This window comes from Eptesicus fuscus, chromosome 10, assembly GCF_027574615.1.
Source record: "Eptesicus fuscus isolate TK198812 chromosome 10, DD_ASM_mEF_20220401, whole genome shotgun sequence".
Taxonomy (NCBI): domain Eukaryota; kingdom Metazoa; phylum Chordata; class Mammalia; order Chiroptera; family Vespertilionidae; genus Eptesicus; species Eptesicus fuscus.
Window position 1 is genome coordinate 92,852,902 of NC_072482.1, and position 471,885 is coordinate 93,324,786.

Consider the following 471,885-nt stretch of genomic DNA (forward strand, 5'->3'; position numbering starts at 1 on the left):
CGGAAAACACAGACACAACATGAGGAACTGTATTAAAGGGTCGCGGCATTAGTAAGGTTGAGAACCACTGATATAAAGGATGAATATTTCTAATGCCTTTTTAAAATTTCTTCAAGTAAATGCAATAAGTGGAACAGCAAGTCATGTCAATTAGGAAGGTCTGGGAGAAACCAAGATGGTGGCATAAGGTATACACCTGTACGTGCTGCCTCTCACAACCACACCAAAACTACAACTAAAAGACAAAATGACTATCACCCAGAACCACGGGAAAGCTGGCGGAGTAGAAGTTCTACAACTAGAAGGAAAAAAAGAAGCTCATTGAGACTGTGTAGGAGCTGCAGAGGCTCGGAAAAGCAGAGGTACAGAGGCGCACGCGAATCGGGCTGGTGACTGGGTGCACTGTTTTTTCCAATTGGAAGGGAGATACAAGCTCCTGACTCCTTTGAACTCCAGTTTCCAGCGAGACTCTGGGGACCCAGACTCATACAGAGAGAAACTGGACTGTTTGGCATCGGGTCGGAAAGTGAGGGTGGCTTTCTCGCAGAGGTGCACGCAGGAATCATTGTTTACTGTGCTGGGGCGCAGGACACGGGACGCAGAAAAGCGGAGACGCAGAGACGGCTGACTGGCAGCCATCACTGTTTGCCATGCCCTAGTGATTCCCTGAGACCCTGCCCCACCCAATTTACAAACCCACCCAAGCTGTGCACACAGGCTTTTGCATATGAATGGCCTGCCCTTTCGCAGCTTAACCTAACAAATTGCAACTGGGTCAGAGAGCTCCAAAACTTCCAAACCCCAAGCAAAGAGGAGAAATCTGCAGATCTCCCTGTAGTTCCTGCTGGGTGGCCTCAGACAGTAGCTGACTTGCACCTCCTTGGAGATCCAGGAACCAGTGTACCTAGAGGTCAGTGTGAGATGACACCAGATTTCAACTCCTCACATACATAAGTGACACACCCAAGAGGAGACTCAGTGAGCACCAAAGCCCCACTGAAGCAAGTCCTGCCCCATAAGGGTGTCTCCAGCACAGCAGTTCTTCCCATTATAGACACAGCTGATCCTCACAGCCAATTGGCCTGGAGGTCAGTTCCTCCCAGTGTACCAACAGCAATCAAGGCTTAACTACAACAAGACTGTGCACCCAGCCCACAAAGGGGTGCACCAAGAGTGTCCACCTCAGGTGATTGGGGAGGTTGAGCCACTGGGCCCTATAGGTCACCTACCACACAAAGCCACTCCATAACCACAGGGAAGCAGCCAAAATGCGGAGACAAAGAAACATGTCACAAATGAAAGAAATGGAGGAAAGCAAACTACTGGATATAGAGTTCAAAACCAGTTATAAGGTTACTCAAGAATCTTCTAGAAACTGCCGAGAAACTTAGTGAGACCTCTGAGGAACTTGGTGAGACCTTCAAGGATCTTAATGAGAATGCCAAAAAAAAAATGGAAAAGGATCAGTCAGAAATTAAGCATACACTGACTGAAATAAAGAATAATATACAGAGATTCAACAGTAGACTAGAGGACCCCAAGAATCAAACCAAAGATTTGAAATATGATGAAGCAAAAAACACCCAACCAGAAAGACAAAAAGAAAAAAGAATCCAAAAATATGAAGATAGTGTAAGGAGCCTCTGGGACAACTTCAAGCGTACCAACATCCAAATTATGGGGGTGCCAGAAGAAGAGAGAGAGCAAAATATTGAAAACCTACTAGAAGAAATAATGAGAGAAAACTTTCCCTACCTGATGAAAGAAATAGACTTACAAGTCCAGGAAGCACAGAGAACCCCAAACAAAAGGAATCCAAAGAGGACCACACCAAGACACATCATAATTAAAATGCCAAGGGAAAAAGACAAAGAATCTTGAAAGCAGCAAGAGAAAAACAGTTAGTTACCTACAAGGGAGTACCCATACAATTGTCAGCTGATTTCTCAACAGAAACTATGCAGGCCAGAAGGGAGTGGCAAGAAATATTCAAAGTGATAAATAGCAAGAACCTACAACCAAGATTACTCTACCCAGCAAAGCTATCATTCAGAATTGAAGGTTAGATAAAGAGCTTCACAGACAAGAAAAAGCTAAAGGAGTTCATCACCACCAAACCAGGATTACATGAAATGCTGAAGGGTATTCTTTAAGAAGAGGAAGAAGAAGAAAAAGGTAAAGATAAAAATTATGAACAACAAAGTGACAACAAATACATATCAATCAACAAGTGAATCTAAAAATCAAGTGAATAAAACATCTGATGAACAGAATAAACTGGTGAATATAATAGAATCAGGGGCATAGAAAGGGAATGGACTGACAATTCTCGGGGGGATGGGGGCGTGAGGGTTGTGGGAAGAGATTAGACAAAAACCTTACACCTATGGATGAGGACAGTGGTGGGGGGTAAGGGCATGGGGTGGGGAGGGAATCAGGTAGAGGGGAGCTATGGGGGGAAAAAGAGGAACATCTGTAATAATCTGAACAATAAAGGTTTATTTTTTAAAAATTAGGAAGGTCCTATCCTATATAATAAAAGGGTAATATGCACATTGACCCTAACGGCAGAACAACCAGAAAAACCATTCAACCAGTCACTATGAGGCACACTGACCACTTCTCAGTCCTTCCCCCCAGCCAGCAGGCTCTGATCGCCCAATGGCGAATGGGGAACTGGGGGTGGGTGGTGGCGGGGGGGGGGGGCAGGGCCGGCTGCCGCGGAAGATGGCCCTGGTCACAGGCCAGGCCTAGGGACTGTATCCGCGCACATGCACCAGGCCTCTAGTGTTGTATAATAAACAGATTACATTAGTTTTATGCTTCTAAATAGAAAAATATTTCCTATTCCCATCTATACTCCTCAATCCTTGTATGTACTAGTTACTATTAAATTCAAGTATACTTGAATTTGAGTTTGTTGGATTGATAACTTTTAAAATGTCTATGGTCTCAATTACTGATGATATTTGTTTGTTTCTGGGTCTATCTGGGGGTGTGCTGCATCTTGGGGTGTGAGAGCATATACATGTGTTTAAGGGAGACTATTGGGTGTGTGTGGAGGGGAGAGAGTGCCTCATGATTTTAATTCCCCTTTACTCTTTCAATGAATGTATTTACTTTTAGCCTTGTTCCAATTCAAATGATCATTAACTCTAAATTATTGAGGTTCAAATAATGTTTTTCTTTAATTGATTTGCCAGTATATATGTACTAAATTTTTTTTAATTTGAGGGTTTTATAAAATCCTATTCTAAAGTAGAAGGAAAATAGAAAATATTCCCCACAAATATCATATCAAAACATCACCCAGCATATTATCTGAACAGTTCCCTTATGACCCTGTTTCCTTCAGCAAGCCTTCACAGTACATTTTATTAACACAAATTCTGTATAGAACAAAAGACTGCCCATATAACAAAATGTGTGAGACAGTTTCTCACAATGAACTATAAACATCTTTTATAGATGTTACAGTTTTCCTAAGACCTTAGAAGAATTTAAAGTTTGTCTTATAGAAAAAAAGAAAGAAGGAAGAACAAAAGGAAGAAGGGGAGAGAATAAGGGAGGGAAGACAAAAAAACTAATAAAGCCTTGCCAAATAAAAATATATTTCTACCAATAATTTGGAATGGCATTTCCTATTCCAAATTATTGGTAGTCCTGAACCAGGAGAAGTAAGGACACGGTTCATACATTGTGGTTTGGGGGAGCATGAAAGGGTAGCCACAGTGGACCAGAACAGCCTGGCAGCATCTGACCCTGGAATGTGACCCATCCATTGATTGAGTTGGGCAGAAACTACAGAACCAAATTCAGTCGGGGAAGCAGGGAGAAGTGCAGCCTCACTTAGGACCAGGAGAGCATGGCCACTGGCCACAGGACATCCCTAAGGTGTGGATTAGCTGGAGACCCCACCCCACCCCGTTTAGAGTCAGACGTACCTGTGTCCAGTCCCAGAATCTGTTTACTGCTTGCATGTGTTTAAGCAGATCGCTTTACTTTATGTTCTTCCAGGGTCCTCCTATCCATCCTATCCATACACCTTCCTCCTAGGATCTCCGTGAAGATCAATTGCGATGAGGCATGTAGAGCCCTTTGCACCAGGTCCTGTCACTCATTCACTGTGGGCTGTCACTGTTTCTATAGTTACTCTAGCACTGGCACTTGTCTTGCAATCATATGCTTCTATCAGGTGATCTTCTGAAATCTCCACCCACGTCCTGGCATAAGAGGGTTTCGGGACTTTGGGGCTACTCAGGAAGTGTCCGAGGAATCCAGATATTTCAGTCACATTGGTGCCGTGCTCTGGGGAAGGGGACGTTGCCCATTATCACTCTGACTGGTTGCAGAGGTCATTCATTCATTCATTCATTCAACAAATGTTGATGGAGGACCAGGTCCTACGTTAGGCCCTGGATATACAAAAATTGGGGTCACTTCCTGGAGCAGTCAGTCTAGGTGTGGAGACAAGAACACTCACAAAGGTATATAATGTAATGTAATATAATGTAATGTAATGTAATATAATATTATATATAATAATGTAATATAATATAATATAATATAATATAATATAATATAAGCTAAAATAATGCTGTCCACGTCCTGGCCGGGTAGCTCAGTTGGTTAGAGTGTGTCCCATTCACCAAGGTTGCTGGTTCAAACCCCGGTCAGGCCACATACAAAAATCAACCAATGAATGCATAAGTAAGTGGAACAACAAATCAATGTGGGTGTGTGTTGTTTTTTTTTTAATTCTTTCTCCTCTCCTTTCCTCTCTAATATCAATAAATAAGAAATGAAATAAAATAGTGCTGTCCACAAGTTGGTTTCATAGCTCAGGGTTGCCAGTCCCACGGGGATTGTGGGAACTGTGAGCAGGAAGGCTTTACAAAGGGAGTGCGGTTGGGCTGAACTTGGAAAGATAGTAGCTTTAGACCAGGGGGCGGGAAAGAGCACAGGAAGTAGCCAGTGTGGAGGCACAGAGCTATGAGAGGTGGCCGGGCAAGGAGTTAGAAATGGGTTTCATTCGGGACCACACCGCGGAGCAGGCAAGCAGTGAGCTGGGCAGAGCAGGAATGGAGTGTGCGAAGGCACAGAGAGAGCAGGCCCGAGTGTATCAGGGCACAGAGGACCCCATCTGGAGCAAGGCAGGGCGTCGCCAGGCAGTGTGGGTGGCCACAGGGCAGTGGGCCCCGAAGGAAAAGGAACAGGAGCACTCAGCATTGGGAGGTTGATGGCAAGGAGGTAACCAGATTGGTGAAGGGAAAGGAAAGAGAGGAGAAGAAGCTTTGGGCTAGAATGGTCTCGGGGAAGTCAGAGGAAGAGAAAAATAATTTTGAAATTTAAAGAGCCATCAGAGCAGCCACCGCCTGGTTCATTTGCCTCCTCTTGTTGATAAGGAAGTTGAAGTCGTCACCAGTATCTGCTTCTTTCAGGTTAAAGATTCTGTCATATGTCCCTGAAGCTCCTCTTTCACTCACAACCCCGAGTCTTCATTCTTTCTTGACATTTAGAAGAACGTAGATGATCGAAATAGACCTCCCACCTCAGCTTTCATAAGCAGGAATAGAATGGAAACCACAGAACACCATGCCTCAGATTCCAACCTGTGTATTTCCTAAAGATCAGAGCAAAGACAAGAGGGTTCTCCTAGAAAGAAGAAGTTCATTAGAAACCCTGGATAAAACTCTTCCAGTGGCCAGGCGAGTTTAGAAATCAGAGTAAGGCAGGGATTGTAAAATAAAACGGAGGCAGATGGATCAGCTGTCCAGGGAATTTATCCATGGAAGGTCAGCAGGAAAGGTTATTCTAAGTTATAACCTGAACCGAACATTTTTATGACTTCCATGTCTCCCATTAGTAAGATGGTCTAGCCTAGTTAATGATAAATGTGTCAATGGGTCAATTATAACTTGCAACATTGTTTCCCCAGACCAGTAATGTTTCTTTATAGTAACAGTGTGTCCATCTCTAGAAGTCTTGGTTTTTCTTGTCCTTCCATCACTCCCTCTTCTTCTTCTTCTCCTTCCCCTCCAATTTCTTTTTCTTCCTTTGTCCTTTTCTCCACTGCACCTACCCTGGATGTGGCAAATTCTCAAGTCCATGCTCCCACCCGTCCTTGTCACTGCAGCCAAAGGGACTCACTCACATGGCCCATGAGCAGGGATGGGAGGAGGGCTGGAGCGGGGCAGGGGTTTCCGGAGGCCAGCAGTTCCTCTCCCTTCTCTCTTCCCTCCAGCCTTGGTATCAGTGTTCTTCTGTTATATAGGGTTCATTTGACCTCCAAAGTAAAGAGGCTCCCTGGCATCCACTGTCCTATCTGGCCACAGGATCATGGGGTGAACCTGGCCTGGAACAGCACCCCCAGACTGCACATCCCTTGGGCCAGTGCCTTGCTTGATCTACCAAGGGTCCACTGTAACACAGCAATGACAAATCCTGGGATCTCAGGTACCAGGAACTGGGTTGAGGATCCCAAGCCTGAACTGTTAGAATGGAAAGAAAAAACTTTTCTTTTTCTTTAAAATATATTTTTATTGATTTCAGAGAGGAAGGGAGAGGGAGGGAAAGAGATAGAAACATCAGATGAAAGAGAATCATTGATCAGCTATCTTTGCATGCCCCATACTGGGGAATCCAGCCGTGACCTCCTGGTTCATAGGTCAACCACTGAGCTACACTGGCTGGCAAGAAAAATCTTTTCACTATTTAGGTAGGTGTTCCTTTTCATACTTTCCCCCCTTAACATGTAGGGCTGTTTCCGAGGGGATAATGGGCAGGAAATGGAACTTGTCCCCAGCATCACAGCTGCCAGCTCACTGCAGTCTCCCGGCTTCAGCTCATCTCTGTGTCCTCATCCTCGCCTTCACTCCTCTGCTTCCGCATCAAAGCAGGCCTTCAGGACCGGATCCGAAGTACTGTATTCACAATAGGGTGTAAATGACTGATAAAAGCTTATGGCATTACTTGTTAGAAGCATATTTGTATTTCAACAGGGCTCAAAGCCTTTAGAGAAAGGACTAAATCCCTAACTCTCTAATGGAGAACTTTTAATTAGGTAGCAGGAGAAATATTTGGGGTTGAGTGGAGTACACCTGGTTTTCCTGAAATCACAGGACAGACACCTATTTATAAATTAAAACACACGCGCGCACACACACACAGACACACACACACACACACACCTCACCTATCTAATCCCAGGCAGTATGTTAAATGCTTTACATATGCTCTCTCATTTAATTCTTATCCCCCCTCCCCTGCCCACTCATGCAGGGTAAGTATTTAGTGTTGCACATACATCCTGCTACACAACCAAGTTAAGAAAATTGCCCAGATGTGCACCGCCTGGAAATGTGGGTCTGGATGTGACTCCCAACCTCTGCCCATCAGGAAGCCTGGGAGGTAGGAGGTAGCCCCTGTCATGTGGCGGGAAGCAGCATCGGCCTGCCTCCTGGGCTGCTCCGCTAAGGAACGTATAGAGCTTTAAAATCCTTTCTCCTAAGTCATCTTTAAAAGCCCCTTAACCATCTCTGTTTCTCTCCGAGCTCCCCAGCGTGTGTATGCCATCCTCGTAATGAGGTGCCCCAAATGGAACACAGTGGCCTGGTCTATTTTCATTTTTCAGCCTATGCAGGATATAAAAAATAAACAGCATATGGTGGAAAGTTAATGAGATTTTAAAAAATAAGTTCACTTAAAATAATCCACGGGCTTTCCTACATGTGTTCTTGGTCCGGTTTCAAAAACCACAGGCGCTTTGACTGCTTCAGAAAAGGGGAGCATTTGCATGGTTTCTGTTGGGGTCAGTGGGAAACCAATCGCATCCAATCGGCTCCGACAGTCACGTTGTTTATAAACAAGGCCACGCTGACCCCGTACAGAGCAGGCGTGCTGTGGTGTGTCCTAGCGTTGAAAGTGTTCAAAGCAACTCTGCAACTCTCCCAGCTGCACTCAGGCACACACAGTGCTCCCGAGCCAACAAGCGTAAGGAAGTGCTACCCAGAGAGCAGGACCAGCAGCTGCCCTCTGAACAGAGCTCATAACTTGTTCCCTTGATAGGTAGGACCCACCTTTTAAGAAAAAATTCCTACACCTTTGAAGCCAGTACAAGAAGTTAAAAATCCAGTCTTTATCTGAAATGAGGAGCCATAAAAAGTTATTGTTGCTTAAGCTACGTGAGTTCTCTGCATTGAAAGAAACAATTTGAAAATTCACGTAAATCATTTATTTGCAAGGTTGTGTTTAGCCACAAGGTTCTCTCCACAATTAAGTGCTAAAAGCCCCCTGCTGGGCCCAGGGCAGTTCTGAGCCTCGCGGAGGATGGAGGATGGAGGATGTAAGAGAAAGGAAGATGGGCTTTGTCCTTCGGCATGGCTGATCCAGCGAGTGAGAGGGAAGGCCCTCAGTGACGGAGGGAATGGTACCATCACTTTCCTGTGCCAGGCACTGTGCTCACAGCCCTGCAGGGGTTACTTCGTTTAACCCTCAGAAGCCCAGGGATGTAGGAAATGTACCAGGCCCGAGAGGTTAGAGGTTACGGAGCTCTCAGAGAACTGTTGCAAGAACGAGGTGAGAAAACATAATGCACGATGTCAGTGAGGCTTAGATCTTGTTTCCTACTGAAAAAAGGGGGTGGGGGAGCCTGGCCAGCGTGGCTCAGTGGTTGAGCACCCTATGAACCAGGAGGTCACGGTTCGATTCCCAGTCACGGTCAGGGCACAGGCCCAGGTTGTGGGCTTGATGCCCAGTGTGGGGCATGCAGAAGGCAGCCTATCAATGATTCTGTCTCATCATTGATGTTTCTATCTCTCTCTCTCCCTCTCCCTTCCTCTCTGAAGTCAATAGAAATATATTTTTAAAAAAGAAGGGGGAAATTCTTAGATAGAACAAGGCAAAAAATATATATAGAAGTTTATTTCTCTCTCATGAACCAAGTGCAGATAGTAACCAAGCCAGCACGGCAGCTCCCCTTAAACACAGGGACACATCCACCCCCAAGGATCCAGGAAATATAGATGCTTTGTACAGGTGGTCATGTGCCCATTAGAAATTAGGGCTTTTATTACTGAAGGTGAGGAGAACATATGTTGGGGTAGGCGGCTTGTTTCTCTACCACATGTATGCGAAGTGCTGGGCACAGGATAAACACAACCAATGTTAGGTGATAATAGTTATAAAACTCCAAGCAGCTTCCATGTGACTTGGTTTATCGCTTAAATGCAATGACTCGTGCCTGAGGTTTCCCCTTTTCCAGACTCTGTCCTCCCGAGGAGGGAGCTGAGGGAGGAGCAGGGCGTGTGAGGCGCTCCCCTCTGGGACACGGGCCGCGCTTCTCCTTCCTCCCGCGCGGCCAGCTGGCTGGCCCTCAGCGCTGCACCTGTGGAAAGGTGGCTGGCAGCCAAGCGATGACACCGCAGGGACACTGCCCTGGCCTGGGCGTCTCCCTGCGAGGCTTCCGCTCTCTTCCCATGCAGATGATGGCTCTGCACGCGGCAAACGGGAGGGGCACTGCCTCGTTTCAGGGGCAAGCAGCCACACCGGGCAGGTCTGTGTCCTTCAGATCAGTGACCACAGGCGTGCCACCCCTGGCGCTGCGCAAACAGGGAATGGGGGCTCGTGGTGAGCCAGGAGTTGGTCGTCCTGACTCAGTGGGTTTCTTTGTTTCAAAGAGTTTTCCATGGAGCATCTCAGTCTCTCCAATTCCTGGCTAAGAGAGAGGCTCAGCCACAGAACATGTGCTGTCTACGGATCTGAGTGGTTGCCCTCAGCTCTTTAAAACATCTGAGCAAGCTGTCTTCAGGTCTGAGGTTCTATTGTGAGCAGACTTGTCTTATCAGAGCAGCTTGGTCGGACGAGCGGTAGAGACAACTGTGGCTGGGTGGATGGTGGGCAGGATGCTAGGGAGAAAAGCTGGAGTTTCCCGCGGCTTCATACACTGGTTTGGGCCAGAAAAGGTGGGGAGGAAAAGGAAGTGAGGAGAAGACCTTGGTCCTTCCATGTCCTCACCCCCATGTCTAATCTATGACCAAATCCTTTCATGTTATTTCCCTGCCATGTCTCCCACGGAGGCCACTGCAAGCATGCACGGTGCTTTGTGCAAATTAGAAAAAGACACCCCACCTACCAGCGGACTCAGTCCTGTGTGAGGACTCAGTGCTGAGTAAGGCGCTGGCCCCCACTCATCTCCTGGGACAGGAGCCTTGAGTCTTGGCAGTCTCTTTGGAGTCAGTGTGCTTACCTCCGTCCCTGGGGTCCCCTACCCCCAATCCCTGCCATCATCTCCCTGCTCTCACTAGGACTCTGCGCCATCGTGGCAGATAACAGGGAGAGCCTCAAAGGGGGACTTCGGTGCGGTTGCCCAGTTAGGTTCTACAGTGAGTCCTAGAGATGCAATGGCTAGACGAGAAGATGTTCCTCGTGCTATTTGTTTTTAAACTTGTGATCTAATAACAGGCCACACAGCCTGCAGGCCACTAAGAATTAATTACAATAAATCGTATTCTGTGAAAAGCGCGCTTGCATTGTATTATTGAGGCAGAATACATTAGGTTTAAAAAATGTAAACATTAAAACACTTTTTATGACCCTCTTTTATTATTTCTTAATATCATAATATACTGGGAGCCGCAATAAATGAAGGCGGCCAGGCCTCCTTGGCCCGGGGCCTGAGCCCAGACTCCTGGGACCTGATCCCCATTCGGCTCCTGTCCGCTCTGGCTCCTCCTCTTCCCAGCAGCCAGTGGGGGCCGGTGACAACCCAGATCCCGTGTGGCAGCCCCCGGCCTAAACACTGCAGCCGCTTTGCACTGCTCTTGGGACACAAGCCCCTGTTGACAGCCCCACGGGCCTCCGCTGTCTGGGATGCCTGTTCCCTGGTTGGATTCTCCTCACTTTTCCATTTTCAGCCCAACCCGCATTTCCTCGGGGGAGCCTGGCCTCAGGCCCCGGGGAGGTCAGCTTCTCGATCTTCTCTCAGAACAGGTTATCTCTGTGCAGGTAGGTTTCACATTTCTTAGTGGATCTTCTGATGAATGTCTGGCAGGCTCACTCGGTGCGGTAAGATAATTTTTATCTGTCACTGTTGCAGCCATAGAGCCTAGAAGGGGCCAGGATGAATGAATGGGAAGGTCACCTTCCCAGCTGCTCCTGTGGGCTGTGCTTTGGGAGAACCTTTTACACACATGGTCCTTGAGACAGCAGGTCACCAGCACCACAGAGAGGAGTGTGGCTCCAGAGGAGACATCCCAGGGTCAGAGATGCCAGGGACAGCCCAACAAATGTCAATCCCCACAGTAACAGGTCACTCGTGGAAATGTCCTTTAAGTTAGAGAGAGAGAATGATGCTTAACAACTTGAGCATTTTGAGGAGAATGCATTGATAAGCAAATTTCTCAACCAAGTTGTCATTTTGTGTAAGAAAAGCATATACTAAGTCCTTTGACCCTCATCAGAACAATTCAATGACTGTCAATAATATACCGGTGGATTCTCTAACTGAATTAGAGACAAAGCAATGGAGTATAAGCGGGGTGAAATAAAAATCATGAATGGAAGCCAGTAATGCACATGGGTTACTCTTTTTTTTTTTTAACAAATATTTTTATTGATTTTTGGAGAGAGAGGGAGAAATATTGATGTGATAAGGAAACCTATCGATATTGGCTTCCTCCTGCATGCTCCCTACTGGGGATCTTGCCTGCAGCCTTTTGGTATATGGGACAATACACATGGGTTACTCTTATTTGGAATGTATTGTGCTTGATATTTTGGAAGTTTTATGTAGTATGAAGCCATTTATCACACATGAAAAATACCCGGAAGACCCTCAGGTAAGTCACTGAAATCCTTCCAGAAAACTGAGGTGGCTGGCCCTCCAAGTGACCTCCCTTTGTATTCTTGTTATATATGACCTCAACTATGTTTACTTTCCATATATTTATATTTTTGAGGAACTAGACTGGTTATCTATAAGGTCTCTGTATCCAAGCAGCAGGTTATCAGTGATAGAAGCCATATACATAATTACATGACATAATTCTAGGAGAAAATATTGAAATGCACTAATAGGTACTCCGTCAGTGATTTTGATGATGGCGAATGGGTGCTGACAATACTGGAAATAAAATGAGATGCCATTGAACACACATTTGTCTAAAAGTTATAGAAAATTTCTAAACTAGGCTGTAATACAAACTTATTACACTCCATTCAAAATGTGGACAGTCCAGTATAAGATAAAAAGTGCAATTTCTAATATGTAATAAGGTATCCCTTCATTGATGTCACTGAAATTGCTATGTTTTTAGGGACTTTGGAGAGAAATTGTAATAGTCTAATGTTGAATTTGACTTAAGGTTCTGAAAGTCTAGTTCCAACGGTGTTAGGTTCCCAGTGTCAAGGCTGAGGAGGTGAGGGCTCGGTGCCCCCAATGGCAGCCAACAGGCCCACGGGAACGATGCTGGGTGGGAAGTCGGAGCTGCTCGCTGACTGCTCAAGCCCTCCATGATGTTTCAGGGAAGCCAGACTGTTTTAGGACCAACATAATGTTTACCTTTTTTATTCTTAAAAAGGTAATTCTAGATAAAATTGTTTAAATCTACAAAGTAGATTCTAGATAAATTTGTTGAATGCATCAGTGTAGTTTTCCCCCATCAAGGTTTATTATCCCCACTATAATATTTTTCTCAAGTACAATAGTGCTATTTATTGATCATCAGAGTCCCCAATTCATTCAAATTATTGAACTAGATTTTTAAAAATCCTAATTGTTTTGCATCCTAAACGTATGGACCACTGTTAATGTACATAGTTGTTTTAAATCAAATGGTATATCCCGTATTTACTCAGTTATTCACCGCTAACGTCTAAATCGGGGAAGTGAAAAGGACAATTGTTTAGCGCTCTTTAAAGTCCCTGACCAGGATCAGTAGGGAAATCCCATTAGCTCCATTCATCGCGTTTCTCATAAATCTAAAAGGAAAGCAAGTATCCAAAGCCTTCTTCTTTAGTAGTTCTTATTTGTAAAACCTTGACAGGGCTTAATTCTAAATTGCTTCCAAATTATGTAAAGAATACTGAGAAATATGATGGGTAGTGAATCGTGATAGTTTCAGTTACTGAATAAATAACCAGAACACTAAAAGGGGACTAATCTGAAAGCAAACAGTCTGATGGGCTCCGACGAGGCAAAAAGAACTGTGGCATTCTTAAACTACCATCTGGCTCAGTCCGCTGAGTGGGCAAGTCGGACAGTCTTTTATTCAGCACCCTGAAACGTATTCAAAGGAGCTGTATTTGAATATTAATTTTTCATATTGTTAAAACACACACACACACACACACACCCAAGCTATTTTTGTAGCCCAAAAGGAATGTTTAACAAAATAATCCTCTGGCTAAACATGAGGGCACGGGGCAACCTGTGGGTGGGAGTCCGCTGTGTGCGTGTGGCCGTTGGGCCGGTTCCAGGTTCCACCTCTGCGGCTTCTTTGTGGCCAGAGCAACTTATTAAAGTTGTCATCACGGTTTGAAATTTAGGCAAGAGGTGTAAAAATAAGGAATTCATTAGGAAAAACGAACGCAGTAATTTCTACTACCTCTTCATCAAAAAAGAAAATAATGTAGAATTGCCATATAGGGTAATGGAGGCAAGTGACTGTAGAATCTGCAGTTCACACTGTGTTTTTGGGAAATGTGTTTCATCACTTTCTGAGCGACCCCTGACAATTGCCATTTTGTTTATCAAGTCTTGGATTTTTAAATGAAACTATCAGAGGCCTTAATTTTGTTTTCCGAGGTGTGTTTGAAAAGTGTCAGTTGAGTAGATAGAAGTCCGCTACTTATCTTCAGCGAGAAGCTTCTAAAAAGGTATTTTAGCACTCTCTGGTTTAAAAGACAAAACCAAGTCCTGCTGGCTTTGTGCTGTGCTTCTCTTACAGACTGCAGTGCCTTCTGTCTGCTGTAGGGTGTGGCATCTGCCATTGGGGAGGAGAACTGGCATGTGTCGCCTGTTATAGCAGACTGATTGCATTGTGCGTGGGGCCTCTATTCCAGAGCCTGTTGGTTCCAGTCTTCTAGATGACTTGCTGAAGCAAACAGAATTAAAAAAGATTTTGAGTTACATAGCCCCCCCCCCTTTTTTTTTTACTTTCATGACTTTTCATGAAATAATATTTTAAAGAAATGTGCCAGAGCTGAACTTGGTGACTCAACTTTGTTTTAGAATTAGTTATAAAGATAAGCCAGAAATATGGCCACCCTTGTATGAACTGACTTTGATGTATTTTATCAGTTTGAAAAAAATATACCTTTTTGATTGTATGTATATATTTAGTTTGACTATAAATGTCTAAAAGCATAAATATGTAATTGATTTTTAGAATATATGCATATACACACATAAACAAGAGACATATATTTATATTTGCATGTGAAAACTTAACAAATTCAACTTATGTGATATAATGCATATAATTAGTATGCACTGTATTTGAAGATATAAAGGGAGAAAATCCAGAAGAAAAATGTCAAAAAGGCACAGTAACAAAGATGTAGTATTCTCTTGGCAAAAACTGATGAATGATTTGGTATGAATTCACCTTACAGTTGTTATTCTTTCTTACACAGGATGATATAACCAGTTTTCCAATTGTTTGCATAGAATTGCAATTTGTTGTTTCTTCACTCTATAATAACCCTTGGGTATGCACGTGACTCCCCTCCCCCCTAATCAGTCCCCCGTTTTTCCCATCTATCCTTTTCTATTTTGTCATGTAACATTGACACTTGGTCAAGCAAACAAATATAACCACTGCACTTGAAATAAACTGAAATAGTCTTTATGAAAAGCTGGAGAATGAAATCGTTTTACAAAACTCCATTCTACCAAAATCATATCTATTATTTCAGCTGGTGTGACCTCTTGAAAGCTCTGGTTTCCAATGCTTTCCGTCCATGAAAACTGAGTCCACACTAGTGCAAGGGAGCCATTGCTTAGGCTAAGGAGGCTTTTTGAAGATATTCAAGGTGTTACTTGGTAATAAATGAACAATAAACACACTTAAAATACCGTAAAGTGGTAAAACAATAGAGTATTGTTTAAAGAACAAAGCATGAAACATTTCTACTCTAGGATTAGATATGATCGATTTATATTATTATTGATCTTATGTTTATTAAATATAACATGTTTTAAATTACTTAGAAATGAACTCCTCTCAAGAAGGTTAACTGTGAATATTACCCTCTGAGACATGGGGAAAGGTGTCATACGGATTGATCAAGGTCTGAGATGGGCCGCAGAGTCCCTACTTCTGGCACCGAGAGTTACATTTCCATGTGCAAGTTGTCTGGGTGCCAACACACTCTTCTTACGGGAGGAGGCTCTCCTTTCAGAGGGAGGACAGGCAAGTGTGAGAAAGACGCTCCGTTAGGAATACGATTTCGAGTTTTCACTGATAACCCGACATATATACATGAGGTGCCTTAAAAATGGTTAATTAACATCGCCTTTGGGGCAGGCACTCAAGTGCGTACGGGGGACAGTGCTCCTCAGCTGTGGCTAACCCTCACTAACTCCTCCTAATTGTGAGTTTGAAGAAGGGGGGGAATTGCGCCGATGGCCCCAAATCCAGGCGGAGAGGCGAGAGGCGCCCTTCGACAGGTTACGTAACCGCCGGGAGAGCAGAGCTTCCGCACAGACGGCTCCCAGATCTCCTTTCTCCGCCGGCTCCTCCTCACCTGGGAGGACAACGGACAACTTTGTTCCCGGCCCTTCTCCCTCTTTTGTCTGCTCGTCAGACTCCTTTGCCACCTTCGTCCCGTTCCCTGCAGACGGGAAGACAAACACGCGAACGCCCGGTTGGCAAGGAGACGGAGGCCCGAGGGGAGAGCGCAGGCTCCGGGCGCCCGCGAGTGCCCGGCCGGGCCGCGGGGGCCGCGGGGCGGCGGCGGGCGGGCCGCCGAGTCCAGTCCGCGTTTTGCGAGTGCGGCGGGGCTCCGCGCCGCGGGGGACGGCGCTCCCCGCTCGCCCGGCTCCTCGCACGCCGCGCCGGGCCGAGCGGCGCAGCCCGTCGCCTCTTTACCCGTCTCCGGGCGGGAGAGGAAAAAAGTTTCATTTAAACCCGAACTCAAACTTTCACCGTGAAACCCCACAGCGGGAGCGGGCCCAGCCCGCGAGGCCTGACTCCCGGCCCGGCTCCGGGGGGCCCGGGGAGGGGGAGGGGGCTCGCCGGTCCCCGTCGGGGCGTGCGGATGCGCACAGGAGGGGCCGCGGTCGGAAAAGTGGGGTTTATTGTCTCCCCCCGCCCCCCGCCCGGCTCGCCACGCCGCGGCGATCATGGCCGCGCGGGCAGCGGCGTCGCGGGCGAGCAGCGGCGAGCGGCGTGCGCCCCCCGGGCCGCGGCCGTCGCCCGGGGCCCGGGACCCGGAGGCGGGGGCGCGCGGCGCGGCGGCGGCGGCCCCGGGACCCACGCTGGGGGGCGGCGACGGCGGCCCGGACAGTGTGCGCCCCCACCCCCTGCGCCCCCGTCTCGGACGGAACATGGCCCTTAGCGCGAGCGCGGCCGCCGGCACGACCTGCGCCCAGGGCGGCGGGTCCGAGGCGGCTCTCGCGGAGGGTGGAAGCGCCGCCGCGCCGTCCTCCGCCTCCTCCTCCTCCTCCTCGGCGGGCCCGGGCTCGGCCATGGAGTCGGGGCTGCTCCCCAACCACACACTGAAAGCCGCTGGCGAAGCCCCCGCCGCGCCCCACCAGCAGCACCACCACCGTGCCCACCGCCACCACCATGCCCACCACCTCCTCCGCCGCCACGCGCTGCCGCCGCCGCTGAGCCCGTTCCAGCCGCCGCCGCCGCCGCCCGTGGCGGCCAACAACGGCCTCGGCGGCGCGGCGCAGCCCGGCCCCGACATGGAGCCGCCGCAACATGGAGGCGCCAAGGACAGTGCCGCGGGCGGCCAGGCCGACCCGGGCCCGCCTCTGCCGGGCCCGCCGGGCGACGAGGACGACGCGCCGCCCAAGATGGGGGAGCCGGCGGGCGGCCGCTACGAGCACCCGGGCCTGGGCACCCTGGGCGCGCCGCAGCCGCCGGGGGCCGGGCCCGGGGGCGGCCCCGAGTTCGGTCATTACTACGGTGGCGCCGGCCCTGCGAGCGGCGGCCGCGCCGGGCCCGGCTTTGATCAACATGGCGGACAACAAAGCGCCGCGCTGGGGGTGATGCACGCCGCTCCGGCCGCCGCCGCCCCCGGCGGCATGGACCCCCTGCACAACTCCCACGAAGGGTACCCCAGCAGCCAGTACAACCATTATCCGGGCTACGGCCGACCCGGCGCGGGCGGCGGCGGCAGCGGAGGAGGAGGAGGAGGAGGAGGAGGTGGAGGAGGAGGAGGAGGAGGAGGAGGCAACGCAGGAGGAGGAGGAGGAGGAGGAGGAGCAGGAGCGGGAGCTGTGGCGGCGGCGGCCGCGGCGGCGGCAGCAGCAGCAGGAGGCGGCGGCGGCGGCTATGGGGGCTCGTCCTCGGGGTACGGGGTGCTGAACTCCCCCCGGCAGCAGGGCGGCGGCATGATGATGGGCCCCGGCGGCGGCGGGGCCGCGAGCCTCAGCAAGGCGGCCGCCGGCGCGGCGGCGGGGGGCTTCCAGCGCTTCGCCGGGCAGAACCAGCACCCGTCGGGGGCCACCCCGACCCTCAACCAGCTGCTCACCTCGCCCAGCCCCATGATGAGGAGCTACGGCGGCGGCTACCCCGACTACAGCAGCCCCAGCGCGCCGCCGCCGCCGGCGCAGCCCCAGTCCCAGGCGGCGGGGGCGGGCGGCCAGCAGGCGGCCGCGGGCATGGGCTTGGGCAAGGACATGGGCGCCCAGTACGCCGCCGCCAGCCCGGCCTGGGCGGCCGCGCAACAAAGGAGCCACCCGGCGATGAGCCCGGGCACCCCGGGCCCCGGCATGGGCCGATCCCAGGTAACCCCCGCGCCGCCGGGCCTGCTTCCGCCGCGGGGCCTCGGCGCGCGCCCCGGCCCTAGTTTCTTTCTTTCCGCGTACTTTTCCGCGTCTCGGGCGGGGGAGGCGGGGGCCCGGCGCCCACGGCCGTTTTCGGCCGCGGCTGCCGCGCGGCGGGGCCGGGGCGCGGCGGGGCCGGGGTGCGCGGCCCGGGGGCCCGGCGAGGGTCTGGCCGAGGCCGGCCCGGCGCGGACACCGCCGGCGCCGCGCGCCCCGCCGCCACCCCGCCCCAGGCCGAGCCGCGCGCCGAGCCGGGACCGCGCCGCCTGGCCGCCGGGTGGGCGCCGGGGACGGGCGGTGCGGCTTTTGTAGCGACGTGGGGACGGGACCGGACGGGGACGCGGACCCCGTGTCCTCGGCCAGCGCCCACAATGAGCTCTCCCGGGGGCAGGAAGGAGGAACCCCGCGCTCCCTCCTCGCTCCAAGGTGAAGGGGCGAGCCGGGAGCTTTGTGGCAGCCGGGTGTGCGTTTCGGAGACACTCGATGCGGGCTTCGGGTCGGAACGTCTGGGAGCCAAAATAACCCCCGAGCGCGCAACGGTGAGGAGGTGAAGGGTTCTGAAATCTATCGACTCCTCCCCGAGAGCCGCCGGGAGAGCCATTATTTGGCTCGCGGGCCGCGGGGAAGGAGTCACCTTCAGCAGCCACGCCGCTTGAAAGGAGCGCACTCGGCACAGGGAACTTATTCTGGTCGTGTTACTCAGCCAGCCCAGGGAAACAGCCGGCCAGGGCCGGTGGGTCCGTTTGGGTCGGGCTCATTTGGGTTTCCTTTAATTTGCTGTCAGCCAGGCCCCGCGGCGGCAGCAGGAAGCGTCCTGCTGGCCGGCTTCTCCCCGCTCGTGGGCCGAGCCCGCGGACTGCCCGGCTCTCCTTGGCGAGGTTCGGAATTTGAATTGTGGAGGTAAACTGGCTGGAATAGTCTCCAGACAGCTGCCTCCGAGTTGACATCTAATCTGCCATCTGATTGGCTCCCCTCTCACCATTGGGCATTTAGCGCTGCTGATGTAAATAGAAGTGCTGAGCAGCACAGTCACCGGAATTCTTGCCACAAATAATAAGCGAGCTCTGCTACAAGCAGATGGAAGGCCGCACGTTATTTAAAGCCTAAATTATTATGAATCGCATTTTTAATAAGAGGATTAAATGCATAGAACGCTCTGCTGGTGTCCAGCGTTGGGCATTTGTAACCTTCGGGTCTGTGACAGTCCTAACACAGACGCTGCATGGATCACAGTCTTCCATGGTAGGGTGACGATATGGCAGTGGAAGAATAATTAAACCAAGGGTTTTACCAATTTTTGGATTTGTTAAGCTTGTACAAAAGTACCCTTTACAGAGCCACCTATGAGAAATATTTGAGTTATGCCCTCACATTTTAATGTAAAAATGGAAAGTTAGGCTATTAAAAATTTCACGATTCTGTTATACAATATCTTTTAGTGAAATTTAATTAGCATTATAGCAAGATTAAAGTTATATTTATAATAATTTGCGTTTGTAACAATTCTGCTTTGAGGTGTTTGTAGATGAGATGTTTTAGTTAGAATTGACATATTTATAAAACATGAAGTGGGAACAACATATGATATTTGCAGATAATTAGTTAAAAGGGAAAAGTGGACATTTCTGTGAAATACTAAAAGTCATTTCATATTCACTTATTTGGAGAAGACAGAAGTGCTGTAAGAACCTTTCTTTTCTCCCCGGATTATTTTGTTAGGTTGGGTAACGTGAGCCTTGTTTGAACTGCTTACACAATGAATTAGTGGAACTAGATTGCATGCAAGTTGTGTTAGGTGTGTTTCTTCCAAATAATTTTCATTCATAGGCCTTTTAATGTTATGAAAGTTACTAAAATTTTAGTCTATTACAGAGCAATAACAGTGGTTGTAATATATATTTTCACTCAGCTCATTTATTTAGGAAGTTGTATTTTAATAATAATCATATCTTAGAGGAGAGACTTGTCTGAGTGATTGAAAGACTGAATTTAACTGATACTCATGTCCACTGCTTTCAAACCTATACTTAGTGGGGTTTTACTTTTAATGATAATATATTTTCCATTCTTGATAGAAAACTTGGCGACTTCAATTTTTATTTTTGAATCGCACAGGTAAAAACAGAGAGAAACCTTGTGAAAATAAACCCACGTAATTAACTTACAAAAGATTTGCTTTGTCAGTTTGCTTTTAAAGGGACAGTTTAAAATTCACATCTTTTGTAGACTAGAAATGAAAGGATGATAGAGGCAGATGCAAGTTCGTGTTACTTTAGAGTATTATCTCTTAATGGTACCAGTCATTTTAAGTATTTTGTTTTCTTGGAATGAGAGTGAATCCATTATGTCCTCAGTGTGACCCTTGGGAATAGCTTTTTTATTTTTGAGGGGAAGACAAATGACAGGCATATGACCTAGATTCACAGATTTCTTTTAGGTGCCTTACCGTATAACATGTGGAATGTGTCTTCTTTATATTTTTCTTTTTGGAATGGTAGTATCACTTAGTATTTGCTATGGTAAATGACTAAGAAACAGTCATTTGTCCAAAACATTAAATTACTACATAACTATAGGTCATAAAATGCTATTAAATCACATTAAATGATGAAATTTTCTTGTGGCTTTTAACACATTTAGTTTCGTTTTTGATTTTAGGAAACCGTTTATATTGGGTGGCAAATGTTTTTGTAATTAGGAACAAAACATGCATATATTGTAGGAGGAAGCACGTTTTAAAAAGTGAAATAAGCCATTTTATGATACAGTTTTGGGTTTTTGTGAAAGTATTCAGATAGAGCAGTTTCAGGAGGAATGTTGAGACTTGCTCATATAACTGAGATTTTATAATGTCTACATTTATACTGAATTCCAGTAATGCTATTTTAACTTTAGTTTTATAGATTATAACACAATGTAATAAAAAACCTTATCATTAAAAGGAAAGTGATTAGCTGGCCTACAAAGCAGGAAGTTAAAGGCTGGTTCCTGATTACCTTAAAATTTGTATGATACGTTACAGCTAGCATAACCATCACTCCCCACTTCCCCTACCCCAGTGAAATCTTACCCTATCTGATATTTTAAATCTTGTAAAAAAAATTTTGTGGCCTAGATTTCTGTATTTGCCGATGTATGGCTGGCTGGCTGGCTGCTCTATCATCGGAAGATGTGGAATTAGCATCTGTGGTTCATAGAAAAGGCCTATTATGTAAGAAACAAAGAAAATATAATGAAAATGTCTACAGTTTTCTGTTTTCCTTGGTTCTATGGGATGAAATTATGCATGGCTTAAAGTTGTTTTCATTGGAGAGCCTGTTTTCCGTGTACTTTTGACAGTTCTTTTTTTAATGGCAGCTACTCTTTTAAGACAGCTATCACTTAAATTTACATTCATATTAACACAGAATCAATAAGTATATTCCAGGAGGAAGCAACATAGTCTCACCTTGGATCTATAATGAGGACCTTTAATACCTCTTTTTTCTTTGGTTTTGTTTTTTATCTATATTTAGGAATGAATTTTTGCAAGGCTTTATATACTTGTTTCATTTTTCCCAGTGTCATATAGTATCAGGGGTGTGTATCTAACCCTAAGCAGCATCTTCCTTCATTAGAAATGAAAATACTGTTTTTACTTTGGTATAAAAATAGCATTAATCCTGGTTTGAGAACTGCTTTTAAAAATATAAGACAATGTAGATGAAGACTCTTAATATAAACTCATTTGGTGATTTATTAGGCACAGACATTTTTTAAAAGATAGGTGTAATAGAATGGGGCTGTGTTTTCAGTTTTGTTTCTTATTAATGGTCTTTATTACTTTGTGCTTTGGGCCAGGGTGTATCTAACAAAATGACTTTTGATCTAATGGGAACTTACTTATTTCTCTAGGATAAATACCAGCATGGCAGGCAAACTGAAAAGATGATTATTTCATTTATTTAACCCTGTCCTCTCCTAGGAAGAAAGTGGTTCGATTTAACATTTGTTGGGGCCTCTGACATTTTGCTACTTATTCTGAAGACTGATTTGGAGATATCAATTTCAGATGTATTAGTATAGGAAACTGTGTTAGCTTTTTGCCCAGTGTCCTAAATATAGAGGCTCTTCTCACTATACCAGACTGACATCCGTTCTGTGTGCTTTGATCCATATTTGTGGAAAAGGAACTAATGTTTCACTTGTGTCGCTTTCATTTTGGACTGTGTGTAGATTTGTAAATTTGAGGCTTATATTTATGTTTGAAAGAACTGTCGTGTGTTACTTAAAGCAATGGATTTATGGAGGCGCAAAATGAATATTAAACTCATTCCATTAATTGTTTTTGCAGTATTTAGATTTTGAAAATGGCTGTTACAAAATTTTTATGACATTTTAAAATGCTGTTTATACTTAAGGGGCCGCCACATCCACGTTCTAGGCCTTTTTGGAATTGGGTAGTTTTTGGTAGCTTGCCTTTTAAGAGGGTGCCTTCCTTTATCAGCAGATTTGTGCAGGTTCTCTGTGGATATGTAAAGTAGAACCACGCGCTTGCTGTGCATGCCTGCTTGAGGCTGAGTAGTCCCAAGTCCTCGTCCCCTGTGGTGTGGGGAACTCCTCCACCAAGGATAGATATATATTTATATGACATAAATGTACATCTGTTTAGGCAGTGTTGCTTTTTCCAGTTCGGAGGCTATTTATACAAGTCTAAGTGGCCCTCTTTGGTTTGAGTGATTGAATGAATTAATTTTGATCCAGAAACCTAGTATACTTTAGTGACTTTTTCTTTTAGAAATTTGATGAAAAAAAAGATTTAGGTACCATAGCCTTGATATCATTAAATATTCACTTATATTGCTTTATGCTAACATCAGAATGAATGGAATCATTGAAATATGTACATGTATTAAGTAGTTTTAACACTTCACATCAATTGAGTAAACGAGTGAATTTATTTATCAAAGTAAAATATATGTTTCCACAGTAAGTTTTCAGTAAACATGTGCTATTTTCAAAATCTAACTAGGAGTAATTCTAAGAAAACTTATTTCCTTAGATTTACTTATTTGAATAAGATCCAACAGGCACTTTTCAAACCCACTTCTGAGTGGATCAATGCCACGAATATTAGAAGGCTGCTGAGTTTGACAGATGAACTAATGATTCTAATTTGTTTATTGAGATATTTATTGCTAGGAAAGAGCCTAACACCCTAAAATCTTCAACATGTCTGGTTTACCAGGAGGGTAGATGGCAGCAGCATCTGCGCGTCAGTCACAGCAGCCAGTCCTCTTGAATTGGACGGGGTTGGCCTCTGCTCGCCACCTTCTGTACCGTGTGCTTCTCCATGTCTGCAGTGGGCCTGGAGAGATGAAACCTGAGAGCCACACCGAAGTCATTCCTTATTCGGTGACTCTGGAAGGGAAGCCATACATGATGAAATCAGAAGAAAATCCTAGACCACATTAACAAAACTGAGGGTGGGGTGGGGGGGGGGGGGAATGCCCTGGCTGGTTTGGCTCAGTGGATAGAGCGTCGGCCTGCGGACTGAAGGGTCCCAGGTTCGATTCCGGTCAAGGGCATGTACCTTGGTTGCGGGCACATCCTCAGTGGGGGGGTGTGCAAGAGGCAGCTGATTGATGTTTCTCTCTCATCGATGTTTCTAACTCTCTATCTCTCCCCCTTCCTCTCTGTAAAAAAATCAATAAAATATATTCAAATAAAAGGGGGGGATGCTACAAAATTATATTCATGTATTTTTTTATTGTGGTAATATATACACAACAAAATTCACCGTTTTGATCATTTTTAGGTGTACAATTCAGTGGCATTAAGTATATTTGCATTGTTTTGCAGCCATCACTCCCATCCATTTCCAGAACTTTTTCATCTTCCCAAATTAAAATAAAAAATATTTTTTCTTCATGTCAAACTTTAAAACTGTTAGTTATTGCCCGGCCAGCGTGGCTCAGTGGTTTGAGCGTCAACCTATGAACCTGGGGGTCATGGTTCTATTCCTGGTCAGGGCATATGCCCAGGTTGCTGGCTCGATCCCCAGTTTGGGGCTTGCAGGAGGCAACTGATCAATTATTCTCTCTCATCATCATCGATGTTTCTATCTCTCTCCTTCCTCTCTGAATTCAATATATATATATATATATATATAAACATAACAAAAAAATCCTGTTAGTTATTAATGTGGATTGTCAGTAAGCAAAATAATCTTATTTTTATAACTATCAATCTTGACACTTCATAGTTTATTAGTAAATTCTTCCTCAAATGCTCCTTAGGAATGTTAATGGTGGTTTTTGTGTGTTTGCTTTTAGTCTGTTACTTCCTCCTAATTCTAACATTGGGGTAATTGACCCAGATTTTGCATTTTTGGAAATGTTTGTTGTGTAGGTTAGTATCTTCATTGTCAGTTATGTCATTAAAAGTTTGTTGATAGAAACCTGGGACTTTGTTAAATAATAGGGAATGGAAATGAACTGTTACCACGATCATTTTTCCCTTTACTTATTTCTCTCATCTTTTGCATTTTTAGCCTCTTTTTTAATTATTGGTTTTATCCTTCTATTACTGAAAGTCATTTACAATGGTAATTATTTTCTATTTGTGTTTTAAGTCCTGGGGCACCCACCACCCCCCGCCAATCCACGTGGTGCTGTGTCCATGGTCATGCTCCTCTGAGCCCCAGATTTGTGTGCTTCCCTCTCGTGTTTCTCATTTCTAGTTCTCTGTAAAACTGCAGAAATTCTTGGTATGTGGGAAAATTCCTAAATTAGGAGGATCGGCCTTTTAATTATATTTTAGAAGCAGCTGCAAAGGGGTGCTTCTTGGATTCTGAGTAATCTTTCTTGTGAAGAGGCTTTTGTGTGTGTGAAGTATTGGATTGTATCTTAGCTGCTGTTGATGCTGACATATAGTTGCATCTTTCTGTGATCAGTTATGTACTTTAGCACCCTCAGCCAGCATACATAAACAGAGAAATTCAGCTGTGATTTGAGTGCTTGTGTTGGGCAGCAACAATGACTTCTTAAGGTGTAAACATCTAGTGTTTGTGTGTGCTGTGAGGTGCATGTCAGATAAATATCTACTCCAGATGATCAATTGGCAAATATTTATCGAGCACCCATTTTCTTAACCAGCCTTTGGGCCAGACACAGCGGTAGCCAGGGCGTGGGGATCGCCGCTGCCCTGGTGCGCAGTTCAGGCCGAGCGCCTGCCCCCACTGTGCCTGGGCCAGGCCTGTTGGCATCGCTGACTTAGGGCTGGCTTCTTAAACAAAGTGCACATCAACCCTGTGGGCAGCAGGCTGCCGGCCTGCTTTTTGGGGCGGGGCAGAGGATTTGGCAAAACAAATCATTGTAGATTGTTGTGATAGAGCTGATAGGAGCGAGTGACTCTTCCATTTCTACCAATCAATTACTGGCTTTATGCCAGGGCAAAATATAGATCCACTACAGAGAGGAATAACTGAAAAAAGGACAATATAATCACTGTGAAATTTATATACATGGTCCCTTTTCTTTACCTCTGTGTTCTACATGGCATGGGTGCCTGGAAAAACAGGTACATCAGTCTGCTCAGGTGTAGGAAGATACTTAGATTGCGGGAGTGCTTCTGGAAACTGTTTATGTATGCTGGCTGAGGGTGAGCTCAGCCCCTGCTCCTGGGCCCGGAAATGAGCCTTTCCGAAGGCGAGGCCTTGAGGATCCGTGGAGGCTGCTCCAGAATTCTTAGCATCTCCAGTTTCTTTCTCAGACGAGCATCTTAGAAGTTAAAGTGCTAACTACTTCATAGCCTTATTTTGGAAGGATTGTTAAAATTATAAAATTTGTCTAGAATTTAGCATCCAATTTCTGAAATTTTAAGAAGTGAGTTTTAAACATTCAATGACCATATGTTTGTACAGGGTGAGGCAAAAGTAGGTTTACAGTTGTGAGTACACAAAACAAGTTTATTATTGTATTATTTTCCATATGAACAACTCTAAACCTACTTTTGCCCCACTTGTATATATCAAACTATAAACCCTTTTTAATATCTTTTAAATTTTGTGCTTCCAGTTTGTATTTTTATAATAAATTCACTTTACCCACTGAATTATAAATGACCTTGGAAATAGAAATATGAAACATTGCTACTGTACTGCTGAGCAAGTATCTTTCTGAAGATGCAGACATACTGCTGAGGGAACTGGTATATTTGTTGTGTATTAATTTATCCTGTCATTATGAGGCGTCATGAGAGAACACCAATATGTAAACGAAAGACCATGGGCTTGGAGTGGGTCAGGTCTTGACTCACTTGTTGGCCTGAGCACCCATTTCCTCTGAGACGGGGCAGGGGCTCAGTTTCCTTGTCTGGAGTGTTGCCTGCCGGGCAGGGTTACCATTGAGGTCATTGCTGCAAATCCTGTGGCACCTGTGCTGGCACCTCTTCTTTCCCACCTTCCTTCCCATTGCAGTAGTGAGGGGTCCTGGGTTCTGTTCTCCGCCTGGCCCGGCCCCGCTTCAGGGCGTGGCGGAAGACAAGTGCCTGCCTCCACCAGTCAGGTGACCCCTAGTCCCTCCCAGCTGCAAAATTCTGGGTTGAATTTAATTCTCTTTTTTGAATTTAAAAAATAGTGCCTAATCGGCTATGCACCACTGAACAGCTTATTAAACTACACTAGCTCCCAGCCATGTTCAGTGAGTAGAAACTGAGACCTGTGCAAGTGCACAGACTGTGAATTCCGCTGTCATTTCCCTCGCAAAATGTCGTTTTGTACTGAACTCTGGTAAACAGTTCCATGAATTGTTTTGGTTTACCAGTAGAGACTATGGTGATGTCATTGGAACAAACCGTTGCCTCATTTACTATTCCATCCTTAATATTAATTAGTAAATTCTGTTCTCTGGCCAAGAATCATTCCTTTCTTATACTTCTTAGACCTTCGCACTTTCATGATCTGCAGAAATGACTGGCTTTTTACGGGAAGTACTTTCTGCAAAGGAACCAAGTTTCAAAAATTTAAAACTAGGCTTTTTTGAGATTCTGGGTGGTGGATTGAGCTCTCTCATTAGTTGCTTCTGTATCTGCTTCACTTCACTGAATATAAGATTCAGATTTGGTCCTTAGCAAGAGTATAATTTACTAGGGCTGCTCTCAGATAGTCAAACAGGGAATGTCATCTGCGAATGCCAGGGGCCTGCCTCAAATATGTAGAGAACAGCTTTTCTTTTTAATTTTTTATGCTGAGACTTATAAAAGTATCAGGGACCAAATTCAATTCTATTATGAACAAATACTTACTGAGCACCACCTGGAGCTTAAGATACAAAGAGTAAATATCTCATATGATCCATAATTTCCCCTGGTGAATTATCATAGACTCCTGGTGTTTAACTAAGTGGAAATGAAAATGAATGGCTACATTATTGTTCTGCAGTTCTGTGCAGAAAGACTAGATCCCTCAAAGTGCATCGTTTAAGAACTCTTGGAAGAGTAGTTAATGATGTGCCCAAACTGAACGTTTCCTGATCGATGATGTATTTCCATGTCGGTTTCAAGGACTCTGTTCTGTCCCTGTTTCCCTCTTGTATGTGGAAGGTCAGTGCGCTTGGAGATTGTTCTAGGTGCTAGGACATTGACGAGAAAGTGGTCTTAATGTGGGTTTTGTTTTCCTGCTAAAAAATGGCTTAGCATTGTTTTAGAGTATCATTAGCATGATGGAATTTAAGTTCCGTTCACTTCACTGGATTGAACAGCTTTGTGTCAGGGCTTTGGGACCCCAGGTTTGTGTCATCGCGGGGAGAGCTGGGGCATCAGGCAGATGTTTGTGGGGAGCCCACTCTCGTGGATGATGGCACCCTCGGAGACGAGGGCCTGGACCTTGAGGAATGGATGACGCAGTGACTAAGGACAAGAGAACATGCTACACAATTCAGCATAAACAGTGAGTTTGAGTGGGAGTTTTGATTTTAGAGGGACACCTCCCAGAGATGAGGTTGGGGAGGGAGGTGAAGAGGGGGGAGGAGTCGGAAGTCTGTTTGCTAATCAGCTGAGACCTGGTTGCTGAGCTGCCCACCAGGTGAAGAGGGGTGGTGACTGCAGCTGGGGCTGAGGCCCAAGCCAAAGGCTTGCAGGTTAGAAGCTGTGTGAGCTCGGGCAAGTTTGTAGTTCCCGAACTTCTGAAGGGATGGGAAGGGGTTCTTGATTCATACAGTTGTGAGCAGTGGACTTGACAAAGTACTGATAGGACGTTTTCATACAGAACAAAGGACTACTTTCTCACGAGTCAGGAATTAAAGTGAGCTGGGTGTGGTTCTGTATTAGTTCATTGAACAGCCTCTTAGTCTCTCTTCTAGAACAAGTACGTTAATACTTGAAGCTTATTTCTAATCTAGATGGTTCAGTTTTTAATTGCCCGATACGTCTTTACCTTGTGAGTATTTAGGAAGAGTAAGTTATAGAGCAGCTGATCACATCTCTAAAATGTCTCCTGTAATTGTCCAGTTTTCTTTAGTCATATATTTTTAACGGGTAAGGAACTGTTCAGAAGATCAGTAATTGGAACATTGAATTCACAGCCATGAGCAAACATCAATAGCCCTTGGTGTAGGGGCACAGACCAGATAAAAAGCTCTCCTGAGATATTCACACATGGCTCATAGTTTATCATAGAAGAATCTTCTTAGGTTACTGAGTGGACATTAGTGATTAAAGTAAGTAGGGTAGTTTGTGGGGTATTTTTATTTTACTTACTATTGCATTTAATCAGAAATATGGATTGAGTACCTCTGGCCTCATCAGCAGTCTGAATTGTGAGCTGAAGGAGATTGGTGGGACCACTTTCCAGTTTGGAAGTGGATCTTTTGCTTCTAATTATTTTTTCATACATTAAACAAGTAGTTTATTATTGAAAGTTAACAGCTGTTAAAAGTTGTAGTTAAATTTGTTATAATTTTGCTGGGTTTAAAAAGCTTCCCTCCCCTCCCTGGCAGTGCCACCTCCCTTTCATTTCGCTTGGTCAAGGAGGGAAAGCAGGCAGAGCGGTGCTTTGTCACAGTCGTGTCCTCACCTGGTGGCCATTATGTGGGCAAGGACTTGTCCCTCCTTCTCCATGGTGAGAAGCTTGAGTGCTTTACAGCAGCTTTACTGGAATCTAGACTTATTTAGTGAAAATAGGACGCAAAAAGCAATTTTGTGTTTTGTCTTTTGTTGTGCATTAAGTTCCTGTAATTTTCCATATTGTCATAATAATAATAATGAGGTGAGAGATTAGAACGGAGGAAGAAGGTGAATTTTATTTAAGACAGTTATGTGTATTTGGATAACTTGAAGAGAATGTTGCTCCTTAGTCTAAATACCCTTTCCTGGTCGAAGTAGTTTTTGGTTCGTCGAAAAACTAATACAACAAAGTTGTAATCAGCCCTTAAGAATCTGAATAGGCAAGTCACAGACTGGGTGGACATATTTACAGTATGTATATTTTACAAAGAACTTGCATACAGAATATACAGGAACACCAACTAACCAAAAATAAGCAGAACCATCCAGTGTTTTAAGCGTGCCAAGGACTTAGCTATTTCACAAAAGCAGATATATGAGTGGAGAAATAGCACATGAAAAGATGCACAGCATCAGAGTAATGGTAATCAGTGCCTCAGTGAGCGACCACTGCAGCCACGAGTCGGCTGTAATGAAAAGGACCCACAGCAAATGGAGGTAAGCACGTGAGAAACTGGACCTCTGTGTTGCTGGAGAGCCAATCTGGAGGACGGTTTGATAGTGTCTTCTGCAGTTAAACATATATCTGTTCATTGATTCTGCAAAACCCGTTCATAGGAGTTTACGAAAGAGAAATAGAAACATTTCATAAAAAGACTCACAAGAATCTTCTCAGCGTTATATTTATAACCCAAGTGTGGCAGTAACCCTAATGACCATCAATTAAAACATGGATAAACAAACAAAAAAAACAACAACAAGAAAAAGAAGTTGTAATCAGATGTTAAGATATTTGAGCCAACTGGCTGTCAATATGTTGAAGTTGTATTCTCAGTGCATCTAGAAATTTCATATAAATGCATTTTAAGAGGAGGGAGGGGTACCAGCATGGCCAGACTGGTAAAGCAGAAATCTGGATTTGATTTGCATGTCTTTTAGGGACTGGCGAAGTTTCACACATGAAATAAACTGGGTAGTGTGTGGGGCATCACATGATCAAAATATTTTTCCCCTTGCTGCTGCCAGAAGCTATCTATGGCTTTTCAACAATCTTACTTGTTGGGCATCATGCCAAGATGTTTAAGACAACCCCTTACGTGAGCTGCTCCATTCTTACCCTCTCTGACTGAAGTGCCGTGACCTTCACATATGTAGATTAGCCATGTGCTCTGTGAATTGAAACTTGCTGCCTCAGGAAGGAAGGGTTTTTCTTTTTATTCCTCTGGGAATTTGACAGCCATTCATCCCTGACCTGGGCAGAGGTAATGCAAGGAAATTGGATTCACATGGCACGCGGACAGATAACACAGGGAGGCAGGCAAGCTTTCTGCCTTGTCGAGGATGAATATTCTGTGGGGTGGATAATGTGCTGACGTGAAGAAGCTGAAAAAAGCAAGAGAGGGAGAAATGGAGGAGTTTTGGAACAATGCCTTTTTTAAAGAGGAAACTTGTTATGGGCATTCCTAATTAGTTGTGACTCTACTCTTTTTCCTTTCTAACCTAAGTTTTTGAAATCGTTTTTGAATTTTTGTTTATTTCTTAATACTACTTGATAATGAAATAATTTTAATATTGTGGGCAAGCTGGGCTAACGGAGATTTAATTCCGAAGAGCCATTCACAAACAGAAGTCATAGAAAGTTGGAGAGATGAGTGTTACCACCTGTACCTGGGAGAGGCGCCTGTTTCTTGTCTTTCCCTGTGCAGTCTGAAACGAACTGGTTTTTAAGAGAGAGCTTTACTCAGGTGTGCGTGCGTGCGGTCTTACTTGGTTTCAGTGATTAATAAAAGTAATTAACGAATAGTGGGTGTTTGGGTTTTTATTAGACAAAACCAGTTTTAAAGAATGTTTATCTTTGTTAGTAAACATACTTGAAATTAAAGTAAAATTCTATGTAAATAATAGTCATGACACTTGATTAGATTGGAATGACAGTATTCAGAAGGAGATTCTCATTATCAAGAAGATGGGTCTGAAGTGGTTCTTTAACGGGTTTCTTAGCCAAGGAGGGCATAGGTAGGGCAGGTGGAAATTTATGAGAGCTTTTGCGTGCTTTTCAGAGCTGGGCCTTTCCTGTGCACCTCAGGACTTGTGAGATATTATGGGTCAGAGCATCAGGTCCGGGCTCGGTGGGGGAGGGATTGGAGGTGCCTGGCTCTTTCTACAGGGTACAAAGAGGACGTCTGATGGGAATGTGCGTAATGGATACAGGAAGCAGAATTACCCCTTGACTTGAGGGACACTTGTTTCTTTTCCACATGAGGGCTAATAAAAACAGTGGGAAAAGGATTTGATCATGATTCTGGAGAACGTGTGGGCTTCCAGATTTCTGTTCACATGACAGACATAAGGAGTAATAGTGTAGAGATGGCAGGACTGATATTTTACCAGCATCTTTATGTGCAATTGGGAGGGTGGAGCGACAAGTTGGCCCCAAAATTAAGTTAATGCAAGGGTGGAGGTGAGGGGGTGTGGCCACAGCTGAGAAGACAGTGATTCTGCATTTGGAGGAGGAGCAACGCACGCACAGGAATCAAGTCAAGTCAAGTCCCAGTGGAGAAGTGCTGAGGGAGCCCGCGGGTGCAGATGAGGCAGGAAAGATGTCCAGGTGGTAGTGAGTCAGCAGCAGACTCTGATTTGCTTTCAAGGGCGGCCTATATCAGACATGTGGGGCTGCCGGAGGTTGGCCTTTCATTCTAGTCCGGTATGAGGCACATTCTTATAAACACATTGCTTCCTCCCCACTCTTGGCCTCTCACAGAGGGAAATGCAGCTTCAGAGGAAGATTTTTGGAAGATCCTCAATTATTGTGATACTAGAGGCCCGGTGCAGGGGGATCCTTCAGCCCGGCCTGCGCCCTCTCGCAGTCCGGGAGCCCCATGATTGATCACCCCGCAGAGGGAGGCCCCGCCCACCACTGCCGGCCAGGTAGCCTGGGCCTTCCTCTTTGGGGGACCAATCGCATCACACCCGCCTTGGTGGTGGCACTCAGTGCTGCGTCACCGTGGCGCTCGAGACCCAGGAGGGACCGAGAGGTCAGCAGTTCAGCCCGCTCGCCAGTCCCCGCCCACTTGAGCCTGCTGAGCGCACACCCTGGCGTTCGGTCTTCCGGTCGTTTTGGACATTATGGACCCTGGCTCTTTATATATTAGGATAATAAAAGCAAGAACAATGATAATAGCTCCTGTTATTGAACATCTATGTTTGCCAGGCACATTGCATGAACGTCTTCTAAGAGTGTATCATTACTTTTTAAAATTAATTCATTGATTGCATCTTTATTGAGGTAACATTGGTTAATATTAAATATATTTCAAGTAGACAACGTTATGCGTTTGATATCTGTACACTCTGTTGTGTGCTCACCACCATCCGTTACCATATATGTTTGACCCCTTCATCCATTTTGCCCTCCCATGTTCCCTTCCCCTCGTAACCACCATTCTGATGTCTGCATCTGAGTTTGTTTTTGTTTTGTTTCTTACTTTTTTGTTTTATATTCCACATATGAATGAAGTCATATAGTTTGTCCTTTTCTGTATGACTTATTTAACTTAGCATAGTACCCTCAAGACCATCTATGTTGTTGCAAATGGTAATACGGCATCTTTTTATGGCTCAGTAGTATTCCATTGTATGTATACCACATCTTTATAATTCTTCCATCGATGGACACTAAGGCCGTGTCCATGTCTTGGCTGTTGTAAATAATGCTGCAATGACCATATGGTCACATACGTCTTTTTGAGTTAGTGTTTTCATATTCTTCGAAATCTGTGTTCCCAGGGCATGAAGGTGGCTATTGGGTTTTTCTGATGGTGTCACTGAACATTAATTTATATCTGCCTGCTAGGGGAAACTGTCCCACAGCTGGGTCATCGGTTTGAGTTGAGTCAAAGGGAGGCTGTGAAATAGGCTGTTGTTTAAAGAGGAGCGTAGATTCTCTTTGGTCTGGGGTTGGTTAAGTGTGGCTGGGACTGAAGGTAATGGGTTGGGGAGGTGGTGGACCAACATCTACAACAGTGAAAATGGACACTAGACTGTGTCTTAAGGTCACTGGTGTTATAAGTCCAAGGAAGTATGAAGAGAGAATAGGGAAGGGGAGACAGGTGACAATTAGGGATCAGAAGATTGGAGAGAAGGGAGTATACAGGGAGCTGCAAGAGCGAATTTTAGAGTAAGAAACCGACAAAATAAAATGTAATGGTCATTGTGTGCCCGGAGTGAATGTGGTGGTGAAAGTTGTAAGACAGCCCCACACATTAGCATATCTTAAAATAATCAAGTTGTTAAATGCGTGGTTAAAGAAGAAATGTAAGGCAGAAAAATCCTCCAATTTGGCAGGGTCATCTCGGGATGTATTGTCATGGTTATTTGTCTTTGCTGGGGCCTGGTGCAGTGGTGTTGGAAGACAGGAAAAGCACTCGAGCCCTGGACCCAGTCAGATGCTGCGTTTTGCTTTGTTGCTTACTTACCTGAGGAATGTCCAGGCTGGCCAGGCTGAGGGGTGTTGGGATGGTCCCAAGACCCTTTTAGACTTCCTCTTCCTAATTATGTCTAAAGGTAAGGTACAATACTGAGAGATTTCCCTTTTATGCCCCTGTTAAAATTTGTCAATAGAACCAAATCTCACATCTCTAAAAAAAAATCAACCTGGCTCATAACCTTGTCTTAGATAAGCGATGTAAGTTAAATTCCACTTACCCAGTCCTGGAGTGTGTGAGCAGTAGGCAAGATCAGTAGCCAAGACTGGCTCTAGGTCTGGTTCCCGGGTTTTTGACTTGTGTTTTCTTTACCTCCTGCTCGCTCCTAAATTTGAGGCTGAGAATATTTCCAAGTGACTTTAGCTCCATAATGCTTTTTTTAGCTTGGAATTAAATGAAGGCTTTCCTCTCTCATTTCCTATTTAATAAAAATAACCTGAATTTGCTTTATTACTTATAATAACATATCACTACTAGAGTAATCATGGATTTATAGTTTGTGAAGTTAATGCTGACTACACCTAACCCATTCCAAGCAAATGAATGAACTCTATTTGTAAGAATGCGCAGGAAGAAAAACAAAACACAACCGGCAGCCTGTTTTTTTTTTAATAGACTGTTGCCATGTGTCACGAAAATTCTTTTCTCTGAGACTGGACCTTTAATTGTGTTTGGTTCTTTAAACTTCTGAAGGGAATGGCAGTCTTTGGTGGCTTAGCAGCCACATTTTTATTTCGCTCCTCATGATAAAAGGTATCATTTGCCTGGAAAGCTAACAGCTGTCTACCTGTGTTCCTTCTTTCAGAGAATTTCTTAGTAAAGTATCATTCATCTAGCGCAGTGGTTTTCAACAGTGCAATCTTAACGCGCTGCGACCGCTCTGAAAGCCCAAGAAAATCTGGCACGATGCTTTTGAACGTAACTCTGTTGGAGAAGTATAAAGCCATTCCCCCCTTTTCAACATCGATGGTAGTTACTTGGTTTTCCATGGTAACGTTCCTTTTTGTCGTGTTATGTAAGTACAGCGCGGAGAAGTTAGCCGAGCGGCTGTGGGGCAGCAGACGAGAAGTGAGGGGCTCCGAGAAGCAGACAGGTTCTGCCAAGCCACAGGGCGGAAACCAGCTGTGCTAGCCGGCACCCGTGACCTGTGGGGCATCGATGAGAAGCCAGCCCAGCCTTCCATGCCCTGTGTCTGTGAGCGCCTTGGACACCACGCTGTAGGAGAAACACAGCGTAGTAAAACGGGACGTGTCGAGGGAAACCTTCCGTCCCGCAGAAGCCCGGGAAAGAGGAGTGGGAAGGTGGGGTTAGGGGGAGGTGGGAGACCTAAGTTGATGGCCAACAACGAATTGCCAGATACTGAGTTACTTTTTGTATATACTTATTCGAAAAAGAGCTTTGGTACCTAGTCAGCACCTACCGTGTGACAGATAAAATGAATAAACGCAGACCCGACTCCCATAAGGCTGACCTTTCAGTGAGGTTTGATCCCAAAGACAGCAGAGCCTCCCATCCCCGTGGGCAGTACCTTTATAGTAGGATGGACAGCAGCACAGGGAATGAGAGGAATTGGACACTTTAAGTATTGGTTTTGTAGTAATGAGACTGAAGATGACCATGTAACAAAACCAACATGTGAGGAACTGCCACGGTGGTTTCTCAGGCACCAATAAATGCGCGGCCCGTACCTCTGTCCCCGGACAGTGGTCACACAGCGCCGTCCCTGTCCATGGTTGACACGGCTGCCGGGGCAGTGCTGCCGCCTTTGTCCTTCACGCTGAGAGAAGGGCTGCACACGCCGTTCTCAGCTGACCCCGCCGGGAGAAGGCACATGGCATTGCAAGTCTTTGAAGGTGTTCAGCTGCTTTTCAGTCATCCTGCATGATTAGTAACAGACATGCTGGGGTTGAGATTGTCCCACAGCTGAAGGGAGGTGCTCACAGGCATAGGCATGGGGGTCTGGAGCGGAGGAGGGAGGATGGGCCCCGAGTATAAATGTGGGTCCTCAGCCTGAGGGGGGCAATGAGTGCCTTTGGGGGCACTGACATTTAAGGAATGAAACGGGAGCCAGCTGGAGAGCCAGGAAAGGAGGCGGGAAAGGGGGGAGAGTTCCACAGAAGCTCCGAGGACGAAGTCTCTGGGAGAGAGGCTCAGCTGTGGTGAGCACTGAGGACACCCCCCAGGAGGGAGTGGTCTTGGTTATTGTCCACTGGTGATCTTCAGAAGAGCAGAGGACGGGCGAGCTGCAGTGGCTGAACTTGGAGAGTAAATTAGAAAGAGGCTTTGACACGGTTGGAAGAAGAGTGGGCTTTTTGTTTAAAGTTTTTTTATTGAAAAGGGGAAGAGAACGCGTGCTGTGCTGAGTGCTCCCATAACGTCAGTAGACTGTTTTTCCTCCCCCAGTGGGTCAGGAGCCCTGGTTGGGGTGGGAGGGGGCCTTGCCCTTCCTTGTGTAGGAAATAAGGCGAGCCTCTCAGTTCAGGGGTCCTGGTAGAACACAAGCACACGCGGGAGCCAGGCAGCAGCAAGTGTCTTTCCTCCTGCAGGAGGCTGCGCACACGTGGTGGGGAGCACACGTGGTGGGGAGCACACGTGGTGGGGAGCACACGTGGTGGGGAGCACACGTGGTGGGGAGCACACGTGGTGGGGAGCACACGTGGTGGGGAGCACACGTGGTGGGGAGCACGTGCATACCGGGCAGGCGGTCTGCTCGGCTTTGAATCCTGACGCACGTGACCTGTCCCTCACTCTTGATTGGAGCTGGGCGCACAGTCTTGCGTGATTGGCTAATTTGAAGGGAGGGGTTGGCCTTTGCTGTTTCAAGATGGCCGCCCCCAGGGAGCTTCAAGTCATGTGGCCAACATGGTGCCTAAACTGCCTAAACTGTTCTTTGACAGGAAAGGTGACTTGTTTATTCTCACGTTGTGCCCCAGTGCCTGATGCAGGGCTGGCCACAGGCAGGACACTGCTCCCCGAGGGCGGCACGTGGGGTCTGAGTGCTCGGTCCCCCTTGAGAGTCCAAGGAACCGGGGCCTGGGCATAGGCTTTGACGGAGGCGTGCAGGGCGGGCCCAGGAGTCCAAACGAGGCACGTTCCCTCCGAAGCCCGTGCTGCCCTTTTCCTTTGTTACGGGCCAGTCCCGTGGGTTTGTGGGCTGAGGGGAGACTCTTGGCAAATGCACAGAAAAGGAGTTTGGGACGCAGCAGACCACCATGTCCTGGGCGCTCTGGACGCCTCTGGGAACTTGACTGTGGCATGAAGCAGTGAGTCAGCGGGACCGAGGGCGGCGGCATTGCCGTCCGAGAGGCTTCTCAGAGCAGAGATGATTGTGTTTAGGTGCCGATCACCCTAGGCCAAGGCCGTGGTCGGCAGGAGCAGCAGGTGTCCCACGTCTTCTCGGGGTCCCTCCGAAGCCTGCCTGGGAGCTGGCCTTCGGGATGGGCCACCGAGAACTTGGCAGTTCTCAAAGCTGCTTTATGTGCACGAGGGCTTCTTTGATGTTAAAGTCGCTACTTTAACAGGCATGTGTTTGCTACCGTGTAATTATAATGAGATCATTCTTTAAATTACAATTCGCATATACATCCCCTTTCAAGTATTACAGATTATAGGTTGGATTTCTTCATGGTACCTGGAATCTCAAAGGGAAGTCACTTGTTTTTCCATGGTACTGAATTGAGTAATTAGTAATAGAGCGCACTTTATTGAACAGTTACTAGGTGTCAAGCACTGTGCTAGGAACCATGTATGACTATCTGACGTGGCACTGTTACTGCTGTTATTGTACCCATTGCACAAACGAGTAGACAAAGGCACCGTCTAGATCAGCCTGAAGCGCTTATCCAGGAGGCGGCATAGGCATGAGGTGGACCCAGACCTTCTGACTGCGCTGCCTTCTCAGACATGGCACTGTTTCTTCTCAGCGGTGGCTGGCCTGAGGACGAGACGAGTGGTCTGAATTTATATTGTGGGAGCTGCCGTTATAATAGCACTTTTTTCTCACATGCATTCACATCATTTGATATTCTACGAGGATATTGGAAAAATTGATGAAGAAAAATAGCCTCTTCCCACCCACCTCGGGTATATCATTTGGGGAGAGAGAGAGAGAGAAAGAGAGAGATCCAATCCTCCAAAAAGCCACATGGTAGGTGGTTCAACCCCAGGCCACAGGTGAGACTAGAGGAGTAATTTCCTTCGTCCCCGTGTCCTAGGAGACGTGGTGCTGAGGTGGCCACGGGCCTCCCTCTTGCCCCGTGGCAAACATTGTCATTGTACATGTTCCTTCGGCCCCACCAGTTAGGAAGCAGATTTAGACTAAGCGTATTTTGTTGATGAGAATGTGAAGGGGGTTTTGTACTTGCTTTAGTTTTCATTAATGCTCCCTCTTCCTAAGGAGAAAACTCAGCATCAGGACACAGTGTGACTGAAAGGTCTCCCTCCAGCAGAAAGCCTTCTAGCATTTCAGTGTCCTCTGGAATTGCTCTGTCCACTACGGTAGCCACTAGCCACATGCGGCTACTTAAATGAAAATTAGTTAGAATTAAGTCAAGTTCAGAGTCCGGTCCCGCGGTTGTCCTCGCCACGTTGTAGGGCTTTTAAAAGCCCACATGCAGCACAGCAGAGAAGCTCCCATCACCGCAGCCTGCTCTCGGCCAGCGCTGCTCTGGAGACCCCTTGTGTCTTGGAGACGGAAAACAACTTGACGTGATCACCGTGCACTGCGCCAGGAAGCACAGAACGTGGGCACTGGAAGCTTGGACGCTGCAAATAATGTGGGATCTTGAGTAATCATTATTTTGAAACTATCTTTGCTGTCAACAGTATAAATGTATTGTGGTGATCCAAAATGTAAAAGTAATAGGAGAAAACAGTAAAACAATATTATAAGAAAGTAGAGGCCTGGTGCTCGAAATTCGTGCACTGGGAGGGGGGTCCCTCAGCCCGGCCTGCGCCCTCTCACAATTTGGGACCCCTCAGGCGGACATCCCTCTTGCAGTCCAGGACCCCTTGCTCCTTACCACCCGCCTGCTTGCTCCTCTTTACCGCTCAGCTCGCTGCTCCTTAGCACTCACTGCCTTGGAGGTGGGAGAGGCTCCCGCCACTACCGCTGCGCTCGCCAGCCGTGGGCCCGGCTTCTGGCTGATTGGCGCTCCCCCTGTGGGAGCACACTGACCACCCAGGGGCAACTTCTGCATTGAGCATCTGCTCCCTGGTGGTCAGTGCGCATCATAGCGACGGGTCGTTCTGGTCGTTCCACCATGAAGGTCGCTTAGGCTTTTATTATATAGACTAGAGGCCTGATGCATAAAAATTCGTGCAAGAGTAGGCCTTCCTTCCCCTGGCTGCTGGCACTGGCTTCCCTCTGGCACCCGGGACCCGGGCTGCCAGCACCAGCTTCCCTCCAGCACCCGGGACCTGGGCTGCTTCCCTCCTCCGGCTGCCTGCAGGTACCCGGGACCCGGGCTGGCTTCCCTCCGGCTCCGGCTTCATCAGGAAGGAAGTCCGGAATGACGTCCGGAAGATGTCCAGTCTAATTAGCATATTACCCTTTTGTATTATGGATTATTTATTTCTGTTGTGGGAGTGTCTGTCCAGGCCCCTGCCTTGTGTAGTACAGAGAGTAGGAGTCTGTGGTGTCCACATTTTTAATAGGAGAGAAAATGTTGCTCCATTGGAAGCACACTATGGAGGTCTGGTTCTCTGGGTTTTGTTTACACCCATGAAGGACTGGAAGGCTGGTTCGCACCTTAGTCTTCCTGCAGCATTTGAAGGAAAGTGCTGATTTCCATCCGTGTCAGCTTGAACTTAAACCAGTGGCCTGGTAGTTGGAATAGGTTATGCATTTTGCTGTGGAAAAAAATCAAATTGCTTTCTCAAGGTTGACTAAAATGTTTTAACTCTTCATAGCAAATGAGGCGTGAAACAAATTGTCAAAAGGATGGAGACAAAATTATTGCAGAACCGAGTGTTTAACTGGCTGGTGACGTTCTGGCGGAGGTGTGAGCCGAGCAGATAACTGTGTGGAACGGCACCTTTCTCCTCTCCCTCCCCATCCCCCCGCTTGGCTTCACGGCTGCCCTCTGCATGGGTTAGATTATAGTTAGTGCTGCTAGGAGGAATATTAATACCACAGTCCATGGATGAGAAACTAAACCTTCTGCTTGCTGTCATTTAACTTCACATCATCATTAGGTGAAGCAGAGACCCATTGTGAGCGTCCTGTAAGCGGGATTACGTGGAAAGTGTGTCCGTGGGTCTTTATGCCCGGGTAGTTCTCTGCTCATTCACTTCGTACCCCTCTGTGCTGAATAATGCCCTTTTTAGGATTTTAGGATTTGGTTGTTTGAATAATAATGCTTGAACTGAACGATAATGAAGTGTTTAAATCATGGACTTTTTACTTTTAAAATATCCAATGTGAATTTAAGGAATGGCCAGAGGTTTCATAGGCGGCACTTGGTAGTTTTGGCTCCTCCTCCTTCACTTTCCACTTTGAAGCTTCTCTTTAGCTTTGTGGGATTTATTAAGAAATAGCAAGTAGAGGGTTATAGTTTTCTAGCCCACTGGGCCTTTTAATTTCAAACCCAGATCCTAAAAGTGGCTCAGATAGAGGTTCCCTAGGAGTGCGAGGGGAGAAGTTTTAAATAAATAGAAAGAGGGTGCGTTGGCCTTGTTTTTCTGTGATTCAGTGTAAGTTATTTTTCACATTTAAGTATTTTGAGCATCTTATAAACCAAAGGATATATGAATATATGTGTACATAGAAGTTCATGGTTATGTGCCACATGTGTATGTATGTATGTGTGTACATATCTATAACAATAAAAGTGTAATATGCTAATTAGACCAGACAGCCGGACCACCTTCCGGACGAAGCTGGGGCTGCAAGGGCTGAGGCAAGCCGCTGCGGCTGCGAGGACCGAGCCCCTTGCACGAATTTTATGCATCGGGCCTCTGGTTTAAAATAACAAGGATGGAAAATAGAAAAATCATAATCTTATCACAGTAATACAGCTGAATCTACTTTTGCATCTTTGCATCTACTATTTATTTGTGATGGGTGTGTGAGTATGACCACTTTTTTCGTCCTTTTCTTACTTAGCGCTATAGTGATAGATACATGCAAGGCATATACTAAATTGATTATACAGCTTCCTAGCAACCATGTTTCCTTTTTATTGGACTTACTTATTGGAACTGACTCCAGTATGCTGAGATGATTGAGTTTTTGGCGTGTGATTTTGTGCATTTATTAAGCCTCTCAATGAAGATTTAAGAGCCCGCATTTTATTTATGGAATGCAGTCCACTTTTATAAGCTTAGGTAATAGAAATGCATGTATATTTCCTGCGAGTTTTCACATATACAGAAGTGATGGGACTTGCAAAGGTTGCTGCTTGCCTTTCTAAGAGGGAACCAAAATATTCCCTTTCCTTTTGATTTACTCTCAGCTTCGAGCTCTCTGTCTGCCTATCAGTCATCTTCATCCTTTGTGTGCGTATCTGTCTCATATTTACCTGGCCTTACCTTTGCATTCGTCCTTGCATTTATTTATGGTTCCCTACCCCAACCCTTCAAGTGGATTCCTTTGCTCTCACTGTAATGCTCTTTCTTGCTTTCATTTTGTCCTTTTTGTGTGTGTGTGTGTGTTTTCTTGATCCAGTTCTCCCTGCCCCTCAGCTGCTCACATTGAATGGATCAGTTTATAAGCTTCAGAGTGTGGGCACTCACACAAAATTTTTCCTGTGTATCGTTACATTTTATTAATGTGTATTAAATATTTGGCCCTTTTAATCTAATATCCCTGGAATTTTCCCCTCCTAAAACTAGATTTAAAGAGTAGACAGTATTGGTACTTGCCAGTATTCATAAAGAGACATGTAGTTAGATCAAGAGTTTAACAAATGCAAGCATTTTGCTAAAGTTCTGTACTTTACTCACTGACCTTTGACTCTTTGACCAATAATTGCTTATTATAACTTGTATTTGTTTGCTTGTATTATTCAGCTGGAACAAACCTTCCTCAGCTTACCGAGTCTTCGTTAGATGCTTTTTCTGGGGTGTGATTTTGGCTTTTTGGATTTGAATCTTAAGGCAAATTGAGCATAAACCCTTGCCTCTCACCTCCTCTTGCTGGGCAGTGTGCTTAGTGCGGGAGGGAGTAGACAGACTAGTCTAGTAAGGTAGGTGTTCAGTGTGCATCTCCAGCTCTGCCACTGGTTACCTGTGAAATGGAGGTAACAGAAGTAGCGTTGGCTGTTTCGACACATTAGATGAGGTAGTGTATATAAAGCATGTAGAGCGTGTTTTCTAAGTGTTGGCTGTGATTGTCACCATTGCCATTATTGAGGTCCCAGGTTTTCACTTTATCTGGGGGCAGGTGTTGCTTTGCCTCTAGGAATACTCTCTGCTCTTAGAGCTCCACCCAGAAAATTTCTTTTACCCAAAGCCACCTTATGGATGAAAAAAATAGGAAAGGTTATATACATTAGGCAACTTTGAAACCTTGTGATGTGATTAGGAAGCTCATTGCTAATGTGTATCATGGCAACTTCGCCTCCATTACATTCACTAAATCAGGTTCAGTGCTTGCCCCCAGATCTTAGCCGTACACCTTGCTGAGCGTCTGGGTCCTTCTCAGTCGGGGCGTTTCTGAGGGCACACTGTCTAGGTGTTCACTGAGCGGTAAACTCACACTGCACGTCTCAGCACCACCTGACAGCATTGAGGACACACACGCTTCCGGGAGTCATGGTTCCTCAAGCGGGGACGCTGCGCCTTGACGTGCCGCTCTGGAAGAACAGGCGTGTGGCTTTCGTGCTGTCATCGAGCTGGACTGCAGGGGTTCCCGCTCTCCATGTGTCCTTCCGTCTAAAGCCACGATTCACACAAACAGCCCACGTAAAAATACATTTCTCACATTCTTCTGCATCACACTTTCAACCAAAGTTTAAATGTGGGTTATTTGGTTTTACTTACACAACAGCTGTGCAGACAGTTGAATAATTTCCAAAGCGCTGTTCTCACTGCTCCTCAGGACACTCCTGTTTGGTTAATGCTCCTGCTTTACGGTGTGTGTGCAGAAGCTGAAGCGAGTGACGTGGGTAAGTGAACAGCGTGGGTCCAGACTGGGTTTTAGGCCCCAAACCTGAGCTTGTGTACTGCGCACTGCCTCTGTGGTGTGAATGGGAACTCTTCAGCGGACAGAGGAGTTAGGCATGTAGATCGGGGCAGCAAACCGTTCCTGTGAAGGGCCCGGTCGTTCATGCTTTAGGCTTTATGGGCACGGCCTTTGTGTCAGCTGCTCAGCTCTGCTAAGGTGGCCGCGGACAGTCCCTGAATGAAGGGAGGCTGTGTGCCCAGAACACCGTGGACACCTGCATTTGAATTCCACATGATTTTACATGTTGGGAAATCTTCTTCTTTTGACGATTCTTTAAAAATGTCAAGTGCTCTTAGCAGACTGGTCTGCACAGACGGGGGGAGTAGTCTGGCCTGTGGGCTGTAACGTGCCAGCCCCAGCTTAGACCACAACACGGGCAGGACACACCTCCATCTCAGGTTCCGTCCAGAGCTTGCACCGCCCGCCCCTTAGCAGCCTTACTCACACAGCTCTGTTCCGGGGAGCTCGTCTCCAGGAGCAGCCCTGAGCTAGCTGGGCTGGGAGGGTCCCAGGTCTGTGGGGTGAGACTGAGGTCCGTCTGGAGGGAGTCAGTGGATCACTAAGGTTGGAAATCCCATAAGCAGTAGAGCTTGCACATGTTAAACCAGGCGACTTGGTTCGCTGTCCAGTGATCTATTTTGTTTTTGTTGGCTGCTGTCATTTAATTTTTTTTCTGTCATTTAATTGAATTTCTTTGTGTTCTGGGAACTGTCAATTCCTTCATTTTTTTTCTCCAAAGTTATGAGTTTTATTCTGAAGTTTTAAAAGCAATTACAGTAGTGTAATACATGTTCTCATGTAAGATTGAAACACTGGAAAAAACATGTACATTGAATATTTAAATTCCCCTTTATCTCTTCCACTTTCCAGAAGCACTGGTATATACTCTTAAATGTATTTTTCTAACCTGTTTTTTTTTCTTTAAAAATACAGTAAATGAACATAATCAGTTATGTGAACATCCATGTGTAAGATCATACTATCCCTGTTCTTCAGCTGGCCTTTTCCCTGCTGAACACAGTTTTCCCTCTTTTGGACACATTCCAGGGGTCCTGGCTTTTCCTCTCTGTGTGTGTGTGTGGGGAGAGGAGAGGTTCTCTTGTTATTATCTCAGCAGTCACTGACCAATGGAAAAAAAGAATAGTTTCTCCTGTGGCCTGCCGAACCACTTTGGAATGTTGTCTTCTGAGGCAGGTGGTCAAGAGCATTTGCTGAAGGATGGGACAGGGTCTTCAGGCCCCAGCTCCGCACCACTTCCCTCCGACACCCTCAGGTGCAGTCCCAGACCTCGGTGTCCGTGTGTACTGTTCATGGCAAAGTTCTTGGGAGGACGTTATAAAAATGAGCTGCTTCATCTCTAAGATGTGTTACTTTTGATGCTGTTAACCCTATTGTATCCCAAAGCAGAGGGAGACATTTTAAAGTAATTGAATTAGTAATTGAAACTTCAAGTCGTTGAGAGAAGAGGAGAGCATTTCCTATCTGGGAGTTGGAAGGCATCAGCTGGACCCTCCCCAGGTTATTTTCATTGTGTCCAGTTAGCTCAGGAAGAAGAAGGAGAACGGAAAGCACACGTAGAGGCAAAATGCAGATCTTCAGCTGTGTAAGGCTCTCCTTTTTTAGGTGTGGTACTAAGCAGACATCCTAGTCAAATGTAGGCTGTAACTTTGTAGTTACAGTCTCTTGAAAGCAGGGACCCTTCACTGTGTTCTTGGCAGTCTGTCACGTGGTGGTCTTGTGAGTGGGCTCCAGCCTGCACTGGCTGAACCAGACAACCCTGGTGCTGCTGTCAGTACTTACAGTGCTCGCATGGTCTTTAACACCCGTGTCCTGGGGATCATACCACTCTCACGCATTCTATTTTATACCTACTTCTCAGTTTGAATTGAAATTAAAAAAATACATTTTAAGTACACTGTCTCCATAGTTAAAGAACTCTTTTTATAGTCTCTACGCTAATATGAAACTAAACATATCTGTATTGTTGGTTAATCAGGATTTATTCATAAGTCATACAGATTTATTTGTTGATCTGGTTTTAAAATAAAAATGATTATTCTGCTCTCTTCTCTTGTTTTTGCTTGATGAAAAGAAAAACTTTAAAAAAATTAGCAAACATTTAAAGGCACTAAGATCCATGATTACAAACAGTGTTACGGATTTTTATTTCATTGGACTTTGGGGAGAAATACCTTAAATTTCTACATGTGAGTTTGTTTTATCTGTTTGACTAAAGTTAAACTCACATGGCTGAGAAATCTCTGAAACTCCTTTTTAGAGATTCATTGTATCTCCTTTACTCAGTTGATACGCTGTTATTCTTTAAAAAGTAAAACACCAGTAACCTCATCTAGTGGAGCATTGCCGTCTTATTTCTGGCCACCGCCGCGCTGCTTCCTGTGCGTGGAGCTGGCGCCTGGAGGCTCAGCGTGTGCCGGCTCCGGCCACCGCGAGCCTCATCCAGGCCTGACCTCCTGACTGTTCCCAACGGCACGTGAGACCCACCGGGCGCCTTTCGGCCTTCGCTTCCTAGGCTTTGGGAACGATGAGTCATTTAATACACAGGAGGTTATAATGCGGGTATTGATAGCTTACTCATCCAGAAACCTGTGTTTCTAAATGAGGCTGCCTTTCTTTTTGAAAAGAAGATTTACAGTTGTAAAATGTTAGCCCTATTTTAATTTTGAAATCCAGATGAACTGTGATCCCTGGAGTGCTCTTTCACTGTTGCAGTATAATCTCTTCATATGATACCTGATTTAGTTGGAAACAAATTAGTAACTAACTATGCATGCTTAAAGGAAGCAATTTAATAAGCAGGATTTTAGAGAAACCTAATCAGAATTGTAAAATGATGTTGCAAATCAATTGCATTATACAGAATTACTAGGTTAGATGTAGCTTTTAGGTAAGTGTGGGTAAACCTGAGGCTTCTGCACTGCCATTGTCAAATGCGTTGACAAATTTGCCTTTCTCACTTAAAAGAAAAAGAGGGGAGGTGGGCTACCGTTTCCCTTAAGTGCACTGGTTCATTCAAAATTGATTAAAAAACAGCCTTTTCAAGTCTCTTGGGCTGAGGCCAAGCAGACTGGAGCTGGCCCAGCTGTGACAGGCCTCTGAGTTCGGCACGCTGGATGGGCAGAGTGCCGAGTGGTCAGGTAGCAGGAAAGGGGCAGGAGAGCCCTTCACCCGAGGGTTTAGCTCATCCCTGGAAACCCATGGGCTGGAGGTCGAGGGACAGGATTTAGGAGTGAGGCGAGGACTGGCCGGCGACACAGGCTTGACTCATGGACCTCTGGCTGCCTTTGCGTGGGTGGTATATAGGCAATGAGAAGTGAGCACTCCTATTTTAAATCACTTCTATTCCTTGTTAGCGTATATGCAGGTACTATCAAATAGTTGCCGTTAGTTTAACCACCTGTTTTATGTTCAGTTTACACACATTTTATTATATTGGTATCGTTACTTCTGTTTTTTTTCAGTTAGAATTCAGATGGACTGTCATATTGATTTATTTATACTAGGTGTACCGGTTAATGATAGCGGATTTTGTAATCAAAGAAAACACGATAATTTCAAGAGAAACATCAAAAGTGCTTTATTCAAAGTAATGTCCATCGCTAGCTACACATTTCCCCCATCTTTCAGGTAATTTGTGGATACCGTCCCAATAGAACTTTTCTTGTTTTGAGGCAAACCATTCAGAGACCCAATTTTCCACTTCTTCGTACGTTTTTGAAGTGCTGCTCAGAAAGTGCGTGTGCCATCGATCAGAACAAGTGGTCATCTGAAGGAGCAAGGTCTGGTGAACACGGCGGGTGGGTTAATACTTCCCAGGCAAGATCTTCTAATGTGTCTTTAACTGGTTTTGAAGTGTGTGATGGTGCATCATCATGAAGCAAAATTACTTTGCCGTGTCTTCTGGTACATTCTGGTCGTTTCACGATCAAAGCATGGTTCAAATTGATTATTTGTTGTCGGTAGCGATCAGTATTAACGGTTTCACCTGGCTTTAGAAGCTCATAGTACACCACACCTTCCTGATCCCACCCAACGCAGAGCATTGTCTTCTTTCCGAAGCGATTTGGCCTTGCTGTCGATGTTGATGGTTGACCTGGAGCAACCCATGATTTTGTGCATTTGGGATTCTCAAATAAATCCACTTTTCATCGCCAGTCACAATTCGATGCAAAAAAGACTTTCTTTCGTGCTGTTGAAGCAACATTTACTGACGACTTTTCAGTTTTCCATTTGTCTTTCGTTCAGTTGATGTGGCACCCACTTTCCTTCCTTTATAATCTTTCCCATAGCTTGTAAACGATCGGAAATTGTTTGCTGAGCAACATTTAATCTTTCTGCAAGTTGTTTTTGAGTTTGACACGCATCTTCATCCAATAATGCTTGTAATTGTTGGTCTTCAAACTTTTTCGGTTGACCTGGACGTTCTTTGTCTTTCACATTGAAATCATCACTTTTAAAGCATTTAAACCAGTGTTCACAAGTATCTTGAGATGGAGCATGTTCACCATAAGCTTCCCGAAGTATTCAGTAGCACTTTTCTTCAAAATAAAGTAATGAATTATAACTTTCCGCAAATGCTCTTTTTTTGGCACAAAATTTGACATTTTAAGTGTAAAAATATCTATGATGTTAACACCTTCAGAAAATTTGACATATGAAGTCAGTATAACAAAATAGCATACATATCAAATTGCATATATATCAACATATGTGTAACTCCATTTATTGAAAAAATCTGCATTATAACTGGTACACCTAGTATACTAGAGTCCCGGTGCATGAATTCGTGCACGGGTGGGATCCCTTGGCCTGGCCGGCCATTGGGGCTGATCGGCCGAGGGGAGGGACCGTGGGAGGTTGGCTGGCCCCAGGAGGTTGGCTGTGGGAGCGCACTGACCACCAGGGGGCAGCTCCTGCGTTGAGCGTCTCTCCCCTGGTGGTCAGTGTGCATCATAGCGACCAGTTGACCAGTTCTTCGGTCATTCGGTCGCTTAGGCTTTTAAATATATATATATTGTGCTGGGTTCTGGTATAAACGTTGAGTACCCACTGGAAAACTATTGTCTCATAGATGAGGAAATTGAGGCCCAGAGAAGTGGACTCACTTTTCATCGCAGGTCCTCTGGTGGGGGACGAGAATGGGAGTCCTGCCTGGTCCATCTCTGTTACAGCATGAGGGCTGTTTCCCTGGATCTTTGCAACCAGTCTCGCTGTTCAACTTGGCCTCTGCGGTGGGGGAGACAAATAAACAGCAGATTGCAACCAAACCTTCTAAATATTGTAATAGAGGGTTCTTCAAATGTCTCTGAGACCACAGAAGAGACAGTTTTTATTCTGATGATTTCAAGACAAACTTGACAGGGAAGGTGATTCTAGAGTCCTGGTTTGGAGGACGAGCAGGCGCTGGCCCGGAAATGGAAAAAGTAAAGAGCCCCCAGTCGCTTCGGGGGGTGTGTCCAGGCTTCCCATCAGTGAACACACTGGCACACCAGCACCAGTGTTTTGAACAGCGGCAGGTCCCGGGGAAGAAGGTTCGGAGCCGCACTCACATGGGTGAGGGTGGAGGACCTGTGTGAAAGATACTGTTTTACTAAGTTGTGGACTAGTTTTCTTTAGCATTGCAAATTAAGGGGCTTAAAACAACACACAGTTACTGTCTCAGAGTTTCTGTGGGTCAGGAGTCCAGGCACATCCTACCTGTGTCCTCTGCTCCTGTCAGAGGCTGCCGTCAGGGAGTCCACTGGGCGGCAGTCTCTGGGGGCTCGACTGGGAATAGTTCCTCAGTTGGTGCCAAACCTCATTCTCTGTGGCTGTAGAATTCATAGCAGCTTGCTGCTTCAGTGTCCCCCCATCACCCTCATATCCCCCCACCCCCCCACTTTCCCACTCACCCCCCCCCCAAACACACACGGGGGTGGGGGTGGGGGTGGGGGCGGGCTCTGACTCTCTGCTGCTTGGGAATCCCTTAACATCTGAAAAACGCCTGAATTTTCTTTTAAAGGACTCACCTGATTGTGTCAGCCCCCTCCTGGATACTGTTTTGATTTTCTCAAAGTCAGCTGATTAGGGACTGTAATTACATCTGCAGAATTTCCTGTCCTCTATTCACTGGTCAGATGGAAGCCACAGGTCTTGCCCATACTCAAGAGGAGGGGATTACACAAAGGTGTGGATGCCAGGGGGCGGGGCTCCCATGGACCCCTCTGGGAATGCAGCCTCCCACAGGTTGTATGTTACAGAGCAGCCAGAGGGGCAGTGGTTTCTCATAGTCTCTACTCAGGCTGCCATAATAAAATACCACAGACCGAGGCTTACACAGCAGGGATTTATTTCCCACAGACCTGGAGCTCTGAGTTCCAGTGTCCAGGCACCAGTAATGTAGGTGTCGGTCCGAGGCGTCTGCTCTTGGCTTCACCTCGGCTGTGTGCTCACATGACTGGTTTGGGTATGCGGGGGTAGGAGGCGGGGAGATACGAGAGAACACATAGCCTGGCCACTCGTCTTCTTACAAGGACACCCATGCTAACAAATTAGGGCCACCCTTCTAACCCCATTTGACCTTGAATACCAAGCTACGGACCCGCTCTCCAAATACGGTCACACGAGGACTCATCAGAAGGATTTTGCAGGAACACAATTCAGGTTAAAAGTCTTCCATTCACAGTCTGTTCATATCAAGAGATATGAATTGGAGTGGCTTGGAGGGAAATTTAACGGAAGTTAAGTTATAGACTTCTCCAAAGAGCACCATTCAGACCGGAGAAAATCCTGACTCCATCATATTGTAGTGTGACTTTGGACGAGTTACCTATTCTTAGAGATAAGTTTCTTCAAGATGAGTTTCTAAAAATGGTGGTTTGCAGGATTTTTGTAGGATGGTGGTGTCATTTATAAAGCACCTTGCACACCATATGCACTGATTAAGTGGTGGCTGTTATTATTGTATTTGTGGCTTGATACTTCTGTACATCTTTATCTTTTGTTATCCACATTAAGTGATAAATTTCCCATGAATTCTTCCATTTCTTCCAACCAAACGTTATCACCCTCAGCTGAACTCTATAGGACTTGATTTTCCTCTGCCCTGTAGCATTGACAATTATTTATCCCTGAATTATTTAAATACATCTCTTGTTTCCTCTGTTGTAGTACATATTTCTTACAGTCAAGGACCGTCTTACACATCTACCTCCTTTCATAGCTCTGCGTCCCTTGCAACCCCGGCTTCATCCGGAACATTGTCCGGTCTAATTAGCATATTACGCTTTTATTATAGATTTCTTCACAACTCTTCAGAGTTCAGATATACCCTCCAAAAGACTGGGTTCCTACTCACCACCTTCCTTGAATAACCAGAAGCTTGCCTTTTAAATGCTAATTCTTAACAATTGAGATTATTTTATCAAGCTCTACTTTAAAAAAATATATATATGTGTGTATATATATATATGTGTGTGTGTGTGTATATATATATATATATATATATATATATATATTTTTTTTTTTTTTCATTGATTCCAGAGGGGAAAGGAGAGGGAGAGATAGAAACATCAATGGTGAGAGAGAAATCATTGATTGGCTGCCTCCTGCATGCCCCCTACTGGGCATCGAGCCTGCAACCCAGGCATGAGCCCTTGACTGGAATGGAACCTGGGACCCTTCAGTCCGCAGGCCGAAGCTCTATCCACTGAGCCTAACCAGCTAGGGCAGTGGTCGGCAAACTCATTAGTCAACAGAGCCAAATATCAACAGTACAACGATTGAAATTTCTTTTGAGAGCCAAATTTTTTAAACTTAAACTTCTTCTAACGCCACTTCTTCAAAATAGACTCGCCCAGGCCGTGGTATTTTGTGGAAGAGCCACACTCAAGGGGCCAAAGAGCCGCATGTGGCTCGCGAGCTGCAGTTTGCCGACCACGGGGCTAGGGCATCAAGCTCTGCTTTTACATGGTGTATTATAAAGACAATATTTCCCCCTTTTCCAAATAGGAAATTATCCTGAATATGCATTTTCCCTTGCCCCCTCACGCCAGCCCCCATTCCTATGCATATAGCTCCCACCCATGTTCACCTCGGAGAATGACTGCCTAACCATTTCTGACATCCTGCCGAATCCTGCCATCGGTGGTAGTGATGCCAGCACTAAATGCTTAAGTGACGACTCCACCCCCTTTGCACATATGTAAGAGAATATCTGTCTCCCCTTTATTTGGTTCTTTTGTACTGAAAGGTGTTAAATTGATATACATTTGAATTTGTGAGCCCTGTTTTCTGAAACAGTTACAGTGAGTGCAGCCTAAGAAGTGATCCTAGGCATGAATTATGCTTTCATAATGCCTTTCTTTCCAGAACTCAAAGCACGCTGTAGATACTCGCTTGTCCCTGGGAGCCAAGTGAAAGCTGGAGACCATCGCTGTTTTTCTGCAGGGCAGTACCACGTGGCCGGGAGGTCAGGGGCCGCCCCAGAGCCCCAGGCTGTGTGCGCTGCATAGACGTCCCTTTATGTTCACGAGCCATGCGTTTGCCATGCTGGCCTGCAGTGCGGGCGGGGGTACAGTGTCCCAATTAGCTCTCTTACTGAGCTAGCAAACAAAACACCTTTGGTCACAAGATAATGGAGCGAATTTATGAGGTGATCTTTCTTTTTAAAGGAATTCTGTGGCTGTACATAGGAATCAAAATTTAGTGTACTGAAAGGAGGTAAATTACATCTGGTCTCCAGAGGAGGCCTCTTTTAAATCAAAGTGACCCATTTAGAAGCGGCCTTATTTGGAATTGGATTGCATTGAATAGGGATTGTTTTAAATGAGTCCCCTCTACCCTATGGAATTATTTTATGCCTTTGAAACGACTGGCTTTGTGTGGTCAGCCCTGCTTTATGGAATGCTGAGGACGTGGGAAATGCAACTGTGAGCTTCCAGGAGCAAAATGATTCTTGGTGGTAACTTAGGAACGTTTCCTCCTTACTCTCTTGTTCAGGGTTCATCTTACCTCCCTTTTAAAAAAAAAAAAAACACACAAAAAAAACAACAACACAGAAATTGCTTTTTAGCCTAATTTTTATTAATTTATTGTGATGACAAATTTTCAGGTGAAGACCCATCTGTTACCAGACTATTAAATATTTAATTGTAAGCAATGAATTAAATATAGAAGTGAGGGTATGTAACAGTAACAGATACTAAAATATTTTTGTATGCTATGTGTGTTTTGGTATGCTTACAATGCCTATATTTTGGTATCAGTCGTAAACTAAATGACTGATCTTTCTTTATCTCGGTATCATTTCTCAAGACAATAGCTTAACATTGAACTCCAGTGGTGAATCCATGCTTTTACTTTCTAGTTATTATTTTAATAGAGTAAAAATAATTCATGCCCTGAGCCCAAAATTTGTACATTAATTTAGCAGAAGAGTGTTGATACAGAGCAGGCGTCCTCAAACTACGGCCCGTGGGCCACATGCGGGTGTTTTTGCCGTTTTGTTTTTTTACTTCAAAATAAGATATGTGCAGTGTGCATAGGAATCTGTTCATAGTTTTTTTTAAACTATAGTCCGGCCCTCCAACGGTCTGAGGGACAGTGAACTGGCCCCCTGTTTAAAAAGTTTGAGGACCCCTGATATAGAGTGTAGTTAGCATGCAACAGTTTCAACTTTCAGGCTGAAGGGGATAATGTAACTTCTTGGTTCCCCCCTTTCTCCCGGCACCCGTTTTTAAAATAGCAGTGCTTTTCATACTGTCAGAGTTTCATGTTGTGACACCTACTCAGAAGTTATGACAGCAGGGTAATGACAGCAACTGCCTCCTAAGAATCAATCAGGCAATTAATTTTGTAAATGAAATGCTGATTATACAAAGCTTCACATGAGAGGCCCAGTGATTAAAATCAATTTAACAAATTGTTTCAGGTGGGACTTGATTAATAATTGGCCTTAAATGTTGAGGATCTATGACCAGCATACCTTATTGTTACTCTTACTACTATCTAGCTATATATAAAAATTCCTGTTTCTCTTACTACTCAACTATATAAAAAAAATCTACAGGTAAACTAAGCACCTGCCCTCTCTCAGTACCTGGGATAGAAGCCATGTGCATGTGTACGCATGCGCTCGCACCCTCGCTCGCTCGCTCTCTCACATGTACTTCACTCTGGTTGTCTAACTAGATAGACCTAGCTAACAGTGACAGTGGAATGCGTTATTACACTTTTATATCATCCTAGTTTATGTATTCCTGTGTTCTACTTAAAACAAAAAATAAAAATCTGTCCAGACAGTTTTGGGTACAACCAAGTGAAACAGGTGTTTTTTTCTATGAAGCACGTTTTAGTCTTTTCTTATGCTCGCTAACATATATTATGTATCTGCGGAGTGGCATTGCTTTGTAGACATGGCCATTCTTGATTACAGGAATAGCTATGCAGGTGGTTATGGTAAACGTTTACTGTCCAACAACTAAGAGGCACGGTGTGTGTGGGAGTTCTGAGAAGGCAGACCGTCTGCTGGTACTTTGTGGGGTTGGGAAGAATTGTTCAGTTTAGAGGTAGACAAAGGTATTTGGGTGCAAGGGCATTCTCAGAGAGGGTGATGGGATGCTTTGATGCATCAGCACCGAGTGTGCAAGAGAGCTGTCAGGTTCAGTGTGGGCTAAGATTGACAGGTGGCAGGAGGTCACCTTAAAATTGAGCCTTGATTATTTGAACATTGAACGTGTGGGTTTTGAAGTCTTTAGATACCTCTTTCTAACTTGTTTTTTTAAATCTTTATTGTTGAAAGCATTACATATGTCTGTCCACCCCCCCTCCCCCTTCAAGCCCCCCCCTCCCCCCGCCCCAGACTCCCCCCTAACTTTTGACCTTCAGGGCAGTGTATTGATAAGGTTTCTGGGGAAAGAATGAGGCAGAAAGGAGAAATATCTCTAAAGGTCCACATTATTTTGCTTCTTACCATGGCAGTTGGTAGTTTTGGCAGGGAGGAGGGATAATTCTAGAATGCCAGAACAGGAAGGGACTTTAAGAGTTCATCTCTTAATCCCTCACTTTACGTGTGAGGAAGTGTGAAGCTCGGAGGAGTGAAATTGCCCGGTAGAAATAATCTCCAACACCTGATTGATCCCTTGCTGTCGAGCCAGGCCCTGTTCTGAGTGTTGTGTGCCTCCTGTGCTATTTAGTATTTGATGCTGTAACAGTGCTGTGCGGCCGTGCTGGTACAGCCGCCCTGGTCAGGGGGAAGCTGCAGTGCAGAGGATTTCCGTGGGGTGCCCACGATCACACGGGAGTGGGGAGCCACGTGCTGGCCGGGCACCGGGCAGGTTTACCTGGGAGTCTGCACTTGACCCGGCTCCTGTACGGAGGCTTCTCGGTGGTGGGGGGGGAGGGGGGGGGGAGGGTTGGGCTTCGCCTGCCATAGCAAACACTTAAACTGCTCATGAGTTGGTCGCTGACCCCTTTCTTCTCCACCTGAAGCTCTCTGTTCACCACGGTTTTGGAATAATTTCAGTTTTTATTTGTACTGAGATTTAAAAATCCCGGATGGGTTTTCTTGTGAGTCGTTGCTGTCCTTACTTTAAACCAGCGAATCTGACAGCCAGCTTGCCCCCTGCCTTCCCCTGCCCTGGGGGTGCCTCCCGGAGCAGGTCTGCTGAGCCTTGTGAAGGGCAGAGGAGGGAGGGGCCACTCGCCAGAGTGGCAGTTGTAAAAGCTTTTTTTGAAACGTACCAAAACAAATCAGGGCGAGTTCTGGGTATCTCTAAGGGCTGGTTTGAGATCTTTTAAAAAGCCGGGCCAGGAGACTCAGTGCATTCTGGGGGTTGAGGGGGAGAACCTGAAAAGGTGATTAGAAAGGATGTCCACCAGGGCGGGGCGTTAACTGAACGTCTTTTTTGTTTGTTTGCTTGTTTTAAATTAAAATATGTTTGTGTGGGATGGAAGCTTCCTAAAGACATTTTAAAAATCTACTTAGAAATATACACTCAGTGTGTTTGGCAGCATCAGTGCTTTCAGGAAAACGGCAGCCTCTGCCTCCCTCCCCAGTCATACCTGTCACATGCTCTCTCCTCGGTTTGGACTCTTCTCGCTCCCTGTTCCCCCACCGCCTCCCCGCACCGCCCAGCCCCTTCGGTTTTAAGCCTGTCCGAGCACTCCCCCCCCTCCCCCCTCCCCCCCCCCACACACACTGCACAGGGTCTGGGTGGCTCCCAGTCGGAAGGAGCTGCAGACCCCCTTGCAAAAGGGATTATTTTGTCTTTGTCTTTCCTTTTTGTCTGTTTTTAGCTTTTATTTTGAAATAATGATAAAATTTATAGGAGAGTTATAATAGCACAGAGCAATCCCATATAACTTTTACTGTGATACATCAGTTTTCAACATTTCGCCATGTTGTTTATCCACCCTCCCACCTACCTGTCCATCTCAGTGCATTTTCTTAGAGCCACTGCGAGGAGGTTGCATACGTTCTGCTGCCTCACTCGAGTGTGCTTCCTGGGAACTGGTTCCGCTCCCGCCCCTGAGTGTCACTGTCGGGATAGGATGGTTCCCTTTGCTGCAGTCCGTGTTCCCTCTGTGTCCACTGTCCCAGTAGCATCTGCAGAGCCACCGAGGCTTGAACAGTCACATGACAGTAAGCGTCAATAGTGCTTTTACCGAATGCTGGCTCTGGTCAGGTGGATCTGTAATAGGGCTGCGAGTCTGAAAAGCGTTTTTCCACGAGGGGCCAGGAGCCTGTATGTTGGCATGTCAGGGACTCTGTCCAGAGATAGGTAGGCAGTTGGTGACATTTGTAACATTTTTATTGACATTTTCTTTAGCAACTTAAAAGTAGTTAATTTAAAAAAAGTAATAGCTTTAAAGAGGTGTGAAGGCAGTCATGGAGTTGGCTGGGAAATGGTGACTTCTGTTCGTCTTTTGGCACCACTGTGATATGTCTTTGGGATTATTTATTCATGCAGATCACACACCAGCCAGCTTTAGAATGGTCGTGTTTTTGAGGGAGTGTTGTCTTCCCTTGAGAGATGGGAACACTAGGCTGCAGCACTGGGATAATTTACCCACAGTTCTGGCTAGGGAGAAGCAGGAGACACACGGGAACCCGGCTCTCCCCGCTGTCAACCCTTATGCTCTTCCCTCCATTGTGCTAGAGAGCAAATTGGTTTCTGCTTGTTCGCAAAGTCTGCCTGGAATCCACAGGTGAAGGGTCCCGGGCCTTCCTGGGCTGGGGAAAAGGAACGCCAGGGCGGACTAGCGGCGTCTGCCTGCTGCGCAGCCGCGGAGCGGTGGAGGGTATCGTGCCTCACGTGATTATTCTGGAGCTGGACCTCATGCAGTAATGACAGTGAAGTCTGTCCCCACTGAAGCCGTCATGTGCCGAGAACCTGACTGTCTGCAGGGTGTCACAGCTCCGTAGTGACGTGTTCTTGCTGCACAGGTGACCTATGAGATGCAGGACGCTGTGCGGGACCTGCCCTGCACCAGCCAGCTAAAGTGGTGGGAGTGAAATTTGACATCTTCTCACAGAACTTCTTTTCTGGACTTAAATCTGTATCTATATGGGAAATATACCGTATTATTTCTCTTAAGTAAGAGTCTGCTACTAGGTTTTCAGTAGTGACACATGAATATGTACGATATTGTTTACTTAGAGATGTAAATTTTAGAAATTGTTAAAGCTGTGATAATAGCTTTACAGTTTTTTGGTGGCAAGAATAACATCCGAGGGAAGGTAGAAATGCATTCCATTACTATTTTGATATTGCTTTTAGACTATACACACACACACACACACACACACACACACTTTGGTTTATTTGTAAAGTTATTTCATTTGCCAAATTAAATTTCAAAGTATAGTTCAGTCAGACAGTAATTTACTCACTGAATGGACATACAAGCTGCTGCACTTGGGAGATTAGGCAAGTAATAGTTTTTTGCCACTTTATAAAAATCAGGCAAAACCTGGCGAACCAGAACAGCTTCATTTTCTGGACTTACTCTGTGGTACTTAGAAGAGAGCTCCAAATGGGTTTAATTTTTGTCTTCTCCATCTCACTGTTGCTGTTCTGGGGTACAGGCTAGTTGGGGAGAGACACAGCAAGTAGTCACAAATAATATCCGCGTAGACCGTGATGAGTGCCGTGACGTGGAAGCACAGCCCTTCCCGAGGGGACCGGCCTCGCGTGTTGGGGGGGCGGGCGGCTGAGGACAGGGTGTTAGCCCGAGTTCTGCAGGAGAGCAGAGCTCCTTCTTGCAGAGAAGGCCCGGTGGGGGAAGGACAGGGTTTTGCTAGAACCCCCCCAGCCCCCCAGAGGCCGGTGTGATGGGAGAGGGAGGTTTCCTGTTGATGGCAGGTTTCTAATGAAGACTTTCCTCCAAGAATGCTGACTGGGTGCCAGGCTGGCTGTGGTGGAGAGAGGAGAATGAGTCAGGATGCATCCTTGTCCGTCTAGATGCGGGGTGGTGTCTTTTACTGAAATCGGATCCCTGGGCATCCAGGCACGAGTGTTTGGTGACAGTTGGGTACAGAGCTCTGGGGCTCAGAAACCCACCGTGGGAGACACATTTGGGGGACGCAGCCATGCGGGGGTATTGGAAGCTGTGGCTTATCTGAACTGGTGAAAAGTGAAACTTGGTGTGCAGTGGGCGATCCTGTTGGCCATCAGGAGGCACACGTTCTGTGAGTGCCCATGCCGGCTGTGCTGTGCTAAGAGCTGGTACAAAGATGCGTAAGGCACAGCATCCTGCCTTCGTTAACAGTGTGCTGGGAGCCAAGACAATAAAGAGATTAAATTATTGAGTGATTTTTTGCTCTGACTTCAGTTCGATGATTTGTTAAGAGGGAAAAAAAGATTTCGGAAACTCTTCCTCTGGGATAAACCCTGTGGCACCTCATTCAATCCCCAGCAGCACAGGAGGTGAACACGACTGCACTCTGTTGAATGTGAGCCCAAGTTTATGTAGCTCATGAGGAGTGCAGGCAGGATTCACACTACAGTATGTCTGGCTCTAACCCCCCTGCCTTTCTCTTATAGATTTTGCCTTGAATTCTAAGTGTTTTCTTAAGCTTTGGGCTATTTATCTTATATAATAAAAGCCTCATATGCAAATTTCCCCTCTGGTGTTTGTTCACCCACTCACTATGACGTGTGCTGACCACCAGGGGGCGGTGCAGAACATGGCGGGCATCGGTGATGTGGCGCTGGCAGAGGGTGGCAGTGGTACTGCTGGCCCTGATGGGCCCTGACTAGAGTGGGACCGTGGCGGGATGGTGGAGCAGGTGAGTGGGCGGTGCCAGGCCAAGGCAGGCGCGAGTAGGGGCCTGATCGCCCTGCCAATTGCCTCACAGACGGCGACCAGTGGCAGCAGCAGGGGGCAGGGCTGCCGCCCGGCTCCCAGACACTGAGGGAGCCAGGTAGGGGGATCAATGGCCCTGCAGGTGGGCGGGATGGTAGAGCAGGTGAGGGGGTGGTGCCAGGCCACAGTAGGATGCCAGCTGGGGTTGCAGGACTGCGAGGCTGGGGGGGGGCATGAGCTGTGGCCCGATCCCTGCAGGCCACCCCGAGGGACCCCACCCACGCACGAATTCATGCACCGGGCCTCTAGTTTTATATATTAGAAAAGAGGGAGGAATTTGAAGCGTCAAGGGATTGTCGCCCAGAGACAGACGTGGATTTGTGGTTGCATAAGGAGCTGAGTCAGTGAGTTGGAGGAACGTGCTGGTCAGCGGAAAGGATGTCAAGACAGGGAGTGCAGTTAATATGTTAGATGTCAGGCTAGAATGGTGACCATAAATAAGCAAAATGAGAATAAGCAGAGAGAAAGACAAACTTCTGCAACTTGAGTCAGCTAGCCACCGGTATAGCAGGAGGTGGGGAAGTGGGAATTAAGCAGCTGGTGGGTGGGTCAGGAGCGTAGTGGGGGTGCATCACACTAGAGAATGTGGGGTCTGGAAAAAGGGAAGCAAGTTGCTCCCCATAATACCTTTTGAGTTAAGGGGCCTGAGAATTGACATATTTTGCTCGGAAAAGGGAAATAGATATAGCTATCTTCAAATATTTGTAAAAGGACCAAAGTAAAACCAGTGGATGTAAATGACAAGGAACAGATTTCTGTTATATACAAGGAAATAATTCATAACATTCATGGTATAGACAGTTTTAGGGTGTTGATACATACATCATGTATGGAGGGTCTTTTCAGTTCCAAGAAGCGTGTTTCATTGCTGAACCCTTTATCAGGTGTTTTTAAGAATTGTGATGAAGTGAAAATGTATTAAAGTGCTTTAGAAATGCATGCCAGATGTTAGTCAGTATCTGACAGTGCAGGTCAGGGGTCTGGATGGCTCTCTAGAAAGCCCCTGACACTGATAAATTTGGGATGTACATATATCATGAAGGCATTTTTTGAGTATCCCTAAGAATCAAGAATCACAGCTTCTGATGGTTACTTTTTATTGATAGTTTGTGGCAGTTCCTTTATCCATTTTATACATGTAACAACATTGTAACAACATGCTAAGTTTTTATGGCTAATCTTAATTCTGAAAAATAAAAATCACGTGATATTTTAGAGTACCGATAACATTTAAAGTGTAGTTAGGAAAAAATGTTGTTCGTTCTACTCTTCAGTGATTATGTATATGTGAAAAACAAACACACTTTTCGATACTCACAAAAATAATGTTTCTCATCCCCTGCCCTCTTCCTTCAAATTTATTTGTGGTTCTACAAATATACATATGTTCTCTGTAACTTACGTAAGGCCAAAACCAAAAATACTGACTCTGGGCCCTACCTGGCTAGCTCACGTGGTTGGAGCATCATTCCGATATGCTGAGGTTGCAGGTTCCATCTCCGGTCAGGGCACATACAAGAAGCAACCAATCAACCAATCACTGCATAAATAAGTGGAACAACGAATCAGCGTTCTCTCTCTCTCTCTCTCTCTCTTCTCTCTCTCCCTCTCTCCCTCTCTCCCTCTCCCACCCCCCCCCACCTCCCTTTCTCTTTCTCTCTAAAACAAACAAACAAACAAACAAATAAATAAAAATATTGCCAAGGGTCCTCTTCCAAGTCAGCCTGTGAGTATTCTGGCCTCTCCCTGCCCTCTCCCACGTTGCGAATGGCATCTTGGTGAGAGGGCACCAATGATTGGGTAGTTCTTAGAGCCAACAATAAAACAGCCTTTTCTCTTCGTTTCTAATATATTAGAATTTCTCTTATTGACCCTTCTCCTGCCATTGTAGGATGTGGCTGATATTTCTGTAGTGACAAATGAGAGTTTGCTGATAACCACATTTGAAATTCTGATGTTTTAGTTCACGTCTTAATAAACAGGCACTGTTTTGTTATTAGTACAAGCAGAAAACAAAACGGTTTTAGGTGCTGGGTTGCATTTTTCCTCCCTCCGTCTCATGGCTGTCCATGGATGCACGTTACAGGAGAGGGACCAGGCCCTGAGTCAGGAGCCGTGGCTCCGGTCCCAGCGCTGCCCAGTTCTGCCGCTGGGCGGGTCCGGCTCCCAGCCTCCGTTAGCCACCTGGGATGGGGAAGCGTCGTTGGTAATTGGGTTCTGTGGTAGTGCTGACAGTGGGACTGACAATCTTGGTGTTTCTGGCGGAAGAGGAATGTGCACTCTTTATCAAAGGAGGCAAGAGTCTCTGTTTACTTTTATATTTGAGAATGTTTTACTTTATGTGATCAGTCGTCATTCCTTGTGTGACTCGCCACAGCCATCTAAGCCATTGGCGCTGTGTGCTGAGACATAGAAAATGCAAAGCATGGGTATTGCCCTTTTAGTCTGCCTGCAAGGTAGGGACTAATACATGAAAAGTGGAAAAATAGCGCATGGATTAAATAACAATACCAGGCAGCTCGGGTCTGCTACAAGCAGCGTGGGAGCATTTCCGGGCAGGTCCATAGTGGCGTGGCGTGCCCGGGGCGGTGAGGGGAGAAGTTCTGTGTCTGAACCCAGATTGACTGAGCGTGGTTTCCGGCCGAGAGGAGAGCAGGGGCAGCCTTAGGGGGACTGGCGGTCCTCTCGCGTGTTTGTGCTCACAGGGAGGGTGGCGCAGGCCTGGAGGACAGAGGCGGACAGCTGGGTCCCATCCGCCCCGCCCCACAGCGCCACAGCAGTGCTTGCAGCATGCCTGGGAAAAACCAGAGGCATTGCAGGGTTATATTTAGCATCACAGCAAAGTAAACATCGATTGCTTCACGATATGACAGCACTACTTACAGGTCACTGTGGCTGCCTCTGATCATTATCAACCTAGTTTTCACATGGCTGTAATTCATGCACATCACTCGCAAACATCGCCGTGCTTTTCTGTGTACTTTTCCATGTCTTCGTGTATTCCCCTATGCTGACATATGCTCGGTCACATGCTCTGAAGCCATTGAATACTTGGGGAGTTTCAGTTTCCTTCTTGGAACCATTAGAAAGTGGCTCAGAGACCCTTATAGTCCTTACTAATTCAGTTTTCACAATGATTGTTAGGTGGGTATTACTTCTCCCGTTCAGTGGGTGAGAAAACTGAGGAATAAGCAGTGTGTGCAGGGAGTGGGTGGTGGGGTAAGGGTGTGGACGCATCCACTCTGGATGCAAAGCCCATGCTTTTCCCCAAGACCACGTGGGCTCCCTTCAGAATTAGAATTCCTGTAGCTGTGGACAAGTTTGGGTAAGTCGCATCCCTGCCCCACTCGAGAGACTATTAGGGTTGGAACAGATAGAATTCTTCAAGCTTTTGTTTAAAGCTTATTGACCTATTATCCTCCAGAAAGACTTTTACCTACTGGTTCAAATACTCATTTACTTACATTGGGTTTCATGATGTTTGTCATTTTATAGGTGTGAAACATTACTTCAGAAGTTCTCTTTAATGCTAAGAGAGAACATTTCCCCAAATAACGACTCAGGGAAAGTTTCTTTCTCAGCTCTTGCTCAGTCTAGATATATGCGATTGTAGATCAAAACCATGTGATGGACCCACAGGTCGTGACCCACAGGTTGAGAACCGCTGCTGTAGAGCCTAAGACCATCGGAAAACACAGATATTTACATTACGATTAATAACAGTAGCAAAATTACAGTTATGAAGTAGCAACGAAAATAATTTTTGGTTGGGGGTCACCACAACATGAGGAACTGTATTAAAGGGTCGCAGCATTCGAAAGGTTGAGAACCACTGCCCTAAGGAGTCGGGCTAAAAAAAATTGTGAAATAGTATACGCATAAAGAAACTACTAACAAACTATCTCCTTAACTCAATATTTTGGAGTAAATACAGTTACACAGATATCTTTATTATAAAAACAGGTGTAGGCATACTCCAAAGGAGTGGTAATGAAGGAGTATTTAAGTATAAAAAGCATCAAGTTTAGCTAAAGTATACTAAAATTGAATTGTTTTTTCACTTGAATAATCTTTAAAAGGTTAGCTGGATTTTCAGGCTAGCCTCCGAAAACCGTTTATACCTAGAATACAGCCTAACTGTGCTGCCTGATACGTCTAGAATCTGTATTCCAGTCCATACTTGGAAAGTCTGCATTGTACTCCTCCTGCTCTAGTAGACCCAGGGCTGGGCAACCTGAGGCTTTTGGAGGCTAGAGACAGCAGTGGCCGCTTCCGAAGGGAGGTCCAGGAAAGGGTGTGTGTGTGTGTGTGAGATGTATAACTCATACATACATGTGTGTGATGTGTAACCTATAACTCATATGTGTGTGTGAGAGTGTGTGAGATGTGTAACTCATGCATACATGTGTGTGGGTGTGTGTATTGTATATAACTCATACTACAGGCATGTGTGATATGTGTAACCTATAGTCATGTTAAGTGCTCTTTGAAAATGGGTGATTTGTATTGTAGCCTTCAAAGTACTTGGTTGTTTTTTTTTACATAATTGAAGCTTGGGTTACTGCAGTTGTAGAATGATATCTAGAAAGGAAAACCATCTATACTAATAAAAGGGTAATATGCTAATTAGACCGGGAGACCTTCCAGACAAAGCCATGGTGGTGGGGCCGAGGCAGAGGTGGTTAGGAGTGATCAGGCCAGCAAGGGAGGGCAGTTGGGGGCGAGCAGGCCGGCAGAAGGGGCAGTTGGGTGCAGTCAGTCCGGCAGGGGAGGGCAGTTGGAGGTGAGCAGGATGGCGGGGCAGGGGGGGCAGTTAGGGGTGATCAGGCTGGAAGGGGGGGCAATTAGGGTTGATCAGGCCAGCAGGCAGAGTGGTTAGGAGTGATCAGGCAGGCAGGCAGGCAGGTAAGTGGTTAGGAGCCAGCAGTCCCGGATTGTGAGAGGGATGTCCGACTGCCGGTTGGATCGGGCCTAAACTGGCAGTTGGACATCCCCCAAGGGGTCCCAGATTGGAGAGGGTGCAGGCCAGGCCGAGGGACAACCCCCCCCCCCCCCCTCCCCGTGCACGAATTTCATGCACCGGGCCACTAGTGTATGGAATAATACGTTGAGAAGTATTTGAGACATTCTTGATGTGGGCGATCTCTCTGATACAATGTAAATTGTGAGAAATGGAAATGGAGATGCTCTGGAATATATCAACAGAAGGGCAGGTGATAGAAATAGAAAATTGTTTTGGGCTAGATGTGAATATGAGGAGCGACTTGGCCGTCATGTTTTTTGGAAAAGTCTTAGGTTTGGTTTGGTCTTTGGTTTCTTTCGGAGATACTTGTAAAAGGCAGGGGTTGAGACCCTGCAGTAGCATATCTTCAATGTTAGAAATAGCAAGAGTACCAGCGGGATGGATTTGGATTGTGGGTGAATGTTTAATAATAGGCCAAAGAAGAGAAGGTTAAAATGCAATAATTTGCACTGGACAAGTATCTGTTTTCACGTCTGAAGTCTCACTGAAAGGCAGTTGATGCATTTGGAGAGGTGCAGATAATCTGTGTATTTATTTCATGCTTCCGATTTTGAGAAATCTCAGCGTTAAGCTAACATTTTTGACATGGGTGCAAATTAGTTGAATTGTAAGTAGGACTGTGAGAGTTCATGGCAGTGATGAAACAGACCTTACAAAAATAGTTTTAGTCACTGATAAGATGAATTTGCTGCACTGTTATCTATAGCATTAAAATATAGACATTCTAATCATTTTCCAATTAAACTTCTGCTTTAATTATGCCAGTATTGGTTGTGTACTGTTTAAAGTGAAGTAAACAGACCTTCCAAGCTCTGGCCTGGGTAATCCAGACTGACTGTGAAGATAGGGCTGCCTCAGGGCCCGTATTGGGAATTCGCCTTGAATCAGATTGATGGAGCCTCTCTGTAGGCCATTCACTCACTGCAGATTCTGAAGCACCAGCTCAGCCTTCATTTTCACACTTCCATCGAAAGTTTTATTTTACTTTTTGCAACAAAGTGTGGAAAATAATTACATTTTGCTGTTTTAGGCATAAATTCTAACTAATTTAAATCATTCTGGCAAAACTTAATTCTTAGTCCTTCTGTTTTAGTTTTATTACAACATGTCTGTCAACATATGTGTTTATGTTGAATTGTGAAGTCAGCACACGTGTAACATCAGTGTATTGTTTGAGCAATTTCTGTCATTGTTATGTGCACAGTTTTTCTTGACTGGTAAAAGTAACACAGATAGAACTCCATGAAACTGAAGTTTGAGAACTCTTTGGCCTACACATATTTTCGTTCAGGTAGATCAGTTCCTGGCAAGTTCCCATGATCCCTCAGGACTGAGCTCAGGTGTTCCTTCTGGGAAGGCTTGGAGGTGCTCCTTGCCCAGGGCCTCGTGTGCCCAGTCAGGACGTCCCCTGCGGGGGCGGCACCGTGATCTTTGTCCAGCCCCTCTCGTTAGTGATGCCTCACTTCTCAGCCTCTGACACTCCCTTATATGCTCCAGTGCCTGGCACAGTGCAGTCCTGTGTGCTGACTGGATTATTCACGTCATTAGAATGAACACCAGGGTAACCCTCAGAAGGAAGAAGGGCAAAAATCCATGCAGCCTTGGGTGGGGTGTAGGTGGGAGGCAGGCCTGGCAGCTTCCTCAACTTGGGTTTGAGGTGTGCAGTCCCGACTCCCCTTTCTTGCCTCCCATTCGTGCCTCAGTTCATAGTCTTTCAGTTTCTGCCCTCACCTCTGTGATGAGACTGGCCTTGCCAGTGTCAGCAATGGCCTCCTAGTCGCCAGGACAGCGAAAGCTTCAGCCCTCACCTGGTGGACACCTGGGCTGCACTTGCCATGCCTGTTCTGTTGCTACACATGCTCCCTTCTCTTGCTCTCTAGAATTCTAACTGCATTTTCTGACTATTTTGGTCTCTCTGTCGGCTTCGGCCTCCCTCCCCCCCCCTCTCCCTTAATTGGGGATATTTTCTAGAATTTTGACTTCCACCTATTTTTCTGTTTTCATATATTCTTCCTGGATAAAATTCTTGTTTCACATGATTCCTGTCAATTAATTCATCTACTATTTATTGAGCATTTACTATGTGCCAAGTGCACTGTCTGACTTCTGTCCTCGAGATATAATAGTGAGTAAAACAAAAAGATCGCTGCCCTCCAGGACCATCTGTCCTCTGTATGCAGAGTTCCCTGCTTACTGTTGTGGGCCAGACCTGACCACCAGGGTGGAAACTCACTGTGTCTCTTCCTTCTGGGTATTTTCTCCTGGATTTCCAGTGGGAGCCTCACATTTAATCTGTAGAATCCTGAAGGGTCCCACTTCCCGCGGGTGTTGATCTGCTTCTGCCCCGCGTGCTGTCCCAGATGGTGTCTCAGCGTCTATGAAGCCCCTTGCTCCTGGCTTCCATCACTTGGTCTCCGAGGTGTGCTGCTCTCCGGGCCTGTCACTTGAATCTGGGCCTGTTTCTTCCGCCGCTGCTACCAGTTCAGGACCTCAGCTCACCCGCCTGCTGTGGCCACCACCCGGGCTCCAGCCACGCCCCAGATCCACCTTCTGAGAGGCAGATGTGACTGTAGCTCTGTTTATCCCCCAGGTACAATCTGAAGCCTTTAAAATAACATACAAGGCTCACCTTGTACGTACTGGCTTCTGCCTGCTTCAGCTTCTCTGCAAATTCCTGCTCCATTTGGGTCTAAACTGCTTGTTCCTCATACACACCAGGTAGCTCCTCTCCCCTGAGCCCTGTTTGTGCTGTTTCTCTGCTGTGTGGTATTCCACGCCCTGCCCTCCCCACCGTGAACCTGGATTTCTCCTGTTCTCCTGCTAATCCTCAAACCTTCCTGAGAGCGTTTCCATGAACTCAGTGTGAACAGGGAGTCTGGCCCACAGTAGGGAGCAGTGTAGGGTTTTGGAAGGAAGGAGTGACCGGCCTGCTGGGTGAACGCGGCAGGCCCTGTAGCATTGTGGGGAGGGACTTCCCCACCCCTGCCTGGCTCCGTTGCGGCTCTGGGATCTGGAAGCCCAGGCTGAGGCTCCGGTTCTGGCTCTCCCGCATGGCCTTGGCCCCGAGGCCCTTGGCTGACTCACCAAGACAAGAATAAACGCAGAGTCTAGTTTTGAACTGGTTGTGTTTGGTACGATGCTGACTTGCAGAGGAAGGTGGCTTGTGACTCATAGTCCTGGTGCTTGTTCATGCACACTAGTGATCGCTGAAAATGTTTACCCTAGACATTCTGTATTATTTAAAATCCTTTCACTTTCTAATGAGCACTCAGATGCATTAATGTTTGATAAGGACTTGCAGACTCAGGTCTAAAATAGAGTAGTTCTAAGAATACTTTGAAGTCAGAAAGTGTTCCTAACCGCTCAGTAGACCTTGCCTTTATTACTAGTAAGCTAAGAGGAGCTGGGTGAGACTGACTCCCACACGCATAACAGGATTTCAGATGCAAACGTCTCTCTCTGCTTAGGATGCACGTCTTCCCTCATGTTTACCTCCGGCTCCTCTTAGTTGTTAAAACCTTCCGAAAGGTGGAAACAGACCGTCTTGTGTCCATGGAGGTGTTTTCCTTCGTGCTTTTCTGGGTTTTCATTCGTCAGGTCATTGTTTTTAATATTTTGTAGAGGGTAGTCGTGTTTTTAATGTATGTGTCATCATGACAAACTTTCTGCCTTTGTAACAAATAGTGACTTAGTAAGCTTACTTCTTCACTTGTTCTTTCACAGGGCAGCCCGATGGATCCCATGGTGATGAAGAGGCCTCAGTTGTATGGGATGGGCAGTAACCCTCATTCTCAGCCTCAGCAGAGCAGCCCTTACCCTGGAGGTTCCTACGGCCCCCCAGGCCCACAGCGGTATCCTATCGGCATCCAAGGGCGGACCCCAGGGGCCATGGGAGGAATGCAGTATCCACAGCAGCAGGTTTGTGCCTCTTGTTACTCGCCCACCCCTCCTCTCATTGGGGATAGGTCTGTCTTGTCTTTACTGTCCGCCTAAGGTTGGTATTGGGAAAATTAGGGGGCATGTCACTGATTTTCTGCTCTCTTCAATTTTCATAGTGTTTTTTTTAAATAATCACAGGTACAACCCTCCCCTTCCCCCCATTTCTTTTAAAGAAGGAAGAGTGAGCTTCTTAGAACACAGTTTGATAGAAGGCCAGTGTTGCCAGCTGTCTTTGAAAGATGTACCCTGTCATCATTTTGCAGCAAATTATATAGATCTTAGCCCTGAAGTGAACTTGGCTTTCCAACATTTCTGGTGTCAGACTGTCAGAGTTTGAGCTGTGAATAGACTTCCTAAGGCGAAGTTTTAAGTTATTTAAAGGTCCTTCTCATGAAGATAGCATCAACTTAAAAAAATTTTTTTTAGTCTCCCAAAAAGTTATTTTACTTTTATGTCTTCTGTACCTTTAGAAACAGGTTTCTGTATTTCATGTCAGAGGATTTGATGTGTATCTGTTCTCTTAGATTTTCACGGGTTTTCTGTTTTTACTTCAAACAAACAAAAAAGACTTTTCCGTTCTCAGGACCCAGTATTTTTCTCTAGAATCAAACAGTTGGAGTTGCCTTAAGTGACCATGAGCCTGATAGCAGTAGTAACCCCCGTCTCCGGACGCTGGAGAGTGAACCCTGTATGTTGCCCGGGGAAGCAGGAGGTCTGGGAAGGGTGAGTTAGACTGGGCAGGGGAGCTGGTCACTAGGAACACCAGGAAGGCAGATTATAAGCCCCCCTCGGTGCCGTGAGCCCCGGGGTGCTTGGGGCTGCAGCCTCCACAGAGGGTTTCCGTGGCGCTGCCACAGCCCACTCCAGGGCTTCCCAGCCCTTCTCTCAGGAGGTGCTTCCTGACGTTGGACAGAAGCCCTTTGTGGAAATAACACGTTGGCGGGCACTTTCGTTCTCTCCAAAGTGGATCGGAGAATGTACATCCTCTCCACGTGCTGCATCCAAAGTCCCGGTTCAGGGGCCCCTGAGCTTTTCTCTCAGAGGCAGAGGGTGTCTTTCCTCTCCGCCTCGGCTCCTCCACGCCCTGCCCTTCCTTCCCGCGGCTGTAGGGAGGGAGAGACACGTAGCTCGGCCTCGGAATCCCGCTCTGGTCCCGAACGCGCCTCTGCCGCCGCCTCTGTCACCTCGGAAGCCCTCACCCTGCTGGTTACAGATGGGCCGCTCCGGAGCCTAGCAGGCAGTTGCATACTTAATTGTGCTCTAAACTTTTCCACGTTATCCTTTCTCCCAGCAGCACCTCACTACCTAGAGTACAGATCTTTAATGAGGTTGCTAATGTGAGAGGGAGGTGGTTTGTAAGGATTGAAAAGTGAGGCGAGAGGCTGCTGGGGCCCTCATTCTGCCCTGGCGACTTCCCTGGGCGCTGATGGTTCCACGGGATGCTCTGGCCACAGGGAGATGGAGGCAGGAAGCTGGTGAGAAGCAGCAGGACCTTAAACAAAAAATCTAAAACCCCAGCAGCAGCAGGACCGTGGAGAGGGCGATGCTGGTCACTCCTGCCTTGTACCTGCCTCCCCGCTGCTTTCCTGAGGTGACATTGCAGAGGCATTTCGAAAGGGGCTGTTCCCGGCAGGCTGCTGGCTGCTCCTTTCTCTTTCTCTGAGTGAGCTCCAGTCTTCTTAGAAGTTTAGTTTGTAGCACCAAAGTGGGAATCGAACAATTGGAGAAGGTGTGTGAAGAATGATTGCCTAGGAACGTGCTTAGCTCACATGTTACAGATACACAGAGTGGCCTCAGTGTTCTTAGCTTTTTTGTTTTATTTAATCCCTGTGGCCCTTACGTACTTGTGAAATCCAGTAACTATTGGATTTATTGGAAGGGACAATTGGATGAAGATTACCTACCAAGTATTTTAGCAAATGTTTAATTAAGATTTTAGATTAGGTATTTTACTGCTAACCCATAGAAATGCCTGATTCTAAACACAGATCGTTCTGATGGTGAAAGGGAAGTCAAGTATCTGGTAGGAAGCAATGCTTTGGCTGGAAAATGTCAAACTTCCCTATTGAGTTCATCACGATGGAGGGTTCTAAAACCCTTTATTGCTTTTCATTAGTTATGATACATCCTTGAAATAACCTATTTTGTTTTGAAATCTAAAAGGCTAAATTAAACATAACTGAATGCCTTTTTGAATGTGTGTAACATTTTAAAGGGGACGCACAGCTTTTATCATACATAGTAAGTTCATGTGGTCAGTCAGGTGTAGGTTTTGAAATGGGAAAAAAGTGGAGGTTTTTGTCAAGGTGGTTAGAACACATTTATTTTGTTAGCTTTAGTCCGTGTTCTTTGGTGAGGAGCTCTCAGTGAACTGCTTTGTTTGGGTACTTAGGAACTTGCCCACAAAGCCTGGCACAGGATTGGCCGCTGGTCTTATTTGTCTTCTCCTCGAATTGATGTAATTGTCTGAGCCTTGTTGTAGCCATGGCTGCTGGTGTTGTTCAGGAAGCAAGCTGAAAGATAATGATGACATGGAGTTTTCACCTAGGCGTGACTTTGCTTTGGGTGGCCTCCAGAGCTTTCTGTGTTTGGTTTGTGAACCTCTGATGAGCTGAGTCCCGTTCATGTAATATTGCTCATGTATTTCTGCAAAGGGTCAAAATGCAGGAATTCAAGTTTGTAAATTGAGTGGCCCACTTACCAGCTGAGTGGTAAGTTGTCTTTGGCTCAGGGGTCACCGTCTGATTCCTGGCTGGCATTCCGCCTCTGTGACAGGAATTGTAAATGAGTCTTCTGTCAGAGAGAACAGCCGTGCCTCTAGGAGGTTAACATGGGAGTATCGCTGCTTGCTTTTCCTCTCTGAGCGTCAGAAGGAGCTGGCCACTCAGTGTGTGATTTTAGTATTAACCTGGCGAGTCTTGATTTGTATGGTGATAATTTTATTTTTGAAATAAACTCATGACTGGTCTTTGAAGCATGACGTGATAATGGTACATCATTTTGGTGTTTATTAACTGGAACTAGATTTGTGGTCTTTCACTTGCTGATTCTCCCACATCATCAGGCAAATACATGACTAAACAGATTAGTTTTGCACGGTGCCCTGAAAACTAGCCGACTTGGGTTTTTATTGCGCTGCGAGGGGAAATGAATTTTCTGTGCCTCTGTGGGGAACGTCCTGCCTCCCGCTCCTGGAATTCAAACCCGGATGGTCAACAGAAAGGAGTCCACTGGCTGATTTCCTCTCAGACAGGCTGCACAGAGCATGTGCCGCCTTTAAGGGGACATGGACTAGGTCCTGACTCTTTCTGAGGTATTCAGTTACTTAAAAAAATGTAGACAGCAAAATAGCTTTTCCTGGATCAGGGACACGAGTGAACAACTGTTTGTTCCATTTCCCTTGTCCTTTGTGATCGTAAATGTATACATAGGCCGGCGTGGCTTGCTTTGAAAAAGATTTTTCATATAAACGAAATAGCGCCCAGGAGAAATAGGCTACAGAAACAAAGGTATATTTATTTGTGCCAGGCAGATTATGTCGTCTTAGATTTTTCTTGAGTTATCAAGGGTTATTGAGTCGATATTTTAACTGTCCTTACCTTGTTGCAGATGTTTGTATAATCTGATGCCTGTTGGCATTATAAAACCAGGGAAAGGAATGAGGGTAAGGTGAGAGATTTAAGTTCATGAGTGCTTTTATAATGGAAAATGATGACTTTTTTATTTTTTAAAAACACACCTGTATTGTGAAGACCTTTACAACTATAAGACCATGGAATATAATCGTCATTTTGAAAGATAGTCTGGCAAAATGAAATAGAAATTACTTATTTTTGTTTTAAAATAAAATGGAATTAAAATGAGTTTCTTTAAAAAAAAAACTTAAAAATCAGTAGGCATTTAAATTTGTGTCTTTAATTTATCTTCTGCACCCTTTGGATATGTCTGTTTTGCTGTGTGTATTTTGTGTAAAATATTTATTTTAGAACATAAGCATTTTATTTGGTGCCATCTTAAAAGCCAAAACACTTCTTCCAATGCAAATATTTATTTGGGCAGCAGATGTTTCTAAAGGAGACAAACATTACAATTGTTTGGCTAAAATAAATGTTTTGTTTTTTTTTTTTTGAGGTTATTAAAGCCTAGCAGGTTATAGGATTCCCATCTGTGTTACTTTCATAATTAAAATTATATATATGTTTTGATATTGTTTGAACAATGTGTCTGAAAAGTAAGGATGAATGGGGAAGGGAAGACTGGTTAAAGACGTAAAAATTCTAAAGTCTTTTGACATGAAATGTTTGTGTAGACTCATTCTCTGAATCTCACATGTGAATTTAATAGCCAGGGTCTAATGTTCGTTTTCTCTAACAAGAGCTTAGACTTCCTGTTTTTAAGGAGCATGATTGAGTGTGAGAGGATGAGCAAGGCTTGACAACATAACGAGAGGAATGGGCACCTCCTGTCTGTCTCACATTCAGATTTAACTTTTTGATAGTTTATAGTAAAGATAGCCACCTGTACCTGTCTGCGCACGCATACAGCATAACACAGCATATTTGTGACTGTGGTATTGTGGTGTAATGAAATGATCTGTATATGTATATAGATAATATATTAAACATGTATTTTACCTGCGTAAGGATATACATGCACATAACAGATAAATAAAATGAAGGTAAACATGTTGGCCGGTAAAATAGTGAGTGCTCTGAGATTTTGCTCACTGTTAATTTACAGTGTTTTTATAGATGCATGTTCCCTCCTGCGAGACTTAGAGCCCAGCTGCTCTGCTTGTGCACCTGAAATGTTTGGAGTCCTTTCAGCAGACGCAGATTTTTATAAATAATGGCCTTTTGTTGGCCACATTTTGTCTTGATTTCCTCAGTTGTTCTTCATCAGTGAACATGAAGGTGTTTACAGTTTACCCACAAAGTACATTCACACCTCACGTTTCTGCTCCCAAGTAGATAGCAGATGCTACTGTCTTTGATGCCGAAGTCCCTGTAGGTGGAGTTTTGTACCAGGAAAATATTTTTGAAAAGATTTGTAGATATGGTAATTTTCATTTGCTCCTTAAAATTTAAATTTCTGGAATACTTAACTGGTTTTATTTACTTTTTATATTGTAGTTGGATTTAAACATTTTGAAGCATTCAATGTGACTTTTTTTGTAGAGTTGTAATAAAGGAGATCACATTTCAAGTTAAATTTATAAAGTCTAAAATCTTTATCCTTTTCCCTAAAAATTAGAAAAAGACCAGGTTTTATACTTGAAATCAGCTTAATGAGAAAATGGGAGATGATTTTTCTTTTAGTTTGAAAAGCTACTTTTATATCAGGAAGTTTATATATATTTTTAATCCTCACCCGAGGAAATTTTTCCCATTGATTTCTAGAGTTGGAAAGGAGGGAGAAGGGGCAGAGAGAAACATTGATATGAGAGAGACACATCAATCGGTTGCCTCCCGTATGCACACTGACCAGGGTGGGGCACCTGCAGCTGAGGTCCGTGCCCTTAATCCGGGAATTGCACCCGAGACCCTTCGATCCACAGGCCGATGCTCTAACCACCGAGCCAGACCAGCCAGAGCTACTTTTTATCTGAACATTTACATTGTTGTAGGTATTCTAGATTATATTCAGTGTATAGTGCTTATTCTCTGCTGGTAGCTTATACTAGTGCTCTTTGTTTTTATTTACTTATGAATTCTATGTATTTTACATATATAGACTTGAAATCTAAAATGTCTGCTAAGCTTTTCTGTTATTTTTATTTTTGAGATGTAAATCCCAAGTATGTTTTAGTATGAAATGATTTGAGTATATTTTAAGTAAAATTGGTTTATTTGCTTTCACCAAAGAAAAAAGTATATTGATGTTAACATTTAAACAATTAAAGCTAACAGTTTATATCAATAAAAAACCCCATCCACAGCCGAAACCGGTTTGGCTCAGTGGATAGAGGGTCGGCCTGCGGACTCCAGGGTCCCGGGTTCGATTCCGGTCAAGGGCATGTACATTGGTTGCGGGCACATCCCCGGTGGGGGGTGTGCAGGAGGCAGCTGGTCGATGTTTCTCTCTCATCGATGTTTCTAGCTCTCTATCCCTCTCCCTTCCTCTCTGTGGAAAATCAATAAAATATATATTAAAAAACAAAACAAACAAACAAAAAAAAAACCCATCCATATTCCTTTAATGCTCCTTTAATAAAACCCCCAAAGTCCCAGAAGTTAAATTGAAAGTTCAAGTGACAAAATGGTGTATCTTAGGCCAGTGGTCGTCAAGCTTTGCTGAATGTTTTGGCGCTTTAAAAACTCCAGGATGGATGTTCATATCAGGGCATCTGCATGTAAATGCCCCCTCTGTCTTCCCCACAGGTGACTCCCTGTGCATGTGGGTTAACTACCAGGGGTCAGATAGGCCAGGAAGGACGGGAGCAGGTTCCTAACCAGCAGGTTCCTAACGAGCATTCACTGGCTGGCGCTCCTGCTGGGCCCGCCCCAGTGAGCCAGAAACGCACCCCTGCCCTAACGGGATGAAATGTGCCCAGAACCGGGAGTTGGGACCGTTTAGTCCTTGCCAATGAATGCTTAATCTGTGTGCGAGAGGAAAAATCTGGACCTCCCTGGGCTCATCTGCAGCGAGGGAAATGGACTACAAGGTCTCCGTGCTTGGATGTTTCCCTTTAAAATAATAGTAAGTTAATGTTTCTTCATTTCAGTTTTAACTTTTTGTTTTGTTAATCCTCACCGAGGAGATTTCTTTCATTGACTTTTTTTCAGAGAGACTGGGAGGGAGGGGGAGTGGAAAGAGAGAGAGAGAGAGGGAGAAAGAGAGAGAGAGGTGAGAGACACATTGATTGGGGAGAGAGAGAGGGAGGAGAGTGAGAGAAAAATTGATTGGTTGCCCTGCACTCAGGACATCGAATCTGCAACCCAGGCACTCACCCCTGGCCGGAAATCGAACCTGCGACCCTTTGGTGCACTGGCCAGCACTCGAACCACGGAGCCACGCCAGCCAGGGCTCATTTCAGCTTCAGATTTTGGTCTTCTAGCCCGCAGGGACTTGGTTTTGCCCTGCTGTGGTCCATCTAGAACAGTACCTGGCACTTCACAGACGTTTCCAAACAAGTGAAGGGAAGGACTTGCACACTCGGAGATGGCCGGTGACCTCTGGCGCCCACGCAGAAAGGCCCGTGTTTTAGTGGCGGATCTGCCACCTGTGCTGGCCGAGAGGGGCCCTCCTCCACTGCTGTCACAGTGTCCGGTTGAACTCAGGTGGTGCTGGCGCTGGCTCCTGGCTCCTCCTCTGATCTGCTAGAAGCTGCTGACAGCCACTTGGCCGTACTCCTAACCCTGCTTTTAGATTCCTAAGGAATTTCTGGTGAGAGACAGTTGTTGCATATTTCACCTGTGTAGGGTTGTGTGTAGGGTTGTGTGTAGGGCTAGCGGCCTGTGATCCTTCTCTGATACCCCATTGAATAGCTGGAGACAGCTGCCACTTTACTTCATGCCTGGCCCTCTGAATTCTCTCCTATTGGGTGTAATGCCCTAAGCAGGGAGGTGAGCAAAGTTCTAGACCATAGCTGGATCGGATTTGGTGTAAGGGTGATACGAATTCAGATCTTCGTCCTAATCTGGTCCTTTGACGGGGCTCACTGAGGTTAGGAAAATGGTTAGGACGCCAGTTATAGAAAACAGATGTTTTTCCAGTAGGAATTCACTGCTTTAGGAGAGAATTCCTTCCCGGTGGAACAGAGCTCTGCTGTGGGTGGGGGGAGGGGGCTGTGAAATGGGCCCACGGCCTCTGGTGTGGACATGTATTATATCCACACTTACACTGGAGTTGTGTAAAGGCTGGTGTTTATTTATGGAAAACCAGCCTCAAACATGACGTTTTAGTTCTCTGTGAGTGAAATTGGTAAGTTTAACCCACTCTTTTTAGCCGAGACTTTCACTGCTTTATGGGGCCCAAGCACTCTGGAGCTCAGCTGTCAGCAGGGTGTGGTGTGGAGCAGGCTCGCTCGGGGCACTGCCTTCCTGTACTGTCGCTTGTTTCCAGAGTGGAGGTCATGGCTGCGCCTAGCATGAAAGTGCACCTACGAGGAGAGAAATGAGCTTTAGATTGAATGAGAAGGAATTATTCCTACGTGTTTAGTCCAGTTGAAGATACATGGTAGATCAGTAATTTTTACTTTTAAGGAACCACAGGAGTTCAGTGCCTCAGCACAGAAGTTGCCTCATTCTCCTCCTCCTCGTCATCATTGTCACCATCTTCCGGGGCCCATTTTCTTATTTGTGAACTAGGAGAGGTCAGCAGGTGATGATAATAACAGTTGTGGTGCCAGGTACTTGCCACACTTCTGTTTGAAACAGATCTTCATTTTATGAATAATAATGATTGCTTATTGAGGGCTTATTCTGTGTCAGGCACTGGCTTCCTTTGCAGGGACTGACTGGTCCTCACGCTGGCCTCTGAAGTAGGTGTTAGGATCCTTAATTTATAGACAAGGGAACTGCCCTCCCTTGCCAGCCTGGTTACCCCCAACTGCCCTCCCCTGCAGGCCTGGTTACCCCTAACTGCCCTCCCCTGCAGGCCTGGTCACCCCCCAACTGCCCTCCCCTGCAGGCCTGGTCACCCCCCAACTGCCCTCCCCTGCAGGCCTGGTCACCCCTAACTCCCCTCCCCTGCCAGCCTGGTTACCCCCAACTGCCCTCCCCTGCAGGCCTGGTCACCCCTAACTCCCCTCCCCTGCCAGCCTCATTGCCCATAACTGCTTTCCCCTGCTGGACTTGTTTCCCCCCCCTCAACTGCCCTCCCCTGCAGGCCTGGGTTCCCCCAAACTGCCCTCCATTGCAGGCCTGGTCCCTCCCAACTGCCCTCCCCTGCTGGCCATCTTGTGGCAGCCATCTTGTATCCACATGGGGGCAGCCATCTTGTGTGTTGGAGTGACAGTCAATTTGCATATTACTCTTTTATTAGATAGGATATGGATAGACCACGTTTTGTGTGTCCATTCATCTGTTGATGGACATTGGGGTTGTTTCCACTTTTTAGCTAATGTGGATGGTACTGTTATCAACATTTGTGTACAGTTTGTTCAAATGCCTGTATTCAGTTCTTTTGGGTATATTATACCAGGAGTGGAATTGCTAAGTCATGGTAATTCTGTGTTTCCACTCTTTAAGGACTGCCAAACTGTTTTCCACAGCTGATGTACCATTTGATACTAGAATCATAGGATTTTAACTCTGGTCTGGTGTTACTGAGATTCTGCTCAGTGCCAGGGTGTCCTGCTAAACCCATTACATGTGTCATCTCGTGTAATTCTCACCAAATCGCTGCCCGTGGTAAGACAGAGTAGTTAGGGAGCTTGCCAAGGTCCCCCAAGCAGGAGTAGAGAATTGTGTTCTTCCTTTAGGTGAGTGTTAAGGACCACCCAGCCCAGCGTTTCTCAGGGTGCCACTCGGCCCGCTGTTGGGCAGGATCCTTAACTAACACTGAATCACAGAGCAAGGATTCTAACACGGCACCATCCCTCTACCTTCTTGTCACCTTCTGAAGCACAGGCCTCAGCCTGAGAGCCTTGGGCAGGCGTGTCCCAGTGACCTGTAATCATGCTTATTGCATCAGAGAAGTTGCTTTCGTGTTCTCTTCGGTATGGCAGGTAATATTGATTTCCTATGTGTAGTAGTAAATACAGAGTTTTCTTTTAAAATAACATTATGTGAAAGTGATGCACTTTAAAGAAAACCACACTGTAAGTTGCGTTTCCTCACTTCTAGTCTAACTCGGCACACATACCTTGAATGTCTGCCATGTGCTCTCCACTGCACTAGTCACTGGGGATACGGAGATGACAATAACCAGGTCTTTGTTGCCAGGATGCTCTGCAAATAGACAAGTTGAGTGTATGAAGTGAGTGCAGGTATTGATGTTCACCCTGGTGCTAAGGCAACGCGGAGGGACCCTTTCCTGGGTGGGGCAGGAAGGGGAAAGTGAGGGAGGTGTTAGACTATATGGTGAATGCAGGCAGATTCTAATTATAGCTGCTCCCTACTGAATTTTAAAAATGGGTATTTTAGGTTTATATAAATACCATTATCTCATGCATCGATTTGATTTGCTGTTGTTTTAGATTATTGACTTTAGAGAATGTTATTGAGATCTTTAATGGTTTATCACTGTAGAGAGCTCATGGAATTGCATGGGCGATGGTGTGCTGCCGATGTGCAGGGCGCGCTCTGGGGGCAGCCACGGGTGGAATAGTGACCTCAGACCTGGTCTTGGAGCGGGGAGTCCTGGGTCCGAGAGAAGAAAGTGGGGTGCTTTTCAGTTCAAGTGTACTTGAAAGGTTTTTTTGGGTGAATTTTACAGACGTGTTCCCATATTAAGTTTGCACAAGCATAGAATCTAACTTTTCTTTTTCTTCTTGCGCCTCCCAATTTTCCTTTCATCTTTGCCCATTGTGGTGCTTTGGTGGTCAGTTCAGAAAGCTGCAGGGCTCCTGCTGGAAGACTGGCTGATCTCATTTGATTCTTAAGAGGAGAAACTGTATCCATAACGAGGCTTCCAGAATGGAAAAAAATTACTAATCCAGAGGGAGCAGAGATGGTGTGTGTGTAAACATTGTTTTAATAAATAGACCTTTTAAAAATGGCCTATGATTTCTATTAATCTTACTTTCTTCCACCTCAGAGATTATGCAAAGCTGTGCTTATACAATTATACCACCTCCATGGCAGTTACATTTACACCTAAAGCATGAATATTTGCCTTTGTAGTCTGCATGGCTCAGGAGTTTTGCTTTTGGAAATAGGAACCTGCCAAAAATCTAGTGATATTCAGGAAATATAACCAACACTCTGAACTTTATTCTGGCGTGTTTAGGTGAATGATGATATGGGAATGTGTATAAAAAAGTTAAATTTTGAATAAAAATTTAAACTTTATTTTCCTCCTTAAATAAGCTTACTAGTTGACTTTAATGTTTTTCTCTGTCCTCTGCTTTTATAAATAGTAATGTAAAATGCTGCACCTCTTACCACTTCTTCTGATTATTGGCAGTTTTATCTCTTATCATTGCCCCTGACAACATATTTCAGGGCATCTTGTCTTGTTATATAAAGCTGCATATATTTGCTACACATCTTTCAAAATTCAAAACAAAAAGGCAATAGAGTTCTTGCTTCTGTTAATCAGATCTACTAAATTCACTGTATGTAAGATTTTCTCTTCCTTCATGGTTTTCCTCCTTCCATTATTTCATTTTTGAAGCATTTTTATTAGTATTCATTACATTGTTCTTACATTAATGGCTAATGTAAGACTGGCATTATATGATTATTACAAATTAGTTATCTGGAGCCACACATGAGTCAAGTCAAATGATTTCTCTTAAAGGTGAAGAGGTGAAGGCTGACTTATCCTATATAATAAAAGGGTAATATGCAAATTGACCCTAACGGCGGAACGACCGGTTGCTATGATGTGCACTGACCACCAGGGGGCAGACGCTCAATGCAGGAGCTGCCCCTGGTGGTCAGTGCACTCCCACAGGGAGAGCTCCGCTCAGCCAGAAGCCAGGCTGACTGCTGTGAGCACAGAGGCAGTGGTGGGAGCCGCTCCCGCCTCCTCGGCAGCGCTAAGGATGTCCAACAGACGGCTTAGGCCCGCTCCCCTAAGCCGGCAGGTGGACATCCCCCGAGGGCTCCCGGGCTGCCAGAGGGATGTCTGACTGCCAGCTGAGGCCCAATCCCCCGGGGAGTACCGGCCTCTAGTTCTAATTCTAATGAGAAAGGAAGATTGCAAATTCTAGTGAACCTTCCGTTTGTAAAACTGAATGTGAATTTATGTTTTGATTGCGTTGTCAAGTATGAATGCTTAAACACCCCTACAGGCAATGTACGATTGTAATATCCAGCAAAGTAACCAGAGGGTCATGTTTAAAGGTCACCAGTGTTACTGTGAGCAAACTTTCCCTGTCATTGCTGTTCCACTTGCTTAGTTCGGCTCTGGTGCTTGGACCACCGGGTCCGTCTGGCCAACAGTCTCTTCTGATGAGTGTTTATCTTATTTATTGTGAAGGGCCCTCCTTCTTTCTCTCTAAGGCTGTGTGCTGTCAGGTAGTGTCAGACGTGGTGGTGTGGACCCGTGGCTGCAGGGAGGGTCTGAGTGGGCGCCTCCCTCAGCACACAGGCCGCTGTAGGAGATACCCGCTTTGACAGGTTACAGAAAGCTTCCTCAGTGCTGTGTGCACAGTTTAAAAAATAGGCTTCTTGTGGGAAATACAAAGTCCCACAACCTCTCCTCGCCCATGAGCTCTGTCTGTCCCCTGGAGGCACCGTTTCCATCTCTGACGGGTTTGCTCTGGTACTGACATCCGTATTTCTAAGTGACATGATTATGTGGCTCGTTTTCATTTTTCAGATTTGGGCTATCGCCTCCACTATGTGGAAGGTAACTCGGTTATTCTGCCCGGCCCCACAGTTCCTTTCCCTCTCGTGTCCTTTTAGATCAGACATTAAGGTTAAGTTAACATTCAGCGTTCACATTAGTAGGACTGTGTGAAATAACTGCAGTTGAGACGTGAACTGTGAATATATCTCTTTAATATAGAACTTTATGTTATTCTAGAGTTGATAATTGCCTCATTGTTTTACTTTGGGAAAAAAAAAAGATTACCGGTTTATCCTCGTCCTCTGATACGACCGGACTGTTCCTCTCAAAAGGTGAGCCCATCCGTTATCGGACTCTGGTGAACCGTCCTCTTCTCAGCAGCTGTGAGCACAGAGGCAGAGAAATGCCCACATCTGAAGCTCTGCCTGCACAGTTTAGAGTTTGGAACTCAGACTCCCTCGTGCTCAGAGGCAGTCAGGTGGTTTGGTGCTTCAGTGAGACCCGCCAGAGCAGGTTTGGACTGGAGTGAAGCACGTGGCATACTGCTTGTCCCCAAAGCTCTGTGGCTTTCCGCAGCAGGAGTGTCCCTCCGTGGTCAGGAGTGGGGTCTCACGCCTCATTCTCCACTCTGCGCTTACGCTCAGGACCTGCTGCGCACGTGGTCAAACTTGCCTCACCCGTTGTCCCTGGGGTTACGGCTGTGTTTCTGTGTTTCGTCATTTGGTGGGGCCCATTCTCCAGTAACTTCCTAGGAAGGGCCCAGGAAGTTTCCCTGCGTGCCAGAAGGTGCCCTTTCTGCCATCACACTTGAATGATTGTTTGACCGAGTATAGAAACTTAGAAATAATTTTTTTTTCCAGAAGCTATTGTCCCATTTTTCTCTAAGCTCAAGTGATTCTGTTGAGAAGTCCAGTATCTCAAACTTTATATGTCACCTATTTTTCCTTTCTGGTGACTTAGAGGCTTTTTATTTCTCTGATTTCTAAAATGTTGATGAGCCTTGGAGTTGATATTTTTCTATTCATTTTGCTCATCTCATCCAGTGTGGAATTCATTTCTGGAAATTTTTTGGAGGGGAGGGGGATCATTTTTTGGATAATGTCCTCACCTAAATTTTCTTTGTTCTTACACTCTTGAATTCTTATTAGTTGGATGTTAGAAATCTCTTTGGTAGATAGTTTGTTTTCCAGCTGTCCTGGTGAATTTTTGTTTTCTGTTTTCATAGTATTGCTTTTCACAACCTGTTTTTATTTGCTGAATTCTCTTTATTTATGCCATCGTGTTCTCACTGCACCATCGTATTACTGCATGGCCACAGTAGTTCATCTCCTTGACAGCATCTTAGAGTCTTTGCTTGTGAAGGTGGCTCTGTGGTCCTTGGCCCGTGTTACCTTCGAGTCCTCTCTCCTCTGTCTCTCCTGTTGGAGGCCAGCTTGACATGTCTGGTGGCCACTGGTTTCCGTGGACGTAACAGTGAGGTGCATGGTAGCACAAAGCTGAGAACTGTGCACTTGGGTGCAGGTGGGCCTGGATGATGGGGCGGGAATCAGGCCATTTTGTTTGAGGACCCTCGAAAGTTGTTTTCTACACTCAGCCCTCCTCCCCAGTTACCTCATCCGGAAGGAAATGGGGTCATCTGGAGGCTGAATGTGAGGATCTGTGTATTTATTTCTACTTCCATGTAATCCTGTCTTTTCCATGGATTCTGTCTGCTGCCAGCCTCGCCCCATGGAAAGCCTTTTGCCTTCTGACAGGATTGGGGTGAGGGTTAGGAAGGGGCTCTGGCTCACTCCTTACGGATATTTCACCCCCCCCCTGCCACCCTCACTCCTGAGTCTGGGTGCTGAGCTTTAATTATCTTGCTTCTGATCCTCTCACTTAGAGAACAAATTAAAACTTCAATTATCACTTGTCTGTCAGCTGTTTTCCTTCCAAAAGTTTTTGACCTTTTATCCACTATCATCTCATCTTGTTTTCTTTGTCCTTGTGGGTTTATACTTTAAAAAGAATTTCATTACTATTTAAAAAATGCTCTTTATTATTATTTTAATGTGGTTCTGTGCAGGAGTAGAAATAAACCTGAGCATTTAATCTGAAATGTAGACCGGAAATCACCAAGTCATCTTTCATAAAGCAGATTTCCTAACCAACCTGTGGCCTGCTTACACGGTTTTCTCAGTGTGTTTCCCGGGTCATACCCGCAGCTTCAGTGGCGCGGGGCATTTGTGGACTAAGAATAGACCTCGGGTGAATGGAGCGCCCTCCGGCCTGAGGAGGCCGAGGCGGGCTGGCCTTTGTCAGAGGAGCCAGGAGCAGGCTCCGGAGCTCAGGAAGTGGCGCAGGGAAAGTGATCTCCCAGCCGAGTTAGGACAGGAAGGGAGGATGGTCCAAAGTGAGGCAGCCGGTGCGGCTCCCTTACCATCCAGAGGAGAGTCAGTGCCCAGGGAGGGCCTGAGCAGAGAGCCTAGTCCGGAGAAAGATGTGGAGGAAGAACAGAGTGGGAGGTGACTGCATGTGGGAGCAGACATGGCAGTGACCCTGGGTCAGAGGTGATCCCGCTGTTTTCAACTGTAAGGTTACGCTGAATGGGAATCCATTCTGAAGGAAGTTATTAATACAGATCTGTAAGTAGATAACCCTTTTCTGGTTGCCTGTTGCTTTTTAGGATAATAAAAGGGCAAGTTAAGTAAAATAGTTTAAGCTTATATGTAGTCAGAAAAGCAACTTCTGACTGCCCAGAGCAGAGGCAGCCCCCCTGCACCTGGGAACCACCCCGAAAGCCAGTGAATGGGTGGGAGAGCCGGCCGCAGCCCCGCCCACCTGCCTCCCCTGCGGCAGTGACAGCTTCAGGACCAGGACGCGGCCGGAGAGCCTCCGGTGCTCACTCGAGGAAAGGCTGTTCATTTCAGGCAGGCTCTGTGCTGATGTCTGTGTTTACGTGTAATTTCTAATAATAAGGGATGAGACTAAAAGAACTTTCTCATTAATACTTATTTACCCAGAAAATTACATTCACCGCAGGAGCATGGTCCTCGAGCACTTGGCATTCCGTTGTGATCTTGCTGTATTTGCGTTTTATCCGAGGGAAGGAGCAGCCTCCTGGTATCTGCCTGTGTGGCCCAGTGCCAAGGCCAGTGTGAACCCAAGAACAACAGCAGCAAACAGAGTCTTTGTAACAAAAGTCAAGTTTGTAGCCGTAAGTGTGAGAAATAAAGAGTCCAGTTTATTTGGCCAGTGCTTAGTGTTCGCATTGCTGTTTATGTAATGATACATTTGGTCTTTTAAAGGGATCTGCGTTCTTTCGCAATTAGATCTGCCCACTTTCGTCGGCTTTCACAAATGTTATCTTTTTATGTCTCCATCACTAAAGACACTGATTGGTAATTAGGGTACGTCAGGAAAAACCTTCTCTAGAGACCACCATCCTGGCTGAGTTATTCATCCTGAACATTTGGGTGCCCTGGTGTTGGCCTCATCCTCAGGCCCCTTAAGTTAAAAATACCGGGTGTGTGGTCCTGCCAGCTGGCCAGAGGCCAGGCTTTTTATAGCCTCCTCTGGCCTGGGAATGGAGCTCAGCTCCAGGGGAGGCAGGAGCGGCCCCCTGGGCAGGGTCTGCGCTGGCTGGGGAGGCCCCGCTGCCTGTGTCTTCCCCTGTTATCCTAAATAAAACACGAGCGTAATCTGATGCCAAACCCTCTCTGATATCTTTTGGTAAGATGTTTGTTAAATTAAGCAAGGAGGCAAACTTGAAGTCAGTTTTCCCATTATTTTTGAAGCCTGTTGGGCCATCTGCTAGGGAGAAACTTTACTAAGTACATGCACTTTAATTAATCGAGCACCAGTTCCTAGAGGAGCATGCTTATTAAATGCCAGAACTTGCGGACATTTAGTCTCAGTTTTTGGTCTTCTGCATCAGGTGGCATTTTCCCTACATTATGTCCAGAGTTTCTCTGGCATTAGGCATGCTACTTGTTATTCTAAAATGTTGCTTAGTGTCTTCTGAAGGTTTCGTTTATTTCCATAATTCTTCCCCCTCCTCTCCTAACAGTACCTCGAAAACCATTCCTTTTCTCTCTGTGGTCTTTCTTGGATGCTGTTTGATACACTAAAACCATAGGGTTCAAGCAATTAAACGGTGGGCACATGGCTTTGTTTTGTTATTAAACACTGGCCAGGGATTTGGTGACGTGAGGAATGAATGGTGTTACAGAATTTTCATTGAAAGTAATTTTCAGGCCATACCCTTTTGTCTCAAGGTGTGTGACCCAGTGTTTAGACTTAAAAATATTAAATAGCGGGAATGTTACTTAATTCATAGGAGCTTCTGCATTTCTGTAGGTTAGAAGAGCCAACATTTAAACATCTCTTTTTGCAAACTCTTATGTCTTTGTATATTTTTCTGTCCTGAAAAGCAGACGATCACATTAATTTTCTCCCTCCTCTTTTGCCACTTGATGGACCGAGAAAAAGACACATACCTGCGTGGGTTTGGGGAAGGGGAGGGTTCTCTGTCCTGTCTGTAAAGCTCCGAGGAGTGTAGTTGGTGAGCCAGGTGTCGCTTGTGTGGACCCCCAGGAAGGGAAAGCTGTCATGAGCCCTGACGCTGATGGTCGAAGGACAGTTCCTCACTCTCTGGCGGATCAAACAGGCGCGAGAGCACCTCTCTGACTCCGGGTTCGCGGAGACATCGCTGCTGTCTTCCTTGTGACACTCCTGTGGATGTCCTGCACAGCGCTGTCTGTCACACTGGAAGATCCTTTCACTGGTGCCTTGGAACGGGTGGCACTAGAGACCTAGTCGCACCTGGCTGCTCAGCACAGGGCTGCCTACCACTGGGAGGGCTGTTGTGCTGAGCTGTGTCTGAGTCGCGGGCACAGAACGGGACCAGTACTGGTACACACTGCATGCTGTGTGCATAACCACCCCTCCCGCGGTGAAGCGGCACTTCTTCTGAAAATAGAGAAGGTGGACCCAGTGGTGGGCAATCCGAGGCTGCTGGACAGTTTAGGGTTAGATTGCAGACCTTTTTTACTGCCCAGTATGAACTTCTGTATTTTGATTATAGCAGACCTGGTGACTTTGGATTAAACCAGTGTTTATTCGGGACTAAATTCTCACAAGAAACCGCATAAATATTTTTCTTTTAGAGGAACTGTTTCTAAAATGTAAGTGGCTTTTGTAAATTCATTTTGTGAATTTCTAATTTTGTAGGATGGGGAATTCATAAAAACAACCCTATTTTTACTGTCCTTTGTATTCATATCTTCAAGGGGGTTAGTAGGGCAAATGAATAAGGACCATTTACGGATCTGATTGTTGAACATGGTATTTTTTTTTTTAATAAGTGAAGTACACATAGCATCGAATGGGTCTGCTTTATTTCTAGGGAAATGATGAACTTCACATTTTGAGAGGGAATGGCAGAATAATTTTCTTTTTTTATTTGTGCTTTTTCCCCCATGATTGCAAAGTATTATTGTAAAAGATGTAAAATTTTTTTGAAATGCTTAATGCAGAAAGTAAAAGACTAAAAGTCCTCTGAAATCTCATTCAGCAATAACATCTGGTATATGTACTTCTAAATAAAGTTTTAAAATGCTGTAACATTACGCATATTCTTTTCAACTTGCTTTTTTTGCTTACCATGTCTTGGCCATTTTCTACATGTTTCCATTATCCATATTAGATAATGCCGCACAGTATTCCTTTGTGTGCATATATTGTCATTTATTTAATCAAATGTCTGATTCAGACCTATTTGGGTTGGTTCCAATATTTAACTGTGACAAATAATGTTGCAAAGAATGTTCTCTTACACTTGTATCTTTGTGAAAGTATTTCTTCAAGATAAATTCCTAGAAGTAAAATGGAGAGTCAAAGAGTCAGGGTCACTTTTCCGGGAATAGAAGGAAAACAATAAGATCCCTAAAGGTCAACTTGGGCTGGTCTTGTGCTTTTTAAAAAGTATTTAAAAAATGGGCTCTAGGTAAACTACAATTTGAGTAGGGAAATCTCTCAGGATTCATTTTGGTTTGGAAATGGAATTTTTTGTCATTTAACTTTATGATTTGCAGTTACAACGTGAAATAAGTCTTACTATTTTTAAATTTTGCTTGCATTTTATAATAGGTGATTAATAACATGAGGAAGTCTATTTGGTTTGAACATTATTTCTTCCTGTTTTATGATCGGTACTGTATACTATAATGTTAGGAAACCTCTTTGAGCTTATTCTTTGTCTTTAAGTTCTTTTTTATTTTTTCGTCAAAATGATAGCCAAATTAAAGTCTAGAAGTAGATAATGACCATTGGTCAGAAATTTCTTGAACACTGTTCTGTGCAAAGTGCTCCACGAAGTGTGAGGAAGCTTCTGCCCTCAGCAGCTGGGGTCTGATTGGAGTTACAAGACATAGGTGCCTCGAAGGGTGAAAAGCGATGGGAAGCAGCGCAGGGTGAATCTAACGCACTAACCCCTCACACTAAACCTCAGGTAGAGCCATTGTTAACAGCCAGAGTGACTCCTCATTGTAATTAGTATTGAGTTGTATCCTGAACTTTCACCAGCATTATAACCCTTTGAAGGAGCATGGCAGATAAGGAGTTTTCCGCAGTTGTTGCAACTGTTCTTCTTTTATTTTTGTTAATCTTCACCTGAGGATAAGTTTTCCATTGATTTTTAGAGAGAGTGGAAAGGAGGGGAGGGGAGAGAGAGAGAGAGAGAGACAATCAGACAGACAGACCGACAGACAGACATAGATTGGTCGCCTCCCGCATGCGCCTCAACCGGCGCCTGGATGGAACCTGCAACCCAGGTATGTGCCCTGGGTTGAGACAAGATTCTTTTTGCTTATGGTTCAGTTTTTATGCATTGTTTCTTCCTTCCCCATCTAATTGGGGAGCAGAGGAAGAGAGGTTTACCAAATACACTCAGGCTTGAACCCCCAGACCTCCTTTATGCTCCCGGGAATTGAACCAAAGACTCTGTACACTGGCGACACTCTGACCACTGGGCCACCAGCAGGGCTCTTCCTTTTCACAGTTCGGAGCGCAGTAGGCGTGTTGGAAAGCCACTGACCTGGTTGAAGATGCTGAACGTACCCCTTCTTTGAAGCCAAATGCAGTTAAAAAATTAAAAAGGAAAATGGCTAATTTTTTTTCTGACTAAATGATAGGTGGTTTTTGTTAATTGTCCAGGCAATGTAATATGTGTAAAGACATAAAAATTTCTCCATAAGCCTTCTACCCAGAGAGAGCAACTGGCTAACAAGGTGGTCCAGGAATGTCTAGAACTTGGCATAGTAGGTTGTACCGGTTAATAATGGCGGATTTTGTAATCAAAGAAAACACGATAATTTCAAGAGAAACATCAAAAGTGCTTTATTCAAAGTAATGTCCATCGCTAGCTACACATTTCCCCCATCTTTCAGGTAATTTGTGGATACCGTCCCAATAGAACTTTTCTTGTTTTGAGGCAAACCATTCAGAGACCCAATTTTCCACTTCTTCGTACGTTTTGAAGTGCTGCTCAGAAAGTGCGTGTGCCATCGATCAGAACAAGTGGTCATCTGAAGGAGCAAGGTCTGGTGAATACCGCGGGTGGGTTAATACTTCCCAGGCGAGATCTTTTAACGTGTCTTTAACTGGTTTTGAAGTGTGTGATGGTGCATCATCATGAAGCAAAATTACTTTGCTGTGTCTTCTGGCACATTCTGGTCATTTCATGATCAAAGCGTGGTTCACATTGATTATTTGTTGTTGGTAGGATCAGAATTAATGGTTTCACCTGGCTTTAGAAGCTCATAGTACACCACACCTTCCTGATTCCACCAAACGCAGAGCATTGTCTTCTTTCTGAAGCTATTTGGCCTTGCAGTCGATGTTGATGGTTGACCTGGATCAACCCATGATTTTGTGCATTTGGGATTCTCAAAATAAATCCACTTTTCATCGCCAGTCACAATTCGATGCAAAAAAGACTTTCTTTTGTGCCGTTGAAGCAACATTTTACTGATGACTTTTTGGTTTTCCATTTGTCTTTCGTTCAGTTGATGTGGCACCCACTTTCCTTCCTTTAAAATCTTTCCCATTGCTTGTAAACGATCGGAAATTGTTTGCTGAGCAATGTTTAATCTTACTGCAAGTTGTTTTTGAGTTTGACACGCATCTTCACCCAATAATGCTTGTAATTGTTGGTCTTCAAACTTTTTCGGTTGACCTGGACGTTCTTTGTCTTTCACATCAAAATCATCACTTTTAAAGCATTTAAACCAGTGTTCACAAGTATCTTGAGATGGAGCATGTTCACCATAAGCTTCCCAAAGTATATGATAACTTTTTCTTCAAAATAAAGTAATGAATTAAAACTTCCTGCAAATGCTCTTCTTTTTGGCACGAAATTCAACATTTTTAAGCGTAAAAACATCTATGATGTTAACACTTTCAGCAAATTTGACATATGAAGTTTTGAAGCTTACTGTCAGTACAACAAAATAGCATACATATCAAATCGCATATGTATCAACATATGTGTAACTCCATCTATTGAAAAAAATCCGCATTATTAACCGGTACACCTAGTACTTGCTCCAGCAATATCTGTTAACAGCACCGGACGCTCTTCTACATGAGCTCTGCGTGGCCACGTTTTTGATCACCACGTGGGAGTGGACGCTCCGGCCCTCTGATGCTCCTCTGCACATGGGATGGTTGGTTCCCTGTGCACTCTGTGCCAGAGCCCAGCAGGAGGGCCCCCCAGGCCTTCACGGGCCTGGAACGGGGGTGCAGAGCTGCCTTGGAGCAGCCGGCATGCCAACCCTCTATTCTCCACAGCCATCCAGTCAGCAAGGGTTCAGCTTGTTCCTTGTTATTTTACAGCTTCTATTTTCTGGTTTGCTTTTGACCTTCCCATAGTTAATTATGTATTTAAGAAATAATGAAGAGTGTCTTTTTTTTGAAGAGGCATGGTTTTTGGAAGGGACTTTCTTCTCTCTTTTTGACAATGAATTAGATTCCTTCTGAAGGCTCTGGATCTAGGTTATTGCAGGGTTTGCCTCCTCTAAGCTGGAACTGTCCAACTGTTCTGCTATTTCAGACCTGGCCTAGCTTTCATTTCCAAGCTCTGGAGATAATTTATAGCTGTAGGGTGTCAGGAGTGGGTTTGAATTGGACCTGCACAATGTAACATGGAATTTTGCAGAGATTGTTAAAATTACTACTTCACCATTCAAATGACTAAGTACAGTAAACTTCGGACTCAGTTAATTTATTTGCGTATTTATTGACTGAGTGCTTCATGTAGAACACTGAAATAATGAAAAAGCCCAGCACATGTTCAGAGCTGGTTTGGCTTTTTAAAAATTATAGGCTTGAGTATAGCTAGCTAAATGGTCTTCAGCAAAATTGGCAGCGAATGGCTCCCTAGGGGCTCCGAGTCAGTCTCTCATTTGCAGAGGTATTGCTATCGCTCAGTGTTCAGTTGGTCTAGCAGAGGGACACTTGTTTAGTTGTGTAAATTCCTGTTTTTACATATTGTCTTCCTAATTGGGAAAGTTATATTTCTACTCTTTTATCTCCGGCATAAGCATGTAGGGTCTTGGAATCAGAATATTTTGTCCAATTTACAGTAGCCTTCATAAATTTAGTTGTTCTGTGTTTAAATCGCTTTTAGCTTAAAAAAATTTAAAAGGCAGTGGTTGGATTTCATTAATACAGGGTTTTCATAAACATAGTCCCTAAGACTATGCCTCCTTTTCCAACCAGAGGAGGTAATTTTCATCCCTGGGAACCCAAACCTTTACCGTTAGCAGATGTTTCCCAACACTGACCACAAGGAAGCTTGTCTCGACTAACTCAGGGTTATACATAAGATTAAACTATGATTTAATTACAGCAATTGACTCTCTGGCTCTATTAATAGCTAATGACTTGTACTTTCCTGGCCTGTGAGCTATGCTTTACTGTGTTTTAGTGCTTTTAGGTATAATCATTAGTGTTCCCAGAGACAAGATTCTTTCTTTTCACTTACGGTTCAGTTTTTATACTTCTTCCTCCCCCATTTAATTGGGGGAGCAGAGGAAGAGAGGTTTACCAAATACACTCAGGCTTGAAACCCCACACCTCCTCTGTGCCTTCCTGAGCGCACTGTAGAATGCATTAGAACCCTGTTAATGCCGAGAGGAGGGGTGGTGCCAGAAACTTAGGATGTTACTGTGGGGAATGCACTATGTGTGCATCCTTTCCGCTTAGGCAGTCTGTTTAACTGATGGCGTTACCAGGACTGTGGTATAGGGTGGTACTTTATACTCTCACAGAGTTTAAGGACTGGATTAGGTGTTAGAACGTGAGGATTCCAGGCTTAGCTCTGTGCTTTAAGTCTTAGTTAACGCCTTGTAGCTGTAGTCCTTAAGTCAGACTGTATTGAAACGTGTTGTGAGGCTAGATGGAAGTCTGTGTGAAAGTGATTTGAAATACTTGGCTCTATTCTGTAAGACAGTCTTGTCCTTTTTACATTCAGAGTCCTAGGATTGTCCTAAGGAGGAACTGTATTTCCACCCTGGGCATGAGAATGGGTCCTGATGGTACCTCCCTAAGTTGGTCAATTTGGGGCCCAAGCTTCCTTTCCAGGGAGGCCTTGGTTTACCTTTGAGCCATCGTGTGGGCTGGGGTAGGAGCCTCTGAAAGCTGCGTCCTTTTCCTTAGGCAGGGGTGGAGGCAATGTCACTCCCGTTGCTCCTGAGTTGCCAGCACAGTTGCCCTGCCTTATGGCCTAGATGTCCCTCCCGTGTGCTCCCTCCCGATGCTTCCTCCCGGCCTAGATGTCCCTCCTGTGTGCTCCCTCCCGATGCTTCCTCCCGATACTCCCTCCTGTGTGCTCCCTCCTGATACTTCCTCGTGTGTGCTCCTTCCTGTGTGCTTCCTCCTGTGTGCTCCCTCCTGATGCTCCCTCCTGTGTGCTCCCTCCCGATGCTCCCTCCTGTGTGCTCCCTCCTGTGTGCTCCCTCGTGTGTGCTCCTTCCTGTGTGCTTCCTCCTGTGTGCTTCCTCCTGTGTGCTTCCTCCTGTGTGCTCCCTCCTGTGTGCTTCCTCCTGTGTGCTCCCTCCTGTGTGCTCCCTCCCGATGCTCCCTCCTGTGTGCTCCTTCCTGTGTGCTTCCTCCTGTGTGCTCCCTCCTGTGTGCTTCCTCCTGTGTGCTCCTTCCTGTGTGCTCCCTCCCGATGCTCCCTCCTGTGTGCTCCTTCCTGTGTGCTTCCTCCTGTGTGCTCCTTCCTGTGTGCTCCCTCCTGTGTGCTCCCTTGTGTGTGCTCCTTCCTGTGTGCTCCCTCCTGTGTGCTCCCTCGTGTGTGCTCCTTCCTGTGTGCTTCCTCCTGTGTGCTCCTTCTTGTGTGCTCCCTCGTGTGTGCTCCTTCCTGTGTGCTTCCTCCTGTGTGCTCCTTCCTGTGTGCTCCTTCCTGTGTGCTCCCTCCCAATGCTCCCTCCTGTGTGCTCCTTCCTGTGTGCTCCCTCCTGTGTGCTCCCTCCTGTGTGCTCCTTCCTGTGTGCTTCCTCCTGTGTGCTCCTTCCTGTGTGCTCCCTCCCGATGCTCCCTCCTGTGTGCTCCTTCCTGTGTGCTTCCTCCTGTGTGCTCCTTCCTGTGTGCTCCCTCCTGTGTGCTCCTTCCTGTGTGCTTCCTCCTGTGTGCTCCTTCCTGTGTGCTCCCTCCTGTGTGCTCCCTCGTGTGTGCTCCTTCCTGTGTGCTTCCTCCTGTGTGCTCCTTCCTGTGTGCTCCCTCGTGTGTGCTCCTTCCTGTGTGCTTCCTCCTGTGTGCTCCTTCCTGTGTGCTCCCTCCCGATGCTCCCTCCTGTGTGCTCCTTCCTGTGTGCTCCCTCCTGTGTACTCCCTCCTGTGTGCTTCCTCCTGTGTGCTCCCTCGTGTGTGCTCCTTCCTGTGTGCTTCCTCCTGTGTGCTCCTTCCTGTGTGCTCCCTCCCAATGCTCCCTCCTGTGTGCTCCTTCCTGTGTGCTCCCTCCTGTGTACTCCCTCCTGTGTGCTCCTTCCTGTGTGCTCCCTCCTGTGTGCTCCCTCCCGATGCTCCCTCCTGTGTGCTCCCTCGTGTGTGCTCCTTCCTGTGTGCTCCCTCCTGATGCTCCCTCCCGATGCTCCCTCCCGATACTCCCTCCTGATACCTCCCTCCTGTGTGCTCCCTCCCGATACTCCCGCCTGATGCTTCCTCCTGTGTGCTCCCTCCCGATGCTCCCTCCTGTGTGCTCCCTCCCGATGCTCCCTCCTGTGTGCCCCTCCCGATGCTCCCTCCTGTGGGCTCCCTCCCGATGCTCCCTCCTGTGTGCTCCCTCCCGATGCTCCCTCCTGTGTGCTCCCTCCCGATGCTCCCTCCTGTGTGCTCCCTCCCGATGCTCCCTCCCGTGTGCTCCCTCCCGATGCTCCCTCCCGTGTACTCCTTCCTGTGTGCTTCCTCCTGTGTGCTCCCTCCTGTGTGCTCCTTCCTGTGTGCTCCCTCCAGATGCTTCCTCCTGTGTGGCTCGCTCCCTCCCGATACTCCCTCCTGGCCTAGATGTCCCTCCTGTGTGCTCCCTCCCGATGCTCCCTCCTGGCCTAGATGCTCCCTCCTGTGTGCTCCCTCCTGATGCTCCTTCCTGTGTGCTCCCTCCCGGCGCTCTCAGGCTCAGCCTTCACCTCCCACAGGTGGTCCCGCACCCGTGAGAAGACCTGATAGTGTTGCCTGCCCCTTTAAGGTTAAATGAGATGGTATTTGTAAAGAATTTACCAGTTGAGCTCACTGAAAACTATGTGTTATTACTATTTTTTGGTAAAAATGTTATGAATGTTTTCACAAAACCTATGGTTCTTTAGTGAGTTGTGAATTATGACCTTAACCATTTTCTCTTACAAACCAAAGCTAGCTTATTTCTCCTCCCCCTGTTTTTGGCTAACGCCGTGGTCGGCAAACTGCGGCTCGCGAGCCACATGCAGCTCTTTGGCCCCTTGAGTGTGGCTCTTCCACAAAATACCACGGCCTGGGCGAGTCTATTTTGAAGAAGTGGCGTTAGAAGAAGTCTAAGTTTAAAAAATTTGGCTCTCAAAAGAAATTTCAATCGTTGTACTGTTGATATTTGGCTCTGTTGACTAATGCGTTTGCCGACCACTGGGCTAACGAGTGAACACAATTGCCATGATGAGCTGAAATGAACCTGAAAACTGTTCTTTTCTTTGGGCTTGGTTGATTATTGGTGTTTATTTGGGGAATTTTTATGGAATTCAGAAAATGAATGATTTTTACCAGCCTTAACTGAGGCAATTTAGAGGCCCTTTGAGGGGTGGGAGGCGGGGTTGAGACTCCCGTCTGGTTCCTTCCTTCAGGCGTGTTCAGCAGCCTCTTCAGATCCAAGGCAGGCGTTTGGGGCAGTCCTCCCACCTGCCAGCATTGTCTCAGGATGGAGGGAATGCTCTGTTCTGTTCTAGAATAGTCTGTTCTGGACTATTCCATTCCTTGGGCGTTAGGTCTTATTGATGTAAATGATTGAGGACCCCCAACCCCCCAACCCTTCCATGATAGTTCTGGTGGAATTGTTTCAAACTCTGGAAATCAACCAGGGAGACATGATCTGGTTATGTTTGAGCGAGTTGGGCACAGATGAAACAGTGAAAGGTTTGGGAAGGTTTTATTATATTGAGAGTTCATATCTTTTGCGAAAATGTTACAGCACATTAACTGCCATAATTACCATAAATAATTAAAACAAAAATATGATCAGAATAATTGAACAGAATGTGTTAGGTGGTGTCATCAGCTTCTGTTTCTTTCATTGCTTTGTCCTATTAACTTCTAGTGAACGCTACAGTTTTTGTCCACTTGGGCCTTTTGATAAGGCTTTTGTGATAAACTAGCTCAGGGTGGATGCTTCTCATATGGACTGGAATATGTGTTAAAGGCAGAATCCAAGTTGTAATTACGTCACCAGTGTCAGCTGTCAGCGTAATTTAACACCCAGGGATGAATGAACCTAGATCAGAGAGATTGGGAATAATGCCCAATTTTGGAAGAAGAATCTTGTAATAATACCAAAATTATGAAGAATTAGTCCTCTGGCCTGGTGGGTCAGTTGGTTGGAGCTTTGTCCTGTGCACCAAAAGGGTTACTGGTTCGATTCCTGGTCAGGGCACATGACAGACAGAGTTGCAGGTTCAATCCCTAGTTGTATGGGAGGCAACTGATCAATGTTTCTCACATCTCTTCCTCCCCCCCCCCCCCCCCCCCCCCTAAAATCAGTCTACGTGTCCTCGGGTGAGGATTAAGAAAAAAAAGAGCGATACATTTTTAGGGGATATGGGTGATACTTTAAAAGCAATTTAATGAGCAAATTTATCTTTGATTTTTAAAAGCTGGGAATTTAACCAGAATTTACACTGAGAATAACTCCAGCCACAAACATATTATTGTATGAAGTGCACACAAGTTTACGTTCTGCAGAACATATATTTTGTGGAGCGTGTTTGTTAAAGTAGAAGCATGTGATTATGTTACACAAAATAGAGCAGACCTGTTTCTTCACTTTTGTGTGTTTCACATGTTGTCCTGGTTTAACTGGTATTTATTTCACAAATGAATAGTCATTTCATTAAGCAACATGTTTACTTTTATTTTTAATTTTGTGTTTTGACAAAATATTACTTATTTTAGACAGTATTTCTTATGAAGTTATAAAATAATAATTTTATAATTGCATTCAGCTATTAATAATCAAGCCAAGCAGTAAATAACTATATGAAAACTGGTTAAAACAATGAGATCATCAAAACAGTCCATCATTTTGATGGGAGCCCTAAATCTGGGCTGTGTGTGTGCTGTTTACATTCCCACATTAGAGAAGGGAATATATAATCTATTGGTTTATGTAGGAGAAATTAACTCTGGAATATAGGAACCAGCTGGTTACTCTTAAGCATGGGATCCTCAGAGATGCTTATAGCACTTTTATGAAAAAGACAGTTGTTGAAACTATGCATCTATATATGTAGATGTAGAAGCCTAAACGACTGGCCGACCGTTCGACCAGCTGACTGGTAGCTATGACGCACACTGACCACCGGGGGTAGATGCTTAACGCAGGAATGGAAACCACAGGCATGGAAAGATGGAACAGACTGATGAATCTCAGAGGGAAGGGGGTAAGGGGGAGAGCGGGAAGAGATTAACCAAAGACCTTATATGCATGCTAGAGGCCTGGTGCATAGATTGTCACCCATGGGGCCCCTCGGTCTGGCCTGCTCCCTCTCGCAATCTGGGACCCCTCGGGGGATGTTGGAGACCTGGTTTTGGCCCGATCCCCGCAGGCCAGGCCGAGGGACCTCATCTGCTGGAGGGATCCCGCTCACTCCGCAGATACCCTTCGAGCCATGGCACTGCCCCAGGCGCAGCCGGCCAGGGAAGGACCACAGCCAGGGAGGGACCGTGGGAGGTTGGCTCCAGGGCGTGTCCAGCCCGTCTCGCCTAGTCCCACCCCACTGGCCACCTTCTAATTAATTTCCTTTCAGTGTGCACGAATCTGTGCACTGGGGCACTAGTGTGAAAATAACGACCATAGTGGCTTGTTCTCTAGTATCAGGTTTATAAGGAAAACTTTTGCTTTTGTTACCTGTTATTTTCATGTGTTGTAATGATAACTGTGTTCATGTAAAATGGTTGTAGATAGTCATAAGATAGTGGCTTCTGGAGTCATTCTGGGCCTCAGTTTCTTTATAGTGTTTTATGAGGATTAACTGTGTTTTTAGGTGTTGAGCTCTTAGAACAGTGCCTGGCACAGGGTGAACACTCGGTATGTGTTGCCTGATGTTAACCCACATGAACTTATTCATATACCACATAGAAAGATGTATGTATGCTTAAACAACTGCATTCACTATGTGAATGCATAGAACCATCTCTACATGTGTATATGATGGTTATAGCACACTGAATGATAATGTAATATAATCACACTCCCCCACTGCGTACACATGCTGGTTTTAGCATGTTATATACATGGACTCGTTAGACTTGATAGCAGTTCTGTGAGGGACGTGCTGCTATGTGTGATTTCACGGGTGACACGGGCACAGAGAGAGGAGTAACCCTCCCCGCTGCTTGTGGTGGAGAAGCTGGAACTGAGTCCAGGCAGGGCAGCGTCAGCCTCAACCGCCGAGCCTGAGCCCGTGTCTCCTCGCCTCATAGGCACAGTGGGTCTTGTTCTGATGAGGGGCTCATGTTGGCTGCCTCCTACAGCTGCGTGTGCATGATGCATATATCATATGTGTGTGTTCTTATGAAAATAATGTCAGCTTTAAAAAATGCTTAGGTCTGAGAACCCCATTGCTTAAAAACACACTGGTTTACTGAATTGTAAAATGTGTCAATCGTTTTGTTGAAACTAAAGCATAAATGTAAGGGGAAGAAACTTGGGGAAAGCTGGAAAAATGTCCATGTGGTACCTGAACTAAGGTTAGGGTGGGCCTCTGACGTCACCGATTCCCTCCGGGTGGTAAGGCCCCGAAAGGCCTGCGGTGAAGTGATGGTGACCTGTGGTGACCCGTGGTGATCAAAGGGAACGCATTCCTGCCCTGGGCTGCTGAAAGCATCACAACTAGGACATCAGCTCAGCAAGATTTGCATGGTTTGCTAAGTGTTTTTAAGTCACTGCTTTCCCCGGGACCTGAGAGTCCTGCTACCATTTCCCAGCCGAGGAAATCGAGGCTTAGGTTAAGTGACGTCCCAGACTGCTGTGGTTTTGAAGTGTCAAAAGCTGAACCTAGGTTTTCTGAGGACAAAACCGCCTCTCGCTGTTACCCACAATTTCAGGAGAGTGGGAGCCCTCCTCCCCGCCCCACGTAGAGGCTGTATGTAGCCCCGTGGAGCTTAAATGCCAGGCATAAGCTGCTTGAAATTAAAGGACAGGTGGCCCAGTGGGTAGAAGCAGGGGCCCTGGGGTGGCCTTGGCCTGGCCCCAGACTGCTGGTGTGGGGTTCGCCAGGCCCTCCTGCTCGGGCACTGTTGTGGGTTTGCCTGTGTGGGCTGTCCATGTGAAGGAGGTCTTTTTCTTGAAATTTCTGCTGGAACTGGAGATTCCAGGTGGAGCTAGAGTTGGGAGGGGCTCGAAAGCCAGGACAAAGGCTCTGGTCACCTGTTCTGGACCTGCTTTCATTCCCATGTTTCCTGTTTTAGTTTGGCTTGAAGAGAAAGAGGCGAGAGCTCGCGTTCCTTGACCAGAGGCAGAGGCAGTTTTGCATTTAAAATCTAAATGGACCAGTGACTCCTGCGTGCCTTTCTGTTATCCTCTATCATGTGCTGGGAGCAGCACTGTACTGATGCCATTGGCACGGCCACGGTGCCCGGGTTTGGGCCATGAAGGGATTGAGAGCAGGGAAGCGGGCTTCCTTCAGAGTTACTGCTCATTGTTGGGTGACATACATAATGTTTAGATTTTAATGTGTGTGTTTTTTTAAACATCCCAGTGTTTACTGGCATGCTGAGTACAGATGTGGAAAGGAAACTGTTAAATATTTATTTTATAATGTATACACCAGCATTGTATAGGAAGCCATGTGTATGGCAGCTTCTCCGTGTGCTTTTTAACTGACACTAAAGCTTTTCTAGATTAAAGACCGTAGGTTGCAGAGCATGTGGTTTTTTGCATGTGCAGTTATTTCCTTCTCACTGCGCCGTCCTTCCCAGCCTGGTCTCAGTGTGCCTGGAACTCACCATCTGCTCCCTGCAGCGTGGAGAGGGCACGGAAGACCAAGGTGGAAAGCTGTCGCTTCTAATATTTTCATTCTAACTTTCACACTCTTCTTGTCTAGGTACATAATCAATCGCATGCAGCAGGAGTTGTTTCAGCCATTGGTCTTATCCTAATTTTTAAAGGCCGGGGGAACGACACAGGGAAATACTTTAATTTTAAGAGTGGGGCACAGTACTGTTGCAAATTTGAGAATCTGATAAACCATGAAATTTAGAGTTTAACCTCCCAGCTCAAGAAGTTAGTGGCTAAGTCCATTACATAAGTGAGATGAATCTGAATAACAACACCTATACATATGGATACATTCTCTTATGTAGAATTTGCTCTTACAAAATTTTAATGTTATATTCTCAAATTTCATTTTCTGAAGTTTGTCTAACATAGGTTTAATGATTTAATAGTTCTTTACAATCTTACGGGATGTTCAGAATTTATTATAGATAATATCGGAAGGATTTTGGATTGCTTACATAATTTATTTTTTAATGTCTTTTCTTTTTAATCTTAAAAATTGATCTATTTTGGTTTTGATTAGAATGAGTGGCCACAATAGGATTTGGAAATGAAACATGACGGAAACCTGTTAGTGTGAACTGCCAATAATTTCTAATGGTCAGGAATAAGAAGACCATTAAAAAGTGGGATTTATGCCAATGAAAAGGTAGTAAGATAAAATGATAGTATCACTGCAGTCCAGAGCTGTAAATTTGATCTTCCTGTAAGTTAATTATCTGACATCCATACCAAGCTGAAGACAGTAGTTTTACCCTTTCATTTACTTGGGGTTGATTGTAAGAGAAAAAAAGAATTTCACCTATTTTAGGTTGGCAAAAGGATGGTTCTGACTTCCATTTAATGGAGTCTTTAGTAATTCCCACAAAAGATATTTAGTTAAAGTATCATTAATTGATTTTTGAGGAACAGCATTCTGTACTTTTCATAATTAAATGGAGAACTTAAAACAGAAAGCTCTTCCCCCCCCCCCTCCCTTCCTCCCTCCCTCCCTCCCTCCCTCCCTCCCTCCCTCCCTCCCTTCCTTCCTATTTTCTAGCCTTTGACAATCTGAGTATCTTCAGAAAAATCTTTGGTCCATTCATACCCTCCCTCTTCCTTTTGTGTCAGGGTATTTGCCTTTCCTGCAACTAACATTTTATTATTTCTTTAAAATAACAAAGACTTGTTTTGGAAAAAGATACATACCTTTAGGCCCTAAGAGAACAGTTGGAGAGCCAGAGAGCAGGTATGTCAACAATCTTACCTGGTGTGGTGACTAGTATAACGGAGCTATAGACGGGAGCAGTGGGCATTGCAGGTGAGGGGGTACTGAGGCTACGAAAGGTGGAGTGGGAAGTGGCGGTAACACCTGAACTGGGTTTTGGTGAGAGAATATCAGGAGTGTGTCTGTTACGTGTGTGTCTCATATTCTGGTGGAAACAGCATGCCCAATGCTTTATAACCCTAAACTCGTATGTTGGTGAAGAGGATTCTGATTCTTACAGGGCTCAAGATGTTGGAGAATGTGGTAGGAGTTTGGATTGGTCCTAAGGGCAGAGCCCTCCGGAATGGGATCAGCGCCCTAATAAAAAAGCGCCCTTGCCCCTCTATCACCTGAGCGCAGGGCGAGAAAACTGAACCAGGAGGCGGGCTCTCACCCGTTTCCAGATCTGCTGGTGTCGTCCAGTCCAGAACTGTTCATGGCATTTCTGTTGCCGCCTGAAGGGGCGATGATATAGGTAGCTTTAAATCCAGACAGAAGGGAAACCAGGTGGGGCCTGGAGGTTGACTGTATTGGGGTAAGGAAGGTGCAGGATGGGAGAGGAAGAGGGTCCAGATTTCCCGATTTGAACTGGAAGAGATTTTAGGTCCATTAACCAAGAGTCTGGATATAGGAGAGACACTTTTGAGAAGGACCTTGAGTTTGATTTTGGATAATGTTGGGTATACTTGAGGACATTAGAGAGAGTATTTTGTGTGTTTTTTTTTCCTTGAAGAATTTTTTTAATGTTTTATTTTTTTAATAAATCTTTATTCAGATTATTACAATTGTTCCTCTTTTCCCCCCATAGCTCCCCTCCACCCGGTTCCCACCCCACTCTCTGCCCTTACCCCCCCACCCCCACTGTCCTCATCCATAGGTGTACGATTTTTGTCCAGTCTCTTCCCGCATCCCCCACACCCCTTTCCCCCCGAGAATTGTCAGTCCACTTCCTTTCTATGCCCCTGATTCTATTATATTCACCAGTTTATTATGTTCATCAGATTTTTTATTCACTTGATTTTTAGATTCACTTGTTGATAGATATGTATTTGTTGTTCATAATTTTTATCTTTTTCTTCTTCCTCTTCTTAAAGATTACCTTTCAGAATTTCATTTAATACTGGTTTGGTGGTGATGAACTCCTTTAGCTTTTTCTTTTTTTTTTTTTTTAATATATTTTATTGATTTTTTACAGAGAGGAAGAGAGAGAGGGATAGAGAGTTAGAAACATCGATGAGAGAGAAACATCGATCAGCTGCCTCTTGCACACCCCCTACTGGGGATGTGCCCGCAACCAAGGTACATGCCCTTGACCGGAATCGAACCTGGGACCCTTGAGTCCGCAGGCCGACGCTCTATCCACTGAGCCAAACCGGTTTCGGCACCTTTAGCTTTTTCTTATCTGTGAAGCTCTTTATATGCCCTTCAATTCTGAATGATAGCTTTGCTGGGTAGAGTAATCTTGGTTGTAGGTTCTTGCTATTCATCACTGAATATTTCTTGCCACTCCCATCTGGCCTGCATGGTTTCTGTTGAGAAATCAGCTGATAATCGTATGGGTGCTCCCTTGTAGGTAATTAACTGTTTTTCTCTTGCTGCTTTTAATATTCTCTCTTTGTCTTTTGCTCTTGGCATTTTAATTATGATGTGTCTTGGTGTGATCCTCTTTGGATTCCTCTTGTTTGGGGTTCTCTGCGCTTCCTGGACTTGTAAGTCTATTTCTTTCACCAGGTGGGGAAGTTTTCTGTTATTATTTCTTCATATAGGTTTTCAGTATCTTGCTCTCTCTCTTCTTCTGGCACCCCCATAATTCTGATGTTGGTACGCTTGAAGTTGTCCCAGAGGCTTCTTACACTATCTTCAAATTTTTGGATTCTTTTTGCTTTTTGCTTTTCCAGTTGGGTGTTTTTTGCTTCTTTGTATTTTAAATCTTTGACTTGATTCTTGCGGTCCTCTAGTCTGCTGTTGGATCTCTGTATATTATTATTTATTTCAGTCAGTGTATGCTTAATTTCTAGTCATTCCTTTTTCATATCCTTGAGGGTCTCACTAAATTTATCAGCCTTTTCTAGGAATTTCTTGAAAAACCTTATAACCATGGTTTTGAACTCTATATCCTCCATTTCTTTCATTTGTGACCTGTTTCTTTGTCTCCGCATTTTGGCTGCTTCACTGAGTTGATAGAATGGCTTTGTGTGGTAGGTGTCCTATAGGGCCCAGTGGCTCAGCCTCCCCAGTTACCTGAGGTGGACACTCTTGGTGCACCCCTTTGTGGGCTGTGTGCACAGTCTTGTTGTAGTTAAACCTTGATGGTTGTTGGTATCACTGGGAGGAATTGACCTCCAGGCCAATTGGATGTGAGGATCAGCTGTGTCTACGCTGGGAGAACTTCTGTGCTGGAGACACCCTTATGAGACAAGACTTGCTTCAGTGGGGTTTTGGTGCTCACTGAGTCTGCCCCTGAGTGTGTCCCTTATGGATCTGAGGAGTTGTAATCTGGATGGTCCCACTCTGACCCCTGGGTACACTGGCTCTTGGATCTCCAAGGAGGTGCTTATTTAGCCTCTGCCTGAGGCCACCCAGCAGGAGCTACAGAGAGATCTGCAGATTCCTCTTCTTTGTTTGGGTTTTGGAGGTGCCCAGATGAGGCCCAGCTGTGAAGCAGTGCAAGCTGCTGTGGGGTGCCTTGGCCTTCTTTTGGATGTCTGGGTCTCACTGACTCAGCTGCAGTTTGTTAGTTAAGTTTAGATTTCAAAGGACCAGGGCATTCATATGCAAAAGCCTCTGCGCTCAGCTTGGATGGGGCGGAGTCTCAGGGCGGAGCAAACAGTAATGGCTTTGTGGGGCGGAATCTCAGGGCAGAGCAAACAGCAATGGCTTTCCGTCAGCCCTGCCCTAAGAGGCCCCTGGGTCTCCATGTCCCGTGGTAATCGCTGCAAACACCTCTGAGAGAAAGCTGCCCTCGAGTTTTGCCCGCTGCCAGACAGTCCAGTTTCTCCCCGAATGAGTCTGGGTCCCCCGAGTCTCGCCTGGAACTGGAGTTCAGAGCAGTCGGAGCTTTTGTCTCCCTCCCGATTGAGAAAGCCAGCCATGTACTCAGTTGCCAGCCCTCTGCACGCACGCGCGCCTCCGTACCTCTGCACTTTACTTCCGCAGCTCCTGTGAGTCTCAGTGTGTTTTTCTCTTCCCTTCTAGTTGTAGAATTTCCACTCAGCCAGCCTTCCTGTGGTTCTGGATGATGTCCTTTTTGTCTTTTAGTTGTAGTTTTGAAATTGTTGTGCGAGGCAGCGGTTCAGGTGTTTACCTATGCCGCCATCTTGGTTTCTCCCTTTCTTTAAGAATTTTAAACCTACTTCGTTCTCATAAATTTTCTTGTGAAATGTAGAATAACTAGAGGTCCGGTGCACAAATTCATGCACGGGTGGGGTCCCTCGGGATGGCCTGTGGAGATGGGGCCCCAGCTCACGCCCCCAGCCTTGCAGCCCTGCAGCCCCACCTGGCACCCCACCTTGGCCTGGCGCCGCCCCCTCACCTGCTCCACCATCCCACCTGCTGGGCCATTGATTGGGCCCGTGCCCCTCAGTTCCTCGGAGCCGGGCAGCGGCTCTGACCCCTGCTGCCGCCGCCGGTTGCCAACTGTGGGGCGATCGGGTCCCTGCTCGCACCCGCCTTGGCCTCGTGCCTCCCGCTCCCCTGCTCCACTATCCGGCCACGGTCCTGCTCTCGTTGGGGCCCATTGGGGCCGGCCGCACCTCCACTGCCGCCCGCTGCCAGTGCTGTGTCGCCGAGGCCCGCCATGTTCCACACCGCCCCCTGGTGGTCAGCACGTCATAGTGAGCGATTGAGCCCATGGGTACAATTTGCATATTAGGCTTTTATTATATAGGATTGTCTTTATTTTACAGATGGAAGTAGAACCTAGGTTTATGAATACCCTAGTTCTGTGTTCTAATTATATAGTGTAATTGCCAAACAGGTTTTCAGTTATTGAATGGGTGAGTGAATTATTCCGATCTCCATGATGCTGCACACAGCTCCTGCGCATTTTGGTTGAGCCCTGGGTTCTTCTTCCTAAAAGGATGCATGGGGTGTGCAAGGGGAGAGGAGGTTCTGTAACTCTTGGTTCCTTTCTGGCTCGAACATTTGGTATTTCTAGACTTGCAGTGCCATCATCTTGACATCGTCCTTTGAAGTAAAATAGTGTTCAACTCGTAACAGATGATTTGTTTTCTTTTCTTTTTGTCTTCAAGTAGAGAAGGGAAAAGTAATGTCTGTAGAACACAGTAGGCTAGAAATGGCTTGTGAAAACTAGTTCTATATTTTCTTAAAATTAATCTTCTCCCTCCTAGCAAAGCCTCATGTACTTAAAATAATGAATGGGCTGCAGGGTATACTGGGAATTGTAGTTTTCCACTTCTTTGTGTTGTGAAGATTAATAATCTCGCAGCCCTCTGAGGGAGGTAGGGAGAGGACCCTCTCTGACAACTTATCTCGTCTTTTGGAAATGTGCTTTGAGCAGAGATCATACCCTCAATGCCCCCCTTGGGCTTTAGCTTGACTCTGAGTAATGGTAATATGTAAAGTGTGGCTTTCAAAAATGTTTTGGCTTATGATACTGTAATTCTTTTCTACTAGTGTCCTTAATCTTTTCTGTTAGCCTAGTTTTACAGAAGTTTCTATTTGTGTCCAGGTTATAGATGTGAGTGGTTTATAATGTTAATGGTTTTTATAAAATCTGCCCTCGGAGCCATAGTCACTGCCTCCTTCCCCCAGGGCAGCCTCTCTGACCTTCTTCCTAGCTGGTCCTCCAGGTGCCTCTGTGTGTGACGTGCGTTGCTAGTTTAGGCTTGACTGTTGGTTTCCCTGGAAGGTGATGATTTCATTCTCCTTTCTTGGCCTGTCTTCATCCCAAGCATGAACGCTTCATATCTGCTCAGCCTCCCACTCTAGATTTGTTGTGATTTTTGATTTGTTGTATTTACATTATTGAGGCTGGGGAAATTCTCTTTAGAAATGAGCCATGTACTGAACTGCTGTTTTCGTTTCCCATGCAGCTCGCTGTTTTTCTTGAAGTTACTAATTGCTTTTTCTGTAATATTGGACATGTACTTATTACTTACTGCATTTTAGATTTATCAGTTACAATTTTTGTTGTTGTTAATCTTCACCAGAGGACATTTCTTCCATTGCTTTCCAGAGAGGGTGGAAGAGTGGTAAGGAGGGAAGATGAGAGGGTAGGGTGGGAGGGAGAGAAAGAAAAATAGATGTGAGAGAGACACATCTGTTGGTTGCCTCCTGCACACACCGAACAGGGCCTGGGATTGAACTCTCGCCCAGGTACGTGCCCTTGATCGGGAATCAAACCTGCAACCCCTGGGTTCCAGGCTGATATTCTTAGCCATTGGCACACTGGCCAGGGCCGGCTATAATGTTTTGTTGTAAGTCGTTTAGATGCACAGTGTATTATAAATTTCACCTTCTAGAGCAGGGGTGGGGAACCTTTTTTCTGCCAAGGGTCATGTGGATATTTATAACATCATTTGTGGGCCATACAGAATTATCAACTTAATTTAGACTGCTATCTTTGGTCAAACATTTAATTAAACTCACCCCTAATGCCTTCAAAATTTTAAAAAAATCAAATTTTGGGGAAGCATTGGTTAATAACATTATGTAAGCTTCAGGGCCTTCAGAATTTCAGAGCAGCTGCTGTCATTTAGTTGTTGCTGTCCTGAGGTCTGAGCCATTCTTCCTGCTCCCCATCCTTTGCCTGTGACCGCTGCAGGCGCTCGCCACGCTCCTGATGTTTGCAGGACCGCCTTTCCCCAGCGCCCTCAGCTTTGTCCAGGCCTGTCACCCACGCCCCGTGCACTCTCAGTCGTGGAAAACCTCCTGCATCCGGTCTTTGATGTCCCAGCCCCTCAGCTGTACTCTTCTCTTTTTCTAGAACTCTCATCTGATGCTGCATTTACTGGACTTTGACTTTCTTATCTCTTCTGTTTTCTGTGTCATTTTCTTCCCATTTTGGGAAGAGTTCTTCATTCTATTACATTTGTAATTTCCAAGCCTCTTTCAGGTCCACTCCAATCCCTCCTTCCCTTCTCCCCACCCCCTCCGTTCTTTCTTCTCCTTCCTCTGTTTTCCTTTTCTTGATTCTTTTTCTTTATTTTAACAGAATTCTGTTTATGTTTCAGGGTAGATTATTTTCTTTTATCTCTTTGAGATATTAATGATTTGCATCATTTCACTGTTTTCTGATCTGTTTTTTTCTGGGTTTTTTTTGGTCTCTGTTTTCATGTTGAAGGCTTTCCTCTGAGCAGCAAATAATCCTATATAATAAAAGCCTAATATGCAAATCTCCGAACGGTGGAACGACCAGTCGCTATGATGTGCACTGACCACCAGGGGGCAGACGCTCAACGCAGGAGCTGCTCTCAGCCCGCAGGCCTTAGGCCAGCCAAGACGGGTGCCAGTGGGGGTGCCCCCCAATCGCCTCACCGGTTGTCCTGCCGCGGGAGGTGACTGGCAGTGACGGAGGTGGGGCCGGCAAGTGGGCAGCACCAGGCCAGCCAAGGCACGTGCCAGCGGGGGCCCCCTGATCGTCCCGCCAGTTGCCCCACAGATCGGCCCTGATCACCTGCCAGGACTAGGGACCCTACCTGTGCACGAATTTCGTGCACTGGGCCTCTAGTCTTTTATAAAAAGACAGATGAAGGAAACGCCCAGTGCAGTGCGTTGCTGTGCTAGTGGTGACCCAGCATTCGCTTTCTTGTGGGGCATTGCTGCTGCGTTTCCAGCTCGAGACCCGCCCTGCAGTCACTGGTCCTTCATAGGCACGCAGGTTACCGGTCACTCTACCCTGGAGCCCGTGTGAGAACACTGGTAGGCGGTGAGTGGCTGCCTGTGTCAATATGGAGCTGGAGCCGTGAATGAATGTCTGACTTATTACTTGGATCACTTTCCACAGGGTTTTTACTACTTGTTGGGCTGTTTGGATACACTGTAACTTAAAAACACCTACTCAGTCACTCTTCTTTCTCCCTGGGGGAAATGGTGCTTCTTTAGTCTTTATCCCAGAAGTACCCGGGGCTTCTGCTTCTATTGAGTCACAACACGAGGGAAATAAGCTGATGAAGAAATGACTAGAAAACAAAGGTTGAAAGGCTTTAAGACAAAACAAAACACATCTTCATATGGAAACTATTGAGAACTGTAAATGGTGTCTCTTAGAACTCGTCTTTAAAGACAGTTTTTATCAGCTTTTAAATGTGCTATTTTCTGATATATGATTGTAAAATGGAAACATCTTGAAGAGGAATTCAGCAAAATTATTACAAAAGATGAGAGAATAGTGATTATTGAGATATCTCATTTTACTTTTGGGTATCTAATTTTAAGTGGTTGAGGGAAGAGATTGATGGTTTAGAAAACATTTCTGATTTAAAAATGAATTTCATCTTTCTCCTAGAATGTGTTAAATTATATCTAACAGATATAATTTACCTTGAAATTTTTTACTTCATTTTAAGGGATATACTGTGTATGTACTGCATTCCTTTTTTTTCAAAAGGAATGTAAAGATTTGGAAATCCGCATTCAAATTTCTACCAGAAATGGTCAAATTCTCAATTTTAACAAGGTTAGCTAGCCCTGGCTGGGTGGTTCAGTTGGTTGGAGTGTCATCTCATACACCAAAAGGTTGCGGGTTTGATTTCCAACCAGGGCTCATACCTAGGATGCAGGTTCCATCCCTGGCTGGGATGTGTACAGGAGGCAATCAATTGATGTTTCTCTCTCTCTCAAGGACAAACAAATCAGATTAGCCATTTTTCCTAATGAAAATTCATGCAAAGACAAACTAAAAAATACTTTTTGTGTCTCATGGGCTGTCTTTTTTGTTTATTTGTTTTGTTATATTCATTTATCTTCCCTTGCCTCAGCTTCTGACTATAAAAAGTGAATAGTATTTACTTATTTGAAATTTGTACTTACATTTTTGGGTGAAAAACCCCTATCATTTAAAGATAAACATTGAGTACAACTGTCATAAATATTAATGACATTTTATACTCAAATTAATAAATTTCAGAGCTGTTAGTCTGCAGAAATTTGATTTATCTGACAGTAGAGAATTAAGGTAGGAAAGTGTCAGTGGCAATATTGACTCCTCTAATGGGTCAGGACATATAGACTCAACTTTTTGCTGTTTTTTTCTCACTAATGTAGTAGGCTTGCAGGCATGCACTAAGCCAGCAAGTGTTAATACAGATGTCAGGTAATATGTGAAGCGATAGATTTGTCTCGAGTGAGGTATAAAGTGAATTTCTTTATATCAAATTTTATGTGCCCCTTGAGATTTCTTTTTAAAAAACGTGTTCCTGTGGGGGAAAATTGGTTCTGAGAACTAGTAGTAAAATCATAGTTAAGAACTTCAGACATCTGTTGAAAATGCTTATTTAAATATCTTCTCCAATAATGTTTTAATATTCCTAGTAACAAGATGGAGTGGCTGATAATTACAGATATGACTGACTTCCTTGGTGAATGTTCCCCCGGCGGGGGCAGTGGGTGTGGACGGGGAGGCCAGCTAGTCAGGCTGTCCTGCCACTCCCGGGGGCGTCTTCCTGCTGGTCTGGGGTCAGACCCTGCTTCTCCTGTCACTCCTTCCTGCCCTCGTCACACCCTGGGTTACAGTGTCTGAAGAAGTTGGGAAGCCAGTGGCTGCCATGCCCGCTCCTGGCCTCGCCTCGTTCATGAAAATGATGGTCCTATGTTCCGTTGGGTGACAGTGGGGCAGGCTGCAGAGCTCCTGTTTTGCTGGCGATTTCAGTAGCTCTCGCCCCTCTGTCTCCTAGCTGGATACATTCCTAGTGTGGTAGCAGCCCCCGTTCTGAGCCCCATCCTAGTTTGTGTTCAGAGGGGGGACTCTGGCACTCTGGTAGCTTTTTATAGATGGACCCTGCCTGATCATGAACGAAATGATGAGCCTTGTGCCAGAGGCCAGAGACACCTGGAAATGTCCCACCCTCAGGACCGAGGCTCTGTTCTCCATTTAACAAATTATCCAGGTTAAATTTCATTCATGGTCTTTTACATATCAATGGTTTTAAAAGGTCTATGGTTTAGTGGCTGTGTATTGAAGAGCTTGCTTTGAATTAAGTCCTGTCAAAGGCTGAATCGTGTGGTATCTTAGAACTTCTGGTGGAAAATGTGGATTCTGGGTTTTGCTGGGGAAACAGAAGTACTTTTAAGCAGGACTTACAATGGTGGCATATATCCCCATAAACAGGGAAAAGAGCTGCTAAGTATATTGTGTTTGAACATTATATGTTTAGTATTTTCAAAAATTGTCACATTGTTTTCTAGACCTAATCTGAGGTAGAATATTTTATTAAACCTATCAAAACTATCTTGCAACATTATTTAATGATTCTCTATTCAAAGTTTCCTTAATAACAGCTAACACACAGCCATCATAGAGTCTGAACCTATTTTATATTTGTGATTTTCAGTCTAGTCTTCTGATATCTAGAACCTTTGGATTTCCTAGCATTATGCCTGAAAGACCATTAATGGTGATCTCTTTAATCTTTAAGCTTTGTAACTAGAACCTGATATTTTTTTCTCCCCTGTCATTACCTGGAAAGAGAAAGACTATCCATTGATGAAGACCTACAAACAGGTCTGAAACTAAGACCACTTTCATAGTTTCTTCTTTGTTGTGCAGCCTGGTTTCCTTTATACACACCCATGTAGCTCCAGTCCGTGGTGTAGGAAAGCGTAACTGTGGACAGCACGACTCATTCATCGCGTGATTTACCAGCACCTGGCTGGCATCGTGCCTGACATGCAGGTGCTGAATAAATGTTTGTTAAGGGACGGCAGTGAGAATGTTGAGGGAACCCCACCGAATGGTCTGGTTTACTTATGCAATGGACAAAAAAAGAAACTGTCCGCGATAGGATGGAAATCAGCCCCCTTGGGCAGCCGCCTTGCACATTCTGTGGGGTGTAGTGGAGAAGGCCTGGCTCAGATGGGACGCTAAGACTTCTTAGGGTGGTTGAGTGGTTCAAGGTCACGTGATTAAGTGATAGAGCTAAGACAAGAAGAATCCTGATCTAACGCCAACACTATTCTTAATTACTGTTTTACCCTACTTTTGTGATTTTTTTTTTTTAAGTGTCGTGGAAGGACATACTCTGGTCTGAGAATCTCTTTCTCTTCTTACATGCTCTTACTTGCTCGTGGTAAGTGGGACACTGTGATCGCAGGGACAGCCAGCATTTTCTGCCACTCATGTCTGTGACGAGACCTGAGCTGGGGAGCGTCACCGCGCAGTGCAGCCAGCGTCCCACCTGAGGGGATGCCGGTGCCTGCCAGGCCACGGGGACTGGTCTTCTGAGTTCCTGGGACAGTCACTGCTGCTTTCCTCCTCGAGGGGCCACGGGTGCTTTTTTCCTGATGGCTTCTTGGTGTCTGAAAGGCTTATGTGTACTTGAAAACTTGGTTTTTTTCTTTCCGTTTTTAGATTTAAATATAGTAACCGAATGCATGCGTATATAGTACCGTACGAAGACATCTAATACTGAGGTCCTGTATTGGGGGGAGTACAGTCTGTGGAATAAAATGAACCTGATTTAAGCAATAGCTGCTTCTCAAGGTGAGTGAGTGATCTTGAGCAAGCTACTTAAACAGTCTGTGTAATTTCCTCCTTATCAAAAGAGGGTCGTGATTACTGAATGAGATTTCATGTGGAAGAGCAGGTAGCCTAGGATGCGGTACTAAGAATTAATAAATGTTCCTTCTTCCTTGGAATCATGGCTGATCTGATTAACCCAACAGTTCCTGGTAGGTCTTGTTTTATGGCTTGATAAGCATTCATTGGTAATTTCCATTCAGCAAGACCGAGCCTTCTAGGTATTTAGGAAAAAACGAGTCCACATAAGGCCCCCTCCCAACTGCCACTGCCATGCTGTTGGCTGTTCTGAGCCTGCTGGTGTGGTTATCCTTACACATTCTCTTGTTTTTTGGCTCTTGGTTTTTCCACGTGCTGTTTCTTGCCTGGAAGTCCCACCCCTCTACCCATTCTTACTGTGTGATGGACGGCTCCGAGACTGCTCTGCTGAGCCAAGCCTTCCTTGGTCCTTCCTTCCCCCTCCGCCCACCTTTCCCCAGCTCTAGGCTGCGCTCCAGTGGCAGTGATCACTTACCCGCGGACTCTCATTTTATTCCTTCCCCACCGCCCCCAGCTTCAGTGAGGAATAGTTGACAAGTACTGTTGTGTCCATTTAAAGTGTTCTCTATGGTGGTTTGATATACAGATACATTATGGAAAGATTACCAGGATCAAGATAGCTAATACATCCTTTGCCTGACATAGTTAACTTTTTTTGTGTGGAGAGAAGGTGTACAATCTACTCTCAGCAACTGTGAGTACGCAACGCGGTGTTATAACTACAGCCACTCGGGCTCAAAACTTCCTCTTACACTGAAAGGTTGTACCTTCTGTACATCTCACCAACCCCTGGCAACCACCATTCTGTTCTGTTTCTATGAAATTGGTTTTTTGCTTTCTTTTTAGAGTCCACATATAAGTCTACTTCTCTGTGTTATGATATCAGATCTTGCATTTAAATCTTTAATCCATTCCAAGTTATTTTTTGTATATGGCAGTGGTCGGCAAACTCATCAGTCAACAGAGCCAAATATCAACAGGACAACGATTGAAATTTCTTTTGAGAGCCAAATTTTTTAAACTTAAACTTCTTCTAACGCCACTTCTTCAAAATAGACTCGCCCAGGCCATGGTATTTTGTGGAAGAGCCACACTCAAGGGGCCAAAGAGCCGCATGTGGCTTGCGAGCCCCAGTTTGCCGACCACTGGTATATGGTATAAGATGTGGGTCACTTTCACTCTTTTGCATGTGGCTGTCCAGTTTTTCCAGCACCGTGTACTAAAGAAACTATTCTTTTCCTATTTATTGTGTTATTGCCCTTGTCAAAAATTCGTTGACCCTATATGTGTGAGTTTGTTTTGGGGCTCTCTATTCTGTTTGTCTGCCTGTTTGAATGCCAGAACCTGACTGCTTTGGTTACTGTGGCTTTGTAATATAGTTTGAAATCAGGCAGCGTGATGCCTCCAGTTTTCCTCTTTCTCAAGATTGCTTTGGCTGTTTGGGGTCTTTTGTGGTTCCATACACACGTTAAGATAGTTTTTTCTGTTTCTATGACAATGCCATTGGAATGTTCTTTCCCTATTGGACTCTAAGCCATTGGAAGCCAGGGAGCGTGGCTTTTCATGTCTTTGTCCCTGACACGTGTGCAGTGCCTGACAAAAGGAGGCCCCCAGGGGACACGTGTTGAATAAATGGAGCTGTGGCACAAATTCTGGGGTTCATGTGGAACTAACCTGAAGATTAATGATGGGAAAATTCTGAGGTAGGTTAGGCCACTTATAGAATTCTCTGTCACTATCATTGTGTAATGGTTCAGCTCAAGATGCTGACATATTTTGTAACGTGTAACTAGTTTTCTCTTAGAAAACATTGTTCTTGTGAGGAAATTACCATACTTTGAGAAGAGGATAACTAATTCTAATCTGTTATTTTAAACTTAAAAATCTAGCCATGAATATTTTTGTGAATCCATATAAAAATTGAGACCGATTTTGAAAGGGAGAGCCAGTAGTTTCCGGAGGAGATGTAGAACTGTCCACGGGAAACCGCGATGCACCTGCTGTGCTGTCAGCTGTGTCCTTCTAGTTTGCAGATTAGAGCTGCAGTAAGTGATGCGAATCATTGAGCACATGCGGTGGAATCGTGTACAGTGCGCCACTGTCATGCTGTAGGCACGTGGCGGGCTTTTCTCCACTTAGATGTTTGCCTGGTTGTGTCCGGAGGGGCGAGCCTGGTCTGCACTCCCCGTGTCTGCACAGCCCCTCGTGGATGGTCTCGGGCGTTTGGTTAGCTTTAGCGGTCGCGCTGGGCCTGGTCCCCTGGACCTCCGTCTCCCAGCTCCAGGCTTGCCCGTTCACCTGTCTGCCGAGGAGTTTCTCTAGCCGCCTCAGAAGCAGCTACTTCTCTGTCTGATTTGCTCGTTTCTCGTAACAAAGCCATGGTATCCCCAGTCCCGTGGGGCAATGCCAAGACTCATACTTGATTGTGCCCTTGTTTCCTGAGTTGGTTAAGGCCTCACGTTTATGTCGTCTTCATTCATGCATTCGAGTAGGGGCGCTGGCCTCAGGTATTCCGGATTTCCCGTGAGACTTACTTATTTTTGAGGTGCGTGCTGCGGACGTGACTGAGCTGGGCAGCCGTGGTCTGCTATCTGGAAGGTGAAGATGATGCTCTCTACCTCATCAGGTTGTTGAGAGGGTGAAACCGCGAGGCTCAGGCCTTGCCTCTGGGTCTAGTGACCAGCATGCAGCAGACCTCCAGCTTGGGATTCCATCTCCACTTGCTGGGAGGGGACTTCTTAGAGGCCTCTAACACCCGGCTCAGTGCCACGTCCCCCTAGCACGGGACTGCCCACCCTCTCCGCCCCGCACACAAACCCTGCCTCTTAAATGTGCCCACGCTTGTCATGGTGCCATCAGTTCTTCCTGGTTTGAGAGTTCTGACCTCTTAGCTAATGTTATCTCTGTCGGGTGAGCCTCTGGCGACTCCTCAGAGCTCAACTTCACTCTCCTTCGCGGAGCTCGTCTCTGTTCTGGAATGTGGCTCTCGTGGGTCTCTCATGGTCATAGCATGTTGACTGTGGACCGTGATTGGAGTACCGTCCTTTGCTCCTTAGGTTTGTACGAGCTGGAGCCACACCTGGCCTCGTCACTGTGTGCAAAGTCGAGTAGCCTCCTTGTAGTAACTGATGAGTTAAATATTTGAATTTAATTGACATATGACATCTCCTTTCACCTAAAATGCACAGTGTACTTTGACAGCGCTCTTCCGATGGCCTGTTTGCGTAGATGGATCAGGCGCAGTGACTAGGTAAATATTTGAGTCTAACAACCACTTAGTTACCGTTTCCTCACGCCCTCATTAAGTTGGCAGTGCGTGCCGTTGCCTGCAGTGCGTTATGTAGCAGAAACCCATGATGTAGAGGAAGGACTTCTTTCGTTTCTTAGGAGGGATAGGAGCACGTGCTGGATGGTCAGGTTCCCAGCTTTGCACATTGTAATTGAGTGCCACAGCTTTCTTCTGTCCACGTCCATCTTTCAGTCTAGCTAGCGACATCTTTATTTTGTTCCCTAGGAAAGTATAGAACTGTTTGCCGTTTATTCAAAATTAATTGCACTCATGGTACTCAATGATAAAATGCTTTTGTTGTTCTTATTTCACATGAGGCTGTGTTTTAATGTGAGAATAATGGAACCTTAAAACTGTTACAGTCTTTCTCCCACTGACTTCTCCTCCCAAAGTTAAGATGCCAGACTCTGCCCAAATTTAAACAGTACCATGCTTTTGCCAGTGATTGTTTAAAATGCGTTATTTAGGAAGAAAAAGTCACAGAGAAAGCGGTAGTTATTGAGAATGTTTTCTTTTTCTTAATAGAAGGAAGGCTAACTGCCATGTTCTGTTGGTGAATGTCGTGGAGATTACTGCAGCTCTGTTGGTGACTATGAGTGCTACATTTTGGCTAACAAAGATGGTGAAGGTGATGAAAACCTTCTATGTTGTACATTTCTGTGAATAACATGTTTATGTAACATGCCAGATGCTTCTGTTGAAAAAATTGCTTTCCTGAAAGGATTTTGAAAATTCCTTTCTAGATTTTTACTGTTACTGAAGTTCACTGTTTAATATTCCGAATTCTATGCATATTTTAAAATCATACTTTACAAATTTGATTTGCACACGGCTATCCTCTTTTGAAGTCAGGTCTCTGGAAAGATTGAGAGTTGTATCTCTCGTTAATACCGTCGCTTTCCTTACTCTGCTAGCAGCCACCAAGAAGTATTTAAAGACAGTTAGCCAGGCTCTGTATTTCCATTCGGTGGCACTGATGTGCCGTGCAGGTGAAGCGCGTGCACAGGCCAGTGCGTTCGCATTTCTGTTAATGAGATGACAGTGTGGCGGTTCGACTGCACCACGCCCTTGCCCTGTGGACCTCACGTTGAGTCGGGCGAGCCTTGCAGTCTCAGGCCTGGCCTGCCACCTCTAGGGGTCTGATGGAGCCTCTGCTGTTCCAGGTTGGTCCAGTGACTGCCCTGGACTGCAGCCTGGCCAGCTTGAGACTGATTTCTGATCACCAGCCGGGCATCTCCACCCGGACATGTCCCTGGAAACTCAGTTCTGAGTGTCCCATTGGCTTGTCTCTCCCCCCGTCCATCATTTGCCCCATAAAATCACGGCACTGCTCTGCCACTGAAGTCATCCAGGTGGAAGGCATCCTTGTTCCTCCCTCACTGCCCTCATCCAGCTGAGCTCCGATTCCAGCAGGTCATGTCACGCCTTCGGTTCTCGCTCTTCGTGACTCCCAAATGGTGCAGGACCAGTTATAGCTTAGTCATTCCTTCGCACGCAGCATCCAGAGTGAACTTGTGAGGATAAACTGTGAGTCTGATAGGCTACTCCTGCATACAGTTCTCTGGTGAATCCTGTTAAAATAAAATCCAGACTTGTTATCCTGATGGCGTGGCCCTCTGAATGGACTCCTGTCTCCTCTCCAGCCTCGACTCCTGCCAACCCTCCCTCTGGCTGTGCGTCGGTTAATCGAAACGCGTGCCGTGTGAGAACACAGCAGGCAGAGTTCCTCCATCCGTGGTCACACTGTCTGTCCCCTGCCTGAACCCCCATTCCACCCGCCCTTCCCTGTTTGCTTCAGGTGGTACTTTCTCTGCGAATCTTCCTCGCCCCCTGGCCCCATCTGCATTGGGTCAACTTGCACTTCGATGAATGCTCTCTCTGTATTAACATTCTTAGTTGACATTGAACGTACCCACTTCCGAACTGGTGATCCTCACTTGATACGCTAGAACGGGCTGCCTCTGAAATCTCGTTCCACGTGGCCTGTGGGCCTTCTCACGTGACCATGTTCACGCTTGACTTTTGGTTGGTGACCTCAAATGTCTGAGGACTTGGTTCCTGTTTGCGCTTGTACTGTAGACCTGGTGGGGTGACTGCCCCTCGTCATGTGTATCCGGGCGCTTGTGTATCGTGCTGCCTTCAGTTTTTGCTCTGCTGTGCTGCACACTTTGAAGTTCTACTGTTGTTTCCCTACTTGTCTTCCCCACCGTTTCAGAACTGCTTGTATCAGCCAGAATTCTCAGTTGTAAACATGAAAACCAAGTCTGGCCAATCCAAGCAGAAGTGGAACGATAGCCAGGCTGCTGAGAAGCTCACAGAAGGGCCAGGAAGGCTGAAGAATGGGGCCAGCAAGAAGGGCAGGCCCAAGGGAGACCACCTGTGAGGAGGATGCCAAAACCAGGCCCCGAGGGCAGAGAAGGCATCTGCTGTCACTTGGTATGCGATGCCACAGCTTGTCCTCCATCAGAACCCTGCTGGTATCCCGCTAACACACACGTGGGACACAGCTGACGACTGGCCCTGCCAGGCAGTATCCTCCCGTTCTTGTTTCTCTGTGTTACTAAGGGGGTCCAAGGCCATGGTGTGTACCTTCGAGTGGTTGATCCTGGGTCACATGGCAATACCCTCCTTGCTAGTGAGTGTCTGGCACTTTTTGCCTCTCTATTAGGAGGCAGAGTTGGCCTCTGTAATTCTGACACTCATTACAATGTGTATGTGTGTTTTTCCACACCACCAAGCAATTCTCGACACCTGGAGGGTGTCCTACAGTTTAAGTCAAGTCTTACAACTGTCTCCCCGGACATAGGCTCTGATCCCAGAGTCCTACAGGAGGGCCGGCTCACCCCCACTTCAGCTGCCATCACAAGCCAGGGTGTCACTTGTGCTTCTGACCAGCGGCTGTGGATCCAGAGTTCCCAGTGCCCCTTCCTTTGGTTCAGTTAATTTGCTGGAGCAGCTCACAGAGCTGAGAAACACTTTACTTAAAAAGTCACCAGTTTGTTATACAAGAACAACCTGTCGGGGAGATGCATATGGTGGGGTACGGGGAAGGGGTGGGGAGCTTCGGTGCCCTCTGAGCCTGTCTCTCCCCGAATCTCCATGTTCACAACCTGCAGTCTGTGAACCCTGTCCTTTCGGGTTTTTAGGGAGGCTTCATACTTAGGCTCCACCGATAAAATAATTGGCCACTGATTCAACCTCCTGCCCCTCTGCCCTCCTGAGGTTGGGGTGGGGATGTGGGTGGGACTGAAAGTTCCAACCCTCTAATCACATAGTTGGTTCTCCTGGCTCCCAGCCTCCATCCTCACAGGAGTTCTGGAAGTACCTCATTAACATGACAAAAGACACCTTGATGGCTCTCAGGACTTAGGAATTCCCTGGGTTTAGGAGCTATGGGACTCTTTCTCTCCCCCTCGCCCCCCCACACACACACACCTTATAAATCACCATTATCACAGCCTCCCTTCAGACTCATAGGGTGAGGAATTACCCACATCCTGAGAGAGTGTGCATGGCCTGGCAGCCAGAGGACGGACGGGTGTTCACACGGCTGCTGGGCCGCTCACTGCACGCGCTTTAGGAAGTCCTTATGGGTGAGGTGAGTGTTATTATCCTGCGATTATTTACACAGAGGGTGACCATGTAGGGAGTTTACACAACAGCTTCTCATTCAGTGAGGTGGAAGGAGCACTGTAACACCATTTATATGGCGGGGGGGGGGGGCGGTTAAGGAAGCTGATGGGCAGGGAGGGCATGCAGACTGACGGAGGGCATGCGGCGGATCAGGACAGAGCTGGAGCTTGGCCCGGCGCTTCGGACTCCAGAGTCCACGCAGCGTGTCCCCGTGGTACCCGTGTGCCAGCACCGTGCCCTGGTGCCGCGAGGGCCCGGAAAGGTGCTTCACCACGGGCACGGGCACGCTCCCGCTCCCACGGAGCCTAGTTCAAGGGCAGAGCTGCACACCGGCGATGTGGTTCTGCGAGCGCTAATTTGGCATTTTGTATTCTTGTTCTGTCTACTCGGGCTGTTCAGTGCTGTAACATCTCTCTGGTTGACTGAAGCCATATGTCATTCACATGGAACCTGTGCCGTGGCATTGGCCTGACACTCACTCAGCTGTGGAGTACAGCGAGAAAAATTAGGAAAACTCCACGTGTTCGTTAGACCAGTGCAATGTGCAAGCTCTTCTGTGGCTGTGCGGCCTCCACTCGGCAAACGGGAGCGCGGAAGACCAGGCCTGCGAGCTTTCCCCTCTGGACACGGAGAAGCCAGACATGAGCCCTTTAACCCTTTGCACTAGCTTGCTTTTTTCTCAATCCCTTTATTCTAACCGTGTCGAGTCACACTCGACATCCGAGTGCAAAAGGTTAAGAGAGTCTGTCAGTGGGAGATACGTTTTGGGAATTAACTGCCTCCAAGCAAGCAGTATAAGAGGTGCTCTGGTTGATTATTTTTCTTACCAGATTAAACACAAACTCTTTAAGAGCATTAGGTAGTTTTTCTGTTCTAAGGACAGGTTTTGTATTTTACAAGGTATATCAACTCTTGCTGTTAAAATATAAACATGATGTACATATGTAGGTATGTATATCCATGTAGAGGTGTGTGTTAAACAGTGTTTCCTCTCTTCAGACTAGTGGTACATCTTGTGGGAACATAGAGTCAGCTCTTCATGATGGGAGGAAAAGAAATAAAACAGCAACGGTATAAAAATCTCAAACTCAGCAGCAGCAGGTGGCAAACTCACGTGGAGACACCTCCCATTACGTGGGTCTGGGATCTCTGCTGGCACTGGGGCCTTGTAGGAGTTAGTTCTGGGAGCCCAGTACCCCCTTGCTGCTGTATTTGAGCTTCGAGCTGCGAGGTGTGTGTGTGTGTGTGTGGGGAGGGGGGGGGGGTGGTGGTGTTAAGAGTGCAGGTTGTTAGCCTTAGCTGGTTTGGCTCAGTGGATAGAGCGTCGGCCTGTGGACCAAAGGGTCCCCGGTTCGATTCCAGTCAAGGGCACATGCCCAGGGTTTCGGGCTCCATCCCCAGTGGGGAGCGTGCAGGAGGCAGCCAATCAATGATTCTCTCATCATTGATGTCTCTATGTCTCTCTTCCTCTCCCTTCCTCTCTGAAATCAATAAAAATATATATTTTTTAAAAAGTTATAAAAAAAAAAAGAGTGTAGGTTAATGTTACTGAGAGGAGAGGAGAGCCCGAGGATGAGGCTGCGAGTGAGAGAGTTAGAACAGGTGAAGCGATGGTGTAAAGATACATTTTCTGGGGAGACATCTGACAGTGTAGAATGACCCAGGTGTCCTAGGTCCAGTGACGGTGTGAGAGGCAGGGCTCAGGGCAGAGCATTTGCACGGTGTCTGGAAGTGGGTGAGTGGTCACAGTGTCTAAGGCAATGCTTTGTGTAGATTAATAACTTTTATAATTATTTAAAGTGCATTGTGTAAGGTTTGCATACTAGTAAAAGCATTGATGACTTTTGGTGGATGGCAGTTACTAAGTTTTTATTATTTTAGAAAATACTTGTTAATTCTGTGTAGTGCAAAGCTTTAAGTTGACAACAGGATGTGCAGTCATTTTCTCAAATTTCTCATGTAGAGAGGAGGCAAAGCGAAGGTTGGAAGGGTGTCCGTGCAGGTCTGTGGCTTGATCGAGGTCAGCAGGATTTCACGTCAGTCCCCTGTGTGTGCAGCTCAGAGTGTAGACCTGCGCCTGCGGGACTTCCCCCCAGCCCCCGCCTTCCCCCCCTTCTTTCTGGGGCTGTGAGGTCTGGAACAGCCTGTCTGTGGGCCGCTCTTCTGACCTCAGCAGGCGTCCTGTTACTTAGCACCAGGGCAGCCCTCAGGTGGCTTGTCTGGACCCCGAGTGAGGTCTGGGATGTGGTATTTGAAATTTTGGATGTACCAGGTTGGAAATTCATGATATGCCAGAAAAAAGTTGAAGCCATTGGATAACTTTTAGTTGTTTCATTTTTTAAAAATATACTTTTTATTGATTTCAGAGAGGGAGAGGGAGAGAGAGACAGAAACACCATTGATGAGAGAGAAGCATTGATCGGCTGCCTCCTGCACGCTCCCCACTGGGGGATCGAACCTGCAACCTGAGCATGTGCCCTCACCAGGAATCGAACCGTGACCTCCTGGTTCATAGGTTGATGCTCAACCACTGAGTCACACCAGCCAGGCTAGTTGTTTTATTACTTTTTTAAAGCAAGTGTGTGCGCATAATACAGACGCACACACACAATGTCATCTATAACATATTCAGTTTCTTTCCCTTCATGTCTGCACATATGGTATATTGTCTGCAGTTTTGTATCTCTCACTGTTCAGGGAGACTCAGGACTGCACGGGGTCTTGGACCTCAGCATGTGACTTCTTCCTTCACCCGTTATTGGAGCTAGTCTAAGTGTCTAAGCGCTGGGGTGTGCTTGACATTTGTTCCTGTTGATTAAAGGGAAGCAGGGATAGCAATAATTCCAAACGGTAGGTACTCTGTAAAAATTACCATATGGAGGCAACCAATCGAAGTCTCTCACATTAATGTTTCTCTCTTTCTCTCCCCTCCCACCCTCCCTCCCCCTCCCTCCCTCCCTCCCTCCCTCCCTCCCTCCCTCCCTCCCTCCCTCCCTCCCTCCCTCCCATTCTGTAAAAATCAATGGGAAAAAATATCCTTGGGTGAGGATTAACAAAAAAGTAAAAAATAAGTAAAAACCTATTACCGCGTGGTTTTGGAACGAACTGTTTGATTTCAGGGGGAGAAAGCTGTTTGGGTTAGTATGAATAGTAATATAGGGGGGCATCCTGAAGGTGTGGGGTACGGGGGAAAGGCCTATAATCCTTCCACAGACAATTCACAGTTGGTATTTGAGAATTATCTATAACGCATTAGCTTGGGTGGTAACTTACATATTTGCCTTTTAAAATAAAATGTACTAATTTATACAGAGTCAACCTTTCATACAGCCAGTATTTTTTTAAGCATCTGCTCTGTGTATAGCATGGCCTTGGGGATTAGTCAAGAGTCTGCTCTCTCCTTCCCTCACATTGTGCTCAACTGGTCACTCCTCATTCCCTCTCCGGGTTCCTGTCTCCCCACCTGGGTTTCTGTGGCTCAGCACGAAGTCCTCCTGCCAGTGGACGCCAGGCCCCCTCCAGGCCGAGGTCCAGAGCTTTGGGCCTGAACAGCATTTCCTAGTGTTCTGGGGTCTCCCCCACCTCTTCCCAGGGGCTTGGCTGCTCCCTTCTGCTGTTCTTCTCTGTTCCTGCTCAGAATCTCCCTGTTTATGCTGAGTGGTAAACATGTGTTATCGCTGTCTTCTGCTTGTAAGCTGCTTATGTACAGGGATTTGTCTTATTCATATTTGTATATTCCACGGGGCCTTGGATGATTCTGTTGACATTTTATTGCTCAATAAAATGTTGAATCAATACATGTGATACGATGGAAAATGCAGAGAACTTGGAAATCCACTTGGGAAAACAAAGCGTACACACAGATACCAACTATAAGGGAACCGTGCCACGCTTTCTCTTTGAATTCTGGGGCCATTTGAGTCAGAAGACAGCCGTCTACACTGATTCTGTCACTAGTTGGCCACACTCTAGACATTTGGAGTTAGTTACGCGAGATCATCCAAATGAAAGTAGTCTAGAAAGTTTTAGAGTGCTGTGTAAGGTGGAGTGGTGCTATTGTCATCAGCGTTATTCTGGGGAGTAGCTGATGTCAGTGAACATTTTTTATAATGAGGTCTGTCTGTAGTTACTGTATAAATCACTTAGGTCTGACAGGAGTCCGATGGTGAGCCTGGTGCTGTAGTCTGTGGCATCGGGGCTTCGGATTGTGGTCCGTGGCAGCGAACAGAGATTCTGATGGAAGAGCACAGGGGAGCCCGAGGCGAGGGGCGTGAACTCAGTAGCAAAACTTCTGTGTTCTCCAAGGGTGCCAGCTGCATCAACACAGCTGCCTCAGTTTCCTCTGTCCCGGTGCCGGCTGGGTGGGGCGTTTGTGAGGCACGCAGGCGCCCTGTCCGTACAGCGTCTTACCCAGTGCCTCTTGCCTACAATGGTCTTTCTCATACGCATTCAGCTTCTCCATTCTACAGGGACAAGCATGTATGCACACTCTAACAGCTGACAGCTCAATTGATGTGTCTTTCTTTTCAGCCAGGCTAAGCTTTGAATAAAGGAAGTTGGAAAATGCAGTTGAAATACAAACACTGCCTTTATAATTATTCAAAGTGTGTATACTAGTACATTTCTTTTGGACATGGTGTCTCGCCCCCCCCCCCCCCCCCCAATGTATACACACTTTAACACCTGGTAACACACTTAATTTTCACTCCTTTTCAGGTTTAACTAATTTGAAATAATGGATGAAGCCAGACTGAGCGTGAACAAGGAAAATTTATTCACTAGACTTTTTACGGGGACACAAAAGAGAGAGTTTCTGGTACAAAACCAGCAGCAGTGGGTGAATTGAGGGCCACAGACACCAAGTGAAATGCTGCTTGATCGGCGATCCCACTGCTGCGAGTTATCAGCAGGGCCTGGGCCAGAGCGGCTCAGTTTGAAAACGGGCGATGACAAAACATCACTCATTTCTGCAGATTCTTTTAAATTCTGAAAAGGAACTGTATGTTAATAGACACTGCCTTTGTGATCATTCAAAGTGTGTGTACATTTTTTTGGTACACCTTACATGTTGTCTTTGTTCTTCTTAGCATCGTTGCAAATTTCAGCCAGAAGTAAGAACTTTTTTCCAAGTATTTCTCCCAGAGATATTATTTGCCTGAATATTCATATAAACCTTGCAAAGCACTCATTGTTGGGGAACCTCAGTTCCCCCAAGGGCATGGAGTCAGGACTCTCGGTTAGGGTCCTCAGAAACCGTGCCTTCTCCCTGTGATGTGTCACTTCTTTGGGATCTATGCAGAAAACCCAAAGAAGTCATGATCCTTCCTCTTCACTCTTTTTGTTTGTCTGTTTTTCAAATTATTATTTTATTATTGAATTTATCGGGGTGACATTGGTTAATGAAATTCTGTGGGTTTCAGGTGTGCAATTCTATAACAAAGCATCTGTATATTGTATTATGTGTTCACCACCCAAAGTCAGGTCTCCCCCCTAGCCTCTTTTACCGCGCCCCCCCTCCCACACCTGGTCATTCCTAAGACTCCGTGCCGTGTCCCTTCCTCCGGCAGCTGTCCCGCGTCCTCCCTCCACACCCCTACGCCCCCAAGCCGCCACGCGCTGCTCAGCCGCCAGTGAGTGAACGGACGAAGGAGTCAGTGTGTGGCTCCCACCGGCCCTGCTGGGAGCGCCCCCACACGGGCCTGCACGCACGTTCCAGCGTGGCTCCGTGACCCTGGACAAGGCCTCCCTGTCCCACTAGCCAGACAGGACTCGGGGAGCCGGGGCACTGACCGGGGCCTTGCATGTCAGTGGGCAGAGGGCTGCAGGGCTTTGGGGTGGCCCCTGCGCCTCCGGAAGGGGGGTCAGAGCTGGGGCTGGGACCAGGCACCCGGTTGGACAGCCCCCAGTGTGGGAAGTGCTCGGATGTAGACGTGCAGAGGTGGGAAGCAGGCGACACTGGTCATGGTGGGTGGACCTGTACCCTGGCCTCAGGGCCGGCTCCGTGGGTGGGGGATGGGCGGGGGCTACACCCTCCGCTTCCCACAGCACCCACCTGCTGTGAGAGAGCCAGGGCTGCAGGGCCCTGTGGGCACTCAGGAGGTGGCTGGGGGCGTCACCCCCTCCCGACAGGCAGGGGGCAGCAGGCACGGGCTGCAGGGCCCCGGGAGCTGCTCACTGGCATAGGCAGGAGGGCCAGGGCTGGGCTGGGTGGGCCTCCCCTGTCGGGGCTCAGGACCTCTTCACTCGTTTTATTTTAAAATTTACTTCCATCTCATTTTCCTACTCTGTCTGCTCTGGAACTCCTTTCCAGACTTCTTTCTTTCTCCAGCTGTAAGATCGGCGTGCACTGTCTCTGGCCCGTGCTCCTTGCTCCCCTCAGCACGCACTCGCTCTGAGTCTCAGCTCAGGACCGTGACCGAGCTGACCAGCTTCGCTCTGCCCTCTCTCGCTGCGGCTCCCGTTTCCTTGCGGGAGCTGCCGTCTCCTCTCCGCGGGGCAGGAGCTCAGGAGGTTCTTCCCGGCTCTGTGGACTTTGCCTCTCAGGTGGCACTTGTAGCTGGTGACCTGCCCAGCGGTGGCTCTTTCTGGCCGTGCCAGTGTGTATCGGTGGCACCTGTAGGTCAGGGCTGGGGCCGGGGAACCAATATCCATGGACACAAATTTCTTCTGGTATAGTATCATTCAAAACTGTCTTCTCTGAGGTTCTCTGAAAAACAAAATCAAGCTCAAATGTAGTGTTTTAAAACTGTTCATTGTGATTCACTCATTAGTGGGGCCACGAAAGCAATGCATTAGGTTACAGCCAGGAATTTTTAAAAAGGGAAAGAATTAGAGCATAAAATATGAATGCATCACATGTGGTAAGGGTGTCATGTGCTCAGGGATGAGCTATAAAACATAATTCGTCTTTTGATTTGGAGTCAAAACATTTGAAAGCCTTGCCCTGATTAACCTTCAGGATTTTTAAGTTCCTTTGATTCTCTTCTCTACCCCCTTTTCCTTCTAATGGAAATGTAAGAAATTGGTGTTTTATTTTTATTTTTTTTGTAGTTGAGATAAAGTAGAATTAGAATATGGTCTGATTGCGGGAAAGCCCGAGGGCCCATTGAAAGCACCGTTACTTATTTACCAGCGGCAGGGCAGGTTTCCTGGGTGCCCATCAGTGCCCTCGGGCGTGGCCACCTGGAGGCTCCTCCGTGGCTGGGCAGTTCCTAGAGGGAGGATAAGAACTTGTTAGGGATGGGGTGCCCGAACCCTAACAGTTGATTTGTCCCGGACATGCGGGGGGTCAGAGTCTGCTAAGGAGATGGCTGTGATTTTTAGGTTTGTTAGGCTCCCACCAGCGTGGGGAGTGGAGGACAGTGGAAGGAGGTTTCCGGAACCAAATGACCAGCTGATGTTGCGAATCTTTTCCTCTGGCAGTTTGACGTAGCTGCGGGAGCCTAGTCACGTGATTGTTGAATGCAGCATCTCTGGTTAGAAAGGTGACCATTCTTCACCAATTCCTCCTACAATTCCTCCTACCTTGTCTTGAGCCGGTTCCACCAGTCTTACAAGCCACATTCTTGAAGGAAAACTGAATATGTCAAAGGAACAGTTGGAAACCCTGCTCCTCTCCACAAAACACACAGGGCATTTATTGAGGGGTTTGTGAAAGTGAAAATCGTTTTGGGATGCTGTTTAAACCTGGCTTTTTCATTTTAATGGTGTGTAAGAGATTGTTTTCTTTATAGTTAAAATAAAAAAAATATGGTCTGATTAGAAATCTTTTGACCCACTTATCCTTATTTGTCATTGGACTGGAGGACTGTACCTTAGAACAATTATTTTATACCCCTTCACATTCTAGCAAAACCATTAAATGACCCGTATTTCCCCAAAGTCTACTGTAGACTTACCTGCCAAGGTGCTTCGAATAGACAATCTGAGATTACATCTGTGGTGAAGTGTAGTTTTGAGGGAGTAACTCCGATCTTACGATTTTCTCCTGAGTAGGCTAGAATGCCCAGTTTTACTGAGTTATTACTATAGAAGAGACGGTGGAACCTTCCACGTTAAGTAAACCCTCCTCTGCCTGCCCTCAGGTGTCTTTCTGTTAATAATTTTCAAAGTCAACATCCTGTATTTTTTCCTGACCAATCTTTTGGGGATACTTGGCACATGTTCCATCTGATGAAATAAGAAAAAAATTGCAGATCTTCTTTCTCAAGGGGAATAATTAAATCATTTTCTCTTTTTTATACAAGCATTTGCTTTAAGATGTATTTATATTTCAAGGACTTTGATATTTTTTTCAAAGCGTCATTTCCTCATACTGCCTCAGCCTCATAATGGAACCCCTCTGTAGGCTGTTAGCCAATCGCACAGGTTTGTCCTGTAGGTTAAGTTTATGTGCTCAGCGGCTCAGAAGGAAGAGACTCTGCCTGCTTTCACGTTGAGTGTCTGTGTTGGTAGAGATTTCGCATCCTAATGCTTTCTAAATTAATCTAAACCACCTAGGTTTTAAAACTTCCGTTTTTAACTTCAAAGCCATTGTGTACCTCTTTCCCTTGGAGCCATTGTCTTCTTGACTCACCCGTCTCCCTGTTCAACGCCTTCCCACTCCTGCTGCTTCTCCTCCGCTCCCGGGCCCAGCCCTTGTCTGTCGTTACACTGCTGTCTTCTAGAGCAGAGCAGGGTCTCCACAGCATCCTTCCCTCTTCCTGTCCCAGTCCAGCGTCCACTTACAGTCTCCTCCACGCTTCACTGACACGTCACTCGCATTCAGGGCTGAGGGTCACAGGAGAGCGGAGTGAGCTGGGGTGGGGGCAGGCGCACAGAGAATTGAGTTCTGTTTGTGACCAGCTGGGTGAAATTGTGCAGGTTTCCTAACCCTTGATCTTGGTAAGGAGAGGGGTGAGCCAGTGACCGGAAATCTCTGCCGGTTCTAATAGTGCCTGGAAAAGTAATTCACAATAAGTGTGATTAGGGTTAGCCTGCTGAGGAGGGGGAGTGGGCGTGGATTTTCCAACTCAAACAAGAGCTTATTGGTCCAAACACGTGTTGGATATAGTTTTGAGCATCTTCATCGCCCCCCCACGCCCACCCCCAACCTCAGACTGATGCAGGGAATAAGATGCAAGGAGTCAGTTTTCAGCCACTTAGGGGAGAAATCTGAGAGGTTAGAGCAGAAACATCTTCTAACGCAAAGGGACTCCTTTCTCTCCGGCCTCGGTGTTGGTTATGAGGACATTCCGAAAGTCAGGGCAGAACACAAAGGCCGGCTCTGCTCACTGGAAGCCTTTGTGTGCCTGGCTAGCTCAGGGCCGAGCCTCAGCTGCCCCCCTGCCTGCCAGCCGGTGTCGCCCGCTCAGGGAGGGTGCGGCACAGCCCGCACTCCCTGGTTCTCGGTCTGGGCGCGGCCTCGGCGGGCTGAGGTCTCGGCGTGGTGTGTGAAGTCGGACCCTTCTGTATTGTTGTTGCTGGTATTTTTCTCCAGGCACACGTTCACCGTATACGTGTTTCTCCCTTAAAAATACCTGATGAAACACTCAGACTGTATATTTTAGAGAATCATGTTTAAGACAATCTCGGTTTTGAAATTCCCATATTAGAGGGGCTTGGTGGTTTTTTTACTCACATTTTCATCGACTAAGGTACCAAACTCTTTCCTTCCCTCCCTTCCTTCCCGCAGGAGAGAAAAAGAAATGTAGAAAGGCTATAGAAACCACTAGCCCTTTAACCCTCAAAGGGGGAGCTGTAGACTGTTGGTAATAATGCAATTATATGGTTACCTTAAAAAAAACATGAAACAACTTTAAAGCTGTATTAAAAAATCACACACACACACACACACACACACACACACACACACGGGAAGGAGGACTTCTGTGCTTGGTCTAAAATCCCCAAGGTAGAAAGAGCCGGCTGTGCACGTCCCACCCTCCTGTTCCCCCACCGTCAAGTTCCTCTCCCTTGAAGACACCAGTTGCTTGTCTCCGTTGCTGCTTTAAAATTCTGGTCTTCCTCGGTAAATCCCTGTGTTCTCCATGGTTACCGCAGACAGAACAGTCTTTCAATCTTGCATTCGCTGCACATGTTCCCGCCATGCGGTTACAAAGCTGACATTGCAGCCTCAGCAAAGGTTATCTCTTTAAAATTCTCTGGAATCCCCTTTGGCACATCCAGCTCGGCAGCTGGGTTGTGGAGGAGAGCGTTGGGCCCTGGGCTCCCCTCCCGGTGCTTTAGAAAAACAGGCGGCTCTGGCCGGAGGGCGTGGGGGGGGCACTCGCCTGTCCCGGATGGCATCCCTACGTGTGTGCGGACCACGTGGGTGGCTTTTTAAAACACGAAAATACTGCACCCCGACATTTATTTTAAAGTCTTACTGGAAAACCCTAGCCCAGGTGTGAGGCTGTTGTGCTGCTTTGATTTTTATTTTGTGCTCTTTGTAAAAATGGAAGCAGCTCGAAGATTATACTCACTGATTCCCAGGGTCCTGGGCAGTTCGGCCTGATGTAACAAACACGGGACCTTCAGCTTGCTTTCCTGGGAGGCGGAGTCCGCACTGAGTGGGAGCACTCTGGGGGAGGTCAGGCCCCCGCGGGCAGCTGGGCCTTTCCTTTCCGCAGGAGGCTTTTCCTGGAAACGCCTCTGGTGGCAGAGCTGACCCGCTGTGGTGGGAGGCCGCGCAGCCTTGAGGTCTCTGTGCGCTGACCTCCGGGGGAGGAGCTGGGCGCAGTCATGGGGGTGCGTTTCCTAGTTCGGGGCTCCGGCTTCAAAGCCACTGCATGTGTTTGGTATGGAAAAGTCTGACTTCATTTTGCTGTCAGTGTAGATGCTGGTAGCCTAGACGTCAGAGCTTTTGCGTTAGAAACGAGCATGGCTCCCTTTACCGTTGAGTTTGTTCCTGCTTATGTTCTATGTAAACAAGGCGTGGAGACTCACGGCTGAGCTGTTCTCCCCGGGATGATTTATGCCAGATTTTAGTCACGTGTTTTTATGCACCGGTCCTCTTTTCCTCAAGAGTAGATTGTGTGGATTACCAGTCTTTAGCTGGTAGGCATCCCTCCCCCTCACCAAATTCATGTACATTGGAAATATGTTCCTTTTTTAGCTAACATTTTCAGAATGAGATTATTGTCTTGTGCGTCACACACACACTTTCTCTCTGAAGCTGCATGATGGTTCAGTTTTATCAAAAAGCACACTACACTTTATAGACCTGTGATATCGAATGTCCTCGATGGATCCTTGGTAAGAAAGTGCTTTAAAGTGCATAATGAGGGCACTTGAGCATAAAACTACAATTACACCCTTGTGTGTTAATTTTGTGTGTGTGGGACTTTAGCTCAACACCGGCCGCAAGTGAGAGGCAGCGGGTCCTGCCCGGGAGGCTGCGCCCGTGGGCCCTCACCCAGAGCCCCTGAGAGGCTGCGCTGGAGGGTAAGGTGAGGCAGGGGGAGGACAAAGCGGGACGAAGACGAAAGTGCCCTCCCTCTGTGCGTGGCCATGCTGTTTAGTTTCTGTTCCGCAGTAAAGACCAGAAAGCAGTGTAGGTCAGCCAGTGAAAACAGCGAAGGGACAGAGCGGGGTAGACCGCGGTTGACAGGGACTCTCTGACCGGCTGGAATCAGAGCGTTGGCTTGCAGGGTTGGCCGTCCATTTGCTAATGAAGTCTGTGCATTAGCACGAGGGGCACTCCCTGAAGCTCAGAGTTAGAGGAAAGCGAAAGGATGTGCCACTTTGCGAAGTGGACAAGGCCATTCCAGAACTGTGACCCTCCAGAGGTAGCGTGGTTAGCAGTGTAAGTTAATTTAGGAAGGGTGTACGAAAAGTCACGGACACTAGGCTGATGGTGGTTACGCAGTGCAAATAAAGGCTGTTTAGGACGCAGCTCGGAGTTTTGGAAATTGAGGTCCTGAGAGGCTCTGCCTTTGGTCTCCACAGCCATGCCCAACACTCACCCCTCAGAACACGCGTCTGGCCTAGGACTCACTTATGCCGTGATTGGCTAAATATAGAGCAGCTGGACTTAGAAGAAGCAGTGACTAGATGTCATTGTGATGTTTCTCTTCTTCTAGGCTCTTTTATTAGCAATTAATTATTGTGAAGACATCTGAGAGAAATTATATGTATATTATTGTCACTGTTATTTACTTTATACACTCTAATATTGTGTGTACCTGTGAAAGGAAGTTTAGAAAACCAATTTGTCATGTAAAAGGACTTATTACTGATGACAGATTAGAGCATTTAAAAATATTTTTTTATTTCAGAGAGGAAAGGAGAAGGTGGGGGAGAGAGAGAAACATTAATGATGAGAGAGAATCATCAATTGGGTGCCTCCTGCACGCCCCTTACTGAGGATCGAGTTGGCAACCCAGTCATGTGCCCTTGACCGGGAATTGAATTGTGACCTCTTGGTGCATAGGTTGACGCCCGACCACTGAGCAACACCGGCCGGGAGACAAATGAGAACTTTTTAACTTCATTTCAGCGATCAGAAAGTAAATTTTTTCTGATACAAATTAAAAATTATTTTAAGCTAAAGGAGAAGGTTTAAGTAGTCAGATACGTTGGTTATTTTTCAGTCTATAAAACAGCAGCGGTGTCTGTGGCCCGGAAGTCATCTGTTAGGAACAAGGGCAGGGGCACAAATGAAGTGGCCCAGAGCAGCGCGAGCTGTGTAGTGGGTCGTCAAGTCTGTTCTGGGGTTGAAGACACTGTTTGACCCTGAGTGCTTTGTGACTCCTTCTCCCTCCCTGGTTGTCTTGTTGTTGTTGTTATTCAAGGGAAGCTGATTTAATTGGAAGGAATTTAGCTGTAGTGTGCAATGCATACAATAAGTGTTCAATATACATTTGTTGATTGTTTCTCATTTTTCAAGCGTGAAGGAGTAATTTCAGGAAATTGTGTACTCTTTTTCTCCCTTAGTCAAGCCTAAGGATAAGATTTTCCTTTTTGAAATAAGAAAATAGGAGGGAGGGGAAAAAAGCAACTAAATTGTTTAGACGTCTCAGTTGGGAGCTTAGCTTGAGGGACTGGAGATTGGGCAGTTGTAGGACCTTGACCTTGTAAACTTTATTTATTACCTTCTAGCACATTATTTTTGACTGGACATGTTGACATAATAAAATTTCCTCGTGCAATTGGTTCAGCCACACATTGGCTTAACAACTGAATTCCTGGCTGTGGGGAATTTTCAGTCTGTCTCTTATGCATGAAAAATAGCGTTTGATCTTCCTGTGCAGTTGGAGGCCAGCAGATTTGGCCACAGTAATGACTAAAATGTAGCTGTTGTGATCCTAGGATTTTTCCTGTGCTTTTTTGCCTTTTCATTTTGTAGAATTTATCTGGAGGGGCTCAGATGAAAAACAAAATTAAGGAGGTTTCTGCTGTTAAAGATAAATTGGTATAATAAACTTTTTGATAACTCTTAGAAACACAGCAATAAGTAACCCAAAATAAATTGCATTTTGTTCTAGATTAATGAAAAACACTGAGTTGGTTTAAGAAGTGATAGATATCACTGTGATGTTATTCTTCTTCTAGGCTATTAATTCTTTACTCACATACCACACATTACACAGACCTTCAGCCAGCGGGCCCATGCTCTAACCACTCAACCAAATCGGCCAGGGCCTTAACTTTTTAAGGATTTCACAGATTCTTTAATGTGCTAATTAATATGTTATGTTTTATTTTTGTAGCACATGTGTTTCTGAAACATTTTTGACTCTGGAACTCATTTCTGACTGAAATTGGTTAGCGTTCCTTGTAGGAGCCATAGAGAAATGCAGCCAGGAATTCAGATGCTAAGCCTGTGTGTGACTGAACCACCTGCATGAGTCCTTCCTGAGAGACCTGCTCGTCGGCAGGAATTGGGGGCCATACGAAGTCTTGGCTTATCCGTCCCAGTGCGAGGCCTGGAGCAGAGCAGGGCCCCGTGGCCCCGGGGAGCAGGCAGGGCTGAGCCCGGAGCACGGTCCCAGCCGGGCTCTGTACCTGAGCGTGGACCAGGCGTTCTCTGGAGCCCGGCCCCCTCCCTCCTGTGTGCTGAGCCGCCTGTGTCCTGCCTTTCGGCTGGTGATACTGGAATGTGGGATGTGGTGGAGGTGAACTCTTTATTTTAAATTATGAAAGCGGAAACAAATATATACTTGTGTAGCTACGCCAAGATTATAGTTGTTGTTAACACTTCGGTATATGTGCTTCGTCTCTCTTTTTTTAAAGGGAAGAAAATGCAAGGCTGAAGGTCCACCCCATCTTTCCCCCACTCCCCTCCTGGAGAGTGTCACATATTTCCTTTTCAATGCATGTGACTGTACTTTTCTTTCTATCTATCTATCTATCTATCTATCTATCTATCTATCCCTGAACAATATATACTACTATTGCGTATTAAAAATGTATACAAATGGTATCACATTGCATTAGCCTTTCGTTGCTTTCTTTTCAAATTCAGCATTATAATTTTTAGATTTGAACTGATTTGATATGTGGGTCTTACTACATCGCTTTTTAAATACTGTATAGAATTCCATTGTGTGACTATAGGAAACACTATTGTCCCCTTCACCTACTGTTAGAATTGGATTGTGTCCTCTTTCTGGCTCTCGGAAGCAGTATTACATCGAGCATCCTTTCTGGGACACGCGAGTGTTTCACTGGCATGTGTTTATTTACATGGAAGTTGCTGGGCCATAGGCAGTGCACCCTCAAACTCAGTGGGGACACTGCTGGGTACAACTTTTTAGAAATAAGAAAGGGGAAATAAACCTTGGTCATTTCTTCAGTTTTCAAGTATGAGCATGAAGTTCAGGGTAAGGTGAAATGAAAAATGGAGCCTGGAATTCTGCACATTTAACATAATACGGAGGCGTGGCCAAATCCTTTGTTAAAGTAGTTTCCTGAAATAAGTATTAAAGCGAGGGAATCATTTTTAGCTATACTTTCCCTCTCCAACAATGTTTGAAAGCAGTCAGATTTCTTTAAAAATTAGAATAATTTTTTTGCTACTGTGTGTGCTTGTGTTCCACTTTAAAATCCTGCTTATTTAGAAATGAGTGAAATAAATTCTTGTTTTTCTTATTTTTAAATAACAAACAAACGCTGTCATCTCATGAATTTTCTGAAGATTTCCGTTTAGTTTAGTATAGTTTAGAGCTTTTCTTTTTATTGAAACCGTGCTGAAGGTCGGGCATTGGCAGAAATCACTTGGAGGGTTAGCGGTTAATAGCCGAGGGCCCTGAGCTGCTTTAGCCTGAAGCTCACTGTTTTTGGCTGCTGGATGAAGCTGGTTATACATGTATCAGAGATTTGGATGGTACAAGTGATTTCACTTTTATCATGAGTTCTTCATCACTTTAACATTTTTATAATAACTTGATTTAGTAACCTTTTGGAAGACATTCATTCAACAAACATTTACTGATGGCAGGCCCTCTTCAAGGAAAGCATGCCAGGAGTGTGGGAGCTTGTATTCTAGTGATGAGGACCAAGTAAATACATGGATGCAAAAATAAGGAGTTAACTAACTAACTAACTAACTAACTACTAGTAACTAAGTCCAATCATCTCCCCTGTGGTAAATAAAATCAGAACGGCATGAAAAGGATGGGGTTGGGGCTGTGCTCAGCTAGTTAGGCTGGTCGGGGAAGGGGACTTCTGAGCTGGAAAGGCTTTGTATCCTAGCTCTCAGCACATGGTTCCTGGTCTCAGTAACTTGCACTCAACTGTCTGGTAATCTTGTTTGCCCTGAATATGGTGCTGAGAGCTAAGAGGTAAACAAAAAGACTCTCGGTAGCCAAAATCGACTTCACCAAACAATAAAAGCCCATGTGCTTTCCTCATGGACTGATCCCGCATAGTTTTTACGATGTAGTGGGTTTCTCCGTCCTCAGCAGATTCCATGGGGATCAAGTTCAGGGTCACGAGCAGTAGCTGAGTGCTTTGACGGCAAGTGAGGAGACAGCACAGTGAGACCGGCGTTGTGCTCTGGGGCTGTGCACAGCAGCAGCAGTCGGCTCAGCCTGTCGATTCATGTTTCAAAATGATTATTTGGCTGAAGATGTCAGAGACCCATCCAGTAGATCTGTGAAAGCCCTGAATGTGAAGTGATTAAAACGAAAATACTGCCCTGCCACTGTGGCTCCGCTGGTCATCCTGTGCACCGAAAGATTGCCTGTTCGATTCCTGGTCAGGGCATGTGCCCAGGTTGTGGGTTTGATCCCCAGTCCCTCCCTCCCTCCCTCCCTCCCTCTCCCTTCTTCTCTCTCTAAAAATCAATAAAGACATATTTAAAAAAATAAAAACAATATTGATCATTAAAGAATTAGACTTTAGTTCTAGACAACTGAAGCATTATATTTAGAAATTGCTCTTTAAAGGTAAGACTTAGGAAATAATTAATACTTTAGCGCTAACACTACAACTTGTAATTTAATAAATAATTGTAGCATCTGTGTAGAATTCCAAGTTAGATTATTATATTGCTGGTTATAATAGCAACATGAATTAATAGAGAAGGCAGCCCCATTTTACAGGTGGAGATGTAGGGCAAATATCACTATAATTGACCATATCCCCACACCCGAGGCACAGTAGGACTTGGATTTAGACTTTATACATTTCTAACCCAGAGTCTTTAACGGAACTAGAGGTCGTCATCTCTGTTCTGTGCAGTGGCTCTCGCTAAGGGCGGTGGGCTGGCCGGTGGGCACCGGCCCCAGGTCTAGCTGCTGGCCCACTTGCGCTGTGTTACAGGTCACCTCATTCTAGGCTCACAGTGGGTGAGCGGCCAGGCAGGTTAGTGCCAAATGAATGAGCCCGTGTATCTAGAAGGAGAGCAACTGGGTTTAATTGTGAAGTCTCCCAGCAGGCGTGCTTGCTGGCTTCCCTCTGAAGCCAGCCTGTTCTGCAGATTGTTGCCGTGGCTCCATTGAAGATTTGCTTATACCCTCCCCCACCCTACCTGCCTCCCTTGCACCCCAGTCTGCCCCAAAGCTCTTCAGAGCTGAAGTAGGTGGAGATTTCCTACGTTGTGACGCTCTGGTGCTGGTAGACTCCTTCCTGTAACGTCCTGTTGTTGTTTCGTTTAGAAAATAGAGGCCCCCCCCCCCCCCAACAGCACTTCCATATTGTGTGTGAGGTTCCTGTAAACCAGAAAGCAACATATTAAAGTGCAATTCAGAGGGGAGTTTGCTGCCTGTGTTGACTGAGCTTTGCAGTCATTTTAACGCCGGCGAAAGTGTTACCCTAACTGCTTCAAATCAAACTGCAAAGACACTTGTGTGAAATACAGTATTAGATATCAAATCAGACATATGGGTGTTGAACGCAAGGATGTGTGTTGTGGGTAGTGTATGGTATTCCAGCATGTGGAGTTGTATTTTATGGAAATTCTTTGGCTTGGCTTATGGCAGGGACATACATTCATTATGAGATATCAAACTGTAAAATAAATAAAAGTAAAGAATTCAGCTGTGCTGTTACATGGTTTTTCAGTACAAACTTGCCTTCCCCACTGACGTGGGCTCTGTGTGACGGGGGCACTTGTGACCATGGTGGCCGGATGGTTTGTCATCATTGCTGATAGGTCTTGGAAATACCTTGATTGGTTCAAAGAACGTGAACTTCAACTTTTTACATTATTTCCTTTTACTTCATTGTGCGTGTTATGAATTACAGCGCTAATTGGTCTTAGAGGCAAAGTATTTAATATTTTTCTTGTTTTACCATTCCCTGTTTTCATCATTCAGTATTCCATAGCGCATTTGTTTCTTAAGTGTGTATCTGGAACTGATCACTGAATTCTTCCGTGTGTGGGCTTTGAGGCTCAAGTTCTTGGAGTTCTCAGATGGACCATATTGTGGTATTAACAGAGTGACTTCACGTTCTCGTCTCCAGGGCACTGCTTTTGGCCATCCTAATATCTTGTTTTTCTTTTTCTGTCCTGCTCTCTCTCCTAGTTAGAAAGTCAGTAGATTTCTCATTTTTAAAAAAAAAAATGAAAAAATATCAACTGTGTACTTATAACATGAGAAAGAGACGGCTTTTTTTTTATTAATAGTTTCCAGGATTTTTAGGCTTATGTAAATTAGAGATGGAGAAGACTCATTTAAGGCCATATTTTTGTTTATACCTCTTATTTTTTTCAGTACAGTACACTGCTTTACATCATTACCTGTTTCATCAACTAGGGAAATACTATCCTTGTATTAGATTGAATACTTACCTTCAGTAACTCATATTGATGGTTATGTTATTTGACATTCATAATATTATTCTAAAAAGGTTTCATTTGTTGTAAAGCAGTGTAGGTTTTTGTGTGTGTGTTTTTTTAGCAAAATCGTCAATGGAATTGCTAATGTAACTGTACTGTATGTGCTAAAAACGTAATCGGGAAGTTTTGGCGTTAGTTGAAAGAAGCATGCGCCCTATACCTGCGCCCAAACCACAAGATTCTGCAAAAAGGGAGTTAGTGAACTTGGACTGTTGGCTTTATTTTCATCGTGTGTGTTGCATGAGAATGGATTAACATAATGCTTAGCTATTTTAAAAATATATTTTATTGATTTTTTACAGAGAGGAAGGGAGAGGGATCGAGAGTCAGAAACATCAATGAGAGAGAAACATCGATCAGCTGCCTCCTGCACACCTCCCACCGGGGATGTGCCCGCAACCAAGGCACATGCCCTTGACCGGAATCGAACCTGGGACCTTTCAGTCTGCAGGCGGACGCTCTATCCACTGAGCCAAACCGGTTTTGGCATGCTTAGCTATTTTTAAATGTCAGTATTAGGAGCCCGCCCTCCCCTCCACACACACACACTGCATTTTTATGGAGTTACTAATATTTGCTACCTGATAAAAATTTTATTTCTTAAAGCAAAGTCAAATTATCTTTTGCTTTCATTGATAGTATGTGAATAGAAGGCAGGGTGTCGATTTATGTAAGGGAAAGAATATTAAAAATAGTGAATGCAATTGCTTAGCAAAGAACCCATTTCATGTTGCTGAACTGAAACGATATTTGATTTCATTGAATTGCACCTTTTGACTTTCTCTCTTCCTTTGCCTGACTTTTTGACAGATGCCGCCTCAGTATGGACAGCAAGGTGTGAGTGGTTACTGCCAGCAGGGCCAGCAGCCATATTACAACCAGCAGCCGCAGCCTCCGCACCTGCCTCCGCAGGCGCAGTACCTGCCATCCCAGTCCCAGCAGAGGTACCAGCCGCAGCAGGTGAGCTCAGCCAGCTGCCTGCTCCAGGCCTCGCTCTGGCCGCGAGGTCTGGCCCCACTTAACAGATTCCCTTCTTGGTGGGAAAAATGTAGTTTTGAGAAAATGCAAAACTATAACCTAATCTAAACTGTTTGTTTATGGCTGGGTGTTTGAAATGGAAAGGTAGGAAGAATGTCTAATAGCGTCTTACATTGTCTTACATTACTGGATAGTGACAGCAGAAAATGTCAGACTTTTCATGTTCTTTGTCATTTATGTTTTGAATCTCAAGAAAGTGGTCTGTCACTTTGAGGCTTATGTTGGTACATTCATGGTATTTTTATCGTGAACTTTTTTTGTTTGGTTTTTGTTTTAATGGCAAGGACCACTATATTAAAACATCGATTCCTTTGGCAGTGTTATTCTTCTGTAACCAGCTTATAAACAGACAGCCACTTCAATTACAATATGTTACAAAACTAAAGGGAATCATGTACTCTAAGTATATGAAGCAGCTTCTAGTTTAAATTAGCCTCATTAAATACTCTTGTAGGTTATGGGCTATACATTTCAGCTTGTATAATTTTAGTAAAATAGTTTATGTGCATTTGGTAAATATATGCATTTGGTAGAATTGTTCAGTTCCATCTTGTTTTAGAGACTGTCATTAGGGAATACTAAAGCATCGTGAGCTAGGGACTCTTACTTTGAATCCAAATAAAACTTTCATACACTTCCATCATAAGCATCTTGATGTAACTTTCCTCTTTTTTTTTTTCCTCTTCTTTCTTTTTTGTGGGGTAGGGCTGTGAAGAGAAAGGAAGACAGTGACATTGACTTTTCAGTTTTTAAAATGCTTTTTACACATCTTGAGATTGGTTGAGGCTAAGCAAAATATATAAATATATGAAGCTTAATTTTATCAGTTCAGTTGAATTCTTAAGCATTATCTTGGGTTCATTGGAGTCTCCCACATCACTTTTATTTAAGACTTCTAAAAGGAGTTTATGGCTTTAAACAAAATACATTAAACACGTTAAATCCTATCTTTTGCATACATGTTTTCAAAATTTTGTTACCATGTAAAGGGATTTATTGAGGGAGGAATGTACATTATTTCCAAGTTATTTGTTCTGGTCTTCTATTAAACTGGGAAATTAAAAACCTTTCTCATATCTTTTTCAGTAAAAGCCTGGTGTCTGGGTTTGTGAGATGTAAAATTACAGTTTTTTCAGGGGTTTTCAGAACTGATTGAACTTCTGTAGGTGTAGAATGTTTTGTCATGTCATCAAAATTTAGGAAGGACTCAATAGAGAGATTACATTACTCATTTTCCTTCATTGTGCTGAAATGAACCTCTGATTGTAAAACCAATTTGATTAAGGATTCTGAGTGCCTGTCATTTCCTTAAGACCAAGCTCAAAATTTACTTCCTTTATGAAGCAGCCATGATGACTTCTAACACATGGCAATTAGTTATTTAATATCCTTCACATTTAAATATTTAAAGCAAACCACAGGTAAAATCTTACTTTCATGAATAATATTTTAATGGGCTTAGTTTAGGTTTGTTTTATGCTTTGATTGGTATATATCATTGTATAGGAAATACTACATGACCATGACTTTTTAACATAAATATTGTGTTTATTCTGAGAAAAACCAAATATTCCTCAGAGTATGTTGGAAATGTTTTATTTTCATGCTCCCTAACTGTTGAGTGTCTAGTATTTTTCAAGTTTCATTAAACTCATGACGGGACAAAGCAGTGGAAGGCAGACACGGTTCGGTGGCCTAAGCAGAGGGTCTGGTTGACAGGGACGGTTTGTGTTTTAGGGAGTTCGATGTTCTTTCTATCTTCAGACTGACTTAGAAAGTTTCTCTGGGAAGTGAGATCTTGTATTTTAGATATAGTTAGCCTCTCCGAAAACAGAAAAATTCCCCCAAATATATCCAAAACAAAAATAGCCAATAAAATATTTTCAAAATCAAGCTGAATTTTAATAAGAATTTGTAATACTGAATTCACATATATTTAAAAAGCAAAGTAGTTTCAATATGTTTAATGTAATAACCCCGTTTTCACAACAGACATAATATTCCTTTCTGCAGACTCAGTTTTGTTTCCAAGCAGAGCATACATAGATTTGATATTAGGGAATCAATCAGCAAATAATACTTCATGTGTCTTGTCAATGTGATTGATACAGAAGGTAATTTTAGAGTTCCATTAAGATACCTCACTCATTTTGTGTCTTTAACAATTTTTAATATATAACTAGAGGCCCAGTGCATGATTGAATCATGCACGTGTAGGGTCCCCTACACACTTTCGCTTTCGATCACGGGGGAGCTGGGTGCCTGTCTGCTGGTGCACCAGGCCTTTCAGAAGCCTCCGGCGTGGCGGAGGCTTCTGAAAGGTCTGCTGCCTGAGCGGACAGGCACCCAGCTCCCGCGCTTTTGACGGTCCGCGGTGGGACGTGAGCTCGCTGCCCCAGAGGCCCCTTCTGTGCCACAGCACAGCCATGGCGCAGACGCTGAGCTCCAGCTGCCGCTGGTGACGCGAGCTCAGCGTCCCGCCGGCCCAATCAGCCACCCGGCCACCCCGAGTCCCGCCCCCCCCCCCCCCCCCCCCGCCTCCTGGCCAATCGCGGGCATAGCGAAGGTACGGTCAATTTGCATATTTGTCTATTATTAGGTAGGATGTTTTGAATAATCAATACATTCATTTGCTTTAAAAATTAAAAAGTACAAAGAAAGGTCTCCCACCACAGTTCTTCTTGGCTAATTCATCACCACTCTCTCCTTTGCCAGATAACCACTGTATTAGTTTATTGTATTTCTTCCCAGAGTTTCTTTATACAAAGCAGCAAAATACCATATTTTAATTTTTACACACATGATGGCATACTATAACATACTATTTGTACTCTCTGTTTTTTTATAACTCCGTTCCCCACTCACTTAAATATATTTTCTGTAGATCTCTGCAAAAAAGTACATAAGATAGTCCATTATTCTTTTTTATATAGCTTTATTTATGAGCCTACCCTAATCTAGTTTACCAGTTCTCTTTTTGTGGGCATTTAGATTATTTTTAGTTATTTGCGATTTAAACAATATTGCCATGATACACTTTGAATATGTGCCATTTCATAAATGTACAAGCGTATCTGCAGGGTAAGTTCCTAGAAGTGACACTACAGCTATAATTTTGGAAAACATTGCCAGATTGTTCCTCCTAGGGGTTGTACCAGTCTATACTCCCACCATCGATGTGTGAGAGTACTTGTTTCCTGGCACATGTGCCAAAGGCATGGTTTTAAGAAGCTCCTGGATTTTTGCCAATCTGATCATGTAGTTTTAATTTGCATTTATCTTGTGATTGATGGCTGAACATCTTATATATTTAAAAGTAGTTGTGTTTCCTTTTTTTTCAAGACTTTAAACTTATTTTATTTATTTTAAATTTTTCTATTTAGTTGTTGGTCTTTAAAAAAGTTGATTTATGAAAACTCATTATATATTAGGGAGATCAGACCTTTGTGATTTGAGTTAGTAACCACTATCCCTCATCTCGTCATTTGTCTTTTGACATATTATGAGATATGTTTATACTCCAGTATATGTATACACATCCGATTGGTTAGGATAGAGATTTATTATAAGGAATTGTCTCACATAATTATGGAGACTGGCAAGTCCAGACTCTGCTGTTTTGTTGTGGCTGACGGCTGGAGACCCAGAAGGAGGGCTCATGTGAAGATGGAATCTGAAGGCAGTTGGATGGTGATGCCCTGTGGCTTCCAGAAGCCTGTCTTTCTGTTCTAGTCAGACCTTCAGTTGATTGGATGAGGTACACCCTCATTATGGAGAGCAATCTACTTTATTGAAAGTCACTGATTTACATGCTAATTTCATCCAGAAACACTCCAAGTTGACACATAAAATTAACAGTTAGAGTTCTTGTTTCCCAATTGATTGGAGATGCCACTTTTATTAGTTACTGATTTTCTTAGGTACAGTGTGTGGGGTTATATTCTCGACTTTTATGTTATTGGTCCTTCTATTAATGCCCCAGTACTACACAGTTTTTATTATTTTTTTCATGGCTGGTAGGGTTAATATATCTTCATTAGTTTTCTTTTTCAGAGTTTTCTTGGCTATTTGTGTGTGTTTGTTTTTTCATATAAACTTTTCATTTCTACCATGCTTTTTTGTAAGAATGTTGTCTTTTTAGTTGTTATTATAGTATGGTCTCTTTTTTTCATTGTATCTTTTTCTGTGAAGCAGATGACCCTAGACCCTGAGTCTGGGGGTTTTGTCACACTTCGTGACTGGCGGACATGGTGGAGCCCTTCCTAGGCGATGCTGTGAGTGCATTACATCAGGATAAGCGCCATGTCCCACAATAGTGATGTTAAGGTTGGCCATAGATTCGGGTGCTGATGGCCTCTGGGACCACTTTAAATGGAATTTTCTTCATGAGGTTTTGCAGACCACACCATTAAGTGTTAATTTTGACCAGAAACCCTGGTGATGGTTAGACTGGGGTTGCTCATTCTCAAAGGGGCCATTTTTTAGTTCCTTGTACTTTTGAGTATTAAGTTCAAGTCCGGTATTTCTCTCTTCTGTTTAGAGGGGTTTCATGCTCTTAACTGAGAGGCACTCTCTCATATCTCACTCCCCTCTGGCAAGCCTTGTACTGCCTCTCCTTTCCCTGTTTCCCGTGTAGTTACCAAATGGAAAGTTAAATCTGAGCAAAGGTCAGCTTCTATTGCTCTTACTCTCTATGTTCTTGGTTTACTTTCTGTTTGTATCTGGTTTTACTCACATTTATGCCAAGTCCCTGATGCATCTGAAAAGGCATTATATTCATATTTTAGATCTTTCAATGAGTAGACATTCAGAACATTTAATCTGCCATGCTGTTGGAACTGGGACTCTCTTAATATTTTCTAGTTGTTAATTTGATATCCCTTACACGATTTAAAACTATACACATGTAATATAATAGATAATATAGAACGTACAGGCAGTACATTCCCATTATATAATGAAACTTTTCTAATGTCTCCTTTATTCTTTCTAAATAAAATTCACAGACCTTATGGATACAAAATTCATAGATAGTATAGATTACCTGGAAAATTTTCAAACAAGTCAGAAAAATGCACTAACTGTATATGGAAAAGAGAAAGTAGCAGATGATAAAATATTGAATATTTAATTAGATAAATGCTTAGGCATGGCTATATTAAGAGAGTTGTGAAAAAGATGCTTGTGTGTATTTGTGGGGTCACTGTGAACTTGACTGCTACACAATGTGACCGATCCAGGAGCATTAACAACTCATGTCATAAGCAGGTTATTAGTGGGGAGCAACTCTTGGTCAAAACAAAGTCTAATCTTCCCTCAACATACATGGTAGTTTTTTTATTCCTGGAAAATTCAATGTATAGTAAAATTATTTTAAGAGTCCTTTGGAATTGGGTTCTAGGCTCAGACAAGTAATTAACGTTTTGTATTGTTTTATTTTTAAATCTAAATGAATGTTGGGATTTTTGAAGTTAGTGTGGGACACGACTGTCTGTTGGGTCAGAGTCGCATACACTGTAGGACGATCGGTCATCCCCACGCTACTCCCACTGAGTTTCCTTGTGATTCCTCATCCTTGGAACAACCAACTGCCTCCTTGAAACCTGCTAATATATATATATATATATTTTATATGCTTCCTAACTTTTTTAAAATAAAATTTATATATAATATGAGCGACCTAGATACAAAGTTTTAAACATCAGTATAATGCCCTAAATGTAATGGGAAGAATAAAAAGTAGTTTTTCATAAAATGTTGTTTTTCCTAAGTCAATGCTCAGACATGTCTACACTTGAAGACTTGTGCAGTAGTCAGAGGTTTGCCATCTGGCGTGTGATAACCATGACCTCTCCACTGATACACACAAGAGTGATATAGATATGGTGTTGCGTGAACAGCTCAAAATTATGAGCAGGATTTGAATCAGTGGGATGTATTACCACCCAGCAGTAAATATAGAAAATGAAAACACACAACTTCTAAAAGAACATGTTTACAGAGTTGTTCCAAGAATCCTGGAGGGAGTTCCCTGGTGTGGGACCCAGACGGATGGTCCGTGTTAATTCCCTTTCCCTTGGCTGGTCCTCTGCTGTCCAGCTCCTTCAGGACTGTGACGCTGACAGCCTCGCAGAGCCCTCTCTGTTCTCATAGCTCGAAACTGCACTTCTCACAGCCAGAAAAGTCTTCCTTTCCTTAGAGAAGATTTGTAGGAGGTCACTTTATTCACGTGAGTCCCAATTCATTTTAAGAGAAAAGAAATGTCAGGATGGATTTTTAAAAACGCCTAGTGTAAAGTGGCTAGAGTGTTTAAGACTTGGGCTTTTTGGGTATAGTTTTTCTTCCAGCTGATAGAATGATCTCAGATTTTGGGAGAAATATTGGGTATTATGAATGCATACTTCTCAAGATACAACTTTATCTTTTTATTATTCTTTTAACCTTAGGTTTATTGAAAAAATTGCGGAAGATAGGTTGGGTAGGAAAAGCAAAATGTAAACCATTTATTGAAGTTCTTGTGCCTGGGAATGTCCTATATGCTGGGAACCCAGTGGTTAGTAGGACACTGTGTCCGACCTGAAGGGGCTCCGGTCCAGTGGAAGGGCCCACAGGCACAGGTGCTGACAGTACAGTGGGACGGGGGTTTCAGGCTATGGCCGGTGCTGGTAAACGGCCCTAGAGGAGGGCTTGAGGAGTGGGCAAGCCTGCTGGGTAGAGAAGAAGAAATGATGTTTATTGTTCTTGAAAGTAGAGGTAACGCCCAACCTGGAATGATACCGAATTAGACTCTGAGGTTGGTTAAAGAGTCAGCGTCGTTTCGAAGGAACATATTAATTATGTTTGGAATTGGTGACTTGTATTATTTTTTCTTAATGATTGAAAATGAAATAAAAGGTTATTGTTTAATACTTTTTAAAACGGAAAATAGTACTTGCTTGGCAGGCCACATGGCACAGTGGATCAATCTCTCAATAGTTGAACCAAGTGAAAGTTTGAGTCAGCTTACATGTGAGTGTTTAAATATTTATTTATTTTTTAAAATGAATCTTTATTGTTCAGATTACAATTGTTTCTCCTTTTCCCCCACATATCTCCCCACCACCCAGTTCCCACCCCCCCTCTGCCCTTACCCCCCCCCCCCCCGCTGTCCTTATCCATAGGTGTATGATTTTTGTCCGGTCTCTTCCCATACTCCCCACACAGACACCCCTTTCCCCCTGAGAATTATCAATCCACTCCCATTCTATGCCTGATTCTATTAAGTTCACCAGTTTATTCTGTTCCTCAGATTTTTAATTCACTTGACTTTTAGATTCACTTGTTGATAGATATGTATTTGTTGTTCATAATTTTTATCTTTCTTCTTCTTTTTCCTCTTTTTAAAGAATACCTTTCAGCATTTCATATAATGCTGGGTTGGTGTTGATGAACTCCTTTAGCTTTTTCTTATCTGTGAAGCTCTTTATCTGCCCTTCAATTCTGAATGATAACTTTGCTGGGTAGAGTAGTCTTGGTTGTAGGTTCCTGCTATTCATCACTTTGAATATTTCTTGCCACTCCCGTCTGGCCTGCATGGTTTCTGTTGAGAAATTAGCTGATAATCGTATGGGAGCTCCCTTGTAGGTAACTAACTGTTTTTCTCTTGCTGCTTGTAAGATTCTCTCTTTGTCTTTTGCTCTTGGCATTTTAATTATGATGTGTCTTGGTGTGGTCCTCTTTGGATTCCTTTTGTTTGGGGTTCTGTGCGCTTCCTGGACTTGTAAGTCTATTTCTTTCATCAGGTGGGGGAAGTTTTCATTCATTATTTCTTCAAATAGGTTTTCAGCATCTTGCTCTCTCTCTTCTTCTGGTACCCCCATAATTCTGATGTTGGTTCGCTTGAAGTTGTCCCAGAGGCTTCTTACACTATTTTCAACTTTCTGAATTCTCTTCTCTTCATGCTTCTCTGGAGGAGTGTCCTTGGCCTCTTTGTATTTCAAATCTTTGAGTTGATTCTTGCAATCCTCTAGACTGCTTTTGGGTCTCTGTATAATATTTTTTATCTCAGTCAGTGTATGTTTAATTTCTAGTTGGTCCTCATGGAATTTATCGGCCTTTTCCATGAAATTCTTGAAAAACCTTATAACCGTGGTTTTGAACTCTATGTCCAGTCGCTTGTTCTCCTCCATTTCTTTGGTTTGTGATCTGTTTCCTTGCCTTCTCATATTCTCTGCTTCCCTAAGTTGGTAGGGTAGTTTTGTGTACTAGGTGTCCTATTGGTTCAACGGGTCAGCCTCCCAGTTACCTGAGGTGGACACTCTTGGTGTACCCTTGTGTACTGTGTGTCCCCCAGCAGGAGCTACAGCAAGGGCTAGTTTTCTCCTCCTTTGCTTGGGCGGTTTTGGAGCAGTCTGACTGGAGCTGCAGTTAGTTTGGTTGGGCTGCTCCAGAACAGGCCATTTATATGCAAAAGCCGCTGTGTGGAGCCTGGGCGGGTTTGTAGAATGTGCGGGGCAGGGCCTCAGGGCGGGGCGGGGTCTCAGGGCGTCACTAGGCTGGGGCGTGGCCAACGGCGATGGCTGCCGTCAGCCGTCTCTGCCTTTCCACGTTTCCAAGTCCCTGCGCCCCGCGCTCCAGCGCAGTAAACAATGATTGCTGGGCACACCTCTGCAAAAAAGTTACTCTCACTTTCCGACCCGATGGCCGAGAGTCCAGCTTCTCCCCGTAGGTGCCTGGGTCCCCCGAGTGTCCCCAGAAACTGGCTTTCAGAGTGATCGGGAGCTTGTCTCCCTGCGGGTTGAAGAAAAGCCGCGCACCCAGCCGCCCGCCGCCAGCCCGATTCGTGTGCCTCCGTACCTCAGCTTTTCAGCGATTGTGTTCCTTTCTCTTCTTAGTTGTCAGTCTTCCACTCAGCCAGCTTTCCCGTGGTTCTGGGTGGTAGACGTTTTTGTCTTTTAGTTGTATTTTTGAAATTGTTGTGTGAGGCAGCAGATTAGTTGTTTAACTATGCCGCCATCTTGGTTCCTCCCCGAGTGTTTAAATATGTTCTAAACTAGAGGCCCGGTGCACGGATTTGTGCACATTGAAAGGAAATTAATTAGAAGGTGGCCTGCAGGGCGGGACTGGTGAGACGGGCTGTACACACCCTGGAGCCAACCTCCCGAGGTCCCTCCCCGGCCAGCCACACCTGGGGCAGTGCGGGGCTTGAAGGGCATCTTCAGAGGGAGCGGGGTCCCTCCGGCAGGTGGGATCCCTCGGCCTGGCCTGTGGGGATCGGGCCGAAACTGGCAGTCCAACATCCCCCGAGGGGTCCTGGAGTGCAAGAGGGCACTCTGCAAAGTTACTGTTGCTCGGTAGCTTCTGTGTTGAGCGTCTGCCCTCTGGTGATCAGTGTGCATCATAGCTGTCGGCCAGTCACTTAGCCTTTTACATATATAGGTACTGCTTTATTTAGACATCTTCGTGATCTGCTATTTCAAAAGAAGATGCAGTAAATGGAAAGCATTTGGCAAGTGGGCATCATTTGAAAAGGAGATAGCTTTGGAGCATGAGGGTAAAATACTTTAAGCTTAATAACTTGTCACTCACTAAAGGAGTTCAGAGATTAGATTAAGCACATTGGCAGTGACCCATTGTGGTATAAACACTTCTTTATCGCTGTTGTTATTTAATTTCTCTAACCATATTTCCTATTATTTATATGACAAAATGTTAACTTATAAGCTGCTGCTTATTCTGTAGCTTTTGTGGAAAATTAACCATAAAAGGCCTGTGTTAAATCATGAAAATGTTCATATCCTTTGCTTTATAAGATTTGTAATGGGAGCAAAGACAGGGGTATTTTTTGTTTGTTGTCATTAATTGCTCAGCATTTAGTTACTAGCACTGGAGTCTATGAATTAACTTGATAATAAAAGCTTTGGAATATAGGTTGATAAAAATTGTTCTTGTTTTAAAGGTAATTGGTTACTGGGGAAGCCTTAGATCACTTTTTTTCTTTTTTTTTTTCTTAGATAACGTTTGAATTTTGAATCTCCTCCTTTCTTCTTGCTATCCCTATTGCAGTGGTCTCAGCTTGGAACCATTGCTGGGGCGGCGGGGGAGCGGGGTGTTCTTTTTAAGTTTAAAGAGTTTGTGAGCAGCTGAGGAGAGAACTTTTACTTTCAGGTCTGAGCAAGGCCACCCTAGACTTGAGGAACCATGTGACTGCTTCGGGGGCTTGGGTTGCAGCCCTCCTGGCTGCTGGGAGGTGGTGCCAGGGCCTGGCTGCTGCATCAGCAGCGGGATGGCTCCTGGCCGGGCTGGCAGAGGTTAGGAGGGCGAAATGAGAAAGTGGCGGCTTTCCTCGCTCCGCTGCGTTTTTTCTCCCTTGGGAGACAGAGCAGGATAGTAAAAGCTCAGCACTAATTTTGAATATAGAGATAATTTGCTGCCTTAACAATTTCAGTTCATATAGAATGGTCAGTTTTATGCATTTGGGGTGTGCATTTTGTTTCTTGTTATTCATGAAAGCTTCTTAAATGAGTAAATAGAAGAAACTACTGAAGAATGAAGAAAAGCATTTTGAGAATGTTAGAGCGTCATTTGACATGAATGTTCTGTTGTTTCTAATTGCTGTAGAAGTCAGGGTGATCCTAGTCAGTTGCAGCTATGGCTGCCCGGGCCTTTGCTGTTATTTTATAGAAGTGGAGAAAAGAAAGAGAAAAACCCTCAAACTTGATACAGATCTCTTTCAGTAATAAAGCATTTTTTGGCTCTTTGGTGGAAAAATTTCAGTAGTTAATTGTTTTTATGTTTTATATTATAACTAGAGGCCTGATGCAGGAAATTCATACACGGGGTGGGGGGTCCCCTCAGCCCAGCCTGCACCCTTTCCAATCCCGGACCCCTCGGGGGATGTCCGACTGCCGGTTTAGGCCCGAGATGGACATCCCTCTTACAATCCAGGACTGCTGGCTCCTAACTGCTCACCTGCCTGCCTAATTGCCCCTAACTGGCCCCCCCCCCCACCAGCCTGATCACCCCTAACCACCTCTACCTGCTGGCCTGATCACCCCTAACTGTCCCCCCTGCTGGCCTGGTTGTCCCCAACTGCCCTCCACCCCGGCTGTCTTGGTCACCCCCAACTGCCCCCCCCTCTGTTGGCCTGGTTGCCCCCAACTGGTCCCTCCTTACTGTCCCTCCCCCCCCCCCCCCCACCGGCCTGGTCACCCTCCCCCCCACTGGCCTGGTTGCCCCAAACTGCTCCCTCTGCTGGCCTGGTTGCCCCTTACTGTCCCCCCTGTTAGCCTGGTTGCCCCCAACTGCTCCCCTCTGCCGGCCTGGTTGCCCCCAACTGCCCCCTGTGCCAGCCTGGTTGCCCTATGCAGCCAGCTGTTCAGTCGTTTGGTCATCCCTCACCAACCCCCCTGCCGGCCTGGTCGCCCCATGTAGCCTGTTGTTCAATTGTTTGCTCGTCCCTCACTAACCCCCCTGCCGGCCTGGTCGCCCCACTGTTTGGTCGTAATTATTACTGTGACAGCGTCCCAGACAATTTGCTTATTCCTCTTTTATTAGTATAGATTGGGAATCCAACCACATCCTACCTAATAATAGACAAATATGCAAGTTGACCGTACCTTCGCTATGCCCACGATTGGCCAGGAGGCGCGGGGGGCGGGACTCAGGGTGGCCGGGGTGGCTGATTGGGCGGGTGGGATGCTGAGCTGCGTCGCCAGCGGCGGCGCGAGCTCAGCGTGGGCACCATGGCTGTGCTGCGGCACAGAAGGGGCCTCTAGGGCAGCGAGCTCATTTCCCGCCGTGGACCATCAAAAGCCAGGGAGCTGGGTGCCTGTCCGCTCAGGCAGCAGGCCTTTCAGAAGCCTCTGCCGCGCTGGAGGCTTCTGAAAGGCCTGGTGCACCAGCGATCGAAAGTGAAAGCGTGTAGGGGGCCCTACACGTGCATGATTCAATCATGCACTGGGCCTCTAGTTGAATTATAATTTGATAATGCTACTCATTTCATGTTTAAAATATTAATTTTTTTCAAGTATCAGAGTCAAAGGAAAAGAGTGCTAACAGTATTTCTAATACTTACTTCACTTTAGAAAGGTGGTGGAAGGTACCTCCCAGGAGCCTGGAAGCCACAGGCAGGCCCGGAGTGCGGAGTGCGTGTGCTGCCTGGCCTGGTGTTGGGCATGTTTAGAAATGTGCGGCCCCTTGATAACTTCCTCGTTTATTATTAATGACCCTGAGAGGTCATATAGCAATTTGTGCCTGAATGTGGTGGGGCTTGGGTTTGATCCCAACTCTGTTTTAATGTAAAGGTTCATGGTCTTCTTTATTAGTGTTTATAATAGAGATGCATTTTGCTCCAAAGATAGGCTGATAGTCAAGCCTTAAGGCCACTGGTATGGGCCTTTCCATTTGTTAACCTAGTGTTTTCAAGCTTTAGTGTTCATTATAGTCACCTGGAAGGCTTGTTAAACTTCTAGACTTTCTGATTCTGTAGTTGGAGTATGGCCCAATCATTTCATTTCTAACAAGTTCCCAGGTAATGCTGACATTGCCCCTGACGCCGAGAAGGAAGGAGAGAGGTGTCAGAATAGTCAAGGGTGCAGCTGGTGCTGTGATCACAGCAGCTGGTCAGAGGTGAGATTGAGAAAGGATCACTGAGTCGGTATGAGGGCAGGCTTTACCTTGGGGGTCTAGGGGGAAATGAAGCCGGGAAGGTTAATTTAGTTAAGATTACGGAGGGATTTTTTTTTTTAAAGACAGCTAAGTGTCGGGATTAAATAGTACAGCAAACATGTTAAAGATAAAATGGGAAGGGGATAAGGAACTGGAAAAGATTGGGTGGTCTGTGCTCAGTGGGTTTTCTTGGGGGAGGAGATGGAGGGAATGGGACCCACCAGGAAATTCTTGTAGTCTCAGGTGAAAGCTGGAGTCAGCACCACAGCTTCAGCCTGCTTTGGGATTAGCTTCATTTCATTTAAATGAAGATCGCTAAACATAAACAGAAGTAGATGGGATCCCCAAGCACCCAGCACTGGGCTTTCAACAGTTACATGGCCAGTCTTGCTGCATCTTAAGCTTTGCTTTCTCCCCTCACCCCCAACTTCCACCTTCAGTACTGTATTCAAGTGAATCTCTGACAATATATCAGTTTATCTGTAGATATTTTAGTATATCTGTAAAAGATAAATGGTTTTATAAAAGAAACATAGTACAGTTCTCCCATTTGAAATATAATTTTTCGTACAGTTATCTAGTGTTCACATTTCTAGTAGTCTCAAACGGAATAAATGTTTCTGTTTTATTTACATTGTGGGGTAGTTTGAATGAAGACCCAAAAAAAAGTCCAGTCTTACAGTTGGTTTATACCTTTGCATCGCTAGGATTTTCTTCTGTCTGTGCCTCTCCCTTTCTCTCTCCCTCTCCTTTTCTTTTTTCTTTTGCAACTTATTTGTTGAAGAAGCTGGGTCACTTGTTTAGTAGAGTTCCCACAGTTTGGGATTTGCTGATTGATTCCCAATGGTTTAATGTGTCCCTTTTATTTCCTACTAGAGGCCCGGTGCACGAATTTGTGCATGAGGGGTGGGGCGGGGGGAAACCGTGGGAGGTTGGCCGGCTGGGGGGGAGGAACTGCAGGTTGTCCGCTGGCCCCGAGGAGGGAGTTGGCCCTTGGCCCCCCTGGGAAAGGGGCCACATCCACCACCACCCACCCCCAGTTCCTCATCCCAGCCCAGGCCCAAAGGCCCCAGCGGGGTCGGGAGAGGAGGCGACAGTCGCCAGGCCGGGCCAGGCACGGGAGGTTCCCCAGCTCCCCTCCTCCTTCCCTTGCTGCCATGCCACCACTTCGGTGGGTGGGTGGCCCCCAGGGAAGGGAGAGGATGGGCGTGAGACAAACCCATGTGTTGAGGGCTGACTTTCAATAGATCGCAGTGAGGGAGCTGCTCTGCTACATAGGAAACCCTGACCCAGAAGCAGGTCGTCTACGAATGGTTTAGCACCAGGGCTGGTGGGGGCCGGCCTGGGGGAGCAGCTGCGGGAGGTTGGCTGTGGAAGCACACTGACCACCAGGGGACAGCTCCTGTGTTGCGCTTCTGCCCCCTGGTGATCAATGTGCGTCATAGCGACTGGTTGACCTGTCGTTCCAGTTGTTCGGTTGTAACGCTTGCTTAGGCTTTTATATATATATATAGACTAGACACCTGGTGTACGAAATTCATACGCTGGGGGTAGGGGAGTCCCTCAGCCCAGCCTGCACCCTCTCGCAATCCGGGACCTCTCGGGGGATGTCCGACTGCCAGTTTAGGCTCAACCCTGCAGGGGATCCTTGCAGGATCGGGCCTAAACCGCAGTCGGACATCCCTCTCGCAATCTGGGACTGCTGGTTCCTAACCACTGGCCTGCCTGCCTGCCTGCCTGATTGCCCCTAACCACTTTGCTTGCCTGCCTCATTGCTCTTAACCACTCGTCTGACTGCCTAATCACCCCTAACCACTCACCTTCCTGCCTGATTGCCCCTAACCACTCTGCCTGCCTGCCTGATCGCCCCTAACTGCCTCTGCCTCGGCCCCCGCCTCTGCAGCTTCATCCTGAATGACGTCCGGAAGATCGTTCGGCTGTCCAGTCTAATTAGCATAATACACTTTTATTATTATAGATAATCTGGTAGTTAGAAATACAGGCTTTGTCAAACTTATCAATTATTTTGGCCAAGAACATTTCATTGCTGGCTTGTTCATGAGGAGGTATACAATGTTTTGACTTTTCTCTTTCATGGCACTACTGATCATTGCTATAGTCTTTTCCCTCTTAATTTCTAGGATATTTTTTACTGCGTTCTTTTGCCGTAAGACTGCCAGTAACAAACAACAAAATGTGTTTTGTAGCACATTGCTACCAGGCAATGTAGCTGTTAACATGATAAATATTCTTGGACGTGAGCCCAAGTTTTGTTCAGTTTTATGTGTTTATCCTCATACGTTTACTTTGTATTGCTGTGTCTGGTTCTAAGTGTGAGCTCTGAGAAGTCACTCAGTCAGTCATTCACCGGGTTCTTATTGAGTGCTCCGCCTGGAACCCACGAGGAAGTAAGAATCTCATTCAGGAGACACACAACCAAATAGCTAAAACACAGCATCGCAAGTTCTTTCAGAGGGCTGAGCTGAAGTCGGCAGGAGGTGGTTTGGTGTGATGGTGGAGTTCTTCTCCCGGGATCTTGAGGACAGCCAGATGCTTTGCAGATGCAGAGGGAAGGACATCCACGTGGGACTGAGACTGAGACAGAGAGCCACGCATGCAGACACGTGGCCCCATGGGAGCCCCTGAGCAGTCAGTGGGTGAAGCCAGGGACCTGCAGTGCCCACGAGAGGCCAGGTCAGCCGGAGGGTGTTTGATGAGCTGCTCTGCACCAGACCAAGGACTGAGCTTCCTTGTGCGAGCACGGAGGAGGCGGCCTCGGCCACGCAGTGCACCGTGCCACCCGTGGTTTGGCATGTCAGCTGTGCGAACATGTGGGCCAGCGAGTGTGGCACAAAGTGGCCAGTGAAGGTGCTGGCAGTTGGAAAGGGGAAGGGGATGGACTTGGCAGTGATTGGGGTTTGGTGAAGCATCAGATGGGTGTGGCTGGTGCAGGAGATCAGGTGTGAGGACAGTCAGGAGAGTCATGTCTGGACTTGATGAGTGCGTGGGGCTCTACCTACAGTAGGGAGGTTCAAAGTGTGGTGAAAGTACATGGGACTGGAAGTAGAGATTGGGAAGTCATCACCCTCTGGGGTCAGCGTGCAGTCCTGGGCTAAAGTCTGAGGGACCCAGCTTTCGAGGCGCAGACAGACAGAGGAGGCAGCAGCGGAGCCTCATGTGAGCGTCATCTGTGATTATGCTGGGACACTTCTTGCTAACGGTGCACAGAATAAACGAAGATAAAGCGCAGGTGCGCATCACCGGCCATGCCCTGGCGGAGGAGGCCGAGAGGCGGAGGAGGCCGAGGGGCGGAGGAGGCCGAGAGGCGGAGGGGGCCGAGGGGCGGAGGAGGCCGAGAGGCGGAGGGGGCCGAGGGGCGGAGGAGGCCGAGGGGCGGCGGAGGCCGAGGGGCGGCGGAGGCCGAGGGGCGGAGGAGGCCGAGAGGCGGAGGAGGCCGAGGGGCGGAGGAGGCCGAGTGTGGCTCCAGAAGGCGCTCGGGGCCTCTGGCTGCAGGCGCTGCTGCCTCTGTAATGGCTCACGTGAAACAGACGCCGCATGCTATTTTCACTTCTCTGAAAAGGGAAAATTCTCTTCTGATTTTTTTCTGTTAGCAGAAACAGGTGCCATTGTAGATCTTTTCTAAAAGTGAGGTGGCATGAAGCGAACTCGGGAGAAGTTACCCAGAGTGATACTCTGTTAGAGGCACGGCTTTGTGTGCGCGTGGCAGGTGGCCGGCATGGTGTGTGTGTGCAAACCAGGCACAGGCCAGTGTGCTCCGTGTGAACTTGAAGGAGCAAGGCTGGAGTGACGCCCCAACCTGGGCGCTGCGCTTGTAGCCTGTGATGCTGACATGGCCCTCTGATTGTTGAAGTAATTACTCTTCACTCTTCCTGAGCTGAAAATGAGCACGTGCCAGAAAGCGAAAACGCACGGAGGGGGAGAGCTCCGTTTGTTAGGAGACACAACTCCCGTCTGTGCTAACGCAGCCGGGCAGACTTTCCGGTCCCGTGTACGTCACATGGAGGTGATGACTGCCTTCCTGCACAACGGGGCCTTCCTGGATGTTCTCTCAGTGAAGTGAATGCTCACGTTCAAACGTAAACTTGAGGCGGAACAAGTTTCATTTTCAGCGATTCTCACTGTTCTCCCCCCCCCCCCCCCAACTGTATTTAATAACGGAAAGCCTCCTGTGGTTAGGAGACTGGTGGAATCTACTTAGTTTGAACTTTTAAAGCCGTAAAATTCTCTGATAGCTCAGTCTGTTAAGTGTTGCTTGTTTTGCAGCGGACAGCTTCTAAATTGAAATGTGTATTCACTGTAGTTGTAATGGTCTTTTTCAACTTTAAAAAGAAAATACATTCAGCTACAAAAGAAAATACAAAGACATTTCGAAGGCTAATAACGGCACGGGCACAGGAGCCCGTTCCTGTTTCTTAAGGGAAGATGACTAGCGTCAGTGTTTGTTTGCCTGCTGTGAGGCCGCCCCGCCCTTTGTGGGGTTTGTAACAGGGTGAAGGCCCTGAATGGAGGCCCTGTGCCCTACTTGATTGGAAATCCTCCCTGTTAATGTAAAGGCCCCGCGGGGCACCCAGCTGGAAGCCCGTGTGACCAGTGGAAGTCTGGGATCTGGAAGAAACTTGGTGTTGGGGGAAGGGCCGGGAGAGGGGCGATAATCTTTCCGCCTTGGCCTTTGTCTCCTGCAGCCTACTTGTTACCCTCTGCTGGCTACTGGATGGGAGAGCTACCCTTCTAAGTATCCTTGGATTGCGTGTGCTCACCTGTCTTTTATAGGTTAAAAACCTGGACAACTTGGGTTTAATTCCCTTACAGAGTGTACTGCTGACAGGGCATTATGCATTACTGTTAGAGGTTAGCTATCTTGATTAATTATGTGTGTGGATTTATTTAAAGGGAAGAAGGGCTGCTTGGCCTGCCCTTCACAGAGCCTGTTTAAAGGCAGGCTGCACCAACACGTGGCTGGTTAAATCTAGTCCGTGCAGCTTGTGTACTTTGTAGTTTCAGCTATTGGTCCAAAGTTTCTTGGCTTAAGAAGCCGTGTCATTTTAAGTGCATTACTGTATGAGAAAGGGGTGGGGCAGCAAAAGCTTTTTATGGGGTTTCACCTAATAAACCTTAATTTTAAAATAAAGATTAATTTTTGAAGTATTATTTTGAGGATTTAACAGGAGAACTAGAACGTCATATTTCTTTAATTCTAACACATTTAAACTGACAGGGAAAGGGAGAGAACTTCATTTTTAAGTGATATTTTCTCCTCCCTCCTCTTCAATCAGAAACTGGTTCTTTGCCGAAACCGGTTTGGCTCAGTTGGTAGAGCATCGGCCTGCGGACTGAAAGGTCCCAGGTTCGATTCCGGTCAAGGGCATGTACCTTGGTTGCGGGCACATCCCCAGTAGAGGGTGTGCAGGAGGCAGCTGGTCGATGTTTCTCTCTCATCGATGTTTCTGGCTCTCTGTCCCTCTCCCTTCCTCTCTGTAAAAAAAATCAATAAAATATATTTTAAAAAAAAAAAAGAAACTGGTTCTTCGACTTTGAGTGCCAATGAAGACCTGCTGTAATAAGTGTTTCGCATTCCGTCCTGCTGTTGGGCTCCAGGTGCCAGGGGCGCAGCGTGCTGAGTAGCTGAGCGGGCACAGTTAAGCAGCCGGAGGCCTGGTGCGTAGTAAGTTCGGGGTGGCGGCACTTGGTTTATATAATATCACTCCAGCACAGTACTGAGGCCTGGCGGAATACATCTGGACAAGTTCCACAGGATGCCAGAAAGGCCATGTTAACGATAAGTCCCTGGAACCTCAGCAGGTTTCGGGGGCGTGTTCGGTTCCCCACTGCTGTTTATTCTGTATTGTGGTTCTCTGGAGACGGTGCCACGTGAACATAGGAATTGTAAGCGCTGTGTTTATTGGTTTTTGTAGAATCCCCAGGATACTGTGAGCTTAATAATTAGGTTGTTTTGTGGGTTATTGAGAGGGCATATTAAAAGCCAGTTGATAATAAAGTTTTCATTAATTATTTTAACATTTTCAAGGTAATATTAAAGGCAGTTCAACCAAAATCAGAGTCAAACATTGCCATCAAAATCAGAATTACACAGGAAAATAGCTTTTGGTTTGCTTTGTTTTAGAAAGAAGTTGGTTGTAGCTGCCCTCCTCCAACGTTTACTGACTGGTCATCTTCCTGCCAAACTCAGATACGGTCTTTGGATCACATGGTCTCATAATAAGTTTAGTTCTTAATGATATGTATATGTTTGTGCTCCTGACAAGTCACTGCCTTTTTTGTTTTTACTTTTGATATAAATAAAGTACTAAGAAAAGAAAGCTGTAACATTTTATGCCTGCTTAAAGGTAACATGAGTTGATAGTCTGTGATAAACCTTTGCTGCATTTTGGTTACGGGAGAAGCTTATAACGCATTGCGGTATTTCTGAAGTGCTTTCTGTTTATGTTTGTTCAGGACATGTCTCAGGAAGGCTATGGAACTAGGTCCCAACCTCCTCTGGCTCCTGGGAAACCTAACCATGAAGACCTGAACCTGATTCAGCAAGAAAGGCCGTCAAGTTTACCAGTAAGACATTAATGTGCTGATTTGGAAATGTCAGGGGTTAAAGATTTTTTAAAAAGCTGTTGTTTTTGTTTGTTCTACTTTATATTAAGGCTTAGAAGAGAAGTTTCTAGATTTCAGATATATTTGCGATTTTTTTTAAGGGCTTTATTCTTAGGAGCTATGTAGGCCTAAGAAGAAATCTGGAGAAGTCTGTTTCATTGCACGTGTCTCAGTCCAGTTGGAAGGTTTTATTGCTGCTGGGTTTTGTGGCAGACAAGTGTTTGTGTGGTATGGCTGCCCTTGGTACAGCCTGTTGCTCTCTGGTCGTGGTACAGACCTGAGGGAGGTTTTATAAGAGCTCAATATTAAGGAGTTCCCACTAGGCAGAGGGTATAAATGATGAGATAAAGCATCTGGTGGTGGTTTGAATTTCTTCAGGGACTTTATATAATGAGAAATCACCCAGTCTTTTTCACCCAAAAGAAAGTATTTTAGTTTAAAATTGGAAAAAGCAGCATATAAGTATTTCTACCAGCAAATACTGTATGGTGGCTGGCATACAGATCGACTAGAGTAGAGGCTGTGTTCTAGGGTATAATGCTGATGCTCATATATAGTTCATCTGTGCTTAATTTGCTTTTTTAATAAACAGCCTAATTTAAATGAGGTTTTCCTTATAAACTAAAATAATACATCTGTGCAAAATTTTATATTTTCTTATTAAAATGTTTTGGTTTGAAGAATTATTGTTATTGCTTAATCTCTATTAAGAAATTTTATTTCAGGTGAGAGTTCAGGTTAACCACAATATTAAATATGTTTACATTAAGTACGATTTATTATATTGCTTCTGAACATTGAGAGCCGCATTGGTAATGAATGAAACACATGGCATTTGGCAGGCATACCATGCCCATTTTCCATGTACACGTAGCCCTAGGGAAGAAGGTAAGTGATGGCGACAGGATGCCCAGGATCTCTAAATCTGATGCACATGTTTTTGAAACCCTAATTTTACAGCTTTTATTTCTATGGTGGGTGGCATTTATTGTGGCATGTTTTTAGTCACCGTGGCGTATTTCTTATATAGTTACTTGGTTTTTGAAGGAATGAGGAAGGTGATGGATTCTGTGTTTTATCCTATAAGCTTTTTTCTTTATCAGATAAACCACAGGTTGGAGAGCATGTAGTGTGTGTGTGTGTGTGCGTGTGTGCTCATGTGTGCGTGCGCACGCACTGTTGATAAATGGAGCGTTTGCTGAGTATTTGGAAATTGGCTCCTGGTTTAAGGAATTTGACTCCTGGGAAACAGATGGACAGTGAATTCCACTTCCTCCCACCAGTTTTCAAGTCTTTCAGAGAAGCTGACTTTGTAGGTTTGTCACTGGTTGGGGATATACACTGATACGCAGGTCAGAGACTTGGTTGTGTATGGGACAGGTGTTGTGTAGCTGTAACAATAGTTTCAGTGTTCTGCTTTCCTCATATCCGCCCGAGCTGTGGCATCACCCAGGGGCTGTGCGGCTCCTCCGGCCCCGATGGGAATGGGAGCCGGCATTCAGCTAACTCCTGCAGACCTCGGGCGGGATGCAGCGTGGGAGGCCCAGAGAACTGCCCAAGGAGCCTGCTCTGGGTGGTGCTTTTTGAGTTGACTGTTGGTAAAGCAGCTGAAAGTATTTCAGGAAGTAAGTCAATATGTTCATCAATAGTTTAAGTTTTTCTGAATTACTCTATTTGTATACGTATCATATAATGGCTTGTTTTCTTTCTTAAGTGTTAAGTGTTGCCCTAGTTGGTATTCCCCTTCTTTTTTTTTTTTTTTTGGTAACTCACAGATAACTAAGATGCTGCTCGACTCAGTAACATTTCAGTGATCTTTTTTAGAGAGCACAGTTTTCAAGTTTTATGGTGAGTTTATAGAAGTACCATACCGGTCACTGAATGAAGGACTAAGTATATAGATCAGTTGGTGTACCTAGCCCCTTGCCCCCATCTGCGAAGATGAAAACTGGCTTTATTTAAATGAATTTTAGCACGCCACATATTTTTCCAACAGACTCTGTTTATGTAGAAAGTTTCTAAATGAAGTTTACAAATATGTTTTTATTTATGTGGATACATTGATGTACACAATGAAGGTAATTATAGTTTGGGGGAAAGATTTGTTGGTATTCAGTACGGATCTAATATCACATATTTTTAGTGTTACATTTATTATTAAGTATTTTAGTTCTCCAACTTGGCTAAGTAGATACTATCGGTGCTGTGAAACTATACTTGTTATCTATCTGAATTTCCTATGGAGTCTTTTGTAGATTTATGCTGTGTTTTTTCTTTTCAAATGTCGGTGATACGTATTTTGTCTTTTTACTTAAGGTAAAAGGTAACCCATCATATTTGTAATCTCTAGCTTTGTAATTTGGAACTAAGGAAATTGTGGTCTTATCTGTGTATTTTTAAACTCTGGCACAGTGATTCTAATGTGTAGTTAGTAAGTCTTATCATTACAAATGTGACTACAAGGAACCTTTTTGCTTATATTGAGGTGGATTTTGTAACGTTTTTCTGCATCGTGATGTTTACTTCAGCATGTGTTTGTTCCGCAGTTAACTTCCCATTACAAAAAGTCAGGACCTTTCCAGCATCCTTTTGCCAGATCTATAATTTGATGCTTTAGTGAGCTGTCCTCTCACCATTGTTCCAACTGGTATTTGTCTGTATTTACACATCGTTAAATTCTTGGTGATCTTCAGTAGCTAATGCAGTGTTTCCCAGCTGACTTAGGTCTTCAGATCATCCACATAAAGCAAATGACTGATAAATTAATACTTGTCCTCTTGTTGCCCTGGGGCATGACCAGTAATATTTGCTTTTCACTTAATGCACTCAGACCTAATCTCAGAACAAATCTTCCTTAATAATGTCCACTTATTTCTGTACCTCTTAATCATACAGCTTTTTCCCTGTTGAGATACATTAGCTTACATACCTTTTGTATTACATTATTGACAATCTTAGCATATAACATGTGATGTTGAATTAGTTTGAGACTGGCCCGAGTGACTCAGTTGGTTGGGCATTGTCCAGTGCACCGAAGGGTTGCCTGTTAGATTCCTGGGCACATAGACCCAGGTTGGGCACATAGCCCCAGGTTGGGCACATAGACCCAGGTTGGGCACATAGACCCAGGTTGGGCACATAGACCCAGGTTGCATGTTCTGCCCCCTGTCAGGGCAGGTATGAAGGTCAACTGATCAATGTTTCTCTCTCTCTCTCTCTCTCTCTCTCTCTCTCTCTCTCTCTCCCCCCTCCTTCTCCCTCCCTCCCTCCCTTCCTCCCTCCCTCCCTCCCCTCTCTGTCTTCTTCCCGCCCTCTCTCTCCCTTCTTCTCTCTAAGCATGTCCTTGATTAAGTATTAAAAAAATTAGTTTGAAGAACTCTGTCTCCTTGTAATATTATCACTTAGAAAATTAGAGCATATTCTGTAGTTTTTTCCTACCTCTAATATTGATATGAAATGAAGCCTGAATTTTTACATGAAATAAACAGTGGAAAGTCTAAAAAATGCTATAAATTTAATTCTTTTATTTTATAAACATTGAGTATATCTCAATTTACATTCTAAGATAACCCCCAAAATGTGATGCAGTGCACTTTTTTTTGAGTCTTTTGTATATATTTCATCTTTTTTGGCATTTACTATTTATCTTTTTATTGTAGTTATTTTTATAGCTGTCTTGGTCCCTATTAGACTAGGATCTTCTTTGAACGTTTATGTTTCATGCAGTAGGTATTTTCCTAATAGTTGGTGTGAAAACTTATAAGTACACTAGAGGCTCAGTGCACGAATTCGTGCACTGGTGGGGACCCTTGGGGTGGCCTGCGGAGATCGGGCTGAAACCCACAGTCCAATGTTGCCTGCAGCTCCTACCTGCCGCTCCCGCTCATCCTGGCCCCACTGCACCTTCCGCGGGCTTGCGCCCAATCAGTCCCAATTGGGAGAGGCTTGCGCCGCAGCAGCGCTCACCCGCCGTGAGCCCTGCGTCGGGTGCCCTCCCAAGGGGAGTGACCTGCAGGATCTGGCTGAAACCGGCTCTCCGACATCCCCCGAGGAGTCCCGGATTGTGAGAGGGCGCAGGCCAGGCCAAGGGACCCCACAGTGCACAATCGGGGCCGGGGAGGGACGACGGACAGCTCCAGGGCATGTCCGGCCCCATCTCACCCAGTCCCGATCAGCCGGACCCCAGCAGCAAGCTAATCTACCAGTCGGAGCATCTGCCCCCTGGTGGTCAGTGCACGTCATAGTGACTGGTCGACCAGTCGACTGTCTGCCCCCTGGTGATCAGTGCACGTCATAGCGAGCGGTTGAGCAGCTTTAGCATATCATTAGCATTTTACCCTTTGATTGGTTGAACAGTCGACCGGTCACCGGATGACTGGACACTTAGCATATTAGGCTTTTATTATATAGGATTCTTAAACAGTTTCAGCATTTTCTTTAAATTGCTTACGGGATCTTTTCCCAGGTGCTGAACTGACAGCAGGCGAGCCTGTGTGTGTCTGTGTCATGGGCACACAGTGCTCGTCAGAGTGTGACGCTGTGTTGCAGGGGGTCTTATTCTTATAGACATTTTCTTTCATCATAAAATTGCAGCTGAGTTTTACCTTGGACTTCAAGCTTTAAGAGAAGTGGGCACTTTTGGATAATGACACTAAAAGGAGTTTAACATCTCCTTAGTAATATATGTTTTTTAATTAAAAAAGAAATGGACAGAAGCAGTGATGATAATTTCAGTAAATATAGTACAGATAGATACGTTGTTAATAAAATATTTATAAATGTGCACAAAGAAGTAAACAAACGAAAAAGCCCTGATTTTTCTTCCTTGTCTAAGCAAATAGGCTTTCTCCTCCAAGGACCTGAGTTGTTAAATATTCCTCAGTTGAGAAATAACTATTTGCTTCATTCTTCAGAAGAGGCCTGCACCAGTTGCATTTCAGATGGGCCCGTTATTCTGTTTACCGAAGACACCAATATGATCAGTCATGTCCTCACAGCCTCTGAAAGGGCCCACCAGGTCATTAAAAAGCTCTGTGTGGCCCTTTCTTCCTTAAATAGGAATAGTTAAAGAGGTTGCCATGGAAAGGATTTGCTCTTTCCCAGTTTAGTTAAAAAACCCTAACTGTCCCGTGGAATTGTGCTTATGGCAATTTTGTTGAGTTTGCAATTAGAAGGAAATATTGAGGTGGAGATAAAAACGTATGTTTTTTGCCCCTCTGTGAAAGGAAGGAGGTAGTAAATGCTGGTTGTTCTTTGAAACAGAGGGTGTTAAACAGGATATTGGAAGCCTAAAAGAGAATTATTGGAAAATGTTATTACGAAGCATATTCTTTGGGGGTTAAGTATTAGCAACAGAGCATCAAGGATCTGCCTTAACGGAAAAAGAAGACTCTATGTATGTTTGTGTTTTTAGTCTTTGATGACATTTATGTTGAGTAGGGGTGAAAGGTCATGCACCATGTAGAATATTGATGATATGTTAATAGGGACATTTTAAGCATATAGATTTGATAGTACAGTTCCTGTGAACAGTTGAAAATTACTGGAAAAAGCTAGGTGAAATGTTTTTTTAATTGGCTTTTGCTTTTACTGTGTTATCAATTCAACTAGAAATACGAATTGTGACGATGATTTTAATCTGTTAGTTGGTAGAGTCCTTCAAAAGTTAAAATCTACCAGGTAAGAATTAGATATATGGCTGCGGAATGAACTCTTTCCAGACTTTTAAAAATTTGTACGTGTAACTTGATTTCAATGTTGTCACTCAGAGGTTAAGAATGTACTCACCTTTGTTGATTAGTCCTTCTCATATCAGTCTGAACATTTAAAAAAATTATAAGCTAATAAAAGAGAAATCTAATCTGTTGTCACCTTATCTCAGTGTTCAAGCATTGATAATGTCTGTGTGCAGCTGAAGACTTGAGCTATTGTTATCTGTGTTCTCTGATGTTATTAGGATGTATTGAGGTTAGTTATGGCACCGCGAGCCCCCTGTGAGGGAGCAGGGCTTGTCTGAAGGATGGTGCCTGGACAGGGAGAGTGTTTGCAGCCACAGCACCCCTGGCATAGTCTTAAAGTGGAAGGTACGGCCATGTTTTGATATCTTGGAGGAGTTTTCAACAGAACACACACTATTTCTGTTTTTTACCTAGGATTTACCATGTCCTTCAATGTAATATTGGTCACTGGCCTACTCAATATGGAGACATCAGTTCTTTCTGGCTTAAGATGGAAACAAACACGTAATTAGGAAAAGGGATAGTGACTGATAAATGTTTAGTTTCCGACATGGATTGTTTCTTTAAGATGTTTTATAATTTTGTCCCCCAGAATATTGTTGTGATACTCATAGTCATGTTGAAAAAGAGGATAATACTTGAACAAGATAAGAAATAGTAGGAAGTGAGAAGGTGTGCTTCTCCCTCTTTCAAAAAAATCCTCCACTTAGATATTTGTTCTGTAAATGAATATTCAGTAACACCTCACCAGTTTGGATTTCTTCCAGGTAAAAGCAGGCCAAATAAATGGAAAGTTTGAATAAATTAATATTTAAAAAGCACTATAGTTTGCTTTTAAATAACTCAAATGTTTGTGTACAAAGTGTTTCTAAATTGAGATCTTCAGTCCTGTTGAAATAAATGGGTAATTCTAAATTCATTATAGCTGAGATATTTGCTTAGTGGCAGTGTGTTATTTTTAAAAATTCATTAAATTTTAAAAAATACACCTGTAACTGAGCATATACCCTGCAAACTTTTTCACATAAATTCTGAAGATTTGCATTTAAATACAGCAGAAATGAATTTCAACCCATTTTGTGGGACTGTCAATTCCAAAAACAATTAATGAAGGAGTTCTATAAAAAATAGGCAGTAGGCAGAAGTGAGAGTCAGAGAGGCTGAACCTAACTGATCTGCAGGATATTGGATTTGACGATAGAAGGATAACTGGTCTGTAGGTTGATAAATGAGGCTCCTTCAGAAGGGATGATGGTGCACATACTCCTGGCTGATAGAAAAGTAGGCGTACCGAGTTTCCCATAACAAGTGAGGACAGCAAGTTTTGACCCAGCTTGCTGCTCTGACCGACCTGGAGCCCTGGGGCCTTCTCAGTGGCCCCACAGGCCGGGCTGCACGCAACCTCCAGGTCTGCTAACGCAGGATCACTGCAGACACAAGCCTCTCGGAAAGCGGGGAGAGCAGTGCTGTTGGCTTTTTTAAATACAAACCACAAATAGTAGTATGTGTGAGGAGTTCTCACGTCTGGGTGTGGAGGCTTGGCTAGGAGAATTTGTCAGCAGCCTAGCTCATTTATGTTTTAACTTTAGTATTTTTATGCAAGAATGAAAACCCACCGATGTTCAGGGATAGCTTTCCTCGTTCTAACCTGCTGTTTCTGTTCCTACAAACAGCAGTTCTTGGCATGCTGAGCCAGGCAGCCTCCTTCCCCTTCCCCAGTGTGAGGGTCCCTCCTCTGCACTGGTGCCTGCCTGCGGGGCAGAGGGCTTCCCCCAGTTGCCGGCTTGGCGGGTAACGGCCTTGAGTGCACTTACTGTAGGTTACCCACGTTAGGTGGAGATAGATCTTAGCGCACGGTGGCCACTTCGTAGGTAACTGAAGGCACACATCTGTCTGTATAACGAGAGATATATAACCAGCAGGAGCTCAGAGGAGCTTCTGTGGACTGGTTAATTGCGTTTATTTTTCTTTCGACTGGAAGTAACTATTTTTAATATTAACTTCCACTTTAGAAGCTCAGAGGCCATTGAAAGCAAACTGGTAGGCTAAAAATGTCAAGATCTGTGGAATAGTTAGTGCTTCAGACCATGCACAGTCTGCCTCGTGGGGAGCCTGGGGGTTCTGGGGGTCTCCCCAAGTAGGGGCCCTTGGAGTTCAGTCTCGAGCAGACACAAGGTTTCACCAGAGAGGAGGAGAGGGAAAAGGAAACATTAGGCAGCAGCCCCACCCTGGGAATGCATACTAAGAAGACAGCTTTTTAAATAAACGCATACAAATATTTAAAGCAGATTTATTCTGAGGTTATAACCTGTGAACAATCCACATGCTCAATCACTGAAGAGTAGTTAAGAAAAATTTGTTCTGCTGATTCAATAGTCTGACCACTTTTGACCTATAAATGGCAATTTCACATCATGTTACCCAGTGGACTTTCAACCTCATGAAAGTTATTCCAATGAAAATAGGAAAAATCTGAAGACTATGCAGAAATAGAGAAAAGAATTCATGAAATAATGGCTGGTGAAATATAAGGAACAAAAATTCCATGTGTAATATAAATCCAGGCATGTAAAATAGGTTTCCATATTGACGAAGACTAAAAAGAAAACAGAAATGAGAGTAATTGTAATAGAAAAGCAGAAGCAACAAGCATATTAAATACTCATTCATGTTGTTTTATTTATATATGTGTGTATACATAAATTTGTATGTAAACATGCACACATATGTATATATACACTTAAAGTGTGATGAACCTAAGTGTAGGTTACCTAAAATACTCAATTTTATCTAAGTCTGAAAGAAACATGTTAAGCTGTAACTCCAGAGGGAAAAGGAAATTCCCTGATTTGATTCTTAAATGGAAATATCAAATAGCAGCTAACTGGAAGGGAGTGGTCTGCGTGCTCCATGCGTGGGCTCTAGGAGGAAAGGCCCAGAACACATGTTTCTTCCTGCTGTGGTCACAGTATCTGAATCCAAGAAGTGATGTGCTTAGTTACACCTGAAACAGCTTTGCAAATCTTGCCTTGGAGATTTGGGGGATACTTCATTTTTTGTTCTTGGGTCTTTGGCAAGAGTTCCAGTTGTGTCACCTCTTCTGGACCTGGTTCCTGACTGACTGATAAATTGCAAGGCTCTAGGTGAAAGCATCAACTTGATGTGGTATCTTATCCAGTAGAGCCCTGCTGGTGCACATGGTCAAAATGTGTTGTAACAGGCTCCTGGCGTGACAGCCCTGGACGCCTGGGGCATCTGAGGGCGTCCGTTCGAGTTGTATCAGTCAGGATAGGTATTCTATAGTAAAAAGGAGCCCTTCAATCTCAGGGGCTTAAAACAACGAAGTATATTCTTTGTTTTTGTTCGTGGACAACATAGTTTGGCAGAAGGGCAGTAACTCAAGGAATCAGACCCGCAGATCAGCCACTGTCTTAAACATTGACAGTCACTGTCCTGGAGGGAAACCAGCACTCCCCGGAGGGCCTTGCACTCATCTGAAAGCCGTTCGTTACTCACAGGTCACTTGCAGAATTAGTCACAAAGTTCTGCCCATCATAAGAGTGTGTGAAGTGCAGTCCTACTGTGTGCTGGGAAGGCAGGGATCTGGAAATGCTGGACCAACATCATTAATGACTACAAGACTCTTCTTCCTGCATTGTTTATTTTTAACAGAGTCCTGAGATACTTCAAATACCGTCTCTGAAAAACAAAAAACTGTCGCTTTCGGAGAGGAAATAAATATATGTAGAGAAGGCTCTTACCTGAGAGCACCATTCCCTATTCTTCCCTCACAGTGTGGGATTTTAGAGGCGTCTCTATGGTTCTCATCTTTTTCTTTTGCCTTCTCTAAATTGTTGTAAAATAGCTGAATGGTCTTGTTTTCTTTTGTTTGGGTCAAGAAATTTTAGCTGAAAATTGTTACTGTGTGAAAGAAGATTATTGACTCAACAAGCCTTCAATTTTCCATGAATAACACTCCCACCCCCTGGCTTCAGGAACATGCCGTGCATGCATTCTATTTTAAAATACAGACTGTAATTTAAAACAGGCAGTTCGATGTCCCACTGAACTTTGTTTAAGCCTTGCATAAAAGGGGGAAAAGCTTTAAGCCACAAGAAAGTGACTACGCTTTCTCAACCACTTTTTTTTTTTTCATAATGCCGTCTATTTAAAAAATGCTTCCAGGTGTATTGTCTCTTTCCACAGGACCTGAATTTTATCCAGCGTTAGATTGTGATGTGTGTCTTTTCACTGTATTTCATTATCGGGCTATCGCTTGAATTCCTCAGTGTTCAGGGTAGTGTCCATTTGCAGGGGAGTCTGTGTCACGCATTTGTGCGTATGGCCCACATTCATGTGGGAGAACATGAACTCTGAAGTTCAATACATAAATTTTAGCATTCACTGATTGATAGCTGTTTATCTAGATTTAAATAGTGCCTGATTATTAAACTGGAATGACATAAATATTTAATTGTAAGACTATTTACTATTATATCATTATAAACATTAGATGGAAGTAGTTTATAGCACTTGCCTTTTTTCCCTCCTCACTAAACTGAAAATGACCAGCTTATAATGATTGTATGCAAGGAACGATGACTTTGTTTTGATAAAATCATATATTTTGACGTGGAGAGCTGTTCTAACGCTGATGCTGAATGGTAAACAGGCTACATCTCAGCCAAGGTTCTGGTCTTGAGCCATCATGTGATTTCTCAGGACCTTTCGTGTCCTCTGAAAGATGAATGTTAGAGTTAACAATCCCAGAGCATGTTGAAACTCCTAAGCGTTATGTTAGGGCCTTTTAGTATGTAAGAAAAAAGTGCTGATAAGAATGAACCTCTGCCTGCAGGAGGAAGTTGAATGAGGGCGCGCAGCCAGCTCGGAATCCTTGGTGATGGCTCACGTAGCCCTTGGGGGTTTCCCATTCTCCTGCGTTTGCCTTGGAACACCTGTGGGGATTTTGGGTTGCCCGTTTGAGTACACAGCCTTACCTGCAGGCCATGTGAGGCCACAGGCCTTCCAGTGGACTCTCTAACACCTCAGAGATTACAGAGCCGCCCCCACCCCATGTATTTGAGATGCATTTGAGGGTAGGGAAGTCTGGAGAGAAGGAGAAAGGTTCACATGAAAAGCTGAGAAGTGCACTTGAGCCTTGTGGGCACCTGCGCTGTCAGAGTCCCTGTATAACTTGGATTCCCCCAAAACTGGACTAGAGCTTACTGTTGACTGGAAGCCTTTTCGGTAACATGAACAGTTGATTGACACAGATTTTGTATGTCACGTTCTACCTGTATTATTACAATGAAGTAAGCTAGGGAAAAGGAAATGTTAAGACAAGCATACGGAAGAGACCATACATTTATAGTTCTATTTTTTGAAAAAAATGACACGTATATGTGGGCCTGCACGGTTCAAACCCATGTTGTTCAAGGGTCAGCTGTACATATATCAGGTGTCTTTACGGCCACCTGGTAAAGTGGGAGGTAGACAGACAGACGATAAGGAAGCAGCAGGACAGGAGCGCAGTGGAGACAGCGTTCTCATCCAAGGTCACGCACAGCCAGTTCCCGTTGCTCGCTGTGGAAGGGATGCTCCAGGTTTACTTTGCGCACCCTAAGCTCTGTGCTTCTTAAGCGGAGATCTGCCACGAGTGGAGAGTCTAGCCCCCCAGAGACATGAAAACCGCCATTTGTTGTAATGAACCGAAGCCAGTTTCATGGATGTTGTCCCCTGTGTTTCTACATTTTGTGTGTCTTGTCTTTGTCTTTGAAGCTTCCTGGCTTGATTTGGGTGGAGTGGTAGGCCACAAGTCTTGCTTGTTATTTCACTCCTCTTTCTGCCAAAGCCCCAAATGGAGTGCATTGAGGCAGAGGCATAAGCGATATTAACCCACACGTAACCCTCCCTCTCAGGAGTCCAGAACGAGTGAGCCTGGTGACCTCTGAGTGACGGGCAGCACAGCAGGGTCCGGGCCCCATCTGTAACTCTGAGCCTGGTACTCATACTCTGTCTTTCTCAAAGATGTTCTGGTGTGAGTAGGGATCTTAGTCTGATTTCCCATGGTAGGGGCGGTTGGGTGCAGTGAACCAGGTAGCACCCTCGGATAACCCTGTATGTATGTGCTTGGTCTTTTGTAATTACCTGTATCGAGAAAATTTGACTCTAAAATAGTAACACTTATTTTATATATAATAACTATTGGAACCATCTTAAAAAGCCTGGTTTCATAGAAATGAAAGTTTCAGTTAATTCACACTGGAAACCACTAGAAAAAGAAGAATAAATATGTCCGGAGTAAGGTCTTAGAGAACAGAGTAGGGATGAGGTGCATGGACTTCACAGACAGCCCTGTCACCATCGGTTTTGCCCGCTCAGTGCCAGATCCCAGCCGGTTCATCTGCGTGTGATGCTTGAGACTTTCATGTCACCACGATGAGGGAATTGCGCCATGTTTTTTATTTGTGCAAAGCCTTCATTTCAAATGCCTTCCTGTCAACCCAGAGGCAGGGGGCAGCCTTCAAGGCCCTAGGTCACAGTTGAGGGGAGTCACACTAATGAAGGTGATGACAGTGAGAATGCAGAGGAAAACTGGGTTGAAATGGAGGAAGGGATGAATGACAGATGCTTTTAAGGTTTTTAAGCTGAGCGACCTGGAGCTGTGGTGGGTGCTGTTGGTGACCAGCACCGGGGAACTGGCTTTGGGAGTTGGTTTAGGGAGGAAAGAATACCCCGAGATTTTATAAGATTAAACAGCAAGTCCTGAATAACTGTGCTTGAATTCTGAAACTCCTAAAAGAAAGCCGTTCATTTTTGCTCCTAAAGCCTTCTTTTTTGTAGAGTTCTTGATACAAGATTTAAAACATTGTCATAAGTAGGAATTGATGTTGAGAAAATGATCTCATTGCCTATAACTTTACATTTCATTTAAATTCTTGGAGATGATTTGAAGACTATTGTAGCAGAGTTTGTATAAACTCAGCAGATCGTACCAAGTGTTTCTAACTCTAGCTAGGAGTAAGACGAATGCAGTTTAAAGAAATATGAAACTATCTGTAGTTCCATTGGGATGCATGTCTGGTCTCATTCTGTTTGCTTTTAGGATGGTGCATCTTAATATGTTCCTTGGGTAGGGACCGGTTTCTTTTATTGCTTTGTTCGGTTTACTCTTGAATGACTTAGACTTTGTTCTTATACCAGTTCATTTTGGAGGAACATTCCTTAGTTAAATTTATCTCATTATAATTTCTCCTTTTCTGAAACTTATTTTGAACTTATGTGTTTGCGAGTCTATTATACAAAGTGAATGTCTTTACTTTTTATTTCTTTTTTGAAGGTATGTGACTGTGGGAGGGGATGGAAAATAAGATTTTAATATGCTATTTTTTTATATATATATTTTATTGATTTTTCACAGAGAGGAAGAGAGAGGGATAGAGAGTCAGAAACATCGATGAGAGAGAAACATCGATCAGCTGCCTCCAGCACACCCCCTCCTGGGGATGTGCCCGCAGCCAAGGTACATGCCCTTGACCGGAATCGAACCTGGGACCCTTCAGTCCGCAGGCCGACGCTCTATCCACTGAGCCAAACCGGTTTCGGCAATATGCTATTTTTGAAAGACTTCTCTCTCTCTCTCTCTCTCTCTCTCTCTCTCTCTCTCTCTCTCTCTCTCTCTCTCTCTCTCTCTCTCTTTAAGAAATGATTTACCCCTTTGAGCACCATGATTTCCTAAGGTACTTTTGAATCCCAACAGAGAACATGGGGTCTCAGGGAGATTACCATGAACTCTGCAGGAATAGTCTCTGTTTTTTAAAAATCAGGCCTCTCCCCAGGTTCCCCCGGTTTTTAAAGCACTGTCATCTCCCTGCTCCCGTAAAGAGCAAAGGTTTAATATGAATGAGTTCTTAATATGTGTGTATTTTTACACATTTAATTTGATTCAGATTGTTAAGCTCTAGTTCCCAGATGTGGAAACAGAGACTTAAAAATGGTAGCAAACTTGCCTCAGAATTCAACAGACATGGAGTCAGAGTCCACCCGTAGCTCAGTGACTAGAGCCGCTGCCTGGCGCACCTGCTCCCGACCCCTCAGTGTGCTGTAACTTCCAGTTGTCAATCTAAGACTTTCTCTCCTTTTCAATTAAATCTTTTGCCAATTTTGATTAAAATCATTAGTGTCCTTGAATAAATACAAATGTGTTCAATTTCCCCAAGTGTTTTGCTGTTCATAGTTACTGCATTTATGTGTTCCTTAGCTAGCTAGCGTGCCTAAATGTGGACATTCCCAATTAAGGCACAAGATTTCACTTCACACAGAAAAATTCAATTACATTCAACAGTCATTTATTGATCACTTCCTTATTTTTAAAATTTTATATTAGATGTCAGAATAAAATAATAACATTGAGTTATTTCACTAACTTGTTAGTGTTTGTTCTTTCCTATAGTACATTTCAGCAGTAAGAAATCAAGCAGGAAAACATACCTGCATTGAGGATGCCTGATATTTAAAATACTTTAACATATTTTCTTATTTAATCTTCGGATAATCATCTATGGAACCTGCAGAGTTCATACTTCCAGCATGTGTAACTTCACAGACATGTTTTGTCCTTTCGCGGAAGGCTTGAGTGTCTGAAAGCATCAGCACGGTGACGGCTGTATCAAAGCCGTGCTGGCCTTTCCCCAGGGTGGCGGGCGGCCCCGGCGGGTCCTGTCGGAGCCCGTGGTCCGGGGAGGGAACACTGCGCCCGGCGCTTTGGTGGACACTGGTCCTGCTAAAGGAGTGAAGAGGCTAGCTTTCTTCAGTGACGTCATTATTTTTGCTACTTTTCTCCTGACTTAGTTTTCATTCCCTATTTTTATGGGGATGAAAACAAGGTGTGAAAGTTCTAGCATCTTTGATATCATTCTGGCCCCTTGTTGGGGGTGTCAGATTTGGAAACTGTACCTGAATACGCACATTGTGGCTGGTGAGGCCCATTCCACATGTACTGTCAGCTTAGCTTTGCTGCCTGTGTACGTCATCTTGGCCATTTGCGTGATGAGATTTAACATATAAAACCTCTCACCTACCTAAGTGCTCAGTAATGTCGGTTTCTTACCCTTTGCTTGCCCTCCTTTGAAACTGCCTTTAGCTGGCAGGGCCTGTTAGGGTTGCTAGTCCACCCGACTTCCCTGAGAGCCAGCCTTCCTTCCCGGGGGATGAGGAGAACCGGGAGAGAGAGAGCCGCGCAGGCACGGGATTGTGGCAGCTGACTCTGGGCTACAACTTGATCTCATGGACTCATCCATCTCCTGTTGCTCCGTTGTTGAACCCCAGCACTACTGTGGACCCCTTTGGACTGGAGTATGTTGGTGGGAATACCACTGGGATTATTCTGCATTCATTTTGATTTTGCATTCTTTTTTTTTTTTTTACCACATAACAGAAAAACATGAATATAAGAAAACTACATTCACACTTTTAATTAAAAACAGTTTCCCCAATATTATGCTGCAATTTTTCATTTAAGTGCTGCAGATGAAATTATTGGGAGAGAATGGGGGTGGGGATGAAGAGGCAAAAATCCTATGGGGTTCATCTCATGGCTGACTGGTTATGAAAAATTACAGATGTATAGTTTAGACAATTAAAATACATTGACCATTCAAAAAGGTAATGTCAGTCACTAATATTATACTCATCAGCACTCCCAACATTATTGCCAGAGGTGGATAGTAATTGACTGCAGTGGTTGGAGTTCACTTTTCCTGTGCTTTTTCCAACTTGGGGTATTAGCGATGAGTAGTAAAGCCACGTGAAAGAGAGAAAAGAAAAAGAAGGCCTAAGCAAAGACATGGATAGAAGTCTGCCTGTAGTCAAAGCTGCTTTTAGATAAACCGCTTAGATTTTTCAAAGAGTTTTCAGATTTCTGAGACAGATAAGCATGTGAACCATGTGGTTGTCTAGGAAGAACCAGCTGTGACTGATGACAACTTTAGTGGGAGGTGAAGGGGCTACTGAATCAGCAAAAATAAGATCTACTTTTAAGTCCGTATACGAGAGGGGGGAAATGGGAGATGGGAGCGAGCAGGGGGGCGAGCCTAAATAATTATGTTAATACAGGAAATACACCTTTTGAGTTCTACCTCTTCCCTTCCCAGTGGCAGGTGATATTAAGTAAATGTGCTTTGGTAAGTCAGGTGGTATTTTGGAGGGAAATACCTTGGAAGTGTCTTACCTGGTGTCTCATGTTGCTCTTTCAGACGGCTGTATTTACTGATGTTTAACTCTCCATCCCAGATAGGGCACTTCGGCAAATGGTTATTTAACAAGTCAACTATATTTACCCAGCAGTGGCCAGTGAAATAGTACCTGGGCAAATTATACAGGGATTACAACTGTAACTAGATTAAGACATTTTGCCTTTCCCAATATTTTATGGACTGTTCTGTGTATTATACTCACTATCACCAGTTTTACCTACAAACCTAGTTTCTTATGAAAAAAAAAACCTATATGAAGTTTAATGTAATGAGTGCATTCTTTTAGCTTCCCTGACTAATATTTTTTTTATCCTGTGGCATTCTAATATAAGGCATAACCAAGATATAACAGTGATCAATATTTAAGAATATAGATTTCTTCATCTATGAAAGTGTTTAAAAACAGCTTGCATGAGATATTCTTTCAATATGTGTCCCTATGAATTAAAAATAAATTTGTTTATTTTCAAATATGCCAATGACCACGCTGACTGAAAGAGTCCTGTTGTGACAGACTGTTTTCATTTCCTGTGATGTTTTTATTAGAGTTTGTAACCCATGTGCTTCTAAAAAGGATTTGAGTTGACCTCCAGTAAAACATTTGTGTAAACTGAGATGACTCAAAGTAGAATACATTAAAAAAAATGTTTTAAGAAGGGAGAAGCAAATAAACCATTATAATAGAGTACCATGAATAACTTAAATTCGAGGCTGCATTCCTGATTACCAAGGTAGAGGGGAAATTGAGGTTATGCAATTATCAACATAAAGCGAAAAACAGAAGTTCTTAAGGAAAGAAAAAAAACATAATTTCCTAAGGAAAGAATATCACTTTTCTTCTATTATTTTATAAAAGCAAATGTAAAATGTTCCTGTGAAAATAATGAGTAATGATGCTAAAATATGGGTTTTCCAGGTTTTATGGTGTTAAAGAAGTTGTTTCAGGTTATTTGGGATGGTTAAGGGCATAAATTAGGCATCCTATCAAATAAATGAATGAATGACTGTTCAGTCTCTTACTTGCTTAACTGTCAAAATTATAAACCCAGCAATTCTCTCCAAAGGAGTCACTTATTGAGCATGCTTTAATTTCATAGTAATTTTTAAAAGTAATCATTTTGTAAGCATAATACATGTAACAGGATGAAAAGTCATTTAGTAAGTAGTTCAGTTCTAAAGAGTGTATCTTTTATAAACATCTTTTTTTGTTTTGAGGGGTGTAGGTGACAAATTTGTTTTATAGTTCGGCATTTTTCTGTTGTATGTTTTTATGGGAGAAGATTGCTAATATTTGGGTTGTAAAATTTGGGCTCCAGATTAATTGGTGAGATAGGCTGATGACCTAAATTTTACAGTGCAAACTTTCTACTAATGGCTTAACAATTATAACTGTGTCAGTTTATATCTTGTGGCAAAATGATGTGATTTATTTTTCTTGAGTTGACTTGACTTGAGTACATTATAAAATTGGAGGAGAAGGATGCGTCTATAATCCGTCCAGCTGCTTTCAGAGTTTTAGTGGGGAGGAGCGCAAGGCTGGTGACTCCCCCTTTCCCCACTAAACAGCCCCCCGCCCCGGGTTGGCCATGGGAGAAATGTAAGACGGACTATATTTTGGTTGCTGTGCCTTGTACTTTGGAGAGAAGGGGTGAGCAGCAGGCCAGAGGCCTAGTAGAGCAGGAGTTTGACACCAGCTCTGATTTGAATCCACAACTGTCTCTTTCCTCGGCCAATCACTGACCTTTGCGGGGAAGGGGGCAGATTGTAGTCTTCACATCTGGTGAAGGGGCTGCTGTGTTTGCTACTGTTATTGTAAGGGAATTGGGCTTTTTAAAGCCCAAACCGTAAGAGACAATGCGACAAAGAATAACTTACCGTATTTATTATTCTCATAAAACACTAACGTTGTAGTGAAGCTACTCTGTTCGTTTGTCAGCCAGCCTGGCCCTTTAGGCTTCTTCCTGATAAAAGCAGTCCTGGTGGTTGGCAGTGCCTCCTGCAGAGGCCCCCGGAGAGACTGCTTCCGTGCCTCCGAGGAGGGTCCTTGCTCGGGTCTGTGGCTCCATCCAGGCCGCGCGTTCACACGTGTTCGGCTGCGAAGTCACGAAACGGCACTGTCTCCGGCAGCTTTATTGGTTGATGGGTTGTTTGTGTTTTAAGACCAACCCCCCCCCCCCCCCCCCAAATTGGCAAATTGTTTTTCAGTCTTCCCCTCCGGAGGCGTACAGAGAAATGTCCAGTATGTTGGGCAGGGGTGGTGAGAACACAGCGCCGGCCGGGGTGCTCTCGGTGCGGGGCGCACAGGTACATTGCGCTCCCTGGGCTGGCTGTTTGCTCCAAATAGGCTTTGACAGGTGCCGTTTCAGCGGTGCAGGGGGAGCGGTTACAGGGTGGCTTCCAAGGCCCCTGGAACAGCCCTGCGCATCTTCAGTTACTCTTGATCCGAACGAGGAAGGGGACGGGAGAGCTATTTTTATTTTCTCCTGGGAGCTAGGAAAAGGAGGGCGACTCTGCACCATGTAATTTTAAAAAACAACAACAGAAAGTCAGATCCCGTTGAGATTCTTTCTCGCTGACTTTTTGTTTTACTTGTGCTGCCTCCCGGGGTGAAGACTAGTGTAAGTCTTCCCCCAGGAACGTGAGGCTGTGTGGTACAGTCCGCCTCATAACCTTCCTGGATATTTTTATAATTTATCATCAGCTGACACCGCCCGGGTAGAATGTTCTTACCACTCCCTCTGGCTGCTGCAAGTCTGAAATTACATCTTTGTCTTTGAAGTCAGGCATACTGTTAGCGTTGCTATGGCGACAGGGCGGGTAATGGAGTCCACAGACAGGAGATTGGTATTTAGCGTTTAAACGCTGCTGTACACAAGGCCTTGATTTTAGAGTGGTTACTGAACTGTCCCCTTTTAGTAAATGTTTAAAAATTACATTTTTACATGGTCTTACTAGATTAATAGTCATGGTTTATTTCATTTTAACTGCAAGGATAAAAGCATTATTCCATTAAATGGGTAGCTTTTTTTCTCTTTTGGCTTATGCATTATTAACACAGGCTTTCCTGTTTTGCTTGTAACATTTTATAGGCTTTTTCAAACATGCAGTCAGATTTGCTCTGTTGCTCCTTTATTTTTGGGACTTAACCCATTATCAGCTTGATCTTACACAATTTCAGAGGAGACAAAGTTCCAAGAAACTAAGCTTTTAAAGTACTAAAATATGAAGTGTGTGTGTGTGTGTGTGTGTGTGTGTGTGAACTGAATTGAATTTCAGCAGTAACTTTATTTAAAATGTAAGTGTCTGTTTAGTCCCTCTCCTATAGTGTACCCTCACCTGCCATATGAAAGGAAAGACTTCACTGTTGTTGGGAACTATGGATTAATTTTGAAAGGTTTTAGTTGATGTAACTTTTGAAGTAATAGTCTGTCACCTTATTAAATCTGTTTGGTCTGAGACCAGTTACTTGTATATGTACATATGATTTGTTGAATCTTAAAAGTTCATATAATATATACATATCCCTCCCTACTTGATATATGAATTGCTTCTAAAATATTATTTGGAAATGTCTTGTAATATGGAACTCTCCACTTCATAAAGTATTTTATTTCTAATCACTTAAATTGTTAGGAAATTCTATCTTCTCTTAACATGAAATGTTTTCTTGGATTGTGTTCTACTTTTTCCTTCTAAATCATACCAGATAAATCTAAGTCCCTCTTCTGTAATATGGCTGTTCCGACACGTGAAGGCAGTTTTCCGTTTACCTGGTTTTCACTCAGCTGTCTAACTAGTTCCCCTGGTGTTAATAGGGCTATTCGGATACGTGAAGGCAGTTTTCCGTTTACCTGGTTTTCACTCAGCTGTCTGACTAGTTCCCCTGGTGTTGGGATCTGGAAATGCAGCGATGCCATTGAGGGGCCCGGTATTCAGGGAGCGGGACTGACTGTTGGGCGTGGGCATGGCTGCCTCTGCTCCCCCCATGCTCCTCTGTTCATCTGTGTCCCTGACTGCCCTCTGCTTCACTGTGTCCCCAGCTGTCCCGGACCCAGGGGTACTGGGTACTGGGGAAGCTGAAACTGGCATGGTCCTTCCTGGGGCTCCAGACCTTGGGGAGGAGAGCAGGGCACCTGCTTCTTAGCCTGGGGAGGGGGCGGAGGAGAGGGGAGCCTAGCGGGCCTCTCAGAAGAAAGACATTTTCTTTGTGGATGGGCCCAGGTCCTTCCACGTATTCATGGCAGCAGGTGGGTACAGTTTCTGCTCGGCTTGTAAGCCACCTGCCTCCCCACACGCGCCCCTCTGTCTGCAGAAGCCAGGGCTCCGGTTCGAGAGAAAGCCTGGCGGGCACAGCGCCTACAAAGGAACTCCTGACAGTACGTTTACAGGTCAGGAAAAACGTTACTTCCCAGCAGGGCTGGTTCAGAATGGCGGGGAAAGAATCCTCTGGCGTGGTCCCTTTCCTTCGTCACGCAGCACGCCCCGATGATGGCGACCAGTTACGCTTCTCTCGTTGACCAGCAGTTTTGGCTGGAATTTGGGGTGAGGGCTGGGTAAGTTCTCATTCCAGTGAAACTCCTAATGTGATTTTCATTAAGTGAATTTTGCATCTCCCCCCAAAAGGAAAAATAAGTACGAGTGGCTTTTGGTTGCTGAATGCTGCCCTGTTTGCAGCATTTGTGGCTGGAAGTGTGTGCAGGGATTGGGATATTCTAGACCCCCGTCCAGCAGAGCCTTCTGCAGCAGGAAAATACCCAGATCTGTGTGGTCCAGTATGTTAGCCACTCGCCATATGCTGCTACCTGGCTACTGTGAGCAACTGAACTTTAAATTGTAATTAAACATGTGTAACCGTATGTGGCTAATAGCTACCATATCGGACAGGCAGTTCTAGATCGCGGGCTCTGTGCAGGCATGTTTGTACTGCAGAGTGGACTTTGGTGAAAATAGCAGTGTGCTTACACTATGACTTTCACGTTTTTAATATATAAATCCTTGGTTTGCAGCGCATTCTGAACTAGCATTCAAACAGAGCTCATTCACACATGTTACAGGGATTGAAGGTACAAATATATTTTACATGTAGAGTTCATCTGCTGTGGAGTTTTGGCTAATTGAACATGCAGTGAGCGAATGCTGTGCACTTGAGTGCTGCTTTAGAAGCCAAAAGGCTGAAGTCCTTACATGTCTTTCTACTTCCTGGTTATAGGAGCTCCTAATTACCTGTGTTACTGGAAATAGAGCAGAGTCACTTACCTTCAGGATGTCTTCAAATGCCCCCACTTCTCTCCCACCTACACGCCAGTATCAAGGTCAGCCTCAGCTGTGGGGACTCGGGGCAGCCGTGTGACCCCGGGGAGCGGAGTGTGTTGTGTGGAGTTCAGGATTCTGCTCCCCATCACTGTGCAGGTGTAACCTGCCGCGTTAGGACATGGAGTGTAAAATGTGACACTTACCGTGGCATCTTCCTCATAACTTAGGTGTCATATCTGAGCAATAGCTTAGGGTTAAGCCTATGGTGTTATAAGTGATTTCCCTTGAATGCAAATAGGTGGTATCTACTGATATTTGTGACTTTTTTCTGTTGAATGGTAAAGGGTATCAAGAGGTGCTTTCTCCCATGAGTTTCAAATTATTTCATATTTAGAGCATGAGAGTAGGTGGCAATTTTGGGCAACATAGGAGTTTTCAGACTCTTGACTTTTTTGTTGTTAATCTTCACCCAAGGATATTTTTTCCTTTGATTTTTAGAGAGTGGAAGGGAGGGAGGAAGGGAAGAGAGAGAGATCAAAGTGAGAGAGAAACATTGACTGGTTGCCTCCTGCATGTACCCTGACAGGCTGGGGATCAAACCTGCAGCCCAGGCACATGCACTTGATGGGAATTGAGCTCATGATCATTAGATATATGGCTGACACTCTAACCACTGAGCAACACCGGCCGGGCAGACTCTTGGCTTTCTAAGGCTGATTTCCTCATTGGCCAGGTGATGATGGAGATGCTGCTGCAGAGAGCCCAGTGTCAAATCCTTATCGCTGCCCATTCCAAGTTCTCCAAACAGCTGGATTTCTGAGTTTGGTTATGGAATTTGCTTGTGACACTGCCTTCCTTTTATGTTTAAGAGCAGGGACTTCATTAGCTTTTTTTTAATTTTTAGTTTTCTGTTTAGAATTTTCACAAGAACTATATTTTACATTCAGATAATGTAGTTGTGTAGTTTGAATAGTATGTTTCAGGATTTCCAATTCACTTGTCACCGCCTTCAAAACTCAACTTGTGTTCCTTGTCTGCATTCATTTCACCAAACACTGTATTTTCACGGTCCTGGTACAGTCAGTGTTCCCTGACACCACAAGGTTAGATGCTGCCTTACTTTCCTCACAGTCATCATCCCACCCCTGGGAACATCATTTTATTTTTAAAATGTTACTCCTTCCCTCCTTTAAAGAGGAAAACCACTAGGAATGAGTAATAATGTTTCAATGTTAGTTTGATTCTGTGGCATACTGTACACTTCAGCATCAAAAGTAGATGGATGGGTTATTATTGCTGTGGTTCTTACTCATTCAGTCTATAAACCTAATTTGTTTTATTTATGATGGGAGAAGGGGAATTTATGAATTCATTTTACTAAGCAATTCTTGAGTCTTTGTAGTACATTCCTGGTTTGAAGAAAAATAAAGGAATACAGAGTTTGTGAGATTATGAAGCACTTTGCAGCACATACATTTTGTTGTGCTGTACAGTGACCCATCCTGTTGTGGGATATTTAAATGTTCTCTAATGTCTCATTAGCCAAAGGACAGATATGCATAACCCATAGACACAAGTGACCGTGTGTTGATGGCCAGAGGGAAAGGGGGCGAGGGAATAGGGGCTGGGTGGAGGCAGGCAAAGGGGGCAGAAATGGGGACATCTGGAATAGTGTTAATAAAAATAAAGGAAAATTAAGAAAAATAATTAAAACATAAATGTTCTTCAATATCTTCAGTATTTGCTTTGAATAATCATTATTTTTCATTACAGTCAGGATTTCTCTTTCTTTTTTGGAAAAGTCAGTAATCTGGTAATTGCTATTAAAAAAGCTCTAATAAATCCAAAGAGTGATTGTAGTCCGGTTACTGAAGCAAAGCACAGAAGATGTTGAGGGCAGGAGCGATAGGGAGTTGGTTTACGAATGAAGCAAAGTGCTTGTGGCGGGAAGGACAAATAAAGAAGCCCTCTCTTTCCAACTTGGTTGTGATCTGGAATTTTGAGTTAAGTAACACCATTACCTGCGTATATGTACCTCACACTACACACAAAACCCCAGGGACTGCATTATCATACTTCTGTTAGTAAGATCATGGGAAGGTTATTAAATGAGTCTGTGGGACTTGGCATAGGAAAGATGCTAGCAAAATGGAATTCTTTTCTCTATTAGTAGGAATATCTGTCTTCTTCTTTACTGGTTGGGTATAATATCCACTACTTAGTCTATTTTGTAGAAGGTGAAGGCAAGAAAATGACCTTTATTTCACTCTGTTGAAAAGGTCTTGCCTAATTTGAGTTGTTTGTTGTTGCAGAGGTTCTTAAAGCCTATTAAAAGGTTGGATGTTATATCTTATTATCAAGATATTTTTCAATAAAATATTAGCAGTTTACTAAAATCTTAAGAGAAGCCTTTAGAATAAAGAGTGCAACAGTTATAGAATTGAGTTGTTGACTGCATCGTCTTAGTTCTTCTTTTCAAATATAGCATCAGTTTTAAAAATATGGATCCTTCCTCATCTCCTGCAATAAAAAATAAATGAGATTTAAAGCTTTAGATGTCTCTGCTACTGTTTCCCTTAATTTAGTGGGTGAAGTCCGTGAGAGCACTGTGGAAAGTGGGAAGTGATCAACAGACACATGTGAGGCACTTGGCTAGAAAGGTTTTGTTTCTGCCCAGCAAGCACTGAGGTCTGAGCTTAGAATGGGGGTGGCTGTACGGTGTGGGGGGCGGGGGGGGGGGGAGAGTGAATAATGCTTTCTGCTGGGATAGCTCTGCTGATGTAAAAGCCCATCGAAAGAGAGTTGGGCCACTTAGGGTTCTTGGAAGAGCATTTTGTGTTCTCGAATCAGGACGGAAACAGCCTCTCTCTGAGTGAGTTGAGTTGAAATGACTTTCTTGTCCTGCATCCCACCCCTTCTTTTTGTAAATATTTTTTATTGATTTTTAGAGAAAAGGACGGAAAAGGGAGAGAGAGAAAAACATTGATGCCAGATCTAAGCATCCATTGGCTGCTTCCTGCCTACCTCCTATGGGGGATCGAGCCCACATGCCAGGCATGTGCTCCGACCAGGAATCAAACCAGCAACCCGGTGTTCTGTTCAGCTGACGATTCCCAACCAACTGAGCCACACCGGCCAGGGCCCATCTCTTCTTTAATCCGTTACTGGCTGATGAGAAGTCTTCATGCCATGCCTTTTTCTCGGCTTTGCCCTGTGGCTGCCCATTTCCCTGGTTAAAGTTTCACTCACAATTGTTTCTGAAGATCGTCCACTTCTTGATTTAACTGACAATATGTTCATTCTAAACTACTGTGTGACTTTTAAAAAAAGCAATATTTCACTTTCCTTTACAATTCCTAAATTTCTTTGCTTAAAATTAAAACAAGCCCTGGCCTGGTGGCTCGGTTGGCTAGAGTATCGTTCCCTACACCAAAGGGTTGTGGGATTGATTCCTGGTCTGGGCACATACCTAGGTTGCGGGTTCGATCCCCGGTCGGGGCATGTCTCGGAGGTGGTTGGTTAATCAATGTTTCACTCTCACATCGATGTTTCTCCTCTTCCCCTTCCTCTCTCTAAAATCAACAAAAACATATTCTCGAGTGAGGAATAAATTAAAAATAAAATTAAATAAATCAAAACAAATTTCTGTTTTCTGATGGGGATTGGGCTCTGTACATGTGTGATGTGGCATCTGTTTGTATGATAGATGTCCTTGACTCATAGTACTTTCTCCTGTGCATGGGTACATATAATGGATTTACTGTTTTAAAAATAATTCAAGTAAACTAAAATAAATTATATTTTCATTTGGTAATTACATTAGCTTAACCAACAAGAAATAATGTGCATAAACTTTGTTTTATTGGCAAAGTTTGCCTTTAAAAGCACTATTTTTGTTTATGAGCAGATGTGTCTGTTGGTTGTTGAGTTTGGTGTGCATAACTTTGAGTCATTTCCATAGCACAGCTATTTGGTACAGCCTTAAACAGTAAAGCACCCGTTTCACGGATGGTCTTTGCATCCGTTTTCTGTGTGTTTAAAGGGCAGTTGTCAAATGGGGGAGAACCCCAGATTATTCGGTGAAAAAAGAAGAGCCTGGGAAGCTAGAACAAGATTTGCATTCAGCGAAGTTCCAGGGTGTGGAATTACAGGCACACCGCACTTGCCTGTGTTTCTTAAGGCTTGGTTTGTGGAGGTGGTTTTGTTCAGGGAAGCAGCAGAATTATTCTCCGCACGTTTTATGAACCGGGGCAGCGCGACATCTGGAGAGCGAGCTCACTGCGTCCCCGTGCAGGTCAGGGTGCCATTCTGAAACCCATTGCAAAGCGGGCACATGCTCACTCTGTGAAGAGGAACAAAGCATTGTAAAATGGAACATTGATTTCTAAATTTGAAGTTGTACGTGTTCTCACAGAAAAGGAAAGAAATTGCCCTGCTGGAAGACAAAGACAGAACAACACCCCAAGGCCCTCAGCTCCGCACAGACATCTCTTGCTCACAAACCGAGATGCCAGAGCCCAGCGCGCTTCCACGTGCGGCATGCAATGCGCACGCTCTGTGGGGCTCCTTAATGGGAACCAAAGACCAAAGTAGTTTTCCGTGTTATCAGCCTTCTCTCACCGTCAGCCTGCAAGCCACGCTGCGTTGTTAAAGCATGATGATGGTCTGCAGGCTGGGTCTCTCTTTGGCTCGTCCACGCGATGCCGAGGTGACTTCCTGTGCACAGCACTGGTCCAGCCCTGCAGCTGCTTGCTGGCTGGGGCCCATTGGCAAGTGTTGCACCCCCGAGCCGTGTCCTCATCTGGATTGCCCTGGGGCCACCCGGGCACGGGCTGTCCCACGAGCACATGCGCCTTGCCCTTCACCTGCTCTTGGCCCATGTCTCCGGGTCACCACTGGAGTGACCTCTTGCTAGAAGCCTGGTGATCAGTGTTACTGGGAAAGCTTGAAGTGAGGCAGAAGGGCAAGACCACGCGTGCACAGCTTGGCCTCCTGCTGAATGTGAACTGTGCGCAGTGTTTGCTGGTGTTCTCGAACCCGAAGTAACGGCACGAGGCGAGGAGCAGCTGCCTCGCTCCACCTGACTGAGGCTTGTTCACCGAGGAACACATTTTACAAAGAAAATTCATGTTGTTTCAGTGTATTCTAAAATAAATACTTAACAAGTGGAAGAAGCACCTTGCAGTTCTTCCTTCCAAATAAACAATAACTCCACTATACCACCCACCCTATATTTGCTAAAAAGAATAAGTGTACTGATTTATTTCATGGAAAAGTTTTATATGTATATGCATAGTCTTTAAAAAATAGTTTAACAGGGTAAATGACAATTCAGCAGTAAGTTCATACTTCCCATTTTTTCCTTTATTGTCTTTAAACAGATATTTCTAAGATTTCAAAATAAAACCATGGTAAACTACACCTCAGTGTTTCTTAATTAAGTTTTTACATTTAGTTTTAGCAAGTCATTTTTCAGAAATCTGTGCCATTGTCAATTTCTTTAGAAGTATTGTATAGTTGACATAACTTGATAAATTCTGCTTTGGTGGGTTTAAAATTTTGTTGCACTTACATTTTGTGGTGTATTCTTGCATCAAATAAGGAATGTAGAGTTAGATTAGGAAATAAAGAAACCTTCTCAGTGATACGTTTTCTCTTTAAAAATAGCTTTACTAGTTACTCTTATCACATTGGTAATATATATACTTATTATAAAGATGAGATTACTATTTTCTGTATCTTAGTTTTTTTCCTTAAGTATATATTCATGGATAATTCATTTATTTTATAAAAACAAGGTCATATCATCTATGTACTGTTTATAATCTGCTTAGAAAACGTAACACAATTTCCTATCAAATGTAGTTGTATACCACCCCTTTAAATGAATGCATAGCATACATATGGAATAAGCTCATTTAAGAAAATATGAAACCTAAATATACTGCATAATTAAGCAATGCATTTTTGAGATTTCTTGTTATATTGATCTTGAGTGTTCAAAATGATACTCAGATATTAAAAAGTAACTGAATGCCATTTAACTAAGAACAATCAACTGCTCCTTTAAATCAAAACTTTGGAAGAGTTTGTTTTACAAACAAAATAAGACTCCTCAAAACAAAACACACTTATCTTCTTGGTATATTTATTTGAAATTCTCCTTGTTTACAGAAATTGTGTCATGTTTATCTAAAAAATGGACAATTTCAGTGTGCTTATGGGGTAGATGTGAGAGGGATACCAGATGATCGACCCAGGCATGGTGTGAGTCAGGGGCGGACACGGCTCTCTGTTCCTCTTCCTGTGGAAGATGCACAAGCTTGCCAGTGTGGAGGGAAGGTGCTTTAATAACACTCGGATGAGAGATTCCTGCACAGCACTCTTCTGCTGCGGTTTCAGAATCTCTTCTGTCATTCTTGGAAGGGTCACAAAGATACTGCATTTTGGCTTGCTGTTGGGAGTATTGACCCTAGTGTCACCCCTTAAGGCCCCCCTTCCCCCCCCCCCCCAAAAAAAAAAAAAAAGCCCAGCCTTGTCATGGAGTCAGCTGCATGCCTTATTAACTCGTCTCCTGACCTTTGGCTCTTGAAGGCTGTGAGCTGCCCAGGCCCGGTGACATCAGAAGTGTGTGACTTGAATGGATATGCTGCCTACGCTGAGTCAGCTCTTTGCTTCTCCTTCCACATGAGAAAAGCAGGCGCTAAGTCTCATTTTGAGAATGTGTTGCTATCTGCTGGTGACACTTCAGAGACCACTCTGCTTATTTGACTAATAACCAAATGGAGGCTAATAGTCTGTTTTGGCCATTGAAGCTTAACATCCAACTAATTTCTTCCCCTGATCACCCTTCCCCCCCCCCCCCCCCCAAAAAAAAATCTCTTTATGCGTTATGTGCTGAGACTAAGGACAGGCTAATGTGATATGTGGGGAAAATAGTGGAGGCTGGAGAGATTTGTGATTTTAAATTCATTTATGTTGGCAAAATCTTATGTGTATACTCAGGCCATACAATGTTGTGTGCATGTGTTAGTATGTCTGTAAAAATTGTTAGTTTGGAGTTGTTAGTGATTTTGCAAGAGAGAAGACACATTTTAAAATTATCTTTTAAAAAGAAAAAACACAGCAGCTCAATCTCAACTGTGTGGATTCTCTTACTGGCAAAGATTTATTTTTCATAAAAATTTCAGGAAAAGTTAGTAAGCCTGTATTTATGTCTGTGTATGTGATCTGTGAAGGTTTTATTTTGTATATTTGAGGAGAATCATTCTTTGGTTTTGTTTTATTTGAGCTTTTAGGAAATGAAGACTCTATAAACAGTCTAAGAATCACCGTAGATAAGGTGCTAAGTAAATTGTAATAGCACCAGAGGACGTAATGCCTTAATCTCATAGCTACGTGATTGTGTGTTGTGAAAGGTTAGCTTTTCAGTTGGAAGACTTAATTACTTTTCAAATGAATATTTCATAACAGTTATTTCTTCATTGAATATACATCTGCATGCGCATTCTATTGCCCCTGTGGTGGACACCGGTCAGCAGCAGTTTGAAATTCAGTTATCTCCCCCCACACACACACTTTTATTTTTCTCATAGAGCAGCTGTGAAGAAGAGTTTATTTTTATTTTTAAACTATTTTTTAAAGGTTCAGAGTAATACAGTTGGGCAGTGCCGTCCCCGCCATGCCTTTGCCGATGGTTATGTTGAAGTGGCCGCAGTCTGTTTTCTGAATTGTATCTGGCCGGCGGAGAAGGGAGCGGCGCTCTGGCTTCCCGGAGGCTCTCCGGCTCCTGTGGGCGAGGCTGGCTTTCCTGGAGCGTGGCCTCCCTGCTTTACCTCACTGCGTGCGAAGTCTGTCATTTAAGAAAAACCACTGTTGATAATTCCGAAGCTATTTTGCCTAGTTTTGCAGGGGTTAGTGAAATAAATGAAATTTGCACTTTAATTTATGAAGATGTATTAATAGTTGCAGGAAGCTTAGAATAAAATTAAGAAGTTTAAAAATAAAACCTTAGAGGTTTAAATTTAGGGAAGATGCTATTGTAATACAAATATAGACAACATTTAATAGCCTCTTTTTCCAACTCTTATATCAAATACAGTTTTGAAATTTTGGAACCTACTGTGGAAATATAGTTTGCTAATTATCTCTTAGGGGAGTTTGCAAAAAAAATTTTTTTAGCTTGATTATCCAAATGTCATATTTAAATGTACATTTGGAGATTATTGCGTATCATGCAAAAATGCAATAATCTTGACTTAATTCTCAGAAAATTTAGATTAGACTTATTTAATTTTGTCCTTAAGATGTAGGCAGTGTACTAGTATGCTTTTTGTCTTAATTACTGGGATGTCTCTTTGTGTATTTACATGTGCCCCCCTCCCCAATTTTTACTTAATGGGATCCACACCAAAGGAGGGGGTGATGGGTAGAGAGCATGTAGGGGACACAGGAACGTGGTGACATGGCCAGGGACACAGCTTCTGTCTTGGGGATAGGGGTGAAAAGAAAAGGCTGGGGCTGGAGCTGGGATGGGAGAGGAAACCGGGAGACAATTTGGCCGCATCCTCCCCGCCCCCAGACAGCACCTCTAGTCCTGGATTCCCCGCCCCACAGGTACCCTGGCCTCCTGAAGTTCCCTCTCTCTCTGCTTTGCTTTTGTTTGTTTACTGTTGATACAGGACTGGCAGAACTGGCTGACATCTCTGATTGCCTCCGCACAGGGACCACACCCTCTCATAGTATCGCTAAGATATTTAGGATGTGCTGCCCATTTTCTTTCCAGTAAGTGGGACAAGTTTCCGTTTGTATAAGCTGTTAATTTATCATTCAACAGGATAGATCCACAGCCAAACAAATTTTAGTTAACCATTTTTGCTTACTTTGAAATTTACATTAAGACTTTAGAGTGGGCAAATACGATATATTGCTATTTACAATATACCAAGATTTAAGAAGGCATACTTGAAAATCTTGTTAATCTTTTTATTTTGAAAGTGTAAATGTTTAGAAGGAGTGGTTTTATTTTGGGGAAAAGTTATTACAATACAAACACAGATAACTTTTAATAGCTTTTTTCCTAGCTCTTTTAATAACTTAATAAATTTCCATTGTGTCTGTCTTTGCTCTTTGTTAATGCTGATAATGTCCTAATTTTTAATTGCTTTGATTAGAGATTGTGTCTCAACATCATTAGTGGATCTGTAAATCTAGTCTTCTGAGAGACATTAAGGAGTCATGTAGTATTACTGTTTTTCAAAATACTCCTCATATTTGAAGAAGTGTCACTCAATACAAATAGTTTTATGCATGCACATGTACCTGGACACACAGACATGCATACTCAGACATGTGCTCTCTAGATAAAAGCTTCATAGTATTAAGATACAAATCACCATAGGAAGTGTCATTAAATAGGAGTGAAAGTCGTGAAGATAAATCAGCTGTCACCTGCCAGGTTAATGATTAGTTAGGAGATGGATTCTTTCTTCCTAATATTTCACTCTTTTGAGTGATTTTCACTGCTCTCTAAATGATGAGTAGGAAAGAGAAAAAAAGGAGGAGAAAGGAGAGAATGTGTTTATTTGCCCATTTGGTACATAAAATTTGTTTCATTGCTTTACAAATATAGTAATATTAATTTACCTTATGTATTTTATTTGAAATAATAAGTCTCAGTCTGCTCTTATGAATTAAAGCATATGTCAGATTCATTATTGTTATCAGAGTGAAAATTTACGTTTCAGACTTTTCTGCATGTATTTAATACTGTTTGATCAGTGAGTTGAAATTATCCTTTCATATAACATTGACTTATAATTATATGAAAAACAAATATGTACATGTATAAAAGGCTAATATGCACATTGTCTCCTCGAGAGTTCAACGGGGACACCAGGAGTTCGATCTCTCACTGTGACGTGCGGTGACCACCAGCGGTGGCGCAGAACCTAGGAAGGCCCCGGGGACTGGCAGCCAGAAGGCCCCATCAGCCCTGATCGCCAGCCAGGCCTAGGTTCCCTGCCCGTGCACGAATTTTGTGCACTGGGCCTCTAGTACTGTATAAACCTCCTTTTGGGGGCTTGTGATTATTTTGAAAGTAGTGGCAATAAGATTCACAAAGAACTTTTTTTTCATCCAATAGGGCTTCAGAATTTAGTTTTCCTTCAGCTAAGTAAATCTTTGCAGTAGATGTATGCAAAGTTCAAATTTGTGTAGGTTTTGGGCACTGAGTTTGTTTCCTGCTCATTATGTCTTGGGAAAGCGCTGTCCTTGTTCCTCCTTAGGTCACCAGAGGCCTCTCCCAGTGCCTGCCTGCCTGCCTGCTGGGTGGGAGTGTCGGGGGACTGGGGTGCCTGAGCCAGCACTTTCACATGCTGTTAGCCAGGCGGCCCTAAACACCTGATCTCGGTCTTGCCCATCATCCGAAATGATCATTTTTAACTGTTGTTTGGTAATGCTTCTTGGTGACCAGTATTTTACTGAGAATTGTAAGTTGATACAAAATTTGAACATTTTACTTATTTTACCCTCGTTTTACAAAAATGAGGGTGAAATGGGAAACTGGGTTACAGTATTAGATGAGAAATCTGAAAAATAAAATAGGAAGATGTGAGACATTTGGAGACAGTGAAATGTAGAAGTTGTTTTGTCTTAATTGATTATTTATTGCCCCTTAGCAAAAAAGAAAATTCTCATTGAAGACTGTCCCAGAAGGCAAATGTCAATCAAGCACTCCTTCCCCCACACTCTCACCCTCATGGTCATCACTCTGTCTGGTGTGGACCCCCTCGAGCCCCCATTGCACTGAGCTGTTGCTCTTTGGTTTTGGACTTGGTTTTGAAACACCCTCTGTGACCGCAGGACCACTGTAATCTCAGAATTCTCATCACCTCAGTGGCTTTGGGAATCGAGTCTGTTGGGGCTAGTTGGTGAGTGTGAATCTCAGCACCTCCACTCCTGGCCCTGTGACCTGAGCAGTTTATGTCACTTTTCTTTTCACCTGTTCGTTTTGCTGACAGGAGGGAATGAAGGTTTCTTCTTCGTAGGGTTACTCTTTGGGATACTTGAGATCATGCACCTACAGCAACCACTGTAAACAGCAGCACATTTTTGTTGCTAATGGTTATTCTGGCCTTAGGTTCTGTGCTGGCTGCTCGGAGTGAAGGAACGGAAGCACCTGTGAGCACAGCCTTTACTGCTTGGGAGTGGAGTCCCGGCAGGTGGGGGGTGCTGACGCTCAGCCTGGAGCTCAGCCTGGAGCTGGGGGACCTGTGCTCCAGAGGGAAGCAGTGATGTAAAGGGTAGTTAGCTTCCCGTAACATTGGTTCTGTTTATGTGTTGAAGTTTTTCATAGGCTGAGAAATTTAATTTCAACTTAGGTATATTTCTGGAAAATGCGTTCCAGGTTCTAAACGAGGTGACTTAGAGAAGAACCTAACTATGCAAGTTATTTGCAAATTATTTCAAGAATGGACACTGAGTAAAAGCATGCCTTGCTATTAATATCTCAGTTTATTTTATTTGTGTTTGCGTGTGCCAACAAAATTGCCCATATAATACTCAGTATGAATGCAAATCTATTCAGAATAAGTTTGTCTGTCTAGGCTAAAACTGTATCCTGTTCCAGCCCACGGTAGGGGAGATCAGCTTCGTACTGGAATGTGAATTTGTATTTTAGGCGTTCCCTCTGAGCTGGTATATGTTTTAAGACAGCCAGCTGGAGAAAGGAGTCGAGTCAGAATTAATTTATTGAAGCTGCTAAACTCACACAAAAGGTATGGTGAGTCAGAATTTTCTGCATTTATTGAAAAGAGATGTCAAAAAATTTTTAACATCTCATAATAATACAATAATTATATATAGTAGTTCCCCATGAGCCAAGTTAATTAACCTTATTCAGCCTTATTCCAGTGGCACTAGTTTTACACTATCAATCTATAACTATAGATGTGTGACTTAATATAAGTGAACTTTATGTGACCGGGAACTTAGGTTCTGGAACATTTATTAAAATAGAATTTAAAAGCATACTTCACTACTACATCCTGATTTTCTACAGAAAATACACTGTCTCATAACTTAGAAGGCACAGTAACTTCCACTTATTTTCTTCTGTCTGGCTTATTTTTCATTCTGAAATAATGCCTTTTGCACTGACTGGTAGCAGTCAGACCTGGGTTACAGCATTTCAGACTTTGTAAAGAAAATGGATTGTTTCAGTTACGGAATTCTGGAATGTAGACACTATGTAGAATATTGTATTTAACTACTAAGAATAAAAGCTTTGAATTTTTAGAACATTGCTTTTGATTTTTATATTTTAAACTAGTTTTACATTTTATTCTATAACACCTGAAATATGCTTTAACTATTTTAACCAAGATTGCTTAGTAATTCTTGTGATGCTTTAAATTTTGGAATATAGCAACAGTTTGTTCTAGACTGTTTTAACCCTATTTCATTAACACTGGCAAGGTTATGAGTAGTGACAGTGTTGAAGCAAGGTCCTCCGAGCTTCTAGAAGAGCCATCTCGAGTGTCCAGCACCCTCGGATTGCTCCCTCTCCTGTGTTCCCACTCAGTGTTCACTGGGTGATGAAACATTTGGGTGCCTTTTGCTTCAGCTGCCTCTGTGGATTTTGCTTTCATCCCCGTGTGTTGTGCAACGTGTTTACGTCTTGCTCAAGCCGAATTACAACACTGATGTTGGTGACCCGAGCGAGCGGCCGTCATATGCTGGACCTGGTCTCTCTCGGCCTTGCTCTGACCAACCTCCCAGGCACTCCTGGATCTCCAGCAGAGAAACGGAATTTTGCCTGTTTGTATTTGGCCTGTTTGTGTTTGGCCCGTTTGAAAACGTACATCTCTCCTTTTTTTCTGGGTCCTGATTTTTCTCTCTGCTGCTGGTTTCCTTAGCTGGTTGGTGGAGCTCTCATCACACGTAGAAATGATTTTCTGCTGTGTCCTCACTCATCTCAGGCATTCTGAAATTCACTGTGGATGAAGTTTTCAGAAATTTGTTTCTAATTAACAGTAACTATCAGAGAATAAGACTGAAAAATTGGTGGGATTTGGGGCTTTGGATTCAGGTAGACTTGAATTCAGACATTCCAGTTTCTGCTTTTACTTGCTTTGTGATTTTGGAAAAATTATGATTTTTTTTGAAATGGCGATATTAGTAGTAAAATGAGCCTCTTATCCGTATTGATAGACAATTACATGAGCTTACTAATGCCTTACTACAGCCATTAGCCTCAAGTTTTCCTTATCTTTAAAATGGGAATAATAACATGTAGCATTATGTAATAGAGTTGCTGAGAAAATTGTGTGTATCTGTATCCAGGGGAAATTTCTGAATGAAATAAATCAAACAGTAAAGAGTAGATGAGCTTGGGAATGTGCTTTTATTGCTATGTAATAAATTACCACTAACTCAGAGGCTTAAAACAACACTCATTTTATTTCATAGTTTCCATGGGCCAGGCATCAGGGCATGGCATAGCTGAGTACTCTGCTCAGCATATCCTATGGCCGATAACGGGGTGCCAGTCAGGGCTGGGGTCTCATCTGAGGCTCGGGGTCTTCCTCCAGGTTCATGTGGTTGCTGGCAGAATTCACCTCCCTGCAGCTGTAGAACTCAGGGCAGCTTGCTCCTCCAGTCCAGGTGAGAGACATCTGACCCAAGAGCTCTCCTGATTAGGTCAGGCTCACCCAGGACAATCTCCCTTTTGATTCACTCAAAATCAACCAGTTGGGGCCTTAGTTTCATTGGCAGAGTCCCTGACTGTTGCCATATAATGTAACTGAGCTGTGGTGGGTTCGTATCCCAACACATTCTCAGGCCCTGTCTGCTCTCAGGCCGAGAGGGGTATAACAGGGAACAGCAAGAGCCAGGAATCTTGGGCCTCTTAGAATTCTGCCTTCCACAGAGGGGGGAGGATTAGGAAGGACTTACAGTCCTTGCTTCATACAGCTCTGAACTTGAAAATTGTAAAGTAAAGCAATTCTTTATGTTCACTTGACAGATTTCCTCCAGATTTCCTAAATGAAGATTGTGAAGTCGAAATTCTAGAAGAAACATTAGCTAATCCTACATAATAATAGAGTAATATGCAAATTGACCATACCTTTGCCACGCCCACCAACCACGCCCACCAGGAAACTGTTGCAGGGACGCTGGGGTGTGGCCGAGCCCAAGGCCGGGAAAACCTCTGGTGGAGGCTTTCCCGGCCTTGGGCACCAGCGGGGAGCCTGCACGGATCGCAGGCAACCACCGGGGGTCGGCTCCTGCGATCCGTAGCAGGGAGGCTGGGGTGCAGCTGAGCCCAAGGCCGACGCCCGGGGCCAAGCCCCGACCCTGAAAGAAGGCAGAAGGCGGTGGCCACAGCCAAGGCCTGGGTCCCCGGTGCCGGCAGAAAACTGGTGCAGGCAGCCAGGTGAATGAAGGTTTATTGCACGAATCTTCGTGCAAACGGGCTGCTAGTATCTATATAGTCTGCAATAGCAGTGACATATTTTACTCTGATTATGTATAGGAAAATAGAGGAAATATTGAGCTATATATTTGTGGTTATGATAAAAAAGTGTGCTGTATTCTATATCTTTTTGGGGGTTTTTTTCCTAGTCCCCAAACATCTCTACTGTTCTGGTTACTTTTTTATATGACCTGAACAGAGGTTCTTTCTATATCTCAGAAGTGTTGTTTCTGCAGCATTTTGCTGTGCTAATTTAGATGTGATTTTTCCAAAGGGCACCTGATTTAAGAGAGTTATTGTACTCATTTAGGGGTTGACACTGACCAGGATTTTCAGAGAACAAAAACCAGATTACATGGGGAGGAGTGAAGTAAAAACTGTAATGTAGTTTTGAAATTTGAATTTTGACTGTGGATGTATTTCAATGATGTTTATGTGCATTTTATTTTTTAATAATCTAAAGATGTGCAATCTAAAGTTCAGTTTGAGTACAGTTGAGAATTTTGAAACATGTGAGCCCTTCGGGGAGTTTAGCTTGATAAACCTTGTAATAACAAAGCCAGCGGAGTCCTGGCACCATGATTCATACTTCTCAGTTTCTCGAAAGGGAGGCATCACTGACTCTTCTCTTTGCAATAGAGTGCATTTTAAAACCCACTGAATTATGGCTATCAAATCGTTTTATAGTAAATAATCTTGTTGGGTTAATGTACTTGAAAGGCTAATTGTTTGGAGGTAGAGACAAAAGTGTTGCAATTTCGCCTAAGATTGGAGAGGATAAAGGTTAAATTGTTTCTTGAAAACGTAACAACACAGAACAAAAAACAACCCGCAATACTTGTCCTTCACACAGGACACATTATGTCAATGAAAGTCAGATAATTAAAAAGCCAAGGAAGCACATACGAAAACCTCCCATCTTTTAGCTTCTCTTTTGTTAGATATTGGCAGATTTGTTTTAACTCAGTGGGTAGCATCACCTGGAAGAATAGCCTTCATTGGCTCTAATTTGTTGTTGTAGCTGTTGCTTCTGGTTTCAGTCTCCCTTCCACTTGTATCATACAGCGTCACAGAGTGTATATAACAACCTCCCTTTCTCCCTGCTGGGCCGCCCTGCTACCATTGTCAGAGCTTGTATTACCCCTATAGGTTTTATTTCTCCACCGTTTGATGGACATTTGGGCTGTTTCACTTTTTAGTCTTCATGAGGAGTTCTGCCTAGAACAGTCATGTGTACATCTTTCTGTAGACACCATGTTCATTTCTTATGAGTATGTACTGACTAGTGGAATTTTGCTAAAACATGTGGCTAACAAGTTAAGAAACTGCCCCACTGGTTTCCAAGGTGGCCGTACCATTTTATATTCCTACAGCAGTGTACCTCTCCACATCCCCACCATCTGGCTTCTGTCTCTTCATCAGAGCCACCCTGTGGAAGTGACTGAGGTTTAATACGCGTTTCCCTAATAACTGACGGTGCTGAGCATGGTTTCATGTGCGCAATGACCATTTCTATACCTTCTTTGGTGAAATAATCTGTTCACATCTTTTGCTCATTTCTAAATTGGATCATTTTGTCTTCTGAGTTTGAAGAATTCTTTATATATCCTGGATACAACAACTTTATCAGATAACTAGTGGCCCGGTGCACGGATTCGTGCAGATTGAAAGGAAATTAATTAGAAAAAATATTTTAATATCGCTATTTGCCCTTTCTCTATAATAGAAGTGTCAACCAAATTTACGATCAACAGTGACAGATCGAAACATACACGTGCAATTGGCGCCAGTGAGAGCTTTATATGTATCACGCATGTGCGCGTCAACTTAGCCTTTTATAGATATAGAATAAACTTGCTTAATTAGACCTGCTTTCTGATTTAGCTAAGCTTTTTCCAGCCCAGTGAAGCACCCCAGCTTCTCTTTCAGGTAATTGTCAGCAACACAGCAGTAAATACCAACACAAAGCAGATTATTATTGTAGATCATGAAGGGAGAACAAAGGGTAAAATATTTAACTGCAGCAGTGTTTGACTGTATTCTGTGCAGTGAGAAAACCTGAAGTCATTTTCAAGTTCCACCATTTCTTACTTCTTTACAGTCAGGTCAAGTTTCTAAACTTTCTAAATCTCCATTTTCCAGCTAATGAAAAGAAAATAGGATTCCACCGAGTCTCCTATCTATCTACTCCAGGACTTCTGTGAGGATCAAATGAGATGAGGCATGGGAAAACACTTCACAGACATTTGGTTAAAGTGTAAAATGTTTGCACCTGGCTATAAAGCAAGTTGTGTTCCTGGGCTGAAGAAACTCCAAGGAGGCTAGTCGCCAGGGAGAGGAAGCCAGGTGTTCCTACGTGATGTCATTACCCGGTGCCCACAGTGGCGGTTTCTGGGCTGGGCTGGGCTGTGGGCCACATTTTGCACCATGGGGTCTCAGCAGCCTTGGCTGAGATTTGGTGGGGTGTTGCTCTGGGGTGGTGGTGGGGCCTGTGTCCCACTTGGGGGAAGCCGAGTGTTGCTTTATCGGCACCAGGTCTGCGGTGCTGTTTCTTTGTAAATGGCCAGTGCACTTCACAGCAGCTCCTGCATTGAGCGTCTGCCCTCTGGTGGTCAGTGCGTGTCATAGCGGCCAGTCAGGTGGTTGGGACACTTAGCATATTAGCCTTTTATATATATAGACAGATGGTCAGGACACTTAGCATATTAGCCATATATATATATGATTAGCAGGCTTTTCCTCACAGTTTGCAACTTATCTTTTCATTTTTCTTAAAGGTATTTTTTTGAAGCCAGAAAAAAAAAGCCTTTAATTTCGCCAAGGTCCAGTTTATCATTTTTCATTATCACGTGTGGGTTTTGTGTGTGTGTGTGTGTGTGTGTAATATATAGTTGCTCCAGTTTTGGAATATTTTTTACTGACTATAGAATTCAGTTTGACAGTATTTTTCTTTTAGTACTGTGAAGATGTTGCTCCACTACCTTCTGGTCTCACTGCTTCTTACTCAGTTCTCTGTGTAATGTGTGTTTTTCCTGGCCCTTCTTCAGACTTTCTTTCTCTATTATTGGTTTTAGGCATTTTGGTTATGATATGACTGTGGACTTATGTATGGTTGTATGGCTGCAGTTTTCTTTGTGTGTCTTTTACGTGTAGTTTGTTGTGAATTTACAGTTCATTATAGTTGAAAAATTTGCAGCTAGCTTTCCAGCAGCATTAAGTACATATATATTGGACTTCCTAGTTCTTTTTTTTTTCTGTGTTTGTTTTTTGCTTCTTTAAAATATATTTTTATTTATTTCAGAAAGGAAGGGAGAGAGAGGTAGAAATATCAATGATGAGAGAGATTCATTGATGGGCTGCCTCCTGCACGCCTCACACGGGATCAAGTCCACAACCCGGGCATGTGCCCCTGACCAGGAATCCAACCGTGACCCCCTGGTTCATAGGTCGATGCTCTACCACTGAGCCATGCCGGTGGGGCCCTCTGTGTTTTTGCTTTCTGTGTTATGTGTTCAATTTCAGGTTTAGGAGTCTTGAGCATTGTTTCAATCTGCCATTAAATACACCCAATGTATTTTTCATATCAGACATTATAGTTTTCATCTCTAGAAATTCAATTTGGGTTATTTCACATAATTTCCATATCTCTACCTAAAATGTGCACTTTTCCCCTCTCTACCCGTTTGAAAGTTGGAATATAGTTATAACTGAATATTTCTGAATATTTTTACGTACCAGTTCAAAAATGTTTGTCATTTTTCTGTGCGTTGCAGTTTATTGATTCTTCTCTTTGTTTTGGGTCATATTTTCACGCTGCTTTGATTGGGTGCCGGGCATTGGGAACTTGACCTGGTTGTCCAGTGCTGGACGGTTGTGTGTGTAGGTGTATGTGCGTATAAACATCTTTGAGCTTTGGTGTGGGGCCCCGTTACATTGCTTGGAAACAGCTGGATTACTTTGGGCCTGAATTTTAAGCTGTGGTCGGTGGGAGCAGAGCGGCATTTAGCACTAATTTTGCCCCCCTTTTGAGGCAAATTCCTTCCAAGTGTTTTACACAGTTTCCCGCTCCGACTGGTGAGGAACAGGAACTCTGTTGGCCCTGAGGATTGTGCTTTCCAGTTCTTTGGGGGGTTCTTTCCCCATCTCAGGTCGGTTACCCCCAGGGGCTGAGTCCTGGAGGGGTGACTGCCCTCTCTCTCTGCGTAGTTTTCTACTTCGCTTTCCTCTTCCCTGAAAACATCCGCCTCTTGGCCTCCTTGGGCTCCCAGCTCCTCCTGAACTTGGGAACAAGCTACAGACTGCCTGCTGTCCCTCCCTGCCCTGCGGCCTGCAAACTCCCTGCTGGGCAGCCACAGGGGGCCTGCTCTTCCTGTCTCCCCGGCACCAAGGTCCTGCGGCCTGATGGCCAGTGTCCTGAAAATGGTTACATTACATCCTTTGCCCATTTTTTAAAGGGGGAGAGTAAATGCAGCCTCTGGGACAGAAATGAACATTGGAACAACCGAATTTGAAGACTGGGAAATGGGTTCTTTCTGCCTGCGTTGAGATGTTTTCCTCCTTAAGTTTCGTTAATGCCTCCGAGTTTTACTGTATAAGCATGTGCTGGACATCATCTTAGTGTAGGTTTGAAGACAGAAGGATGGAAGTCCCGGGGTGGCCCGGGAAGAGATGTCACCGTGGGAGACGGCATTTTCACTGTGCGGTTTGATAGGGGATCTTCTCTAATATCCTGCTTAGTTCCATGGTAGTAGCTTCATTAACACAATTCAAATTGTCCTTTGTAGAACCATAATTTTACCTTCGAGCAGTGTGTATTCAGAAGTGACATATTACTTTTCTAGCTACACATTCAGGCTTCCTTACACTAGCAAGACCAAACGGTTACTTTGTTCCAGATTTTCTGCTTTTTCTCTCCAGGTGCCAGTTGACTCAAGTGCACGGGACAGTACATTTATTTACATTTTCCAGTTAAAAGTAATGAACCCATTCTAATGCTACTGAGTTGCTTACGGAGGAGAGAAGATTGAAATGTCCTCAGGACTTCCCTTTCAGTGTAACCTGGGAGCACTGGGGTGCTGTGCGGGTGACGCTCCCCGATCCTGATTGAAGACTTCCATTCCTCTGGTTTGTAGTTTTGTCATTACTCTTGCCATATTTATCTGGTTACAGAATCATTTGAAAATTCTCAGTTGACGGGAATCTTCACTTTGCAAGGACAGTTATGTATTGTATCATGTTCTAGTCCAATGCCTGTCTACGTCACGGCTGACATGCCTCACTGGGAACGTGCCCACTAGGTCCGTTCCAGGGAACGCCGTTGCCCTTAGAAGACGCTGTTAGCGCCTGGCTCAGCTGTAACCGCCTCCTGCCCCGGGAGGAATGGCCACGGGGCAGGTGTGCAGCTGGAGGCAGGATGGGCGGCTCGTCCGCTTTGCTGCTAAGGTACTGGGAATTGCTACTCGCTCCACCTGAGTTTGAGCTTGGATAGTAGAGAGTGGCATGAAATACAAACAGGAATTATTTTTAGTCAGTTGGTTCTTCTTTTGAACCAGTTGAAGTGTGGCCTTTCTTTTCTAGCACCCAAGTTAAAAGACCCTAAAGAAAGTATCTGAAAAAGTTTACACCTCCAAACTTCATTTTATTAAAATAATCATCTTCTTACCTCCCACGGCTTCGTAGGGTCAGGCCCTCAGGAAGGGTGACATGGTGGCCTGGTGCAGACAGACTGGCGGAGTTAGGATGAGGATGGAGAGCAGCTGGGCCAGGCTGGCCACCGCTCACTGTGTCAGGGCAGAGCCTGGGGCCCGGAGCCAGGGGCAGGGCTGTGCTGCAGCTGGGCCATCAGCACCATCGTCGTAGCAACTCTTTCCCTTTTTAACTTCCCGCGGGGGGGGGGGGGGGGGGGAGTATTCAAATTTCTACTTAAATCTCTTCTCAGAATATAATTTTCAGGTCCTTATTTGTGTCCCAAGGCGCTCTTCTGCCTGCTCTTTTAGGGCACCTGGCTTCACTGTGGAAGAACGGACATCCTGGGTACATGAGAAAGGCCCCAAAGCAGTTCATGCCAAATGGGGATTTGGATCTCCTTGACCTGTTTGGTGTCTCCTGGCTCTTTAAGAGTTTTGGGGGGATGTGTGGCAATGCCGATGTTACTGGAAAACAACAGCAAAGTGAGGAGAAGCTGCTCTCTGGACGTGGGAGGAAGCGGCAGGGCGGAGGCTGTGGGCGGTGCCAGCCAGGTGGAGGCCGTGGTGGGAGATCCGATATAGAACTCACTGGCGCGGCAGAAAGGTTGCGCTGGCAAAGGGAGTGTATTTTAGGAAGGTGTTTTGCGAGTGAAGACTTTCATTTCCAAATAAATACAGTGGGCTGTCACTAACCGCTGCTTTCGTTTTATTTTAAGTTCTGGAAAGAAAGCTTCCATACATTTTAAACATTTTGGGATTCTTTCAGGCTGTGCTTCTTAAGAGCAGCCCATCACTTACATCCTGTTGACAGGAGCCCTTGAAGGAAAGAGGAGAGAGACTGTGGGGTCACGGTTCTGTGAATATTACGCAAATGATTTGAAATTGATAATACTCTGTGGGTTGCCCCTCCCTAAAGGCAATGTAATATTACTCCATTTTGATCAACTTAATTGGCAAAGTCTTCTTATTCAGTGTTTGTGTAATAAGTGTAAAGGAAGGCTTTAAATTCAGAGAAAATGTTCATGTTTGAAAAAGACAATACATGAATCTGGAAAGAGTAAAAATAAATCTTTAAACTCAAATTGCAAGGCTGTCTGCTCATATTTAATTGACACACATTTAAACATTGGTTGTAATGGATCATTTGCCATTTAACTGACATTAACCACCTCAGCTAACTCATGTTTTATATTACATTGGCTGTTTATTTTTTGTTAATTTACTTTAGTATTCAGCTTCCTATTCATTAAAGGTTTTTCTTTTTATAGATATGAGCAACTACCGTGTCTTGAATCTCTTTTTATTATTAAAACTTTTATATACATACTGGGTTTAATTAAATATACTTTTTATAGCCTGAAAACATGAACCATATTGATAATAAAACTTAAACATCTGCACATTGTTGCAAAACTTAATTCTGCAAGAGAACTATACCCACGTGTCATGATACTGCCCAGTCACCCTGGGAAATGAGAGTTTGCCTGGGTCAGGTGTCCCAGTGCATAGGGTAAGTGTCAGTTTTAGTATTCTTACCTCCTCTACTTTCCTGTCAGTTTTGATTAATTTCTGCCAAATCCTGTCTATTTGGAAGGCCTTTTTCCTGTGACCTATCAAGACTCACGCTGGTGGGGAAGAGATTTCGGGAGGCTCACTTGCCCCTCCTTTCAGAGTTGAACTACTCATCTACCTTCCCGAGGCTTCGGGGCTGGTTCTAGTAGCCACCTGACCCTCCTCTCATCCCCTTAACGTCGTAAGTCAGTGACACCTGTGAGGCATGGCCTTGCATATCTCATCTTTCTCTTGGGTTCATGACTCATTCTTATTAAATACAAAGTTTTATTTCAGTTCTGATTTTTGTTTATTAAAAGGACTTTTAAGCTTCCAATGTTTGGCTAATTATTTTCACGAATTATTCAAAGTATAAACCTCTTGCAGACAACCACCATCAACCAAAGAGCCAGGACTGGTGATTAGGCTGTTAGGTTTGAATTTGGCTTTGGCACTCACTTGGGCAAATTGTCTAATTTCTTTGTGTATCAGTTTCCTTGCCTGACAAATGGGACAATAGATACTTTAGGTTAAGATTAACATGTAATGCAGTTAGAACATTGCTTGCCATACAGTAATGTCTCAGTAAATGCTAGCTGTCGATATTACTGTTATTATTAAGGATCCTTAGATCCTTTTACAAAGACTGTAGTCGACTTTTTTTAGGGCGGTGTTGCCATTTTTAAGGAAACAACTCTCAGCATATCGGTAGTAAAAGTGATTAAACATGATTGAAACACAAACTGGCTACTTATTATAAGTAATCTATAGAAACATAAAGGGGGGATACTTACCCTTCTTCCATTCCAGATAGACAATTACAGCTAATATTGTGATGTATTTCCTTCTTGTGCACTCTAAGAACATCGGATCCAGGGAAAATTAGGACTTGTAGAACACAGTTTTGGGCTGAAGGCAGAGGGATTATTGCCCAAGGATTTAGCTGTAGATTGACTCTTTGAAAACTGGGGACTTGAAGAGGGGGAAGGAAGCTTAGGGGAATAGAATAAAAAACTAACCGATGATGTGTTAAATGACGTCAAGTGTTGGGCCAGTGACTTCATTTGCACGTGCCCATTGTGATGCACTTCAGAGGAGAACATGTGTTGCATTAAGTGAGGGGCTCACGGTTTGACTACCTTCGTTCATTCACACTGGGCTCCTGTGTTGTGCACACTCTTTCTTCCCTGCTCTGCTTATGCCGGCTCAATGGTGAACCTCTCAGGGGAGGGGAGAGTGGCAGGAGCCCCCTTGGCGCCTTTCATGGCTGTCTCCTGGCCACTCATTGCCTATGAAATGGGGCCAGCACATCCTCTTGTTCCCACCGGACAGTGACTGGCGCACTAGCAAGTAGTCAGGGACTACTGCAGGGAGTCCCCGACCCCCAGTTCTGGTCGGTTCACTGCGCGCGCGCGCGCACGCACACGTGTGTGTGTGTGTGTGTGTGTGTGTGTGTGTGTGTTCACGCACATGCAATTCCTTTGCAAGCTTATTGGCTTGTCAATTACTGCATCCAACATAACTGATTCGTCTTGGGTTCAGTAGAATGCCAAAGCGTGTTCCAGTCATTTTTAACCACGTTAGCATGCGGAACCATGTGACAGAGTGGGCGGTGGATGTTTTACTGCTTTACTCCTAAAGGGGTTGGTTTATCCCCGATGGGCTAGTTCCAAAGCCATAACCCACAAACACCACCTCTGTTAGAGAACAGCAGCCAATAAGAATGTCAGACATGCACTAGGTGTACTGGTTAATAATGGCGGATTTTGTAATCAAAGAAAACACGATAATTTCAAGAGAAACATCAAAAGTGCTTTATTCAAAGTAATGTCCATCGCTAGCTACACATTTCCCCCATCTTTCAGGTAATTTGTGGATACCGTCCCAATAGAACTTTTCTTGTTTTGAGGCAAACCATTCAGAGACCCAATTTTCCACTTCTTTCATGCATTTTGAAGTGCTGCTCAGAAAGTGCGGGTGCCATCGATCAGAACAAGTGGTCATCTGAAGGAGCAAGGTCTGGTGAATATGGCGGGTGGGTTAATACTTCCCAGGCAAGATCTTTTCACGTGTCTTTAACTGGTTTTGAAGTGTGTGGTGGTGCGTCATCATGAAGCAAAATTACTTTGCTGTGTCTTCTGGCACATTCTGGTCGTTTCACGATCAAAGCGTGGTTCAAATTGATTATCTGTTGTCGGGAGTGATCAGTATTAACGGTTTCACCTGGTTTTAGAAGCTCATAATACACCACACCTTCCTGATCCCACCAAACGCAGAGCATTGTCTTCTTTCCGAAGCGATTTGGCCTTGCAGTCGCTGTTGATGGTTGACCTGGATCGACCCATGATTTTGTGCGTTTGGGATTCTCAAAATAAATCCACTTTTCATCGCCAGTCACAATTCAATGCAAAAAAGACTTTCTTTCGTGCCTTGAAGCAACATTTTACTGATGACTCTTTGGTTTTCCATTTGTCTTTCGTTCAGTTGATGTGGCACCCACTTTCCTTCCTTTAAAATCTTTCCCATTGCTTGTAAACAATCAGAAATTACTTGCTGAGCAACGTTTAATCTTTCTGCAAGTTGTTTTTGAGTTTGACACGCATCTTCATCCAATAATGCTTGTCATTGTTGGTCTTCAAACTTTTTCGGTTGACCTGGACGTTCTTTGTCTTTCACACCGAAATCATCACTTATAAAGCGTTTTAAGCCAGTGTTCACAAGTATCTCGAGATGGAGCATGTTCACCATAAGCTTCCCGAAGTATTCAGCAGCATTTTTCTTCAAAATAAAGTAATGAATTATAACTTTCTGCAAATGCTCTTTTTTTGGCACAAAATTCGACATTTTTTAAGTGGAATAATATCTATGATGTTAACACCTTCAGAAAATTTGACATATGAAGTTTTGAAGCTTGTTGTCAATACAACAAAATAGCATACATATCAAATCACATATGTATCAACATATGTGTAACTCCATCTATTGAAAAAAATCCACATTACTAACCGGTACAACTAGTATGTGTTTGCAATCAGAAAAACATGCCATCCAAGTAGGGAGAATTTCTCCTTGTTTGCTCATGTGTGTTCTACACCAGTGGCTTGGACCCATGGCCACATAAGGCCTGTTGCCACAGGGGCCTGGCATACCTCTGTTGGGTTTTACTCTTCTCTCATTTTCACTGTCTTATGACATGGAGACCTCTGCGTTGTTGCAATTTCTGCCAATTCGTCCAGCTCTCTTTTGGATTTAGCTGCTTGGCTATTGTTTCTCCTATTTTATAATCATTACTCTCCTAACCCCTTATCTGTGTGCCCCATTAGCTCTGCATAATCCCACCTAGTCAGGTCTCCATGCGCTTTCTCTGCTCCTGCGAGTCTCTTCAGCGAGGCAGAATTGCATATGATGGCCATTGGTGTTTCTACTAAGGAGAATCACCCTGTGTCCTGGAAGTCAAGGTGAAGTGAAGAATTATGTCTTTTTAAGTTATGAAGATCTTAAACTAGAGAAAATATAATGCTATGTTTGACAATCACAAGATAATGCACGTTAATCTTCAGCAACAGAAATGTACAAGAAGCTAGTACATAAACTCTCAAGTTTTACTCATAGTAAATTGTCATTTATTAAGGACTCTGAGTTCACACATTTGGTTGTGTATTTTTGTTGTTAATTGTTTTATTGATTTTAGAGAGAGAGGAAGAGACAGAGAAGGAGAAACATGGATGTGAGAAAGAAACATCAATTGGTTGCCTCATGTATCCACCTCAGTGCAACTTAGCTTTGTGCCCTCACCAGGAATCAAACCCCTTTTGGTGTATGGGACGACACTCCAAGCAATTGAGCCATCTGGCCAGGGCCACGCATTTGTTTTTGTTGTGGTTGTTTTTTGTTAATCCTCACCCAAGGATATTTTTCCATTGATTTTTAAAGAGAGTGGAAAGGGACGGGGAGGGGGGAACATCGATGTGAGAGAGAGTCATCGATTGGTTGCCTCCCACAGGCGCCCAGGATCGAGTCTGCAACCAAGGCAGGTGCCCATGACTGGAATCGAACCTGAGACCCTTCAGTTCATGGACTGACACTCTGTCCACTAAGCCAAACAGGCTAGGGCACATTTGGTTTTTAATCCCAGGTGGCCCACTTGATAGATGTGTGACTATGGCCAGTTTACTTAACATCTCTAACCTGTTTCCTCACCTGCCATTCACTTATTAGAGAGCACACAGCAAAACACTCAGTCAAGGGCGGCGGAGCTGATCGCTGTATAAGTGGTAATATTTGCCATTACATCCCATGTGATGGGAACCCTTTCCACTGTGGCCATGTGGGGGAGTGATAAGAAACGGTGATCTAATGTTTAATTATGGACACCTAAGCTTGTAGCACAATTCTTGCCAATTAATTTGATTTATAACTTTACAAACAGTACTGTAAAATTATGCAAACAGTCCTTATTTAACTCTGATTCAGTGAGCACTTGAAGAGCACGTGTGTCTTACTGCTCTGGCCGCGGGAACGTGAACAGGCTGAGCCTCGGTCCTTGGAGATCTCAGCCTGGTGACTTCCAGAGGCAGTGCCCTGGGCAGGAGCCAGGCAGAGGTCCTGGCTCTTGGTTATATTTTAGGTATTTGCTTTATTGCACTTACTAACTGTACTGACATATCATAAATGGCTTTTCATGGCTAATCATATTTCCAAGGTGATTCGAGCCAGGCACCTCTGCAGGCATTTTACATGCGGTGACCCATGACGTTTTCACACATTCCGGTGAGCACTGTTACTAGCCCTGCTTTATCGGCAGGTTCTGAGAGCACCCCTTGGCCACGGCCTCACGGCTGGCACAAAGGGCAGGGATGGGATTTGAACCCTGGCAGTGTGGCCCCGCAGAACCTACTATGCTGGCCTCTAAGAAAATGGATCCATTTATATATTCATCTAGGATTGTCCATGGTATTGTACTGCACCCAGTTAGAATTAGAGAAATGTTTTATTTCTATATATTTCTTATATCTGTCCTGAATGTTAAAAATTTAAAGGCTATTTTCATGACTACATTGTCAGAATACTGACTTTTAACTGACTCTAATCAGGAATAATTGGAACTTAATGTTTCCATGAACATAAACAGGAATTGTTCTAAAGGTCCCGATTCCCCGCCCCCACCCCAACATTCTTGGTACTTCATAGGTTCCATTGGGATTGAATGCAGTATTTGTAAACTGCTGTTTATTTTTCACCTTAATTTGCTTCTCAAGTGTCCACATGTTTGTTCAAGTATTGATTTTGAAATTCTTAATATTTAAAACTGTCCGAAGATACTTAATAAAGTTGTAATTTTAAGTTTAATTTTCTGTGTACAATAGAAATACTTCATGCATAGCGTGTATAGATGTAAATGGCACTAAGCTTACATTTTCGCTTTTGGATTTCTGATTTTCCACTGTAAAAAGTTAAGTAATTATGGATATAGACACAGCGTGTCTGTGTGTTTGGTAACCTTTTATTTGGGAAGGCCATTGGGTACAATGGCAGTTCCTGTTGCTCCTTCCTAAGTTTGCAGGTTTGATGGGAAAACCCATCCTATATAATAATCGTATATAATGAAAGGGGAATATGCAAATCGACCAAACGGTGGAACGACTGGTCTCTATGACACGCACTGACCACCAGGGGGCATATGCTTATTGAAGGAGCTGCCCCCTGGTGGTCCGTGCGCTCCCACAGGGGGAGCACCGCTCAGCCACAAGCCGGGCTGACAGCTAGCGAGCGCAGCGGTGGTGGTGGGTGGTGGGAGCCTCTCCCGCCTCCACAGCAGCGCTAAGGGTGTCCGACTGAAGGCTCCCAGACTGCTAAAGGGCAGTCTCTCCCCCCCCTGCCCCCCCCCCAGTGCACAAATGTCATGCACCGGGCCTCTAGTATTAAAAGAAAGTGTTACATATTAACCTCTTATCATGTTGCAAATGCCACTTCTAATTTGTTCATAATCATAAAAAATCATAATGAAAATGAAAAGCCAATTACTTCCACATTATTTTCATAACCTTCATAGAAAATGGTTGGTTTAGCCCTGGCTGGGTGGCTCAGTTATTTGGAGCATCATCCTATACACTCAAATGTTACAGGTTCAATCCCTGGTGGGGTGTGCATGGGAGGCGGCCAATCAGTGTTTTCTCTTGTGTTGATTTCTCTCTCTCTCTCTCTCTCTCTCTCTCTCTCTCTTCTCTCTCTCAAAATCAGTAATAATAATAAAATATCCTCAGGTGGGAAATTAAAAATATTTTTTTAATAAAGATGGTTGGTTTATTCTCAGGGATTCTCCAGCTTTGTTCTAAATGTGTTTTGGATTGTGGTGTGCCTCTCTGAGCTCTGTTTGCTCTCCTGGTGGTAAAGGAGCGCAGTGAGCAGGACAGAAGGTGGCACCAGGCCTGGCTCCGGGGGCAGGCCGTGCTCAGCAAGGCCTCCCAGTGCGCGATGAAGCTGCAGCCGCTGCGGGGGCTCCCGACCAGGCGGGCCTGTTCTGCGCAGAGGCCAGCGGGCCCTGGAGAGCTGGCCCCGCTGTGGAGGAGTCCCGTTAGGCTTACGGGCCCACAGTGATGCCGTGGCACAGGGTAGCAGCCAGGCATGCCCGGACTGTGAGCCCCAGCCACAGCAGGACGGTGGAGAGCAGCAACTCGGTGTCCCTGCAGTGGCCAAGTTTATGTTTTGGATTTTTAAAAAAATGGGATTGAGAACATAGTATTCAGTGAATTGAAGGGCAGATCTTACAATAAGTCTTCACGTGCCTCCTGTAGAGGGTGGTATCTTGATGTTCAGGTTTAACCATTTGGGGCAGTGTGGTGGTTTATGAGATCTCCTCTAATTCCCTTCAATGGTGGAAATTCTTATTGTAACGTACGGGAGGGGAATCTCTCTAGAGCCTCAGGCTTCTATCAGAAGTATTCTGTTAGACGTGCAGTGTGGTAATTCGGCCACACCGACATTTATTTCCAAGTTTGTGAGATGTTTGTGATACTTCACTTTACATTAGTTTGCAGATGGACATGATGCTTGGATATAAAATATTTTAGACCTTTAAGGCCCTCCCCCAAGAAGTACCAGAGCAGATGGCTGTGCCCTATCCTATTCTCTTAGGGGCTTCAGGTGCACCTGTTGACTAATGAGGTAGGAAGCCGCAGCATCTCCCAGGATGGGCTGAGATGATTTATTAAATCTGGCACCCCAGTGTGTTAGAAGAACTCCCTTTGGCCTTGGGAAGGAGGAACTCTTGATTTTTAGCTCCCCTACATGTTTTTAAAAAACATACTTTTATTGATTTCAGAGAGGAAAGGAGAGAGAGAGAGAGAGAGAGAGAGAGAGAGAGAGAGAGGGAGGAGAGAAAGAGATGATGAGAAGGAATCATTGATTGGCTGCCTCCTGCACGCCCCATACTTGGGATCGAGCCCACAACTCAGGGCATGTGCTCTGACTGGGAATCAAACCATGACCTCCTGGTTCATAGGTCGTCAATGCCCAACCACTGAGCCACCGTTGCCAGCTCCCCTGAATCTTGAAGCTCTTCCAAATTAGGACTGAATCCCTTAACCCTTTGGCAAACTCAAATGCTGTGTGAATATTAGGAATACGTCGTTTCCACAAAAATTTTCCCTAATTTTGTCCGGAAGGTTGGATGGCTAGGAGTGGTCTAAACCACCATCGGGATGCTGTTAGGTTCACTGCAAGTGGTACAAACCCACGAGCTTGCGATCTAGTGGATGAAGATGGCCGCTCCACAGTAGACATACAAGGAAACGCCAGAGGTGCTGACTGATCTGCGTGGAATTAGATATGACCACGTGAAAGTGAGGGAGCAGGTGGCTAATTCACGCTGCATGGTCAGGAAGGACCTCTCAGAGGAAATAAACCTTTAAGCTAAAAATCCAAAGGACAAGGAGCCAGCTCTGCAAAGTCCAAGGTGACAGACAGCCTTCCAGAAAGAGGGAGTTGTTAAGGAAAAGGCCTGACACTGGAATGATTTGTATCGGAGCATGTGTACGTACAGACGCACACACAGACCCACAGTGTATCACGCATCACAGAAAGGGTCTCCTCTGTAACTTGGTAGTTCCACTTCTGAGGCTCTGTCCTAGGGAAGTAACCCAGAATGTTGGTGGCAGGAAGAGATGTGCATCAAGACACGTGTCTTCTCTTATTTAGACGAGTAAAACACGGCAACCACCTAAAGGACTCGTAGGAGGCGCTCAGTGTGATGACTGTTCACGGGGCCTCGGCTGGAAATCTCATGTCACTGAGGAAATGGGTATAACAACTTTCAGGAATTGGGAAAATGTCTACTTAATGTTCAGTTTACGGTTATAGCAATTTTTCCCAGTTTCCTAAATTTTCTGGATTTGTACTTATATTACTTTCACAATGAAAAAAATATCCCAAACTTGTTTATTCTATTTTTAAATATTTTAAAATTAATATTGAGGATTGTTGCCAGGAAAGAGTCAATGACATTAGGGACCCTAAAATTTGGTTTAAAAAAACATACACATTAATGATTTCAGTACATTTTGGAAGTGTTTCATTTGAAATGAACCATTTAACTTCAGTTAAAGATTTGTTTTAGAATTAAATTCTAGAGAGGAGTTCCAGAATTTGGAGTATAAAATAAAAAGAAAGTTGAGTTATAAATAGTGGATAATAACATTTTAAAAAGAGAATTCCAAAGAAGTATTTCTGAAACATCAATATATTAGAAGTTCCAAGAGAACTTTTGCAAAAATAGTTAAGAAGGACCTACCTAAGAAATTTTTTAAAGTTTAAATTAAAGAATTTAAAATAAAGTTTATCAAGACATTTTAATTTGGAAAATAAGTGTTACTAACGAGAGATGAACGATTTACATGTACGTTCCCTTTCTTTATCCCTTTCTCTCTTCTTCCCTTTCCCCCTCACTTTCTCCTTTTCCTTCATTGACAAAAAATTGTGGTAAAATATACATAAGACTTACTATTTTAACCATTTCATTTTAAAATATTTCATTGTTGTTGTTTTTAAAGAGAAGAAGGGGGGGGGGGCGGGGGGGGGGCAGAGATTGGTTGCCTCCCTCATGCGCCCGACCTGGAATCAAACCCACCACCTTGTGGTGTATGGGAGGTATGGGAGGACGCTCCAACCAGCTGAGCAGCTGGCCAGGGCTTTTTTTACCATCTCACGTTGTACAGTTGTGTGGCATCACGCATGTTCACATTGTACTGCAACCACCACCACCACCCAGAACGCTTCATCTTCCAAACTGGAAACTTCCCCTTAGAGACTAACGTCCACTCTCCCGCCCTCAGCCCCTGGCACTCACCATTCTCGTTTTTGTCCCCATGAATCTGACTGCTCTGGGGACCTCCTCCGTCTTCTCTCTCTTTTTACCCTGGATGCTAGTGAGCTCTGTTTAAACTCATCCTCTCATCCCACCTTTGTATTTATCTACCCAGCTCACAGGCTCTGGGAGGGCAGGCCATTATGAAGAGTAGAACTTGTTCTAATGTTCAGCCTGATTAGCATAAACAAGTGCAGCCCTGCACAGGTAACTACAGTAAGGGTAAAGTAGTGTTTAAAGGGCAGAGGAAGGAAGTGTGGTGCTTGAAGAAGAGGAGGCGGTGGACTGGAGGAGGCTGTGGACTGGAGGAGGCTGTGGACTGGAGCAGGCTGTGGACTGGAGGAGGCTGTGGACTGAAGGAGGCTGTGGACTGGAGCAGGCGGTGGACTGGAGCAGGCTGTGGACTGGAGGAGGCTGTGGACTGAAGGAGGCTGTGGACTGGAGCAGGCGGTGGACTGGAGCAGGCTGTGGACTGGAGCAGGCTGTGGACTGGAGGAGGCGGTGGACTGGAGCAGGCTGTGGACTGGAGGAGGCTGTGGACTGGAGGAGGCTGTGGACTGGAGGAGGCTGTGGACTGGAGCAGGCTGTGGACTGGAGCAGGCTGTGGACTGGAGCAGGCTGTGGACTGAAGGAGGCTGTGGACTGGAGGAGGCTGTGGACTGGAGGAGGCTGTGGACTGGAGCAGGCTGTGGACTGGAGGAGGCTGTGGACTGGAGGAGGCTGTGGTGAGCAAGTGCTGGCCTGTCACCCGTGGACGTGCAGGCAGAGGAAGTCACATTCATTCATTTTGTCCAGGTTATCCGATTGCTTTTATCTCATTTGGTTGTGGTTGTTGGCTGCTGCTGCCGCTGTGTTTTGTAGCAGTGCTAGGCTTAGTCCCTCCCTTCCGCGAGTTTTGTAATAAACCCTCTGCTGGCCCTGGGCTGTGGTGCAGTCGGGTGAATGGGGAATAGAGGGGAATGCTCAGGATCTAGGAGAGCAGTCTGGTCCATTGAGGCGGGTAGGGAACCTGTGCTCAAACCTGGATCTGTACCCTGATCTGTTAAACTTAACGCAGGTAACCTTTCCTGAGTGGGGTGCCCGGTGGCTGAGGTAGTGGTTTTTCATTACGGCAGGACTTTAGGCAGTGTGGCCCTTCTGAGCGGGGTGGGTGACCCAGAGGTCTCGCCCAGCATGCCTGCCTCAGCCGTGTTGATGCCTGTCTCTGTGTCCGGGAACCTCTCCAGGGTGATGGCACTTGTCCTTCACGGTCGTTCTTCCAGTGACTTGCCTGAGGCCTCGCAGTGTGTGCACGGTGGCTGCTGGGAGCGGACACCCCGCGGCTGGACTCTGGCACCCTGTTCCTCCTGGCTGTTCCCAACACTGCCTCCGGAGGAAGGTCTTTGGGCTTCCTCTTCTGTTTAAGAATATTGTTTAGATACAGGCTATCTCGAAGCAGGTCAGTAATGCCCTGAAGACTGGAACAATGGAATAGAGTTGATTAGCTTTTAGACTTATTTGTGAATCGCAGTCACGCCTCTTCCCCCAGGGTGTGAGAGAGAAAAGGCCTGCTTGTCACTGAGCTAGGAGGCTGTAGTGTTCACAGAGGTGGGTTGTAGGTAGGAATCCATGCAAGGTTTTGTGGGAACACCCAATAGGTCTGCATTGTCCTGTGCCATTTTAGGAGCATCCGTGGGTTACGGTATCCAAGGGGAGTCCTGGGACCAATCCCCGTAAGAACAGAGGCGGACCGTACTGTAGTCTGTTTTGACTGAAGTGGAGGGACATCAAGGGGAGTAAGATGCAGGTGAAGGGGTGGGTCAGGGAGGTAGTGGGTGCCAGGGAGTGTTAGAGCAGTGAGTGTCCAGGCTTTCAGTGGTAGGAGCTCTTATAAAAGCTCTTCAGATGACCAGGAATGAGTGGCTCGAGCGGGGAGGCCGGTGATAGTTGAGAAATTGGTCTTAAACTAGGTGATAGCGTGGAATATGGAAAGGGGGTCTCTCTTAGGTGAAAGGGTTAGAGGCACTCATTTCTAGAGTATGTTCTGTCTGTGTAGCTTCACTCAGCAAGTATTCACTCTATGTCACTACTTCATGTATGCAAGCTTTATCTGTGTCAGCACAAAATTCTCACCAACTCCATGGTTAATAACGAAGTAAAATGCTCTGTCACTCCAGACATTTAATTGATGTTTACTTGCTAATGATACTAATATTAGTTAACATACTTTTCTAAGGGCTTGACATGTATTAATTTGTTTAATCCCCCACCAGCCCTGAGATATAGTTGCTTCTTTCTATTATACCTGTTTGCACAGGTGGAAAATGAGGCTCAGCGAGGTTAAGTAACTCCTAGCTCAGTCCTGGTGGTGCCAGGATTTGGTTACAGGCCATCTGCCCGCATAGCCCGTGTTTTAATCCGCCTCTTGAGCAGAGAATATGATGTAATGTAGCCAACCTGTTTACCATATTGCTACAAAAGATTGTGCGAGGCTATCTTGGTAATTTATGAAGTGGTCTTTTAGTAATACTTACCCCTTCTCATGTAAGGGGTGTTACAGAACCCTGGGGTAAGGGAATCTCTAAGTGAAGTGGAGGGAACTGTTTGGACCTAAAGTGACCACACCACACTGAGAGTAACTGGCTTTAACTCGGAGATTTTCCGTTTTCTCCCCCCCACCCCTTCTTTGGGTGCCATTGACTAGGGCAGAGCTATTCTTTGCTACAATCTACATAGATTACAGACTGCTGTCTAATTTTGTAAACGTTTATGTGTTTCAGCCTCATTGCCTGTAAAAATAACTATTTGAATGCAGCAGAGCTTCCTATAAATTTAAGCAAAGCAACTTGTATAAAATTATCTAAATGGAGGTTATGCATTTGTGAAAGTGAAAAATCTTTCCTCAGAGTAGCTAACCCTTTACTAAGGAAGTAGGGAGGACCTCTTGTTCTTTAGCCATGAAATTGCTACTTCACTCTTCTTGGTTCGTCAGGAAACTTGTAGATGCTGATCAGTAATAACCACCGTCCTGGAAAATTTAATGAAGATCCAAGAGCCAGAACACCTCTCAGACTTGCTTTTTCTTTTTCATGAAGTGGTGTTTTTTGTTTTGTTTTTAATTTTGCTTTGTGGGAGGGTATGGAATTGGCAAAAGTGAAGAGGTAACCATCTCCATTTGTCCTGGTTTCCTGTATCCTTTTGCTTTTAGTGCAGGTGGCTTAGCGTGGTCAAGGATTTTTGTATTCTTATTGAGCATGTATATATTGTTATTTAAAGACTTGGAAAATGAACATAATTATAAGATAATTAGATAGATATTTGAGGATCTTGCAATTCCTTTGAGCTCTAAATAATTGTAGAAACAGTATTGTAGGTCTATCATAATAACCTTCCGTGTGAATTCTATACCTTAGTTCAGTAGCTAGGAGCCAAGAACAAATTATGCATTGGTTGTGATTTGATAAGTTAAGATGAACTAAGTGGAAAAATGAAAAAGAAAGCTTAACAGGTGTGAAGTGTTGCATTATTTATGCTACGGGAACTTTTATGATGGAGTACTAGTATAAAATGGAAATGTCATAAATTCTTTTTGAAGTTTTTAAGGACAGAATTATCTGTCATCAGAAAGTTGTTATTATGAACTATGGTCCATGAACAACCATATCACAATAGACATTGTGGGACATCGTTTAATTATAGATGTGTTTTATTTACTTTTGTGAGATATTAATATGGATGTTATCAGAGGACTTGTCTTTAATTACAAGTGAATTTAAATGCATAAGTAGTACCATAAAATTTATTATCGTTGTCTTTCTCTACTACCCTGTCTTGGTTGATACCTGCTTCAAAAGGTATAGTTAATTCTCAGAATTTATGAAAATAGATCCAGGAAGCACAGTACATTCCAAGTTTAAATAAATATATGCCTAGACTTCACTGTAGAACATCAAAGACAAAGGGAAAGTCTTGAAAGCAGCCAGAGAAAAAAGAGAGTGTTACCTATTAAACTAATAGAGTGATAGCCGCCCTAGCCCGTTTTGCTCAGTGGTTAGAGCGTTGGCCTGTGGACGGAAGGGTCATGATTCTTTTCCCGTCAAGGGCAGGTGCCTCGCTCGATCCCCAGCCCTGGTCAGGGTGTGTGTGGGAGGCAACCAGTCGATGTGTCTCTCTCACATGGATGTTTCTCGCTGTCTCTCCCCCCTCCCTTCCATTCTTTCTAAAAAAATCAATGGAAAAAATAGCCTTGGGTGAGGATTAACAACAACAACAAGAAGATAGAAAATTTCTGTGGTTATGTGGAATTCAGAACTATATATCCATGAAGTGAATTTAGAAAAATTATTGTAGTTACTATTCAAGAATAACGATAAGATGAAATTACTTAGAGATAAACAAGTGAGTGAGTTTGTCACTCTAAAACTTGTACAGTTCCTCTAAAGGAACTTCGGTAAGGTGTAATTGAAGAGAAAGAAAAATGATCCCAGCAGGAATGTCTGAGATACAGGATGGAATAGTAAACAGGTAGAAGGCACAAATATAGGTAAAGCCATGATATAAAGTAATAATTGAGTCTGATTTGTGAAATGAAAAGTAAAACAACTGCAGTTTGTTATTAAATAAGAGTAAATTAAAAAGTGGGAGATTGCAACTGAAATCTTTACTGTCTAGAAAGGGAGATTTTCTATAGTAGATATGCATGGTAAAGTTTCAAAGGGAAATCACTGAATGAATGAAAAGAGTGAAAAAATTATAAAACAGTAAAGAAAGGGGGAAAGACAACAAAAGGTCATACTGATCAGATAGTAATCTTACAAAACCAAAATAAACTGTTCTCAACGAGTGCGTCTCAGAGCTTTTAAAATATCATTAGACCTATTCCTGATTATGAAAAACCTATAAACAATGCAATCAGGTTTTAATCTTACGTGGCTTAAATTCTCTCCATTTGTTTACAGTATTGATCAATGCAGAAAACCTTTATATCCAAGCTCCTTCCAAATTACTGGGAGTGAAGTTCCCGAGGCTTTGCTTTTCTCTCTCAGACTTGTGAGTCGTGAAGGATTACTGACATTCATGGTGGTTAGGTGCTTCTCTTATCAAGTGGTATGGGTAGCTTACAGATTATGGTGATTTTCAGTAATAATTGTCACTGCAGATGCTACTTATGTTCTTCTGTTCAATATCTTTCTGTCCCCTACTTTGAAATTACAATAATTGTTCTTATTTATTGAGTGCTGCTTTAGTCTGAGCATTTTGCTGTTTTCTTTTGCTTATTTATTATTTATAGTGCTCACAAAACCTCTGCAATCAAAGGTATTATTTTGGCTATTTCACACATTAAAAACTAGGTGTTGCCCTATTCAGGGCTCCACGGCTGGCCAGTGGCGAGGCGGAGTCCAACCCATGTTTGCTTCACTTTAAAGTCCCATCCTCTTTCTGAACAGGTTCCCTCTCAGCTCGTTAGACATTAACAAATGAATGCCAGGGGCACTTTCTTTGTTAATCTGTGGGTTGTATGTCTTTCTGAGAGGCAATTCTTGTTAAAGTGAGCAGAAGGGAAAGATGGGGAGAGATGTTTAGACCAGCGGTCGCCAACCTTTCGGACCTCACAGACCACCAGTGGTCCACGGACCACCGGTTGGCGACCGCTGGTGTAGAGCACCCTCGTGTGCTTACGATCAAGCCAGATTCCCGGTCGTGTATTTTATGGCAGAACAGCCCCCCTGAGAACTAGCTCCAGAGAGGGGAAGCCCAGGCCAGCAGGACAGGTAGCAGTTTCTCCCTGCAGCAGAGAAATGTGACCCCCAGGGTATCTTGCAGTCACCACCACCTGTGTTCAGACCTGAGGCATTGGTGAGCTGCACTTTCACTTCTGGAAGTAGAAAGAAGAGAACCTTCAGGCTGCACCGTCAGTGCCCATGCGGGGGCTGCTGATGGGGTCCCCATCCAGGGGACACAGACATTAGCAAGTATAGCAGAGTGCTTCATTGGAAGGGGGCTGTTCATTAGGGTTCTGGTTCTCAAAGATCTAGAGTGTGGGGGTGAGGGAGGCATCGGGAATGTGGAGTTTCCATAGCCCAAGTTCACTAATCTGAGGTCCCTGTAGGGTAGGCGTCCCACAGGTGCCTGAGACTCTTGGTTGCCCTTGGAGCCAGGCTCCTGCACAGAATGAACTTCTTTCTATGCCCAGATGTTTCTCTTCGCTGCTTCATACAAACGCAAAGGTTTCATTTTGTAAAAGCTCCCAGTATTCATAGGTTTGGTGAATCACATAGGCATAAAAAAATAAATGTAAGATATTTCATTAATATATTGTTTATATTGATTACTTGTTGAAAGATATTATGTACACATTGAATCAAGCAAAATATATTAAAGTTAATTTAACTTCTTTTTAAAACTCAATTTGGCTACCAGAAAATTTACAATGACCTATGTGGATCCTAGTTGTGGTTTATATTTCTTCTGGAGAGTGAAGATCTAGAACATTTTCCAACCAAATTTCTGTACCCCTGGCAGTGGTTCTCTACATTAGTTGAAAATTAGCATGACCTGGCCTGGGCGCTTTAAAAACTCATGCCCAAGTCACACTCCGGGCCAGTTACAGCAGAATCCCTGGAAATGAGGTCCAGACATCAGTAAAGTATATTGTGTGATTATTTTAAAGGTTCCTATAAATCCATGACCCCCCCCCCCCCATTTTTAGTGCTATCGGTTAAATTTATAAATCAGCCTTGCTTTACTTCTCATACTTGACCTGTTTCCTTGTTACATACAGTTAACCTTATTTCTTCTGTCCGTGCATTCTGTAGAGTAAGAATTAATATAGTAAAGTATTTGAAAGAGTTGAAGTTTCAGTTCCAAGAAGTGAAAACTGAGAGAGACGCTGGGTTTCCTATTATTCTACACAGAGCAGGTTCCAGAGGAAAGGGTGCCGGCCGGACTGGACCGGAAAGGAGCTGGTTACTTAGTGTAGAGCTGGCCCCTAAGAAGTGGGTCCCGAAGCATTTTAAAAACCCTCAGCAGAAGACATGCTTTACTGATTTGAGAGTGAGAAAAAGAAAGGGAAACATCCCCGTGAGTGTGAAACATCCCTCGGTTGCCTCACGCACGCGCCCCACCCGGGGATCGGACCCGCAACCTCGGTATGTGCCCTGACGGGGAATCAGGCCCGCAACCTTTTGGTGTACAGACGACAGTCCAACCAGCGGAGCTACACCGGCCAGGGCCCGAAGTAAAATGTTTAAGAAGTAAACGTTTTGAAGAATGTGGAGGTTTTTCCGTTGGAGGGTGGAGATGTGTGTGAGCATCATCGAGGCGGGGGCTGTCCTTGTCGTCAGCCGGTGAGAATCTCTTGATTCCCAGAGGGAGTGGGTCCGGGTTGAAGAAGTCATGGACTCCTGCATCTTCAGAGCCTCTTTGCGACATCCATTCTCACTGCCACGAGACATCGCACAAATGGGAGCCTGCCCCAGCCTGGTCCAGGGAAGGCTGGGGGAAATGATGCTTTCACGTCTCTCTCTCAGGAGACATTTGGCTAATTTATGTGCTTGAACAATTGGCTGCTATTTTTGCATTATTAGAAACATTTTAGTGTTAATCTTCATAGATCCCCTTTTAATGTTTTTTACTTTATTTCCACATCAGTAATCACTGATACCCTTTATGCACTGATGTCTTTAATGTTTAAAAAAGTCCACCTCGGTATCAGTGTAACTCATTATCCAACCCCAAACAGCCTCCCCTCCCCCGTTTAGACTTATCCGATGTGGCTGCCGAGCACTTGACCTGGGACCAGTCCCAACTGAGATGAGCAGCATCTATAGACTACACATCACACTTTGAAGACAAACATTCAAAAAGTAAAGTACCTCATACATTTTCATATTGAGTACATGTGAAATGATAACATTTTGGATATATTGGGTCAGGTAAAATTATTAATTTCACCTTTTTCTTTGACTTTTCTTAATGTAGCTCCTAAAACATTTTAAATTCCATATTTGGTTGCATTCTATTTCTGTTGGATAGCATTGCTCTAGACTCATCTGCATCCGATATAACCCCTTTCCCACACACCCCAAATGAGTTGCCCTTGCTTGTGGATTTGTTAGTGATTGATTTCCTTATGCCACTGTGCAGCGTCAGAGCCAGTGCTAATCCAGCAACAATTCTGATTTTTTAAAGGCACCTTTGTTGATTACATCGCATTTTGCAAAGGGCAGATTGGGGAAATAATTCACATATATTGAGCTACTCAAAGCTAATAATTGCACCCAGTAAAACATATATTGGGGGCCACAGGAAGATGTTCTTTGCTTGGTTTGGCTGTAATTTCTATAAAAATGATTATTGGATTTTTATAAAGTATGTTTTTACTTTCTACCTTGTTCCAAAAGAGATTTAAAACAGCCAATTTTATGATGTAAGTACAGTTGACCATGAACAAATGTGGGGGCTAGGGGCACTGGAATTCCCTCCCCCCCTGCATTCCCCCCCCCCCTCCCCCCCACACACACACAGTAAAAAGTCTGCATATAACTATTCACCTATTTTGTTCCTAAGTATTCATGGGAGGTTGATTCCAGGACCCCCTTGAATACCAAAACCCACTGATACTCAAGCCCCGTATGTAAAATGACTTAGATCAGTGCATACAGTTGTCCCTCCGCATCCATGGACTCCCATCTGCAGACCTAGCACTGATATTTATTAAGAAAAATCCATGTATATAGTGGACCCAGGTTGGTCAAACCTGTGTTCAAGGGTGCAATTCCTTAGCACCTCTGTAGGAAGCCATCAGTAGAAAGATGGAATCTGTTACTTTAGAAAATGAGTAGTGCTAAAATTCCAGTGAAATAAAAATTCGTGTTCCTGATTGCTCATCTTGTTTTTGGTCGCTCTCCGGAGACCAGACCTCCTCATCTGGAAACGGAGCTCTTCAGTCTGACGGACGGTCCTCAGCAGAGAACCTCCCAGGTCGGATGCCTCGCCTTCGCAGATGATGCTTTAAGTTAGGAGTGAGCAGCGGGATTCTTTTCATGGTGCCAATGTCTAGAGCCTAAACATTTTTTAAAAGAGAACTTCACCTTCTTAATGTTCAAAAATATGTCATGAATTTTAAAATAACTGCTCCCTTTTTACGATGATAAAAGCACTTCCTAGCGATACTTATCTGAATAGAGCTGTTTAATGATTGCCTGTCTGCACATGAGAAAGAGGACCTTCGGGTCTCAACCTTCCTTCCAGTTTACTAATATGAGGATTGGGGATGCCGGAGTATGAGAAGGTCTGATTTCCAGCATTTCTCTTTTTAAAAGTTTCTGCTTCACTTACTGCATACTGTGTGTAGCATACTTTCTAGGGGTTGTATAAGTGCGGGAATGTACATACATACACAACTGATGGACCTCGCCTTCAGAGATCTAAGAGGAAAATGGACACATATATGGTTACATATAAAATAATAAAATTCTATTGAGTCCAATCTAGTAGTGTACAAAGTACAGTGCATTCTTTCAAAGGGATAAAAAAAATCTCTCAGTAGGAAGCATGGGAATTTCAAAAGGGCAAAGTTGGAGGGAAGGTGAAGGGCCCAATATGGATAAAGACCTGGAAAGAAAAGGACATGGTAGGTTCAGCACAAGTCGCCAAAGAGGTGCGTGCAGGGAGGTGAACTGGCTCGGCAGATTAGAACTAGATTCCCCAGGCTCCCTCATCCCAAGCTAAGGAGTCTGGACCCAACTGTCTGGATATTATGCAGGATTTTGTCTCTTAACGATAGGGGTGCCTTCCGAGAAATGTGTCTTCGGTGATTTCATCCATGTGCAGACACCATAGAGGTACTTACACAAACTAAATGATATAGCCCATGGCTGCTTGGCTACAACTGTGTACATTTTATTGTACTGAATACTGTATGCAACTGAACACAATGGTATTTATGTATCTAAACATAGACAAGGTACATTAAAAATCTATAATAATAATAATAGCATAATATGCTAATTAGACCATACATCCTTCCAGATGAAGCCGGGGCTATGAGGGAAGCCCGGGTCCCGGGTATCAGAAGGAAGCCAGTGCTGGCAGCCTGGGGAAAGAAGGCCTACTCTTGCACGAATTTCGTGCATCGGGCCTCTAGTGTGGTATAAAAGATAAAGTGGAGGGTGGTGGGAAGGGCTGGAGAGGGAGAGTACAAGTCAAGAGGAGAGAGGGAAGGAAGAGAAAGGGAGAGATCTAAGAGACCCTAAGATATGAAGGAGAAATAATGAGAGGAAGAGAAGGGAGGAGAGGAAGGGAGAGCAGAGAGAGGAACTGGTCTGGGAGGACAGAGATAAAGAGAAGGGTGGAGAGGGAGGGGAGAGAAGGGAGTCTGTGTGCTGGAGCCAGTACGGGGCGGGGGGGGGGGGGGGGAGGGCAGGCTCCTGGGCTCCCCTCCTGCCCTCTGGCTCCCCTTGCCCCCTTGCCCCTCTGTCTACTTCAGGCCCCAGCCCAGTGTAGGGCAGGTGGACAGTATCCTGAGTCTCCTCATCTGTTTACACCACTCAGAGCCAGCAGTAAATCAACAGTATAGTCAGCCAGCCTTTTCTTTCAACATCGCATACTTTTTGCTTACAAATCATATGACTGTATTCAAATCTGTGTTTGCTAAACACTGGGCTTTGTCAGAGATAATGGGTGGGAAAGAGTGCAGTGTCAAGAAAACCAGTCTCACAGCATTCTAGGTTTTAAAAGGAGAGTGAAGGCCCTCAATTAAGGCAGTGGTTGCAGGAATAGGTGCTAGGATGGATTTGAAAAACTGGATGTAGTCAATGATTGGATGATTATCAAAGCCAACGTTTAGTAAGTGCTATTTAATTCTCATAACAACCATCTGCAGTCACTATTAAACTCACTTTATGCACGAAGAAGCTGAAACCCAGAGATGCTAAGAAACCTGCCTTCAGTGCTTGGAGAATTAACTTCAGTCTCCAGTAGTCTTGCCCGAGTCCAAGCTCTGAGTTTCTCTTTCTTCTGGATATGGAGGAAAAAGCAGTTCTGAGGCGCTAACCTTTCTAGCCCAGTGGCTGTTGCTTCCATCAGAGGACAGAGGAACTTGTCCTTCAGATCGTTAACACTCAGGAAGGTTCTGTTTTAGGCCCAGTGCTCATCTCATTTTGCTTGCTTTTCCATAATGAGTTCGGTCATCCACTCCCATGAACTCAACTATCATCTAATTGCCCGTGACACCATGTTTTTTAGTCTTTAGTAGAGGTACCCTGACCTGTCCTTCCCTTGGCTCTGACCTCCTGGGTGTACCACAAGTGTGTCAAAGTAAACAGTTCCAAATTAGACTCATTAGTGGCCAGTTAAAGTCATACCATGCATTATTCAGTCCACCAAATTGAAAACTGGAATATCACCATGACTCCTCTCACATATAGCCATTATCTTATTAGAACTAGAACCATCTGAAAATTTCATTAGGTCCCGTAAGCAAGCATACATATATGCTAGAATACATACATATACACATGACAATTAACACAATTTGGAGGGCTAAAAAGCAGCCCCCCCCCCCCCAAAAAAAAAAAAAGGCCAGAAAATAACTGTGAGAAGGGACAGGAGAAGAAAGAGTAATTTCAGAAGAGAGGGAATGGTCTCCAATTTATAATGGTTTCACTTACAATTTTCTGACTTTATGATGTATGAAAGCCCTCTGCATTTAGTGGAAACCATACTTGGAATTTTGATTGTTTCTGATGTACCCCGTGATACTCTGTCCTGAACCTGGGCAGTGGCAGTGGGCAGCAGCTCCCAGCCAGCCCTCCAGCGGGAGGGTGAATAACCAGAACTCTGCAGTGTACCCTGTTGTAAGTGTTTGGGGGATGTGTTCTGAGTACATTTAAGGTAGGCTGGGAACTCCATCGTTGGTCGAGGAGCACCTGTATAACAAGAAATTTGCTCTTAAGCAAACGTGAATTCTGTATGGCTTAAAACACTGAAAAAATTGAAAATCATTTAGCAAAGTACATTTGTAAGAAAATAAATAATATTCAGAAAATAATTGGGATGAATATAAATTTTGAACATTTCTTCACTGATGAAGAATTGACCTAAAACGGATTTGAATAGTTCTCTTTATTCTTGCTTGTTAACCTTTTATATATCATTTTATATATGTTACTCTTTTACACCCTGATAGAAATTCAGCACTTCATAAGGGATATAATTTAAATAATAAAAGATAAATGGGCTAATCTTTGTATTGGGACAATGTTGTATAACCACTTAATTACAAATTGGGACATAAGAATGGGTCTAAATTTGATCTAAAATAAATTTAATAAGCATCTTCTTTATTAACCCAAACTTTAAAATTTAAATAATGGTTTGTAATGTTTCATTTATATAAGTATATGCCATTGTGCATGTTTTTCTGTTATTGATTTGGTTGGTACTATAATAGGTCACGTTGAATGAGAAATAGTATCATATAAATAGTGAAACCTGATTTTAGCCATTTCTCTACTGAAATTGAGATTCAAAATATTACATAGTGATTTAAAAATCTATTTAACAATTTCCTCAGAATTGTAACCTTTTCCCTCAAAGACATGCTAAGGAAGACCTTCAGACGCTGCTGACTGCTGGCCACTGCTGAGGTAGTCCTTTCCTTCCTTGCCCTGGTCCATCTGTGTTTATCTGAGGCTTGGGCTCTAGCTTGCTCTACTTTCCTTTCCTTGTTGGCCTGCCCGCCAGCTTCTGAGTTAATCATTCATCATCCTAACAGTTCCTCTACTTTCATGTGTTCCCAGAGACTGGCTTTGAAGAGTACTGAATAGTTAAGGAGAGATGACCCCTTTCTATCCTCCCGCTTTAACATTACCCGTTTCATTTTTCCATACACTAAAATCAGTTCTGCATTGGTTTCTTTACTTTTCATAACCAAGATCTTATGTTTAACAGTTTAGAATCCAGTGACTTGATTTGGCACTCAATTTGGGAGAAACAGACAAATGTTTAGGAAGAAAGTATGGGAAAGAAACGGAGGGATGATTAATCAAGTTCAGAAATGCTCTGGGTGCCTACAAGCCGGGAGCTGCCGGGCTGCGCGGGGCGCGGTTGTGCAACAAAGCTCTGGGAGGCGCTCCCAGCAGGCAGTGCTCGGCCCGCCGCCCCAGGTTTCCCGGCAGCAGCTGCGCCCCGCCCCCCACGTAGGCTGCGCGCGTGGAGGGCGTGGGGGGGGGGCTCCTTCCATCCTGATGAGCCAGCCTGCTCCTCCCTCCCGCCGCGCACCCAGGCCTCCGTGGCCATTTTCCCTGGGACGGGAGGCGCCAGGCCATTCTCCGCTCTCCCGGGGGTGGGGCGCTGGCCGGCTGCTGCGGGGCCTTGTGCAAGCGAGGGGGTGCAAGCGCCCCTCAAACGTGGTTTCGTAAAGTTTCTGCTGACACAGCTTAACATGTACACGAAACACCCGGCTGGATTGACGAAGGCAGAGCGTTTTCCGCTGCCACTTCTAGCCACAGTTCCACCGAAATGGCTTTATTTGTCCCTCCCCTTGTCTCCCCTGTGGCTTGCCAAAATCTGGGTCTTTTTTCTTCCCTCCTCCTTTAGGTGCGTCTCTCTTTTCACCCCTTTTCCTCCGCCACCCCAAAGGAAGCACCACCACCCTACTTGTAAGGCTTGATGCGCTGCAACTTATAGAATTAAAAGGAGTGCTTGACGGCTGAAAAGCACGGGAAGAACCGGGGATGAGGACCTGAGGTCTGAGCCAGCCCAGCCGCCAAACCCTGGGCGGGTCGGAACCCGTGGGCGAGGGGCGGGGCCGTAGCCCCCGAAGGGGCTGTGCAGGTGGCCGAGCGTGAAGGGTGGGGAGCGGGGCGGGAGCTCCAGCCTGTTGACAATAACAGGGCGGGGGCGGGGGCGAGGGGCGGGGTCAGAGCTCCGACCGGGCTTCAATCACAGAGCGAGGCCGGCGTCCGTGGGCGAGGGGCGGGGTTGGCGGGCAGGGTGGGCGGAGCCTGGAGCCGGGCCCTTCGGGAACTCAGCTGGGCTGGCGGGTGAGGGGCGGGGTCAGAGCTCAGCCCTGGCTTCAATCACAGAGCGAGGCCCTGCGTCCGTGGGCGAGGGGCGGGGTTGGCAGGCAGGGTGGGCGGAGCCTGGAGCCGGGCCCTGCAGGAACTCAGCTGGGCGGCGGGCGAGGGGCGGGGCTGCTGCCTCATTGGCTGCTTCCTGGCGAGCTGCCCGGAGCAGGATTGACCTAGGCTGGCTCTGCTCAGACAGGTTTCCATTTGTGTAATAACTGCTTTTTGGAGCCAAGTACATGATCATCAACCTTCTTTGGCGGGAAAACCAATTCACAGCATTTTTTAAAAGGCAGAGAAAAGTCGAAGCTTGTAAAATTTCTTCTCCCTCTGCCTGTGCTCTCCTGTTTTTAATTAAACGCTAAAGAGTCTTTGGGGAATATTGCATTTCTGCTTTTCAGCCTTTCTCTGTCATGACGACTTGGGGATCATTGGGTGTTTTAAGTAGAATGTTGCAATCTAGACACCGTTGACATTTTCAAGTAAGGTAAATGACACAAACTATAGTAGATTAATTAAGACATGCATTTAATCCAACTAGTAGTAATCAACTATGGCCACTTAGTTTTTAAACTTCTTTTGTTCCACTCTGTGGACTATATAATTTCTAGGTCTGTTCATTTGCTCTGTTGTTGCTACTGCTTATGTAAATGCTTACTATTTGGTACAGGAGTTCTCTCACTCAAATCAACTAAATTTTGGAATTCTGGAAATTTAATAGAGGATCTTATATGAGAATGTAGTTTTGATTTAGTTTATCAATATTGATTTAGAGGCAGAGTCTAAGAAATTAGTGTTTTAAAGAATACGAGAAATGAATGGCCTTAAATAAGTTCTGAATATTAACATTCTTCACTTCAATGTGTATTAATGTTTTCTCTGCAGGTGACTATGCATAATATTTTCACCTATGACATGTATACAAATGAGATTTTATAAAAATGATAGATTATAGATGGGACATGGTTAACCTTGATTGTTATTGCTTGCTTATGGTACTTGCCAGTTCCATTTTAAATTAAGTTCATATTTATTTGAGTGTTTTGTTAAAAGGGGTGAGTCATATACCAGGATATACTATTGAATTTCCCTGCCCTTCTCACATTATAGTATGTATGAAGCAGTGTTAGGTAAACCCTCATTGGTGACCTTCAGTGGGCCAAACTTAGCAGCTCTTTTTAGGTTTTGAGCTGCAGTCTAAGTCCATTCAGGTCAGTGAGCGTGTGTGTGTTTTTTTTTTAACTCCCTGGCTTTGTAAATATTGAATTGATGGAAAGGCTTAATTTTCTGTGTATTTCAGAAATGATACATAGGCAGTAATAGGAAAAGAAAACAGAACAAAGTCTTTCGCAAACTAATGGAATTTGAAAACAGTATAATATAAGTTGAATAAATAAGAATTTCACCCTCATCCTCACAACATCTTCTGTGGTTACAGGGATACCCTGGACCCCATTGGTGAAAATGCATCTGAAATTATAAGTGTATCAAGCTTTACTTGGGAGTCGCCATTCTGATGTTATTCAGAAAGTCTGGGATTTAAAATCCTAACCCAGATTAGTGTTAGCACCAAAGACATGCCTATTTGGATATTCATTTATGCCCACTTTTTTCAAGAGCAGTTGCTATTTGCTCTAGGCATTTGTCTGGCTTATAGCAAATTCTGAAGTTATACCTTGTGTACCAAATATCCTAGTGAGTACAAAGGGAATCTTGAAGTAAATAATAGATTTAACAGATTTCAAGCAAATGTCTGATTTGACTAATTTTGCATTTAGATTGTTGATAGGGCTAAGATACACCCTTACACACACATATACATGCATATACTATACACACGTTAACAGGTGTTAGTGACCTCAGAGGTTATTTTTACTTTCGACTTTTACCCAGTTCCCCATTTTTTTAAATAGTGAGTTTGTATTAAATATAATTGGCACCCCACCTCCCTTGTAAAAATAAAATATGGCGTTGAGCTCACATTTCTTATGAGTAGAGTTACCTGCCTGTGCAGTCACTGAACTGGAGAGGTTCTTTCTGGAGGAAAGTTTGTTTCACAGTCTTTACTTTAGTAATGCATCCTTGGTGGAACCCTGGTTCTGTGGCCCTTCTACCACGAACACAGTGACATGCCGTTTAACAGTTCCAGCAATTGAGGTGAGGTGCCTTTGGTCCCAGACACCGTTTGAATTCCTGTAAATAAAGTGATTTGAGTCAAGATCTTCCTGTGCTTATGCTTTGGAGTATTAGCCGTTGGGATTTCCCATACCTAGACCAGGCTTTCTCATTGACGTAAGAAGCTGCCCTTGCACTGTACTGTTACCCCCTAGGGGCAACCCCCACCCTGACCCCAGGTTGTGATGACCACAAAAGTCCCCTGGATTTAGGGAGGGTGCTGTGCACAAAATTGTTTCTGGTTGGAGCCACTGGTCTAGATAAAAATTTAGCCCACTACAAATCCTTGGCTAGAGTTGTTTATAAATTCTTGGTGGGGAAAAAAAAAAAAAAGACATAAATGTTACTGCCAAGTAGCTAGTTTCTTTTTTAAGTTTGTCTATACATTGTTTATTTCAGAAACTTCATTTTTGTTTAAAAAGCTGTAAGGAATTTAAATGAACAAAACTGAGTCTACTTAGTATAAAAATGTTGACAGAGCCTACTAAGAGTTGATGTTTCAGGCAAAAATTAAGCTTTTCAAAAATTAAGACTATATTGCAAGCTTTTTGCTACTTTCTAAAGTAGAAAGTACTTTTATAGTACAAGCTCAGTAACTCAGTTTTCTCATACATCTCCTAGAGTTATTGAGACTGACTTACCAAACAGATGTAAATGTGTGAGCCTTTAAAAGTATTTTAAGATTTGAATTTTAGCCCGGCAGGCGTGGTTCATTGGTTGAGCATTGACCTATGAGCCAGGAGGTCACAGTTTGATTCCTGGTCAGGGCGCATGCCTGGGTTTCGGGGTTGCTTCCCCAGTGTGAGGCATACAGGTGATTCTCTCTCATCATTGAAGCTTCTATCTCTCTCTCTCTCCCTCTCCCTCTCCCTTCCTCTGTGAAATCAATAAAAATATGTTTTTAAAAAGATGTGACTTTTAAAAATTGAACTTCAAAATTTCTGAGCTATAAGGAAAGGTACTATTACGAAGAGGTGAGTGCCATGCTTCAGATCTGAAGGTTGTATAATGCAGTCTTGTCTTAACTTGTGCATACTACTTTAGCTTTAATGTTGCTGTAGTTTTGATTTGAAGCTTGTGTAATATTTTCATGTCTCAATCTGCACGTACTACTTTAGTTTTGGCTGTAGTTTGGTTTTAAGTTGACTTGCTGGTTTTCATTTCATGTTCAAGTTCAAATTTGTATGCAATTATATTAAATAACAAATATTTTTTTTATTAGACACATAATTCCTTTTCAGCTTCAAAAAACAACCTACAGTTGGTTTTTTCTGACCAAAATTTTCAACTCCCATCCCCATAGACAAATGTAGCAATTCACAAATCTCTAGAAGTTATCAACTGAAAAATTCAACTCTACCATCTAGAACACTTTAACAAAACAAAAGTTATACTGTGCAATGACAATCAAAGGCATTTTGATGATGAGAAACTATGGACTAGTATTTTAATTCTAGTTTGTATATTTGGAAAAGCGAACATGTTCTGGGTATTGTGTTATGAAATGCAAAACACCACAATATGTAAAGAATTGTGTTCTAATAGAACCGTAGAACATTTCTAATGGAACATTTCCATCACCCCAAAAAGTTTCCCCTTGCCCATTTGGAGCAACCCCTCCCTCTGCACCCATCCCCTGGCAACCACTGATCTGTTTCCCTCCCGTAGCTTTGCCTTTCCAGTATGTCATAGTACAGGAATCAGACAGGAGTAGCCTTTGAGCCTAGCTTCTTTCACTTAGCAGAATGCATTTGAGATTCTTCCGTGTTGCTGCTTTATATCAGTAGTTAATTCCTTTTTGTAGGCGAGTAGTTTTCTGTTATATAAATTTGGTCTGGAGTTTTGTTTATCCATTTACCACTTGATAGGCATTTGTATTGTCTGCAGTTTATGTTTTGACAATTATGAATAAAGCCTCTATAAACATTCTCAGACAGGTTTTCACGTGAATGTGTTTTCATTCCTCTTGGTAAACACCTGGAAGTGGGCTTTCTGGACCCTGTGGTGAGGCTAGTTTTACCTTCGCAGAAACTGCCGAACTCCTACCAAAGTGGCTGCATTCTTTTGTTGCAAGAGATTACTTTTAAAAATCGCTTCTCATATTTGAATCCCGTGCTTTTAACCCGATTACTCAAATTTTGTTTTGCCATACGATAGATACGCCGGCTGTGATGGAAGCGGCAGACTCCTTCTCGGTAATTGATTCTTTGGGAGAGCATTGTGATAAAGCATTACTAGTATTTTACAAAGTGACCTTACCCTTTCATGTCAAGATGCCCCTCGATGTGCGGTCGTTTTCTTAATAAGCCAGTTACCGGCGAGTGTCACTAACAAGCGCGGTGCCTGCGTGTCCTCCGGGCCAGTCTCAGCCCGAGCTGCGCAGCTTCCGGCTTCTGACTGTTGCTTCCAGTCTGGCCTTGGCTTCGTGTGTCCTCAGACACCCCGTTCCTAAGTGAGCCGATGAGAGCAGTTCCTTCCTGACTGTTTTCTGTGCCACAGTGCCCATCTCTGGAGAGATTGGTACTTGTCGACTGTTCACGACTAGAGATTCTTTAGAGACAGGCTTTTATGGCCCTTTATTCTAGGCCAGGCGTCCTCAAACCACGGCCCGCGGGCCACCTGCGGGTGTTTTTGCCGTTTTGTTTTTTTTACTTCAAAATAAGATCTGTGCAGTGTGCATAGGAATTTGTTCATAGTTTTTTTTAAACTATAGTCCGGCCCTCCAACGGTCTGAGGGACAGTGAACTGGCCCCGTTTAAGAAGTTTGAGGACCCCTGTTCTAGAGGATTGATATTAAACAATTTTGAACTCAAAATGACATTCAAATCAACTCAGTAGCAAAGCTTTTTCACACAACTAATACCTACTTTTGAAGGCTTCCTCTTTTTGGTTCCATTTTTTTAGAAGATATGCTTATTTTGGAGAGAGGAAGGGGCCGAGGGGAATAGTGGTAGCTGACAGTTAGTTGCCTTGAAAACATCAACTCTTTTTCTTACTTTGCCTCTTCCAGAACTTCCTGTCCTGGCCCCAGCTTCCTTCGCATGCTTACGCGCTTACGCTCTCCGGTGAAAATTTTCGTTATTGTTGCCCTTGGCAGATAAGGCTAATCTCCGACAGTTTCTGGGGGAGAGCACGGCGGGGCGAGGTTGGTGTGGCCAGTTAGCGGGTTCTGTGGACGGAGGGCACCTGAGCGAACTCTGCGAAGAGCTGAAATGCGGTTGTTTCCCCCAGAGACGTCCTCGGTCTGCAGTCACTAGTTTACCTCATCAAACAGGTGGATTCTTCTCAATAAGTCCTACCTCTAATCCGAATCAGTTTTAAGGTAAAAGGTAAAGGTTTGTGGTTAAATTTAAGTATCACTAACCTTATATTCTTTCTTTTATTGAGTTGTCTTTCTGTTCCAATTTGGTAAGCGAGATAGTACTAAACAGTTTAATTTAAACTTGGGATAAAAGTGTGATTGTCACCGCTATTTTAGTGTTTTTAAAACTATTTTGATAGAAGTTTTGACATTTGTCGTTTTTCTTACATGCAGACCCTGGTGACAGAGTGGGGGGGGGGGCGGGCACGTGACAGGGGGGAGAGGGCAGCAAAAAGAAACCAAAGACACAAAATCAAATGAGTAATGAGCAAACAGCCATTTTAGGGCAGTGATAGAAGTTGAGTTTGTTGATCTAAAAATGTTAGTTTTCAAAACACCTTTTCATTCTTAGCCAATCGGTTTCCGTCATCTTTCTTGCACCTCCTTCCCTTAGACACGGTGATAGCCTTGACGCAGCCTTGGCCGTGGGCTGCACAGCCTGTGTCAGTAGCTCTTCTGCATAAAGGTCTTATGACAGCTGTCACGTGCTTTTCTGAGCTGAGCGTAATGGTGGGGGGACTGGGAGAGCGGTAAGTATGGTCATCTTTTATTACCTTAGTAGATCTAGCCAGTTATTTGTAAAACACAAAATTTTCTCTTTATGAAATGTAATTAAAAAACAGAGTTTGTATTATTGCTTTATGTTGTTAGAGCACTTGAATTAATCAACTATAGTCAGTAAATTTGTAAATGTATAGTAAATTTAAAAAGCTTTTTGTATCAATTTGTATATGAATGAGTAGATACTTGGGTAAAGAGGGAAGTATTCTTTAAAATTGTATTGAATTATGACAAAATTCACAAAGTATACAACACAATGGAAGATGAATTAATATTATCTTAATTTTTATAAAGTTTAGATAACCTACCACCTACTTAGTGTTCAAAAGTAAACTAAGTAAACTTTTGAACTGCTTGGACAACCATACCTTTTTTCATTTTCCTTCATCAGCCTCTTGAACTTATAAGCATAGAAAATCTTGAGAAATAGATATTCACTTGAAATATATAAATAAAGCAATCCATTGAATAGTGTGTTACTATAATATACTTTCTGCTTTAATAAAATAGGAATATCTAAAGGTAATTATGAAAGCATTGCTTTTGTTGAAAGTATGCTGTTTTCAAAAGTTTTGTTTATAAATTTACATTTTGTTTATACACCTGTATTAGAAAAAACAGATGAAACATTGAATTGATACATATTGGTCCATATTTTTCATGGTTCCATAGCCTATATTTCTTGGTGAACACTGCAAGTATAGGAATGAGTAACTTGCATACGTGTGATTTCTTTAGGAATAGCATTCTGAATGTTCCCACATATGTAACTGATGAGCTTACACTTGGGCTCCCATTCCACTTTGTCTCAAGGAGCTCATGTATGGAGTAGGCGTGGTACTGTGCCAGTTAAGCTTCTAAGTGCCAGTATACTTCTGTGGTACTTAAACCTGCTGGTCTCCTTCACAGCAAAGACCTGCAGCATGGGTAGGAGATTCTTACCATCTGCTGTCATAGTCAGCAGCCCAAATGCAAGGCTCAGATTTTACTGAAATTGCTTTGAAAAATGTACTTTGGAAAGATTGTGAAATGTATGTGTTCTTTAAAATATTTATTGTCATTTCTTGGTACAATACAGTTAGTAAAATCCTTATATTTGATTTAGAAATAGGGAGAAAAGATCTATGTGAGCAACATACTTCCTTCATTGCCATCAATTTAAAAACACCTAATCCTTTTAAAGGAATTAAAGTTTATGCTAGAGAGACAAATGCATCGAATGCACACATATCATTACTAAACATAGTAAAGCTGGGTTTTGTTTTTTAATAACACATATGTAAGGCAAGTATGTGTATCATCAGCCAGATGATACCTAAGACTTTAACTTAATAGTCACATTAGGTAGAGCATGTTTTATATCTTGCTACATCTATACCTGTGACATAATGAACTATGTGAAATTTGGGTTAATAAACATACATTAGTTTATTGTTTGTGCTACAGTCCTCAACCCTTCATGCACATTTATTCATTAAACAGTTATTTGTTGTGTCACGCACTCTTCTGTGTAAGAAACATACAGCCGTGATCGGGAGTCCCTGCTCTGTGCAGTTCACCTTTTCGTGAAGGGGCACAGCAAACCTCAGGCGGTGATATGGAGAGGGAGCGGGCACCGGGCCTGTGCGGAGGCACCTGCCACTGTGAGCCACGTGGAGGGCCAGTCGCAGGGAAATGTGGCCGCAGAGTGTTCTGGGAGAGGGGACAGCAGGGCAGAGGTTCTGAGGGGAGAAAGGGTCCTTTTGAGGAACAAAGGAAGCCCGTGTAGCCGGACCTGTGCGGGAGGGGAAGCCCTGGCGCTGGGGGTCCTGGAGGCAGGCAGGAGCCGCACTGGTTAGCCTCTGTGGACCCCAGTAAAGACCTGAGATAGACTTTCCTGGTCTTGGGAAGTCTCGAGTAGTGAGTGGAGATGCAGGAAGGACTTGGCTGTGTAAATGTATCATGGCGTTTGGCTGGAACTGTGCCAGTAGATATATGCCACCTAGAGTTGCTTTATTGAAAGGTATCCAGTGTATTAGTTAGCTGTTGCTATGCAACAAGCCAACCCACAGCTTAGTGCTCAGAACAACCGCCATTTATGTAGCTCACAATCCTACAGTTTGGCCGGGGCCTGGGTAGTTTTTCCGGTTTCTGCTGGGCTATTCTCCCTTCAGTCAGCTAAGTGGCTCGGCTTCTTGGAGTTGACTGGCTCTTGGTGGGGGATGTGGTAACAGAACCATATTGCTCCTATCCTCCAACAAACTAGCCTGGGGCTGGTTCGCCTGGTGGCTGTGTGCGTTTCTAGAGGATGATCAGAAGTAGCATGGCCTCTTGACTCTTAGACTTGGAAGTAGTACAATATGATTCCTATTGCTCACTCTATTGATCCAGCAAAGCACGTGTCCCTCCCAGATTAAAAGAGTAGAGAAACGGACTCCATCCTTGGATGGCAAGGCCTATAAAAGCACATTGCATTGTGGTGGCTATTTTTGCACTCTGCTCTCAAGGCCTCTTTTCTCTGAGCCATACCATGAGGTCATGACTGCTTGTGAATCTTAAGTGAGGGTATCCTCACTCAGTTAAAGAACACAGGTAGAAAGGAGAGTGTACCCTCACTGTTGACAACCTTTGTTTTAGATTTAACAGCCTCAGATATGAAGACACAGCTAACATCCTAGTGTAGGAGATAATGTGAGCATTACACTTACTGTGAAAAGGATAATTATAACATATCCATTCTTTGTCTTGAAATCAAATACATGGTATCAAGCTTATGCTTTTATGAGTGCATAGATGAAATTTATCGTTGTAATTGACATTTACTGGTTTCCTATATAGGGACAGTTTTTAGTTCATTTTAAAAACATGGAGAGAATGGTGGTTCTGCTCAGTGACGTTTATCAGTAGAAGGCATCACTGTGTTCTGTTGCCAGCTAATCGAACGCTGAGTAGTTGAGCCAGCTGTGTCCTTGAGCTGTCCTGTGGCCTGAGCATGCTAATAAGGAGAATTTATAAGTAAGAGAAGCGTGCTGGCAAGGCTTTACATGTTTTGTTTAAGCATTCTTTTTTTAACCGATTGCAGAAAAGTAAGAAAATGATAGTAGTAGTAAGAGATAATATTAATAAAGAAAAAGACAAAACAGTTTTCTAGCTTGCTAAAATTAAACTTTGAAACCCACTGTGAGTTGTGTATGAGAGAGAGAGAGAGAGAGAGAGAGAGAGAGAGAGAGAGAGAGGGAGAGAGAGAGAGAATGCATGAGCAAGCACAGGCCTTAGGGGAGGGGTTTGTCCTGCATTTTAAATTGTCATAAATCCTGGGACATGTTTTGAGCAATTTATTTATGAATTCTCCTTAATGTAGGCAAAAGTATGCTTAATGGAATAGGTTCTAGTTGGTATATTGATCTTTTTAACCCAACCAAAGCAGGCACAGTGAACTTTGCAAGTAAAATAGTATTTTAATCTAGGCGAGGGTATTTTTTCCAAGAGCATCTTCATTTTTTGTAATTTGGACAAATACCGTGACTGTGAATTCATTCAGGTTCTTATTATTATCTCTCTCCTCTCCTCACTCCCATTCCCTTTGAATTGAATACCTTTTTCCATTCCTACCTGGAATTGGAAGCAAAATTTATATCACGTCAATGTGCAATTATGGTGAAGAGATGGTATCTCTGGTCACTGGAAAAAGTAATGGATTATTTCGAATCACAGTTATTCAGTGGGAAAATTAAAACTGAGTTACCTCCACCCCTTGTTATTTCAAAATAATTACAGATGGATCAAATATTTAAATGTAAAAAAAATGTATTAAAATAAAACACGAATGAATGTTTCAAAAATCCCGAAGTGAGGAAGACATTTGCCAGCATGGCACATATTCTGGAAGGCAGGGAGGAAGCAAATGGATAGATTTGAAGCTTTTCCCTGTGTTGTAAAGTATTTTCTGAAAATTTGAGTTTTTCATGATTATGTTGTGGTCTAGCATATGAATATACCATACTTTATTTAACCATTCCCTGTTTTTGTACATTTTTTCTGATTTGTCTGTTATTGCAAATAACGATATAGTACAAATACTTTAAAAAAATAGTTGATGACAAATCACAAAGATTGAATTCTCTAGCAAACAGATTGCTGAGTAAATGTTCTGGATATGTTTGAGGCTATTGATGGATAATGGAAAGTTAATTTCTGGGAGGACTGGTCTGACTGACTTAGCCATCGTAAGTGTTGGGGGATCGGTTGTACACACAGGCATTGTCTCTGTTTTTAATCTTTACCAACTTGAGATATAACATGTTTACCTACTTTTCTTTGGCTACTATTGATGTTGAACAATTTTTTAATATTATTGGCTAATTGTTTTTATTTGAACAAGAATCACATGCGATTGCAGAAAAGTAAGAAAATGATAGTAGTAGTAAGAGATAATATTAATAAGGAAAAAGACAAAACAGTTTTCTAGCTTGCTAAAATTAAACTTTGAAACCCACTGTGAGTTGTGTATGAGAGAGAGAGAGAGAGAGAGAGAGAGAGAGAGAGAGAGAGAGAGAGAGAGAGCATATGAATATACCATACTTTATTTAACCATGGAATAGGTTCTAGTTGGTATATTGATCTTTTGGTGAGAAAAAGTTCTTACATTGTAAGACACAGTATAATGAAAATAAGTTTTTCTCCTTTGAGACAATTGTTGTTGTGTTTCTTGCATATTTTTCCAGAAATAGTCTAAGTATATCAAGCATATACCCACCCCCACTTTTTTTAAAAAACACAGATGTTAGCTGATGATGCACACTATTCTGATTCTTTTCATTTAATGCAATATCATGGACATCTTTACTTGTCTGCACACGTAGGTTTACCTCCTAACAGCGAGTGTTCTATTGCTTGGCTGTGTGATCATTTATTAAACACTTCCTTTTGATTGACGGTTGCTTTCATCTATTTACTGTTATAAACAAAGCTCTGGTAAACAGTTTTGTAAGTCCTTTGTTTTTGCAAAAATCAAATATCAGTGGAATTGGGTTAACAATCACATGCACATGCATTTTGATGGGTTTTGCCAAATTGCACTTCATTCTATACGTTCTCACCCTCAGTGCAAAGCTATGTTTTCAGTGATTTCCCACGCCTTTTTTAGCATTGTAATTATCAAACTTGTTCATCTTTAGTAATCTGTTGTGAGAAAAATAGGATAATGTAGGGAGTTGTGAGTTGCATTCCTTTAAATATGGACAAGATTCTTTATATATGATTACAAATCATCATCACTTTATTTCTTTTTGTGACAGTGTAGCCCTGATTTTAGAAAAATTTTTGATTAAAATGGGACATAGTTTTAGCATTGTTTTATTTTAAAGAAAATGCTGCTGGACATTAGTATTCTCCACTTTAGAGGTGAAGATCCAAAGGACTTTGAAAACAATTCAAGAAAAACAAAAGTACAGCCAGTTTTACTTCCAAATTCATGAACCCACATTTTCCCGATTTTCTTAATGGAATGATTGGAAATTAAAGTGGTTTTCTAAATTTGGTTGAGGTAGGGCTTATTAGAGTAATTGCTGGAGAGAGGAACCAAGTGAAGGTTTCGTGCTTGAGTGGATTGAAAGACCTGTAAATGGCTCAGCTGCTGCTGAGCTGTGCGGGTGGAACTTGCACGGTGATTTTAGAATTCTCTGCAAATGAAACCCTTCTCAGGAGCTCGTGTTCTAAAGTGTTGATTGTGGCATCATTTGAAATAAGCACAATGTGATGGAAAGGGCCTCATTTTGGACTGAGTGAGCCTCTGCGTTGTCAGCCCCCACACTTTGTACCTTGGAACCTTTGATACGCTCTCTCTCGGGGTGTCAGGTGTGCGTCCCATCATTCAGAGTTGTCTTTGCATTTGTTACAGCATCTGTGAGGAGCAGATCCTTGTTATTATGTCCTAATTTCACGTTTGATAAAACCTGTGATCTTTTTCTTAATGATTTTATAATATTACCTGTTTTAAATCTCCCCAATCTGAAGTTTAAAAAGAAAAAATGAAGCCATTAATAATTTCCTCTGGTCATTTCTAAATTTGAGTTTATTTTTTAAAATGAATGTTTAAATACACTTCACCCAGGTATTAATACCTTAGTGCAACTCATCACTTTCCCCTGCTCCCAGCATTAAGCACAAGGCGTTGCATGTAGTCAATAGCCAGACAGCGTTAGTTCATGACTCAGGTAAACGCAGACTCCCAGCATTCTGCCCTCGCAACACAGGGAGAATCGCCATTGAGAATGTGCTCATTTTCCCAGTTGGACATTGTTGTTTTAATTTAAATTCTTGTTTTAACTTGAAATTGTGACTATAGCCAAATTAAATTTGATGATGATGGTTGACTAATAACTAAAATCCCAATCAGATAAACAAAAATATACTTCTAGTTTATATATAAAGAATCATAGGTGTTTTGGGTTTGTTAAATTTAAAATACTTACCTTCATTTTTTTAAAGATTCAAATTTATGACAAAAGGAGCAAAAAAGCTTACCAGATTTCTGCTGCTGGTTAAGTGCAATGACTACCTGAAAATGCTGCGTGAAGGCTGAAATACTCCCTTCCTCCCACTAGAGGGGAGTCCTTCCAATGCAGGTGAACATGTTTCCCGTCCGACACGGACCCTTTGTAGGACTTGGGTCTTTCTTTTTAAATTGAGGTTAATCTCATGTTTTTAAAATCGGCTGTTTTTCTGTAGATATTAAAATTAAAATCTTACAGAAACAGACACGATAAATCACTAAAGTGCATATGTATTTGAACTAGAGTGCTTTTGAACAGAACATCATTTTAGAAGCTGCTCTAATTAAATTGGCTAATGCGTAGGGATTTCAGAGCAGCTGTGTGAGGCCTGCTGGAGGCACTCTGTTGGAGGAGGAGGCTGACCTTTGAGGCTCACCTCCGGCCCCAGGACCTGCCTTGTGTCTGGCTGCTGCCACAGCCACCCGGGGCCTCCGAAACTCCACTGCGAGGCTGGGTTTGCTCTCACTCAAGCTGCCAAATTATTAAAGCCATGTATTTAATAGGTCTCCATTTGCTCTTGAATTTTCGGGCTCCTTTGCCTTTTTATAATAGCAAATGCAGAACTCACTCTGGGGATGATTTTGCAGATTTAAACTTGTATTATATTTTTAAATAATTGTATGTTTATTAAAATATCACATCAGGGTTGAATGAACCCAACACCGATGTATGCAGATCTGATCTATGTGCACAGGAGTGGGCAAAAGTAGGTTCACAGTTGCTTGTATGGAAAAAGACATGCAGGTTATGATTGTAATCATACGAGAATAAACACTGTTTCACGTACTCACAACTGTAAACCAGCTTTTGCCCACCCATGTATAACTCACGAGTAGCTATCATGGTGTTCACAGTAGTGACGATGTGTTGTTTGTGCTTTCCCTTTAACTGAAGTCTTCAGTGTTGACTAGAGGTTTTAATGTAAACAAACTTGAGGTTAATAACCTCCTGTTGTGAAAGGCAGGACTTAGGAAATTCAGACATAGGTTGATTGCAAGTAACTTTTTTCCTCTTAAACTGGAAATCTATAAGATGATCTTGTTTCTCAATGAACAGTTAGCCCTGGAAATGGAAGTGTAAACAGAAATGCCGTCAGTGAGTCTTACAGTGACTCTGGGCTGTAGTTGATCCAACAGTCAGTCTTTAGCCTGAAATCCCACTGGGTGTCAGCAGCATGTGGTTTCTTCAGAGCGAGGCTGCTCATCCTCCTAACTCCCGTCCTGGGTCTCCCTGGCCTCCTGGGCCAGGCCAGTCTCCGGCAGGTGCCACGTGCCAGGTGAGCCTCAGTTTGGAGGAGACAGCTTGTTTCTTTATTTCTTTTTTGACCCCTTCACTTTCATACTGGCTGACAGTCTTCCTGAAATCATCTTCCTTTCTGTATTTCCTCCCCCAAGGGAAGAATCCAATTTTATTATAGCAAGATAACACAGGATAGGCCTGTGTGTCTTCTACTTCACTTGCAAGGCTCTCCTACAAATGCCTAATTTAAAAAGTAACAGCGAAGCCAGCTAGTCTGCTGTTTCTGTCCCACCCCCACTGTCTTCCCCAGACACTTAAAAAATTCCTATTCTGTCGCCTTCTTTCCTTACTCTTTTCCATCTTAGCGGTGCTTTGTGGTAGTCAGTTAAAAGCTTCATACATCAGACTGAATAATTGGTTAAAAATAGTAATTATCAATATACGTCTTGTTCCATGCAGCTTTTAAAATCCATGGTAATGAGCTCTGTCTTCTAATGCATAAGGCAGGCAGTTTTGAAGTTTTGCCATCATTTCACAACGTGTTGCTTTGCCTCTGTCTGCCTTTTCTGGGTATTGCTTTCAGGAACTCCTGCCCTGCAACATTCCAGTGATTGAGGACGACCCACTCTGGCGAGAGCAGGACAAGAAATTACTAGCACCTTCACAAGCACGATGAAATTGCTTTATGAAGCATAACTTTCCCCTCACTGTCCGTAAAAGATCAAAAAATACGTGCGGCATCTTGTGATTTCGGTGAGAAGGATGATTCTAACTCCCTAGATCTCTTTGAGGAACTTACACCACCACTTCCAACACGATGGCAAATACATTCATTGGAAGGAAACTTGCCCGGTCATGGACCTGGAGCCCGGGCAGTGACCTGGATTTATCTCCAGCTCCTGGAGAGGCGACAGGTCTCTCTGTCTGGGCACTGGGCGTGAACCGAATGCCAGTTTCTCAGGACGCTCAGCCCCTAGGCTCACGGAGGCTTTGGCGGTGCTTCGGTTATTGCTTCCCTTATGGTTTCAGGTTGAAGTCTTGGCCTCGGAGGGTACCGCCTTTGGACTGAAGGTGTGTGGTCTGGTGGAATTTGTGGTGTAGGTTTCATCACCTCCCCTAGGTGGATTGGGAGGCCCAATAGAGAGGACTTGGTGTTGGGTGTGTGTGTGTGTGTGTGTGTGTGTGTGTGTGTGTGTGTGTGTTTCTAATCGGATATGGAGGTTCTAAAATCTTTTGAAGTTTAAGATTTCCCTTCTGTTGTGATGAAGATTAGAGTATGGTAGTATTTTCTTTACCTTCTTTCTTTGTTGTGGAGAATATGAGAAATAGTACAGGAAACCATGATTTTAATGTGGTAGTATTTACTTTTTACTTGGAAGTAGCCATGGAACAGGATTTACTGAAACCACCACCACCCCCACTTTGGAGGTACTGAAATTACAGCTGCCGAATGTTATCAGGGTGCTGTTTTTGCTTCATAACTCTAGCTTCATTCATCCATTTATTCATTATCCCTGCTTCAAATGTTTATTGAATCCCTGTGTTCTAGTCACAACTAAATTAAATTCCAGCTCCTATCCTTAAGTTGCTCACAATCAGTTGGTAGGTATAGACCTATAAACATAAATTATCCTCGAGTGTGTTATCTCCACGCTAGAAACATACAAAGGATTGTGGGAGTGCGGTGGAGTTGAGTGGGAAGGTATTCTAGGAGGTTGATCCCTGGGTGGACCTTGAGGGCTTGTGCAAGAGGGAAAGACAGGAAAAATTAGGAGCTATTTTTTAGGTTGAAGGACAACATGAAAAAATCAGAGGGAACTAAAAGTAGTTACATTCTGCCTGTGTAGCAAAGATCTGAAGGCAGAGAGGTGAAAGATTTGAATTTTATCCTATAGAAAATGCAAAACCATTAGTAGATTTTAAGGCAAGAAGTGATTAGGTTTGCAGCTTAGATGATAGTGGCCATTTGTGGAGGATGGACTGCCAGAGAGCGGTGAAGGGCAGCTGAGTGGATCAGGGGAAAGACAGTGTGGCCTGGGCTCCCAGGTGGGCCAGGAAGGAAGTCGGCCCGCAGGACCTGCTGATCCCAGCGGGTGCCGGTGTGGAAGGCAGAGGCGTGAGGGTGAGACTAGGAACTGGTGATGCGGCGTCTGAGCTGGAGCGCACAGGGAGCGGGCGCAGATCTTCTAGAATTAATCTTCCAGACCTGTAGATTTTACCAGGTTTACTTGCTTTTCGTACCTATCTGCTACTAATAAACTGTGTAAGTTTGTCAGAGGCGCTCTCTAGGGGAGTCTGGCTTCATTTTCATATAAAGGGGAAGAAGAAGTAGGTAGGTGCCAGCAGTTACTGTGGAAGTCAGAAATTTGGGAGAATAGTTGGTAGATTTAAAAATATACCTGCTCTATACATCTACACCATGGAATACTACGCTGCTGTAAAAAAGAAGGAACGCTCCATTTGCAACGCCATGGATGGACCTGGAGAGCATCATGCTAAGCGAAATAAGCCAGTCGGAGAAAGATAAATATCACATGATCTCACTCATTTATGGAATATAATGAACAACATAAACTGACGAACAAAAATAGAGTCAGAGGGGGAAACAATAATCTAGAATATAATAGAGGTAATCCTGTTATTTGCAGATTTCTAATATTTCCTACAACTTTTGTGATATCATACTATGTTAGTACAGTTTCGGTAATATTATACTTAAAATCCTTTTTTCTTGAAATATTAATGTTTATTGCATGTAATATTATTATATTTAAGATAATTTAAAAAATAAAATTAAAATATACCTGTTCTATACAGTGTATTTCCTGGGGTAAACTCTTAGAGCTTACTTGTTTGGAAGTAATATAATTTGGTTACCAAAATAATTTTTAAAGACTTTGCCTCTTGAAAGGTGAGTGGATAGAAATGTATGTTATATATAACCAGTTCATTGAGTTTCCAGTGCTAAGTGGGTATTAGCATTCCACAAATCCAAAAATATTTTGATATACTATTTTGGCTGCTATGTTCTTTGGAAGAACAAAATCGTGAATGTTAATGCAGCTTTTTATGAGTTTTAATAGAAACTATTACAGGAAATGTATGTGGGGAGGTCATTAAAAACAAATGATTAGGACTATTGAGGGTAAGGATATATTGTTCTAAAAAGAATGGGAAGAAGAAAAACGATGAAATGTAGGTCAGAGGGCCCACAGGTGGCAGAGTCCCTGCTCTTGGGCACCTTTCAAGCTTCTGCTCTTCCCAGCGGTGACCAGGCCCTGCAGGGAGGAGCGTGCCAACCCGTCCCCTCCGCCCCGCCCCTCTCCTCCCCGCCCCCTCTCCGCCCCGCCCCCTCTCCGCCCCGCCCCCTCTCCGCCCCGCCCCTCTCCTCTCCGCCCCCTCTCCGCCCCGCCCCTCTCCGCCCCGCCCCCTCTCCGCCCCGCCCCTCTCCGCCCCGCCCCTCTCCGCCCCGCCCCCTCTCCGCCTTTCAAACCAAACCCTGGGAGAGCATAGCAGACCGAGTGAGACCCTCTCTCCAAAACGCTGTGGCAGGACCCTCTAGTGTCTCTTCCCTCCTGCATTTTCCCTCTTTCTGTCTCTTCCTGAAACAGCACTTTCCTCGAGTCTTAAACTTTTATTCCTCTAAACAGTGGTTCTCAGCCTTCCTAACGCCGCGACCCTTTAATACAGCTCCTCATGCTGTGGTGACCCCCAACCATAAAATTATTTTCGTTGCTACTTCATAACTGTAATTTTGCTACTGTTATGAATCGTAATGTAAATATCTGTGTTTTCCGATGGTCTTAGGCTCTACAGCAGCGGTTCTCAACCTGTGGGTCCTCCTGGTATCTGGGTTGATGTATTAGCTTGACATTTTATGGTCACGACCCACAGGTTGAGAGCCTAAGACCATCGGAAAACACAGATATTTACATTACGATTCATAACAGTAGCAAAATTACAGTTATGAAGTAGCAACGAAAATAATTTTATGGTTGGGGGTCACCACAACATGAGGAACTGTATTAAAGGGTCGCGGCGTTAGGAAGGTTGAGAACCACTGCTCTAAGAGATCTTCAGATCCTCTGGTCTAGCCTTCCTCCTTATTGGAGATGAGGGAGGTGAGGCCAAAGGACTCTTGGTTCCCAAGGTCATAGCTCATTATCAGGGACTTGACTTAAGGACTTTAGTAGCCTCATTATATTTCCTCTTAATATTAAATAAAAATATGTAATATTTCCTCTTAATGTTTAATATTACTTTTTATTCTCTTTTGGCAGTAATTTTTAGTATTTAGTTTAGACATCTAAAATTTGTTGTTACTTTAGAGAAAAGTCTAAGCTTAAAATATCTAAAAATAATATTTTAAAGTAAATACTAAATTCATTTACTCTTACGTGTTACTTTTTATCCATATCTCAGTTGACTAGAAACATCTAAGAGAAAAATAACACCACAATTCAGACTGGTCTTCTAACCCCAGCTCACAGTCTCATAATTGTACTGAGCCCTTGGGCACGCCACCAGCCTTCCCTCAGTCTATCCCATCCTCGGTTGCCCTTCAAGTTCACCTCGTCTCCAGACTCAGCCCTGCCCTTCCTCCTGTGATGTCTCCCCTCAGCCTGGCAGACCTCTGAGCTCGTGCAGCACCCACTGCCTTTGCCGCTTGTTTGGGATTTCTCTTCTGCCAACTTGTCTTCTTTTGTGAACAGGAAACATCCCGGTGTGGCCTGGCCCAGCTCCGTTATGTGGCATTGCCCCCCAGCAAGATAGTAAGCTTAGAGACTCCCTCTCCTTCATCTTCTACGTCCATATTGGTTTGACTGGGTTCACAGTATAAGAAGTATTGCTGATTATTTAGAGTTCTAGAAATAGTATAACAATTGTGGTTGATAAGAGGAAAACAAAACAAAATAAGCCTGTGATATTACCGTATTAGTACTGTGTTTATTCTATTCTGGGACTTTCTCGCTGATCCTCCTGGTATCTGGGTTGATGTAGTAGCTTGACATTTTATGGTGTAGCTCTGCACAACCCACCTGAAGGAAGATACTTGTTGTTCCTGCTTGTTTAAGATGTTGAGTGGTTCTGGTTGCCACCAACAACCAGTTGGTTCCAGTGTGTCTCACTGTCAACTTAAATGTCTTTGTTAATCAAATTCTGCAGTTACAGTCATTGATGTCATTCTGTGTCATTGCACTACCAGTGGCCACCATATAGGTACAGTGCATATATAGAACATTGCTGTCTTCAAAGGAATTTCTGTTGGCCAGAACTGGTCTGGAAAATAAAGATTCCAAGTGTTCATGTGACACAAGACATTTTAACATAACACAGTTCACAAATAGAACAGCCTTTTTATCAATTGATAGAAAGACCTGAGGATTAGAGTAGATAAGTACTATTCTAGTAAAGTAATACAAAGCAGAAGATATGTTTTGTTCAATGAAACAAAATGTAAAATAAAATTGGCATGTCCCACGCCATTTTGAGAGTAGAAAGGTTTTGTACATGCTCCTAGAGTTAGGGATCTTTCTGGTGGTGACTTGTAATGAGTCATTTCATTGATTGCCTGGGGTTACGCTGGGGCTATCAGTATAGTGTTTCAGATTTAGAATGTTTAACCTGGCATAATAAGATCCTAGCTATTAACATGTTCTTCCTTTTATTAGGGTGACCACATGAAAGCATATATTAATCTTCTTTTGGAAAACATTTTTTTTTCTTGTAAAGCTGCATGGCCTCTGGTTCTTCTCACCTCTTTCTGTCTTAGCCAAGTGTGTGTGCTGGTGCCTTGTCTTGGCTGACTCTAAGCCCGTGTGAATGTCACTGAGATAAACTGTATTTAAGGTCACAGTGTCATTGAAACGAAGCTGGCAGACATTTCCTTTTTGAAGTTTATAATCTTAACTCATTACTTTTTATAATATGAAGGATTTATGTTTGCATTTAAATTTTTTTTATTTAGTGAAAATCTATTAGAAATCCTTAGAGAAGTAGAGGACCAAGTTTGTTCTTGACCATTTAAGCCATTGAGTCTCAATTAAATTGATAGAGTATATGTATATTAATAAAGCAGAAGAATTTTCTACTTCTCTGTGAAGGAAAGATTCAAGAGGGGAAAATAAAATCCAGTTCTCAAGCCGTGATTGGGCATCCATGTTGAGTTGTTCCCTTCTTTTGTTAAGAATTTCCCGGCCTCTCCTTCTGCCATCTGCTGGTGATTCAAACACTTGCACGTTGGATTTTAAAATCTGCCTTATTTTTATTTAGGAAAGATTTGGGAGAAATGATCACTTGTAATATTTTGATGAATTTTGTTTGATTATATTTTAAAGGCGATTTTAGCTTCCTTTTCAACTCTGTCGCTAGAGAATGCATGAATATGAAATGTAGAAAAGGCAGAGACTGAGCAGGCCCAAGCAGATGCCATGAAGAGAGAGCAACAGCCTCACTGCTGGGAGGGCTGAGTGCTGTGGGCAGTTTCTCCAGCCTCGGTGGGGTCTTCCCTGCGGACTGCTCGGATCAGTATGGAACAGCAGTTTTGTCCTACTCCGATCATTCAGGCTGCTTGACTGGGAGTGGCCAGACCTGTGTTTTACTGTAAGTCCTCACATAAGGTTGCAAAATTGATTTCTTGTTATCATTAACATTCTTTTCAGCCCTAAAATGCTACAGGTTTGCCTGAATTCATTAGAGCAAACCTTCAACTCTATCCTTATTTATTCTTCTTCTGATTCCTGCCTGCTAGTGTTTACTGGTCTAAGCTATTCTCATCGTCTTGGGAAAAATAAAAATATTTTTTTGTCCACAAACACATTTTTCCATGAAATAAAGCCAAGCAAAATTTTTTAAAAGAGAGAAAGTGTGGGAATTTTTTTCTGCCATCTTTAATCTCCCTAATTTCCTTTCGAGCTGCCTTGACTAATTCTGGAGCCTCAGTTTCATGGGTCAGTTATTTTTTTCATCATTTCCTCAAAGAGGAAAAATAACCCAGAATGTCAATCTCAGCTTTTGTCTTCACGATGAATAAGGCTGAGGGAGGTCATGTGACTGGCTTACGTCTCTGCCTCCCAGACCCATGCCCTTTACACAGAACTTAGCGGTGCTTGTCAGCCCCCCAGAACCGGAACCACAGGTTAGATTGAGTCTCACGGAATGGGGATTCTTACAGCCCATTGGTCTGTAAGAATGGGCTGTTTCATGTGCTCCGATTTAGCGTATTAGGGCTCTCCCTTATCATTTTAGATCTACATTCCATAATGAAAAAGTTTTTCTCTAAAAGTTGTTAATCCCATTTGGAAATGTGTACGTGTGCCATTTGAAGTATTAGGTGATCACGGGAGTTTGTGAAGGTTTAATTGGCATGAAAGTACCCAATAAGCCACATACATACCCTGGTGAAAGTGATCCTTCCAGAACATTATATGAAAACTCAGAACTATTTTGTTAGGACCAAGTGGTTCTTAATGTGATGGGAGCTCAGTTTCTTCTAGAGCAGTGACGGGCAACCTTTGGAGCTTGGTGTGTCAGACTTCGCCAAAAAACTGAGCAGAACTCGGGTAGTGTGTCACTTTGAGGAGAAAACATTATTTCGCAAATGTTTCATCCTCAGGAGCAGCAAATGTTTCATCCTCGGCATGCGGCCGCGTGTCATCAGAAATGGCTACACGTGTCAGTGCTGACACGCGTGTCATAGGCTCGCCATCACTGGTCTAGACCGATGCTTGGTCAGGTGATGGGTTCACTGATTGGTTGCATGGTGTCGGTCACTGGGTCTAGTCAGTGCGTTTGTGCAGAAATGTCTACCCTGATTCTGTAGACCAGTGAGTGGAGAGGAGCATCATGCAGTACCACTCTTGCCTGCTTTTGTCAGAACTACATTGCTTTCTTTCGTTAAAACAAGGTTAGGAATTAAACACGGGCCTCAGGTGCTGTGGGTCTCCAAAGTGCTCTTTTGACGGAGGGAAGAGCTCTGCTGAAAGAAAGCTTACTTGTATATTCTGGAGTTTGATGGACTCCATTTTTTTTTCTGGGGACATTATTTTGGCCCTATGTTTTGAGGACTTAATTTTCTAGTGATAATAAAAATGCATGTATTCTCCTTATCCCCTCCCTCAAACACCTGTTCATTCGGGGTGTGCACAGAAAATTAGTGGCTTGCCTATAAAATGCCTTGAATAGAGTTAGTGTGACCATATTAATAAACATCAAGCAGCTTACCATTTGTTGGGAAAGAGCAATGAAATTATTCCAGGGAAGCTGGGGTGCTTCTGAGTGCGCGTGGTGTAGGCTCTCTCCGGTGCCAGATTCTAAAGCCAGTTTTGTTTCTTCAGATGGTGAAAGCCCTCCTCCCCCTCCCACTGCCTTAAATCTGGCTGCTGCCCAAGCCGTGTCATTTCTGAAAGTCAGTTGAGAATGTCAGAGTGACTGGTGTTGAAAGAGCCAATATGTTGCAAGATGCTTAAAGCCAAGTAGAACATTTATATGAATTAAAAGGATAAATCAGAAGATGATTTTTTAAAATCAGATTTGAAAAGAAAAACCTGTTGAATTAATACTTGCAGACCAGATGTATCACTGATAAATACTTGTAACAGATATTCCCCAATAAGCCATAAAATTACCATTTTACAACTGAAGTAATGTATCCTGTGGGTACATTTGCAGAGATATGCCAAGAAAAATGCATGCAGAGTTCTTGAAGTAATAATGCAAATAAAACATTCATATTATAATTTTAGAATAACAGGATTTGGAAGCAAGAGAAAGTCTGGGAGACTCTTTATTGTGTCTGAATTCTGAGTTTGCTCGGGTCTTTTGACAGTTGGCTTTTTGATATTGTAGAACTGCCTGCGTGTCTGTGTGTATTGAAGGACTGGATTGAATTGTCTGCCAGAGTTGTGGTTGAAAATTTCACAAATTGTAAATAATAAATGGAATAACTATGATACTTTGTTTACTGCGTGGCAATAATGGCCTATTTTCATACTTTTCTGAATTCTGTTGGTGTCATGGCTCCTCCTGAATCACTGAGCAGGGTTCTGTCATGTATTTATTCATTTGTGCGCAGCCAGCACGTCTGGGCCACGTTCAGCGATTGTGGTCCCGAGGGACCAGGTCCCCGAGACTTGCCGCTGTGGTTTGCTGCCACTTTGCCCAGCGAGGCTGCTCCGCTCTGGGGCAGGACCTCTGGCTGAGCGGGGAGGCCCGACTCCGGCCAGAGCACACCCACACCGGGGTGGAGATTGCCTTTGGTCTCACAGGGACGGTGAGGGGTGGTGGGTGTGAGGAAGGGAAGGAAGTACAGGGAAACGGGACCCATGCTCCACGCGCTGGAGACAATAAGTAAATCCACAGAAAATGGCATCTTCCAGGTGCACATGGCAGCTTCCAGCACTTACTTGGCCGCTTCCTGAGAAGCCATGTATGTTTTTGTAAGACATGCCTCTTACCCTCCCTCCACTCTTCCCCGCACTAAATGTTCACGTTAGAATGACTTTTTGTATCTCAGTAAGAGGTAAGGAAGGTGAAGAATGGTATTAAAATGAATACATACAGATTACTTAAAATAAGAATTGGATTTAGGCCTACATATATTATATATTAAATACCATGGTAAAGCCAATAAACTTACAAAAAGTATTCTAAGAATAATTTCAAACAAATTTCCTGATCATTTCTCAGAATTAAAAAAATTATTGTATCTGAAGTTTGCAATTTTTTCTAAGTGTCTCACATTATATTCCTATATGTGTCTCATTCATTTTTAATCCCCTTGTAAATGTCTAAGCTTCCTTTCTTCAATCATCTTACTACATTAACCTATACATAATATTGCCATCATTTTAAAAAGTATTATATGCTACTGCAGTATAACAACAGATATTCAGTTAAAAATATTTCCTGTAATAAATGACTAATTTGGAAAGAAGCTGGGAAATGCTGATTTTCAAGATACAGAAGGTCTCTTCATCATGTAGACAGTTGAAGGGCTTTAGTTTTGATAGTAAATGAGTAACCTTTATAAAAAAGGAATATTCTGTTTTACCTTGTCCAGCAGATGTGGTTCAGTGGTTGGGCGTTGACCCCATGAAATAGAACATGTAATGACATGAGAGTCCTGAAATGACTTCGTTTTCCAAACAGGAGTGGAGTTTTTATTATGTGCTATTTAATAGTATGTGCCAACATCTAGAAACACAGATATTAATAGACACATGGATGTGCGGGTTGTAAACAGTTCCCACTCGTGCACACGTGTGTATACATTCTTTTCTCTTACACGTGACGAGTGGATGAGTTGACCTCCCTAAAGGATAAGTTTGAAAAGGAAGGAAATGGAGATCTGCCAGGCGTGTTGGCTGGAGTCATGGACGAGAGCAAGGCCTGTCTGAGCTGCCACTCGGCTTTCATTCTGCGAGTTTGCAGGGCTGGTGATTAGAGTGGCTTTCGCCCAATTATGCTGTGATTATTCCGCTGCACTGTAATTGACTGGGGAGATATGCTAATACCTGTCATTTGGGATGATAAAAGATGAGCGGGGGACGCAATGCATTATTTAGCTGGCTGTGTGATAGATGAGGGATGCGCAGAGTGCTTTAATTGCTGAGAAGAGAGGTTAAGCTGAACGAACGGATGAATTAGAAATGAGTTTTTTTATGGCTTGTGGAAAAGTGAAATAAAGGAAAATGTGCCTTAAACTAAAGCAGCAGATAGAAATGAACACAACGAAATGATACCCAGGTAGCTTGCTTTATCAATTTAAATATTAATGAAAAATGTAGCTTAGAGATCAGTAAATAATAATCTGAAAGAAAATATAGAATAGATTCTCCTGTTAAGCAAGAAAAAATGTTAAAGGAATTGTTTTTATTGGAGATGACAGTATTTATGATTTGTAATCTCTTAAATTCATACTATATTTTAGGTTACACTGAAACGTAAACTAACAATTTTGAATTTCATGCTTTGTATCTTTTGAGTGTTAAAAAGCATCTAGATGTTGTGTCTGTGTATCTGTCAATAAATGCAGGCAGAGGAAGGCAAGGAAGCGAATGAATATTTATAATACGGGAGAATGTAATAATATAATTAGTAAGAGAGTGTACAGATAATTCTTGAGTGACAGGATCTAAGGCAGTCAGTGGCACAGGCCTCATATGCCACACACTTAGTTATTGGTATTTTTATGGAAAAAATTAAGTAAAGAGTGGCATTTCCCTTTTCATATTGTTTCCTTTTGTCACAACCATATATAACCTTGTAAGCATATTTCACAAAAGTACTTAAAAATACTCCATTGTAATGGGCATGGCTATTTATATGATTTAGAAACATCGATGAGAGAGAGACATCGACCAGCTGCCTCCTGCACACCCCGCACCTGGGGATGTGCCCGCAACCAATGTACATGCCCCCGACCGGAATAGAACCCGGGACCCTTCAGTCCGCAGACCGATGCTCTATCCACTGAGCCAAACCGGTTTCGGCTAGGTAATTATTTTGAAAATAAAATTTTCAAATATAAACTTGCAGAAATGGGCTGTAACGCACCGAAGTGGAGGCCTCGCCCACGTGCCAGCCGCCGGGCACTCCCTGCTGTACAGGTAGCGATGCCGGAGAGGTGCTGTCCCCAGCTCTGCTGTTTATCTGGCACATGAAGCAGTGGGAATACCGGGGCAATAGCAGTGGCATTTTTTCTAAAATGAAGAAAAGGACCCTCAGACGTTGTTGAATTATCCCCAGGCCGCCCAGCTCCTCAGGGCCAGCCCGTGCTCCTCCAGCATAGCGGAATTTCAGCCCGGCTGCTGAGTGGTGATGGATCTGTCTAGAACAAAGCATGCCTAGTGCGTGGATGTCAGCTGCAAACAGATGCTACACTGCTGCCCACGTTAGTTTTGCTGGAGCTGATCGCTTCCCCCAATGTAATCGGCGTCACTTTTGCCTGTTCCTGCTGAAACAGAGGGAAGCTTCCTGTGGGTGCTTTCATCAGTGCCCTTCTCGGATGCCGGTCCCTCTGAGCTACCTCGTTCTCTCAGACAGGTGTAGCGTGCGGGGCTGTGGCCGAGGAAAAGGCAAAGTAGAGTTATAAGGGGAAAGATGCAACAAGCCTCCAAGAACTTAAAATTAAATGGCCAAAGGCAGCCTGAAACACTGCACGGATGTAAGCGATTGCAAGTAATGAAGTGAGACAAACAGCAACGTGGGAGCAAACAGCAGCACCAGGCACGTTCCTCCCGCTTCAGGCTCGCGGTGTCGAGGGTCCGCTGACCCCGGGAGGAGAGGCGGCAGCCGCACTGTGGGGACGCGGCGTCCGGTGTTTCTCTTGTCAGGAGCACACAAACCTACTTAGTTTTGTACGTCTTTTAAAATAATGCACGTAGTTCATGATGTTTCCTCCTCCCTAAGCAGTTACTCAGTCTTGTGGCTTTGGGCCTGCATTTGGCTATAAATATCATCACTTGAATGTGGTAGTGATTGTTTCTCGAGGGTCCTTGGTGTGAAAGATTCTGCTTTGTTTAATCTGGTGAGAGAGAAATCGTGTTTGTGGGAGTGTCTGGGAACTGTGTGATGTCACCAGTCTTCACTTTAACTTCTTCCCCTGGGAAATGCTCTGTCTTAACACGGAGTTTGTAACATGAGGCTGCATAAAACTTGCTTAAATTTCCTTAGCATCTTTTGATAACCCTACTACCCAATTGAAGGTTTTTTTGAAAAATGGTGATGAGTTTCTTAAATAATGTGGTTATATTATAATAATACTTTATTTTTTTAGTGAGAGGGAGAGAGAAGAAAACATCTATTTGTTGTTCCGCTTATTCATGCATTCATTGGTTGATTCTTGTATGTGCCTGACAGGGATCAAACCCGCAACCTGGGCATATCAGGACAACGTTCTAACTAACGGTCAGGGTTATAAAATTTTCAGTGTGATTATAGAATTATTGCCATAGAGAGCATGAGAAATTATGTAGCCCATTTCCCTTACATCGTGCAGGTAGAAGTGAGGCTAATGAGGGACCCTGCGTCTCCTCGCTCCTCGAGGAATCAGGCTTTTTCTTCTGTCCCTTGGAGGGTGGTTCTTGATGGCCAGTGTGTGGGGAGTAGTTGTGCACGTTGAGATGAGCGTAGGTCCCTAGTGCAGGTGTGGGGGTCAGGCGTACATTTCTATGGAGGCCCCTCTCAGGCCATCTTACAGTTTCCTCAGCCACTCCTCATCCTGCAGCAGGGTTCTAGCAGTTCTTCTGTAGCCGAGGAGGTCCTGCAAGCCTCTGTTCACACTTGTGCATCCCTGGATTCCATGTTTATTAAGTTTTATAACTGGAGGGAGGCGTGGCATCAGTGCTTAGGAGGAAACACAGCCACCTGCTGGGAAGCATGCACCTCAGCTGGGAGAGCAAAGGGGGGGCTTTCCAGGGAGCAGCCTCCCAGCCCGCCTGAGCAGGCGTGGGAGCAGCAGGCGTGGGAGGTGACGGAGGGCTTCAGTGGCCCATCCCCCAGGACCGCCAGTGGAGATCAGAGTGTGCCGTGTGGCCTTGGAGACCGTTTACACTGCGTTCCCAGCGCTGCCTCCTCTAGAAGTAACGGTAATTACTTTCCTTCGGCATCAGGCCCGGCCCTCGGCCAGGTGCCACTAGAAGAGATGGGGTCATTAATCAGTTCACCAGAGGAGAAGCATTAGTGTACCTGTCTTATTGTATGATTTGGGTTTTCTTCTAGCCAGTTAGGTACTGTTTTTGTTTGTGTCTTTGTCATGTTAATTCACCTGTAGAAGTTGCACAAAGTATCCTTGGGTAATAGTTGTTTTTTGTTTTGTTTTGTTTTGTTTTTCTTTAGAAAGAAAACAAATATAAATGATTACCTTAAATGTCAAGCCTTTAGGTGCTCATTATAATATCTCCTGGCAATCTTTTGTCTTTCTTAAATTTAATTATAATACTTTTTTCCCCTTTGATTCTTCAACTCATGTTGAATAAAGCTATTTTATTTTATTTTTTCCTTTTTATTGGATTTATTGGGGTGACATTGTTTAACAAAATTATAGAGGTGTCAGGTGCACAATTCCATAATACATCATCTGTACACTGTATTGTGTGTTCACCACCCCAAGTTAGAGCTTCCATCACTACTTATTCGTCATACCTAATTATAATACTCTTGATAAAGTAGAAAACTAACTTTAAAAAAAGAGACCATTCAAAAATTCTTACAGGTACCCTCAGGCTAGGAAAGGAGAGGGAAGTTGCTAATGTATTAGTTTTCCTGCTGCTGAGAAACAACTTGCCATAAACTTAGCAGCTTAAAACCTCACCCATTCATTGTCTCACCGTTTCCGGTCAGCAGTCTAGTCTCTGGGTCCTCTGGAGGTTGAGATCCAGGTGTTGTTGGGGCCGTGGTCTCAGCTGAGGTTCGGGTCCTCTCCCAGGCGCAGTAGTTGTTGGCAGAATTCACCTTTCAGTGGCTCTAGTTCTGAGGTCTCCAGTTTGTTGCTGGACATCAGCCAGGGGCCATTCCCTCTACCTGGCCTTCTCCACAGCACTGTGCTGGCAGACTCCCCTCTCTTCTCTCCCACCTCTCACAGGATCACCGGATTAGATCAGGCCTACCCAGGTATCTCCTTTAGTCATTCCAAGTCAGCTGCTTAGGGACCGTAATTACATCTTCTAACTCTGTCCTGTCCTATAATGGTAACATAATCACAGGAGTTCTTTGTCATAAGCATTGTCTTACACTCAAGGGGAGGCTGATGTGGAGTGTGCACCAGGGCGGGGAACCTTGGGGCATCCTAGAATTCTGCCTACCACAGCCTCGGATTCTCATCTGCTGTCAGATTCTAGGGATGGATCGGGCTTTTTATCCATGTGCTGAAAGTGTCCTTAACTTGTTTTGTTTTTAACCTTTTGCACTCTGATGTCGAGTGTGACTCGACACGGTTAGCATCGGTAGCAGCTCGTATGTCGAGCCACACTCGACAGGTAGTTTCACCGCGGGGGGAAGGGGGATTTTTGTCTATTTTTCCAGTATCTTTCCTTGTTTTCATTAGCGTGAAAGGACAAGTAAAATGTAAATGCCGTCTCAACTGATGCCAAAAAAGAAAAAATGAAAAACCGATAACGCATGTGAAATTTATTAGGAAACTAGTACATGATCTTGTTGGAGAATTCAGAGATGGTACACTAACTTCCAGCGGTAGATTATTATCCACTAACTTAGAGCAACGTTTGGATGGAAAGCTCCATATAATCACACCTCACCCTAGCAAAACACACAAAGATTGTGTTGTTTGTTCTAACAGAAAAATCAAAGGAGGAAGAAGAGAGACGATTTATATTTGCGAAACATGTGAATGTAAACCAGGTCTTCATGTGGGTGAATGTTTCAAAAAATATCACACCACGAAAAATTATAGATTAGAATTACTCTTTGAATGAATCAATAATTTGAAATATAAAAAAATCCAAATAAATAAGTTTGTATGAAAAGAAACTCCAGTTTTTTATTCTACTGCTGCGCTTTGTAAAATCTGGGGTATTTAAAAAATTAAATCCCGAGTAGAATAAAGGAATCGAGAAAAAAGCAAGCGAGTGCAAAGGGTTGACTATAGTGTGGAAAAATGAAAGTGGGATATTATGGAACATATCTGACCGACAGCATTGAAAATGAAGGAGAAGCGCCTCTACCAGTGCCGTCCGCCCTGACAGCAGCGCTGCCGCCCTGGGCGCCCGAGGCTCCAGGGCAGAGCAGCCGGGTCTGACGCCCGCCTCTTCCTGGGCCGCTGCTGCGCTCGGAGGCTGGAGCAGGCTCTGCCTGTGTTTCCAGGCTCGTCACAAGGTTGGCTGGTCTGAGTGTCTTCTTCCGCTCCGTGGGTCTGGCTGAGATCTTGGGAGTTTTCACAGCATCAAGGCTCTGGCCATCCTGGCTCGTTCTCATAGACTGGAAATGCTAAGAAAAAAGTTCCTCTTAACAATATACATAAGAATCATCATCTTGGCATTCATATTTGACTAATCACTTTTAGAGTATGTAAAGAGAAACTTGGCTTATGAAAGTCAGTTTTTATTTTAATTTTTAAGGAAATATATATAATTTTACAAATTGTGTGGATCAGTCTCAGATAGCGTGTATTTTAAAAATCCATACTACCTTTTTTTGTCTTTTTAAAAATTAGTTTTACTTATCCTCTTAAAGTTATGTACCCACATAAAGATATTTTGAATTTATCTTTGCCAACACCAATTCCTTCAGAATTACTTAGAGAAAAATAATGTATTTAAAATAGGATTTGTATGTACTTGATTTGAGTCCTTTAGTGGAGGAATTCCACTGAGCCAAAAATTTATAAACAGGCAGATGTGAAGCAAACCTAATGATGTTTTCATTTTACCCAGAATTTGAAAATGTGACACATACTTTAATTGAAAAAAAGTAATAAATATTTACTTACTTAATTCTAGAATCAAATAAAAGTTTAGAAACATTAATTTTATAGGGGTGATGATGCCATCAGTATACTCCGTAACTGGGATGGGATGGTTTTCTAATTACAGAGGAATTACTGATGTTGGCATGAAAATTACTAATTAATTTTGTTTCTTTTGCAGAATTTTTGAGTTTTAATGGAGTGTTTTGTTCACACTTGGGAGGGATAATGCGACCACAGGAAGAACTGTACCACATTTCAGAAAAGCAGCGGCAGATGAGGCAGGACAAGCGCCTTCCGTGCAAGCTACGCTGGTGAAGGCACCCTTCCCTCTTACCAGGGCTTTCTCTACTCGAGCACCCGCCTCGCTCCAGTGCGGTTAGGAAGTAGAAAATGCGCAGGGGCTTGCCTGAGTGATTTCTTACTGAAGTGGTATAGCCACCGTCTCTTGACTACTTATTCCTGATCGCTGTGCGAGGCTGTTGATTTCCTGCGCCTCCGAAGGCCCGCCTCGTTGGCGGCATGGTGTTTAGTAGGAGCAGCCTTGTGACCAGGGGCCGAGTGCTGTTGTACACCCTCCCCGTGCAGGTTCTGAGAACACCGGGAGGGGTGAGACCTGGCTCCGGTGCAGTTGGAGAACTGGGCATGTAGCACGTGACACGTGCAAAGTGGTTACTGTGACCCACGACTCGGTACGGGTTTGGAAAGTACAGTGATCTGGGAGATTAGGCTTTGAGGAGCATTCGAGGCTGTAGACAGGCAGGCGTGAAGAGACAGATTTGCCTGGGGCTGTGACTTGTGTAGGAAAGAGTTTGGAGGGCCCTGAACCCCTTGCCTAGATGTCCCTTCATGTTCCAACAGGAGGAATTATAACCAACCACACCACAGCTTGGAAATAGGGTTTTTTAAAAATAAAACAAAATAAAAGCCCTGGCCGGTGTGGCTTAATTGGTTGGAGCATCATCTGGTACACCAAAAAGTGGTGGATTCGATTCCTGGTCAGGGCACATGCCCAGGTTGTGGGTTCAATCCCCAGTCAGGATGAGTGTGGAAGGCAGCCAATCAGTGTTTCTCTTCCTCCCTTCCTCTCTCTAAAATCAATTTTTAAAAAATGTGTCAATAGTATCTCTTGGCATAAGAAAGACTGGATCTGAGGAGATATTGATTAGTTGTATATCTTTAGCTTTTTAGAATAAATGAGAAAATGTGCGTGCTTGGAAAATAGTAAATTGTTGTATAAGTGAAAGTTTTACACTAACATTTATAGCAGCTTGTTACATAATAAATTTACATGGTGTCAGGAATAAAAGAAACTGGTGAAATAACTCCATTAGCTTAAAAATGGTTTACATAAAATGAAAGGCAAACCAACTTGTTGCTTTTTAAAGAGATACTTTAAGAGTTACACATTTGTTTCTTGCTTTTCTGCCTGACATAGTGAATTTGTTTGTAACTGTTCAATAGTATACTGTAACATGAGATTTGTTGAAGATAGAATTTGAATTATTTAATGGAAATTAGTCCAGTGGTAAGTGAAGGAGATGTTTATTCTTGTATGTTACAAAATGTTTTCTAGGATTAAAGTGTTGGCAGGCTCTCAGACTCTTTCAACATTTATTACTTTCAATGGGCTGGCCCTATAATGATTAGCAAGATATAACTGACGCTTCATTTCTTCCATACCCCCACTCTGCTTCCTGGCTGGACCTGGTGGCCTTGAAGTCCCCTTCCTATCTTAGAGTGGGGGGGGGGGAGGTCTTTTTTAAGTATTAGTGATTCGTGTTTTTTTTCCTATGTGTTCCCAAATACACAAAATGAATTATAATAGTTTAAATGAGATATAATGCATTTGGTTTTAGGGAGAAGAGTGGAGGGGAAGTTTATTTCTGTGCTGGTTGCTTAATCAACATCACACTGCCACTTCACATCCACGTCTGACCTCTCCGAGTGAATTAGGTCTTGTGGGCAGCGCATCAAGAGGACGGGTATTGTTCCTGGCAGGGCACTTGAATTTCTAATTACCAGATTCTTGACTTAATTGCAATTACCTGGACACCCAGGCAGGGTGAACTTTTGGAAAAGAATGTAATTAGTGAAACAGGAACTTTGCTGCCAACTCCTTATCTAGATACTAACACTGAACACAACCCTGATAAGCACATCTATAAAGACAAGCCATCAGTTGATAAAAATAGTCTTAAAGTAAATTATGTACAAGTGTGATGCTAAAGCAGAGGATTTCAATTTTACTTTGTGATCGTGTGTTTTACGCATGTGTATATCTGGTGCAAAGAATTATTTACCAAGTGTTCTATCTCTATACGAGTACATGCATTACATACTTTCATTAATAAATGTAAAATCCTGTGTTCTGTAGTCATTGAAAGAAAAAAGCTTTTTCCAATATTCAGTAGTTTTAACCGTAATTTTTTTAACAATGCTTTTTCTTCAAAACAAATTCATACACAACAAAAGAGTTTCAATCTGCTTACAAATATAGATTTAAACTTATTTTAAAAGCATTTTAATGTTTAAGGCAAATTCTGAAATATTTATTTTTCCATTTCTGCCATTTTCTTATCACATTTAATAGCCCCACATGCTGCCTAAGTGCAGATTCACAGTCCTGAGATGGTGATAAATATCTACATGGCTTATTTTACACATGTTTCATTCAGTCCTTAACCCCTGCCACATTGCTCTTCTTAGTTTCTCGGATTCTGTTCTTCCCTTCCACCTCCACAAATCCCTTGTCCACACCAAGGTTAGTTTTGTCCACCTGTGGTTGGTTAACTCCTAAGTGCTCTTTTACAGCTTCTTCCCCACGGAGCTGGTCCTTCATCTTCAGCCGCCTTCTCCCGTTGCAGAGTGGAGCCCACCCGCGCGGGGTGCCTCTGGGCTGCAGAGGTGGCCTCTCCCTCCTGCCCTCTTCCCTCAGGCTGCCCTCCACTGCGACAGTTGTACTCATTGTCCCAGTCTAGTTCCTTCTGATTCTTTAATTGGGGTAAAAACATCTTCTGTGTGTGCATCTTTTTGCATACATTTATCATACTTTTATTTTTACAGCAGTAAATTAAGAGCACAGATTCTATAGCCTGGCTGCATTTGAGTTAACATTGTTAGCTGTTTGAATAATGAGAATAGATAAAAGTCACATTTTAAGTGGGAATAATGGCAGTAAATACCTCACAGCGTTTTAAACTTGAATGCAGTGGTCACAGAAAGCACTTAGAATAGCACCTAGTGTGTGAGTACTGTGTGTGCTGCTGCCGCCGCTGTGTGGCTCTTACTTAAGTCTCCTATCGACCTGCAGGGCAGCTGTGGCAGGTGGCATCCCCGAATGACACAGGTCCCCAGGGTTAAGTCACCAGCCAGCATCACACAGTGGTGGATGGGCATCGGGCTCTGCCATTTTAACTCCTGGTTATTGGGGCTGTTCCCATCCATCTATCCAAGGGCTTCCAGATTCAGAAACAAACAAAACAACCCCCAGATCATTTCATTAAATTTGAATTTCAAAGAAACAGTGACTAAAAGTTTAGTATAAGTATGTTCCAAATACTGCATGGCGCATACTTAATACTAACAAGTTGTTTTTTGTCTGAAGTACAAATTTAACAGGGATCCCATATTTTGTCTGGTTACCCTGATCTACCCATTCAGAGCATCTACTCTGCAGGTCCTTACGTGATAGTCCAGAAATTGAAAAGATTGCTGATATGACCCTCTCTGCACTTTTCTTACAACATGAAAGTCTTTTTTGTTTTCAGACAGTCCAGTTACAGCCAGTTACACTGCCGCGTCCAGGCTCCGGTCTTGCCAAACCAGCACCATGCTGTAGGGGGGCCTTGTCCAGCAGCTAATGCACCCCGTGCAGGGGGCCAGCGGGCCAGCCCGCACAGGGAGCCAGAGAGCCCCGTGTGTGCTGCCGCCTTCTGGAGATGCCCAGTGCTGACCACACCTGGTGCTTTGGTTCTGCTGCTGTTGTGCCTTCCCGTTTCTGTTTCCTTCTGCTGATCGCTGGGAGTTCTTGTAGACGTGAGCTGGGTTTAGAGTTCTCTCTCTCTCGTATATTCATGAATAGCATGTGAAGGGGGTACCATGGGAAACTGCTAAGTGTCCTATCAGGACTCTCATCTTGTTCCTTCCATGATGTATGTTTGTTTGTTTGTTTGTTTATACAAGCATCTGCTAATCTGATAATGCTTTAAAATATATTTTAAAGAAATGTTTCATTTCAGAATGAGGATGGTCCAGTTGGACTGGTCCATCCTCATTCTGGGGTTTGAAGAATATTTCATATGGTAGCTCTTCCTGTTTTGACATTTTTGGGTTTTTGCAGATCACACTTGATCAAACTCTGTGTTTTGTGTACTCACAACTGTAAACCTACTTTTGTTCCATCCTGTATTTATAAACATTGAGAATCAAAGCTCATTGCTCTGGAAAGCTTTGTTTTGTTCATCTGTAATACTAACGTGCAAGTTTTTCTAACTATGTAGAAACATTCTTCTTAGGGTTTCTTCTGTGTTTGAGTATATTGTTGCTCACAGTGAAGAGTGTTTTAATTTTTACTTTTCCAGATCTTCTCATTCTTGAATACTTGTAACCTAATCCTAAGTTAGTGGCAGGTTCGATCCCCTGTCTGGGCGCATATAAGAAGCAACCAATCGGTGTTTCTCTCTCACATCAATGTTTCTCTCTCTCCTCTTCTTCTCCCTTTCCCTCTCTCTCTCAAATCATTAAAACATGTCCTTGGTGCCCTAGCCGATTTGGCTCAGTGGATAGAGCGTCAGCCTGCGGATCGAAGAGTCCCGGGTTCGATTCCAGCTAAGGGCATGTACCTAGGTTGCAGGGCCCTGGTCAGGGCTCGTGCAGGAGGCAACCAACCAACCAACCAATGTGCTTCTCTCACATTGGTGTTTCTCTCTGTCTTTCCCTCTCTCAGAGAATCAGTGAAAAAAAAAAATATATATATATATATATATCCTCGGGTGAGGATTAAAAAAACAACAAAGCATGTCCTCGGGAGGATTGTTTTAAAATGCACAGTGCTTGGCTGGATTCATAGAAATGACTTCCCCGTGCTTCCTTAGCTGCTGCTGTCCTGGAGAGTGTCATGCCCACACCCTCACCTCCTCACCCGGCTGGTCCGAATGCAGTCACTCTAGAGGTGGGACCCTGGCGCCACCTAATCTCCCCCACGAAGTCCCTGCCTTCGGAGGGCAGTTCCCCGTCTTTCCCTGACCTCACCTTTCTCTCCTCCTCTCCTTTTCCTCCTCTTCCCTTTTGTGCTCGCACTCTCCTTCCCCTTTTTTTCCTTTTAGCGTCTCCTCTCCTTTCCTTTCTTTTCCCTACAAATAACCACTACACGTCTTTCACTCTTTTATTGAGGACTGAATTCAATTCTAAAGAAATTACTCCATCTTCAAGTCCCAATAGAAGGTTTGCACCAACTTTAACCTGCGGTCAGTCCGCTGAAGTCATTTGTGTAAGCTAACGAAGATCTTATTTGAAGAAGTTCTAGTGAAGTGTGTGAAAGGAACGTTGTAGTGTTTAAGTAAAAGGATTGCTAAAGCAGCATGTTATGTTTGGGGAAATTTATTTCTCTGAGTGCCTATCCAATCCATTGTAACCAATGCTGGTCAAAGTCATGAAGAATAGAAGTGAGAGGAAATTCAAACTAATGAAAACTTTATGGAAAAGCTGAGAGACAAACTTAAAACACTCTCAAATGCAGTACTAATAAAAGTAATAAAGTAAAATTGTCTCTCTTTTTTAACTAGAACTAGTTTGGCTGTGGGCATTATTGGTTCTGTGCTATAATTGGGATGTGGTCTTCGTTTATGCCTGTCAGTTTTTAGTGTAAATGATGCCGACACTGTGGTTTATTCGCCCTTTACCATCTGTAATTGGTGAAATGTGCCTTATGGTACGGCCATTTTCAAATGCATCAGGCTCTGCTTGTGTCGACCCTTGACTTGATGGGCATGTTGGTCTTTGACCCAGAACTGGGAAATGAATTCTGCAGGGAAATGACTAGAGAATTGGAACAACTGTGGTAGTGGGGTCAGGGGTCAGATCATTACCTATCCACAGGAGCTGCCGTTTAAATTGGACCGCAGCTCTTCTGAAAGCAGGTCATACATTCAGGGAGAACACTGGCGAAGAGCTTAGCACATGCTAGTGCGACCGTCAGGATGATGGGCCGTAAGGATTCCCGAGGTGGCTGGTTTGTGTTCTTTTACTTGTGTTTTTTTCCTCATGTGTCGTGACAAATGACTGTGGGGTCATTGTCCAGAAGTTGATGTTTCTCAACGTAAATGTAGTGGAAGTATAACATAAATACAGCAAAGTGCACAAATTGTAAGTGTGCAGCTTAATACATTTCCTCGAGTGAACACACTCGTATAATCACTACCAAGTTCAAAAGCTCTTGGTCCCCTTTGACATCATTATTCCATCCGTCCCTCCGCCCCACCGAGGGCAACCCCTGTCCTGAGTAAAAGTCAGTGGGAGTTCAAAGGGCACTAATGATAAGCCACTTTCTAGTCTTGCTACAGAAAACAGTCTTATCTCTCCACTTAATGGTTAAAAGTTTTGTGCGAAGAAAGCACAAACCTTATTCGAGGGGTTTATGTCAGCATCGTTTCTACTCTTTCACATTGCTACTAAAAGAACTTTTAGAATTGCTGTACATCACAGAAAAGTATTCTTTCCGTGGCATTGGAAATGAACTACTCAAGAGTTTTACCCTTTAGGAATTACAGAAAAGAAGGGAAGTTATAGTTCAACTCTTCGCAATTTTGTTTCTGCTATTCCTCCTTACATAATTACTGTTCTGCTTATTCTACTACTTTCTGAGAACTGTATAAATTCTCAGAATTTTAAATTGTCTTCTGACAAATAATATATATTCGTTTTATTTCATTAAATGTCTGAATATCTAAATGGAGAAATTTTTAAAATATATTCTATTGATTTTTTACAGAGAGGAAGAGAGAGGGATAGAGAGTTAGAAATATTGATGAAAGAGAAACATCGATCAGCTGCCTCCTGCACACCCCCTACTGGGGATGTGCCCGCAACCAAGGTACATGCCCTTGACCGGAATCAAACCTGGGACCTTTCAGTCTGCAGGCCGACACTCTATCCACTGAGCCAAACCGGTTTCGGCTAAATGGAGAAATTTTTAATTTTAATGATGTTGTTATGGTATTTAATAGGTAGCGCATACCTGGATTCAGGGCTGCCTTCTATTCCAAAGAATGACTCATGTTTCGTTCTCTTGTTAGCACTGGTGATGATATTTTGCCACTTTCTGTTCCACTGGAGGGTCTGGAAGCTAATTACAGTGGGGAAGATTTTCATTTTTATCAACAAACTCACAATTTGTTGCTTGCAGATAGACTTGGATTGTTGATGATTTTCATTCTCAAAAAATAATAACCCTTCTAGAAACACTGGTAGAGTTCCTTTTATTTTTGTCTTGTCCTTTGGCATGGGAGTAGAGAGAGTAACAAGAAGGAGGGAAACATCAATGTAGAGTCACGGGCATAGCATGGACTCACTCTGAAACCTACTTCCTTATGTATCAAATGCAGTTAACTGGTCATTCGTACCTAATTAATGAGACAGCTGTCGGGATTGGATAAAAAGAGACAATAATAATAATAATAGCTATCACTTTTGTTCTCTCACTATTTGCCAAGCACTGTTCCAAGCACTTTCTTTCATATCATTATAAACATAAATGTAACAACACTTTTACCTGTTTATTAATGAAGAAGTTGAGGCACCAGAGAGGGATCTGAATAGGCTGAGTGGCTAGTAATTAGCAGAAATAAAAAATGCGCCAATGTCAGACCACAAAGCCCAGCTCCTAACCGCCAGTGCTGTCCCCTCCTCACCAGGTCGGTCATGGCCGTCTGTGGTGCCAGGAGGGTCCCCTGCAGCTGTGGTTGGCGCTCACCTCCCGAGGGAACAAGAGGGGTGGGCGTCGGCCTGAGAGAGGGGTGCAGTTTTCTCCCACAGAAGCACATGGCTCTGGGGCTGCACCTGCCCACAGGCCACTTTTCCCTGCTTCTCACAAAGGTGCTTCCTGCCCAAACATGCACGCAGAGTTTTCCATACTGTGGGGCTTAGCAGTGACAGCTACAATCCTGTTATTGGCCGTATCTGTCTAAAGCATTGTCAGCTTTTCTTGCTTCATTTCTCACAAGTAGTCATGGGTCTAGTCTTTCATTCATCCAGAAACTATTTAAACACGTACTGTGCATATTATGCCCTGCTTGTATTTTCTTGTCTTCTGTTGCTTTCTCCCATTTTCTTTCTGCCTCTCCTCATCCTCTTGTTCAGCCTGTCTTTGTGTCCTACTGTGTGTAATTGTGTTTTGCACGTGATCCTAAGTACAGCTGATTCCACTGTTCTCAGGAATTTAAATTCAGTTCACGCTGTACCCCATATGTTGAAGACCTAAAACAGTCGCAGATAACTCAAAACTCTATGAAACAAGCTATCTCACAGATCAGATTGTACTGGGATCACCCATCGGGGGCCGAGAACTGTGCTAGGTCACAGATGGTGTATGTCATGGAGGGTGACTTCCCACCACAGTCAGTCTTCACAATTTGCTTCTCTTCTCTTTCACTCCTGTGAATCCTGTGGGCGGTCAGCAGACAGAATGAAAAAAATCGGATGCTCTATCAGCTTCGGTGATAAAATGCATCGACGTATTGCTGTTGGGATTCCCCCTCAGTTTAACCAGGGCTTCCTTTGCTGTGTTGGCGGTGGGCATCCTGCCCAGATGGGGTTGCCAGGTAAGAGGACGTGGGTCCTCTCTGTGGTGTTGGAGTTAGATGTCCCCTGGTGCGCCACTTTATAAGTCTGTTGGTTATGGCCTGCGTGTGACAGCCGCTGGGACTCACCCTCAGGAGATGGAGTGAACACACTTGTACATCCAAGAAGCTGAACAACTAGAAATAGCATGTGTGGCACATCACAGGTTAGAAGTTAGAAAGGCTAAGATTTGTTTTAAGTCACCACAGGACTGTTAAATTGTGTCCCGCTGTGCCCACACTGGACATCTCGGCCACATGGTGGTGCTTCCTTTTCTCACTGACAGTCATGCTCTTCCTTGCTAAATGGAACAAGGTATTTTGAGATGGTCATGTACCTAGATATGTGGTGTGCAACAGTAACTATTGGAAAGTGCTCTCAGTAGATAAAAGTGTGCACTCACTTACATATACACATAAACACACTCACACATACACTAACACACTCACACACTCTGCCCTTTGAACTCTCGGTGAGGCTAGCAGTACCAGTGCGGATGTTAATGAACATGCCTAGAAAAGTGCATTCTCAGGCCATCTGTGTCCATAGAACCTGCATATTTTCAATACAAATAATTTAGCCTCGCCGGGCCTCAGTTTTGCATTCTGAAAACACAGGACAGGAGGAAATGCTTACCGTGGCTTTGTTGAAGTTCTGAAAATTCTGTACCGTTCCTAACCATTCTCTGTGTTTTTCTTCCAAGACCATCAGACTTCACTCTCCCACTTTTTTGTTTGTTTTTTATAATTTTTTTGTTTAGATATAATTGACTTACTACATTAGTTTCAGATGCACAACATAATGATTTTATATTTGAATACACTGTGAAATGATCAGGACCATATCTATGTAGCATCCATCACCATAGATCATTGCATAAACTCGGAGTAGATCTTCTGTCTACTCAGATACACAGTGAAGTGTTGACATAGTCACAGTGCTGCCCTTACTTCCCCGTGGCATTCACTTCTTTGCGCTCCCCTAGTTCTAATATGTATCTCCTCGTACGTTTCTACCTGAAACACTAGGTGTGGGTCCCAGTGACATCTGCTAAACAACTCTAAAAGTTGGGGAGCGGTCATTTGGCTAATACTAGCATGGGTTCGCTGTTGAAGTCTAATTACAGCTCATTGTATTTTTTACATGCTATTCATGTCTGGCGTGTATCAGATTCAGGAACCTCGTTTCTACTGTTTGTTATTATTGAGAGAATATTCAGTAGTAAGTTCCTGAGGACTTTTTATGACCTAACATTGTCGGCCATGGGCTACCTTTTTAGAAAGCTCCTAATCCAGAAATGTAATAGGGTGTTTGCCACCCATTGCAAATTCCACACCACGGATTCTTGTATAAGCCAGTTACTGCAGTTACGTAGCTGTTTCAGAAATGTTCTCTAGAGAAACCCGCCTTTCCCACCGACTAAAGTAAGGCCTGTGTGGGTTTCTCACCACTCGTGGGTATTTCAACTCCCTTTCGTTCCACATTTATTCATGTTCCTTGTACCAGGGATGTTGTTATTCAAGGGCAATCCTGTTTGAATACTGAGAACATAGGCCAATTGCCAGTGTCTAAAGCAAACATGGAGAATTTTCTCTGAAGAATTCAGCATTAGCTTGACACCAGTACCCAGGAGCGGTAGGTGGGGAATGAGAGGCTGTGAGCCAGGGAGAGGAGTGCTGTACACACACCTTTCTTGGTAACACCAGCACTTCTAGCCCCGCTTCTATACCCACTAAGTACTACACAGTCGGCGTCCCAGCGCCTTCGCCTATGAGGATAGCATTGTTCTCTTGGAATGTTTCATTGTTTCTTAAAGGGGATGATGTGGGACACTTACTATATATTTTTTAAATTTACAATTACATTAAAAATGCATAAATTATAAAACAAACTCATCTGGAAACAAAATGTACATTTTCTTGATAGAGGATGTCAAGTAGGCCATTTGGTGCCTTGTTTACGTTCCATGTATATTATGCTTTTAAAGATATGCTGTTCCCTGTACTTAAGAAAAAAGATGGAAGAAAATGTGGCAGTGGTAGAACTTAGTTCTTAATAGTGGCACTATTCAGGATATTTATTTTCTATTTTGTTTTCTGATGTGTTTCCTTTTTGTTTAAAGAATATTGAGTTCTATTACTTTAAAATATTCATTTTGTTTTTCTTTCTCATTTTTTTAAAGAAAATAGATGACATCATGAAATACGTTTTTCTTGTTGCTGAAGAAAAGTACATTTTTGTTTTGAGTTAGTAGTATATAAAATCAAATGTATTATAATTTGATGTAATTGTAAATTTTTTGTATTATATATTTTCCCCTCTTAATTAATATCTGAATTTGAATAACTGGATGTTTGGTATTCTCTACTCTTCTTAGAATACGAGGACGTAAAATTGAGAAAGAATTGAGATTTGCTTTACTTTTTTACTTATTATAAAACTGGATCTTCTTTTCTACTAAGAGGCATTGATAGGAGCTCAAAGATGTAGATCTGCCTTATGCAAAAGGGAATGTCCATCTACAAAGACCCAGCAACACATTCCAGTTGTTTAATTGCTAAAAGCCAACATCTCTTCCTATCGTTAACAGACTTGGCGTCTTTCTTTGCTACTAGCTAAACATCTTCATTGAAATACGTTAACACAGATGTCATTCACAGTTGCAGGAATGACCACACCGCTGCGCTTTCCTCAATTTATAGCATGTCCGCGTCGGTGTAGGCGCTCAGCTCCATTTCCTGCCGAGAGAAGTCTGCAGGCAGGGACCGCGTGATGACGCAGGGTTCTGTCGGTCCCTGCCGGGTGCCAAGGCCAGGAGTTAAGGGACCGTTCCCGGAGATGCCAGGCCAAGCGCTGCTCTTTGCCGTGCTTCTGTCCTTTGTATATTTATGTGCTTGCTTACTTATTTCTCACTTGTCGAGTATTTTTCTTTGCTAGCTTAAGAACCGTTTCATTTATGAGTATGTGCATGTTCAAGGAGGAACTCGCACACTTAAATGAACCTGTAAGGAGCCCATAGAAAAGCAAGTGCCTGCAGCGCTAATAATGAGAACTGACAAGGCAGTCCTGCTGGGTTTATTTATGACCTTCTGCCTTTGTTAGCTCCTGTAGAAATTCCTTTCTAACCATAACAATATTGTTGGAGTTTGGCACTGTACAGAGACATCCTGCCGAGCCCCGAGGCCCACAAACTGGCACTCATTCAGCACATAACAGATTGCTTTGCTTGTTGTAGTTTTACATTTTCCTTCACTCTTATTTAATTCACAAGTGGTTTTCACCAATCTGTATATACATGCTTTTAAAATATATATTGCTCTTATTCCTAGAGCCAGAATTCATTTTTCCTTAATACAGTGTCTTATCTACTGTTAAGCAGCATTGGAAAATTCAGAAACGGACAGTATACAGAAAGGCAAGGAGAGACAGGTGTATTCTAGAGAGAGACAAGTGTATTCTGTGAGCACAAAGCATGGCCAGTCACACCACATTGTGCCAGCTGATGGACTATTACGTGCTCCTAAATGATCTCGGGGTTCCTTGTTCCAGGAGTTAAAGGGAGCACAGTGGGATGAATTTACCCGAGGATATCAGTCTATAATACTGTGGTTTATTTCAATTCCATTTCGATACTTTAAGTCCTGTTTACTCTAGCTGGCTTGCTTTCTTCTACAATATCCAATGAAACAGGAAACTTAGAAGTGTCAATTCACAAAGAGAATTATGTTAAAAACTAGAGGCCCGATGCACGAAATTCGTGCAAGAGTAGGCCCCCACAGCCCCGGCTGCCTCACGGTCCTGGCTGCCTCAGCCCTCGCGTCCCCCCTCACCCCCCCCCCCCCCCCGCCGCCCTTACTGGTCATTCCGGAAGGTCGTTCTGGAAGGTCATTCCGCTGTCTAGTCTAATTAGCATATTAGCTCTTTGTTATACAGGATAGTAATTTTCTTTGGAAGTAAAAGAAAATGGACCGTGATGAACACGTAACTCTGAAACCAGCCCCGTGGCAGCAGGACTCCATGTGGAAGGGAGCAGAGCAGAGGTGCCGCCCGGAGCCTCGGGCAGCGGTGGGCAGTGTCGCCTCCTAACTGTCCTGTGGTTTCGGTGGTGCAACGGCAGAGGAACCATGTGTGTTAGATTCTGTTTACAGTGTTGGTAGGCACGCGGCTTCTATTTCTCTGAGAATCTGGCTTCAGGATGCCAGCTTCTGTGGGGAATAAGCTCTGTAGGACCCTTGAACTAGAAGGACCTGTGTCTGCATTTGTTGAGTGTTCGTCGGTTTGAGAGGGTTGGGTTGTTGGGCTGGGGCCTGCTACATCAAAAGGCCATACTATTAAAATCAATATTTATATTTTTGCTTTGTTCTACTAACATCAAATCTGATTTTTTTAAAGTTTTCTCAGCCATTTCACTCATGTACAGACTTGCTAATGGAGACAATGAGGAAAATTTTATTAAAAATCTGAACCTGAGAAAATATGAAGACTATACGTATGAGCATCATTTATTGTTTGTGCACTTTGTCTTGTCATTTCATTACCATATGCTTTTGCATTGTTTTAACATCATTTCTGAAAATACTAATATGATTTCACACTACTACTATTCAACTGTTTCCGATCTTTTGAATGGGCTTATTTTAAAGTTCATTGGTTGTTTGCCTTAGAGTGGGAATAAACTAATACTGTTTATTAAGTTGTACTATGTGTTAAAGACTTAAAAATCTCCAGGAGTCCCCTTGGTTTTATTTCCCTTACAAAAAAAAGCTTCAGCATTTATTAAAATAACTGCTCAAGTATAAAAAAAAAAAAAGGAAAAAATCCTCCCAGATCCAATCACCTAAAATAACAACTGTTAAAATTTTATTGAGCATTAGTTGATACATCTTACACATTAAAAACTACTATGCATGTATTTTATATGTACACATAAGTATATATGTTTATGTAATTTTATAGCATTTTACATAAATTTGATCGTGGTGTTTGTTTGCTGTACCTGATTGTCACTCAACAATCATTTTAATAAAAATTACATTATTCTTAGTAATTATATATTTTTAAATACTAAATTGACATTTATGTGGTTTCTAATTTTTTTGCCATTTTAACATCTAGTGTTGTTTTAAATTTACCTGCATACTTTGTGACAATAAATGTCAGAATCATGATGGCTAATGTTATTACACTCGTTGTGTCCTCCCGGCCTCTCTGAGGCAGGGATCCGTTGTGTAGGTGAGGAAGTGGAGGCTGTGGGATGTGACTTCACTTGCCTCCTCGCTGGTAGGAGCTGATGGAGCAGGTTTGGACCGACGCTCCACCAGCTGGTGCTGAAGGCCGCGCCCTCCTGGGCGGGCAGGGGCACAGCGGTCACTGCACTCACAGAGGGCTGTGCGAGCACCCAGCTGTGCTCTCTGCCCGGACACAACTCTCTGGCAGGTACTTGGTACAGAATGGACGGATGCGTTCAGCCCACTGCTGTTTGCTCAGCTACCTTTAGGAGTCACACATTTTTCTAGAAGTCATTTGCAAATTTTATAACACATACTAAAATGCATTTCACATTGTAAACAGTGTTAAAAAAGACCAAACTATATGTCTGATATGTGTATATGTTTATATATGTTTGGATGCGTTTATATACATAGCAACTGTTTGCTGAACACTTATTATATGCTTATACTTATTCATAAATACTTTTAATCCTCACCATGGTAGAAGTAATATTTTCCCCATGTTTGGATAGTGAATTTGAGGCTTAGTGAGGTTAAGGAACTTACCCAAGATTGGGGGAAGAAATGATGGAGCCACGACTTGATTTTCAGCTGCTCTTACTCCAGAATTGATGCTTTTGTCTGCTCTGTTGTTATAAACCTACATTACCGTAAATATGTAATGAGCACTTACCTGGTGCCAGGCATCATGCTTAGTGCTTTATGTACAGCAGCTCATTTAACCCTCCCAACAGCCCTGTGAGCCCCGAATGCACACAGATGAGAGCAGAGGCAGTGAGGCCTCCTTTGCCCAAGCCTTGGAGCCAGTGAAGGGCTCGGTGGGAATCAGCGGTGAGATTCCAGAGCCCAGATTCTTAGCAACCACCCCAGCCCACCCCCCAGTGCAGAAAAGAACACTCCGATGGGCTAATACCAGCGTTAAAAAGAAAACTAACCTGGAACGAATGCTCTTTAAAAGCAGCTTCCTTAGAGGAGGGGAGGGACGCGGAGACTGGGAAGGAGCTACACAGCACTTCACAGGGATTTCAGACCAGCGTTTAAGTCCAATTTTATTTAGAATCTTAGGATTCACTGCGATAAGGAAGAATTAGACAATGGGATGGGCTTGCAAGTCAACTTACTTAGGTCCCTCCCCTGCTCGAACGTATCAGAAGGCAAAAGAAATGTGAATGTTAGCCTTCCACCTTGTGAAATCCTACATCTTAATATGCTTATGCTGTCTTCTTTATGTGGACTAAAACGATCATCAGAGAACTCCTTATTCTTCTCCTGGGCCCAGACGTGCGCCAGGCACCGGGATAGTTACGCACAAGTGTGGCTCTGCTGAGCGGTGCGCGGCCGAGTGTGAAGCAGGCTGGACTTCCAGACCTGATTCCAGCCCTTATGGGATCATCACCATCGCTATTGAGAGTGTCTGTCTGGAACCCTGGGGAGGGGGGTATGACCACCTCGCTTTGAGAAGTAGTGTTGGAAGTAACGGGTTAATGCTCTTAGGGAAAATTAGTAAAATCGCGCTCGAGTGTGAGCATTTGAGGCGTTAGTTGAGTGACTGGGAGCCCTCTTATCTAGATTGTCTGTGAATCATAACTGAAAATAAGAACAGTGCGTCTTTTTAAGGTTTGATGTTGGGGGGAGTATTAAATGTGTTGAATTTCATTTAAAAATATAAAATAAAAAGCATTTCATCTGTAATCATGTAAAAACAAAATCTCTGTTCCCTACTTTTCTCTAAAGAATTTCAAGTTTTAAAAACGATTTCTGTGAAAATATTAAAATTTTCAGCTTTTTGTATATTAAACCCATAATATTTCTTCCATTTTTTAACATGATCATTTTAAACTACTAAAGAAGTGAAATAACCCTGTCTTTGGGTTTGGGGCAGTATTATAAAAGAAGATACGTGTTTAAGGAAGGAAATTAGATTTGAATTGATGTGGCCTTAATATTTCTTTCATTGCTATTCTTTTCTATTTCAAACTTATTCTTTAAAATGAGCAATTTCAAGTCTGTGTCTAATATATAACTTAGCACCAGGAAATAATAGCATCTTCTATTTTAAAAGTGATGTTCTTCACAATTTCCTTATCATTTGCTTTATTCATTATATTGATTCATTGACAAAGTAAGCCCCCACGTTATGACCGAATCAAGATTTGATTGTCTTGCCCACCCGGATCAGCAGTGGCACAAGCTTCCACCCCTCTGACCTCCAGCTCTGTCCACTGCAGCATAGTAGTCTCTGTGGTAACATTTTGTTATTTGTGATTCTTAAATAGTGAGTCGTTTTGGGTGTTTTTCTTATCATTCTACTGTTAGCCACTTCCCAGTGCTAGAATATTGGTTGTAATGTCATTGATAAAGTATTGTTGAAAATCTGTGTTCATAAACAGAGTGCAGGCAGTCCTTGACTTACTCAGTAAAGAGCTCATGAATGATTGATCCAGCTAAGTCGCCAGAAAAATGGGAAAAAACAACCCTGCCTTTCTCGCACAGAATTCCCTTTCTCTTTTGGTTGCTACTGTCTGGAGTTTCATTTTAAACCCGATTCCAACAGGGCCTGCAAGCCTTTGTCAGTATCCACCAGAACCAGTAACACAGGGCGGACAGATTCCCTTCCTCGTCTTCACTCACCGCTCCCTCCCGAAGCCTCTGCTTTCCTGCACTGTGTCCCCCCTAACGCGCTGTGTGGGCTCCCTGGCCCCCAGCCTCTCCCGCGTGGCTAATAGTGAAAATAGCGCGCACTTACGGAAATCTTGCTGCACTGATCCCTTTACTTACAATTTCTCATTTCACTCTCACAACAGCTCTTCTCAGCAGGTACTAGTGTTTCCCGTTTTATAGATGAGGAAGGAGAAACGCGGAAAGGTTAAGTATGTCTCCCACGGTCCGTTAATAAGTGGCAAAGCTGGCGACTGAATGTCAGTCGTCTTCCCCCAGCGTGTGCACTGTGGCAGATGCGACCAATTCATTAAACTCAACGTGAGACGTTCTGTGGTACATGAATGTGACCTGCAGCTCATTCTGGTGGTCTGAGTCCGGGAAGACCTTGCCCAGGTGTTGAAAGCTGGCCCTGGAGGGAAGCAGGGCTTTGAGGAGTGAGCAGGGCACAGGTTCACTTCAGGTTAGACCAGGTGGCTCGAGTTGGGGGTGCCCTGGTGGCTTGTTGGATGTCAGGAAGACCATGAAGACCATGAACTTATCCCACCTGCTCTTGTATTTCCCAGGTCCCTTCTGATCCACAGCGGCACCCACTCTCATTGTCTCATTGAACTTTGCTTACTGCCGCTGCTCTAGACTTTTTGAATTTACACAACCATGTTGATGTGATGCTGTCTTTTGCCTTCTTTCCTCAATGAATTACATATTGCTGCATTGGTTTTGTTTGTTTTCTTTCAATATTGTTTATGAGATTCATATTGATACTTTTAGTTCTATCTCATTCACTTTCACTGCTGTATAGTATCCCATTTTCTGAATACATCTGCAGATATTTTATATTGCTGGAAAATTAGATTCCCTCCAATTTTTTGCTATTACAGTACTGAAACAGTGCTTCTATGCTTTATATCTCTCCTTATGTACATGTGCCCAAGGGTAAACCTAGGAGGGGACCTTCTGGGTCATGGGTGAATGCATCTCAGCTTTATAAGATGCTTACAGATTATTGCTCTAAGTGGCCATACTAAATTATTTTCCACCAGCGGTGTACATATGAAGTACATACCTTCTTCTCTCCAATATTTTATAATCATGAAATCTCAGTTGGAAATATCACTGTCATTTAGTGTTGACAAGAGTATCAACTAATCATCTTATAAAGGAACTTAAGTTGCACACAAAAATGCATGTAAGAGAAATAATTGTCTTGATTGTGTAAACGTAAATGGAGACAGGACAGCTTATCCTTGAAGAAGAATTCTAAATAAAGTAGGAGAAATGGAGTAGAAAAATCAACATTTGAACAACAGTAATGCTGTGGGCAAGACCTACAGATAAAACTAAAATTCAAGGACAAACAGGATACATACATGGCTTTGTATATTTCCCCCAAATATTTACTAATTACTGGTGGTTTTAATGGATGGTTTTAATTTCCACGAACTCTTTGATAATCCCCCTCCAGGAGGTGGAGCTTAATTCCCTCCCTAGGGTGTGAGTGGGACTTGGTGACTCCGTTCTCATGAATGGAGCAGGAGCAGGGAGGAGAGTAGCTTGGTGACTCCTTTCTCATGAATGGAGCAGGAGCAGGGAGGAGAGTAGCTTGGTGACTGCTTTCTCATGAATGGAGCAGGGGCAGGGAAGAGAGTAGCTTGGTGACTCCGTTCTCATGAATGGAGCAGGGGCAGGGAGGAGAGTAGCTTGGTGACTGCTTTCTCATGAATGGAGCAGGAGCAGGGAAGAGAGTAGCTTGGTGACTGCTTTCTCATGAATGGAGTAGGAGCAGGGAGGAGAGTAGCTTGGTGACTCCGTTCTCATGAATGGAGCAGGGGCAGGGAAGAAGAGTAGCTTGGTGACTGCTTTCTCATGAATGGAGTAGTCAGTGAAGAGAGTAGCTTGGTGACTCCGTTCTCATGAATGGAGCAGGAGCAGGGAGGAGAGTAGCTTGGTGACTCCGTTCTCATGAATGGAGTAGGAGCAGGGAGGAGAGTAGCCTGGCAGTGGAGAGACCTGACAGGCACACCTTAACTAAGTGACCCAAGTCAACATCACCTGATAAATCATGTTGATGTCATGCCCGACGTGCTGCTTTGTAAGGAAACTTCACTCCTGTGCTGTTTTCCCCAAAATCTGTAAGCCTAGCCTACCCATGAGGAAACACTAAACAAACACAGATTGAAGGACATTCAACAACATACCTGACAAAACTTGGAGGGAGGCTTGGAAACAAGTGAGAAATGGTTGCAGATGGGAGGAGACAAAGGAGGCATGGTGAATGAATGGAATGTGCAGTCCTGGAACAGAAAAAGACATGACTGGAAACTGGTAAGATAGGAATTGTCTGCAGCTGCATTAACAGTATTGTGCCGATGTCAGTCTCATAGTTTTGATTGGTGTGCCGTGGTTAGTTTGAAAATGTTCCCATGTAGAAACAGTACTGTCTTTGCCACTTTTGTGTAAGTCTAAAGTCATTTCAAAATAAAAAGTTTTTAAAAATCCAGTGAAGGATGTAGAACAAGTATGTTTGTTTATACAGTTTATGTGACTGGGGAAAATGTCAAAATAACTAAGTTTCTGTCTACAAATAAAACTTCCCTTTATTCCATGTAGACTCTGTACGGTCTGAGTTGTGTGCTTTTCTGTGTTTTTCTTTATTTTTGAGGTTGCTAATTTATTGGCAGTTCCAGTAGGTCTTACCGTTTTAAAGTATTTCATTGCTATGTACTGAAGAAATAAATGTCTCCTGAGGGTTCGTGCCTTTTTATTTTTAAGTTTTATTTGCAGAATTGCTATGTGCTAAGCATTGTGTTTCTAAGGTAAACAGTCGTGTTTTTACCGTGAGGGATGCAAAAGGTGGTACTCGCTGCTTTTCTGTTATAAGGATTTATGATGCACTTTCAGCAATAAAAACGTATCCGTAGACAGACTCGAAATCTCACTTATTTACACATCTTGTTAGCCTGTCAGTTTGCTTTCACAGCACCTGGGTCGTTCATACCTATCATTCCTTACCTGGCGTTGATATTTGCAAAGCACCAGCTCATGAGCTCTCCCTCGTTCGGCACGGCCGCTGGTTTCCCCTTTGTTACTCATGTCTTGGGAGTCATCACCAGGGGTTTGGGCGTAGAATAGATGGTTCAAGAGTATAATCTGTGTACTCTATACTGTATACTCATAATTAGCTTTTAGACACCACTGTGCTATTTTAAGGGTAAGGTGCATATCCTTCCTCGTTTTCGTCATTGATTCTCAAATATAACTGAAATGAGCAGGGGGAAGACGATGCAGACTCAGGAAATGATGGCGGCCTGAAAGCACACTATTTAACCTGGCCTACAGTTACTTGGGCACTTTTTGTTGTCGTTGTTCACTTATTTGTTAAGTTTTATATAATGCTTAAAATACACAGATTTAGAAATATTCTGTGTTCGTAAACACTTGAAAACATATTTGTGTGTTTTTTTCAATGTTTGACATTTCTTCGTTGGCAGCCCACCGCGTTGTCTCCTTCTCGGGGATAACATTGAAGCTTGCCTTTTAACTCCGGTGGCTCCCTGGTCCCGAAAGTGTCAGCCCTGCTCCGCCCTCAGCATGTGAGGTCCTTCAAGCCGCCCTCAGCGGCCTCAGCGCTTCCCCAGCCTCCTCACCCCCCCCCCCCCCGGCGGCGTGCCCTCCCTCGTTCCTCCTGCCCCTGCACATGGTGCCCTCTGCCCACCCCTGTCCGGAGGGCACCTCTTCGCTCCTGGCCCGGGCCTGTCAGATGGCGAAGGCGCACGCTCCGTCTCACTCCCATCATGGAATCCCTGCTGTTTGGCTGGCTGTTTGGCTGTGTGTCTCTTCATGGAGACTCCATGAGGGAAGGACATGGGAGTGTACAGGATCACATGCTGTAAAAATGTAGTCTCTGTGTAACAACTGCCCTCTACCGTCCCCCACCTCCTCCTCCCCAAGCACCAGCCACGGCTCCGCCTGCAAACCTTAGCGAGGGGCGCCTGCCCGGGGTTCTGCCCGGGGTGCCTCCCGGTGCAAACCCGCCCCCCCCCCCCCCCCCCCCCCGCCCCATGTGGCTGTCATTTCACCAGGGGCTGTGGTTTGTGTTAATAAGTGTATTCTTTAAGATGCCATTGCTCCTGGAATAGTGCAGCAGCAGCCGCTCACACATGAGTCTTCAGTGTTTCACTCTCTTGGGCCTTGACTTGTGGTGAGGAGGGGCTTGGCGGCAGCTGGTGCGTGACGCCAGCTGAACCTTCGGCCGGTAGGAACCATGGCCTGCCCTAACCAGATGCCAGAAGCGGTACCTGCTCCTGGTACCGAGGGGGTGCTAACGCCATGGCGGCGCAGTCGTTGCCTAAGACCGTCCTGACCCTGCTCATTGTCATGGCCATTGTGAGGTGGTCCTCAGCGTGTGACCAGAGGGTGTGTTATTTCCAGATGAACCTTAACCCCAAATTCCATACAACCAAAAGAAAACTATAAATACGTGTTCTTACCAAACTATGTTTAAGTTCAAGACTGCCGGACTGTGTGAAAGGGTCTGTGTGTGGCTCTTCCGAGCCTGCGTAACAGCAAGACGGCTGAAGTGGGAGAGCAGAGACTCCCCGGGCAGAGTTCAAAACAGAATAATTTAGGGCCCCCCTGAGGCCCGTGCAGTGGGAAAACATTCCCTGCACGATGCGTATTTCATCCGCATAGTGTTCACCAGTGCTAAGTGTAGATCTGCAGCACATTTCCTGTTGGGAGATTTAACCCACGGACCTTTGAGGCTAGCTTTTAATTTCAGGTGCTGACTTTTAAAAATCAAAGCAAGTATAACCAGTATAATATTTTTGCTTATGAGAGTAAGCTTCAGTCTGAATTCTTCTTCTGTGAAGTATCACTTTAGCTGGTTAGCCTATAAATGTCCTCCTAAAATGAGTTCCCAGAATGGACTGTTTGCTTCCGAAAGCATGGGAGTGAGGCAGGTGGGAGCATTTCCCCAAAGAGTGGTTCATGACTACTTCTCTTACATGAATATTTGACTCATTAATTGTCCTTGTGTTAGCCCTGGCTTTGGATATGAGATTGTCATTTGTGGAGCTTATGAATATTTTTATGGAGCTCATGACTGCTTTTATTTATTTCATTTTATTGTTTGCTCATCACTGTTTTTAAATTAACATCAAACATTCTTTTTCCAGTTGACCTCATACACCTTAAAGGTATGCTTTGCACATATTGTCAAATGTGACAAAGAGTTAAATATTTGTTATTTGCACATATTTAAATAGAAAGTAGGATATGTAAAGCATCTTGGAAAGAATATGTTTTCAGCCTAAAAATTGGTGTTTCAAAAGATTTTCCTCATAAATTCTTTTTTTCTGTGCCTTTGCAATTTTTTAGTTCATTGAGACAAGAAGTCACAGCTTTTAAGTCATTTGCTGTCTAGCCCACTGAAAGCACCAGGGACTTGTGGGTGTGTGTTGAAATACACTATTTATCACACATAGGTGTGTGCTGAAAAGAAGCCTCTAAACATCATGGACATTAAACAGTCATCGTGAATTTTCTTTCCTTTTGTGTATATGTGTCAGTCAAATTGTTGGCTCAGTTCTAATATCGATTTCAGGGTGTATTTGTGTCTCATGTGAAATGATAGCTCTAAAATAAGGCTGGGGGTATGGAGTGGTTCCATAGTGTGTTTCTAGAGAATTGAGTATCTAATGAGACTGGATGCTTGGCCTCCGGGATGGTAATTGGAGACAGAGGGCTGAGAATTCATTGCTACAGTTTAATAGCAAAGTCAGTAGTTTTCAGGAGAGCATTTGTGGTAAATATTTAGAAATGTTTACACGTGCTGCTTACTGGTGTAGTGTTTGCAGCTGTCGTTGCTATAAAGCTTGTCATTCCGTGACATTCAGCAATGATGTCAGGTCTGTCCCCTTAGCACCACACCTCCCACAGGGTCACTGCCTTCCAGAAAGGTAGGGTCTACTTGGAGAGAGAAAAAGAAAACTACGCGCCTGAATGTCATACTTAGTATTCTGAGAAGGAGAAGAGATACCATTTCTGCTTCTGAAATGAATGAGAGACTTTTCTAAAGACCATCGGGCTGGCGTTTTAACCTGTGCCTCAGACCCAGGGGAAGGCACCAGAGAAATCATTAACTGTATCCTATTAAAACCCTTAAACAAGAGACCTGCGTGGTCTCATTGATTGAAATATCGCCTGTTTCTAATGCGGTGTTTATCCTCCTGCTCTCCCGGGCACCTCTGAGCAGATGCCCACATGTGCGCGGCTTGGCAGCTCTCTCTCCGTGACGATGCCGCAGCGCACAGTGTTTTGAAGTTGATGTGCTTTTTTAAAAGCCCACTTATTTAATTAAGCAAGGGAGTAGAATTTTCTAACTTATTCCCAGTTCTTTAGGATAGTCAGACATTCCCAGCAGTGACTGATTTTATACTTGAATAAACTAACTTATTAGATAAATCAAATAACATCAAAACCAAAGATGTCTTTTGAGGTAGTAAGTGATAATGTATTAATGTTAATTTTTAGGGAGGAGCATATACAATCTGTATATTTAATATTGTATGTCTATTTTACTTACAGGCAGATCTTTAAAAATTCTTCTTGGTGGCATGTGCCCATGTACATTCCTGTGTCCCTGCCGTCCCCCACCCTGTCCCACTGCATTGAATCGGGGACATGCCTGTTTGTGCTCTATGTTAATTCATAAGTGTTTCCCTCGTCAGAATCTGGTAGGCTTGCTATTGCTCCCAGTGGCATTTCACTCTAAGCACAGTGAAATCTCTTGTACTTGGCACTTGGGTTAGAATGAAAATTGTACATGGGCAGGGTGGAGGGATGATGGTTACACAGGAAAGTCTTTGCAGAAAACTTTCATTTAAATTAAATTTTAAAGTAAAACAACCTTTTTTAAGGCATGGATTTTCTAAAAAATAAATGAACTATTAGTAGTAGGAATTATATTATTTTCGGTGTGCTGGAAGGCATTTTGTATTCCGAGTGATTTCAGATATTGAAAACCCAATTTTGCCGAACCAAATTATCATGGTAAAATACTGAATTGACTGTGCATGAGCCCAGGAAGCCTTTGCTTCCCCATCACTCGTCATGAAGAGGAAGGATGTAAGGCACGCTGGGGGCAGGGGCTCCAGCCCCTGGAAGAGTCCTCCCTGCCATGGCCTGAGCTGCCAGCTCCCCCGCAGGATAGATGGGAGCAGGGCAGCTTGAAGGCGCCGCGGTCAGGTGCGGGGCGGTCTCCGTTCCGTTGTGTGCGGGCCTCGCAGATCTGCTCGCACTTACAAAGGAAGAATGGAGTCGGTGCCCTGCTGACTCAATTGTCCTCCAGAGGAGTGTTAGTTACACGGCTTCTTGGTTAACGAGGCTGCAAGTTTAAACCACTGTTGAACTTCTCTTACTAACGTGTTGTGAGGTAGCTATACATACATACGGATGCCCTGATGTCCGCAGGGCGGGAACATTTCTCCATCATTTACATAAAAGTTAGCGTGTGTGTAACAGTAATGCAGAATTACGTCTCTTTACTGCTCCTCGGTTGCGCTGAGTCCAGTCAGCTCTGAAGTTCTGCTGGCACTGAGCCTGAGGAAGCCACGCTGTCACGCTCCTCTCCTCTCGGGGTCGCTCCGTCGGCCTGTGAGCAGCAGAGATGCCTTCCGCGCCTTTGCTGCCTGAACGGCGCTGAGCGCCCCTCCGAGCCGCTTCCTCACCCAGACGTGGGACTTGACGGGAGGACGAGCAGGAATTTATAGGTCGTGCAGAGAATTTGAAAAATTTCAAAGTAACAATTTGGGGTTTTTTATGAAGAAAGATTTGCATAAAATTACTTAACTTCGCTATTTTTTTAATTGAATCTAATGATTTTTTTAAAGTTAAGTCTTTTCTATGTTTAATTCCACATGTAGTATACTAGAAGAGAATGGTTTTATGTTTAGTTATTGACCAATTCTTTTCCTCTCAAAGAGCACAGAAAGCGTATTTCCTCTCAGATGGTTTTGTCTGATTGAGCCTTTGTTTCTCACTGGTGCGCATTGGACATTGGAGAGCGCATCTCTACGGGGGGCCCGCCGCCCACCTTCCGGGGCTCCCTGGCCAGTGATGCCTTCGGAGAGTGAGACTCTCTGGCCCCCACGGGCGCACACTGGGCCGGAATCACCTCCTCCCTGAGGGGGCCCCACAGGGGGGCTGTGCTGGAACCCGCGCTCCACCTGGGGCCACATGCTCCTGCCGCGGGCCGGACGGAGGATACTCCCGCTTGCAGGCCATGCTCCGTGTCACTGCTGTCCCTGTGGCCCGAGAGCAGCCACAGGCAGAGGGATGGCGTGGCCGTGCGCCACTGAAACGCTGTGGACACCGACATTTGAATTTCAGATACTTCTCATATATCACAGAATAGTACTCTTGATTTTTTTCTTTTGAGTCATTTAAAAATGTTTGGCCCAGCTGGCAGCTTAAAGCGAAGCTTGTAGGATGGTTTTATGGAGTACAACTTTACTCACTTCTTAGGATAGATCAGATCTTAGGGTTCAACTTACGAGAGTCAAGTTTTCTAATAACAAGTGGCCATGCTCTGAATTCTGGGTGTTACCTAGGAAAACTCATTGCTGAGGGGTGTGGTTAGGGTTTCCAACTGGTTTTGACCAGGTGGTGGTCCGAACAGGTTCCTCTGTAAATCCATGCTGTGTCTTCCTTCCGCAGGACCTGTCAGGCTCCATCGACGACCTCCCCACGGGAACGGAAGCGACCCTGAGCTCCGCAGTCAGTGCATCGGGCTCCACGAGCAGCCAAGGGGATCAGAGCAACCCGGCCCAGTCGCCTTTCTCTCCACACGCATCCCCCCATCTCTCCAGCATCCCCGGGGGCCCGTCGCCTTCTCCCGTGGGCTCGCCTGTAGGAAGCAACCAGTCACGATCAGGCCCAATTTCTCCTGCAAGTATTCCAGGTATTCCCTTTCGAAGTAATCATGCTTTCACTCTGAAGGAAAGACAGCTAGTGTTCATCAAGAGCAATATGCACGCCATCCCGTGTGGGGTTTGGTTTGGGTTTGTTGCTATTTAAAAATCTGTGATGGGACCACGTATGGAGCATAACTTCGTGAATTACCACCAAAGCGTTCGAGAGTCCCAGTTCCTGAAGGTATTCAACTAATGAATATAAACACCCACTTAATAAAATCACCAATCACGCCGATATCTTCAGTTTGCACATTTGCCTAAACTATGCCAGGAAATTACTTATTTTCTCTTAGCATATGGTTAGTAATGATTCTGTTAAATAAGATCTCTGTTGGTAAGTGCCACTAAGGGTGAGATTATTGATGAGTATTGGCCTTAGTTTTTAGGGTTCTCTTTAACTTATACTGTGGCAATTATTTTCTAAATAGATTTAGTGTTTATACTTATCAGTGTCATAATTTGCCAGGATACACCCAAGGCCTTGTTACTGACACAAACATTACCTTCTAATTTTGACATAAGACGTTTGTGTTCCAGTGAACTAACTCTTGATTCTGCTGTTTCAGTATCATACTACTTCTCTATCTTTTGCTTCCTGTATTGTGTGCTCGGGATTATTTATTTGTTTATTTGTTTGTCATTTGCCTCATCCTCATCCTTCTTTCTTCAATTGAACTTCATTCATTCAGACCCACCAAGCAGTAAGCTTTCCTTTATCAGCAAAGTAGATGCCATTTTTTTCTGTGTAAATGTTGGTGACATGATGTAGATAGCTGCCAGAAAGCACTTTTTACTAACCTAGCAGAATTGATATTGGACTGCTGATAAATTCTCTGATAGTTTATTACCTTGAAAGTATGGATGCTAGTTTTTACCCCTTTTTACCATTTTATACCTTTTTTATGAATTATTATTTTTTAATCCTCACCTGAGAATATGTTTTACTGATTTTAGAGAGAGGGTAAGGGGAAGAGAGAGAGAGAGAGAGATCAATGTGAGAGAGAAACATCGATCGGCTGCTCCCTATATGTGCTCCCACCAGGTATCAAACCTGCCGTCTAGGTATGTGCCCTGACCAGAATGGGATGGGCATCCTTATGATGTACAGGATGACGCTCCAACCAATTGAGCCACCGGCCAGGGCTACACCTTTTTTTTTTTAATCTTTATTATGGGATGTTTTATGTGTGTATGAACATGCACATGCACATATGTAACATGCTAATTATGAAACATAACTATTGGATGAATGCTCGTGAGCCCACTCTGCAGTTTTAGAATTGGGGTATGTATTGTCAGTGGTGGCGCATCTGCACGTGTGCTCCTGCACTGTCCGCGGCCCTGTGCGTCTCCCTGCCTTCAATGCTCTCTGTGTATTTTTAATCATTCTCTTCGGTTTGGGGGGATTGTAAAGAATTTTATTACAAACTTTTATAGAGTGTATATTGTTAGTTTTATTTAGTTTTGAGCTTTATAGAATTGTATTGTATTTAGAATGATTATCTAACATCATCCAAGCTGAGAGAGGCACTTTGGAGCAGGTAAGGGTGCTATTAATAATTGCAGGAGGACAACGAGCATAAACGAGGGAGATTCCGGGCAAGTCAGGACATGCGGGCACCCATGCTGCAGTGGCAGTTTTGACTACGTTATGTTTCTAAGAATCATCCATATTTTGGATATAGGTATAATTTCAATACATTTTGATTGAGGCAGTTTGATGTCACCTTTCTTTCAAAAATATTTGTCCTCATGATAATTGAAACCTGGACTTGCCTGCTTTTAACATTTGTCAAGCTGTGATTGCTCTCTATTTCAGAATTCCTTAGGCAGATTTTGGTATTGAGATGGTTTTTGAGGAATCACCTACCTAAACATTGGAAAGTTCTATGTAAAATACTGTATTTGTCAAAAGAGGAACTCACTCCTCCTTTTTGGATTGGGTCGAAGGACTTTTCCTAACCCTAAATGAGGACATTTCTGAGGTGTAAAGACATTACAGTTTTTCATTGAAAATCCCTGACATGGGTAGTTCACTGTGTGATAGTTTTTATCCATAGGTTTATCATTCCAGACGGGGACTTTGAAACTTTAGAATTTCCCTGTTTGGGTTTTGATGCGCTACAGAACACGTACCCCAACAGGAGACCTCACGGGGACATGTGCGGCTACAGGTTGTAGAGGAGGCGGCTCAGCGGGGAGCTGGCCGGAGTCCGCTGCTCGGGTGTGTCGTGTGCAGGGTACCGGCTGGTCGGTGGGCTGCTGCTCGTCACTGCGGGGCAGGCCCTGCCGAGAGCTCCTTCTCTCGCTGACTTCTTGGGAAAGCAGGTTTTCAACAGAGAGCGTCCAGCCTCCTTGGATAGTTTAAAGTGTACAGTTAGTGTTTTAAACTTGTGTCGGGAAGCCAGCTGCCCAGGGCCTACGTTGTCATTTGTTTCCAGGTCTGGCTGGTTTGACTTAGTGGATAGAGCATCGGCCTGGGGACACCCATTAGATGCACATGCCCAGGTTTTGGGCTCGATCCCCGGTGGGGGGGGAGGGGTGCAGGAGGCAGCCAATCGATGCCTCTCTCTCATCACTGATGTTTCTCTCTCTCTCCCTCTCCCTTCCTCTCTGAAATCAACAAAAATATATTTTAAAAACGGAAAAGGTCAGGAGCAGTCGCCTGGTTCCCCACCCGGGGCAAGATGTGCACACTGCTGCTTCGGAACATCTGGAATTTCCCTGTATTTTCCTGTCTGTAGCCTTTTGCTTTCTTTTCTCCCCCTTCCTTCCTCTCCTTCCCAGAACTCACGTGTGTTTTCTGACCTCACTTCTCTCCCATTACCTCCCACCATATCTTGCCGCCGCCTCTCCATGTGTCACAGATTGGCTCTCTCAATCATTGTCGCCATCCAGTCCTTGTTAAAATGCGCAGCTGTTGTGTAGCTGATAGCTGGGGCGAGGAAAAGCCAAAATGTTGTAGGGGTTCTTCCTCGTGTTGCTTTCCCAGGGTTTGCTGAAAAAGCCATCATTTTCCTCCATCTCTGCCCGGTAAATGAGATTGACAGCTAATGAGAAGTATCACGGGCTAGATAACAGAGCCCAGGACAGCGTCCCAGTGGCTGAATCTGTTTCTTGCCTGTTAAACCGTCCCTCCACCCACTCCTGCCATGCTGCCGCACACACTGAGTGCCATGGGAACACCGCTGTGACACACTGGCACAGCGCGCCTGGCACGGCCCTCGCTCAGCGGGGCTTTCCTTCCTGCCCTCTTTGCAGAGCAGGATGGAGATTGTCTGTGGTGAGTGGCCACATGGATGTCTCCTTTTGTTTGCACACTGCTGGGCTCCGACTGCCGCTCTCTGGAGTCAGAGAGCAGGGCCACAGCCCTGGGTGTTTAATGTAAACAGCATCTGAGGACACATTCCCCCAGGCCGTTATCCGGTTTCCTCTTTTCACTTACTGTTTTCATTCCTCCCTCCTTTATACCAATGTATTTACATTTAGAGGAAGAAATGAAATGGCTCTCCCTTTCTGATTGGTAATGTGCACGTAGATACAAACACATTTAAATCAAGCAAATCCAAGCTCGATGCAGTAGTTCTGAAATGCATGATAGTAGCCCTTTTTCCTTCTAATAAATTACCCTGTCGCACCGTGCTTGTGCTGCGTCCGGCTGCTTCTCCAGGCCTGGTCTTCGGTTGAGGAGGACAAACTGTTGGGGCGTGACTGCCTCGTGGGTCTCCTGGGCCTGACGGTCCTCACGCCGCGGAAGCTGAGGCAGCACCGCGTGGCCGGATTTAGCGCGTGTTCCTTCCCCCGGTCTCGCTGCCCGAGCCAGCTACTACTCCAGTTTACTAACAAAGCAAAAACGTAAATAAGCCGAAATGGTTTTTATTTTTGTTTTATTGGCCAAAGGCTCGTGTCAGCTTTTCCTCATGTGCTGTAAGCAGCCACCGTGTTGCAATATTAAGAAGGGTGAGCATAATGGGGGAGGGGGCAGGCAGGCGGACGTTAGCTGTTCAGAGCCCGATAAGCATTTCCGCCTGTGAAACCTTTCGGTGCCGAGGACAGGGCGTCACGGTCCGTCAGATCCAGGGGTACTAACGAGTCCCTGAACAGGGTCCCCTCTTTATTTTGGCGTTTGTGCCCAGTCCAGGTCTCGGTGGCGCCGGCACTCACTGAGGGCAGACTGCTGCCTATGCCAGGCATAGATTCCACCAAAGACAGAGTCAGGTGTTCGCAGTAGCCTCACGACGGAAGACATTGCTTTCCTGGCCATTCTTTTCTCGCACAGCCCTGGGCGTTTATGATGAGAAGACTCAGCAATGACATCTCCCTCCCGCCACAGACAAAAATAAAGCCCAGCGAAGAAAACTCCCCCATTTAAGTTCTACGTGCTCTGCTGTTTGAGGCCTTGCCTCCCCCCTCCCCTCCCAGACTGGCCGAGGGGCAGGAGCTGAGAGACGAGGGGAGAGAAGGTCAGGGCCGGATCGTGCTCTGTTCCTCCTCCTCCTCCAGGAGCCCTCCTCCCCTCGCTGTCCCGGCAGCCGCAGCGTGTCCCCGTGGCACCCCGCACACCTGCCTCCCCACCGGCGCAGCCTCTGGGGCTCCGGGCCCCGCATTGTGCAGACTCGTCCCTGGCGAGTTACTTGGGCTGTTGTCCTGAAAGGAGCACAGGTCCTGAGCGCCCGTGGAAACGGCTGTGCCAGAGGTGGCCACCCTCAGGAGGCACCGGCCACTCCATGCTGAGCCGATTCTCTGACGCTTCGTCCGTCACTCCTGGGTGAGCAGGCCTCCAGCGCACCAGCCAGTGCCAGGAAGTCCCGCCTCGGGGAGATCTAGGACCCCAAAGAGCGGGTCCAAAAGGGCGGCCCATTAGATGCACTACGGGCAGCAGCTCTTTGGCACCTTCGGGCGCATTGAGAACGCCCTGCGTGGTGCTCACCGGCCCCTCCCGCGCAGCAGCGGAGAGCCGAGTTGTCTCGGTGGGAGCTGCTGTAACTGCACATACAAACAACAAGAAATTCTGGTCAGAAAAAGGGTTTTCATGCGAATTTGACATTCAGACAAGCAGATTCTGGAAGGATGTTATAATGGGAAAGAGAAAAATGAATTGCAGCTCGGAGCTAGTCATAGGTTGGAGTGAGCAGGAAGGAGTTTAGGGAGGAAATGATGGTTCCTGGTCTAATTTGTCAAGATTAGTGCCTATGAAATGAACGCTGGAGGGTGCAAACCAGGGTTTCTCTCCTTTTCATCTATCCTCCCGGATATTTTGAACTCTTAGGGATCGAGCCTAACCCATCCTACATAACTAAATTTTTCACTTTTAATTTGTCGTTGCTTAATCAAATTCAAGGTAAAATTACGAGGTTATTTCTCTATGTAAGTGCTTCTGACCCAGTTTCCGGCCGTGATAACATTAGTAGGATCTAAAGTGGCTTTGCACATAATGACACCTTTTTTATCAAAAAGCCTGCAGTCACCCTCCCTGATAATCTCACTTCAAAACATTCATCAAGGGCTCTTTTTTGGCTTCTCTCGAAGTAGAAATCCTGCAACAGCTTGTTGTAAGGAAGATGCATGCTGCTTATTGGCAAGCTGAGCAGGAAAAAAACTCTCAAACACAAAATGCCATTGATACATCCGTGTTTTTAATCCGAGGCAGCCCAGAAAACATCAATTCAGCAGTTCTACCAACCAGAGCACTTCAGCCAGTATTTTTCTTCCCTTACAAAGTAAAATATTTGTGTGTTACAGAAAACAGGAATTGCAGCTCTTTTCCAATGGTGCCTAGCAGCACTTACGAAAGCAGCGGTATATTTGGTCTTATATTTGGTCTTTTAGGGAGATGCGCTGCAGCTCTGCACGGTTTCGTTAGCAGTTATTAGCGCCTCCCCCTAAAGTTCAGGCAGGATCCTGGTTGTGGAAACTCAGTCCTGTGGCCGTGAATGTTCTGCGGTTTCTCAGGCGGGTTCCTTGCGTTTGAAGCAGCTGCCCAGGATTCTGCGCTGCTCTTCCCTTTGGAGGTGCCTCCTGGCCCAAGCCAGGTTTTTCTCATCATTGGGGGACGAGCATTTCTTCCGTTTTTCAAAAGCAGAAATCTTTTCGGTTCTTCAAATGAAGCCTTTTCTGCTTCTCCTTCCCCCACGTTCAGAAATCAGAGATCATTGGGATTTTTTCCTAATGCCCATTCCCAGTGGTTTTGCTACTCTCGTAGTTAAAACTGAGTTATGTAGTAGATCAGTTCACACCCTCTCATTTCATTCCCTTTATTTGGTCTGTGGACATGGACATGCAGGGTCTGTGTCACCAGGGCTACCTTCTGTGCCTTCTAAGACGAGCAGCAGACCACGCCCACGTCCCCTTTATTCTGTGCTGTTCACTGAAGAAGCATTTCAGATGCCCTGCTTACTGTCTGTCTTCCTTTCTTGAGCCGAGTAGACTGCCGCTGCTCTGAACTTGTGGTTCACTGAACAGGGTGGCTCTCGGCTCAGCCGTGGGATGTCACTGTTGCAGTGCTGTTGGCGTTGACCTGCTGCATGTATGTCTCCTCGAAGGAGGAATCGGGATGGAGGGGTACAAAAGCTTGTTGAACAGACTTCAGCATAGAAGTAAAAGTTTCCAAAATCATTGGGAAAATGGTGATAAAATAAATAGTACTTACAGTCAGGATGTCCCCACGGTTGATTTCAGGAACTTGCGATCTGTGTTTCGGTATTTCCTAAAGGGAGTAAGCAGCAGTAGTGAAAAGAACAAAACGCTTACAGAGAGTGTTGTTATTGCCCTGTGTTCTGATAACCCCGGAGCCAGGATTATGATGATGTGTTGATTGATTATAGCCGTTAAGTCTCTTACTAATCAGTTTCATCATTTATTCTCAATTCACACACTTGCACCTTTGATTTCTCTTCCATAACAGGGTGATATGGGTTGTCATTGACTAATGAAGAGCAGAATTGGTTTCGGCATGAGACAAACGGAATGCCGACACGAATCCTAAAATGCATTAATCTTTAATAATCCACATCTGCATGTTTATAAATTATATAACCGGGGATTGTTAATGTTGATATTCTCCCTTCCAAACAGAAAGTGACATAGGAGTTTGTACTTGCAAACTATATTAAATGCATATAGCTGCATGCCAAGAGTGTGACCTTGCCAGGGATGCCAAATGGATTAATTCATTGGATTAATACACTTGGCATTTTTCGAAAAGCAGCATGTTGCCCATTTGCTATCGGATAAATGAGGTGATTTCCCGAGGAAGGCCAACTAGCTCACTTGCCCACTTTGTTCCTTCCTGCATTGAGTGTTCTCTTTGACTGCTTCAGCAGGGCACTGAGCGCATAAGTTGCTGCGTGCATGTTCTAGGAACCGGGGGAAACACTAAACATAAATGACAAAGGACGCTGTCCTTGGGAGCCTACATTCTCATGAGAAAGACAGGAAATGAGCATGTAATTTATTGTCAGGTTTTATTTGGGGGAGGGGAGGGAGAATCAGGTTGCTTCTTTAGTTAGCAGTGATTAGGGAAGGTGTCTCTTAAAAATTGATATTTGTAATCCTCACCCGAGGATTTTTTCCCCCCATTGATTTTTAGAGAGAGTGGAAGGGAGGGGAGAGACAGAGAGAGAGAAACATCGATGTGAGAGAGACATACTAATTGGTTGCCTCCCGCACATGCCCCGACTGGGGCCCGGGATCAAGCCTTCAACCGAGGTACGTGCCCTTGACCAGGTTCGAACCCGTGGCCCTTCAGTCCATGGTCCGACACTCTAACCACTGAGCAAAACCAGCGAGGGCATGCCCTAACCGGTTTGGCTCAGTGGATAGAGCGTCGGCCTGCGGACTGAAAGGTCCCAGGTTTGATTCCAGTCAAGGGCATGTACCTTGGTTGTGGACACATCCCCAGTAGGAGGTGTGCAGGAGGCAGCTGATCAATGATTCTCTCTCATCAATGTTTCTAACTCTCTATCCCTCTCCCTTCTTCTCTGTAAAAAAAAAAATCAATAAAATATATATTTTTTTAAAACGGCGAGGGCAGAAATTGATATTTGAACTATGGTCTCAGTGAATGAAGGCGAAAGCATGCCATGTGAATGTCTGGCAGAGCTAAGAACAAGTACCAAGGCCTGAATGAGTAATGTGGTCGCCATGTGGGCAGGGGACACCCAGGATGTCCCTGGGGCTGGAGTGTGGTGGGAGGGGGAGAAAAAGCAACATATAACTGACCATGTCTGAAAACAGGTTCAGGTAGGAATATTCCTACTCTAGTATCTAGAGTTTGTCCTTATGATTTATTAATAGTCATTGCAAATGCTGGCATCACGGGAAACTGTCTTCGAATTAATTTAAATGGGAGGCCAGTGTCAGATGGGGACAAATCCATTCTTGGAATCAGAACAACCTCTCCTTCCACAGATCCTATTATACTTCAGCTTCGAGAAATGCACGCATGCAATTGGCGCCCGTGAGAGCTTTATATGTATCACACGTGCACAAGTCAACGTTTATTTTTAAATTGCCAGTGCCCGTCATATGTACTGGCCAGTCGGTCGGTCAGATGGACAGATGATCGGTCACTTAGGCTTTTATATATATAGAGTAGAGGCCTGGTGCATGAAAATTCATGCGCTGGAGGGGGGTCTCTCAGCCCGGCCTGCCCCCTCTCACAGTCCAGGAGCCCTCGGGCGGGAGGTGACCCAGCGATCAGGAGAAGGCGATGCCCCATCACACCTCTGCTGCTGCCTCTGCCAGCAGCGCAAGCCTTGGCCGGCCCTGGTTACCTGAGCCTCGGGTGGTCCTGGACAGCTGGGCAGCTGCCATCTGAGGCTTGCCTGCGCCTGGGGGGCTGAGGGGACTGGGGGACTCCAGAGGCAGGTGCGCGGAGCAGCCGGGCCCACCTGGGGGCGGACTCAGCCTTGCTGCGCACCTGCCACCCTGGCAGGGCTGAGGGGACTGGGCGCCACCATCTTGTGGCTGTGGTCGCCGCCATCTTTGAGAGCAGGGCAGTCAATTAGCATATTCCATCCTTATTGGCTGTGGGCACCGCCATCTTTGAGGGCAGGACAGTCAATTAGCATATACCCTCCTTATTGGCTGTGGGTGCCGCCGTCTTTTGCGACGGCGTGAGGGTCAATTAGCATATTCCCTCTTTATTAGATAGGATAGGCTCCAGCTCTTTGACAGCGACCAGTAGGAGATAAAAGCACCTGTTCATGAGATAGATACTTGCTGAACATTTACTTAACATCTGAAATGAAAGATTGATGAGGAATACACGAGGCTGTGCACCCACGTCTGCATCTCACACTCTCAGAGCCCCCACTCAGGCCTGTGGGGCCGAGCTCAGCCCCTGCCCCTCCACAGTCTGCGCCAAGAGTGTCGCTTTGCCATAGCCAGGCCCTGTCCCTGGCTGTACTTTTTCCCGAAGGGGCACACCCCTGCGAGCATCGCTGCTGCCTCCCGCCTTGGCCACCCAAGTGCCTTTAAATAAAAAATAATAAAGCGATGTAAGTGTGGGCGGTGCCCTGAGAACCTGGGCACCTCGTGAAGCCTCGGGGTCTGCCCCAATGCTGTAGCTTTCTGACTCCTGCTTTTTAAAAGTTGTTTTATGCCAAGGACTTAGAAGTCTACAGTTTTATCACACACACAAAAAGTGCTCAATATTGTGTGTAATTATAAATGAGTAAATTTTTAAACCGTTTAGCACCTAAATTGGCAATTCCACATTTAAACAGAAAATATAAAGAAACCATGTTGCCTATAATGCCAGTAGGCAAATTTGCTGGTCCCACATTTACATATACTGTCCTCACTTTCCTCAAATTGCATTATTTAGTTCCCAAGCCGTGTATCTCTCCCTCCCTCCTCTCACATCCGAAGCAGCATGAGCTGCCCGTGGACTGTGCCGTGTGTGCCACCTCCAGTCGGAAGCGAGGTCCCTGGTCCTGCAGCCACATGGCACTTCTCTGCGTGTTTCTGTGGTGGATGCGAAATGACTCCGAGCGAGTGAGCATCAGTGTGTGGCATTTCATAGCTGCTCACACTTACCGGGAAGCGTTATCATGACATATTGGGACCCAGAATGAAAAACCTCTGACAAGAGAGGAGGGAGGCGAGTGAACCTTTCATCAAAGGGAAGAACACGCCTTGGTTTAAGGAGGCCTGCCTCCACCAGGCGAGCGGAGCAGCGGGAAGGGCAGGCAGGGAGCGGGCGGTGCCACATCTGATCTTCGTCCTGGGGGCCAGGTGGACAGATTGGCAACCCTGTTCGCAGCTTTTCCCCTCTCCCCTTTGTACCGTGAGAGCTGCTAATCGGATCCATGCTGCTGTGACTGTGGTTAGTTATTAACAGAATAAAAGCAGATTTCTTCAAAAGAACGGGTGGGGAAACGACTATACAAAATTGCAAGGTTGTTAGAATCTTAAATGCACAGCAGTCGGCTTTTCCCCTTATTCTGAATTATACGATGAATACAGTCTTTCATCTGTCACTATGCCCATGTGTTCAGAAGGCAGCCAAATATTAAGCTCCTCAAACAAAAAAGGAATCTTAGAAAGAGGAAAAATATTGAGGAGGAATAAGAATAGGTTAGAGTGGGATAAAATTGGGTTTTGTTTTTATTAATTTGTCCTTGTGAGAGAAACGTAAACTGCCTGCTCTCTGTGGAGTGCCCTCCCCCGGCCTCGCCTCGGAGCCGGGATCAGAGCGGGCTGGCTGGAAGCTGTGCGGGGCCGCGGCTGCTGCCTGCGGAGGGGAGCGGGCCTGCCCAGCTCCCTGTGGGCGGCTGAGCTGTTACATCCAACACACGTGCACTTCCGCCGCCCCCGGGCCGAGTCAGTGCCCCAAGGCCCCCATGGCTCGCCTGAGCCTTAAAGCTGTTGGAGATGGGGTGGGTTTCTTCACCGCGGCAGAGCGGCCGGGGAGGACATCTGCATGACGGAGCTGGGAGAGGGCGGTGGCCGGGGGAAGCCGCGTGGTGCCGGAGGGAAGTCGGAGCCACGGCTTCCCTGCCTCCCTCCGGGAGCCGTCCACACTGCGAGCGCGGTCTTTCCCAGTGGAGAACGCCGTGTGTAAATGTTGTTGGACTCTGGTGTACCCGGAGTCAAAGCTTGTGGTGACCTCGGTAGTGAATCCAAACTGGTTTCCTTGTGTCCCTGACTCAGTTTCCTGCCTCAGTTCTCGGTAGAAAAGGGTCTACCCCCAAAGGCCTCGGAGGAGCTCCAGGCAGTCGGACCCTGACACTGACTCCCTGGGAAACGTGTGCGGTAGCTTTCCTTCATTTAATTAATGAAAGAGGGCGATCGGGAAATGCTGGCTTGAACCCGTTGGGCTAAATGAAGTAGTGATGTATTATAACTAGTGGGTCTTTGTAATAAAAACCAAGAGCTGGTAGTACAGGCCCCGTGAAGGTTGGTTCTTGCATAGAGCGACCACATCCCTCTGTTTCTCCTCATCCACTGCGGCCTTCGCAGCTTCTCTGCCGTGGACTCGAGCTGGGAGGTTAACAGAGAGACTCCAGGCCCCGGACTGCAGCAGGGGAGAGCTGAAAAGGTTAATGTGCAGGTGCAGGTGCAGGTGCAGGTGCAGGTGCAGGTGCGTGACTGTTTAGAGGGAAAACAGGCGCCTCCTGGATAGGTTCGGCCTCGTGCAGGGCATCGTGGGAATTTCCATTCTCGTGGTGGCTAGGCAGCATACGAGTCAAACACGCCTCTGCAGCACTGGTTTATCAGTGTTTTTAAGATCCAGTGGCACATCCATACATCGCTTATCTGAGGTTAGGATTTAGGAAAAGCTAATGCTTTTCTGAATGAATGTTTGGGTTGTAGGACATGGGAGGGTTTGTCTTCCGAGGCTCAGGGAACTTAGGGTTGAGAGCCAGGTGGCTGTGGCTCTGTGTTCCGGGGGCACAGCAGGGAGAGCGGCGCTTTCTGTTTTGTGCTGCTCTGATGTGAGGTAGGGTATTCACAATAAAGAATTGTATTGACAGCCTGGTTACAGCTGCCTCTCCCACCCCCTGTATCCCATCCAGCGCCTCCTGGTAAGAGTGGGGTCCTATTTGAGACACACCAAACAATAGTTAGTACTGTAGGCCACATCCAAGCACTTGAGGTAAACTGCTGACTAACCATGAAGCTGAAACCCGAGCAGATTCTGTGTTTGATTGATTTTTTTTTTAAGGGAGTTTGTGGGGGAGACACACACATTGATGTGAAAGAGAAACATCCATTGGTTGCCTCCCATATGTGCCCTGACCAGGGATGGGGGAGTGTGTCAGGTTTATGTGTCATTATTCTTAATCAGTACCATTTGATGTTTATTGGACTTCTTGAGCAAGCATCCCTGAATGTTTCTTTACTGACATTATCATTTAGAATAGGAGACAGCAACTACAACCTTTGGGCCCAATCCAGCTTGCCACCTATTTTTATAAATAAAGTTTTATTCATGCTGTTTTGTTTACATATTGTGTATGACTGCTTTTGCACCACAGCAGCTGAGTTGAATAGTTGCAACAGAGAACATATGGCCTGCGAAGCTTAAAATATTTACTATCTGGCAATTTACAGAAAGAGTTGGCCTATTCCAGGTCTAAAATAATAAGGTAAAACTACATATTTACAGATAACTTATAATGGTTTAATTAGCTGTTAGTCTGGGCAGGGTTTCGTAGATTTGTACCTGTTAGTACTCACTGCCCCACCATCTTGCTCTATGAGGTGTACCAAACTAGAATATATTCATGTCTCAGTTCATCCACTGTAAATTAAAAATTACTGGATGTGTGCTGATTTACCAAAAATATACATAATAGCCTGTTTACATCCAATTCTGTTATATACTAAAATCCCAATGTTTTTTACTAAAGATATTTAGTTTGATTATCTTGATTCAGTTCTTAAAAGCTGTTTTTAGTTAGAAATTTTTTCCTCAATACCTATCATAGTGAAAAAATTAAAAAGAAAACATTAGAAAACCCAACAGTACATTAAGAAAATAAGGCACCATGGCTAAGTGAGATTTATTCCAGGAATGCAAGGTTGGTTCAATATAAACAACTCCATTAATATTTTATACTATATAAAAAGGGAAAATATTATTACCTTTAATAAAATTCAGTACCCAATTATGATTAAAACACTCAAGGAAGTAGCAGTGAAGTGATACTTGCTCACCGTAGTAAAGTATATATGCCTTAAAGGGCATGGAAAATTACTAGGTTTCCACTGTGATACAAAGAAGGCAAGATGTCACTATCTCCCCTCCTGTGCAGCACTGTTCTAGAGATGTTGGCTAGTGCAGCTAGACTCAAAGGCATACAAATGGGCACCAAAGAGGTAAAACTGTCTTTATTTACAGATGTATAATAGTAAACCCAGGAAACTACAGAGAATGAATGATAAATTTAATCGAAACTGTAAAAATTATGTGCACTGGCAGCAGGACATAAAATTAACATACAAAAAACAATAGCATTCCTCTGTGCAAGCAACAAACACTTAAAAGACATACTAGTAGAGAAAATCCCATTTATAATGGCAAAAAATCCCATTTATAATGCTTAGGAATAAACTTAACATAAAATGTGCAAAACTTTTGTGCACCTGAAAGAAACCAAAGAAGACTTGAACAGTCAGCCTGCGGACTGAAGGGTCCCAGGTTCGATTCCAGCCAAGGGCACATGCCCGGGCTGTGGGCTTGATCCCCAGTAAGGGGGCGTGCAGGGGGCGGCCGATCTATGATTCTCTCTCTCATCATGTTTCTATCTCTTTCTCTCCCTCTCCCTGCCTCTCTGAAATCAATAAAGATATATTTAAGAAAAAAAAAAGATTAGAAATCACCTAAGTGCCGTCCATGGTAGAGTGGTTGGACAAACTGGAACACTCACACAAAGGCGTATGTAGACCTACATAAAAGTGAAGGGGGTGTTATAAACTGATAGGAAATATTTCCTAGGACATGCTGTGCTGGTAAGTGAAAAAAGCAAAGCCCAAAGATAGCTAAGATATGCTATCTTTATGGAAGGAAGAAGATAATATAAGAGAATATACAGGTATCTTCTCATTTATACAAAAAATATATAGAGGGAAGGTAACCCCAAAACTAAGGAGAATGGTTATTTGTAGAGGGCAGGTGGAAAGAAGGAGAAATGGGAACAGCAGATAGCAGGGATGAGGGGTAAATAACTCCTGCATACATCTCTTTGTAGAATGCTGACTTTTAGGCCCATCGAAGTATTTCACATATCCCCAAAATATCAAAACAAAGCCAGTTCGAATGTAGAGGGAACTCAGAATGGAATACAAGTCCTAATATGTGGCTCCGTGTTTTTACAAGGATATAGGTTAATAATTCTGAAATTACTTGGTATGTATATTAAAATTTAACAAATAAACTGATTTTGATAATGAGAACTGGGATTTTTACCATTGGAGAAAGGAGTTCTAAACAAGGAAAAAGACAAGGCTAAAATGTATTCTTTTTTGGGGGGTTTGAAATTAGAGCAATTTGAATAAGCTCATGGTTTCATACACACAATACACAATTAAATACTGAATTTCAGAGGTGTGTATGTGCAAGTTAGTGTGCATACAGCGATTTCCTGTCTGTTCACTGAGAGGGTCTAGAAGCAATAACACCCCAGAAAAATGAGCAGACCTAGTGCCCAGGTCTTAGTCTCTGAAAGCATTCTCCGTACAGAGAACCATGCCTCTCCCCTTCCCCTCCTCCTAGGGAAAGGGGCTGATTCCAGGGTTGGGCAGGGAAGATAGAAAATGAGCCTGGAGCAGCTAGTGACTCCATGAAGTAAAGATTCGAAGGAGCATCCAGTGGCCAGAGCGGGAACAATTTGAGCAACAAAGTAATGTCAATATTGGATTTGAATCCATAGAATAAAATAAATATCCATGAGTTTATTAGTTTTCTGTTCCTGTGACATTACCACGAATTTATCCTCTTAAAACAGTACCCATTTATTCTCCCATAGTTTCCTTGGCCAGGAGTTTAGGCACAACTTAGCTGGGCCCTCGCTCAGGGTCTCAGGAGGCTGCAGTGTTGGATGGTCCGTGTACCACCTGAGGCTCAGCGAGGGAGGAGCTGCCTCCAGTCTCTCAGATTATTGGAGGAATTCACGTCCTGTGCTTTGAGGCCCTCGGGTTCTGCAGGCTGCCTGTCCTTGCCATGTGGCTGAGTTCACTTGATGGAAGCCTGCTCTTCAAGGCCATCCGGAGCCCGCCAGCTCAGCACAGGCCTAGGTCCTCCTGTGAAGTCAGGCCTACCCGGATCCTCTCCCTTTGACTATTTCACAGTCATCTGATTCAGGGCTTTACCCCTGCAGAATCCCGTTAGCTGCCATGCTACGTTTTGGGGGTAGTATTTTATCACTTTTGGTATTTCTTTGCTTACCAGCAGAAGCCAAGTCACAGGCTCTGCCCTCTGTCAGGAGTGTGGCGCCCTGGCAGTCGTTCTGTAGTGTGCCTGCCACAGTGAGTTCGTATGGATGGAAGCAGTCTAGTAAACACACACACAGACACACAGATGGGGAAGAGGAGAGTTCTTCTCGCAGCAGACGCCTGATGGGGAAGGAAAAAGGGAAGGAAAGGGTCCTCACTGGCAAACACCGCGGTGATGAATGTGCAGACAAGACTCCAAAGGATGCAAAAGTTAGTGGGTGCAAGTTTGAGGGGACACAGGGTTTGCATCGCCCCTGAGATACTTACCATCTGCAAAGGGCAAAATAGTGACTTTACATCCGAGGAACTTGGTAGGCACCACCTTTACCAAGTAATCAAGGTAAACATCACCAGAAATGACACATGAGGATGTCTTGAACCCCTGGACAGAATGAAGTGAGGATGTGAGGATGAGAATAACTGATCAGTGCTCTTCAAAAATGTCAAGGTCATGAAAGGAAAGACTGGTCTTCAATGACCTTAGGAGACTAAAAAATAACTAAGTGCACTGTGAGATCCTGGAGAGGAAAAAAAGTAAGTGGGAAATTGGTGAAATTCAAATAGGTCTTCAGTTAATGATATCGCACCATGTTAAGTTCCTCGTGGTAATTATTTGATGGTTATATACGATGAGAACACTAGGGGAGTTAAGGGATATAAGAGAACTCTTTGTCCTAGTTTTATAACTTCTCTCTAAGTCTAAAACGAATTAAAAACAAAAGTTTTTTTAATAAAAATTCATAGCATAGACTTGTGTTGAGAGTCAAAAGTAAAATGTGAAAGTCAGCAAAAAGTACAAATTCAGGTGACTTATTGGTGTTTCATTCTTAGTTTGAGCAAAATCTTGCACACTATTGTATATGCGTGGTCATTGGAGAATGGGAAAAACTATTTTTATTAAAAAACCATAGGCCCTAGCCGGTTGGCTCAGTGGATAGAATGAAGGGTACTGGGTTTGATTTCAATCAATGGCACATACCTCGGTTGCGGACTGGATCCTCAGCCCTGGTCAGGGTGTGTAGGAGGCAACCAGTCAATGTGTCTCTCTCACATTGGTGTTTCTCTCTCTCTGCCTCTCCCCTTCCCTTCCACTCTCTCTGAAAATCAATGCAAAAAAATGTCAGGTGAGGATTAGCAAAAAATAAAATAAAAAGTCATAGTATGGCCTGGCTGGTGTGGCTCAGTGGTTGAGTGTCAACCTATAAACCAGGAGGTCACCTTTCAATTCCCAGTTGGGGCGCATGCCAAGTCACAGGTTCTGCCCTCAGTCAAGAGTGTGGGGTGTGCAGGAGGCAGCCAATCAATGATTCTCATCATTGATATTTCTGTCTCTCACCCTCTCCTTCCTTCTTTGAAAACAATAAAAAATATATTTTTAAAAAATCATAGTATGGACCTCTACTGAGAATCAAAAGTAAATGGTCATTGGAGAATAAATAGCTAAGTGTAAAGTGGTGACATTTACTCCACCTCACAGCCTGGGTTTCCAGTTGTAATTGTTTCCCATTGTGCTTCACATCCTTATAGACACAGACGAGGGGAGGCATGGACTTTCTCTAAAACTGTTTTAATGTGAAAGCCTACTTATAAGTGAGTTTGTTCACTGTGCATGGCAGTATTCTCTTTTAAAATAACTACCCAACTTCTCTTTTACTTATGCCAAAAATCTGTCATAAAAACCCGTGGTTCTGAAGGTGTTCACTGAATTCGGTTGGTGCGAAGGGTTTGGAATTGTCTTCTTCACGTGGGAATTGGACACATGTACTTCTCAGAGGGCTCTGACTCGGCATCTGCTCTGCCTGGCCTATGCCTGGGCTTACGGAGAATGAGTCCTTTCCTAGTAACTATGACAGACACTGTGATGGAAAGATGGGGTAAAAGCAAATGGGGGATTTAAAACCCTTGGGGTTTACCATGAAAAATTCTTGTCTGTTTCTTTAAAGGATGGATTTAGTACATAAATTATCTCATGGCTTTAAACAGCTATGTCTTAGCACCAGCCTACCAATAGCACTGCGTGGGTGTGGCAGGATTTTATGAATTCATGAGCTGGGTTTCACACAGCCCTTTTTCTTTTTAGTTGAATTGCCTGTAAGAGCAGTGCCCTGGGCGTGCATGTAGGTGGTGGTGTCCTCTACTGACGCAGAACTGCCGGTTGTTTTCACTGTCCTGAGGCTGTGCAGCCAGCCGTGCAGAAACAGTCCTTGTGATGTGAGCCCTGTGTCCTCGGGGAGCCCGTCCCCGGTGACGGTTTTGAAGTCAGGATTTGGCTGCAGAGTGCTTTAAGTTTCTTAAATGGACTTTGGGTTGGGGCCTTAGGGTATTTCATAGGAAGGACGTGACCCACAGCAACTGCTGTGTACCTGTAGCCAAGTTGGTGACAGTGTTTACCCTTGAAGTTGTTTCGTCCAGAATGTGAAGTGTTTACATTGAGTAGTTGGTAGTGATGCTAATTGACTACACCTGTCTGAGAGTCAGCGGCTGGCCCCGGTCTGTGCTGCTTGTCTGGTCTTTCATCCTAGTTGTGGCTCTGAGTTAGGAGGAGCGCCTCCTGGTGGTGTCCCAGCAGCGTTTCTCGGTGACTGAAAATTCAGGTCTTGGTTTTCACTTTATCTATAGAGGACGAGAGTGGCAGCTGACCCCAGGAAGGCTCAGAAATGCATTCATAAGTTTTACATTCTTTTCTAAAAGTGAGACGCCTAAATCCCAAAAACAATATGAGGATTTTTATGGTTATATGTTAACAACTATTTCTAGCCTGTCTGTATGGAAAATCATTTCCCCGCCGCTCTGGCTGTCACAGATGCGACCGTTTCTAGAGCTAGTAAAAAGCGACGTCCTCAGACCCGGAACTCGCTCTTGCTGGTCTGGACTCGCTGCCCGGCCAAGCGGATGCCGTGGTGCCGACACGGAAGTTTGTCGTTCAGGCTCTGCTCCTGTCATTGGTGGTGATCACAGTATGTTCATTTCCTTCTCGGCTCAACTGTGGTTCTTTCCAGCTCTGTCCAAAGGGGAGGAGGCGGCCTGTGGTGTCAGAGCCGCTACCTGTTTGATCTGATAGGCTCACGTCTCCATACCAGGGAGATAGATATGTGTATTTCTGTCTTTCCAATGTATTTTAGCAAAGGGAGGGCCTAGAAGATAAAATAGCATGCCTTGAGGTCTGTGCTAAGTTGACCTGCCTTTTTCATTCTATATTTTTATTTTAGAAATACATCTCAACCTCTGAGCCAGAAAGTGAGTTGAGATCGTCAAGTACCTGTGATGATTCTTAAATTTGAAAACCTGTCTCTGCCTTCACATGATTCATTGTCTCCTTAATTAATAAATAAGAAGCATCTTTTCCTTTGATTCAGATTAAGGGCATTAAATAACCAAGATTTGTTATGCTAATGGAGGGATTAAAGGAGTAAAAGGCATTCCTCTGTCTGGGAGCTTACCTTATAGTTTGAGAAGACAAACGGAACACACGTTAGGTACATGGAAACCAAATAGATGTGTTTGCTTTATTAGCAATAAAGATCAAGAGAGATGCAGATGGTATTTCCTTCTTTTGTGATAACACACTGTATTTTGTAGTCCTATTATTATGTTTTTTAATGGAGATCTCCTAAGTTTATGTTAAATCTCTGATTAATTACAAAGGGTTTTTAGACATCGGTTACTATTACAACATTGAATAAATATTAACAATGAGAAACGGGGGGCCACTATCACGCCTGCCCACTTAGAGACCAGATTAAACTCAGGAGGATGCGTTCAGTTCACCAGTCTTGGATTTTGTGAAATGCAATGAAGAAGTGTGTGCCAGGAGATTTCAGCTACTCAGTGATTTGTCTCTGAGTTTGGGAACTCATCCAGTAAAAATTGAACTTTTCTGGAGGTCATTTACTAAATATGTTTATGCATCTTTCCTCTTCGTTTTACACACACACTAAAAAAGGGTGAAATATTATGCTTTTTGAGCTCTTTTTCTATGTGGGGGGTCGTGCCTTTTGTGGTAATAAAGATTAAGTAAGTATGTAACTGTGCCTTGGTATCGCACAATTGCAGCATTAATGCAAAGGATTCCTCATCCCTCTTCCCCTCCTGTTTTTCAGGCAGCCAGATGCCCCCCCAGCCTCCTGGGAGCCAGTCAGAATCGAGTTCCCATCCTGCCCTGAGCCAGTCACCAATGCCACAGGAAAGAGGTGAGTCTTCCGTTTATGTTGGCATACTTCTCATTTTGAGTATGTGGGGCTTCTATAAATTTGCTTACCCATTCATATCCTTGTAAATTTTAAATGATATTGTTTCCTCATCAGATGAACGAAACAAGTAAGAACCTTACATGTAACAACAAATATGGGGGGAAAGGATGCTTTCCTGCAAATTGGGTGAAACTTTACCAAAGTACTGTTCACGATTCAAAGCATGTATATGTCTGCATAGCAGCCTGAAGCAGTTTATACGTAACTCTAGTCCGATATTTGACTTAGCTGTGTAAAAATGACCATTAACAATTCAATTTGGATAGGGTTCTAATGAGTAAAATGTTAGTGAGGGTGTTTACCTGATTTGATCAGTATTTGTTCCATGACGTTTAATACTAAAAATGTAATCACACAGTAAGACCTTGTGTTATAAAATTACCGGATCATCTTGAAAGATCAGCGAGTCCGACACCTCCGTGTACAGATGAAGGAAGTGGGGCCTTAGAGGTTCTGCCCTATGACTTCCTCTTTCTCAGAGGCTGGTTGGGGCCAGAGCCGGAGGAGAGGACTTCCCTGCAGCCCTGGAGCATTCCAGTTGTCTTACATGCAAACTCTTTGGCCGTTTGCATGTTCTGATGTTGACCTCCAGCTGTCACTGCCTCTGGCCTTCATTTGTTGACATCTATGCCTTTTCTTCCCTCCGGTAGCCAAGTGACTTTTTTTTTTATAAATATATATATTTTATTGTTTGTTTTTTTTACAGAGAGGAAGGGAGAGGGATAGAGAGTTAGAAACATCGATGAGAGAGAGAAACATCGATCAGCTGCCTCCTGCACACCTCCTACTGGGGATGTGCCCGCAACCAAGGTACATGCCCTTGACCAGAATCGAACCCGGGACCCTTCAGTCCGCAGGCCGACGCTCTATCCACTGAGCCAAACCGGTTAGGGCCCAAGTGACTTTTGTTGGTGGTGATGCAGTGATACTAATCCATGTTAGTGGAGAGGGGTTCACAAGCCTGCTGCACCATCAGGTGCTGGCTTCCCCCTCCCCCCACAGGAGGTGCCACCCTCCTGCAGTCCCCTCCCCCTCATACTTGCCCACAAGACAAGTCGGTAGCTTTAAAGGTTCCTGACCCCTAATGTTTATAATTATTTCTATATGAGTTATATATGATTTGCTACTGGTTAGAATTATAAGGTTCAGTTATTTTACATGTTAAAAATTCAGTAGCATGTCGCTTAGAAAGTAATGCCAGTGAAAAGATGACTTAGCCTTATCTACACATCATTTGTGTTGAAATGACTGTTTAGTAGGAATACAATGAAATTTTGATTTTCTAATACCTTTACATATTTAACATTTTTATTATCATTTAATGTATAGTTAATACTTTCCTTTACTTACCAAGTTACTACAGTATGTTTTCATGATGGACTCGTTGATGGATCGTTTCCAAACTTTAGGGTGCATAAGGATTGCCTGGAGAGCACGTCGAAATAGGTTGCTAGGCCACGCCTCAGATGCCTGTTTCTGTGGGTCTGAGGCGGGACACTTAACATCTGCATTTCTGACGAGTCCAGGTTTTGCCGATGCTGCCGATCCGAGGACCCTACTTTGAGAACCACGGCTTCCTAACGACACTATAATGAGTTTCCTAAGTGTGCGATGTGTGCATTTGTTGCTCTGAACTTCCCACTGTGGCCTCCTGTAAATCATTATTGTAGCTCAGCCTCTCTGTGTGCTGGTGTGTGTGACTTCCTTGTGGCGCTGGCCGTGCAGGAGACATGACAGAAGTTCACAGGAAGCGCTGGAAGGCCAAGCGAGGGGATCCTCCCCAAGCTCCTTTCCTGGGCCGTGGGCTGCAGCTGCTTTGTGCTCCTGGGTCGGGGACGGAGAGAAAAGGACTAGAGAAATTATCGCACTGAAGTTGCTCAGGCCAGACCCGAGCCGAGACGAAGATATTTGTTATTTCGCTTAATCCTTACTGAAACATCATTCCCGCTGGGAGAATCCTCCTTCCTTTGCAAACATTAAAGGATAAGAGGTATCTTATTTGAAAGCACTACAATTCTAACCTTTATCTCTACCGACTAAAAAGGGAAACCCCTCCCAGGTCCTCCAACAACGTCTTCCCCAACCTCTTCCAAATGACATGTGTTTAAGAAATTTGAAAATGTACAAAACCAAATGTCGAGGACAAAACAACAATGAGGAACCATAGTTAAATTAAGCTGTTAACTCGAATATATTAGCAAGGCAAAATCTAGAATTTTCCTCTGATGTCACTGTATGGAAACTGCTGGGTGGATATGTCTGCTACTGTTTTCCCTCTGATTCTCTTTATTTTTGTGTAGGATGGTTTTGGTAATGATAATCCTATATAACAAAAGCCTAATATGCTAAGTGTCCGGTCGTCCGGTCAACCAATCAAAGCGTAATATGCTAATGATATGCTAAGGCCTCTCAACTGCTCACTGTGATATGCACTGACCACCGGGGGCATACGCTTCGATTGGTAGGTTAGCTTGCTGCTGGGGTCCGGCCAATTGGGACTGAGCAAGACGGGCCTAGAGCCCTCCCGCGGTCCCTCCCCACTGGCCAACCTCCCACGTCCCTCCCCAGCCCCGATTGTGCACCAGTGGGGTCCCTCAGCCTGGCCTGTGCCCTCTCACAATCCGGGACCCCTTGGAGGACATTGGAGAGCCATTTTTGGCCTGATCCCACATGCCAGGCCGAGGGACCCCACTGGTGCATGGTAGCTAGAATGACCATTTCCTTCAATTAGCAAATATCCTATACTAGGGGCCCCATGCATGAAGATGCGTGCATGGGGGGTGGGTCCCTCAGCCCGACCTGCATCCTCTCCAATCTGGGAGCCCTCAGGGAAGCGCTCTCCAATCCAGGAGTTTCTGTCTGTCTTTGCAATCATATGAGCAAATTGTCTGAGACCCCAACCCAGTTTGGTTTGTTGCTCACAGAATAATAGAGGCTTTTATTTTTTTTCTTTGCTTCATTGGTAGAGATTTCCTGGAAGTTTTAGGATATCTTCCCTTTAATTTTTCCTAGACACTCTGATTTTACTTATGTCTCTCACCTTTGCTTTCCCTCCATCCCCCACCGCAACAGTAACTTGCCCCAGGCTCACTTTGCTCTAGTGTCTAGGAGATCTGTCTGCCACCAGAACTACCACTCCCAGAATTCCTGGTGCTCCTCATGCTCTGGGTTTTCCCTTCCTGTTCTCTGTCCTATGGCCTCCCACTCTGCCAAGTCCTCCAAACCGCCAGCTCTCCCTCTGTGCTCTCTGTCTGGCACCTGTGTATGCAAATTAACCCACCATCTTTGTCAGATTAATTTGCATACTCACTCCTGCTTGGCTAGTGAGCGTAGCAGAGGTACGGTCAATTTACATGTTTCTCTTTTATTATATAAGATAATAAAAGTATAGTATGCAAATTGTCCCCTCGACAGGGAGTTCGTCCAGGGCGAGGCCAGCCGGGAGAAGGGAGTACCCAGCCGGCAGCTGCTAGGGACCCTACCAGTGCATGAATTTCGTGCACTGGGCCTCTAGTAAATTTTATAATTTGCTAAATCTGACTTTATTTTCATGAACATGTTCACCAAACTTTCTCTGGAAGACTGTGTTGGAGACATTATGTGCCTCTTGCTGGTTGGACAGCCCCCACTGAAGGGGAAAACTTCACATTTCAGAATGACTGTTGAATGATGCTCTCCCATGTAGGAGTTAAATTTCCTTAAAACTGGGTAGTAAGCTATACATCCAAAACTAATGCAGAACGCTATTGAATGTAGGCTGTAATTAGGGGGGTTGGTCGGGAGGGGGGGGGGCTGCCAAACAGGATTATAGCATTTCCATATGTATTTTTAAAAAATAATTTTTTTTTCACAGTGGAAAAAATACTGGGCAGCAAGAATTTTTTTAAATGGCTTTGTTATTTGTTAAAATCCAGGAAGAAATGTTAGCTCCTAATGACATTTGATCAGATGTTTTAATGGTAAATGGCAGTCATTTTAATGCTTTGATACAATAATAAAAACATTTTTCTTGCTTGTTTTTACCATCATGTGTACCAGCAGTATGTATAGTACAAAGTAGATGTAGGAAAACACTTGCTAGACAATTCCCCATTCATTCATACCTTTACAATTATATATGATGCTCACCACCCCCACTTAGGAAAATGATGACAGAAGCAGCGAGGGAAAAGTATATTGGTGAGTAGTTAGCATCTTACGTAAAAAATGTATCCTTCTCAGAAACCGTAAGAACATACCTTCTGTATTGCTGAGTGCTAAAACAACCAAATTAAACAGGTCCTTTTATACTCATCTTGTTTTAATAATAAGATTAAGAGTAAGATTCCACATTTATACACATTTTTTAATGGCAAAGAATCTAGAAACTCACTTGTCCAGAGACACCTGCTCAGAGCAGGAGATGCTGCCTGTGTTGGGGGGTGCCGTTTCCTGGTTCTCCCCAACGTCCTCCTGGGGGACAGCAGTGCTGACATAGGACCCCGGAGCCTAGGTCCCTCCAGGTCCCAGGTGCTGAATGCCAGCTCTGCTGTTATTTCTTCTTGTCTTTATCCCCAGTCAGGAAGGACATTTATTTAAAACTGTGTTCCCTGTGAGGAGAGGTTCGCACACCTGAGTCAGTCCTAAGATCTGAACCACACCGGCCACTGCTGGCCATACCCCAGAGGCAGTGCGTGCAGAGCAGTGCGCTGGCCATACCCCGGAGCAGGGGCTCATGGCCGCCAGGCCCCCACCCCTACCCTGTCTCCAGTTCAGTGTCCTCTCCTGGCGGTTCTGGACATCAGCCACAAATCCGTTCCCCACCTTATATAGAGGTGAAAATAACTGAGTTTCCATAGTTCTCCATTTCCACCTGTGAACATGTTTGTGCAAGTAATGTGGATGTGGCCGTCATGGGTTCCACAGAGAAGGGAAGCACTTGAGGTATTTATTGGCCTCTGATTCTTCTGTAACGTTGTCTTCTCTGTACTGTCATCTACTTCTCAACATAAGCTTGATTTCATTCTCTCCTGTTTGAACTTTATATAGTGTTGGAACTGCTTCCTAACTTAACAGAGAAAATTAGCTCAAATTTTTTTGGGAGAAAAAAGGGCAAGACTTCAGTTTAGAATTCTCTAACACATTTACCATAGTTTCTATTTTAAACCAAATTGTCTCTAGACCTCACAGAATGACAAAGACTTGCTATTTAAAGCACCTCACCAAAAAAATAAAAATAAAATAAACTAGTATAATTTACACTACCTAAGCACTGCATAACTCTAATGCACTGAAATAAATGTTACCAAAAAAATTGTAGCTAACAAGTTTAGCTTAGTTTTGTCCTTATTTCTTAATCTTTAACATATATTTCTTAAAAATTGAAAAGACCAATAGGAAACGGCTTGTGACTGTTATTCTGTTTTCCAAGAGGGCTCGAAGGGAATGTGGAACAGTCATCGGAGTAGATAAATAAGAATTATTATTATTAACATCAAAATGATCCCATTTTTAACCCCTGCAAAATGCTAAGCTTAATGAAACCAATAAATGCCCTTCTAGTTTATTGGATTAGCAATTAGGTGAAACCGTTTCAAGAAGGCTTATTTATTTGGACAGATGTGGAGAGGTCAGAATTAATTTTTTTAAAACCTTTTAATTGAATTCCCTTTTAATTTTCTCAGTGGCACCTAGTTAAATATGCATGCTAATGCTGGTTTTCCGAAGGTCTGAACTAGACCTGGGCTCTCAAAACCAACACGGGTTATTTAACCCTTTTCATCTGGGCGCCAGCAGGGACTTCCCTGTAATCCCATAGTGTGTGAATAATTAGAAGGTAGTAATGAGGATTTAATTAGTCCTCGAGATATGTGGGAAGCAGAGCCACTAAGAACTTTCCCTTCTGGACACGATTGCAAACAGAAGGGCGGCGGCTGCTGCAGGGCCGTGATGAGCTAGGAACGTTTCTGTGGCCGGAGGCAGTTCTCGGGCATCATTCTGAGACCGTGGATACGTACAGAAGGGATCTGGGTGAAATCTTCCGGAATTATTGGAGAGCACCTCCCCCGGCCTCCATTCTCGTCCACCGACACGACAGCCTCTCTCCGCTGTGAAACACGTTGCTGCGCCTGCGTGAGGACTGGCTTGTCCTGTGTGGGTGGCGTCAACACCGACAGGCGTGACCCCGTGTTTACTCTGCTGCTGCAGGACGAGGACAACATAAGCACGTGTGGCCGTTCCATACGTCTCAAGTGTTTGAACCAGACTTAGTCCTTGGCAGCTGTATGTCAGAGAAGGACGACATTCTCATGTTTGGAATGTGACCTTCACAGTGATATGTATCAGTGGCTCCATTTTTATAAATACACAGAGACATTATCCGGGGGAGATGTATAGCAGATGGGGTGGGGTCAGGCACTTAGATGTTGTCTTTTAACTTTTTTCAATTACAGTTTACATTCAGTATTACTTTGTATTAGTTTCAGGTGTACAGCATGGTGGTTAAACAATCATATACTTTACAGAGTGATCCCCTAGGTATTTTCAGTACTCACCTGGCACCACACATAGTTAATACGATATTAGTGACTCCTAGAGGCCCGATGCACGAAATTCGTGCAAAAGTAGGCCTTCGCAGCCACAGTGGCTGCCTTGATCCCACAGCTACAGTCCCAGCTTCGTCCGGAAGGATGTCCGGTCTAATTAGCATATTATGCTTTTATTATTATACATATCTGCTATGCTGTACTTTACATCCCGGTGAATATGTTACGACGACCGATTTGTACTTCTTAATCCCTTCACCTTTTCACCAGCCCCCAGCCCCTTTCCCTATGGCCCCCGGGCTGTTCCCTGAGTCTGAGTCTGCTTTAGATGTTTCTGTGTGCCACTGTGAGAGTATGACGTGTCAAACTTACATGTGTTATGTAGATTGATCAACTAGAATATGTCTTCATGATTATATTTTTTCTTCTATTAATCCCAAATGTTAACTGCCTTGGGATAATTTTATCCCTACTCTTCAGTGCTGTATTTTAGTGTGTTTTTTTCAAAGTCTGAATAGAATTCCTCGTCAGATTTCTAGGCATTCTGTTTGCTTAGGGCAAATCTTTCTGTTACTTTTTAATGCCAAGGGCAAAGCAAAGCATTCTCTGAAAATAAATGCAGGGTCTTACTGTAGATGAGACCGCGCTCTGCAGGGCCAGGCGAGCCTTGTGTGCCTGCGCATCCCGGGGTCCGCAGAAGAGCCTGTGGGTGATACGTGTTCAACAAGGCTGCGCTGGACAGGGAACCAGGCCAGCCTTCACGCCATTCGGAAGTTTCAGATCTTTTTAGAGCCTAGAACAGCCAGAGTCAGCTACTCATTCTTCAGTGAAGAAGTCTTACCATATTAATAAGACTTCTTTCGATTTTACCATCGTAGGTCATTTGCTGCTGTGGGTACAGTGTTTGTCTGTAAAAATTTTGATTCTACACCAGACTCCAGGTCCCGCTTCTGCCTCACATTCTCCCCCCACATACTCCTCAGCCCAGGAGCCGTGTAGGTCTGCGCTGGGGTCCTCACGCCTGGAGCCTGGCGCTAAATGAACAGGCCGCCTCCAAGCACCCCGGCCGCCCCCAAAGGAACCATGTTCTTCATAACCCAGGAATAGTGAGACGCAAATAAGTAAAACTTTTCAATGTTTTGAATGCACCTAGCTCAGGTTTCATAGTGGTTTTTATACCAAAAGTTGGTTTTGAACTTTTAGAAATTATTGTTGAATATCTTAATTGACCTGACTCCTGATTAAGTTAGTAGAGAAACGAAGGAGACCACCAAGATAACTGTCGGGTCACAATTAGGATTTAAGGTTGCTTTCTGTTTTTACGTCTGCAGGAACTATTTTGTTTCTCTTGCTGTTGGGTTGGAGCTGTTTTGTTTCTCTCTGTTGGGTTCGCTCTGTTTTAAGTGTGACGTGAGTCAGCAGGTGCTGGCGTATCTCACAGGCAGCCTGGTTGTTAGGAGATGTTCTCCATCCGCCTTCCTAATTACCCCGGACATAGAGGTGCTCTCGTGTACCTCGTGAGCGCACTACGTAAAATGCTGCTGCCTTTTAGCACGAGGGCATCGTCAAAGAGAAGAGACTCACTTTCCTGTGTACTGCGTGTAAGGATAGCAGCTCGGTGTGTTACGGCATTAATGAATCTGCCCCCACCCCCAGATGCAATTAATTTAGCCTCTGCTCTTAATTGAGGATCCCTTTTTTAATAATCCATGACAGATGAAAATGAACTCAAATGGGAGGTTATATACAAGAGAGAATATCTAGAAAGCTGTTTCTAATTTCTTCAGCCAGAACTCTGAGCTGGATTGTGGACCAAGCCAAACGTAGTCAGTAATGAGAGAAATGACAGCGTAGGGCTTAATTTCCTATTAAGTCTGCTATCAAGAGATATGGTCACAAAAAAACTGGGAAAACAAGTAGCACATACAATAAAAGTAGGTTTATATTCATTGAGGATTTTACAAGCACAGTTTTGTTAATTTTGTCATAAGCAGTATTTTTTGATTTGCCAATTTAAGCTTGTTTTTACTAGTTAGCACTCACCTGTATTGGGCTTATGCTTCGGTGAGAGTTTGAGAACACGCGGATCTCAGGTAATTCCGCGTGCGCTTGATACTGCACTCTCTGTGCCTCTGGGTCTGGGTCTGGGTCTGGGAGCGGCCATTGTCTGCCAGTGCCCAAACCCGAAAGCTGAAGGCATCCCCCAGTCATCACGGTCTGCGGGCGCTGCCCCTGCCGTGCTTTGCACACATCTCCTTCCCTGGCGTCCCTGTCACAGCCCTGGCCGGGCCACCGCGGTGCCCTCACCGACCCCCAGGACCCTGCCTGTTCCAGCTCCGTTCCCTTCCTGCCCACTCTCCGTGCATCCACGTGTCTTTCCAGAAGACTGACTAGATTGTGTCCTTGCCTCTGGGGGGGCCTTGGGGAGCTTCTCTTTGCCGTCCGAGAAAGGGTCGCCGCGAGCCGGTCAGGAGGCCTTTCTCGGCCCGCCCAGCCGCCCTCTCTGGTCCTCCGTGTCATGCGCCACTGGCTCATGCCTCCCGCCTCGCTGGACCCTTCGAGGACCTTTATGTAAACTCTTCTCTCCCACCCTCTGCCACCCACTCCTCAGCCCTAGCCCTACCCCGACATGGGTCCCCTGCCTGTGTTCACTCATCCCGAATGTTCTCAAGAGCCTGGCACGTGCTACGTGCTTGAGTCTGCGTTTGCTGAGGGAACAAATGAATGAGGCCTCACCGGTCACGCCCGGCGCTGCCCTGTGGGCCGGGACCCCACCCTGCAGTCTGGTGCTGTCGGGGCCCAAGGATGGATGAAGAGGTGAGCTCTCCCCACAGGCGCTCTGTGAGGCTCGCTGCTTCAGCTCCAGCCCCTCAGAGAGCACATGCTTTTCCTCATTTTCATCTTCAGGGAGTTTGGAACCAAAAAATCTGGGTTTAGACACAGGCTTTACCACTACCTAGTTTGTGACCCTGACAATTAATTAAATCTCTGCTTCCTCAGATAAACTGAGGACCAGAGTGTCCCGTGGATTTGTCGCATGGGTCAATGCAGTCCTGTGTCTGAGAGTTACAAACTGCCCAGCACTGAGCAAATATTAGCAGTAAGCATTAGCACCAGGTCCGAGTGACTGGTGAAATGTGGGCGGGAAGCCTTACAAAGGCTCATAGACATCCATACGTCAGCCTGCACTCCGCACTGCAGTGGACGCTGGCAGCTAAAGCTCAGAAGATGGCGTAAGGAAGGCCAGGGGTTTGCCCACCTGCCATCTGGGTAATCAGTCTGCTCTCCCCTGACTCATTTTCCCGGTGATGGATGGGGTCAGCGGCTGAGAGGTTTTGTAGGGTCAGTGGGCAGACCTTAGATACTGTCTTCTGTGCCTCTGACGAGGGCCCGGGTGGCAGGGAAGGAGGGGGCCGTGTGCCAGCTCACCTGAGGGCACAGCGGGAGAACACGGGGCCTGGGTCCCAGCCTTGAGCGCGCCATTAGTTTCTCTCCTCCACCAGCTCGTGTCGTGAGGAGAGGCAGGCAGCAGAGGCCCTGGAGATGTTCAGATGTAGCAAGAATAGCCTTCCAAATCCTTTCTCTCTGCCAACGGGAAGCTGACACCTACGAGGCAAGAAACCACGTCGGTCTGTAGTCGGAGCCCTCTGTTCAGGTGGCACCGCGCGGCCACACTTCACACGTGCGGGAAAGCACCTTTAGGGACCGGCTTGAAGAAGCAAGGCAGTTACTCTGGGAGTGAGTTCTTAACAGACGCCAGCGTGGACGCAGATGGTCCAAGTGCCAGCAGGAAAGCGTGCCTTGCTTTTGGTGGCTTGTGGGGCCGTGGGTGCTTTGCTGTGTCCGACAGGGCAGGACCGTCTGCCCGCTGCCCGCACCTCGGATGAGGAAACCACACGCGGGGGTGGGTGGTCCTGTGCTCGCTCGCTCCCCTGCCTTAGCCACAGCCGGGCACACTCGCTCTTCCTTTGCTCTCTGCTCCTTCTGGGGTAGGTGAACTATGCTTTGGGCTGCACTGTTTTTCCAGCAGGAGTTGATGTTGGTATGTACCCTGACCGGAATCAAACCTGGTTCATAGGTCGACGCTCAACCACTGAGCACACCAGCCGGGCTTTCTGGAGACTTTCTGGAGTTTTTGAGACTTTCTGGAGCATTTGCCTGAAGTCACACCTCTAATTGGATCCATATGTTTATCTGCATGTCTTCTTCCTGCTGGGTCCTGAACTAGTTTGCAAGCCAGGCTGGGACCCAGGCCTCTGTTCCCGCGGGCGCTGTCAGAGGCGTGAGGCTCCGAGGAGCCAGGGTGGTTATGTCACCCTGTCCTGGTCGGGGCTGTCTGGGAAGGGTGCATCTAACTGAAAATATAGAACGAGATTTCCAGAAGCTCTTGTGAGAGGTGTCATTGCAAAAGCATGCAGAGCAAAAATTAGCTTTCCAATTTCAGTTTCTATGGACGGAGGTAGATCCCATACCCCATGTCACCTCGTCCCCAAGGTGTGGAATGTGATGCTGTGACACATTCCAGTGGAATTGGCTTTGAACACCCACCCCTTTCGGAGCCTTTCACGTCTTGATTTTCTGCGGAACGCCAGCGATAGTTCACGTGGACCAGGACGGGTATATTAAGGACGGAAATAAAGGGATGGCTTTGCCCAAGTAGAATCTCAGACTCATCTGAACAGAACGGAAGCCCGTGGTCAGTGTCCCAGAGGCGGCACCGTCAGCGCGGACAGTGTGATCAGAGTTCGTGGCTGAAGCGACGTCTCAGGCCAACGAAAGGACCTGTGTTCCCGAACCTGAAGGGAGGAACGCAGTCCTCTGGAGGGAAGGAAGCCCACACGGGCCGTGCGGATTGAAACACGTTTTCTATTAAACAGGACTCTATAGGAACCTCCTGAGAGTTTTATCGTAAGGCTTAGATAAATATTTCATGTAACGTCTTAAGATGCAATCATTTTTAGTAATTTTAGTGCTCTGATTTCTGTTTGTTTTCAGATTTGAAAAAGCAAACATTTTCTGTGCTGATTTATATCTGGAAGCTGCCAATTGAGCTCAATTTCATAAGGCTCATCTTTATAAATAAATGAAATAGGATAATAAGGAACAGCTCTCCGTACTTTTATGTCGATCTCCTTCTACAGAAGCAATGGCAAGAGATCTTTTCCTGCGATGTTTGCCACGCAGGCCTCGGAGAAGGCCCTGGCCCAGCTGACCCGATTGGCGCCGCCTTGGCTCCAGACATCGCCTGCCCCTCCGGCTGCCTCAGTGGCCTCTCTGGCAGCTCTGCTCTAGGTTCCCCTCCGGACGAGGCCGAACCTGCCCCTCTCGGCCCCGTCCAGCGCACTGGAGCCTTCGCCCCACGCCCGGGAACTCCCACCACCCCAACTCCGGGTTCTCAGAGCTGTTTCTCAAACAGCCCTTGGTCAGTTTGCTGGTCTGATGTTGGCTTCTTAGAGGCATGTCTTGATTTGCGGTGCACTTTGTCTAAATGTGTATTTCAGCCCGGCTGGCGTGGCTCAGTGGTTGAGCATTGACCTATGAACCAGGAGGTCACAGTCGGACTCCCGGTCAGGGCACATGCGCGGGTTGGGCAGCCTGGCGGCCTGAGCTGGCAGTGGGAGAACTCCCAGAAGGCGGATGACGTACCGGGTAGTGAGGAGGAGGAGGAGGAGGAGGAGAAAGCCTGGAAATGGGGTTGGAGTGAGACAGTGATCCCAGCCCCCAGGCCAGGGGTTTGCACTCTGTTCCCAGGGTCAGCGGGGAGCCCTGGGGGTTCTGCGCAGGGAGGACATGCTCTCGTTTCTTTCTGGGTTCCTGAGATCCTGGGCAGCTTTGTGAAGTGAGCCAAAGGAACAAAACGAGGGTGAGGCGGAGGGAGAGGCGTGCGACCACGGCCGCTGTGGGAAGGAGAGGGAGCTGGCTGGCTTGTGGACGTGGGAATGGAGCAGAGGCGATACGTGTCAGATGTGGAGGCTGGGGATGTGCGGATGGATGGATCGCACAGGAAATCAGGGAGGGAGGGGCATGGTGTCAGGGATTCCGGCGTGAGCGTGTGGGTGGGTGGTGGTGCTGTCCATGGAGACAGGGAGACCTCGGGCAGAACGATGTGCGGGGCAAGTCCTGTTCTGTTCTGGAATAGCGGATACTAGTACATGCCACCGTGTACTAGTTGTTTCCAATTCGCCCACAGCGATAGTGTGCATCGGGGACTCACAGGTCTGCTCTCTGCGTAGGAGTCGAGGTGGATGGTTGTTGCTCTAGGACCGTGGTTGGCAAACTGCGGCTCGCGAGCCACATGCGGCTCTTTGGCCCCTTGAGTGTGGCTCTTCCACAAAATACCACGGCCTGGGCAAGTCTATTTTGAAGAAGTGGCGTTAGAAGAAGTTTAAGTTTTAAAAATTTGGCTCTCCAAAGAAATTTCAATCGTTGTGCTGTTGATATTTGGTTTTGTTGACTAATGAGTTTGCCGACCACTGCCCTAGGACAGTTACACGCAGGAGGCGGCGCTGTTGGCCGGGGCGTGGGAGGGGTGGGATGTTTGAGTGACAGCGTCCCACAGGTGCGGAGGTGAGCAAAGCCCCCTCGAGGTGGTGCGTGCAGCATGTCCATCCCGGCGAGAAGGCGGGTCCCACTCTTACAGTTGCTTTCTGTGGGGACCTCCTCTGTAAGACAGGCTGAGGGAACTTGCCTTTCCTCCCTCTTCTTCTTTCTCTAGTTCAAGTTCGCCGTCCGCGGAACTCTGAGAGTTCAGTGTGGGGCCAGGGTAGCCCCCGCAGCTCTCCAAAAGCCCCCACACTGGGACTGAGATGTACCCCGATGTTACCTTCTCCACCCCCTCCACACAGTTCCATGGCCGTGTTTGTCACCTGCATTTATGTATTTCCTTTTATTTCCTACCTAGGTTTCATGGCCGGCACACAAAGAAACCCCCAGATGTCTCAGTATGGCCCTCAGCAGACAGGCCCGTCCATGTCGCCTCACCCCTCTCCTGGGGGCCAGATGCATCCTGGGATGAGCAGCTTTCAGCAGAGCAACTCGAGTGGGACGTACGGTCCACAGATGAGCCAGTATGGACCACAAGGTAAGAGAGAAAAGGAGGGGAGGAGAGAAGTTTCCAGATGCCTGGCAGTGGGTGCAGCAGTTTTGTTCATATATTAGTTCTTCAAGGTCTGAGGACTGTAAACATCTTTTAAGGCCCTTATGTGTTACCTGACAGATGTGTGAGGTTCATGCGAACCCCCAGCCCTTGAGTTGCCCATAATGATGGGAATAATAATTACAGAAACTCTTCATTAAGCGTCCGTGCATCAGACACTGTGGTCAGTGCTTTCACACGTGTTACTAATGAAGGCGTAAACTCTTATTTCTGTAATACAGTTCTAAATGCTTGTTGGGAAAAAGACACAAGCCTTGTCCTCAAAAGCGTCTTATTGAAAACTCGGGTTTCGTTATGTTGAATTCTGGTCTGCCCCCTCCTCCTCTGCGTAATTATCCTCACGATAACATGCTCTCGGTTCAGCAGGGTGTCGTCCCGTTAAATCTCCTCCTGTTTGTCTCCAAAGCACTAGACCAGGTAAACAGTTCTAATTTCCCAACCGTCACCGGTCTTGCTTTCAGAAGACGGGAGAAAGCCTGAAATGGACACGTCTTTCAAAGGGGAAACTGAGGCAAGAGTAGAAAAATAAGTGGCATTACGCCCCACATTGCACTGTGCATTCTCTGCCTTCCTGGCAGCGGATGTGTTTGTCATGCAGAATCCTTTCATCGGGTTTAAAACCTGATATATATGTGCGTTTCCCCCGAAGTCACTTTTGACAAGGCATTTGAATTTAGCACCTTCTTTACATTTTGTTTATTTGAATTAGACATTAAAGGACAATCTAGAGAGAACGCGGTAATCTGGCACCATTCCCAGGGTTTCCTCACTTCTGACAATGCCAGGACCAGGAGTAGGCCCAGTGAGGAGGATGGGTTCCCACTGGGGCCCTGGGGTAAACTGCTTCCCTCCACACGCGGTCGGTGTGCTGTGGGGGAGCTTCTCATCTCCCAGAGGCCGTGGCGGGGCTGCGGGGCCGCGGGGCCCGGGCGCCTCCACAGCCTCACCTGCTTCCTCGGGCGGCTTTCCTGGCTGGTGGCTACCCTTGCGGTTTGAATGAAGATGGTTGTCTTGTTTTGAAAGCTCTCCTTCCGAAGGAACGTACGCGCCGCAGTGCCTCCGGTGAGCGCTTGGTTCTGTGACGAGCCAACTGCTGCTGGCAGGAAGACTGGATTAGCAGCCCCACACCGCGCCCTTCACGGCCCTTCCTGCCTGTCCGCGTCGTGAACGGCCTCCACGTGTGAGCTGCAGGCTCCCTGGGAATTCCATCCAGTCGACAGGACCGTGAGCTGCCCCGCGGCGGCGGCCGGTCACCGCGGAGTTCCCGGGCTGTCGTGCAAAGAGGAAACGGAAGGCTGGAAAGCAGGTCCTGAGTGTGAGAGGCACGGACGTGGGGGCTTTGGCTCAGAATGTAACCGAGCCCAGGTCAGAGCCGCGGTCTCGGCCGGCGCAGCAGCTGCGGCCTGGCCCCCCGGGAAGCTCGGCTTCCTGCGGCCTTCAGGGCCGGCCTCTGCTCCTGGCTCAGCCGCGGCCTCCTTCCGCTGCTCTCCCAGAGGAAGGGGTGACTGACAGTCTTGTGAACGACCAAGAAAGCACTTACCCTATAAGGGAGGAGAGTTTCCGTAGAAAAGGGATTTCTTTGGGGAGTAAAGCCCTCGGTTTTCTGGAATCGTTGAACACTAGGGTTCTTAGTTAAGAGCGCTGAGCCCGTGAGGGGCTCTTCCAAGCTGCCGTGTCCCGGGACAGCTGCTCACTGGGAACTGTGCTATTCTTGGGGAAAAGGGGATTATGTTCCCTTGGAAGTTGCTTCTGATCCTAACGTTCAGTGAGTCTGAATTTCACGTCACTCCGGAGCAGCTGACACGGATGCAGCCCAGTGGACCCGCCGCGAGGCTATAGGGCTAAGAGGCTGCTGTCCCGAGGTTTTCCTAAGGCATACGTACTGAGTTCAGGTCGTACTGGTATTAGAAACCGTTTAAAGTAAGGATATGTCCTAGCTGGTTTGGCTCAGTGGATAGAGCGTCAGCCTGCGGACTGAAGGATCCTGGGTTCGATTCCAGTCCAGGGCACATGCCAGTGTTGCAGGCTCAATCCCCAGGGGGGGACATGCAGGAGGCAGCCGATCAATGATTCTCTCTCAAGATTGATGTTTCTCTTTCCCTATCGCTTTCTCTCTAAAATGGATAAAAATGTATTTAAAAACAAAAATAAAGTAAGGATGGTATTTCCACACGCAGCACTCTCTAACTTGGAAAGAAAGTGTCCTGCTTTCTTTCTTTTCTTTGTCTGTGCTCTCCGTGTGTACCTTTCCAGGCCACCTCTCCAGCACGTTCCACTGTGAGGGTGGTCCCTCCTGGTTCCGTCACTGGTTCCAGGGCCGATGCTTAAACCCAGGGTCCTGGTGCTGCTCCATCAGGACCGCTCGCCTTCCCTCCCCACGTCCTCTCCCAGCAAACACCAGCTCGGGAAATGACGCTCGTAGCGCGTGTCGTTCCGTCGGTACTGTTCTTGCCTGGGCATTTCTCTCTCGTTGATCCTTTTAAACAGGGTCCCAAACAGGGTGGTTTTTTTCTTCCTTTTAACTGCTCAGATTATTAGTGAGACTTCCAGCTTGCATCTCTGTGGTGTGCGTTCTAGGTCTCTGGGAAGAGTCACTGCGCAGTGACCCCAGAGGTCGTCGGTGTCACCTTCTGCTTCTGTTCCAGCTCGATGGCTTTCCTCCGGTTTAGTTCAGTTTTTAAGAGATCTCGGGGGAAAACACTTCAGTCTCTTTTTGCTAATTATTTCATTGTCAGGAGCCCCTTCTCCCATTTGTTATTAATGATAACCAACCTGTGTCCAGTGCTGCCATGGCCTGGGTCCTGTTCTAAGCGTCCTTCATATAGTAACTCCTCCAGCCCTCACATGCTGTTATTGCTCCACTTGACAGATGAAGAAACCGAGGCAACAACAGGTAAACAACTTCACCAGGATGCGCAGTGGTCATGTCCACACGCAAATTCAGGCAAGCTCGCCGTTGTCTTAATGAACGGGAAGCCCATGACGTTATCTCCATTTTGCAAATGAGCAGGTTAAATCACTTACCCACAGCTGACACGTGGCAGAGCCGGCCTCAGAGCGACGAAGACTAGGCCAGTGGTCGGCAAACCGCGGCTCGCGAGCCACATGCGACCGATACCCCCACTTCTTCTAACGCACTTCTTCAAAATAGACTCGCCCGGGCCGAAAACCGACTTCTGTGCATGGGCCACGAAGTTTCAATCGCACTGTACGTGCACGCCCGCACGTGGTATTTTGTGGAAGAGCCACACTCAAGGGGCCAAAGAGCTGCATGTGGCTCGCGAGCCGCGGTTTGCCGACCACTGGACTAGGCCACTCACCCAGTCACGGGTGGGTCATTTCCCACGCCGTGGCGGTGCCCTCCTCACTGCTCACGCAGTCAGTGAGCCACGAGGGAAACAGAAGGCAAATGACTTGCCTTCAAGGAGCATGGACGCCGTTTTGGAAAAAGATCAACAATACTAGAGACTAAGAAAAAATTCCTATGACGTTAAGAGGAGACATTTTTAGAAATGTCTGTGAATACTGTAAAACCTAAGTTATTAAATATACAAATGGGATGATCTAAATGTGTCAAAATGTTTGCCATATATTTAATGAACTAGGAAACCTTCAAGTAAGCACATTTAATAACTACCCTTAGAGTGCTCGCAAGGTAAGAGGGCCACAGGGACTTGCTTTAATAAGTAGAAAGGAATTATGTAGTTGACATGCTAATCGTTAACAAATGAACTTGTACGGGAGGCAGAGAGCCGAAATGGGTTTCGCGAGGACGGTCGCACTTGTTTGTGCCACACTGCCCGCCCACACGCGTACTTGTCACTGAGGGTACAGCAGGCAGGTCTCGGAGCTTCGCTGTGAGAGGTATTGCCTCGGGCAGCTAGCAGACCCCCAGGTGTCGCTCATTTGTCCCTAGTGTCTGGGCGCCACATACACAGGTTTACACGACGCAGCCCTGATTTTATGCCTTAATTTGTATAATGTGTTTTAGGAAGCACAGAACGTACAGGTAGGTGAGTTTGATGAGCCTTGTATTTCTAAATTACATTGTGAAAGATGTTTTCCAGACAGGTTAAAGTTTTCTTCTCTAAAACAAATGAGGTGCTGTCTGAACTTGTCCTGTCCTCGGTAGAATATATTTCTCATAAATTCAGCAAAGGCAAACTTTAAATGATACCTCATTGAAATGAATGCAGTTCCAAAAGAGTGAATTTCACATTAATAATTGTATGCTGTTCCGGTTCAAGAGGAACAATCTGTAAATGTTACTAGTCACCGGCTCCCCTGTTGTCACCATGGCCCGATCTCAGTCCCGAGCTGGTCAGTCAGAACCTCGGCCTTATCACTGAATTACCTAAATCCAGCCTCACCTGCAGCGTGCCGCCTGCCACCTGGCTCAGCCCAGGAGCTGCAGGTGCGCGAGCTTGTGTCCCAAAGCAGCTGAGGCCACTCCCTCTTCCACTTGCTCCTTTCTCTCTTGAAATGGGTTGTAATGCACTGGATGTGTTTACGGCTTTCTTTTCCCTAAGCCCTACTTTATGGTTACATTGACAGTGCTAGGCAAAAGTATTCATTCCATATTCTGACCTGCTTTGTTGTTAAAGAAATATTCTGAATCTACACTAATAAAAGAGAAATATGTAAATTGACCATACTTCCACAACGCCCACCAGCCAATCAGGCGTGAGTATGCAAATTAACCTAACAAAGATGGTGGGTTAATTTGCATACACAGGCATGGGGCAGGACACTTGCTATGATGGGGGACGGTGTGGGGCGGAGGGAGCTACAGGAGTGGCGCTCCGGCCAGAGCGAAGGCAGAAGGTGGTGGCTGGAGCGAAGGCCTGGGTCCCAGGTGCCAGAGGAAAACTGATGCCAGCAGCCAGGGGAAGGAAGGCCTATTCTTGCACGAATCTTCATGCAACAGGCCTCTAGTATCTTACTAATATGAGAAGAAACAAATTGAAGTACATCATTTTATAGCAAAAGGTAGTTAATGCAGTCTTCTGTCAATGCTCAAATTTAGCCTTCAAGTTACAAGATTTAAGGATGAATTTTTTTTAACAGACTGATAGTCATCATAACTTTATCAAAACCTGGGAATTAGGAAAGAAATGAAAATGTAAAGTTCAAATAAACGGAAAATTAAAAAGAAAGGAAAAATTAAAAACAAAGCAAATTGAATTTGAACTAGTATGAAGCTAATTGTTGTAAATAATTAAAATAAATTAATGTTGCAAATTAAAATCAGTAGCATTTGAAAGTTCCAACCTTCACTCACTCCCCTGGATGATCCTCGTGACAACATCATCAGTGGCCTTTTAACTCTGTCTGGGCCTTGGTCACGACAGTCCTGGCCAGCAATGAGAGACACAGGAGTGGACTGCAGCTTTGCCTTACCGTCTACCGTCTTTTCACAAGTTTGTTTGAAAAGAAATGACCTGTGGAATCACACTTCACTGTGAGTGGCACCAAGTGTCCTTCCGAAGGGGCCTTGGCCACCAGGTGAAGACCATCAGCACTCTCCCTCCAGGGGGCGCCATCCCCACACAGTCCCTGTGGGCCAGCCCAGGGAGAGGCAGGTGCTCAGCGTGACTCAGACTCCTGCATTTCCTACCGAAGAGATTCTTCTGTTGATGAGTTAAGATAATATTTTTTTACATTTGTTACGTCATGCTTTTTCTCATACTTACCTGTTGGAGAAATAAATTGGAATGCTGCCTCATGAAAGTAAAATTTGGCATATGGCACAATATATAGTAAAAAGATAATTTCACTGATTAAAAAATTACCTTATTAATATTGGAACTATTAATAGTTTGTGTCTATTCAGCGACATTCTATCTACTCATCGTTGGTGTCCAACAATAATAATTATTCATAGAATCATGGTTTCCCCACAGCAACCACATGAGTGGATAATCGTGTATTTCACCCTTTTCATAGATGAGGAACCTGAGCCTTGGACTGACAGGTAGCTCTCTGAAGGTCACATGTGCAGCAGAAGGTTACAGTGTTCCCCTGCATCTGCCTGGGCACATGTGCCCGGGGCCTGAGTCTGAAGGCCCGCTCCCGCCGGGGAGAGGCAGTGGACTCGCACACGGCCGCTCTCGGTGGCCTCTCAGCGCTGCCCTCCTCACACTGACTGCTCCTGCCCCATTTCTCCTCTGCGCCCAGCACCATCGCACATTGTCTAGACTGGCTTCTTCGCCTCCATGGTTCCCCGGGATGTAAGCGCCGTCCTGTGTTCACGAGGCCCCAGCCATTAGCACAGAGCTGGCGGGAGGCCCTGAGAGCTGCCTCCTGAGCCAGTGAAGACAGGGCGTGCCCGACAGGGTCCCTTCCCGACCCGCCTCGGTGCTGGTGCTGGTGCTGGTGCGATGGGTGGACTGAGGGCTTAGAATTGTCTCTGGGAAGTGAAACTAAGGATCATCTTGGCTATTTCTCTCTGCCGCTATATTTTCTACCTTGAGCTTGTATGACTATATAATTAAATTTTTAAAGGAGCTAACTTTTATGACATATAGAAAAAAACTAAAGGAGAAATGCTGAAGTCATTCTATAAGGTACTTCTAGGTCTTCCCTCTTTCACAAGCTTTGTGTAATATTACCACTGTTGCATTTTGAAGACTTCTTTAAAATGCATGTTGATGTAAGAATAATACAGTGCCTTACATGTCAGTTCAAAAACAAATGATCTCTGTTTCCACAAACAGTGGGCTTGGACGCCCTGGTTTGGGGCGCGTCAGCCTTCACGTTGCACCTGCATCTGTGGCCTTCTTACCCACTCAGTCACTTCCCCTCAAGCACTGCAGCGCTGTGTGGTCAGCCTTTGGAGAAAGGTCGGGTTGGAAGATGGTTTGGGTGTTGTTGTTAATCCTCAGTCGAGGACATTTCTCCATTGATTTTTAGAGAGAGCGGAAGGGAGGGGAAGAAACAGAGAGAAACATCGGTGTGAGAGAGCCACATCGATTGGTTGCCTCCCTCGTGTAGCCCAACCGGGCCGGGATCAAGCCTGCAACCGAGGTACGTGCCCTTGACAGGAATCGAACCCAGGACCCTTCAGTCCACGGGCTGACGCTCTAGCCACTGAGCAAAACCGGCTAGGTCGGGAAGGAGGTTTTTGAAATATGACTTTTGTTTTTATACAGAAAAGATCTTACTTAAATGTGGTAACCTGTGAAGAATGCTCAATATCATTCGTCATTAGTGAAATGAAAATTAAAGCCACAATGATATCCACTTACACACATTGGAATGGCTAATGGTTTTTTAATTGGCAATATCAAGGACATAGAGCAATTAGGAATATCAGACATTTTTTGGCGGGGTTTCTTATAAGTTTAAACATGCACTTATTACTCGACCCAGCACTCTCATTCCTAGAGTTTATTTTTTTCAAGAGAAATGAAACATATGTCCACACAAAGACCTGTATGCAAATGTTAGAGGATTTATTCATAATTGCCAAAAACTGGAAACAACCCAAGTGTCCACAGAATGGGATACTGCTCGGCAACAAAAGGGAACAAACTACTGATGTGCAACAATGTGGCTGAATTTCAAAGGCAGGCTCTACGTGAAAGGAGCCGGCACAAAAGGCTGCAAATGCACGACTCTATTGATATGACATCCATCGGAGAAGGCGGGACTGGGAACGCATCAGATCCAGGGCTGGGAGTGGCAACTTTCCGTCATGATAGAAATACCCCATGTCTATGCTAATGGTTGTAGGACTGCCTATGGCTGTTATTGTATGTACTTTCTAACTCAGTAAAGCCGACTTAAAGTAATATTATGTAGGCCCTCGTCCGGTAGCTCAGTTGGTTAGAACATTGTCCTCAGACACCAAGGCACCAAGGTTTCGGGTTCAATCCCCAGTCAGGGCACATATAAGAAGCAATCAATGAATGCATAAATAAATGGAACAACAAATCGATGTTTCTCTCTCTCTCTCTCTCAAAAGAGTAATATGTAGTAGATGGATGTAGAGAGTGATGAACATCTTTGACTAAACAGCAAGATAAGTGCTTAGTTCTCTAATTGACAAATATATTTATCATGATATGTAGCTAACTATCTATTGTGTGATTTGTGCATCTTTTTGCCCTCCTGGGCATAGGGAATAATAATACAGAGCCTTTAGTTAATGTTCATGGCAATTGCTGAGTGGTTGAAACTGAGGAGCAGAATTTCCTATGCGAGTGGAAGCATTTAATAGTTAACCAAAGCAGGAAGCTTGGACTGTGGGTGGGAACCAGCAGAGGTAACTCCTGGGGACAGGTGAGACTTCGCGGTGACCCTCTGGAGGAACGAGGGTGACTGGAATGGAGTCCAGCTCCTGCTTCCTCTGGCGGCTGCTCGCGCCTCGCTCCCGGTGGGTTGGAGCCTGACTCGCTTGGTGACCAATTTCCCGAAGCTGGTGTGCCAAGATGAACCCACTTGAAAACTGGGCTCTTGGTCTTGGCTGCGAGGCCGTCCAGCTGAGGTGGGTGGCCCCGCATCTGCTGCCGCATTGTGCTGCCTGCTGCTCCATCTGCTTTCTGTCGGAGCCGGTGCCAGCGAACCACTGATCTATTAGAGAAACATGGAATCGGAGCGCACGCTCATCCTGGCTTGGCCTCCTGTGCTGCTTGGCTCACACGTTTGGTTTTTGTTTATTGGGGGCGGCGGGCGGGGGGGGGGGGATACGCTATCAAGTAGGCAAAGAGTCGGGGGCATGAAGCATTTTTCACTCCTTCCCACACATTTTTAAAAGATGATGGGGAAAATCCTGTTAATGGTTATCGATAACAGTTGTTGGTGGTGAGAGTTCCTACCATTCAGAGGTGACTGCCCAGCACTGGACCGTCAGTTTCTGCCTGTGCCATTACCAGCATGACTTACAGACGGCCAGACGGATGTCCAAGAGACTGAGTAACTTGTCCCCGTTATGCCGCTGGGAAACATCAGAACCGACATCTGAACCCGGATTCTGGAGCCCGTGCTGTAGTCACTGCTGCCCTGAGCCGTCGGAGCTTTAGAGCCATTTTCCTGTGGGCACGCAGCACAGCCTCAGCCTCCAGGGGAAGAGAGGGGGACTGCATTTCTCCCACCAGGTAGAGGCCTCTGTGCCTGGGACATGGGAACTGACGTGGGACTCGCCACGTGCCGCAGTCAGTGGCTTTCCGAGCACGTGTGTGTACGTGTTGCAGGCACAGTGGCTGTGCTCTCATGGTGACCACCGGGCCCAGAGCACTTCCTGCTCTGAGACAAAGTGCAGCTGCGGAATTGAGCAAAGGCCTGAGGCGCAGCTCCTCTCCCGTGCAGACGTGCCTGGGAAGGCGGGGAGCAAGCTGCAGGTGACAGCATGCGGCCGCCGCTCCTGTGTTCACCAGCTGCAGCCCCTCTGCCCGCTGAGCCCGGGGCGAGCCCGAGTGGCGCACCTGTCGGGCCCGCTGTGCGCGAGGTCGGCAAAACCGGAGCCTCCTTCCCTGATGAAGCCGCCATGGGCCTCATCGGCCACAACCACGTCTGCACATCTGTTTTCTGAAACGAGTAAAGTGTCGTTGCATTTCCTTCGAAAGCAAAGAGGACATATGTTTTCACTGCATAAAGTTTCTTACCAAATGAGTCACCAAATGCGCGCTGGGGGAGGGGGGAAACAGCTAGAGAAGTAGCAGGGAAATGTGAATTAATTTCATTTGCATTCAAACTGTGAATGAGCTTCCTTGTTTTTAGTCAAGTGAGAGCCAGAAAGGAGCCTGGATATCACTGACGTCTCACATCCTGTGGGAGCCGGGCCTGTGAGGTCAGAGGGGAGGAGAAGCCTTGTCTGCTCGCGGGAAAGTTCTGGCTGCTGGGGCGCTGGGGGTGCAGGGGACGAGGCAGCCGCCCACGGCTCTGCGCCCTCCCACCAGGGTGATGCGCAGAAGGTGCCCTTTCCGCGGGGTGGTGACGGGAAGCAGACCTTCTGTGTGGTCCTGTGGGGTGGGCGATTCAGCAGCAACCTAAGAGCTTTTGGTAAAGATTGTGGAAGTGGATGCACAGTGAATGTTTTTTTCTTTTCCTTGAACAGTGTAAGCTGGTTGTTTCTGTAAAGGCAGAGGAGTTTGCTCGTGTGAGGAGCTGGCCAGAAGAGGCTGTCTCGTGCCCCTGGTGGCCCCTGCGGGGTTAACGTCAGCCTGTCCTGTTCCTTCTGGCCCCTTTCACTGTCCGGCTGCCGACATTGCCAGCGCCTCGCTGCTCCTCGTCTGCCTTTCCTCAGCCCTCCAGAGGGTGGTCAGGGTCAAGGAGGCGCTTTAGCAGGTCACTTTCTGTGCTGCGGGGCCCTTGGCTAGCCTGTCCCAGGATTGGTCTGCAGCAGCCGTCAGCAGAGTATGGCCCACTTTGGCCCGCTGCCTGTATTTGTGAATAAAGTTTTATTGGAACACAGGCAGGCCCAGTTGTGTATGCATCGCCTGTGGCAGCTTAGTTGTGACAGAGACAGCCTGGCCCACGAAGCCTATCCAGCCCTTTACAGCGGGAGTGCCGCCGTGGTCTGCGTGGACAGTGACCTCCGCGCCATCTGCCGTGATTCACGCACCAACGGACAACCAAGTACAGTGCACGTGATGCACCGGGCAGAGGGCCAGCAGCCGGCGGTGTTGGGAAGTCTGAATTTCTTGCACATTTTCAGGGGGATGCAGCTTCCTAGTGTGGACCTGAGAACGCCGGGTTTCATGATTATGAAGATACTGTTACATCAGTGTCGTTTTTCCTTCCGCATCTGAGCGGCCTGGGCTCTGAGCTGCACCCACAGGCTGCCTGGTGCCAGCCACGTGGCCCCGGACCAGCTGGACCGCCCTGCGCCTCAGGCGCCCCATCTCTGGAGTGCGGAGTGTAGTAACAGGAACCTCTCCTGCCTGAAGGGAGGATTGAGTGAGTTAATGCAAAGAACGTGGGGCTGAGTTTGCACACAGTAAATACCCGGTATCTGCTCCTCCTGCTCCTAATCAAACCCAGCTTCTGCCCAACACCTAGCGAAGCGCCTCCTCCAGAACGACGCCCGCCTGGCAGCGGGACAGGCCTGCGCAGGTGGCCTCTCCCCGGCGCCGCCGCCTCCCAGGGACGCGCTGCAGGTGTCTGCTCTCCGGCCTGTTGTCCGGGGCCTCTTCCGTCCGTGCCCTCTCCCCTCCTCTGCCGTGTTAAACCCCTACCACATGTCACAGCCCCAACAACTCTTCAGGCAGTCGGTGTTAGAGGGGCGTGTCTGTTCTACAGAGAAGAGAGGGAAACAATGAAAACAGCGGACCTGAGGCCACACGGACAGCAATGCAGAGCCTCACGCACTCCAGCTCGCCCCATCCCACAGCCTCCCGCGCGGCTCCTGATGCAGGCCGCCACCCACTAACCCATCCCACAGCCTCCCACGCGGCTCCTGATGCAGGCCGCCACCCACTAACCCATCCCACAGCCTCCCACGCGGCTCCTGATGCAGGCCGCCGCCCACTAACCCATCCCACAGCCTCCCACGCGGCTCCTGATGCAGGCCGCCACCCACTAACCCCACACACATGCTTAGATTGTGAGCTGCCTGAGTGCAGGAATTGAGTTGTATTTAACTCTGTATCCCTTGTGCCTAGAACACACATGTTGTATGGGTGAGGCAATACTTCCAGAAAGTGGTGGAACACTAGTTCTTGATTCTACACTCGTCTTCCCATGTGTGTTTTATTTCAACGGTCATTTATTGGAAGGCAGCGTATTTTATTGGTTAATTGCATGGGTTCCAGAGTCAGTGTGCTCGGACTTGAATCCTAAGCTTCTAGCTCTTGGTTTTCCTCAGTTGTCAGTGGAATCGTGGTCGCGTCTGTATTCCACATGGTTACCAGGAAAGGAAGGAAGTCGTCGACGCAAAGCCTTGCCAGCGTCTCATTCACAGTGTGGTTCAGCAGCTGTTACTGCTGGGCTGGCAGTGGTGTGCCTTTAATTGAGTTGGGTTTAATGTACCTATATTCAATCAACAAAAAGGTGTAGAGGAGAGGAAACAAAACCATGGACATGGAGTCCAGGCCATGGCAGCGGCCTTCTCCCCCCAGACCCTGTGCCCAGTGTGAGCGGGTGGGGTGGGGGTGGTCGGAGCTCCCCATCTCAGGCCCTGCTGCTCCCACGTGCCGCCACCTCACTGTGTGGAGTGTCATGCCACTGGTTGAAACTGGATTTCATAAGACCTGGCACCAAGCACAAACCAGCCCCTTTACCTGGTGCTCAAGCCAAAAAAAAGTGTTCCCTGCACCCAAGGAAAACGGACTGTGCTGGCCTCGTGGCGAGGTTCCGCGTGCCACCCCCGGGGGGCTTTGGAGCCTGGGCTTGGCCTCCTGTGCTCCCCTCTTCCACGCCGTCCTGAACCCTCCATCGGAACGGGGTGCGGCCCCGCAGTCCACTGCCGGCAGCGGGGCTGAGCGATGGCCCGGGTTGAAGTGCAGGAGCGGGAGGTGGGGGACATCCCTGGCCTGTTCGTGGACCGAGTTAACGATTAGCCTGGATTTGCCCTGCATGTCTCGCTGTCCTGGGTGGCTCCTGCCTCTGGAATGTGCAGAAAGAGCGTGTTTGAGGCTGCCCGCCTCGCGGCGCCCACAGGGAAGGGTTAATACGAATGACTAATGTTGTGTTGATCACGGTGTTGGACGGAAAGTTCCCAGTGAATGTTTCACAAGTCCGGGTAGTAAGTGAAAGGCCCTAATTTGTGTTTGCTTGCTTTTCGTTTAGGTAACTACTCCAGACCCCCTACGTATAGTGGGGTGCCCAGTGCAAGCTACAGCGGCCCGGGGCCTGGTGTGGGCATCAATGCCAACAACCAGATGCATGGGCCAGGGCCAGGCCAGCCGTGTGGTGCTATGCCCCTGGGACGAATGCCATCAGCCGGGATGCAGAACAGACCGTTTCCTGGAAACATGAGCAGCATGACCCCCAGCTCTCCTGGCATGGCTCAGCAGGGCGGGCCAGGAATGGGGCCACCGATGCCGACCGTGAACCGTAAGGCACAGGAGGCAGCCGCCGCAGTGATGCAGGCCGCTGCCAACTCAGCACAAAGCAGGTATGCCGTCGGGGCGGCGTTCTGGTGTGCGCGTGCGCGGGGCTGGGCGCCGCGGTCCCGGGTCACACGGGGGCAGAGCGGTAGCTAGTCGTTTTACTTGGCCGGAAGGCTCAGAAAAATAAGTGGCAGACCAGTTCTCTGAGGCACCAAAGAAGGAGTCTGAGTGGTGGGCGAGCCGGTTGTGGGCGTTATTTGAAATGGCTGTGAGTGGTCACTGAGCAGCCCCCAGAGCCCGGCCGAGGCGTGCCTGGGGTTCTCTCTAGCATAGCCAGGTTTGCGCAGGAAACCTCAAGCCTGTAAACTAGTTAAAATCTAAAACATTGAAAAAGATCGTCCCCCGTTTGTCCCCCCACCATAAAATGTTTACGACAAAGAAACTTTGTACGCATATGTGTATTGTGTGTGTTTGTCTAAGTGTGTATGTGTGAGATTCATGCTTCATATTCTTATGTTTTATTTTTTGGGGCATATCCATCTGTCCAAACCAAAATGAGGTTAGTAACGCAAAGATAGTATTTCAGAAAGTTTAATTGGATCCAGGAGGATTTTATCCTCAATTACTTGATTTCAATCCTGATTTTAAAATTAATTCTTGAAGTAAATACTTGACCTGTATAAAAATAACAGTGAATTTAAAAATTCAGAGGCCAAAATGAATGATTTCAGAGAAGCACCTGTATATATGTTTTATGTTTAACTTATGCTAAAATTCATTTAAAACAAAGTAAATTGAGCCCAGCTGGCATGGGTCAGTGGTTGAGCATCGACCTATGAACCATGAGGTCATGGTTCGATTCCTGGTCAGGGCACATGCCTGGGTTGCAGGCTGGATCCCCAGTAGGAGGCGTGCATGAGGCAGCCGATCAATGATTCTCTCTTATCATTGATGTTTCTGTCTCTCCCTCTCCCTTCCTCTCTGAAATCAATAAAAATATATTTTAATTAATTTTAAAAAAGCAAATTGAAAGATATATATGAAAATAGGGTACCTTGAAGAAAAGATAGAAGGTTTCTGATTTTTTTCCCCAAGGGAGATAAAAGCGTGCACACGCGCACGCACGTGTGTGTGTGTGTGTGTGTGTGTGTGTGTGTAAATGTGTTCCTTTGTTACTTTTCCTCTGAAGCTGCTATTTGGGAATGTTAGGGACCCCTCCAATCTTACTGTTTCCTCCAAATAATAAAAAATTTCCCTTGAGGAATCAAAATGAAAACCACTCCTCCTCTCTCCCCTCTCTCCTCCCCATCTCGCCATCTCCCTGTCATCCACGTTACAGTTAGGACCTCCTGTGCGCCAGCAGCGTACCTCTAACCCAGACCTGTGCAGACTCAGGGAAGGTTTCAATGAACCTGTCTGTGAGGACTGGTTTGACTGGTGTTTAAGTAGAAAGCACTTGATTGGATTTGATGCGAAGCCTTGGCTAGTGATCTGGGAAGAAGATGACCGTAGAGATGCTGATTAGAAACTCGTGCCCTGCTCCCCTTCCGAGTCAGTTCATCTGTCACTTTGCAGAAAGGCAGGAATCACTGTCATCCATGCATTTTCCTTCTATTTGCAATCGGGAGACCATTCCACCGCCTGCCTGCAGGCGCCGCCCAAGTGAGCTCTCCGGGAGTTCAAATGGACTGTATTTTTGACCAGAGTCAAAGCTGTACTTCAGAACTGAACCGAGATGAGATCTGAAAATCTTACTCTGTTCTCTCCTTCGTCCTCCCCCCCCCCCCCTTTTAAGGAAAGTACCCCATTCCACTGCAGGCAGCTGCATGGTACAGAGTGTTACACCACATCTGTGACCCTCCCCACCTGTGTGCAGCAGTGACAGGTGGACGGGTGTTCAGACTGTCGACAGAACAAATCCAAAGAAGTTGTTCTCTGTTCTGCTTTAGGCCACCATACATTAGGTCGCCTGCTTATCCCAGCCAGTCTGGGGCTGGCGGACGCCCCCTGTTTTCTTCCCAGCACCCCAACTATGGCAACTCTCAGGCTCCCATGATGCACCAGCCTGACCAGTACGGGTAGGTAGCAACAGACCCTGACTCGCTGGGGCCCTGGGCGATTTTAAACTGTTAATGAACGTGCCATCTGGCTGCAGAAGTAACACCCAAACCGAGCGAAAGTCCTCGACGGAGATCCACCTCAGAGGGGCTGTCCTGTTCCTTCCTGTGTGTTCGGTTCCGTGTCCATTACCAGCACTGTGCTGGGTTGGCAGCAGCCTGCATGCCGTCCCCGCTCTGTCTGCATGGCTATCGGCATGGCTTCTTCCCTCGTGCCTGAGACGAACCCACGTCTTCTCTGCGGAAAAGTAATGAGATGGCCTGCTCTGGTGTCGTCCCCCCTGTTGTCGTGTGTTGTCAGGTACTTGTGTTGTGTTATCATGACGGTGTTACTGTCACTCCGGCCACTCACCGACCGCTCCTGCACACCCTCACTTCCAGAGATTCCCTGGGGAAATACAACCAGATAATCCTACACAGAATTTCCTCTCTGAACACGGTGTTGCCGTATTACCAGTTACAACACAGGAATTACAGACAGCAACAAAAAGGGGCCCTGCCCTACCAGAAAACTAACATCAGGCGACACTATCTTAGGCCAGGGAATGCTTTTAACGTATGTTATCACTGAGTGACTACAGAGCGACATTTTTAAGATTATCCTACGTAGATTGAATCATGTGCACTAGGTACTTTCTGTAGAAACATACCACATTTTTGGTTAAAATAGGAAACTTGCAACTAGCTTTGTTTAAGGACTAAACTCATGCAAATGTGCTTTCACTAGTTACGAATGCGCGATGGCGAGCTTTTCAATAGTCTTTCTATTCAGGGTACATTTATTTCCACAGCGAGAGCAAATGGTAAGTTTGCGATTGAGAGTTCTAAATCCTGTCAACATGATCCTAAATGTAGGCCAACAAACAGAGAGCCCTATAAACATGACCCTAAAAATGCAATAACAGACAGAGGACGGGGCGAACACACGTTTGGGGAAATGGTCTTTTCCTCTCTTCCTTCCTGTGGCACCTTCAAGGTCACTGCTTGAGCCCGTGGGAAGGCGGCCGTGGGGAGAGAGGAGCATTTACATCAGCTGCTAATCCATAGGCTCCGTCCTTCCCGCCTCGGGAGTGCTCTCTGGCCCCACGCAGCTCGTCGCCTGTGCCTTGCCAAGCCACATTAAGCAGCTGTGTGAAATGAATTGAAATGGCATGCAGCAGCGTGCGGCTCCTCCGCTGGGGCAGAAAATCGATGTTAGCTAACCAGCACGTGGAGTCGGGGCCGCGCTCCAGCCAGCAGCGTGGCGAGCGTCCTGGAACACAGCACCTCCTCCCTAATAAAACCCGGAGGGGGAGGTGGGGGTCTGCGGGCCCCGCAGCCCCGCCCCGTCAGCTCTGCATTTTGTATTTCTTGTCTGCGGTGTCCTTTCCACAGAAGAAGGACACCGTGCTTTATGTCTCTGTTGAGTCATCCTTCCTTGGCACTTCGCAGGACACAGAACCTGCTGTGCTGTTGTTGGTGAGCAGGGCCTGGCTGTGAGAGTCCGTGTGGTGCGCGTGTGAGCTGTGGGTTCGGGAGTTTGGTTTTCACACGCTTTTGCGTTCCCCAACAGCTCGTGCAGCCAACTCCTGTTTGTGCTTTTGTCTTTGTTCCCCGTGGACAGCTGTCAGGTTAGGTTAGGTGGGCAGTTTGAAGAGCCAGTTCCTACCTGTCAGTCTCTCTCTGGGAGAGGAAGGAGGGCTCCCAGTTCCTTATGGCGACTCTTCTCAAGTAGAATCCCAGGGCCTGGAGCAGGAGGGAGGCTGAGGAAGGACTGATGACGAAGGCGGGCAGTGAGAGGCCGTGAGAAGTGGGGGCTCCTGTAAGGTGAGGTGTGGCGGGTGCGTGGGGCTTCCCCAGCTGGCGCAAGGGGCCTGGAGAGGACACTCAGGGAGCTGTTTGGGAGCCGGTTTACTGATTCCTTCTTTAAAAGGCAGTGCCACATGGACTAAGTCAAGGATTGTGTAGATGAGTTGTTTATTATTTTTCCCCTTTTGAGCAAAGAAACGCCTCGTTTTGGTTATCCTGGTAAGGGTGCGCAGTAGAATGTGGTGAATCGCGTTGTTCAGGTACTAAAGAAGCTGAGTGATAGTGTCCAGTGTTTGAAATTAACAACTTGTATCTGTTCAGGACTCTTCCCCGCCCCCACACACTGATAGACTTTTTACTCCGAAAAGGCATGTTTAACCTTTTGCACTCAGATGTCGAGTGTGACTCGACACGGTTAGCATCGGTAGCAGCTCGTATGTCGAGCCACACTCGACACGTAGTTTCACCGCGGGGGGAAGGGGGACTTTTGTCTATTTTTCCAGTATCTTTCCTTGTTTTCATTAGCATGAAAGGACAAGTAAAATCTAAATGCCGTCTCAACTGATGCCACCACCTAAGCTTATCTTTTGCATAGGCAGCAATCTTGAGTAGGAGGGTCCAAGGCATGAGTCGTGGCATCATGCCTTTTTGAGCTTGCATCATCTTCCCTTGGTAAAGAACCTTCCTTATCTTTCCGTCTGCTAGGTTTGTTTAGGTTTCTATTAGCATATCACAGATGTTGTCATGACACAGGGTTTAGTTGGGTGATTGGTTTGCCCCCTAGCAGTCGCACGTTCTGAGTGAATTTCCCCTCCTCAGGATGGATAAGTTTTCCAAAGACATAGAAAGCAGCGATGATGAATTTTACTTCGAAAACGAAGAAAAAAGTGAAAAATGTAATAGTGACGAAAGTGAGTTCTCCGAGGATGCGAGTGGAGATGATGAACAAATCGCTGGTCCTAGTGGAACTACAGAAAGGAAAAAGTCCCTTGCTTTGCCCAAAGATCTGGCTGAAAGTACTGACAGTGACAGTGACATTGAATTCATAAAGGCAAAACGAAGACGCACAATTGTTTATTCGAGTGAGAGTGATGGAGATATAGGTGATATCATTGAGAATTCGGGTATTAGACCCAGTGAAAGTTACGTTTCTAGAGGAAAACAGGAAAAAGAAAAGTGGACATCTACATCTGTGAATGACAAAGAGCCGAGCAGAATCCCTTTCTCCACTGGTCAGTTACATGTTGGACCTCAAGTTCCTTCTGGATGTGCCACACCAATAGCCTTTTTTCAGTTGTTTTTTACTGAGACGTTGATAAAAAATATAACGGATGAGACAAATGAGTATGCTAGGCATAAAATTAGCCAGAAAGAACTATCCCAGCGATCCACTTGGAATAATTGGAAAGATGTGATGATAGAGGAAATGAAGGCTTTTCTTGGTGTAATACTAAATATGGGTGTATTGATTCACCCCAACTTGCAGAGTTATTGGTCCATGGATTTTGAGTCTCATATACCATTTTTTTTATCTGTTTTCAAAAGAGAAAGGTTCTTGCAAATATTTTGGATGTTACACTTGAAAAACGACCAAAAGTCAAGTAAAGATTGGAGAACAAGAACCGAGAAGGTAAACTGCTTCTTGTCATACCTTGAAATGAAATTTAGGGAGCGATTCTGTCCTGGAAGAGAGATTGCTGTTGATGAGGCTGTTGTTGGTTTCAAGGGAAAGATACACTTCATCACTTATAATCCTAAAAAGCCAACAAATGGGGTATTCGTTTATATGTCCTCTCAGATTCAAAATGTGGTTACGTACATTCATTTGTCCCTTATTATGGAGGAATAACATCTGAAACGTTGGTGAGACCTGATCCCCCTTTTACTAGCAGAATAGTTTTAGAGCTTCATGAAAGATTGAAGAACTCAGTACCTGGTTCTCAAGGTTATCATTTCTTCACTGACAGGTATTACACTAGTGTCACTCTTGCAAAGGAATTGTTCAAGGAAAAAACACACTTGACAGGGACAATAATGCCCAATAGGAAAGATAATCCACCTGTTATCAAACATCCAAAGCTAATGAAAGGAGAGATGGTGGCTTTCAGGGATGAAAATGTAATGCTTCTTTCGGGGAAAGACAAGAGGATAGTCACAATGCTCAGTACATGGGACACTTCAGAGACTGAGTCTGTGGAAAGGAGAGTGCGTGCTGGTGGGAAGGAAATAGTTCTCAAACCCAAGGTCGTGACCAACTATACAAAGTTCCCCAGGGGGGCATATGCAGCTTCCTCCGTGCCTGGCCGCGTTAGGTCAGCAGGTGCAGGGGCAGGAATGGAGACAGCCAGCAGGAAAGCTTCAGACACAGAGAGGCTGTGGGCACCGCCCCTCACAGAGGCCTGTGGGCACCGTCCCCCCTGTGGGCACCGCCCCTCACAGAGCCCTGTGGGCACCGCCCCTCACAGAGGCCTGTGGGCACCGTCCCTCACAGAGGCCTGTGGGCACCGTCCCCCCTGTGGGCACCGCCCCTCACAGAGGCCTGTGGGCACCGTCCCTCACAGAGGCCTGTGGGCACCGCCCCTCACAGAGGCCTGTGGGCACCGTCCCTCACAGAGGCCTGTGGGCACCGCCCCTCACAGAGGCCTGTGGGCACCGCCCCTTACAGAGGCCTGTGGGCACCGCCCCTCACAGAGCCCTGTGGGCACCGCCCCTCACAGAGGCCTGTGGGCACCGCCCCTCACAGAGGCCTGTGGGCACCGCCCCTCACAGAGGCCTGTGGGCACCGTCCCCCCTGTGGGCACCGCCCCTTACAGGGCCCTGTGGGCACCGCCCCTTACAGAGGCCTGTGGGCACCGCCCCTTACAGAGGCCTGTGGGCACCGCCCCTCACAGAGCCCTGTGGGCACCGCCCCTTACAGAGGCCTGCGGGCACCGCCCCTTACAGAGCCCTGTGGGCACCGCCCCTCACAGGGCCCTGTGGGCACCGTCCCCTCACAGAGGCCTGTGGGCACCGTCCCCCCTGTGGGCACCGCCCCTCACAGAGGCCTGTGGGCACCGCCCCTCACAGAGCCCTGTGGGCACCGCCCCTCACAGAGGCCTGTGGGCACCGCCCCTCACAGAGGCCTGTGGGCACCGCCCCTCACAGAGGCCTGTGGGCACCGCCCCTTACAGAGCCCTATGGCAAAAGGGCCAGGAGACGTTCTGCTCAGAGTGACCGCCCATCACTCGCTGGAGACCCATCTGGAGAAGGTGCTGGCAGAGGTACCCTGCCCGTGCCCTGGCCGTCTCCGTCGTGGAGCTGTGAAGAGCATTCCCTTGGCCCTTTCTCTAAGGGGAAAGGAAACTGACCTGTGCAGAGGCAGTTACCACCGGGCCGGGGGTACCGATCCACAGCTGGAAAACCACTGATGGCTGTGGCTTTGGTGCTGGCATCGCACCCATCAGCTTCCCTTCAGGGAACAGGCTGTCTGGAGGGGAGGTCACGTTCACAGCCAGGGAGGACCTTAGAGAAAGACTCCAAGTGCTGGGAGGGCATTCCCCAGGCAGCGAGGAGGAACGAAAGGACCCCCTTTCCAGGCTGGTGTTTCCATCCGTGTCCCGGCCTTCCCTCCGGAAGCTCAGAGGCGCTGTGCCCGAGCCAGACGTGTGGTCTCCGAGCCTGTCAGCAGTCCGTGACGCCCCGCGATCCAGCCTCTGTGCACGCCGCCACCCAGGGGACACGGCGGTGCCCTCTTGTCATTCATCACCCAGTCCTGTCCCCTCCCGATCTCACGTAGCCCTCTCCTGCCCCACGCCTGGGTCCCGGCACCGTCCTCTCCTACCTAGACTGTCAGAGCCACACAACCCATCAGCCCTCCATCCCTTCCCCGCGCCCCCCCCCCCCCACCGGCGTCCTCCATCCACAGTCACAGAGCAAACAGCGCCTTTGAAATGCACGTTCCTTCTTGCCCTTTCTCCTGCTCACAACCTTCTAGTCTGTTAGGGTGCAGCCCAAACCTTACGGAACCCCAGCCTTGCGTGATGTGGCCCTCCTGTCCTTCCCACCTGTGGGCTCCCCGCGGACCCCTGGGTGGACCCCTCAGGTCTCGCGTGCCTTCCTCAGGGAGCTCCCCAGCACCTGAGGCCCTTACCCACAGCGGGGCCCTGGCGCTCACTCTCCGGTAGCTCAGTGTGCTTGGTTGGTGGTTTGGGCGACTACTGTGCCCTTTGCCCTCCCTCCCCCCCGCTCTCCTAAACACCCGTCTTGAACCAGTGATGGGAACTGTCAGCTCGATCGGAGGTGTTTCTGATGGATCTAGTTCTTTCCAGCATGCCTCCCTGAGGGAAGGGGGTGATAGTGTTTTAAATAGCACGGGGCTGTGTGTTTTCACAGGCCTCTGCAGTCGGGACTCGCGGGCATCCTGATCTCGGTCTTTGGTTGGCGATAGGAAGCACGGCCTTCGGGGTGGATTCCTCGCACAGCACCGGAGGCGGAGGTGCCGAGATGGCTTTGCCACCAGAGCCGCGAGCGCCTCTGTTCACAGTGCGGAGGGGCTAGCCGCACGGAGGGGGGCCGCTGGGGCAGCTGCTTTTCTCTCCACTGTGTTGCTTTGGAGACGTAGGGAGTGGTTTTCCCTTCTCAGATATCCGATTAAAAATAACCTCAACTGGCCGAAACCGGTTTGGCTCAGTGGATAGAGCGTCGGCCTGCGGACTCAAGGGTCCCGGGTTCGATTCCGGTCAAGGGCATGTACCTTGGTTGCGGGCACATCCCCAGTAGGGGGTGTGCAAGAGGCAGCTGATCGATGATTCTCTCTCATCGATGTTTCTAACTCTCTATCCCTCTCTCTTCCTCTCTGTAAAAAATCAATAAAATCTAAAAAAAAAAAAAAAAAAACTTGACATTCCTTATAAAAAAAAATAAAATAAAATAACCTCAACTGGAGGCGTCCAAGTGCCACTTAGGAAGAGGCACGGTGTGGGTGACGGGAGGCCCGTTTCGCGGTGGAGCGGACAGGGGAACATGGTTGTGTCGATGGAAGCTGTAGGGTGGGGCTGCTGTGATGTGCGTGGACAGTCGCTGTCTCCACGAACACGGGGCTGGAGTGGACTTTCCACGTTGGAGCTCCTGGTGTGGGAGCCCTTAGGTCTGAGTGAAGGAGGGCCCCAAAGTCCGTGTTTGCCTGGCTCATGCCTTTCCGGCCCCAGAACTCAAACCGCATCGCTAGGGACAGTCACATGGACAGCAACGATGTGGGCTGAGCAGGCGCTGCTCTCTGTTCATTCGGAACGAACCTCGAGTCCTGTTTTCGATGGATACGCTAGAACAGTTCGGAGTGAAACCTCTCTCCGTGTGTCTTTGCCTCTGGATTTAAATAAAGTGGCTTCACTCCTGTAGTGTTTGTTTCCAAAGCACTTCTGTCTGTCCCTGCTCTTCTCCAAGGAGCTGTACCAGAATCTGGTCTTTTCCAGGCGAGTCCTCACTTCCCTGTGTCACCGCTGGTGATGCTGAGACCATGTGGCCTGCACACTTCCTTGAAAGCACCACAATCATGTGCAGCCTGTTACGTTTACATTTGATTCTAATCGACTTAAAAACAACATATTTAGCCTAGCTGGTTTGGCTCAGTGGATAGAGTGTCGGCCTGTGGACTGAAGGGTCCCGGGTTCGATTCTAGTCAAGGGCACATGCTTGGCTTGCAGGCTCGATCCCCAGTAGGGGGCGTGCAGGAGGCAGCCGATTAATGATTCTCATCATTGATGTCTCTCTCTCTCTCCCTCTCACTTCCTCTCTGAAATCAATAAAAATATATTTTAAAAAACACACGATATTTAGATGGTTTCACTTAATGTTTTCAGCTTCCGGATTCCAGCCCCAGTGAGAGCAGTATTCGCCTTCCACGTGGACCGCTGGCAACCGTCTCTTTAAAACGTGTTTGCCTCTGGCTTTTCCCCAAACCAGGCCATGGTTGGCAGGTGAACGTGTGAGGTCTGAGCGCTCTCCGGAGTGACTGAGGGAGAACCGGTGGAAGGTTACTCGTGCCGTGGGCTGAGGAGCAGGACGCGGGCGCTTCCAGGAGGTGCGTCTGCAGCCCACGGCCTAGTCACCTGGTTTGTCCTTGGACGACGGCGCCTCAACCCTAGCATCTCATCCCACCCGAAAGCCGGTGTAAACGCAGTTGTGGCTATTCTGCAGGTCTGCGTGTTCAGATGACAGCCCCCCACGCCACACGTGGACGTGGACAGGTAGAGGGGGTGCCTGGCTGTATGGACACCGGCTGCCGGGAGCGCAGGCCCGTGGTCAGCACCTGTGGTTTGTGAGCGCCGCCCAGCAGTCCTTTCCCCAGCGCGCAGCCCTGTACCCGCCTTCGGGCATAATCACCACAAAACGTTATTTCTCACCGGTGAACAAATCCCCTCCCGGGCAGTTTGGGCGCTCGCTGCAGGTTAGGATCTGTGGCATCAGGCAGCAGCAACTGGGACAAAACCTTCTGTTCCCATCGGCCCTGGAAGCAGCCCAGTGGTTCCCGAGCCCCGAGTCCCGGGTTAGGTTTGACAGGGAGTGTTTCCCTCGTCTCAGCTTGTATTTTTGCCTGGTTAGGTGTGTTTTGCCTGCTCCTGTTTCCTTTGCAAAGAGGAAGCGTCTGGTGAGTGCCTTGTTCACCCTCACTCCGTTTGGACACTCGGACGTTGCCGAGGACTGAAGGGGTGGTGAGCGCTGTCCCTGGAGGGGGACCGACTTCCGAGGTTGCCGGGGTCCTGGTGACGGTGGCCAGCCCCACCACTTAAGAAAGCTTGTCGTCGTGGCCACAGAGTTGGCCCCGAGTTGGAGAGCTCGGCCTAGTCACCGAGGCCGCCACCTTGTCTCCTGCACAAAACACGTCTCAGTTTCCCAAGCTCGACGGGATGCCTAGCAAGCTCTTGTTTAGTGGGAAGCCCATCCTGCTTGCTCAGAATGACCAAGAGTCTTGGCAGTCATTTCCAAAACCACAGTGAGGAGGATTTCATCTGCGGTGACGGAAGACTGGCTCTCCCCGCAGCGAGACAGGTGGCCAAGTGCCCTGCGTTCCTGGGGAGACGCACTTCCCTCTGCGGCTTCTCTGCCGGGGCACCCAGAGGCTGCGGCACACAGGACAGACTCCTTCCCGGAAGCAGCGTCCACGGGGCTGTTTGTTTACCTCCGCCACCTCCCACGGTGGCCACCCCGCCGAAGGGTGCCCCTAGGAGGCCCAGAGAAGAGCGCCATTCTGGTGTAGCTTTCTCCAACCACAGATGAGTCCGCTAGACAAATAGAAAGTTCTCCAGGAGGCCGCCGTGTGGCATTGCACTTGTCTCCTAAGTGTTAGCAGTGTCAGAGGCCTTGGGAGACTGAGTGGGCCACCCGCCTAGCAGCAGGCGTGGGGAGTTCTACCACTTACTAGCTGTGTGTCTTTAGGCAGGTTTTTTAACGTCTCCGATTCTTTCTGTGCATGTGAGCATAATTCCACCCACCTTCCTCCAGGAATTTAAAAAATTAAATGTGCAAAGTGCCCAGAAAACATGGTATGCATATTTGCATGTACTTCACAAAGTATTCATGTTAAAGTCATTGTCAGTCCCTCCGTGTTTGTATGTAGAAACTGAGGCCCAGAGAGCCAGTGCGATTTGTCCCCAGATCCTAGGATCAGCGGAAGCCGTCCAGTGACAGTCACAACCCGTGCTGTTTAACCAGACCCTCAAAAGCTGCCGGCCTGGGTTCATCGAGGACGTTGCAACAGCAACCGGCATCCAGCACAGACATTTACAGCTTTCATTTTTTTGTTATTTTAAAGGTATTTTTTAAAACCTCTGTAATATCTACGTTCATCATCTTGTTATGATTGAAAAAGGGCAAGTGCAGACTGAAAATAGCTACACTAAGAGAATAGTACATTTAAAAAATTAATGGCCAAATTTTTTAAAGCTACCGTATAAAGAAAAGCTTGACTACAATGTGGAGTCTTTTAAAGATTTTGCCACAGGGAGAACTGTGGCAATTCCACAGAGGAGAAACCAAGATGGCGGCATAGGTAAACACCTAAACTGCTGCCTCGCACAACAATTTTAAAACTACAACTAAAAGACAAAACGGACATCATCCAGAACCACAGGAAAGCTGGCTGAGTGGAAATTCTACAACTAGAAGGAAAGAGAAAAGCAAACTGAGACTCAGAGGAGCTGCAGAAGGCAGAGGTACAGAGGTGCACGCGTGGAGAGGGCTGGCAACTGAGTACGTGGCTGGCTTTCTCAATCGGGAGGGAGACAAAAGCTCCCGACTGTTCTGAACTCCAGTTCCGGGCGAGACTCTGGGGACCCAGACTCATTCAGGGAGAAACTGGACTGTCTGGCAGCAGGCTAAACTCGAGGGCGGCTTTCTCTCAGAGGTGCTTACAGCAATTACCAAGGGACACTGAGACCCAGGGGCCTCTTAGGGCAGGGCTGATGGGAAGCCATTGTTGTCTGCTCCGCCCTGAGATTCCACCCCATCCAAGCTGAGCACAGAGGCTTTTGCAGTCTTGTCTCATAAGGGTGTCTCCAGCACAGAAGTTCTCCCATCGTAGACACAGCTGATCCTCACAGCCAATTGGCCTGGAGGTCAATTCCTCCTAGTGATACCAACAACAATCAAGGCTTAACTACAACAAGACTGTGCACACAGCCCACAAAGGGGTGCACCAAGAGTGTCCACCTCAGGTAACTGGGGAGGCTGAGCCACTGGGCCCTATAGGACACCTACCACACAAAGCCACTCTATCAACACAGGGAAGCAGCGAAAATGTGGAAACAAAGAAACATCACAAATGAAAGAAATGGAGGAAAGCAAACGACTGGATATAGAGTTCAAAACCACAGTTAAAAGGTTTTTCAAGAATTTTCTAGAAAAGGCCGATAAATTTAGTGAGACCCTCGAGGATATGAAAAAGGACCAACTAGAAATTAAGCATACACTGACTGAAATAAAAAATAATATACAGAGATCCAACAGCAGACTAGAGGACCTCAAGAATCAAGTCAAAGATTTGAAATACAAAGAAGCAAAAAACACCCAACCAGAAAAGAAAAAAGAAAATCCAAAAATATGAAGATAGTGTAAGGAGCCTCTGGGACAACTTCAAGCATACCAACATCCAAATTATGGAGGTGCCAGAAGAAGAGAGAGAACAAGATACTGAAAACCTATTTGAAGAAATAATGACAGAAAACTTCCCCCACCTGGTGAAAGAAATAGACTTATAAGTCCAGGAAGCGCAGAGAACCCCAAACAAGAGGAATCCAAAGAGAACCACACCAAGACACATCATAATTAAAATGCCAAGAGCAAAAGACAAAGAGAGAATATTAAAAGCAGCAAGAGAAAAACAGTTAGTTACTTACAAGTGAGCACCCATACGATTGTCAGCTGATTTCTCAACAGAAACTATGCAGGCCAGAAGGGAGTGGCAAGAAATATTCAAAGTGATGAATAGCAAGAACCTACAACCAAGATTACTCTACCCAGCAAAGCTATCATTCAGAATTGAAGGTCAGATAAAGAGCTTCACAGACAAGAAAAAGCTAAAGGAGTTCATCACCGCCAAACCAGTATTATATGAAGTGCTGAAAGGTATTCTTTAAGAAGAGGAAGAAGAAGAAAAGGTAAAGATAAAAATTATGAACAACAAATACATATCTATCAACAAGTGAATCTAAAAATCAAGTGAATAAAAATCTGATGAACAGAATAAACTGGTGAATATAATGGAATCAGGGGCATAGAAAGGGAGTTGACTGACAATTCTCGGGGGGAAAGGGGTAAGGGGGGTGCAGGAAGAGACTGGACAAAACCGTACACCTATGGATGAGGACAGTGTGGGGGAGGTAAGGGCAGAGGGTGGGGTGGGAACCGGGTGGAGGGGAGCTATGGGGGAAAAAAGAGGAACAATTGTAATAATCTGAACAATAAAGATTTATTTAAAAAAAATAAACACCACAAACCAGGAAAAACAAAAAAAAAGATTTTGCCATAGTGCTATCATCTTCTTTGCAGTAATTTTCCTGGGAAATTAAACCATCTTGCTGCTAAACCCTCCCCTCGCTCGCTCCCCATTACCTGCAGTTAGAGAAGTGCATTCGCCTCCTTTGATCAAACAGTACCCCTTGCACTCTGCAGGAGTGAAGAGTGTGTCTCAGAGTGTAGACACAAAACTAACCAAACTAAGTCACCAAAAGATAAGTTCATGAATCCGCGTGCTGCGGGGAGGGTGGCCTCAGGACCGGAGCCTGGGAGGGACACGGACAGCCAGGCGGGGCTCCCAAAGTCTCCAGCCGCTGGAACCCCGCGGGACGAGGGAGTCGGCCGTTCACTGTGGCTCTGATGCAGGAGCCTGGGTGTGGCTAACAGCCCCGGATTTCAGAATGTCAAGAAGGTAGAAGGGATTTTGGAAATGCTCGCTCTCATAGTCAGTAGATCAGAAAATTTAGGTCAAGGGATTTCTTTTTAAATAACCCTCCCACCCTGCTCATCTGTTTTGCATTTCTTGACTTCCGGTTTTTGATGGGAGGATATTAAGTTATGTTCATAAAGAGTCAGCTCTTTTAAAATGGTAGTTAATTTTGCTTGCTTTTGTAATTCCTGTTATTATTTCAAGTTCCCCCTTTCTTGCTTCTATAATCCCTATATAAATCTTGACAAGCTTAAAAATGTACAATTTATTTGTGAAGTTTATGATTTGGAATTTTAGGTAGAATTTTTGGAAATTTAGTTATTTTTAGAAATAACTACTTAGCAATAGAGTTCAGCCTCTCTCCAGAAAATACATGACTTTAAGCAAACATGAAACATACTAGCCCGCCCCTCGCATAGATGCACCCTGAGGAATGGCCACCAGGGCAAGCGCTGCCCGAGCGTGCTCAGTATACAGATGCGTGTGCTTTCTCTCCGCACAGGCAAGGCAGCTTCCCGGGCATGAACCAGAGCGGACTCATGGCTTCCAGCTCTCCCTACAGCCAGCCCATGAACAACAGCTCGGGGCTGATGAACACGCAGGCGCCGCCCTACAGCATGACGCCCAACATGGTGAACAGCTCCACAGGTAACCTTGGCGCCGGCCCGCGGCCGCCCTCCCCCTCGCCTAGGCCGCACGCGGGGCACCTGGCCTGCTCCAGCCTCCGTCTTGCGGTGAAGTGGGGAAAACACTGCTCTCTGCTTCTTGGAAACCTGCTCAGTCTGCTTGACAGTTTTAAGGCTTGAGGATTACATGTCCTATAAATTATGTGGACGTAGTTCAATGTCATTGGAGAGTGCTGCTGAACATACACACTAAGCTCTTTGGGGGGAGGGCATCCTGGGAGTATGGGGGCCCACACTGTCTGTTCTCACCGGATGGTGGTGGGCAGATGTGAACGTCCTGCTTCAGAGGAAATGACTGGGCAGAGTGGGGTCCCTTTTCCTTCGGGAAGCTCACCTTAAATGTGTGCATGGGAGAGTGCTCTTTGCAGATTGTTGAGAAGTTAGATACTTGGTTAAAGAACTGTTTTAGTATTTTCAGTATGTTTACATTTTTAAACCCACTTTATGACCTCAACTGCTTTCTTAGCAAATCCCATCTGATTAGTGCGGGAAGCGGATTGCGAAACGGCTAGAATGCCCAAACCTGGGCAGATACCCCTGTTCTCAGGCTCCTCCGGCCCCGAGCCGCCCTGCAGGCCTCCTGCTCCCCCAGCGAGCCGAGTGCGGGCCTCGCGCTGAGGAACGCTGTGCAGCTCACGGGCCCGTTGCGTTCTCCCCCCCCTACCCCCCCCCCCCCCCCCCCCGGGTGGGAGCCTCGTGGAGTGACTGAGGCTGCAGTGGCGGCCGGGCCGAGTGCTCCACGCTGACAGGAGAGCGCAGGGGAGCCAGAGGTGGTGTCCCCCACGACCGCTTCGTGCCTCTGCCTGCGCTGCCTTCCCGCCGCGTCTCCGCCGCGTCTCTGCCGGCGCCCGGAGCTGTTGCTTGTCTGGCAGGCGGCCCATCGTGCCGGAGCCAGTCCTGGTGTCTAGGGCCGGATTGGTACAGCCTTCCCCTGACTGCCCCCCTTTGAACGGGTTCGGAAGAGGACACAGTGGGAACTGCGGGTGAACGTGAAAGTTTGTACATAAACAGAACAGGCCTTCCTGGGGGGGGGGGAGGGGGGAGGCCAGGCCGTCCCTCACCCCTGAGGTGGGGCTTTCACATCGGCGGTGCCCAGGGCACAGCTCTGAGCAGCCTGTTAGCCAGAAGCTTCCCCGCTGTCCCAGGTAATAGGGACGCTGGGTTGTGGCATTATGGGTTTTGTCTGGCTTGCTGAAATAAAATTACCTCAGAGCATTGAATCTACACAATAAATTCTCATCTACTATTAGCAATACTCATTTTTCCCTTTTTCTTTGGACTCCAGGGCCACAAAAATAACCAACAACAAACAGATGGCACCGTGGCCTGCCCGAGAAGATTTATGTATTCCTAAGGAATAACCAATTTCACGGAGATTCACAGAGAGGGGTTTTTACACTATTCAGATAATTCAGTTATTTGTTATTTCATACAAAGGTAATCTGTTCCGTGAAAGGCCATTTATCCTCACAGGCTTTCGTACGGACTAGTAGTATATATACTTTTTATTGCATTGTGCATTTTGAAATATTGAATTTTTAATAATTTAAACATTCATCAAAATTTTTTACACATTTATGTGATTTTATTTCAGCTTTATTAAGTCAAATGCTACCTGATAGAAAGTAATAATGCCGCACATCCAAGGAATAGTGACGACTCAGCGTTTGCTGGCATGTGGTGAGGGCCCACGCATGTCTGCGGGACGTGGGGCTGGCTCCGGGGGAGTGGACGGCAGGCCCGGGCAGGGAGCTCCTGGGAGCGTTAGGTGTGAAGGTGCTCACTCAGCTTTCCCAGAGACGGGCCGGGCAGGGGCAGTGGGCAGGGCAGTGGGCACGGCGATGGGCAGGGGCAGTGGGCACGGCGATGGGCTGATTTCCTGGGAGTGATGCTGGCTCACATGCTGGGTTTGCTCAGGTTGATGGTCCCGTGGGCCAGCTCGGGTGGAGCGGGCTGTGGTGGACATGGTGGGTCCTGCCTCTCACCTGCTCGGCCCATGTGGAGGCGCATCAGCATCGGGGGTCCTGGGGTGCCCGGGCCATGCTGAACTAGACAGAGGAGTGCGCTTTCCTCAGACACTCTGTGGTGTCCATCGTGTTCTTTATATCGTTGCTACATATAGACACAGTCAGGAATATCACAGGTGTGTGCACATAGATAGGCCCCTTTGTGTTTTCAAAAACAAGGAACGAGACGTTTGCAGAGTATGCTATGTTGTTTACCACGAAGAGAAAAGTGGGTGCATTTCTGGCCGTTTCCTCTGGGAGTGGTGCGCAGCCTCGGAAGGAGCCTGAGGAGGAAGTGGGAGAGGAAGAACGTTGAGGTCACTTTTGCTCACACGTGTTCTCTGTTCTCTGGAATATTTTAAGTCCCGGGGGAAACAGCTGCCGTGGGACCTTGCCCGCACCGGCTCTTAGAGTCATTCTGGCTCTTCTTTCGCGGGCGAAGCCGGAGGGGAGCGCGTGCGGTGTCTACAGACTCTGCATCCGCACCGGCCTCTGCTGCCCTTTGGAGCGGGGGGGCGGGGGGGCAGGGCCTGATTTACCACGTGCCTGTGGTGGTGGTCTCTCCTCGGAAAGGGGAAGAAATGGTGCCCTCGAGTCCCTTTGCCCTGGGAGAGGGGGGCTTGGTGCACGATTCCCTGCGAATTCTGCTAAGAAGTCAAAATAAGCATTTCAAAAAAGGATGGAAAAAGCCACCGTAAAGAAAGACCTGGAAGGATAAAATTTACATTGTAAGGCAGGAGCACTAAACAAAACTACTCTAAGTCCTTATGTGCCTCAAAATAATAAAGCCACGCAATCTTTGACAGTTTTCTTATTTGTGTGACCCAAATGCTCATTTTAAAATATATAATATTTTTTCTATTTTAAATGAAGAAGTTTGGAGAATTTCAAGTCAATATATATGCTTATATTCATCTAAGACTGATTTTTAAATCAGTGAAGTTATTATCATTAATTGTCATAATACATATTGACCTAGTTCCCTACACTTCCACATTGCTTCTGTGTACATTTACACATTGAATGCATGAAGAAGGATATTATTACTTTTTATTTTTTTTAAATATTTCGCATAATGTGTTACAAGTGCTGACAGGACTGTCGTAGCCATTGGAGAAGCAGGGCCTGGCCGCCGCGTGTCCGTGACTTGGCCGCTCCCTCGGGAACTGCGTGCTGTCGCTCCTCTGAGCCACTCTGCGAGGAGCTGGCAGGACGGGGGCCTCTTCCCACGCTCGTCCTGCTTTCCCCTCCCGCTCTCCAAAGGGGTCTTTCTCGATGCGCAGATTTGCCAATTCCTGTCTTGCTAGACCCCAAGGTGAAGCCACCCGGAGCAGCGAGGCGGACTTCTCCGTGCTCAGCTGCTGTTTTGAGGTTTCACACATTCACAAAAATAACAGCATTTTTAGCTGATCCCAATAGATTCTTCTCTGCAGCTGCATCACTTGAAAAAGCTTTTTGTTCCAGTTCTTAAAGTCTAAGTATTGAAAGTAATTTGAAAAAAAGAAAAAGAAAAGCATCCCAATTACGATTTGTGTGTGTGATGGTGACTTCAGGCTGACGGCCTGCACGTGGGCCCTGAAAAGCCAGCAGTGGAAGCGGCACCGGCGTGCACCGGGGGGCGCCCATGGGAGCTGGCGGCTCGTGGCAGGGTGGGCTCTTTTGGCAGGACCTCTGGTGCCAGCCGGCAGCGATGCTAACGATATTAGCAAATGAGCGGCACAGAGCTTGCCAGCTAATTCGCCAGAGCCCTGCTCTCCTCTCTCTGCTGTAATTAAAACTAATGATTTTCTAAAACATAGTAATACGCGAATGTGTGCGGTAATCGTTGTGTAGCGGGCAATCTGTGGAGCCTTTTCTGCAGCTTCCTTTCTCTTTGTGCCGCTTGGCACCTCGTGCTCCGCGTACACTCCTCGCTGGAGCCAGCCCCGTTCGCGGGATGTAAAGTGGGTCCTGTCCCGAAAACCTCAGGCCTGACTCGCTTTGAAACAGGAATGTTCCCTGGTCTTAGCTCGCTTCTAAGGCTCACAGTGCGCTCCCTCTTCCTCCGCCGCCTCCCTCTCCTCCGACTCCTCGCACGTGTGTGGTGTCGCACCTGCAGCCCGTGCAGTGCAGATGGTCTCTCAGTGGGGCCTGCAGGAGCTCACTGTCACTCCCGGCACCTACACTCATTCCCACTGTGGCCTCGCTCTTCCTTCAAAAAGAAATTCAAACTCTGCTTTTCACTTGACAATGTCTGTTGGTATTTGCAATAAATGTGTATAAATCAGTTGTTCTTTGGTAACCCTTTCATTCTAAAGCATAGATGAATTTGATTGAATTTCTGAGCCAGGAAAGAGAAAATGAGTTTTGCCTGGGATCATCAGGTTGACCCTGGAGCTGTGTGGGTGTCGGCCCTGGGTGCCTGAGCTCTGCCCAGGGCTGACAGATGTGCGCAGTGCACCAGGCCGGAAGGAAGCCAGCCCATGCAAAATAATTAGATTCTTTCCTTCAGAACTTACTACTTTTGATCATTGTCTTTGAAGTCATCTGTTACGATTGTCTTCCATTATTATAGACTAGGCCAGTGGTCGGCAAACTCATTAGTCAACAGAGCCAAATATCAACAGTACAACGATTGAAATTTCTTTTGAGAGCCACATTTTTTAAACTTAAACTTCTTCTAATGCCAATTCTTCAAAATAGACTTGCCCAGGCCATGGTATTTTGTGGAAGAGCCACACTCAAGGGGCCAAAGAGCCCGCATGTGGCTCGCAAGCCGCAGTTTGCCGACCACGGGACTAGGCCACATGCAATAGATAAGCTTTTCGAATGAAACACTATAATATGTCAAATGATTTTTGCAGACTTATAGATTCTGTGAATTTAGGAAATGAAGCACTAAATCCTCTATTCACCAGGTAAAAAACATACACAACCAGCATTTGCTTTCAACACCTGATGAGCAATTTAAAGACTGGGCTTATTAAATAGTATTGCTATAAGTTGACTTTCAGTGGTTTGGATCTTGAGTAAATGATTGCTTCTTTTTTAAAAAATAAAGGATTGACGGAATGTCATGCTATTTAGACTTCAGAAATTACAGTTTGTTCTGAGTTACGATTTCCTTTTCCTTTCCTTCCTTCAAGGGACAGTCCGGTGCCCCGTGCATCACGCAGTAACTTGTGTTAGCGGGCGCTCCACCTGAGGATTCACATGTATAATCCTAAACTCTTTCTCCTGTTTTCGATTAGCATCTATGGGTCTTGCAGATATGATGTCTCCTGGCGAATCCAAGCTGCCGCTGCCTCTCAAAGCCGACGGGAAGGAAGAAGGCCCTCCGCAGCCCGAGAGCAAGGCGAAGGTACTTCCTCTCTGCACGGTGGGCTGCCTGCTAACGCTGCACGTCCTTGCGTCGCTGGTGCTGGCCCACACTGCTTCCGTCTGGTCTCTGCATGCCTTCACTGTGCACATGTCTGTAGCCTTTCTCCCCCCACCCCGTCATGGCGTGGATCTGAAAGTTACTAGTTCTACGGCATTAACTCGGCTGTGGGAGGGGGTGGCGGGACAGGACCCCTGAGAGAAGTGCTCTGGGGTGGGGAGAAGGAAGATCTTGCCTGGTTTTGATTCTTGCAGCCATTTTCTCTGCCTTCAGTTTATAGCTTCCTGTTTTGGCCGCCTCAGCAACAGCAACATATGTAATATTTTGCTTTCCTGCCTTATTTGATAAATAAGGTGAACAGCTTTTTTTTTCCTTTCTTTCTTTCTTTCATAAGGGGTAACCCATGCTTAACATTCCATGTGAGCTTGAAGTGAGCATGGTGGCTTAGTGGCCGTATACAGCATCAGCAAACTCACCGAATTGTACTAATTAAGAATGTTGTTTTAATACCGTCTATGTGTGTGTTTTTGTGTGTCCGTTCGTACGTCTTTATATAAATATGAAAGTTCGTCTGTTTAACTGGATGTACTTTTTGTTATTTTAAATAAAGTTTGCCCTACCTTTGTCTTTTTTTTTTTTTTTTTTTTTATTCCTCTACCACAGGATAGCTACAGCTCTCAGGGTATTTCTCAGCCCCCCACCCCCGGCAACCTGCCAGTCCCCTCCCCAATGTCCCCCAGCTCTGCTAGCATCTCCTCATTTCATGGAGATGAGAGCGATAGCATTAGCAGCCCGGGCTGGCCCAAGACTCCATCAAGCCCTGTAAGTGGCTCTGGTTTTTTGTTTTTTGTTTTTCGGGGTTTTTGGATAATTAAGTAATTCTACTTTAATGCTTGCTTATTTACTTGTTTTATAAGACTTTTTCTTCAATAATGTATCCATAAAAGGGGGTTCTTTATAATTGCATTAGTAACAAAATGAGCATAGTTGATGTGCATCATAGAATTTGATCTCTGTCGATGAAACCGCTGCTGGAACAAGCGCCTACAAGCACGAGATTGTGTTACGGGTCCAAACGCCTCCCCCTGGTGACCGTTCCGATACTGAGTCCCTGCGCACTTAGCGCAGTTAAAATGAGTCCCTCCTCGTGTACGTGGGAACTGTGAGCAGTCATGGAGTAAATGGCAAGTTTGGCCTTGGGCAGGTTTGTTGTATCTGAAACATCTGCCTACCTGAGAATAGAAGCATTACGCTCGGGGCATGGCTTAGATGTCAGCCCTGTTCCCGCCCCTGTCGGCCTCAGCCGGGAAGTGGTGGGAGTGCTCGGCACGGGACTCCTGGACCGCCTCTCAGATGACTGATGTGCCTACGCTAGAGTCGGTGAGATGAAAACTTACATCCTGCACAAGACTGCTGACAATCCTGAAACTAAGTGTTGGTTTCCATAAGATACATAAAAACAAAAGTGATGACGTATATATAAAGGGATGTTAGCCTTTATGTTCTTGTGCCATTGAGTCTTCTTTTCCTTCTAAAGAAATTAATTCTGTGCCATTAAAAAAAAAAAAGAATGGCACTGTAGTAACCTTTATTTTACATTCACATAAGGACTCAAAAGATCTTTAAAAAAAACCTTAACATGCAATTACTCGCCAGGAAGGCTTAATTAACACGCTAATTTTTGTGAGAGGGTGGGTGGGAGAGCACAGCTCAGTACAGCGAGTGGGAGAGGCTACTGGGACCTGGCAGCCTCGTCAGCTCCCAGGAGGCTGCCGCTCCGGTCCACTCGCCGGTTCACGCCGCTGGGCTGGAGTGTGCAGAGCTGGCGGCAGCAGGTGCTTGTAGAAGTCACCGGAGCTCCGGCCTAACCAGCGTTTTCCTTTGCAGAGGAAGAAGGGGTAGATGTCCGCTGCTACCTTCTGTGTAGACAGCCAGGATGAATGAGAAATGGTGCGGGGGGCTGTGCAGGACTGATGGGCGGGAGGGGCCGCTCCTTCGTGCCGATGTCTACGCTACTGGCTTTGAGTCTCAGAAGGCAGCCAACATGGAGGGAGTTTCCCCATCATCGACCCTGGGTTTTGTTTGTTTGTTTTAATCATAAGAAAAGTATTTTTGGCTCAGTAACACTCTCAACTTAACAGGTAGAATTCAAATTAAAACCTTCCCAAATCATTTGCATGTTGGTTCAGAGGGGAAAATTTTAGAGGCTGAAAACCTTTAAAACCTTAAGATAATAACTAAGACCAATAATTGATTAAAAACAAAGACTACTGATAGACTATGTTTAAAAATCCCACCTTGTTGATTTCTGAACTATAAAGAAGGGCTGAGGTATTTATTGTATTTTTAACTTAGTTGCATACACCCACTTTCTGCATAAATACAAGAAAAAAAGCAAACTGTAATGTTAACCTAATTTTCTGATTATAATGCACCATACTTAAAATTGCGTATCACTTTCCTCTTTTTTCTAAATATTCCGTGTACATTACCTCTTCCTGTGCCATCACCATGTTGAGAATGTACAAGCCGCTCCCGGCTCCAGGGCTCAGTGCGGATGGAGAGGCTGCAGTTCGGGGAGGGGGGGGTGGTTAGATGATCGCTGTGGGTGAGAAAGCCCTTTCCTGAGTGAGGCGCTAATTCAGGAAAGACCGGAGGAGCTTGAAAGGGAGGACCGCAGACTGTCTGCTGTCAGTCACTGCTGACGTGTGCAGTGTAGGCATCTTCTCCTGCTCCGTCTGAGAGAGGCTTGGTTCGTGCCTAGCGTGGCTCTCACCAGTGTCCCTGAGGAAGTCCGTCTAGTAGCAGGCCCTGCGCGGACTGAACAGGAGAGACGTCTGTGCTTTGACAGTGTGTGGCACCAACACTGCTGTCACAAAACATTCACAATGAAATAAACATTGCACATCCACATACTACCAGGCATATGGCAAAGACTGCGCAATGTGAATCTGCCCGGAGACAGGGAAATGTACTTGGAGACTTAAGTTCTAGGCGAGGAGCCCATGGGCGGCACCATAGCAACGTCCTGCCGTGGTTTTCCGCGATCCCCGCGCCGTGTGCCGGCCTCCGTGCGCTGGGACAGGTTCCCGCCGCGGGAGCCACGGGAGGCGGGAAGGCCGGCCGCTCTGCAGAGCTCAGGGCCGAGGGCAGGGGCCTGAGGACGCTTACCCAAAAGCCACGCCACAGCCAGCCTCTGGGCGGACGAGGTCTGCGGGCCTCGGGATGAAGCCTGTACTCTTTCCTGAGGCTTCTGTTTCTCCGTGTCCTTTCTCTCTGTCCGGACACCCACGTTCTCACTTGGGAAGCAGACCCCGAGGCCGGGAGAGGGAGGGGATGCTGGGTGTGGGCGCCGTCCCGGCTCAGCCTCCAGTCTCACTACATAGTGTCCAGTTCCCGGAGCACCTTGCTCAAAAACCCGCTTTTTGGGGATGTTTTGATCAGCGGTTGACTCTTATTCGGATGGTGCCAGACTTTTTGGACCTTTCTTACCCTGTGAGTCTACACTCCTAGCTGTGCCCAGTGCCCTCCGTGTGCAGTCACAGCGGTGCCTCCAGGTCAGCAGACCCTCCTGTGGACCTTCATGTCCCGTCGGGAGAGGGGAGGCAGACAGATGCTCCCTGCGAAGGGTGGGCTTTTACTCGCCGTGTCCGCCAAGGGCAGACAGAGCCTGCGGTGAGGGCAGCCACCGGGGTTGTCCTGGCACCTGGCACATGAGCCCAGCCTGACCACTGGTTGTTTTAATCCTCACCTGACGATATTTTTCTGTTGATTTTAAGAGGGGGAAAGACAGATAGAAACATCGATGTGATTGGTTGCCTCCTGCACGCGCCCCAACCAGGGCCCGGGCCGGGGAGGAGCCTGCAACGAGGTACGTGCCCTTGACTGGAATCAAAGCCAGGACCCTTCATTCGGTTCACAGGCCGACACTATCCACTGAGCCACCCTGGCTCGGGCTAGCTTTTCATGCAGATGTGTTATGGCACCATGAAAATGCTTTTCTGAAGCTTTAAAAACTATGAAAAATAAAATGATTGTATTAAGAATTATGCTCTTCAGTACATTTTTCTAATTTTAAGAGAACAAATTGAGATATGCAGACATTAAGTTTATTTAACAAAGCAATGTAAGAAAAGTTAGATATGCATCGTCAAGCAAGCGACTTCAGGCCTGTTTCCGGTCAGGATGACCCACTCCTGTCACTGCCCGGGTCCTGAGTGGCTTCTCCCGGGCAGAGGACGGGCCAGAGCGGCAGTTCAGTCTTAGGTCCGTGGTGTGCAGAGCTACTCGAGTGCTTTCACATCGAAGAGATGGCTTTTATTTCTCTTATCCTGAATCGAATCTGCTAAAGTGCAAGAGGGAGGTTGGTTCTATGTTAATAGATTTTAGGTGAGAATGCTTTTCCTCGTGTCCTTATTTCAAATTATCTTTTATTTTAAAACACTGGATCCGTGTTTTTAGAGTATTTCCCGAAAAGCGGAAGACTTTGACACTAGGATTTAGAACCCTCCGATACCTGCCCCGTTGATGACAGAGCTCCCGGGATGCCATAGTGTGAGAAAGCGGCATCAAACGTCAGAGCGCGTTGTTCCTCGTCAAACACTCCTTGGCTAGAAGAGCAGGAAATACAGTTTAAAGACACAGTGTCTATCGCGTGTGCTCCATGGCGTAGTGTGTACAAGGGCTTGCAGACATGCTAGGGACGTGTGCATACAGTGGTCAGCACTTCCCTGAAGTGATTTTAAGTGGCTGGCCGTTTAGCTTCAGCATCGATGTAAATTCTAAAAGATCACTATGCTTTTTCCTGCCACTCCGCATTTTTTTATTTACATCAACTCTATCACCCACTTCCGCATATTTGATGAAAAGATTTTGTGCCTCAATAATTCTAAAGCTGGAGGCTTAAAATTTCAGTGAAGACAGCTTGTTAAAGAGTTTCCTTCTCCAACATCCTTGCTCAGGTCCTCCTTTTATTGGGGACCATGTTGCTAAACAGGGTCACATCAAACCTCAATGGCAGTCATGTTATTCAACCCCCCAAATTTCAGAATGTGTGTGAAACTATGTTAGGCTAAGTTTCATGCAGAAGAGTTAGAAAATCTCCATCCAAACAGTGACTCTACGTTGCAAATGACAAGCGAGTCAACAGGAATGAACGAAGTCAGTTACTGTTCCGAGGAGATCTTTAGAGGGAAGTTAGAAGTGATCTTGGACAGCAACCCCCAGAGTTGCAAATATTACAAGTACATTAATACAGTTACAAATATAGACATAAAAGGAAGGGAATAATGGTACAGATATAGAGACATGAAGGGAACTGAGGGCTGTTTAGGACAAAGTGTCCCTTTCCCAGGTCACGGGTCAGATGTGCAGAAACGGCAGCTTTCGACATTTCCGTATCAAGTATAGTTAGAAAAATAATAGACCGAGAATTAGAGCATCGGCCTGAACCCTGTGGGCATTAAGCACATGTGTATAAAAGTAGGCAGGTATTTACCTATAGAGACACCCGGAGTGGGAAGTAGCACGTGTCTGTGATTAGGGCCTGGTCACCTAAGGAATTAGCCGCCCTTCACCACGGCAGAGTTCAAGCACCTTCAGTGGGGAAGCTGGTCACCGTGAGGCGTGCGGGGCCTCAGCCGGGAGCCTGGAGAGCTCTCAGGCTGGGGCCCACACCCTGTGACCTGTGACCTGTGACCTACCTTTTATTTCCCACGAGTTCCAGTGTTTGCTCTTCCTCCGTATGACTTAGCGTTTTAATGAAGACACGCATTAGCCATTCTTATTTTGACAAGGAAAGTGGAGCTCGTGTAGTTTTGGGGGCTCTACATACATGTGAAATTTAAATTCATTGTGATCGTTCTGTGAGTTAACGCCCTCCTACTATTTTTAAAAATGACGATGGTGTCATGGGAACCTTGCCTTCTGGGATTCAACGCTTATATCAGTAAAGTAAAAGTTTAAGTATATAATGGGGGGCGGGAGGGGGCGGGCCTTCATTTAAAATCAAAGTAAGTTCTTCATTAAGAAATGTATAGTTTGTGCCTGAACTAGTAGCCTTCATTCCTAGTTGTTGTGTGATAGCAGTAGTCTTTAAAATTTACTCTCCTTTTGTACCTGGTGCCTCATTGCTTTTCCTCCCCTTCTTCCCTGTCCCTCTGCCCACCTCTCCCCTCCAAATGCTCCTTCTGGCCCCAGAAGTCCAGCTCGTCCACCACCACGGGGGAGAAGATCACCAAGGTGTATGAGCTGGGGAGCGAGCCGGAGAGGAAGCTGTGGGTCGACCGCTATCTGACCTTCATGGAGGAGAGGGGCTCCCCTGTCTCCAGCCTGCCCGCCGTGGGCAAGAAGCCGCTGGACCTGTTCCGGCTCTATGTCTGCGTCAAAGAGATCGGAGGTTTGGCCCAGGTGAATTGAATGAATGAGTGAGTGAGTGAGTGAAGAGGGAGGCATTCTGGATAAGCTCCACAGCAACCTTCTTTGACTATGTAGACGGGTTGTTTTCTCACGGAGAAAGAGCTAAGCCTGTGGGAGAGTCGCCTTCATGGGGACCCATGCAGGGAGAGCATCGGGACCGGGGACCCTGGCTTCGCAGCCCGCTCGCAGTGTGACCCCCCCACAGGCATTTGTATGGACCTCGGTCCCTATCTGTAAAGTGAGACGTTTGGGCTAGATTTTTCTTTAGGGTCCCTGACAGCCGTGGAGTTCTGTGGGATCTGCCAGGATTTCCTAGTAAATATTCCAGAAATGTCTTGTGAATGACCAAATTAATTGTCTGAATCAGGTATAAATCAGATTCACTGTTTCCTCTGTCCAGAGCCATTTATTAAGGAAACGAAGCCATGAAACCACGTCCCTGTCACTGGTCCCCGGGCTGGGCCTGGAGGGAGCAGGTGGTTCCGGGCAGAGTTTCCCTATCCGTGCAGAGCTCACCAGTCCCAGAGGAGGTCTGAGCAAACGAACAAAACGAAGTGCCTGGTGGCGTGGCCCTGGACTCCGAGGGCAGGTGCTCCCCCGGCACCAGGGTTCGCAGGCCCAGCTACGCGTTTGAGTCGCCCGGGCAGCTTTTGGAACCTGTCAGCCCCTGGGCTCCCACCCAGATCCATGAAGGGAGCGCCTGTGGCCCGGGGGTCTAATGCACAGGCGGCCCAGGTCACAGACTGTCCAAGGGCGAGTCATCTAACTCACGGGTCCCCTGGTCCCAGCGCTGCACACGGGGGTGCAGGAGAGGCCTTCGTTCTCCCTGGGGTGCCCCATCCCACTCAGGCCCTGAGGACTACAACTGAAACAGCGTGGTGCCCGGCCCTGCGTGATCACGTGGTAAATCACACCACCACGTCGGCCAGGGGAGAGTCACGATGCACATGTCCCCTCTGCACGGAGACCCCGGCCTCCCCTCTGCGCCTAGACCTCCCGCACGGATTTTTTAGGCCCCAGGATACTAAGCGATTGGGGTCACCATCACAGAAGTGTGGTTTGTCTGGACTCACGCTGACTAGCTGTGTGCGTGAGGGTGGGGTCTGCCAGCGAGACTGCTGGCCTGGCTATGAGGGTGCTTGGGTGTCGCTGTGACTCCGTGGTGAGCGCTTGGCATTGCCGCGCGCACCCATCTTCATCTCTGCCTGGTGGCCACCCGGTGTGCTTGGAGCAGCTGCAGGCACACAGCTCAGCGCAAGGGGCCCCGGGCAGCCCTGCCGGTGTCTGCAGCAGTGCACGGCTGCCGTCGCCGCTGGCGTTAAGCACCGAGAGTAGCATGAGGCACTTCCGTGAGCGTGTGCGGTTTATCATGCGCCATTTAGTACTAAGTAAATGGATATAAAGAGCTTTGTGAGAAAGGTGGAATCCAAAAATTTAACAATTTATTAAAAACCACTTGTGCCCTTAACCCTTACCCAAGCTGTTGAATCCAGGGCGCACGTGAAGGCACGATAATCCCTAGTATTTGCAGGTCTTCATGTTTCGTTCCTGTGTTTACACCTCCCGTAACTCTGTTCCCCGGTGGGAATCAGAAGGTTGAAATAAAGCCTAAAGCCCTTACGGAACACAGCGGGGTTTTTTTCCTCTTCTGTTTGTGCAACTGTCTTCTCCTGCCTGAGAGGGGGGAGCCCTGGAGCCCACCTGCTCCTGCCCCTCACGAGCCCCAGCTGCCTGCCCGGAGGCCAGTGGTGGGTTAGAGCTGCCAGGCCCCACGGCTTGTGCCGGGCTTTAAGGTGGGGTGATTTGGTCAGGGCCTTGTTGACCTTTGCACCCAGTGTTGCCTTTGTACAATCCCACAAGACAGCCTCGTGTGAGGGTGGACGCGCCGGGTTCAGAGGCCCCTCTTCCTGGGAGCTTGTGGGAAGGGAACATCACTGTTTTTCTTACCAAGGCTGAAACACTTAACGTACAAAATAGCTCTGTTGCTCCTTTTCAAATTGGTTTTAGATGCCTTTTTTTGTTTTAATTTTCATTAGAGGTGGGACAGGGCCGAGTGTGAGCGAGAGTGCGTTTGCTCAGATCCATCCCTGGCTGCCCGCTGGCTCTGGAGGAGGGCGAGGCTTCGGAGGTGCCCCAGGCAGCAGGTCCCCGGCAGCAGGTCCCTCATGGCTTCGTGACTGTAAATGCTGCCTTTGCACTACTGAGCGGGAGTAACGAGCATTAGTTAAAGAGGCAAATGAAAAAAAGTAAACCAACACATTAATTGCTTTTTTTTTTCTCTCCTGGCTTTAAACAAGCCACTTTGCTGCAAACCAGTGACCCTGCCATTTGGGTTTGTTTTTTTGGTGTGTTTTTTTTGCTAGGTCAATAAAAACAAGAAGTGGCGTGAGCTGGCAACCAACCTAAATGTTGGCACTTCGAGCAGTGCGGCGAGCTCCCTGAAAAAGCAGTACATCCAGTACCTGTTTGCCTTCGAGTGCAAGATCGAGCGCGGGGAGGAGCCCCCGCCGGAAGTCTTCAGCGCCGCCGAGACCAAGAAGCAGCCCAAGCTGCAGCCGCCATCTCCCGGTGAGTGCGGGCGGCGCAGGGGGGCGGCCTCGGCGCTGTGGGCTCCCGTGCGCCCCCGGTGGCCGCTCGGGGAACAGACGGAAACTGGGCTGGTGTCCTTGCTGGTCCCGCTTGCAAGGCCCGCTCCTTAGCTTTGCCTTGTAGCCACATAGACTGGCACTCCGAGCTGTGTGCCTTTCTTCCTGCCCCGGGTGTCTTTAAATAGTCCACCTCACCGTCACACTGACGCCCCCAGGGGGCCGTGCTGGCGTCTGCGCCCCGCAAAGTCCCCCTGCAGTTCGACAGGCAGCTCGACCGCTCAGCCCGGGACCGGCCTGTTAGCCAGATGGGATCTGGACGCTGTGTTCGTGCCACGGGGCAGCCCATAGCTTCGACCGCGGGCAGGAGTGCTAGGAACGATGGCTGGTCACCTGAATTCTCACACGAAAATCCAAGCTGGTTCCTGCCTGTCTCCTGTCTCCTCTCACCTGACGGCGACCCGCGTTCCTTCCTCCTGCCAGCCCTCGTTCTGCCTGTTAGGCAGCTGGCTGGGCTCTGAAGCCAGTGTCTCCGATAAACAGTGTGAGGGGCGAGAAGAAACCTGGTCATCCCTGTGCTGGGTGGCGGCCTCTCAAGTTCAGCTCCACTGGCCCCGCGTCTGGTCCCGCCACATCGGCCCTGGTGGTCATTCCTGCCGGCGGCCCCGCACACGCGGCTGAGCGTCCGCGCTCCCTGTCGCACCGCGCTCCGGGCTGAGACCCCACGTGCGTGGGCACTTTTCTCCACGCTTTGTCACTTAGTCTCATGTCGGACCCAGGACACAGAGATGGTCTTAAATCCGTAAGAAAACGAAGGCACGTAAAGTCTCCGTAACTGACCCAGAGTCACAGCGACAGTGAGCGGAAAGGGCCCAGCACTCCCTGCCGGATGCGAAACACCTTTGTCCTGGCGAGTGCTGGCGCTAGCAGAGGGTGCCTGAGCCACGGAAAGAAGTGGTTCCTGCTCCTGGTGGCGGTGCTGACACCTGCGGTCGCTAGGCCCGGGGCCTCGCGTAAATACTTGCGTTGAGCACACCGGGTGTAGGTCTGTCATTGCTGAGGACCAGCAGAAAGCCTCCTCTCTCACCCCACCCTCGAGGATCCGAAGCCTTTGCCAGTGACGTTGCACCTGAAAAACTGGAACCCAGTTTTTAAAATCTCCCCTCATTATACTCACAGAGTAAAACAAGCTGCGTGTGAACAGCTCTGACACTCTATTTCCAACATAAAAACCCAGTGGGGTAGAGGAACCAAAGGCAATGTCTGCAAAGATCTGAAGGTGCATTTTATCCGCCGGGAAAGGGCTCGTGCGTGAACGGTCTGCGCTTGGTGTGGAGAATAGCCTCCCAGGCGCGTCGGCTGCAGCGCGGGCGTCCCGCTGGGCAGGTCCCTCCAAAAGGGCCGCCTTGCCGTTTCCTCTTAAACTGCAGTTTTTATGGCAGCGTGATCGTTTCACCTGCACAGAGAGCTTGGATTGCAGGTGTACTTCTGATAATCCATCCTCAGTGGCCAGCTGGAGCTGAGGCAGGCAGCGGCGGGGAACGCTTCCTCCATGCAGCCGGCGGGGTCTGGGGGGCAGGCGCGGGGTACGCAGGGCTCACCCGTCATCTCAGGTGTTCTGTGCACTGCTCAGCAAGACAGACAGGTGCGGGGACGGGTCCCTGAGGTGGTGACTCACATCAGTCTGTGGCCAGAGCCAGGCGCTTCCCAGCACCCATGGGTCTGTCCTCTCAGATTCTGGGACTGTCACTGAGGAACTGTCCCTGAAACATTGTTACTGTCAATGAAGGAAAAAAGTTATTGTCAACAATTGGCCACATCAGGGTCTCGCATACGACAACATTTCCAGGACCTAAATTTCAGCCAAAATGTGTGTCTTTGAGGTCAGTTTTTCCCATGGGCACATAATTTTAGTTGATTCCTTACCTGCACATCCAGGAAAACTAAAAGATTCCTGCGAAACATTCTAGATTATTTGTTTAAATCGGGTGGGGATGCCCTAACCGGTTTGGCTCAGTGGATAGAGCGTCAGCCTGTGGACTGAAGGGTCCCAGGTTCGATTCCGGTCAAGGGCATGTACCTTGGTTGTGGTCACATCCCCAGTAGGGGGTGTGCAGGAGGCAGCTGATCGATGTTTCTCTCTCATCGATGTTTCTCTCTCTATCCCTCTCCCTTCCTCTCTGTAAAAAAATCAATAAAATATATAAAAAATAAAAATAATAAAATAAATAAATCGGGTGGGGAACCTTTTTGCTATCAAGGGCCTTTTGGATATATATATCATTCACAGGCCATACAAAATTACCAACTTAAAAATTAGCCTGCTATATTTGGTCAAACATTTACTTAACTCACCCCTAACGCCTTGGCAGGGCCAGACCAAATGACTTCTCTAACCCCGGTTTAAATGCTCACTAAGCCATCTTAAATCCTAGATCACTGGCTGTATTGTAGAGCGCTCTAAGTCAGCGGTTGCCAACCAGTGGCCCGTGAGGTCCGAAAGGTTGGTGCCTGCTGCTCTGTCCTTCTGTATTCATTTTGATTTGATGTGGCCGGTATGGGTCTGAAATTCAGTGCTGTCAGCCCTTCAGGTGTCACCCCTCAGGCCTCTGGGGCCATCGGGATCTCCACTGTGGACAGGCCTGTGGTTCCCAGAGAGATCGGGTCAGCTGAGAAGGCCCCGGGTGAACCGGGACAAGGCCTGGTATGAGGCATCTCTCCGCCCAGTGGGGCTCTCGTTGTGATAAAACTATAAAAGCTGTGGACTTCGAATGAGCAGCCACTGCAGTTTCCTACCCAGCTGGCCAGGACGGCCTAGAAACCAGTGGGGGCGAGGGGGAGGAAGGGGCAGGGCCTGCCTCGGGGAGCAGAGGAGGGCGGGGCAAGGAAGCTCCACATTCAATTAGTGAGTCTGTAACCAAAAACCCATCCATCTTTGCTGGCAGGTGGCTGACTGCGTTTCTATTATTAGCTGACAGGTGATGTCACAAAACCTGTCATGGATCCAACTAGGGAATCCTCAGTGGAAAATAAATGAGAAAGGGCTCGGGTTATAAACAAAAGTGCCCTCTGGGTGACCTCTAGTCACTGCAGGCCTGGGACACATCAGCTCTTCTTGCTTCTCCCCACCCTGCTTCCAGAAACCCCAGCCAGAAGGAGGGCACCAGGTTCGTGCTGTGTAAATTATCTTCCCAGCCAGGAGTCTGGCTGTACCGTCTGAAGTGTGTGAATGTACTTAACCTTCAATAACCTTTCCATTGTTTACTTTCGAGTATACATTTGTAGCTTCTGGCAAAAGGTAGGGACATCCTAGAGAGCGTGCCAGCCTCTGCTATTAATGGAGCTTCAAGAGGTTGCATTCATTTTTTTTTTATTTTTTTTTTTTCTGAAAGCAAAGGAAGAAACTCTGGCAAGAGGGAAGAATTTTCCCTTTTTTTATGAGCTGTAAATGTGAATACTTGTAAATAAGGGTCATTCTGAATCACCGCCTGTGAGCCAGGTTTCCAGGGAAGCGTGCAGGCTGCGAGCAGCCGGTCCTCCATGGAAAAGCCAGGCATTGCTCCTGCTGGCTCCTGTCTGTAGGTCACCCTTATGTTTATAAAGACTGATTTTTTTTCTTTCATTACATTTTTAAATATGCATTACTAGCGTTACACCAAAATTTGGTTTATAAGCATGAGTTAGTAAGTTTGTTTTTTTTAAGATGCCTGCATCTAAAAAGATACTCACATTAAAAGTAGGTCTTCCCGTGTCTCTGAGAACCTCCCAGAGCCACACTAGTCCTGGGCACCCAGGGAAGACACTGCACGGAACACAGCCTGTTGGGACCTGGACAGACCTGATCTCGCTGGGCATGGCCCTGCTCACAACTGGGCATGGCCCTGCTCACACCTGGGCATGGCCCTGCTCACACCTGGGCATGGCTCTGCTCACACCTGGGCATGGCCCTGCTCACACCTGGGCATGGCCCTGCTCACACCTGGGGCTGGCTACGTAGAAGCGATAGACCCGTCGCCTTTATAACACACTCGCTAGTGACCAGTTTAACTCTGTTTCCTGTAAAGTACAACGAGGATGGTGGTCACTCGTGAGCCTTGGGCACTGCAGAGGAAAGGAGCTGTAGATGTAGCATGTACCAGCAGCCAGGAACCCGCGTGTGTTACAGCTCTGAAGCGTTCGCTGGAGCCTGCACAAGGCAGAGATGTTGGTCTTTTCTTGTCAGTTTGGCGCACGGGTGGAACTCAGGGATGGAAAAGAGCCGGCAATAGAGGAAGCCCATTATTTACTCAATAAGCGATTAGTAACTGAAACCAGTATCTATTGAACACCTAACATTCTAAGGACTGGGATCAATGATAAAGCAGGAACTCTTAAAATACTGTTTTTTTCTTTAAGGTGAGGTTAATATTTTCAAGATTCCTTGCTTAAGTTTTTGAAAGATCTGCTCCAGTTACTATAATGTAATTACAGTTAAAGCCAATCCTTATAAACTCTGATAATGACATTAATGAATTCCAACCCGGCATTGTGTTGTGTAGTCAGAAATCTGATTTCATAGCTCCAAAAGTCACTGCTAATGACAGAGCATAGGTACTTCTAGACATTTAGAAGGCATCAAAATACGATAAAGGCCCGTTGTTATTTTGTGTCATTGCTTTTCAACTTAAACATTCTTAAGTTAAAAAGTAAGACCAGAACTAATTTTTCTAATTTTTTTTAAAAACAGCACAATAGTCCATCAAATTGATATGCCAAAATTTTCATCCCATTAATCCTTATTCTCAGACATTTAAATTATCTACATTATAAACAAAACTGAAATGAACATTTTTCTGCCTAAAACTTCCTTTACATTAGATTGTTTTCTTGGGATTATTACCCAGGAAAGTCATTACCTGGTCCAAGTATAACTTTTATGGCTCACAAATGAAGTATGTTTCCAGAGTTAAACTTTTACTGATTTTTCACCACAAATAATGAGGAAGAAAAAGAATTGTAATGGTGTATGGTCAAGAATACTAACTAGATCTACTGTGGTGATCATTTTGCAATAGTTACAAATATCAAATTATTACATTGTACTCCTAAAAATACTAGAATATGTCCATTATATCACCTCTATAAAAAATAGAAGAGTGACTAATTTTACTCCATCATGACCAGCAATGGGTATTGTTACTATTTCTAATAAGGTGTTGTCTTGTTGTCTTTCCTTTTTTTTTTTTTTTTTTAATAACTAGCAAGGATGATCTTCCTTCAGTAACCTTGTTTTTCCCCATTTTCTCTTGGCACTTATACTATCAGCTAATTCCGGATCCTTGCAAGGTCCACAGACCCCCCAGTCAACTGGCAGCAATTCGATGGCAGAGGTTCCAGGTGACCTGAAGCCGCCGACTCCGGCCTCCACCCCTCATGGACAGATGACCCCGATGCCAGGTGGAAGGTATGTTCAAGAACTGAGCGTGCAGAACCAGACTTGCCTCTCTTAATTTTCTGCAGCGAACCTCATAGAGGATGGTGTTCCCTGGTGAGTGTTAAACGTTGACTGCTGCTGGTTTCACTCGTCATTTATTTGGATAGTTTTTACGTTAACTGATCTCAGGAGCAGCTTGTTTTCTGAGTAAGTGTTTGGAGGTAACACTCTCTGCTCTGATATTAAGCTTTCGTTTCTCCCATCCGCTCAGAAGCAGTACAGTCAGTGTGCACGACCCATTCTCAGACGCGGGCGACTCATCGTTCCCAAAACGGAACTCCATGACTCCGAGCGCCCCGTACCAGCAGGGCATGAGCATGCCCGACGTGATGGGCAGGGTGCCCTACGAGCCCAACAAGGACCCCTTTGGCGGGATGAGAAAAGGTGGGTGCAGAGGCGCCTTCTCCCTGCCGTCCCTCCACCGTCCCCTCCGCGTCCGACACGGTCCAGCCCCCGCTCCCATTGACTGAGTCTCTGGCCTTGGACAAACTACCTGCACCTCTGTGCTTCCTTTCCTCATCTAGAAATTGGGATAATGCTGGGACCTGCCTAAAGGGTGCCATGAGTATAAAGGGGATTAATCCCATAAAGGCCACAGAAGAGTGACTGGCACAGGAAGCACGCGTGCTCTGAACGCTACCAGGCGTCGGCGCGGCGGTGGGCACGGGGCTGGGTGCTAGGGGGATGGCACAGACCAGGACTAGCTCCTCACGGACAAGTACGTTAAACCACAAACTGTATTTTATACGGTGTAACCTTTCAGATTTATCTGTTACATAAAGCAAGACAATCTATACTTTTTCCTTTCAAGCTTCAGAGCTGCTTATTCCAAGTAAATATTTTGCAGAACTTGCAATAAATCCATAAACTCGGAACTCCAAAGGCTTTGTGAACGTTGGAGGTAGCTGTTTTTCTTAGTGGCGTGCGGTTAGAAAGAACATTTTGTTAGTGCTGTTGGTGGTGGTTTCACATTTTAGACTCTGAAAGTATGACAATAATAACATGGAAAATAATTAGTAGTGTTTGGAATCTGGCTTCAAAAGTTATTGTGAACTTCCTACCTACATGCTGTTAGACCGCGAGATTGTATTTTGTTTCCTTGTGCCCACATTTCTCGTGTTGCGGCGGGTGGGACGGCAGTGAACGCTTCGCCTGGCACTGGTCGGCCACAGAACTGGTTTCCATCGATCCTGTAAGCGATACCGCTGCTCGGGAGGAAGTTCCACCTCGCATTTCCCGTGGGCTTCAGCTCACGTGTTCCGCTGGTGGATTTGGCACCAAGTGGAAGCAGATAAACAGAAAAGCCTGCCCTGCCACAGTCAGGGTTCGCGCTCCTCCCTACCCTGTCAGCAAGCTTGGTGGCCCTCTGGCTTTCCTGTTTCACTGCTGACAAAACCCAGCTCTTTGTCCTTGTGCTTCTGGGGAGGCCCAGAGTCCAGCCAGCGTGGCCGGTGCTGGCTGCAGCTGTGCCCTTTTAATGCTCACCATGAAGAGGCGGGCGTGCGCCGTGCTCGCTCTCATGCTAAGGATGATTGTTATCAGTCGTTTTAATATTTGCCAGTCAGCTTGGGAGGGGGAAAGGCCTGGTTATTGTTTTAACTTGGATTTCTTTAATTATTGGTGAAGCCACACATCTTTATATATATATATTTATCAGCCATTTACTTTTCTTGTTCTGTGAATATCCATTTATGTGTTATTTTTTCTTTTTTTTTTTTCTTACTGGTTTTTAAGAACTCTTTGTATATTGGGAAATTAAGCTATTAACTTGAATCATCCCCCTTAATTTCTGTCTGTCTCTGTTTTTAAATCTATAAAATGGGAAATACCATCAACACTGGTTCTCCTGAGGGTTGATGGAGATCAGTAAGATAAAGAAGGTGAAAGCCACTGCAGAGCTTACCTGCCGCCAGCTTTCGGCTTCCTTGTCTGCGCCTCTCTGCCGGCCTCACAGATCTACCAGCTCACAAACCTTTAATCAGCTTTGCCTCGTGTAAGAGAGAAGTAACCTTGTAGGGTGAAGAAGGCAGTGGTACTACATATTGATTAGGATTTGCATTAAAATGTCTAATTTGCCTACAGGCTAGTTTCTGGGCTTGACCCAGTTTCCTTCAGGCGCTGAGCTGATGCTCATTTGCATATTTGACCTAATTGTTGCTCTACCCCTGATAGAAATAGCGTATCTCACCCATTCGGGAGCTATTCTAACTCCCTAGCGACTTTCTTTATCCTGATTTTGGAGTGGGGCGGTGGGCGGTTCTGTGTCGAGGTCCTCACTTCCCCCATCAGGGACGGGCACCAGCTCTGCAAGTATCTCCTCTCTCTCCCCCCAGACCCATTTCACAGACAAGGAAGTCAACGCAGAAGTGTGCTAACTTACGGCGTCCGCTTTCACTGTTCCTACAAGTCACCACACACTTAGCAGCATAAGCTGGGGTCGCTTCCTGCGTGCTCCGCCAGCTCCCGCAGGCACCCGTGTGGGGCAGGCGCCGGCTCCTGGGGCTCGGCTCCTCGGCTCGCGCCGGTGGCTGGCAGCACTCGGTCCCTTGCAGCTGGGAATGAGGTGTCCAGTCGGCCATGGTCGGAGGGTCTGGCAGCTCCCAGAGGCTGCCACCCCGTCTTACACGGGGCCCTCTCCCTGCAAGGCGGGTGCTTCAGGGCCAGCAGGGGGCGCCTCTGACTCAGTCTGTCTCCGGCCTGTAGAGGCCATTTAAAGGGCCACCTGACAGTCTCTGCTCCGGTTACCCCATCATATTCAGGGGGCCTGCCCACACTCGGAGGGCCGTGTGAGGCAAGTACACGGGGTGGAGATCTGGGGTCCATCTTAGGGTTCCGCCTCACAGGGCCCACCTTGACTGTAGACCTTACGCTCCTTCCTTCCTATCGTTGGTCACGTAAGGATAAGATATATCTGCGTATTAACAACGAATGGCTAGCCAGGGCCTTTGGCTGTGGGAATGCTGACTGTGGTCTGTTCTTCACCACGCCCCAGTGCCTGGAGGCAGCGAGCCCTTCATGTCGTCGCAAGGCCCGATGCCCACGAGCAGTATGCAGGACATGTACAACCAGAGTCCCTCCGGGGCCATGTCCAGCCTGGGCATGGGGCAGCGGCAGCAGTTCCCCTACGGAGCCACCTACGACCGGAGGTGAGTGTCTCAGGCAGAGATGAAACGTTCACTGGAAACGGTGCCCCCAGCACACACTCCTGAGCCCGGGCGGCGATGGTCACAGTGTCCGTGTTCCTGGGTCCAGGCACAGCTCTGGGGTGTGTGTGTGTGTGTGTGTGTGTGTGTGTGTGTGTGTGGGCTGATGATCAGAAGGGCAGCAGTTGTCCTGGGACATGTATTCCTTTTGTTGTTGTTAATCCTCGCCAGAGGATATTTTTTCCATTGATTTTTAGAGAAAGGGAAAGGGAGGGAGGGAGGGAGGGAAGGAGGGGGAAAGAGGAGAAACATTGATCATATTGATCAGTTGCTTCCCACATATGCCCTAACTGGGGCCAGGGATCAAACCTGGGACCCCTTGGTGCACAGGCCAAGGCTCTAACCATTGAGTAACACTGGTCAGGGCATGGGACATATCTTCTTAAAGGAACCAAAGCAAATACAGGAAGAAGGCTGTGCAGCCTGGGTTTACTCGTAGAAGTCATTTGGTCCTACCGCATCAGAGAGGGGCTTACCGCATTGCTGAGTTTTCTCTTCTACAAAGTTACTTGCTCAGCTTAAATTTTATCTGTCAATTATATTTTTTTCTTTTAACTATAAGCTTCCTTCTAGATATCAATGTTGTTAGCAAAAATTCCCGTGTCTGTTTTACAGGTGATAGTCTAAAAGTTCATTTATTTTCTGTCTTATTCACTGACCAGTTTAGGAATATATTCAGTTTAATTATTCTATTTCTTACAAGATTAATATACTAACTAAACCAGTTAATTTTTTTAAATTTAAAATTTATTGGGGGGTTTTTTTAAACATGCTGTTTTTATGGTATTTATAATTTCTCAGTATATTAGCTGAAAAAATAAATGTATTGCTCATTCCCATTTTAAGATTTAATAGTAATACATTTAAATAATTCCTGTTATTCTTTTCTATAGCCTTTTATAATTGTAGGACTTAGAAATTTTGAGCACTAACATCCATACAGTTATTAGCTAACTCAGTATCATTTGCATTAATTGTGATGTACACCTTTAAAAATGAACATTTCTTCTTCGTAATGAGAAAGGGAGAAGCAGAACTAGCTTCCATTATTGTAGGTCCGTGTCCTGGTCCTCTGCTTGGACTCTGCGACTCTGTGCTGCTGCTTCCTCTCGTGTGTCCCCGCGGCACAGCCCTGGGTGGCACTCCCAGGGCATCCGCGGGTGGGCGGGGCCTCGGCTCAGAGGCAGAGGGTGCTGCCCGCCGGCTGGGACTCCTCACACCGCCTGCCCAGGAGGCTGGCCGCGGTCCCAGGATGGGTGTGCCCATACTTTGCTAAGCGCTCACCTGCAGCTGCTCGGCCTGCCTCTGCTGGAAGGTGCGAGTGAGGGAAGAAACGCTGTTGCGTATCGAGTTTCAGGAAATAGACTGTTCCTTTCTCCCGTGGCCTGCGGTCCTTTGTAAAGGAAGTTTCCTTTGAATGCCCCATCCCAGGCATGAACCCTACGGGCAGCAGTACCCGGGCCAAGGCCCACCCTCAGGACAGCCGCCGTACGGAGGACACCAGCCGGGCCTGTACCCGCAGCAGCCGGTGAGTGGTGAGTGGGCGTGCCCTGGTGCCTTCTGGTTCAGACGCAGGCTCCTGTGGCTGCGGAGCGTTCTAGCAAGTATAACCAAAATGATGAGCATTTGTTGAGCAATCACGATGTCATTTGTTTGTGCTAGAACATGGTCTCAGATTTGGAAGCCAGCAAATTAAAAACAGCCCTTGATGCAGGGTATCCCAAAACAAGTATAATGTGTTATAAGAAGTTAAGGACAGGCACCCATGTAAATAGTAACAAGCCCGGCTTACGTACATCTTAAACGTCTGTGTGTACTGAACGATCACACGCCATTTTAGACCAGAAATACGTGAATATATTTTAAAGAGGACATGTAGGAAAAAACAACTGAAATACTACCTACTACGTGGAAGTTGGTTGGCTTCTTAAAGAGCAGATATTAACTGACGGTACGTTTGACGGCTGGGTAGGTTTCGCTGGTCCTCACAGCCCTGCAGCCCAGAGGCTGAGCTTGCGGGACCGGCTCGCCAGCGCTGTGGGTGCGGCTTTCAGCTTCCACACACTCCAAGGCCCACGACCGCGTGTAGAATAGGGGGCTAAACGTGTGTTTAATTTACCGGCGTGTGCATCTACAGTGGGCTGTGTTCTTAAACTAACTGATCATAACGGTTTTCAAATGAGGTGAAAGTTCAGTTCCCATGTCAGCATCTCACTCACTCCATCAGGAGGTGCCACCCCGACCAGGAGCTGAGGAACGGGCCGTGCCCAGCCTGTCCTCAGGCTGGGAAAGTCTGACCTGGACAAGCTGGAAGTTGGGGTGCGGGCCATGGAATGTCGGGTGTCAGGGTAGCACAGGTGCAGTCTGAGGAGCCAGATCCTTTGGGGGGGGCTTTTCTGTAGAGTTAGGCCTAAGGAATTGTTGAACCCAGGACCCTCTCGGGGTGGCCCTCGGAATATCCTACCCGCTGGGTCCCCTCAGCGTCACTCCGGGCCCCTGTTCCCACAGACAGACCAAGCAGTGACATCAACGGGAGGTCCGTGGGTGCTGGCACGGTGGTGGGTGTGCAACGCTGAAATGAGACAGAAATCGTTAGTCCGTAGTGACGCGAGCTTCCGGGCCCACTTGGGAGTGCACATCCACCAGGTGGTGACGGTGGCCTAAGGGGAGTGTGTGGTTATTCCTGGAAAAGCACATGCGTGCGACTTGCCTTTGTGTGAATTTCAGAACTACAAGCGCCACATGGACGGCATGTACGGCCCTCCCGCCAAGCGCCACGAGGGGGACATGTACAGCGTGCAGTACGGCGGCCAGCAGCCCGAGATGTACAACCAGTACGGCGGCTCCTACTCCGGGCCCGAGCGCAGGCCCCTGCAGGGCCAGTACGCGTACCCCTACGGCAGAGAGCGGGTGCAGGGCCCGGGCCAGATGCCGCCGCACGGCATCCCCCCGCAGATGATGGGCGGCCCCCTGCCGCCGGCCTCCGGGGAAGGGCCGCAGCAGAGCCTGTGGGCGGCTCGGAATGATATGCCTTACCCCTACCAGGGCAGGCAGGGCCCCGGCGGCCCCGCCCAGGCCCCCCCCTACCCAGGCATGAGCCGCACGGATGACATGATGGTCCCTGACCAGAGGATAAATCACGAGAGCCAGTGGCCTTCCCACGTCAGCCAGCGTCAGCCTTACATGTCCTCCTCGGCCTCCATGCAGCCCATCACGCGCCCGCCTCAGTCGTCCTACCAGACGCCGCCGTCACTGCCAAACCACATCTCCCGAGCGCCCAGCCCCGCCTCCTTCCCGCGCGCCCTGGAGAGCCGCATGTCCCCCAGCAAGTCCCCCTTCCTGCCCTCCATGAAGATGCAGAAGGTCATGCCCACCGTCCCCGCGCCCCAGGTCACGGGGCCGCCCCCCCAGCCGCCCCCGATCCGAAGGGAGATCACCTTCCCGCCTGGCTCCGTGGAAGCGTCCCAGCCGGTCCTGAAGCAGAGACGGAAGATTACCTCGAAGGACATCGGTAAGCACCCAGGCTCTGCGCCGAGGCGGCCCGGTGGCCGGCATTCAAACCTTAGTTCAGATGCTCTTCCTGTTGATCGAAGGAGTGAGACGCCCGTGAGTCCAGACTCGTGTTTCAGAGAGGAGCCATAGTTGGTGTAATCCCCTAATTGAGCTGAAGCCGCACCAGGGGAAAGCCTGGGTGACAGGCGTGTTTGCCACGCAGGGCGCTGTGCGGGAGGGGGCAGGGAGAACAGGGCATCCCCCGTGGCTGTGGACTAGCTTCTGGCCGAAAGATCTGACCTGAACCGAGCGCTTCCTCTCCGCGCCGCGTGCTGGAAAGCTGCGGGGCCTGAAGGCAGAGGTGGGCGGGGTTCCCTGGGAGGGCGGGAGCTGAAGGTGATGTGCAGGCAGACAGGGATTGCCATCTGTGGGTCCGCGAATCGGAGGGCGGACACGGCCAGGGGCTGCTTCAGTGATCCCTGGTGGGCTCGCTGGCCCTGCTGGGCCCTCCGAACAGGAAGGAGACACCCGCTGTCTGGGAGCACACACACAGTTCCTCTGCGTTCGTTTTTAAGCACTTGCAGCACAGCAAAGGGAATCTTGATTATACTAAAAGATTCTTTTCAAAAATCTCAAAATCACTTGACATGAAATCCTATTCAAAAATTAGAAAAAGGTTAAAGCTGTTCCCACGCATTGGACTGTGAGGACCCGCAGAGAAAGGAGTGCGGGGGGCGAGCAGAAACACAGACACAGCACCATTTTATATGTGGAAATAGATGTAAACATGTGCACACGTGTTTGTGTGTTTATGCGTGTGTACACGTTTAAATAAATATTTAGATTTATATAAAGTTTCTTAGTACATGTTATACCAGTATTTGTCTGTAGTCTAGAGAAATTTATGTTCATTTTTAAAAGGAAGCTTGCATTTTCTATGATAAAAGTAATATGTGCCTATCTTAGAAAAATTGAAAAGTAAATGAAATTAAAATAAAGGTGGAAACCACAGTCCCCTCCCGACGCGAGGCTGCCGTGGCACCTGGCGTGGCTGTGGCTGTGGCTGTGGAGAGTTCTGGCTGGGCAGGTCCGCTCACCCCACGTGCCCTCACAGGTTCCTGAGATGGCCCCCCGACACTGACAGGTGTGGCCTCTTTTCCTAGCCCAGCTATGGCAAAGCCTGCATGTGCTTTATCACGTGGCTCTGCCTTCCTCAGGGACAGGAATGGGGAGGACAAAAGTGCGGCTCTATTTCCCAGCCCCCGGCTCAGGCTCAGCTCCTGAAAAGTCTGGACCATCAAAGCGCTGGTGTCCACAGCGTGTCCTGAGGGCCAGAGCTAAGGAACAGGGACGGCACGGAAAGCCAGGACTTGGGTTGGGATTTAAGTTCGGCTCATATTCTGCATACTTGCCAGCCTTCCAGAGACCCCATGTTGAGACAGTTGTGGATGGAGCAGGCAACAATGACAAGTAGCATTGTTAGGTTTGACTCAGTTACTGAAACTGCCGCATCTGTTGGGGGTAAAAGAGAAAAGCGGGCTGTGCTGAACCACAGCCTCCTGGAGAAGCACGTGGGCTCCTGTTTAACCCCAAAGCGAAAGGCCTCAGAGACCAGAGTTTCTTAGCACAGCCATCACCTCGCTTCAGATCTGGAAGTGATCATGTCGATCAATCCCTCAGAACAGTTATTTAAAGCCAGTCCTTACCACCGTTTCTTTTCTCTTATTCTTTGTTATTTTCTGTTCTTTCATGCATGGCGTTAATACTGATCACATCCTGTTCTTTCCCCGTTTTCAGTTACCCCGGAGGCGTGGCGTGTGATGATGTCCCTGAAGTCAGGTCTCTTGGCTGAAAGTACCTGGGCTTTGGACACTATAAATATCCTCCTGTATGATGACAGCACTGTCGCTACGTTCAACCTCTCCCAGGTGAGCCAGCGCCAGTGGAGCCGAGGACCGAGGCAGAGCACGGAAACCGAGGGTGCTTGAGGCTTCGCTAATGCCGGCGCTCGGCGTCTGGCCCTCTGTCACCGGCATCGGCCAATGTGTGGTTGCCCGAGAATTCAGTGCAGAATGACAGTTCGTTTCAGTCTTTCTGTGAATTCACACATACGTGTGTCTCATAAGAGCGCCATGACCATGTGTGTGCGTGCGTGTGTGCGTGGGATGGGTGATAGCAGTGAAGTAAGCTGCTGTTTAGTATGAACACAGCAGCCCCATGTGAATGAACTCAGACGCACATGAAGTTGTGTCCGGAGTCGGTGACGGGAACGCCGTGGGTTGCAATGGAGTGTTACTCCTCTTTCCAAAGGGACCTCACCTTTCTCTTAACTAAAAATGTTTAAAAAGGAAAACTGAAGAGAAATTTTGTATTTAGAAGATATATAGTACACAGTTGACACTTGAACAACGCAGGGGTTCCAGGTACCCCCACACAATCAAAAAGCTGCATATAACTTGGACTCCCCAGATACATACGTTGTTCCTTAGTTTCCGTGGGGGTTGGATTCCAGGACACACACCCCCCCATGAATATCCAAGTGCGCGGATGCCCCGTCCCTATACAAAACGGTGTAGATCAACGCGTACAGCCAGCCCCCCACGTCCACAGACTATACAAGTAGAGAAGACAGTTTAATGAGTCCCCATGTGCCCATCATTCAGCTGAAATGGTCATGGACTCCCGGCCACGCCCCTCCGGGTTGTTGACACCCCCCTTTAAAAGCCCAGGGCGCGGAGCTGACAGCCCTCCTCTGCGCAGCGCTCGGTTTAGAGGAGATTCCCGCATAACAGCTCGCAGAGCGAGGGAGCTGAGGGTTAGGAGAAACGCCCAAGGGTCCCCTCGCTACGGACTTTCAAAGAAATCTTCAGAAACAAACATGAGAAAGGGGTATTTTCCCTACTGTGTGTGAGCAACTCTGCTTTTGGTGAAAAGCCCAAACATCTAATTCCTTGATTCTATTGAAATAGGACCAGAACCTCCCTCTCTCTCTCCTCATTTAAGTGTTCATGTAGCCCTGAAAGGCAGTTAGTTTCTCAGGTGATAGGAAGTGTATGGATAAGGCCCTAAACATTACATGAAGTTCGTTTCAACTGAAAATAAGTATTAAAACGTGTGCGTCCTTTGCTGGAGTGATTCACTGTCGCCTGTGGGAGGTGAGCTGCTGTGGGGCCCACCTTCCAGGCAGGTCCGCTTTAGCCGCTTCCCTGCCCTTGTCCGGGAAGGAGGTCTGGCTCCGCGGAGGGGGGTGGGGGGGACACCCCACACCTGCGCTGGGGAAGTCCTGCCTGTGCCCTGGAGGCGGTGCTTTCTGGTGGCTCCCCGAGTCCCCTTACGTAATAATCACGCTACACGGAAGCTGACAGCAGCTAGGAAAGTGGGCGCCTTGCACACATTTTCACTGAAGAGTCCTTTCTTACTTACTGATGCTTCATCGTCCCCAAGCATGCCGATGGGACTCTGGGGGAGGGGAGCTGAGCGGGTGCTAATTGGGGAGGATGTTGCTTTTCTTGGTACAGACATGTGCTTAAAAGAAACAAAACTGGTCCTTGTGGCTTTGTCTTCAGCTAGAGCCTTGAATAGCTGGAAGGTAAAACTGCCTTCAACGAAACATTCTAATCCATTTATCGGGGACTCAATTGATTTGCTTTTAATTTTCTGTTATGAGCTACTACGTTGCTAAAAATATCTCTCGCAAAGAATAAATCAACATGACCTATGGCACCTGAGACAAAAATAACCATCCAGTTTGATGTGAAACAGTAAAACCCAGGCAGGCAGAGTCTCATAAAATAATAGGAAAGAGCTCACTTCCCCGCTCTGGCAGTAATGGATGCATTGTGTTTAAGTGCGGGGGAGGGGGGGTAATCTTAGCAAAATGAAGGAAACAGGTAAGTTTTCATGTCGGTAGTGCAGGAGAGTAAGCAGGACATAAGAAACATGGCCAATCCCGGTTTAGTTCATAACAGAACTTCAGCAAGACCGTAGTAGCGGTAAGTAGTTTGGGCCCAGCCAGACATGCAGTGAATCCTGGGCGAGTCCTCCCAGACTAGGTCGCTGTCAGGGCTTACCTGGGTGGCAGGCCTAGCCATGTCATGACATTGAACCTGTTCTTGGTCTCTTTCCCCTCCTCTGCAGTTGTCCGGATTTCTGGAACTTTTAGTCGAGTACTTTAGGAAATGCCTGATTGACATTTTTGGAATTCTTATGGAATATGAAGTGGGAGACCCCAGCCAAAAAGCACTTGACCACAACGCAGTGAAGAAAGAGGAGGGCCAGGCCTGGGCCGACGAGTGTGGGGGAGAGGAGGAAGCTGCGGAATGCATGGAGGAGGACGAGGACGAGGAGGAGGAGGCAGAGGAGGAAGATGGTGCAGAGGCCGAGGCCGAGGCCGAGGAGAAGGGCAGCGCGGCCTTGAGCCCCTCGGACGCCGCGGCCGAGCCGAAGGAGAAGCCCAGGCAAGCCAGCAAGTTCGACAAGCTGCCCATCAAGATCGTCAAGAAGAACAACCTGTTCGTGGTGGACCGCTCCGACAGGCTGGGCCGCGTGCAGGAGTTCAGCAGCGGCCTCCTGCACTGGCAGCTGGGCGGCGGCGACACCACCGAGCACATCCAGACGCACTTCGAGAGCAAGATGGAGATCCCTCCGCGCCGCCGGCCGCCGCCCGCCCCCGCCCCCGCCGCCGCCGCCGCGGGCCCCAGGAAGGAGCCGGAGGGCGCGGGCGAGCCGGAGGAGCCGCCGGAGAAGAGCATCATTGCGACCATCGACGACGTCCTGTCCGCGCGGCCGGGGGCGCTGCCGGAGGACGCCAACCCCGGGGCCCCGCCCGACAGCGGCAAGTTCCCCTTCGGCATCCACCAGGCCCGCAGCCACCGCAACATCAAGCTGCTGGAGGACGAGCCGCGCAGCCGCGACGAGACGCCGCTCTGCACCGTGGCGCACTGGCAGGACTCCCTGGCCAAGCGCTGCATCTGCGTGTCCAACATCGTCCGCAGCCTGTCCTTCGTGCCTGGCAACGACGCCGAGATGTCCAAACACCCGGGCCTGGTGCTGATCCTGGGCAAGCTCATCCTCCTGCACCACGAGCACCCGGAGCGGAAGCGGGCGCCGCAGACCTACGAGAAGGAGGAGGACGAGGACAAGGGGGTGGCCTGCAGCAAAGACGAGTGGTGGTGGGACTGCCTCGAGGTCTTGCGGGACAACACGCTGGTCACGTTGGCCAACATCTCCGGGCAGCTGGACCTGTCTGCGTACACGGAGAGCATCTGCCTGCCCATCCTGGACGGCTTGCTGCACTGGATGGTGTGCCCCTCGGCGGAGGCGCAAGACCCCTTCCCCACGGTGGGGCCCAACTCCGTGCTGTCGCCGCAGAGACTCGTGCTGGAGACGCTCTGTAAGCTGAGCATCCAGGACAATAACGTGGACCTGATCCTGGCCACGCCGCCCTTCAGCCGGCAGGAGAAGTTCTACGCTACGTTAGTTCGGTACGTGGGGGATCGCAAAAACCCGGTCTGTCGAGAGATGTCCATGGCGCTCTTGTCGAACCTGGCCCAAGGGGACACGCTGGCCGCGAGGGCCATCGCCGTGCAGAAGGGCAGCATCGGGAACCTGATCAGCTTCCTGGAGGACGGGGTGACCATGGCCCAGTACCAGCAGAGCCAGCACGGCCTCATGCACATGCAGCCGCCGCCGCTGGAGCCGCCCAGCGTGGACATGATGTGCCGCGCGGCCAAGGCGCTGCTGGCCATGGCCCGCGTGGACGAGAACCGCTCCGAGTTCCTGCTGCACGAGGGCCGGCTGCTGGACATCTCCATCTCGGCCGTGCTGAACTCGCTGGTGGCGTCCGTCATCTGTGACGTTCTCTTCCAGATCGGGCAGTTATGACCCCGGCGAGGAGGCCGCCCCAGTGACTGAGGCCCCGTGCACCCGGCTGTTTTCTGTCTGGTCTCCGGCAGGAAGAAGGAAAAGAAAACGTGTGCTCTGCCCCGTTCATATTTACCAATTGGGAATTAAAGAGATCATTAATTCGAACAGTTATGAAATTAATAATTGCTGTCTGTGTGTATAAGTACATCTGTTGGGTTTTTTTAATTTTTTTTTTTAACCAAAGTTGCTGTCCAGTGCATTCAGAGGTCACTTTTTGTTTTTCACAGATTTTCTTTTTGATGTTCTTTATTTTCCATGTTGTATTGCATTTTTTGGGAAGCAAATTGACTTTAAAGAAAAAAAGTTGTGGCAAAAGATGCTAAGATGGGAAATTTTCACCACACTGAGGCAAAAAGGTGAACACCCATCCCTATCCCAGGCTGTTATCCTTCAGATAATGGAATAAAGCTGTCCCATCGCCCAAAGCGCTGTGCAATAGAAACTGCTAGAAGGGTAGTCTCGGGGCTCAAGGAGGTGTGTCAGTCAGTAGTCAGACTAGGAACGATACCGGTTTCTCCACAGGAAAATGGTCACCTTAGGCTAGGAGCAATACTAATGGGTTTTTAAGTTAAGGTTGGAAATAAGTACCTGACAACGATCAACGGAAATTGCTTCCTCACCACTACGTCATGTCTGCTGTCTGTCTTTGACCTTCCACATGACAGTTCTTCACAATTCCTTTAATCATTTTTTAAATATTTTTTTTACCGCCTATGGGCTGTGATGTATATAGAAGTTGTACATTAAACATACCCTCATTTTTTTTCTTTTTTTTTCTTTTTTTTTTTTAGTACAAAGTTTTTAGTTTCTTTTTCATGATGTGGTAACTACAAAGTGATGGTAGATTTTAAATAATTTTTATTTTTATTTTATATATTTTTTCATTAGGGCCATATCTCCAAAAAAAAAGAAAAAATACAAAAACAAAAACAAAAAAAAAGAGGGTAATGTACAAGTTTCTGTATGTATAAAGTCATGCTCTATTTCGGGAGAGCAGCTGATCACCATTTGCTTCATGAATCAAGGTGTGAAAATGGTTGCGTACGGATTGATTTAGAAAATGGTCACCAGTACAGACAAAAAAGAGAAAAATACAAATAAAAGGAAGAAATACAACTTCAAAGATTTTTCAGTGACGAGAATCCACATTTGTATTTCAAGATAATGTAGTTTAAAAAAAAAAAAAGAAAAAAATCTTGATGTAAATTCCTCCTTTTCCTCTGGCTTAATGAATATCATTTATTCAGTATAAAATCTTTATATGTTCCACATGTTAAGAATAAATGTACATTAAATCTTGTTAAGCACTGTGATGGGTGTTCTTGAATACTGTTCTAGTTTCCTTGAAGTGGTGTTCTGGTACCCAGGCATTGGTAAGATACAGGGGAGTGCAGCCGTGCACTAACCACGGCACTCGTCACAAACCGTGAGGTCGAAAGGGACCCTGAGGGGTTACCGACTAGAGTGGGGAGCAACAGTTTGACTTTCTCAGAATTATTTAGCTGATTAGCCTTGGTTTGAAGCAATCAACTCTAACGCCATGGAGGTCTGAGACTTTCCAGTGTACACGGGCGGTGGCTGCTGGCCCGGGAGGCGAGGCCTCGGGAGCGCTCCGGCCTGAGTGAGACTCTGCCTTTTACTAACCCGTCTTAATTTTAACCCGAGTTCAATCTATTCCGTGTTTCTTCTGTGTGCCTCAGAGTTATTTTGCCTTTAGTTTACTCCACCGTGTATAATATTTATATTGTGCAATGTTAAAAAGAATATGTTCTATTGTATGTGGTGTACATAGTGCAAAGTGATTATTTCTATTTCAGGGCATATTAATATTCTCATATTCCTTCCTACCTGGTGCACAGTAGCTTTTTAATACTAGTCGTTTCTAATTTAAACGTTTCCTTCCTGGGTCATTGACTGTTACTGTGTCGCAATCACTCTGAAACTGCTGCAGAATGAAGCTGTCAGTGGGCACCCTCTTAAGTCTACCTCTTCACACACCCTCCCGGCACCGCATACCAAACTCCGAGTCCTCCGCCGGGCCTGTGGTCCGGGCGCCCGTCACTCATGCTCACCCTGGGAAGAGTTAGGCAAGAGCTCACAGTTCTAATCCGAGTGAGACGTGACCCTCGAGTGTCACAAGGAAAATTTTTCTGCAAGCAGCCTCATCCGTCAGCGCCCACATCACTTAGTCTTCTTACATAGCCATCAGCCAAATGTGTGGTGAATTAAAAACCCATTCATAATCTACTTGAAATACATCTGCTTGCTTAAGAACAGATTTTAGAGCTCCAAGCTTCAAATACAGAGATTTGTAAGAGGGGATTCAATATTATTAGAACTTCTCTCTTATAGAGTATGAATAAAAGGTGTATACAAACTTCGAAGTCTAGTATCCCAATTCATTTGTCCATCAAAAGAGTAAAATCATTACAGAAGACTGTTGTCGTCCTGGTTGAGTTGTACTCAGTACCTAGAGTCCGACCATTGAGCGACACGTGTCTGCGTACTGACATGACCGTGACCTCTAGAGTAATCCAGGAAGACTAGCATCCTTCCTACATTCTCGCCCCAGAGTCAAGACGACCAGCCCTGGAGGACTCAGCCCGCCTGAGATCATCTTGCCTACAAACTGAGTTACTCTCTGTCCTAAAAATTAGTTGTTGTTCTTTTCCTATGAGGCTTCTCAGAAATTCACAGGATGCCCATACTTCAAATGTGTACAAAAAAAAGATGAAAATAAAGGTGCAAAGAAAGTTTAGTATTTTGGAATGGTGCCATAAAGTTGAGTCTGTTGGTATTGGAGTGAATTTTTTTAATGTCACATAAAAGCTATTATTGGGTGGCATGTTCTCAAAAAACATTCAAATGTTTTGTTTGAGGTTGAGAATGACATAGAATCAGTTTTTCTTGGTGAATGTGGCCTATTCAAAAACTAGTTAAGCTGTTTTTTAAAAGTTAGAACGGAATGATTTTTTTAAAGGTGGGGGATGAGCAGCTTGAAGACACGATGTAAGCTACTAACTGCCTCTTTTATGAAAAGAAGGTGGCTGTTGCCCTGAAATCCATCCATTTAAAAACAGTTGGAAATCTTCCATATCCTATGAAACCCCAGGTACCAGTTCCCGCGTGTTCACCTTAAAGGAAGCAGGGAAGTATAAGTGAGCCGGACAGCGCATTTCTTCTCGCCGACTTTCCTGTGTGGAGAGCTGAGGCCCAGCTGCCTGGCGTTCCTCCCCTCCCCTGTCCCCGTCCCCCCGAATGTCATAGACGAACTTTTTAAATCGCCAACAGACACACGTGTGTTCTGCAGCCCACTGGCATGTCCCAGTATTAATGCAGCAGAGATGTATTGAGCACATACTATGTGCCAAGCTGTGTTCTAGGCACTGAGGCATCGTTAATGAACAAAGTCCCCATTTTAATTACGTTCTCGTCTTCCCTGTCAATTACAGAAATAAACGAATCTTCTCGATAGAGTGTTCGTGCATTGAGAACACCTAGTATAATTAATTTGTTGACTAAGAAGGTGAACCTGGGTGTGGGGAGAAGAGGGTTAGGGTTAGGGTTAAGGTTAGGGTTAAGCTGAGAAGTCAAGGGCACCTAGGGAGACCCCAGGCTGTGGCCTGTGAGCTCAGCCGTGTGGACGGACCGTCTCCGAGGTCCCGTCCACCCTGGCAGGTGGACTCTGGGGCTTCGGGTCCTTTCCGGCTCGTCTTCACGTGCGGGGCTGTGTGTTGTAAGTGGAGGGGAAGACAGACAGAACCCCGGGTCCCAGCTCACAGGATAAGCCCTTGGAAATCCAGGAACTGACAAACTGCACGGAGACCTTATTCCACATTCAATAACGTGACGGGCCCATCTCCAGTCACCGGGCTTCATGCTCGGCCCCGATTTCCAGTCCTGCGTCTGGTGGTGACCAAGTCCTGCAGTCCTTCCAAATGCCAGTCAATCTAGCAAGTTAACTTCGGGATCTAAACACAGGAAACCCCGAGGGGAAGTTGGGGGAAGGCCATCAACTGTGTCCAAAATTACGAGACTCAGTTTTTCTCTGTCCTGAATTTGGTTTTAGGGAGTTGAAGTTTTACAAAACCCAGCTTTTTCCAAAGTAAATTCTAAGAAGCATAAGAGATCTCACAAAGCAAACGCCTTACGTGTTCTCTTGGCCACCGGTAGCCCATACTGTAGCATTGAAGACTGAGGAATCCTGCAGAAAAGAAGCCTGTGTTTCAAGCGCTTCCTGACTTAGTAACCGGGGAACCCTTTTATTTTGAAACCCTGTAAACCTACTGCGAGCTTTGAAGTACCTGCACTGGCCGCAGATCAGGCCTGACTTCTAAACCAGGCTCCCTGCATACGTATCCACAGTGTATTCTTACGCCTTAAGCTGAAACAGACAGCCTCACTGAAGTTCTGGAACCCTCTGTCGGTGTCCCCATAGCCTTCAGCAAGTTTCTGAATTTCTCTGAACCTCAGCTTCCTCACCTGTAATATGGGGGTAATGCCTGCCTTAGGGTTGGTGAGGATTAAATATGATCTATAACAATAAAAGCGTGATATGCTAGTTAGACCAGACGTCCTTCCAGACATCCTTCCTTCGGGACAAAGCCGCAGCGGGCGGGGGCCGGGGCCGGGGCCAAGGCCCTTGCACAAATTTAGTGCATCGGCCTCTAGTAATTATATAAAGGCCTTGTAACCTCAGTGATCGCTGTTCATTAATCCTAAACACACATGTGCACATACAATCTTCCTTTGCTGTGGGCCCTAACATGTATTTCATGCAATGTTTGAATCTGGCCTAAGAATATCTGACCATTTCATAACCAGTCACACACCTCACGTGACCGTTGTTTTTGGTTTTCTACTAAAAGCCGTGAAGGCTCAGTCTATGGGTTGCCTGTGCTTCGGGCCATGGGCACAATTTCTGCAGAATTTCTCGACTGAATGTCAGGTTTGGACGCTGGGCACCCCCAGCTGGTGGGAGGGCTCCCCTTTAATTTTGTGCGCCTGGGGGAGCACATCTCAAATAGAGTCACGCAATAAACTCGCCCTGCCCTGCCCTGCCCTCCCCTCCTAAGGAAAAAGGGGCCAGCAACATGTTTGCAGGGTCCAACACGCCCATCAGTGCTTTGTCTGGTCCTCTCCATCGGATGCGCCCAGCACAGCTTCCCAGAGAACAGGGCTGGCCCCACCTGGGCTGGCGATGGCCACATTCCGGGGGCGTGGAGGTGGCTTCCGGGCGCTTATTTCCGGGAAGCTTACGTTCAGGTAGAAAATGAAACGAGCTCTCATTTCCGCATACACTGCTGTGTAGCTGGCCCAGAATCTCTATGTTCTACCTCTGTACGTTTTTCCAAAGGCTTCAGGAACCTCAACGTGGACCCCGCTCTTGAAGATGCCCTTGTTCAAAGAGAGCAGTCCTCCCGCAGAACCGGCGGCATTCCCACGCCGTGCCCGGGTAAGTGGCATTCCCACGCGGTGCCCGGGTAAGTGGCATTCCCACGCCGTTCCCGGGTAAGTGGCATTCCCACGCCGTGCCCGGGTAAGTGGCATTCCCACGCGGTGCCCGGGTAAGTGGCATTCCCACGCCGTTCCCGGGTAAGTGGCATTCCCACGCCGTGCCCGGGTAAGCGGCATTCCCACGCAGTTCCCGGGTAAGTGGCATTCCCACGCCGTGCCCGGGTAAGTGGCATTCCCACGCCGTGCCCGGGTAAGTGGCATTCCCACGCCGTGCCCGGGTAAGTGGCATTCCCACGCCGTGCCCGGGTAAGTGGCATTCCCACGCCGTGCCCGGGTAAGTGGCATTCCCACGCCGTGCCCGGGTAAGCGGCATTCCCACGCCGTGCCCGGGTAAGTGGCATTCCCACGCTGTGCCCGGGTAAGTGGTGATCATGTTCGGATGTGGTTTGCACTTGGAGTGGGCATGCCCTCCAGGCCTGTGTTTCCTTAGGGTTCCGTGAAAGCGTCCGGCTTGGGGGCTCTTAGAGTGTTCTACCTCAGCAATGGCCCCTGGAGTGTCCCTGCTAGACAACATTTAGGATTCTCCTTTTTTTTCTTTTCTGTTTCACTTTTCAGCCACCCCGTGTGACTGAAAGACACCTGCGGTGTGAGAAGTGACAGGGGTCATGTGGGGAGGACATAGTTGCTCGTGTTGGGAGCATAGCTTTAACAGTGATGGTCGAATACGAGAAATGATTTGTTCCCTGGGGAGGAAAGGGGCATATCTTCTACACGTTTCAGATGAATACACGTCCAGCATGACTTTTTTAAACGCCCCCCTCAGCACAGCGCTTGTTTTGCTGTTCGTGTCTTTTGCACCAAATGGTGTGAGCATATGGCCAGGGCTTGTCTTGGCCGCAGGACCTGGTGGGAGGAGGCCTGGTGGCGAGGAGCCGCCGTGATTTACCGGATGAGTTTCCGTTGCCGAGGGAGCCCCGAGGGAGGCTCAGCCAGCCCCTCCGGGCAGGCCCCTCCCCACGTGCCATTCATGTCTGCTCGGCTGGAGTGGAGACGGGTGCCGCTTTGTTCATCAGTGGGATGTCACCCTGTGGGCCTGTTCGGGCTCGGAGTGCTGAGCCCGGGAACCGGCACGCTGGCGTCTCCCGCCCGCCGGTGCGTCTCCAGGGGCCGCTGTGACAGGTGAGACGCGCAGGTGCCCGTGTACCGTGTCAGTCTCGGGCCGTCAGAGAGGCCCGGGTTCTCGACTCAGCGGCAGACAAGTGGCCACATCCACTCCCCAGGCCTCCTTCCCTCCAGGACTGAGAGCTCCTGCCCCCCCCCCCCCGCCCCCCAGCAAGGGCCCCGGGGTGGGCATGACCCAGGCCCGCACCTGCCCCAGGGGAGCAGGCCCAGCAGGGTGCTGCCTCAGACCCCACCCAGACCTCCAGGGTCCTTTGGGTACCACAGCCCAGCGGAACAGTCCCGGCTCACCCCCACGCCCGTCATTCCTGTCGGCATTATAGCATCCTGGGTACAGCCCACGCCCGCCGTCTAGAATAAAATAGGCGTGTGCCAAACCTAGCACTTTCTCAATCCGAAAACAAATACTGAGCCCTCACGTGCCTGATGGGGTCAGTGTGATGCCAGGGTGGAGGGGGCAACCCGGGAAGGCTTCCTGTAGGAGACGGCCTGGGTTGGAACGGGGCCGAGAAAGGAGGCGTTCTTCCCCGGGCAGAGGGCTTATCAGATGCGGGAGAGGGAAAAGATCCCAGGTGTCCTGGATCTAAAATCAATCGAAACTGCTCAATTAGGTGTGGGAGTGGCTGGCCCGGGAGAAGTGCGGTGAGGCCAACATCGAGACTGGGGAGGGCAGTCAGCAGGACAAGACCAACCGCAGAGCCGGCGTCCCTTCTAAGGACGTCGGCCTCCGTGGGCTACGGGAAGGTCCAACATGGCGACAGTGTGATCAGCGGCTTAGCGAGCCACGGGCACCGCGGAATGGAACTGGTTTAACCATCGGGTTTGCAGTGTTCGCGCTAAGAGGGCCTGGGCTGGGTAGGGCGGGCCTTTGGCTAAAGGATTCCCTTCGGCGCAGACCGGGCGGCATTAGGGAGGTGGAATCTGGTGCTGGGGTGGACGTGGGACAGGCCAGGGAGAGTCGGATCCAGCATGAGAATGGTGTCACCAGCCGTTGGGCAGGCAAACCAGGGACCCGGCTACAAGCCTCAGGTAGGCAGTCTGCTTGGCCCGGAGACGCCCGGGACCTGCGGACGTGAGGCCGCTGGCGAGGGGATGAAGGCAGCCGCCCGCTGGCCTCCAGGCAGGAGAGCCTCTCGCACCGCCAGGCGCACCCGCGGTGAGCACAGGCCTTAGCGGCGGAGACGGAGGGCGCGGGAGGTGTGTCTGGGCCGGTGGCAGAGATGCCGTGATGCCGGTCCTGAAGGTGGGGGAGGGACAGGGAGCCAGGAGTGTGGGCAGCCGCCGGGCTGGAAAGGGCCGGGAAACACTGCCCCCTAGAGCCGTCAGCGGGGAGCACAGCCCTGCCAGCCCCGGTTTTAGCCCTGGAGGCCCTGGGTCTGGTCAACCTACAGAACTGAGATGATGTATCTGTGTTCGAGTTCGTGGTAATTTGTTACAGGTGTTTGTGGTGCTAGGGCACGCCCCAGGGGCGCTGGGGTCCGGACCAGCACGAAGGGGGCTGGAGTGGAGATTAGGTGTCATCTGCATGGAGAGGGACAGCGGGGTCCCCCGAACAGAGGGCCCCCCGTCCGGCCCCGGAGTGAGCAGGGGCTGTCTGTCCGTCCGGGAGGAACCTTCCCTGGTGGCCACCAGGGGCGGCTCTGCTCAGAGAAGGCGACGTGCAGACGGGCCAGGGAGGGCTCGGCCCTGTGGGTGACACTCGTTGATCATGGGGCACGGGGACAGGTGCCACCTCCGTGCGGGAGATAAAGAGGGTCCCAGCCCCATCCATGACTCGAGTCGTCATTAACCAGAAAGACCAGAGATGAGGCGTCCCCGACTGGCAGGAAAAGCGGGGAGCGGGGCCCAGGGCAGCGGCGGGACAGCGGGCACTCCTCCCGGGGCTCCGAGCGCCCCCCCCCCCCGGGCCTCGATGCTCCCCGACACCTGGGAGGAGCTGCGGTCCCCCAGGGCCCTTGGTGGCCGACAGCACAACCCAGTGGGGTTCACTGAGGCCCAAACGAGCTACGAGCAGGACCCCGCGTGGCTCCCAGGACGAGCAGAAAGAACCAGGCTCCGAACATGGCCGGGACCGCGGGAGGTGGCACCCAGGCCCCAGGCCCCGCCGACCAGGCCCGGCCGCCCTTCCTGCCGGAGCCTCGGACATGGGCGCGCGGCCGGCTGGTCCTCAGGGCAGAGCCCACTGCGCCGCCGCTTCGCCGTCGCCCTGAGGGCTGGTGGCCGCCCCCGGGGAGGGGGTGTCACAGGCAGTGGCGGGCACGCTCCCTGTGCTGGTGTGCGGGTGGCTCGGACCACACGGCCACTGAGGGCACCGGTGCCATTGGGAGGGGGTGGGGTGGCTCTGGGTGCTCTCGTGTGGGGTTCAGGACTCCGGGTGCAGGCGTGGGCCACAGAGAGAAAGGGCTCCCTGATGGGAGAGAGCCAGCCGTTTGGGAGACTCGGGGAGGCCCCCCTGTGGCAGCGAGTGGGATGCCATCTGAGGGACACACGGGACCAGGGTGTCGCAGTGCCCACCAGGGAGGAGGTGCCCACAGGGAGGCGGTGCCCACAGGGAGGAGGTGTCCACAGGGAGGCGGTGCCCACAGGGAGGAGGTGCCCGCCCCCACCGCCCTCGGGGAGCCTGTCCTCCGGCAGACCCGAGTTTAGAGGAGGGCTGCGGCACTCGGTGTGCCTCTCGGGGAGGAGACCAGTGGAAGCGGATAGAACTTTCCAGAACGGCTTGGAGAAGAGGTCAGCGGCCGCGGACAAGGACAGAGGAGGGGCCGCTGAGGGCCACGGGCTGGGATGGGCTGTGCTGGGACGAGGACGAGCAGGCGGCAGTGCCAGGCCTGGGTGCGGAGTGACAGCCTCCTGCGGGCGCCCTGGGCCGGGGGCACCGCTCAGGAGCTGGGGGCCCTGCAGGTGGGGGCGCCCTGGGCCGGGGGCACCGCTCAGGAGCTGGGGGCCCTGCAGGAGGGGGCGGCCTGGGCCGGGGGCACCGCTCAGGAGCTGGGGCCCTGCAGGTGGGGGCGGCCGGGCCGGGGGCACCGCTCAGGAGCTGAGGGCCCTGCAGGTGGGGGCGGGCGGGACAGGCCTGCTCTCCTGGCCCAGCAGGGAGCAGCCCTCAGAGGCCCTGGGCTGCAGTGGGGGGGGGGCCCTTCTGGGAGTGGGGTGCCAAGACTCCTGCATCCCAGCCCTGCCTGGTTGCTCAGTGGTTAGAACGTCAGCCTATGCACCAAGGGTCATGGGTCGATTCTGATCAAGGGCATGTACCTGGGTTGCAGGTTGGATCCCTGGCCCTGGTGGGGGTGCATGCGGGAGGCAACCAATCAATGTGTCTCTCACATTTCTCTCTCTCTCTCCGTCCCTCCCTTCCTCTCTCTCTAAGACATCAATGGAAAAATGTTCTCAGGTGAGAATTAACAAAACAGGCTCCTGCATTCCCCTCCGCAGAATCGGGACTGATGAAATCCAACATCTGAAATGAAAGCAAAAAGGGGCCTGTTTTAGAGGCGAGGGAGAGAGGGCGAGGGAGAGAGGGCTGGGGAGAGAGGGCTGGGGAGAGAGGGCTGGGGAGAGAGGGCGAGGGAGAGAGGGCTGGGGAGAGAGGGCTGGGAGAGAGGGCTGGGGAGAGAGGGCTGGGGAGAGAGGGCTGGGGAGAGAGGGAGAGAGGGCTGGGGAGAGAGGGCTGGGAGAGAGGGCTGGGAAGAGAGGGAGAGAGGGCTGGGAGAGAGGGCGGGGGAGAGAGGGCTGGGGAGAGAGGGCTGGGAGAGAGGGCTGGGAGAGAGGGCTGGGGAGAGAGGGAGAGAGGGCTGGGGAGAGAGGGCTGGGGAGAGAGGGCTGGGGTGGGGAGAGAGGGCTGGGAGAGAGGGCTGGGAGAGAGGGCTGGGAGAGAGGGCTGGGAGAGAGGGCTGGGGAGAGAGGGCTGGGAGAGAGGGCTGGGGAGAGAGGGCTGGGAGAGAGGGCTGGGGAGAGAGGGCTGGGGAGAGAGGGAGAGAGGGCTGGGGAGAGAGGGCTGGGGAGAGAGGGCTGGGGAGAGAGGGAGAGAGGGCTGGGGAGAGAGGGCTGGGGAGAGAGGGAGAGAGGGCTGGGGAGAGAGGGCTGGGGAGAGAGGGAGAGAGGGCGGGGGAGAGAGGGCTCGGGAGAGGCAGGCCAGCACGGAGGACACATGGCATTTGTCAGTTCAATGCAGAGCAACCTTCAAAGGCCACCGGCAGGAGCCCGTGGCCTCGCGCTGTGCCGGCTGCTGGCTGGCGGGCTGGCCCAGGCCCCTCCAGCGCCCTCTGGGAGCGATTAGCCTTCGGCGGGGACCTGGGCTGCTGGGCCTTTCTGGGGGCCCCCTGGTAGATGCTTCACACGGGCACCCCGCAGAGGGCACGGGCACCCCGCAGAGGGCACGGGCCAGCGGAGCGGGGCTCCCTCCTGGCGACAGGCGGCTGCTCCCTCCGCCCGCCCGGCCGCTCTGTCCACGTGCTGCCTGCCAGCCGGCTGCCTGAGGCCGCTCCCCCCCCCCCCCGGGGCCTGTCCTCAAGGACGCACTAGGAGGAGGGGGCCCAGGGGCTCCCCAGCCCACTCCCCACATTCACTGGCGGCCTCTGTGTCTGCCCTCAGCCAAGGGCGCTGGCCCGGGGGTTCATCTGTGTAGCAGGAGCTGCCACTTCTGGCAGATCTAGCTCAGACGGCACCCGACATCCGTCTCGAACCTTTAACTCCCGCGTCACAGCTGCGGGACCTGGTGCAGTGCCCCTCCCTCCCCACGCAGGTCTCCCTGGACACGGGGGCGAGGGGTGGGGGGAGGGGTGTTACTGAGTCTTCATCCAGCAACGGGCTGTGTATTTAACTCTGACTCACCTTCAACATCCATCCCTTCAGCCCTTCATTCTGCCTCCCTGGGTCTGCTGGCCATTTGTCTGGTCTCCATGGCAACGGCACCTCTGGTGGATGGTTGTTCCTAAGAGGTCATGGCCTCTGCCTCTTGCCATCCCCCTGCCTGCATATACCTGCCTCACACCCAGCTCTCTTCCCCCAACCACACTGGTTTCACCTCCTCAGACTCACCCCCACCCACTTCTCTCCTCCCGGTCCAGGAGGAAGTATCTCAAGGGTGGTTTGCTTGAACCTCTGCTGTTCTGCGCTGGACCCCGTCTCTCCACGGTGGGGTTGGAGTTGGTGGGGTGCTGAGATGCTGGGGGGTGTGGCTGACGGCCTGGGGGGACGAGGCTGCTCCAGGCACCGTCTGGAAGGACCTGGCTCAGGTGTTGGCCGGGCAGGATGGACTCTCCACGCAGCCCCGCGTTAGGCGTGACCAGCAAGCAGTTCCTGGGCACCCACTGCGGGCCGGCCTGCAGCACGTTGCTGGAGCAGAGCGGCTCTCTTCACGCAGCCTTTGGGCTGGTCGGAATACACAAGACATCCAGTTAGATTTGAATTTCAGAGAAACAATCTTTTTTTTTTTAGTGTGAGTATCAATATTTGTTGTTTATCTGAAATTCAAATTTAACTGGGCATCTTGTATTTTATCTGACAACCCTAAGTAGGAGAGAAAGAAAGCAAATAAACAAATATGGAAATGACATAATTCGCGACCTGGTGGATGCTGGGAGGAAAATGCCAGTGCCCTGTGAGAGCGCCCGGGGGTTAACTGGTGGGTAGAGACAGACTCCCTCACGGGAAGGGGCTCCATATGCAAAGCTGAGGGGGAGGGCAGCGCTCCAGGCAGAGCAGAGCACGTGCAAAGGCCCTGGGGTGGGAAAGAGTCTACGGATCCCCATCACACGGGCCAGCAGGCAGGTGTGTGCAGCTTGAGCTGATGACCTAATCGACCCGGCCACAATGAGCAGCTGCTCAACCAATTGTAGTTACTGTGTGTTATTATTATTATTATTAATTTTAAGTATTCATAATTACTTAATTGTAATTAATTGTTATTAATAATTAATAATAACGTCAGGTCTAATGTGAATTCTAGACATTGTGTAGAGCACTCGGCCGCTGACCTGCCCTATTTCTCTTAGTTTTCTACAGAGGCCATTTCAGTGCAGACGGGATGAATGCCATGTGTAACACACTGGCCTGCACATTAAAAGTCCTCTCTGCAAAATTAAGAAGCAGAACAGTGTCTGAAATTCGTATTTTCCATCACAAGACATCACCGGGGCCTCTCTGCCCAGCCCGAGTGTCCCCAGGGAAGCTGTGACACACAGGTGCCCTCGCCGGGACCTGGCCCCCGCCTCTTCTGCCCTCCCCCCCGACCCCCCCACCCCGGGCGCGGCACCTGCTGTGGGAGTGGGGCCTTCGCAGGACCCGGGCTGCTCATCTGTCAAACGGAATCACAGGAACTCCTGCTGCAGCGTCACCATGAGGGTCCCGTGAAATGAGGTCGTGTGAGACCCGAGGGCCGCGGGAAGGAAGCGAGGTCCCCCACTGTCGCCTCCTTCGCCTGGAAGGTGAGCAGAGGGAGTCGGAGTTAAGTCAGTGCCCAGGATGCTGAGGTGGAATACCGCCTTCAGCGGGGGAGGGGAGGGGGGAGGGGAGGGGAGGGGAGGGGAGGGGAAGGAAGGGCAGGGGGGGAAGGAGGGGAGGGGAAGGAAGGGCAGGGGGGAGGGGAGGGGAGGGGAAGGAAGAGCAGGGGGGAGGGGAGGGCAGGGGAGGGGAGGGAGGAGGGGAAGGAAGGGTAGGGGGGAGGGGAGGGCAGGGGGAGGGGAGGGGAGGGGAGGGAGGAGGGGAAGGAAGGGCAGGGGGGAGGGGAGGGGAGGGGAAGGAAGGGCAGGGGGGAGGGGAGGGCAGGGGAGGGGAGGGGAGCTGGCAAACTGCCCGTCAGCAGGGAGGGAGGTGGGTGCAGGGCCATGTCTAGGGGCTTAGCCCGGAAGGCTGCTGCCATGGACGTGAAGGACCTGCCCTCCCCCTCCTCCCGGGGTACCAGGACGGGCAGACCTGCTCTCAGCGGGACGTGGCGCTCGGGCCGGGCCTGGCCCCAAGTCCTTACTCCACGGCCATTAGCCACCAGCTCGGTTTCCTCTCTGCCACACAGGGGTGGGCAGTGCCACCGACGTCCTGGAATGGTGGCGTGGGTCCACTGAGATGGCACATGGCTCACATGCTTGGCACAGTGCCTGGCACCTGGAAACGTTCAGCAGCAGCCAAGGGCAAGGCCACCATCACCCCAGGGCACCCACGTTACTGGGAGAGGGGGCTGTGCCTGCTATCACTATGCCTGAGTGTGTGTGTGTGTGTGTGTGTGCATGTGTATGTGTGTGTGTGTGTGTGTGTGCGTGCGTGTGTGTGTGTGTGCGTGTGTGTGCATGTGCGTGTGTGTGCGTGTGCGTGCGTGTGTGTGCGTGCGCGCCATGAGCCACACCACAGCAGTGTCAGGGCCCCAAGTCCCCGGGTCCCGGATCCTTTCCTCCCCAGGTGCTGCTGCCTCACAGTCCTGTCCGCAGCCGCCCCCTCAGGGGGGCTCTGGCCTGTTTGTGGTTCTGTGCTCCGTCCTGTGAGGCTGGGGTGAAGCAGCCCTGCGGGCGGGGGCCAGGCCTCCACAGCGGGGAGGCTGGGCTGGGACCCGGGGAGGACTTCTACGTGCAATTCGGCTGCAGCCCCCTCACCGGGAAGTGGGCTGCTCCGGTGAGAGGGGAGCTGCAGACTCCTGCTGCACCGGAAGGAAACGGCGTTCAAATGAACAGCGTGTCCGTGCATTTGTGGCCGCCACCTGTACCGTGAATCTCTCAGACGTGCGAGAGCAGCCACATAATGAAATATCAGCGCGAAACTTGATTTAAAGTGGCTTTTCATTAATATAACAAACGCAGTCGACCCAAACTCCAAAGTATATTCCTTTGGGCCTAATTAAAATACTGAACAAAATACACGAATATATTAAATGAAGATGCTCGGCAGCCAGAATTAGCTGCAAAATCTCACTCCGGCCGACAAGTGCGAAGTGTGTCATTACCAACACCCCCCGCCCGCCCCCCCTCCCCCCCCCCCCCGGCTCTGAGGCCGCAGTGACGCTGGGACTGAGTGTCTGGGCGCAGCGGCTCTGCTGGGAAGCGTGACCCTCCCCCCCACATGGCGGCCCCAGGTGAGCCCCAGGTGAGCCCCAGCTGCCCTGAGCACCCCAGGGCAGGCCGAGCACCCCAGGGCAGCTGGAAGGTGTAGAGATCTCTGACCAGGACGGCTTCAGTGGCTCAACTTCTGCAGCTGCAAGAGCAGGTGGCCAGCGCCTCCGGAGGCGTGACCAGAGCTCAGGAAGGGGTGGGGTCCCCACCACCCCAGCGGGCACCAGGGACAGGTACGCCGGGTTAGCCAGATGGCACATGGAGAGGGCCCGAGTCGGGACGAAGGAGCGGTCGGTGGGAAATGCAGCCTGGTCGAGGGCAGGAGTCCACGTGGCATCTGCCCTGACGGTCCTGCCCAGCCGTGTGATGGCGGTCCACCGGGGTGACCGGAAACCAGCGCGGGGCCCCAGGTGGGGCCGCAGGTGGGACCCCAGGCGTCTGCTCTCCGCAGCCCTGGCACAGGCTGGGGGTGGGAGGAGACTCCCTGGTGATGATCGTGGGCAGTGGTCGGCAGACTGCGGCTCTGTTGACTGATGAGTTTGCCGACCGCTGCGTAAGGCATCGCCCTTACCCAGAAGTTTTGACTTCAGGTTAAAGACATTAGTACATTATTAAAGTGTTTTTTAAGTGTTTTTCCCTAAGGCAGTGGTCGGCAAACTCATTAGTCAACAGAGCGGCAATCCGCGGCTTGCGAGCCGCAGTTTGCTGACCACTGATTGGGCGACGTCAGAAGATACCTCGGAGGTGGGGCCACCTGGCCAGAGCGACCTGCCATGCACCCACGTGTCCCCTCAGCCACCTCGGCCTTGTTGCCAGCACTTCTTAGCACCACCTTCTGCACCTTCAGGGAATCCCTCCCGACCAGGCCCAGGGCAGGGAGCGGGTGGGGCCTGGAGAAGCGTGTGCGTCACACACGTGCTGCGTCCGTGCGTGGGCACAGCGACTGAGAGGTGGACGCTCCGAACAGTGCCCGTGTCGGTGCTGACGGCACCTGGACTGTGACGGGCAGGCCGCTCCACCCCTCTCTCCTTCCCTGCGGACGGAGAGACCTATCGTATGGACACCAGGACGGACACGGGACAGGACCCGGGGCCACACGTGAAGGACCATTCCTCCCAGCGGTAAGTACTTCATCACAGTCATCATTATTCTTGTTGAGTGATGATGGGTGGGGGGCGTGGACAAAAGCCACCTCTGGTCGGTGTCCCCACGCCTGCGTGAGTCCGGGTCCCACCCCTGCCCCTGTGTGAGTGTTTGGGGATGGGCCGCTGGCCACGTGTAGATTTGGGGTCACCAGGGGTCAACCATCCAGTCACACTGGGCTAGCTGCCCAGGATCCCCCCTTTTAAACCAGCCTCTAGCCTCAGTGACGGCACTTGTTCGGCTGACTCCTGCCCTCTAGGTGGCGCTTTGGTGCGCTTCGGAAGGGCGCCCCCTGCAAGGGGCAAGCCTGCCTCCCCTGGTGGCCCGCAGCCCTCAGGGTGCCCTGGGGTGCTGGGCCTGCACCGAGCTGGGCAAAGACAGCAGAGGTCCCGGTGGGGCTGGGGGTGCTGGCCCGGGAGGGGTGCTGGCCCGGGAGGGGGGCTGGCCCAGGAGGGGCGCCCAAAGGTGTGAGAATCCGCGTCAGCTGCGCTCCGAGCTGGACGTGGATGGTGACGATGAGAACTCGGTTTTGCAAAGTGAAATGTTGCGGGTTTTGAGTCCGGAGCCCACCCCCAGCCTTTGGTATTTTCCTCTCTTCGTGCTTGGCAGTGTGTGATTCCCGTGTTTCAAAGACAGAGCTTTAAAGGGCCATAAAGCTCCAAAGATTTCAAATAGCTCTTTTAAAAGCACTTTGATGGTTTAGATGCAGACACATGAATTACATATCTCTTAAATTACACAGGGTTTAAATCTAAGGGACGATGTCTTTGGCAAGGAGGACGGGGCTTTGTCTCGTGTGGGGAGTGTTTTAAAACCCTGTGTAACCTATTCCGCTTGGTGGTGGGAGGTGAGGGAAAGGGGCCCTGGTGACGGATGGACTTCCTGGCCTGGCCCAGGGCAGCTCTCGAGCAGAGAGGCGATCCTCCCAGCCAGCCCAGCAGCGCGGCCATGTCTGCCTCCTGAGGCCTCTGGGGCGCTCCTTCGGGAGGACTGCCCCCCTCTTCCTGCATCTCCACCCGGATCAGAGGCAGGAGAGAATGAATGACTCGGAGAACAAATGGACGTGGCGATGGCAGCGCCACTCGGCCAGACCTGCAGCTCGCCCACAGCCTACACTGATGGACATTTTCAGTTTCCCCAGGTCGAGCCTTCAAGACGCCCAGGAGGGAAGGGAGCTTGGGGTGTGAAAGCTCGGGCTCGGGGTCGGGGCTCACAGGCTCGGCTTCCTGCACTCCTGCTTCTTTTCTGGGTGACCTCTCTAACCGCCTTTAACGTTCACCAGACCCTCACCTGGAGAACGGGGTCATGTGGCCACTCAGGCACTAGGTGGTGAGGACTAAGCTAGATACATGTCCAACAGCTAGCAAAGGGCCTGGTGCACAGGTGCCTTCAAAATGCTGATTGTGGTGATTGTGGTGATGGTGATGGTGATAGAGGTGATGATGGTGCTGGTGCTGGTGGTGGTGATTGTGGTGATTGTGATGATGGTGATGGTGGTGATGATGGTAATAGTGATGGAGGTGATGATGGTGCTGGTGATGGTGGTGGTGATTGTGGTGATGATGGTGATGGTGATAGAGGTGATGATGGTGCTGGTGCTGGTGGTGGTGATTGTGGTGATTGTGATGATGGTGATGGTGGTGATGATGGTAATGGTGATGATGGTAATAGTGATGGAGGTGATGATGGTGCTGGTGATGGTGGTGGTGATTGTGGTGATGATGGTGATGGTGATAGAGGTGATGATGGTGCTGGTGCTGGTGGTGGTGATTGTGGTGATGGTGATGATGGTGATGGTGATGGTGATGATGGTAATAGTGATGGAGGTGATGATGGTGCTGGTGATGGTGATGGTGATTGTGGTGATGATGGTGATGGTGATAGAGGTGATGATGGTGCTGGTGCTGGTGGTGGTGATTGTGGTGATGGAGGTGATGATGGTGCTGGTGATGGTGATGGTGATTGTGATGATGGTGATGGTGGTGATGGTGGTAATAGTGATGGAGGTGATGATGGTGCTGGTGATGGTGATGGTGGTGATGATGGTAATAGTGATGGAGGTGGTGGTGGTGGTGATGATGATAGTAGTGATGGTGGTGATGATGGTAATAGTGATGGAGGTGGTGATGGTGGTGATGGTGATAGTAGTGATGGTGGTGGTGATGGTGATAATCATCACTACCATTACCATCACCCCAGGGCACCCTGAGGCTGAGGGCCACCAGGGGAGGCAGGCATGCCCCTTGCAGGGGGCACCCTTTCCGAAGCGCACCAAAGCGCCACCTAGAGGGCAGGAGCCAGCCAAACAAGTGCCGTGATGGTAGTAGTGATGGAAGTGATGGTGGTGATAGTGATGGTGCTGCTGCTGATGGTAGTGATAGCATATATTGGGGATGGTGGTGGTGCTGGTGATGGTGATTGTGATAATAATGGTCACCCCCTCAAGCTCTTTCAGCAATTGGGTTTCAGTGTTATCACCCAACGTTTGTGGTGATTGTGCCTACACCACCATCTATGCCATGGGTTTTGGTGCACAGCACATCTCATCTCACAGTCCTAACTGTTGGTGATCCCCAGGGAAGGCATCCTGTCCCTCTCCCGGGGTCAGCTCTAGGGCAGGAACCAGCCCACTCCCGCAGCTATGGCCGCTGGTAGTCTTGCCAGGCGGTGGGCTCACACCCCTCCCCACCCCCCCCGAGCGCCGCCTCCTCCGGCTGAGGGTCACCTGTGAGAAGCGGGTGTGCCAGGCAGCAGGCTCTCCTGTCCGCTGGGCGCAGGGGACTTGGCGGGAGAGTTGCCTCAGCCACCAAGGAGCTTTGGACAGTCTTGGCCGTGGGCATGTGCAAGAGCAAGAAGAAAGGATGAGTTATCTCAATGGGTTCTTAGAACTAAAAACTAGGGGATGAGACTTCCCTGGCAGAAGGGGGTTTGGGGAAGACAGATCGTAGGGGTACGGTTCTTCCAGAGGCAGAAAATACTGCTGAGCCGGCCGTGTGGACGGGCCGTGTCCACTCAGCCAGCTTCCCACCCCCAGGGCTTCCCTGGAGCCCTTTGCGCAGACAGAAAGTCCCCGAGCTCCCCTCCCCCCTCCCCAGGAGTCCTCGGCCTCCCTCACGCAGCCCTGACTCCACAGGTGCCAGTCCTATTTCCTTAATGTGTGAACTTCCCCATTTTACTCTCCATGGTTCACTCTTCCCGGCCCCAATGAGCCTTACGCTGACTTGCTTCCTCCGCTGTCTCCCAAAGCCCCGAGGAGGCCACAGAGGCCCATGTCTGGTGTCTCCCACGTGCCCAGCACAGTGCTTCGCCCATGTTGGGTGTTGGCTCCTGTCCACCGGATGGACAAATGGCCGGTGGCGAGGGGAGGGCCCCTCTCGCTTTCTCGAGGCAGACTCCGGCCTCGTCCTTCCTGACTCCGGTGGCCCAATGCCATGTGCTCGGGGCCATGGCTACGTCCAGGGGGGCCCCGGGCAGTGCCAGACATGCGCCTCGGGTGTTAAATCCACCCCAGGGCTCCTGGGGAGCCCCCCCTCTCTCCCTAGAAAACCGTGATTGTAAGCAATCAATAGCATTCGATTTTCTGAAACAAATTCCTCATCCAGTCAGTTTTCATTCCAAACCCTGAAAGGCTTCAAACCTCCAAGCCCTCCACATCGGGGCGTCTGGCTAAAGTGCTAACTCTTGATTTCGCTGCGTGATTCATCGTGGGTTTGGGGGCCGCTGGGCGTGGGGTCGGGGCTGGAAAGTCCCAGCACAGCGCCACCATCGCCCTAATCTCGCTCCGTTACGGAAATGGATGGGAGGTGGGGATTGCCGCGCCATAAATCACCCGGTGTGCCGGGTAATCTAATGCATTTTTCAAGTGTTGTTCTCGCGGTTGGCATGCACAGAACTGCTCGGCTGGCACAAAGTTTGCCATCAATCTTCCTCTCCCCTCCCCCCCAGCCCGGCCTCGCCACCTCCTCCGAACCCTCCTAATATTTTATACATAAACCGGTTTGGATTCACGGGGCATTCCCGCTAGTAAATGCTCTGAAGATTCATCTTTATGGACCAGCAGCCCGGCCTTGTCAGGTCCCAGCTCCTCAGGATGAAAAGGGGTTTTATTTGGCGTGTTGGGCTGCGGGGAGTGGATGCTGGCGGGTGGCTGGGTCCATTATTACCGCGTGTGCTCCTCTCCACGGGGGGGAGACGGGCCGACAGAAGCCTCAAGGGGAGGGGGCTCAGAAAATGGCCCTCTCCGCCCCCCTCTCGTTCCAAGGCCCTCCCAGCAGTGCCCCCGCCCCCCCCCCAGACTCCCCGACATCCAGGGAACGAGGATGGGCCCCTGCCTGCACCAGGGGAAGAGGGATCGGGACCAAATAGGTTCCAACAGCTGTCGGGGGGGGGGGCAGCCCCCCCAAAGGGACTGAGAACCGCGCAGCTTCATTGCCGTAAAGCCAGCCTCCTAACAAATGCTCCTGGCGAATGTGCTGAGCCAACACCTCGGGTCATCAATATGCGGCTGTTTATCGCCTCGTAAACTTGGAAGCCGGTGATATTGTCTCCTAAATCAGGGGCTGTGTGGACAGCCGGGCGCTGCAGGAGAGAGGACCCCGGGCCACGGGCGCTTAAATGAACGGCGAGCGGGGACTGAGGTGCTTAGTCACTGTCGGGGGAAGAGGGGGCCATTCCAGAGGCGCCTCCTCACAGTGTCCCTTCGGGGTGCTGGGCCCTGCGCTGGGAGGCATGGGGCATCGCCGCCCTGGGGAGGGAGGAGGCGGGGCCTGCGGTCGCCCTCTAGGACCGTGGGTCCGCCAGGGTGGTCTGGGCCCACCTCTCCCGGTCCCCAGCTCCTTGCCTCGAGTCCTCACGGGGTCACTGCTGGAGGGAGAGGGCGGAGGGGAGGCAGCGGACACAGGTTCCCAAGGTGAGCACGGCTCCCGTGGGGGATGGGAACAGACACCTGTGGCGGGCTTATAAAGTCCCCCCCCCCCCGCACTGCGGGGCCCTCCTGGGGGCGGGCACCAAGGTCCGGGCAGGAGCCAGGCTGCTCCCCAGCTCCGGGAGGTGCACTGAGCAGTGGACCCCAAGCGATCTGTCCCCGTCCTAATGTCTGGAGCCTGGGAATGCGACCTTCTTTGGAAAAGGGTCTTTGCAGAGGTAAGGGAGGACTTTGAAATGAGATCGCCCTCAAGGAGCTGGGTGGGCCCTGCATCCAGTGACAAGTGTCCTTGTCAGTGACAGGCCGAGGGAGACTGAGACAGACACCGCGGGGAGGCGGCGATGGGGCCGGCACGGAGGGGTGCAGCCGCCGCCGGAGATGGGAGAGAGGCACGGGCAGATTGCTCGCCCTGACCCCCATCTCGATTTTGGACTTCTGGCCTCCAAACCAGGAGAAGGTCCGTTTCTGTGTTCAGGCCCCCAAGGTCCTGGTCATTGGTGGCGGCAGCCCCGAGCTTGGGCTCAGTCGTCCCAACATTCCTGGGGACAAGTGTTCTGGCCAGAAGTGCCCACGCCAGGGGCCGCCCAGCCTGGCAGAGGCTGCAAACCCCGGCCCCTGCGTCCCTTCTCGGCCTCAGAGGCGGCCTGTCTGGCAGCGCGTTCGGAGCGCAGGTGGCTGACACCGGCATCTGTGCAGCCGTTCGGGCGCCCCATGGTTCCCGCCAGGGGCAGGTCAAAGGGTCCGCTCAAGCAGCAGTCGCCCCTGGAGGTGACTGAGGTCGCAGTCGGCTTGGGGACGAGTCCAGAACCCGCATGCCCTGTGTGCACTGTGTCTGGGCAGCAGATGTGGCCCTGGTGGTTTCCGCTGTGGGCCCGGCCACTTCCTAGTTACACGCTCATCCTCAGCTCCCTGCCCCAGGCGGCTGTCTGACTGCCTCTCGTGCGCCTGCCCCGACCCAATCCCTTCCCGTCGGCGCGCCTGGGCCAGGGGAAGCCACAATTGCGTCATTTTGAAAGTTGGAGGCAGATTCCCTGCTAAACGGAGGGAGATGCCGTGAGCAAACCCCGGGTTTTCTCGCCAAGCCCTGTGTGACCTTGGTCAGTTTGCGTGTGGTTTAAGGTTAGACTCTCTGCCTGGCAGGGTCAGAAACCCCAAACCATTCACACCCAGAGTCCGTCTTTCCTCTCTCGGTGGGCTCCAGGGGCAGGTGTGGGCTCCGGGACGGCTTGCTAACCTACGTTGAGAAATAGGCTCAACCGTGCGAAACTGCGGAGGTTCAAATGCTTTTGGCCTAGAAGAGGGGCAGTTTCATACGGTTCAATGTGAGCCTCAGCGCGGGACCCGGACTGTGCAGGTCCCTCTGCCCACAGCTGGCCCCGCAGCCCCGCACGGGGGAGCCACGCTCTGAGCAAAGGGGTCAGGGCTAGATGGTGAGAAACAGGCGGCAGCCGGCAGCCGGCAGCTGGCGCCGCCCGCACTCACAGCTGGGCCGGCTGTTCCTTTGTTGAACAAACACCATTTCACTGAACACCAACATCCAGCAAGGTCACTCTGTGACCAGATGGAGAGAGACAAAAACAAGGCCACGCGTAATCATGGTTGAGCACAGACAAAAACACAAGCTCCGTGTTTAACTCACAAAGTGACCAAACGCCCCTCCCTCCCTCTTAGTATGAACGGCAGCCACTTCTTTCCAATTACAGCCTCAGCCTCGGCCACCCCCCACCTCCCACGTAAAATGAGTGAGGCCCAGTCCTACACAGCTTCAATGTTCTCACATCCAACATCAAGCCCAAATCCTGTAACAGGTCCCCCCATCACACCCTCACTGAGACACCCCAAGTTTCCCCATTGTGTTCAGTCTTCCCTGTGATTACAAATACCAAAAGCCCAGCTCTGTTCAAATACCCATGTGTTCCTGGTATCTTTGGCTGGTGGGCATTGTTAATGGCATCAGGTTCTGCCAACCCAAACTGGCCATCAATGCATTGGGGACAGGCCCACTGCTACTACCATCTCCACCTCCACCATAATCACTCCCACCATGTCCATGACAACCACCACCACAATCACTCCCACCATGTCCATGACAACCACCACCACAATCACTCCCACCATGTCCATGACAACCACCACCACAATCACTCCCACCATGTCCATGACAACCACCACCACCATAATCACTCCCACCATTTCCATGACAACCACCACCACAATCACTCCCACCATTTCCATGACAACCACCACCACCATAGTCACTCCCACCATGTCCATGACAACCACCACCACCATAATCACTTCCACCATTTCTATGACAACCACCACCACCATAATCACTCCCACCATTTCCATGACAACCACCACCACCATAATCACTCCCACCATTTCCATGACAACCACCACCACCATAATCACACCCACCATGTCCATGACAACCACCACCACCATAATCACACCCACCATTTCCATGACAACTACCCCCACCATAATTACTCCCATTTCCATGACAACCATCACCACCATAATCACACCCACCATTTCCATGACAACCACCACCACCATAATCACTCCCACCTTTTCTATGACAACTACCCCCACCATAATTACTCCCATTTCCATGACAACCACCACCACCATAATCACACCCACCATTTCTATGACAGCCACCACCACCAAAATCACTCCCACCATTAGTACCACAGTCACCATCACCCCAGTGCTCACTACCACCACCCTGCTGAGTGATTTATATAAATCTTATTTTTTTACCCTTTTGCACCTTTGTGGGGTAAGTACAGTTATCTCCATTTTCCCAAATAAGGCCATATGACTCAGAGAGGTTAAGTAACTAGCTCAAGATCACTCAGCTAGAAAATGGCAGAGCAGGGGTTTAAAATCCCAGTTGGCCAGGGACACTCTACTGCTTCCCCCAGGCAGCATGCTCCGGGGCATGGCCCAGAGTCCCCGCCGCCCTCCCCTTCCCCCCCTGCCCTTCCCCTTTCCTGGGGGTCAGACGTGAGCTTCCAGCAGCTGCCTCTGTGACTCCCCAGCAACCCTGGCTCACCCCCATCCGACTTGCACATTGTTGTGTTTCTTTGAAGTGGCTGTGCACATGTGTGCCTGGCCTCTGAGGTGTGGAGCTCGTCGTTGAGCTTCTACAGGAAGCTCTGATTTCGTTCACATCCAAGTTCCCGAGTCTGCCTGCCGGCTGCCTCCATGTGCCAAGTGCAGCGCACACACATTCCTCCCACAGCCAACCACAGAAGCGGAGATTTATGAGCCTCAATCTATTGCTGCAACCAGCAGGTCGCTTACTCCCAGATCCTTTATTTCACGACCATATTTTTCTCCATAAATGGCACCTTTTTTAGATGCTACATAAAGAGGCCCAATTCCGAGCTTTAAATTGGCATTATCAGAGCTATCGGAGGACATACAAAGCGTCTGAACTATGGGTGGGAAATGCCCTTGTTACATGCTTGACTAACTCCAAAACAGCTTAACGGATTTTCTTCAGTTAAAAAAATGCACTTCTGGCCTGAGGAGGCAAATGGGATCCGTCCGCAGGCGCAGTGCCGGGGACGCGGCCGGGAAAGCAGAGCTTCGTGGGAAGAGCAGCCTCCTCGGCTCCGGTGCAGCGCCGGGTCCTCCCGAGAACCGGCCCAGAGGGTTTCGGGGAATCCGCACTCTGAGAGTTCTTCTTCAGGGCTGTGTGTGTACATGTGTGTGTGTACGTGTGTGCGTGTGTGTTAAACACCCACCCAGGACAAAGGTCAGGAACTGTAATTAGGCTCATCATAAAGTTTTTTTAAATATATTTTTATTGATTTCAGAGAGGAAGGGAGAGGGAGAGAAAATGGAAACATCAATGATGAGAGAGAATCATGGATCGGCTGCCTCCTGCACGCCCCACACTAGGGATGGAGCTTGCAACCTGGGCCTGTGCCTTGACTGGGGAATCGAACCCTGACCTCCTGGTTCATAGGCTGACACTCAAACACTGAGCCACGCCGGCCGGGCTGATCATAAAGTATTCTGCAGGATTTTTGAGGTGGCGAGTGTGAATGGGCACTTCCTCGGTTCGGGAATGTAGAGCTTGGCACGACTCGCAGGGACTGCGGCGACCCTGGGCGCTGCAGAGACTACCCCGTCTTCCCGGTCAGGCGTACTGCGACCACACGGCTCCCGGGATCCTCAGAAACAGGGCCCTGCGGGGCGGCGGCCGGCCCGTGGGCCCAGCACTTCCTGCCGCGGCGTGCACACCGGCCCCGGGCTGCGCCTGCATCCCCGGTCTGGCTGCTGCGGTGCTAGCCCCGGACCCGCTCCCCGGGAGGGTCCCTCCAGGCCCAGCCCCCTCCAGCCCAGACAGGAGGGATCACCCGTCTCCATCTCCCCGCACCACACCATTGTCCTTCTTGAGAAAAACCTTTAAACCAGGTTCACGGGTTCTCTAACAGTGTGAGCACCCAATTGCTTTTCTCCTTCCTCAAAGCATGGTCTGAATGAGAGAAAAAACTTTAAAGGCTCCATAGAACAGCCCTCTCGTTGTCTTTGTTCAGACAGTGTCCCTGCCCAGCGACAAGAGAAACACAAAACAAATGAAAACCAGCCAACAAGGCTGCCTCCCCGAGGCCCAGGGCGCCAGCTGGGGGGGGGGGGGGCCTCCATGCCCTCCAGGAGGCGCCTTCTGTTGCTTTGGTTTCCATGTCTCACAGGGGTGACCCCTCCAGACACAAAGGCATGAAAAGCCCCCTGTCTCGCCACCCCCGGCCCACCCTTCTGCCTGGGATCCGTGTCGCCCCTGCTGTGGGTCTGAGCCCTAGGTGCAGAGAGCCGATGGGCCTAACCCGCCCTCTGCCATGCACCTGTGCCCACCTGCACCCCGTGCCCACCTGCACTCTGTGTACCCAGCCCCACCCTCCCCCCAACACACACCCGAGCCCCCCACCCCATTCCCGGCTGGCCCTGATCTATGGTTGGACTTGTGGGGCCCAGCGCATCTGCTTCCCAGGCCCCAGCCACGGGGGTGTGGGGTTGGGCGGGGGGGTTGGGGTGTGAAGGGAAAGGCAGGGCAAAGACAGATCAGCGCTTCTGCAGCCCCATCGGAAATGCATTGATTTCCGTTACAGCCACGAGGCCCATCCAATTAAAAATCATCACCAATGCGTTCCAAGTCTTTATTCTTGCCAAGCGCGCTGACTGCCGCTTGTACAGAGCAATGCTGCTTGTCAAACGCGGCCTCGTCTTCACAGCTGACACACCCCCGTACCCCAAGTTCTAGAGGGCTTTGTAGGTGATATGAACCCACAGTTGTGGGGGCTGAGGCCGGGGCCACTTTCCTTGTCTGGGGCTGGCGTTGTCACTGAGCCTGTTTCAGGTTTCTCTCTCGGGCCCAGCGGCTGACGAAGAGGAGGCGAGAGGATGACTCTGTGTGTAATCCCTGCCGGGAAAGCACTCATGAACCTTTACGAAAGACCGGTGGCCACAGAAATTACCGAGCAAACCACAAACACATCTCTTCCCATTACATAAACATAAAGGACGAAAGGACACACGCCTGCCCAAGGAGGACTGAGTACATGCACCTCCGAGGGACCAATCCGAAGGTGGAGGCAGGCAAGGAGTGGAAAAGGCAGGCAGGTATGGGACACACCTGGGCTCCGGTCCTGACTCTGCTGCCTCCTAGCTGTGTGGCCGCAGGCAAATACTTAACCTCTCTGTAGGCCAGTGGAATCATCCCTAAAATATGGCTAGTGATACCTTCCTTCGGCGAATGAGTGGCATCATCACACATAAAACCTCTGTGAGACCTTGGCAAATGCTAAGTGATCGATGAACAACATTTTAATTATGCTTCGTGGTTGTCTGCAACTTCTGAGAATCTTCCTCACGTCTATTTGCACACGTCATGTCTGGAAGTATCTCTAGAGCAGGGGTCCTCAAACTTTTTAAACAGGGGGCCAGTTCACTGTCCCTCAGACCGTTGGAGGGCCGGACTATAGTTTAAAAAATCTATGAACAAATTCCTATGCACACGGCACATATCTTATTTTGAAGAAAAAAAACAAAATGGCCCGCGGGCCGTAGTTTGAGGACGCCTGCTCTAGAGTCTACATTTAACTTTTTCCTTTGTAGTTGAGGGCAGCAAAGAAAGAATGCTCACTGCCAAATGCCACTTTTCTCCCCAGAGGTACTTTTTATAACATTGCCAACTTCTCAAGGTCATCTTTTAACCCCAGGGTCTGTACAGCCTCTACTGACACAGCCGTGCACCGGGGGTGGGAGTCATCCTCCTCTCCACCCATCCATGTTGTGGCGTGTGCTTCAGTGTGGTCTTTAAGGTGCTGTGGCTCCCTGACGCGGGCAGTGTGGTGCAGTGGTTAGGGAGTGGGCTGGGACTGGCCGACCTGCTGTGAATCTTGAACACGAACCCATTTTGTGACTGGTTTTCTCCAGGCCTCAGGGACTTGTCTGTTAAAGGGGGATGATAAGAATCATACCTTCTTCTTGGGAGTGTTGACCCAGGACACTGAGTGTTAGGATCCTGGCATCAAATTAACCATTATTTTGTAAGACAGCACTCCTCCAAAATAACTTTTTCTAAAAAGTCACCAGATTCCTTCTAACTCAGATCTGAGAGCTCATTGCGCTGCCTCCGCGCCAGGACGGGGCGGGTCAGTCTCTTTCTCCCGTGGCTTTCATGTGCATGTCCCTCGTGGTGAACTGTTTGAGGACTTTTCATGTGATTATTGGCCACCCATACATCCTCTTCGGCATTATCTGTCCATCAGGAAAACCATTCAAATTTCTAATTTTTAATTGTATTTATTTTTTATTGAGTTTTGAGAGTTTAAAATATATATTCTGGGTAAAAAGCCTTCACATATAGGTATTTTATGAATATTTTCTCCCAGTCTATGGTGTTTAATTCTCTTAACTTTCAAAAAGCAGAAATTTTTAATCTTTTTTTAAAATCTTGATGAAGTTCAATGTCTCACATGTTATTGTTGTATGAGTCGTGTCTGGTGTTGTAGCTAAAAAACTCTGGCTAAACCAAGGTCACACATTTTTTGTTTTCTTCTAGAAGTTTTAGAGCTGTAGGCTTTCCGTTGAGGTCCATGGTGCATTTGGAGTTAGTTTTTGTATATGGTGTGAGGTGGGGATGGAGGTTCATTCTTTGGCACATGGCTGTCCGGTTGTCCCGGCATCAAATGTCGGAAAGGTTATCCTCTCCCGCATTGAATCGCCGTCGCACCCTTTGTTGACAATCAGTCCCGGCGAGTGTCTTGATTTTCACTGTATAATCCGGAACTGAAACTCTCTGCCCCCATGATTCCCAGACAGGGCCCCTGTCTGCCCCAGCACTGCTCACTGTTGAATCCTCACCACGGCAGCCCGGCCTGCGCTCCCCCCCCCCCCCCCTCCACTAGCAGAGCTGGCCTCAGATACATGCAGTTCTCCCAGAGGTTGGGGGTCCAGGGAGCCTACAAAGTGGTACGCCCTTAGCCATGGGGGATACATTCCAAGACCCCCAGTGGATGCCTGCAACCACACATTGTATGAACCCTGTATATATTGTTTCTTCCTATATAGTATATATATATATATCTATACATATATATATACACTGAGTGTCCAGATTATTATGATCTCTGAACGCATAATAATCTGGCCACTCAGTATGTGTGTGTGTCTTTGTGTGTATTAGAGGCCCGATGCATGAATTCGTGCATGGGTGGGGTCCGGCCAGCCTGGCCAGGGGGAGGGGACATGGGCGGTTGGCCGGCCTGCCTGCTGGTCGAACTCCTGGTTGAGGGGACAATTTGCATTTTAGCCTTTTATTATATAGGATCTACACTGAGTGGCCAGATTATTATGCGTTCAGAGATCATAATAATCTGGCCACTCAGTGGTTCAATTTATAAATTAGGCACAGTAAGAGATTAACAACAATAACTAAAAATAACACAGAACAATTATGACAATACGCTGTAATAAATGTTATGTGGCTGTGGTCTCTCAGGGATCCGATAGGTGACTAACTGGTGGGGAGTGTTTGCAGTGTGAATACGCTGGACAAAGGGATGACTCATGTCCTGACCCAACGATGCGAAATCTCATCATGCTCCTCAGAACAGCGCCAACGTAAAACTGATGAATTGCTTATTTCTGGAATCTTCCACGTAGTATTTCCAGACTGCGCTTGACTGTGGGTGACTGAAACCGCAGAAACCGAAACCGTGGCTATGGGGGCGACTGTGCAGCTCACTCCACGCTGGACCACAGCTCTGGGTGCCCAGGAGGCTCTGAAGCCCTGGCCACGCGGGAGGACCCGGAGCCCCCTGCCTCCCGCCGCCCACCTGGCTCCCTCACCTCTGCATTCCTACCAGGCTGGCGAAGCCTCCCGAGTAAGATTGACGAGAAGTCCCCATGGCCTTTCGGAAACGAAGGCCAACCTCCCCACAGCCCACCTCGGCCGCCTCTCCGGCAGCTGCCTGGGGAGGAACATGGGAAGAATCCCGCTTATTCCCACTTTTCCCCAGCGGCGAGGAATCAGGTGGAGCCATAACCAGCTCTCCACTTGGCAAAGCACCTGACACATGGTCTGCCTGATGAGATGACTCAGCAGCGCAGCCTCATTTCAGTTATTGAACATCTACTGACCGCTGATGAGCGTCTGCGAACACCAGCGCAGCCGGGGAGGGCGGCCAGGCCCGCCCACCAGGCGCTGCAGGCTGGCTCCTGGCCCCTCCTCTCCCCAGGCCGCTGAGCTGGGCACCTTTGTCTGGCTCTGTAAGCCACGTCCCCTGAGATAATGGAATGGGTACTGACCTGGAAAAATAATACTGACAGGGTTTCCTTTTTCAGAGAAAGCTGGTCTTGGCCTGGCAGAAACACAGACCGTCCCTCAAGCTCCCCCTTCTCTTAAGGCTGAATGTCATGTGCTTTGTATCCAGGACAAAATATACGTGCAGATACTTCTTCCAAAGGGTCGCACACACACAAAACATCATTTCAAAAAGGGGGTTCCTCGTGGGAAAACTCCGTGGAGAAACCCGTCTGTAACGCTGCCTCTCCGTAAGGGCACGCGGCACCTTGTCGTGTGAAAAAGCCTGAGGAATCCGCCGCGTCGCCCGCAGATTCCCGCATCTACCCTCAGAGCGCTGTGCCTTCTCACCCGACACCTATTACCTTCGGGGAACTCGGCTGGGAAATGAGGTTCCAAAAAATTCCATAAGATGTGCCTGTTGCTCTGTTCTATTCAGCGAACGTCCCAGATCCGTGAAGATCGAGAGGATGAGGAATGTGGGGTTTTCGGGCTCCCTGCCCGTCTCCCTGGCACCCAGTTTGGAGGTGGGAGGAAGTGATGATGCCTCCCGCCATCCTGGGGGTGGCAACCCACAGAGCTTTGCCATTAACCAGTCGGTGAAGACGGCTTGGTCACCGCTGGACCAGAAGAGTCCGGCCCCCGGTGAGCATGTCCGGGCTACGGTGACAGCACGTTCCTCGCGCAGGTGTTTCCTGTCGCCTTGTCCCAGTATCCCAGAGTGCGTTTTCTCCGGATGTCACGGCTGAATTCAAAACTCGCTCCCTCTGTCGGCAGCGCTGTCCTTCTCCAAACTCATGTTTGGGGCTGGGGTCAGCCATGGAAACTTCCAATCTCTCTTAGGAGGTGTCGGCCATGAAAACACAGAGCGCTCAGCGAAAGTGGTTTTCCGTCCCGGCTTAGTGCCTCTGTGCCACGATGCAGAATTAGAGGCTGCGCTGGCTGTCCCCACCGCGTGTCCCCACGGAAACCGAGTCAGCAGCTCAGCGCCACCGCCCTCCCCCCCACCCCCATCTCCCCAAGGACGCACGGTGTTGTCATCCAGGCGCACACACGCGTTCTAGTTCTTATGTCTTGTTATTCTGCCAATTGCTTTACCCATTTGTGCTGGCTTTATGTTTGGTGTGCCTGTTGTGACAGCAAACCCTGACTGCTGTGGCTGTTTTCTGAAAATGGCCAGTACCGACCCAGAATGCAGACCAGGATAAAGTCACATTCGCCCCGGGCGGTTAGGGGGGCGCGGGCAGCTGCACATCAGTCCTGCCCTCGGAGCAGAGCGCGGGCTCAGAGCGGCGAGAGCACCGCGGTGTGGTACTTAGATGTGTATCTCTGGGTCTCGCTGAAAACGCTCGCTTCTTCCCCTTTTTGCAGTATTTCTCTGAACATTAGTAAGCTCTCTCCCCTCTATCTTTTGTTGGCAAACTATAAAAAATGCAAATGATCCAGAAACCAGTTGATTTAGAAGGGTGCAGCGGCTTTGCTGTGCTCACAGGACAGGGTGAGCACGTTAGGGGGGGCGGCTGCACAGGCAAACGCGGGGAGGCAGACCCCAGGCCTCATTCAGCCGTGGGGGCAGCAGATCACTCCACAGTGCATTCTGCACCCAAACAGCCAGGGCCGCTCAGGGCCAGGAGGTGACGGCCGGATGAGTCCGGGAACAGGAACCGCGGCGGAGAGGCCGGGGCGCAGGCCTTGGCCTTCTTCTTCTTTTTTTTTTAATTTTTTTTATTTTAGAAAGTTTAAATATTTTTTTAAATAAGTCTTTATTGTTCAGATTATTACAGTTGTTCCTCTTTTTTCTCCCCATAGCTCCCCTCCACCCGGTTCCCACCCCAGCCTATGCCCTTACCCCCCTCCCCATTGTCCTCATCCATAGGTGTTCGATTTTTGTCCAGTCTCTTCCCTCACCCCCCACTCCCCCTTCCCCCCGAGAATTGTCCACTCCCTTTCTATGCCCCCGATTCTATTATATTCACCAGTTTATTCTGTTCATCAGATTTTTTATTCACTTGATTTTTAGATTCACTTGATAGATATGTATTTGTTGTTCATAATTTTTATCTTTACCTTTTTCTTCTTCTTCCTCTTCTTACAGAATACCTTTCAGCATTTCATATAATACTGGTTTGGCGGTGATGAACTCCTTTAGCTTTTTCTTATCTGTGAAGCTCTTTATCTGACCTTCAATTCTGAATGATAGCTTTGCTGGGTAGAGTAATCTTGGTTGTAGGTTCTTGCTATTCATCACTTTGAATATTTCTTGCCACTCTCTTCTGGCCTGCATAGTTTCTGTTGAAAAATCAGCTGATAATCGTATGGGTGCTCCTTTGTAGGTAACTAACTGTTTTTCTCTTGCTGCTTTTAATATTCTCTCTTTGTCTTTTGCCCTTGGCATTTTAATTATGATGTGTCTTGGTGTGGTCCTCTTTGGATTCCTCTTGTTTGGGGTTCTCTGCGCTTCCTGGACTTGTAAGTCTATTTTTTTCACCAGGTAGGGGAAGTTTTCTGTCATTATTTCTTCAAATAGGTTTTCAATATTTTTCTCTCTCTCTTCTTCTGGCACCCCCATAATTCTGATGTTGGTATTCTTGAAGTTGTCCCAGAGGCTCCTTACACTATCTTCATATTTTTGGATTCTTTTTTTCTTTTTGCTTTTCCGGTTGGGTGTCTTTTGCTTCTTTGTATTGCAAATCTTTGACTTGATTCTTGGGATTCTCTAGTCTGCTGTTGGATCTCTGTATATTATTCTTTATTTCAGTCAGTGTATGCTTAATGTCTAGTTGGTCCTTTTTCATATCCTTGAGGGTCTCACTAAATTTCTCAGAGGCTTCTAGAAGATTCTTGAGTAACCTTATAACTGGTTTTGAACTCTATATCCCGTAGTTTGCTTTCCTCCATTTCTTTCATTTGTGACCTATTTCTTTGTCTCCGCATTTTGGCTGCTTCCCTGAGTTGATAGAGTGGCCTTGGGTGGTAGGTGTCCTATAGGGCCCAGTGGCTCAGCCTCCCCAGTTACCTGAGGTGGACACTCTTGATGCACCCCTTTGTGGGCTCTGTGCACAGTCTTGTTGTAGTTAAGCCTTGATTGTTGTTGGTATCACTGGGCGGAATTGACTTCCAGGCCAATTGGCTGTGAGGCCCAATTGTGTCTACAATGGAAGAACTGCTGTGTTGGAGACACCCTTATGAGACAGGACTTGCTTCAGTGGGGCTTTGGTGCTCACTGAGTCTGCCCCCTAAGTTTGTCTCTTATGGATCTGAAGAGTTGTAATCTGGTGTGATCTCACTTTGACCACTGGGTGCTCTGGCTCTTGGCTCTCCAAGGAGGTGCAAAGTCAACCCCTGCCTGAGGCCACCCAGCAGGAGCTACAGAGAGATCTGAAGCTTCCTCCTCTTAGTTTGGGGTTTGGAGGTGCCCAGATGAGGCGCAGCTGTGAAACAATGCAGGCTGCTAACAAGCCTTAGGCCTTCTTTTGGAAGCTCTGAGGTTCTTTGACCCAGTTGCAGTTTATTAGGTTAGGTTGCAAAAGGCCAGGCCAATCATATGCAAATGCCTCTGCACACAGCTTGGGGGGGGTTGTAAATTGGGTGGGATGTGGTCTCAGGGAATCATGGGGCCCTGCCCTGGATAGGTACCTGGGTCTCTGTGTCCTGCAGCCCCGTGCAGGAACAATGAACGCTGCAACCACCTCTGAGAGAAAGTCGCCCTCATGTTCTGGCCTGATGCCAGACAGTCCAATTTCTTCCCGTATGAGTCTGTGTCCCCAGAGTCTTGCCCAGTACTGGAATTCAGAGCAGTCGGGAGTTTGTATCTCCCTCCCGATTGAAAAAGACCACAGTGTACCCAGTTGCCAGCCCATTTCCATGGCGCCTCCGTACCTTTGCTCTTCCGCACCTCTGCACCTCCTACCAGTCTAGATGCACTTTTCTCTTTCTTTCTTGTTGTAGAACTTCCACTCAGCCAGCCTTCCCGTGGTTCTGGATGATGTCCACTTTTTCTTTTAGTTGTAGTTTTGATGTGGTTGTGCGAGACAGCAAGTTCAGGTGTTTACCTATGCCGCCATCTTGGTTCCTCTCTGGCCTTGGCCTTCTTACGCAGGGAAAACGCCTGGGAGAAACCCGCCCACGTCACCCTTCTGTAAGGTCACACAGCACCTTAGCCTGCTAAGCCTGAGGAATCCGACATGTGCCTGCAGATCCCCCAGTTTACTCTAAGAGCACTTTTTCCACCCGACACCTCTTCACACCGGGGATCTGGCGAAGGCTCTGATGTCATAAACTCGGGGGACTTCCGGCTGCTGGTCCCGCTGGTGGAGCTTGGTTAGATTTGGAGCTCGTAACCGCAAGCACCAGAGCCCTTCATTTCTGGTGGCTCTCACAATGCCGGACAGGACGTCTGCAGAAGACCCTCCAGCCTTCCCCAGCTTCCGCTGCCCTCACCCACGCGGCTCACGGCCTGCCACCCTGTGGGCAGGAGCAGCTGGACTCAGTGAGGCAGAGGGAAGGAGCTTCGTGTCACCCTCACCAGGCACACAGTGCCCCATCAAAGAGACTCTCGGCAAGTCCACGGTGGCCCCAGGACAGCACATGTGACTCCATTATGACCACTGAGACACGGGCATGTCGGTTGATGGGGCTTCTGGGAAATACTTCTTCCAGCTAAAAAGCAAAGCCAATTAAGGGAAAAGTCTTTCTACACCTTTGCTTTCTTCCTGCCTTGAATGCTTGTGTGGGCTGATAGAGCATCGGCCTGCGAACTGAAGGGTTCCGGGTTCAATTCTGGTCAAGGGCACATGCCTGGGCTCAATCCCCAGGAGGGGGCGTGCAGGAGGCATCTGATCCATGATTCTCATCATTGATGTTTCTATCTCTCTCTCCCTCTCCTTTCCTCTCTGAAATCAATAAAAGTATATTTTTAAAAAAGGTTCTAGGCCCTTTTGACCACGGGGCAGGCCTCTAGGGAGAGGGCAGGACCCACACCTCGGGTCCTGAAGCAAAGAAGGCTCCACATGGAGACAGTTCTAGCTCAGTCTGACCTACAGCCTGCCTGGGGAACTTGGGCAGCAAACAGGGGACGCTCAGAGTGTCAAGTACATGGACTCCTTGCTCATCTGTTCATTCATGCTCCGACTTGCTTTTAGAAAAGAATTCGCAGTAGGATATAAGGAAGCAAGAAATAACATATATATATATATCCCCCAGGAGAGTGGTTTTAAAAATAATCAAGACAAGATCAAAATGAGAATGCAAATAGGCTTGGGGTGGGGTGGGAGGCTGCCTCAGGACCACCGCTGAGCTGCACATGTGGCTTTCAGAGCCTTCCTCGAGGAGTAAAAGGAGACTGGCAGCAGCTCAGACCCGCAGGCGGCTCGCGGCCTCCCGCCCTGCCAGTGTCTTTCCAGGTCAGAAGTCCTGCTTTGAGTCTGCTCTCAGGGGGACCCGCCTGCGCTCCCTTCCTGGCCTCCTTTTCCTGGCCCGGCCCCGGGTTTATTTTCAGCTGCTTCTCTTTCCGAAGCTGCAGGGGCCGTGCAAAGCAGGCCAGGCCCCCTCGCTCCTCCCGCCCTGGGGAACAGCCGGTCCCAGCCCCGCCTGCGCTGTCCACCTGCCCCCCCACCCCCGGGGGCAGGGGTGGGCGGCGGGTTTGGCAGCCGGTGTGCAGGGAGACCTGTGCCCGCAGCAGGCGGCGGCGTGGGGCAGAGCGCTGGCTTCCCTCCGAGCTGGGGGACTGCTCTGACCTCCCTCGTCACTCCTGGCTCCTTTATAATCAGCTTTTCCATTATCGCGCAGCCAGGCCCTCCCAGAACCACATTAATTGCCTATAACTACAGCTGGTGGTTCATTTATTCTCTCTAATTTGGAAGATCCAAGTGGTTTAACCCCTGTTTTCACTTTAAAAGCTTTAGGGGTTTTGTAAACTTTGGAGGTGCTAAAGTCAAAGTGGCCAGACACATGCTCATACAAGCCCAGGCACACACATGGCACATATATGGCACACGCAGGGAACACGTGGGGAGCACCATTCCGGTCAGGGGTGGGCAGGTGGTAACAAGGTCAGCTCTGGTTTAGGGGAGGGGAAGCCTGGCCGGCCTCCTCTGCTGCGGGCTGTGTGGCTTCCGGGAAGTCACCTGCACCGTGTGCCTCCGGTCCGTACCTGTGACGAGGGCTGAGCGCCGCTCCCCGGGGCTGCCTGCCCGGAGTAGCGCAGAGCACGTGTGAAAGTGCCCAAGGCACAGGTGGTGCCTGGCAAAGGGAGATGCTATTATTGTAACTGGGGAAACTGAGGCACGAGGCTTTGAGGACCCTCAGTGGAAGCCCTGACTCCCATTTGGAAAATGAGACGGTTGGATTGGAAAATGTCAGGCTGCTCTGAGCTCTAACTCGGAAATGCAGGGGGCCCAGAATCGCTGTGAGACAGAAGACTCAAACATGAGTCACATCTTCCCCCAAAACTTAGAAAGTGACCAGAATCGGCACACGGTGAAACAAAATAAAACAGCCCTGGCCAGGGTGCTCGCTGGTCAGAGCACTGGCCCACCCCCTGGAGGCTCTCGGGTTCAATTCCTGGTCACGGCACCTACCTCGGTGGCAGGCTGGATCCCCACCCTGTCAGGGCGCCTGCAGGAGGCACCCAATCCAGTGTCTCTCTCACATATCTGTCTTATCTCTCTCTCTCCTCCCACCCCCTTCATCCCTCCTTTCCACTCTCTCTAAAAAGCAATGGGAAAAAATATATAAATTAAATAAATAAGTAAACCAAAATAGGGCGCGCGGACTACCAAATTCTTCCCCAACCGACCCCTCCTGCCCCCGGCTCCTCTGACTTCAGCAGACGTGTCTTTCAACCTCTTGTCCTTTGTCCCTCTCCTGCCCCAGCTGACCTGGGAGTGACCAGCCAAGGCTGTGACCTCTTGGGTGGAGCGGCAGCCCCCCGAGGCTGGGAGGCTCTGGGGCTCACAGGGAGGGTGTTGAAGCAGGGGCCCTCGACCTTGGCACGGGGGCATTTGGGGTGGCTCAGACCTTATTTCTGGAGGCTGTCCTGGGCTTGGGGGGTGGGGCGCGTTCACCAGCATCTCTGGCCTCTAGCCACGAGGTGCCAGTAGCAGTCACACACACACACACACACACACACACACAGCCCCGCCTCCCTGTCCCCGGCGGAAGGAGGAGTGATGCGCCCTTGGGTTCAAGGCACACGGAGGGCGGCTTGTTCCCACCTCCGGGGAGCTGGGGGCGGGCGGACAGGGAAGGGAGTTCTCCCAGCCTCTTCCAGACAGCGGAGGCCGGGGCTGAGGCTGGGGCTGGGGCTGGGGCTGGGGCTGGGGCTGGGGCTGGGGCCGGGGCTGGGGCTGGGGCTGGGGCTGGGGGGGCCTCCCCGGCTGAGTGACAGGTCCCCCCAGGCTCCTGCTCCCTCCAGGAGGAGTGGCCCAGGGGGCCTGGGCACCCTGCTTCCCGGAGCCTCCCTGCGAGGGGTCACTGTCTGACCCGAGGGGTCACTGTCTGACCCGAGGGGTCACTGTCTGACCCGAGGGGTCACTGTCTGACCCGAGGGGTCACTGTCTGACCCGCCCTCGGGGAGCGGTTCCAGGAGCTCTGATGAGGGGGAGGTGGGGGGTGAGAGCCCCGTTTCGGAGAAACAGTGCACAGCTGCCCATGTTCTCGGCACTGGGGGGCTGGCCTGCAGGTGACTGTCTCATTCGTTCGCTAATTTGTGTTCTCACCTTTGTGCCTGGAACGTGTAGCCCCTGGGAACACGGGGAGAAAGTCGCTCCAATAAGCAGATAAAAAGGCAGCACGTGGGCAAAGACCCGTCCGAAAGGCCTGTCTGCCCGGGAGGGGGACACGCCCTGTCTGAGGGCCGGACTCGGGAGCCGGTGGGGAAGGAATTCGGAGACGAGCTGCGCCCCCAGGAGCGGTGGGTGCGGGGGCGGGGGGGGGGGGGCTTGCTCAGGGGCACACACCCCGCAGACCTTCTGGAACCATCTTTCCACCTCAGGGCCTGGTGCCGGGTTGGGGAGTGGGGGGGGGGGGGGAGTTGTTGGTCACGTGGCTGTGAGCATGCCTCCAGGGTGCGGGGGGGGGGGGCTCTGCGGGGCTGTGCGGGGCCGGGAGGAAAGAAAGGGGCGCGGAGCTCCGCCCCAGGGGCCACAGGACTCGTTCCCGCCCGCGAACCAGCCACGCGGGGGCAGCACGGGCCGGGCTGGGCGCCCCCAACTCCCACGGGCCTGCGCGTGGTAACCACGTCCTGGACACGGGGGAGGGCGCCGAGCCCCACGCCGCACGGACACTGCGCCCCCGCCCCCTCCCGCACAGACGGCCGCCCGCAGCAGCCGCGGGGCCCGGGCTCGGCCGCCCTCTGCCGGGCGCAGCGTGAAGTGCAGCCCCCTGTGGGCCGTGGTCCCATCCAGGCCCGGGGAACGGAAACGTGGGGAGGCGCGAGGGGGAGAAGGGGGCGCGTGGACCGGTCTTGGAGGGGAAGGGCTCGTGGTGCATCCCGGAGAGCGGGAGGGGCTGCCCTCCGCGTCCCACCGGTCCCGAGGTGGGGACGTTTGCCAAGCACCTACTGGGTGCTGAGTGCGTGGGGGCGGGAGGCAGAGGGGCAAGGCCTGGACCCCAGCCCCAGGAGCGGCACATGGGAGAGGGCCAGCGAGCAATGCCACCCCCGCCCGTGGGGTGGGGTGGGCGCCGAGCACAGGGGCTTCGGGCAAGGTGACGGCGGACAGCGGCTCTGGGTCACCGGGGGTGGGGTGTGTGTGTGTGTGTGTGTGTGTGTGTGTGTGTGTGTGTGTGTGTGTGTGTGGAGCAGACCAGGCCATGCTTCGGTTTGCGGGGGGCGGGTTGGGGGCTTCAGACAACAGAGATGTACTCAGGTTTGTTTATTCTGGAGGCCGGACTCCAAACTCCAGGTGTCCGCAGGGGCGCGCCCTCCAGAGGGCCCGGGGCGAGGGGGCGGGGACCCATCCCAGGTCCTTCTCTTAGCTTCTGGGGTTCCTGGAGATTCCTGGCGTCCTTGGCTCGTAACCTTCCTAGTCTGTCCTGCCTCATCCAGCACATTCCACCCCTTCCACGCGTTCCTTCCTATTGCAGCTGCTAAATACGAGGCCACTGAACGGTGCAGTGTCCGACCTCACAGGGAAGATCAGAAAACAGAGGCAAAGGGCCTTTCCTGCTCCCTGGGCCTGAGATCCAGGAGCCTGGTCCTGACCCTGGGTAGCTGAGGTGGTGGTGGTGGGGGGTCTCTATTGGGTTGGAACCGGGACTCCCTCTAGAGTTCCTTCATCGCAGGGCCGCCTGCATTTCCCTCCCGCCGGCCCTGCTGGCCAGGACGTCCTCCCTCCTTTGGTCCCTCTGGTGGCAGAAAGAAGAGGAATGACGTTATGCCATTGGCTTTGAACAACACGGGTTTGGACTGCTCAGGTCCACTTATTTATGCCCTCCGACCCCCACCCCCACCCCCCAAAAAAATACTGTCCACCCTTGGCTCTGCGGGTTTCACATCCGGGGATTCAACCAACCTCGGAGAGAACCCAGTATTTTCAAATTCCCAACCTCGGATTCCCAACCTGGGATGAGAATGGCTTTTTTGATCTGTACTGGGTTGCATGCACAAAGCTAAGAGGCTTCTGTATAGTTAAGTTTTTGGCGAGTCAAAACTTATACGTAGATTTTCAACTGTGCAGAGTCGGCACCCCTACTCCTGTGTTGCTCAAGGGTCGACTGTATCAAAATAAAAGATGCCCCTGGCACCCCGATGGCAATTGCAAGGGCTTCAGGAGTTCTTTCTGTGTGGGAACTGGAGGCAGAGACCAAATACATATTCCTTATTCTATTGCAGCCATTGTAATGTACACACTGCATACTGACTTAGCCAACCTCACAAAAAGGTTGTGTTGAAAGTTGAAATGGAAAGGGTCTGCCATGGGGCTGGGTAAGGAAGGACGAAGTTTTCATATCCTGTTGTGAAAAGTGTGCCCGAGACTGAAAAATCAAAAGTAAAAATACAAACATAAACTGTAGATACAAAGGTGTGAACACACACACACACCAGCTAACGGAAGTGAAACTAGTTGTCGGGAAAGAGGGGAAGGAAAGCAAGAACCAAAACAAAGTAGGAGAAATATCTGCTCTTTCACCTAGATTCTAGATGCATATATAACTTGGATGAAATCTTAAGGAAAAATGAGAAAAGGCAACGAGAAGGTTACAAGCAAAAACAGCCAAATTACTCTTCCTTGATTTTAGTAAATGGCAGTGCCTCCTAGAAAAATACATTTTTTTAAAAAAAAGAAAGAAAAGGAAAGACGTCTGACTCTTTTCTACAGCGTAAATTCCCTGAGCAGAAGTGACTACATTTCCCAATGCCCCGCCTCAGCTGCTCCCAGCAACCTCCGATAATCCCCAACTTTCAAACAATACTTGTTAAGGCTTAAGGGAGGCGTTGCACAGCCGCTGCTTGAAGTAACCGTGTCTACACACTTTTCCCTGGCAAGTTTTCAGTGGTGAGTCCAGGATCACAGCATCAGGATCTTTCTCAGAAACCAATTTTAAAACGTGTCGGTGCATAACGTGTTTTGTGCTGAATTGATCACAAACGCCAAGCCTGGGCTTGTGATAACTCCAGAAATAAGAAAGCAACATGGGGAGATTTCCGCGGCATTTACTTCTATTTATAACATAGATCCTGTCAGCTTTTGAAGAGGATGAGGGGCAGCTTCCGATAAAAGCTGTGCACAACAAGGTTGCTGAGATGGGAGGAGAGAACTGAAAACCCACGCAGGAGGAGGAGGGAGCGGAGAAGGTGACAAAACCCCAGCGACTCCAGGCTAAACGCGGGGCCCGCTTTCTGGTCGCTAAAGCAGGATGGAAACTGGGCGCCTGGCAGGCCCTCGCGCTGAAGGAAACGAAGAGGCGGAGGCCAACTCAACGTGCCCACACCCGCTCGCTTGAGTCTCCTGAAGAGCCGGGCCTGGGCCTGGGCCTGGGCCTGGGCAGGGTCCCCAGGACTGACGCCTGTCCTGACGTCTGAAGGGGTGTCTGCAGGGCCTGGCACAGAGCATCCAAACCCGGGGACACTGAACCCTCTGCCTCCACCTCCTGCCAGCCAGGAGGTCGGAAGACGGCCCCCAGGTTGGAGTAAAGGTCCCTTTGCTGATGCACAGGATCCTGTCTTGCTTTTGCAGGGGTTTCTGTGGGAGGAGGAGGGGGAGCACCTGGAAGATGAGGAGGTGGAGCAAGTCTGGGCGAGGCAGAGACAGGGCGGCGGCATCGGCATCGGCATCGCTGTGGGGCAACCTCAGGATGAAGCAAAGTGGGAAACGGAGAGGAGAGGGGGCGGCGGGGCGGGGAGCGTGCGTGCCCCGGGCCGCACTGGAGGTGCCTTCTGTGTGGCCGCGGTGCGCCCAAGTAACCAGGGGGTTTGGGTATGATTTCTGGGGCAGACCAAACACACGCAGGTACTTAGAGACACAGGCCCCTGGGGCCCCACTTAGCTCAGGAATTGACCGCGCCTGCCCTGTCCCCGTGTCACCGACCACCATCGGACAAGACCTCTGACCAGCACGGGTGGCCTGGCTCTCGGGCCCCCCAGCAGCTGCTGTGAGCGGATGATTTAGAAGTTTGGAGCCACAGAGAATCAAGTCACTGCACCCGATGAGCATGGCTCAGGGCCCAGCGACTCTCGGCCTGTTGTGTACTTGGAGCTGTTTTCATTCTCGTTCTTAAAGCCGGGCAGAGTGTGGCTTCACACATGGGGGCCGGAAGGGATGCTGTTGATCTCCCGCCGAACCTTCCTGAGAGCTCCCGCTGTCTCGGGCAGACAAGCCCAGGACAACCGCGGGACGGGACGGAGGCCTTGCCACGCTGAGTAGTTAACGGTGTCGGCGCTCAGCTCGGTGACTTAGGGGCTGTGGATCGGAGGGGGTCGTGCTGCCGCTGACAGCAAAGGCACAGGCGGGTGGATCAGGCAGGAGGACTGGACTTCCTCTGAGGGCACAGTAGGTTCACAGGGGCTGGGTGGTGGGTTGACTTCTGTCTGGTTTCTTCAACCACCAGCCGGTGCCCAGGGGAGCCAAGCCCTGGTGACCCCCATGCCCTTCCCACACCTCCTCTCAGAGAAGAACTTCAGCGCGGCTTCTCCCTACAAAATAGAACTCTCCGCCCCAGGTGAGGAAGGAGCCTCATTCCTGGAGGGCATCGCCCAACACAACCAAAGGGACGAGTGTGGCCTTCACAGAGCACGTGGGCAGAGACGGGTTCCTTGGAGGGCCTGTGTTTAGCAATCCCCCCCCCCCCCCCATCTGGGAGCCTGACCAGGTCCCACACGGCGAGACGGCCACCTCCTCGGCGGGACACCAGATGGCCCCGGGTGGTGTGTGCTTCTGTGGATCTTCCTTTTATCTGCTCCTTCCTGCCCAGGAGGTCCGAGCTGGTGAGCGCGTTACAATCTTGCTTGAATTTTTAATCTTTGGACTATCTCCCTATAGGCCTGGGAGTTGGAAACCCCTGGGAATCCAGGACGCACCTGAGAAACGAGGTTCTCATCATTCCGACGGGGTTATTTTCTGGAGTTTGGTGCTGCGGGAAATGTGGCCAGCGTGGGCGAGCGGTAATTCAGTTTCACCAGGAGCAGGAGGGCTGCGCACCTGGACCCCACTCGGAGCCTGGGGTAGAAGGTGAGTTTGGGGAGTGGTTTCAGACAAGCAGGTAGCAGGGGTCCCATAAACGCACCACGCGTCCTGTTTGCCAGATTCTGCTTCTTAGGAGAGTCCATTCGAGCGGCTTCCCCGGTCTGGCGTAAGAACTCCTCCACTCTCTCCTGCCTACTTTCGCCATTTTTCTCTTTTTCAGTGAGTGCTCGTGCCTCACCAAAGGGTCTGACCCAAATCACTCGCGGATGCTGGGGCAGCAGAGTTGAAACTGCCCCTGTGTGCGTCCTGTCACTGCCGGCCCGCTTCTCTCCAGCACAGACACCTGCCCTCAGACAAGATGCGCCCCGCCTCCCTCGTTGTCAGACGAGCGGCACTGCTCGCAGGAGGTGCTGGCTTTCCTGTCTGGACTCAGAATCGCAGCCTCTGACCATCCTGGCAACACCAACAGAGACCCGCATGCTCGGCGCGTCCAGTGACTCCCGGTAGAAAGGAAAAAACCTCACTGAACACGATAAATACTATCAAAATGTGCATTCTGCTACTTTTCATGAGTAATTTGTTTGGAGAAATTTTTTTCTAAATTTTACCTAGCTGATTTTCATTTGTACTTAACTATTTGTTTTACATTTAGGGAAAATACATGAAAAGGAGGTGAAATATACATTTTCCAGGAACCAAACTTAGGAGATTAAATTTTGCCCCAAGTGAAACAGCTAAATAGTGGATTTTAATTACTTTTGTCCCCATGGGCTTCCCCCCACCCTAGTTTCTTACATTCTTCCCTTAGGTTGCAATGATTAATTTGCAAGTTGAGTCCCTTACTAGCCTTGGAACAGGCAGAGTGTGTGCCGGGCGAGATCAGGCACCACCTTGTAGCCGAGCGGTGAAGAAAGGCTTCCCCCAGGCCGGTGGCGTCAGCGAGAGGGAGTGAGGGTCCCCGGGGCCGCGCCTCCGCTCCGCTGGGCCCGGGCAGCCTCCCTCCCTGTCATTAGACCCCGAGCTTCCGGCGCGGGCAGGCTGCTCGGCGTCTTTCGAGGCAGTTCCCATGCCCTATTTTCCATTCCCAGGTTGTTCAGAAACCACAGTTTTTTGACTGAGGATAAGCAGCCCATGGATCCATTTTTACGGGGCAGCAATCACAGGGCACGTGGTGTTTCTTCTTGAATAAATCCCGAGGCCTCGGAAGTCCCCCCCTCCCTGCCCACCGTGTTTCCTCTATCTCGCTTTCTCTAACAGCTCTTTTGGGGGCCGAGAGTCTAAATATAAAGCGTAACGCTCAACTGGTGTAAGCGGCGTTCCTACTGAAAGCTGCCTTCGTGTTGGCTTAGCATGGAACGGAAATGGCTCGTGTTATGCAGCCTTTAAAAAGTCTCTAGTGCTCAGCCCCCATGAAATGGATTGCTTATGGGGAGATAATGTCTGTTCTATTCCTTTTTAAGTCTGTGAAAAATGTCATCCTGGTTAATAGGGTGATTAAAACTCTTTATGCTCCAGGAGATAAATGTGATTATGTTTGTCATACTCTACCCGAGATAAAGACAGCAGAGGCAAACTTGAAATTCCATAACATTTCCTCTTCCATAGCCAGGGACATTCAGAACTCAATACACAGATGGCACTTCACATAAAGAATAACATTATCTGTGAGACACTTTTCCTTTCCATTAACCAATTGCACAATATGCCTCTGGTGCAAAGGAGGAGACAAATGACTCCATCCTCTGATATCTGAGCCCCGAGTGCAGAAAAATGCCACAGTCGTCACACTGATGGTTTTCTTTTCCATTTCACCTCGGTCACTTCCTCTTGGCTTTTAAAATGCGACCAGAGCCTGAGCTCGGTGCCAATTCTAGGGACTCTGTCCCCTTCGAACTTCCCGCAGCAGGTGACTCACGATCGTTATGTGATCCCTACCATCCCTCAGGGACCATGATATATGTAGAAGGGGTTTTGTAAACAGTAGGCATGCCACACGAGATGTATTCATTCATTCATTCCTCCGGGCCTCCCACGTGCCAGCCCGTGGGGACAGAGTGCACCCCACAACCCTGGCGCCCTCGCAGGGCTGGGCTGCCGTCGGCGCCAGCAGTGGGCGCTGTCCCACGTTTCCAAGGCCCTGCGTGGAGTTTCTACCCTAACGGAGCTTACAAGGCAGGAACCTATTAAATAGAATCAAGATTGATAATGCTTTTCCCTTTCATTATCCCAGACAAGCTAGAAATTCTCCTTTTCTCCCACTCGGTGGAGGGCTTTTAAAAAATCAATAGCTATTCTCCACCGAAGAAAAATAAAAACCTAGATTCTAGCTGTAAGTAGTTGTAGGGAGCTCCCATTCTATTAGGGGAACCTAGGTCGGCGGCATCAGACTCAGACTAAGAATGTGGACAAAAGCCTGTTCAATTAGGCTCCAGCCTTTCTCCCCTCATTCATTTCTGCTCGTGCGGAGGGAGGTCATCGAGAAGACGTGGCTGCTGGTTGGCCTGAGAGCTGGACGCGGGCAATGGAGGCTCCCCACTTCCCCGTCCCTGGGATGTGCGCTCTGCTTGGCCTCCTGGCTCCCAGGGGCTCCTGCAAGGACACAGCCTTGAGACAGAAATGTGACTGAGTCCACTTAGGGCCTCTACATAAAGTGTTAAGATTTGGAGGACAAATTGTGGAAAACTACTCAGTCTGTGGCAGCCCAATACCAGCCTCGTAAGGAGGTTCCTCCGCTCATTAGCCTGCCTCCTGCCCTCCGGAGGCGTGCCTCTTGCTTTGGTCTCCCTGCCCCAAGAAAGGGGCTGGTTTCAGATTCCACTCGGGAAGCTCCCAGGAGGTTGTGAAGCAACAGCTAGAAATCTTTCCTTCGCTGAGATGTAGTGAAAAATGAAAGATGGGTGAAGAGTTTTTTGCTGCTCCATGTACCCTGATCAACTTCACAATCCTTTCTGTTTAGTCTGGGATTTCCAACAGGTTACAGATGGATCCCAGAATTATTAATAATGCAGCACTTTTAACAGGGTAACGTGGTCCAGAGAAAAATGTAATGCTATACACTTGACATTTCACTTAAAAAATTTCCTTAGGACTAAAAGATTTCATTATAACAGATTAATTTCAAATATACTTTATTAAACCTGATTGCTAATTAAAGCCTAAGCAATGATAAAGAAACTGGACAATTAATATTCAACCAGAGATTATTTTTCCAGAAACATTGACATATCCTTTTTCTTTAAAATTTTTAAATCTCCAGTAAAAAATAATTGCAATTAGATTATTCTGTTTTCTGTAAGAGCTCGTCGAGGACAGAAAAGCGTTGGGTGTGTATATAAGAATTTGCCAGTTTCATCAGCAAGGCAGTACTAAATAATTAATATTGAGACTTAACACTCAGATAATTTCCTGGCTAAAAATACTTGTTAAGATGGGTAATAACTGGGCAATTTTTACATTGACAACTGAGACAAAACTACAAACTGTCAGTTAATGTTTAGGAACCCGGAACCAATTTCTCAAAAAGTACTATGTTTAATTCCCATGATGTCCTTGCCCTTATTTGAGCACAGCTGTACCTTTTCAAGTTATCGTAATCTGCCGCTGGCTTCTTGCTCAACGTGAGCATTTACAGGATGCAGGTGAGCTGTCAGGTACATAAGGAGCACGGGCGGATCAGACTGGCTCCGAGGGGCAGCGCCCAGCTGCCCAGGCTCAGGGCCTCCCAGCCGTCACTGCGGGGTCTGCGGCAGGAGTGAGTGTCCAGGTCCCAACAGCCAGGACTGACAGGAAAGACTGTTGAAACTCATCCAATTAGGGACATCGCGGTACTGCTGCTGTTAGGATCTGTTGTCAGCGTTTTCCATCTCAGGCTGTTATAAACTCTTTTTCAGGTACAGAACTTGCCTTCAACTGTTATAGTCATACACTGAAGTACTTCCCCGGGATCTCCCCCATATAGAGAAGTTATCCATATCATCATTGTAAACGGTCTTCCTAACTTTGGGAAAAATTTATCCTCCCCCTCCCCCCAACACGATACACATGAGCACGCACGCGTCACGTGAAGTTTACAGCAAAGCACAGGACAGTGTGAACACGCCGACCGTGTCCACCCGCGGGGTCGGACCACGCTGGCGCGTCTTCCCGAGGAGAAATCAATGAGTCCCTTGGCTGCCCGGCGTCTCCGAAGCCACTCCCTGTAACAGCCGTTTGGAATTCACCCGCCATGCTCATCTCATTTGGATTTCAATGCTTCCTCCCACTCCACAGCAGGTTGGGAGTTCTTGGGAATTGATGGAAATATCGATTGCATTTTGCTTCGAAAGTCTTTCATCTAAAAGAAAGAAGTTCATCATCAAATGTTAAAAGAAGGGAAAAAGCCACAATCAGAGAGGACGCAGCTGTCGGGGGAGGGAACTTCACTGCTCGAGGCACAGAGCCGATGAAGACCAATGAAAGGTAAGAAGCCATCCAGCTCCTCGGAAGACAATGAGGTACACCTGTTTTCTCCTAAGTATAAACCTTTTGGGCCTTTAATAACATAAAACTCCACTCTGACTCTGGACAGCACCAGGCTCGCCACTGTCCACCTGCCTGACAGGGACTCCCCAGGAGGAAGGGGTGTATTGCTGGCTTTCACCAGGAAAGAGCAGCCGAGAGCCAGAGTCCACCTGAATCCATAAAAACACTCAGGTCAGTCCCAGTTAGAAGAATTTTAGAGCCAGAGAGGAGTGGAGAGAAGAAACTTGGTAGGGAGTTAATAAGAGAATGGATCAGTGAATGGCAGGTAAACTGGATGTTTGTATGTGCCAGTGTTGGAAAATCTAGGCGGGGGTTTACCAGGGGAGGTTGATTTGGAACCTGGGAGCGGGAGCAGGGAAGTGAAAGATCTTAATTCCAGGGTCAACCTGGGGCACCTGGCTCCACCTACATGGTCCACCACCCTCAGGGCGGGGGGTGCGGGGGAGGGGCGGGAGACACTCATTTATGGGAGCTGGATAAGTTTTACATTACAGAGTACTAGCTACATGCCCTTTGGTTCATTCCTTTGTGTCTGCTTGGTCCCGCTATGGGGATATTTCATCGGCCACACCCCCTACAGCCCAAGGCTGCAGATCTCCCCATGGCGTGTGTGAGGTGCCCGGGCCTCAGCAACCTGCACTCATTTCGTTGTTATCTTGAGAGGCAGCTAACTTCTTTGTATGGTGATGCTTATTTATTCCATTGGAACCTGAATCCTCACTTTGCTTCCGAATTCAGGGGGTGTATCTTGTGTGGGACCTTCAATGCCTGGGCACGCTGTTAGCCCCAAAGGCTCTGACAGGCCTCTCTGTGCAAACCCAAGCCCAACGCCTGGGAAAGCTGCTTATGCTGAGCAGTCGTCTCCAGGTGTGTGGAATGGAGGTAACTGCCTGCTTCCAGGGTTGTTAGGAGTGAGTGAGAGAATACATGTAAAGCTCAGCACCGGACACTTGGTAAGTGCTCAATATAATTAGCTACTGCCGTTACAGCGTCATCAAAATACATGTGCTATGTTCCAAGAACAAAGCTCATATGGATATAAACATTATGGTGTGTTTATTAAAAGTATTTTATAGTTATATGTCATTTTGGTTTAAGTATTGACACTAGAAGATACATAAGGCTATCCATTATAGTAGTCCATGGCAACCGTGTCAGTGTCGGGTCCGAGACACAATCTTGAAGACATCCATGTCCATGGGATGCCACACCCCTCTTCCGTGCAGCTCTCTCCTTCGTGCTGTGATGAACCCTCATGAGAGGCTCTTATGAGGGGCAGGACTGCATCCCTGCGGAGGGCCTGAAAGTGTAGGGTGTTTTTGGTTGTCACATCACAGGGGATCGCTACTTTCATCTTGGAGGGCATGGGTGCTTCATGTCCAGATGGCCCACAAAAAGACCTGCTTTGTCCAAAACACCACATGCCCCCACTGAGGAGATGGCATCGGCCGCTCTCAGTTGGAAGACAGCAGCTCTCTGGTTTGCAATGTGCTGCCTGGTTCTTTTCCTTCCCTTTTCTGGTTGCACATTTGTTACAACCAGGCCTGATGAGAGGGTTTTCAAATGGAGTGTCAGGTAGCCAGCACATGAACAGAATCATCTACCGCTCCACCGTCTCAGTGATCTGGGGCATGGCCAGTTGCTGAGGAGGAGGATGCTGGGAAATGCATCCGGGTCTGGGTTAAGAGAGTAAGGGGTGGCTGCCCTACCTCAGCATGGTTCTGTTCCCATTTTCTCCTCGTGGCCCGACTTTTTTTCTTTCCTCTCATTTCTCAAGTATTGCATTATTCATGTGTACCCAGGGTCCTAAGTGAGTAACTGAACCACTAGAAGGAACCATATCTCAAAAATAGCCCACTAGGGATAGGCTTTGGAGCGAGGTAAAGGGAGGAGGCAAGTGGGATAAGAACACCATTCAGCCCTCTCCTTTGATTTTGCAGCGGCGGAAATGGAAACCCAGAGTCCACATTTCATTACAAACAGGGCCGCAAGTTGCTTTAAACAATGGGGCTCCATAGAAGGTTTTAAGGCTTATATTAGTTATATTGCATGCACAGTAAATGGAAACCTTCAGTTTTTCCACCTAGATCCATTTCTGATACGCAGTTCCGAGGAGGTGTAGGCCTTACCAGTGATACTCTTATCACAGCCCAACAGAACACTCTGCTGCTTTAAAGTGTGCTTGAAACCATTTAGGCTTGGGTACATTTTGACAAACTTGGTTATTAATGTACTGAATTCCATGATCACAATCACAGCCATTGCCATAGAACCATCCCTACTCTATACCCCAAAAGCTTGGTGAGGATGGGGCATGCTGGGAACTAGTGTCTCCATCCAGCAACTCAGTTTTATTCCAAACTCTGGGATCTGCTCCCTGAGCAGGGAGAATTTTCCGTGGCTCTGGCTCAGAGGGCTCCCTTCTGAGCACGGCTGCCGCGCACTGCACAGTCCAGGTGCTCGCCACAGACGATGGCCCTCCCTAAGCACTGAGCCTGCTGCTCCGAGAACTGCCCTCTGAGGTCCCAGTGTTTGTGCTGGGCTCTAACATTATCAGAAAGCACAATGTCCGAGGCAGCAGTTCTCCAATGGAGTGTCATGACAACTGGTAATTTGTCACTAATCTGGACGTTCTGAAGACTGGATACAATAGACTTCAGACATTAGAACAGATTCAAGACTACATCCCTAATAATGTCACTCTCACTCACATTTCAGTAGCTTCCAGAAGGGCCAGGAGTGGACATGGGCTGTGCTGTATATTTACCATGCATGTCCTGGTGGGGAAAACCAATGTGAAAACTTTCTAAAATGTGGTATGCTGCCCTCGCTGGTTTGGCTCAGTGGATAGAGCGTCGGCCTGCAGACTGAAGGGTCCCGGGTTCAATTCCGGTCAAGGGCACATGCCCTGGGTTGCGGGCTCGATCCCCAGTAGAGGGTGTGCAGGAGGCAGCCCTCTCATCATTGATGTTTCTATCTCTCTCTCTTCCTCTCATTTCCTCTCTAAAATCAATAAAAATATTTTTAAAAAATAAAATTAAAAAAAAATAAAATGTGGTATGCTGAGAAATTACTTAAAAGCTTCAGGATACAAATAAGCCAGTCAGAGAAAGAGAAATACCATATGATATCACTTATATGTGGAATCTGATGAACAAATTAACTGATGAACAAGAGAGAAACAGAGCCATAGATACATGCAACAGTCTGACAGAGGTCAGAGGGAAGAGGGAGGGGGAACTGGATAAAAGGAGCTAAAGAAAGGAGCCAAGGAACATATATGCACAGCCCATGGACACAGACAACAGAGTGGTGACGGCCAGGGGAAGGTGGCGGGGGCTGGGTGGAGGTGGGCGAAGTCGGGGAAATGGCGGACATCTGTAATAGCGTCAACAATAAAAAGAAAGCTTCAGGATATGTCCCTGATTTAATTAATTTCATAAAATCCTTACATTATTGATTCTAATAAATAGTTACTGGGATTAAAAACTCCAAGTTGTAAAGTGCCTTTGCCATTGACCAGCTTGTTTGCAGGTCGGCCTCAGTGCTGGGGTTAGAATGACGAAAGCTTTATAGGATCAAAGCCTTTGGACATGTCAATAATTACAGCACCAATGGTGATTTTGAAGACCTTGGAAATCCAGCCTCTTCATAAACTAAAACAGAATAAGACTATAAATGTTACCTTAACAAGAATAATAATGTCTGCCATCTGGGATCACCTACGAGGCAGGCACTGTACCAAGAATCAGGTGATTATGTAGCCTTCACAATTCTATGGGGCCGCAATGAGGACTGTCAGTTTACACGGAGAAACCAGGGACGAGAGGTCAACCCATTCATGGTGACATGGTTTATAAGTACAACTGCCTGACTGACGTCCAGAGCTCTTTCTTGACAGTCACTCTGGTTCTGTGACCTGGGAAGACACAGTACCTCTATAGCCTCTACTATGAACTTCACTAAAAATGACTATACATAGATGCCTCTTGCACTGGTGACCATTTTATATAGGATGGCATGCAGATTATTACCCACGTTCACCAAGAGCCTGTACTCATTTACTCATGGATACAGAGGGGTTAGATTTCTCTACCTTTTTTGAAGTTAGGTAGCCATGTGACCAGCTCTGGCAGATGAAATGCAATGGAAATGTGTGTCACTTGTGGGATGAAGCATTTAACTACAGGTGTTTGATTCTCCAGACCTCTCTTCCCTTTCTGTAGCAAGCATGCAGGCCTGTGTTGCCAGATTGGTGCCTGGAAGTCAAGGCAACCTGAGATACTAAGCCAGCTTATGAAGGACAGCTTCCCTGGAGTCGTGTAAACCCACAGTGGATTTTACATGAGACAGAAATAAACTTTTAAGCTGCACACTTGGAGACTGTTTTTTAGTGCAGCATAACCCAACATATCTTGACATTAATGATGAAAAGAATTATAAAATAGACACGAGACATGCTCTGATGCTGTTCAATAGGACATTAACTTTAGCTGAAACAAGGCCTGGACAAGGAGGGAAGGAACTGTGTAGTTGAGCTTAAAGAACTCTTATAACTATCTGAAACAAATGAACCCGCACTCTGCCCACCTTCAAGATGCTCAGTACATCAATCAGTCCCATTATATGAAACTAGAGGCCCGGTGCATGAATTCATGCACCAGTGGGGTCACTCAGCCTGGCCTGCGGGATTGGGCCGAAACCAGCTCTCCAACATCCCCCAAGGGGTCCCAGATTGTGAGAGGGCCAGGCCAAGGGACCCCACCAGTGCATGATCGGGGCCGGGGAGGGATGCGGGAGGTTGGCCAGCCAGGGAGGGATCATGGGAGGGGATCTAGGGCATGTCTGGCCTGTCTCCCTCAGTCCCAATTGGCCGGACCCCAGCAGCAAGCTAACCTACAGGTCAGAGCGTCTGCCCCTGGTGGTCAGTGCACGTCATAGCGAGCAGTTGATCAGCCTTACCATATCATTAGCATATTATGCATTGATTGGTTGAACAGCCGACTGGCCGACTGGACACTTAGCATATTAGGCTTTTATTATATAGGATGGCTTCCTAGGGAATCAGAACACTTCTAGATGTTGTCAATGAAATAGTAAGGGAACTCGGATGGTAGAGTCATCTTGGGGGGCAGATCACTGTCCTATATCTACATGATTAAATTCAACTAAGGAGAACTGGTTTAGTTTAGAGAGCAGATGCTGGTACTCTTCACTTTTGCTTAGGCCTGCTGATATCCACATGGGTCCTAAGATATACCATATTATTTATTTAATATCCAATTGTATTAGGAAAGCTAACATGAATACAAAAAATTCTCAACTTCCTATTTTCTAAGTTATAGTACTATCATTTAGGTAAAGGTCAGACAAGCCCTTTTACTTTCTCCTAAATGCTCACTGTATCACATGTATAAAGTCTAAAATCTGTAGTCAAGTCCATTGATTTAGGAATAAAAATGAAAAGTGTAACTTTTTGAGAAATACAACCCCTGAAGTACTCACTGAAATGGCCAATTTTTATGACAGTGATTGACAACAGGGCACAATTCAAAAGCAAAAGCCTTCCGGTAATGTAAGGAAACTGAGCAACAGGGACGACCCTGGAGAGTGTTAGGGCCAGGGCCACACTGCCGCTAAGACTCAGCCCAATAAGAACAATTTATAACATGCTCCTTGATTAAGGTGCTAACAGGTCAGGTTCTCAGAGGTAATTCTGAAATGATTTGTCAAGCTTTATTTTTAGTAGCTGCAAAATTTTAGAATGTTTCTCTGCCAAATAAATGACAGTAATTGTACCACCTCTGACTGTCAATCCTCTTCCTAAAAGCTTTATATTTTACTGCATTAAACACTTCATAACAGCTACCAACCTGATCACTATTATTGTCATAGTTTAACCTCATGATCCTACTTCACTGGCATGAGAGTGCACAGCACTCGCACCACACACACACACACACACACACACACACACACACACACGCAGGACTATTTCATGATGTCCTTTTAAAGGCCCTGCGGATAGGGTGTCATAGGAGAATGAAGGCAGCAGATGGCTCCATTACAAAAAGTACTTCTGTACATTTATTTTTTCACTGTAGAGAGTTATAACTTAAAAAAATAATTAATACATAAGCTAGTCAGAATGAAAAAATTAACATGTACTTAATGAAAATAATAAATTTGTACAACACAATAAACACACCCCACATTCTTTTGGACCAAATGGCAACTACATATAAATTTAAGTAAGTATAGGTATATTAGTGGTAGAAAAAAACACATCTTTGATGCAGTCACTTAGGAACTGCTAAAAACACAAAACCTGGATGTTGAATAACAGAGCTGGGGGGCTAAATAGGGAAATCAGTCGCATTACCCCTTTCCTCTTTCCAACTTTTAGCAATCTAAGTTTATTAAAACATTTGACATATACAATCCATAATAACGGTCTCTTCTTCAGAAACTTCCGAGTGGTAGTTTTCACACCTTTAAACCTTGAGGGTCTTCTGAATCTCCCAAAGTGTTTCTGCACTCTTCTTCAGACGAGCCTCTTCCTCGGGGGTCAGCTTGACCTTTATAAGGTCCGTAATCCCATTCTCTCCCAGGATGCAAGGAACACTGAGGGATACTTCTTCATTTATGCCATAGAGACCCTTAATTATGGTGGAAACGGGATGCACTCTTCTAAGGTTCTTCAAAATACTTTCCGCTAAATCAGCTACGGAAAGGCCAATGGCCCAATTAGTATAACCTTTCATTTTAATAATCTGATAGGCGCTGGCAATCACATCTTTGTGGACATTTTTCCAGTGCTCGGGGTCTTTATCAGTTCCTATGTCTGCGTTCAGATCCTTCAGAAGGACACCCGCGATGTTCACGCCGCTCCACACCGGGACACTCGAGTCCCCGTGCTCTCCCAGGACCCACCCATGGCAGCTCTCAGGGTGGATACCGAGCTTCTGGCCGATCAAGAAACGAAAACGGGCAGTGTCCAAGTTACAGCCACTCCCAATAACACGGTTCTGGGGAATTCCGCTCAACTTCCAGGTTACATACGTTAAGATATCCACCGGATTGGAAACAACAATCAGCTTGCAATTAGGACTGTACGTCATGATGTCAGAAATCATTAATTTGAAGATGGCCACATTTCGCTGGACTAGGTTAAGGCGCGTCTCTCCCTTTTCCTGGCGCGCACCTGCTGTGATGATCACAAGGTTGGAGTTGGCAGTGACCTGGTAATCTTTGCTGGAAACAATAGTTGGCATTTTCACGAAAGGACTGCCATGTTGGAGATCCATCACCTCGCCCTTCAGTCTGCCTTCGGCGACATCCACCAAGGCAAGCTCATCGCTCAGGCCTCTCAGCAGGATGCTGATGGCACAGGCCATGCCAACCGACCCCGCTCCTACAATGGAGATTTTATTACGAGGAACGGTCTCCTTTGAAGTTAAGTTCTTTATCAGCTCACCCTTGACAGTCGCCATCCTCGACACGGGGGTAACAGCGCAAGGACCCCTGAGGGGGATGCCAGCAGGCTGGCGGGGACCCGGCGCCCCCAGACTCAGGAAACTCGCTCTCGCAGCGCCCACTCTCCGGCTGGCCCAGCAGACTCCCCTAGCCCAGCCCATGGCCGTTCACTCAAAGGGGAGGGGAGAGAAGATGCAGGAAGGCGGCAGGCAAGGTGAGGCCTGAAGGAAGGGCTTGTGATCCCTGGCCACCGCCTCAGCCTGCTACTGCGTCTGCGCCAGGCTGGGGGCCGTTAGACACCCCCTCGGCGTGCTACTGCGTCTGCGCGAGGCTGGGGGCCGTTAGACACCCCCTCGGCGTGCTACTGCGTCTGCGCCAGGCTGGGGGCCGTTAGACACCCCCTCGGCGTGCTACTGCGTCTGCGCCAGGCTGGGGGCCGTTAGACACCCCCTCGGCGTGCTACTGCGTCTGCGCCAGGCTGGGGGCCGTTAGACACCCCCTCGGCGTGCTACTGCGTCTGCGCGAGGCTGGGGGCCGTTAGACACCCCCTCGGTGTGCTACTGCGTCTGCGCCAGGCTGGGGGCCGTTGGACACCCCCTTGGCCTGCTACTGCGTCTGCGCCAGGCTGGGGGCCGTTAGACACCCCTCGGCGTGCTACTGCGTCTGCGCGAGGCTGGGGGCCGTTAGACAATCCCTCGGCGTGGTACTGCGTCTGCGCGAGGCTGTGGGCAGTTAGACACCCCCTCGGCGTGCTACTGCGTCTGCGCCAGGCTGGGGGCCGTTAGACACCCCCTCGGCGTGGTACTGCGTCTGCGCGAGGCTGGGGGCCGTTAGACACCCCCTCGGCGTGGTACTGCGTCTGCGCGAGGCTGTGGATGGTTGACGCCTCCTCAAGCTCGCTACTGCGGCCCCAGCTTGTAAGACCTCACGATGGTTTCTACAAAATACTTCTTGAATTCAAGTTTACAAACACCAGTTCTCTTCAGTATTTAATGTGTCTAATTGGCCAACTCAGGTTTTGTATTTTCAGTATGCATGCCAAGTAAAAATGCTTCCCTTAAGTACAGATGAAAACAAGGTGACATTTTCTGAACTGTGAAGGGCCGGAGGAGGAAGGGCCTGTGCAATGTCTCCCAGGGTCCCCTGCACCATTCCTTGCATCCGCAGAAGTGGGGATCCTGTTCCAGTCACATCCCGTTTGAGAACCTTCTGGGAAGGATTCCATTGTCTTTATGCCAGTCACGACCGTGATCCACAACGTGGGGAAGTCACAGGACAACCAGGGTAAGGGGCCCACATGAGCTGGTCCAGAACTCACAGGGAGAGGCTGTTGCTGCTTTTTCGTGCCAAAGGGAAGTTTGTGATGGAGAGTCCTGATTAAAAACTATTTCTCAAGTACAAAAGTATAGCCTCTACTAGAATGAAAATATACCATAAATGTCCTTAAAGTGGCAAATTTTAACCCATGCACAAAGATCATTGATTAAGGGAATGGGGGGGGATGAGGACAAATATGTGACACCTTAATCAATAAAGAAATTTTTTAAAAAAAAGATCATTGATTAAAGCAGGAAAATAAAATATGGTTGACCCTTGAACAACGGTTTGAACTGTGCCCACTATAAGGGTTTTCCTCAGTTGACCCCCCCAGTTCACACCTGCATTGTTCAAGGGTCACCTATATCGGCTAGTACAACAGGGCTCAGTGTGTCTTACCCTCCACTGCATTTCTCCGGTTATTCTCATGAACTTCCTTTTAAGTTTCTCAGGACATAAAAACTTTACATCTGATGAAATATAAATCCTAATAAACCCAATAAACTACAAAAGTCCAAATAAAAATAATGGTACTTCCTCCCCACTTATTAACAGAATTATGACCACGTAAAGTTCTCCTTTCCTAATGGGGCTCTTGGTACACGCAGCTAGCTCCCTCTCCGTCAGCAAACAAAAAGATTTGTTTTAGAATACCAAACCTTGGCAAAATGAGTATTTTATATCAGGATGTGAAAAGCTATTCTCATTCTTCCTGCCACTGAAATGTAGTCCAAGAAGAGAGGAAAAATAAGCAAAGAAGTTCGTGAGGGGAGGGAACAGTGTGGCAATTAGCAGAGTTCCTGCAAACCTATTTTAGTGTGACCTCCTGGCACCTGAGCAGGGACCAGAGAGCCTACTTAAAGGGTACAGTCACAATAAGCTCTGTGACACAAAAAATGGTAAGAGCACCACATATATGATTTCTCTCCACACTGGTGGTTAGATTTATAGCAACCATTTGTCAAAAACTAGAAAATTTTTAACTGATCTTGACTTAATGGTGGCCAGTATTTTAGAGTGATCCTTTTAAAAGACCAACTTTTTGATAGCTATCGTTTCTTTTATTCCAGTTATAACTTGAAATGTTTTAACCTAATGCCTGTTCCCACCTTCTTCCTATAATGACGCCTTTGACCAGTCAAGTCATTTTCTAAGATAAGTGTTCTTGAGGATGAAATTCAAGGACATAAAGACTCTTAGCTAAATGGCTTCTTTCTAGAGTAATTTTCTTTGTCGAATGTGAACCTCTTTGGAAATACAATCTCGATGAGAGCTGCCTCTTCAGTTTTCCCCCTTAAGCATAACTAAATCAATTTTGAGAAAAAAATAACGCTCTCCAAGATAAAATACCTCAAACAAAGCAGTTTTTTATGTACAATAAGTCTTGAGATAAGAAGGAAAGAACTAAGGAAGATGCAGAAATGTACATGACCTCCACAGCAAATTTAGGTCTACTCAAAGCCAAATTTAGGTCTACTCAAAGCCAAATATAACCAGGCAAGCTCCCTACCCTAATGACCTTCTGTCTTAGGTGGCTCATTATTCCTTTTGAATGGAAAACCTAACTCAAATGATCTATTCAAAATGCAGTACAATATTACAGCTGATGGAAGGACTATGTCACAGTACTTTTGGTTACACCACTTAGGAGGAATGAAGCAGGAAATAAAGATGACTACCAAGTCTCTGGACCAAGAATGACCACAACTAAGTCATTCTATCCCTTCCACCCTGACACTCACCCCCATCTCCCCTGCTCTTTTTCTATCGAGGAGTCCCGTTCAAATACAGATACTCCTTGACTTACAATGGGGTTATGTCCTGATAAATCTATTATATGTTGAAAATATAAGTGGATAACAGCCCACCAAAAACATGCTGGAACACATACATCAGTTCCCGCTGGGCAAAGTCATCTCACTGCCACTGTTCAGCATCACAAGAGAGTATTGTACTGTATAGCCCTAGCCCGGGAAAAGGATCAAAATTCAAAATTTGAAGCACAGTTTCTACTGAATGCATTGTCACTTTAGCACCAACACTATCCTAAGTTGCAGACTGTCTATACTCCAACTTCTCCTAACTTTTCTACAATGCCCAAGCAGAATTGACTTTTTAAAATCCTGTACCAAATAAATAAATAAATAAATAAATAAAATCCTGTACCACCAAAGCAGTTTGTACCTCTCTCCATGATAGGATTTATCACACACAATTAAGTGTAATCCAAAAGTGATCACCTTTTATGTACCAGCATATCCCTGGCCTCTAGAACAGAGCTTGGTCCATGCATAGGAGCTCAGTAACAATGTGGTAGGAAAGAATAAGTGAATAACTATAAAACTGAGTAACATGAGGCTAGAGACTAAAAGGTGAGAGAGAGATGGAAAGGCATTGAAGAAAGGAGTAGATTAAACATGCAGGTGTCTGTTTGGGGTTTCTTAGCAAGGTTGATGCATAAATTTCAAATGAAGCTATTGATGTGCTAAAGATTTCTTAACTATTCTCAAAGCCAACACCTACCTTTACCAAGTTTGAACATACAAAAAAATTAAGAGAAAAGAATGTCTACAGTGCTAGGAACAAGTAAATGCAATGGCAGAGAGAATATTTTTAACCTTTATAGTTACTTAAAATGTTTTGTTCTTTGGAAAGCTTTAAAAAACAATCTATGCACAAAACTATCGATTTGCCAAAAAAAAAAAAAGTAATGAGAGCAGTGTTAATTAATATTACAAGCTAATCTAAAATAGCCTATAAACTCACCAGCATGTAAGTAGGACATTATATAAACAACTAGAGGCCCAGTTCATGAAATTCGTGCATGGGGGGAGGGGTGTGTTCCTCAGCCCAGCCTGCACCCTCTCCAATCTGGGATCCCTTGAGGGATGTCCGACTGCCCATTTAGGCCCGATCCAGGTAGCTCAGGCCTAAATGGGCAGTTGGACGTCCCTCTCACAATCCAGGACTGCTGGCTGCCAACTGCAAGCCTGCCTGCCTTCCTGATCGCCCCCAACCGCTTCTGCCTGCCAGCCTGATCACCCCTAACCACTCCCCTGCCAGCCTGACTGATGCCTAACTGCTCCCCTGCCAGCCTGTTTACCCCTAACTGCCCTCCCCTGCAGGCCTGGTCACCCCTAACTGCCCTCCCCTACAGGCCTGGTCACCCCTAATTACGCTCCCCTGCAGGCCTGGTCCCTCCCAACTGCCCTCCCCTGCTGGCCTGATCACTCACAACTGCCCTCCCTTGCAGACCTGATCCCTCCCAACTGCCCTCCCCCACTGGCCATCTTGTGTCCACATGGGGGCAGCCATCTTGTGTGTTGGAGTGACGGTTAATTTGCATATTACTCTTTTATTAGATAGGATTACTGTAAAATTCTTTGTGATTTGAAAGTCATGAAATGTAAATTGTAGTTTTCAAACAAATTAGTGAGCTGTAATTCTACTGCTCATAGATACTATGTAATCCTTGTGTAGGGATCTTTACAAACCCCAGCACCTGAAAGTATGTTCCTTGGCAGCAGTACTGAGAATGCTGGGAAGGACAAAAGCAGGGCCATAAAGCTTTGTCTCCTGAACAGAATAAAAGTAAACTGTCAGATATAAAAGCACCACTGGGATCGATGTCCTGTTTATGGTATTCAAATAGTATAACATGAATAGGCAAGCTCCAATAATTTCCCAAATCTCATTTTTGTTCTTTAAAGGTATCATCTTACACATAATTTTTGGTGCAGTGCAAAAGAGCCCCTTGTATTAATCATAAAAAAGGGGGAAAAGGGAAGTATTTTAATGTGGCACAAAACATGAAAAATTAAAATTCATTAGTATGTGTGTAAACATCCCAAATCATATCTAAAAATTGAGAAACTTTACCTATAGGGTTTAACTGCATAGGTATTTTATTACCCGGTTTATTTTCTGCCAGTGGGTTAAGTAATAGAAGTAGTACTGTAGTCCTGGGTAACAACAGCTTTATTCATCTAAAACAAGTGACATGAAGACTATCTTTGTTACTTTCAATTTGAGGTAGAAACTGAAGTTACCTTTATGAACTCCGAAATGCCCAACCAGATTAACTCCATGTTGTAAAGGTTAAACATTAACCGACCCTGAGACTTGTAGGCAAAGAAGAGAGTCGGCAGCGGGGGCGGAAGGAGTGCTCTGGTGGGAAGAACATGGCCTTCGGCATGGCTGGGACTGAGTGTGACAGGCTCACGAGACTCAGCCAGGCTCCCAACGAACTGCTGACATCGGGACAGCTCATTCACGTGGACCTGTCCTGGAGGATGTTTAGCCTCTATCCACTAGATGCCAGTAGCATCCATGCAGTTCTGACAGCCAAAAACATGTCCAGGCAGTGCCTAACGTCTCTCTCTCGGAGGCCGGGGGAGGCAGCCACGTGGACATTTGACCCGCGGGGACATGAAGAACAGCCGTGAGTGGTGCAGATGCAGGGAGGAGTGCGGGGAAAGGGAAGTGCAGGACATCCCGCAGCATGCGGAGAGGCATGCAGAGAGGCAAGGCAGAGGCAGGAGCACAGAGATTGGGGGTGATAACCATGGGGCAGGAAGCTGCTCCCAACATGACTGTGGGTAGAGGAGTAGCAAGGCGTGGTGACCAGTCAGACAGGACTGAGAAAGAGTGTGGTCACGAGTAGAATCTGCTGCTCTCTCTAGGCAGCCTGTGGATGATGCCGCTGTGCACTGAGTGTGACCCAGGAGCAGGCTGGGAGGAAATGACAGTTCGGTGGGAACACACGTGATGCTGGGAGGACACCCAAGCACCAGTGTCCAGTTAAGCAGGCCCCCGAGCCAGAGCTCAGGAGTCTGGGCAGGAGAGTGGCAGCTGTCTGCACGTGGACGAAACCACCAGAGTATACGGGACTGATAAAGAAGAAAATAGAAGAGTAAGGCAGGATTCCCAGCATAGTGGGCGCAGAGGAAAGCGGCAGCACTTCAGAAGTAAATGCGATACTGGGAAGTGAAAAACAGGAGCCAAACAGGATCATGAAAACTTACCAGAAGATAAAGAACTATAAACACTCAGAATCTGTTAGCACAAGAAGCAAACAATAACTGATATAACTGAGTCATCATGACACATGTTCAGCACAATTTACACTGTGGAAAGATATATAGCACATTTAAAAAATTTCTTCTTCAGTTTAGAAATATTTCAGCCAGGAAAATTCAATCTGAGAGAACACTTCCATTTTCTGATCTGGGGTAAATGAATAAAAATATGGAAGTATATCAACATACATGATATTTTTTCATAGTTTTAGATATTGGAAAGTGACTAACCAATAACAGGTACCTCTTAAACAAAGCTAAAGGGGAAAGCAGAGGCTGCTGGGCATTCAGGATGCTTTAGTTAGAGAAACGTATCCCATTGTGTATGCTCAGTGTGAGCAATAAGGACAAAGGAAGAGAAAACCCCAGTGAAAAGGAGGCTGGCCTTCCTCAGGTGGACTAGGCTGGGAACATTCTTGAAGTGATTAAGCCTGATTGTGTCAGGCCTTGGAACGGGAAGGCTTTCATAGCAGAGCTTCTCTCTCTTAGTAATTGTTGCACATTCTCACTCTATCAAATGCCTGGGGCCCTATTTTACTTATAAAAGGAAACGGGTGGGTTTTTAAAGAGCTAGCTTGGCAACAGGCCAAAACAGCTGGTGTCTCCCCCGCCCCCCAGAAAAAAATGTGCATTGGTCATTATCTCCCTTTTTAAACGGAGCAAAAGTCCCTGTGATGCGGTCTCTGTGTCACCAGATTGCTCCTGGGAGTGCTCTCACCACCGGGCCGCCAAGCCCATTAGAGCGGCAGGGGAACAGGAAGCAGGGTCGCCGAGATGTTCTTGTCACCTCGGCCCTGAAGTTAACTGATGCGCAGTGCCACTTCCCATTAATGGAAAACGACTGCAGGGAAATACTCCTCAGTGCTGAAGCTGTTTGAAGGCCCGAGAGCTTGACAGCTGAACTATCACTGCAAGATCATGATGACTGTGTTCTGGGCCTGCCAGTAAGTACCATTAGGAGGAGGAAGCAAGGCTGGGTCTGCTGACGTCTGGTAATCGGAATAAGAAATTGAAGCTTGCTTCCTGGGGGCAGGAGCTGCTCAGATCTTTGGAAGCACTGAAATGAGATTAGGCAGGGACGCGGAGGGAAATGTTCCGGCTGCTTCTCAGATTCTGCAGATGACTCGGGAGTGGCTGCCACTAAACAATTTGCAGGAGACTCAGATCAGCTTTTGGTCTTTGACCTAAACTGATGAAAAGTATATATAGCATGAAGTCCATTTCCTTTTCAGATATCTTAGAAGCTAAACACTTTTAAGCTTCTCCATAGTTTCATTTTACATGTGGGGTTCTAGTATTCATTCTACAATGCTGCTTCATTTGAAATAATGTAAGAATAAATGTATTTAACAGGAGATACAGCAGAATGTTGGGAAAACTGAAATGAGCAAAGTCACAAGAAAGAGATTTGACTATAATTAGCAAAATCCTCACGTTAGTCATAAAGTAATTAGTAAGTGAGCCTAAATATTAACATAAAAAGTATGCCTAGGAGCAGCTACTAAGAGTGCTGGAGAAAATAAATTTTATTAGCAAGCATCTACTACTGTCCTAGAGGAAAGGTCTTGTGTTACTTGTCTTAAAGGATCTTTCTTAGAATAGGAAAGTTAAATGACAATTTTTTAGAGAAATATTTAAACTATATGTTTTACTTTTTGTTTTTTAAAGAACAAGAGGCCTGGGCTTTTGAGAAAGAAGCAATCTTATCTTGGCAGATGAGGGGGCAAGTCTGGGGCTGGAGAGTGGGCAAGGGCCCCAGTCACAGACCATGTCCATGAAAGCCTTTACAGCGGCAGAGCCTTCGGAGGGATGCAGTCAAGCAAGAAAGATGGTATCAGATTGGCAAACATTTCAGAGTCATAGACGCCACGAGTGGCAACCGTGCCAGGAAACTTGTATGCACTGTCGATATCTTCTAAATTGTATCAAAAACATTCTTAACATGCACTTTGATTCAACAATAGCAACTTCTGTCTTTAGGACAAATTTCTTGACCAAGAAAAATACAAAAGAGATATATGCCTATAGAGGTTCAGTATGGTGTTTAATTGTGAAAAATTACAATCTAACTACGTTGGCAACAGACTGATTAAGTAAATTGTAATACATAATATGGTACCATGTAGCCATTAAAAGTGATGGAGATTTATATACTCGACTGTGCAGAGAGTTCCTATGACGATTCAGTGAAAAAAGGTTCCTGAGCAGTACAGTAAAGCAACACTTACATACGATTATGTGAATGTGCCTTATAGAAGAAGGTCCGAAATAATGTTTCTACCATAACAGATGATTACAACTCAGTGAGATTTCTGGTTATTGTTTCCTTTCCTGTACTTTTCTACATTAATTCTTTTTTTTTTTAATATTGAATACATATTTTTACCAAAAAAAATCCATTTTTATTTTAAGAAAGATAGGTCCAAATATATTTTTCTTTAAAAATAAATACATATACATGTATATATACATATATATGTAAAAAATATAAATAAAGACAAATACCTCTTATCCCATGGTAGAAGGGTAAACAAACCAAGAAGCTCCTTTTGTTTATAAGTTAATTTTCAAATTTAAATCTCTGGACAATTTAAAATATTTCCCAATAACTAAGAACATTTTCATTCATAGTTTTATTACTATTTTGAGGGCAACAACTATAAATTATCTGTAAATTCTAACTACACTGATTATCATGAATATGTTATACAGAAACAACAGTAAACATCAGCAATGGGCGATTCTGACTAGTACTTTGAGGCTATAACCTCACTTCAAACAAATTTAAAACATGGGTCCATGGAAGTCATAAAGCTTCCAATCGTATCAATCGGGAGTTGTTTATATACCTATTGTCCTTCCTTCTAAGGCGACAAAAAAAAAGATAAGACAGTCTAACTATAAGTATGCTCAACTTCTTCAGAAATCCTTTCAAGTATTAATACCTACTATAATAAAAGGTAAAACAGCTAACAAATCTTTGTTCTTGAGTAAGAAGCAAGTTAACCGTAGGTGGCATGGTTTTTTCTTTTGATAACTGGGGAATTACCAGTTGTTATCACTAAGGGTCCTATTGTCTAGCTAAAGAGCACTGATCTCAACTATTCTCTAAGCTCAATATGTCTGTCCTGGTAAAACAATCTATCACAGTGCCTCAACATGCCAGTCTCCTAGGACTATGAACCCATAATCAGTGTTCATTCTTTTCACAATTAAGTTACTATGATAAAATCAATACTGCCTCAATCATAATCCTATATAATAAAAGCCTAATATGCTAAGTGTCTGGTCATCCATTCAACCAATCAAAGCATAATATGTTAATGATATGCTAAGGCTGCTCAACTACTCACTATGACATGCACTGACCACCAGAGGGCAGACAGTCCACCAGTCACCTCGGCCCTGAATTTAACTGTTGGAGAGTCGCTATGATGTGCACTGACCACCAGAGGGCAGACGCTCCGACTGGTAGGTTAGCTTGCTGTTGGGGTCCGGCCGATTGGGACTGAGCAAGATGGACCCGACACACCCTGGAGCCCTCCCATGGTCCCTCCCCGGCTGGCCAACCTCCCATGTCCCTCCCCGGCCCCCATCATGCACCAGTGGGGTCCCTCTGCCTGGCCTGTGCCCTCTCGCAATCTGGGATGGGGGATGTTGGAGAGCCGGTTTCAGCCTGATCCCACAGGCCAGGCCGAGGAACCCCACTGGTGTACGAATTTGTGCACCAGGCCTCTAGTCAGATGATAAAATACTATAATTCAAAGTAACTGCTGAACCCATACTGAGCAGTCTGGCTGTACCATGGCCCATGGCTGGTCAGTGGGGTGGAGAGAGGATCCCATCTTAAGTCTGGGTGCACTTATCTGCTTTGGTCTGCTGACAAAGTAGCTTCCACTAGCTCTCCTTTTTTGGAACCTCTGATAAAATGATAGATCACTGTGTAAAATACAAATTTATGTTAATATTTGGTATATTATACATATTCTATATGAAGTGATGAATAAACAAAAAAGTAAATCCGAAAGATTTCTAAGATGCTGAAGGGCTTCACTTTGAGCATTGTCATGTTCCCTTGCAGGCCAGCAGATGTAGCTGTGACTTAAAATAGGGAATGTAAGCTGCTCTGGGTCAGCCATTAGATGGCACCCCTTTTATAAAAATTGGGTTTATAGTGGAGATTTAATACAGCTGAAGGCAGCTACCAACAAGTGTTTGACACTGGAATTGACTCAGATCTAGAGCAATCATCTCAGTTACTTACTGAGTGCATAGCCTGTTTTCCGTAGTCATAGAAAGATGGTATTTCCCAATAAGAGACAGTAAATAGTGAGAAAAGTTCATCAACGGACGTTTTTGTGAGCAGCCTCACAGTTCTCATCAAAACTCTCTAAATGCAGACCTGAAATGCACCCCGATGCTCTCCACAAGCCTCAGAGCAGAGCCATCTGATAAGAATTTGTGTAGAAAGTTCTAAAGCCTAAGTTGTCCATAGTCAGTCTAGTGGGGAGCCCTGTCTTAGCAGATCCTGGCTCAGGGCAGGCCCACAAAGGTCTTCCGGATGAACTAATCAATATACACTAGTGCTTTCAAAAGGTGTATCCTTGACAAAGTACCAGTGGTTCAGTTTTCTGTGAGACTTTTCAGTAGTGAAAATCAAACGGATATGCCCAGTGACCAGCATGGAGGGAGGGTGTGTCCTCGCAGTCTCTTTTTAGTTAAAGACATTAAGATGCAATATAACAGGATTCAAATATCCTTAGATTCAATAGTGCCAATCAGAAATGAGTATTTCTCCCCAAAATATTTAATTTAGGCAATGATCCTCTTATCAGTCCCATACGACAAAGAAGTTCACATTCTAGACACTAAAATAACACAGTTTGCCCATAAAGCCCAAGTTCTCAAGCACATAATCTAATTTAAATAACCTAATTTTGTTGGTCTATGAAAATTTGCCAGCACAGTTACCTTAAAAATAAAGGTTAGTCAAACAAGGAGAAAAGCAACATCTCTTTGTCTACTGGTATATTTTGAGTGAAAAATACAATAATGCCCATGTTTAGTTATTATTAAGCCAAATGTGGAAAACTCAATAATGCCAGTACTATTACTATTTCTATCTATTACTCCAGCAATTCTCCCCGCCCGTCCCCCTCTAACTGAATCACTCCCATCAGCGTGCAGACATGCTGTTAATTCTCCCAACTTAAAAAAACAACCCCAACTCTCCCTTCTAACTATGACCCCACTTTCTTTCTCTTTACAGCAAAACTCAAGACTTGCTCATATGTTCTGCCTCCAATCTCTCTCCTCCATGCTCTTTTGGATCCACCCCACTCAGGCTTTACCCATCAATGACTGCCATATGCTAACTGAGTGAACTACCATGTGACTTACCCCCAGCATATACTCCCTTGAAAGGTTTTCTTCACCTGGCATCCAAGCCACCATTCTCCTGGTTTTCCTACAGCTTCACTAGGGAAATCTCATTTGCTCCTTTCCTCATTCCCCAACCTCTAAACCTTGGGCCTGCCTAAGAGTTCCTTCCAGGGACCTCTCCACATTCACTGCCGTAGTGAGGTCATCTGGTCTTGTAGCTTTAAATACCATCCATTTAAGATTCTTATTTGAGATTGATGAGTCTCACATTTCTATCTTCACCTTGCACCTCTCCCCTGAATTCTAGCCTTTTTATCTAACTGCTTACTTGACTTTCTACTTGGCTATCACATCTCACATTGACAAGTCCCAGACAGTGGACAAACTACAAATTTGAGAATCAGGAAGATTTAGACCACAGGAAGTAGAAAAAACATTCCAGACACCAGTTAAGGACTGTGGTTACTTACACTGTGAACTCCTAAAGCTTTCCAGACCGCGAAGCTGATCACACCAACCCCGCACCACGCACACAGTGAGCCCCAGCCCAGGGCTCGCAAGGCCAGGGAAGACCCGCTCTCCGGCAGCGCTGCAGTGGCCATGCTTCCCTGCAATGAGGACAGGAAGGCTGGGGTAAAAATCAACAGTTCAAAAAGAATAAATATTTGGGGAGTGTTCGAAATTTATGTAAAAAAAAAAAGCAAACACACACAAAAATACCCCAAATTTTTAAAATTTATATAAAACTATAACTTACATTCCGAAGTCCACGAGAATGAACATTTCCCCAAGTTATGAACCACCTGTTTATGCCTTTTAAATTGTATATTCATGTTATTTGCCCACAAAGCTTTCTTATTTGTATATTCTCTTTATATATTAATGTTCTTCAGCACTTATACCCATCATGTGTGCTATTCTATTTTCCCAGTTTGGTTTACTTTTCATTCCTTGTATTTTGCTTTTTAGTTTTTGTTTTTGGTCAAAGATGCATTCTGATGCTTTGAAGCTTACTAAAACTTCCCCTATCCTAATGTTACAGTCATTTCTCTTTTCTGTTAGCTTTATTTTTAAATTGTCTCTTCTTTTCACCACTTTTAAGTTCATCTGGTATTTATCTTAGTTTTGATGGGAGCTGATGACTCAAGGGAGTTTACTTCCCCAAACCTTAGCAACTGCCCCACTCTGTTGATTAATCCTTCTCCTCCCAACTTACTTGAGAATCTTTTATAGAGAGAGGTTTATTTCTAAGCTATTTTTGTACCACTAATTTATCATCTATTTTTATGCCAGAATCACACAGATTTAATTATAGAACAAAAAACATTAATATCCAGAAAGTACATCATACTCGTTACTTTTTTCAAAAATTCCATTGCTACTTTTGCCTGTTAATTCTTCCAGAAAAATCCTAGAACATTCTGTCAAGATTTCTTTATCCTATCCCCAAACAAGTGGAGAAAATGCCCATTCATTGGCATTTTCATTAGCTATATTTCAAGCTAATTAGCTAATCTGATAAACAATAGCAAATTTGTAACATCGTATCTTCCACCTGGAAATGTATTTCCATTAATTTGTCTTTTTCTTTTTCTTTTTAAAAATGATTTTCTTGATATTGCTCAACACCATTTCTTAATACAGGTTTTTCTACACATGTATTTTGTGATTGTTGAGTGTTATTGATAGCACACAGGAATTATGCTTATGCTAGGCATGTGTACCTGGCACGTACTCTATAGATACTCAGTATTTGCTAACTTACACTTTTTGTGGATATGCCTTAGACCCAACAAAATTTTCAAATTTTCTTTAGCCATTCTCTATGATAAAAACAATCTGCTCTAATCTCCCTCCTTTCTCATGTTACTGTAATCTCAGCATGGTTCCCTAGAGCCCACATAAATGCACAGGTTCTAACTGGCCTGAATTTTTATCTGGAAGCAGTGCCACTAACCAAATATTATTAAACTGGAGTCTGTTTAAGTGCTTTAGCCTAAATTTTAGTTCAGAAACTTAAAGTTCCTTATTTCCCTGGGAAAGAAATTATATATGTATTATATACACTGAGTGGCCAGATTATTATGACCACCTGACGTCTGTAGGCAGCGTATGCGATATGGAAGCCGAAGGCCTGTTCGAACACCTTTGCTGTCTGCAGTTACCAAGATAAAACATCTCCAATTCGCACAGGAACACAAGGATTGGACAGTCGGGCATTGGAAAAAAATCATGTGGTCCGATGAATCACGTTTCCAGTTGCATCATGCAGATGGCAGAGTGAGAATTTCGCGGAAACAGCATGAAATCATGCACCCCACATGCATGAGTACAATCCTTCAAGCTGATGGGGGCAGTGTTATGGTTTGGGGCATGTTTTCCTGGCATGATTTAGGCCCTTTAACTCGTGTGGAACAACGTATGAATAGCACAACATACCTAAGTATCGTTGCTGATCAAGTTCATCCTATCATGTTGATGGCGTATCCCAGTGGTTCTCAACCTTTCTAATGCCGCGACCCTTTAATACAGTTCCTCATGTTGTGCTGACCCCCAACCATAAAATTATTTTCACTGCTACTTCATAACTGTAATTTTGCTACTGTTAATAAATCATATTAACAGTAGCAAATATCTGTGTTTTCCAATGGTCTTAGGCTCTACAGGTCACGACCCACAGGTTGAGAACCGCTAGCAGGGTCGACTAAGACCATTGGAAAACACAGATATTTACATTACAATTCATAACAGTAGCAAAATTATAGTTATGAAGTAGCAACGAAAATAATTTCATGGTTGGGGGTCACCACAACATGAGGAACTGAATTAAAGGGTCGCAGCATTAGAAAGGTTGAGAACCACTGGTGTATCTCAATGGAGATGGCTTCTTCCAACAAGACAATGCGCCATGCCACGGTGCTCGTATTGTGCAGGAGTGGTTTCAAGAACATGAGGGAGACTTTACCTTGGTTAGGTGGCCCCCACAATCACCAGATCTCAATCCAATTGAGCATTTGTGGGACGAAGTTAAAAGAGCCATCAGGCAGCTGGTTCCACAACCATCAAATCTCACAGAACTGGACAGTGCTATTCACCAGGCATGGTGTCAGATTCCTCACATCACCTTTCAACATCTCGTGGAGTCAATGCCAAGAAGAATCGCCGCAGTATGGAAGGCAAAAGGTGGCCCAACGAAGTACTGATGGGGTGGTCATAATAATCTGGCCACTCAGTGTATATACATATATTTTTAAAAGTCAACCTAAACCCACATTTGCTTTAGTAAATTAAGTATAAAAGGTAACTGCATATAAAAAGAACCCTTAGTGGCATAGTAATATTCCCAATAAAATCTTAATTTTGTCAAACTTTTAGATTTAAAAAATAGTACATGCCATATCAGCCTCAGAAATGGATTGTGAGATAAATTATTCTTAGAAATCAATCCAAACTCCACTATGAAAGCACCACTATCACTTAGATTTTACTAATTTCTGCCACAAGATATATTTCCACTCTGAAAATATTCTGTAATATAGACAGAAATGACCATGAGCTTCATAGAAGTAATTTGGGAAGTTCCATATAAGCTCTGAGTATTCAGAAGGGGATCAAGATGCACTTTAAATGTGGTCCTTGCATTACAGTATCCATAAGACGGAAGTATGGTTATTAGGTTATTACAGATGCACAGAAGTGGAAAGGGGTTCAGCTGGTTTATGATTTTTTACATAACACTGTTCTTCTAAAGCAAACAACAAGTTGTGAATATTTGTTTAATCTCTCCCCCCCTTTCTTTCTCTCTCTCTCTCTCTCTCTCTCTCTCTCCAGAGCTAGCTTCCTGAAGGGCAGATGTTTTCTTCATTTTTGTCTCTTTTTAGCTAGGTCACACTGTGCCTGCCACATGAAAGGGCCCAAGTTGCATGTGTTGAAGCAATAAGTACTAGATAAATAAACCAGGGGAGGGCAGAGACAGAGCAGCACATAAGAACAACTACAAGCAAATGTGAAGAGAATCTCTCATCAACTAGGTAAATGAGCTGTACATGACCACAACAGTGACTGTTCAATCTTGCTCTTGGAGTAGGATTTTCTTCCTTAAGCACATTATAGTCATTCAACCAAAACTTCCTGAACACCTACTGTGTGCCAGGTACTTTTCTAGAGAGGAGGACTGCAGCAATGCACAAGCAGGTATGATCTCTCAGTTCAAGGAGCTGACATGTTTTCCATCAATGCTAAGATGCACTTCATTTCAATGTTTTAACATCTCTGAGATAGAAATGCCTCTTGCAATCAGTATTATGTCAAGAGTTTAATTGACATCACTTTTTCTTTCTTAGTGATGCATAAAACATTGGGGCCTCTCACAATGGATAGTGAATTACCTAGATTTAGGTCTAAAGTCATGTTGTGAATAGAAAAGGTATTGGATGAGTTTTCAAAATCTTGTTCTGCTAAAAAGTGAAGGAAGCACATATTTAAGTACTCCTTTTCAATGAAAATAAAGACTGTTAATTTGTGCACTTCTTGAAGCTATGAGGTGTACACAGGTTTACTTCTAAAAGCATTATGCAAGGTCACTGACATTTTCTTTATTTTTCCCATGCAAAAGAGCTGCCGTTTACTTGTGAACAATAACAATGCTATGAGTGGATTTCAGTGTCACAAACCTTATTGAACCATTCCGGGCTTCTCTTTTTAGCCAATGATAATGTTGTAACGAATCCAGCTAGCATTCCCGCAGCGGCAACAGTACCTAGGAAAAGCCCACCTGCCAAGAGTTTGGGGGTAGGGCGTGGAGGATGGGGAGAGATTAAAGAAAGGATGAAAGAAACCAGAAGTCAAAAAGATGGACACAGATAAGTTTCAGGTACTAATGAAATTACATTCAAAATCACTTTTGAAATTCCAGAAACAATGGTTGAGCAGCTCTGGCCAAAGGTAAATGGCAGGGGCTGTGAAACCTGCCTGACCTCATGACCTCTGAGGCCATTCTGACATATCACTTCCAAGTGCAGAGAATGGGCGCAGGGACCCTTTTCGGGGACAAACCGATCTTGAGAACCGCATGCTAAGTGACATAAGTCAGGCAGAAAAGTCAAGGACCTTATGATTTCATTCATATGTGGGACATAAAACGGAATGCACAAATGAACAAACAAGACAGACAAACAAAAACTCATAGACACCGACAACAGAATGGTGGTTACCAAGAGAAGCAGGGAGGAGGAGCACATAATGCAATATACAGATCATGTATTATTAGAAATGTATACTGAAAATATATAATTTTATTGTCCAATATCACCCCAATAATTGTAATGAAAAGGAAAAATTGTGAGTTCTACAGAATTAAAAAAGAAGAAGGAGAGCACAGAGAAACTGCAGAGGCATGGGGGATGCAGCACAAGGAACAGCTCCTGTCACCTCCCCACCTCCCCGGGGTCACCCGACCCCATAAACTCAGGGACAAACCCAGGCGGAGGTCCCCCAGGGCGGGTGGCAGTGGGCGTGCCCGCTGCAGCGCTGGGGTGAGCTCGCCCGACGCCCGCAGCTCACCACACCACACCTTTAACCAGGAAAAGCCGGTCGTCGGCGAGTCCCGGAGCCTCCAGCCGGGAGGACCGCTGCTCGGTCTCGGGGCCCGTAGGATCCATGTTTGTAATGAAGCCTCCACGCCTGGTCCGGCGACAAATGGGCCCGGGTGGAAGCGATAGCAGGCGGGGGAGAAAGGTTCCGCTCCACCTCCCTGTACAGCCTGAATATCGGTCCCCAAACCCTCCTCCCCCGCCCGCCGCCCGAGGGAAGCTGTGGGGCGGCCGCGGGGTCCCAGCCCGGCCCCGGGGCGGTGTCCGCGGAGGCCGGCTCCCGGGGAGGACGGCGAGCCTACCCCGCGGCGGCGACGCTGCACTTGAACACTGTGTACGTGGAACTAGAACCAGCCCTGGCTCCAGGGGGCAGCGGGGGCCGGCTCCCACCCCCGTACCGGGGTCTGGCCCGCGCTGCCCTCGCAGATCCTAAGAAGCAGGCCTCAGCCTGCTCTGTGTCGTTTCCCGGGGACATTCCCTGACAGTCGTCACTTTAGGTGTAAGTGAGAGTCATCCTACCAGCCCTGGGTGCTGCCTGTCCGTCCCTGAGGCTTAGAGGGGTGGTCCTCCGGGGGAGTGGGTGGTTACCGGAGCTGAGCGGCCGCAGGGAGTGGAGGGCCTGCCGCGCCGGGCTGGCTTGAGCGGTCCAGCCCAGAATGCTGGCGGCCGGCAGGCTGGCCTGCTCTTCAGTCTGGGAGCTGAGTCGCTGACGGTGGTGGAGTCTGTCAATGGCCATTGGAAGGAGGAGTCACGGAAAATCTTTTCATCCTCCAACGCAGACACATAACATCATCTTTTAAAAGGAGTCCATCTGTCACTGCTTCATTCTTGAGGAGGGGGATGGAGATCTTTATTCATTTCCATATTCCTCACCTCTCAGTGTATTACCTAGTCATGCATATTAAGTAAATATTGGATGAATGAGTAAATGAGTGCATCATTGGGGGGGGGGGGGCATCAATTAAATGAAATTAATAGCTCAATCCCGGGCTCAGGTCCTAAACCACTTTTCAGCTATGTGAATTTGGTTGGGTTATTTAGGCTCTGTATACCTCAGTTTCCTCGTCTGTAAAATAAACTGATAGTACCTACCTCATAGGGTTGCTGAGATTAACTTGCTCAACTCACTTAACTGTATAGTGGCAGAGCCAGGGTTTAAGAGCAGCTCTGTTAGAGTCCTTGCCCACTGCCCAGTGGTCCTCAAGCTGGATCTCGATCATTGGAATCGCCTGGAAGGGCTCATTGACCATAGAATCTATGGCATAGATGGCGGGGCCTCCCAGAATTTTTGATTCAGTTGGGTTAGGGTGGGGCCTGAGAACTTTCCTGTCTAATGAGTGGCTAGTTAGGCCCATGCCGCTGGGTCCAGTTAGATGTCTTCTCTCTGAGGCATTCTTACAGGATACACCTCTTAGAATCCACTGTGACACGCAGAGAGGAAATGTGCAGCCTCCTCCACTCACCCTGTCTCCCCAGAAAGCACAGGAACTTTTTATTTTAAGGATTGTATTGCTATTTACTGAAAGGAGCAGAAGAGCGATGATCACATCTTTAAGTCTAGGGAGAGTGCAGCATCCTGTACTCTACAGCCTGTCTCTATTTTGAGACAGTAACTACAAACCCTGCTTTTATTCTCGAGGATGCAGCCCACAAATTTCTACCTTCCTTCTAACTCCCCAACGTAAAGGACAATTTTACTCCTTCCTACTTTCCCGGAATACAGAGGGCGGAGGAGGCAATTAGAGCAAACCTGTGGGTAATCTCCGCCTTAGGTGAGCAATCTGCATTTTGAAGATCCTCCTCAGATGCACACCCTGAGCAGGAGGGGCTGAGAGCTCCTTGGACAGGGCATGCTTCTGGGAAATCATAACCTCATTCCTGACACTTGCTCTGTCCCAGGTTCTGGGGGATGGTGATTCCAGGGCCTGGGAAACCTGCAAGGCACAAGGATGTGGAGTTCCTGGCCCTGAGATTAGAACCACATTCCAGACATCCCACATTAGGATGCTTAAAGAAAACGTATTTTAAAGACCTTACCCAAGGTCTCATATTTCTACAGTGCACACAGTAGGTATATCAGGTGCCATGTGATGATCTGGCCTGCTTTAGGAGCCCCCCAATCCCATGGAGACTGGTTTCTATAGCAATGCACACTACAAGCTCCAAACAGGTGACTTGGAAACAGGTGGAGCACAGCCTCTACAAGACAGGGCCGCTGGTTCTGAAACAGTAGCACAAGCATTTCCAAGTGTGGAAACCAGTGATCAGAAAGTTGTGGAACTTCAGTGCTCCATGCAATTTGAGCAGGACTGTCGTTTCAGTGGAAGCATGATCCCCTGTTAGGAAAATGTAATAGAAATTTCGTGCAAGCCAAAGGGGCTGCTGAGAAAGCAAGTTTCTCGGAGACAGACTGTGGGGCTATTTTGGTGTTTTAGTCAGCTGAAGTCCACACCAGCAATGAGTCTGACTACATTCTTATTTCCAACACTAGAGGCCCAGTGCACAAAATTTGTGCACAGGGGTCAGGGGTCCCTCAGCCCAGCCTGCACCCTCTCCAACCCAGGACCCCTCAGAGGATGTCTGACTGCCGGTTTAGGCCCGATCCTGCTGGCTCCTAACCACTCACCTGCCTGCCTGCCTGATTGCCCCTAACCACTCTGCCTGCCTACCTGATCGCCCTTAACCCCTCTGCCTGCCTGCCTGATCACCCCTAACTGCTCTCCCCTGCCAGCTTGATTGCCTCTGCCTCAGCCCCCGCCACTGTGGCTTTATATGGAAGGATGTCCGGAAGACATCTGGTCTACCTGGTCTAATTAGCATATTACCCTTTTATTAGTATAGATTTTGGCCCCTGCAGATTTTATTTCAATTTTGACAGCTAGAAATCTGCTAGTTCAAGTTCCTATAATTTTTTAAAAATATTTTTGTTGATTTCAGAGAGGAAGGGAGAGGCAGAGAGAGAGAGAGAGAGAGAGAGAGAGAGAGAGAGACATCGATGATGAGAATCATCATTGTCTCCTGCAAGGCCCTCTGTGACCTTCTGTTCATAGGTTGATGCTCAACCACTGAGCCACGCCAGCCTGGCAGAATTTGAGTAGTCCTCAGTTTAGCTAGTTCCAAACACTGATGGACTTTTCTTCCACCTATTTTTAAACATTTTTTGAAGCTTCAGTTTCTCTCTGCTTAAATGATGAAGCTGAATTATTTTTAAAATCTGACAAGAGTCACTCACAATTGGTCTTCTCCTTGCTACTTGATACAAAATAGTTATCAAAAATAAAGTGCAGAGATCTTTCCAAGTTATTGACTAAGTGTGTGCATAGAAGAAAAGACCTACTGGACTTTATATTGAATTATGAACAAAAAAAAATAGGTATAATTTTGACTGGTTGTAAGAAAGGACACTGGGCTGGCTGAGAACCCACGCAGAATTTGCATCCCAGTTTGCCTCTTGAATTCTTCCCAATAGTTGCTCTGGGTTCCCAAAGTTAGAGCTGCTTTGATGTGCACTACAATCAATACAGTGCAATGTAAATGGTAGGCATGATCATGATTCCTCCTTGGTGAGCTGAAACTAGACTTCCAAAGCCTGAGTCTCACTTCAGCATCTCATTACTTATCTCTTAGAACTGTATTGTATAACTGTCTCAGGTTGAATAATAGAAGTCTGTCTTCATCACAGTAAATGGGAGTTGCTATTATGGCCTCCTTCCTTTCCATTTTTCTTTATGATAGAGAGTATCTTTCCTCCCTCTTCCTCTGCTATAAGTTGAATCATTACTGTTAATGATAAAGCAGAAATCTCTTTGAAAGCTGTTGTATTTCATAAGCCACTAGATATTTTCTTATAAGAGAGGATTCGTATAATTTTCTTTAACTATATTCCTCTATCTTCTTTTGAACAACAAATACGATTTTATATGTTTGAGCATTTTGTAAATTGTCAAGTATTCTGACAATATAAAGCATTATTATGTTTAGTCCCATGTGTATCCCAGTCATAGAAAGACCCTTTATCATTTCCAAAAGTAAAATATATTTCTATCTATGCATTACCATCTTGCCAGGATTTCATATGCAGGCACATATGTTTCACTCACATTTCCTAGTAAGACCCACAATATTGACCACTGTGTCCTTAATGTTTATTATGTTTATTGTGTGTTTATTTTTATTATTTTCTATTCTGATGTATTAAAATTATAAACTTCAAAATGACTAAAAACAATACATGACTAATAATATGTGACGACATAAACTAATGAGACCTTTCATGATCAAATACTATGTTTAGACTGACTTAAGTTTTCATTCATTCAGCAGGTATTACCTGAGTACCTATTTTGGCCTTGGGCCCTAGATTTACTGTGGTTGAAGTAAAGAGGCACAGCCCTCGGCTTCTTGTGCTTATAATTCCATGACCGTTCTTTTCTAAGTGAGAATTTTATTCAACCTTTGTGGTTGATATTCTAACTGTAGTCTTTCTACTTTCTGCACTAATAAGTAAAACATAAACTAAAGCAACATTTTTATTTGTTTCTGATGAAATCTGCAGTGCTTCAGGTCACCCCTCTGAGTATCAGTTGTTACTATCCATGAAGGTAAAGAGGGCCCAGGAGGTAGGTCTGAGTCTGTGCGAAACCTGGACTGATGGGTCCCAGAATTCAGAGGGGCATGTGGGCAGGGGTTAGTTCCCAGAAGTAGCTCAGCAACTGTGTCTCCAGCAAACGACTCTGTAGCGAGTAGGCTTGGTAGCAAGTAGGCTTGTTCTGGGAGATAAAGCACATGCCTAGGGTTCATGGCAAAAGAGGTCCGCAGTCCAGGTGGTCCAGTTGTGAGATGAATATAAGGATTTCTAAGCAGGTACCTTAGCATCATGGGATCCAGGGCAGGGGCAAGAATTCCTTCAGGCAGGAAGGCTGGCATCAGCAAGAGATTCACCCATGGATAACAGCACCCTAACCCTGCGTAGAGTTGAAGATTCAGAGATGGTAACTGGTTATCTCAAGGCACAACCCCGGTTAAAATAGCGAGGGAGCTAACCTGAGACCACGGTCAGGAGCCCAGTTCTCAGACCCGGAACGCTGTGGTGCTGAGTCAGCCAGGCGGGTTGGGAGGCCCAAGGTCCATAGACAGAACCTGATTTGGGTCAGGATGAAGGCCGGCTTTGCAGGTGGGAATCGGTTCAGCCCTGCGGGGCTGGGGCTGGATGAGAGGGAGGGAAGCAGTCGGGACCCTGCCTTGGTTGTGTAACTTCACTTGCAGGAGGGCCTCCTTCTGGGGGACAGGTGGGGCTGGAAGCCAGTCGGCATTCTGCTCACCGAGCCCTGTGTCCCCTGCAGGGCTGCCACTGCCCCCCAGAAGGGTCACTTTTTCTGGCTCACAAAGAAGGCAGCACATGGGCAGCACTGGCTTTGGAAACATGACATTTGACAACTTGATATTCAGAGGTTAGAAACCAATCTGAGATATCCCAGCTGATGGGAGTGTCTGTACCTCAATGTGTTAAAGCAGAAAAAAAAGTCTTGAGAAAAATCCTAACGTTTCCAGGCTGTGGTGTAGAGAGCACCTGGGAAGGCACATGGGCATTTCTTTAATTGTTGTCAACTGAATACAGTGGCGTTGGCAAAGCCACGTCTTGGAAACACACTTTGCCAAAAGGCAGGCGTGTTGTCAGCTTAACCTTCAGCCCAGGTGCCAGGGGGTGGCTTTTGTTATTTAAATCCAGTCAAGCACCAGGAATGAATACGACTCGGGCCCACCCAAGAATGCACATACTCTCCTTTGTCTTGATTCTTAGTAAAACTTCCTGGTTTTTTTGCTGTATAAAATAAACACACTGTATTATTTCTGGGTCACTGTCTCTGTCCCTGTCCCTGTCAGAGGACAGTAGTCCCACCAGGCCCCAGCTTTTTCCTTCTATCTCTGTGTCTGTCTCTTTCTTTCATTTTCTCAATCCCCAGCCGCCTCTACTCAGGAACTGGAACGCTCTCTAGCCACACTGAATGTGGAAAAGAGAGAAATATTTACACTGTGGGGTCTCAGAAACCCTTGTATAGTAAATGAAGTGCGTATAGATTCCAAGTGCCTTTGGAATTCAGAGAATATGACAGAAAAGTACTTCTGAGAGTACTAGCATGCTCAGACTACCTGAACTGACTTTATTTAAAGATATACATATATATGTGTGTACACACACACACACACACACACACACACACACATATATATATTAGAGGCCTGGTGCACGAAATTTGTGCGCGGGTAGGCCTGGCCGGCGATCAGGGCCCATCAGGGCCTTCCTTCGTTCCACACCACCCCCTGATGGTCAGTGCACATCATAGCGAGCAGTCGAACTCCTGGTCAGTTGAACCCTGAGGGGATAATTTGCATATTAGCCTTTTACTATATAGGATATATATAGCCTTTGGACAGTATTTTATAATTTTGGCTCGCCAATTATTGCGCTCTACATGACAAAAGAAATGTCTACGGTTACTTCTCACAGGGCAGTCTATTTCCATCTTAGTCACAAATTTAACTGAGATTTGACCCCTTTGATTTACTCTCATGTATAAAAGGACTAACCTCTTAGAACATGATTATACAGCATGGTAAAATATTTCACTATATAGTAAATTACATGCCATTTAAAAGAGAGTCTCATTTATTTAGGTCAACTGTACAGGGCCCGATGCCCTTTTTAAAACGTTCAAAGCATTTGATGGATTCATTGCTGAGTGCACTATAAATAAATACGACCTCAAATTGCAGACAATGAAAATGTGCTAGGGGATACATCAAAGCTACCACCATTAACGATGCCTCTTTCAAGGTGATTCAAAGAGCCAAGGTCTAGGTCCCAGCCCTGCCAGCAAGGGGGCTTGATTGTCTCCATGTCTTTTAATATGGGCTTTACTTTTCTCCTCCGTAAAGTGAGGGGAGTATTGTATAGATCAGCACTCTTCCAAGTGCTTCATGGCATGCCAGTTCCAGAAGCTGTTAGGCATTACTCCGGGGGGAGGGGGGGTGGTTTTGTGATCAAATAAGTTTGACAAACAAAACATAGCATCTTTCTTTGCTTCTGGGCTTCTCAAAATCTTCAGGGGGAGGACACAGTAAGCAATGAATCTGTGAGTTATTGGCCCATGGTATCCTGTGGAAGCACCTTGTAGACTGTAGTTTGAGAATACTGAGCCAGCTGGTCACGGGGGTTCTTTCTGCTCCCCGTCTATGACCCAGCTAACTTTGGAGAAACAGGCTATTCTGTTTAGAGGACAGAGAGCACTGCCCTCCTTCCTCTTCCAGCTCAAGGTCAGATCTAAAATGTAATGTCTTCACCATGCCATTAGTCTGAACCCTAAGGTGGCTGAAAGAGCAAAGGCCAGATTTCACTCAGGGATGGAGGTTTTAATTCTGCTTAAGCCAAAAATAACATCTCAATTCCCCATGTCAAATTTAGAGCTATTCTTCACGTTCTAAGAAAGAAAAAAGAGAACTATTTGTTGGGGAATGGAGGGGGAGAAGAGGGAGGAAGCCAAAATGGTCATGAATAATCTACTTCATTCCAATCAATTAGAAGAAAAACGCAGTCCCAAAGCACATTCTGAATTAGTATAGTTGAGAAACCAAAATAGACTGACTTACAGTAGAATTAGACTTACTATTTCAAGCCCTGCTCTTTATTTATCCTTATTTGGTGGCTTTTCACAGAGTTGCATGACTGTGGAAATGGAGGTGACCTTGAGAGGTCATTAGCGGATCATCTTGTATCCAGGAAGGATTTCACTGAAATTCTCCAAGTACAGATTCAGCAATAGGCCCATCTTGACTCCTGATTGTAGAGCAACCGGTTGGTTTGGGCACATTCTATCTTATGCATAATTTCTCTGAAAGGAATCCCATGTGCTGTGGTTATGGGAGCAGTATGTACTGGAGAAAGTCAAGGATGTGATGCATGCCAATCACACGCTCCGTGCTGAGGAGAGTGGCCATACACAGTCCCACATGCTGAGTGTCCGAAGAGGAGCAGATTGTTCCTAAGCCAGAGGGGGAGGTTGTGCAGAAGAAAAAGATATCCCAGAAGAAACTAAAAACAAAAAAAACAAAAACACAAAAACTTATGGCAGGGGAGTAAATTCAGCATAAGATAAATGCTAATAAAAGTTTTGTGTGTTTTTTTTAAAGAATGGTCAAGAAATGTTTTTAAAAAGCAGTATCCAGAGTGGGGACCTGCCCTGCAATGTTGGAATGCATGATAAGCCACATGTAAGTGCCTGCTGCAGCACAGAGTAACTAACGAGGTCCATGGAGCAGAATAGTAAGCACCGAATGGACTTAAATGTATCTACTAGCTTAGTAAACAATTAAGATTTTCCAAATCAGTGGAGAGAGCAAAAAATGATTTTGGGACAGCTGGCCAATTATCTGGAAAACAAGTTTGCATTCTACTTCATGTTACAATGAAACCGTAAAAGCGATGAAAAAAATACAGATGACTATTAAAGCATATCATTGAGTTGGCTAAGAGCTTTATAAGCATGAAACCAAAGGAATAAATAAATATACACTGCTTTGACGATATAAGCCTTAAAACTGCTCTATGGCAGTAAATTTACACAATTAATTTCATCTTCCCTTCACCCTGGCCTGCCCCTCGCTTGCTGCGGGAGTGGCCGTGTGACCAGTTCTGACCAATGGAAATTAGCGAGAGTCTGGGGTGTTGTCTCTTTCTCCACCTTCCTCCTTCTGCCAGTAATGCAGATTTGATGGCTAGTGCTGCAGCGGCCATTTAGTGACCATAAGATGAGAAGCAAGAGAAAACCAACAGAGGGCAGGGATGTAAGCCCTCATATTGTGCAGCCTCTGCACCAGTTCCTGCTGCCTCTCTAACAGCTTGTTATATGAGATAAGTCCTATTTGTTTAAGTCAGTGGAATTGGGTTTTCAGTTACATAAACGTCACATTCATTTCTAACTGAGTCTGAGCTTAAGGCAAAACACTATATTTTAATAAAAGGCAAATAATAAACAGGGAAAGATATTTGCAATGCATGTCACAAAAATTAAATTCTTATTAATATAAAGACCTCTACAATAAATAAGAGACAGATACTCCAATAAAAATGGCAACAAATATACACAGGAAGATTAAAAGAAAGAAATTTAATGACCAATAAATTGATGGAAAGAAAAAGTTTAGTTTTACTAGTAATCAGAAAATTATCAATGAAAATAAACCTAATGATTTATCAGCTATAAAAATTTGCAAACGCTGGAGCAATTATGTTTTCTGGAAAGCAATCTGACAAAATGTCTCAGGAGTCTTGGAAGGCTCACACCCTTTGGAAACCTGTACCGAGAAATGGTTAATGAAGTGCAAAGATTTGCGGCAAGAATGTCTCTTACAACGCTATTGGTAATTGCAAAATTACGGAAATGGGCAATAATGGAGTTCTGCTTAAATAAATTATAGGATTGCTCCACCTAAAAAAAATCTATCCTGCCGAAACCGGTTTGGCTCAGTGGATAGAGCGTCGGCCTGCGGACTGAAAGGTCCCAGGTTCGATTCCGGTCAAGGGCATGTACCTTGGTTGCGAGCACATCCCCAGTAGGGGGTGTGCAGGAGGCAGCTAATTGATGTTTCTCTCTCATCGATGTTTCTAACTCTCTCTCCCTCTCCCTTCCTCTCTGTAAAAATCAATAAAAAAAAATAAAAATAAATAAAAATAAATAAAAAAAATCTATCCATTAGCATGCTATAGCAGGGGCATTTTTTTACACGCAAAGATGTTTATTATTCATTATTAAGTGAAGAACAAGCTGAAAAACACCTCAGTAAGGATAACACATTTCTATTTTTGTTACTGTGTACATTTGTGTATGAAAATGGCATGGGAGAGAATAAATCTAGGCATTAACGTCATCTCTGGGCTCAGTCCACATTTTCTGATTATTTCTGTAATAAACATGCATTGCTTTTGAAGTAAGAACATTACCATTATAAAAATAGGTCTTGGTGAGCACAGAGTGGAATGGAGGAGTTAGAAGAATGGCTTATTCAATGGTATCTGGCTGAGCCGTGTCTCTCACGATGAGGGTGTCACAACCTCCCCTTACTCGGGCTGTTCCTCTGCATGGTGCTCCTCGGAGCACCGCTGACATCCGCTGGGACCTCCTCTAGTTGCCTCTTGGACGGACGTGGTTTTGCTTTAGACAGTTTAACATATTTAACCGAGCTAAAGCCAACCTTATAGGTCCAAGCGTCCTTGTGCTTCTTAAGGTGGCTTTGCATCTCTCTGTTCTGATCAGTACAAGTGCCTTAAAGTTGAACTCTTTGAGAGTAACCTTATATCCCTGATTTCCAAGATTGTTAGGTGTTGGGATGAAGGTATGCCTCATGGAAGACACGAAATATTGGCTGAGGGTAAGTGTGGGAGTCCTGGGGGAAATAATTAGCATTTCGAGTTAAGGGAGGCAGCAGTGAGAAGGCAATGAGCAACCACAGATGATCTGCGGAGAGCTTGGATCTGGGAATTCCTGTAGCTTTAAACTTCCTCTTTTTCATATTTCTGAATACATCAAGCCACGAGTAAGGATTGGATTTCCTTTACTGTATTTCTCAGTCTCACTTCCAAGTAATACTAAAAATGACTATTTCCCTGGAGGCAATTATCATCATGACCTTGCAAAAGCCACATGTGCCAGCTGGAAATTCTCCAGGATTTCTTTTTTCATGATGGAAAAATATTTTATTGAACTAAGAGCACGACTGATAGGGAGGCAGGTTGCATGGGAAAAGATGGAAATTTATTATAAGCATATCTATGGAAATTTATTATAAGCATATCTATTTCCAGCAGGAAATAGAAAATGGCTCAGGTGGTTCAACAGAAGATTGTTTCGTGGAGGGACTCTTTACAGGGTTAGGGGGCCAATGAGAGAGGTCAAGGCACCCAGAGGCTACAGTGGTGGGCAACCCTGGGCCGGAAGAGAAACAGGGGCCCAGGGAGAGCCGGAGTCAGGTGAAGACCTCTGTGGCAGGAGGCGTAGCCTATAAGGATGTCACTCCCTGACCCAGGCCCCAGAGCAGGAGGGGAACAGAAAGACTGCCCCGTTCCTGCACTCCAATGTGCTCAGGTGCCTCCAATTGGCCAAACCCTAACAGAAGTCAGCTGAGAGGGACCTCACGGAGCTCCGGGAGCACAGGGAGCACAGAGAAGAGCGGGGAGGGCAAGGAACGGACCTGGGCGCCAAGTGGAGAATGACCAGCTCACTCCCTGGAGCAATGTTTTGTTCTTTGAAAGGTGATAACTCATGACGACAATTTTGACACTGGTTAGCTATGCTGCCTCAAGGTTCAGCTGTGAATGGTTTCAGGCAGGTATCATTTTCAAGAGATTTTTTTTTTAAAGTCTCAGGCCCTGTGAAATTTTAGAAAAACATACTGTTATGGACTGAATGTTTGTGTATTCACCAAATTCATACGTTGGAGCCCTGCCTCTCAATGTGTTAGCATTGGGAGGTGAGGACTTTGGGAAATAATTATGGGTATATGAGGTCATGAGGGTGGGGCCCTCAAGATGGGATTAGTGACCTTGTAAGAAAAGGAAGAGACTGGCTCTTGTTCTCTCTCTCCACCACTTTCGGACACAGTGAGAGGGTAGCTGTCTGCAAGCCAGGAAGAGAGCCCTCACCAGACCCCGATCATGCTGGCACCTTGATCTCAGTCTTTCAGCCTTTTAGCTTCCAGACAATAAAATAAATTTCTATTGTTTAATCCCCCCCAGTCTGTGGCATTCTTTTATGCCAGCCAAGCTAACTAGCTATGTACCTAAAATTAAAAATGCATATATTGAAGACTGTACTGTCATTTATCAACACATGCTCATTGTCAGACACAGTGCCAAGTGCTTTACCTCCATGAGCTCATTTAATCCCCACAGTTGTGGAGTAGATGCTATTATCCCCATTTGACACAGGAGGAAATTGTTGTCTGTAGAATTATTAGTCATCTCCTGCTCCAGGTCACACAGCCAGCTAGGTCAAAGGTCTTCTATCTCTGGAGGTCAGACAGCTGGAACTGGCAGCAGGTGCTGCCTCAAACTGGGCTGTATGTGCAAATGCCCAGGGGGCAAAGGGTAGCTGTTGGGGTCCTCAGCCCCAGGAGGACTGTGGGTCTGAGAGACAATTGGGGAGCCATTATGCTCATTTATTGTCTGGTTTCCCTCACTGGGGTGATGGGAGGAACTTAGTAGGTCTTGTTATCACTATATCCACACTCTCTGGCATACAGGATGTGCTCAATGATGTTGGTGAAGTGAATACATGGCTGGTATCTGATATGATGGGTGTCTGTAACTTCCACTCTTCCAGCCAATCACTTTGTGGGAAGCGCACCTCATGGTTTCCAAAGCGGTTTGCAGGTGTGTGTGATCACAGAGAGTGGTTGCCGCTCCTGGTCTGGATGACTCAGGTCAGCAGCCCCTAGAGAAGGCGCTGTGCAGGGACACTGCAGAGCCAGCGCTATGGCAGAGCCGGACAGTGGCCTGGCACCTGCAGAACCAATCAGAATCGCAGGTCTGCAAGAACTGTGGCCCGGCCTTACAGGAAGATGGAGAGGATTCAGTTACATGCAGGTAGTTTTTTTCTAGAGAAAGTTAACTGGAACCTCAGTGGGGACGCAGTTTCCAGCATGCCCCGCCAGGCAGGAACGCCGAAAGAAGCTTTGGAAGATTAGGTCATGTTACCACTTGAATCCTGGCACCTTCAAGATCAACACCTTCCGCAAGGTGAGGACCTGGAGTCCCCTGCGGTCAAGAAGGGCTCAGCGGGCCGTCCCTGGTGCAGGTAGGATCCCACACAAATGCAGACTCACACAGATGGGTCTCCTCCAGGACTTGGCTGCCTGGCCAGTTAGTGATTCTGACACCTGGGAAGACAACCCCGGTTTTTTCGGGGTGATGAAATTATTCCCTTGGTTAATGAACTGTGTTTCAAGTCCCAGAAAAGTTTAGAATGAAGCCCAGAGATAGAAGTGAATTAACCCTTAATACTCAGCCTCTTATGTAGTTCAGGAATACATTAGAAATCACTGACAAATCTGGGTGTACTTGGATTTCCCTGTTTGTAATAGAATTGAATGTATCAGAACAAAAACAGACTAGCCTTGTGATTCCAATTTAAAATGTATAATTAAGTAAATGATTTTAGACTTGTGATCTAAATGAAATGCAAAAATTTGATTAAATTTGTAAACAAATTGGAATATCTAAGTGAACTCGAGAGTCACAGTATTTAGAGTTTAATTTCTTAGATTTATTACAGTTATTTAATAACTTGGAAAGGCTTTGTTGCTTAGGATAGGCCTTTGAAGTAATTCAAAAGAAAAGTGAATATATATCACATTTATAACTGCAGTTTTACAATTGGAGGGAATTTAATTAACCAAGATGCAAATTGCAGTGATTGTTTAAGGGAGTTTAGTTTATTTAACTTGATGTCATTGATCATTAATGAAAGAAAAAGTAAAATTAATTATTTTTGTTTTACTAGCTTTATAAGCAGACTAAGAGTTGTAATTGGAACTTGGAGGCACAAGGAAACACAGTTTGTAAATCTGGCCTGCCTTCCTCCTTCCCAGTTCCTTAAAGCTTTTGCCGGGGACACTCAGGGGTCCCTGTGGCTTTCTGAGACTAGTGGAGGGGCTGCCCATGTGACCTTGGGGATAAGCAGTGAGGCACGCCTTTTGTTAGTTTTGGGAAAGAGTTTCTGCCCCATTCTTTCTCCTCTTCTGTAATGTTATTATACATATGTAATAATTTTTCACCATGTCCTATGTATCGCTTTCACTCTTTTCTCCATTTTCGTACATTTTTCTCCGTTCTTCAATTTAGATTTTTGAACTGATCCCTCTTCCAGTTTGCTAATTTTCTCTTCTGCTTTTCATCTATCATTAAATCTAGTTTTTGAATTCTCAATTCAGTTATTACGCTTTTCAGTTCTAGAATTGCAATTTAATAATACTTTTGTAATAGACTCCAGTTCTTGGTGAAATCCTCCATACAGGGTGGGGCACAAGGGGGTTTACAGTTGTGAGTAGCCAAAACACAGAGTTTGTTCTTACATTATTAATAATTAATTATTGTATTTTTCCCCCATTCAAACAACTGCAAACCTACTTTTGCCCCACCTGGTATTTTAAGCAATTTCCATGACCATTTCAAGCATAGGTAAAGTCTGAGTTTCAGGACCTCAACGTCTGGATCACATGTGTTTTTTCTTTCTATTGTCTTGGTTTTCTCTCTCTCTTGAATTTTGGTCATTGGTCATATCTTCTGTCATGTCTGGTCATTTGGATGGAATGATGGACACTGTGTATAATAAATTATAGAGTCTAGATGATGATTACCATCCTACAAAGGGGGTTTAATTTTATTTTGACAAGCAGATGACTTTGACCCTCTCGGGAACTGAGCAGATTGGAGTTGAGTTTCAGGTTTCATAAGGGCTGTTCCACCTCTGAGTTAGCCCACCCCCATCCCAGGTGTGCCTTCAGCGCTCTCAGTTGAGCGTTTGGAGTACGTACCAGCAGTTCTCTTTTTTGGAGGGCCCTGAACTCCAAGTTTTGTCTTCCTAGCACCATGAGACTATTGAAATCTCTAGTGACCCAGTTAGTCTGAGAAGCTTTCTGTTGTGTGGTTGCTTGGTTTCTACCTGTTGGACTGTCTACTTAGTTTAAAAATAGTTCAATGCCTTGGGGGGAAAGTGCATGGGGAATGTGGGGCTCATGCCTCCAGGATGCTGGCTCCTCAAATCCTTTCAGTTTGACACCCTGAGGTTACTTTTCGTCTCCTCAGACCAGTGAGGCTCCTGCAGCACAGGACTATTTAAGTGTCTGTCTCTGTCTCTGTCTCTGTCTCTGTCTCTGTCTCTGTCTCTGTCTCCATCTCTGTCTCTATATCTGTTTCTATCTCTATCTGAGCTATCTGGCTCACCTCAATGCTTTTTATTTCTCTCCAGGATCTTGAGCCCTGAAGTCCTGGCTGCTTTAGTTACCCATTGTTTTAACAGCTTTTCTGTTGGAGGAGCTGTTTTTATAGCTCTTTTTGTGGGAGAGTTGGTCTGATGCAAGGTGTTCATACACAGGGCCAGCAGACGTTCCCCATTCTTTAATGTTTAAAGAAGAGTCCCATGTTGTCGGGAATATGCACTCCGCAGAGGGAACGCTCCTTCTGTCCCGCGCCAGCGTGGGAAGGCTTCCCGGGATGCTCTGTGTCTCTGGGCCTCACTGCCTCATTCGACATTTGACCTCAAGCAGATTTGGAGAGTTCTGACAATTTGGTCACAGCTTCTGTAACTTTCCACTAGTCCCCGAGGACCTGAAGTTCCTCAGACTGATCTCGGGGGAACAGAATGGCTTTCCTTGGCTGCTTAGCGGCTGGGAGTGTGGCTATGGCAGCACTAGCTGATTCCCCAGTGAGCAGGATTAGCCTTGAAGAATCCACTCGGGTAAGTATGTGTTTGTGTCATCCAAAGCTCCACCAGGGAAAGCAGCTGAGATAAAGAAGGCCCTGCTCGGAAGTGGCCGTTGCCATGCCTAGGGAAACGGTTCCACAGGAAACAATAATAAAATAGCCTTGTTTTGAAACTGGGGAGAAATGGCACTTTAGGTATCCAGGTTTTGAAATAATATACAACTACGGAGGAAATGTGTGAAGATCCTGCTGCTTTGGTTTTCCCAGCAGCCCTTGCTGCATTCTTTGGGTACATGACCTGGGACCACAGGTTGCAAGTAAGGTTGTGGGTGGTCCCTTACTCATTGTGATGGTCCATCCTGCTCCAGGATATTTAGTTGAAATCATTTTAGTATCTTATTTTTTTTAATCATAGTTCTAGCGGTAAGGTGGTATTGTTTTTTTTCAATTATATAATCTAAACTGTTCTTAAAACTAAACTCCCCTTCTGAATGAGGATGTAGTTCCTCATATCCTACATGTGTTTGAATGAGGATTTGCAAATCTTAAGCCTTTCTACAAGTCAAACATGTGGAAATCTGGCACTGTAATCAATTATTTAAATTTTGGGTCTATTGAGAGGTTTTTTTTTCTTAAGGTGTTACGGTTTCTTTCAGCCAACTGCTATCACAGCTTTCTTTCTCATAATTAATAATTCGTCTTGGATAAGAGCAAATGACTCCTTGGAATTTTTCCTCAATATCTTTGGCTTGCTTTCTAGAGGTGTCCAGAGATAGCTCACTTGTGCAGACCTTTCTCTGATTACTGTATTGTTCAGATGACGGAATTACAGACTTCTGATGGTGAGCAGGCAAGAGTGTTTTTAATAATTTAAAAACTGATCTACTTGAACAATTCCTTTCTGCTTTCTGGTAAAGCAACTCAGCCAACCAGAGACAGATTTGGAGGACACAGAGTCAGGTGGGTGCCAGGAAGTGCTGGGAAGACACCCAGCCAAATGCCCTGGGGAGAGCGGGTGTGAAATTGACCATTTAACTTCTCTGTCATCCAATTTTGAAGAGACAGAGGACTTCAGAATTTCATAACAGACGACCATTAAAGGTGAATTCACCTCCACCCTGGGGCAGAGCTGTGCCTAGAATTGCCTCCAGGGTGGATTTCGTTGCCTCAGACAATGCCCCTCCTGGAAGCGGGTTGGCACAGCACTCAGAGGTACCTGTCCGAAGGAAGGTGGCTATTGTCTTCTACTGAAGTCACTGTGACCAGGTTATCCTTGCCCCCTCGGTTTAGCAATGACAGCCTGCGCTGGCGTCCGAGCCTCTGAGCATGCCCGGCTCTGCCTGCTATTGCCAGGGAATTTCAGTGTCCGGAAGGAAATAAAAGATGATGGGAACAAGAAGACGCTGGTGCCAGCGATGCCTTGCTGTTCAGAGATAGCTTCAAAGGAGCTGGGAAGGAATAACACAGAGAAAGGTAGAAAAAAAATGATGCTTTGATTTTGTGGTAAAAGGAATCTCCACTTAATTAAAATTCTTCCTCCTCTTCAAAGCCAGAGTTTAAAGCTACCTGCTTTGAGGAACCTTCTGGCTGCCCCCACCTGGAGGGAACGCCTGGCCCCCTCACAGCATTGATATTCTTCTCTTAGTTGTTCACTCCGTGTGTGCCTAAGTGTAGTAGCACCCTGCAGTTCCCCAGCCAGGGACAGAACGTCGAAGGTCACTTCATGCCCTCGGCAGTAGCCAGGAAATGACCTTAAATCAAGTAGTCGGTGTGATCTTGCCCTGGCCAGTGTTGCACAGTGGTTAGAGTGTCAGCTCGCACACCAAAGGGTCTTGGGTTCAATTCCTGGCCGAGGGCATGTACTAGAATTGGTGGGATGCTCGAGAGGCAACCAATCAATATGTCTTTCACAAATCGATGTTTCTCTCTCTCTCCCCCCCCCCCCATTCTCTCTTCTCCCTTCCCTCCCTCCCACTCTCTCTAAAAATCAATGGAAAAAATATCCTCGGGTGAGGATTAACAACAACAAAAAAGTAGTCTGTGTGATCTCAAATAACATAACTTTTTCTAAGCCTCAGTTTTCTCCTCTATAAAAAGCCTGCAGTCATAGTACCTACCTAATTGGGATTGTGTAAAAAGTGAATAATACAAGTGAAGTGGGTAATATGCTGCTTAGGACATGGTATTCAAATCCATAGATTGGTAAGTGTGTACATATATCCTATATAGTAAAAGGGAAATATGTAAATTGACCCTAATGGCGAAATGACCAGGAATGACCGGTTGCTATGATGCGCACTGACCACCAGGGGGCAGACGCTCAATGCAGGAGCTGCCACCTGATAGTCAGTGCGCTCCCACAGGGGGAGCTCTGCTCAGCCACAAATGGGGCTGATGGCTGCGAGTGCAGAGGCGGTGATGGGAGCCTCTCCTGCCTCCTTGGCATCGCTAAGGATGTCTGACTGATAGCTTTGGCCCCCTCCCCACGGGCCTAAGCTATCAGTTGGACATCCCTTGAGGGCTCCTGGGCTGCCAGAGGGATGTCTGACCGCCAGCTTAGGCCCGATCCCCCGGGGAGCATGCCTAAGCTGGAAGTCAGACATCCCCCCAGGGCTCCCGGACTGTGAGAGGGCACAGGCCGGGCTGAGGGACCCTCCTGAGTGCATGAATTTTTGTGCACCAGGCCTCTAGTATTCTTATAACATTGATGATACATCATCCTAGGGCTACCTGGCTAAGATACAGGGAGAAAGTGTGGTGCCTAGCACACTTTCTAAATACACGCCTTCTCCGCCTCTCTCTCCTTCCGTCTTTATTTAGTTTTTGTGTATCCCGCTGATCCTCATCCCAAAGGAACCTGGTGAAAAGGTATGGAAACCAGATGAGAAGGCACGTTCCTGTCGTCAAATGCATTTCCAGCACTTTCTTGTCCCATTAGGGAACCTTTCTAGGAACCAATTCTGCTGGTTGCTGCCAGCCCCTTTGCTTAGAGGGGCTATGAAGAGATTTCACTGTCAAGACCTTTGGTTCATAGAAACATCTCCCCACTTAGCACAGACTACAGGCTAATTGACAGATTCCACTACAATGAATGGATCTAGAAACACCGTAGGTACCGTGCAGAAACAGCTGCCCATGTTGCTACGGTACCCTTCCCTGGTTTCCAGGGTAACGGGCATCTCCACATCCCGGGTTCGTATTCAGGCTATTCTTAGTATGACGATGACAGTGTGCTTCCGTTCCTGAAGGTCTGTCATTTCTTCACTATTCATGGCTTTGCTGCCTTCCTTCCTCGCTGCCCATTCTTCCCACAGACCCTCACAAACTGGCCCCGCCTCCTTCAAACTGCTCCCCGAGGAAGCGACTTCCCAGCTTCCCGGTCAACATGTTCCTACCTGCGGAAACCGGTTTGGCTCAGTGGACAGAGCGTCGGCCTGCGGACTGAAAGGTCCCAGGTTCGATTCCGGTCAAGGGCATGTACCTTGGTTGCAGGCACATCCCCAGTAGGGGGTGTGCAAGAGGCAGCTGATGGATGTTTCTCTCTCATTGATGTTTCTAACTCTCTATCCCTCTCTCTTCCTCTCTGTAAAAAGTCAATAAAATATATTTAAAAAAACACACAACAAAAACATGCTCCCGCCTGGCCTCCAGGCAGCTCTGCAGTGCTCACCACTAGCAGCGCCCTGTTCTTCTGCGCCCGCCCTTCCCCAGCTTCTTTAGAATTAGACCCGGGGTTTTTCCTCTCCCGCTGATCCTTCTTTGTTGCCTTTGCTCGCTCCCACCTCTGTCCTTTAAATACCAGCATTCCCCAAGGTTCTGCCCTGAGCTACATGCTTTTCTTGTTCTATATATTTATTCCCACTTGACTGTTGCCACTCACATGCTTATTCAAATAATGGACCAACGCAGAAAAACCCAATGGAGAAAACATTTTAAATCGCACAAAACATCACCAATGACACTTTTTATGCATCTGTATATATAAAAGCCTAAGCGACTGGATGACCGGACGACCAGATGACCAGCCGTTAGCTATGACGTGCACTGACCACCATGGGGCAGACGCTCGATGCAGGAGCTGCCCCTGGTGGTCAGTGCGCTCCCACAGCGGGAGTGCTGCTTAGCTGACGGACGGGCGCCAGACGCCAGGCTGACGGCTGGTGAGCGCAGCTGCGGCAGTGCGAGCCTCTCCTGTGGACACTCCCCCTGCGGCCCCCAGCAGTGGTGGCAGGTGCACGGGGGCCAGGATGAGTGGGAGCAGTGCGTGGTGCCCAGCTCCAGGCTCGGGCTCCTCCCCGGCCGCCTACTGCTTCGCGCACTACTTTGTGCTGTGTGGGATTGACACATGGACAGCGGGCTGGAGCCCGACGAGCTGGCGGGTAAGGCTGGGCTGCGGCGGCCGGAGGTCCACTGATCCCCGCAGGCCAGGCCAAGGGACCCCACTGGTGCATGAATCCGTGCACCGGGCCTCTAGTATTTATGTATATAGTTCCACGATTTTATAAAAATTGGATTGCTCTATACAAGTGTTTGATAGCATGCTTTTTAAAATTCAACAATATGGCTTAAATATTAAAGGGTTTTTACCATCATTTTTAGTGTACTATATTGAATTAGTTTGCTAGTGTTGCCATAACAAAGTACCACAGACTTGTGGCTTCAACAACACACATTTATTTCCTCACAAGTCTGGAGGCTAGAAATCCGAGATCAAGGCGTCAGCAGGGCTGGTTTCTTTGGAGGCCTCTCTCCTTGGCTTGGAGACAGCCATAGCCCTCAGTGTGTTTGCATTATCTGCCTCTGGGCATGTCTGAGAAACAGGTTAGGGCCCACCATGACCAAAGACCTTATCTTCAAATACAGCCACATCTGAGTTACTGGGGATTAGGGCTTCAACCTATGAATTTTGAGGGTGCATGAGGCATACTTCAGCCCATAACACATATATTTTTAAAAATGATTCTTCACTCATGCCATTTTTTCCCCCAAACATTCCAACAATGCCTTTGAAGTTGCATTTTATCCTTGGTTTTGACATTTTCTTTTCATACCTTTGACTGAGGGTGAGTAGAGTCTCAGTAAAGATGCAGACTACATGCCAGCTCCCCCATAAGACTCCACAATTGGTTATTCCCTGCTCACCTCAGCGGCACACACACCATCGGTTATTCTGTGGACTCTGACATAGCTCGTCAGTATTACTCAGCTTTACCTTGGGCATCCAACACTTTCAAGGGTCACACTTTGCATTTTTTATATCATATAGATTTTGTCCACTTTTTTCTTCTCAGTTCTCCCCTTCAATACTCTCAGCCTACAAGAGATTTTTCAAAAATCTGCCCTAAGCTCACCAAACACTGGTATTAATCCAGATATGTCAGTTTCCCTGTTAAAATACCAAAGTTAAGAAAGTGGAATTTTTATTAGCCACTTTCCCTTTTGGCAGGAGGGCAGTAAATATTTAACAGAGAAGAGCTGATTGAGACCAGGTAACAGGGTCAAGTTTTTCTTGCGGTGACGGTTTTATGTGTGGACAAAGCCATCCAGGGAGCCCAACAGATTGTAATGAATAACTGAGCTCTTTACCCACCGGCACTGTAGTGATGAATGAAACACACCTTTCTTTTCCAGGTCTCTAACCTGTGCTGGACGACTCTCACATTTTGCCTAAGCCTCCATAGTCAACCCTGCTGACGAAGTGCCGTTCTGTGACTCAGTAAGCGGATACAGACCTTCCTCATCAGTGCGGGCCAAGGCCTGAAAGGGACTCGCTAATTGCAGAGTGAGAAAGGTCAAAAGAAAATTCCCTTACATTTGCTGCTTCCTAAAGAGTAGGTTTTTATCTGAGAAGACACATTGTTTGAAAACACTTTCATTCATTTCTAAACATATCAGGCTGTGGAAGTGAAAGAACATTCTGTTCTTCAAAATATGTGAAAGAATATTGCAGAGTTATAAAAAAGTTGAGCTATTGAATATAATAATCTTCCCTGTGTCAATCATACAGCTTGAACTCTGGATCCTCTTTTTCTTCTTTCCTCTTTCCTTTTCAGAGAGAACATATATCCCAAATTTTCTGTTTGGCATTCTTTGGATTTTTTTGAAAGTTAGCATACATGTATATAACCACAAATAATATGCCCTATGATAATTCATATAAAAACATAATATATGTATGTAACTTTCAGCAAAATTCTCTTTTCATTTTATATCAGTTTTTAAATTTACATGTTATAGTTCCAATTTTCCCATGTCACTCTGCATAATATTCCATTGTATGAATAATCCATAGTTTAGTCTACTAATGGACACATATATTATTTCAAATTTAAATTCTTTTTACTATCAAAAAACACACTGCTTCAGTGACTGTGCTTGTACCTGTCTCTTCTGAATAGCACTGGATGAATGCAGTCTATGAGAACTCCGTTATTTCACCTCCTCGCCAGCCTTTGGTATTTCATTATCCTCAACATTTACTACTGAATTTCACACTAGACAATGGGGAGGGTATTGGAGGACACTAATCTAAATCCAAGACTGCTCAAATTTGATCTTTAAATGGAAGTATGGATAGATTCAAATATTAGTCATAGGTTTACTAAAGAAAAGAAATATTGACAAGGGATTTCATTTGAATGTGCATTGAATGAAAAATATAAATTCATTTTTTGTATTAAAGGATACTCAACCAATGCCCCTCTCTTATTTATCCATAGAGGGATTGTAATTAAGGTGAGTTTGGTAGAAAAAAAGTCAATTTGAATAAGTCTGTCTTGTCCCCTCCTGATTTTATTATTAAACTACCAACTTCTACTCCTAAGTTCAACAGTAAACTACTTACTCAAGAGTAAGTAGACACTCTCATAAAGATCTCAATGTTCTTTTGAGAGAAAATATGAACAACGAAAACTGCTGAGAAAAGGGAAAATAAAAATACGATTAATACCTGCAATTGAATTAACTATTTAGAAGGCACTTCCACATATTTTTTTGATCTCTCAACCTACCTTTGAGGTAGGTAGGTTTCAATTATTCATTTAATGAGGATTCTATTTCTCAGAAATGCCAAGGATACCAAAAAATACAAACAACAACAACAAAAAACACACGTCTGTTCTTAGACCTGGTTTCCATGTATTCAGAGAATAATAAAAGTCAAACATTGTTCCATGACTAGCTGTAGTTCAGAAGCAGCCTTAGACATTGCTCAGAATCCATTCTTTAGAGAGGAGAGAAGAAATTTCTGAAATCCACTGTGGATTCTTTTGGAATTCTTTCTGACGGTGCAGCATTTTTTGGTTGCGATAAACATCTCTTTGTTTTGTTCAGTCCTTTGCGGAGCATGTGGGCGTTGGCTGTCCAGATGTAGGGGTTCTGAAAACGGAGGCAGGGCTCTCGCCTTTGGAAGTAGACTTTGTAGAGCTCAGCGCTGGGCTCTGGGGTCTCCTGCCTGGGTGTGGTCTTAGAATTGTTTCTCATTGCGGATACAGAGCGTCTCCTTTTACCACTGTTTACTGCTCTGGTGCACGTCTGACAGGTCATCCACAAAACAGTGTGGAGCCGTGTACCTCTTCATAATTTTTGCTTCTTGAAAATTGAGTGCATACCTTTTAGCCTCTTAATTCACAAGTGTCCGTATTTGGGTGTCAGCTTTGGCTTGGGCTTCAGGCACATTCCAGATTTATCCAGCACCTGCAGCTGGAAGCAGTATGGACATGCTTCTTCAAAAATGCTCTTATCAGTGTTGGAGGAACTCTGGGCCCAGAAGCAGCAGGCCTGACCCAGGCAAATGGTTTCAGCAACGCTGCCTGTGTGCACAGGACTGAAGCCTGCTGGGAGCCCTGTCCTGGATTTTACTGTGAAGAAATGTCAGGCAAACCCAAACTTAGTAACACTGTACATACAAAATAAATGCCTGTACTCTTCTAAATTGTCAAAAGTAAGAAACTAAAAGAGAGGAACGTGAGACTGTTCCATATTGAAGGATACTCAAGGGACTTAATGTCTAAGTGCCATGTTCGTTCCTGAACTAGGGAAAATGGACTATAGAGGACATTGTTAAGACAATTGATAAAATTGGAATATGGGCTGTATTTATGTGTGTATATATGTTTGCCTGTAATTATATGAGCCTGGAGGAGGGCATATACTTGGGAAGGAGTGGGGGTGAAAGATTAAGAGGAAAAACAATACAATTATATATCCTATATATAATAAAGAGGTAATATGCAAATTGACCATCACTCCAACTCACAAGATGGCCACCCCCATGTGGTCAAAGATGGCCGCCCCCATGTGGACACAAGATGGCTGCCACAAGATGGCCAGCAGGGGAGGGCAGTTGTGAGCAATCAGGCCAGCAGGGGAGGGCTGTTGGGAGGGACCAGGCCTGCAGGGGAGGGCAGTTGGGGGGAACCAGGCCTGCAGGGGAGGGCAGTTGGGGGGAACCAGGCCTGCAGGGGAGGGCAGTTGGGGGCAACCAGCCGGCAGGGGAGGGATATTAGGGGCAACCAGGCCGGCAAGGGAGGGCAGTTAGGGGTGACTGGGCCAGCAGGGGAGGGCAGTTGGGGGCGACCAGACTGGCAGGGGAGTGGTTAGGGTGTGATCAGGCTGGCAGGCAGAAGCTGTTAGGGGCAAGCAGGCAGGCAAGCAGGTGAGTGGTTGGGAGCCAGCAGTCCTGGATTGTGAGAGGGATTCAGATATCCCTCGAGGGGTCCCAGATTGGAGAGGGTTCAGGCTGGGCTGAGAGACACCCCCCCCCCCGTGCACAAATTTCGTGCACTGGGCCTCTAGTATATATATATAAAAGCATACAGCATGAAAGCATGCATGATACCATCCCATTTTTGTTAAATGATAATAGATGTGTATGTGTGCATACATGAACTATATAAGGATAATCAACAAAATGTTAATGATTAAGATGATGGAAATTTGAACTTTTCCATTTTAAATATTTATGTGTAATATAATCTTTTCTTTTTAATATTTTTTCAATGCATATGTATTATTTTTATAAAAACACTAAAGTATTTTTTGGTGCTAAAATGCAAGAAAAACTCACTTGAGGAAATTACAAGAACATTTTTAATTTTTTTCTGTCACACCCAATTTTTCTTGTAGTGCTGAGTTTATTACTTTAAACACCTTATGTGTTTTGACACAAGATGTTCCCAGATGTGCTGAGCACATGTGAAAATGGGAGCAAGCCTCGGGTTGGCAGGAATTCAGGTGTGTGGTTTTCTGAGGAATTTTGTTGGTCTGGGAGTTTCAGCAGTTACTTCCTGCCGTCACAGACCCAGAGGAAGTCCCTTTCTGGTGATTTCAAAGTTCTCCTTCTCGGACATGTCCCTTTGAGCACACAGGGCACAGACTCATGCGGGCCCCACATACTGTTCTCAGATCTGGGTATCTTCCTCTTGCACCACAGATAAGCCCATACTTCCTCTTGGCTGCCTGGAGGTGTGCTGAGTATTACCGAGGTGGGTTTGTGGAATGCTTTGAGCTGCTCAGATGAAAGGCACAAAGCTCTAATTTTGTGGATAACATAACCCCTGCTGTCAGTGGCCCCCGAGTCAGATGATAACAGGCAAAGACCCACTGGAATCAAAGATCCCGCCAACTGTCAAGGGAGGGCCATCTCGGTGCTCTGCGAGCTACTTTGGTAGCTTTAGGAGTGTCGTCTTGTAAAGAAGATAAAGAGTTAATGCTCCCGGAAGGAGCTCTAACTAATCACTGGCAGGTTGGTGGATAAAGTCCAGCTTCCTCGCTCCTCAGATGGGGTGACCATGAGGCAGGCTCTGTGCCACTTCCCAGGCCCTGGAGGGACTGAGCTTTGGCTGCCTGCAGTGTAACTTGCTCATCCGGAGATTCATGGGTTCTTTCTCCTCCCTATTTCGCTTCCAGAATATCTTGGGAGTGTTTTCTGGAATCCCCTCCCAAGTCCAGTCTACTCCAACTGGACATGTGTTTTTCCACCGTTCCAATTTCCCTGAGGTCCTAGGCCCTCTAGCTCGGCCTATCGGAGTCGTCACAGTCCCGGTGTCCCACTTTGTTACAGTCTAGGCCTCAGAGATTTCTCCTTCCTCTGAAAGGAAGATACTCTTCCCTTCTCATTGGCAGGTAGTCAGACACAGTGCACTCTCTCCTGTGGAGTGGGCTGGATAGAAAACGTGGGAACCAGACATAGATACTGGGCCCCGAGTCCTGGCTTGGGTACTTCCTAGCTGGAACCTTGAGCAAATCACCTAACTTCTCTGACCTTCAGTTTCCTCCTTGCCTTGTTGGGTTGTTCTCTGGATTTAATGAACTAAATACAGGGTGTCTCCCCCTCCCCACAGTGTATGCACATTTTGTAGGTTCTATTACATTTTGAAAATGAAATGTATCTTAATGAACACTGCCTTTATAATTATTCAAAGTGTGTATACATTTTTTGGGACACCCTGTATGTAAAGAGCCAAGATAGGATATTGGCTAATACGAGAAGATACTCCAGAAAATAGAGTTATCTGCAGTCCATTGTTCTCTTTCCTGATTTACTTTCTCATGCGTCTCCATCCTGTCTCCTCAACTAGACCGTAGCTTCTCTGCCACCTTTAACTTCTTCTCACACTGCCTTGCCCATGGCAGGCACTAAACATTCTTCCGGAGTTTTCATCAATTCAAATTCATTTACAGATTGTTTCTTGTTGTGAGGAATTCTCAAATTTTTAGCAGGTCACTTCTGTTCAAGGCCTCAACTTCCTCAGATGCAGAACAAGTGTTTGGGTATATATTTCTAGATGCACTGAGGTCCTCCTAGCATTCAAGTTTGAATGCTATATATTCATTGAGGGCACATACACTGTATGTTATTATTCTTTCTGACCACCTAACACTTAACACAATGGTGTCCTGAATTAGGTGACTACCCAGGGCATGTAGAACCAATTCCAGACACCGCCCAGTCGTACCTCTTACCACTTTCCCTCTCTGACTCCATTCCCGCCAGTTTTTCTTCGTACTCCTGGACCTTCCCAGGCTTGGTCTGCCTCAGACCTTGGCACTTGCGGTTTCTCATCATTTGGTTCTCTGCCCAATGTCTCCTCCAGGGAGGGCTCTTGTTCCACCCGTCTATCCCACAACCCTTTTTTCATTTTTGTAACTGCTCTCTGAAATTGTCTTATCATTTATTTGACTTCATGGTTTGCATTTCATTTGCATTCATTGTTTTGGCTCCCTACCTCTTCCTCTAGTCCTCCAACATCTTGGATCCTTCCAGATCCCTGCTGCTAAAATAGTACTTAGCACCAACTAGGCCTCTAAATAAATGTGGCATGAATGAATGAATGAGTGAGCTCTCTCATGCCTTACAGAGTAGTTTTTAGGTGGCAAGCTCAAATCTGTGGCCATCACGCTAGGTTCTAGTGGACCTCTCTAGGTATGCGCCCTACATGACTTGAGTGCCATAGCTCTGAGTAAACATGGAGTGGGAAGAAACAGGAACTCCTAGGAAGAGAACTGCAAACAATTATATCAGTTTATCTAGAAACTTACTTGCAATGGAAAATGCAGATATAATTAAAGAGAATAATTCTTTTTATTAAGGAAAATTCCACACATAAACATAAGTAGATGTGGTAGATGAGAATAGCCTATGGGACTTGCTTGTACACTGTGGTGGACACACCCTAGAGTGGCCCCCCAACCTAATGTCCATTCCCTTGTATATATAGTCCCCTCCCCGGAGTGTGTGGAAACCTGTGATTGGCTTTCTCACCAACAGAATATGGCACATTTGATGTCACCTCTGTGTGATTATTCATGTTATGTAAGATTGCATCTTGCTAGCAGACTCACTCTGGGGACTCTCCTTGCTGGCTGGTTGAAGTCAAGTGGCCATGCTGGGGAAGCCCACAGTGACAACGAACTCCAGGTGCTCTCTAGGAGCTGATGGCCAGCTGACAGCCAGCAAAAGGCCAGGTCCTCAGTCCTACAGGTGCAAGGAGGTGAATGCCGCCAGTGACCTGAGCGGGTAAACTGATCCTTTTCCAGGTGAGCTCCAGATGGGAATGCAGCCAGGCCAACACCTTGCTGGCAAGTGTGAGACCCTGAGCAGAGGACCCCCGGTGCCTGCACACCTGACTCATGGAAACTGAGGTAATAAACCTGTGTTTTAGGCTGCTAAATTTGTGATAATCTGCTGTAATAAATAACTACAATAGATAATAGATAATTTTTCAACAGTTTGCCAATATTGTTTCATCTATACTGTCATGCTTTGGGGGGAATGGTTGGGCTGGAGTATTCTAAAGCACATGAAAATTCTTTAGTATGTATCTCTAACTTTTAAAAAACATAACCACAATGCCAGAAAAATTAGGTCTTAATTGACAACAAGAATGAGGATCTTTATTTTAAAGCCATCACGTCATGGATCTTGATTGGGAACCCTGAGAAAAGTGCTTGGAATAATTCGAAGAATAGCATCCCGTTGATCCCATGAGCTAAAGGGCAGGAAAGCATATGACAGCTTTCACTTGAAATGTCAGGCTTGCCAGTTGTTGTTGTTGTTTTTTTAATAGCATAGCCGAAAAGTACTTAATTGTCCCCATAATGTGCTTCTCCATCATGCAATATCTAAAACCATTGGAACTCAATTCTGATTGTATAAGATCCTACTCATTCCCCTAACCTGCTTTAGGATGGACGCTTGTAAATTCCATTTTTTAAAATTCTTAACTCCTTATAACTTCGTGCCTTTTTCTAATCGCCACCCCCGCTACGTTTTCCTTACTGGAGGAAGCTCTCCCCAACCGGCCCTGATCTTTTTCTCTTTTGATTAAATGAATCTCTTCTCCCTTTGACACAGCTCACCGAGGAGGCAGCGCTTTGTAAGGGAATTTCTCAGGGTTTGGGGTTCTATCCCATCGCCACCACAGGAGCGCTTTGTGATCGTTGGCAAGCAGTTGAGCACCTCGAAGCTGGAGACAGCAGTGCCTCGCAGGGTGTAGGACAGACTGCACACATAACGTGCCTAACGTGTGCAGTGCTGGCACGGAGGGGGCACGGCCGTCCCCATCGTTCCCTTTGTTAGCTCCCACCTCCGACCACCAAGCACCAGAAATGCCCAGCACCCTGCCTCTCCCGCCCTCGTCGCGGGGGATGCTGGGATTTGTAGTCCTTTAGTTCCCAAGTCGTGTTTCCTCTCGGAGCCGGACGGCGAGAGGAGGAACTACACTTCCCAGTGGGCCGTGAAAGGAAAGCGGGGCTCGGAAAACCGAGCGTTAGCGCCGGCTGCCTCCGCTTTCTGCTTCCCACGGGCAGTGCCAACCCGTGGAGGGCTCCGACCCCACGGCACAGCCGGGGAGGGCGCGAGCGCACCAGCCGAGCGGCGGGGACTGGTGGGCGGGCGGGCACGCGCGGGCGGAAGGTCCCTCCGCGGCCGTGGGGGGCTGAGGGGGGAGCAGAGAAATAAAGCGAGCACGCTACGCGCCCGGATTGGAGAAGGGAGAAGGGAAAGGCCCGGGAGGCAGCAACCCACGCAAAACAAGCCGCCGGGCTGGTCCTCCGGGCGGGAGGCGGGGGCCAGGCCCGGAAGCGGCCCACACCGCTCCACGGTCCTCGCCTCCCCGCGGGGATCCCGGGAACCTGGCCCGAGACCCCGGCCCGCAGCTCCATCCCGGAGTCCGGCCTGTCTCGTCACCAGGCCCCCTCCCACCCCATTCCCGAGCAGCGTTAAAGCCACCCGCAACTCGACCACGCGCCCCCGGGGGAGGAGGAGGAAGTGCCCGGCAGGCCCGGGAGGGTCACCTCTTGGTGCGGGGTCCTCAGTC

General features: G+C 46.6%; 3 protein-coding genes and 2 long non-coding RNA genes across 6 annotated transcripts; 1 reads left to right on the plus strand and 4 right to left on the minus strand.

Moving 5' to 3' along the window:
• Window positions 1–14,830: 14,830 nt before the first annotated feature.
• On the minus strand, window positions 14,831–17,765 carry LOC114227443 (uncharacterized). The gene is made up of 2 exons (XR_008557301.1): window positions 17,704–17,765; window positions 14,831–15,834 (listed from the first exon to the last, which is right to left on the minus strand). It is a non-coding gene; the product is annotated as an uncharacterized LOC114227443 (long non-coding RNA).
• ARID1B (AT-rich interaction domain 1B) lies at window positions 16,293–373,419 on the plus strand. Its single transcript, XM_054722446.1, has 20 exons — window positions 16,293–17,959; window positions 66,966–67,160; window positions 135,340–135,489; window positions 154,690–154,800; window positions 276,947–277,190; window positions 296,748–296,837; window positions 310,323–310,502; window positions 323,307–323,634; window positions 338,397–338,542; window positions 343,817–343,926; window positions 344,608–344,766; window positions 350,143–350,352; window positions 352,725–352,929; window positions 358,251–358,389; window positions 358,631–358,803; window positions 361,412–361,565; window positions 363,054–363,150; window positions 364,350–365,133; window positions 366,912–367,042; window positions 369,252–373,419. Exons 1-20 carry the CDS (start codon window positions 16,346–16,348, stop codon window positions 370,995–370,997), a joined length of 6,966 nt encoding a protein of 2,321 aa, XP_054578421.1. The 5' UTR covers window positions 16,293–16,345; the 3' UTR covers window positions 370,998–373,419.
• On the minus strand, window positions 75,052–92,997 carry LOC114227442 (uncharacterized). Its single transcript, XR_003613490.2, has 3 exons — window positions 92,855–92,997; window positions 76,989–77,074; window positions 75,052–75,282 (listed from the first exon to the last, which is right to left on the minus strand). It is a non-coding gene; the product is annotated as an uncharacterized LOC114227442 (long non-coding RNA).
• A 42,917-nt stretch (window positions 373,420–416,336) lies between the features above and the next one.
• Window positions 416,337–443,338, minus strand: TMEM242 (transmembrane protein 242). Of its 2 annotated transcripts, XM_054721753.1 has the most exons (5): window positions 443,179–443,338; window positions 442,572–442,681; window positions 441,673–441,773; window positions 437,470–437,607; window positions 416,337–417,558 (listed from the first exon to the last, which is right to left on the minus strand). In XM_054721753.1, the coding sequence occupies exons 2-5, from the start codon at window positions 442,657–442,659 to the stop codon at window positions 417,460–417,462; spliced, it is 426 nt and encodes a 141-aa protein (XP_054577728.1). In that variant the 5' UTR covers window positions 442,660–442,681; window positions 443,179–443,338; the 3' UTR covers window positions 416,337–417,459. The 2 variants fall into 2 exon arrangements, with proteins under 2 accessions (XP_054577728.1, XP_008152894.2); XM_008154672.3 differs by lacking the exon at window positions 443,179–443,338 and having other exon boundaries at window positions 442,572–442,817.
• Window positions 423,807–425,538, minus strand: LOC103297940 (L-lactate dehydrogenase A-like 6A). Its single transcript, XM_028129872.2, has one exon. It carries the CDS (start codon window positions 425,381–425,383, stop codon window positions 424,241–424,243), a length of 1,143 nt encoding a protein of 380 aa, XP_027985673.2. The 5' UTR covers window positions 425,384–425,538; the 3' UTR covers window positions 423,807–424,240.
• Window positions 443,339–471,885: the final 28,547 nt, after the last annotated feature.

Coding starts and splice junctions, on each gene's coding strand:
- TMEM242 (XM_054721753.1), bottom strand. CDS start 442,659: ATGGATCCTACGGGCCCCGAGACCGAGCAGCGGTCCTCCCGGCTGGAG. Junction 441,774..442,571: donor CCGGCTTTTCCTGGTTAAAG/GTGTGGTGTGGT, acceptor AACTCTTGGCAG/GTGGGCTTTTCCTAGGTACT. Junction 437,608..441,672: donor GCCCGGAATGGTTCAATAAG/GTTTGTGACACT, acceptor TCCTCATTGCAG/GGAAGCATGGCCACTGCAGC.
- LOC103297940 (XM_028129872.2), bottom strand. CDS start 425,383: ATGGGCTGGGCTAGGGGAGTCTGCTGGGCCAGCCGGAGAGTGGGCGCT.
- ARID1B (XM_054722446.1), top strand. CDS start 16,346: ATGGCCGCGCGGGCAGCGGCGTCGCGGGCGAGCAGCGGCGAGCGGCGT. Junction 17,960..66,965: donor CCGGCATGGGCCGATCCCAG/GTAACCCCCGCG, acceptor GTTCTTTCACAG/GGCAGCCCGATGGATCCCAT. Junction 358,804..361,411: donor CTTTGGCGGGATGAGAAAAG/GTGGGTGCAGAG, acceptor ACCACGCCCCAG/TGCCTGGAGGCAGCGAGCCC.